Raw genomic sequence first — 576,716 nt, forward strand, 5'->3', positions numbered from 1 at the left:
AAATGCTCTCTCTTTGTAACACAAGCTTTGCTTGTGCTGAAACCTCTTCTTTCATTGGCTCTATGCAGCATTTGTCACACTGCATAATATAAGCTAGACAATGGTGGCACAGAACGAAATAACAATGGACATAATCATCTATGGAACCACTGATGAGCCGTCTGCCTTTTGAAGGCTTCTTACAAACTAAAATATAGACCAGGATAAAGGGCAAGGCTGAAGGAAAAGTCAATAGAGCCTCACAATGTGGAGACTTAACCTCTGTCTCTATCAACTCATTAGATTTTTGAGTTGTATCACCAGCCAGAACATTCTCCACTTGTCTAGAGCCAAGTGCCTTGTCAGAGCTTGGCAAAAAAAAAAAAATGAGAATTGCTTTTTCTCCATGCTGATGAAAATATAAACTTAGAAGTCACAATTCATGTTGAAGGTTGTTTTACATTTTCTAAATACTAAAAAGACATTAAAATCAGTATAGTTACATGAAATCATCTCAGTTACATAAATGCGTAATGAAAAGAAGCAATTTTGTTGTAATCATTTTTAAAAATTACCCAAAGATAATATCTATAGTTTATGCTATTTCTGCCACTTTGACTAGTATTTTTATTTCTTGGTATATTAGGTTAATGTTCAAGGTCCATTCTGTTTTTCAGCTTGCAAAACTAATGTCTAAGTGCTAACACAGGGAAATCAAATTTTATTTTTTAGGCTTCCTCACTTCCAATGACTGGAATCGACACATCCAGCCACTCGTATGATGCTTCTCAAATGTCAAAATAATGCTGTTTATTCTCCTACAATTTATTGCGGACTTACTATGCCAGGCACTGTGCTTAAGGCTTTGATGTGTTAGTTTTATCCTCAGGATAACTTTACAAGATAGTAAATATGAGTACCCCCTAATGGTTAGATGAGGAAGCTGAGGGCCAGAGAGGACAAGTTGTCCCAGGTTATGGGCTGAAATTGTGTGGGGAGCCCAGGCGCATCTTGACTGCTGCCCTACTCTGCCTGCATGGCGGATCTGTGCTAAGCTGGGGAATAACCTGAGAAATCACTGGTAACATATGGAGAAAATTGAAATCAAGACCAAAGAGGTTGGTATTTGGAATAGGTATGAGGCCAGATTTGAGACAGATTTCCCACTTCTTCCTACCTAATGTCTGTATTCCTAGCAGGTCCTTTCCTCTGGAAACAAGACACACCTCCTCTCTGCACATCCTTATTGTGGTTCTTGAGGGCCTTGATATATTCTTATATGACCCAGCACCTTACCCTATGCCCTGGCCACGGGTGTTTGGGCCAGGGGTGAGCACTTCATTATTTCATTTAGCAAATACTAGATGTTGATGTGAGAGACAGCCAGGGGAGCAACAAGAGGTACTGCTGAGGGGGCTTTTCTGGGGCTGTGAAGCCCTGAAGGGCCTATAAGTCAGTTTTGCTAAGATTCAATTTTCTATACCATAAAACAAAACAAAAGCAAAAATTAACAACAATATCTCATCTAAGAAAATGTATTAATTTATTATTTAAAAAATGACTTACAGGGCCGGGCACAGTGGCTCACGCCTGTAATCCTAGCACTCTGGGAGGCTGAGGTGGGTGGATCGTTTGAGCTCAGGAGTTCAAGACCAGCCTGAGCAAGAGCCAGACCCCATCTCTACTAAAAATAGAAAGAAATTATATGGACAGCTAAACATATATATAGAAAAAATTAGCCGGGCATGGTGGTGCATGCCTGTAGTCCCAGCTACTTGGGAGGCTGAGACAGGAGGATCCCTTGAGCTCAGGAGTTTGAGGTTGCTGTGAGCTAGGCTGACGCCATGGCACTCACTCTAGCGTGGGCAACAGAGTGAGACTCTGTCTCAAAAAAAAAAAAAAAATGACTTATGCAAAGTTTTTTGTTTGTTTGTTTGTTTTTTTTGAAAGAGAGGCTCTTGCTATTTTGCTCAAACTAGTCTCGAATTCCTGGGCTCAAGCAATCCTCTCACCTCAGACCCCAAGTAGCTGGGACTACAGGCATGTGTTACCATATCCAGCTCTATGAAAAGCATTTTGAAATGGAATATCCATTAATGAGAACAGAACTTTTATTACCTTATTAACTTCTAAGAATATGCCTATTTTTACTATAAGGAAAATTCATAGCTTTGCTGTGAGCTCAAAACCAAATTTTGTAGAAGGGGCTCCTAATAGCTAACTATTAAATCCTCTTCAAAAATACTTTCCAAGGCTTTCTGCTACATCTTCTGATTTCCAAAACCTAGACAAGCAGGGACTTCTTGGGCAGATAATGGCTATGCATCAAGGTACCTAGAACCATCCATGGCCCATTCCTTTAGTAATATTGGTTCTACTGAGTGAGATTCAAAGAAAGACAAGGACCTGGTTCCTGCCCACATGCAGTTCGTCCAGGAGATGGGAAAACCAGGCAGGCTTTCATGCCATAACCAGAGCACAATTTCGAAGCAATACGTATGATTAACGATGTTTGCCTCTGACTGTCTAGGAAGTCAGGGTTAGAGGAGTACTTTAGTCAGGGGAAGCTGCTTAAAGACAGGAGTAGTAATGTATGATTTTAGGATGATTATGCTAAATATCTGTATGGTGGCAAGAAAGCTACATAATTTTACTTCCTAAATTTGGATTGGGTGTCTGCAGGGTGAGTGGGCTCCCAGTAAAGCCAGTAAAGGCGCTGGCAATCATTTGCTGTGTGATTCCAGGGAAGCTTATTTCCCTCTGGGCCTCAGTTTCCTCATTTGTAAAAGACAGGGTTAAACGAAAAAATTTCATGAGTCTCTGCCAGCTCTACCATCCTGGGGGCAGAGACTCTGGCTGCGTCTCCACGCACAGCAGTGGGCCAGGTCTGCAAACTGGTCCAGTTTTTGGAAGGATTGCTTGGTAGGGGAGGGTGTATCTGACTATGCCCTGAGGGAGACAAGTGAGGAGGACATCGCCTGACCAGAGTTCCTGGGGCATTTTCATAGAGTGCTTAGAGCAACCTTTCCCTACCTTGGTACATCTTCCCTGAGGGGCTTCATCAAACTTCAGGACAGATGGCATCCCTCACTTTTGCTAATTTGGAATCCTAGCAACATCCTTACCTTCTAACTTTTAAGTTGTTTGACAGAGTTGCCTAATTTTCTTTCTAAACTCATATGCTCTCATTTATCTATTTCCCTAGGATCTGTCTCTCTCTCACATTCAGTTTGAGTTACTCAATCAATTTTATTATCCTCCACTCCCCACTTGATTAAATCCTAAATTTTTTCATCAAAGTATTTTGAGGAGATAATGTTATAAAAATTAAAGTAATTTTTAATTAACACTGTAATATGCTCATAATTGCATTTTCCATAAAGTTCCTTAAATTTATGGAATTCTCATCAAAACCAGAGGTTGAATACTTTTCACTGTACTTTTTCCAAAATATAATATGGTAGACCTCCCATTAATGAATTATGTTTTGTAGCTGCTTTCTTTATGTGAAGCTAGGATACATTTTAACATTTTCCAAGTATATTCCAAATTGTACCATACAAATACAGAAAAAGGACATTCATAATCTCTGTAGTAATTTGTGCTAGATGTATGACATTGGGAAACAAGTTTCTAGAATTACATTGATTAATTAAATTAATTAAATATCACATAGTTAATGTGCAGGTCTCTGTCATGTTAGTTTAGTATAAAACCACAACCCTTACGTTTAACTAAGCACAAAAGTCATAGATGACCGTTTCTCGTAATGTATCCCTTTAGAAAACTTCACTTAGTCTATGCAATCTAAGAGTTTCCGCATCTGTAAAAGATGGAGTTAAACCAGAAATTTTCATGGGTCTCTGCCAGTTCTACCATCTTGGGGATAGGGACTCTGGCTTCTTTGCCTCTGAAGATGTTTGTCTGGCTCCTGGAGAAAGCATGAGTCTTTATGCTGCAGGACGGATTTGCCCAAATCAATTTTGCTCTCTTGACTGACCTCAAGGGTTCAGTCAATAAGAAAATATCAAAGTCAGCCAAAAAACTGCTTAAAATATTTGTAAGCCAAGTTAACAGTCAAGCCAGTTTAGGTCTGTGGACAGTCTCTGTCTAAATCCCAGTAGAAGAGGAGATACCCATTGCTCCCACCACTGCAAAGGACAACAGAGCCTGGCCCTGGCTGCAAAACAACCTCAGAGATGAAGCTTCTCACCTAACACAGGAGAGGATCCTAAGCACCCCGGCGGGAACAGCACAAGAAAGCTGGAGGAGGGTCCCCATCTCCATCAGCTCAAGGGCACCGCCAGGCCTCAGCCCTACCAAGGGGCACCTTTTGATTCAGAGGAGCAGGTTGCTAAGAGGGGGTGAGGCATTTCTGAATCTTTACGTCTCTTCTGGCTGGATATTTTCCAAACAAATGCTCTTTTCTCTTGTCCAGTAATGACTCTACAACCACTCTATATATTCTTGAACAATCACACCTGTTGACACTTTGCTCTCACAAGAGAAGCCCTGAAGGATGAGAGAAGAAGCCATTAAATTTATTAGTGCTTTTAGTTATTTCAGAGAGAAAGGTGGTATTGCAGCGATCCATTAAAGCCGCGTACCTCCTCAATGCTGAAAGTCTGTCACACAAAAGCACCACCTGTAGCCACTCTTTTGAAAGGCAAGTCCTTGGCAAACAATGGCCTGAGTGAGCCAGTTTAATCAGGCAGGAGTCAAGACCACTGAGACATAAATTAAGCATTCATCCTTGAGTAGCAGCCAAGCAGCCAAAGCCCCCATAATCCCAATTAATCCCATTTTGTACGGTTGCCCTTGGGCCAAGGGCAGAGGGGAAGAGAATTTGCACGAGTTGGTTCTGCATCAGCTCTCTACCTGTACAGGGGGTGGATCTGTAATAAAGGAGCGCACCTATGCAAGTGTCCTGTCCTGACGGCGGAGCACTCAGAGCCCTCCCCACCCTGCTTCTGTGATCTGTCAGCAAGAACTTTCTTCAAGGGCATCCTACACTTTCGGAGAGTCAGACACTTGGCTCCTTTGAAAACAGACATGACTCTGTTTCATTCTCCTTCGTTTGTACAACTGAATTGGCTTCCCATCACCTACGCCTGCAGTCACACAGAATGAATGAATGCTCTACAGTCCCCCTGGGACTCATTTTTGCCAGTTGATACTCTGTTCTGGTAAAAAAGTGGACTAGCTTCCCAGGGATAGAAAATTTCCCTCCAGAGAGCGGCTATTCTAGTCACAGATAGAATCAGCCTAACGGGGCCTCTGCTTACCTCTCTGGCTCCTTGTGGGAAGGGAATGGCAAGGTCCACTCTCAGAAAACATACCAGGCCCTTGCTGCAGATTTGCGGTGCTCAGGCCCGCAAGTCCCCTTCCCACTTTATCAGAGGCCCACCCGGATGCAGCCGCATGGAAAGGGCTCCATGTTGGAGGCTGCTGGGTGATGGTTCACCAACCGGCTTCTGGCCACTAGAAGTCTTCTCCCTGCTTTGGCCACACTAGCAGGCCCTGTGTCCCAGACTTCCTTGACGTTGGGGGGTAGGTAATCCATACCACTTCTTGCTTTGGCTTATAAATTCCTCCTGGACATGCTCCTCCATGCTCTTTCCCCCTCCAGGCATTCTTCCAGAAGCTGAATTTTAAAGATGGCAGCGTCACCATCAGCCCGAGTCCTAGGATGTCTACCTGGGGCAGAACCCTGCTCCCCAGCCACATCTCCTCCTGTCTATATCCTTTCCCAACTCTAGTATAAAGGTAGGTGAGCAAGAAATACACTTCCATTGTGCTGAGCAGCTGTCTATTTGGGTCTATTTGTTACTGCAGTCTGTCCTAGCCTAACTGTACAAGCTCAAATATGTTGGCTTCTTGACCCTCTGCAAGGCTCTACTTCTGGACCACCAAGCTTCTCTGGCCACAGGTCAGGAGAGAAGGAATGGAGACCAAGGAGGCCAGGGCTCCTCTGCCCAACCCAAATCTTTCCACCCTGATCTTTAGAAGCCCTCTGATGATAACAGGCTTCTTTCTATTCTAGTAAGTCTCTGACCACACCGGCCCATTCCTGGATGCTAGTGCTTTGGTTCTTGGCACTGACAGTGGGCTGGCTCTGAGGGTTCTTCTCCATTTGGAGGTATAGGCCTCTGTGGCACTAGGCTCTGCTGAATCATTTATGACTCAGGCCTCTGAGTAAGCTCCCTAAGGGCGGTGGAGAAGTAGTCCTGACCTTTTGTGGGAATTGGGGCTGAGAAGAAATCTGCATGCATCTCACCTCCGGGAAGAAGGAAAAGCACTAAAACTTTTCATTCTAAATCAAATTTAGGAGGATGAGGGTCTGTTTTAACTCTTGTTTTAACTGCAATGAGTCCTTGCCACTTGAAATCTTTGTGTTTTGAAGTGTCAAGTTTAATTTCCAGAATTTCAGTTGTTTAAATAAATTTGATAAAAAGAAATAAAATTTATGTCTCATATTTATCTTTGAAGATGCTAAGCATTAAATATTTTAGAAGAAGAAGAAATATAAAATAGTATTAACAGTCTCATGACCAATATACTGATGTCAAGAGATTGGATTTAGGGAATCTAATTAGCATTGAGAATAGGACAAATGGGACATTAAGCACTTTGATCAGTGTTAAGTTTAAATAAATTTTGAAGAAGCAGGCCTGTTTCCTTTGAGAGGAAAAAATATATTCTATCATAAAATCAGACTTGTTAACAGACAAAGTAGAGAAAATACAGGTAAGAAAATAATTTGCTTATAAAAATCATTATTTAAGAGGAAAACATTGCTTTACTCAATTTATTGATGCTTATTTCAGCATGTTTCCAAACTCTCCAGTTGTTACAAGGCACGGAGAGGGGCAGTGTGCTCCTACAGAAGTCACTTGCCCCTAGATTGGTAACCCAGTTAAAACTGAGCTTCTTCTGGATATCTCTTAACATTGCTGGTGGGAATGTAAGTTTGACAGTTTCTAAAAAAATTATATATTTACCATATTACTCAGTAATTATAGATTAGGCATTTATACCAAAGAAATGAAAACTTATGTCCACACAACAACCTGTACACAATTGTTCATAGCAGTTTTATTTGTAACAGCCCAAAAGTGGAAACAACAAAAATGTTCTATAACAGGTGAATGATTAAACAAACTGTAGTACATATATACCATGAAATACTACTTAGCAATAAAAAGGGACCGACTATTGATCCATGCAACAACTTGAATGGATCTCAAGGACATTATAACGAGTGAAAAAAAGTTGATCTCAAAAGTCACTTTTATTGTATAAATTTACTATAAACTGTATGATACCATTCATATAGCACTCTCAAAATGACAAAATTATAGAGATTAAGAACAGACTAGTGCAGGGGTGGGGAACCTGCAGCCTTAAGGCCACAGGTGGCCTTCTAGGTCCTTAAATGTGGCCTTTTGACTGAATTCAAATTTAGAGAACAAATCCTTTTATTTTATTGATACATTTTTGTTCATCTTTTATACTTTTATTTTATTTTTAAAATGAATGTACTTAAAATACCAAAGAATAAAATAAGTTTCAATGAAATAACCCTCCCAGATTGACCAGAACAATCAGAACTTTAGTCAGCCATAAGGGCTAAATTGACAGCTGCTACTCTCATGATTTAGTGCTAACTTCCCCCACCTGACCGGCACCACTACCACATGAAGCTGACTGGCAAGAGTTTATGGGGGTCAAGTACGCCAGTCTGTTATCAGATTTTGACAATGGTGCACTGTGGTTCTGTCTGAAGTAGAATTTGTGAATAGTTGCACAGCTCAACAGTATTTTTTAATTCTGTATGCTTAACAGTGCATTATGTCAAAGAAGACCAAGAGAACACTGAAGGAAGAAAACAGATTTTTTAAATGAGGATTGGGAATTGCAATTTTATCTTGATTCTGTTAGATAAGATGATTTGCTTGCTTTGTGATACTGCAATATCAACATTACAGAAATTCGATGCTCATCAGCATTATAACACTGATAAAGACCACAGATATTTTAAATTAGAGGGAGAGGTACGAAAGGTCATATTGCAGAAATTAGAAGATGAAAAGCAAAAGCAAACACAATTCTTTCAAGCAGCAATAAGACCTGGAAATAATGGCACCAAACCAACTTATAAAGTAGTTTATATACTTGGGGAAAAAAGGGAAGCTATTTAGTGATGCAGAAATTGTAAAAGAATGCATTGTTGAAGTTGTAGAATGCTTAGACTCTGATAATGTTTCAAAGTACAAACAACTATGTCTTTCAAGGAGAACCATAACTGATCAGCAGCATGAATTAGCCTTCAACTTAACAGAACAACTTCATGCAATACTTCAAAAGGAAAATATGTATTATTCAATTGCTTTTTTAGATGAATCAACTGATACTACTGACTTAGTGCAGGTTTAATACTTCATTCAGGTCAGACTCTACAGACAGTCACCTTCCATGACAGGAAAATATGAAGGGTTTATTGCACAGATAAAAAAGTATTAACAGATCCAGATGCTCTCATTTCTTTTCATTGTATCTTGCACCAGCAAAATCTCTGTGCTAAAGCTCCTATTTTAAGTGAAACTTTGCAACAAGTTATAAGTATTGTTAACTATCTATATTCATGCAAATACAACACGGCACCTTCAGTTTTGTAACATGCTAAAGTTGAAGGATGAGGTATTTGGTATGGATTTGTCATATCATTCTAAAGTGTGTTGGTTATCACTGGGACAGGTGTTAACCAAAATTTTATCTCTGTGAGAACAGATAGTTAAATTTTATGAAGAACAGAATCAGCAATGTGAATTATTGAAAGAAGATTTCTATAGGAATGCAGCATTTCTATGTGATATTATGTCAAATGAAAACACCTTGAATATTTCTTTGTAAGGTAAAACTTAGTCTATGTATGATCTTTGGCAAAAAAAAAATCCAAGCATTTTGAAAAAAAGCTATCTTTTTTCAAAACACTTCTTCCTCTTAGAGAAATTTCGATGAACACTTTCCCCAGTTAGCAAAGGTCATTGATGAGCAGGATGATATGTGCAAATCATTTGAAGAATACACAGTTGTTATAGACCTAATAATTGGAGAACACAATGAAAGGTTCACTGACTTTGAGAATCATGATATCACACTCAAATTGGCATTTCAGCCTTACCTAGTTGATTATCAACCAAGGTACCTAAAAAACTACAGATGGAATTGACTGAACTCTCAGTAGATGACATTTTTAAAATCACTGCTTAATGCTAAAAGAGATACAACTGAAATATGGAAAAATGCAGAATACCCATGCCTTCAGTAACATGCCCAAAAAATGCTTTCATGATTTTCAACCACTTATTGCTATGAATCTACATTCTCCTACCTAACCCAAATCAAGACGCCCTTAAAGTCACAAATGACTGACATCCATCTACAGGATCAACTGAAACTCTGGACGTCCAGTCTGCAACCAAATATGCAAAGGCTTTTCAACAAAAACAGACACAACAACATCATTAAAAGGTTAGTTAACTTTAAATTAACAAGTAGTTTTCCTTTTTTTTTTTTTGAAATTAAGTACATAGTAGACTTTTAAAAAATAATGTGCATTTTAAGTATATCTAATTGAAATTTCTTAAATGTGGTCTTATTTGATTACACCTCAATTACTGTGTCCTTCCAACATGAAAAGTTTCCCCAACCCTGGACTAGTGGTTCCCAGGGGTTAGGGATGGGAAGTGCGGAGGGAGGTTGGTAGAAAAATAATGAGTTTTTAATTTCTACTTCGCATGGCTCAAGTAATTTTTAAACTAAATTCTTAGATATTTCTAACTTTACATTTTCAAGTGTGCTAAATATCTTTGAAAAAGAGTAACCAATGTCATTTTCTGAAGAATGGTAATGCAAAACATGTTTTGCCACATGAAGGAGGAGGTCAAATGATCTCTTTTAATTGGGGGCTTCAAAAGTAAGAGGGACATTCTAGAGGATATGTAAGATAATCTGCTGGGGGAATGGGAGAGAAATAGTACAATACCTATTTCTATTTATTGCATATCTTATGCATTTAAAATTTCTGTCTTGGGGGGGTGTGTTTTATATGCATATGATTTGTTAGTTTTCATCTATAAGTAAATGTGTATATGCACATCATTTATGTATAATAAACACATCATTTGTACGTAAGTAAACGTGAATGTGGGGTGCAAGCTCAAAAATGTTTTCCTGATGGGAACGTGTGACCTGGGGAGTGTTGTGCCCAGTGTCAGCCATGAGCCCCACACAGCTGGCTCAAGCATCTTATTCTTTGATGTGTAGTCAGCATCTGACAGCTTAGGGCTTTCCCAATACTCATGTTAAAATGTGGATTGCTCTTTCCATCTGGAGGAAAAACTATACATGTAGGTCAAAAATGGGCAGCATTGTGCTTAGAAAATATAAGAAAACTGGGGGTCCATGTTCTTTATCTTCAACCCACCCCCAGAAACTCCCCAAGTGAAAGAGAAGCAGATGTTGCTTCTGCCATCTAAATAGTCAATTTTCTCTCATTAATCTATTTATAGATTAGAAAGCATCACTGCTTTCATTAGAAAACTCAAGGCTTTCTCCTTTAAATATCTGTATTATTATTATTTGAAGCAAAGTGAAATTGCCTTTAAATATCTTATGGAAAATTGCCGTGGCTGTTGACTTAAATCTAAAGGAAAGAATATTTCCTATAAAGATGTAAGGAAAGCACTGCCTGTTGGTTCTCTGTTTGCCCTCAACTGTTGGCATTTGTGGCATAGATTCCTGCCTTTGACCTTCATTTCTTGTCACTTAGCATGTATTTCCTGAGTAATCTCACCAACTGCCATAGTAGTAACTGCTGTCACTATGGCAGAAGGGTAAGGCTCTATCTCCTGAGCACTCCCCAAATGCAATTTCCCACAGAGCATATCCATTAGTATGTCCCCAGTAAGCAAGCACGTTCCCTGTGCCCAAATTGAGCTCAATATATTCCAGCCCTCCTCATTTCAAACCTGCTCCTTTTATTATATTCCTTGTCCTTGTCTGTAATTCACATGATCACCCTAGCCAGAAATATGGTAGTTATCTGAGATTTTTTTTCCTCCCTCTTGCATTTTACATTGTTAAGTTTTACTTTTTCATTATCTCTAAATTCCTCCATGCATTAGACCTATGTGTATCAACATGGATAAATCTCAAAAACATAATTAAAAAAAAGCAAGCTGCGAAAGGTGGTATGGGGTGACATGTAAAATTCTAAATACACAAAACAGTAGTGTATTTTGTTTATGGACACATACATGCATCTAAAAACGAAAAACCATGTGTGCAAATGATACACTCAGTCAGGACAGTGATTACCTCTGAGGAGGAAGGGGAGGTATGAGAATTGGGGATAAGGCTACGTCTCTTTTTAGGAAGTGGCAAAATGTTGACTTATGTTAAATCTGGGTGGTGGTCACATGGGTGTTAGTTATTATATGATTTTTTCTGTATGTTTGAAATATTTTATAATTCAAAAAATTTTAAGGGAAAAAAGTCTTACTTCCTCTCCTTACCTCCCTACCCATGGCCAAAGGGCTTAGTTCAAGCTCTTGGCATTTCTCCTTGGATTATTACAGTCATCTCACGGGTCTCTCAGCCTTTATTTTTGCCCCTTTTTAGCCTATCCATCACATTCAGATGAAGTATACATTCTAAAATGAAAATTGGAGTATGTTTTGCCCATGCTTGTGGCCCTTTAATGGGTCTATATTAATTGGTTAGCAAAGTCCATAAAAATGCTGCATAATGAACAACCACAAAAATCTCAGGTGCATGCAACAATAAGCATCTATTTGGCCTGTGAGTCTGGAGAATGGCTGGGTGGTCAGCTGAGCTGACCTATGCTGGACTTGGCTGGAATGAGTTGGTTCTGGTCCACATGCTCTCATTTTGCTAGCCTGAACATGTTCTTCTCAATGTGATGGCAGAGATGCAAGCAGGGAAATGGAAAGACCCAAGGTCTCTTAAGGCCTAGGCTTGTAGCAGGTACACTATCAACTACACCTCATTGTATTGGCCAAAGCCAGTCACAGGGCCAAACCCAGAGTTAAGAAGTAGAGATGCGTACTCTGCATTTTTAGTGGTAAGAACTGCAAAGTCATGTGACAAAGGGTGTGGATGCACAGAGGAGTGAACTCGGGATCAACAACATAATAATTTGTAGAGCTGAGCTTTTAAGGACAAATTTCCTTTCCTTAGCAAGGCTCAGAGAACACTCTGTAAGGGCATCCTGAGCTACCTGCAAAGCTCATTTCCTGTTGCTCTCCCTTTTATTCTCTGTGCTCAGGCCATTCTAAACTACCTGCATGTCCCTGCATGCAGTCTGCTGTTTCTTCTTTCTTTGCAGTTGCATATGTTATTCCCTTTGTCTTCACCAGGCAAACACCCACTTGTTTTTTATGGCCTTAACTCAGATATATTTGATCAACCCTTTCCTAGGTAGATCAATTTTCAGCTCCTACCTTCACCCCAACAGAATGAACCTCTTCAATCTTCACTGCATCTCAAGCACACAATGTGAAACTCTAGCACCACTCTTACTAGACTACGAATCTTTCCAAGACAGAAAATGTATTTTATCTTATTTGCACCTTTGTTGCTTAATATTTTATTGAAGCTTAATAAATGTTTATTGAATTAAATACAACCTTATGGCTATTGATTAAACTTTCCTAGTTCCTAGAATCTAAGAAAGGTATGCTCTAACCACGAGAGACTAAATAGACTAGTTTTCAAGGCAAGTGAACTCTAGTTGTAAATTAATACATTGATGTTCTGGCAAAACATGTATTTAGCTTAGAACTCTGATCATTTTCAAATAAGCTGGGCCAAGAGTCCCAACATGGAATCATGGGGCCACCAATAAGATGCCACACGTCCAGGGAAGGGGTGGCCTAAGAGTCAGCTGATCTTACTCATTGTATTACTACACAGTGTGATGTGAGGATAGAGGAGACCCTAGGTGTACTTGCCTTATGAAACTGCAGATCAGTAGAGTGTGCTAAGAAAATCAGAGGGCAAATCCCTGCTAGAGTCGCCTACCCCCAATTCTTCAAAGAAGCCCTAAAATCACGCTCTGATTGTGGCCTTTGATATCCGTTATTGTGGGGGAATAGAGGGAGGGATTGAATCCAATACAGTCTCACTTCAGAGTGATGTGTACCAGCCCCTTCTTTAAGGCATCATTGGGTTTTGTGTTCAAGGACAGTCCCCAGGCAGGAACACTCTAATGTGGCAAAACTCAGATTTATAAACAACCGAAACATCAAGTCAGTTAGGGACAAAAGTGAGCATAGAACATACATATAGAAACAATGGAATCACCGTTGTTTGTTTGCTTGTTAATTTGGAGGGGAAAATGTAAATCAAAGAACAAGAAAACAACTTTTTAGTCAACTAAGAAGCACAAATGTCACCTCCAAGTCTTAAGTATTCAAGAGAGAGCTAATTCCAGGATTAACAAATGCTTTACTGTTCACCAGAAGACTAGCTGCTTCATCTGCTGCTTCCATTTCTAATTTCCTTAAATTCAGGAAAATGTACAAAATGACTTTACGCCAATATCACATGCTACAAAGCAGAGTTCATTTGGGTGGTTCTGGCAAAGAGGTTGTTCGTTAATGTTGTTAATGTACACTAGAAGACATCTGATGTGAAATTCATAATTGAAATGTTATGAGCAGTTTAGCATATGGATCCTTCGCATCCACTTAATTGCCAGTTTAGTAATAATTTTATGTAATGAGGCATTATTAATAATACGTGAAATACTAAATTGACGTAATGCCCTAAAAACGTAATATGACATTTGCCACTGAAAGAGCATTATGATTCCAGGTGTCTTCACTATGATTTCAAAAACATATGTGATATTACATAAAATATTAAGTTAGTCTTTAGGAACAGCTTGGTTATGATGTATTTCAAATTCACTCTCCAAGTTATAATCCGTTTTTTACAAAAAGTGCAAAACTTTGCCTGCACTTATGGACTTGCATTGCAACTGCTGCTCTTGTGTCATTTGATGTTTGCCATCCTGCTCTTCCATGGTTGAGGTGGCATCTGAAATGGCAAGAGCGGGGAGCCAGACAGAGAAAGGTCAAAAGGTTTGTCCAAGCTCAAGCACGGAGAAAATACAGGGAAGCAGAAGCCAAACACTCAGTGTTGACAGACTCCTCAAATTTCATCACACTTTAGGGATTTTTTTTTTTCATCTTAATACAGTTCTTAAAACCTTATGATTGGGGCCATAATTATCATTTGCAAGGCCTGAGGGAAGAGTGCAATTGGCCCACACACCATACATATGGTTACATATATGAAAGTTACAAGTGAAGCTAACAAACTTGTAAATAAAATACGATCTTTTCTACCTTGACAAATATCCCATAATGACAAAATGGAAAAATATGCAAAAGCCTTGTTTTTTACGTGACTTAAGGTTATATAAAATATAAAATATCAAAGACAACTGAAGCTTATGATATCGTGCATGTTGGAGTGTTCCATTGTTGGGCTGGTGGAATTTGGATGAGTTACAAAATAAAAACATACATAATTCATAAAAAAATTAAAGTTCAGTCTATAAAATTTGTTTTTCTTGCTTTTATTTCAACAAAATTACTAAAGATGCTATTATAATCAACATTTTAGCATAATTTGCATTCTATTAACAGGAATGACCTGAATGACTAAAAAACAGAATGTAATTGTATTCAGTACAGAAATTCTAATATATTTTCAGAACATATAAATTTAATATAAAAATATTTTTCATATATTTTTCCAAAAATTTATTTCTCCTCTAAAATATTCAAAATTATTTGTTAATCTTAAAAGGCAGACTGAAAATTATAATTAATAAATATCAAAATATTTAAATAATGCTGAAAATTTTAATATTTGAAATTTTAATTAAATTTTACTAAGTACTTCATAAAGATAAAACTATTTGCAATTATAGCATTCAACCACCATTTGGTTGTCAATGTAAAGAACTAGTGTCACACTTTCACATGTATGTCCAAATACATATATGTATATATGCATGTATACATATATGTATGTGTGTTTTATGTATGAATTTAGGAATAATATAACTTTTTAATATTGTCAAATGTTCTAAGCTACCCTGTGCAACTGCTGGAAATACTGCACTAACTTGTGAATCAGGTATTGGAACTCAACCGGAACATGAAAATAAGAAAATGAATACTTAGCACTAGTGGGAAACAGTACTTCATAATCTAAGAGTCTATTGCATTCATGCTGACAGGAAGGTTTTGACAGGTTAATTAATTTGTCTTTTCTCTTACCTAAGCGCTTCAGCCACTTAAATTCCCCTGCACTCAAAAGCCGTGTCCATCTCTGAAGCTAGCAGTGGTACAAGCCACAAATTTTCTCAGCATTTGGATGCAGTTGCCTTTTGTTTTGAGGACATAGAGCAAAGCACATGGAAGAGTGTTTCCTGGGGCCTGCAAGGTGTAAGTCACATGAACTGATGTTTAGGGGTTCAGATACTCTATGTCAGCACTGAGCACCAGATCCTAGGTATTCTTTAATAAATTATCTTGTGTGTGTGTGCACGTGTGCACGTGCACACATGTGTACACGTGTGATTGTAGGGCCTTCTAAAGTGCAGGCCCCAGAACAAGGCCATCTCTTGCCTGGCTCTAAGTGCAGCACAGCATGTGGTATGCAAACACAGGAAGAGTCTAATAAATGTCGCTTTCATACCGACCAGTAATACTGCCTCATAGATTCTGAAATTTTCCCCACATGCTTTCTATTTGAGCCAGACTTTAGCTCAAATCTCCCCCCATCTATTGTTGGTATGTCTTGGGGGGGAGGTGGCCATCATTGTTGGAATTGTCTATATCCAAAGTTGTTCAGCTGGATCACGTAGATGCTGCCATATTGTTAAAGTCTTGAAATACTTCCATAATTGTTGAACAGTAGTTGTCCTGAACTCCAGGTGTGCCTCCCACCTCCGCATCCCCCTCCTCCCTTCCCTGAGACTCTCTCCAGGACCCTACTTCAGTGCCTGGGCTACATGGATTGTTCACTATTTTTAATATCACCCTGTACATGTCTCATAGCAAGGCAGAAGTATGGGTGAAAGGGACAATGGATTAACACCAGTCACACTTGTAACAGATAAGTATATTTCAGAAAATGTCATTACTTGGTAGGATATTTCTGGATAGCACCAACTTATCCGATAAGAGGAAGAGAAGAGATGCCCTTTCATTGTAGGGCTGGCTATTGAAATCTGATTCAGGGTCAGCTAGGAGAGCTACTTCCATACCGACAGATGTTCAGTAGCTTTTGTCAAGTGAGTTGGTGGCCTTTATCCCGTTCCAAGTGGCCAGATATCCAAATCACTGAAACCACTATCTAAGATGAGGTCCTTCCTTCTTGGGCTTTTTGGCTCAGAGATCAGAACCAAATGGGAGTGGAAATTGAGACAGGCTTCAACATACTCTGATTCTAAGGCAAAACTATATGCCTAAATGTACTCAGCACTAACCCATTTTGCAGATAAACCTATAACTTCATCTTCATGAAATGTTATTCTGGCACCTTCCAAAAAGTCTGCAAAAAAAATACTTGTTTATTAAAAGTAATTATGTTATTTTAACATTACATATTTTCTATATTGAATGTTCAACAAATGCTGGTGAGAGTGAAAGAAAGAAAGAAGAGACTAACATAATGGAACATCTTCCAAGTTGAAATCACTAGTTTTGATTTCCAAACCCCCCAGGTTAGTCTGGCCTCTTCCAACCCCAGGTTGGGGGGGGCCGAGGGTTTCTTCCAGCGCTTGACCCAGTGCCAGGAGTGTGCCTGCTATGAAATGGATTCGGACTTTATGTATTTTGATAATATCTGTGTTCAGAGGCAGATCCAGGTTTGGTGGGTCCTTAAACTTGCACAATCTGGAAGTCTCTCTTTAAGAAAAAGAATACAAAATTGTAAATTCAAAATTGTTGGGGCCCCACTCATGGCCTTAAAGGAGGCCCCTACAAGTGAGGGGCCCACCGCTGCCTAGATGGCTGTCCCCTGTGTGGCAGGCACTAACAGCTCTGGAGCTGTGATCTGTTTTGCTGCTTGCAGGGCTGTTTTTTGCTGCTAGGGCCTACCTAGAGGGAAATGCAGGTTGGGCAAAAAGCTGTTTATGTAGCAGGAGAAAATGGATTTTCTGTCATTTGAAAGAGATCTGACTAATGGACCACTCCTTATAAAGTCTTGAAAAATGTGAGCTGTGTGGCCAGATGAAAAAAAGGGTGGAATGTGTGCTGTTTTTTGTCAAGCTTAAAAATGGGGATAGCTGGTATTTATACCTGGAAAACTCTTTCAAATCAGATACAGTGAAAACCTCTGTGTACTCTGGGATGGCATGAGAGGGAAGCAAGCAGAGCATGACATGGTGAAGGCCTTCTCCCCGCTCCTGTGCCATGCAAGGCAGAAGGTAGGCCTGGGGATTGATTGACATCACGATGGCCTTCCTCAGAAATTCTAGGTGAGATGTTTTTTCTGAAGGTTTATCTCTACTTGGGCTAAAAAAAATTATAGAAACATCATCACATCCTTTCCTGTTTCTAGGTTTATGAGATGTGATGGCTTTGAGAGTTATGTGGAAGTCTCAGTTCTGAGTGGGGCAATGTGATATTATAAAAATATATATATTTGATCTGAGCCCCTGGCTCCTAGCACAGAGCTCCTAAAACTCTTGTATTTTCCTAAGTGATAGGGACGTTAGGAGCATCTTTTGTTCTGATATTTGGTCTTTGACCCCAGTTCCTGACACAGAGCTCCTACATCCCTTGGAATTTCCTGGGTGTTAGGAGCATCTTTTGTTCAAATGAGAGGAGTCTTGCTGGGCTCCTGGAAAGCTTTAGGATGGGGGCTAGTCACCAGACAAACCAAGCCATGATTAGAAGCTGGAAACTTTCAGCTCCATCCCCCATCCTCAGGGGAGGGGAGAGAGGCTGGAGACTGAGTTAATAATTGATCATGCCTACACGATGAAGCCTCCACAAAAATCCTTAAAAGATGGGGTTTGGAGACCTTCCAGGTTGGCAAATGCATTCACGTGCCAGGAGGGTGGCACAACTCAGCTCCACAGGGACAGAAGCTCCTGTGCTCAAGAGCTTCCAGCCCTCACCCTGTGTGCCTCTTCGCCTGGCTGTCCATCTGCATTCTTTATTACATTCTTTATCATAAACCAGTAAACACAGGTGTTTCCCTGAGTTCCAGGAGCCACTGGAGCACATGAGCAAACCTGAGGACGGGGCCATGGGAACCCCTAACTTGTAGCCAAGCTGGACGGAAGTATGAGTACCCTGGGGACCCGCTACTTGTGATTGGCACCTGAAGAAGGGCAGTCTCGTGGGACTGCGCCCTTTACCTGTGGAGTCTGCACTAACTCCAGGTAGTGCAGAATCAAACTGTCAGACACGCAGTGGCGAGCTGGAGGGTTGGCTGGCTGTGGAAAAACCCACACACGTTTGCTCATCGAAGTGTTAGAAATGTTGGTTGTGGCAGAGGAAACAGTTTGTTTTCCCCATACAGGCGGTCTGTAGGGGTGGCACATGGGGTTCTAGGGATAGGCAGGGACAAGGGAAAAGGGCCAGGCCCCTCAGCAGCCCGTTCTGCTCCCGGGCAGGACTCACGTTCCTGCGGGAAGATGGCACCTGGCTCCTCGCAATGAAGGTGAGGTGCCTTGGTTTTTTTCATGAGTTATTTAGAAGTGTTTTTAGATTTCCAAATATAAGAATTTCTTTTAATTTACTTTTTATTGTTAATATTAGCTATCCTAACTATGTTGTGGCAGCCATTCTTTAAAATATGCTAGCACATCATCGTGTTTGGAAATGTTTCCTGTGTGCTTGAAAACATCCACTCTCCAATTGTTGGTAGGAGAATTTCTCTGTATGTCCATTTGATGAATGTTATTAATTGTGTTCAAATCTAAGCTTTTGCTGATTTTCTGTCTGCCTGACCTACCAAAATCAGAGAAAGAAAAGGAAAAAAATTCAATTTTAAAATAGGCGAAAAGTCTGACCAGGCATTACACAGACTTGAAAATACATATAGCCGATAAGCATCCAAGAAGATGCTAAACTCATTAGTAATTAGAGAAATGTAAATCAATGAGATACCATTTTTCATCAATTTAATCTGCAAATATCACCAAGTCTGACAATACCAGGTGTTAAACAGATATGGATCAACAGATTTCTTACATATTACTAGTGGGAAAATAAAAAAGGGACACTACTTTGAAAGATAACGTGGCATTATTTTATGCAGGTGAATATATATATCCTCTATGACTGGTCAGTTCCATTCCTAGGGCTATAGCCAAGAGGTACTCCTACACACATGCATCACAAGATGTGTTTAAGAAAAAGTTCATTGCAGCACTACTTATAATAGCAAAAAAGAAAAAAAAAAAAAGAAAGAAAAGAACCTAATGCCCATCAACACGAGGATAAATAACTAATGAACAAAAATAATTGAAAAATAAGAAACAAATAAAACTACATACTGAGAAGAAAAAACTAATGAAATAATATACAGCAGTGACAGTGAATGGACTATAACTACCTGCAACTACATGGACGGATCTTAGTAATACAATGTTGTATTTAAAAAAAGTCAGGTCTCAGAAGTTATCTACAGCTTGATACTCATTTTATGAAGTTCAAAAAAAAAAAAACCGGCCGGGCGTGGTGGCTCACGCCTGTAATCCTAGCACTCTGGGAGGCCGAGGCGGGTGGATCGCTCAAGGTCAGGAGTTCGAGACCAGCCTGAGCAAGAGTGAGACCCCGTCTCTACTAAAAATAGAAAGAAATTATATGGCCAACTAAAATATATATATAGAAAAAATTAGCCGGGTATGGTGGCGCATGCCTGTAGTCCCAGCTACTCGGGAGGCTGAGGCAGTAGGATTGCTTGAGCCCAAGAGTTTGAGGTTGCTGTGAGCTAGGCTGACGCCATGGCACTCACTCTAGCCAGGGCAACAAAGCGACACTCTGTCTCAAAAAAAAAAAAAAAAAAAAAAAATAAAACCTAAAATAAATTGTCAGGCACATATATATGTATATATAAATATTCATATATATAACAAAACATTATTACATATATATAAGATAAACACACACTTTACAATAGTGATTATCTTATGGGACAAGAGGGGAGGAAAGGGGCGGAACACATATATGGATGTAAGCTATTGCCAGTGTTTTAGTTTTGGGGTTGAGTGGTGACTTTATAGATGCACATTATATTATAAGAACGAATAAATGAAGGATAGGATCACACATGGATAATGGAGACTACATGTAATAAACCAACAGAATAGAATAGTTCTGTTCATTTGAGGCCCCATTTAAATCCAAATAAATAAAAGGTAGACAGCCGGGCGCGATGGCTCATGCCTGTAATCCTAGCACTCCAGGAGTCCGAGGCAGGAGGATTGCTTGAGCTCAGGAGTTAGAGACCAGCCTGAGCAAGAGCGAGATCCTGTCTCTACTAAAAATAGGAAAAATTAGCCGGGCATGGTGGCGTGTGCCTTTAGTCCCAGCTACTCAGGAGGCTGAGGCTGGAGGATTGCTTGAGCCCAGGGGTTTGAGGTTGCTGTGAGCTATGATGATGCCACTGCACTCCAGCCCGCACAACAGAGTGAGACTCTGTCTCCAAATAAATAAATAAAATAAAAGGTAGAGGAAGGCCTGAGGAATTTCCAGCTTTAATGAGGGTGGGAGGATTGTGTTGTAAAGCATACTTTGGCCAGGACTGCAGACATCTGATCCCCTCAGAACTGTTGGCAGATTATATCCCAAAGTGGAAGCCCGGGGCTGGGTTGATGTTCACCAGGTCCCCTGCTTACCTTCACAGAGCAGCCAATGCCTCAGCTCCTCTCAGGTTCAAGGCAAAGGAGGCTGTGAAGATTCCATCTATAAGGTGAACACTGTCTCAGACCTCCTAACCCCTGTCCAAACCCTATTGTGACCAACTCTTGGCTAACCAGCAAGGCCTTGGGAGAGGGATGGCACCAACCTTTAATGGATTAGCAGGGAAGAGCTAAGGAAATAAATTGCTCAACTTCACTTTTTCCGCCTTGCCCTCTCCTTCTCATCCTCCCATTGGCCTCACAGAGCAAATGGTGCTGCCGATTCCTCTGGAAACCGGACAGCAAAGGATCTGTTGAGGCAGTCATGCAGGTCCTCCCACGGAACAGAGCAGGATGGAGGAGAGTGGAGTCATCTGGAGAGATAAGCAGGTCTCCAACAAGGAGACATGGAGAAGGCCTCTGAGCGAGGCCTCTGAGAGCATTTTCAAAAGGGAAACAGATTTTTTTCACCATTTTTTCTCTTATTCTTTCCTGAAATGCAGACACAATGACTAGAAGCACAACTATCATATTTTGACTATGGAAGATGCAAACATGTTAAGAAGGGTGAATCAGGAAGATAACGAGAGCCTGGTGCCATAACAGGTATGAACCACCTAACCCCAGCATCACCATTCTATGATAAACATCAAACAATCAGCTCCATTTTAGTCATTAATGTCAGGCTTCTGTTACATGCAGCCAAATGCAATCCTAACGAATTCAGAAACCCTGTCAAGGTCACCAATCAGATATACTGAATTATCAAGTAATTTTCTGTTCCTTTCAATGTGCTAGACAACAGGCATCATTTTGGAATAATTCTAGTCAACGTTTGATATATCACAAAAGAGAAATTCATTCTTTTTCATTTTTTAAATTTAAAATTAACATAATTTAATTGGCACAGTAGAAACAAGCTGAAAATCAATAATTTTTCTTTTATCTGCATATTAATTGACAGACAACTCAAAGTTTTTCTTCATTTTTCTGACTCATTTATGATAGCTCAGTTTGGTATCAAATTTGTAAAATTTACTTAGCACTTCTCCTTAAAATATCCACTTTTCAAATAAAAGAAAGGCTTTACACCTGAAAAATAATGACAAAAATATGGCAAGAAATAGAATGATACCACAATTACTGTTGTGATTAAATCAAATCTCAAAGACAAAAATAAAATGAAATAGCTCTCTCATAGATGCAAAAACAAGAAAATGTAGTACATAGCAATTTAGATTAGTGTCCCTCTATTTACTTGTTCATCTAATAGTATGCTTTACATGATGCATTAGGTATTACTGAAAAGCCATACAACTTTCAGTACCATCTAAAATTTTTTAATATCAATTAACATTTTGACTTTACTAGAGAACTTTACCACTGAAAGTAATTTGGTGAATTTTTTTGGTAAAGAAAATAATTACCATCTAATTTAACTGCTTTATTAAACCTACTTCTTTTTATGAACGTCATATGGAGCAACTGTACCTGGATAAACCTGTGATTTGTGACCAGTTGGAATCCTTAGTTAGAGGATTGTGAAAGATTTTAGACCCCTGTATAGACCAGTTAGCATCCACCAGTCTCACAGTCGCCAGAGGCCCCTACTGAAGTCCTAAACTGTAGGCGATGCCCAGAAAAATGAGGTCTGAAGGGGTTGGTAGCAGCACTCAGAGTGGTGTGGCAGGGGCAGGGTCTGTGTGTGCCGGGCACTCCAGGGAGATGCAGACGGATGGAATGACTGCACACGACCCCTGCCCTTGGCCTCAGAAATTGATGAAACTGGGTTGGCTGGACACACTGTGGTTTAGCAACATGAAAATTCCCTTGGAATTCTTGTTGTATGATTTTGTGCAAACTTTGCTATGCAGATCAGATTTCACTTCATAAAACATCTCTGAGGGGACATCTAGTAAACAGTGTACCTGTGGTTGCCGTCTCAGTGTAGCCAGGTATGGAAAAGACCTACTATCTTTGTTAGCTCACCAGTTTTTCCCTTGGAGATGTTGTTTGGGCCAACCTTATAGAGACTGGCTAGCTATGCATCAGACTATTTCTCTTTCCCTCCTTGGCACCCAGCTAGACTACTGCTCCCAATTCCTCTGGAGTTCCACGTGATGAATATTGCCCAGTGGAATGTGGGCAGAAGTGATGTATAACCACCTGGCCCATAACAATCTTCTCTTCTCCGTTTTCTTTATATAACAGCTAAACACAGAGGATCAAACAGAGGACTCTAAGGCCGTAGAAGAAGGCAGAGCCACTAGCTGCAAGGAGCTTGGGTCTCTGAAAGACCCTGTGGAGCACAGTCTCCCTGCCAACTCTTATTGGGCTGTGATACGAACAAGAAAAACAAACAACCAACAACAAAACCCATTTATGCATTACACTAAGATTTTAAGACTCTTTGTTATAGCAGCTAACCCACTGTGCCTAATAAATCTTAAGTTCTTTATATGAAAAAAATACTGTTATAATTATCTTCTCAATTCATGCATACAAATAAAAATGAAAGCATAAGAGACTTACTGATCATTCTAGTAAAAGTCTAGAAAATACCTATTCCCTAATGACTTTAACAGACTTTAGCACATAGTTCCCTAATGGCTTTAAGTTCTGATAAATATCAAACTTCATTTTTGGTGGATAAATGTTATAAACCTGAGGGCTAAGTGTTTATTTCATTCTTGTTTCCTTCACCAGGAATCCATTTTGAAGAACATTTCAGTTTTTAGAAAGTTATTCATTTATGAAATGATAGCATCAATATGTCAGAATATAAGGCCTTGTCACCCCTTCTTAACAAGGAAGAAAAACAACTGCATATGTATTATTTGTTTAAATTTTTTTATCCAATGTTACCTTTTGTTACAATAAGAATAAATGCTTGTCCCATTGGCACATGCTCACAAGAAATATTTTTCTGATTGTTAAACACTAATTATTGCATTTATACAATACTGTCATAGAAATCCTATTTTTAAAATATGTGCTCAGTACATTCAGACAAACTCTTGCTTGCACAAACTGTTCTTGGAAATGGCTTATTCTATTTCAAAGTGTCTTTATTCACCCCAATCCTGTACTATGCTATTTGACCAAGTTAAGAATGTTTGACTCATAAGCATAGTGAGCGTCCAGTTATTTTTTCCCTTAGATGCTTTCCATCGACTATTCAGAAATTAGTTTTCCTTACACAGAATCATTGAACTCAGTCATCTCAAAATAGCTAAAACAAAGCAGTATGGATCAGCTCCAGGTTCAATGGTCACACTGTAGGAACACAATTCATTTGTTAATTAAATGCACACTAGCTACACCACTGCCTCCTGCTAGCTTCAAATTTCTGTTTGTGGGAACTCTCGGTTTGCCTAAGGAGTGGAAATAAAACAGACACCTCCCTCTGCCCTTGCTAAAAATTCTTCCATGGGGCTTTTCTCCCACTCCTATTTTTTAAATGTCAGTTGGTAGCTTAACATATTTAGCATTTTTATGAATATCAGCTCTCCCACTTATTTAAAAAAAGAAAGACATTAAATCAATAATTTGATAGTAACACCATTCTAGTGATAGTAACAACCATTATAGTTCTACCCAGAAGCCCCAGGGATCAACCTACTTTAAATCCACTTATATGTCAATTTTGCCCTGGGTGTAGCTCAAGTCTGCTCAACAGTGAGCTCTCTGAAGGCAGGGACTGTCTCTGTTTGGTTTTTTGATGGATACCAGCACCTGGTACAGTGCCTAGAACACAGAAGCCTCTAAAAAAATATTTGATTGAAAGGAGGAAATGTCAAGAGATAAGGCTGGAAAATTTTATGTGACATCTAAGGAATTTGAACCTTATCCTGGAGGAATCAGTTATTTTAAGTAAGGGAGGTACATGAACAAATTTTCATTTTTAGAAAATTCCTCCAAGCATCATCTACTACATGCAGTGGACTCTAAGCTATGTGAGGGGAGGGGACTCTGCCTGTCTTATTCATCATGGTATCTTCCAGTTCTGAGCACAGTGCCTGGAACATAGAAACTACTCAAGAGACATCTACCGAATGAATGAATGGTAAGTCCATGAAGCCAGTCTCTGAATCTTCCAGAAGAATAGGGAGATTTCAGGAACTCATGGGAAATTTTGACCTCCCCAAGGTTTGCCTTATGATTTGATTTCTGAGCTAGTAGCTGGTCCTTGACCCATCTGAACTTCCAAGAGCAGAGGGAGCAGAGGGAGACATCACTCTGACCTGGAGAAATCTCTGTAGACCCCACTAGACATGTTTTGGGGAGCTAACCTGGCATCAATTTCATTCTCCAAGATGTAGAGAGAGATAAGCCATCCTCCTTGAGAACATTTTCTCCAGGGATGTTTACAGGATGCCTGGATGCCCTCTTCAGTTCATTCCCAAAGTAATAGCACTCCAAAGGAAGGGGACCAACCTTATGACCAGCAGCTAATTTTATGGTTGATAAACATGTTTCAACCTTGAGCTTCCAGATAATGTGTTTCCATGGGTCAACTGGGCAGTCCCAGGAGTGCTGACCTCCGAAACATGGGCATCACAACCTGACATGTGAGACTGTTCGGTGCCTCTGCGGTCCGCACAGCTCAATAAGTCCAGCTTCCCACAAAGCCTCCTCCCCTGCTAACCCTGACCGCTCCCAAATATAAATGAGAAAATTAAACATTTACCTTGATGAGAAAATAGCACTCTCTCATTGACACTTCCTCACACCCTCACCGACGTAATTTAGTTATAGTTTTTAGTAGCTGTTTTTACATTTTTAATTATTTTGTAGAGTTAAAATATGTAATAATGGATAACTGTGCAATACATTAAATACTTATGGGTATGTTGTGCCTTCTGTTATAATATAAAATCCATCTATTCTGGTTGATGGGTTTTAACCTCACACAGAATACTTTAAACTCCATTTGGACTTGTGCCTACAATCACCTTAGCAAAGTCTCTTAAGTAACTGCGCACAGCCTAATTAGTATGCATTATCAATTAACAAACTTAATAGCCGGCAGATTGATTAGATCCTCTGTTGCAGGGGCAGAGCTGAAGCGAAACAGAATGAAAAATCATTGCACGCATACACTGCAGCTTTGTTATTTTCTCAGATCCCCTCCTCCTCCTTCACATTCCTTTAATTAATGCATGCATATGGTTCTGCATATCTGGTAAACCGGAGCTTTTCCCACTTTCATAAAGCTCATTCTTAAACAGAGGGAGTCCATGCCTCCCTTTTCTTTGGGGGCTTCTGTAGAGATCATTTTCACCCCTCTTCTTGCCCTTTGCATAGCACTGAATTTTAAAGGGCTGTTTCTCCCAGCCTGATTATCCTCCGGTGGTGGAAATGGAAGAGGAATACAAAGATGAGTGGGAAGCGTGTGCTTTTTAACACAGGACCACTAGGGAGTCACATCGGTGGGGCTTTGACAACCGTAAAGTGCTTCTGGCAATTATTTCCAAAAAGAATGGTACAAATGGACTGTCCTGTTACATCTTGTCTATTTTTGATGGACTGGAAACAATATGAATAAATGAAGGGAAATCCACATTTCCTGAAAGCAAGGATCAAGCTAAAAGGAGTTGCCAACTGCACTGTTCATAAAACGCTGGCATTATGAGAATTTTACACCTTCTATAAACATTCAACACAAAACTCTAAAAAGACTTCTGAAGACATTTCCAACACCATAAATTGTCACCTTGTAGTGCTGGTTTGAGTTTTATTTTTCTATTTTAAACTAAATAATGGTTCATGCCAGTTTTTTCTTTATTAGCTGTTCTCGGATATTGTATCTTTTTGCTTCTATGTGGGAAGAGTTATAATTAGGTTTGGGGTGGGAGAAGCACAGAGAAGATTTAATTTCTGGTTTTGAGGACACAGACATGCTTGTGGTTTATTGACTGTTCCCTCCAAACTCATATCAGGGATAATTCCAGGAACCCCAGGTCTAGGCCACTTTTTCTTGACTGTCCTTGGCAAGGAAGGCCTCTCTGACCCGGCTCCTGCTGGACTTCCCTTCGCTCTGCACATTCCAGCCACGCTGGCCTCTCTCACTGGAATGCATGTAGCTCATTCCTCTCACTTGCTTCCCTGTACCTGGGATGCTCGTCCCTAGTCTTGGCTTGCTTTTTCTTGTCATGTAGGTCTCAGCTAAATGTCACCTCCTAAGCGAGCCCTTCCTTGACCAGCCAATCTAATAATGGAGGAAATGGCCACCTCCTCACCCAACCATTCATACTCTTTTCATCACTCAATCATATAGATGTCACAGTTCTCTCACTATCTTCCATCATCTTACTCATTTACTTTCTTATTTAATATCTTCATCCCCTATAAGGACACAAGCTTCCCAACAGCAACAATCTCATCTGTTTATTTATGGTATTTTAACTTCAACACTGAGCACAGTGCTTGGTACAATTTAGGAGCTTTATAGATACTTGTTGAATGAAAATATGATGAATAAATGAATGGGGAAGGAATAGGGAGTGGGTATTAGTGTGTATGTGTACAGGGAGAAGAGAAAAGGGGGTCAAGACTGAACCCAGAGTAATGCCAACATTCACAATTGAGCCCATGGGTAAATGATTTGAATAGACATTTCCCCAAAGCAGATACACAAATAGCCAATAAGCACATGAAAAGAGGTCTATCATTAGCTACAAGGGAAATGCAAATCAAAACCACAGTGAGATACCAGTTTGCACCCATGAGGATGGCCAGAATTAAAAAGACAGAAAATAACAAGTGTTGTCCAGGATGTGCAGAAATTGGAACCCCCATACGTGACTGGTGGGAATGTAAAATGGTGCACCCTCTCAAAATGTTACACACAGGTTTACCTGCGACCCAGCAATTCTACTCTGAGATATATCCCCAAGAGAAATGAAAACATATGCTCACGCAAGAACTTGTACATGAATATTCATAGAGAAATAATTCACAACAGCCCAAAAGTAGAAACAGCCCAAAAGTCTACCAATCGATAAATTGATAAATAAAATTTGGTATATTTATGTAATGGATTATTATTTGGCCACAAAAAGGAATGAAGTACTGACACAAGGTTCAAGAATGAACTTTAAAAACATTATCTTAAGTAAAAGAAGCCAGTCACAAAGAAACCGCATATTGTATGACTCCATTTACAGGAAATGCCCAATTACGACAATCTAAAGAAACAGAGGATAGATTAGTACTTGCTTAAGACTTGGAGGAAGGGGAGATGAGTGGCTACCATGTTGCTCTTTGGGGTGAAGAGAATCATAAAATTGATGGCGGTGGTGCTTGTAAAACCCTGTGAATATACTACAAAACATTGAATAGTCCACTTTAAATGTGTGAATTCTATTATATGTGAATTATATGTCAATAAAGCTGACCTTTTATGTTAAAAGACAATAAAGATGATTGGTAAGGAATGGCCAGGGATATGAAGAAAACCTGGGACATAGGGTATACAATGTTTCACAAAGGAGGAGGTGGTCATCAGTGGCCAGTTCTGTCAGAGATCAAGTAAGACAAGGACTAAAAAGTGCCCACTTGAGCTACAAACAGGGAGATGCTCAATGGCTTTGTCAAGACAAACCTGGGCTCTAGGGAACCATCTTAGTTTGGGTTTTCCAGAAACAGGCACTGAGATAAGGAGTCCAAGTGTCTCTTTGAAGGTGCAGGGAACATTCTGGTAGCGGAGTGGAAAATGGTCCAAGGGAAGGGAAGCAGCCAATAAAGGGTACATCACTAAGTCAGCTATCACCCAGAGCTGAGTCCCTCAGGGAACTCTGGGATGTGGTGCAAGCACAAGCCTCACAGTTATTCTCCCTGGGCAAGGAAGCTGTGTTGTTTATACACCAACTCCAGAGTCACAGGTCAAGGCCTGCCCCCAGGCATGTGAACGCTTTCTCCAGCACTTCTAGTGCTGGAGCAGAGTGGCCTTCTGTGGTCCATGGAACAGGTGCCGTCTGCTGGAAGTCACGAGAAAGCACTGAAAGGTCTAAGGGCTGCAGGGAGCCATGAATGTATCTGCTCTAGCACAGCTGGCTTGTTCTTTAAGAAGGAAGACTGAGCTTGGTCAAGGCTGAGGAAGGTGGTGTAAAGCAATCAGAGCACAGGTGTAGGGGCCAGGAAACACCACCCTCTAGTCTTACCGGGGGGAAAAGATTCAGGGAAGTAGGTGGGTTCGAGAGAGGAGGGAAGCAGCTTCTGCCACAAAGCTGGGGGTCTTCTGCTGAGAGTGGGGGAAGTGGAGAGATCAGAGGCTTGAGGAGGATGAAGGAGTGGGTCTCACCCAGCTGGAGTCTGACCTGTTCTGGGACACGTTCTCCACATTGCAAGCTGACTCAGCAAGCATCCTCACCTCCTACATCACGCCATGATCCCATTCTAGCTCTGCACAGCTCCATTTGAGTCTTTTTTTTTTTTTTTTTTTTGACAGAGTCTCACTCTCTTGCCTGGGCTAGAGTGCCATGGCATCAGCCTAGCTCACAGCAACCTCAAACTCCTGGGCTCAAGTGATCCTCCTGCCTCAGCCTCCCAGGTAGCTGGGACTACAGGCAAGTGCCACCATACCCAGCCAATTTTTTCAATTTTTTTTTTCAGTTGTTTGGCTAATTTCTTTCTATTTCTTAGTAGAGATGGGGTCTTGCTCTTGCTTAGGCTGGTCTCGAACTCCTGAGCTTCAAGCAATCCACCCGACTCGGCCTCCCAGAGTGCTAGGATTACAGGCATGAGCCACCGCGCCCAGCCTCCATTTGAGTCTTTGTGTCTACCTTCGATGTGTCTACCCCATCAGCAATCTGTGAGCCCCAGCCCACTGCTATGTAATCCCAGCACCAGCCCACCCCCTGGTAAACACCCCCCAGCTAAGACTATGGTTTCTAAGACAACATGGAGGATAGTAAAGCTGTTTTAAATTTTTTCTCTGTTGACCTATTTTATGCCCCAATTACTACACTCTGTTCTCTCTCTGAAGTGGGAGTAGGGAGGGTGGAAAGGGGAAGTGGAGTGGAAACTGGGCCACAGAAATGGAGAGGGCGGGGGTAGGAAGTGTCTGCCCTGTCCTGAGTGCCATGGTTTGCCTGGCCACTGGCCATTATACAGACTCTCACAGCAGCCCTATGCAACTTCCTCAAGGGCAGCACTGTGTTACACTCATTTTAAACCCCCAGTGCTTAGGTCTCCCAGCTCTTAGGTTCCCAATAAATGCTTTTCAGCTGAATTGAACTAATAGGGGGCAGCTGGAGGTGGTAAGGTTGTCCCCAAGCTTCCTTCCTCAGCCAGCCTCCTTCTGGTCTACCTCCTGGGCCTGGTGTTTGTTTAGGGCCCTTTGCTGGCTCCTGTTCAACCTAGACTTAACCCCTTCCCAACTCCACCACTCTCCTTCTCACCTTCATTCTCCACACACCAGGGTGTACTTCGTTCTCTCAAATCTGAGGAGAAACTCACTTTTATCTTCTCCAACCAGCGCACTCCCTTGTCTCCCAAGTAGCAGAAGCAGTTCAGATAGTGCCATGATGGGCCCCACAATTTTGGCTTCTATAAATCATTTATATTTCTAAAGATAGATTTGTGAGACAATGATTCACCAACTTAATAAAAAATTAAAAATTGACATCTGTTATCACCATACTCACATGAGAAAGAATCTTTAATAACAGCAACATCTCCCCAAAATAGGAAGCACATATTTTCAGAATGAAGTGAAGGATGCTTTCCAAGAGAGCACAGTTGGTAAATACATGATTTTTCTTTTCTTTTTTTTTTTTTTTTATTGTGCTGCAGATTGGTCAAAATTTCGCCAAAGATCAGTGTTGAGAACCACTGGTCTATGTGAATCTAAGAGTAGAAATTTGAGGCCACATGGAGTCATGGTTGGAAGACACAAGTATTAATATTTGGGGCCATATTGAGCTATATTGAGCCATTTGGGGCCATATTGAGCCAACCTTTTCTGTGCATGTATAGGGCTGGTTCTGGTTAACAACATCCACAGAAGACTGCACTCCTTCTCTGCTGCCTTCTACTTCTTAGGACACTCACGCACTTCACACCTCAACCCTGACCCTATGCCTCCCAATCTAGTTTGTTCTTCACTTCTCCTGGGCATCTCCTAATTCCTTACAACATTTTATAATCTTACCGCCAGTTTAGGGAAATTAAAGTAATCCTCAGATACTCTAACAATATCCAAAAATTATTTTTACTGGGAAAGGAAACCAAATTAGTTATTGGGGTAACTTGTTACTGGAGCCTGCCTGTTCTTGGCCTTTGCTTTTTGGGTAATTATTTAAAATCTAATCTGCGAGAAATAATGGCTAACCCAGTAGCAATGAATAGCTTCGTGCCCAGATTGTGGTCTTAAATGTAATTTCCTACTAAAAGGAATCAGTGCTTTTTGGAAAATTGGTTGATTCCAAGTCTGTACAAGGTGAACCTGGAATATCTTGTCATACTAGAAAGCAACAAAGGTATCAAAGACAATCAAGGTCATGTCAAAAGACACAGAAGTCAACTTGAATGGGCTACACCTTCCCAAAGATGAAAGAATCTGAGCATCAGAAATAATAACAAATGAATGTATTGACACACATCAAATATATTAAAATCCTAAGTGCATAAACATAAAGAAATAATTGATAACTTTGGAGGATGCTAGGGAAACAGCTCATTAGTCGGGAAATTGGTTAAGAAAAAGGAAAGAATCAAACATTCATCCTACCTTTTCTGATCCAACAATACCTCATGGTAACCAAATAGTTGTTAAGGCAAAGTTCTTTTTCATAGAAGAATTGTAGCTAACAAATAGAGAAGGAATGACAGAATTATATCACTATTTTACAATCTCTTAATGACATAATGAATTTAAACAGCCATCTCCAATGGCTGCTAAAAATCTTTAGGTGAAAGGCCAATGGGAAACTTTATATAATGGATCAGGCTAACAATACCTGAACCTATTAATCAATTGTAAAATTACAAAAAGAGAGACAACTGGATATTGTGTGCCTCCTGGTATAATGTGACATGAAGTACACATCATTACATTCATTGAAGTGGCCTTGCAAAAAAAAAAAAAAACAAAACCAGGCTAGATCTGAATAAGGCTCTAGGTTTTACCACAAGACATACAAAGAACAGAAGAATGTGGGAACCTGTGGGAAAGCATTCAGCAAGATCCAGATTATGGGAAATTACATAGGAAAAATAATCTGATTTCTTCAACAAATAAATAGCAAGAAAATAAAAAAGGGGAGGACCTAGATTTCTAAAAATGCTTTAGAGACATATTAACATAATACACAGTATGTACTTGCTTGGATTCTGAATAGGATAAACCAATTGTAAGAAAGAAGTTATGACACAATTGGAAAAATCTGAACACTAATTGGATATTTAATAATATTAAGGAATTATTACACCTACAAAATTAACAATAATTTATTAATCATTCCTTAATTTTGTAGGTGTGATAATGGTATTGTGATCATGTTGTGTGTGTGTGTTTTTAAAAGAGTCCTTACCCCTAACAAACATTTACAGAACATTCTACCCAAAAACCACTGAATATACATTCTTCTCATCAGCTCATGGAACATTCTCTAAGATTGATCACATCCTAGGCCATAAAACAGGTCTCAACAAATTTTAAAAAACAGAAATTATACCATGTATCTACTCAGACCACACTGGAATAGAATTAGAAATCAATTCCAACAGAAACACTCAGCTCTACACAGTCATGGAAATTAAACAACCTACTGCTGTATGACTATTGGGTCAAGGAGGAAATTAAGACTGAAATCAAAAGATTCTTTGAACTAAATGACAAACGGGACATAAGTTATCAAAATCTGTGGGATTCAGCAAAAGCAGTCATAAGAGGAAAATTTATAGCTTTAAATGCCTACATCCGAAAGACAGAAAGATCACAAATCAACAATCTAATGGATCATCTAAAGGAATTGGAAAAGTAAGAGCAAACCAATCCCAAACCCAGCAGAAGAAAAGAAATAACTAAGGTCAGAGCAGAATAAAATGCTATCTGTTATAAAAGAATTATACAGAAGATTAATGAAACAAAAAGTTAGTCCTTTGAAAAAATAAACAAAATTGACAGGCCTCTCTCTAGATTAACCAGAAACAGAAAAGAAAGGACCCTAATAATATCAGTCAGAAATGAAAAGGGAGATATTACAACTGATACCAGGGAAATACAAAATATCATCTCTAAATACTATAAAAATCTCTATGTACATAAACTTGAAAACGTTGAGGAAATGGACAAATTCTTGGAAACACACAACTCCCTAGGCTCAATCTGGAAGGAATAGAACTCCTGAACACACCAATATCAAGTAACTAAATTGAGACAGCAACAAAAAAAATCTCCCAGCAAAAAAATAAAAAGGTCCATACCAGATGGTTTCACAGCCGAATTTTACCAGACCTACAAAGAACTGGTACCTATACCGCAAAAATTATTTCATAACATCAAGAAGGAAGGACTCCTCCCCAATTCATTCTATGAAGCCAATATCACCTTGATACCAAAGCCAGGAAAGGACAAAACAAAAATAGAAAACTATGGACCAATATCCCTTATGAATATAGATGCAAAAATTCTCAATAAAATCCTAGCACACCTAATTCAGCCAAACATCAAAAAAATAATCCACCATGATCAAGTGTGCTTCATCTCAGAGATGCAAGGATGGTTCAACATATGACAATCTATAAATGTGATTCACCACACAAATAGAAGAAAAAACAAAGACCATATGATCTTCTCAATAGACAGAGAAAAAGCATTTGACAAAATTCAGCACCCTTTCATGATAAGAACTCTTAACAAAATAGGCATAGCTGGAACATATCTCAATATTATAAAAACCGTATGTGACAAAACCACAGCCAACATCATACTGAACAGGGAAAAATTGAAAGCATTCCTGCTTAGAACTGGAACCAGACAAGGTTGCCCACTGTCACCATTTCTGTTCAACAATGTTCTGGAAGTCCTAGCCACAGCAATCAGGCAAGAAAAGGAAATCAAGGGTATCCAAATGGGGAAAGAAGAGGTTAAACTATCGCTCTTTGCTGACGATGTGATCTTATATCTAGAAAACCCTAAAGATTCTGCCAAGAAACTCCTGGAATTGATAAATAAATTCAGCAAAGTTTCAGGTTACAAAATCAATGTACATAAATCAGTAGCATTCCTATACACCAACAACAGTCAAGCTGAGAGTCAAATCAAAGATTCAATACCTTTCACAATAGCAACAAAGAAAATAAAATACGTGGGAATATATTTAACCAAGGAAGTGAAAGACCTTTACAGGGAGAACTATGAAACTCTGAAGAAGGAAATTGCAGAGGATGCAAACAAATGGAAAAACATATCATGCTCATGGATCAGTAAAATCAACAATGTTAAAATGTCTACATTTTAACTCAGATTTATACCTCAGGTTCTCAGAACAGAGAACCCAGGTATAAAAGCATCCTCATATTGCCATCTGATCTTTGACAAAGCAGACAAAAATACACACTACTCAATAAATGGTATTGGGAAAATCGGATAGCCCCATGGAGAAGACTGAAACAGGATCTGCACCTCTCACCTGTCACAAAAATCAATTCATGGTGGATAATAGACTTAAACTTAAGGCATGAAACTGTAAGAATTCTGGAAGAAGAGGTTGGAAAAACTCATAGATATCAGCCTAGGCAAAAAGTTTATGAAGAAGATCCCAAAGACAATCACACAACAACAAAAATAAATAAATGGAACCTGATTAAATTAAAAAGCTTCTACATAACTAAGGAAACAATCGATAGAGAGATTAGTCTACTTACAGAATGGGAGAAAATATTTGCATGCTATACATTTGGTAAAGGGCTAATAACCAGAATGTACAAAGAACACAAGCAAATCAGTAAGAAAACATCAAACAACCCCATTAAAAAGTGGACAAAAGACATTAACAAAACTTTTCAAAAGAAGGTAGACTAATGGCCAATAAACATATGATAAAGTACTCAACATCTCTAATCATCAGGGAAATTCAAATCAAAACCACAATGAAATATTACCTAACTCCAGAGAGAATGACTTTTATCAAAAAGTCCCCAAAAAACAGATGCTGGTGTGGAGTTGGTGAGAAAGGAACACTTACACACTATTGGAGGACTGCAAACTAGTACAAACTCTATGGAAAGCAGTATGGAGAAACCTCAAAGAACTAAAAGTAGACCTACCATTTGATCCAGCAATCCCACCATTGGGTATTTACCCAAAGGGAAAAAAGACATTTTATAAAAAAGATACTTGCACTCAAATGTTTATAGCAGCACAATTCATAGTTGCAAAGATGTGGAAATAGCCCAAGTGCCCATAGATACATGAGTGAATTAATAAAATGTGATGTATGTATACCATGGAGTATTACTCAGCTATAAAGAAAATGGTGAACTAATACCTTTTGTAACAACCTGGATGGAACTAGAGACTATCTTTCTAAGTGAAATATTGCAAGCATGGAAAAACAAACACCACATGTACTCACTATTAAATTGGAACTAATTGATCAACACTCTTGTGCGTATACAGTAGTAAAATTCAATGGAGTTCAAGCAGGTGGCCAGGGGAGGAGGGAATATGTAAATTCATTCCTAACAGGTACAATGCCCACTATCTGGGTGATGGACACACTTATAACTTTGACTCAAACTGTACAAAAGCAATTTATGTAACCAAAAATTTGTACCCCCATAATATTCTGAAATTTAAAAAAAGAGTCCTTATCTCTTAGAGGTACATACTGAAGTATTTATAGAAGAAAATGCCTCATGTCTGTAATTTGTTTTACAACAATCCAGTAGAGGAAGGGATGTGGGAGAGGTGCCCAGATAAACAAGCCTAGGGAGGAGCTGATAACTGTTCAAGCTAAAAGATGGGCAAATGGAAGTTTACTATATTAGTCTTTCTGCTTCCATATATGTTTGGAATTTTCCACTATAAAAAATAAAACCCTAGCTTCCCAAAGGTTTTCAGTATTGTACTTTCTTGCCAGAATATGCATGCTAGGATTATAATCTGTAAGACTAGAACAGATAAAACAAACAGCTTGGCTCCCAGGAATTGTTACGGGACCTGGGTCTATGGTGGCACATAAGCCTGTACTGCTTAATTCTAATGCACCCCACAAATGAGAGACTCTGGGGCTCTCTTGAGGAAGACCTTTCCTTGTTTATTTGGTAACACAGAAGAACGGCAGTCAGGCAAGTGGGAACCAAAAAAGCTATGTCATTTCTTTTTCAGTCTGCATAAAAACAAAGGATAAAAAGAACCAAACTCATTTAATATAGGCTCCATGTTTCTCATGGAAGCAGACTGGAATAATAACAATAACAGCTAACCCTTACTGGGTACTTCCTAAACACTAGTCACTGCGCTAAGCACTTTATGGTACATACGCCACATGTGAAAGGTACTATTATTATCCCCATTTTACAGATAAGCAACAGAAGCATGGAGAATTGAAGTAACACCCATCTTCCAGCTATAAACTCGCCAAGCACATCAGGCAGATCTGCTTCCCACCTCTGTGGCTGTTATCAATTCTGTTCCCTCAGCCTCAGAATGGCAGCTATGACTTATGAGTGCCCACTCTGCGCTAGCCATGTGTAATTTACATACAGCAATTCACTTTAGTCCTGACTCAAACTCCCAGGGATATGTCATCACCTCCACATCACAGATGAAGAAACTGAGGCTGGGAGAAGTAACTTGCCCAAGATGACACAGCCAGCCATGGAGCAGAGTTTCAGACAGACCAAAGCCTGCCTCTGAGTCACCACTCTCTATCTACATCTTAAATGGTCCCTCCATGACACTCCCCTGTCCCCCATGACACTGTTTATACCTTCACTTTTTGGTATCAGTGTCATTATGTCATTCAAGTTCATTGAGGGGAGGGCTGGTGCCTATTTAGCAAATACCAATCAGGCACCTTTCGTGCAGGCACTAAATCGTCCGCAGTGCCTAGCACATAGCTGGTGCTTCATAAATGTTATCTGAACTGCAGGATCAGGATGAAACAAACCACTGCTTACAGCCAATATTTTTAATATACTATATAATTATTCTCACACTCACCTCCCTCAATTTTTATCCAAGTAAAATATTATCTAGTACATTGGAAATCATTATTTGGATATATTACAGTCTGAAGAAAAAGAGAATTTCATCAAGACCAGCTGTTGGCACAAAACCATGAACAGTAATGTAGTATGTTGGCAGGCTCAGCTCAGAAACCTATGACATTTTGAGGCATGGAAAAGACAAGTTTTTAACCATGTGTTCTTTCAATTGTGCAACTGCCCCTCTAGATTCTTTAAAATTATATAAATAGCCACTCTAACCCTTTTTAATTTTAACACTGCTGATATGTAATTGTTCAAAGTGGAAAAGAAAAAAACATCAGTCTTCATTATTTAATGCAAATGAACCAAATTGGAAAAATTACATGTTTCCTCCTCTGTAAAATCTATGTCTCTTATTTTTTTCATGCTTGGTTCTTTGTTTTATATCATGTACTCTTGATTCAGAAAAATGCCTGTCTAAATTCACTCTCTTAGCTTAAGTTACTAACCCCGTGTTCTTATATTTGACACTAACTCAAATAGCCTTGAAACAATTATCCTCTCTACTCCCCTCAGAATTGTCTATACTTTAATGAGTTCCCACTTAATCTCTTCTTTGCCAAAGAATACCACTCTGAATAACTAAGATCCTTAAATCCCCGCGTGGGTCTCTTTGCCCTCTGTTGTACCTTCTCCATTTCTGTAGTATCCTTTTATAATAAGGTGACTGGAACTGTGCACAGTGTTCCAAACGTGGCCCTACCAGTTCTTACAAATAACTGGGCTAATTCCCTGGATTTATATTCAATCCCACTTCTTAAGCATCCCTGAATGGGAGCTTTTATACTGTCCTTATTGCTATTAAACTCTGAAAGTTTGAAGGGTTAGGTTCCCTTCTCCTCCTCCTTTATCCATCCAAATTTCTAGTTCCCAAACACACTGGGGAATTCTGAAACATTTTGGCAATGAAATATACCTTTTTTGAAGGCTTCCGGGGCATAAAGGATCTATGTTCTTAAGTCAGGTTCACTTTGGAGAGCAGGCACTAGAAATTCTGGCTATTTCTTCAGGGGCCAATAACTAAAAAGGGATCTCTCCTAACAAAGGATTCGTTTTATATGGACCTCATCACCCACTCTTCCCCAGCACCCCCTTCAGAGGACAGGGTGGGTCCAAAGCTGAAGGGGAGGCTGGAGTGGAGGAGAGACAGCAGAGGCTACTCAAAGATGCACAGTCTTGTGGAAAAATTTGGTGAATTCAGATCTTTGAAAAGATCTCTGGGACCCAAAGAATGCAGATGTTTCAAATAGTTTTGTGTCTAATCTCAAACAGACTCACATACACACACACACACTTTGTCTCTCACCTTGTATATCCCAGCTATTCGATGTAAAACCTATCTCAGCCCTCTTGGGGCTTCAATCTAGTGTGGGAGACAGATGTTAATGAAATGCGCACCTAAAGGAGTATTTAATTACAAAGTGAAATTAGATTTTAGACGAGCCTTGTCCAATCTGGGGGTGGGGGAGAAGAGGGTCAGCAAAGCCTTCCCCAAGGAAGAGATACTTGAACTGAAATAGGAGAAATGAGTAGGAATTAACTAGCTGGCTTGGAGGTGGGTGTGGGCTGAGCATCCAGGCAGAGTGAACCACATATGCAAAGGCCCTGTGGCTTTTTAGGGGAAATGAAACAATACCAGTTTGGCTGGAGTGCAGACAGTGAAGGAGCTTGGCATGAGAATAGTTGGAGATAAGTAGGGCCAGACCATGCAAGGTTACAGTAAGGGTTTTCTTTTTCTTTTTTTTTTTCATATGAGCAATGGAGAACCACTGAAGGATCGAAATTAGGGGAGTGTTTTGAAAGCAGATTTGTGTTTTGAAAAGTTCTCCCTGGCTGGCATGTGGAGCATGGATCAGAAGGAGTGGTAGAGGCCTGTGATTTAATGCAACACATCTCCTTGACCCACCTGACTTCAGCACAGCTGTGGTGGACAGTTCCATGCACCCTGGCTGGTGTCCCACGGTGAGCGTGTGCAGTGGGGATTCTACACTCTGCTGCCTCCTGAGATACGGAAGGACGCCGATCTGTAAGCAAGCAAGCATGGCCTGGGAATGCAGAGGAGTTGACACCCCTACAGGCAGCCCCAATCAGTGAGGATGAGAGCGAGTGAGTGAAAATGCTCCAGTCTCCCACCCTCTGGTGTGCCCGTTCTTAAGCACACCCTTCACCGTTCCTCAGAGCAGCCCCAGTGGGACTGAGCCCACTGCCCATGACAGTAACCAAATTATTTACAAACACTTATTGGCTTTTGTCCTTCACTATCTCACTTTCTCTTCTACTTTACTTCTACTTCCTGTGATCACCTCCCAAATCAACTACCTGCACCGCAGTCCATGTCTTATGTCTGCACTGGGGACATCTAAGCTAAGACAGAGTGTGCTAACTGGGTGGAACTGCAGTTTTAAAGAGCTAGCTGTGAATGCATTTAAATAATGAAGAACCAAACAAAATTCACATCACTTTGCACAGTGTTCCGATAATCTACTGCTGTGTAATGAATTGCCCCAAAAAACTTAGTGGCTTAAAACAGCAACGATTATTTTGTTATTATTTTCTCTCACAGTTCTAGTCATTGAGTGGGCTCGTAATCCTCGCTTGGGAGGATTATGTAATTGGGAGGTAATTGGGAGCCCAGTGACTCACCTGATTGCAGATGGACAGTGGCTAAGGGTGGATCATCTCTAGGGCTCCCTGATGCACATGTCTGGAATTTGATGTTGGCTGCTGGCTTCAGCCAAGGCTGTCAGCTAGAATACATATACCTGGCATCTCCTGTGGCCTGGGATTCCTTACAGTATGATGACTGGATTCCTAAGCAAGCATCCCAAGAGAGTGTGCCAAGAAGAATCAGTGTTGTCTTCTCTCACCCAGCCTCAGAAGTCACACAGTATCATTTCTGTTGCATTCTATTCATCTGAAGTGAGTCACTAGGGCCAGCTCATATTGAAGAGTGGGGAATGAGACTCTACCTGTTGATGGGGGAAATGTCAAAACATGCTTTGGGAGGACGCTGAAAATGAATTCCTAGCCTGGTTTCACTTCCAGTGTTAAAACACTAGGAAGAGAGAACGTTTTTTTTTTTTTTTTTTTTTTTTTTTTTTTTTTCAGAATTCTTCTGTGAGGGCCCTATCTTTACCTACCACATCAAGATACAAGACTAAATTCACTCCAAATCACTCCTGCTCACTATGGGGGAGATTCCTACCTTGGTACTAAAGCAGTGGGGAGGGAGGGAAGAATTGAGACTGTTAGAACAACCAAAAGTCAGGAGCACCAGAGAAAGCAGCCAACTCCTTCTCTGTGATAGAGGCTGCCTTAATCAAGAGAAAGTGCAGGAAAAATGTATTAATGACATATTCAAGCTTTTAAAATCCAACTTGCAGATAGCTAGGTCAATGATTTATTTTTCAATATGGAAATTCTCTTTATATTGATTGTTTTGCCCTTACAAATGTCAAGCCATTTATTCTATTGCTAAGGTGCCCATATTTTCAATGGAAGTATTTCCGTGTAAATGTTAAGAGATATCAGCCCCCAAATCAATTCATTTTTCTCCTCGTGCTAAAAATTAGAATATCATAGCAGAGCACAGTCTAATTGATGTTAACAGGGATCAGTGCAAAAAAGGAGACCCAAAGTCTTCTCTTTGATTTTCCTTTTAAGACCCCCAATTGGCTAACAGTAGCTATTTTTGAACTCATCTATGCTCATTGATCTGACTTGTCAGAAATCAATCAATAATCAATCAATATGTTCTCTGAACTAAGCAGTGGATTTGGGAACACTCAATTCAAATCCTAGCACCACCATGGCGACCCCACTCCAGCCACTTACCCTTAGTTAAACGGCATCTCAGTTTTTTCACCTGTCAATAATGGCACTACTGATTTTGTCATCACAAAAATAAGTTGATTAACAACGTTTAACCCCTAATGCCTAGTTATTTTCTCCTGAAACTCTGTGCCTATACTTCCACAAGCAGCCGAGAAGGAGAAAAGTAGGTAGTGTAGATGCAACACATAGATTAACTATGTGAACATTTGACATCTCAGGTATAATATAGGAGGTTATTTCCATTTTTAAAAACCCTATCATTATTTAAAACAATGTGAATTTTTTTCATATTCTGGTTAACTATCATGGTGTAGCAAACTATTCCAAAATTTAGTGGCTCAAAACAATATTTTATTATTATTATAAATACATCATGATTTGTGGGTCAGGTATTCAGACAGGACAGTGAGGGTGGCTCATCTCCGCGTTGGGATGCCTGGGATCACAGCTGGAATAACCTAGAAGACTGGGAGCTGGAAAGCTGCAGCTGTCTGTGTCCCTGTCTCTTTCTTCTTCCCTCCCTCCTTAAAGATGGATGCCTGAATCTTTATCTCCACATAGCCTCTTCAACTAGCTGGTTTGGGCTTGCTCACAGCATGGAAGCCTCAGGGTAGACATATTTCTTACACAGCACCTGAGGACTCTAAGAAAGTGTTCTCGTGAACAGAAACAAAAATTAAAAGGCTCCTAAGATGCTGGCCCAAACTAGCACAATGTTACTTCTGCTACATTGTATTGGTCAAAGATGAGTCCACTCAGATTCAAGGGGAAGAGATTTAGATCCTATGGCTCAATAGGAGTTTTGAAGAATCCGAGGCATCTTTAACCCGCTACAGTTCATTATATCCTGGCATGCCTTAGAATGTAGCAGACACTCTAGTTTCTGATCATGGAGCAGAAGCCCTGCTATAGTGCACATGTTTTTCTCCCACAAATCTTATGTTGAAATTTGATCCCCAATGCTGGAGGTAGGGCCTAATAAGAGGTGTTTGAGTCAAGGGGATAGATCCCTCATGAATGGCTTAGTGCTATCCTTGTGGTAGTGAGCTCTCACTCTATTAGTTCCCACGAGAACTGGTTATTAAAAAGGGCCTGGCCTCTCTCCCTGATTTTTCTGTCATCATGTGATCTCTGCACATGCTGGCTCCCCTTCACCTTCTACCATGCATGAAAGTAGCCTGAGGTCTCACAAGATGCCCAATCTTCCAGTGAGCAGAATCAGCAGAACTGTGAACCAAATAAACCTTTTTCTTTAAATTACACAGTTCTGGGTATTCCTTTTTAGCACCATAAAATGGACTAAGACAAGCCCATCTTGGACCAACTCTCCCAAAGATAACAATATAAACACTGGAAAAAATATAAACAGAAAAATACCTGAAGGCACTGGAGAACAACAAAGGCAAATACTTGGAGAGAGTCAACACTTGTATTAAGGAATGGCACTAGATAAATTTTTCATTTTTTATGGCTTTTTACCTAAGGACAGGCCCTTGTCCATGCCATGTAGGCAGCTAAAGCTAGGTTTAAAAGTCTTAAGTCTTACTGGCTTGAAGAATAAGAGAGAAGAATTCAGAGCAACCGCAGCAGCCTAAAAGTGGAGATAGGATGCCCCAAAAGAGAAAGAGCAAGAGAGAGCGAGCCCCAAATTCTGCATATGAACTATGCATAAATCTCTATCTGACCACCAAACTATTCATATGTAGGGCAGACTCCAAGCAGCACAGGTAAGACTAAAAGTGTTGAATTAGTTTTGAGCTTCTGTTCAGCCAAATTAGCTGCCTTTTTTATTTTTTTTTAAAGCAATAACTTTCAGAAGGACAAAACAGAACTCAGAGCATTAATTATTATTTAATGTTCAGGATGCAATCCAAATATACAACTATATTAGAAAATGTGACCCAGATTCAAGAGAAAATGAAATCAATGGCAAATCAATCCAGAGGTGATTCAAATATTGAAATTAGCATAGAAGGAGTTTAAAACAGCTGTTGTAACTATGCTCAAGGACATAAAAGAAAACATGCTCTTAATGAATGAACAGATAGGAAATCTCAGCAGAGAAATAGAAACTATTTTTATAGAATTAAATGGAAATTTAACAATGAAAAATAAAATATCTAAAGCAAAAATTTACTGGAAGGGCTTCACAGAAGAAAAGAGGTGACAAAGGAACGAGTCAATAAATTTGAAGATCCATCAAGAGAAATTATTCATTCTGAAGAATGAGAGAAGAAAACTCTGAAAAATATGAACATAACCTCAGGGATCTGTGGGACAACATCAGAAAGTTTAATACATGTAAAATTTGAGTCTAAAAAGTTGAGGAAAGAGGAAGTGGGGCAAAAAAAAAAATTTTTAATAATGACCAAATTTTTCAAAATCTGGCAAATGAAACAAATCCATAGAGTCAAAAAGTTCAGCAAATCACAGAAGGATAAATATAAAGAAAACCACCTATACGTACAATGTAGTCAAACTGCTGAGAACCGAAGATAAAGAGAAAATCTTGATAGCAGCTAGAGAAAAATAACGCCTTACCCACAGGGAAACAACAATAAGAATTAAAGCTGACTTTTTGTCAGAGACAACAGAGGCCAAGAAAAATCTTTAACATGATGAAAGAAAAACCTCACTGTCAATGCAGAATTTTATAACCAGCAAAAATATCATTCAAGAATGAAGACAAAATAAAGACATTTTCAGATAAACACAACAGAACACCAAGGAAAAATGTATCTTGCCAATGCCAACAGAATTATTATCAGTCACTGTTAATTTAGGATATAAAATTATTTGGTTCTTTGGATATTCCCAACTGTTCTGCTACTCCATTTCACTTCAGCTGCTTTAATCTGTACACAGTTCCCACTTGGCTAACCCCAGTTCTGTCTCCTTTCTCCTCCTGCATATCAGAGAGTATTAAAAGCTTATTTGAATGAACAGTAACAAAAAACTATTGATATAATTTTGAGCAAATATTCAGTGCCAGGATCCTTCTATGGCTATTACATTTAATCCTTATTCTTATCAACAGTTGGAGCTGGTATTACGAGGATGAAATTACAGATAAGAAAATAGGCCAAGAGAAGCTAATTACCAGGAATATGTCCAAAGTCCTACAGCTGGTAAGTGCTAGCATCGGGTCCAAGTAGAGGTTCTTTGACCTATCTTGACCTGTTTGAATAATATTCTATGGACACTTATATATAGCTTAAAAATTGATTAAGCCTCTTAAGGACCCCTTCTAAGATCTGCTTATGCTATTCGAGTAGCTAACTCTTTTTTCATTATAAAGGCAAAATTTCTGTTTATCATGCAGGTAGAGTCTATTAATTGCCTGCTCACTGTCTGCCCTCTGCCACTCCCCACATTCTCCTTCTTTTAGCAATAAGGAACATTCCAACAGCCCCCAAACACCACATACACTGCGGTTTTAGCTGGGCTCATAGCTGCTCATCTAGAGACTGTATTTCCCAGCCTCCCTTGAAGCTAGATGTTACAACATGACCAAGTTTGGGCAAACCATGAGTGGATAGGAGTATGACCAAACCATGAGTGGATAGGAGTATGACCAGAATTCAACTTCTGGTCAAGTTCTTAAAGAAAAACATACTTGCCTTAAACTCCCCATTCCCCCTTTCTGGAGGGTTGGAAAATGGAAACACGAGCCTCTGCTTTGGCCCTGGAGATGGAAGCCACATGCTAAAATGCAGCACAGCCCACCTGTCTACCAGACCTAAAGAATACAATGACGTTGTCATCTCCGGATAGCTCACTTCTGGACCAGGCATGGAATATCTGTACAATAATTTGTTTTTTAAAAGGTTAAAAAATCTAAAGGTGTTTATTAGACACCTGGACATATAAATTTTTTTTTTACCATCTCTGCATCTTTGGCATTTTACATAACCTCTCTAAGCTTCTGTTTCCCCATCTCTAAAATGGGGTGATCATTTTACTTTCCTGATGGGGGGGGGCCTGAAAATGGAGTAAGATCATGTGCCTGGCACAGTGAGAGCCCCATACGCGCCACATTTGTTGTGTGTCGCTGGGCCGGCTGCTGTAGAAGATTCAAAGACAGACACTGTCTTGTTCTTCAAGTACTGAGTGCTCTCAGACTCTGAAGAGAGTGTCTGCTTCAGGAATGCTGTTGACCTGTGAGTGGAAACAGAGAACCTATAGCTTCTAAGACAGGTGGCAATGATGTTACAGGCTGTGTTTCAATCTTCATTTGACAATCCCTTTTTCTCACCATTCTCAACTCATTTCCCATAAAAGACTGGAAGGTTTTTTTTTTGTTTTTTTTTTTAAATACCTTCTATAGTTGAGAAGATATGTGTGTGTAGGGTGTGTGTGTGTGTGTGTGTGTGTGTATAAATAAAATATATAAAAAATATATATTTCAGGTTAATTCTTAGAAAATTATTAATATCTCATTTTGAGGCCAGCTCATTATTGGGTTACTGGGATGATAAATTTCCTTTGATAAAAGAAATTACTATTTTCCTGCTATATTACTAGAAACTTCCCTTGCTGTGCTCCACCCACCCCCCACACCCCAGATCTCAATTCCCTTTCCAAAGGATGTATAATACATTTAGAAAGCAACAACGTGGTATGACTGTTCAACATTCAATTCATGTCTTCGGCACCAACAGAGGAAAGGTCAGAAACATAAGCTTGGCCCCTTGTTTATTGCAATTTCACAGCCCTGGCCAGGGCCACCAAACTCAGGGCTGGCAGCAGGAATTAGTTAAAACCTGGCAGTAATGCTCCCTCTCCCTTCGCTGTCTGTCTCTTTTCAGGGTGGCTGCCAGTTAATGCTTATAATATGTTAATTTGTGGAAATAGAGAATAAAAGGAAAGACAAGGAGAGGAGGGCTTGGGGAGAGCCAGGACCAGCGAAGGAGGAGGAGACGCCAGAGACAAGGGGTAGAAAATGGGAGAGAAGGGAAGAGGGGTGGGGAAGGCAACATGAGTCTGGGTAGAAGTAGAGGAGACTGCTAAAGGGAAAGGGGGAAAAGAAGTCAGATGCAAGAAGAAGAGGAGTCATTTCCATTTTCTCTCTCTGGCAATGAGATAAGACAATGGGGGGAGAAATATAGTGATAATCTCCAGACTAATGAAGGAGTCACATCTCAGTCTAGACTCTTCTAGCACCTTGAAAAACTGAAAGGGAACTATTTGTATCAATTCTAACGCAGACATTCCCCTCATCACCCTACATTCCTGCTTCTAGTGATAAGTTATCACCAGCATCTGAGTCTGGGGATAACCCAGGCAAGGCCGGACTCCAACAGCCCAACCCTCAGTTCTAACCTACCCCGCAGGGCTTGGACGCATGGGAATGGCCGGGACCTAAGGGTGGGTTTAAGCAAAGGAGGTGCTGCGTGTCTAGACGGCATGTCACCCCACAGGAGGTGCTGTAGGTGGGGCCCTCATGCTGTCCCTGACATGTTTAAGAGTAGGGCTTCCTGCCTGCCACCGCCACACCTGAGGTCGCTGCCTCTCTGCACAGTGCCCTGCCAGCCTCCCCCTTCCCAGGGGCGCTCAGCTGCCGCAGAAGAGGCAGAGGCCGGGGTTGACTTGCCTCCCGATAGAAGGGTAAAAACAAAATGCAAAATTCACGACGAAAATGGACTAGATAAATGACGGATGACAACAGGCTTTGAAATCTGAACCCCAATTTCTAGCTCTTTCTCTAATTAGTTTAGTCTCAGCAATTATAAAGCAACTGCTTAGAGAAAGCATAATTTACCTTTCAACAAATATTCCAGGTCCAAGACCTAGAACAAGGGGGTGTTAACGTGTCAGTAAGCACATCAGCCTCTGTATGTTTTTTCCAATTTAAAAGAATTGTAATGTTTACAAAAGCTCCTGGCTGAACAACTTGGGTAGCGCCCGGGCTCCCATGTGTAAGGGAAACTGCATTTGTACAGGCAACAGGTTTCTTAGGCCAAACGAAGATGACTGCCCTGGTGTTTTTTCCGGCCCAGCCCCCCTGGTTAGCTGGCCTTCCCGGGAGGCATGAGTCAGCACACTTATGTAACCAAGGTGCCATGGCCTGTGTGAACCCATGTGACCGCGCTTTCCCATGGCATGTTGCCACTATTGTTCAGAGCCATATAGAAGCGCTGGCCCTGTTCTCGGCCCTGCTTTTCGCCACTGCCGTATCCCTCCACCCACAATAAAGATCATGTCTCACCTGCCTGCTGCCACTCGCCTTTGCTTCCAATTTCCGAAGGCTGCGCCGGGCACAAGCTAGCCACAGAGCATGCGCCCCACACCACGTCACCTGGGGCTCTGGTGTCCACATTCAGGCTGTGCGGCTTCCACACTTCCCATACCTTTTCTTTGAACTATCACAGGCCAAGTGCTAATTTCCCCGCCCCTTCTTCCGCTTCCCTGTCTTGATCCAAATTCCCTTCACGCTGGCAAAACCCGGAGAAAGCCAGGAGAGACACCTCCTCTGCAGCCCTAGCCCCGGCTTTGCTGCCACGAGGAAGGCAAACTCGGTGCCAGCTTCCACCGCGGAGGGGCCGTCAGAGGGCAGAGTCCCTCTCCCCAGCCCCAGACCGGCCACACTCATTCCCCGGAACCTACCGAGGACAAACGCTCCGCTCTCCATCAGTGGCTTGGACCTTTCAGTTCTACTTTCGACAGATTTGAGTTGCCTTGTCAAAGACTGAGATATATTTTGTAGTTGAATTTGAAAGGAAAACAGAAAAAAATAATAAAACAGTTGTCAGATGTTTCCTCCAGGTGCACTGAGTTTTAAAAGCTTTCTCTGCTGATTTCTTACACCTGCCCCCAGTAGAAATAATAGAGATCTCTTATTGGAAAAACAGTCATCAGGTTGCAACGGAGCAGATTCACGTGGAGAGAGCATTTGCCACGAGGGATAAAAGCAGTATGGTATGTTAGCTATGAGCACAGGCCTTAGATCCAGCCTCCTCCAGTTCAAATCTCAGTTCCACCATTTACTGCTTTGTGGGACCTGGGAAAGTTATTTAATCTGTGCCTCAGTTACTTCAAGTCTAAGATGTGAGTGTTAACTATGGTATGAATTTCACAGAGTTGGGAGGATTAAGTAAGCAAACAGCTGGTGCATGGTAAGCACTCTACCTGTATTAACTACGATTATTATTATATATTCTTTGGAACCAGTGTCTCCAGTGTGGAACTAGTCTTCTCCATTGCTGAGAACGCTGCATTCAGGAGGAAAAGCCCTGGAAAGTCCCTCCTTTTTCTGATTGTCTTTCAACTGTGATTACTCACCATAATAAAGAGGACAGATTAGAAAAAAGATAAGGAAATAATTAAGGTGGTACTTCCCAGCTGTGTTGATTAACCCCCCCCTCCCCCAGACTAAGGACCCTTAAGTTGACAGCTACAGATTTAGGGATTCCCAAGAGGGGCTTATGCTGGGCACAAAGAAGGAGCTCACAAAATACAGTTTTATTGATTATGTAATTTTGAGTTTAGAGTTGTGTATGACACCGGCTGTCCCCAAATGAAACACTTGGAGCTATAGTTGCATTTATTAGCACAGAATTGATTTACAAAACTCAAGGAGGGCACGGAATTCCTATGAACTGTAAATTAGTAAATTGCTTTTTAATCTACCATAAAAGATCACTGAGAAGTCCTTTTAAAATCAAAGGTCTGCTAATTCAATCATGAACACATTGTATCCAATGGTGCTCAAGCCAAGAGGAAACCTTAAAGGCTGCAAAATTACCATTAAAAGCATATATTAACTTTCGAAAATGATTTAAGTTTTATGACAATATCCGATACAGGTATGTGTTATTCTAAGGACACATTGGCCTTGACACTAATATTTGTTTTAAAAAATGAAATGGCATTTGCTGCATTATATCTACTGATCATATCTACTTCTATGTGAGCCAACGAAGACAATGGTAAAGAGAGTGATACCACAGCTGTCCTCCTTGGGGCGAGCTTCAGTGTAGAGAGAGGACAGGAGAAAGTTCAAGTTGGCCTGGTGTAGGAATTAGGATACATCCCACATCAGAGAAAGAAATCGTGTAGTTCAGCATTCTGTGCCCCGTGTGATAGATAAGGAAACTGAGACCCAGACAGGTGAAGTCATCTGCTTGCCATTAGTTAGGGGCAAATGCCACTTCTCTTAATTCAGTGCCCTTTCTCCTTTACCAGTTGCTGTCAATTTTTAAAGCTCTTAAGAATGACCTAGGGCTCTCCTTCAGTGTGGTGACTCTTGCTCCTCCCATTCTGATTGGGTAGAACTGAGGAATAGTTACATTTTTAACAAATTCAGGCAATGTGAATGCAAGTGGATCCAGAGACCACACTGAGAGATTCTGCTTTAAGTGCCTTATGGCATCTGCTTTTCAACTTATTGAGTAATTGATCCAGAAGTGAAAGCTGTTTGACAAGTTGCACAAATGCACCTCCAGTATACCCTGACTGGCAAGCTTTACTCCTCGGCCTCTTCTCTACTCAAAGTGTGACCCCCAGAGAGGCAGCAGCAGCATCTCCGGGGACCTGTAGGAAATGCAGAATCTCAAGCTCCTCCCCAGACCTAATGAATGAAAGCCTATATTTTAACAAGACCCTTAGGTGATCCGAATGCACAGCAAAGTTTGAAAATCTCTGACAAAAGGTTCACTCCCAGCCCTAAGAGACTTGTTCTGGTTATCTATTGCTGCAGAATAAACTACCACAAAAGCTTGTCCTATACAAAAACAGTGATGCTGTTCTGTCTTGTGATTTGATGGGTCAAGATTGGCTCAGTACTACCTGAGTTATTTGTCCTATTCCATGATGTCTGAGGCCTCAGCTGTGGTGGCTCAACTAGATCCACACCTCTGGGGTTCTCCACATGGCATGTCCCTGGGCTAGGATGCACAGTATGGTGCCTCATTCACATGGCTGGCATCTGGGCTGGGGTGGGTGGAACAGCTAGAAGCTGGTCAGCATCATTCTATTTCCATGCACAATGGTCACAGGGGAGTCAGACTTCTTACATGGTGGCTGGTTTCCCTCAAAGTGAGGGACCCAAGAGACAGGAAGTGGAGGCTGCTAGTCTCTTAAAATCTGTGCTCAGAAACTGGCACTGCATTGCGTCTTCTAGAGGCCATTGTTCGTGGAGTCACGGAGCCTGTCCAAATTCAAGGAGAGGGGACATGGGCCCAATTCTCAACATAAGGAAAATTTGTGGCCATCTCTAATTAACCATGAGTTTATTAACTGTGCATGGCAAATGCGTAGGGTTGCAAAGCCCTTTAAGACAGTCCATGCTTAAAGAGCCTGAGGGTGCTTAATCATAAGTAAAATCTGAAGTGAGAAAAAGGGAGATAAACTGGAAAAGGCTTTACAGGAGAAGGTGGGACTCAAATTGGACCTGGAAGCATGATTAGAGGATAGACAAGCAGAAAGAAAGGGAAAGGACATTCAAGAGAAATTTCTAAACCTACCATAGCCTAAGCCCAGTTTGTTTTTTGTCCTATTCCCCCACCTCACTCCACCCTGGGCATTAGGTTTCCACCACACTATAAGGATACCTATGTTTTAATCTTCCCATGGTAATCTCAAGTTTAAATTTGCAAAGCAGAATCAGCCTTTCCAATGAAAGTTTCCAAAGAAATCTGAAATTTCCCACAGGCTCACTCCCATAGCAAGTATTCAGGGAAAACGAATAACTTTGTTCTATATCAGAGAGGATGATTTGCTCAAATCTAAGTCATATCTTGTCTGAAAAGGATGGACAATTCTAGGCCTTGATTTTCCCTCTGCGCTAACTGGGAATATTAGAGCCATTTTGTAGGAAAACCAACCACCAGAATGACCCTTGGGTCCAGAGAAGCAGCCAGAAATATACTATGTACAAACATGTAATTTTTAAAAGCAGGAAACCAATTGAACATAAGTAAGTTTCCAAATATATAGAAAATAAGTATAGATAGATAAAATATTGGAAGAAAAAATGGCAAAATGTTGACTGATTATTTCTTCATTGTGAAAATATGCATAATTTTTTTCCTTTTATCTCTTCCACATTTCAGTAAGTTTTCCACAATGAGTATGTGTTATTTTCAAAATCATAAACATATTTCAATTTTGATTTTCAAAGATGTTCCTAAGAACTCTCACGTAGCAAAGAATTCTTCAAAAACACAGTTTTCACAAACCCTGTCACAAATCCTTCCAGAGACCCACATCCTACTAGTGTTTGCCCTGATAAATGCCAGTTCTGTTCTTTAAGATTTACTTGTCAGAAAATCAAGACACACAGAATGAGTTATTTCAGAAGAAAATGTTCCAGGATTCTAGAAACAGATGATGCTTTCTTTCAGCCTGTTGTCATTCTTCTCCTTCACTAAGATATTGTCGTCATCACTCTGGGTTTAACTCAGCTTGACAGTAGCCTCATTTCTGTGTTGATCTTCATCTCCTCTTTTGGTAAAAGTCTGTAAATTGAAGCTCAGCTAACAGCTATTTCATACTAATCAGACTCTGGGACTAAATTAGAACCAAGAAAGGGCTCGTGGTGAGATAGTGTGAAGCCAGCCACCTCCCTGGCAAACATTTCTCGCTGTGGATCTCTCCTCATCAACGCTGACTAAGCGAATGGCTTAGTCTCTTTTATAGGCCAGAGAGTTGCAGCTCTCACTCCCTATCATAAACTACTGGCAGCATAACCCTTCGTTTGCTTTTCTTATTCACTTCCAGTTTGCACTGCTGCTAAAATATTCTGCTTCTCAGCTGCCATTATCAGCGTCTAAATCATCCCTAGTCTAAGGCACCAGCTTTCCTCATGCAGAAACCACAGAGTCAGCAGCCGGGATGTCATCAGCATACTCGAGATTACATCATCTCCTTCTGCCAACCTTAATACCACTATGGTAACCATCAACAGCAATACCCGTGATTATTTCAGCAGAAATATTGAACAGATGTGACAGCCTTGTCAAACTCCTTTGCTGGTGTCCAACCACTCTGTTATACCTTTTGCAATTCTAAAATGTCTCTTCTGGCCATGATAGAGACAGCACGTGCTGACCTCCTGAGTGGGAAACTGTCCCCGTAGTGTCGGTTGGCATATCAAATAGGAACGACCGACACCACCTCCCATACACAGTGCTTTCCAGCCTGCTAACCATTTTCACGGACACTCTCCTTTTCGACTCTCAAGACAGCCGGGCTGTAAGTTGAAAGGGCACTGGACTCTCCCTTAGAAGTTTTGAGTTTCTTGGTCCCTTACTCGCTTTGGAACCTTGAACAAGTCACTTTGAGCTTGTTTCTTGTCAGTAAAATCCTTTCTCTCCTCAACTCAATTTGAAAACCAAATGAAGTGGTGCATTTAAAAATAATAAATTGTGAATACAGTTACTCAAACAAATACTGGCAAACAAATGTTTTTATCAGCACTATTCACAATAGCCAAAAGGTGAAAACAACCCAAATGTCTATCAACGGATGGATAAACACACTGTAGTGTATACATACAATGGGATATTATTCAACCGTAATGCCACTGATTGTGTACTTTAAAATAGTTAATTTTGTGCTATATGAATTTTACCTCAATAAAAAATAATAAATTATAAAGTACATGAAAATTCTAGTTAGTGTATCTCAGGAACAAAACAGTCTCAGAAAGAGTAAGTGACTTAGGAAAGGGCAAAAACCTTAAAAACAAATAAAACAAATCCATTCTGAGATGAAAATTCTGGTCTTCTGACAAGCTAAGGAGGGCTTCTATCCTGTTCTGGGTATGAAATAGAAGCTTAAGCTTTTAAGATGTCACCATTCTCAGCACTGAACTTTTATTCTGACTCCCAAGTCTGTTGCCTAATCCAGTCCAAATAGTGCCATTTTCAGCCTCTTCTCCTTATTAATTCACAAAGGTACTAAGACAAAATAATAATTTTCCCTGAAGGATATAAAGGGTCTCTGGAAGACCAGAAGAGCTTCTCTCTTTATCTTACCTAAAGAAAGAGAAGGTAACCTGTGGGTGGAAATGTACATTAGTGCAACCACTATGGAGAACAGCATGGAGGCTCCTCAAAAAGCTGAAAATGGAACTACCATATGACCCAGCAATCCCACTGCTGGGAATAAATCCAAAAGAAAGGAATCCAGTATATCAAAAAGATATCTGCACTCCCGTGTTTATTGCAGCACTATTCACAATAGCCAAGATTTGGAATCAACTTAAGTGTCCATTAACAGAAGAATGGATAAAGAAATTGTGGTACATATACACAAAGGAATATTATATAGCCACAAAAAGAATGAAATCCTCCCATTTGCAACAACATGGATGGAACTGGAGAACATTATGTTAAGTGAAATAAGCCAAGTACAGAAAGACAAATCTTACATATTCTCACTCATATGTGGGAGCTAAATATTAAAAACAATTGATCTTACAGAGACAGAGAGTAGAATGACGGTTACCAGAGGCTGGGAAGTGCAGTGGGGAGTAGGGAATAAACTGGGGATAGTTACTGGGTGCAAAAATATAGTTAGGTAGGTAGAATGAACAATATTTGCTAGCACAACAAAGTGACTATAATCAGCAATAAGTTAGGGTATACTTTAAAATAACAAAAAGAGTGGAATTGGAAATGTTCCCAACACAAAGAAATGATGAATGCCTGAGGTGATGGATACCCTAATTACCCTGATTTTATTCATTCACAATGTATGCTTGGATCAAAACATCACATGTACCTTATAAATATATACAACTATTATGTACCCATAATAAATAAAAACAAAAATTTTAAATAACAAACTAAGAAAGTTTCTTGAATATCTATTATTAATAGTAAATCGAGAAGACAGAGAGCTGTTAGAAATGCATATCTTGAGCCCCTCCCTAGTCCATCGGAAGCAGAATCTGCATTTTACCAAGATTCCCAGGTGATTTGTGTGCATATGAAAAGTTTGGGACACACTATTCTGGGCCACTGAGAGACTTGTAACAGTCTCTGGATAAAATATGAGCGTGTCAGAGATGTAAGCAGTAAGTCATGTTTGGGCATTTGTTCTGAATATAGAATATGTTACTTTTCATCGTCTTCACCAACATTTACTGAAAAGCTTATGACCATCAGGAAAGTACATGGGCTATTCACCCTGTGACACCTAATTTCATAGATATTCTTAGCCTCCATTATTCTTCTATACACTGGAAGCCATGGTGCCACCTCTCTAGTCTCTGGTAATCTCTTCAGTTCACAGGTAAGTGTCTACCAACACATTATTTATCAAATGCCACAGTTAGTGGGAACTTTGGAAGTAATCTGGCCAGTGACTCCCAAATACTATTCCCTGGATCAGTTGTGAGTGGGCTACATCAGAATCACGTGGGGAGCATTTCAAAAATGCAGATTCCTAGGTTACAGAATCTGCTCATTAGGTCTGAGAAGAGGCCCTGGAATACGTTTTGAAGACGCTCTCCAGGTGATTCTAACACACAAATCTGGACACCAGCTGGCTAGCTCAGCCTGTGCAGACACAGCCTGAGCCTAAGCTTCCCCACAGCCGTGGCCTGAATACCTTCAAGAACAAGAGCGTCTCAGCCGGGCGTGGTGGCTCACGCCTGTAATCCTAGCACTGTGGGAGGCCGAGGTGGGTGGATCCTTTGAGCTCAGGAGTTCAAGACCAGCCTGAGCAAGAGCCAGACCCCATCTCTACTAAAAATAGAAAGAAATTAGCTGGACAACTAAAAATATATATAGAAAAAATTAGCTGGGCATGGTGGCACATGCCTATAGTCCCAGCTACACGGGAGGCTGAAGCAGGAGGATCGCTTGAGCCCAGGAGTTTGAGGTTGCTGTGAGCTAGGCTGACGCCATGGCACTCACTCTAGCCCGGGCAACAGAGTGAGACTCTGTCTCAAAAAATTTAATAAAAAAAAAGAACAAGAACGTCTCATTTCAGAGAGCTAATTGTCAGAAAGTTCTTTCCAACACGTGGAGTCAATACCTGCCTCTCTATAATTTCCACCTACAGGTTCTGCCCTTTTGAACCATGTAAGGTAACATGAATGTGTTCTAGACATAGAATCTCTTGCATATGATATGACAGCCCTTCAAATGTCTGGTTCCAGACACTGTGTCCATATGTGTGCTCCCTAATGACTCTTTTTTCCTTGAAGTCTATTTTGTCTGGTAATAATGAAGCTACTGACTTTCTTTTTCCATTCTTTTACTTTTAATCTTACTGTCTTCTCATAATTTAGATTTAACTCTTATAAGCAAAATACAGCTAGATTTTTAAAATCAAGTCTGACAATCTCTTTAAACTGGCAAGTTTAGGCAAATCACATTATTACTAATATATTTGAAATTATTTCTACCATCTTATTCCATGACTTTCTTTTATCCTGTGTTTTCTTTTCTCTTTATTTTTTTTTTTATTTCCCATGTCTGTTGGATTGAATTTTCTTTGATTTCCCTACCTTTTCTTTCCTTCTCCTCCCCCATTGCCTAGGTGTGGAAGTTGTACCAGCTTCAGTAGTCATTCTATAGAAGTTACTTTTAAAAAAAATATTGAATAATATGAATATATGACAAAATCTAAACTTAACCAACCTTAATTATCTTTCTTAAAAATTTGACATACATGCTTAACAAAATCTAAAATTAATCAATATCTGTTCTGCTTCCTCAGCAAGTCAAGGAACTTTCTAAGTTTAACTTTGAATAACCCCTTCCTGCTTTCCATATACCTGTTGGTCAGTATTTTAGAATCACCATGTTTTTATGCCCCCAATAAATTACTGTTGTTGTTGTTTATGTCAATTCTTTTTTAGACTCATTCACATATTTCTTTGCTTCCTATTCTGTCTTTCATCTGAATTCTTCCTTCTGGGTTCAGTTTCATCTTTCACTGAGGATCTATTAGTAGAAAATTCTTTTAGCGTTTGTCTGAAAACATTTTCATTTCTCCCTCACTCTGTATGATAATTTAGCTGAATGCACAGCTCTTGGTTGGCAGTTATTTTCTCTGAACACTTTGAAGATATGAAACCCTGTCTTATGGCTTTTAATGTTGCTGTAAAGAAGTCAGCAATGGTCTAAATGTAGTTCTTTTATAGATTATCCTTTTTTCTGAAAGCATCATATATTTTTCTCTTTGACTTTGGTGTTTCAGTTTTATTACAATGTATCTAAACGTGGACTTTTTAAAAATATGTCCTGTTTGGGGCCTATTGTTGTTGTTATACTAAGCATCTTAATTCTTAAAAACAATCATGTAATTCTTCAACAAAAGTAGCACAGAACAAGGAATCAGAAACCCTAGGTCTTGATCAAACAAGTCCCGTAAAAAGTTTAGATATAGCCTCCTTTTAAAGGCTTGCACCAAAAATGTGTTCTATTTGTCTTAGTAAGTATCCTCAAAACTCCCATGCTGTGGGAATTGTATGTGAGTCACCTTGTCATGTTCTGTGGCTACTACATTCTTTATTAAGCTCAAGGTCACCTTGCCTTCAAAGCACTCTAAACTGGATTCACTCTGTATCTATCACTTTTCTGACAGACATTGGTGACAAGACCTTAAAAGGATCTGAACTGTAAAGTAAATATCCATGAGTCCATACTGATATGAATACATGACTGAATAAGTAAATGAATGGGGGGAAAAGACAAAACTTCCCTATAGAAGAATTCCAAATAATTTATGTAGATATTCCTTCCTCTGGGAGGTGGAGATTAATTCTATGCCCCCCGAGGGTGGGCTGGACTTAGTAACTTGCTTCCAAAAAATAGAGTATGGAAAGCGGGGGTGAGAAGGGCCTTTACAGTGGAGAAACCTGGCAAACACTCCCTCAGCCAACGGTCAAGGTTAACATCTCCAGGGATGAGTCTCGGTGATTGGCATGTACCCCCTGGCATAATGTGATAAAAACCAGATTTCTCCTATATGGTATTCTTCCCCCAATTCTTCCAGTTTAATCATGAGAAAAACATCAGACAAACCCAAATCAAGGGACATTCTAAAAAATACCTGACCAGTATTCCTTAAAACTCTCAAGGTCATGAAAAACAAGGAAAGACCAAGAAACTGTCACAGGCCAAAGGAGACTAAGGAGACCTGATGACTAAACACAATATAGAACCCTGGATGGGATCCTGGAATAAAAATAAAAAGAATACTGAAATTCAAATAAAGTCTGGTGTTTAGTAAATATTGTACTAGTGTTGGTTTCTTCATTATGCAAACGTATCATGGATATGTAAGATGTTTATATTAGCGGAAACTGGATGATGGGTATATGGATATACTCTGTACTATCTTTTCAGCTTTCCTTTAAATCTGAAATTATTCTAAAATTAGTTTATTTCAAAAGAAAGGATATGACCAAAATTATTGAAAACAGGTACTCAAATAAATACTTACACATGAATGTTCATAACAACAGTATTCATGATAATCAAGGGGTAGAAACAACCCAAATGTTCATCAATGGATAAATGGATAAACAAATTGTGGTGTATGTATACAACAGAATATTATTCAGTCATAAAAAGCAATGAAGTATACTGATATATGCTACAACGTGGATGAACCTAGAAAACATTATGCTAAGTGAAGAAAGCCAGATACACAGGTTACATACTATATAATTCCATTTATATGAAATATCCAGAGTAGGTCAGTCCATAGAGACAGAAATCAGGTTGGTGGTTGCCAGGGGCTGGTAGGAGGGAGAAAGGGGAAAGGTGTACAGGGTTTTCTTTTGGGGTGATAAAAATGTTTTGGAACTAGATAAAAGTAGTGGTTTTACAGCATTTTGAATATATTAAATACCACTGAATTGTTCACTTTAATTAATTTATGTGATGTGAATTTCACCTCAATAAAAAAAATGTAACCTAAATGGTAGGTTTGATGAGAGTCTCAGTTAAGACACAGAGTAGGAGAAAACAGATCTAGAGTAACAGATTGGCTAACTAGCCTCCAGACACATCCTTAGCAGGAAAATATGAGCAGGCGTTTGAGGGTACAGTGAGCTACGATGACACCTCTGAATAGACTCCAATCTGGGCAACATAGTGAGACCTCATCTCTAAAAAAAGAAAGAAAAGTCTATTCAAGAAGGAAAACTACAATGGTGGGATGGTGGAGGGGACATACCTTTCATGTTTAACCTTCATAATAGGCAACTATCTCAGCTTTTGTAATTACTGACCCCGAAGGACACCAATTTTAAAGCATCACTCATTCTTTCATTTAGAATTTTCAAGTGTAAGGTCTGAAACATGCTAGTCTCTTTCTGAGATACATGAAAAAATTAATTCCTAAATTATGTTGTTTCTTTTAATATTAATTTTAATAATTTAAAACATTCTCAATGACATGAGTCTATATAAATAATTTGTCCATAAATAGGTACTATGCAAGTCAGTAAGCCAGTAACATATGAATCTACAGAAATAATTGTTCTGTAAATGCAAGTGCCTTAGGAAGAATAATCTGAAGAAACTTCTGTCAGCTGGGCGTGGTTGCTGTCTAGGTGAGACCTAGATCGGGAAGCAAGTTGGCAGGGTTCCTTTCACTCAGTTGGAGGCTCGCCATTTTCTCACGTAGCCCAAGACAACTCTCAATTTTGTTATGGTTCTGTATCCCTGTCCCTAACATCTAAATAAATATTTGCCATTTATCCCATTAACAGAGATGCTGTGAAGAATCAAGAGATAATATTTGTTAAGAGCCCAGACATGTCTATAAACACAAAACATTACCCCCGATACGTATGAGGGTTGCCCTGGCAGGTTCTGTTAAAGACATACGGTGATTGGCAGTGTCAGAGCGAGAAAGATAAGCCACATACGCAGCTCCAACATGACCTCGGCCCAGGGTCTGGGTGGCCATAGCCAGGGGGCAGATGTAGGTGGTGGCTCTGCGCCTGAGGTTCCCGAGGGCCTCTGATGAGAACAAAGCTCTCAGGTCGCCTTTCCTCTCCAGGTTCCAGGACAGCTGGAGGTCAGTCCAAGGAAGATCCGTTCAGCACTGGACAGCTCCCAGCCCAGCCCAGTCCACCTGAGACAGAAGGCCGTTCTCTTTCCTCATCCCTTCTTAGGAGAAATTGATGACTGTCAACAATGGCCTTTGTTCACTTTTTCAGAATAGCAAAACTGAAACCGAATTAAGCACTTAAAACTCTCTTAAATATTGAAAATAAGAAAAAGAGCAGTGAAGATTTGGCTTTTAATCACCCACATACCAGCATTTAAAAAGTGACTTCTTTTTTTTTTTTTTTTTTTTTTTTAAATCTAAATGTGCTCCTCTGGTTCTGTGCATGGAAAAATAGAAAACATTTCATTTTCTGCCTTTGCATTTTGTTTTTATAAGGAAAAATGTGAAATAAACTTCTTTAATTTTCACTTCAGTGTTTGCAGCTTAGGATTCCATTAATATATCCTTTTCCCCTCGGTCGTGCAGGGTCCTCGTTTGCAGTCAGTTCATTCTGCACTGATGTATATTTCATTGCCCAAGGCTTAATTTTGATTTATTGTCCATCCATAAATTAGAAAAATATGCTCTGGAATTCCATCCCGCTGAAAAGCTGTGCCTGATGTCAGGGGACTGGGTGATATTTAAGATGTCAGAAATACATATTGGATTAGTGTGCTTTGTTTCCCCACAACAGCAGGTGTTTAATCATAGCTGATGGCTGAAGTTAAATGCATTAGGACAGCAGCAGCCAAGAAGATGGAGTTTTTCTAAACCATACAAACTCCAGGATAAATAACTCAAAACTAATTGTGTGTCCACATCTTAGATACATTTTTATTTACTTAATACATTAAACAATGAAAATAGCCTCTGGCACTTAACTTTATGTTTAAGAGCCTGTACAAATATTTTATGTTAGTGAAGTGTTGGCTGTTTAAACATAATTACTATTTTCCTTACTGGCCCTCTGGTGGCTTTATACAAAATATTTCTTAAAGCAGAAAAGAATAAAGGCTGAAATCTCCCAGTAATTCAGGGATAAGGAATTTTTTTCAGGGTTTGATTTTTTTTTTCTCAACATAATTTAAATGTTTATATCTGTCTAAATTCCCATTTTGCCACAATCCAAATGCTGCTCCCTATACCTACTGCCCAGGCATTTTCCCTTCCTCTTTTTGTAAAGTGCATGTTCTGGTTGCCATTATGTTTATATTAATTAGAGTTCTATGTGTATAGAAAAATGATCAAGCTTGGTGTGGAGCAATTTAGCTGGAGGCTGGAGAGAAGACGCTTAGGAGAGCAAACATTTTCAAGGTGCAACCGTTGACCTGTAACAAGCTGGGGAGATTCATGGCGAGAATCGTATATTTTGACACAACAGTGATTTGATTAAAAGAGAAAGTAATGGGTTTAAACAGTCACTATGAGGATGTAGCCAGACTTTGGTAGCTTTTTGCAATTTACTTTACAGACCAGTGATGGAGCAGGAGAGAGGACCTTTGCTGCTGAAAAAGGCCGCTTGAATTTGGAAACAAATATAACCAAAAATTGAGTGGTTGAAACTAGGTTTTTTTTTTCCCCCCCAGCCTTATTTTAACACACATTTCTGGAGGAAGCAGGATAATACCAAGGCAAAAAAAAAAAAATTATTAAGGTCATTTTTGAGAATGGGATTAAACTGGAATTAATTTTGCTTGGATATTTTTTAAAGAATTATTTTTGAAGTCAGGCTTAACTGAATCAGTCTGAACAAAAAAGGGAAAAATGTGATTCTCTGCATTTTGAGAAGAATAAAAATTTGTGTTAGAAAACTGGAATAGTTCATTTTGTTTCACTTAGATAAGCAATTTGATTCCTCAAAATAGTTAACATCCCTAGATTCAACATAGCATCAAATTTAATTCTAATACAGTGGTTAGGAATAGCACAGTATGATGTTGCATTAAATAGATTAAAAAGAATATTAATGAAATATTGTTAAGTTAGAAAGTGCAAGTTACAAAAATATCTGCATGGTATGATTCTATTAATGTAAGAATATAAGAGAAAACGAAATAAAAGACACACTGTATACGTGCATATGTTTCAGAATAACTCAAACTGAGAACAGTGATTACCTCTGAGGAACAGAATTTAACTGTTTATTCTACATACTCATTTTCTTTGATTTTTACTTATAATAGTGTTTTGAGATATAACTTGTACAAGTTAATTTTCAGAGTTCCAGTAAAGATTTGTTTTTAAGAAAACAAGGGGCCTATTCCCAATTTTGATATATACATCCTGCCTGAATAGCCATCAGTTGTGATTATTTTTGTTATAATTATTTGTTGAATGAAATAGTCATTGGATGCTATTATAAGATAAATCCTTTGAAGAAAAAGTTTTTAAAATTACAGCCCTGCTGAGGTGTCCACATGGATCAAACAGTTAAAACAGCCCTCTGTTGGTATCTTAGTTTTCCCACTGGCAGCCGATTTTGTCTCCTCCATCAGCTCTGAGCCTCCCTGACCATGGTAGGTGGCTGCTTCCATCATTAAACATGTATTATACTAGGCTATTAACTTCTTAAAAACAATACTGAAAACATCAAGGTACTAACACTGCTCTTTGTCTCAGAACTTCTCATAATAAGATTTTATTTGATAAAATTTTATGTTTTTCACAAGTCTGATTTTAAAGGGATATTGTGGTGCTTTTGTTAAAACAAAAAAGAATCTTCTAAAATGCATTTCTCATTCATAGCAATCATTTTCATTCATTTTAACATCTTTTCCTATTTTGCAACTGATATCCCCAAATTCTTCAACTATTTGAGCTCAAAGAGTATAATATTCTTAGGGGAACATGCAGATATTGGGAGTTAAGATTCTCACTCCCAGCTGCTTCGTATTATTTCTAATATTTTTAGCCTGAGTGTCAAGTCAGGCTCCCAGGAAATAGACTCTGAGGTGAAGATTTCTTGCGAGAGGTTTACTGGAGGGTGCTCTTGGGGTCATCCCTGAGGTGAGAGAGAAGGAAAGAGGAATGGGTAGAAGCTGAGGCCATGCAGTCACCTCAGCTGGTCCACAGAGCTCTCGGGAGCTGGGATGGTCCTGTAGAGGTGTCTCCCCTTTGGCCTCCTCACCGACCTGCCTTGGATACAGGCTGACTCCTGGAAAAGAGTGTAACTTTGGACAAGGCACCTCCCTTTGGCAGGGGACAATTCCTGGAGAGGGATTTTGCTGAGAGCTTTCAGCAAACGACACTCCCAGAAGCTCTAGGAATGAATATCTCAGTCTTAAAAGGGGGCCCTGAGTGGTGGACCCCATATCCACCACATAGAGTTGCCAGGTCTCATCTGCATTTCCTTCCACAGAGAACAATATTCAGTTAACAGTAGCTAGAGCACCTCTCCAAAACAAAGGGCAGAAAGGAGCAACATTCATTCGTAGGGGAAAAACATGAGAGGACCATAATTCCAAGGCATTTTCCCTAAATGAGGATAAAAGTAGAAGAGTAAAAACCATTCTATTGTTGTCAAGAAAGCAATAAAGCAAGAAAGAGAATGACTTAGTGGGTGGCTTACACTAAAAATCTGAGATTTTCTTTCCAAATTTTCGTACTGCAGGGCTAGTTCTCTGGTTTATGTCTTGCATTTGTATCATAGAAATAATTAACAACACACACTGGTTTGGGGTCTGGAGACTATTCAGTGGAATTTTCTATCGTGCATGCAGTAGTGAGGGTCATACAGGCGTTCCATGAAGTAGCTAATATTTTGGTCCATAAGACAAGAGTGGAAGACATGAGATACCCGTGACTGTTGTCCTGGTTTTCTGTCCCAAAGAAACCTGGTTCCAAGAAAAGATAGTGCAGATGGAGTAGATTTGCATAGCGAATGGGGAAAGAGGGTTTTCTCAAATGCTCTGGGACCAAAGAGGACACCTTCTGGACTGGGAAGAGTGTTGTCGACCTCTCCCTGTCAACATATGGCAACTTGAACCCTGACTTTGCCTTGGCAGACTGGAAATGAACTGGGCATATTTTGAAGCAAATGACATTAATTAAGATTTGCTTAGGTATGTGGGAAGGAGAAAATATAAATATTTTAAAGAGCTTGTTCACAGGAATGTTTATTCAACCTCTGGTAACCAAAGCAGAAAACACATGTCTTAAAAAGAAAACACTTGACATATGTGTTCCTAATAAATCACGAAGAAAATAAGATTCCATAAGCAGTGCCAAAACAGTAGTCCTCCTCCAACCTCCAACAGTATTTGGGAGAATTGGGTTTCACCTCCCAATACTGTTATGATGGCAATTAAATTTCAACATGAGTTCTGGAGGGGACAAACATTCAAACCTTGTCCATACAATCCAGGACAAGGATTGTAAACATTTCTCTCCACTTTTTTTTTTTTGCCTTACAATATATGCGTATCTACTGCTCATCTCAAGCCATTCATATGGAAACAAACATGTAGGTCAGGGTGTTAATGTTGTGAAGATGTGTAGGAACAGCTATTTCTTTTGTGTACCTTCATTTTTCTATGTGTTGGAACATAGAGGGTTGGGTTTTCCTTAAAAGATTCTCTGGCTGGGCGTGGTGTCTCATGCCTGTGATCCCAGCACTTGGGGAGACTGAGGCGGGAGGATTGCTTGAGGTCAGGAGTTCAAGACCAGCCTTGGCAACAGAGTGAAACCCCGTCTCTATAAAAAATTTAAAAATTACCTGGGCATGGTGGTGCACACCTGTAATTCCAGTTACTTGGGAGGTTGAGGCAGGAGGATCACTATGATAACGTCTGTGAATAGCCACTGCACTCCAGTCTGTCTCCCCAAAAAAAAAAAAAACACAAAAAAGTGTTTGGGTCATGAGGGCTCTACTCTCATGAATGGACTAATGCCCTTATTATGGGAATGGGTTTGCTATCACGTGAATGGGTTCACCCCCTCTTGGACTCGCTCTTGCTCTCGCTCTCTCTCTCTGCCCCACCCCCTTGCTTCCATCATGTGACACCTTCCATCATGCTAGGACACAGCAAAAAGGCCCTAGTCAGATGCCAGCACCTTGATATTGGGCTTCTCAGCCTCCAGCACTGTGAGCCATTAAATTTCTATTTATTATAAATGACCTAGTCTTAGGTATTCTGTGATAGCAGCACAAAGTGAACTAATACACTTTGCAGGATCTGGGCTTAGACCCTGGGATTGCTCATTCTTAGACTTGAGGTTGGAATCCCTCATTATTGGTTCCTTCATAGTTTAACTCTTGAAGATGATTTGTGTGGTAAAAGTAAATTTGAAAAAGTAAGTGATAGAAAGTGTGGTGACAAAGTGGTGACAAAGAAGGAGAGATAGGGAGCAAGAGGATAATAAGCAAAAAAAAAAAAAGCTATTACAATGAGATATCCTAATAGTCATCATAACAGCTCGTATAAGTTGAGTGCCTTCTGAGATTTCCTTCTCTGAGGTCTACCTGCATTACCTTAATAATCAGAGGATAGTCCTACGAAGTACTGTTCTCGTTTCCATTTTTACCAGTGAGGACACTGAGGCTTGGGGAGGTTGAGTAGCGTGTGGCACGAACAGGAGGTGGTACCGATGAAACCATGGCCCAAGAAGGCCACTTCTGTGTAAGAACTTCACCTGCCTGTGTGTCTACAGACTCTTGAAGGTTAGGGCTGAAGAGCCCTGCGAGATCCAGAGACCAACTTGCCCAAACCTCTCCCACTGCAGGCAAGGAAAATGAGGCCCAGAGCAAAAGGCAGGATAGCTCTAAATCGCTTCTGTGGTCGTGTATGTTATCTTCCAGAAAGATATGTAATTACATGATAAATGATATTGTGGTCTGCGATATTTCTATTTGCCCTGGTAATAAATCATCAGGACATTGAAATGTCCTGGGTTTTGTGACCAGACCCACAGTCTTTTTTTTTTTTCTTTTTGCATGGATGGCGGGACTAAGCATACTGACCTAGCTTGCTAGGAAAAAACATTTTGGATCCTCAGATCCCCTTAAATAAGGTTTCTGAGGTCAGATGAGCTAGGGCCCCATTTGTCCTGGAGCTCTGATGTCACTGTATGCCAGAACAAAGACAGCAGTTCCTGTGGTCTAGAACTGAGGAGAGCTGATAATGCTATAAAGTCTGGGATTGATTTTCAGGAAGACCCGTGGTGTTTCCAGGGGACACAGCAACAACATGGCCTATGTTAGTCATGTGTTCCTGGGATTAGAGCTGTCTGAGGCAGGGACTCAGATTATGGGTAAGGCCACCCTCAAAAAGACTGTGGCCAATTTTTTTTTTCAGGAGCAGAGTACATTTAAAAACTTACCATTTATTCAACTGTGCAACAGGGTTGCCCTATATCCTACTTGACATTGCCCAGAATGATTTTTGAGCTCGACAAGAATAACTCTTTGTCAAAGACTTAAATGGAGAGAAAAAACAGAATTACATTTTACGACTTGAGTGTTTACATTCAAAGACTGAAAAGCATTGCATATGCTAAACAAGGCCAGGTTTTCCTTGTTCCTCTCTTATAAGGAATTCTTAGCAACTCTGAAGAATCATCATGTATTTATTCATCAAACACTGATGCAGCCTAAGGCTGGAGGAATTTCCTTCAGTAACTGATTTGCAGTCTCCCAGGGGTTTGGTGACAGATTCTGTGCTACAACTTAAATATTCAGAGTCTGACATTTTACATCCTGAAAATATGCCAGCCCTGTCTCTTAGGCTTCATTGTTTTAGGATCATTCCCTGTTGCTAAGTTTCCAAGTCTCTGTCCTTCGCTTGCTCCAAGAACATCCTGTGCTTTATCCAGGGAGAAGTCTGGGGGAGCAGTCACAAGATCCTTCCTGCTTTGGAATAGGCCCAGGTTTCTCGGCTCACCTTCTCTTGGCTTCTTAAATGCAAGAAAAACTCGGGATCTTGCAATGTCATTTTATATTACTCAAATTTATTCATTCTTAAACAGACACAGAAGGTTATGTAGTGAAATGACCTTGGACTGGGAAAATGACATAATGATTCCTATCTCATAAGATTGTTGTAAAGCATAATAATGTAAATGTACACTGCCTGGCATATACTAGATGCCCAATAAATGATAGCTACCATTATTATCTATTTTCTAAATGGTAAGGATTATTCACAGTGAAGATGTTCTATACAATACTCAGCATAAGAGGATAGAAATGCAGGTATCAGTTGTAAACTGAACTTCAGCTTAGGCTTCCTCAGGCTGTGGACAAGCATCTCAAGGCTGTAGCCTCTCCACTTGGAGAGGAAGAAATGTGAAAAACTTCAAATAAGGAGGTGATTTCCCCAACCATCCCAGCACACTGGGCCCCACACCCTCCAAAACCAAAGACGAATGAGATGCCCTCTCTACAACCTTCTCCCACCCCCTTACCCTGCCCTGACTTCAGGCTGGGACCCTCAAACCAAAGTGCTCCAAATCACAACTTAAGGACTTTCTAAATCAGCAGCACCTGTTGTCCCTTACACTTCTGACTTATATAAATGTATGATGATTGTTAGAAAGTGAGCTGCTAAATGAATATGACAATTCTACCTCACTCCCATAGTGATGATTTTTTTAAAGGCCTACAAAAATTTCTAGCTTGTCAGCCCTCTTAGGCAAAGCTGTGTCGAAGACCATCTGTTGCCTGTTTTAGTTCACTTTTATTTGCCTAAGAGGAAATCCAGGCTAACGCCCATTTCTAACGGGGAACTAGAAGAACATATAGAAAATAGGGCATGCAATGTGGAAAAGTCTAGACAAAAACTGGAAGCTGTGAAAGGGGACATGAAAAAATTAAAACAATTTTGTTAGAATGGTAGGGTTGTGGGAAAGGTCTGTCTTATAAAAATTATTTTAATTTGGTACAATATAATTTTTTAAATCAATGAAATCTCAGCATTGAGTTGAATGGGGAACACCAATCTTTTGAAAGACTTTTAAAATAAAAGTCAAAGTTTTCTAACAACAAAAAAGAAAACAAGTGAAAACACACAAAATTTTAAGGGTCATTGCCTTATTCCTCAGCTCTGAATATGTTCCCATGCACACACTCTAATAACGGGGCTGTTCTTACGGTGTTATTACTAATGATGCATTGGCAAAACAGGCTTCACAGTTTGTTTCATAATAATTAATTCTAATATTTTGACATGTGGATAACACAGAACTAGAAGGCAAAGCTTATGAATTCAAAGACAAAATTGGTACACGGAAACATCTAGACAAAGCCGGAATAAAGAGTCAGCTTCGACCAGAAGGCATTTAATGGGTGTTAGTGTAAAACCCTACAATTAGATACAAAAAATTAACTGCCTAAGTACAGAGGTCACACATCTTAACAAGAACAAGTAGAATAGATTTAGGGGTTTTATTGACCACAAGTTGAGCAGAAGTAAACAGTGTTAGAGCTGCCTTAAAGGCTAAGGTAATTTTAAGTTCCACTCCCAGAACAAGGAAGGCGACTAATCCCCTGCAGTACCCAAATAAGCCCCAAACTCGAATATAGTACGCAGAACTTTGAGGAGCTCCAGACCAAAAACTCGCTCAGAGCATCCAGGCAAAGTTCTTTCCCATTCTATGGTTCTAAGCTGTCAATTCTAGTTTTAGTCTAAGGATTCCTAACCCAGGATATAAGGATTCCATACTGGGTCCGTGAATGAGTTCCAAGAGGCCTTCAAACCCTCTAATGTCATATGTAAAATGTTCTGCTCACCATGAAAAGATAATTGAAGGAATTTAAGACCCAAGGCTCTAGACAAGTGAGTTTCAAAGGCGGTAGTACCAGCCCCAAGAAGGCAGTGCATCGGTGCCAAAGAAATCTTCCAGGCCCCTCAGAACACTTCCAAATGTTCCATCAGATATTCATGTAGGTGAAAAAGCCTTTGGTAATTATCTCTAGCTCCATTTTTCTTATGAACATAAAGTACATTTACACAGTTTTAATGTACATTGAATTTTCCAGGAATACAACCACTATGTGCACTGCTTTGTCTAGAACTTCACCCACTAGTGCTCACCATTTGGGAAAATCACGTGGACAACAATGCAGTGTAGCTCCTGGGTTTTGAGTCCCCCCATCGACTCTGGCAGTCTGAAAGCACAGCTGTAATATTTGGATGATTCTACATACATGAGTAAATATACTTATTTAACCCTATTTCAAAATATCAGTTATAAAGAAAAAGAGTCAATAACAATCAGTTGAATAGTTTTCTATTAAATCAAAATTTATTTGTTAAAAAGTGGTACAAGCATTTGATTACTTCATTCTTTAGTTGCCATGATGGAGAATGTACCCATTGAAATTTATATTTTATTGCATTATTATACCTGATTGGTTTTTTCCTTTACAATTAGTTCATAATGTTTTGCCTTTCTTTCTCTTTCTTCCTTTCTTTTTCTTTCTTCCTTCTTTCTATCTTTTCTTTTTCTTTCCTTTATTAAATGATGCGTTTGGGCAGGATATATTATCCAAGATTTTCATTTAGAATAATGAAAGCACACGAGCCCGTCCTATGTGCTAGGCAGCCACAATAATAAAAGAGGTATTACAAAGTATTTATTATGAAAAGAGAGTTGCTGACATTGAACACGGTTGAGAATCCCTGCTCAAGACAGATGCATCCTCTAAAGTTTCCACAGTCTCCTGGAAACCATTTTATGTTACTGCCCTCTCAAGAAGAGCCAGCAAGGTATGTGGGGGTTGGTCTGAGCACCTCAGAAGCAACACGTGAAAGAAAAAAAAAAACAAAAACAAACCAACCGTTCCTCCTCTGGAGAAACAGGGTCCTCCCGTCTGAATCCCAGGGAAGCAGATCCCCACCCAGGGCCCAGCTGTCTTCCCGTGGATGTCACCTCCTCCCGGGAGCGGACCGGGGCTCTGCCCACAGAAGCCTCGCCAGGCCCTCAGTCCCGAGGCCATCTCGGTCCCAAACCCAGGCGCGGGACGCCCTGCCCCGCCCTCTCGGGCCGCCAGGGCCCATGGTTAGGGCCACGGTGGCCCCTGACTTTCTCTTATTAAATTTTTTTTTAATTGTAAATCATTACTCAGCTCAGCTCAGTCACCAGGCAAACTGTGTTTAATAAATTAGCTTAATCTATTCCGCAAGTGGTTTGTGAGTGCAGTGTTTCCTCTAGTTAAGGAAAACATTTATATTCTCTCTCTTTGCCCTGCGTTCCCGGGCTCCCCGCAGCCACCCAGGGCCGAGCGCGGAGGGAGCACACGGAGCGGGTGGCGGGACCCCACCTCGGGCGGCCCCCAGGAGGGCAGTCGGTGGCCGGGTGGCCTCTTTGTCCCCGCCAGGCCGCGGGACCGCAGCCCGAGGCGGAGCAGGGGCCCTCCGGCTTCCCGGCCCGCGCACATTCCGCTCCTCCAAAGGGGCCTCTTTAACTGCTCCCCGTGAAATAATAATTCATTATGTCACCAGGAGGCAAGAAAGGGAGTGTAAGTGTCTTGATGGGATTAGAGGAAACCCCCGCAGAGATGATTTAGGGGCCGTGATAATTCATTTAATGGGGGCCTGGGGCAAATTGCTAGACAGGGAAATGGAACTGAAGCAGCTCGAAAGGGCGTCCGCCAAGGCTTGGGGGGTGGGGAGCCGGCTTCATTAGCAATATTTAAGAGATTTCATTTAAGAATGAGTCATAAAATGCAGTACTATTTTATCCACCTGGTTTGGTGGCCTTTAGCTTTCCTCTGCATGAATATTAAATTTGAAATGGCACTACAGCAACACATTTTGGAAAGTGTTCTTTGGGCTGTTATTTGTATGGTTGGTTTAGTTTCTCGTTTGTTAACCTTTTAAAATGAATATCATTGAAAATGGATAACTGTACAACCAGAACTCGAAAAGATTAGGGGGAATATAATGCTTTAGAATAGGTTGTTGCTAAACTGGGTAAAGGATTTAAGTTTTTATTGATCAAAACACAAAAGGCATAGAGAGTGAGTCAGTAAGTGGCAAATTACTTTGACAATTCCCGATTTTCATGCAGATTTCGTGGAGCTGCCCCATTCAAAGCCACCACCGGCGGCCTGGAGGAGCCCACAAGGCTGTGAACACAGCTGGGACTTGCCCACCGGCTCATTGAAAAGTCAACACGCTTCAGGAAAATACTTCCAGACAGTGTTTTCTTGCACTGATAACATTCCACTTTGTTTCTGAGAGGCAAAAACAACCTCTAGTTTGATTGTAAAACTATATCCTTCAAATGTACATTTTTATCTTTTGTGGGAGGTTGTCGCTTGGGGTTTTACAAACCTAAGAAGTTTACATTCAGAAACAATGACTGTTCTCATTACAACTATAATGCAAAAAAAAAAAACCACCAACAAACCTCTCTTTTGGTGTGCATCCTCCTCTGTCTGGTTTCCGGGGCGACTTTCCCACACATATCTGCCACTAACTTGGAAAGTCCTAGATGGGAAACATTTTAGTAAATACACAACCTTCACTCCATTGTGTCCCACACATTTGCCTGGCCTAACACTCTTCCCCAAAATTCTTATATTTGCAATATAAAACATTAACTCAGATCTACCCCACCCCCAATTAAAAAATAAAAATAGCTCTTCCAGATATGCTGCATCCATTTTTTTTTTTTTAATCACAGCTGCACTCTGTTATTTTAACAAAACAACTGGCAGGTCTCTATTCACAGAGCTGCTTTAGCCACATAGGATACATAAGATGCATAATTAATACGTTCTTTAAAAGACTTTCTTAATCAAAAAAGACACTAACTATATGTAAAATTATTCACTTATATATATTGGTTTGTGCAATTTTCCACAGTGACAGTAAAGTTGGTAGCTAAATATATTTTTATATATAACAAAACTTAGCAAATATCTTTTGTAAGGCATGCATTGTGAGGGTAGTATTAATATTTGTGTTCCCACTGTTTATATTCTACCACCGCCCAGTAAAGATGTTATATTTTATACAGAGTTGTAAACCACTTTGAAATATAGTGAGAGGATCTATTTCAAATAAAATAAGGTTACCAATGTACTATAGAGTCAGCGTCTGGACAAAAACAAGCCTCACTGAGGGATAGTTGGTTCCCTTCAAATCCTCTCCCCTGTCCTGAGGCCTCAGGCCTGTCTCAGGGCTTCTGTCTAGGTAGGGAAAAGCAGCCAGCCTCGGCCATTAACAGCCATGGTCAATGCTGAGCCAAGTTCTGAGAAGGCAGCTCCTCTTCAGCATAAGAACTTTCATTCTTTCCTTCCTCCTATGAAAAGGCATTCTAAAGCTGACCAAGGCAACCCAAAGAAAGATGCCTCTCTGCAGCATCTATTTTGCTTCTCAGAAATAGGATTTAGTTGCCTATTAGAAAGCCAGAAAGCAAAGAAGACCCATGAACCGCCACTTAGAACAGTGAAAGCCACACACTAGCAGAAAATGGAAGATTCGTCAGAAAACCACCCACAATCCTTGGCCTTGCATTTAAATGTGAATGGGCCTGCCTGTCTACTCTGCCTTCTTGCTTTCCTTTCTTTATGTGATTTCCCACTATTTTTACTGCCCAAAGCATGCATACTCATACACTGTTGAGTCTTGGGGGTAACTGACAGTGCTTAAATGTCGCCAAGAATTTAAACAGCTTCAAGCACAGCAAACACATTGCCATCTGACAACGGGTGTCACAACCCAGCGTGTGTAAGATGCAAGGATCACAAAGGCAGTGACTGTCCTTTGCTTTCAGAGAGCCCAGCCTCTGCACACAGGGATCAGGGAACACAAAGCCACATCCTTGTCAACAGAAGGGACAGGAATATAGCATCATGCACACCACCAAATAGCTTAGAGGACTGAGGTACTGTGGACAAAATATTTAAAGCCAATAAAGCTGGGAGTTGGGTGCCTAAGAGGGCATAAATACTTTTATAGTCCCATTTTTCTAGTAATAAATTCTAGGTTTTTTTCTCTTTACCAAGAAAAGTATATAAAGGTAAAGAAATTCGTATGCAATTATTCAAGTTCTTTTTTTCAATTAAGATTAATATTTAAAATATGAAATACTATTTCTGAGGACCACATAATTTTTTTTTTTAAAAAACGATTCAAGTGAATTAACCAGAACAACTAGCACGTGCAGACAGCAGATAAATAGGCCTTTGCAACACTTTCTTGCACTGCCCTCAGAGCAACCACAACAGAAACTCATTACAATCACAGATCAATAATTTGGACATCTGAAACCACAGTGTTTCACTAATGTGGCCAAAATACATCTAATCTCATTAAAATAAGTTTACACTATAAATTGGCCTAGGCTTTGTGGAAAGTGGTTTGGCAATATGAATCAAAAGCCTTAAAAATGTTCACTCCATTTAATCCAGTAAGTCCATCTCTAGCAGTAGCTCCTGGGGGAGCTATTTTGAAACACCAACAAAGATTTATGTAAAAAGATGTTTGTTTTTTACATTTATAATAATAAAAAAAAACCACACAAACATTCAATTAATAGGAAATAAAATAAATTATAGGAATATACAATGGAATTTAATAAATCCATACTCAATTTTATACATACAGGATGCTCTTAATCATATAAAACAACACAGAGGAAAGAAAATGTTAACATGGTTATCTCTGGGTGGTGGGTACATTTTTTCCCATATTTTATAAGTTTTCTATAATGAGGATGTATTACTTTTATAATCAGTAAAAAAAGATGTATATATATGCATATTTTTACATAATATATCAATTTTGTACACACACACAATTCATTAATTTTTCCAATGTTTATAACGTAATAAGCAGACAGGCAAACCAGGAATCTCAGAGTCAAAATAAAACCAAAATCACTTAGATAATGTTTCCCTTAAATAACCACATAAAAATAAATTAGCATATATTTCTTTATTCCTGGCAAGCATCACATATCTACATATTATCTTCTCTATCCAGTAAGCAAATTTCATATTTAGTTATCACTGTGATTTTCTTTTGTGAACATACAGAGAGAGAGATTGAAAACGTTCTATGTTTTGATTAGAAAAATCAAGCTGTCGGGTGAGAAGTCCACATGTCATCAGATCATGTGCAGCTCACACACGGCACCTGAGATCTGCATATTTATTTTACAGACCTGGCCATACACAAATAATAGCACATGGCAAAACTGCAAAGACAGCCCTGCTCGCAGGCCATTGCATTATCTGCAAAAATCTGTTTTCAGCAGCAGACTACCCATAAATTTGACCCCCTTGCTCTTTTTATTTTTTTTAACTAGGTCAAGTGGTTGTCCCTGTAGCACCATCAGTATATTTAATAAAAATCAAGTATATCTTGTGTTTGAAACATACATTATAAATAGATGTATAGATGGAGCAGATATTGAGAAAAGAAATGGTAAAGATTATGAATATTAAGATTTATATTAATCTATAAGCCTATTAAAGTACAGTAAAACCTGTCCTTCAGACCACCTTTTTAAAGATATCACCTCCCTGATGGGACCACTAAATTTCGGGCCAAATTATTTTCCCATAAAGAACAATGAAAAGAAAATGATTATATTAAGACTACTTCTACTATGGTTTCTTTTCATTGTTCCGCCAAAAATGATTCCAAACAGTAAAATAACATTGATTTTGACCTTGTTAATGAACCTGAAGAACTTCATGGAATACTCAAACACCGATTTCCATTTTTAACAGGGAAAAAAATGGACCCTCCGCCTCACATTTTCGAAAACACCAGCAGCAGGTAGGGGATAATTTCATTGGTATTCCGCAGATGTAGCTTACCTTGATATCGCTAATGTTCCATAAGGTTTGTCATGTGGATTTTTCTTTGTGCGCAAAGCTGGAGATGATTGTGTGATTTGTAAAATATTGAAGACGCCTTCAAACCGAGAGGTTTATTACATTTCTTTTTGGTTACAAAGATTCTCACATGCAATATTACTGAAGTGATTTTCAGTTTTCCAAAATGCCACTCTCTCCAAGGGAACAACTTTCTCTCCTTTGGCCTTGCAAGGACTCCCTGTGGCTTTGACCAGCTTTCCTTCCAAACAAAACTGCCGAGTGATCCACGCCGCCTGCACCCCCTCGAGTGGGCGCTACTTCTCCTCATCAGTCTCTTCTTCAGCTCGCCCCTGTCGGTCCGAAACACCAGAGGCCCTACCATCCTTGTGTGGTGCTTCCAAGGCATATTTCCTAATAGTTTGAGTCTCTCGAGTTGTTTCCCTTTGCGACTTCCCAAGGATACAACATGATGGCTTTTTCAGGGCTCCTGCAATGTGTGTACGTTTAGCAGCAGAACGTGCTCACCTGTTGGGCCAGAATGAATCAGGTGTAGATATTCTTTAAACTACTCATATTGTACAAGGAACACATCTTGAAATTTCACCAATAAAAGGTAAACACGTGAGCAATAACTGCCAATTAGTCGGCAGGGGAGGCTCCCCTAAACTCCATACCCCTTGAGGGCAGGGACCACGTCCTGTGCACGTTCATGGGCCCGGCTTTGAGCCCAGTGTCTGTCATCATCTGCTCCCAATAAGCCAGTATGGATCTGAACTCAGTTTCCAGTCACATCCATCCTGGTTTTGACACTGTCCTATAGCTGCAGGTCAGTGGACTCTCACCCACTTGGCATCACAGTCTGCTGGTGCTGAAAGGGAACTTGGAGCACGTTGGTCCGGCCCAGCCCTCTCATCTTAGAGCTGGGGTCACTGAGGTCTCAAGGATGCCCCAAGTAAAGTCAATACACACAGCCCTGAGCCTTATGGTGAAAATCGTAGGTGTTTATTCTTGTTCCAAAAAAAAGAAGAGGCCTGTGAAATAAAAAGAAGTATATTTTAACTGACAACCTAGGGTGGTAAGCAGCTGTCTGTGTGGTCTGAGCTCAAAAGTAAACTATAAACATCCATAACTTAGTTCTTCAAATACTGGAGTGTCATAAGAGTAGTTTCTTTCTTCAAGCAGGATTTTTTTTTTTCCAGCTTGAGATGGAGACAGCAAAGCATAGTGCATGGTGAGTAAGATGTGGCATTCAGCAACCTGGGTTTGCATTCCAGCTCTGCCATTTGCTAGCTGTGTGACCTTGGGCAGGTCATTTATCCTCTCTGGGCCTCAGGTTCTTCATCTGTAAAATGGAGATAATAATACCATGGGTCTCCCTGCACCATTTGAAGAGCAAAGGAGATTAAATAGTCCAATGCACTGTGTAAGACAAAAGTAAGTTGCTTACTTGAAAGTGAGTTTCAAAGTTATGGTGCACTCGCACACTCTCTCTCCCTCTCCGTATATAGAGCACAGGTAAGGAGGAATGCACACACACATTTTAACTTGGACGTTCCCCACCTCATTTGAGCAAGCTAACTGGATGATCAGATGTGTAATGACACACAGGCACCTGGGTATCAATCCCGCTTCAGCCACAGGGCACACTCTGCCAATTCCTCCTCCACAGTCAGAGTGCCACCTCTCTCCTCCCAGGGGGACAAGGGATGTATGGGACCAGAGGACTCAGTGTGACTTTCTCTTTCCCTCCCTCCCCAGTCGTCCTCCAGCTCCCTGCTAGAGACACTAGGACAGTTCACTCTGTGAAAATTGGGACAAAAATAGCCCAGATTCCTAAGAATATTATGGCCTTCTTTCTGTTCCTTCAATGACAGTCTCCTTTTCACTGCAAGACCTACTCAAAGTGGTGAGGCTGTCCTCTCCTTGGGGTCTCTCCATTCTCTCCTCCCTCAGATTCTTTTTACTGGAGGTTAATAAACCACACTTCTGAGCTTAATGTCTGTTCTTTAAGAAGAAGTGTTCTTTAAGGTAAGCCTTGTCAATTTTCTTTTTCTTTCCTCTCTCAATCTGCAAGTGAAGCAAGCCATTTCAGCCTTTTGCATCAAAACCAGGTAGAAAAAGACAGGGGAGGAAAAAAAGCATTATTTTTCATCCCATTTTTGTTATTTCTATGGGGACAGGCCTGGCTTACTTTGCATGCTCCTTGCTGAGGTAGATGATGCTAGGCCATGAGCACCCCTTATCTTGGACTGAAATCTGCCTTCTTCTGACACTGAAAAGACACTTGTCATTTTTATGTATTCACTCAACAAATATTTATTGAGGGGTTATTATGTGCTAAGCACTGTGCTGGGCATTAAAGAGGTGAGAAAATGATGATGTTTACTGAATCTACTTGAGCCCAAAAAATACTCCGAAATAAAATCTTAGAACTTCTGACTGGACAGATAGGACCACCAAATCCAACCACCATATTGAACCAATGAGGAAATACAGGATTAGAGAGTAGATATCTCCTCTGAAATCACCCATGGTGGCCAGTCACATCTACCTTATGGGGGCTGGTCAGGGTGGAGGCCAAGGAATATCTCCAAAGCTAGCTAGATGTCCTTTCTAGTCTGCAGATTCTAGGCAGACCAGAGAGAATGGTGGTGACCTGGCCACCGGCTTTCTGGAGAGTTGGAGAATCTGAAGCAATGTGAGCGGCCACCAGTTTGTGCCATTGCCGGTGTTTGCCTACGCCGTCACGATCAGCATTAAACTCACTCGCTGCTTTGTTAAGTGCTTTGGGACTCCTCAAGTATAAAAGGTGCTATATAAAATCAATCACAGGAAACTCTGCTGCTGGCAGCTCAGAGAAGCTACAGTAAGCGGTGTCCACTCAATCAATAGTCCCTCACTGAGCAGGGGAAAGAATACCATTAAAAAGATGTGCTCTTAGAAAAACTTCCCTTAAGTAAGGGGGAAAAAATCCTACCTTACAAAGAGTATATACACAGAAAGCAAACAATATATTGTTCCTCCATGACTGACATTAAAGATGATAGAAAGAGGAACTTACTGCTTACCACATACTTTTGCTTTTATTTTAACCATGCAAGAACACAAATTGATACACATTGAGTCTGAGAAACCTTGCAGGCCCCTTACAGGAAATGCCTATTGGATTTAAAATCCAGTTATAAAATGAAAATGGAATAAGATCTATGGCACCAGGGTAGGAAAAAGTGATTTCTACAAATTGCTTGCCAAAGAAGAATACACATGTTTGGAATACAGTATACTTGTCTACCTTTAATTATGTTTAAATAAAAGGAACATATGTAGATGCATATCATTTTATGATGTTAAAGAACTATGCTGCTTGCACAATCCTAAAAGAATGTTGAGTTGGGATATTTTCGTTTTCATTCTATTTCAAAATTTAAAATGCAAAAAATAAATAAAATAAAATAAAATCACATAACTATGTACATGAAATCATGCAACTTAAAGTTACAGCATAGTGATTTAAACAAGTGAGAAAATCAGGGAGAGGACATCTCACAGTATTTTTAATCCACAGACTATTTTTGTTAATTACAGAAATGCATTATGGTTTTTTTAAAGTAGAGAGAATATTAAAAAGCAAATAGGGACTCCTATTGATGTTCTCCACAAGGTATGTGTAATCTAAGAAGTCCTTGAAGAGGCTGCCTAATGAAGTCCTCCTGTGGTCTGAAGGAGTATTTAAAATCAGTCATCAGTGCCTCTTCAAGTCTTTTCCACAAACCGTAATAGTAGAGTTAAATTTAAATTGCTAAAGCATAAGTGACTAAAAACCTCATATTTATAAGAAAATGTGTTGGTCGTTTGGCCCAAGTGTGTTACATTCTAGAGTGCTTTAGAACCTCCTGGAGGGACTTGTTGGATGCTGACTTACTTGACTCATGGACCTCACCTTAAGAAATTCTGTGCCTAGTCTCCTGGTTGCAATTAAGGAAACCACGATTCATGGCTGTTTGACCGTGACTTGTTCAAGGTTACTCCACTAGGAGGTCCTAGGGCTGCAACCATAACCCAGGCCTCCCACCTGTCCCACATTAGTGGTCTTTCTCTTCAGCACCTGGTTCTTCTCTCCGAAATGGCTTCGGTTGCTGTCAAATGCACCCCGAATTGTTCACCCAGGGCAAATGATGTTCCTTCATGGAGATAATTTCGGAGTAGCTTTTCCCTCTTTCTTCCCTTAGGAGAATTTTGTACAATCATTTCAGTCTTTGAAATTAGAATCAAATTTAATCTGATTATTGTATGAAAGTACCCAGCTGTAGGCCCAGTACTGGTTATTTTGATAAGGACTGTTTATGAAATTCTCAAGAACTCAGAGTGGGGAAGAGAGGGGGGAGTGGATCAGGTCAGTGTACAGGCTTACAGCCCAGTGATGGTCCCCAGCTTAGATTTCAGCAGTTTCCCTGAAGACTGTCGATACTTCCCAGAGCTACCAGATGTTACCCAGAGTCTGACCACATTGCCAGAAATTTCAGATTAGATCTAGATTTAAATAGTCACACCTAACATCGTGGGGGAACTAATTTTTTCTTGGTTAACATCATGCAATTTCAGTTTACTCAGCTTCTCTTAAAAGCTAGCTACATCAACAGGGCAGATGATTAATTACTTAATTAATTAATTTTGTTTAATTTTATTTTTGAAACAGGGTCTTACTCTGTTTTCCAGGCTAGAGTACAGTGGCTCACTGCAACCTCAAACTCCTGGGCTCAAGCAATCCTTCCATCTCAGCTTCCTGAGTAGCTAGGGGGCATGCACCAACACACCCAGCTAATTTTAAAATTTTTTTAGAGACAAGGTCTTGCTATGTTGCCCACACTGGTCCGGAACTCCTGAGCTCAAGCGATCCTCCTGCCTTGGTCTCTCAAAGTGCTAGGATTACAGGTGTGAGCCACCATGCCCGGCCAGATGCTTAATAATTTAGACACACACTGAAGTTTATACCTCAAAGGCAATCACAGGAACCCCAACAGTGATTAATACACAAATAAATCTGTAACTTTCCAGCAGAATTATTTAAAAACCTATCAGATATTACCTTTTCTTCTATGGGCTAGGTTATTCCTTGATTACCAATCATACTGAGAGCCAGGGAAAAGTATGATAATCAAACTCCATTCTATCTGGTCATTCTGTCCTATTTTCTTTATGAAATTTTTATCAAGCAATGATAAAATCAACTTCTTGGAGTCTTAGCTTTTTCCTAAAAGCCTGAAGGAGAAGGTAAAAAGCCAAAACAGCAGAAAGAGTGGGAGATAAAAGAAACAGAAAACTAGAAGAGAAATAATAAAACATCAACCTCAAATAATCAAGACATGGCAACACTTTCAAATACTGAAAACATCTTTAAATTTTTAATTGTTTCACAATTTCTAGATAAGTGATCTAGGAATAAACACCCATTTTAAATCATTTCTTAAATCAATAATTTAAAAAATCAGTATTTATGTTCCAGGAAAATTTTAATATTTATAAATGCCTGAATAATTAATGTTTACAAAGTATAACAAAAATATTTGATGTTCTTCTTATACATTTACAATGCTCATGGCTTGATTGGAATAATTATGTATGGGAGGAATATTTGGAAGATGTAGTTGTATGTGTACATGTGGCTTTGAGCAAAAATTTTCAACCTTTCTGGGCCTCAGTTTCTCCATCTGCAAATAGGGCTACAAAGAGGGTTTGATAGTCTCTAAATTTCTGTCTAGTTCTAGGAGTCAACAAAGTAAGAATTACAACGTATGATAATTAGGATCAACAAAATGGATTGGCAAACTTCTTATATGAATTCCAATCTTTATTATAAATTAGGATCAGCAAAATTTTTGCATGGATTCCAATCTTTACCATAACAATATATAAGTTTTCAGAAAACTTAATATCTATAATACTTGTGACATTTTGGTTTTCTAAGTATTGTTGTCCTAATGTAGAGCATTAGATCTAATATTATGCTCTAATCAGCAGCTTGGATGGCTTTAGAGTTTTACAACTGAAATGCATTGAATTGATCCAGCATATCATTAGTAAAATGTATTTGGGATTTACCCATTGCAGATTCAGCTCCATGATTTTCTGACAACAAATGGACTAAAGGAAATCTCAGTGTTTGCAATACCCGGAACACGTTCTGCCATCCCTCTACCCATAGCTGGGGCAATGCATGGGCTTTCTGTGGCCAGCTATTGAAATTTTCAACAGCAAAATTTATTTCATTCTATTATCCAGATATGCAGATAGCCAGATCACCATTTCTGAAAATACATTAAATGGAGTGGCACAGAAGGCTGGATATGGCAGCAAAAAAGGCAATTTTCGGACAATTCAGGGAGATCTACAGCCAGGTCACAACTCTTTCATAGCTTCACTATAAAACTCCCAGCCTCTAAAAGGAAAAGCTCTCATGATGCAAGGGAAATAAGTGGGAGCTGTACCAAAGTACATTATATTGTGACACAAAAAGCATAAATCATGTGTGTATGAAAATCATAAGCCCTAAGCTTTAGAGAGAGTTGTGCAATTGACAATCAAATGGAGCTTAAAGGGAATTACGAGGTTTCCAACTAAAGTCTCGAAATAAAGAAAGTAATATTTTACGGCAAAAAATTGCAAATGTCAAGTTTAAATCATAAGACTTTGCACCATTGAGCCACTAGCTAGTTCTATAGCTTCTTCAGTCCTTAACACAGGGAAAGACCAACTTTCATGCTCAATAAAACTTAAGAACTTTAGAAATACATTTAGGAACATAATTCATGTATTTGTGACTTTTTCCCTCCCTAAATGGCTAATTGTAGAAGAAAAATGAGTGAACATAAGAACTTCTTGGATGGTAACCTATTCTTCCATTTGCTTTAGACTCTTATAAATTCTTGTGTTTTTTAAATAGAGCTGCCACCAGTTTGGTCATTTAAAGAAAAGGGGGGTCTCGGGAATAGGGAAGGCTGTCCTTCCTTTCCCTTTCAGATGTCAGCCACATCTACTCCTGTTTTGGAAAATCCCAGGGCAAACTGACCTACCAGGCAGCCAACCAACCACCAGCCCCCATGAAAAGCTGGAACCCAGCTGCCATATTCGGTTGCTCCTGTCCAAAGCCAGACAGGTGGCAACCCAGATTGAATCTGTTGTTGTGGGAATGATTTGATTCACAAACAGGGTTATTAAATTTTATATGGAGACACAGGCGAAAGTCACAAGATCCTGGAGAGAAAGACCTGATTCATATAAATTTATCTTAATAGCTGTGAATTCGGGAGCATAAAGCAGAAAAAAAATTAATGGAAAGGCATTTCACCTCCTCCGTCTGCCTGCTCCCCTCCACTCCCCAGCACATAATATGCCCACACACACACATAGATCAACAACTGCCACGACTCCATCCAGCCCTTTGCAGGAGGAGCTGGACACATTGATCTGAGCCTGTTTTGACATATAAACTCCAATTTGGCCCCAAGTCACTGAGAGTGGACACTGCCACCAACGGCTCTGACACTAGGTTATTTGTTGTTGCTGTTCGCTGTCCCTGTTTGCACATTAATCCAGTGACAATTAGGTGTCAGCGAGCGTTGTTTCTGCTTAGCTGATAGCCTTGGGCTCCGCGCTTGAAGCCCTAATCAGGAGTGTAAACTCTGCTATATTTCAATTTGGAGAAGCGCTCTTCCGCTAAGAGGCCCCTGGCACTGCGATAAATAAAACGCCTATTTACTCTATTGCCACACTTAGACATCTAATGCACTTACTACCAGCCCCCTAATCATAGCCTACAGTTAAAACCGCCTATAAATCACTCCGTTCTCATCCTGCACATTAGTGAAGCCATTTTCCCCAAACCCCACAATGAGCACTGTTTCCTTTTCTTGTTAGTCAAAAGCTAGATGATTTTTATTAGGTTAAAGACGAGTTCACAGATGGTAAATCGCGTGGAGAGAAATGAGCTGGAGAGTTACACCGAGTCAGCGCGGGACGGGGCTGGGAGGCGGTTCCCGAACCCAGGCGGCGGGACCCCTGCGCGCCGCGGCAGTCAAGCCCCCACCCCACCTGCGCGCCCACCCGGCGTCGGGGCGCAGAGGCCTCGTCCCCCATGCCCAGCGCAGGCTGCGGCCTGGACTGGGGACTCGCCACCTGGGCAGGCTGGGCTCGGCGGGGCATCCTCCCCAAGGACCGCCCGCACCCCCTAAACCTGTAAACTCTGCCCCATCCCCCTGGATCTCGCCCTGAAGGTTTCCCACCGACGCCCGCTGGAAAGGCGGGAGCCCCCGCGCGACCTGGCGCGGAGCGGTCCCCGGGGACCGCGCGCAACAAAAGCCCGGCCCGCAGCCCCTGCTCCTCGCCTTCCTTTTCAATTCTCCCCCGATCTCAGGTGGAATTAGGAGGATTAAAGCAGCGAGTAAATGAGGCGAGTGTGCAAAATGACTCCTTTCTGAACCAAACGGCATGCTCCGTGCTGGGGAAATGAGATGCACATTTAAATCTCATCCATCCACCGCCTGCGGCCACCGCCATGTACCTGCCTACTTAGCCCAAGGGTTAATTAATTGAGGCTTCAATGCACTATTGCAAGAGCATTATTGCATTTGATACTCTACATCTGTGATTTAAAACTCTTTCAGTCCCTTGTCAGCAAGGGAGGGTTTTTAACTAGGAAATTAGCATTCAGATAAGGGAACGCTCTATTTGCTTCTGAAAGGAAGGAAATATTAAGGATGCTGGTGCACAAACCGGGCTGTCATATCCTGTCCCATCCTGGAGGGAGCGCGAGGGCCCAGCTCCCCTGGGAGCAGCGGCGACAGGGCCCCGGCTTCGTGCAACGGACGCCCGCGCGAGGGGCGGGCAGGAGGGGGCCGGGCGGCCAGAGGGACTCTACTCCTCTCGGTCCCCAACCTGCTGGGGCGTGTTCACCTCTGCAAAGTCTGGTAATACATTTTCTCCCCACTTCTTAGGAGCTGATTCTTCTTAAAATGCATTGCCATGTTATCGCAAACGTTGGTTTTTATGACTTCCCCGCGGGGTTCCGACAGAAGTAACCCAGTTTCTTAAGGAAGAATGAGAGGTAAACATCCAAACAGAGTTCTAGTGACAATGCAAGAAAATCGGGAACAAGACTGCTGTTAGTGATTATTACCTTTATCATTTTAAGCATTGGATTCAAATGCTCATACACCAACGAATACAAAGAACAGCAGCAAAAAATAGTGCTTGACAAACTAATGTTCTGGATCAGAAACTAGTTAGAATCCCTTAACCTAAGCATGCTGTAATGTCATAGACTTAGTTTTCGCGCAAAATGGCTACATGTTTAAGTTCTGGAATCTCGGGCAAAAACCTTTAAAAAAAAAAAAAGAAAAGAAAAAAATGACAATAAAAAGCACTTTGGCACTTGCTCACTGCTAAATGAACAAATTGCTAGTAGAAAGGAGAATGTTTCCTTTCTTGAGCCCCTTCAGGGCTACTGGAATTGGGAAGGCTCAGGAATCCTTCAATAACAAACACTTAGCTAAGTGCAAGGAGTTGGAATTTCTTCTCTACTGAATCTACTGAATCATGGGCTTTAATTACGTGAAATAGCATCACCTGTGGTGGGATTCAGCTGAGACACCCAGGTTAACAATCTGATTGAATAAAATTCTTTGGAATTTTCATTAATCAGGCAAAAGATTGGGCACTGCATTTGATAGGGTATGTGTGTGTGTATATGTGTGTGTGTGACATGAATTCTGTATTTCTTTCTAATAATGGTCCAATTCTGTCTTTAGGTACTTCTTACTGAATGATCAATTACCCAGAAGTCTTCTCGGCAGATGCTAATCATCGCCTACGTTGCTCAGATTCTACCTCCTACATCTTCTTGGCAGCATTAAAAAAAAAAGGAATCAGAAAAAGATGGTGATAATAGCAAAAAATCATAGTTGGATTGTGTATTTGCCTTATGGTTTCTTGCCTATTTCTATTCAAACCTGAGTCACAGTGCCAACTTATAAGTTGCTTTGGTCTGTTTTGTTCTTAAGGGCCAAGTACTCTAACCTTGTTATGTACATAGCATTTCAAGTGTTTCACAAAACACTAGTCTGTATAACATTGTTTCATTGGTATCAGTCACCTTTCTGCTACCACATGCAGAGAGCCCAGATACTTTCCATTATTTTAAACCTGTTTGATATAATCCTTTAGAAGTAGGAAAACTAGAACTTGCTTTTCTGTCAGCTTTGCACCGTATTTTTCCTACATTGCTCACACTGGTTCATTTTGGAAAGGCCTTTTCCCTTGACTCCTGGGTGCCTTGCATTGGGGTCTTCAAAATAAAAGAGCACCGCAGGAAGAGCACACAGTTATTTTGGAAGTGATGAAACACATAAGTAACTCAATAAGCTCTGAAAATTGATAAAATGAAATGGTGAAATTTTGCATCTACATACCTGACAGCTATGCTTTGGGGACATTCAGTGGCATCAATCTCCTGAGATTACTCTGCTTTCATGACAGGAGAGATCTGCAAATTTGGAGTGGCTCATAGGACTGGCTGGACACCACTTGGTATCTGGAAAGAAACATGGAACTATGTACTGAATGGTTTGATAACAACACACAGAATGTGAGCATCTTTCCTTATGGTGGAGCCAGCAAGCTTATACCATGAAACAAACTCTGTCCAAAATATGAATATAAAAAACCAGGCTGGGCGCGGTGGCTCACGCCTGTAATCCTAGCACTCTGGGAGGCCGAGACGGGCGGATTGTTTGAGCTCAGAAGTTCGAGACCAGCCTGAGCAAGAGCGAGACCCCACCTCTACTAAAAATAGAAAAAAATGATCTGGACAGCTAAAAATATAGAGAAAAAATTAGCCGGGCATGGTGGTGCACATCTGTAGTCCCAGCTACTTGGGAGGCTGAGGCAGGAGGATCGCTTGAGCCCAGGAGTTTGAGGTTGCTGTGAGCTAGGCTGACGCCATGGCACTCTCGCCTGGGAAACAGAGTGAGACTCTGTCTCAAAAAAAAAAAAAAAAAAAACCAGAAAACTAAAATGACATTCTCACTAGGAAATTGGTAGCCAGCAAAAGTTTTCTGCTGTAAGGAAAGGACTCTAAATATCTAGGACTGCAGAGGGTAAAATTAGCCACAATGATTTCTCCAACCTACAAGTCCATTCCTTGCCTCTTCACACCCAAAGCCCCTCTAGCTGCTTCTCTATCTAGGTCCCGCTGGAACTTCTCTTGCGGGTTCACATCCTCAGCTTCCACTGTGTAGGGTCAGAGGAAAAAAGGAGCCTGCTCCTCTTCCCACAACACCATGATGTTCCTGACAGAAGCAAGGATGAGGTCTCATCTTGTATCTCCTGCTGCCCCTTCACTGTGCATTGCCCACAACAGACTCTGCACAAAGAGCTTGCTGGATCAACTTGTGAAATCCCATTACGCCCGAGGTACTAGTCTAAATCCTTGGAATGCAGTTTTATTGTACCAAAAAAAAAAAAAAAAAAAAATAGCTAAAGAGTAGGCCATAACCTCGAGTTGAGAGATTTTAAGTGCACGCGAATGTGTGTAGTGAGCTTTGACCTGCAGAGCTGTTGGGGGGCAGCAGGAAGAGAGGAGGGATTGGAGGCCACCTGGACCTCCTGATTCTGAGGTGGCCAAGTGCAGTGAAACCCGAGCAATAGACTTCCTCATGTGAAATCTCGTTAGCAATGTGACAATAAAAATAACAATTTATTTAAAAAATTAGTCTCAGGCCAGGCACAGTGATCCTAGCACTCTGGGAGGCAGTGGCAGGAGGATCGCCTGAGGCTAGGAGTTCAGGTTGCCGTGAGCTATGACAATGCCACTGCACTCTAGCCCAGGCAACAGAGTTAGACTCTGTCTCAGGAGAAAAAAAAAAATTAGTCTCAGTCTTTCTTTATGTAGAAACACGGTGGGGCATGGGGTGGGGGTTGGTTGGTGAGTTTTTTGTTTTTGTTTTTGCTTTTTGTAAGAATTTGACTCTCATGAAGGAGGCCAAATGGTTAGCTTAGATAGCTGGAAGTGTCACTCCCTAACTCACCAACCATAGGACTGACTCTAAAGGTGGTGCCTCACAAATGAAGGCACAATGGCCCTGCCTTCTAGAGAATCTGCTCTGTGAAACTCCCCCATTGAACGCAGAATTCTTGGCTTCCTCTTGACCTGGAGTATACAGGAGAGACCACAACTTTTTTTGCCAAGCAGAAGATACTAACGCTTCCCTGCTTCTGCTAGCAGATTTCCCCAGTTAAGAGCCTAAAGTATGGATTGGGGGTCCCAGTTCATCTCTCCCTCCCATGCGTAGAAGGGAAATAATTCTCTTATCTGTTCTTAGGCTACAGATACATACGAAACAGGTAAACTCCAGGAGGTAGTTCCTGGAAGATCCATTAGTAAAAGCCAGGAGAAGATAAATCCAAGAGCAACTTTAAATTCCTTCCAGAATTCGGTGGGACAGGAATATAAGTAATAAACACAAAGATTAATAGATAAGCAAGTATATAGACTTTTCCTGGTAGCAAAGGAATGCCATGATGCAAGGTTTAAGGAATAATATTTTTTGCAGAAGAAGTCTTACTTTGGTAAACATCAACAGAAAGAGGTGTGAGTAGTTTAAGTCAAGGTTATTTTTTTCTCAGAGCAGAGAGGGCAATTTATGTGCATTTTTTAATACAAATCAACTTGAAAAGCCCAGATTTTCAATGGAAAAGAAGAACTCAGCAATTAAAATACCTTCAATTAATGGTTTTCTTTTCCTTTAGTAAAGGAAAAACAAACTCACACAGAAGCTGCTACGTAGCACATAACAAAAGCGGCAGCCATCTTTGGGGATTCAGGATCTCAAGGTTCTTACAGTCCTAAAACAACCTGGAAAGAGATTATTTCATTAGCCACACCCCCAAAGTTGGCCCTGTTAGCAAGTGTAATAGGACTTTTTTCAGTTTCATAAAATATCTTGATAACTGGAAAGTGCCAGTTAATGGTACCCTGTTCCAACTATGAATTTCACAAAGATTAATATACCCCTTTAGGTTTCTTAAGAATTCTATCAGGAGGCCTCCCCTAGTCTTAGGTGTTTTACAATCTCTGTGGGCACGAAGCTCAACCGAAACTACTGTTCAACAGCCTAACTGTCATCTTCATCTTCTTCTGGCATAAAAATACATATTTTTTCCCATAATAAAGATTTTTTATAATAGCAATAAAGTAACTCCAGAGAACATGGTTGTCTTGAGATAGCTTAACTGTGTCTGGTGTCTCATAACGCCCCGGGGATACAGCAGGCCCATAATACTCCCTTTTGCTGCCATGTCTTTGCTTAATTAAGGAATAAAGCCAAAAGGTCAATGCTGGAGAAAAATGTAAATCTTCAAAACTTTTCATTCTTGACCCAAACTCTGTGTCATAAAACCTCAGTAATCTCTGTAATAAGCAGTACACTTACCCAGCAAAGAGATACCAGAATACATGTTACATCTTTAAAATATGCTTTTGACACTATGAAAACAAATTCCTGACCTCTGTACTTGGAATTATGAGTCTGCCTTTTTAGAGAAAGACCCTCACAAACCATCTAGTCATCCCAGTGACTGGAAAGCACTAATCGCAGAAGACATCTCCTTCATCCAACATGATTTGTCACTGTATTTCAGTGCATTACTGTGTTGACTCATATACAGCCAGAAGCTGAGAAAGTTAAGTAAGGTTTGTGTGTGTTTGTAGGGAGGAAAAACGAATATGTATATTCATCTCTAAGCCTTATTCTTTATCCCATTGCTGCTGTGAGTGCAAAATATGATTTCAGCTCCAATTGTTCTATTAGTTCACTGATTGCTGTCCATCATAATGAGCAAGGTGATTTGGACGTGGGTTTAGTTTACCAGAGCTGCAATCATTTGCAATGGAAATGTACAGACTACAACATAGACACCACACTCAAAATGGATATTTCTGACCAGTGATACTCATTTTAACAGGGGATGTTCAGTTCCTAAACTGATTTGTTAGATAGAGCTGGTGCAATGAAATAATAAATATTACTTGCCTTCAAGAAATAGAACCTTCTTATCACATTCATGGCTGTGCTAATTGGAGGAAAAGTGTTATTCCATTATGGAACTAATTAAATGTCATCTGCTTCTCTCTCTGATGAATAAATGGACAGACAGATGCTATGTTGATCAATTAATGTTGTGATAGATCAATCAATTGATCTGGACCTAGATAATATGTATTTATGGAAGACAGAGAATGATTTATTTATTTTTGCTAGCAAATAAGAGAATACAAATGTGACTTTATTCTATAAATGGGAACAGATGATGAGGGAAGTGTTGCCATTGTAATCTTGCTGTGAAAAAGGAAATTCATCCTTCTTTTGCTTACATATTCAGGAGACATTATGGCTCAATAAAAATGAGGTGTTTAAATATTTGATAAACATGGGGAGAGCAATGCATTGCTAAAACTGCTAGAGTAGCCTGGCAGAGTCTCATGGAAACATAAATTTGCCTGCATACAAATGGAACTGTTTGGTAATTCTGGCCTTAAAATTACCTCTCTCCCCTCTCTCTCACTTTTTTCTTTTCAGTTGTTGTCTGCTAGGGCTTGGGTTTTCACTGGATGAGATTTAAACTGTGCAAATTGTTAGCTTCACTAACGCAGTTAAACGGATCTCACACTAGTGCCTAGACATTTGCAGGCGTCTCTTAGCTATCACCCCGTGGAAGCAACCAGAGAGGGTTCTCATGCTCTGTTGATTTCACATCGACGCACGTCTTATATCAATCTGAAAGTCAAGTACAGTAAATAAACTCACCACCAATATTGAAGTCTCCTCAGCTTGGTCTATACCCATCTTCTGCAGTAAAAGCCGAGCCTGCCATGCCCCAAGCGGGGTTGGTGGCAGGCGTGGGCTGGCCCTGGCGCTGGGAGCCCTCCTTTTATCAACATGGAGTTTCAGCTGGGCAGAGAGAAGTGGCATCTGGTAGACAGAGGGATGCCAAAGAGGGAGATGCATGGCTGTCCATAGGGGTTGCCAAATGCCAGCATTTTATCTAGATGGTCTCTGGACTTCAAGGATAGGATATAGAAGCAAACAAACAAAAAGGCACAATTTCCGTGTGTGTGTACATTTTGACAACTGTTTCGCCTGGTCTCTACTTCATGACGCTGAAAGCCTGTCTGCTCTTAGTGCTTCTAAAATCCATAAACAGTAAATGAAGCCATGGGGTCTATAGAGTGAAATGAGTGACATGTCTGGCCAAGGTAGGCTCCCATACTAATGGCTTTTAGTAAAATTCGATTAAGAGTAGGATTATAGCAAGGATCACAGAATGTGGAATTCACTCGGAAAACAGGCCATTGGAGAGGTGTGTGCTTATGGAATTGTAAAATAGATCAGTACGCTTCCTATCTACTAGATGCCAGCCATAGAACAAAGTGTTCTACTTAAGAAAAAGAAGCAGGAATTGTACTGAATTATGAAAACAGAAAATTCTCCGTCTAAACCAGGGCGTCTCAAAATTTGGGGCACCTAGGACATCAGCTTTTGGCCCAAATGCAGCTACCTAGGGCCCACCACTCAGAGTGAATTAGGTTGGCAGAGGTGGGGAGGGGAGGGTGAGATGGAATGGGGGATGGGAGACGAGGGTGGGGTCGGAATCACCCCATTTTAACAAAGCATCTCAGGTGATTCTTACCCACACTGAAGTCTAAGGATGCCGACCTCAGCTGTGAAGCCTCTCATTAAACAAGAGCAAGTCTCTCTCTTGCAATCTGCGTTCCAGTTTTTATTTGTTTCCTAGTGTATTCGTTTCCTAGAGCTGCTGTAAAAAATTACCACATATGTAGCAGCCTAAAACAAGACAAATTTATTCTTGTACAGTTCTGGAGGTCAGAGGTCTGAAGTCAGTTGCACTGAGCTAAAGTCGAGGTATGGGCGTGGTCGTACTAGAGTCCTAGAGGGAGAATCTGTCCCTTGCTTTTTGCAGCTTCTAGAGCTGAAGTCTTTGCATTGCTTGGCTCATGGCCCCCTACTCCATCTTCAAGCCACTAGCATAGCATCTTCTGTTTCGATTCTGCTTCCCCCGGCTTCTATCACACGGCCTTCTCCTCTTCCATGTCAAATCTCCTCTGCCTTGCTCACATAAGGACACTTGTCATTGCATTGAGGACCCACTGGTATAATCCAAGATAATCTCCCCAGCTAGAGACCCTTAACTTAAGCACATCTGCAAAGTCTCTTTACCCTACAATGTAACAGTCATAGATTCCAGGTATTAGGACATGGATATCTCAATAACAGGGGCCATTGTTCAGCCTACCCCACCTAGTCTTGCTGATTTCTTTCTTAAAGTCAGCTTTATTGAGGTATAATTTACACACAATAAAATTCACTCTGTTAAAGTGTACAGTTTGATGAGTTTTGACAAAAGTACACAGTTGTATAACTACTACCACAATCAAGACATAGAACATTTCCATTACCCCAAAAAGTTCTCTTTGTATCTGTGTAGTGATCTGTCTCTTGTTCCTGTAATTTTGCATTTTCCAGAATGTCATAAATGGAATTATATAGTACTTAGTCTTTTGTGTCTGGCTTTCTTCACTTGGCATGATGTTTTTGAGATTTATCTGTGTTACTATGTGTTATTAATTCATTCCTTTTTATAGCTGAATGGTATTCCATCGAATGGAAATACCACAATTTGTGTATCTGTTCAGCAGTTAATGACATTTGGGTTGTTTCCTGTTTGGGACAATTATAAATAAAGGTGCTATAAACATTTGCAAATAGAACTTTATGTGGAAATGTTTTCATTTCTCCTGGGTAAATATCTAGGGGTGGAATTGATGGATTGTGTGATAAGTACGTGTTTAGCATTTTAAGAAACTGCTGAGCTGTTTTCCAAAGTAGCTATATGATCTTGAGCTTGCATTTTTACTAGCAAGGTATGAGAAAGTTCTAGTTCTTTTATATTCTCACCAACACTTGATATGGTCATTCTTTTTAATTTTAGCAATCCTAATGGGCATGTAATGAGATCTCATTGTAGTTTTAATTTGCATTTCCCTGATACCTAATGGTACTGAACATTTTTTCATGCACCAATGAGCTGATTTGTTTATCTTCTTTGGCAAAGTATCTTTTTGGTTTTTTGCCCATTTTAATCGGTTTACTGGTCTTATTAATTGTTAGAGTTTTTATTCTGAATATAAGTCCTTTTTCTGATACATGTTTTGCAAATACTTCCTCTTGCTTGTGGCTTTCCACTTATTAATATCACTTATTTTTTTAAGTTGGGAATTGGGGTATAAAAAACCCCACCTGAAGTGGACTCATAATACAAAAGTTTAGAGAAGAAAGAGGTTTTTTTTTTTTTTTGTTTTTTGTTTTTGACAGAGTCTTGCTCTGTTGTCCGGGCTAGAGTGAGTATCGTGGTGTCAGTCTAGCTCACAGCAACCTCAAAGTCCTGGGTTTAAGCGATCCTACTGCCTCAGCCTCCCGAGTACCTAGGACTACAGGCATGTACCACCATGCCCGGCTAATTTTTTCTATATATATTTTTAGTTGTCCATATAATTTCTTTCTATTTTTAGTAGAGATGGGGTCTCATTCTTGCTCAGGCTGGTCTCGAACTCCTGATCTCGAGTGATCCACCCGCTTCGGCCTCCCAGAGTGCTAAGATTACAGACGTGAGCCACTGCGCCTGGCGAGAAGAAAGAGTTTTAAAATTAAAACTAAATTAACATGCATACATTTTTAGATTCCCAATTTTGATCTTAAAATTAGTTGCCTGAAAATGAAAGTCATCTGGATCCTAGATTCCTGGACTCCTATTTTTGATTTCCTGCCCTGTGACTGAAAAATTCCATTTCTTAAGCTGTAATTTTCATGGGGCCCAAAGCAGCATTTGTTATTCTCTCAACATTTGGCTCTGTAGCAATTGTAAAATGCTAATCATGGTGCTGAGCTGACATTCCTCGGTGACATTGGCCTACCCGGAAAAAAAAGCATTTGGCAGGATCCGGGCTTATACATATTGAAGTTGTTTATTTATTTTTGTTTAAGAAACAGACAAGTTAATTTCATCTCCATTTGGGACACAGAAAAGAATCAATGTTTGCCAAGTAGAAAAACACAAAATTGGTAAAGGGAAAAAATTGTATTTTCAAGCTTCTAAAATGGAATTAGAAACAGGAGAGGGGGGAAAAGTTACACATAGGACTTGAGAGCTTCTCTCTTAAAATTGCCTCAGGCTTCTACTTGAAAATCTTGCTTCTTGAAAGTTCCCTGCTTGAAGATTCCATCCCATGCTAAGAATAGAATACAACTTCAGAATAGCGGGCTGGCATTGTTAATGACTGTGCACTGTTTTTGAAACATTCTGTGACTTGAGAGCTGGGGTGAATACTGAACAGTGGAACGTACAGTTTGCTTTCTGCTAGAAGTGTGCCCTTGTTTGAAGAAGGTTTTGCATGGCACAGCCTTATTCTAACACCCTGAACCTCAACAGTCTGCCTCCTGGGGGGAGAAATGTGTAAGTGATGTTCTGAAAACCAGACCCCAAGTCCCTGGCATCAGGGCACCCACGTCAGGATGGGGGTGGAGGTGTCTCGTCCTATCTTGGCGGGGGAGCAGGGAAGACCAGACAAGAGCCTTCCCCCGGGCACTTGCCCCAACACTGCTGCACTGGTGCCCCACAGAGAAATGTTATCAAGCCGTCTAATTCTGCCCTCCTGTCAGCCTGACAGGGACTTCGAATGCACAACTGGCCCAGAGCTGATTACCTTCAGGTGCGGTTAGGTCGAGTTAAAAATTCCATTAGCAGTGCACAGGCATTGGGAACAAGGTTTCTCAGGGGTGGGCTTTTTCTAGTTAACAAGGAAGAAATGGCTTCTCATGTCACAGTTATCGCAGGCAGAGGACCCTGGTTTGTTTACATTCTGCGGAGGAGGAGAGACTTGGCTCCACAGGCCTGGAGACAGAGGCTGCGGAAGTCAAAGAGCAGCACACTTTTCAGAGAAGACACTTGCCCCAGCCATCAGGCCAGGCAGGATAGGCAGGGCCCCCTGAGAGTGATCTCACAATCGGGGTCCACCAGGCCACTCCAGTAAGCCACCCACCCACAGTTCTCAACCTAATTGTTTTTCATTTTCTCGTAATAACCCTCCTCCTCACCCTAAACCAAACCCTGAAACATTGCCCTCTATTTACAAAGAAAGCTCCAAGGCATGCAATAAAGGTGAGCGCTGTTTGCTACTCTCTGCCTTGCTTTTAATTTTATTCTAGAAGGAAATCAATTAGACCGTCAGAGTCCCAACTTCCTTCTTTGAGGCTTTTGGGCTTGAATAGCTCACAGAAGTACTTCCCGTGGCCTCAATATTTTAATAAATGCTTGACTGTAATGGTTTTAAAAGGAAAAGAAAAACAAGGGGGACAAGCAGACAGGCAACTTCAGAACAAAACTAGGCATTTGAAAAGGCCCTTTAGGTTGAGCTGTTTTTCCGCTCAGGCAACCTCTTGTGCTGCTGATATTGCTTTAGGACCAGGGCTGGCTTCTCTGCCTTTCTCCTCATCTGCACACTTAAGCTGCTCGTTAGCTAGAACGGGACATCCTGGCAAAGGGAGGAACTGACAAAGCAGCCACAGGGAGCTGGGAGAACGGCTCTTTCTCCTGTCGTGGTTGTCCTGGGCCTTCCTGGGAGCCCTGGCCAGTTCCCTTGAGGTCTGGCACCAGTTTAAATGGTGATCATGGCAGCGGGCATGTGAGTGTGTGTGTGGTGGGGGTAGAGGATGGAGGGAACCAGAACCCCACACAGGCACCGAGCAAACACCTCTGTGGCTTCCCACCGACCTCATGGGCAGCCTGGCATTCAGGAGCCTCCATTGATCTGTCAGATATCTGCATGGTGGTTTGTGCACTTAGCACAAACATTGATCAAAATGTGGCTGAAGTGCTATGAAGGGTTCAAAATATATGGTGTGCCAAGGTACAGGGGCAGAGAGCCACCTATGTCAGGTGGCTTCGAGAGAGGCCCAGGAACACGTTTCCTAAAGGCCACGTGGGACCCCATCGTGGAGGGCCTTGGTGCTGATGACTTCAAAAAAACCAACATACAGAGCAAACTACCTGTGAGCTGTTCCCGGATTGGCACTTGTTCATTTGTCTTATTCCCCCACGGAGACGTGGGCCCCTTGAGGTCAGGGGCTTCGGCACCACTGTCACTGCATCTCTAGCTGGAACACTCCGATCCTGAGAAGGTGCTCGGTGTGTGCTGCAAGGAAGAGATAAATGGCAGCAGAGTGGGAGAGGAGACACGCATGGTGCAGCTGCAGCTGGAAACACGGTTGTGAGAGGAGAACCCTGAACCACCTGCTGGTGTCTACACAAAGCTCTGCTCCACCAGCCCTGAAACGACAAAGGACAGGACAGGCCCCTCCAGGTCTGAGAGGGTGAAGGGCTGGCAGGTCAGCAGGGTGGGAGGCAGCCCCAGTGTGGCTGACTTGCGGTCAGGTCTACTTCCAGCCTCCAACGGCCTCCCAAGTGCATCACAGAAGATGCTGAGGATGGTGTTGGCCTTTTCCCTCTGAGCACAGCATGGCCTGTCTTGGGGGTTAGGCATTTGGCACATTTTAATCCGTGGCAAGCAGTAGCTTCTCTATATTTTTAGGTGGAAATATGTATTGATGATCACCACGAATGTCACCAACAGGGTGGCCCACCCTCTCAGCCAGAAAGTTCTTCAGAAAATTTTAGGAAAGAGCAGCGCCTTAGACAGGAGGAAGGAGCCCTCATCTGCTGTCACAGCCCTGGTCTTTAATGTTGTGACTCTCTGCCATCACCTGTGGCTTCTTTTGCTGGGGTCCAAATGCCTGACTAATGAGATTTGGGGTTTGAAGATTGTTTTTGTTTTTCACTCTCTTCTTAAATATGGAGCTGTATACAGGGTTCCCAGCACGAGAGGTGCCCGCTTTCTGTGGGATAACCTCCCCGTGGGAGGTCCTTCCAGCCGGTTCCTTTCCTTCCGCTGGACACCTTCTCTCCTTCCCACGTCCACCTACATCCCGGCGCCCCCACGCCCACCCCGAGCAATGACCGGCCTACCAAGGCTGCCCCAGCCAGGGCGGGCCTCTTGCTGCCACAGCTCTGTGCAATTGCAGTCACCGACAATCAGATTAAATGTCCTATCACCCAGCATTGATCAGATTAGCAACCTTGTGACTATTCATTAATTGTATTTTCTCTTGGAGCCCTATTCAACTCAATATCAAGTACATTGTTTGTGGCACAAAAAGTAAATACAAATAGGATGTTTGTTACATTTTAAAATGAACTGTCTAGCACCTTTTCAAAACAGAGTATAGGCAGATAGGTAGGTTAATGCAATGTTAATGTTCCTGAGGCAGACAAGGTAAACCAGGAGATTCCCCAGGAGTCACTACATTTCTGTAAAGGCCTTTTAGGATTCTGTCTCCTCAGTGCTTCAGGAAACCCCATGCTACCTCGGTAAATTTGGTCTGGGCCCCCTGGGCTTCCTTTTTTGTGTGGTAGAAGTCACAGAGGGCAAGCACAACCCCGTGAAGTGAAGGGGGAAAGAAACCAGGTTGTTTATATACGTGACTAGAGAAATCGCAAATATTATTGTGCAGGGTTTTAAAGTGATAGGAAGAGGACGAACGTGACCAAAGGTGTTTCTCTGACTCAGGTGCCCATTGCTCAGAGGTCCTGCCACACTCCCTGGTGTAAAGCAGAGAGGCACTGAGGACGCTGGAGGCCACTGTGGTGGGGCAGTGCCCGGGAGCAGCGCTCTGCTGTCCCACCTCCCACAACAGCATCCCCAGGCCCTGCAGACACCGGCGGTAAAGCAAGTAAATCACACACCTCCTCTGATGCCCCCCAAACCCTTCTGACGTCTTGAGGGTCACAAATCCGGGTGCTCCCCCGGCAATTGTTCCAGTTCAGAATTCATGGCATTCCAGTGGGAAGAAATTTAGAAGAGAAGTTGCTAAATAATTACCCATAAAAATTTCCTGATAGTGAGATCTATTGAGTGGAACAGTCTCTCTGGGGAAATGGTTAAGAATGTCATCATTGGACACTATTAAATTTATTAGGTAAGGAACTCAGGAGACAGGGGACACTCTTGGAAAGACCCATAAACGGGGTGTGTCACGTGTTGTCTGGCACAGGCTTCTTTATGAAGGCGTTTGCATTTTCCTTATGCACTTATACAACTTTCCTCCTTTTCCAGTCTCTAAGTGGAGAATACCTGCTACTTTGATTTTTTTCATATCAAATAGTGTCTGTAATTTAATGTTTAATGAGCTCTAGGCACCATGCTGGGCACTGTAGCTCAGTCAGTGAATTTTAGGTCCTCATCCCATATGCTTCCTGCAGGGCTTGGAGAGAGAGCAGAGGAATTTCTCGCATGTGCTGGGGAGCCAGGCTGACCTTGGGCCAGGCCCCGCCACCTTCTCCCGCTGTTGGACTCTGAGCAAGGTGCTAGCTTCTCTGGGTAGCATTTCGCTCATCTGTAAAATGGGGGTGGAGACAGCCTCTCTCAAATCTAGCTATTGTGAGAAGAAGAAAATGTAGGTTAAAATGGATTAGCTTAAGGCCAAGTATAGGAAAGCCCTTCATCATGGAAGATATCACTTAAAAAAATCTACTGTTTCCCTTTCCCACATTGTTATTTTCCATACATCTTTATCACTTACTTCTTATAGCCTATGAATCTCACAGGAGCTCAAATCCTCTTCAAAGCAGATTTAATTGGGGCTAAAAAGGCAAGAATCCTATGAAAAAGAAATTACTGTGGCCATGTAAGTGTGAGGGAGTAAATATTTCATTGACAGAAAGGCCCCAATGTCTATTATTACATGAAAATCTGCTTAATTTATAAGCAACAGTGATATCCCCAACAAGTTAGGTTAAATTGGCCCTTAGAGAAATTTTAATTTCACTGTTACTATTGTTATAATCTTGGGGGTCTCCCAAGATGGAAATGGCAGTAAAAAAATAGGGACCCAACTGAAAAACTCGTCTCACAGGCAATTTCAGGGCAAACACACACACACACACACACATACACACACACATTCCGCTTTGTATAGCTTAGCACTAAAATGTATTTGAGTAATACCTAAGAACATGTCTATTTAATTTTAAGCAATGGGTTATGGGAATCATCAAAAATCAAACACAATAAAAAGGAACAATATTTATGGCATTTTAAAGCCCATCCCATTATTGGTTAGTGCTCCCCTCAATTGTTTAACTGCAATTGGTTCCACTCTCTCAGTGTGGATGATTTTTATACATCTGAGTAAAAAAATAATGCTGCTTGCAAGGGAAAAGTTAAAGACCAAGACAAGGCCTATTAGAATAACATTATACTTTTTTATTCCCTGCACTTACTTTGTCAATTACTAATTATTTCCCTTTTCCTATGCAACAAAATAGAAGCCATAAAATCTTTGATTTAATGAAAACTTCCTTACCAAATAGGTCCTCCAACTCTGCTGAAGGCGTATAGGTAATTTATCTATCTCAGTAGGCAATGACCTTTTGTGAGTCAGGAGTCATTCCTCACTCCTAATGAGATGGATCCAGATGCCATCCCACCTCGGCCGGGCCCCCTCCTCCCCACATCCAAGAGAGGCTGCCGGGCTCCGAGCCCTGCCTCCCAACTTCTGCACAGTGGCTGTAATTAGTCCCTGCACATGCACCTGCTGGGGAGGCGATCCCCCTCTGCTCAGTGCTCCCTGGCCCCTGTGCTAAGGTGACTGAACATTCAATGTTCTTCTCTAAATGGACCCGAGGAAAAAGGGGTGGGGAGTGGTAGAGGCCAAGATAAGTCTCATTAATGTCTGGGAAGTAGAGATACTTGCTGGCACTTCCATAGAGGCCTCTCTGCCTCCTCTTCCCAAACCACAGTTTACGGAGAAATTAGCCTGGTGCTTGGAATATGATCTCGGTGGGCTCAGGGTTTGAGCTGCACAGACAGTACGTGCTGGGAGCCACACTGCAGTCCTGTGGTCTCCAGGCAGTTTTGACTGAGGAGACTTTAGTGTGCATATTTATTTGTAAACTGTATACATGTATTACTGACTATATATTATATACATGTATCACTATTTATAACGTCTATAATTATAACAACACATATGGGTCACTAATTCTATACATGGATTACTGTACACATATATGTATTGCTGTCCTGTACCAATATATTAAGTGTATTAATAAATACATATAAAAATAGAACTTTGAGAAGCATGAGATAAAAAAATAAAGATGACTGTAAGTTTTAACATTTCCCCCTGTTCACTTCTGGATCTTCTCATAAATCTCTCTGCTTTCTGAGGGTCCAGAGAGAAAGAGAGAGAGTGACATACACTTGTTTGGCCCAAGTAGATCCCATAAGGCCCTAAGTGGCAGAGCTGGGGTTGGGGCCGCGCAGCCTCCGCATGTCACACCCGCTCCCGCCGGTGTCTGCGGAGAAGGGTGGGATCAGTGACTGTCTGAAAGACCAGGGTGTCCTCCACCCACCGCACCCCATCCCGCTGCGCTTTCTGTTTCTCAGAGTGGCCACTGCTGGGAGAGTGAAAATAGCTCTGGAATTCCTTCCAAAATGTTGGGCGAATGTACCTTGCAAACAGGAGGGCAGTGGTGGAAGATTCGGAGGCGCAGCCGGTGACTCCGCACCCCCCAGGGGGACTTGCACCCCAGGGGGACTCGTCCTTTCTCACTGAACGGTCAGACAGAAGTTAGAGGTGGTCTTTCGTTGCTGCCTCCCCCAGAGGAACATCCCACCTGGATGTAAAAAACGCGAACCTTGCAAACGTAGAAGTGGGTAGAGCCTGTGGATGGGTACGGAGAGGCGTCAGGTTGAACGTCTCCATGCCGGATTTTGACGGCTTCTTGCGGGCACGTCTGGCTGGCTAGCCGAAGAGACAGTGGAAATAACTGGCAACCCAAACTGCGTGATAAATACAAACTTTGAAACGTTTATCCCAGTGCTTTTTAATTAATATGCACATTCATATAATTAAATGAGGCTACCTTTAAATTATTTTGAATTCATGAAGTTGAATGAAATAGACGCAACACACTAATTTTACAAATGAAACTACATATTTTTTTTCTGTTGGGGGCAGGGGAAAAAGACCTAATTCCTTCAAATAGGATATTTCTTCATAGGACCTAGACGTTCCTATTTAAGTTCAAACTAAAGAGAGAGTCATAGGCGGAGATAGTGTGGTTTTTTGAAAACAATTTATCCAAAAAAGAGGACTAGGATTCCTTGATGACTTTCTGCATTTGAAATAGGTAAGCTACAAAGAATACCAAACACTTGAATCTACATTTTAGGGAAATAATTTAAAAAATAAAATAAGATGGAAAAACCCTGACCAATACGGTTTCTTTCTAGGTCAATGATTCTGCTTTATTCACATGTCTGGGTGAGGCTGGTGACTGCGACCTGCCAAGGGAAGCCACTGGATTTGACACATTTCAGTGTCAGCTGTGGGATTTTGCCTTAAATCTGTCAGGATAGCCCTGTGGCCACTTCTGCAAAAACCCCTGGGGACAAAATTTATTGTTATACCTCAATAGCTTTTTGTTCATCTCCAAAATAGGGGTCCCGGGTCATGCTAACAATTGTGGAGACACAAAATGCTCTCTCTAGATTTTATTAAAACAGATCTCTTAATAATTAATCAAATGTGAAAATTATTTTCCATCACTCTGACACTAAGGCTAAAGCATTGGTTTTTTTTTTCTTTCTTTCTTTCTTTCTTTCTTTTCTTCTCAGCCTGTTTCTTTTCCTTTTAAATTGCCCTCTGCGGATTCCCTCAGCTACAAAGCGAGTGAGGAGAGTAGAGAAAGCCAGATTTATGACTTGGCTTTTTAAACCATAATTACCCCTCTGGGCTTCTACTGGAGAAGGGTTGGGGGATTTTGTAGGTTGTCAGATAAACACGTGAGAAAAATCTGTCTTCAGGTCCCCCAGATCCATAGAGGGGCCATGATACCGCAGATAGGAACAGTTCCATGGAAGCCCATTCCGTGCTGTGCCACAGCATGGCGCCTCCCGCAGGAGATGGCACCACTGGAACACAAAGACAGGGCTCCTTCTCTCAGAGTTTCTGTGTCTTGAGGAGAAAATAGCTTAGTAAGAATGACTTTGCTCACCTCCAACTGGGGTAAGACGGGAACATTGCAGAGCTGAGGTATCAGGCCTGAGTTCCATCTGCAGGAAGTAGAGTTGGGACTATTTTCAGCCTCCAGCAAGACCACATTAGAAGATGGCTAGCGTCTTAGGGAGTCAAGGCCCAAGTCACTGACAGATTAATACCAGATAAGGGACACTGCTAGGGAAATGCACAGCAAGCAGTTCCTCTGACCTTTCCTTACTAAAAGGTCAGAAAGAAATTAGAGGTGGTCTTTCATAGCTGCCTTCCTCAAGGAACAGTCTATCTGAATGTATAAGATGTGAACCTTGCAAATGTGGAACTAGATAGCCTGGGGAGGGATGTGCAGTTGGGCTTATATCAGGAGAGGGGCCTCTGAGGAGTGTGTGGGGAGGAGTACTCACGGGTAGGGGCACAGCTGAAGCTACTGAATGAGGTGATGCAAAAGCCAAGTGGGCATCGGGAGCGGTTTGGAAATGCATGGAAGAGCAATGCCTGCTGGCAGCAGCATCAATATTCTCCCTCGGAGCACTAATTACATTATTAAGCAAACAGACCAACACAGGGTCTGAGGGACGGAAACATGTATTTAGGATCCAGTCACTCTCCACTTGGCTGTAAATAATCACGTCCAATGCACAGTTCTTTCCAACTGAAGTGCACTATTGGGCCCTTTCCTTAACTTCTCTTTAATTTCCTAAGCTTAAGAAAGGAAGCATTGTTTTCCATGCAAGCCACTCTCGAAGAAGTCACATCCTCTTCATTCAGAGCTTCCCAGCTCTAATAGATATTTATTTCTGAGAGTGAGGGCCAGAGTAGCCAACATCTTTCCAGAGGAGATGCAGGATTCAGGAGGTACAGGAGATAGGTTCCAGGAGTGGCAACTTGCATTTTCTTGGCTGTGGACAGCACACACTTGCTAATTAGACTTTTGCAATACATAAGAACCCAAATCTCCTAAATCTCCTAGCTAAATCCAGTCTGAAGAGGTGGGTGTAAACACAGGATTGGAAGAAACCAGAAACAACATGGAAAGGATTTGTATGCAATGGGAATAAATCTGTTTAAAAAAAAAAAGTCTAAGAGGAGCTTGCAGAAGGAAATCTGTGGCAGGCTGAGCCAGCCGGGTGAATGGCAGAGAGAATAGAGGCTATTTGAATACTGATGTGGCCCTCACTTTCTTCCATTTCCATTAATGACATGCTCATCAAGGGCAAACAATGGGACCGGCTGCCGGCGCCTGTCACAGTGTGTGGGTGCTGGGATGCCAGGCTGTCATCCCCGGGCTGCATTTAGAGACCTGCACGCTAATAAGAAGTGCTCTGTGCCGTCAATGCAGACAGGTGCTTCCGCGGCTGGGACATGCTCCATTCCCTTCCCCCTGAAACCCTCCTCTCCCAGCCCCCCTGACAGACACCATGAAATGCACAAATTAACAGCCCCATCATGTTGGGCTGCTGCTGCCTGCGGTGAAAGCAGAAAATCAAGTTGTCACCCAGGGTGCAGTGATAAAGCCACAGCCTCATTTCTCTGTTGGTGCCCTATAATAGCAAATGCCAGACAGCTGGATGGATGGGAGGCTTTAGATTAAGGCCCTGATGCACTCTGGCCAGAGAATTAGTAGTTGCTGTTTCCATGTGGATATTCTGTTCAAAACAAACATCTGGAGAGAGCAAAGTTTCCTAGAGCAGAAATGCCCTTTGCTTCTTCTAGAATTGAAGACAACAGCCAAAAGAGAGTGGTGTTTACTTTCAAAAACACCCATAAGATTCCAACTCTAAATTTGTTTAGAACTTTATCAAGGACATAGAGCTATGTGAAGGTTAACAAAGAGTCTAGTGCCAAAGCCAATCTTGTTGATGCAGAGAACAGTTCCTGGGTCCACAGGGCCTCAAGCTACTTACGCCCCATCCAGCAAGCCCTCCTCCACCTCCTGATCCAAAGCATTCTTTCTAGGGTTAATTTTTAGAACTCTTGGAGTAGTCTGCTTCCCTCCCACGCTAGGCCTTTCCATTCCTCACTATACATCCGCTTGGATTTGAAGCTACTTCTCATGAAATAATAGATCCCAACAGTCCTGCCCTCCCGGCACCAGAGCCAGTTGGCTCTAAGCCTCTGGTGACCTGACCCAGCCTGGGTAACACTTGCCCTGGCCAAGTGTGCAGAAGGGAAGAAATGGAGGGCCCGAGCCCTTCAGACTCCAAGGAGTTTAATGACATAATGGCCTGAGAACTTCAACATAAAACAGGAAGAGCAACTAACGAAACTTACAACATAAAACCCCCCTCCTGTCATTTTTATAGTAACAGTAAAACACTTTATTGAATTTATGAGCTACATAATGACTATGAAGAATGTAACTTGAATTAGAACCAACTCGGAAGTATAATATCAACTATAAACCCTTCTCTATTACCCCATCCCTTTAGCTTTTTCTGTCCTCTTCTTTTAACCAAGGGACATTGCCTTCTTCAGACTTACACCTGAGACAGAGTTCGCAACTTGCTAATAAATCTTGACTCTTCCTCCAAAGCTCCACAGCCGACAAACCTCCCTCCCGGGGTAAGGCGCTCTCTGGGGGTGACCATTCCTTTTCAAAGCCTCAGACCCATTAAAATGCATTTCAGAAAAGAAACCAGTTAGTCTTTTCTTTGCATAAAAGCCTGTCAAATCGAGAGGATCTCTGGGGATATACATCAGGTATTTCATTATATGTGACTCTATATTGTAATAGCCTTTCCAAAATAGAAACTATAACCCCCTTGGAAGTTTATGAAAATCGTCCTCAGCCAAGGATGCAGCACGCGAGCAGGGGATGGTGGTCAAGTTTCTAACGACTGGACGTGGGGGAAACGTAGATCACTCAGCTAAGCAGCATGCTAGACTCTGTTTTCTGTTTCCATTTCACTCCTTAAGTCTTTCTGCTCCCCAAGGATTTTTCTGAAGGGGTAATAAAATAAAATGGGTGAAACAAAGCCATAAGCCAGTTAAGTCTGAAAGACATGTCATCTCATCTAAAAGGAAGAAACGGACCATTTCCATGCCTAAGGCTGACAGCAACGCCTGAGCTGGCAATAGTGCTATTCCATTTGATTTATAGAATAATGGGGTGACAAATGATGACAAAAATAAACTTTTACTGCACTGAACTGCTCCTTTATTTATGAAATTTGGCCAAGTAGTGAAATCTTTTATCTGCAAGTTGTAACATGGAGAGGGAACGAGCGATTATGGTGTGGTAATAGTAACCCGGCGATGGAGGCTGAGTCAGTTGGAAATGGATTGAGGTAAAATAACTACCGCACCATGATAAATGTGAACAGCGCTTTGCTGACAGATGATCTAACAGGTGTTCATAACAACTATATAAGAGGATTTATTTATGACCAGCCACAGCCGCAGCACTGTAAATCAACTCCAGCAGCTGCACACCGTTGAAACCGAGTCCCCGATGGGGGAGCGGTGCAAGCGCCCGAAGAACACAATTCACTCCAGAATCTTAATCATCAAATAACATTTTTTTAGGTAATTACACCACAGCACAGAAATCATAATTACTTTCAATTAGAAAACGGAGCTGTCCATAACTTTGTTTACAAAATATTTTCGTTGAGGCTCTCTGGTTTTGATGAGGCCCGAGCAAAATGAAGACTCGGGGGTCAAGGAAAGGGTGCCCTTGAGTGCTGAGCATTTCTCTGTGATGCCAGCAAGAGGCCTCTCGCGCTGGCTCCGCTTGCTAAGGCCAGAAATCAAACCTCAGGTTGTGAGGATACTTGGTTTCCCCCAGAACTTTTATGGCACCTCCCCTTGTCAGCACGTCTGAGCTCCCACTTTACCCTCAGTTGCCGCTCCTAATTTTATACACGGTTTATTGATAAAGTGAAATAAGCATAAAAAAATGAACTCATCAGAAATGGGCTTTAAATTTAGGCTGAGGGGCCTACCTTCATACGATCTTTTTTAACCACTTTGCAGAGGCAGAATTTAACCTTTTTCTTTTTGTAGGTCATGGTCTTAAGTCCTTATGGTTATCCATGGAGATGGTTGACTCTGTCATAAAACAAGACTCCTCATTCATCCTATCGCTAACAAAAAGAGAAAAATGTTCTTACATGGGGTGAGAAGATGCTTTTTAGGAAGGAAAATCAGCACCTTGGTTGGGTACAGTTTGAGAAAGCTAATCTCCTCTACCTCCCTCCACCACTAGTTTCTGGTACTTTCTCCCTGGTAAGCTTCCCCTCTCCTTCCATCGCAGACAGTTAACGAGCAGGGTGAAGGTGAGGTTTCCTTGTTTTCTCCAAGTGCCCATGCAGCATCTGCAGTCTCCAGGGCCTGACACAACTGAGCGTACTGGCAGAATTATCTACTGGTTAGGTTCTCTAAACATCTCTAGATCTCAGGATAAAGACTTTTCTAGATTTAAATCTGGATCTTGGCTGGGTGCAGTGGCTTATGCCTGTAATCCTAGCACTCTGGGAGGCCAAGGCGGGAGGATCGCTTGAGCCCAGGAGTTCGAGGCCAGACTGAGTAAGAGCAAGACCTCTTCTCAACAAAAAATAGAAAAATTAGCTGGGCATGGTGATGTGCACCTGTAGTCCCAGCTACTCGGGGGCTGAGGCAGGGCGATCACTTGAGCCCAGGAGTTTGGGGTTGCTGTGAGCTACGATGGCGTCACTACTCTAGCCTGGGCAACTGAGTGGGACTCTGTCTCCAAAAATAAATAAATCCATTGAATAAATAAAATAAATCTGGATCTTTGTTGTCTCTGGCCCTCCAGGTTGTAGATGAGAAACCAATGTCTTTGTCATCGAAGAACCTAAAGACAGGTTCCTCTCATCCTAATCTGCTCCAGAAAAATAAAAGGTTTGAGTCAGTTGTAATATTTGAGTTCTCAGGGCTTAGGGGTCTTCAGTGTACATATTTACTGAATTAGCTAGGAATTATATGCAGAAGAGACTATGTACATAAAACTGACCAGAGAAAGACAAACATGAGGGGACATTAGAAATTTTAGTATGACTTCAACTCACAATCACTTAACTAGTAAACAGATAACAATGGAGTTTAATATTCTTTAGCCACTTTGACTGTAAGTCTGAAAAGACTCATTTTAGAACCTGCAATGACACAGGAAATAACTAAAATCCCCAAGGAAATATCTAAAACTGGCCTACAAGCAGGCAAGTAAAACCAACGAGTTCCTGATTTTCTCCTGATCTCTTCTTCAATGGGTCCCAATCTTTCCTGCCTCTACACTGTTCACAAGTGCAGCATGTGCCCATCCATAATATCTCAACCATTCGCTCCTCCTCGAAACCACCACAGGCCATTGAAGTGGAGGTGTGGGAAGGGCCTTGGGAGAGAGAGACTGTATGAGAGGAAAGAGAAGGAAGGGCAAGGAGGGGAAGTAGACACAGCACGTTCTGGTGTGTGGCCAATGTTGTTTTCTGTACAAAGGTATTTACATTTTCAAGAGACAGCCTCAGCTGAGAACAATATGTTCTCCCTTCTCCCATGCCTAGAAACTCCCTTTTCTTCTAAATGCCACCCCATGTTTAAGATCTAGCTAGCCTCACTGCCTCAGTTGAACCTTCCCAAACCCCTCTGGCCCACTGATCACTTCTTCCCCTAAACCCAATGGCACTTAATGGTGCTATTTGACAAACTCAGCCGCGCCATTGCCTCACAATGTTTCTCACAAACCATCTCAGCTTTCAAACAGCTATGTTCCAAGTGTGTTGGCCACGTAATCAAGTAGAATCTAAAACATTTTTCCTCAGAAAACAATTACACACGGTGGTTAGCTTCCCAGGTCAGATCATAAAATTCTGCTTACTCCATAATACCGTTGAAATGTGGCTGAAAAAAAAAAAGTAATGTCACCAAAACAGAAAGAGAGGAAGGCATTCATTCAGCACGTTGAATGCTGTGTGGTGGGCAGTCATATAAACAAAGGCCATGGAGACTCTGGGAAGATTCAGAAAAGAATTTTCTGGTACAGCCAAGGCTGTATTTTTCTATTAAACACAATTTCCATTCATCTAAGACCATTGCGAACACTTGATTTTTGTGCTGTTTCCCCGAAAAATCTCAGGAAGAGAGTGAAAGTGATCGTGAGAACTTTTCCTAAGACAATAGGTCAAGTTGGAAGGCAGAAGGAAAGAAGGAAGAGGATTTAAAAAGATAAGAACAGGCCGGGCGCGGTGGCTCACGCCTGTAATCCTAGCACTCTGGGAGGCCGAGGTGGGCGGATCGTTTGAGCTCAGGAGTTCGAGACCAGCCTGAGCAAGAGCGAGACCCCACCTCTACTAAAAATAGAAAGAAATTATATGGACAGCTAAAAAAAATATATATATAGAAAAAATTAGCCGGGCATGGTGGTGCATGCCTGTAGTCCCAGCTACTCGGGAGGCTGAGACAGGAGGATCGCTTGAGCCCAGGAGTTTGAGGTTGCTGTGAGCTAGGCTGACGCCACGGCACTCACTCTAGCCTGGGCAACAGAGTGAGACTCTGTCTCAAAAAAAAAAAAAAAAAAAAAAAAAGATAAGAACAGTCAGAAAGGAAGTCTTTCAATGAACTGACCTCCAATTGATGGAAGAAAAAAGTGTGTACCCCATGGCTGGCCAGCCTGGTCCGGTCACCTGTGTAAGGAGGCCATAGAAGTGAGGAGTCGGGTTCACCTGCTCTAGACAAAGCTGCTCAACGTGGCACCCCAAGGCAGTGGGGGCCGGGAGCGGGGAGGAAGTAAGCCTGTATTAGTATGTAAGCAGAAATGTGTTTGCAAACCAGGGCTCCCTGACTTAGGCAAGTCCACATTGCCATTTCTTTGCTTATTGCCAGTTAGATCGTAGGTTTCTTGGGTGTGTGTATGGCATGACTTATATGTAACCATACCCCTGACAGGCTTACTGCAGTTCTTCACATTCACAGTGGATACAGTCTTTCAACAGAAAGGGAAGAATGAGGCTCTGTTAATTTTGTGTTATGACATGGCTCTTTTTCTCCCTCTCATTATGTGAAATGAGGATTTTTTTCTTCTTTTAAAGAAAGTTCCCTATGAGGTCAGAGAGATTACAGAGAGGAAGAAAAGAAGGGGAAAGATCTTAGGTTATTCTTAACTAGTCCAACTTTTCTTTTTTAAAATCCCCCTTTGTATTATTCATCATTCTGGATTCTTATCTCCTAACATAACACATAAATTCTTAGCAATAGAAACACAGGTTGTAAGGGCAAACTTTTTGTAAGCTATTATATTAATATGTTTGCAAATAGTTATTGGGAAGGGCAAGTATATAGTATTTTAATTCGATAAGTGCATTGTTACAGTCTCTTCACGAAAAAAAACATCCCTTTCTTATGATAAATAAAGCAAATGTATTTTGATATCAAAAATGAGGCTCAGTCTGAAATATACTGTGAGAGTCATTCTTCAAGATTGGTATACATAAAATGTCCCATTAAGTGAACATTAAAATGAAAAAATATAGCTAGAATTAAGAATTCAACATTGACTAACTCGACTCAATGGAACAATTTAAAGATAATCATGGAGTATGATAAAGTTAAAGGAAATAAAAGGCAAGGAACTCTGAATCACTGTACAAAAAAAGAAAAAAAACCCCCAAACCTTAAACTTGGGTCTTTGGTCGTTTTTCTGATTCATGCAAAAAAAATATTTTAATGATATTAAGCTATTGATGTTAAAATGGTTTCAACTGGTAGTTCACACTACAATTGATACATATTATTCACTGGTTCATAGTACATTAAATTATTATGTAATATAGATTTTAAATCCAAAAGTTAGTAGCCAAAAATAACTTATTCTAAAGTAAAGTCTTACTGAAATTTCTTTAGCTTAAAAAAAATACAAATGTGGGACCTGTTTTTAAAGATGAGTGCCCTAATTTAAGGAAAATAAAAACCTTTGTCAATCACAACATGTACTTTTCCCTTGGCCTGATAATGTTTTTTCCCCCCCCAGAAAACAGGTATGTAGCCTGTCAAAATGTGTATAATATGTCAAAAAGTTATTGACTTAAAATCCAAAGTTATGAAGCCCCGAGAAATAGGGTTAATTAATGGAAATGGCAATGGGCGGCAATTACATAGTGCTCCTGGGTGTATCGGCCCAGCATCTCAGGCTCCGGAGGGAAGTGGCCTGTGTGGCCTCTATAGCAATACTTCTCTTCCCTCAGATTCACTGCTGTGTTTCAGGAGCAGAAAAATTTAACAATTTTGTTTATTCTCACCACCTCACAAGCCTGAAAATTTAAATAATTTGTCCAGTCTGTTTTGTTTTTCTCAATATGTATGTTCCAAGAATGTCTCATTCTTTTCTTTCTCCTCTTTGTATATATTCTATGTTTCAATGTATACTTTTTTTTTTTTTTTTTTGAGTCAGAGTCTCACTCTGTTGCCAGGGCTAGAGTGCCGTGGCGTCAGCCTAGCTCACAGCAACCTCAAACTCCTGGGCCCAAGTGATCCTTCTGCCTCAGCCTGCCGAGAAGCTGAGACTACAGGCACGGAGTCACCATGCCTGGCTAATTTTTTCTATGTATATTTTTAGATGTCCATATAATTTCTTTCTATTTTTAGTAGAGAAGGGGGTCTCGCTCTTGCTCAGGCTGGTCTTGAACTCCTGAGCTCAAACGATCCGCCCGCCTTGGCCTCCCAGAGTGCTAGGATTACAGGCGTGAGCCACCACGCCTGGCCTTTCCCTTATACTTTTTAAAAATCATTATTTATGTGGCTCTATACAAAGGGAACTGACTAGCTTATAGGATCCTACAGCCCATTACCTTGTATCAGAAAGGAAATTAAATTTCAACTAGTTTTAAAAAGGTATAAAAGTAATAGAAAAGTTTTCTGATTATAGAACAATCTTAAGAAAACCAGTAACTTGCCTAAGTTAGCAAATAAAATAAACACTCTAGGGAAAAATGCTAATATGTTGATCATATAGCTATCTTTAAAATTTTCTACAAATAAATTTATATTTGTTTCTATTAAAGTTAGGCACCAAGATTTGTAAAGGAAAGATGAGATTCAAAGAATTTATTCAGTAGGTATAATAGGCCTTATAATCTTATCTCTACTAATAGATAAAAATTGCGTGGAAAGAGGTTTTATTTTGCAACATGAAGATTTTTGTTTTTGTTATTGAACATTTTTTTCTTTGGAGTTAACTACTCTATAACACAATTTGGTTCAAAAGTGGTTTTTCTTTTACTAACTAAACCCCAGTGCTTCTCTGTGTAATATAACACTCAAACTATTTAGTTCAGAATAAAGAAACATTAGCATATAAACTTTAGGATTATAAATAGTTTCTCATTAAAAATGCAAAGACGAATGCTATTCATGTGCTAGTTTATTTATCTTATTATTCCGAGATAATTTCATGATGACAGTGGTCAATTACCAATTACAAGACCAGGAAATTCAAAGAGCAATATTTTTGCAGAGACCATGTTTTTGCATTTATTCCCAAAAGTATGCTATCGCATTTTCACATACCAAGCTGAGAGGCCATTTAGACTATTTCTTTGCTAATTTTTGCTTATTGCTGAAGGGAAGATGATTTCCAATGAACTTTAAATATTCGACGATTCATGTCCATCATTGCTGAAAGAGAAAAGGAAGACAAGGAGACCAAAAGAAGTAGCAGGACAGAGAAAATGCCACATGGATTCGGGAGTTGAGATAACTGACAGTAAAATATATGTTCTTTGGTTAGCAAAGCGAAAAGGGGGAAAGTATTGCATACATGATAGATACACACTAGCATTCTAAAGCAGGAGACAAGAATGTCAAGAGTGTATTCTTCCCCCACTGCCAGATGGAAGGGCTATTATTATAAATGAAAGGCAGCAGTAGTGGATGCCAGGCACTTTTGTTATGTGCCAGATTCTGAAGTCCAGATGCAAGCAGGTTACCCCTGGGACAGGACAGGCTTCAGTTCCCGCAGCAGAACAGAACCAATCACAGTTTTCTCAGTGTTTATGATAAGCTGGGCTGTAGAGGCTTCCTTCAGTTCCACTGTGACCAGCATCAATGACCCACTGTGCACAGTTTTAGCTGCAAACCTGGAAGAAAAAAACGAGAGAGACCTTTTATCATGAGAGGGGGGAGAAAAAAGAGGAGACAGCATAAATTCAAATAGGTTTAAAATAACTCTTTTTTCTCAAATGAAATAATTTACTATAGGTTCCCTACTGCCAAAAACCCAAAGCCAAGCATTCTTTTGAAAAATCAATAAACTGCCCAGCCCATGCTTACCACAAGCAGGTGATTTTAGTGCATCTTTAAAACAAAATGGGCAAAGGAAGTCTATCTTATTTATTAGTTTGAACAATAGATGCATGTGAATAATTCTCCATTATGACATATTTGAGAATCATTCACTCATTTGATATTTAACATTTCACCATGCATAAGGCCATTTAAAATAAGCCATCATATTTTTATCTTTAAAACATGTTAAGAAAAGGTACCTTTCTCAAAGAGCTTGAAATTTTAATTCCTCATATCTGAAAATGATTATGCAAGAAGTTAGATAATTTTATGTACATTATAAAATTCTTACTAAGTTTCAATGAATTCACTCATGTAAAAATATTCAAATTCAATCTCTAATGTTAATGATGACATGAAACAAAATCACGTGACAGCTAAGTGCACCCTCACACCTCCCCCCCTTTTTTTTAATGTTTAGAATATTAGATCCTTTTTTCTTTAGAATATAATAGAGGAAACTTGAGGTCTAATGCTCTATAACTAAATTCCAAGACATGAAGAACCTACTAATTACATGGAATTAAAAGCAAAACTAGCCTTTTAAGCACTGCAATTGACTGAAAAGCCGTTGGAGGCACAATGAACTTCTGTCAATCCTGCTAATTCATTCTGCATGCACAGTTGAGCCCAAGAGATGTGAAGGAAGAGGACGGGAACGTCCCAAGCCTCCATTTTCCACATGGAGCATGTTCCACACATTTTGGGGGGGAGGGAGTTTGATTGCAGGGATGACTGGAGAAAAACAAAGTTGCTGCACATGAGCTTTTGAAAACACTAACAAGTGTAGAGCAGGTCTGCGACCTGCTGTGACCCCACTTTGCAGGGCCAATCCCCTTTCCCCTTTCTGTATGACACGTGTCTGAATCTGAGCCATCTGCCTCAATTTGCGCAACATCTTCAGCCACAATGGCACCCAGTTAGCCCTGACAACAGCTCACAATACATAAAAATAAAACTGCCGTGCTGACAGCACGCTGTGGACTATTCAAGAGCAAACCAACTGGTCAGTGTCTCATGTCTGACAATTAGCATGGGCCTTGCACAGAGCCCACGGCGTCCTGAGGGATCTGTTTAATTACCATCAACATAAAAGAGGGAGTTTATCAGGAGACACTCAGAAAAACTTCACTCCCGACTTAATTAAAATATTAGCCACTTAAGCAGGAAGCAGATTCTCTTTAAATGAAAAGTAATTTCTTTTTTGAGTTTTTAAAAAATGACATCAAGATCTCATAACACATTAGACGTATTTTTCTGAAACCAAACAAGCCGTTTTTGGCCTAAATAAAATCATGAAAATCGGTTTCCCAACAATAATTAGAACAATGCATCAAAAGCAAAACAAATATGCTAATTTTACCAAATTGAAAATATTATCAACACTTTGAATTTGTGTTTTAAAATGTTAGCTAATGGGTTGTTGACAAAATATGTTTGAAACCTTCCTAGTCATTTATTTGTGTACTCTCTACAAACAAGCTGAAAACTTGCAAGGAATCTGATAGAGCAGTTTTCCTACTGAGAGAAGCAATTATAGGTAGCCAGTTTAGGAATATAAATCATACAAATGTTTTTAAAGAGGTTTTTATAAACCTCTTAACATACACATCCATCTGCCTTTTAGACATGCACACAAGAGATTAGGAACTGGGTACCTCAATTTCATCTTTGAGAGAACACAAAGATCACTAGCCCCCAAGTGCGTTCTCTCTTTCTATGGCTCCTTACAGGTTTATGCATTCCTTTTGTCTAAATTTTTAAGGTCCTTCTCTTCATAGGAGAATGCTGTTTCTATATTTCTGTTAAACCATGTCTCTAAAGAATACAAGGTGGCTCTATTTCCCCATTCATTTATGCAACTTTTCCCATAAATTTGGGCATCATGTCTGTAATTCATTCAACAAATATTTCAACAGAGGTCTCTATTTCTGACAGGGTTATAATTATGTAAACAATAGTCTTATTAGTTAGTCCCTTTATTTACTTAACACTTGTGCCTTGGGACCATAGAGAAGGAGATTATGTCTGAATAGGAACACAAAAGCACTGTTGTTTGATTTCAGTGTTGCACAGCCCCAAGGTACAGTTTATCTCTTGTCTATTAAGAAAAACTTAGAGTCAATGTTACAATTAATACAAACTTGGCAGAGACAAATGCCAATTTTGGTGTCAGTATGTTTACAGAGATTAAAATTAGTATCCTGTACATGTTTTTGAAATCCTATTACCACAAAATTCTCGGTACCATAAAGAATAGGGGCATGAAAGAAAAGAGCCATTTGCTTACACCGCAGTGGAAACATGCTAAGCAAAATCATCCTAGCAACAAAATCTGTTAGCTGGTGTAAAAGCTACTGCCTTTATTAACTAGGTCTCTATGTTCTAGTGGCCACAAATGGCAGAAGCAATGTTTTAAAGCAGAAGACTGGAAGATCAGATGTTCTGACATTCTCATTTCACAGTTCAGAAAGGATATATTTAATTGGAACACAGCATGATCACAATTTGGTTTGTTTTGGCCCATGGAAGGCAAAAGCCATCCCCCAAAATTTATTAGTCATTTAACTCCTGAACAAGCTATGTTCTAACATACATTTAAAAGATAGTTATGGAAAGAGTACTAGTTAATAAATAATAAATAGCTAGCTTTTGGATGTCAGAAACATTGATTATAAAGTCAGCTTATATATTAAACTTAATGACTGACATTGAAAACCTCTATACTTAGCCTCAAACTAAGATGACACCATGACAAAAATTTTTCAGAAGGCATGAGAAGTTTTTGATCAGTGTAATGATGATAGTAGCTATCATTTATTAAGTGCTTACTGTGTGTCTGACAATGGGTTCTAAGTACTTCACTTGCATTAATTCATTTAATCCTATGAGGCAGGTCACTTTATAGATGAGGAAACTGAGGCTCACAGAAGTCAAAGAATTTGCTCAGGGACACGCAGCTAGTGAATGGTTGAGCAGAAATTTGAACCCAAGCATTCTGATTCCAAGTCACACACATTCTCTTAATATATACAAAAATGTACCCTTAATAATTTGTTTTTACCAGTCAACAGATAAATTAAGGTTTTCCCTATTTACCTAATATGCATATAATCTGTGATTGTTCCAAAAACTTATAAGAAGGAAGATTTTTCCTTCCTAAAATGGTATACTTGGCTTTGTAGTATTCTGTAATTCAAAGCATCTTGACTTTCTCTGTCATATTTTACATTTCTGCCTTTAAAGATTTAAAACATGTTAAATATCCCCTACCTGCTACTCCCTGAAGAGACACTAGCAATGAAAAATACGAAACCTTTTTGAATGGAGCTGTAACACAGGGAGGGGCTACTAGGAGACCAATCAACCTGGAAAACCAGGAACACCACAAATGAGAACAAATAAGTGGCATGACAGTTAAAGATGTATTGCCTATGTACGGTGGGCTCCATGTTATTAAAAGGATACCATCTAGATATTTTTCATAATTTTTCATTTCATTCTCCCACCAAGCACTCGCTGTTTGTAATCACCAACTGAGAAGGTAAAACTGTTTGGATATATCTGTATTTCATCTCATTAAATGTCTCTTTGTCTATTATCTCCAGCAATTGACATTTAATCTTTGAAGCCTATAAGAATTTCTAAGATTTAAGAAAAAGACAAAATAAGCTGGTTGCCAAAACTAAATGAAAAAATGTTTCACTCGTCTTAAAAAGTTATTTTGTTTTAACTATTGTCAGAACTATAAAAACAGGTCAAATAGCAACAATAAAATTGAATAAATATATTATCTATAATACATAGATTTATTCCCTCATGCACTTAAACCATACTTTTTAAAGATTTGTGACAAATTAGCTATGAACCATAAATGTTCTTTGTTAGAAGGAAAGAAATCCTATAACTCAATTGTTCTAACAATTAGAATTGCTGATAGTATAACACAAATCTAAAAATATTTATCTGAGAGGCTACGTCAATCTCCAGGGTAGTCACAAACATAAATTTTTTCTACACGGAAACAGATTTGGTATACTAATGCAACAGCTCTAAGACATGCTTTTTCTTCTCTTGGATAGTCTTCCTGGTTTCTGATTTTTCTATTCTGAGTTCAATTTTCTTGTGCTTTCTGTTCTACTGGTTACCAGAAGCTGTGACAATGGCCCACTCAGGCTAAAACTTTTTTTTTTTTCCTACTCTGTACATGAAGCCTTCAATTACTGCCTGCTGAAGCAGACAGAATCCTATTAGTAAGAAAGACGATCACAAGATGCAGTGCCCTGCCCTAGCTGTATAAAAATAATTAGTCCAAAGTTGACAAATGTGTAATGAAGTCGCACAATCATTATATGTAAGAAATACTGGTTTGAATAAGCCTCCTAAACATCAATACCACAGCATGGTGATTTGAATTATCTTCCACAGGATTTAAAATTATAAATCCTTATTACCTTGAGTTAATATAGTAGAACATTTTAAATAGGCAGAGAATTTGTAAGTTGTAAAAAATTCTATTTTGTTGACTATAAAATTGTGTTTTAAAGTTAAGCCCATTACACTATTAAAGTAACAGTGACGGGAAAAAAAGCATTTACATGTGATATTCAAGTTTAGAGAATTTATCCAAAGCAATGTATTTTTCCCTATTTTTTTTAATTGCCCAACAACATCGTAGTATTTTCCTTTAACATTCAGGATAAGAGTTAAAATAAAAAATAAGCTAGCATCATAATTTAGGACTCTCTCTTTTCTATACTAGTCTTCAGACATGGTATAAAAAATTATTCCCCACACTATCAGGTCAATGATGCATTCTCTTTCTTTATACAGGAAAGCTGAAAAACCTAAGTGCACTTCCTCAAAGAAGACATAAAACATGCCAGTTATTTCAGAGCATTTCTGGTTTGTCTATTTGGTGGGGGTGGGGTGAGATGGGGGTTAACAAGAGAAAACCAATTGTAAAACATTTAAATAAGTCCTTACCCCATTTTCTTTGATTCCTTACAAAATTGTCAACCCAGAAGGAAAACCACCAAGAATACTTTTCTTTCATTTTTACATAAAACAATTATATATTCCTATTAGTAAAACTGTTTCATTAGAGGATACTACCTCACAAATGGTGAAATTAAATAAAACTTAAATACAGGATGTTTTTAAGTAAAAATCAGCTGTGCAGTTTAGTTACTTCTGGAATATCCAAATATGCTTTCTGTGTAAAAACTGAGGTCCGCGTTTGTTCAGAGAGCCTGCAGGGTTCAAAGCAGTCAGACAAAAAAGCAGTGCTGTCCTCTAGTGGACAACCACCAACCTGAGAAAGAGCTCTGTTTTGACTGCATTTAGCAATCACGCATCTTCAGTCCTATTTGAGACTCAAAATTTGTCATCCGTAGAAAAGACCTAAGCCTGCTATTTTTATACTAACAACTGTTTATACAAAATTTTGTTTAAGGGCAGATAAAGGAGGTTGACAGGGCTTATAAAATTAGGGTATCAAGTCTTCAAATGTTACTTGACGAGCAAAAACTCTTTTCTATTGTGATTCTCAAGAATTACCCAGAATTTAAATCTCTTGTAGTTTCCAGCAGAAAAGAAATAAAACAACTAAAAACGATAACTCAAAGGTTAATTAACCTATGAACAGAAGACAGGGAAGTATTAGAGACCCCATCAAGAAGTGACTAAGCCATTTGTGTTTGTGACCCTCGCACAAGCTGGATTTGTCACAAAGGTCTTAAAAAAATATTGAGTGAAGGAGTTACACATTGTAGATCTTTTAGGACACAAAAAATACCAGTATTTCATCTATTAGTAACCTTTAAACAGGTATATAATAACGGTGATTAATTGAATGAGTTTAAGGCCTAGAAATGAAACAAGTTGTTCCTTACCTGTACTTTGATTAAATAACAAGATTTTTATTTTAAACCTGAAATAAACTGTCTTATATGCGTTAATAAATTAAAAAGTTGACTGCCAGGTTGCCATGGATACACTGTTCCATTCAGAGCACCAGACTTCCCTAAGAGTTAAGGACCTAAGTGACAATAGTAAAACAACATTTATTTTACTAAGATTGTAATTATCCACAAGTTGCATATATTAAAAACTTGCAAATTAAAAAAGTGACAGGGTAAACAAAATCAAAACCACTAATTAAGATATACAGGGGGAAGAATAACTATAAGTACTGAATACAAGTTAATAATGAAAGTTGTTCCAGGATCTTAATGAATAAGCTCAGAACTAAAATAGAATCATGGCAGAGACAAGGCATTCTATCTTCATTCAAATTTCACATTTTCCTCTTGTAGGGTCAATTTGTTGTTGATGAAAGGGCAAAGTGAGTAGGTAGGGTGACAACTCTTTTCAACAATACTATTGTATACAAATGTCAGAATTCCTGAATATGGGGTAAAACGTAAAGTGGCTGAGCAACTGCCCAAAGACAAACTTTTACTTACGGTCTAAGACTGTTTTATAGACACGATTGTAATGTACTACTGCAATGAATGATAGACTATACTATCTTGCTGGAGCACACTGGGATAGATATAAGAAAAAAATACAAGTATATCATCTACTAGTATCCCTGACTGATTAATCTGTAAAAAAAAAAAAAAAAAAAAAAAGGACACATATAAACATAGGAAAAATATTTTAAAATATGTCATGTGGTATTAACTCTTGATAATTCATGGCAGCCTCAAACTCTGGACTCTGGAACATTTGCCTTCTAACCACTTGGAGTACTGGCTCAAACACAGACTCCTGGGGCCTGTGCCAGATGTACTGAAGCTGAGTTTTAGGGGGTGGGTTTCAGAAATCTGAGTTTTATACAAACTCCCACATGATTCTCTTGTATAGAAAAACTCTTAGAGATTTTGGAGCTATAGATTAGTTTTCAGGTTTCTGGTCACAGTACTACTCATTAGTACTGACCAGAGGATAAGCAATATAACACAAGCAAAGCATCTCAGTTCTATGTTGCTGAAAACAAACCTCCTTCATAACCCTTACATGGTATTTCTCACAGGATCACGAGACTGTCCTCTGGCCCTGGATGAACCCAGGACTCCCACAGCGGGTCTGCTAATCTCCTCTCTTAAAACACACTAATCTTGATGTTTTCCTTTCACAGTCCATTCACGTACTGGTTTAATGCTGTCCATTTTGTCCTTTATTTATACTTTATGTATTAGTTTATTAGCGTATTAAATAACATGCTTTAAGATTTTTACAATGTATAGTTTATTTCATTAAAATAAATGAGAATATCTAACACAGAAAATGAAGATATTCAGCCACATATTTAATAAATGCTTTTTGGTGATGATGGAACCTCTCATTTCTGTATTACTCCTTATCATGTGGTAACTGTAATTTGCAAAAGCAGATTGGCGCAATGGCCCCAAATCTGTAGATCTCAGTAAGATGATTTTGTTCTCAAAGAGCAGCTTTTTCAAGTAAATACCACAGAAATGAAGATAAAGTTGAGTCTTTCAATAGTATACCTTTTGGTTTTCTGATCCTATCACTCATTTAGAAAACAAAACTAAATGTCATGTAATATAACAGTAGATAAGTTTTCTCAATTGGTCTTTAAAAGTGTTAATATATAGGAAATGTTCTTGGTTTTTGAAGTGAATTTCATAAAACTTGTGCTCCTTTAATTGACTTTTTCTTAATGAGGGCCATTTTTCTGCTAATGTGTTAGAAACCATTTTCTATTAAGTGTTCAAATAAAATTTGTTCTTTATACCATGATATACTTCTGCATATTAATGGAGTTTCAGTTTTTCTTAATTCTTTGTTAAGTATTTCTTTACCTGATATTTAATGTAAAAAATATTTAAATTTTGAAGAGTAGGAGGAATAAATTATTTCAAAACTAAGCAATGGGAACTTTGTTCATTGAATGGTTAGAAAGAATAACACTAGCACTCTGGGAGCCCAAGGTGGGAGATTGCTTGAGGCCGGTTTGAGACCAGCCTGAGCAATAGTGAGACCTCATCTCTACAGAAAATAGAAAAATTAGCCAGGCTTGGTGGCGCGCCTGTGGTCCCAGCTACTTGGGAAGCTGAAGCTGGTGAATCACTTGAGCCCAGGAGTTTGAGGTTGCTGTGAGCTATGATGATGCCACTGTACCCTAGCTCTAGCAGAGGTGACAGAGCAAGACTCTGCTTCAGGAAAAGAAAAGAAGGGGAAGAGAGGAGGGGAGGGGAGGGGAGGAGAGAAAAGAATACCCTAATGCTTTTTAAAAGTTGTCTCAGAAAGAAAAGGTCTGGAAAAATTAAATAGAACATAAGCCAGCCAAGAGTAATTTATCATACTGAAATTTTTATCATTTAAAATACTAATGGTCAAAATGCTTTTTATACTTCGTATTTTTAAAAATAATCCTAAACTGATTATCATTAATAAATACTAGAGTGACTTTGGTCCTACTCCTCATAAACTCAAAAATGCAACTATCACAGAATAAGGGAATTATTCAAAATCTCATAGGGGTTTCAATTTTATCATTAACAAATTACATATAAGCTTAGATATAGAAACTCATGAATTCCATAAGGTAATATAAAATTAAACACTACAGTTAAAAATTTATATAATTCAATAAAGTGGTAAACTGTTAATTTATGTTATTATAATGTAAACAGTAATTGCTATTTCAATTTAAATGAAATTAAGAAAAGCATTAATAAACAATTATTTTGTTTTAATTGCTACAGCATAAAAGAATGGTCAGAAGCATTACATATTACAGGATAATAATTTACATCAATTTCTGCATGAGAAATACATATAATTTCAGGTTTATTACCTGGAAGCTTTCTAACATTTAGAATATTATTACAGCCATACTTTAGCTATCAAAGCAAATATGAGATGTTTTCAATTCAGTATGGTGGGACTTCAGAAACCAGTTAAGACAGCACAGCCTGTTCTTAAGTATGTACAGGCATTTGATTCACTTTTCACTCTGTGCTAACTTGGGCTCTTCCCCAGGTTACAGAGCCAAGCACCAGGCTGCTGCTGATAGGGCCAAGACAGAAGAGCGTCAAGACATCGTGAATGCGTAGGCCATGGACATTAAGTTTGAGTGCAATCTCCACATTCTAAAGTCAAATACAAATGGTTAGTTGTGTGTCTCCTCTGTATTAGCATGGATAATTGAGAATTGACTATAATTTTAATATAAACCATTTGAACAGGCATTACATTACAAACCAACAAGACAAGTTACTGGCAAACTATGCTTTAATAAGAATTACAAAACTATGCTAAGTGTCCTTCTTGGTCTATCTCCCAAAAGAAAGATAGTTTTCATGTTATGTGTCTTTGAGAAATCCTTCTCTAGACACATAACATGGAAACAGAAGGTGGCCATTGCTTTCAGAAAAGCTTAAAAACAAAACAAAATAAAAAAAGCCCCATATACAAAACAAAACAAAGACAAAACTAGAAGTTCCAACATAAACAATGGCTACTCTATATTTTTATGCTTTACAAAAGAATATATTTAAAAAAGACTGCAGTATTGCTGGGTACAAAATGTACCAGGTAAAATTTCATACTGAATAAGCCAAAATTTATAGTTGATGTATAACATTTTGGCATTTTAGTAATTTCAATAATTCTAAGGATCCACAAATAAAACAAAACAGCTTCTGTTAGAGAAAATCAGCTAGGAAAGTAAAAAGAAATATTCAAACCAGGAAAAAATTAAAGCAGGAAAACTTAGAACCAAAACATTTATTTTCACTAAAAAGGCTTCTGTTCACTTTTCTCCCCTACTGAATACCATTAACTGATAGATAAGTTATATTTGCATGGTGGTACCCGTATGAGGACCTTACATTCATTTTCTTATTTTATCACCACCCTATGTGAGATATTGTCATAAATTAAGAAATTAAAGCATCAGACCTCTTGAGCAACTAACTTAAGGACCCTCTACTCTTAAAAAAAAAAAAAGTACAAGGCAAATCTAGCACATGCGATTTTCACTCTGTTACACTACAGTGAGGTTAGGCAACTCTGAACATAGTGATGGCAGATCAGCTCTTCTAAAGTCAGGCACGATGTTCTTCTATAAGCTATCACAGAATTTCAGTTCAATACCTCCTTTTTTCCCTGCCACCCATTTCCAAACACATGAGGACTGTAAAACCTATAAGAAAAAGTTATAACTTGCCCAAGATTACCAAGCATAATAATGGCAGAGCTAGGTCTAAAACCCAAATCACCAGTAGCACTTTCCATATGGAGCTTCTTCTGCTCCTGTACTAATTTAAAACAATTTTTTTAAAGCTCTGAAGACCTTCTCTTTGATTCAAAATTTATTTTCTATAATTGATAATTATATAAGAAAGGATAAACTAAATATAGTATATAGATATTTTTTTTTTTTTTTTGAGACAGAGTCTCGCTTTGTTGCCTGGGCTAGAGTGAGTGCCGTGGCATCAGCCTAGCTCACAGCAACCTCAAACTCCTGGGCTTAAGCGATCCTACCGCCTCAGCCTCCCGAGTAGCTGGGACTACAGGCATGCGCCACCATTCCCGGCTATTTTTTCTATATATATTTTAGTTGGCCAGATAATTTCTTTCTGTTTTTTTTTAGTAGAGACGGGGTCTTGCTCTTGCTCAGGCTGGTCTCGAACTCCTGACCTTGAGCGATCCACCCGCCTCGGCCTCCCAGAGTGCTAGGATTACAGGCGTGAGCCACCGCGCCCGGCCGTATAGATATTTTTAATGGCACAAGTATGCCTGTCATGAGATGGTTTGCAATGCATTTCCTTAAGCTCACAGAGAATTATGAAACAACTGCATGGATAAGGGATTATTGTTTTTATATTCATTTGCATTTAAAGCCACTGGCATTCATAAAAATACAAAGAGGGCAAACATATTAATCACATTTTCTGCTGCCTTTCAGGACAAATGACTTGGATCTCATGTTTCAGATCTTGGTGGTAAAGACACTCCTGGAGTAAGAAATAGAAGCTGTATTTAGCTTCATGTGGGTTGTCTAGCAGCTCTTTATTAACTGGAAGCAGTCTCAGGGGACTGCTATCAAAAGGAAATCTGTATGTACTACCCAAACTTCCTCCCTTTCAGTTAAAAAAGTCCAACTCCTCTGCTTTATAAGCTCCTGGAAATCTATTGAATCCAATGAAATAAGATAAACTCTTAACCATCTCATAAAAAGTATCTTTGCAAATTACCAAGCTACTATAAAATGTGGATATACTCTGTGTATCTTTCAGGAAAAACCATACAAGTATAGTAAGTATACTATGAAATGAGGGAAGAGGGCCTTAATCCAAACCAATCAACCAAATAAATATACCATCAGAAAAAAAAGAGGAGGGTGTATATATATATATTTAGGGGTTATTTCTAAAGAAAACAATGAATTGAAAATTATATGTTTATACATATACAAGTTATCTTGTGTTAGTAAACCTACCTGTGTATATTGTCCTGGCCAGAAGGGACTGCACCTACATTGGCTACATTGACAACCTTCTGAAGGATCGCAGAGGGAGTGAAATTCTGTGGTGCAGCAATGATTACAGCAGAAGTTTCATTCATTCCTGTTAGCTTTCCTGTAAAAGCAAAAGAAAGGCGCTCTTTTACTAATTTCTTTATGAAAATCACATTTAAACAATTTTAAGCTCATGGTCAAAATTTAAAAACTTTTTTCAACAAAAGAAGTACCACTTTGGAATGTAATTTATAAAATAATTATCGTAAAATTAAAACAAACTGCCACTATTTCAAGGATTTTTAAAAACCTTCATTGTATACGAAAATGTGTAAAAATACAGTCAAAAATCACTTTTAATAAATTTAATTTGAAATATTACAGGATAAAAACTTAGAATCACAAATATGAAATTTCAATTCAGTCCCTTTAAAATATACTCAGTCTGGCCTTAATGCAAACTATTAAGGTTTTATTTCTTGAGCATATACAAATGTATTTATTATTAGAAGTTGTATTTTTCTATTCATTCAAAGATCTCTTATTGCCAAATGCTGCTTGAGAATAAATCAAAGTAATTCTGGAATAACTAGCCGCATTACCTGATGAATGGCCTCAGGATAACAGTTGAAGTTATATCAACAATGACTGGAAGTCACTGAAAATGTACAAGTACCTAAGCTACACCTGATGATAACAGTATTTGCTTAGTGAACCGAACTATAATTGCTGACAGAAACACTAATTGAAACTTCTGAAGTAAAAAGTTTAAAAACAAAGGAAAAAATGTGAATGGAAAATCTTAAATCCCAGAGACATTTCAAATAATTTTAGAAAAGAAACTAAGTTAAGCAAAAGCATGAACAAAAACCATACAGAATTAATGCAAGGCATGCCATTAATATCAGAATCTCATGTAAAAAAATTCAGTGAACAAATTCAATAACATAACACTTGAAACAAATATTGAAATTTAGTACCCAGGTTAAAAAACAAAATAATTACTATAAATTTCACCTCTTTGGATCTGTGATATAAATCATGGACACCTAATGGTATCTATTAAAGCCAATAATCCTTTGACATATTTGATATGTACACAGTAGTTTACTTATAAAATATAAGATTTATGAAAATAGTAAAATTTGATTTCACATTGTCAAAAGACCCTGTACCTTCAGGCCTATATACTTAATTTAGTTATTTATTGCAAATGCAACCTAAATTTTTTTTTTTAAAGTCCCTATGATTAACACTACGAAGACACTAAAGCCTAACACTGCAAAAAAGACTTAAGCCATCAGATAGAAAATAGAACTATCTAGCTTCTAACAAGGAGCAGTTTTTACTAACCACTTTCAAACTCGGGAACACTATGTTCTGTCTTAGACCGTTTAACTTCAATATTAGGCAAAAGCTTTAAAAACTACACAAGCAGTCAAACACTGCTTTTAAGTAGAGCACAGTGGCGGACATAACACTGCTGAGAGATGTGTGTACTCATTTAGGATTTAAACCTTCTCCATTAAGCTCTATTGAAGAGCAACTGCTGAATAAATGAATGCAACTATGTTTATGTTAAAAGCCTGTTTCCCGCAGCATGTAATTAAAGGAAATGTTGTACAAAGCCAGTACTTTTGTCAAGCTCCTGTAAATGGAAAGATGGATAGCACTCAGAGAAGTGAATGCATTGCTTCATATTTAACCTTAACACTCTTGTCATTAATGGTTTGTCTAACTTGTTCTATAAAAGACAAGGTACTGCTCCATTGAAGTAAAATTAAAAAAATCAACTAAACCATGCTTTTCAGAACAGAAGATTCATTATCGTCAGCTAATGTATTGGCATAAAGCAAAGTAACATCCTATCAAGTAAGGCACACATTCAATCTGCCTTCCCACCCCCCTTTATTTTTAACTCATGCTGTTTTATTGTTATAGGCAATTTGTACCACTCAGCATGACAGTGTAAACTGAATCAAGATTAATTTACATGCAAAAGAACACTTAGGAGAGCAGCATGGTAAGCAAATGTATTGTCTCGATTGCTGAGGTGGAAAAAGAACCTGGAAAGAAAAAAAGGTGCTCTAATTAAGGGGCATCAAATATGATTGCTTGTGGTAGTTAAGGGCCAGAAAATAGTAAATGTCTGACCATTTAAAGAATTAGCATCTTGCTAGCTAGGAACCCATAAGATGGATGCATAAATCATAATAAAATTAAGTAAACATTTTAGGTTTCTTAAATCAGAGATTTTTCTAAATGAAAATCTATCAGGTATTCTCAAATTAACAAGAAAAAAATATGCCAAGGTATCATTAAAAGTTTCTCCTAAAAAAAAAAAAAAAGACTAAAACACTATATAGTCTGTTCATACATAATAAAGGTAAAATTACTGGGGAAATGTTTAAAAATTGCCAGACTAAAGAATTTGTGGCTTCATTAGAATTTATCTAAATTTTGGTAAGTGTGGTAGACAGCACTTTAGGCTAAGCAGCTGGAACTGCTGAAAGGCAAACCAAATAATATAAGAAACTAAAATTCAAAAAAAATTTTCTAAGTTTTAGATTTGCAATTTAATTCACAAGAAGAAAATGAGTAAGAGGAGGTAGCTTGGAATAAGCACTTAGCTTAGGCCTCTTGAAATTAAAACTGTCTAAAGAAACATTAAATTTTTTAAGTAAAAAAGAAAAATCCCGTGTTATTTATAGTATTGAAAGCGTTTCACAGCTAGTACATTGGCTAACTTTGCAACACTCAAAACTCATAGCGATGAATAAATCATGCTTCTGTTGAAGGCTTATAATATGAATACTACAGATACCCTTCAATATACAGGATAAGCCAATCTTTCCTTTAATACTTTGACTACTGATCTTATAAACAAGCATGTTTAGCCATGAAACCCTAACTGCAACAACTGAGAAAAAGTGATAGATCAGACTGTATATTGGAAATAAAACTTTTTTGATTTAAAAAATATTAATCTAATATGTAATAATCTGTTAGGACTTTTATTTAATATTGTACATACTTTTCAATTATGTATCTTTACAATAAAAATAGAACCATACTCCCCATGTTTCTTATTTATAATTTTTTCAGTCAAACCCTAATTAATACATTTAATGTACTTCTTGAATCTTAAAATATACGCCATGTGAAATGAGATATTCATTATGTAAATTCATTTTATTCAAAGTAGAAAAATCGGTTAAAGCTAGTGTGTAATAATACACACACACACTTCTTAAATTTACTTGCATTTTACCTTTCAGAATTTTGCATTGATAAAATGTGAGGAAACTGATTTTTATTCTGTTTTAGGATTCTCCGTTAGTCATTTCGAGGTACATTTTGTGAAATAAGCTAAGCTCTTACTAGAGTCGTATAACAAATACATGTGTAAAGTTGAGAATTGAGACCTCTATTACCAAACCTGCTGAAATCTATAACTAAAAAGATGCTATTGAAGACTCTTTAAACCTGTGGCAAATTTGCTAGCATCAAGTCCCGCATCAAAAAATGAATTCAGGAAGACAGAAAGAATGATACAGAAATGCCAAGAGACTTGCAAGGATTTACAAATACTTCATATAAACAAATTTTCAAATAGCTTTATTCAGAGTAGCCTTTCTGCTCTATTAAACATAGCAAACAGCTGCCAGATTTATTCAGACAAATAATCAACAACCATAGAAGTAAAATGGCAGAAGAAAAAGGAATTTTGGCAACAACTCCACAGAGGACCACAGCTATTCTCCAAGTGCACCTCTCTCATGCACTTACGGTTCTGTATGGCTAGTCAGCGAAAAATCCCTCAGTCACAGCAGAGCACAAAAAATTTGATCGAAATATCAAGTATTCTAAACAAAAGCTGAGGGAGAGAAAGGTGTATGATGATCTGCTGCTTTAGATATACTTTTCAAAAAAAAACAAAGGATATCCCCTTAACAATAAATGTGCCAAAGCCTTATTCAGTCACCGTGTGCCACTCACCTTGGTTTGTTGAGCAGATGTAAAGCAGAGAAGCAGGCTTTAGCCAGCAAAGGGTAAGAATAGCAAATATAAGAATCAATTCAATTTGTCAATAGAAAAATAAAATCACAAAGATAATTTTCTTCTATAGCAATAATCACCTTCCAAGAAAAGCAAATGCAAAGATAGATTCAGTCATTCTTTTTAATCACTTAAAAATAAGGTTCAAGGAAAAAAGATTACTATTAGTTTACAGCCTTGTATGAGATTTTCCTTGTAGGATTCTTCTGTAACAGGTCTTTTTGACATTGTGGATCACAAAGGCTTAGAGAAAAAAAAAATCTTCAGCACTACAATAATGGAGTGCCAGGAAGCATGCCCCTCTTCTTAGGTGAAGGTATTTGTGTGTGCCTAGTACCTTCTGGAAGCTTGATGGATACGATTCAATGACCTCAAAATGAAGGGATCTTGTTTGGTAACACCCGCCAGAGGAAAAAATAGCTTAGATTCACATAACGTTTTAAGAATTGCTGACAATAGCATTTAAATATGCCCTGGTTGTATAAATGTTATCCTTAATTAAACACATAAAATCAGACAGAATTATTTCCCTTTACTCATATATCAAAAAAATAAAAAAAAAAACACCTCATTTTTATTAGAAGGTATGTTTGACTGTGGGCCAAGTATAGGATGTTAATACTTTTATTCTGCTGAAACTATTTTCTTTTTAGGTACATATTTTAAAATGCTTCGGCTTTGATATATCTGACAATATAGCAGTTTAAAATATAGAATTAGGTCAAAAGAAAATACAGAAGTATTATTTTAATGCTATAGTTAGGACTTTATTTTGAAAGGTAAGGTACTCTAATGTGTGCAGGGAAAAATACATTAGTAGGACATGAAAAACAGTTCTATAATGAAAAAAATGCAGAAACACAGTATTTATAGTGGTAGGACATTGGTAAGTCCTCAATTCCTGGCACTTTCACTAATACAAAACACATTAGTATATTATCAGGTTGACAAATCACAACTCTCAGAATTGCAAAGGTGATTAAGAATTTATTATCTTAAAAACATATTCAACAATTCTCAAGTATGCCAGAAATGTAGACAAACATATTTTTAAGGTTATTTATAGGTGCAAAGCATTAACAAAAATTGGAAGATTGTGCACTGATGTCTGTTAATGGCTATGTATATATGGTAAGTTATTTTAGAGACTGGGAGAAAGAATTAGCACATATTATTTGGTATGTAGATTTCTATTAAATTACAGTAATTTCTCACCTTGCTCCTTCTTAAAATCTTTCTCTGACATGGCCACAGGTAAAAGCAGTTCTCCAACAGGTGGTTGAATATTAACATTGAAGCAATCATTCTTGGTACTGAAGAAAAAAACAATCCAAACTGACTAAATGCTTAATAAATAATCATTCTTAATACTATGCAGTTGAATAGAAGCAATAAAGCATATGCCAGCCTATGAAGCATAAGCTCTTTTTGGCTTAAATATTATAGCTGAATATTACAGCTGAATTTTTCTCAAACAACATTATTTACAGAAAAATACATCTGTTAATCAGAATTTTTAAAAACAAAACTGCACAGTTATAGTAAAATATACCATCTGACATAGAACTTTTAAAAATAGTAGCAAGGGTATATAACCACTACCACCAGAGGAACACTTTAGCTTGGAGAGACATAGTATTTTATCTTTACTTTATATACTTGAACAAGTGTAGAAGATGAAGTGCTTTAGTCTTAAATGGTTAAGATCTCTTTTTTAAATATTAGTTTTTAGTAAAGAATGAAATGAAGTGACCATACTGTGTTTAGATATGTGCTAATAAATATATATTAATATATAATAATATCTCATCTGCAAACTTGCTTTCTTCAAAAAAACTTTTATTGTCTAATAGTATTTCTCATTAACATTACTGAACAATATGTGATAAAAGTTATTCTTTCAAATGACAGGATACGAAGAATTTAAGAAAGCCAACACTGTTCAGTCTAGTATCAGATACTGAGTACTGATACTGAGTACAATACTGAGTACATTTACTTCACTTAAATCTCATGACATAACTATTGATAAAAAATTACTAAAATGGCATTAAAAATTTTTTTAAGTTGGATGTTTAAAGTTAGGTTGATGAATATATGAGTTAGGAGTGTGTTTGGCTGCAAATAAGCAGAAAATCTAACAGCTTCTTGAGATATAGGTGTTTATTGTTTAGAATACAAGAAGTCTCGGAGTTAACACTCAAAGGCTCATTAAGTGGCTTAAAGAAGCCTTTAGGGGCCGATATTTCTCTAGCTTTTCCACTCTGCCATCCTTAGTATGTTGGCTTTCATCCTCATGGTTGCCAGATGGCTGCTGCATCTCCAGGTACCACTTTTACATTCCAACTGAAGGAACAGTGGTGATGAAAGAGTGTTGAATAATTTAGCCAACCAAATCTATTTAAAAATTTTCCTGAAAGTCCCGGAGAGGGACTTCTACTTTCATATTAGAACTGGATCCCATGCTTCTGCAAAGATGGTTAGAGCAATGTGGATTGTGGATAAGAAATACCAAACATTAGGTTAAGATACACTTGAATTTATCTTAAAAATTTATGGACAATAATAAAATATGAAAAAAATATACTTTTATTTTATGCTATTATGTATCATATTCTCGTAAGCTGCCTTATATTTTTTCACATGTGGATTGTCTAAGGCAAATCAATAAATCCAATTTATTAATTCAATAAAGATTTACTGAATATAAACTTGATCCTATGTACTGAGTATCTGGGGATTTAAAGCCAAATGATATTGGCCCTTGAAAATCACGTGTCTAGTGGGAGGGAAAGAAATTACATTTATAATGGAATGGTAGGTATGACATTAGATATGTGGAAAGCATTATAGTCCATGGGAGAGGGACTGATTCGTTCTGCAGGAGTGAGGTGAAGATAAGTTTATTTCCAAGAGGAGAGAGAAGGAATTCTAGGCCTGTGTTTTGGGAAAGATGGAGCAACCTGGTGTGTCAAGAGATGAAGCTGGGGCACACTATAAAGAATATCACCTATATTATGGCCATTCATCCCAGTTCTCCCAGGATGGTCCCAGTTTATGGCTATTGTCCTGGAATCCTGTCCAGTTAGTGCCTCTTTTCACTCTCTAAAGTGTCCTGATTTGTATGATTGAAGTATATGATTACTTTATTCATATAACTAAGACAAAGGTGTTTCAATGTTTCTTGAAGCAATGAGAAACCACCAGAGCCTTTTTTTTTTTTTTTTGAGACAGAGTCTCACTCTGGTGCCCAGGCTAGAGTGCCGTGGCATCAGCCTAGCTCACAGCAACCTCAGACTCCTGGGCTCCAGCAATCCTTCTGCCTCAGCCTCCCGAGTAGCTGGGACTACAGGCATGTGCCACCATGCCCGGATACTTTTTTTCTATATGTTTTTAGTTGTCCATATAATTTCTTTCTATTTTTAGTAGAGACGGGGTCTCGCTCTTGCTCATGCTGGTCTTGAATTCTTGAGCTCAACGATCCACCTGCCTCGGCCTCCCAAGTGCTAGGATTACAGGCGTGAGCCACCGCGCCCGGCCACCAGAGACTTTTGATATAGGAAAGTAGATGACCCCACTTGTGTTTCAGAAACTCTGGTGGCAGTGTGTAAGGTGGAGTAGAGGAACAACAAAAGGCAGGTGGACCAGTTAGGAGTACAATTTAATAGTCTAGGCAGGGGTTTTTAGTATTTACTGTGTGTTTTACTTTAGTAAATCCTAACAAGGACACGAAGAGGTAGGTTCTGTTACCCCAAATTTACTGATAAGAAAACTAAAGAGATGTTTAAATAATATGCCTAAGGTCACATTGGTAGTCAGTGGCAGCACTGGGATTTGAATCCAGGTGGATCTGACTCCAAAGTCCACATTTATTCCACTATATTATGTAGCTTCCCTAGGGTGAGTAGCACAGGATATTTTATGGATATTCTAGAGTTAGAAGGGACAGAACTGTGATGGATGGGAGGAAGAAACTTTGTACATTTTGATGTCAACAACTGGGTGGATGACAACATATTGAAGGATTTTGGGAGCCTAGACAAAATGATTTGGCTTTAACCATGTTAAATTTTGAGTACTCAGTTACCCAGGAAGAGAAATTCAGCAGATAATTAGAAATACAAATCAAGAATCAGGAGAGAGGACAGGGTAGTACACCTGAGTTTTAAAGTAGTAAGAATGGTATAGGGAAGAGCTAAAGCCTTACAAGAGGATAAAATCACACAGGAAAAGAAGATACTGATAAAAAGGACTAAGTGCAAACTTGGGGAAGACCTGAATTTAAGTGAAAATGGAAGAAGAGCAATTTGCAGAAGAGACTGGGAAAGAATGGTCAGGGAGAAAAGGTGTGTGCCAAATACTGCAGGGAAAAAGTAAGATGAGGAACACAAAGAAGTGAGTATAACCGCTGACCTTAGCAAGGCAGTGAGTCAAAGGGTAAAGGGAAGATTGTCAGTGGGAGAAGGGACAGGAAGCCACAGAAGCTTCATGAGGATGAAGAGGCCAAAGAAAAGAATGTTTAAAGAAACCTAAGCATGTTTAAAGGCTGTAGAGAAAGAGCCAGTGAAGAGGAGGAAACAAACGAGGTCTTAGGAGCAGTAAAAGAGTTTGGGATTAAGAGCATAAGAACTAGGTGGACAGGTTAGCCCTAGAATGGAGTAGGTACTTTTTCAGAAACAGCAGAGAAGGAGCGGTTTAAGACAGAGAGAAGTATCGAGGGTACTTGAGAAATACATTAAGAGAAATACATAAAGGCCTATGAAGGAGTATATGAATATGTATACACATATATATATTCATATATAATTCATATATATATGAATCACATATATAAATTATAAACTAGTTGAGTATGAAATATAAAATGTAGCTTTAAGTCACTGGATACAAAGCTTCCCAAAGTAGGAGGCACAAGGCAAGACATTAAGGTATAGGCAAAAAACTCTACTAATTATATTTATTTTTTTCTCATCCCTTTTTAAGTTCTGTTTTTGTCTGTTTTAGTACATACATGTAGCACAGTGAGACATAAACATAATACATAAATATTAATAATTTAGAAATAAATTTATACATGTAGGGAGTACATAGCCAAAATGTTTTTACTGATAGAAGTACATAATTTTAAAAAGTTAGGGACCACTAGGTTAAGTTTTATGTGCTACATTATTTTTAATTACTTGTTTTTTTCTTTTTAATAAAAACCTTTCTCCTTCCCAATTCTCCTGAAGGACACTACATACTCCCTTGATTAAAAGGGCGGGGCGTGCGGAGAGAGAAGGGGAAGGAGATTTGCCTTCTAAGGTGCAGAAGTAAGTCTAGGTGAGTAAGCAGCAGGTTTAAGCTTGGCGGGAAAAAGTTGATCCTCAAATGTCCCCACTAGCAACAAGCAATGTGTTAGAGAATAATATATATCAGCAGTCCCCCACCCTTTTGGTACCAGGGACTGGTATCACAGAAGACAATTTTTCCAGAGATGAGGGGAGACGATTTCAGGATGATTCAAGTGCACTACATTTATTGTGCAGTCAAACCTCTCTGCAGGTTATCATCATTATTAATGATAATGCTATTGATATTAATGATAATGATATCACTAGTGATAATCTGTATTTGCAGCTGCTCCCCAGCACTACCATCACCTCCTCAGCTTCACTTCAGAGCATAAGGCATTAGGTTCTCATAAGGAGCACACAACCTATATCCTTCACATACGTAGTTTACAGTAGGGTTGTTCGCACTCCTATGAGGATCTAATGTGCTACTGATCTGACCAGAGGCAGAGCTCAGGCAGTGATGCAAGCAATGGGGAGCAGCTGTAAATACAGATGAAGCTCTGCTGTTTGCCCGCTGCTCACCTCCTGCTGTGCGGCCCAGGTCCTAACAGGCCACAGACCAGTACCGGTCCATGGCCCAGGGCTTGGGGATAGCAGATATATATGATTCAGCTTGACCGGTTATCTTTTTGCTTTTGTTGCTTTTGGCTAATGAATGCATGTTTTATTTTCTGTAATTGGTGAAATGGTTGACATGTAACGATGTATGAAAAACCAAGGATTTATGTGTATCCCAAATGGGTCTACTGAGGCAAATGTAATGAAATTAGAACACTGCTGGGGCACACATTGCTCATAGCTTACTCAATATCTATTTTCTTTCTTCTTTCTTGATGTAATCCTCGTTTTGTTCAGGTGGACAATGTGCCCAAATGAAGCATATTTCTCAGCTCCTCTTGTAGCTAGGAGTGTTCAAGTGACCCAGTTATGACCAATGAATTGTAAACAGAAATTCATTGGGGATTTCTGGGAAAGTTTTGCTTTTCTGACATACACATAGCTCCTTCCTCCATGTTACTTCTTTCCTTTTATTGCTTGGAATGCAGATAGAAGCCTGGAAGTGCAGCAGCCACCTTGTGACCATGAAGATCACCAGCACATGCTAACACTCTGTGAAGCTATTAAACCAGTTCTGAACTGCTGACCTCTAACTTCTAAGCAAGGTATGGCTTATCACAGAGTTAAGAAAGAATGTTTCCTCTTTATTTTGGGGAAACTTTACTTTCATTTATGTGAGTATTCTAGGATGTCCTCCAGTTCACTATGCACCTCCCTTTCTATCCTTTTGCCTTCTTATGTGTTTGCTTCTCTCTCACCTTATAGGTTTCTTTTCCTTTTTCTTCACATTTCCTTTGGTTAAACATGGGAGAAATAGGTATCTCCATTTTTATGCATAGATATCTCAAAATGGATAGGGAATGGTGAAAATGATTGATGACAGATGTAAATTTATCAGAATTAACAGTTGCCAGATCAATGAAGTATTGTTTTTAGGGCAGCTCTAAATAGCCTAGCTGCATGGGATCGGATGGCATAATAGTTTAATGTAAGACAAGATTCTACTTGTTATACATTTAACTGTAATAACTGTATATACTTGTACTACATATAATTGCATTTCTCAGACTCATTTATAGGATCCAAATTGGTAAATTTTCTAGGCAAGAGAAATGGGCAAGCACCTTAACTATTTGGAGATTCAAGTTTCCTCATCTATGAAGTGAGAACTATGATACTTACCTTGCAGGCTAATTTTCACTACTAAGTGAAACAAAATACCCAGCATAATGCATGATAGGTACTCAAAACCTACACACATTATAGGAATGTATCATCATTTAAGCATTCATCTATTATCACTTCTAATTTTTTCCCATTACAAACAATGCTTATTTAATATCCTTGGCTAAATCTATTTCTTTATAAGCACAAATACTTCTCTAAGCTTGATACCCTAAAATGAAATTACTAAATTGAAAAGTACTTAGCATTTTGATAGATACTGCCAATTTAAAGTCCCACAAATTGTATACAAGTGTACATGTTTTTCTCTACCTTCCTTGTCAATACCAGATATTAAAATTATTTAAAAATTTTGCCAATCTGATGGGTGAAATGTTTAAATTTTTATTTCCCTGAATAGTAGTGACACTGAACACCTTTTTTTAGCCATTTGCATTTATTTTCTTGCAAACTGCCTATTCTTAGCCTTTTCCTCACTTTTCTACTGGGTTCCTTTTCATCGATTGTCAGAGTCCCCTATATATTCTGGTGGTTAAACTTTTGTCCACTAAATATGCTGCAATGCTTTCTGTCCTGGTATGATATGGTGCCTACGTTTTCTTTTCTTGCAGAGAAGTTTTAAATATTTAGTAGAACTTGTCAGTTATTTTCCTTTATATATTTCTGGGTACTGTGTCTTGCTTAAGACTTTTATCCCCAGGGTGGGCATGGTGGCTCATGTATATAATCCTAGCACTCTGGAAGGCTGAGGTGGGAGGACCAATCGCTTGAGGTCAGGAACAGCCTGAGCAAGAGCGAGACCCCATCTCTACTAAAAATAGAAAAAATTAACTGGGCATGGTGCTGTGCGCCTGTAGTCCCAGCTACTCAGGAGGACCACTTGAGCCCAGGAGTTTGAGGTTGCAGTGAGCTGTGATGATGCCTTCTTTTTTCTTTAATCATTAATTAGCCCATAGTTTTCCTATTTTTTTTTTTATACATCCTAAAAGTGCTTTAAAAATGTGTATTTTCTGTACTCAGGAAACAAAAAGAATTCTTTTTACATGCATGTATCCTAGATCAAGTTTTATAACTAAATTATCAACACTGCATATTTCTGTTTATCTATCCTTCCTCTTTGATTTACCAATTTCTGATGTGTTAAAATATACCATGATCATGGCTTTGTCAATTTCTCCAAGCATTTGTATTAGTTTATGCTTTATAAATTACAAAGCTATGTGGTTTAAAAGTTTGTAACTGTTATATTTTCTTGGAGGATTGCAATGAACAGAAAATATCTTATTATTATTATTTTTTATCAGAAATGCTTTTTTATTTTTCTAGTTTTAGCACATCTATCTGATAAATACACACACAATTCATCTTTCTGTTCTCAACTTTTCTGTGCCAGTCTCTTTTAGGTAGGGTTCTTATAAATAGCATATGTTACATTTGGTTTTTGCCTGTTTAATAAAACTGGAATTTAATTCACTGATATGAATTGTGAAATTACTATGTGTGGTATGTTTGACCCTTTGCATCCATCTTATTTTGTTTTCTATTAATGTTTACTGTGCTTTTTTCCTCTTCCCCTTGGTTAAACTGATGAAGCTTTAATTGTTCCTTTTCTTCCTCCCTTTAGGTGTCTAAAAGTTTAATATACCATATTTCTATTATTTTAGTGGTTATCTTTAATATGTTAAAACATACTTAAACTTCTTTTTGCCATCAATCAATCCTCTTGCCAAATATAAGAACCCTAGTACACCATCATTCCCTCTCATACTTGTCCATGTTGGGATTTTGGTTATAGTTTATTATTAATATTTATTTTTCACATTATGTGTCAACAATTATTTTTACACATTGATGGATTTTACAGGTAGAATTCTTTGTCCACTTTTTAATTTTTGATACTGCTTTTCTCTGTCTCAGCGTGTTTCTTTTGTTGTTGTTTTTAAGAGATGTGATCTTACTGTGTTGCTCAGACTGGAGTGCAGTGGCTATTCACAGGTGTGAACATAGCTTACTGCAGCCTTGAACTCCTGGCCAAAAGTGATCCTCCTGCCTCAGTCTCCAAAGTAGCTGGGACTACAGGCATGCGCACTGTGTCAGGCTTTGTCTTTGATTTTTTTAAAAAAACTCTAATACAGTATATCTTTAAGCAATCCTTTTAGAAAGAGTCTATATGTGGTAAACTGATATAATCTTTGCTTGGCTGAAAAATGACTATTTGGTATCCTTAAAATTTTAACGGTCATGTCCTTTGCCTTCTGGCCTCCAGAACTCATGTGAATACTGATGAGAAATCTGATACCGTGCTCATTCTGGTTCTTTCTTAGGTAAGCTGCTTTTTTCTCCACTTTGGAAGATATTAGGGTAGTTATCTCCTTATCTAGAATTTCACCAGGATGTGGTCATCTTTTTTTTTTTTTTTTTAATTTCAGAATATTACAGAGGTACAAATGTTTTGGTTACATAAATTGCTTTTGTAAAATTTGAATCAAAGATATATGTGTCCCCTCACCCTGATAGTGTGCACTGTACCCATTACCAGTGAATTTACCCATCCCCTCCTCCCCCTCCCACCTGCTTCAATTCTGTTGAATTTTACACTATATGTGCATATGAGTGTTGATCAATTAGTTCCAATTTAATAGTGGGTACATGTGGTGTTTGTTTTTCCATTTTTTGTGATACTTCACTTAGAAGGATGGTCTCCAGTCCATCCAGGTTGTTACAAAAGGTATTAGTTCACCATTTTTTTATAGCTGAGTAATATTTCATAGTATATATACATCACATTTTATTAATCCACTCATGTATTGATGGGCACTTGAGCTGTTTCCACATCTTTGCGACTGTGAATTGTGCTGCTATAAACATTTGAGTGCAAATGTCTTTTTTATAAAATGTCTTTTTTTCCTTTGGGTAAAGACCCAGTGGTGGGATTTCTGGATCAAACGGTAGGTCTACTTTTAGTTCTTTAAGGTATTTCCATACTGCTTTCCATAGAGGTTGTACTAGTTTGCAGTCCCACCAACAGTGTGTAAGTGTTCCTTTTTCTACACATCCACTCTAGTATCTGTTGTTTTGGGACTTTTTGATAAAAGCCATTCTCTCTGGAGTTAGGTGATATCTCATTGTGGTTTTGATTTCTATTTCCCTGATGATTAGAGATGTTGCACATCTTTTCATATGTTTGTTGGCCATTATTCTATCTTCTTTGAAAAAGTTTCTGTTCTTATCGTTAGCTCACTTTTTAATGGGGTTGATTTTTTTCCTTGCTGATTTGCTTGAGTTCTTTGTAGATTCTGGTTATCAGCCCTTTACCAGATGTATAGCATGCAAATATTTTCTCCCATTCTGTAGATTGTCTATTCACTCTATTGATTGTTTCTTTGCCTGTGTAGGAGCCTTTTAATTTAATCAGTTCCCATTTATTTATTTTTGTTGTTGCTGTGATTGCTTTGGGGGTCTTCTTTATAAATTCTTTGCCTAAGCTGATAGCTACAAGATTTTCCAACCTCTTCTTCCAGAATTCTTATAGTTTCATGCTTTAGGTTTAAGTCTGTTATCTAACAGGAATTAATTTTTGTGAGTGGTGAATCCTGTTTCAGTCTTTTACATGTGGCTATCCAATTTTCCCAGCACCATTTATTGAATAGGGATTCTTTTCCCCAGTGTATGTTTTTGTCTGCTTTGTCAAAGATCAGATGGCAATATAAGGATGCTTTCATATCTGGGTTCCCTATTCTCATCCATTGGTCTATCTCTCTGTTCTTGTGCCAGTACCATGTTGTTTTGGTTACTATAGCCTTATAAGATACCTTGAAGTCTGGTAAATTGATGCCTCCCAATTTGCTCTTTTTGCTTAAGGTTGCTTTGTCTATACAGGGTCTTTACTGGTTCTATATGAAGCATACAATTATTTTTTCTAGATCTGTGAAAAATGATGTTGGTATTTTAATGGGGATTGCACTGAATCTGTAAATCACTTTGGGTTGTATAGACATTTTAGCAATGTTGATTCTGCCAATTGATGATATGTTTTTCTATATGTTTACATCCTTTGTGATTTCATTCTTCAGTGATTTATAGTTCTCTCTGTAGAGGTCTTTCACCTTCTTAGTTAAATATTTTCCCAGATATTTTATTTTCTCTGTTGCTATTGTGAAAGGTATTGAGTCTTTGATTTGAGTCTCAGTTTGACTGTTGTTGGTGCATAGGAATGCTACTGATTTGTGTACCTTGATTTTGTAACCTAAGACTTTGCTGAATTTACTCATGAATTCCAGGAGTCTCTTGGCAGAATCTTTGGGGTTTTCTAGATATAAGATCATATCATCAGCAAAGAGTGATAGTTTGACCTCTTCTTTCCCCATTTGGATACCCTTGATTTCCTTTTCTTGCCTGATTTCTCTGGCTAGGACTTCCAGCACTATGTTGAACAGAAGTGGTGACAGTGGGCAACCTTGTCTGGTTCCAGTTCTAAAGGGGAGTACTTTCAATTTTTCTCTGTTTAGTATGATGTTCTCTATGGATTTGTTATATATTGCTTTTATATTTTTCAGGTATGTTCCATCTATACCTATTTTGTTCTGATTTCTTATCATAAAACGGTGCTGAATTTTGTCAAATGCTTTTTCTGCATCTAGTGAGAGGATCATATGGTCTTTGGTTTTGCTTCTATTTATAGATTTGTGTATGTTGAATCACCTTTGCATTTCTGGGATGAAGGCTACCAGGTCACGGTGGCTTTTTTTGATGTGCAGCTGAGTTAGGTTTGCTAGGATTTTATCAAGAATTTTTGCATCTATATTCATAAGGGATATTGGTCCGTAGTTTTCTTTTTTTGTTGTGTCTTTTCCTGGTTTTGGTATCAAGGTGATATTGCCTTGTACAATGAGTTGGGGAGGATTCCTTCTTTCTCGATCTTATGAAATAATTTCTGCAGTACAGGTACCAGCTCTTTGTAGGTCTGGCAAAATTTGGCTGTGAAACCATCAAATCTGGGACGTTTTTGTTGGAAGATTTTTATTGCTGCTTCAATTTCGTTACTTGATGTTGGTCTGTTCAGGAGTTCTATTTCTTCCTGAGCCTAGGGAGGTTGTTTCCAAGAATTTGTCCATTTCCTCAATGTTTTCAAGTTTACGTGCATAGATATTTTTATAGTATTTAGAGATGATATTTTGTATTTCCATGGTATCAGTTGTAATATCTCCTTTTTCATTTCTGATTGAGCTTTCTCAATCAGAAATGGGTCCTTTCTTTTCTGTTTCTGGTTAATCTAGTGAGAGGCTTGTCGATTTTGTTTATCTTTTCAAAGAACCAACTTTTTGTTTTATTAATCTTCTGTATAATTCTTTTATTATTGATTTCATTTAGTTCTGCTCTGACCTTAGTTATTTCTTTTCTTCTGCTGGGTTTGGCATTGGTTTGCTCTTCCTTTTCCAATTCCTTGAGACAATGCATTAGATTATTGATTTGTGATCTTTTTGTTTTTTGGATATAGGCATTTAAGGGTATGAATTTTCCTCTTAGAACTTCTATTGCAGAACCCCACAGATTTTTGTAACTTGTGTCCCCTTTGTCATATAGTTCAAAGAATCTTTTGATTTCCATCTTAATTTCCTCCTTGACCCAATAATTATTTAGTAGTAGTCTGTTTAATTTCCTTGACTTTGTGTAGAGTGTTTCTATTTTAATTGATTTCTAATTTTATTCCAGTGTGATCTGAGAAGATACATGTTGTAATTTTTATTTGAGTTTGTTGAGACATGTTTTGTGGCCTAGGATGTGATCAATCTTAGAGAATATTCTATGAGCTGATGAGAATGTATATTGAGTAGTTTTGCAGTAGAATGTTCTGTAATGTCTGGTAGCCCATTTGTTCTGGAGTCCAAGTTCATTGTCCTTTTATTTATTTTCTGCTTGGAGGATCTGTCCAGTTCTGTCAGTGGGGTGTTGAAGTCCTTGGCTATTATAATGCTGCTGTTTATAATTTTGTTTGGATCAAGTAGGGTTTGCCTTATGAATCTATGCATACCTGTGTTAGGTGCATAAATATGTAGGATTTTTATGTCTTCTTGTTGAATTATTCCCTTCACCATTATATAATGACTATCTTTGTCTTTCTTTACTTTTGTTGATTTGAAGTCTATGTTATCTGATATGAGAATGGCTATACCAGCTTTCTTTTGGTTTCCATTTGTATGGAATATTTTTTTCCATCCCTTCACCTTGAGTCTGAATGAGTCCATGTGGGTTAGATGCATTTCCTGAAGACAGAAGATACTTGGCTTGTAATTTTTTTTAATCCATTCAGCCAGCCTATGTCTCTTCAGTGGGGAGTTCCAGCAATTCATATTTATTGAAAGAATAGATAAGTGGGGTGGATTTCTGTTCATCCTGTTGCATAGAACTTTATTCTTTTGTTTTACCTCTTGAGCCATTGTGGTATCTGGGCTTTCACCTTTAGCTTTTGGGCGATTTTACACTGGTGGGTGTCTATTTGTTGATTCATGTATAATGCAGATCTGAGTACTTCCTGCAGTGCAGGTCTAATTATGACAAATTTCCTCAATATTTGCTTGTCTGGGAAAGATTTAGTTTCTCCATCAAATGTGAAACTTAGTTTTATGGGGTACAAAATTCTAGGCTAGCAGTAGTTCTGTTTAAGAAGATTAAAGATGGGGGCCCGCTCCCTTCTGGCCTGTAAGGTTTTTGCTGAGAAGTCTGCTGTTATTCTGATGGGTTTTTCCCTTTTAGGTCAGTTGTTGCTTACATCTAGCTGCTTGTAGAATTTTCTCTTTCATTTTGACTTTGGCCAGGTTGATTACTATGTGTCTTGGAGATGCCCTATTTGCTATGACTCTTCCCAGAGTTCGATGACCATCTTGTATCTGGATGTCTGGATCTCTGGCGATACTAGGGAAATTTATTCAGTAATTCCCTCAAATAGATTTTCCATGCTACTTCACCCTCAGGGATACCTATAATTTGTGTGTTTGTTCACTTCACATAGTCCTATATCTCTCTAAGTGATTGTTCTGCCTTTGTTGTTCTCTTCTGTGCCCCTTTAAATGACTGAGTGAGCTCCAGATCCTTGTCTTCAAGCTCTGAGATTCTTTCTTCTCCTTGGCTTAATGTCTTGCTGAAACTTTCTGCTGTGTTTTGAAAATCCCTGAATGACTCTTTCATTTCTTTAAGTTCTATTATATCTTTCCTAATTGTGTATAGTTATTTAGTGACTTTTTCATTCATTTCCTGAAATATTTTTGGGGCTTGTTTTTGTTAATTTTCAACTTTCTCTTCGATTCCATTCATCTTATTTGCCATCCATATTCTGAATTCCATTGCCGTCATTTGACAATTTCCTTGTAGTTGGAGTTCACTGCTGTAGCTCCATTGTGATCCCTTGGGGGTGTTGATCTGTTTTGATTTTTCAAGTTGCCAGTGTTCTTTTGCTGGTTTTGTCTCATCTGAGACCTCTTTTCTCATTTCAGGGCTAACAAGTTTGCTGGAAACTCTCCTACTTATTAGAATAAGGGGAGGTCACTAGAAGGTACTCTTTTTTTCACCCCCTACTCTGGAATTGTGACATGTGGGAGAGGGCGCAAGTGCACTAAAAGCCTGTAATGCAGCTGTTCTGACTCATTCTGTTTGCCTGTGATTGCCTCTGCTCTAGCCCGTGCTGAATGCTGTTAATGTTGGGCTTTGGGCTGTTCACCAGATAGTTGTAGAATGTTGGGAGCTGGGCAAGGCCCTCTTCACTAAGGCTGGTGTTGTGGGGATTGCTCTACCCAGGTTTTCCCCACAGAGTTAACAGCAGCAGTTGGATGCAGTTGTCATGGGTTCCCGGGTTATGTGCATTTGCTCAAACAAGGTCACAGTGTACTGGTGGCTTGAGGCTTGGGGGTCCCTGGCAGGGCATTGGACTTTGGAGCAGTTCTTCTGGCCCTGCTGCAGTGGTGGAGTCTTGGGGTCTAGGTGCAGTGCTGGAGACTTGGGAATAGTGTCTTGGGCCTGGTGGGGTTCTGGAGGCACAGAGGCGGAGCGTTGGGCTCTGGGTTGAGAGCGTCACAGCAGGAATTGGGGAAGAGCCAGAAGCAGAGCTTCTGAGCAAGGCCAAGGAGCCAGAAACAGGGCCATGCAGATGGTGGGGATGATCCAACCTGGAGGGCAAGGTCAGGGCCAAGCAGGCACGAGGGAGTTGGGGCTTTGGGGGCAGAGTTCGGGCAAGCAAGTGGCAGGCTGTTCTGCAGATTCAGGGGTCCCCTGGATGCCAAGTCGGGTGGGCAGAATTCAGTTCTGGTGGCCCAGGAACTGGGGAGTTATCCACTCCCTACCCAGGACTTGCTGAAGCAGTTGCCCAGAGCTTCTTAGGTTGGAGCCTGCTGCGCCTCAGTCAATGTCCCTTCTCACCTCCCATTGTGCTCCAGGGGAGAAGTGATTGGGTTCAATTAACTGGGTACGGCTCAGGGAAGCCATAGTCAGTCCACTTCCTCCCCAGCCCTGTGTAGACCTGGCATGGTGCACCCAAGAGTTCAGGATGGCTTTAGCTGCTGCCCAATCCCCACCACACCTGTTGTCTGGTACAATGGCTCTGCACAGACTCCAGGCAGGTCACCGGCCCAACCAAGCAGAGGTCTGTGGAGGTGGTGGGAGCCATCTTGCAATTCAGTTCACACTGCACCAGTGAGCCTGGTGCCCCAGGGCTCTACGTTACTGTTCCTGTGCGTTCTCTGATCTTGTTATATATACATCACCCCATCCCCCCGACTTTTTTTCCACTCTGAGTGTCCCTGTTGCTTCTCTGTGATTTCACGATGCTGCTTCAGAGAAGACCGGTCTGTATGTAGGCAGCTGCCTGTAGCTTTCACTTCTTTCCTTAGGAGTGGAATGCTGACAGGCTGCTTCTAGTCCGCCATTTTTTCCCCCTCAGGATGTGGGTTTGAGTTTTTCTTCTTCATCCTGTTTTGCTGTTGATGGGCCTTTTCAATCTGAAGGCTTGTGCATTTCTTTTCTTTGGGAAAATGTTCTTCTATAATTTATTTTTAAAATTATTTCTTCCTTCCATTTTCTCTTTTCTTTCCTTCCAGATCTCCTATTAGATAAACTGATCCTTTTAACTTTTCTTTCCTATTCTGTCTCTTTGCCTTTTTCCTTCTATTCCAGTTGATTTTCTTGACCCTTTCTTCTAGAACACTCTAAATCTGTATTCAGCTGTGTCCATTCCATCATGCATTTACTGAATTTCTTTTGGCATTATATTTTTATATTTCCAAGAATACTTTTAAAATTTTCTAGTTGTTCCTTTTTCAAAGCAGACAGTATATTCTTACTTTATGGATACAGTGTTCTCTTGATCTATTAGTTATAATTTTTAAAAATATCTTTTCTCTTTTTTAAACTGTTTGCTCCCTTCATGGTAAGTGGGTCTTTGTATTAGCTGCTGTTTTCCTTCAAAAGTTTGGTCATCCTAAGTTGTCCATTTATATTTATAATGAAGGACTAGGCTTAATACACATAGCAAGTTCTGCTACCTATTCATTATAAGATTTTAGACCAGTTTCTTAACCTTCGTATGCCTCAGTTTACTCATCTATAAAATGGGGTAATAATACTTATAGGATGATAGATTAATGATCTAAAAAAAAACATTAAAAAAAATATTGGCTGGGTGTGGACTTTGGGAGGCCAAGGCAGGAAGATCGCTTGAGCCCAGGAGTTTGAGGCCAGCCTGAGCACCATAGTGAGACCCCATTTCTACAAAAAATAAAAAAACTAGCTGGGTGTGGTGGCACATGTCTGTAGTCCCAGCTACTTGGGAGGCTGAGGCAGGCAGATTGCTTGAGCCCAGGAGTTTGAGGTTGCTGTGAGCAATGATGCTACAGTACTCTACCCAGGGCGACAGAGTAAGATCTTGTCTCAAAAAAAAAATTAATAATAAAACTTATAGTATTTTTGTGAGAATTAAACAAACTGATACATCTAACACAAGTGTTCAGAACAATGCCTACCTAACACACTGTAAGTACTTGATAAATGTTAGTGATTAGTACTACTATGAGTCACCTTTTCCTCAGGTGCGCAGACTGAGTGGGTGAGATACTGACTGATTGTATGGACACGAAGTTGGAAGGCATGTGGGCAATGGCCTTTCCTCTCCACCAACAGATTTAAGATTGGTTTTACTCCAGATGGAACTGCATTTCACCTCATCTCTGACCATCCGGCCTCCTTCACCCTTCACACAAACTCAAACCTGCTGCGCATTCTTGGGTTCCCACATCTACACCAAAAATCTTTCCCAGGCAAGTGGTTCATTTTCTTTGCAGTGCTTTTCTTAGGTCTCAAGTTAAATGTGTCTGTTGCCTGATGCTAGGGGTAAGGTTGGAGAACTGGGGGTTAGAAGTAGTTCTTTAATTCTCTGATGATCGTCTTGACTTTTCTTTTCACTTATTCATTGTGTACTTGATATTCTGTCAGATTTGCTTTTACCATTATAAGCAGTTTTCTCCCATGAGTGTTTTGCCTTGCGATTTTTATTTTCTCTGATATTGTTTATTTGCTCTTATTTGCTTTCTAGCTATCAATAATTTTTCACAATTTCTGGTAAGCTAATGACATTCTTTCTTATTCTTTTGGCATTCATTCTCTTTTAAAGAATGTATTTTCTGTCTTTTGATGGATTTTTGGACAAAAGAAAGGGTGAATACAAGTGCTCAGCCCTCTAACTTGTGCCAAACCATATTATTTTTCATACTGGTTAATGCATTCATACCTGCTAATTATAAGGATGAGGATCTGTTTATGCACTGCATCAACTTTTGGAGAGATATATTTATGTATGCCATGCACCTATTCAGTCTCAATAAATTTAATCAAGAACTTAATTTGATAACAATTTAAAATGCAAAGCAAAAAGGAGATATTAACATTTACCAAATATCCATATAACTATATAGCTTTATGTAATAGTTCTGTCTATATCTATTTATGTATAGATATAATGATATAAAATTAATCTGGAAGCTAAGGTAGGATCATTTTATTCTCATTCCTTTTCTTCTAATAAATAGAAGAGTACCTGAAAGGCTTATAGTACATGTTTCTGAAGGCTTCTGCATTTCTGAAGGCTTCTTATCAAATATACTTATTACCTATAATTTTATGTATCGATTTGTATAATATATTTCAAAGAAAAAATTCAATATCAGCCATTCTTGCTTTTTTTTCTTTTTATTGAACTACAGCACATCACTAAGCAAAAAGTGCTATTTACTATGCAAAAGGTACAGTCAGTGATTGGCATCTAAGACCAATTGATCTACCCATTACCACACTATCTCCCTACCCCCACTAGCACTACTATGAAGCTATTGATTTAAACACTGTCGATCGGTTTCCATTTTCTGATTTTGGGCAGGCCAATTAAGAAAGTGAGTAATTGTGATTACACTGCTTCAGGATCAATTACATTTGATGCAAGACAAAGTGCTCTTTTTGGAACATAGAAAAAATAATTTTTGATCTAGCATGCTTTTGTGCTTAATAAAATCTAAAATAAATAACTAATTTATACCTTTACAACAGAAAAACAATAATGTAAATGCTTAGAATAGCTAAGACTATTTTCTATGTGAAATATTATTTTCCTAAAATTAGTTTAAAAGAAATGGAGAAAAAAATTGCTCATACACACTTCCCAACATAAGACAAAAATCAAACACTACCTGCATATTTATCCCTAAAGGGACTTAGTTAACTGTAAAAGACAAAATGCAAATCATGTCCAATGGACTACAAAGGAGGTCTTTGTAATAAAAATATTGGGGGAAAACCCCTAATTACACAGGAACCAAAAGGTTCTTTACATAAATTGATAAGAAAAAGGAATTTTTTTAGCTTTTAATTTTGGTCTAACTTGGTACATAAGCTTTGTCATTGGGTTCACATTGTCCAAATCATTAAAATGAATATACCTCTGGTGTTGGAGGCAAATCTATTTAGAGTGATGTTACTCATAGTCTGGTGTTCAGCAATATTGATCTGTGTTGTTTGTCTAATAGAAAAATAATAAACAATTACTAGGCAATGTTGGGAAAAGTAATCAGTTTTTATATATCACTAATATAGCAGACCTCCCAAAACATAAAGGTGATGATCTGCATAAAATCAATGTGCTATGCTACATTGCTTGTATTTATCACTGCAGGTTCTCGGGAATAAAAAGTATAATATTAGGCCTGAATCACTGGTAAACTGAAAAGGTATACGAAAATGAAAAGTTCACTATATCTAATCTATAAATCTATTTTAAAATGTCTACTTCTAAAACCTGAAGATTTTTAATCATAAAAAATTCTGTTCTAACCTGGCTAAAATTTAGATAAATAAAATGTCTCAATTCTTTTTAGAATAAAAACAAAGCAACTTTAATTCAAAGTAACAAATTGTGCCCTATATCAGAAAAATAAAAAAGAAAAGAGTTCAAGGATAATACTCAAAGACGTATGAAGATTGCATGTACTAAATTGTACCAATTTGCTAATAGCCTTTGAATTTCATCAGAAGTGTATAAAACATTATATAAAAACAGTAACAAAAAAATCCAATCCTAAAGAAGCTCTTTTGAAGAGTATTCAGCTATGTAACCTTTGCCAACTGCATAAATGTTCTTTTGATTTTCATTAAAAGCAATTTGTAAATTAAAGTAAAAAGGAAGATAATTTATGGGTTTTAGGTACTGGCAGTATCAATAATATCTCACTGAAGAAGTTCAAGATAAGATATATGATGATTCAAAAGACATCTTCTCTGGGTCTATTCAATAATATTAAAGTTTTTAATTTCTCCTGGATTTTCCTCATGGATTTTCTCATAAATTTTCCAAAACTGTAGAATTAAGATAAGTAAATATTTACTTAGCAGTATCTTCTTTCTTTAACCAAAAAACTATGAATTTCAATCACATACGGCAGACAGTAATGCTAGGTGTGTAATAAATATTAAAAATACACATACTGCACACAATTTATACAACTATTCCATGGCAAGCTAAACATCGTCAAAGCAAAATACATTTGTTTAAATGTTTTGTCTTTCACAGAAAAAAAGCTGTTGAAAGCGTAGTGTTTTATCTGCTATCCATTACAAGTAATATAAAAAATAGAAGAACAATTGAACTTACCACAACTGGAAACTGGCAGTCTGAGTAGAATCACAAAAGTCAATACCCATTGAAACAGTAATGGATCCCTCAGGCTCAAGAGAGTCTAGGAAATGAGATAATTTAGACATGAAAACACGGAGAATGTGAAAAAGAGGCACACTAAAAACTGAAAATGTATGTAATGCTTGTAGTTTGATTAAGACAATGAAATTTAATGATGGTTTATAAGAAAAATTTCAAACTGATAATATCAAAGCAAATTATAAAGTAACCTCAGTATTCTGCTCGAAGGTTTTCTTTTTCACAACTTAATTCTGTACATACTCCAATGAACACATTATATCTATTTAATTCAGAAACACATACTTTCCTGAGAAATTTCACGATTTCCATTATTGTCTCTATAGGAATTGAGAGTGAGATGGAAATAAATGTGCTCCTGTTTGTTACACCTGTAGTGGACTTTGGGATCTTAAAAGAGATTAGCTACTTAAAACTCAAATGTTTATTCTAGATCTAAAAAGTAATTTTTAAACAATGTTCCTAATTTTTAATGGAAAAATCCTAAATTTAAAAATGCAAATTAAAGCAAAGTTGGAAGAAAAAATTAAGATGTACTCAGAAATTAACCAAAAGAATTGGCATTATTGAAACCAAAATAAGGCTAACTGCATTATTTAAAACATTACTGAAATAAAACTTACTGACAGATTAGATTATCTTGACAAAACAAATAATAAAAGGACATTTTATAGGTTGGAATTTCTGAAGCTTTATCTATCAACTAAGTATGGGAAATAACTATACCAACATTCAATATAGTATAGTACTGTTTTATTTTCAGCTAACCATGACAAAATTTAAGGCGAACAACAACAGAATTTCATTCTTCTTATGATTCCAAAGTTTGGCTGTACCTTAGAATAACTAAGGAGATTTTAAATGTGAATATATATATTTTTATGTACAAACTATGCACTTTTTATTTCCACTTTGCCCAAAATCTTCAGTGTAACTATAGCCATACCATACAACAGCTTTATATTTAGCTTTATTTACTCTGCATACATCTTGTCACATGTAGTTATCTTTTAGCAAGCACACTTCTAATTCAGTAGACTGTGACGATCCTAGGTCTTGTTGGTAAGTATGATTTGCCATTTAATACTAACCACGGCAGAGATGATGGTACAGTTGAAATAATAATTCAGTAAGTTTAATATATTAAGAATTATGTTTATGTCTCATAGGCTCAATGAAGATTAGGCATTATGAGAGAGCACTTGTTTGATGCTGATTTGAAAATGCTATTGGTTTGCTCAGTGGTATATGTATGTTGGTTTGCTGATTCTAGTTTGAATTTCATTTGTTTATAAACCTAACACTTACCAGGATGCTGGTTAAATACCAGAAGACTTGCTGCAAATATACTTATTGCAAATATACTTATACTTTGGCAAATATACTTATTTACAATAGGGTAAAAAAAAAATGTGTGTGTATGTGTGTGTGTGTATATATATGCCACAAAGAATAGCCTTAAACTCTCTGCACTGTATTCAGTGACTTTGTATTAACAGTCGACAAATTTGAATTCAGCTAAGATTTTACTAGTTATTGTACAACTGTCACATCAAAGTAGGTGACATCCTATGTGATTTCATTTTTCATTATTAATGATGAAAATAATTAATCATTATTAATGATTAATGCAAAATATATATATATGTGCTTAATGCCTTCTTCTGTGCTCTAAATATACTGGGGTTTGGTCTCGTTTGTATCTGACACCACATTGGTAGCAGATGCCATCATCTCCAAAACATGATGGCATTCATGATTTAGATCTCTCTTCATCATGTATCCTTGTATTTCATTTGACAAAGTGACAGCTCTCAAGATGCCTTGTTGATAGCACTCTTTGACACTGTTTGATACCATCTTCAGTCTTAAGGTAATTAACTCTGAGCTTAGTGCCATCTTAATTCTGGAGAACAGTTCGTGATCAGTGGCATGTTTTATTATATAGATGCTTTAAGAGCAAAGTGATCAGCATAAAATTATTCACTTAATGTATTTTTATAATATTTGGAGCCTGCTAAATTGGGAAAGCTTACTGAACTAGGTGACTATATTTGGACAATTCTTCTAGATTTGCTGTTATATACTTATGATGGCTATGTAGAAGGCTGAACAATACTGGCTCTATTACACCACATCATTAATAATGAAAAATGAAATCACACAGGATGCCACCTTCTTTGATGTGACAGATGTATAGTAACTAGTAAAATCTTAGCTGAATTCAAATTTGTCAACTGTTAACACAAAGTCACTGAATACAGTGCAGAGAGCTTAAGGCTATTCTTTGTGCCTTAAAAAAATCTCTTATATATTTGGTCCCTTTGGGAAAAAATGGCACACTATTCCTAAAATTCTTGCAACAATCCAGTTGCATGCTAAAGGCAGGGCCAAATCTAGACAAAAATCATCACATATTAAAAAATAGACAAAAGTAAAACAGATTGCTGACAAGAAAACTGCTGGACTCCTTAATGTACATATGTACTTAACAAATAAAACAAAAATCTCACCTCTCTTATTTCACAAAAACATGAAAATGTGGTATTTGTTGCATTATTAAGATGTTTTTGGAGGACTGATTTACATATATCATAATCTATAACTCTACTGTAAACTATTGGTAATAGAGTGGTATTATACACAAATACATACCACCCATGGGAAAGAACTCAGTATCTTGAAGGAATTCAATAAATGCAAACAAAATGAATGAAACATACAGTCATAAAAATTTGTCTAAGAATGAAAAAGAAAAGCTTATAACTAGCACTAAGGCAATGGTATACATTCATATTTTATTTCTGTGTTAAGGTCATACTGTGAAATTTATTATATTTATTTCTTCTATTCTACATAGGCCAACAAAAGGTCAACTCATCAACTCATTATGCCGGCTCAAAGAAAAATTAATACTGTTCTACTGTTCTAACCTTTGGATAACATTTTCAACCTTCAGACAATTCATATATTAGCCGCTTGACACTTCTTAAACTAATTTTTTTAACTAGGTAAAAAAGGCTGGATTACAAGCAATAAAAAAGAACACAAATTTGGATATTCTATAATTCCTTGGCAATATATTAACTTTACAAACTAATTAAATAAAAATTAGGATAAGTTGTATTCTTTAAATTGTCTTAACTATCAAAATACTAAGAAAAGATATTAAGTGGATTCTGAAAACAGCTTACTTCAACTCTACCTTTCTTTTCTTTGGTTGCTTATAAAACTTTACCAGGCTTTACTGATCAGAAATTGTTCTATTCCTTTGAGTAAAAATATAACACAAAGAATGACTTCCTTTACTGAATGACTCATGAAAATACAGGAGAGAATTCAGCAATGCCAAAGAGCTCAGATGAAGATGAAGAAAAATGGAATAGTGATGTGAAATAATGAGTAAAGAAGGCCAATTGACCAAATTTGAGTTCATGCTGGTCAAAAGGCTTTGTTCACCTGAACTATTATATTGTAAAAGGTAGCTATCTGGAGCATTCTGACTGTAACATTTGGAGGATACAATGACACACACCTTATATCACTTTTAAGTGAGGTTTTGCCTGAAGCTTCTCTCAACTAAACCTTAGGACTGTCTCTACTTACCAAAAAACAGAAAGAATAGAGATAGACATTCTAAATACTATATTATGTCAAATTCAAAGTAAGACATATGATTGTTACACTTAATTTTTAAAGGGTATTTTTTTTTAGCAAAATACTTAAAAAATGCAAGGGGGATGATAAATGGCCACTGACACTTAGCTGGGAAGACAGTGTGACACAATGGGCACAGAGGCAACTTGCAAAGCACAGGCTGCAACAATAGCTGTTGTTGCATGTGGGAATGAAGGACCAGTACTGCCATATCTTATGCTTTCTTCTAAGGAAAGTGAGATTTCTTTTTTTAAAATGTAAAAACATCTTGATTTTTAAATGATGGCAACAGATTAAAAATATTTAAAAACATGATATGGGTAAATACCAGTACTGTACTATGGGCTGTTCTATATTCTGTACATAGAGAGGAAGACAAGCAGAATAATGTACATCCTCTCAGGCTTTGCTCCTTCCACTTTTTAATTTATGGAACATGAAGGGAAACAGGAAAGGGTCTTGAGATACGGGAGCATGGTATTCAAAAAGGCAGACTGATTTTCTTGCTTTTAATACACAATAAGCCACCTAAAATCATGAAGGGAATAAAGCTGACCAGGAAGAGAGGTGGGGGAAGGTGATGCAGATACGCAAAATAGGATGACAATTTTGATTCTGCAGATCCATCTTTCATCACTACTGGTATTACTATTGCTGGGACCTGATTCACTAAGGGCAAACAAATATATTTATCTTGTATGATAAATTCTGTTTATAAACGGAAAACATATATAAAGTATGTTTATATGAGTATACTAATAGTCAATAAGATAAATTCTATTTTACCTTTTTACTAAAAAATATTCTCTTTTGCTTTTAAAATGAACACATTTAGTTATCAAATATAGTTAAGATTTTAAATGAGAATTAATACTTACCTATTGGATTAAAAACATGCATTTGCATGCCTACAGGAAGTTTCTTTTCCCCTATGTGGATATTTTCTATCTTTTGATCTGTAGTATTATTCAATGTTATTTGTACAGAGACCATCTTATCACCAAAAATGCAAGGCTGTCTCGGAAAGTAATAATCGGCAGCTAGTCCTTTTCCACTCATTCGATGAAGCAGCACATGAGTTTTCATTGGTACAAAGACAGGAGTAGAGACCTATTGCACACAGGAAAAAAAAAATGGTGAATTAGTGAATAAAGTTATTAATTCTTTTAGAAAATAAGAAAACATTTATGACATTTAATTCCTGGTTTCTCTAAAGTATCATATGAGTCACAATAACAGTATCACACACATAGGTCTTAGTCAGAAATGATATAAAAATGTAAAGCAAATGTCCTCAAAATGATATTAAATTTTTTCTGTACTCTGCATGCATATATTAAAATATTTTGACAATATAAGCCTAATGAGAAGAGAATAATTTCAGCTATTAATATATAAATATACTTAATTTTTTCAGAGTTTATAAACTTAGTTGCTTTCCTAGATACTCTATATTTGGCTATCTTGCTAATTTTCTTATTAGTTTTAGCAGTTTGTCAATTGAGTTTCTTGGGTGTTTCAACTATAAGATAGTATCATCTACCAATAATGGACATCTGTACCTTCATTTCCAATCTTGACGCTTTGAACAATTTTTTGCTTCAATTTCTTTCACCATAAACTGAAGACCATGACCTCCAGGTTAAGGTGGTTTCTTCCCTTGCTTTAATTATTAAAAAGATCTTTCCTACTTTGAGATCAGGTACGATTCACTCACATTTTCTTCTAGACCTTTCATGGTTTCAATTTTTTAATTCATGTGGAATTGACTTAGGTATACGTACTCTATATTTAATTATTTTTCTCCAAATATTGAAGCAATTGTCCCTACATGATCTAATGAATAGCCTTTCCTCAATGATTTGTAAATGCAGACATTCTAATCATTTATGTACTAGGAGACATTTCTGGGCCTCAACTGATTTGTTAAACCAGTACCACGTTGTTTTATTTCTTATAGCCCTACAATATAATTGAATTATTTCATAAAATAAATCTTTCCACATTTTCTCCTCAATATTTTCTTGGTTAATCATCTGTTTATCTTTCCATTGAATGTTGGACTCTATTCTTCCCTCAGTTTCATTTTGATTGGAATCACAGGCAGCATATTAAATGAAGAAACACTGTTCATTCTAAAACCATGTGCTAGCCATCTTTCCATTCAAAGTCTAAGTATTGCACATTAGGCTTGACCTGACATGGGCACGCTTTTTTAAAAAATCAATTTGTAATTAAACAGGCCTAATCAAGATTTTTTCCCTAACAAGTATGCTCTCCCAACTAGGTTACCTATTACAATTGTGAGAGTACATATCAATCTTAACATTAAACATGTTCACTATGCCACTCACACCTGATATTAAAAACTTAGTAATCTCAATAACTTAAAATCCAACAAAAATCTAAGTTAAATATATACAAAATGATAAATAATGCCTTCTAACATCATTTAAACACAGTATTCTTTCTCAAAAAGCTCTTTTAAGTATGGGCTATTAAAAATAATCATAAAAATTTACAGGAGAGTTTATTTATAAAATATAATAAACGGCTAAATTTTAAATTTTGGTTATATAAAGTAACGGGAACAACTGGTCTATTCATTCTATGTTAGCTTTCTGATGGTGTTAACGACAGTCTAGCATTTTAAGTTTTCAAATCACTTTCATTTCTAAGCTTGGGTTCTTTTCCTTAAATAAAAATTATTTTCAAAACTTCTGTTTCAATGCTCACTCTAAGTCCTACTATCATCATGAATTCTCAGATTAGCATAACCCAAGATAGCAATCCTTAGCAGTGAACACTCACTCAAAGATATACATCTAAATACACAAAGTGTATGTACATACATGTGTGTATATATATACACATATGTGTTAATATATATTTATATTCAGCAAAAAATCCTTTTTCAACATAAATTCCCATGCCACTGAGGCTATGATAATCAACCTTAAACACAATCTCTTAACTGGCTAATTATATTTTTCAGTATCATATGTCTATTCCCTTAATTAGATGGTTAGCGCATGGGAGACAATGACCAGGTCTTACTTTTTTTTTCTACATTGTTCCAGAGACTCAGTTGTGATTAAATCATCAAATAGGTGTTGTGGCTAGTTTTATCCTGTGGAAACTCATAAGAGTTTAGGCTATATATAATATGGGGAAAGAATGCCAAAACCATAATCTAAAAGGGAGGACTATTTGAAAGTTGGAGAGAGGCAAGAGTAGAGTAGTGTGGGCAAAGTAGAACAGAAGCAAGGGTTTGGTTCACAAGTAGCCAGAAGTAGTAATCTAAACATCACACAAGGAGCTTAGACGTACGCCTTTAGTCATTTAAGAGAAATTAATAAGTCTTGGTTAATTTACTACTGATTCTCTTTCTCAGTCTAATACTTGGACACATGATCCAAACATTTGTTTTTTTCTACCTTCTCTCAAAATTCTGCAGCTTTATATAATTGTTAAAAAAGAAGTTAAGGGATGTATAAAGGAATAAAAACAGTAGAATTTTCTCCACTCATTCTTTCCACACTGAACCAAGTACAAAGTAAGAAGCATTCCATAATGAATTCAACATCTAATAAAGGCCCAAGGCCCTCCTTGAAAATCCTCAAAGGTTATCTGTGATAACACGGAGAGGTCTATGTACTCTCTTCCACAATAAACAGGATCATAAATGACACTTTGTGATAATAGCATATACTTGTTAAACTACAAAAAGGGACTAAATGAAAGTGTCTGATTGCTTTTTTACCTTTGTTTCCTAAGTACATACAAGTAATCTTAAGCCAATCTTCTCCAAAATCTAGATAAACTACATACGTGATACTTTGTTAAATAAAAACAGTGGTTTCCATAAATCCTTCAACTATTTCCATACATAATACACTTAATCTGAACAGAAAAGCGAGACTTTAGTACAATATTTTGCACATCAGATACCTATGTTCCAGAAATATATATAAGATCTGTGGCTGTTTATATTCTAAGATGCTAATTGCAAAATGGCTTTTCTGACTTCACATTTTATAGATATCAACAATTAGATGTATAAAAAAGGTAAAAGGTACATTAATTCCAGCTTGAGCAAGAATGAAATCCTATCTCTACAAAAAATACAAAACTTAGCTAAGCATGGTGGCACAAGCCTATAGTCGCAGCTATTTGGGAGGCTGAGGCAGGAGGATCACTTGAGTCCCCAAGTTTGAGGTGCAGTGAGCTATGATGGAGCCACTGTCCTCTAGCCCAGGTAACAGAGAGTCTGTCTTAAAAAAAAAAAAGGAAAAAAGAAGAAAAAGTACATTAATTATTAAATGACCTAGATTTGGACTGTGAAAATAAGGGTTTAAGAAAAAAGAAAGAACTTTAACAAATTTAAACACAACATCTAGGGCAATGGTTGGGCAAACTAGAGCCCACAAGCCAAATATGGCCTGCTGCCCATTTTTATCAAGTTTCATTGGAACACAACTGTATTTCACTTCATTTACATATTGTCTATGGCTGCTTTTTTGCTCTACAATGGTGAGTAGTTGCAATGCCGAAAATATTTAATATCTGGTCCCTTTACAAAAAAAGTTTGCTGACCTCTGATCTAGGAACACAAATGTTACATCCTTCCCACTCTAATCTCCTTCCCTTGCTGTTGCGGAACAAGCCTCGCTACAGGTCTCTCATTAACAACTTTGCTCCTGAAACTCTTTTCAAGGATGTTTGTATAGCAAACAGCCTTTGGAAGATGGAGATAATACCTCCTCTTGGGGCAGGTGATAGATTTGTTTGTTGTCAAGAATTATAAAGATAAAATCTTCTTCTGGGGCAAAGGTTGGACAGATTTGCTAACAGCCCCTTATAAAAGCCTGGAATATTCAGGTTCCTCTCCTATAAGCAACACACTGCATGTACTAGCATCACTTGGCCTTCATCATGTGGGAATCGGGGTTCAGAGAAGTGCAAATGATGTTACTTTGGCTACTGCTATTGCTGTGAGTAATAAACTGTCCTTTGTCTCTGACCTAGGAGTCTTGTGTCTTCTACCAGTATCCACGAAATTGTTGCAGGTTAACTTGTTAGCTTGCAAACAGGGTAACATCTCAGACCCCTTACAGTTCTTGATAACCATTTCTTTTTTTGTCATTCAATAATTCTCAGAGCCACTTATTTCAAACAGCTAAATTAACAGTTAGTAAGACCATCATATACAGTTGTACAGTGACATCTGACTGAAGGGGTGGATAGGAGCTAAAAATCCAGTTTGTATTCCAAAGGTGGCTTTTTTGAAATCTGCACAATGGTACCATATTGGCTGTCTTTGCTAATGAGAATATAGCTTTACATGGCAGAGACTGCATTTTTCTTTTGGCTTTCCTTCATGAAAGTCCATGTTATGACTTGGTTAATTATTTCTATGGGTTTCTGAAGTATCATGAAATGTTCTCATAGTTGACAACAAAGCATTAAGTCCTATGACAATGAAGAATAAGAAGAATCCAGTGTTTCAGGGTTGCTTTTGTTTGTATCAAGACTAAGTGCTGGTCTTTTGAGGGAGCTTTGCCCCCACTGCTTTACACTGCAGTGGTTATGTGTGGGACAGTCTGCCCAACACACTCCACTATTACCTAGAAACCCTGCCACGCTCAGTATTTGATGGAGCTGGCGTGTTCTGATGCCACCTCATGACCTGGCCACAGTTAACCGCTTCAGGAATGGATACCTGGCACAATGAGTGTCTTTCCTAAGATTTTTGGATTTGGGACCTAAGAATTTCAGCCAGGCTCTCTCAAGTGGCTAAAATTCTGAGATTTAAAATTCTAATGTTGGGGGGGAAAGGCAGTACATGGGCAACGTATGTAACCTGAAATTCTGTATCCCCCATAACAAGAAGATGAAATAAAAAAAAAAAAAAAGAAATTAGTGAAACACTAATGAAAAAGAAAAAAAAAATAAAATTCTAATGTTGTCTGTGGCCACATTTCCCACCACGTTGTTCAGTGAGAAAAAAGAATAAAGTAAATTTCAAAGAAGAGCATAGATAAAAGATAGAAAGACCAGCTGGTAACTTTGGTCTGGATGGTTCTTGAGTGCTAGACATAGTCCCACATATTCCCGCCCTTGCTGAAGCCTGGTTTTCCTTCCTGTAATTTCTTTTCTTTTCTTTCCTTTTCTTTCTTTCTTTTTTTTTTTTTTTTGCTTAAGCTAGTGCAAATTGCGTTTCTATCATTTATCTCCCTGACCCTGCCACGGATTGGGATTAGTCAGATTTCAGGACACTAATTGGAGGGAGAAATAAGCTTGTAATGGAAGAATATGCTCTCTTGCCCCTCTCTGTACAGTGGCGGTAGGTAGAAACTATGAGATCAGAGACTCAGGTTTGGCCTTTGATTAGACTGAACCATATCTATCTGCCTTATCTGTAGGTCAAAAACAGTCAAATTATCAATTCCATATGGTTCGGTAATAACTTGCTTTGGTTCAAGGCTACTTAAGCCTACCTTCAACAGAAGAGAAGACTCCTTGATAAACTCCATCCTAACTCACTGGAGTTCTATGTTGGGATTGGAGGGCAAGGCCCACACTAGTAACAAAGTACTAGTTTGCCTTTCTTTTTTTCTTTTTTTTTGAGACAGTTTCACTCTGTTGCCCGGGCTAGAGTGCAGTGGTGTCATCATAGCTCACAGCAACCTCAAACTCGGGGGCTCAAGTGATCCTCCTGCCTTAGCCTCCTGAGTAGCTGGGACTCCAGCTGGGGCTCCACAATGCCTGGCTAATTTTCTATTTTTAGTAGAGACAGGATCTCGAACTCCTGAGCTCAAGCAATCCTTTTGCCTTGGCCTCCCGCAGTGCTAGGATTACAGGCGTGAGCCACCGTGCCCAGCCTATTTTGCCTTTCTTTGTCCTCTAACCCTAAGTCTCTCTTGGACATTTGGGGGAGAAAGGCGGTTATGTGAAAGAATTAGGTATTTCACAGCCCTTTGTCCTTTAAGAACACCATTATTTCAAACACAGAGTAACCACTAATCATTAATTTTTAATTCTTCTTTCATCTAACTAACATTTATTGAATTAGTTGTGCCAACCACTGTACTGAGGAGTATGATACAGAGACAAAGTATCCCAGTCCTCAAGATTATAGTTTAGCTAGGGAGAGCTAAGTAAATCAACCAGTGTGATAAATGCCATGACAGAGTTAGGCTCAGTGGACTAGAAGAACACAAAAGGTATAGCTGACATCTGAGGGAGAGATCAAGGAAAGAATCCACAGTTATATGAATGAACTAAGTAAAGTCTGGCTACTTCTATCTCCACTGTTACCATCCTGGTCTGAGCCACCACCATTTCTCATCTGGATTATTCCAACAGCCTCCTAACTGGTCTCCTTGCTTCTACTTCTGCATCCTACTCAACACAGACTGAACTGCTATGTTGAATCTATTCTGAACAGAGTAGCCAGAATGAGTCAGTTAAAGTTACATCATGTCACTCCTCTGCTCAGAACCCTGTAATGGTTTCCAATTCTCAGAGAGTAAAAGCCAAGAATCCTTAGAGGCCTAGAAGGCCTCACGTGGCCAGGCTCCCTGTGTCTTCCTGATCTCATTTCCTATTATTCTTGAACCCACTGTTCACTCCACTGCAGTCACCCTGACTTCCTTTCTATTCCTTGCATATACCGATAATGCTTCCACCACAGGCCCTTGGCACTGTTTATTCCCTCTGCCTACAACGCACTTTCTCCAGATGTGCACATGGTTCAATTCTGATGTCTTTGTTCAAACGTTACCTTCTTCATGGGGTTTAACCCATTTGTGTGTCCCCCTTCTGATTCCTTTTTCTTTCTCCATAGCCACATAATACCTTCTCTGACATAATATATGTAATTTACTTATTTATTATGTTGATTCTTCCCATCTACTCCCCATTTTTATGCTCAATGTATAAAACATAATTTTATCATTTTTCAGAACTCAAAGTATAATTTTACTATTTTAAATGAATATAGAGATTTGCAAATAATATACCTCTAGTGTTGGTCATAACTATATTCAATGCTGAGCACTCAGTTATAACACTCTACCCCAAAATACTACAGCCTTATAGGAGCACACAATGGTGATAAGTGGAGATTATCAATATCAATATTTGTTGTTTGTCAGATATAACTTGACTTGAAATTTTCTATTACATATAATTGCAAACATTTGGAAAAAATATCATATTTCTTCGAGGCACTCACAATGAACAACTTATTCACTAGAAGGACTTCTATAATACAAACACTAATTCTCAAAATGTCTAGTTTCAGGTATAAGCATTATTTTAATGAAACTTGTATAAACAGAATAAGATGAAAGACAACGCTTGAAAACATTAGTTTTGATTTAATTGTTTAAAAATTTAGCTGCATTATAAGCAAATGATATGGGTCATCTTCACTATGATTCTCGAGGAGGTAATTAGTTCAGTAACTACAGTAACTCTAAAATAAAAAGCCTCCCCCAAGAGTTAACAGAACAAAAAGCATCGAGTAACAATGAGATAATCCTCTACAAATCTTTACACAGCATATGTTTAAATAATAAAAGTCGTTTGTGTACCTTTAGATGGTTTATGAAAATAAGCAATCAATTCTGCAGATACAACATTATTTCTAAAGGAAATCTATGTGACTCATGATGCCTGTAGATACACAGAGACAAACCACACATATTTTATCAGTTTATTACAGTAAGCAAATAAGCGTGGAATGAGAGTGCACATAACTGTCTACTTAGCGCTTACTGAAACATTTATAAGAGCTGTTATCTCCCTAATAACAGACAGACAGCGTGCAATTTTAGAGAGGAGAAAAGCTTCATATTTTTTAACACTTCACTAAAAAGTAACTGAAGAGTGTAAAATGAAAAATACTCTGTGCAGTTAGCTGGTAATGGACCATATTATCAACTCAAGTTAGATTTATAGGATACAAACTAGTCACTAATAGTTATTTTATGACATAGCATGTCTGCTTTTTCTGAGATTATTAAGATTAAAGTTGTAAAACTTCTTTTGAACATAGCTGTTCAAAATGATTGAATTATAAAATTTAAAATGAGATTTGAAAAATAAAACATGGAATATCAAGTGTCTTAGAATAAACCTTGTTCAGCATCTGCATTACTATTTCCAAAATGACATCTCCACATAAAGCTTTATGAAAACAATGTTTTCCAACCTTTTATGCTTTAATCCATATTCAGTTAATCAGTCATTAAATATCATCAATCTATTCTGGTTTTGAATTTCAAAAACATGAAGATCTACAGTATATAAAATGCTCTTTGTATCTAGTTTTGTTTGTCTTATTTTACAGCAGTGTCTATTTAGACATATGATTTATAAAAACAATGAGGTAAGAAAATAGCTATAAACAGAGATACAGCTTCATCTTTAAAACCAGTACTTTTAAACCAATGTATGTCTCAACTGATAACAGTTGTAATGCAGAAGGCCACAGTATTGTCTTCTTTACCCTGTAAATTGTAGAAATCATTATTTTACCTTCAATCCACTGCATTGAGCCTAGTACCTAGCATAGGATTAAGAAAAAGTAAACAGCAAATTTGCTTAACTCTTACCTGTAAGAATAGGCTCAAAGAAATATGTGACTTTTCTAGCAAATATTGCTTCAAATAAATCGTTTTTAATCCTAAAGATAACTTCTTCCTTATGTATATAAATCTAGATATTCTAGAAAATAATCATGATAATTTCTCATGTTTTAGTAATCAGTACACATTATAAAAAACATGAGACTTTCTTATCTCTTATTTTGGTAAAATCAATGTATGTCAAAATATATATTTGCAGAAAGATCTGAACACATAACAAACAAACATTTAATGAGCATCTTAATTCATACATGGTGCTAAGCAGGTACCAGCAAACTGCCTGTAGGTCAAATCTGGTCCATTGCCTATTTTTGTATAGCCTGTGCACTAAGAATGGCTTTTTCATTTTCAAATGGCTCAAAAATCAAAAGAAAAATATTCGTAACATTAAAATTATATTAAATTCATATTTCAGTGTCTATAAATAGAGTTTTATTGAAACACAGACACACTCATTCACTTATCTATTGTCTGTGGCTGTTTTTGTACTACAGTGGCAGAGTTGGGTGGTTATGGCCTGCAAAGCCGAAAATATTTACCGTCTGGTTCTTTACAAAGTTTGCTGAACCCTGGTATAGGATATATTCAATTTACATTAGTTTTGAGATAAGGAGGAAATTATAATATCACATTTTATCTGTAAGCTTCACTGTCAATACATTCAATACCTTTTATAAATCTGAAGTCCAGAATGATGCATATATATTTTTTATTTATCACTTACATGGAAAAATAGTACCAGAACCATGGATACAGATACATTATACTATTCACAGATATTTTCTACTATTCTTTTTTATATTGCTTTTCTGACTTTTCATTTAAGGATACTAGTAAAAACAGACTGAGTTTGATTTTCAAAGTGTTCAACACAATTTTTCAATAACGTTATAATGACTTCCATTAGAACCCAAAACATTATTACAGAAGCACAAAACAATTATGTATTGTGTTGCTATTTGACACATGTGATAATCATTTGATCTTAGTAGTTCTATTGCTTTTTCATTCACAATATCAATGATATAATATCTTTAAAAAGTTAGTCTCTTCTCCCATCATAACAAAGCTCAGAACCTTGGCATTATCTTTGACATCCTCCTTATTTCCTTCCAATAATTAATTAGATAAGTTTTCTGTCTCTTGTATTCACTTCCTCTTTTCTGTCCCTCTACCACCGGCTTGGGCCATCTTCATCGACACTTATGAAATTTTTTAATCTTTTCTTTTTTTCAAATTGCAAAAAGTATGATAGGCACAAGTAAGGAAATAAGTTAAGATTTCAGAGTTGAAATAAAAGGATGTACACCTGAGGTTCAGGGAAGGTGAAGTTATTAGAGGCTGTGGGGTCACATATTGCCAGGTTGTTAATATGAACACTGAGGTCTTCCAGGATGATGGTGACCTGCAGAGATTATTTATGAGATGCGAAGATCTTCACCGAATGTGGGTAAGTGATTAAAAGATCCAAAGAGAAGAATGACAAAGGGAAGAGGGCACAATAAGATGGAATGGTCCCAGAAAAGTAAGGTATATGAGCATGAAAACAGAATGGCCTGAAAGGAACAGTTGTGGAGCTTCGCACAAACAATCCTACTGGCAATAATGATTTCGTCCAAGACAGAATTATAGGCCATTATGAGTGAGGTCATGCTGAAAAGATATACCATAGGACTTCCAGATCCAAATGGAGATTCTCAGAGAAAGGCTAGGCTAGGTAATAGTACTTTACAAAAGTGTGTGAGGGAAAGTGTTGTCTGTTCTACGTATTTCAGAGATGGGACAATTGCTTCTAAAAGCTAGCTGTGCGACCTTGCATTTCAGTAAATTGGGACTTAGGCGACATGGATCTTATCTAGATGAGTAGAGATAGGAAAAGAAGTACATTTTAGTTGGTGTACAAATTGGAAAGGGAGTTTTATTATGAGTATGTTAATATTAAGTCACAGGCCCCTCTAGGGATGCTTTTTGTGACTGACAGAAGAGAAAAGGTTCCTTACACATCACAGATGCCAGTCCCAAGTATCGGAAGTTGTGGAGAAATTCGTGACACAGGGCAAGGATGGGAAAATGGGCCCTCTGAGGCCATAAGAATCAACCTCTCTCTCATAAACATTTCTTCTTCCTGATATGTGTGTAAATATTTCAAATTCTTCAGTGAGGAGACAGGGATGGGGAGAACTTGATTTTGCTACACAGGAACCTTAGATTCTTTGGAGTCCAAGTTAGTGGGAACAAAGCCTTCTGATGACCTGGTTTTCTTTACAGTGAAGCCACCTGGCTACAAGACTCTTCCTGGGTCAAGTCCTGCACTGGTGCCTCACTGCTTGCACTCTGGTACAGGCGTGTTGTTCTCAAGCTATACTGATTTTTAACACATGAAACATTTTTCTTCAGAAGCAAGAAAGGTTATTGCTTCTTTCTTGTCAGGCAGAGTTAGGGTTGGCAGTGGCAAGAAAGAAAACACTATATTTTTAAGTTAGGAGACCACCAAGTAAGTTGATGAGAAGAAAATAATTTAATGTCTCTAAGCTTGAATTTGTACATTAAAGGGTACTAGTACCTAATTAATAGGAGTCTTTTATGAGGAGTCAGTGAGATACTGCATGTGGAAGCCTTTTGTTGATGAAAGTACCCTTCTTTAATTACGAAACACAATGTTTATTAGCATAAGACAAAAAAAAAATAGTGGCAAACATTGGAATTTAATATTTTTATGTATCCCTTCTGTCAAGCAATATGCTATAATTTATTTTTCATAAACACAAAATATACCTTATGATAAGAAAAGTAAAGGTCAGTAATGTAAGCTAGTGGAGAGATTTTTTTCCTCTTCTTCAGGGAACTATATGAAGTGCAAATTACCAGCATGAATTATTTCTTTCCAAAGATTAATGACAGGTGAGGAAATGTTTTGAATGTCATCGCCATTATAATCAGTATCCTTAGCAAACAATAACTTTCAAAAATAGATCAATCACATGAGATTAGGATTGTCTTCAAAATATCAGTTACTTAATAAACTAGATGTCTGAAAGTGTATTTCAAGTGATAATTATACAAACATACATCATAAAGCAAAGGAATCTCCAAAAAGTTTGAATGCCGCAACATCACAGGAGACTACCACACCTTGAGGCAGTATTTTACACTTTTTTACTTCACTGGGATGACATTATTAATAAAATTTCTACCATCTACCTATCTGTCCTCAGTACTGAAATTACAGAATCCCACTTTTACACTAATTAAAAGGAATTACCTCTAAGTATCTGGACAGGTTGAAAAGACCAGTGAAGAATACCAGTAAGAAGAAAAGTAATGAAGGGAACCCAAGACGGCAGGATGGGGCATTAGTGGGGATGTCAGGTGATCTGTGTTATAGTTTCAAGTCAGCCATATGTCAGTAGTGAGACTGCAGCTAAACCACAACCCCACTGGGCTTGTTTTTCTCTTCTGTAAAATGGGGCTAATTATACATATCCTGTCTGTTTCACTGAGTTGTAAGGATCAAATGAGACTGTATATGTGAAATTGATTTTTATACTGTGAAAGTTCAATAAAAGGCATTATTTGGATTATTAGTAAATTGAGTTTTCAGGCAATGTTAAAACACCAATCTGTCAGATAACACAGGGTCATGAGGTTAAAAGTGCATATCAAAAAGCTTAATCACCATTGGAAAAAGGCTTTTATAACAATATTGCTGTATTTATTGATAGTACCATCCAAAGGCCTTTAAAAAAGTAATCTCTTCCCCCATGTCCTCTCTCCCCCCTCTGTTAGTCGTGGGTGAAGAGGACTGTTCTCTAAAAGGTTTCTAAATGATGTTGATGTTAAAAAATATAGTATCACCATTTAACAGCCTTTTAAAGAGCAGTCCCCAGTACGGTCTTTGTTAACAACTGAGGGAGGAAGGGACTATTTTTTCAAAGGCTTTTAGAGGATGTTGTTAAAAGAATATATAGTGACATCATTTAAAAGCCTTTTAAATAATAGTCCTCCTTCCCTCCCAATTGTAATGTCCTTGGCTTTCATTTATTTTGTACTGCAAGCCGAAAATGGACAAGCCAACATATTATTGGCTATGGCAGGCATTTGTTGGATGGAGAATGATGCATTGCTTTTAAAAAGGTCGGTGTCCAGAAATAAATTCAACTCTTCTAGAACATAGTTCCATTTCGATACAGGATATTGCCCACCCACCTTATCATCAAGTTGTTGTACCTTCTGCTTGTTTTCCCTGTGAGTTTACTAAAAAAAGATACCAGGTAAACAGGAAAGGAGTCATAGCTAAGTCATTCCAAGATTTCCTATGGCATGAATGCAGTCCCCCAATCTCCTGCTACTTGAGTTAAATTTCCACTCAATTTATGGCAAAATCTAACTGTTAGCTCCTATTCTGTTGTCTATATTAAACTATTTCTGGCCACTGCTCCTCTTATTTCAGACTTTTCTCACTAGGGGATGCCAGTGGATACTTAGGGTTCCTCTCCATACATAGCTCCTCGGGAAGGGAAAAAGGAAACCAATCATTTGATTTAAATCACGAAACCTGACAGAAGTGTAAGCCTTGAGACAGGTTAGCTCTGATTAACTAACTTTCACGTAACATACCAAACAAAAAAGAATTAGCCAGAGAAATAATCATAGGATGTGAAACAATTTTCCATCTCCTCTTGTGTTGGGGTCTTTTCAGAAAAGTGTCACTTCTTTTTAAGAACAAGATTTCATAGATCCACAACACTGTGATGCAAAAATAAGCCTTCAAAAAAAAATCTAGAAGTACAGCCCTCCAAACATACTGTATTTTAATCCTAAATTTTAGTGTGCCCTTACTTTTTGCCAATCTTGTACACAGAACTCACTTAAGTTAGTTCTATGATTTACTTCAATCATAGTAAATCATTATTTATTAAATACTTGTAATTTACTGTCATAAATCGTATTATTTAGTTAAATATCAATTACTACCCACAATACAATGCTCAGGTCAAGTCCCAATTTGTCTGTTCAGCTCTTCCTGACCCTACTCCAGTACATAATGATCTTAATGACATTTCATTTTGACATTTTTTATAATTTAAATTTCATATTATTTAACTTCATGCATACTCTTATGTAACTAAGTGCTAAGCCTAGACAATAATACTTTCTTTATTATCTAATAATTTAATAGCAAGCAAAAAGGAATTAGCCAAGGAAACAATCATAGGATATGAATGTTTTTGCATGATTTTTGAAAAATATAAGTAACTTTTAAATTCTCTGTTGCCTTAATAGTACCAGTGAGTTAGTTATTTGTGCCTACAATTATGTATGATAGTACTTACATATTTAAAAATATTTTAAAACCACTGCATAAAAATCATGTCATTTGAGATTTATTTCTCCATTTTCTAATGAGATAAATCAATATTTCATTGAGGAAAACTATTATAATTCTGATTCTAATAAGTGAAAATTGGTAAAATTTTGAAATATAACTCTTAAATTTTCTGACTTAAGTATCAAAAAGACAACACTAGGAAGGGATGAAATTTAACATGACTGATCTGAAAATTTAAAATTTCTCTTAATTGCTTAACTAGAGTTAAGCAGAACTGCCTCAAGTAAAAATTGGTTGGATAGACAGAGGGCCCTAATACCCACGGCAGGGCAGCCTCTGAACTCTAGGACTAGTGAGTTATCCCCACGGCACAATCAACATCATGATCAAAAAGTACATGGTTGCATGTGTTGCTGGACCCTGCTCTGCACAGAAATGGCCTAAGTGCCATGTCCCTATCTTCCTGCTCCTCTGCAATTTGATTGGGCAGGGGTGAGGCATGAGTATCTGAGTCAACTCCCTCTCCCCACAAGCTCTATAAGTGAGATGGTATACAAAATAACAGGCACCCAAGGGATCCCCCATGGATATGTAACATTACATGGCAAGGGAGAATTAAGGTTGCTAATCAGCTGATTTTGAGATAGGAGATTATTCTGGATTATCTGGGAAGGCCCAATGTAATCACACAGATACTGTAAGTGAGAGGCAGGAGAGTCAAGGTCAGAGGATGAAAACAACTCAATCACCACTGTGGCTTTGAAGATAGAAGGGGGCTATGAGCCAAGGAATGTGGGCAGCCCCTAGAAGCTGGAAAAGGCAAAAAAAAAAAAAAAAAAAAAAAAACAACTAAAACAAAAATGGGATTTTCCCCTAGAGCTCCAGAAGGAATACAGCCATGCTGACACACCTTGATTTTAGCTCAGTGAGACCCATTTTGGACTTCTGACCTCCAGAGCTGTAAGATACTTAATACTAATATAAAAAGATTTTTCTCCATTCTATTAAGTGAAGTATCCCAAGAATGGAAAAACAAGCACCACATGTACTCACCAGCAAACTGGTTTCCCTGAGTGCACATTTGGGATTAACACCAATTGGGTATTGGACAGAGGTCGGGGCTGGGTGGAAGGGATGGGTGTATACCTACTTGATGAGTGCGATGCACACTGCCTGGGGAATGGACACGATTGAAGTTCTGACTGGGGGGAATGCGGTGGGGGAAGGGGAGGAGTGCACACCTACATGATGAGAGTGATGTGCACTATCTAGGGAATGGACACAACCAAAGCTCAGACTCGGGGGGATGGGGAGGCATGGGCAATGTATATAGCCTGATCTTTTGTACCCCCTTAATGAGCTGAAAAACAAACAAAAAATAAAATAAAAAAAAAAAAAAGATTTTTCTCTGCAGGTTTGGCAGCATTAGTATAATAATTCCCTCTGTCAAGATCCCAAGACATCTTATACAAGTATCGGCTGTAGCCTGATTCCCATTCTACTGGACACTGTGTTTACATGGCTTTCATTTTCAGAAAACGATAAGATATGCCCCAAAACTGGAATCATAGCTTCCTTTTTTTATTTGCCACAGCTCGTACTACAAAGTTCAGAATGTAGATGTCCTACCCTTTATTATTATTAATAGAAAAATTAATAGAAATATTTAGGTTTTTAAAAAATCTTTCATCAAGAAAACCACGAACCCTAAAATTTACTAGAAAGCAAAAGAGAAAGCTCCATCCATAGAGACTAAGTCTGCAAAGAATATAAAGGGCATTAATCCATATTCACTAGTCTACTCAAATCATTTTTGGAGAACTTAGGAAAGAAATTCCAAACAACCATGATATATAATTTTTATGTTTAATCTGACCCTAGCTCAGATCATTACACTGAGATCACTGACATATAATTGCACCTTTTGGTTAACAGCTTTGAAATAAGATAGAAGTATTATGTCACATATTTATAAACTTTTCCCCAGAAAGCACATTGATGAGTCTTAGAATATACATAATCTGGTCAAATATAGAAAACAGACTTATTTTAAGCCAGACACTAATTTCTGATAGTTTCCTTCAAACTGTTTTATGTATTCCCTTAGTGTTGAAAACTAGCAAGTATTCAAACTTGGCAAGTGGAACATCTATGGGTTTTAGCAAATAAAGCTATGTAAAAATTCCTAATTCTTTTTTTATCAAAGAACTTGAGACAATTCTGACTCAAATAAAGTATGATAGAAGGTATAAGAGTAAGCTGTCAGTGGCTGAAATGTATTTACAATCTGCCTGTAATGATGTTCTTATGACTAAGCACTTGATGTAATGCCCAGAAGTAAAATGAACCTATATTTAAGCATTTTCTGGCACAAAACATGTCTCTGCCAAAAAACAATTTCCTAACTTCAAATTCGTACTTAGGATCACTACTTTGAGCAGCACCACCAATGTACAAGGTCTGCATGAAGCTTCAAACTGCATATTATCACCCATTGACAAACTGGACATTTTATGAAGAGCCCCTCTTTCACACTGACATCCTCTGTACCCTGAGTAAATAACTAACAATTCATTTCCTAACCTTGACTTTAGAGTCCAGCCTTTCCCCCCTCTCTTTTTCTTCTTTCCAAACAAGTGACAAAGAACAAGGAAGCTGATTGAAGGGGTCCATTATGTATCAACTTAAAGAAAGGCAAAGTGATTGATGAAACTAGCAGTCACCTTCACTGCTAGCTACTGCACCTGTATCCTTTTTGTCAAATGACCTGAAAATCCTGCTGACAGTTTAACATTCACTACAAGGATACACAGCATGGGACTACAGTTTTCAATATTTTTATTTGCAATGAAACCTTTAGCAATATAATCCAAAAACAAAAGTTAAGCTTTATAATTTTTGAAGCTTATATTTTCTTCCTACATGGTCTCTGATTGCTATCAACTTGCTTTGCAAAAATACTGCCATGATGTGAATAGGATAGGTAGATGTATGGTAAGTAACCTGAATGTTTATTTTAAACTTTCTCCTTTTGTTTTTGTTGGTAGAGACAACACTATTAACTCAGCAGGATTCCTCCTGCCAAGCAGATTTGATGAATTCCAACTAATTATATTGCTAAAAGAGGAACTTGGGATTTCTCATTTTATCTCTTTGGGGTAGTCAAGATCTCAAAAACTAATTATTAACTAAAACAGAAAGTAAAAATGCAGTATTCTCAAAAACACTAATACTTTACCTAAATGACCTAAAGTTGTTTCTCAACTTTCAATAGGTGAATTCACTGGATAACCAAGTAACTAAGAATTTCTCCTGAGGACGGATAAAAGTTTACCTGAATTAAAGAACTCATGACATTTCCTTATAGCAGTGGATTCAGTCACAAAGCTTACTGTGTTAGAAATAAAAATTTCACTAGGTAACAGTGACACACTTGAGAGCCAGCAAAATCTCAAAAGAAGCCACAGTTCTCTGTGTGGACATAGCACCATTTCCTCTGGGCATTTATTACCTGTTAAAAACCAATCTTTTGGTGAGTGGCAGTTCAGGGTTTTTGAGAGCAAGCTGCAATATTTCTTCAGGTCTGCAGAGTCATAATTAAAGCTGAACTGAGCGGAATTGGAGAGGGAAGGTCAGCGAGGTGCCGTATGAGAGATGAGGCTGGGCTGATGGGCACCAAATGAACAAATTATGATGGGCCCCACTCAATGTGATGAGGTCAAATGCTTGTTTCTACCCACTGACAGTTCAATTTCCCTGAAATGTCTCTCGGTTCTCTATGAGCTAATTATGAATGAAAAGTTATCAACTGCCCACGCCAAAGGGGGCTTAAATACTATTTTGTGGAGTTCTTAATGTCAAAATATTGTTCAAAACAGCATGCTGTCCCACTCCAAATACAATGCTTGGGTTAATCTAAATACCAGCGAAACACTATCAATTTTCCTGTGGTTTCCCACAATGTATACATAAAGCAAATTCTCTAGCACTTGTCAGCTTAACAACAAAATAAAAAAGATCATTTCATCAAGTAAATCTATGTTATACCTACAACTCATTTCCACAGTAATAGCAGTACAGTGCTTATAGTTTTGCATATCACAGGCTACATAATCTTCAAATAGCACTATATATTTTTCCAGGAACGATGCTACTGGATTATTAGCTTCTAGGCATCAATACTCAGATTTACCTCGGCATACAGATTTATTATACTAAATCAGATCAAGAGCGATTGACAAAACGTAAACTTCTTTTATGGAACCTCAATTTTTGAGGAACAATTTTCCACAGCCTGCATTTATGATGGACAATTATCTTCTTTACATCCGTAAGCCTAAGTGCCTACAACTTCTTTCTGAATCCTGTGACAGATGATAAATATGTGACAGAATTCGGATTCAACTACATTTTTAAAAAGTATATGGCTTCAATCACAATAATACAAAAACGTCAAAATGATAACTTTTGCTGAGGCCTTACTATGTGCCAATCATTATGCAAAAGATTTTCACATAAGGATGTTTAATACAATAAGTAGTCTAGTAGTTTTCTATACAACACAGGCTTTTATAAAAGCCTGGATCAATGTCCCAAGGTTAAAGGGTACATCACATAAAAAATAAAGCAATATCTGCATATAGCACTGAGCTTAAATTTTAAGAAAAATGATAAAATATGTAAACATAATATACCTGAAAATGACATGTGTCAACTTTCTAATTAACACTAGATGAAAAAGGAGTTTCAGGGATAGGTCCCATAAGAAAGCTGGATTTAAGGTATAAACGTAAGACATACTTGGTAGGATAGGGCAGGCGAGGGAAAGACCAATCATGATTCAGGAGAAGATACTGGACATCAAAAAAAAGGAGCCTGAAGTAGGGAAAAATTTTACCATTTGAAAACCTCATATATAGATAGATATACACATGTATGTTTTGGGGCAATTTACTAATAACAAAAGAGTTTGACAGTGAATCCAAACTCTTCCATAGTGTTGACCATTGTTTCCACACTTGACATGTTTAGATATATAGTATCAATTCATATGATTCCTTAAGAAGCATTTTATCTTATACATTCATTCATGTTTAGAGATCAAAATTTAATTCGTTCATTAACAGACGCTTTCTGGAAGTTGATTTTTTCTAATTCTTATTGTAATTGCATTGTTCTAATCTTGTATTATAAAGGCAGCTGCTTGCCTATCATTTGTACTTTCCTCGTTAATCCTGACTCAGTGAATTAACCTTTAATTACAGCCGTTAAAATTGAAATGAGCCTCTTGTCTGGCTGGGGCTGCCCCCTTTCAGTGCACAATTCTGATGAAAATTTTTAGGGTCAATGAATATGTCCCATGTCATGTCTGATAGCTGCTAAAGATGTGAGGAGGTAAATGTTACCTTAGAAAGATGTGCTTTAAATTTTTAGGAGATGTGCTCTATTGACAGAAAAATCAAATCAAAATCAAAGTGATATTTTTAGTTTATCAGTTTATCATGCTATATTTTCAGCCAAATTAAGAGAGCACTTAAGAAATATAAAGAATGGGTTGTTAAGATACATTTAGTCAAATAATTTAAAGCAATAACTTATTCTCCATTTTACTGTCTTAAATATTGCACGTTAAGTAATAAAACGAATGTGTAAATAGCACAACCACTTTTTATTCTAGATAAACACTTGATGGGAATAATTCTCTAGATCTAAGAAACTAATATATTACCAATAGAGTCCTGCAAACTGACATCAGTGGAAATGAGTTCTATAATAGTGGGCTGGAAAACAGAAAAGATTAATTTCATTTGTTCAAAACATATTTAATAAGCACCTATTATGTTTTTAAGCACTGAGGACAGAAAGGCCAATAAAAGGGCCCTGTCCTATCTTGTAGGGACGCAGACTCCAAGTCTTATTTACCTATGATACATTTCTAATGGAAAAGATAAAGCAACCCTTCCTCTATGCTGATGCTGATGCTGATGTTTACTGAAGTCTACCCACTTAATTTCTCATAGACCTTTAGAAATTTAGACTTGGAAGTTACCTTAGAAACAATCTATTCCTCTCCTATAATTTCACAGATGCCAATCTGAACTGAACTGAAACTTTGTTATACCAGTTTAAATTTACAAGATACCCTTGTCACGTCAAATATTCTATGATGCATGAATGTCAAATCTTCACTGAAAATATGTAAATAATTTTCTGAAATTACACATTTTAAAAAACTTATTATGAAAAATTTCAAATGTAGACAAAAGCAGAGACAGTAACATAATAAACAACTAGGTACCGAGACTTAAGTTTCAAAATTATCAATATTTGGCCAATCTTTTACTGTACCTCTGAATTATTTAAAAGCAAATTCCAGACATGATATAATTTCATCAATAAATACTTTTGTTTGTATATGTAATAAATAAAGATTTTTAAAGAAAACTTAAAATACCATTATCTCACCTAAAAAACAACATAAAACAAAAATTACCAGATTTCATCTAAAATACAGTGTTCACATTTCCTTGACTATTTCATACATGTCTTTCTAAAGTTCAAAGAGGATTCAGACAAGACGCACACATTTCACTTGGCTGGTATCTCAAATCTCTCAATCTAAAGTATGAGTTTTAAAGCAGAATTTTCTAAAATTTTCTGTTTTGGGGGGAGTATTTTTTTTTGAGAAGTATAAAGCAGATCTTCAATATTAACTTAACATTTAGGGGAGATATTTATGAACTCAGTAATGTAGAATGGCTACAAATTTAAGGAAATAATCCTTATTGATAAGTGTATAAAAGCTGTATATAATTACATTCCTGAATGATTTGAATAACATTGTGTTTGATAAATTTGAAGAAAAGTGGTTTTTACTTTTCTTTGATATTAGGGTCCTATACTGTACTCACCTATTTTTACTCCATGCTCTGCTGTCTCTGGTAATAAATAAATTTCTTAGTGTTAGTTGGACATGTACCTTACAGCTAAATTAACTTTCTCTTCCTCTGAAGAGGAATAAAGTTTTTATAAATGTTACAGTAACACTTTCCATGTTTAGGTCAGGTTTCTCACAGTTAAGAGATTTAATATTATTAAAATAATATCAATATCCCATACCATTTCTCTGCCCTGTGTTCAGAAAAAATTTGGTCATGCTTTTTAAGGGAAACAATCATAACAGAACTTGGCTGATATGTAATTAAATAATGTTTAATATGTGATTGGCCAATGCATAATCTAAGATATCATAAAGCTAAAAAATTTCTTCACTGCAAAACCACAATGCAACTGTGGCAACAAAACTTGAAACACAGCAGTTCATAGCCACACAAAGTTCAATCAACTTTGAATACGGAAAAGATGAGTCTTTTAAAAACAAATTATATTTTTAAAACCCCTCGTATTTCCTACTGTAGTACAATTAATTATAATAAATAAAAGCTAAAACTCATGATCTTTGGAAAAAAGTGGGTAGATGTTCAGAGAAATGTTTCAGCTTTCTGAAGAATGAACCCACGGAAGTGAAAGGAACTACTCACCACAAAGGAGGAGGAGAAAAAGAAAGACCTAAGGCTTTCGTTACAATTGCCTCTTTAATCCTTCAATTTCTTACAGATCTGTACACACATTTCCTTTGTTTTTTGTCGGTGACCTGGATTTTCTCCCATAAATAATTACTAGTTCATTAATAACTATAATGAACCTCTGATACAGTGGTCTTCTCAGTGTGAACTGTATCACTGACAAATCATTATGAATACTATCCACGAGGCAGGACTTAAGCTGGCATATATTTGCTTAAGCCAATTAAAAAATATTTTGCAATAAACAATCTGCAACTAAAAATTAATAACAATCTCTTTTTAAAGGAAGTAGCTCCTTTGAATAATTTAAAAAGGGGAGAGATGAAAATGGTCTGTTATAATAACAATAAGACCCTTCAAAGGAGCACAGAAATAGAAAGATCAAGCAGTAGGATGGCATATCTTAAAGTTTAATTTAAAAATTAAAGCAACTCATACCCAGAAGAGAATTAAATAAGAGAATAAGATGGGACGTGGCTAGGCAATGGAAGCACAAAATACTGTCAAATTTTAATTAAAAAATGTTTTCAATTTAAGCAGACCCAGGCCAGTGATTTTTCATTATTTTTACCACAGTTCCATGACTACTGACATTTTCATCAGAACAAATAAAGGATTTTTCCCAAATTTAAAATGACAAAATTATTTTTAATTTTGACTTATAATTTCTTCTTCCCCTAAACCCAGAGGAATATAGTCTTAGCTGGGCTTGTCTCTTACCCTGGGGCTTAAATATACCTTAAGTTGTTAAAGTATAAAAAATATTTTTTAAAAGTTTTTCTACTGTATTGGAAAAACTTTTTCATAGACATATTATCATTTTTGTGACTGAAACCACACATTCATGAAAAGTCTGGCACATGACTTAGTAAATGCTTGTATTCAACAAAGACACCCCTCAAAGCAATCTGTCCTTGCAGACCAACTTGAAAAAAACTGCTAGTATAAGACAAGCAGATTGGAAAACAAAACCAAAATGTCCTAGTAGCAATTAAAAGAGAGAGAGAAAGAAGGGGAGGATATACTTAAAAGTCTACCCAAGAGAAACTGAAATCCTAAATATAAAGCAACTTCAATCAAAGAAGTTATCATTATAATGCACAATTATCCTAATAATTCTAAAAACTGTCTTAGATTTCAGATGGAGTCAATCAGATTCTTTATCATGAATTATGGTTTGATTTTTCTTCTTCTTGTTTTAAAACTGACATAGTTCCAAGGGTTTAGAATCTATAGTTTTAAAACAATACCGAAAGTAGGTCTGATAGAGACTTCACTATTTTCCAATTAAGCTCTTATAACACAAACAGTGTCAGGGACTCATCCCTAATCATGGAGAATTGTAACTTCATTAGCTGCCAATTTTTGTCAAAAACATAAAGCCATAAGCCTACCTGCTAGCCAATTTTCCATATTCTTTAGGAACTTCACAGAACTAATGATAAAAATTGCAGATGCTGTATTTGTTTTGTGTATTAAAAAAATGCCTTTTATTTGCCTCACTCTGGTTGCTCAAATTCAAGTGGATTACATATGGGATTCCTTCTTCCTATCCTTCAGCCTGTAAATCCAAGGGGAGACAGAGGACACTAGTTACATGGCTTCCTGGTTATGCTGCCAAACTTAATGTCATCTTTTTGTTGGTCACAGGAAATTCCACGCTGGCTAGCGATGACAACATGCACAGAGCCTGGTTTAATTCTGCTGTTGCCACTGTCTCCACCCTGGCATCACAAGAGGTTTTCTTCATCAAGTGATGAAGTTATGGTCCATGTGCTAATTCAAGGACAGTAAAAGGCAAAGAGAACCAACCATGAAAATCATCCTTCTACTTCTTGTTAGAGAGCAAAAGTAGTTCAGATTATCTGTATTAAACTGCATCAAATGTCAAAAGTGACCCTTGATAGGCTTTAAGCTATAATGGTACAGAGGGAAATAAGTGGAACTATAGGGTTTACTGAATATTAAATGATGGTGTTTATGTTCATAATCAGAGAAATATTGACAAGTAACAACTTATATCACCAGAAATTTCCAAATGGGGAAAACTATGTTACAAAAATGCCAACACTCAGTATACTATAATTACATACCTTTGAGGCAATTTTTCTTTATTTTCCTAGTCAACGGGAAACCCCCTCAGGGAAGGAACCTTGCCCATCTTCTTGAGAGTCTACCTCTCAACCCTTGGAATTTCCTTAGGGATAGAAGTGTCTTTGTTACTCGTGGTGGGTCCCCTGGGAGCACACTGGATAATTTATGTCATGGAGGTGACTCAAGTTAGGTTCATAGATAGCTTATGCTAAGGAGATAACTCAGGATGGGGGCTGGCCAAGCCAGAAGGAATCACCATGTTATTAGGGGACTAGGGCTTTGGACCACTTAACACCAGCCTGACCTCCAGGGAGAGGGAAGGGCTGGAGATTGAGTTCAACCATGTTGCCATGTTCAATCAATCATGCCTATGTAATGAAGCCTCAGTAAAAATCCTGGTCATTGAAGCTCATGTGACTGTCCCTGGTTGGCAATACTCTACACATACTGCCACATTTCAATGCCAGTAGGGTAACCTGGAAGTTACACATTTGGAACCCTCCTAGAATCTGCCCTACATGTATCTTCATTTGGCTGGTTCTAATTTGTATCCTTTTGATAAAATAAAACTGTAATCCTAAGCATAGCACTTTCCTGAGTTCTACTGAGTTGTTTTAGCAAATTATTGAACCAGAGGGTGATCTGGGGAGAACCCTGAACTTGTGGTTGATGTCAGAAGTCTTGGGCCAACTTAGTAGTCTGGAGGACTGTGCTCTTAACCTTAAGTTTGGCTAACTCCAAGTGGCATATTATATGACAAATGGGGACCCCTCCCCTTTTGTTCTGCAGCTGTTTTATGTTTCATGAACCATTCTTGGAATTCCTTACTATTCCTCAGTATACCTAACACTACTTCTGTATTTTGTAATGATCACTTTTCTTAATGAATCCTCCTGCACTCTCCTAAATTTGATTCCACTTAGGCTTTGTGATCCATGAGCATCAAATCTGTTGCCTGTATGGTAGCTAAGTCAGAGATTCCTCAGTCATTTGCCACTAATAGGTTAGAGGTGTGCTGTGATGTTCCCTTCCCAGGGCCCCGAGAAGTCCAGGGGAGGCCTGTGGCAGCTGGAGCTCCTGGACTGAGTGCCTCTAACCTCCCTCAGGATCCTGTTACCCCAGAGCACACTGCAAACATTACCACGTTTCTATATATACCAGGACATGAGAAGACTGGAAAACAAGAAGTTAAGGAATCATTACTACAGTCTTCCCATGACAGTGTGTCACCAACGTACATCTCAAGCGTCACACCTGGTTATTCCAACCTACACACACTGTATTTCAGCCACATTGAACTATTCTGCAATAGTCCAAGTTCTTCCATCTCCCTAGCCTTCGCATATACTATTTCCTCTGCCAGGCATGTAATTCCCCATCTACTCCAGTTACCTAGACAAACTCCTACTTACTCTTTAAGACTCAGTTCCAAGGTTGCATATGTACATTCTTTTCTAAGCTATCTTTGTCATCCAGAAGCACTCAGTGGATTTGTGTCTTTAGTACAGCACTTATTACACTAATGATTTTGTCTGTTTCCCTCAGTAAACTGCGAGTTTCCTGATGATAAGCTCTATGCTTCACGTCCTTTCACTCCTTTTTCTTGGCCTTTTCCTTTGTTGCCTCCTAAAGTATCATGTTCCCCAAGATTCCCTCTTCCTTTGTCTCTTCTCACTCCACAAGGTTTCCCCGAGCAGGCACTTCTATTCCCCTACCTTAAACTATTACCTATATCCTGATGGCTTTGTTGGGTGGTATTTCCCTGACTTTTCTCTGAAATCCAGAATGGATTTTTACCTTCTTACTAGAAACCTCTAACTTGATGCTCCACAAGCACCTTAGAGTCAACATGTCCCAAACTAAATTTCAATGCTGTTAGGCAGGGACCAAATCTGTAGGTGGCAGATACAGGCCAGGAGGGTGATTCCTAGGGGTGGAGAAGGGACATGTGGGGCAGATGGATCACAGAAAAACGAAGCTAACAACCAGGAAGAGCAGGCACTTGAGGTTCTGAAGCAACATACCTGTGGAGCTGCAACTTTGTTATAAGAACACCTGTTAATCATGTATCTCAATCACCTGGTAACAACCCACACCTCCCATAAGCCAACCCCCAGCCCAGGCCAATAAAAGGAAATCACCTGGGAGTCTCCACTTGTAGACTGACCCATTCCTCTCTGAAACGTACTCTCGCTTTGTATACCTCCCCTCTTTTCTGCAATAAAAGCTGTTTGTGTGGAATTTCTTCCTGTCTGTAGTCACTCTGTCACACTGGCTGTTTGTGCATTTTCCAAGCAAGGAGCCAAAGAACCAGGACAACAGTCCACCAAGAGGCTGGCCCTGACAAATGCCATTGTCTCCTCCTCTTTCTCTTGTATTTTCTATCTTGGCTAATTGGGTATCACTATCTAGAAAATTATTCAAATGGAAACTTCATTTAACTATCTATCAGTCACTAAACTCTTCCTTTATTCTCTGCCTGTCCAATTAATCCTCCACATGACTTTATAAAACAAAGATCTGATCACTATCAATAACCTGCTTAAAAATCTTCAGAATTCCTTTCAAAGTTTTTCATAATATGGCTTCCAACCATTTCACCAGCCTCATCTGTAGCCATTTCTCTTTCCCCCAATACATACATTTTATACACTAGCTATATAATTTCTCAAAAATATAATAAATATTGTATCTTTTATCTTTGATCTGGCCATGCCCTGCATCTGAAATACTTGTCCCTTCTTCCTTGTTAGTAAACTCAGTCTTTCTTCAAGACCCAACACAAATATCACTATCCATTCCTTTACTGATAGCCCCTCTTCCAGAATTACTTGCTCTCTTCTCTGTGTTTGCATAACACTTAATAGAAGTTTTCTAGTCTGTTCCATTCACTAAACTGTGAGCTCCTTTAGGAAGGGACTGTGTCTTACTAACCTGTTATCTGTGATTCTTAGCATAGTGACTTGGTCATACTGTGTTCAATAAAGTTGTCTATTTAAGTAAATGAAATTAAGCTATGCTAAGGCATTTCAGTCTGCTGGTAGGTTAGAACACAAATATCTAGAGAATCTCACTGACATCATGAACTAAAATAAAATCCTAAGCTTCCCCACTAAATGAAAGGACCTTCCACCTCAGCCAAGAGGACCCCAGAGAAGCCTTAAAACTTAGTTCCCAGCCATGATGGGAAGGAAGGTCAGACACGCCTCATTATACTCCCTCCCTTGCTAATGGCCATTAGGCTTTTTTTCCCTAAGGACTGAAGAGAAACCAATCTCGGGATCCACTCCTCCCTATTTGTGATTTCATAACCACAACTGACGAGCATTCCTTCCTGATAAGAGACCACCAACCATGGAGTGGTTTTAACCAGTCAGTGGAGTATGCGCACTAAGGGTTTTCCTGTCCTTGCTTTGCCTTTTGACATCAGAGGGCCGCCATTTTCTAAACCTGACCCCATAAAGGGGCATAAAGCTTGACTGTGCAAGTACATGTTTCTTCTTTCATATATATTCATGATTCTTCCTATAGCTTGTTAAATATGTACATTTCACCACTCACTCAGCACAAATTCCAGTTTTCATTGTCCCTCCCTTGAAGCATGGGTTTCTGGCTGCCGGCTGGAGGCTCTGCTCCTGGCCTGTGGGAATGGCCACCTACAGGCTGCAACTCCTTATGAGAAATAAAGCTCTCCTTTCCAAATTTATGAACCTTGTCATTTTCTTCAGTTAACAATATTTATGAACAACATAAACATTAAGGGAACATGTGTTGTTACCTGCCTTACCAATTTTAGAGAAGAAAGTTATTAGGTGTTGGAAGCTTTTATTGGCCATACCAACAAATGCACTGCAAAATGCAAGGGCTAAGGAATACCAGCTGAAAGCCAGGACATCTATGCCTGAATCTGTCAAAGGCAAATCTTGCTTTAAACTCATTTCAGAATATTGCCAATTCTTCTTAAAATCAACTATTTAGCTAACATAAATTTAATTTTCTTTGTAATAATATCTAATCAAAAGGTTAAACTATTTTTTTATTTCACTACAATTTTCTTACATAATTCTTTGAAATAAGAGTCTTAAGATATTTTCTTTTTTACAAAAGAGTTTTACTGAAATAGAATTGTTAAACTCTGAGTTGAGTCTAATTGAAAATTAAACATGGAATGAAGTATGGATTAAGTTTGCACCATCTAGGAAGAAAAGACCTAACCAGGCAAATCATGAAGATTCTAAGGAACACATAAATGTATTTCAATAATTATTTTAAGGCATTTAGTGTGTGTGGTATGTACACATATTGATTTAGTATATAATTCTAAAGGAAAGCAGAAAGACATGAAAGGAAAGTCATGAAATTTGGAAGCATAAAACTCAGGCTCAATTCAATTTCTCTCTCTCATCAGTTGAGTGGTGTTGGCAACTACCAAAATGAATTATAATTCATTTTTTAAATGTTAGAAAATAAATTATAAAAATATAGATTTTAAAATAGAAGATATCATCTTTTTAGGTTTGTTGTGAGAAGTAAATCAAATGAAATAATGTATGCAGTATATAGTACAATACAATGGAAGACATCTGTGGTATTATTTAAGTTGATATTTAATGTAGTTAATATTTATTATTATTACTCCAACTTGTGACAACCCAAATATAAAATAATTCAGCAAAGAAGTATAAAGAACAGAGTAAAACAAAAACCAAAAAAGTGACAGTGCCTCCACCATCCAGCATCATGAAGAAAACTTTATAAATCTGAATGAATCTCCCAAGTATGCTCCTCCCAGATTTCATTCTTCTTTCATCCTGGCATCAGAAGGAACAAGTATTTGTATTTGATGTTTACCAGTTGCACGTATGTTTTTAAACATTTTCCACATACGTATGCATCTACCAATTACATACATTATTTTACATATCTTTAAACTTTCTACAAATGGCTTCATACTGTATGTATCCTACTGTAATGTTCCTTTCTTAATATTGTTTTTGAGACTTATCTATGTTTAGCACGTTTCTTGTTCATTCATTTTAACTGGCATAGTATTCTATTGTACATGTATGTCACAATTTATGCATCTATTCTAGTGATAGACATTTAGTTTGTTTCCAATTTTTTGCTCTTAAAAACAATGTACCACGGAACATTTTTTAAATTTTTCATGTGCGTCCACATGGATTGCTGAGTCATAGGGAATGCATATATTCAACTTGACTGGATATTTCCAAATTACTCTCTGAAGTGTGGTTTTATCACTATGTATTCCCACTAGGTATGTCTACATTTTTTTTTTTTTTGCCAACACTTACATTGTTAAGACTTTTTAACTTTCAGAAAAAGTCTTTTTAGAAACTTCTAAAATTTAAAAAATAAGCTTCCTATATTAAAGTTAAAAAAACCCCCAACAACCCTCATATGCAACCATTCAATAATTTGTTATAAGCACATGTATTTCAAATTTGATTTATGCTAGGTCAATGTAATCAACAGTATTAACAAAACATGATGGTGGAAAAACTTTTTATTGCTTTGTTGGTAATTGGGTGAAGTGAATTATTACTATGGATTTAAATCAACTAAGCAATGATTAGCTGAAATATCAGGTGAAATATCAGGAAAATACGTTTTCAGCTGGAGTAAAGGATAGCTTGACCATTTCAAGCTACAAACAGATTGCTGTAAGATCAGGGTTTAGGGATAAGCTACAGGTGCTGATTCAGGTGACCCTTGAAATATAGTTGTTAGACTTGGGAGCATTATCCAATAACCACTACCCTAATCTTAAAGAGAAGACAAAGAACAAGATGAGAGCTGGCTTAACCTGCTGATATTTGGCTTCAGTTCATGAGGTGCTAAGGTCTTCCTCAGCACAGAATAGGACACAAGGAAGAGACATGCTTGGATACAAACTGCACAAATTCCTGCTGAGCCTGTATTTTATAGCACTGCTTTATTACTTTGTGGCAAGTATGGATTTCTGTAACACTAGCCCTGGTGTTACATAATTCAGAAAGTATGTTATTAAGTAATGACATGTAGCACTCAGTGGTCCTTTCACTTTATTTTAGAATATAGCTATTCGTAAGACAGTAAAGGTACTTAAGAAATTTAATTTTCTTCTTTAAGTTTTAAGGAAAACTATGGAACCAATCACAAACATTTTAAAGCAAATTAATGCATACTTTTAGTATGAATTTTTTGAGATGAAAAAAGTTATAATCCCACAACAAACTTTTAGGATTGGCATGCAGCAACTTTTGCCTGACTTAGATATGCCCACTACAAGAACTCTGCTGGGCAGACTCAGCAATTATCCTTTTCTCTACCATAAGGGTTTTGCACTGTCTCACCCTGAAGATCTTGGTGCTTCCTGTGGACCTTATCTTTTTGTTTCACTGAGCCACTTTTCCTCCGTACAGTTCTAGTATCCAATATGAGGGCTGAAGGAAGGGAAAGGACAGTGATGTCAAACCTATGTGCTTACTAAACATCAAGGCCTTGGTCCCTCTACACTCTATCGCAATCTTAACTGAATCCTTCCTCCCATACACTATGACTGGCCCAAGATCCTCAAATCTGAATCTCTTATCTGTTCCCAAATCACTATCCCCTTGTTCCAGGGCCACAGACCCAAATTCCAGGGTTTACAGCTACAGAATAGAATTCAAACATTTTCAGGACCACTATTTCATTTTGATTTTCATGAAAACACAACTGGGTGTTTAGGAAAAGTATTATCTCCATTTTGTAAATTCAAAAATGTAAATTTACACAAGTCAAAGGATTGCCCAAAGTAATAAATAAGTAGCTCAGTCAAGGGTGCAAACCAGGTCTTTGAGCTCCAAATTCAATATATTCCCCAAATGTCACCCTGCCTTTCTAAATGAGTTCTTAGCATTTTTAGGTTGAAACCCTAAGTATATTCCCACAGAAACCTTCTGATTAGGTACTAAACACCCACAGGTACTATACCTCCATTTGGGTATTACAGAATTCGGGGACTGCCTTGGGAACCTTATAACCTAGTAAGGTCAGACTCAGATTTTTTCATAGAAACATAATCTTAAATAATAAGTGAATAAATTAATATACTTTCTTATACAACTAGCCTGAGAAGAAACAAAAAATACAAAGTATGAGTCAAGGTTTCATGTTGATATTCATCAGTTAAAGCAAAATATACACTAAAATAGTTTTCAGAGGTAATTTTATTTTATTCACCTTAGTATTTTTGTGACTCAAATAAATATACAAAAAGTCATTTAAGGCACAAGAGATTGGAATTCTACCCCAACATTTCTAATACCAGAGGTGAACAATTTGTTCTTATTTTACATTTACTCTTCTGTGCAAAATTGCCCCCCCACCTCATTTTTTTTTTAATTCCTGAACACAGCCTAACATTTTAAGGATTGCTGTTTCTGTATTCTCAGGGCTTAGTTTAAACTCATGACCTAATAAAAATCTTGTTAAAAAATTCACCAAGTTAATCACCGTTTGTTCACTGAAATACTCTAGCAGGAATGAAAATGTTTCTTCGATGGAGTCAACTGTTGGTTAGTGGCTAATTAGTCTCACACAAGACTGAAACATGTTGTGTTTATATATCATCTTTATCACAGTGGGAAAAACGAAAGCCTTTCCTTATAATGATAATAATGTTTACCAGGCATTACTTTAAAAATCTCTATGTCCTGAATATATAATTTAAAGGGTTAGAATAAATAGTGAATTGTTTAATTAGAAAAATATTCACCGTGAAAAAGCTATTGTTCCCTGGGTTTCACCGAAAATATTTCATTAATTTAAAAAAAGATAAAATCTACTCATATACCAAATACACAAGGAAAACAAACTTTATTTACTGTAATAAGTAAAAATTACCTATGGACTAGGAAGTCATCATATAAGCTAAAAAGTGTTTCATCTATTTATTTTTACAAACTTATTCAAATCAACTCAGTGGAACTATTTTCAGCGCTTTGAAATTCTATCTCGGGTTAATTCAAGCTAAAAGGAAATGTGGAGATCTACCTTGCTATCATCTTACAGGTGAAAAAGCCAAAAGATTTGCTCAATATCACCCAACTAATTAGTAGTGGTGATCTAGAAAAACAGACATTAATATGTCAATAAAAAGGAATACTATTCATTCACATATGTGCTTTCTATTTCTGTTAAAAAAAAAAAGTATTGCATTTGGAAAACAGATAATTACACCTTGATTAGAGAAAATTTGGAAAATACTGAAAAATATACAGAAAAAAATCAAATGTAAATCACCTATAATCTCATCATTCAGAAAAGCTATTAACATTATGATGTAGTTTCTTCTACTCTTTTTATTTCTCTGTATTTAAAAACACAATAAAATTGTACAATTTTAGAAAATTAACATCATATACATAACATTTTGTATCCCTTTTTCACTTTACACTAGGCCACATTTTTTATCTTATTAAAGTATATAATAAAAATATTTTAATGATTGTACAAAATTCCTTAAATTGTTTTTGCTATACTTTATGTAACCATCATTATCCTATCACTGGACATTTAGGTTATTAATAACCATGCACATAAATCTTTGTATTTCTAATTATTTGCTTACAAGAAAAATCTAGATATGAGATTACTGGGTCAAAGAGTACATGTAATTTAATGGCTCTTTACATAGATGGCCCAGTTGATATCCAAAATGATATACTAATTTATACTTTCACCAGTGGAGTAGTATAGAATAATATATAGATAAACAGATAATTTATCCCTTAGAATGGGATTATAATCTTACTTTAATTGAAGAAAAATACTAAAACTAAAAAAAAGAATCTCCAAAACTTCAGATAAATGTTGAGTATACATAAACCATTAAGAGGTGTGAGTTTTATTAAAAACAAAAGCTTTGTTTCAATTTTGCATATTATAGTGATTTTCTACATTTAAAAAAAATGAGATTAACATCCCCTCATTTTTCTCTTTCTCCCCTCTAGTTTTGGTTCCTTACATTATTTTTATTTTATCATTTACCTCAATTCTATGACCATAATTTCTACAGTTACTAATCCTATTATTTTGAATCATTCTTTAATTGGTTTCAACAATGAACAGTGTCCCCACCCTTTTTTTCCTTTAAAGTAAGGCTCATAGTATGCTCATTTTGAGCATCTTTACATGCAGCCTTAATAGTAAAAAGATAACACAATTTTCTTGGGTCACGCTTTATTTCTTTTATAAAGTTGTAATATTAACTAACATACATGTGATAAAAATAATAACAGGAAAAACTTAGTGCTTAATATGTATCAGATATTGTTATAAACATGTTGTATATGTTAACTCATTTAATATTAACCACCACCCTAATGAGGTAGGTAGCATTATTGTCTTTATTTTACAGATGAAAAATCTGAGGCACTGAGAAATAAATTAACTTGCCCAAAGTCACTAATTCTGTGAGACAGAGCTCTGATTTGAACGCAGGTAGTCTGGCTCAAGAGCCTGTGCTTTGAACTGCTTTCATTGCTTGCAGCTGGAACATGACTGGAGGGAGGGACAGTAGAGAATGCTACTAGCTTTAAGGGGCAAAGGCCAGGGATGCTAAACGTATGGCAATGAATAGGGCAGATCCATACAATGCAGACTGTACCAGTCCCTCACAAAAGTTCTGTTTCAATTTTGCATATTATTGATTGACTTCCTAATAAGAAGAAATAAAATTAGCATTTAAATATTTTGTTGGACATCCATGAGGTGAAAACCTGTTTAAAATTACTTGATCCTTGAACTATTTCCATATAAGTATAAAGCATTTTTTTATTTGTAATGTTTTTATATGCTCAATTTTCCAGTAATGCAACTGCTTTGGTCCAGAAAACCTGTTCAATGTTTGGAAAATCATGTCACTGATGGCAATATCACAACCCATAGCATTTGAGTTGCCAAGCAACATCCCTACTTTAGTATGTATGTACAGCTCCCACATTCATGAGTTCTACATGAGTGCCAGCATTATTTAACTACTTCACTACATCTTCCAGTGTAGCCATAGTCAAGAATTTACAGAACAATGTAAATATTATTTTATTATAAATTACTTTTATTTCTGCTTTCTATTCAACTAGGACAACATGTTGACTTTAAAATTATGGATATGCTCTATTATCTATGAATTTCATTTCAGGATCCAAAACAGCTCCTAGATTTGTTGAGATCCTATAACACTGTATAAGAGTTGTAATTCTTGAGGGATTCTTTTTTTTTTTTTTTTTCCACTATTTTCCTCTGATGTCTTTAGTCCAGTTCTTTCCAAATTCATACACATCGTGAGAAAACTTAAAATTTGGTTGATTCATCTTGTTCTCAGTACTGTTTTGAGAGCTGGCTGGAGGTGATATTGAGAGCCATGCCATTCTGTACCAGAAAATTCAGTTTATTTCTATAGGTTCCACTTTTCAAAGTTATGCCTTTTTCTTTGTTCTACTCCTTTCCTCGTTTGGTGGTTGTTGCTGGTGAGTTTCTTGCTGCCCATTCTTTTTAGCACTATTTGATCATTTTGATAGCTTTTGGGGAGCGAGTGTTGTGGTCCTGCTTCACTCAGCTGCACCACCTGGTTGTCCTTTTGTGCCCAACTTTAGATGGAGTGCTTTTCTTTCCTTTAAAGAGACCATCCCAATAAATATTTTCCTTAGTATAGAAGAGTGAGTCTTTCAATTACTTTGTGATGAATGAAAATTTACTACAAGCTTTTCTAATATCAACTGCATTCTTCTCATAGCTAGTAAAGTGTAAGAGTCTGCTCAGGGTCCATTATTACATACTGTATCACTTTGCAAAATATTGAGTGATGACAATGTGCCAGTCACTGTTCTAAGAGCTTTATATCTGCGGTCTCCAACCCCTGGGCTGTCGACTGATACCGGTCCATGAGCTCCCCAACCCATCACCCCATCTGTGGAAAAATTGTCTTCCATGAAACTTAGGAACCAGGGCCACACAGCAGGAGGTGAATGGCAGGCGAGCAAGTGATGCTTCGAAGCTTCATCTGTATTTAACAGCCGCTCCCCATTGCTCGCATCACCGCCTGAGCTCTGCCTCCCTGCCCCCCAACCCTGTCCATGGAAAAATTGTCTTCCATGAAACTGGTCCTTAGTGCCAAAAATGTTGAGGACTTCTGCTTTATACATATTATTGCATTAATCTCACAACCCTGTGAGGGAGATATTCTCATAGGAAACTGAGGTGCAGAAGTGTTACACACCAATTTGCCCACAGCCACATAGCTAGTAAGTGGCAAAGCAGGGGTTTGCATCCTGGACACCTGATATCAGAGCCCAAGTTGTTATTCACTACCTTACTGCCTACCATGTTTTTAGGGGCTACCTGTTTCACAAGGAACTAAGTGCTTCATTATACAATTTTTGATTAATGCTTTCTCTTTAGAGCCTACCACAAATGCTCAATAAATACTTATTACTTGAATAAATGAAAGAATAACTGCTTATTTTCAATGCTTCCCCCTCAGTTCTTTTAATGTGCCTTTTCCCTTTAGTAACAAGAATGGCAAACTAAAATCCCAAATACCATTCTTATTCATTTCTGATTAGTTTAGAGATAATCTCATTCTGTGCTTGAAAGAGAACGTTGTAGCTTAACAGTTTTCACCTGTACTTTCTAAGCGAGCTGCCCAAAGCTGAAGAGAAATGTAAGTAGCTCTTTTCAGTATTTCATTGCATGGCCCTGATACCATACTTGCTTTGATGGAGGAATTTTTTTGTAATAACATACAAGAATTAGGCACTTCTCTTTTTGACTTTTGGCAAAAGAGCAGCTCTATGCTCCCTAGCAGCTCAAATCATCAATTATGTACCCTGCCAGCCCTGGGAACCAGATTTAGTAGAGCTCCCTGTGCCCATCAAAGCGTACTATTGTAATTCTTAGTTTGTCAGATTTCTGACAACAAATTAACAGGAGGTCACGCATATCAACAGATTATACATCCTAAGCAGCAAGCTTGATTCGGAGTGAAAGGTTAATGCATATAATATGCTAACACACAAAAAAAGTTATTGCATTTTCTGATACTAAGATAGGTGGATGGTTTTGGCATTATTTTGTGATAGGTAGGCCTCTTGCCTCAATTCTTGTCACACCCTATAAGTAACACTAAAGAATTTTTTTAAAAGACACCAACACAATAGATGTATGAAAACACAAAGAGAAATACAATCTTTGACTTTTAAATGAAGCAGTCATGAATTTTTAATAGCCTATGGTGAAAAAACAGTGTGGTAGGAATAAAATGATTATGAAAATAAAAGTCTATTAATGTAGAAAACAATTGTTCATGGCAGAATTCAGGTATATAAACTGCCTCAATTTGGCAAAGAACCCTTGTATGTTACAGATATATAACAGTACCAGAGAAAAATGTACACATGATAATTAAATGTGGATAACAAGCAAAAGTAAATTGAGAAGATAATGGTTTGCGTAGAATAAATTAAAAAACTATTTACAAAATTAAAAGGTCTTTTTACATGAATTGAATTTGTTGTTGGAGGAGAATCTGTTCAAGACTAAGAATCTGCTTCAATTATTTGCATTTTAATAAAAAAGATGCAATGGCATCATATGAAAACTGAATTAATGTATTTTAAAAATAACTTACACTGATGACTGATGAGGAAGTTGACAAGTTTAAACCCTCAAGATCGGCTATCAAGCTTGGAGAAAGAGCTGGTGTGGGAAGTGCAACTGGAGTGGATACTGGGTTAACTGTAAGAAAAGGCCCAAATTAGCAAATGTGCATGAAAATTTAATTCAAATTATTAAAAGCAACATTTTTACTTTGTTAGTAAATCTAATTAAATTACTTTGATTAATAAATGTATGACAATTCTATTTAACATCTTGATTTAGTCAAGTTATTATCAAGTCATGGCAGTTATTAGTCTTAGCTTTCAAAACATAATGGCAAATCCTATAACAAAATAAGGATATAAATATCTTTAGTAATAGTTTTTGAAAATTTTTATCACATAACATTATCACTAACATTTATTACCCAGTAATTTCACTAAAAAAAAAAAGGTGAAGAAACATTTTTCCAGACTAATATAAAGAATAACAATAGCTTTCAAGAGGTTCTCCAGTTGAGTTAGAAGTCTTGAAAGGATGTTTAAATCTTTTCTCTATTTTATTCTCCACTTTAATTAGGAGTCCAGGCTACCAATTCCCTTCTAATTATACTTTGTCAGCAAAAGCTATATGCTAGATAGAAAGGTATGACTGATTCTAAAACTGCCATGTACCTGAAAACTAATACCTGTTAAGTTTGAAAATCTTTTAAAAATGCAAATCCGATCATATTAATGCCCTGGTCAAGACTCTTCAAAGGCTCATAATTGCCTACAAGATAAAAGTCCAATTTCTTAATTAAGTTCACAAGGTCCTCTATGATCTAGCTCAGCTCTGACCAATAGTAATTCCTGTGATAATGGAAACGTTCTGTCTGTGCTGTCTAATATGGTGGCCACTAGCCACATATGCCTAATGTGCTCTTGAAATGTGGTTAGTATGAGTAAGAAATGCATTTTAATTTTAATTAATTTAAATACATGTGACTGGTGGCCACCATATTGGACAGCTCAGATCCACCTTATCTCTAATTTTCAGCCTCTTTTGCTCTAGCTTTATAGAAGAATAGTTCCCAAGATCTTTTTCCATGTCTTTGAGCCTTTTATATTCAAATCTGCCTAGAGGTACTTCTCTGTCTTGCTCATCTTGTAACCCCATTAAGATGTCCCTTAGAGTGGAAACACTCCCAGACTCACCTACAAACAGTCTTTGTAGGTGTCTTCTTTGTTCCACAGATATATACTTGGGCAAACTTCTATAACTGTACTTCTCATGTAATACAAATTTGTGTTTTTACATATTTTTATTTCTACTAGTCTGTGTGAACAAAATTTAACTTATTAAATTTTAATGCTTAGTAATTCCTTAACTGTTGTGGAAAAAGTTTTAACTTCTAAGACATCACTTCTCAAAGCATCTTTTTCTCATTTTAGTCTCATAATATCATGTGAATTAGGCAAAACAAATACTAATTCATAAAGTTAATAATAAGTATTTCTTGAACAAGACAGCAAGGGGGAGACAAAAAAGTTCAAGATGCGGTCCCTGTCTTCAAGCAACTTAAAATCTAAAAAAAAAAAAAAAGATATACATAATTGAAAAAGAAAAGTAACAATACAGTCTATAAATGATATTGCCAAAGAAGAAAACTTTCAAATGAAATCTTAAATAAAATCTCAGCATATATGGTAGGAAAAGCAGAGTGGAGACTGAGTGGAGGGGGGAATGGGGCCCTTGGTTTCTCCCTGCACTCACTCAGTGCAGCTGAAGCATTGCTACAAATCCCCAGGCTTCCCTAGATCTATGCTGAAAACCACTGTGCAGTTAGCAAGTGTCACAGAGTCAAGGGTAGGGGGTCACTGGGGATGGGTGTAAGAGGAGGCTTCATGAATAGGAGGAGTGAAGCCTGGTTTTTAAGTTCGAGTGGGATTTGATTAAGATGGAAGGAAGAGGCCAGTTAGGCACTGGATGAGAGAATGCTGTAAACAAAGGCTAAGATGTGGGAAATTGGAAAACTAAGTCAGTTAAGCTTATCCTACAGGACAAGGGGAACTAGTAAAAATCTACCAAACAGAGGAATGATATGATGAATATGGTACTACAGGATGTTTAATCCGATGAGCATAAGGGATATACTGAAGGAAAGAACAGCAGGCATAGCGGTAAGGAAGAGTTTACAACAGTTTAGGAATGAGATGAAAAAAACTGAAGTAAGGTATTGGCAATGAGAAGGCTTAGAAAAGGCCTTTATATTAAAGACACTAAAAGCTGAGGCACAGGGAAAGTAAGACTTGCCAAAGTTTATAAAACAAGTGAATGGTAGAACCACTATAGAATTATAAATTGGTTCTTCTAATTTGGATCACAATATGTTGCCATTAGATGCAACAGTAACTTTCCTGGTAGGTTCTAAATGCATGTTTGTTCATTTGTCCATCTATCCACCCATCCATCCCTCCACAATATTAGATGGCCATGTAAGGAATAAAAAAATTCACAAGAAACAGCCTCTGATTTTAACTATGGCTTGGCTAAATACCATTAAGAGATAAGAGAAGAAAATTAACACAAGGAGGACAAGTTCTCCTCTTAAAAAAAAAAAAAAAGATAGGCTTTTAATGTCATTTCAGAAGACAGAAGCTCTGGTATTAAGGAGATGATTATGCACCTGCTTGCAGGTCTGGCAAGATGAAAGCTGGCCCTGAAAGCTTATCCTACCATGAATTCTGAGGCCAGCTGACTGTGCAGAAGTATTGAATAAGTAATGTGTAAGAAACAAAATGACTCTGTATGGGTTGTTTTCTTAATATCATGGCATACAAATTAAAATTTGCACTTGTCAAATTGGCAAAGGCAATTTTTAAGTACAAAATCCAGCATTAGTGAGGGTATAAGGAATCTGGCGCTCTCATACTAATATTGTATAAATTGGTACAAAGCTTTCTAAAAAGTAATTTCAGACAAAAGAATTCTCCAAAGTCTTGGCCCTAGCAATTCTACTCCTAGAAATTTATCCTAAGGCAACAGTTATGGAGATAATGTAATAATATATTTATGATGATTTGGTTCACTGATTATGATAGCAAAAATGGAAACAAGTTAAATTTTCAACAGTAAATCTGCTAAATAGAATTTATTACAATATAAAGAATAACCATGCAGTTATTAAAATAAAGTTGTTAATATTCACAGTACGAAAAATAATGTATACAGTAAACAGAGAAAGAAGCAAATAATAAAATAGTAATCTAATTTGAAGGAGGTATGTGTATGAAGAGAATCTGAACTTTAATCCAGGGTGTTTAAATTACAATTTAATTTAATTTTCTCCTTTTCATTTTTGAAACTTTCTACAAAACACTTTTGTTTGCTAAAGTGTATTTAATACAGTAATTAATTATTCTTCTGATCAAATTTTTGCTTTAAAATTTAACAAGTAAAACTTAATATATAATGGTTTAATATGAAGTTATTTGGGTTTTTTGTTTTTGTTTTGGACAGTCTCACTCTATCACCCTGGCTAGAGTGCAGTGGCATCATTGTAGCTTACTGCAATCTCAAACTCCTGGGCTCAAGTCATCCTCCTGCCTCAGCCTCCTGAGTAGCTGGGACTATAAGCACATACCACCACGCCCATCTAATTTTTCTATTTTAGTAGAGATGGTGTCTCACTCTTGCTCAGGCTGGTCTCGAACTCCTGATCTCAAGCAATCCTCCCGCCTCAGCCTCCCAAAGTGCTAGGATTATAGGTGCCCAGCCAGTTATTTGTTAAGTGTAATTTGCTGCATCATCAGCATCATCACTAACTCATAAAATGCTTATCATGCATGTATCAGGCACAGTTTTAAATGCTTTTATATATATAAACTAATTGGATAAAATAACCCAAAAAAGTTTAGTATTATCACAATTTTATAGATAAAACAACAAAAGCACAGAGAGGTTAAGTAAATTGTCCAAGGTTACACAGCTAGTAAGTAATAGAACTGGGATTCAAACTCAGACAGCTTAGCTTTATTGTCCTCTTAGCCACTCCACTCTACTGCCTCAACCATAATTCATTCTACAGTGTGATATCACATATCATAAGGCTTATCTGAAGCAGTGATTATTGTTGGCTGATAGAAATTTTAAAAGGACTTCACTGTTAGTTGTACTAATAGAGTAATGACATAGGTTTACATTTTCTTTAAAAGAACACCAGAATATGAACACTGCTTTATATAATCATCCTATTGAGGGCACATGGTATGGGGCACTAAAAGATATTTTAATTTCCATAAATATAAAATATGCCTGAGAAACAGAAAGCATATTGCTACCTCCAAATCTAACAATACATTGTTAGGTCATATATTATCCTAGTGTAAATATTTTCTCATGTATTATTAACTGATCCCCATGAAATGGAATCACATAACTCCATAATCTAAAGGAAATGTAGAAGTTTTATAGTCATTTTAAAAAATTTTACAAATGAATAAAATGAGACACAAAGAAATTAACTCACTGAACTGATTAAAGGCATACCAAGACCAAAGTCTGTGCTCATGATAACATCTCCTCCACAGATGTAGTAAGGAAACAGCAAGTTACTCAGTTATAGAACTGTTTTGTAGTAGAGCCAGTCTACTGCTAGAGTTGCTAACTGTATTGCTTTCTTAGAGAGACACACATTATTTCTGGTAGTAGCAAGCTCTTTCCCTCCTCCATGCCTTCACCTGGCATAGCATATAGGTACCCTGCTACCTAACAGCATTCTGTTTGCATATCTCTTTTTCATTTCACCTGTAATGTGGCAATTTAATTGCTGAATTATCTGTTTTTCCCATTATACTTTGAGAGTTCCTTGGGTAGGGACAACATTGTATTTATTTAGAATATCTAGCATGTAGCAGGTTACATAGATCGTATCAAATATTCAATAAATATCTCCTGAATGAAGAAATGAATAAATTCAGCATTTGCAGTTTTCCTGGTATGCAGTACATACCTAGCAAACAACCTATGTGGATTATGATGTACCTCTTAAATAAAACATAAGGAATGGGTCTGCTCCTCCTTCAAGATTAATCTAATTCTCACAGCTGAGAACTCAAGCCACTGGAGAGTGTGCCTTTTTAGTGTTTGATCAACAAACTGCTTGCCATGGACAATGGACAATGGAGAACTACTGCAGGCCAATGAGAAGCACACAATGAAGTCAGTAGCACTCAGCTTGTCTTTACCTCTATGGTCAGGCCATGCTTCCTCCACAAGGCCTTTGTAGCTTTTTCAATTAGTTTTTGTCTTCCTGTTTCTTCATTCTACTTTGCATCTCTATTTCATCTCTTATATAAATAGTTACTTGTTCAGGTATCTGTGGCCCTGACTAGATTTTAGTTTCTGGAAGGGGATGACTAAATTCTATTAATCTATTATAGCACCTAGCAAGTACTTTGCACTTATAAGACAGTCCACAAACATTTGCTAAATTGACTTGTTAACAAGAATTTCAAGTGTCATTTCTGACAAATGCAGGACTACAGAAGATTTTCAAAGAAACAGCACTTGAGTAACAAAAACAAAGAGAAATACTATTAATATATCCTATGTTGAGTTAAAAAAAATATGTTGAGATAAATGTTCCCTTAAAATTTAAAAAACTTACATTTAAAAATCTTAATTTTTAAGACAAACTTTTGTCTTTACAAATAAAAACACACTTTTAAAAAGAACTGAATTATAGTAATTATATCACTTTACAGATTTCTCTTTATTACCTTAGTTTATAAAGATTCAGCCTCCCGAGTAGCTAGGACTACAGGTGTGCAACACCGTATCTGACTAATTTTTCAATTGTTTTGTAGAGACAGATCTTGCTATGTTGCTCGGGCTGGTCTTGAACTCCTGGCCTCAAGAAATCCTGCTGCCCTGGCCTCCCAAAGTGCTGGCGTTATAGGCAGGAGCCATTGCACCTAGCCTGCTTTACTGTTATTCTTTTATAATTTTAAACTTTATAAATTGTGAATGTTATCTACACACAAAAAATATTCAAGTGCCACAGAATGATATAAAATGAAAGTCTTGTTCCCTTTCTGTGTCCACTTTAGTCCTACATTTTAAAGGGGCCAGTGCTGCTGAGGTGGAAGGATCACTTGAGGCCAGGAGTTTGAGACCAGCCTGAGCAACATAGCGAGACCTTGTCTATAGAAAACACAGAACAATTAGCTGGGCATGGTGGCAAGGTGCCTGTAGTCCCAGCTACTTGGGAGGCTGAGGGAGGAAGAACGCTTGAGCCCAGGAGTTTGAGGTTGCAATGAGCTATGATGATGCTACTGCACTCTAGCTTGGGTAACAAAGCGAGACCCTATCTCAAAAAAAGGGGGGGAAGAGGGCTGGAACTAACCACTGTTAACTGTTTCCTCTGTAGCCTTCCAGAAACTTACATATGTATAATTGTGTTTGTGTTTGTGTACAAGATATATTTTTCTTTTATTCCTTTTATACACAAGTGGAATCATGTTCTACACGTATTTTTTTTACTTATAGTATTTTGAATATGTAATTACATAATCAGCACATATAGATTTGCCTCATTTTTGTTAATGGTTGCATTACCCTGTTGGTAGACATTATATTTGTTTTTAGGATTTTTCTATAATAAATGATGCTGTGATGAAATTGTTATATGTACCTTTACATATTTTATTAATTCAACAAATACTGGTGTCCACCAACTGCCAGGTGCTATTCTAAGCACCAGGAATAGCAGTGAGCAAGACAGACAGGGATCCTATTCTCATGGAATTTACATCTTAGTTGGGAGAAATAGATAATAATCAAGTAATGAAAATATTTAAGATCATTTCAGATAGTGAAAATGCCGTTAAGATAATGAAGAGTGATTAGTAAAGATATGTGCTATGATCTGAACATTTGTGTCCCTCCAAAATTCATGTTGAAATCTAATCTCTATTGTGGTGGTAGTAAGAGATGGGGCCTTTAGGAGATAATTAGGTCATTAGGGCTCCACCCTCATAAATGGGATTAGTGCCCTTATTAAAAAGGCTTGAGGGAGGCTGTTTCCTCCATCTGTCACAAGATGAGAAAAGAACTGCTAGGTCAAAGGCTATGTGCCATTTAAATTTTGATAGATATTGCTAAATGACTCCAAAAAGCTGTACCTGTCTCTATTTCTATCAAAAGCATATGTGTCTGTTTCTTCAAAGCTTAGCAATACTGGATAATATCAAATCTCAAAATCTTTGCCAATATGTAAAACATGATTCAAATTTGGCTCCAATTTTATTTTTAGTTTCTTTATATTAAATATTTCTCTGTATTATACATTTTAATTTCCCTATATTAAGAATTTGCCATGGCTATTGGAGACATAGAATGGATCTATGACAGAATGAGGCAACCTAAAAACATAACTCACCCCCAGCATGGAAAAACTCTATCAGAAAATGTGAGTAGTTTAATATTCATAAAATTTTACTTTATTACTCTTCTCCTGGTGCAACAAAGTTAGTTCTACTCTCTCTCTTTCACAATGTGGGAAGATTTAAGGGGAGGGGGTGAATATATATCTTTGCACACTTGGGTGAGTTAATTTGTAGGATTCTGAATTATTAGATTTGCTGGGACAAAGATTTTTTGCAGATAAAATATCGATAGGTACAGCCAAACTGGCCTCAAAAGACTTTGTAATCCATTTCCATGTTCACCAAATTGTGGCAAGTGGAAGATGGTGATGTCCATTACATTTTCTCCTTATGTTCCTAATTCCCTATCTCCTTCAGTTAGATGTATCAGTCCTCATAATCAACATTTCACAATGTAGAAGCTATAAGAAATGGGTAATTATTTAACAAAACAAGTATAAATTACTAAAGTAAAAGATTTTAAACTGAATTTGGTACACTTTTATTTGACCATCTATATTCATTCATGTGATACAAAATAATATGCTGAAGAGATGAAAGATACTTATACCAGTGATTTCCAAAATTTCCTTGCCTTATTCACCTACAAGTCTTTCACAATAGATGTTGATATATTTTGGGATGTGTAAATGAAAGGTACTATAAAAATAAAAACCACTCCTACTAAACACAAAAGAAAAATTTTAAATTATAACACTTACAATCATCCAGGTCTAGAAGTGAAACATCTTTGGTGAAAGGGTTTCTATCTTGCTTTGTTTTTTTTTCTTTCTCCTAGAAAATAACAAATATTTCATTTATTACATGTTCTGTTTTTCAAATCAATGGAGTAGTCCGTAACATGCCAAAGCAAACATTTTTTTCCGTGTAGTCTTACCAACAAACAAATTAAGCTTCTCTATAGTTATATGAAATGTTTTTCTGAACAAAATTTGTATCAATTAGCATATGGCATTTCTTCCCCACTATGCAATCTGTTAATTATTTTAAAATATTTTGTGTTTAAAGATTATAAAGAATCTTTAGAAGAAAACTGAAAGGTAAGTAACCATTATTTTATAATCTGACAACTTTCTGGTAACATAAAAATGTAAAGTGGCTCTTGGTAGAACGTACACATTCTTGAAAATAATTTTAAACAAATTTACTTTTAAGAAAAAGAAACGCTCAAATGACATATGCGGAGCCCTGAGATTATTGATGGGCTTGTAATAGGTTAGGCTTTCCTGATGTAGTTTGTAATAGGCACCGTACTAGGTAGTTTATATTTCAATCCTGGGTTGCGTCAGACCTCTGCCAAAAGTATTCATTAAAATCTATAAACAATATTCCCAGGCTCTTGCTCTTTAGGGTTGAAATAGGTTCACTTATTTTTGTAGAAAGAATAAATATTTCAAACCATATCTGCACATAATTAGGGTTTCCCCGCACTACAGATTTGCTTATTCAGTCTACCATATTTATAAACTGTGTATAAACATGAACTAGAATACAGTGTTCCTAAGCCTGAGGTGTTCATAGTTTGGTTAGAGATTCAGAAAAGATTTGTATATCTTTAAAAAAGAAAAAAATATAAATTAACTGAAGTACTGAGTAGCATTACAAACAACTAAAGACCAACAATAAATACGGTGTTAAATAGATGTATTTGGGTCAAAGTTTCTTATCCTTATAACCTGTATTTTTTTTTACATTAAATCTTCTCATATTAAAAGCCAAAACTTAAGTTTTTACAAAAATGTTTCTGTTCATTCATTCATTCATTCAATGAGTATGTACAGAATTTTAAGTATCAGAATCTGTGCTATGCAATGGAAATAACAGCTAAGACAGACACAGTCCTGCCTTCAAATAACTTACAATCTGAGACAGGAATTTATATCTTATTCTTCATGTGAACTATTATAAATATTTTTGAAGTATTCCTCTAGCCACAGAAAGGTATGACTGAAGCAAAAGGTATATTACCATCGTTTAAAGTCTACACAGTGTTAGAGCTCTTAAAACAGTACACATACATTAACAAGAGCATTGCATAAAATTATGCATTAGGTAACATTTTTTTGAATGATTCAAATTCTGCTTTGCTTTTCCCTTATGCCAATACTCAGAAAATTATTTTCAAGGATCACATAATAATATACATTAACACACTAAAAAAAATCAGCATGTATTTTCCTCTTCAAAATAATTATTTTTGCCACTGAAAACTCCAAATCATCCATGTAAGTTCTAATTTTCATTCCTTATTTAAAAACAAAACAAATAGTATTTGTCCTTCTCTCCACGCTTCAAATGAATAATAATGTCTAGGACTGGAGAAAAGTAAAAGAAGAAATGTTAGTTTTGAGGCTGAAATTTAAAAGTTGTAAGTAAATGAAAACAGGTTCAGAATGAAAATGCCACCTCAACTAGGATATCATTCCTGTGAAGAAAGAACATATAACGAAAAGAGCTTATCATCATGTGACTTATCAAAATGCTATGCTGAGCACAATGGGTGTAGCTTCCCATAAGCTACAATGGTGCATGACTGTCTTTATGGAACTGTAACCTCCCCACCTGAAAAATTAGAAACCTATCAAATCAAGATAAAGTTAAAGCTGAAGGCAAGTCTATACCTTATTTTCTACTTCACAGCCAAGCGTGTGTAACAATATCTATTAAATACACATCAGGTCACATACAACACAGAACAGAGCTGCATGTGAAATTGGCATAATCTCTTATTAGAAGCCTAGAACAGAGAGAAAAAAGGCTTTCAAAAGGACAGAATTTCATTGACTTTCTGAGAACAGCAAATAACCAGTGACTGAAATACAACATTAGCAATAGATAATGGTCATTTCTATTGAATTGAAAAAGCCTTGCATTCCAAATCAAGGCTATAAAATGCTTCGTGATGTGTTTGGTATTCCTCTCTTATATTATATTTCATTTTGCATTTTAAAAAATCCATAGTAAATTCAAAACATTTTCATACTTAAAGGATCTACTATAAAAATAAAAATCTGAATTCTAAACAAAGAAGTTAAGAGCTCTATTCCATCAAACATTTCTCCATTTGCAATTCATCTTGGTAATAGAGACAGAACCTGGGTAAATGCATATAGGACTTGAGGCAGGAGATTTTTCTTGCTCAATGCATAATTCATGTGCTCCGCCTGCAAAGTGTGTAAAATGAGAATTTCACACCGCAGCATGAGCCATGGAGCTGCAGAGAAAAGGCAGATGAAATCATATTTTACTGTGTGAATTTTATTTCTTACCCTCCCAATATTTATACAAAACCATCATTGACAAACCAAACACACTGACAGATCACCCACTGTTTCCATTGTGTTAGTACTTGAGAAGAGATCAGGCAGAAAGATAGACAATTTGTTTTTGTATATTTTTTTTAAATAGAGGATTAGGTTTTTAACAGCTGAGTGACTGTATTAGACTTTTATAAGGACAACAGTAACTGATCTTAAAATCTCACCACAAAAAATACCTAGTTATCAATTCATCATCCTCAAATCTCCATTTTGTTTCTATGGTATTCAATTATACACCGCAACACATCAACATTTTCAAAATGAAATACAAAGTCACAGGGTTAAGAAACTGATTTCTATTTAATGTATTTCATTTCAAATAATAAATAAAAGATCCTGGAAATACTTACCAAGCCCCAAATAATACAATGTAACAATATATCTGAAAAGATTTTTTTATGTATTATGCATGTTCACTTTCATGCTGATTAAAAAAAAAAGGCAAGTAGAAAAAAAGATCTGACATGACAAGCATCAAATATGTGTCCTAAGAGGAAATCATTATAAAGAGGTTTGAAATTTAAAACTATAAAACAGGATAAGCAGTATGTAAAGTTTGGCAACCCTTACTGTGCTTTGAAATCAACAATTGAAGGCTAATTTCTAGCCTCATAGGGCAAGATATTTGCATGAAATATTTTCAATTAGAATTACCAACCAAGGACAATTTAATGACTCTCTTCCCTTCAAGTCAACTGACAAATCTGATTTAAAAAATGGGAGGCTTACACTTAAACTTGTGCTTTAAAACAAAAGTACATTGCTAGTAAATTGAGACTTCTTTATAAGTTAAAAAGAAGTCTAAACCACTAAAACAAATCTTTCCCTATTAGATTATAACTAATTGAGTAAGAAAGCTTGCTGAATGGCATTCACTTCATTTTAAAGGTCTCAATTGAAATTAAATGATATTTCTGTTTTAAAGAACTTAAAATGTAAAAATGTAAATTAGGAGTGACATAAATTGAGAGAGCAAGGCTTTGAATTCTTAAAATAAAAACCGATATTCACAAAAGTTATACAATTGCATCAAACATAAATACTTGTAAAAACATAATTAAAACCTGTTTCCTATTTCTGAAACAGAACATAAAAACAATTGGAAAATAGTTCCTTTTCCCCTTATCCATGATCTATTTCATCCCACATGCCAAAATTACTTTATCCCCAAGAATCTTTCAAATAAAAGATCTTTATCCCCAAGATCTTTTATTATGGTAAATTTTAATACTTACTGACATTCAACAAACACAAGTCACAATAACAGTGATGACCCTTACAGCACTTAAGAGATTTAATCAATTTCTTTGCACCTCTCAAAAAGGGATTAACAAAGTTCTGAGATACATATAATCTGAGTTAAAGACAACTGGCAAGAGCATCTCAAACACTGCTAGGTATATATAGATGGTACTAATTTTTTCACAGCCGGTACACATATTCTTAATTTTAATTCAAATATGGAAATGCTGTTAATATTAACTGCTATTAAGTGCAAGTACATTAAATATATTTATTTCACATTGGCTACTATACTTTATATGCAGTTTGTATAATTAAAATGTTAATAGATACAAGGAATTATATAAAAGTTGTGATAATTTATAATCATGATTTAAAATTTTTATCATTTTAATCCTAAATTAAATCTTCAGCAGTTGGTACACAGACATTGTAGATATAACTAGAATACTGCATTCACAGATAAGGTATGAATAGTAGACTAATGAGATGATAGCTGAAATAACTGTAGTATGTAGAAGCACTCTAATATACTGGCTAGTTTTAAGAACAGTGAAGCCTAGGTTCAACGAAGGAAAAAACCCCTGGAAACCTTAAAAACATTTTAAATAAAATTATCACCATCTGCAACATAATTTTAACCACAAGCAGAATATAACTTAATTATATTGGTAAAAAATAGGATAAAGTGATACAAATGTGAATCTCTTCCTGACACAATGTGGTTTACATTACTGATTTTTCTTTCTACTCTTCTATATAAAAAAATTTTCCCTTTACTCTCTATAAAGTATGTGAAAGCACTTAAAATACGGAGTTACTGAAAGTAATTTTGTTGTAGATATTATTTAGGGAAAAAGAATTACTTCTTTAAAATGACTATACTCAAAATATTTAGTTTAACATATTTCAGAAAATAACACCTACACATAAAAATATGCAAATAACTGTAACTTTGGTTATTACTGACAATATCGGACCCCAAATGAGGACATCTCCCAATGAATAACACAAACAAACACACTTGACACCTGAATGTGTGACTATAGTTTTGTGCCTCTGGACATGCTGGGGCATGGTGCTGAATGGCAAACACTTCAGGAACATAAACAATCAAGCAGTGGTTCTCACTCTTTTTGACAGTCCCTACACTACTCACAAGAGTAATACCATAGCATCAGTAACACTTTTCAGTCTTTGCAGGCATTCTCAACCAGGAGAAGTGGAGGGATCATACTGTGATATGAGGCCAAGAAAGAAGAAAGGCATAGAAATAGGAAAGCATATAGCATGTTGCAAATACTCCAGTGGGATTAGAACACAGGGTGGGTTAAGACTAGGAAGGCAAGTTTGGGCATGCTCGTCTGAGTTTACTGAACTCTAACATTAATCTGCCCGCTGCATAGAAGGATTGGACTGGGAAAGCACTGGTCTGAGGGTGACCAATGACAATGGTCTATGAAGCTAATGAAGAGCTGATCTATATAGAATGGTGGATGGTGGCAGTGGGGAAAGAAGAAACAGATATGGGAAATAACATACAGAATCTATAGGACTTGGCAACTATCTAAACATATAGAATGACAGAGGAGTCGAAGAGAATTGTGGGGCTACAAATCTGGGAGAATGGAAAGAATGCTGGTACCAAATTGTAAAGCATGTCTTCTGGCTGTATTAGGTTTGGAAAATCAGTAGCCCCAGAGAAGACTAAGAACTTGGTCTGAATTTGGGAAGAAAGCTGGAGCTGTTGTAGAAATTGAGAGATGTTTCCATGGAAACAATTCACATAAATGTTTTAGCTGAAGCTACAGGAGTAAATGAGACCTCACAAGAGGAAAAATTTAGAAGAAAAAGAAAAATTCATTCACATCAATTAATATTTTGAAAAACTAATGTGTACTAAGTATAATTTGGGGTCAATGTGCACAGTTGGGTGTCAGAAGGGAATAAAAAGTGAAGCAATCAAAAGAATGAAAGGTCAAAGAAGTCAGAACAAAAGGGACAGTTTCAAGTAGTAGGGGAATAGTCATACAAAAAGATCAAGAAGGATAGATAATACCTAAGAGAAGGCTGCTGGGTTTGGGGAAGGATCACAATTGACTTTTCAGAGAGCAGTATCTATAGGAAGGGATAGAGGTGGAAACCAATATATAAGGGACTAAGAAATACCTGGGTTAAGAAGTAGTTCTTCCGTTCCCTGCTCTCTCCCTCTCTCTTTAAATACTGGAAAAGACTTGAATGCTTTGGTTGGCAGAAGAGGAGTTAGTGAAGAAAGAGATTGAAGGTTGCAAAGGAGGCAGATGATTATTAACAAAACAAGACCAAAGGAAGCAGGACTTATTCTTGGCTAAGTAGATGGATGGGGATCACTTACTCTTTACACTAATCTTTTACATTTGATTTTTTACCATAACACTCGAAAGAAGTAAGGTAGATATCAGCATTTCTACTTTATAGATGAGGAAACTAAAGCATACAGGTATTATCTCCCAACCCGTAGAACACTATACTTATAGGACTACCACAAAATTAACTGTTTTGAAAACCATATATTTGAGGTATCTTCTAGGTCTCATTTGCATGCTTAATGCCCCCAAAACACATTGTCCAGATGAATAAAAAAGGAAGAGAAAAAGTAAAAGTATAGATTTAGTTAGGCTGCAGATTTGAGGCATATGAATTTTCAGCACTAACATACTGTCATACTAAATTAAAGTAAAGCACCCATACCATCTGCCTTCATTATTCATAATTTAGAGCAGAAGCCATAATACTTGTTGCAAGGAAGACTTTTGCACAATTATAAAGTTGCCTATTATTAGAAAATTGGCATACTTGTAATCCCATGGTATACTCCAAATCATTTAGAAAGAAATAGAAATAGATAAGTAGTTATGGTAGCTCCAAGATATTCCAATTGCTAAATTAAAGCAAACCACCACCACTCCCTCGACAACCCTACCTGCTTTATATAGAGAGGGAAAGGAATTCTAACATAGAGAAAATAAGCCATCTAAGGAAAACACATGGACACAAAATTATCAACAATGTGAGTAAAAGCTGAATTTCTCAAGGGTTTTGGCTCATTGAAACAATTTGAATTATTCACACTGATGTTCTATAGTAAAATATTTTCAATTATTAAGAGATTTAATCTGATCATTCAAAGTCTTTGACAAAGAAGAAACAAATTGAATCACTGATCTGTGGTGCCACTGTGGCTTTTTAATGGGATCCTAAAGTTCTGCTGCTAATACTATAGAGGCACTGAGGTCCATAATTTTTCAACCATTACAAAAACTACATAAGAATAACTTACTTTAATTCTACCCACTTGACATTTGCCGATTTCTTGTTTTGTCGTTTAAAAAAACCTCTATTTCTTATTCTGGGTTGTACTTATTGTCAATTTCTAAAGTTCTTTATTTTAGATAACATTTTAAGCTTTTTTGTAATTTGATGTAAGTAGGAAATAAAAGTATGTGATGAGTTTTTATAGAAGGCCAGATTAATAAACCATAAAATCTTTAAGATTTTATGTGAATTTCTGAAAAATAAAAATCTTAGATTGTATGTTATATATAGACACAAGTTTTAAATACAAATTGAAGTTTAAGATAGGTTTTATTATATATATGAATATTTGAAATAAAGGAAGACAAATATTAACTAATTTTAAAAATATGCCTATTCTTTAACAATAAATCTCTGGATGGGGAAGAGCAATTATCTACTTCAATGAATTTATTTTCATCTTTGGCTACTCGGATGACATACTGAAGAAATTAATTAGAAATAATAAATAACAACAACAACAACAAAATACTAGGTTAAGAAGAAATTGAGGGCTGGGCGAGGTGGTTCATGTCTGTAACCCTAGCACTCTGGAAGGCTGAGGCAGGAGGATTGCTTAAGCTCAGGAGTTCAAGACTAGCCTAAGCAAGAGTGAGATCCTGTCTCTACTAAAAATAGAAAACTTAGCCTGGCATCATGGCATGCGCCTGTAGTCCCAGCTACTTGGGAGGCTGAGGCAGGAGGATGGCTTGAGCCCAAGTGTTTGAAGTTGTAGTGAGCTATGATGATGCTACTGCACTCTACCTGGGGCAACAGAGTTAGGCTCTCTCAAAAAAAAAAAAAAGAAGAAAAAATTGAAATCAATGAAAGGCAAGTTTGATCATATTTTCAATATATGGAATAACACAGTTAATATATAAAACTACGGTACTTAAAGCCTAGCATCAACATGATCCACTTATAGGAAGGGGTGATAATTTAAAGACCAGAAAGATAATTATTATTAGGTCTGAATTTTATATTAATAGCTACATTTTTACAATTTAGACTTTTATTTTTTCCTGCTAAGCAAAGTTCAGTGTTAGAAAAGTTATATCAAAAAGCATTACCATTGTATTACATAAGTGGTTTAAAAATGGCTACTGTAAATTTTTATTAACTAGTTAAAGAATCTACATCCTTTAGAGTTTTAAAAACATTGTGTTATCCAAAAGGCCTAATATTTTTAAAAGGCTAATAGTCTCAATTTCTTAAGATGTATGTACATTTATATTTCTTTGCTCAATACTTTATTTTGGTGACTTCCTTTTACTTCCCTTTTAGCAAAAGCATCCCTTGTCACAACCTAGCCAAGAATAAAACAGGGCATATGTGTAACACTGAAATCTCTGATTTCAGTGGCAAGGGATGAGGATAAAAAAAAAAAAAGATTTTAACTTTTCTACAGAGTTGAGTTATAAGAGAAAAGATTATCTAGAAAAAATAAAATCATAAGTGCACATGACAATGGTGCTGTTTATTTTCATTGCTGTAAGAGTATCTACCTTCAATATTAATACAGTAAATGTATAATCTTTTACCTTAGTGACTCTTTTGGATTCAGATTCACTTTCAGAGTCTGATTCAGATTCAGAATCTGAAGAACTTTCTTCTATTGAACTAGATTCAGCATTGGAAGAATCTGAAGTTTTAGATTTTTCATTGTTCTTCTCCCCATCTTCAGAATCACTGTTCATAATAAGAAATTTTGAAATATTAACTTTAAATCCTTTATGTAAATAAGTAGTTTATATAAAAAGACAATAAAAATGGTTTTAAATCATTGACTATATCAATGAGGTAACAAAGGTAGTATTATCTATAACCAAATAAATCAGAACCCATTCAGACTCAATTATATCATGTCATACACACTTCAAATGCAAAAAGTCGTAACACTGAATGATATCATCAATAACAGAAAATAATTAATATTAAATGTTTGATTTACAAAGAATAAAAGGCTATAACAGTAACAACTTCAAAGATACTTTGGAAAATTTTTGAATGCTGTCTCAAAATATTGTTTATTAATAAATTTAAATATCTATATATCTACTTTTGCTAAGAAAGACTTGCATTTTCAGAATTTTCTGTCCAAGAAAATTACTTGTACAAGTTTCCAAATGTCCTTAAATACATTCTATGAGAAAATGTTAACAAGTTCAAATAGAATTCTAATGCACTGTCTTCTAAATATGTAAGCTAATCAAATAGAAGCTTTTGAAATACCAAATGATCACACATAAGTGCTTAACACCATGAATTCATTTGTTCACTCACCCACTTAACAAATATTTATTGATTATTGACTACATGCTAGCACTATGTTAGGTGCTAAGGATAAAAATGGTTAGTAAGACACAGATAATCTCTGTGTTTACCTTATAGTGTCTACAGCCCATTGCAAGGTACAGAGAAGTATGGTAGCATTGACAATACCGTATGGTAAGTAATAAGTAATAAAGTACAGTGTGCGTGAGAACATTTAGAGAGACACCTAAACAAACTTAACCAAGGAATGCTTCCTGAAGGAAGAGACACACAAGTTGAGAAGTAGGAGTAAGGCAGGCAGATGGGTGAAAGGCAGTTCTCCAAGGAGAAGGAATAATATGTGAGATGGCCAAACAAGCTTCTCTCAGAGGATGAGAGATATCTTATAATGTTTTATATTTTCCCAGAAACTGAAGGTCTCGTTCTCTTTACCATGTATGTATGTTTTAAGAATGTACCTTGGGGCCGGGCGCGGTGGCTCACACCTGTAATCCTAGCACTCTGGGAGGCCGAGGTGGGCGGATCGTTTGAGCTCAGGAGTTCGAGACCAGCCTGAGCAAGAGCGAGACCCCATCTCTACTAAAAATAGAAAGAAATTATATAGACAGCTAAAAATATATATAGAAAAAATTAGCCGGGCATGGTGGCACATGCCTGTAGTCCCAGCTACTCGGGAGGCTGAGACAGGAGGATCCCTTGAGCTCAGGAGTTTGAGGTTGCTGTGAGCTAGGCTGACGCCACGGCACTCACTCTAGCCTGGGCAACAGAGTGAGACTCTGTCTCAAAAAAAAAAAAAAAAAAAAAAAGAATGTACCTTGGGCCAGGCAGGGTTAGACATTTCATACCAATCATATCAATTATCTAATTTAGATGCACTCTTCCTGGGTACATTATTATCCCATTTATAATAATGAAATTAACATTCAGGAAGGTTAAATAACTTGCTCAAGGACACAGAACAGGAGGGGCAGAATTGGAATCTGAACTCAAGTCTGTCTCACACCAAAGTCCGTATTTTTCCTCTATGTCATACTATCTCCTTTCAAATGAAAATTACTTTTGAGTGTAAAATTCAAATGTAGTCATAAATAGTTATTACTAAAGGGTAGTTTTTGAAGATGTTTAAAAGTTATTAAGAGCTTAAAAAATTATCATACTGGCAAAGTTAAAAAAATTCTAAGAGACAGGCAGAAAAACACAAGAGAGGAAGAGAAGTGAGGCAAGGGGAGAATCAATATTTCCTAGAATTGATTTTTGTGGAGGAAATATGACTGCTGTTTATTAAAAATGGAGCCATGGTAACATCTCAGAGCACATGTAATTATATTTGAAGACTGAAAAATATGTTGTTTTTCTTTTCCCTAGCAAGGAGTGGCAATTTATTATCCCGAATTCATTGGTTAAAACATGTACTTAAAAATTATAAGGTTTAGAATCTATTTGTGCTTCTCTTTGGTGTAATAAACAATTCTTTTAAATTCAAACATAGGTAAAGAGAAAAGTCCATTTCTGAAGAATAAAATAATGAAACTAATTTAAGACATGATCATACATTTCTAGCATACTCATTTTTGCTATCTGAAAAAATACTTCGTGTACTGCCTTCCTTCCTAGAAACAAGATATACTTTTAAGTCATATCATCACAGATACTCTGATATTAAACCAGAAGTACAGAATTTCTCTCAAAGAAAAGGCTATTATAAACCAAGTAGCTCCTCTGCTACAACAAGTGAATGATTCTAAATATATTTAACTTCTAGCTTTTAAGATGAGATTTTAAAGGTAAAAGTGTTACTTTATTATGCATCACTCAATTTTGATGGTAATTATTGTTTACCTTACTGCTTAGAGTTTCAGATGTTAACCTAATGAAAAGAATTTACTGGTAACTAGGTTTTTAACTTTGCAATGATGAAAAGCCTGTATTAATTTAACCTACAGATTTCATTTGTTCTGAACAGGAAAAACAATATAAATCACTTTTAAAATCATTAAATCCTGACTTAAATTAATAAAGTCATAATTAGGGCATTATGCTGTGTTTGTTATGGAAGTGGCAGGGCGAGCTGCTTTAATTACTGTCTGTAATAAAAGGAGCAGAGAGCGTACTGCGCCCCAATCAGTGCTGTCAGCCACGACTGAGCTGAGCTGCAAGCTCATCAAGTGAGCGGGCCGCAGGCTTCCAGGAAAGGGCCATCGTGTCAGCAGAGGCCGCTCACTGACGGCAGTGGGGAAAACAGAGTCACACAATCCAAGATATTAGCCCCAATTACTCCAAATTTTAATGACACTTTAATACATGATAATGTTGTTGATAATGGGAGATCTTAAAAAGTGCTAACATTTAAATATCTTATGACCGTCTTCCTTCACAGCCCTTGACTCTAATATTTGGATCATAATCTTTTTAATGTAACATTATTTAGAAAAATCAATTGTCTTAGTTACATAATGGCAAAGTGTTGAAGGATTTAATTTTAGCCCTCAGCAAAATTGCTACGAAAGGTAATTAAGTGTTTCATACCTACTGCTTGATCACTTAACTCAGCCTTCCAAGGTTATACCAGTTTTCAAAATGTAACCCCAAGATTTGTTCAAGTTCAAAATGAAAACTAAGCATTATAAGTAGGAGAATAATGTGAACTACTAGCATTTCAAATTAACTTAAAAAGATTTAATATCTGTTTGGGAAAAAATACACATAGTTCTTCTCCCACTCTATGAATTAATGGGAAATATTAGCCTGAGGGATATACCACAGAATATTTTTTGAAGGAAATTCTGACAAAATAATTTACCTTTTTCCTTTGGGTTTCGAGTTCCTCTTGGCTGTTCTTTTGTCCTCTACTCCTGACTCACTTCCACTCTCACTCTCCTGCCCACTGGAGGAGTCTTCACTGCTGTCCTCACTGCTGTCTCCTTCCTCCCCACTTTCTCCTTGTTCTCCACTTTCACTTCCAGATCCACTCTCTGGAAAGCAAAACCAGATGTGCTTTGATTTATCGCCATTTAATTATACATAAGGACATCTGTAACTGTCAATATTCATCACAAATGAAACCAGGTGTTGAATTTTAGTTCAGTGGACCCCACTCGTTCAACACGTTATATTTCTACACCCCATTCATTAAGACATGTGGATTCCTGCAGCAGGGTGAGCTTGGAGGGACTCAAACACAGAGAGAAGATGCTCTGACAATGAGCAGAGAAAAGCAAAGCAAAGATGAACCAAATGTGAGGGAAACCCGTAAGTATCTAGCTATGGCAAAAACTTTCTTTTAAAGAATGACATAAGGATGATGTAAGGCAAAAGAAATAATTTTGAATTATTCTACTTGTAATGGGAAATTGTACTTAAAGTAAAAGGCAACGGTTGAATCTTCTTAGGGACAAATTTTGAGAGGAAAATAAGCCAGTCATATTATCTCCAAAAACTTCTAAATTCAAAGACAACAAGGAAAATTACTAATTAAACAGTTATTTATTTTATCTAGTATAGGAGTTTTCCATAGGTCTAAGAGATGATAAAGTTACACTGGGGTTATGCTGTTTAAATGTTTTATGTGTAAATTATGGCATACTAGGACTATATGCAGAAGTGGTACATAAATATATTTGTGTGTATTTTTTAAATGAAGCATATTTTTTTTACTGTTTAACATGATTATAGGTACAGAGTTATGCCCTAGATAAAAGGACAAATTGCCTGTGATCTATGTGATAAAGTACCCTTAGATAGGAACATAACCTTTAATTAAAATATTAATTTACTAATGGGTAAACAATATCTATTTCATGAAGATTTATTTATGTATCACAGTGAAAAACTAGGACTGCCTATATTCTTTCAGAATAGCTTGCAGTGGGTACAGCATGGATGCTCAAGTTGGAATGTCCAGGTTCAAATTATGGCTCTGCCACTTACCAGCTGTGAGACTGAGTAAGTTATTCAACCTCTCTGGGTCTCAGTTTCCTTTTCAGCCAATGCAGATAATACTACTAGCTATTTTACAGAGCTATTGTGAAGATTAAGTGATTTGAAACATGTAAAGGTGATCAGAACACAACAGTTCTAATCACATAGTAAAGCACTCATCATTAACATCTTTTACAAAGAAGAAAATTTATTTTACCTAAATTTTATAAAAATAAACAAAACTGCTAAATAAGAACATTTTGAATTTGTTGTGATATCAAAGTTACATGCACACAGACATTAAGTCAGATAACTGCCTTACAATATAAATAATGAAAATTATAGCATCTAAGTTACTTTCTCATGTTATCACATGAGAATTCAACATGAATCTGGGTCCCGTTCATTTCAGGTACCATTATTTAAATTTACAAGTCAGTAAAACCCTGGAGGAAATTTGTTCACTCTCAAAAAGACTTGCTCACTGGAAAACAAAATCTCTTAACTTCTAATGAGAAAAGTTATATTTTTTCTTCCAGTAGCTACAGTGGAACTCCTGCCACATGACTCACTACTATATGTGTTCAGCTAAACCCATGAAAATCCATAATGTTAATGGAATATTTCAATGTATTCCATGTATTGGAATGTATTGAAAATGGTTAGCCTATGAACAGTCATGAGCTTGTAAATAAATATAATGGAGACAAATATCTGTATGTTATAAAATGAAAAAGTACATGGTTAACTATATAAACAGATCTTTCTCACAGGTCTACATTATTCCTGAAATTCCATATCTTTTAACATTAACTTTTTGGATTGATGTATTTTTCTCTACTCTTCAGTTTATTACTTCAGAAGGTAATCTATCACAGATTAATTTCTTGGATATTGAAAACAAAGATTTTGAAAAGGAAAACAGGGAAAAAAAAAGAATGACCTTAGAGTACCTTAGAGACCTTAGAACTACCTTAGAGTAGTGGATAACCAAGTAAGTAATAGTGAAGTCATTCTTGGTTCTCCAAAGAATAAAGATTTTAGAGAAAGTTGGATATCTTTTGGTCTTGGGTCAATTGTTAAGAATATTAGAAAGTGACTCTAATATATTTTCCATTTTGCAAATCACTCACAGGATTTTAGTAATGAATGAACTTTAAAAACATCTAACTCTATCCCTTCATTTATCAGATATAGAGAAAGGTAGGTGCCTTGTTCAATGTGCATAGCTAAAATCCAGGAATTCCAAATCCTTCCTATTTAGTATCCTTTTCGTTGCACAGGGTTGCTCTCAATCGTTAGCTTGATGTTTCTTTATAGTACACAGAGACTTAATAATTTTAGTTTTATCTCTGTACAGGTTTACTAGAAATAGCAGAGCATAAAATGGAGAAGCAAAAGATTCTTCAAAGTTTAAACTTTACATTTTTATAAAAGAATTTTACTTTTAAAGACCCTACTTAAGATTTATCAAGTATAAAATCATGCTTTTCAATGTGCTAATAGATATCTATTATATAATATGCAGAGTAGGTTAGAATTCAGAAAACCATGAGTTCCTATTTTAGCTCTACCATTTATTAGCTATATATCCAAGAGGCACTGTCAAATAAGAAGGCAATTTAGGAAAGTAATTAGACATTACTTTGAAAACTAAACAGTGATATATACATAAAAGAAATTATTTTAATATTAATAGTACAACCTTTATTTATAACCACTTGTTGAATATTATGTACCAGGCTTTGTCATTCTGGAGGTATAACATGTAATCTACTATGTGAATAATATATTTCAATAAATTATAAAACCCACCACCGTCACTGCTGCTATCAGAAGAGTCTTCCTCTTCCTCAGATTCAGAATAAAATTTCTTAGCAGAATTCTCTTTCTTTGCTTTTCCTGCTGGGGTCCATTCTTTTGCCTGTTTAAACACACAAATAAAGTAAATGTAAATGAATTCTCATTAGGGATTCAGACTTCTGGAAAATATAATCATTCATAATACAACTGTGAACTCAAAGTTTAAGACCTCAGTAGAGAAGGCAACTGTTAGAAGTCCTGGCCTTAAGGCTGATTCACTTTACTGGTTACCTTGCTTCCACTTCCCCTCTACCTTCAACCAAAGTTTATACAACACAGCATCTAGAATGATTCTATTAGCACCTAGGTCAGATCAAGCTCCTCTGTGGTCTGAAACCCTGCCAGAGCTCCCCATTTCACTCAAGAGAAAAAGCCAAAGTTCTTACAACAGTCTGCATGGACCTACATGACCAGCCCTTTACTACCATCCCTCCCCCACCCTCCTGCCCCTTGCCCCTCTGACCTCCTCCAGTTGCTAGCCCTCCTGCTCACTCTGCTCCAGCCCCTCTTTTCTGTTCCTCAAAACATCCCACGCATGCTCCCAGCCCAGGGTCTTGCCCCAAGCTGTTCCCACTTGTAACACTATTCCCCCATCCTTTAAAAAAAAAATCATAGCACTTATTATTTTCTAATGCACTACATAATTTACTTATTTTTTTAATTGTAGTCTATCCTGATAGAATGTAAGCTTCTGGAGAGCAGGGATTTTTTAATATTTTGTACACTGATGTATCCTAACTGTGGCTAGCACTATAAACATTAGTTATATTTATTAGCCTCTTAAAGACTTGAATATTAAATCCAGAAAATTGTTTGGATTCAAGAAAAATATGGACTGCAGTGTTGATTTTAGTATTATTACCAATATGAATCCCTTAAAGACTTTAATACAGTATATTAAATTGCTTTTATATTAATAACTGTGACCTTGCATCAAGAAAAAATTAAATCATGTTTCCACATATTCTTTTTTAAAGAGCAGGAAAATGTATGTATTTTTTAAAAGGCCAAAGTGTTTAAGACTCATTTATTATACTTTTGAGTTTCTACTAGGTGCCAGTCTCTGCTACAGTACATATTTTGTTGTGAAGGAATTTACAACATGACAGAGGTTCTTATACAACAATGGTTCTCAACACTGGATGCACATTAGAATCACTTGAGAATGTATTTTTAAATGCTAATACAAACAATAAAAATATTAACACTAAAAAACTAAAACCGGGGGTTCACCTCCAGAAATTAATTGTTTGGGTGCAGGTCTGACATAAATTTGTCATATGATTATAATGTGCAACTACATTTAAAAAACAATGATCTCAAGGGCTTAAGGTACATTACTTAAAGAGATAAGTTTCAGGAACGTGAAAAATTACTAAGTGCACAATAATAGGAAAATAAGTAAAAATTACTTGAATATATTTGAAGAAGATAATTGCATAAGATCAGCAGTACTGCTTTCATTGTATTTAAAATGCTTCTGTCTCCAAATATGAATAAAGATAGTATTTTATAAACAAAGGTCTCCTATATTTAGTAAACATTTAAGTCTACATTTTTCTTAAATCCAAATGAACATATTTCTCTGAAGTCTGATAAAAAGTTTGTTGGATCAACTTAGTAAGACTAAATCAACAACTTGAGAAAACTGGGCTTCTGTGCTCAAAGGGGTATATTATCTTGACGTGTCCATGGACTCTATATTCATGAAGTTTCAGGTTTTAAAGGGCAAAAGACTAATAATAAAAATATTTTAATTTTTATTATGGCTCTTTATGACTACGATAGTTGTATCATTCTAAGCAAAAGGAATAATAGGAAAAAGAAAACAGGAGAAGAATAGAGAGGTATTAATTTGAGAGTTCCTGTGAGGGATAAAATATTGATAGATGTATTTATAAAGCAAAATACCCTTGATATGCAAACACAGTTTTTCTGTAACTGGAGAAGAAAGGATTTTCTAGAACTAAGTAACAAAATTCTAAAGGATCTTCAAAACTTAATGGTATCATAATATAGATATACATTATATCTGATATCCTGGAAATGGTGGTGTGTAATTCAAAGTGACTTCAAGTGTCAATGTGACTAGATTCCCTGTTGTTTTGATTAAAGTATTAGATTATCTAAACCAAGGCCATTTTTCTTACTAAGTTATATTTCATAGTAACAAGATTTGACCCTGTAAGATCACTTTACAGTGAAAGTAGAATAACATAGTGTATTATGTGCATGAAATACATTAATATGACTTTGGTGGGGAGGGGAAGTAGAATGAGAGGCAAGAAAGACAGTATGAGCATTATTTTCTGCATTGTTACAGCTGCATTTGAAAATAAAACTATCTACATTATTTTTATATTTAATTGCATCCTTCATAGTATAATTTTAACCAATATGTCTCAGAGACCAACAGATTGAAGCTGTTTTCTGCATGGCATCAATGGATAGTGACAGTTCTCTTCAACCAGACTCCATCAGTTATAAATATTCTCCATAGTAAGCTACCAATTATTAATTTCAGAAATGTAATCCATAAAATGAAAAATCAAATTTGTCCCCATTGAACTGGACAGGTGAAATGAATGTAAGAATATAGGTTATTTAAGTACTAACTCTATAAGTAGTTAATGCTTAGAAGGACACATGAAAATGGAAGAAGCTAGCCAACCAACCAATCTATCAGCCAACATAAGGATATTGCTGAGACCAAATTAAACTGCAGCACTGGTATACATTTCTGACAGGAGAGACCTTTTTTGGGGATGAGCAGTGGCAGCAGGGAGGTGGGGACAGGATGGAAGTAGACGGAGGATAAAAGGATGGTTCTATTTGGGCCAAAACATTATGTTCCCAATAATGAGAAAGAACAGAATTATAAAAACAACAAACAGGCACAATATGAAATTAGGAGAAGGAGTATATCTGTAGGGAGATTCATAATAAAGTATTCTCTTCATATTCTAGTATCTGACCAAAAGTTGCATAAATAGGCAATTGTTTTGAAGAGTACTTAAGAATATGCAGATGTGTGAAAATCAACAAACTTAATTGCAAGGAGAAAGAAGTGTAATTAGTTTTCATATTTTTGACTTTTACCTTTTTTCGGCCATCTCTAAGTAAGAGATCATTTGTCACAACATGAAAATGACAGTGTTAAGTATTAAGGATAATACAGATTTGCAAACAAACTCAAGCTTCCTCTCATCATGACATAATAAAATGTAGTAAGACCACGGACAATGGAATCAAACAGACTTGGGTTGGAATCTGGTTCTATCACCTACTAGCTACATGAACTTAGGCAATTTAATGTTTAATATTAATATTAGGTTCTATGAGACTTTGCTCCCTCATCTGACAAATGGGCATAACAATAACCAATAACCATCACTTATGATCATTATGAGGTTTAAACAAGATAATGTTTGCAAAACATTATCATAGTATACTGTCAGGGTTTGCTAAATGGAGCTATTATTAGTTATTATTGTTTCTGGCCATGTTCCAAAGCCAGGATAAGTTGGGGTTGTTAAGAGAAACATTTTTCTCAGAGGAATCAAATTACATGGCTAGGATCATTATAGAAATTCTATTTTAAGTAATAAAGGTCTTCTTCTATTGCAGTGGTCCCCAACCTTTTTGGCACCAGGGACTGGTTTTATGGAAGACAATTTCTCCAGGGATGGTGGAGAGGGGGTGGTTTCAGGATGATTCAAGTGTATTACACTTACTACATTTGCAGCTGCTCCCCAGCACTAGTATCACAGCCTCAGCTCCACCTCAGATCATCAGGCATTAAATTTTCGTAAGAAGTGCACAACCTAGATCCCTCGCATGTGCAGCTTTCAGTTGGGTTCTCGCTCCTGTGAAAATATCTAATGCCCATCCCCCATCTGACAGGAGGCAGAGCTCAGACTGTGATGTGAGAGATGGGGAGCAGCTATAAATAGAGATGAAGCTTTGCTGGCTTGCCCATTGCTCACCTCCTGCTGAGCGGCCCAGTTCCTAACAGGCTACAGTCCTTGGCCAGAGGATTTGAGGACCACAATTCTATTGTATACAGAAAAAAACAAAAGCAAGGAAAGCTAACTCACTTTCCCACAGGAATTAGTGGTAAAGAACTTGGTTATCTGAATTCTAGTTCAATGTATCTTTTCTACCAGAAAAGTATCCAGAATAGAATTCTTAATTGCTCTTTTTTATTAATTCTACTTTAAAAAGTATATTCCACATAACCAAGCTTGAACTTCTGGCCTCAAACAATCCTCCCCACCCCCACCTCCCAAAGTGCTGGCCTCACATAGTCAATCTCTAAATACAATCAGAAGTCCCCTCTCCTTACTTTTTTTGTTTATATAAGAAACAGATAATATCAGAAAAGAATGTTAATTCTTTTATCCTAATGGCGAGCATTTTTCAAAAATCTAGAAAAAGTGTATTTATAGAGCAAATTTTTAAAATATTAAAGCAACATATTCGCTCTAATTGTGACCTTGTCAAAGGACATTTTTGGTACACAATGCTCCCCATTTATATTTAGGCTTCATTTAAAACAGGTTCACCAGAAATCCAGAAGAACACTTTGTGTGGTTTTTCTGGAAGAGAACAGCAAAATATATATATATATATATATATATATATATATATATTTAGAAAAATAATGACAGGAAGCTTCGAATCTCTAAACAAAGTAGAAAAAGCTCAATCCAATGAAACTAAATACGTTAGAAATGGAATCTACACAGCTACAGATGCAATTGCGCTAACGTGGGTGGCACTAATGCAGAGAATTCAATTCTCTATTTCCTTGAAGAAAAGGAACAGTACAAGCACAATGACATAGGAATGCTATATTTAGCTCCTATAAAGGCACGGTATATCTAACACATTACATTTAGAAATACTAGAACAATCTTCAATTTTCAACTCTCCTAAAAAGCTTTTATATAAAGCAACAGTTAGCCTAGAATCTTCCACTGTTTGAACAAAATTAATTTCAGAAAGGTCAACTTACCAATTCTATTACTTCTACATTTCGAACTGATGGGTCGGGCGCCACCTCTGGCCAATTAGATAATTCCAGGTACCCAGTAGCTTTAGCGTTGAGAGTATGAGATAAGGTGCCAAGCTGGAAATGATCTCTATCTATTAAAAACAGAGGAAAATATAAAATAAACAATATAAGCTGTATATAACAGAGAACAGTCATAATCAGAGCTCAAGGTAATTGGCATATTATCTCAAATGTCAAGGAATAAATATAAACTAGGAAGCTCTTCATAGGTCAAAAAACTGATTTCAGCCCATAGATTACAATAATCTCCCCCATAATGGTCAATAAAAAAGCTAATCAGTCAGTGTGTTTAGAGGTGTTGCTCTGAAATGTAGCTTCTCTAAAAATTACTTTACTGTGAATATTAAGAATGACAGCACAGTTAAACAATCCATATACATGTCTTGGCACAAACACATCCAGAATTTTAATAGTTTTTCTACAAAACTGAATTGCTTTTTATTGCTTTACAACAATTAAATAAGAAACAATACAAAAACCAAGGTATGTAATCATTTGATTCCAAGTTTATGGCTATTTGTTAATAAAATACTTAATTTTATAATTATTATATTTAATTTTATTATAATTAATAAAATACTTAATTAGTTCTTTTAATAAGCTGGGAAAAATAAGTCAACTTCCCTCTTTGAAAAAGAAACCAATAAAAAGGGATATTTTTATGAAATAATTCCTCCTAGAAATGTTGATATTAATGTACATAAAATATGTAATTAATAATACCTCACTATTAAAATGACTTATATTCCTTATAAAATCAATCTACTTAAAATTTAAATAAACACCATGCCTACAAGAAGAACAAAGCTTTCATCTACTGCTTAAACTGTTTATTAAGAATAAAAACAAAATCAAAATTATTTAGGTAAATAAGGTCTATAAAAATATAAACTTTAATATAAAACTTGCTCTGGAGAACAGATGAATCAGTAGAAAACATATTGTTCTTATATATGCTAATCATTTATCTTACTAATACCTAAGAGATAAATTTTAAACACATTAGAAATGGGCAGATACTTCCATAATTTTTTAGATAACACATATTTTACAGTTGTAGTCTGGTAAAAATACCTTTAAAAGGAGACTCAAGCAATGGGGCAGGTTTTTGTGCTAGGAATATTTTTTTGGCATATTTACTTAAAGCTCCACTCTTTTCATTCGGAACAATAAGCTGCCTAATAAATCTTGTACGGTCTCTGATGTCGTAGTTTTGATCATACTTGCCGAGATTTAATATGTACTGGGTAAGCAATTTTGTCTGTTGGAAAAAAACAGAACAAGATGAGAATACAGTTATTTATGATTATTGATAACTCTGGATAAACATATTTAAAGAGATAATAAAAATGAATGGTTATGTCAAACAAATGTTGTTCCGTAGGGAATATGCATTTCTAATGCTGCAAATGGAATTTTGAAGCCAAAGCACATGTCCTCTTCTGTACTGGGGAGGTGAATGCTGAGTACTGAGAAGCAGCCATGTGCTAGATTATTAAACTGCTGAAGTGGAAAGAAAGGCATCATTAAAAAAATAATCATATATGGCAAACCCGCTGAAGGGTCTACGTGAGAATAATGAATGTGGAAATACAACTAAAAACATGGCACTCAAAACTTAATCGGAAAAATATGCAGGACATCAAAACATCAGAGAGTATTAGGGGGCTGGCAAACTGCTTCTCCTGAGGTGTGTTTTATGAAGAGATACTGTCCCTGGCATAAGCAGTGTCTGCACTCTGACTGCACTCAGTTACTTTACCCTGAATTATGACCCATTAAAGCAGACACATGAATCACTGAACTGGATTACTGCAAATTATTTGCAGTGCATTTAGCTGTTACTTTTTCATAAAAGCAAGCTGCTGATGCCCTCTAAAAACTAGGATAAAAGACTTCTTCCATTTTTTTCCCCCATGCTGCTTATAGCCTCTAGTAATATTGGTCATTTATTTATTTATGTAACGGAACAACTTATTAGGGTAGCTTTTATACCGTAATAAGACTTCCTAAGTCAATTTTTGAATGTACTACATTAACACATATTGAGATAATTTTAACAATAATTAAACCAAAATTCAAATGTTAACAAAACAGGTTTGTATTTTAAAACTACAGTTCTTTTATTTAAAAAGCATAGTTTTTAAATTAGAAAACTACACACGTACAATTGTAACTACAAGCCAAATAGGATTCATAATACATGGAAAAAATAAACTGAGGAACAGTAAATCATTTACATTAGATTAGAACATTTTATACACATTAGAAAACAGATAAAAAATAAAAATCAATCAGGTTTAAGCAGAGCTAAAGGCAATTCTAGAACAATAAGTCAAAGTACAGGAATGGTGTGGTAAACTCTTTTACAATAGTAATTGGTTAAGATAATTGATTTGGATAGAAAGCAACCTTCTTTCAGTAGCAAGATACTTAAAAAGCATTAACCTAGTTTTATTAAAGTAGAATTATAAAAAATACAAGTGAAAATGTTAATAGAGCTATTCTGAATTTGGGAACCAACAATTGCTCTTCACTAATTGCTAGACCACGCAACTACAGATAAGAAAAAATTCTATAATTCATTTTTTAAAGACAATTAGCAAAATATTCACGCAGTAAGTACTACAACTCAAAACCAGCTTAAAGGGAAAAGTGGTACACTCAACTGTGTAATTAACTTGCTGGGAATAACTGGGAAACTCACTTAACCATTAGTTTTTTCAAATGTAGAGTGAGAATTTACAATTAGGTTAACTTTAAAGTCTATTTGAGTGTCGAGATTTATAATCTACAACTAAAATAGATCATAGAAAGTAAGTCTCCTAATTGCAATGATTTATTTTGAGCTAGCAGAGTGATACATTTTGCTTATATTTCCTCTCCCCAAAATTAATTTTAGAAAATTAAACTTTTTCAATGTACTAATAATTTTGAGAGTGAGAGGGTATCTAAAGTAACCAAAATTATATGATTTTAAAATATATATTAACTATAAAATTTATTATCTTGGTAAGCTTATAAAATAGTTCTATTAAAATGTATTTTCAAAAATAAAATTCTTTCTAAAATATATAAGCATATCTGTGTACAATGATACATTAAAAACACAAGCAGAATAATTATTCACTGCATTTTTATATGGTCCTAATATTTTTTAAGTTTAAAAAAATAAAACTGTTTACAATCTTTTTAAAATTAAATCCGATGATTAGTAATTATGAAATTATTGACATTTTCAACTTATTATTCTTTGTAGACAATAATATTCTAATGGAGAAAATGCCCCCGCCCTTTTTTTTTTTTTTTTTTTAAAGACACAGGGTCTTCCTCTGTTGCCCAGGCTGGAGTGCAGTGGTACAGTCATAGCTCCCCACTGCCTGGAACTCCTGGGCTCAACTGATCCTCTTGCCTCAGCCACCTGAGCAGCTGGGACCACAGGTGTGTACCACAACTCTCAGCTAATTTTTAAATTTTTTTTTGTAAAGACAGGGTCTTTCTATGTTGCTTATGCTGGTCTTGAACTCCTGGCCTCTAGAGATCCTCCCTCCTTGGCCTCCCAAAGTGCTAGGATTATAGGCATAAGCCACCACACCCAGCTCAAAATATCCTCTTTACTGTATTTCTTAACCACCTGGTAAGTGCAGAAAAAATTCTGTTGAATGAAGGATATTCTCAATTCTTTTTTTAAGTTGAAATCTATAAATAATTCAAATCCAAATATTTAACTTCTCTACTCCTAGTCAATGAACGTTCTTTTGATAATTATTTTGAGACAAAACTTTCAAATAATTACTTATCATTTTTTAAATATTTCACCAAATTTAGATACCATAAAACCAACTGCCTTAATTTCATTTCATTCTAATATAAAATATAAACTTATCTAATTAAACATGAAAGCTCCATCAAAAGAGTCTTCAAAATAGATGAGATAGTACAAATCACAGAACTTCCCAATTAAATCTTGAGCTCTCACCATTTAATTTGTTCAGTTCTTCCCTTGTTTTTAAGGGATAAATTTCAAAGTCTTCCTGTTTGCAAGATTTGTTTCCAAGAATTTTTATTTGCTAAAATGTTCAAAAAACTGAAGGTTTTTGGCATTCTGCTGATGACACTTTAAAGATTTCCAAATGATTTCTTAACCAAAACTTCATATACAGAAGACTAAGCTATCAATTTAAAAAACTTAAGCCAATATAAGACACTTAGGTTAATTTATAAAGTGGTTCTTCACAAAATTATATTTCTAAAATCCTGTTGGTAATATGCAGCAAAGGGAATAAGTTGCACACTGTCATGCTGAAGTAGTCTTTTCACATCAGCTTCATCACAAGAATTTTGTAGTACAGTTAAATGTATATATCAATATCAGCAAATCTGACCACTACAGTTTTATTTCAACTGACTGACCAAGCAGAGTTTGTGTACATGCACTGCAACCAATTCCCAAAACACTTCTGTTCCATAGTTTTCTTAATTTAATAAGAACATTGATATTATCCATGACAATATCCTTTCAGCAAAATCAAATAATTTTATCTTCAATGTTGGGCCTTTTAATTTACAACAGCATTTACAGAATTTTTGACAGAATAAACTTCCAAAAGCTATACTTTGTTCCCATTTACAGCACTGACAGAGAACAAACATAAAAATACTTTGAGTGAAAAAAGTCTACTATTGGAATTAATTGAATTTTCTATTTGAAAACCTGCAGTGTGTGGCCTTTTTTCTACTAATGGAGCCAACACATTAACAGCTACTGTTTCAATTTTCATATGTGCAAGAGCATCCTTGGAATAAAAAGTGAAAAACTAATTTTTAAAAAGTCATTTTATCTAAATTAGATCATTTTTCATATAGTCATATAAACATCTTCCATACCCATATGTGTTAAAGTATCATCCTGAGGCATAATCTTCTTAAAAATAACTTCTAACTTTTTAAATAGATGTTGATCCTTTTTTACCAGATTTGTTATCTTCTGATGTTGTGTGGCCAGTGAATGATATCACTACAACTCTCATGGTGAATGGTAAATGTCAGCAAACATTTTGTGCATGTTAAGTACTGAATGGAAATTTAACACTTCATTCTTCATTAAATACACATTTCTATTAAAAAATGTAGTGCTGATGAGTTTATAACAAAATAAAAAAAGAGCTGCCAAGTAATAAAATAAATTTTAGATTTACACTATGCAATTTGACCACTCTCTTTAATGATCTATAGCAGGACTGTTTAGTTGTTACCTCCTGCACATATTTCACCTATAACCAAGCTCTAACTTCCCATTTTTCCCTGACTCCTTTCACTGGCAGTCTGGAGCTTCATGCATCTCACAGACCATGGCACCACTTGCTGGTACATCAAGTAGCTGCCAAATGAAACACTGTTAAGTATTCATCTCACCACCACCAGAAAGTGAAAGACAGCTTTCCCCACCTGCTTTGTCAGAGTGTACTTCATTTTATAGCACACACCCTGCATGCTGGTCTAAAAGGGAGAAGTTAGTTAAGTTACATCCAGAATGGGTTGGAAAATGACAGTCTTTCAGATTTAAAATATCTCACATATTAAAATGAAATCTCTGTTCATTGCACTTGTGTCTTACATGCCACTAAACAGAACCATGGCAGAAGCTAGAAGTTCAAAGTGGAGGTCTACAAATTTACTCTGTCTTATATTAATGTAACTATTAATAATATTACTTCATTAAAAATTAAAAATTTGGGACAAATCCTAAACTAGATGAGACACTTAGATAACAGGCATAATTAGATCTGTCGAGGGCAACTGTTATGAAGAAAATAGACAATGTTTAAGTAAATAATCATGACATTTGAGTATCACCAGAGGCTCAATCCAAAACCAGATGGAACATTAAATAGTACTTTAAAATTTGTTTTATTCATAAATTACACAAGATAAGCAAATAGAATATACTATCATTAACAGAAATATTCAATATTGTATATACATATATTTATTAAATTTTGATTTCAGATTAATTTTCCTGCTTAGATTCCTAATCAGATTACTGGTACCAACTAATGACTAATGCTATCCAGACACTATTTACAGCAATTACATTCTCTTCAGATTGACTCTAAGTTACTGTGACATGGAAAATGAATTTTGGGAGTGCTTTATAAAAATTAAGAAGTTCATTATTTAAAAGACTTCTCAAAATATGGGTATCATGTTTTTACCTAAATTCTCTAACAAGTAATAAACTAGTAAAAATGTTAAACAGTAGCTTTCTTCTGACAGTTTATGAGTCAGTACAAAATAATTTAAAAAGGTCTCCTAAAACATAGCCCTAGTATCAGCTTTCAAATACTATTGGTTTCAGGAATACAAACAGTACACAGAATTCTGCATTCAGCATAGTAAAGATTAATATTGGTCCCACATAGTTATTTTTAAAAAGAATGATATTGACAAATATGTTTGGTAAATGAAGCTACACAGAATTCTTAACCTACATCAGAGGCAAATGTAAGCAGTATTAGTGTCCCATCTAATCAGTTTCTTAATTTTATGACTAAATAGGATTCTTTATGTGACTTGGATTGGATTCTGAATTTAACAAGTATCTACTTCTGTCAACTAGAGAAGTTTTCTGTAAGGTCTTCCTTTCTATGTTATATATACTTGAGTTTTTCAATACCAAGAAAATATATCCAAAAAAGGGGAGAGCTGTCACTGCGTAGTGCCCAAGCCTCCTTTTGCTAAATCATGTTAACTGAGCTGAGGGGATTTTCCCAGCTCCTTCTGTCCAAAGACCTGAATCACAGGGCAAGACAGAATTCAGGAGGAATCTCCAAAACATCGTGTGATATACAAATTTCTCATTAAGAATCAAAAAGAACTCAATGAAGCACTTTCTTTTTTAATATTAATAGCAGAAAAGTAGAAATTTAACAGTCCCCCAGAATGAGACGGCAATTAAATGAACTATATCTATATATACACCAATATTTCAAAAACATATTAAGTGAAAAAAGTTCTGAAAGTGTACATAAAGTAGAATACCTACTTATATAAAAATTTCAAAACCCACAAAATAGTATATATCACTTATGGATATGTACTCATATAATAAAACCATAAAACACGCATGATTAAATGAAACAAACCAACAATACAGCAATAGTTACCAGTGGAAAAGGAAGGAAAGTGTGAACAAGAGCTTGAGGTTTTAGTTCTATATCTTACATTCCTTTTAAAAAAAATACTATGGCAAATGTTAAATATCAACTTAATCCTAGCAGTAGATATATACACATTTGTGCTATTAGGTACTTTGCCATAGGTTTGCAATATTTTATAATTGAAAATGAAGACATGAGCTAAGAAAAACATTAACTTACAGTACTTAACACTACAATATCATTTGAAAGATACACTATTAAGAAAGTTTAAAAACAAAAGCATCCTTTATTCATTAACTTTTTAATTGTTATTAATCAGTTTAATCAAATCTAAGTTTTTTCCCTCAAACTTCAACAGAGTATTTCAATGAAGTCATGCTAAATCTTTAAACTATGTCTTAAGAGCTCTTTCAGCAATTTCAACTGGTTTCAAAGTTCTTCAACTTTTTTACGTTCTACAACAATGAAATTACTCCCCTGCGAGAATATTCTAACAGTATTTACTCTTGACATTTACATCTATTTTTTTCTTCATAAACTTCTCAAAAGAGGGATTTCAGCATTCTTTCTTACTAGGATAAACCCAAAGGAGTATTTTTCCTCATAAGAATAGAGATTCTCAGCACCTAGACTAGTTCCTTTACTGTAAATAATCACATTCCTTAAGAAAAATCTAGTAGCTGCAAACTACGGTTACCAAAGAAGCAGGGTTACTAAAATCAACTAAGCACTTTTATGTGCCAGGAAATCTAAGCATTTTACATGGACTGTCTCATGTAATCTTCATAATAACTTTGTGAGGTAGGTATGGTCAGTTCTGCTCCAATGCTTGTTTTGAAAATGTGCATTTGTTCCAACTCAGCTGGTGTATTAGGGAACAATTTGGGCATGACGTGAATTTTGTACATGATTTCTTCTGCAACAAACATAGGTGAAGGCAGAAAAATGCACCCAGCTGAACTGGGCTGTGCAGAAATGCACAAAACATACACACCTCAAACATCTACCTCAGATGTTAACATCTGCAAGTGTTATGGGCCATACTCATCCACATTAAGACATACAACTTTCCATCCAATTCCCGATTAATCCTCCTACCACTTCACTCACAAAAACTACCTTTTCATAACAAGCAAAGCTCACGTCTGTCTCAAAATAGAGTTGTATTCATTTCAGTATTTATGTATTTGTTAAACGTTCAACATGCGTAAAACTGTGTTCCTATTTTTATTAGGTTCCCTTTTAAAAAATTTCACCAATATAGTTTTTGAGTGTTGTGACTCTAGTTCCATTTTCACAATAATCCTTATGGTTTTTAGTGTGCCCTTTTGTATAATACGATTTTTAGGAACACATGTTGCATTACAGCAAAACTGACTATATAATGCCCACTTTGTAGATGAGGAAACTAAGTCATGGACAGGTTATATAATCTGTCCAAAATCATATAGTTAGTAAGTGGCACGGCAAGATGCGAAGCCAGACAGTCTAACTTTAGAACCTGGACTCTCAATCATTACCTGCTTCCTAGTAATTGATATCAAATAGTTCTATGGTAGTCACCACACACAGTTAATTGAAAACTGTTTTCCAAAGACAAACTCCACCTCAAAGAGCCCAGAGTTAGAAAATTTCAGCTTACACAAAAGTCCACCTAAAAAATCTTTAATATAATGGAACAGAGATTAACAACAAAAAAACCCAATATGGCTGGGTGAGGTGGCTCACGCCTGTAATCCTAGCACTCTGGGAGGCCGAGGTGGGCGGATCGTTTGAGCTCAGGAGTTCGAGACCGGCCTGAGCAAGAGCGAGACCCCATCTCTACTAAAAATAGAAAGAAACTATATGGACAGCTAAAATATATATATATATATAGAAAAAATTAGCCAGGCATGGTGGCGCATGCCTGTAGTCCCAGCTACTCGGGAGGCTGAGACAGGAGGATCCCTTGAGCTCGGGAGTTTGAGGTTGCCGTGAGCTAGGTTGACGCCACGGCACTCACTCTAGCCTGGGCAACAGAGTGAGACTCTGTCTCCAAAAAAAAAAACACAAAAAAACAAAACAAAACCCAATATGAAGCAGCTTTATAATTCTATACCATGAAGGAAAAATATTTAATTTTAGAGAATATATAATATCCAAAGTAGACAAGATGTTAATTTTTCAGATACTACATTTTTCAGTTCCAGAACTTTCATTTGATTCTTTTTTAGTTTCTGTTTCCCTGTTGGTATTTTTTTTTTCTTTTTTCCAAAATATTAAGGGGGTACAAATGTTTTTGGCTACATCTACCAACTTTGTTATGCTTGAGTCAGGGTTATAAGTGTGCCCATCACCCACATAGTGTTCACTATACCCCTCAGGTAGGTTTTCACCCACCCCCTTCTCCCTGGCTTGATTTCCACTGAGTTTTACTTTCCTCCGTGCACACGTGTACTCATCGGTTAGTTTCAATTTAATAGCAAGTACATATGGTGTTTGTTTTTCCATTCTTTAGATACTCCATTTAGCATAATGGTCTCCATTTCCAACCCAATTGTTGTAAAAGGCCTTAATTCATCCTTCTTCATGGCCAAGAGTATTCCGTAGTATACACATACCACATTTTCTTAAACCACTCATGAATTGATGGGCACTTGGGTTGATTCCACATCTTTGTAATTGTGAATTGTGCTACAATAAACATTCAAGGGCAGGTGTCTTTTTGATAAAATGACTTCTTTTCCTTTGAGTAAATACCCAGTAGTGGGATTGCTGTATCAAATGGTTGGTTGACTTTTAGTTCTGTGAGGAATCTCCATACTGTTTTCCACAGAGGTAGTACTAATTTGGAGTTCTACCAACAGTGTCTAAGCATTCCCTTTTTTCTGCATCCATGCCAGTGTCTATTGTTTTTGGACTTTTTAATAAAAGCCATTCTAACTGGAGTAAGGAAAACATTTCATTGTGGTTTTAATTTGCATTTTCCTGGTAATTAATGATGTTGAACTTTTTTCATGTTATTGGCCATTTGTGTATTTCTTCTAAAAAGCTTTTATTCATGTTTTTTTGCCCACTTTTTAATGGGGCTGTTTTTCCCCTGCTGATTTGCTTTCATTCTTTGTAGAGTCTGGCAATTAGCTCTCTTTCAGATGTATAGCATGCAAATATTTTGTCCCATTCTGTAGGTTGTCTGTTTGCTCTGTTGATTATTTTCTTGGCTATGCAGAATTTTTTAAATTTAATCAAGTCCCATTTATTTACTTTTGTTCTTGCTGTGATTGCTGTTGGGTCAGCCTCCCAAGTAGCTGGGACTACAGGCGTGCACCACCACACTGAGCTAATTTCCTGCTGGCATTTCTTATCTTTTCATTCATTGTGAGTGCATTTTCCTTTATATTATTAACCATATTTATAACAGTTGCTTCAAAATGCCTGCAAATTCCATCTCAGACATCTTGGAGCTGGTTTCTGCTGATACATATTTTTTTTCCTTGAAAATTACATTTTCTTGGTCTTCATTTTTATTGAGTTTAAAAAAACATAAATTTTACCATTTTAACCACTTTTAAAGTTTAGTGGCATTAAGTATATTCACAGTATTGTACAACCACTACCACCATCCATCTCCAGAACTTTTTCACCTTCCAAACTGAAACTATAATCATTATATAAGAACTGCCTATCCTGGTTCTACTTATGCTGAGTAATTCTGAATTGTATCTTGGACATTATGAATATTATATTGTAGAGATCCTGGACATTGTTACAGTCTTTGAATGAATATTGGATTTTTGTTTGTTTTAGCAGGCAATTAACTTGGTGGGATTCAAAGTGAAAACTCTGTCACCTGAGTACACCTCAAATTTTAGTTTAGTTCTTTATTCTCAGCTGTGCTGCTCTGAATCCACTCTATACATGTGTGATTCAAAATCTAGCCAGAAAAACTTATTCACAGATTTTGAGGCTTCACCACTCTGGCTCTCTCTCCTTCCTAGAATTTTTCCGTATTTTTCCAGTGTTCATAATTTTCCTGAACTCTGTCCTCTACTTCCTCAAGCCAGGACTTTGGCTTTCCTTTTGGAGCTTCAGCTGCTGTGCATAATGTGAACTGCAGCCCATCATCAAGATAAAAGCCATAAAAATGAAGAAAATCACTCTCTGCCACTCCCTTCTTCCAAGTATCAATTCCCCTCCAAAATCTATCTTGCTTTTCTTTACTCTTCTTAGTCTTTAGACAGTTTTTTGTTTTTTTGAGAATTTCCACAGTTTTTTTTTCCCACAGGAGGTCAGTCTAGTACATACTGAAAGCAGACCTAATTTTAAAATTCTTTTAAATTCTTTTTTATATCAGGTCAAAACATTTTGAGGTAGTAAAGAAGTTTATTATTCAGTTATTCTTTAAGCATACAAATAAAATGTGCTAAATCTTACAAAAATCAACTGAGACATTCCCTATAACTAAATAGGGAACTCAATAAAAATTCTGGAAATGTTCACTGAGGTATCTAGACCACAGAGAATTCAGGTCCACAAATAAGTATTAGGACTCAATGGCAAACCAGCCCCTGAACACTATGGCCTACTCTCCTTACAGTTTAAAGATGATAAAATAAATAATAATAACAAGGAGACGAGAGGTCAGAGAAAATTTTATAAAGGATAAGACTCTTGACTAAGGGCTTATAAGGAGTGGTTTACTATACAGAACAAGGAAAAAGGAGAGCAGATGATCAGAGTCATAAAACAGGTTGGTGTTTTTTTAGGAAACTTTTAAAGGCAAGTCTGGAATGGTAGAATCTATGGTCTGAATGTTAGTATCCCTAATCACTAATGTGATGATACTGGGAAACAGAACCTGTGGAAGGCGATTAGGTCATGTGGGCAGAGTTTTTATGATGACAGCTAGTTTACCCCTTCTACCATGTGAAAACACAGTCAGAAGGCACCATCTATGAATGAGAAAGTGAGTGCTCACCAGACACCAAATCTACAGGCACCTTGATCTTGAACTACCCAGCCTCCAGAACCATGAGAAATAAATTTCAGTTGTTTATAGGCTTCCTAGTATATAGTATTTAGTTATAGCAGCCCAAATGGACTAAGATATTTGGCAATTTGAGGACATGAAGTGGTTTGTATGCTCTACTAAATAGTATGTACCTTGTCCTACAGGTGAAAGGGAAACCTTTTAAAACTTCTTAAGACTGGACTCGGTGGCTCATGCCTGTAATCCTAGCACTTTGGAGGCTCCAATGGGAGGATTGTTTGAGGCCTGGAGTTTGAGACCAGCCTGGATAACATAGCAAGACCCTGTCTCTAAAAATTTTTTGAAAATTAGCCAGGCATGGTGGCGTGTGCCTGTAGTCCCAGCTACTTGGAAGGCTATGGCAGGAGGATAACTTGAGCCCAGGAGTTTGAGGTTACAGTGAGCTATGATCATGCAACTGAAACTCCTGGGCAACTGAGTGAGACTCTATCTCTTTAAAAAAAACTATACACACACACACATAATATATACACACACACATAATACATATATAGCTTAATGATTATTAGGAAAGTAATACAAAAATAGTATGTTAATCAAGACTCAACAAAACCAAATAAAGGTTCTGTCTTTGGCCCTTTTCTATGTAGTTAATGAGTAAATAACTAATGAGTACAGTACTCTTTCTTTAGAAATTGTAGAGTATGTTCCATGCCTTTTTATCCAGTGAATTTGAAGACAACATAGTTTGCACTCATATTTTTTTTTTATGAAACCATATTATTAATAGAAGTTGTTGAGCTCAGCTTCTGAAGTGTTCTATTGTATATTTTAGAATGGCACTTCTAGATAACCACAGTAGGTTTCACCATTTCCTGGTGAAAACATTGTGTTTTTTAAAAAAAATGCCACAAATTTTCACACAGCTCATTGTTTTTTTAAAATGATTAAGTATAAACAGAGATGAATAAGGTATCCTGTAGAATTGTACTGTGTCCTTCAATACTTCTCAAAAGAGAAGACTGAGAGAATTAATAAATGAAAATTAGCATTAAAGAATGGTTTTAAGCACCATCAACTTGACAGTATTTTTTAAATTATATGGTTCATAACCCAATGGACATGAGGAGACTAAAATGATTGCTTTTACCAAAATGTGAAAACTTCAGATTTTCAATAACTCTTTGGAATTCCATTGTATCTCAATAAATCCATTATAGCACTTACCATATACTCTTTCATTTTTTTAATCTACTTTTCTCCCCTACTAGACTAGAACGTCATCTCCTTATACTATTACTAACGTAGAACCTGAAACAAATAGGCACCTAGTAATTGTTGAATGGATAGACTAATGCAGGAACAGACCTCAGCTGCTTGATCAGAGTGAAGAGGAAAGTACGTATCAAATAGGTTGACTAAGAATTAGACTCTTACCTGTTTGGAGTTGGTTAAATACAATTTTGCGCCCAGATTTAAAATCTGCAGTTTTACCAGATCATCTTCACTAGTGAAGCTTTTAGCCATCTTCCTCAAAACATCAGGGGCAATTTTCGGAACTCGTTCACAGTTCTCTCCAATTAGCCAAAGAATACTTGCTCTAGCCACAGGAACCTAATATTAGAAGCAGATTACATAGTTAGAAATAAGATAATCATACTCTCCTTAATATTAACATAGAAAAGGTTTTAAATATTATAAAGGTTTTACATCTATTAATTCATTTAATGTATATCGAGAAAGTGTTCTATATTTACAGATTTTATTTAGTTATCAAAAAATAAATACACAGAAAATCTCATTACAACTGATTTCAAAGATAATTCCTTAGAAAAGATTCAGAGACTAAAAACCATTGGTCTAGAATCTAGATTCTGTTAGAGATTGGCAAAATCTTGGACCAAATCTGGCCAATCATGACCCTGTGCTTCTGTATTGTCTGTTGCTGCTTTTGTGCTATGACGGCAGAATTGAGTAGTTACAATGAAGACCTTAAGGTCCTCAAAGCCAAAAATATTGACTAGTAATTTATAGGAAAAGTTTGCTGTCCCCTGCTCTAGAGAGAGCAACAGTTCTCACACCTCGATGCCCATAAAAATAATCTAGGGTTCTTAGTAAAAAGGCAGGTTTCTGGTTATCAACTTCAAGACAGATTCCTGGGCCACAAAAATATTATATTTTAAGAAGCATCACAAGTGATTCCTGAGGAAGTTGGTCCACAAACTACATTTGAGATGGATAACACAGAAAAAGGAATACTTCCATTGAAGTCTATGATTCCAAATCAAAACTATTCTTGCTCTCTATGTATTTGTGTATTTGTATCTACAGCACTGGAAATATACCAAACTGACAAGATCATCCAGGTCTGCTTATAAAATCATGAACCTTAGTCTACTATTTGGTCAACAAAAAAAATAAGGATAAGATAAACTTGTCCAATGTTCCATTTTGGCATTATATATTCTTAATAAAGTACATTTCAATATAATTTATTTTCCTTAAAGTCACTGCTTTGCTACAAATTGGAAAGTTTCCATCAGTACCATTAAGACCAACATTTTAGAGTATGCAAATTAGTTCTATTACCATTTGCTTATTTGTAGCCTCCCCTATTCCAAAAGGAATTTGAGAGGGTATGTAAATTAGTTTCTGTGAACATTTTCACCTGGCATAGAAAATTTGCTTTTCATAATAAATGAAAAGGCTGATAGCTATCATTAAAAGGTAGCATCACAAGAAAAGATAACACTTTTTATGAAGTCTTCTTACAATTTCTCAAATAAAATCCTAATATTTTCATAGTTTTATAGCTATACATAGTATGACTATTAAAGAAAAAAAAAGGAGAATAAGGACCTTTCCATAGCTAAAATTTTATCTGAATATCTCCCATCTCAAATTCTTTCAAAACACCCATTTTATGAAATAATATAAAAATATCAAGACATCTCTAAATTGGGTTTTTCACCAGAATCAGAATCAAAAAAGCTTTAAAATAAAAAAGTATACAATTTTGAACATTATTAATAGCATCATCTTAAAATTAGTGTTTAGCATAAGTTTAGTAAGAAGAAATCAGTATACTTATTATGTAATAAAAAAAGGTCTAAGAGCTACTACAAATCTATTCGTGCAGTGTGATAAAATTGATACTCTTACTATATACTGATTTCTGCAAAGAGGTTATTTCTAATGTTCCAAAGGTTACACTGCATTAAGACCTTACTCTCAATTTATTATTTTAAATTGGGCTAAAGAATAGTAATTGAGTGGTACATTAAATTTTCCAGTATAGAGCAATTCAAGTTGCCTGCCATAATAAAAGGTACTTCTAAATAAGAATATATGGGCAACTTCAGATTTCAGTAATGCTAGATTTATTTTTCTTAAACATTTTATTATATATTGCTAGTATAAAAATTAGAATTCAATGACATATCACAATCTATTACCCCATCTGAAGTAATTTTCTTCTGGTAACACTCTTTTGCAATTAAAAAGACAATCCCAAAAAGAAATAAGGTTTTAAGAGATTGTTTATATTCATGAATATACTGATTAAAATAAAAATATTTGAATACTCTAAAATTCATAGTGCATATATTTAAAGTATAACTGCGAAAAAATTAAAAATCAACAAATTGTAATGCTCACAATGAATATCTCAAGGTGGTGGTGGTAGTAAGGATAAGATTTGCAGTTTTCTAGGATTAAGCTAATAAAATTCCCAAAAAAAACATTTTAAAAATTTAAAAAACTTCACAAGAAATAACATCAATATAAATACATTGATACCCAACTCTTGGTGATGGCATTTTATTAACAACCTTAGGAAACTGACAAAACCAGTATTTTTGTGCACTTGACTAGAATCAGAATCCTAAGATTTGCAGATTCTAGTCCCCCCTTTCTCTCTCCCAATTAAGCCAATAGCGCTCTCATTTACACCACTGATACTATGAACCCATGACTACTACTTTCAAAGATTTGAGGCAAGTAAAAAAATTGCAAGTAAGAAAATTAGTGACTTTGTTATTCATGGTCTTTTCAACCACAAAATACAACAGGAAGACTGAACTAAAACCAAGTTAATAATACCCATCCTCCCCCCACAGACATGTACACACAAATACAGTCATACCTATACTATTTTCATTATGAACCTCTGCCTTTCAATATTCTCAAAGACAAACTGGATTGTAAATGACTTTGCCTGATTCTTTATTCTAAATGCCCCGATCAAGTGATTAAGTGCACTTTTCAAACCTTCTACTAGAAGGCAGTTTCGACTGCCATTTTAACCCATTAACTTGCCTGCAAAAACAAATAATGACTCCTAGCCCACCACAGCAGTTATAGAAATACATCTAGAACGATTTTACAGATCATTCTGTAAACAGTTCAATTTAAAAGCTATTGTGTTTCAACACCAGCCCACTGCACAATGCAATAGTCTAAAGTAAATCTTACAAAAACATCAATTTTATTCATTTAAATTTGTCAAAGGCAAAATCGGTAGACAGCTAAGCAAACTGCATACCCATAGCAAATCAGATTCAATATTCTGTATCTGGACTCAATATGCACTGAAACTTAAGCCTGAATTACACTGGGGTGGCAGGACAAGGGTGGATAACTTGTGAAACGGCAGGTGTACAGTGAGGCATCTGGGCCAGGACTATGTAAAGTGCTATTTCAATATTACTCAGTAGTCTTTACAGAACAGCACCCTTCAAATTGTTCTTTTACAATATGAAATCCCCACTTGTCCCATTAAACATTATATGAAATCTTATTAGAGCAATCCTCAGGTAGTATGCATCTTATTCTGGATGGACTTTACTCCAAAACCGGTATTTACCACAAACGAAAGATACTCCAAAGGATAAAATATTCACAATCGGAATATGTAAACTGACTATCCTATAGACATAAATCTATTCAATTTGACTGAATTCAAAAAGTAAAATAAATTTAAATTTTAGTTTTCCTATTTTCAACTATATCACTTACTAAATCACCAGTAAAATCAAAGCTTTCAATACAATAAAATCTATGTTCTCTTACCATGTGGTTGGCACTGTTTTTGAGAATTTTACGTATTTTCTTAGTCAATCATCACCAAAGCCCTATGAAGTAAGCTCCACCACTATCTGCACTTGAAATATGAGGAAACTATTAATAGAATAACAAAGTGGTTAAGAATCTTGCCCACATCTCACAGGTTGTCAGTGGTGGAAACAGAATCAGAACTCAAGTCTGAGTCCAGAATTCACATTGGATCAGTTGGGCAGAGACAAAGAGTAAGGTAAGCTAGGAAGAATACCAGCCAGCAAGCCAATAAGACTGGTTCTGGTCCCAGATTGACTGTGCATATCATGGAGGCAAATAACTTCAACTGAATGGGCCTCTTTTACTTAATCAAATTAAGGATTATTCTTTTGTCGCCCATTCTTCTGCCACACAGTACAATGGCTGCCTTAATGCCTCCTGCTGTTTCCCTAGTAGCCAGACTTTTCAGGGCAGGTCTAGGACATTCTCTTGCCTATTCCTGCATCCATGCATGGTAGGGCATTTCCCTACTTCCTTTTACCTCATTTTATGAACAGGTAAAGTGGCCAAAGGGGGAAGAGGTCTCACTATCACTTCTGTTCTCCCTTCTTCCAGAGGGTAGATGGGCCCAGGGTTCTGCCCTGCTAAAGTGGTTTACGTACCAGTGGAAAATGTGTTCAATACTATCCTCTTGTCCTTTGACATTAATCAGATTGGCTTTTCCTAAAATTGCAGTGGTTTGAGATACCACCCCTGGGTATGAGGATGACATAGGTAGAGATTCAAGAGAATAGAGGTCTCGTCTAAGGCTCCTATTTTAAGGCTCACATTTTAGAATTATTTGCCTGCATTTAGGAGTTATCGGGTGCTTGGTCAGATAAATAAAGTCCTGCTTTTGTTTCCACGTGGCTTATGTTATGTGAATAGCTAGCTCTCTTGACTGTTTAGAACAGAGAGAGATTCTGGGAACTCAATCACACCTCTTTCCTAACTTTGAAGCTTACATCTGCTACATCCCTCACCACCTTCTTCTGGGGTAATTTGTGCCTTCAATCCCTGGCCATTTTTAGGGTTCTGCACAACAGATTGTCTCGCTTCTTGCTCCCTTGTCCCACTGCAAGCACTTCAGCTTCCTCAAATATGTTAGATTAGTAACAACTCCTTATCAGCTTTTTATCCTCCCAAGTTCAAATCTGTGATGAAGAATTACATGTAGCTTTCTGGTAATTATTTTAATCTCTCCTATTATCACATTCCAGTTTTGCCTACTTTTGCTTTCTCTCTTTGCCTTCCTGTAATTAGGAGAAGTTTTCTATTTTATTTTCTTTCCAAAGGACTAGATTTAACATGTATTTTATCAATTTCTACTTTTTTGTCTGGTATTCTATTTTACAAAATCAACTTTGATCCCTCTTCTTAGGATTTTATGATTGTTTCATTGTTCTTTTTCAAATTTTTTAGAACAAATAGCAAGTCCTTCTATTTTTGATCTCTATACTTTAAAAATGCTGGCTGGGTGCAGTGGTCCCAGCTGAGGTGAGAAGACTGCTTGAGCCCAGGAGTTTGAGGCTGCAGTGAGCTATGATCATGCCACTGCAATGCAACTTAGGCGACAGAGCTGTACCTGTCTCAAAAAAAAAAAAAGAAAAAGAAAAAGAAAAAAGGCCGGGCGTGGTGGCTCACGCCTGTAATCCTAGCACTCTGGGAGGCCGAGGCGGGTGGATCGCTCGAGGTCAGGAGTTCGAGACCAGCCTGAGCAAGAGCGAGACCCCGTCTCTACTAAAAATAGAAATTATATGGACAACTAAAATATATATACACAAAAAATTAGCCGGGCATGGTGGCGCATGCCTGTAGTCCCAGCTACTCGGGAGGCTGAGGCAGTAGGATCGCTTAAGCCCAGGAGTTTGAGGTTGCTGTGAGCTAGGCTGAAGCCACGGCACTCACTCTAGCCCGGGCAACAGAGTGAGACTCTGTCTCAAAAAAAAAAAAAAAAAAAAAAAAAAGAAAAAGAAAAAAGCTCACATTTATAACTTTAGCCACATTCTACATATTTTGGAATAAAACATGTTCTTTTTCTAGGTTTATGGAAAGTTAGGGTTTATTCTTTAAAATTTTTCTTTGATCTAAAAGAAAATTTTTTTACAACTAGCCTGGTACCCTTTTAAATTATTTAAATCTAAGTTTATGGCTTATGGTCAAAGAATGTAAAATCTTTAAGTTTTCCTTAAGCCCAAATACTTTCTTGATTTTTTGAAAATACTCGATGGAAACACCCCTAAAAATGGGTATATCTGTTCAAGAGATATAAGATTTTTGTTATATTTACTAAATCAGTTTTTATTCCATTGCTTATTTTCTCTATGTCCTTACTTATATCTATCTACTAGGAATATCTGAGAGCAGTATATTGAAGTCACCCACCATAAATGTATTTTATCAATTTCTCCTCACATTTCAAATAGACTTTTCCTTTACATGTTTGGTTGCCATATTTTTTGTATAAATAAGTTTGTGGTTATTAGTTTCTTTGTAAATTAGCCTTTTTCATTTTAAAATGTTCCCTTTTATCTTATTAAATGCTTTTAATTAACTCTACATCTCACTTCCTTATTCATATTTGGTTAATATTTCTTTCCCTATCTTATCTTCAACCTTTATCACTTAAGGTGTTTTAATTATTAATGGCCTGTAGCTAGCTTTTGTTTTTCATTTCAGTTTGAAAGTCTGTCTTTCAGTGAGAGAACTCAGTCCATTTATATTTAGGGTGGGACACATTTGATGTTATTTCTTCCACCTTACTTTCATTTAAAAAAATATTTTACATTTCTGTTTCCTTTCTTTTCTTTTATTTATCTATTATTTTCTGGTTTGGTAAAGTTGCTATTTGTTCCTTTTTTCCTCTTTGTGAATTTGGAATTTCCACCATACTTTTATATTCTGTTAATTGTTATCTTCTGACAAAAACAGAAACCAAAAAAATAAAATAAAAATAAGCTTTGCTATATAGATCTGTAAAAAAGTATTTATTTGGCTAATAGGCCAGTAACTATTGTGGAAAAAGTTTATTTTTTTTTTATTATTTTTTTTTTATTTTTTATTTTATCTTGTTATGGGTGTGGAGAAAGTTTATGCAATCAAAAATATCCACTAGCCCCACACATAGATACAGTCAAATGGAACAAATTTTTTTTTCCAGGGAAGTCTGAGGTTTGCCTGATATAGGTCTCATATACACTGTCACAGATTTTATATATAAGCAGCTACATTCCTCCCCTGAAGCCCTAACATTTCTTGTAATTGTCCCTTCCTTTCTAAACAGGACCCCGACAAGTTTACTAGTGTAAATTTTAACTAAATTTTGCACAAGAAGTTTGGGAATACAGAATTTCATATTCCTATTTCCACCTTACAATCAGACACATACTTGTCTACCATTACTTGTAAACAAGATATCAAATATTTTCCCCATAAAACCCCACTGTTTTCACCCTAAGATAATCTATTTTCACCTTACTACTTTTTTTAACACAAGATGAAAATATTATAATAATTTCACTACCTCCACTCTCTTCCTCCCATGAGACCTTGAAAATCCTTCTGTTCTGACCTCCATCTCATCCTATCCTTAGCTTTTCCTATTATTTAACACTTTTTGTTCTACATTATTAGAATTTTCTTCATATTATGCTCTCTTCTTTTTCAAGAGTTCTCATTCAGCACTTTTGTTAGACATTCCTAGTCTATCATTATACACTTAATTATGTGTATAAATATATACATATATTCATGTATCTCTATTCTTTGTCTTCCCCCATCTAGAGTTCTCTGTGTTTGTTCATTAGTTATTGGTTAGAAAAGCGGTTCTTACTGGGGGCTGTATCACTTCCATAGGCGGTATCTAAATATGTGTAGGAATATTTGTGGTTGTTACAATCACTAAAGATATTACTGAAATTTGATGCTTGGAGAATAGGGATGCTGGATGCCCATCTCAGTGGACTTGAGGAAAAAAGTTTACCCTCATTTCCCATCAACAGATTATTGACAAATAATGTCAAACATCTGTTCTACATTGGGACAGACACAGACCATGTCAATCTAATTCCCAATTTGTCAATGACTTGGGGGAAGCAAAAGGAAATAACAATAATAAAATCCTGGCCAGGTAAGTGAGTAATCATGTGAACTGAATACAGAAAAGAGATGACTCCATAAATTTACACAATTATTTGTCTATTAAAAATAAAATAAAAAATATTTAAAAAATAGATTATAAATAGAAATGAGATACAATGTACGGGTTAAGAAAGCAGACTTATGTGACCTTGAACAAGGTACTTAGCCACTTTGTGTCTCAGTTTTCTCATATGTAAAATGGGAATACTAATAGAACCTACCTTGCAGGGTTGTTATTATAATTAATGACCAATATTTTTAAGATGCTTAGAATAGTGCCTGGCAAATGATATGCACTATAAGAGTTACATTAAATAAGGAAAATATAAAAGGGGCAACAAGAAAGCTTATAAAATTTAAACCTTATCATAGTTTGTCTTCTTCAAAAACATTAAATATAACCTTGATAACAGGTTACACTAAGCTCTGTTCTAAGTGCTTCACATGCTTTGACTCATTTATTTCTCACCACAGAGCTGTAAGGTTTTTGGTACTACTGTCCCCATTTTAAGGATGCAAAAACTGGAGGGTGGAGAAGTTAATTAACTTGCTTAAGTTCACAAAGCTAGTAAAAGGTAGAGCCTAAATTTGAATCCAAGTCATCTGGCTTTCAAATCACTTTATTAACTCCTCCATCTCTCATAACATAATCTTTATGAAAAGTCCTGGTTTTGATTATCAGAATCAACAATAACAGTAGATATGGGCTGGCCATGGTGGCTCACACCTGTAATCCTAGATCTTTAGGAGACCAAGGCAGGAGAATCACTTGAGGCCAGGAGTTTGAAACCAACCTAAGCAACATGGCAAGACCCCATGTCACTACAATAAGAAATAAAAGAAAATTAGCCAGGCATGGTGGTGCATTCCTATAGCCCCAGTTACTTGGGAGGCTGAAGTAGGAGGATAATTTGAGCCCAGGAGTTTGAGGTTGCAGTGAGCTATGATGACGTCACTGTACTCCAGCCTGGGTGACAGAGTGAGACTCTGTCTCTTAAAAAAAGAGTAGATATGAAGACAAAGTAACTGTCTGGTGAGATGTGGTGGAAGCTCAGATGCTGAGTGACTTCTGTGAGTCTTGTCATTCCTAGCTGTAAGAGAAATGTATAACTGCCCAGCAAGCTTTAATAACACCCTAAAGGAAAGAATATTTTGCCACCAGGGATTTTTAAAATTGGTCTTGACTGGTGGGCCCTAAACCTTGTGATCTATTACCCTTGACTACACAAATATCATCCCTCTGAAGACACTCAGAGTATAGATTACCCCTTCTTCAAAGAAAAATATACGTTCCCCCCATAAACAACTATATTTGTTATAGAACATTAGTTAGCGAAACTTTAACCAACCCTCAAGGGACAGGCATAGCAAAAGACAAACAAAGTGGAGTAGAAATGGTTGAAGAAAAACCAGCGGAATGTGGAATCACAGAAATCATGAGGAGAGAACATTTCAAAGGGAAGAAGTGGTTAGTGAAATCAAATGTTAACAAAAGATCAAGGGAGATAAGACAGAAAAGCATCCACCAGATTTATTAAGGAGATAGCAACCTTGGAAAAGACCTAATTAATGAAGGGCTGGGGAGTCAAAATCAGATCAGGATGGGTTGAGGACTGAATCTGAAGTAAGGGAACAAAATTTTTTTCGGATAATTCTTTCAAAAACTTTAGTTTCAAAGGGAAGAAGAGCATGAAGACACAGTAACAAACACACACGGCGCGCTCCTATGTGCCAGTCAATGTTCTAAGAGCATTACATATACTAATGTAACATTTATACCAATAATGTAATGTAGGTCCTTTTACTATCATCATTTTACAGATGGGAAAGTGAAATACAGAGATTTTAATGTAAAGACACAGAGTGGTAAGTGGTGGAGTCTGGACTAATATTTATTGTATGAGCTTATTTTTTTTACATAATTTCAGATTTACAGAAAAGTTGCAAGAAGAGTAAAAATAATTTCTGGATACCCTTCACCCAGATTCCCCAAATGTTAACATTTTGCTACATTTGTGTTAGCTATCTCTCTAGGTATACACACACATTTTGTTTTCTTAATCGATAAAATTGTAGATATGCCCTAATTCCCCAAAATACTTCAATGTGATCTTCCTAACAAAAGGAATGCCCTTACCCAATCACAGTAAAACAATTTCAAAATCAGGAAACTAAATACTGAACCAATACTATTATCTAATCTATACATTAAGATTTTGCTACTTGTTCCTATAATATCCTCTATAGAAAAAGAAAAGACAAAATCAGGTGAGGCATAGTATTGTCACGTTCTTTTTGTCTCTTTTAATCTGAAAAAGTACCTGAGTTTTCCTTTGCATTTCATGACACTGACATTTATAAAAACAGTACAGTTATTTTGTAGAATACCCTCCATTTGGGTTTATCTCATGTTTCCTAATGATTAGATTCAAGTCATTTGCTTTGGACAGGAATGTAATAGCCCTGATACTAAGTTCTTTTCAGTGTATCATATCAGAAGGCACATGATCCCATTAATGGCAATGTTAATGGCAATGTTAACTAGGTTAATTTGGTTAAGATCGTTTTTGCCAGGTTTCTCCATTATAAGTCACTATTTTAACCTTCAAAATTAAAAAGTACCTTAAAAGGATATACTTTGAGACTGTGTAAATACTCTGTTACTCAAATTTTCACCCACTAGTTTTTAGTGTTTGTTAATAATTCTTGCCTGAATCAATTATCATTGTGCTAGTTGCCAAACAGTGATGTTCTAATTCCATCATTCCTTCTACATTTACTAGTTGTTTCTGAATTGTAAGGAAGAGCTTCCTTTTCTTCCCTATTGAATCATTTATTTATTCATTCTGATGCAGACTTAGAGATTCTTACTTTATGCCATGGGTTATAATCCTTTTACTGTCATCAATTTTTTTGCTGAAATTGGCTAGCTGGCAGCCCCTTCAAGATGGCTCTTGGGTCCTTTTGTCATGTCGCTTTCACTCTGTGAGCACTTTCCTGCTTTTGTTTGCCCCAACAAGATGTTCCAAGCTCATCTTGTTCTTTCTTTACCCTAGCTCTGAAATCAGCCATTTCTCTAAGGAATCCTGGTTCCTTTAAGTGGAGAATAGTATTTAAAAATGAAGAGCTACGCATAAAAAGGAATGAAGTACTATATTCTACAATATGCATGAACCTTGAAAACATGCTAAGTGAAAGAAGCCAGAAAGAAAAGGCCACATATTATTGTCCAGAATAGGCATATCTACAGAGGTAAAAAGTAGATTAGTGGTGGCCAGGGCATAGGGCAAAGGGAGGCTGTGCAGTTTCACTATGGGATTTTTTTTTAGGGTGATAAAAATGTTCTGCAATTACATAGTGGTGATGATTGCAAAAGCTTATGAGTATACCAAAACCCAACAAATTATTCACCTCAAAAGGGTGAATTTTATGGTATAAAATTATATCTCAATTAAAAAGAGAAAGAGATCTAGGTACGAGGTATACTGAGTGGTACTGGGTTATTATTGTTTCCAGGTCCTCTCAAAGGACAGCACTAGGAAATAGATGCTTGTATTTTCATTTACACATTCACATGTGACACGTAAATGTGTATATATACTCACATAACACCTGAATATCTATATTAAAAACCCATGAAGCTCACACTGCTATCTCCAATTCCAATCTAACATGGCAAGTCTCATTCTATCCTTGCCCCTTTTCAGATTTGTAATTATCCTCCTACAACAGCACAAAATCTTAGACCACAATTTGAATCCAGTTCAGTTCTCCTAAGCACTACCACGTACTGAATAAAATTCAGTAGAATTCAGCAAACATCTCTTAATTGATACTCACAGTGATAGTGTCCAAGAGTTTGGCCATATGTTTAATAATTTCACCATGTTGTGCAGGTTGCATCTGAAGTAATTTCTTTATAACAACCACACTTTCAGCAACAACTATTTCTGAAAAAGACAAGAGATTATTCATACTAAGTATGTGTAATTCGATTTAAATGCAATATGCTTGGTAAAATGTAAATTAGCAAAACATTCTGTATGTCTTAAAATGCTTGAAGCTCAGACGTGGGGAGGATGGGGGGGCATGGGCAATATATATAACCTGAACTTTTGTACCCCCATAATAAGCTGAAATAAAAATAATAAAAAACAAAACAAAACAAACAAACAAAAAAACCATGACTGTGCTCCCAAATTTTGGGGTGAACACCTGTCTTAAGTAGAAGAGAACCTCTGTTGTTATCTCCTAGCTTCTGTTATCCATGTCTAATCTCTGCTTCTTTAGATCAGGAAAGCAACAGAGGTTAGATTATACTGCTCACCATAGTGTTCTATGTCTTTAGCTTTTAACCAGAGTTCTCAAATATTGCTCTTTGATGTCTACCAATTATATAGTGGCAATCAAATATCTATAATCTAAACAACATTTCCCCTATTGTATAGAAAACAGCAAGCTAAAAAAATTTCCTTAAGTGATATGTCCACAAAAGTGAGCAGTAAAGATTAGTAGCAGCAGGAAAGATGTTACTGTAGAAACAACATTGAAGAGTGGGACTTGTGGGCTGGATTGTCTCTATTTTCCCCATGAGTTCACTTTGTCTTTCTCTCCCCAGCTCTGTGCCCTCAGAGGTCCATCTGTAGACTACATCAACCAGACTCCCTTGCCCCTGGCTTCTGGCAGCAATAGGAAGCACCAGCAGGAGATCCGGGGAGAGAGGAGAAAGTATTTACTATCCTGTATCCCTCCCCTGCCAGCCTCCCAACTAACACATGCAATCCTCTACCGAAGGTATCAGTTCCTGTGAGTGGCTCTCTCCTGCAGGGTCTGGTAACTGTGCCTCCTCCTCATGCCCTTTCCCTTCAACCCTAGGTATGGTAAGGGCTTCCCACTGTTGCTAGCCTGTTAGCCCCATGGTGCTAAATCATACCTTGTTGGTTTCCCTTAATCCTGCCCACACTGTATAAACAGTTCCTTCATTAAATTTTCTTCAGTCCCCCTTTTAAGTATTGTTTGTTGCTAGGGCCTTACCTAATACAGTAACTGCTACTGGAAGTGGCTAGTAAGCAAATCCTCAGATCGGAATTATGTGATTGAGTTATCATACTAAAGTGGCTAATCACTGGTCCAGTTACTTTTGGGTGGCACCAGTAGAGAAATGTAATATAACTAGTCTGAGAACCTTACCTTATGGAATAAATCTTATGTAAACTATTATAAATGCTACCAATGCCAACAATATAAATCAACATTGCCTTTACTTATTATTTTGACATTTTTTATTAATAGGTCTTCATAGATCTTACAGATTCCCTGGGGTATACTAAAAACGTTTATTTTAATATTATACTGGAAATACCATGATTTGTGTCCTGTTACTTTATCTTGTTCTCCTTAAGAATATAAATAAATTTTATCATTCTAACCATTATTAAATGTATGTATTTCAAACTGTGTAACTTTCTCCATGGGAATGAAAAATTAAGTAACAGTTTATTAACATTAATGCTTTCGTTTACAAAATGATGTCATATTTCATTTTCTTCTCATAATAACAAAAGGTAGATAACCTATTACTATCATTTTAAAGATGAAGAGAGATGCACTGGAATTATGACTTTGTCCAGAATTCAAAGGCAGAACCAGAATGTACCATTCTACCTACAGTAATGTTCTATATTATTATGAGAAGGTATTACTTCTAAAAAGACCACTTATTTGTGCTATGAGAAAAACAAAGGTAAATCAGAATGACACCCTGACCTCATTAAGCTTACACTCTAGTACGAAAAATAAAATGGTTATGTAATTACTAGTGAAGCCATATACGCTAAGTATAGTTTTAAAGATTTCATAGTATAAAAATCAATATTTTAAAAATATATTATCGCAAAACTGGCCTAAGGAAAAAAATGTTGCATTATTTTAATTATCCGTAATACAGAGGCAGGATTGCTTATAGCTGAAATATGTATTTGGAATATTATATATCCTTTGGAACTATATTAGTTTCATACTGTTGCTGTCACAGATTACTACAAACAGAGTAGCTTAAAACAACACAAATTTATCATCTTACAGTTCTGAAGTCAGAAGTCTAACCGTTCTTATGGGGCTGAAATCAAGCTGTCAACAAGGCTGCATTCCCTCTGGAGGTTCTAGGGGAGGAAAATCTGTTCCTTGCCTTTTCCAATTTCTCGAGGCTGCCCCACCCTCCTTGGTTCAAGTTTCCCTCCTAACAATCACATCACTCTGACCTCTGCTTCTGACATCTTCTGACTTTCCTGTCTCCCTCTTTCTCTTATAAAGGCACTTTTGATAACATTGGGCCCATCCGAATAATCTCCTCGTCTCTAAAACCTTAACTTAGTCACATCTGCAAAGGCCCTTTTGCCATGTAAGTTAACATATTCACAGGCTTGGGGCATCAGGACCCAGGAACCTTTGAGGGGCCATTATTCTACCTACCACAGGTTCCTTCTCATTCCCTTCAAGGAATTCCACACTACTTTTCCTTTATGCTACCTTCTGGTGGCCAAAGCCCTCAGCACTGTGGTGTTAACCCACCAGAAGCGCAAAATGATCCCATGTGCTGGACCTGTCCTAGCTTCCTCCTTGTCCTCAACTAAACTTAATGGACCTAACTCTAAGAAATATAGTCTATTATTATACACATTTTACAAATGAGGAATCAGGTAGATTAGGTAATTTACTCAAGATACCATCAACATTCAAACATAGATAATCTAGTTCTACATGTAAGCAAACAGCTGGCAACAGAGTAAGTGGTCAGTATATAGTACACTTATTTTATATTACTATCTCTTTCCATTAGACTATGAGCTCCATAAAGGCAAGAATCTTTCATAAGCTAAATGAGTACTATATTAATGTATTCAACATTTATTAAATATCTCAACTAATTCAAGTCCTCAGTAAATGCTTATTGAATTATTAAAAAACTAAACAAAAAAAGGTCTTCCACCCCTAATCCTTTTAGTTTATAATAGACGGCAATAAGGTTATTCAGACAAGCAAATTTTGCTAATATGTTACCTGAAATAAATTACCTTAGGCAATTAAATTCTTCTAAGTCAAGTGAAATGCAGATTTCTCCTACTAAACGTCCTTAAGAAACGTGTTTATGAAATTAACCTTAGAGAGTGACAATGGACTATTTTAAGGCAAGCTTCCAGTCTGCTTAGAAAAGTCCTCAATAACACACACACACACAAAACTACAACACTAAGAGAAATAGAGTAAACATACATAAAAAACACTGGAGTCTAAATGCTGTTCCTAAAGTTTAAAGATACATTATCTAAAGAGATAATGGGGTATCAATTTCACTATAAAATCAAAGAATCACAGATTCTTAAAAGTCACAAAAAATCTTGCAGATTTTAAGGAAACGAAGGCTACCTTCATAGTATTTATTTGTAAAAATAGAACTTTTAATAAGAAGTGGAATGGGCTCTACTGTTAAAGTTAATAATACTATAAAATGTTCTTTTATGTTACTGATTTTAATATAGTCTCCTTATTTGTTTTACCTCTTAATTTTATTGAGCCAGATTTCCACACTACAAAAAAAATGTAGCATATATGATAAAGAGATAATTAATTGGGTATTATAGGTTAATGATGATTATACAACCAGAACCTGGACAACGCAATTTATGTTTGTTAGTATTCAAACTGCAGGGAAAAAAATCCATGGCTATAAAGAGTTTTGATTTACCAAAAACAAAAGCCTAAACATTAAAATATCAGATTTTAAATCAGTAAATCTTCCTACTCTTTGTGAGTGATTATATATAATATTAATCTTCCAGTATCTAATTATAAAACAATCTATTCTTCCCTTAAAAGTGCTATGGGGGGGAGATTTATCTTTTAAATCAAAGTGAATAAAAATATTCAAAGTTAATGTGCTATAAATCTGTAGCTTTAAAATCTACAGCTGGAAATTTTCGTATCAGAAAAAAGTCAAAAAATAAAATTGAGAAAACTTAAATATGTTGTGTATTTGAAAGAACTAATCAGTGTTCTAACTAATTTCAGGTGGGTTTTTGTTTTGTTTTATTTTGTTTTTGTATGCTACTAAATTATAAAGAACAATTATTCTGGTAAACTTTGGTTCATAATCTTTAATGTTCTGAAATTATTTTCCCAAGGAGTGTATTTTATTTGGTCAAATAGAAAGTCATTATTAAAGATACAGGAAAATAAAAAACGTGGTTTTACAGTAACATTTTCAAGTGTGACACAAAAACAGAGACAAAAATATTAGTCTTTGTTAAAAATAGGAATAGATAAAATGGATAACATTTATCATCCTATCTCCCCTCTGTCTGTTACTTTGTAGAGACAAATAAATTTTTTAAACTATGTTCTTGATAATTTTTGTTGTTATTTATTTGAAATTTTAATACTACATGTAGACAAATGTTCTATCTGTCATAATATCTTAAGTTTACAAGTTTAAAATTTTATGTTCACAACAAAAATCAATGCTATTTAGGAATAAATTTTCTTTCAATTTTTTCATCAGAAGTAATTTCAACAATGTTACTGTTTTCTAAAGAGATCTACATGTGGGAAAAGATAATTAGGGATAACAGGATTATTGTCATGAAAAGTTATTTTTCAAATAAAATATTAAAAATAATCAATTTTGTTGTGTTTCACTTCATGGCCGCTATGCCATATGTGCCCGTATCTAGACATTACATAAGCATATATTTAAAATTCCACTAATAATTTCAATGATTTTACACAGAAAATTATGCTTTTTCAAAAAAAATTTCATTTTAATCAAATATACAATTATAACAAGTCTAAGTAAATTATTTTAAAGGTAAAAGTTGAATTATTTTTCTTTCTCTAAATGGCCCCATTAATTCTAAAGCCATATCTATAGAAATAGCTGACACTTTACCACAAAACAATATGAAATCTAGATTACATATTTCACTGGATATTATCTATAGAGTTTTACCAAACACTTAGATATCGTTTGGCTTAAAATATGAAGCTGTACCAAATTGATGGTTTTTGAATCTAGTTAATCTTTAATATAAAATTATTAGATGAATTTCTGGGGGGAAAAAACATTGAAGGTACACAGTTAATATATTTTTTGATCTAGCCACTTCTCCATGTTATAAAGTCATTTGCCTGCTTTTAGCACCCTCTGCAGGTGAACCAATATTATGCATGACTTATTAAAAAGTAGTAAAAGAACCTTTGTGGAAAGGGTACAGTGAAGGTGGTTAAACTGTCAAGAAGTAAAACAAACAGATCAAACTTTCTTAGTTGTGTTGAGGCAAAAGAATGCTAGTTAATTACCTAATTTACTTAAAAAAAAAAACAGAATGTTTGCGCTTATGTTCATGGATAAAATGCCACTTTATTGTGACTACATTAATGACATATAGGAAAAATTAAAATGCAAAGTTAAAAAGGTTACAACTTACAGATAATACCAAAAATATTCAAATTACAAATCACTTGAAAATAAAATGAAACTGTGAACTTACCATCCCTGTTGGACAGCAAACAGACCAGGCCATTGAGGCACGTATCAGTGACTTCTGAGATATTGGTTGCACATCTGCCTATAGTCTGAATAGTAGCTGCTGCAAATTGTTTATCCTGGCTTTTCACATAGGTCTAGAAAACATTAGTTCAATTAGTTTACACATTGGTACTATGAAGTGAACCAAAAACCCTATTATATCAAGCTTTGTCAACATATAAGACTTCAGGAATACATAATCTTCTCGTAAGCACAATAGGAGGCCTGACTGATGACTTAGGTTAATTCAGTTTTGTTTTTTTACTTAAAGAATGTGCCTATAGAAGCAGCACATTTTCAAGCCAGGCTCATTCACCTGTGGCCACAGTGGCTTGAGACTCCAACAGATAGGGAGCAGTCACCCAAAGACAGCAATTAGTTTAAGTGCAAGGTTGAAAGAGATGATGAGAACTCTCTCTTTGGAGGTTTCAGTTCATTTAACCAGCAGCACCTGTGAATCTATGGAAAAAAAGGGTCACTTTTTCAGAGATACTAACTCCAAAAATTGGGAGAAAAGGAATAAGACCAGTATGGTATTCACAAACATTTTACTTTCAAAATGGTATCACAATGGTTGCAAAACCATAACAACAGCCACAGTGAGCAGCATTTCAATAAAGACTACAAATACTCAGTTTAAAACAGAATATCATACTTTTGAAATAGGTTTTTTTTTTAAAGCATACTTTTAAAAACACTTTAAACAGCACATTTATACAAATTTAAAAATAAAAAATCACTGATTAACAATTGGATGTTAAAATATATTTGCAAAATTTGGTTAGAACTTCCCCAATTTAAAAAGTAAGCTTTCATTGTTAACAGAAACAAATGTACTTTTAATATGCACATTTATATTTTATATCACATTATATATACATAGGATTTAAAATCCAATTTTCAACTAAATTTTTTAAAAAATACTCCCAACCTCAAATGAGAAATACACAATTTAAAATTAACACTATGGTTATCTAAAATACAAAAAAATATATACATTTAAATGCTGTATAAATGACAAGTGGGGGAGAGAATCTACGAATAGCTAAAAAAAAAAAAGGAGGACAAATTTAGTAAGAATGGGAACAACAAGGTGATTAAATATGAGGAAATAAACAAATTAAACTTTCCTAGTTCCATGAAGGTAAAACCAACTGTATTTAAAACTATTCCCAAATAGATAACTCAATTTCCTCAATTAAAAAAAAAATACTTATGAATCTTCAGAAAAATTCCCTATTTTACTCAAGAAGTTATTAAAAGCAAACTGTGTTTAACTATGAACATAACACATAAATAGAAATAAAGTACAAATTTAGACAATGATAAAAATGAATACGTGAAGAAAGAATATGTTTAAAAGTTTGACTAAAAAATGGACCTTATTAAATAAATATCCTAATCTTAAATGAAACAACTAGATCACAAATATTCTGAAACAGGTATAGTGTGTAACCTCTCTATACAACCAAACACTTCCTTAAGATTACCTAAGATTCTCTTCCTACAATCTCAGGAGAATTGACATAAGCAGAAAATGGAAGGTGAGAAGATACCCAAAGAGATTACAGAGGACAACAGAAAAAGGGATATGAGTAAACACGAAGACCAAAACTCAAAGATTAATAAATAAATAAAATATAAGAATGAAGTAAAAATCAAATTCAGCTGTGATCTATAGCTAATAAGATTACTGGATAAGAACTGAAGATACTACATTTCCTGGCATATAAATATGAGTGGGTTTCCAAGACATCTTAATTTTATAAGGAATTTTTCTAGAAAAACATATAGCATGAAAAAGTAATCCAGTTATGAAAATATAAATCGTGGACATGCCATAGTATTCTACTATTCCTTAAAAAACTTTAAAACCACATAGCTAAAAAGAAATATAGGGTCTATATAGCTAAAAAGAAATTTAATATGGGCTTATAGAAGAATTACGGCAACAAAATAAATCTATAAAAGGTAGGCGTTGATAAACTCTGTACTAGTGCACAGTATGTGGAATATTTTTGTTAAGAAAAATGCTGATGGGATGTAAAACTCATACTACTGACATAAAGTTTTCTATTGCTGTGCTCCACCATTAATGCTTCAAAGATGACTCTTCTATCATAAAAGGCATCATGTCCATCAAGTAATTTTTGAATAGTATTTTTTTGGGAAATAAGCTAAAAACATCTCAGCTATCAGCACGTATGGTTTAAAAATACAAAAAATAAAATAAAAACAACAATTAAAAAAATCATGGTGGGCACTTACAAACCAAATATTTTTGAGTTGTACAGGAGGCTAACGTTGTACAGTGTCTAAAATAGTGATAGGTCAATCAAACAGGGACAACCAGAAGAAATGAAGCCATTTTCGTGAGTGCAGAGTACAGAAAGATGACATCCTTTCCAGAAATGAAATTTCAAACAAAGACAAAGTTATAAACCAAAGTCTTTCAACCTCTATGAAAACATGAAAGGAAATATTATTCCATTTCCTTAAGTTATAAATTTGTAGTTAATCCTTATTCTCAAAAATTTATTAATTTCTTAGTTGTCATTCTTGCCTCAAAGCACTGTTTTATTTATATAATTACATATTTCTAGATTGGGAAAGATACAAATTTAACTTAAGAATTGAACATGTTTTAGACGTTATTTTATAATTAGCATTATATACATACCTGAAATTCTCGAAGAAGAGTTGATATGTTAGCTTCATTTGCCAGGTTTGTCAAAATTTCAAGCTATGGTAGAAAAAAAGAAAAAGTAAAGATTTTAAAACATAAACCAAAGATAAACTTAATAAAGCCTAGGGATTTAATTGAAAGGTAATTTCTATTTTTAAAAAAATCACACTGTCACCAATGTGGTGAGGCATTATACTCTTCGAGGTGAACTTAGTCTGTCTTCCTATGCCTATGCAGAGACTAGACAATTACTAGTTCTTTAAAAAAAAAATTAGAAAAAGGAGACTTCTACACCTTATTCATTGTTTGTTCCAGCTTTACAATTTATATCTAATTAACTTAAACAATTTAAGCTAGTTTAACTTTTGCCTTTTGTTAGTAAAGTTAGAAAACAATTTGCCCTCTCCATCTTATACCTGCTTTCCAGATACCAGTTGTCTTGATTTGTTCTCCTACATTCTACCATTCCAAATACTTAGACATTTTAATTCCCTCTTTTGGATTTATAGATATAAGAAATATGTAATTACAAGACCATCTCCAATGGGCTTGCAAAAAAATTTTTTTTACTCATAAAAAATAATTAATCTGAAGAAAAGCAAGAAAAAGAAAAAAGAAAGAGAACAGATGAGACAAACAGAAAATAAGACGTGGACACATACTCATATCAATAATTACATTAAAAGTAAATGAATTAAACATTCCAATTAAAAGGCACAGACTGTAGAAGGAGTCCTTTATATATTCCGGGTATAAGCCATATTTATTCAGATACATGTATTGGGAATGTTTTCTCCCAGATTACAGCTTAACTTTTCATTTTATTTTGGTGACTATATTTTAACTTTTGAACAGCTTTTTAAAAACAACCTCAATCATACGAAAAGTTACATGTATAGTATAAAGAACTGTTTTTTCTTCTCTGAATGATTTAAGACTACAGTTGCAAATCTGATGCCATATCATCCCCAAACACTTCAGTATACATTTCCTATAAAAAATGACATGTTCTACAGATCACAGTACAAGCAAGAAAATCAGGAAATTAACAATGACGCATTAGTTCTGTGCAATTGTCACTATGCATTTAAGTTTCACTAATTGTCTCAATAATGTATAATAACAGGATCCAGTTCAGTATCACATATTACATTTAGTTTTCCCCTTCAGTCTGAAATAGTTTCTCAGTCTCTGTTTTAAATTTCATGACTCCATGACTTTTGATGATTAGAAACCAAATTTTTTATAAAATATCCTTCAATTTGGGTGTGTCTTAGATTTTCTTATCACTGAACTCAGTTTCCATGTGCACAACACATAATTCTAACATTTATTGGATAGTCCACCTTTCCCCATTGGTTTGTAATGTCACTTCTATTACACAGTAAATTTTCACATGTATGGCTATGTTTCTAGGCTTTCTATTCTATTCCACTTACTTTTCTTTCTAAATATCATACTGTTTTAATCATTATAGCTTTATACTCCTAACTCCACTCTATATTGTAGTTATTTTTCTCTGAAAACAACACTTTCATAATCCCTCGTGTCAGCATAAACTATGCTTTTCACCTACTCTAAACCTTTCAACCTCCCAATCAACCTACCAACAACAAAAAAAAAATTGACAATTGTCATTCTTTTAAGATCCTTCCAAATATCATCTTTTCCAAATGTTTCAAAGAATTAGCCTCATCTTTCTGTTTTCACAGCACTCAATTCAAATTGCTGTATCACTTAAAATACACAGTGCTAAAATCATCTATTCACATGCTTATCTCCTTCAGCATGAGTTATCCAAGGTGTAGGCAGCATGTCTTAACTTTATCAGAATGTAACATAGTAACTATTAATAGTACATAAGAATACAGATTAGGAAGTATAAAGAAAAATCCTTAAATGTATCTGTTTTTAGAAAAGCAGGACTCCATTTTGCGGATGCTAGAAAGTTATAGCACTATCTCTGCAAAGTAAACATGTATTAAGAGTACCCAAAAAATGAAAACATACACACCTTCAGTGTCTTGATCATAGTTGGATCAGTTGACCTAACATAGAAACTCTTCAGATAAGGTTCAAACATGCCCTAAATTATAAAAAATATATATATAAATACATTTACAGTATTAATATGTTCATTTGCCTCTTAAATTGTGTGTCCTAACGTACATACCTTTCTTTGAATTGACATAGTTGCTATATTTTGTAGGACAATATACTGCACCTCCCTAGAAATTAAAAGAGAATTTTCACTGGGCATATTTTCCAATGAAACATCTTTGAGTAAACAGTACAATAATGAAAAAGAATCGGCAATAAGTTACATAATAAATTAGAAGTGATTTGTCATGAGGAAGAATTAAAACCAATTTTATAATAATGTACTCTTAAAATACAAAGTCAATATTGTATCCGCTTTGAACACATACAAGGAAGGTATTCTTTGAGTTAATGGGGTAAACATGACCACAGTGCTAATGTAAACTCTGACTGAAGGCTCATTCTGTCACTCAATCCTGCCCAGAGTGAAGGCCAGATTTAAAAAGCAGTCTCATAATATTTTTATTTATATTTTTATGTCCAAATATAATAAACAAACTCATATAATAAATGAACTCAATCTGGTATAAGGTTTCATGTGAAAGACCCATTCCAGATCTTTCTGATATCCTTTGAACCAGCTATAGAAAAGAAAAATTATTGAACTGACAAAAGAGAAAAGAATGACTAGATATAAAGATGGGGAACAGGAACACAAAGGAAATGTCATCTCACTTGTTACTAAGGAATGGCAAAAGCTAGTCAAGGGCTAAAGCTGAGTGCTAAGTTCTAGTTAAGGGCAAAAGTAAATATATACCTTTTTTTCTCCACCCAGTTAGTGGAAGTGAGCACTCAATAAAAAAAACAAAATTTTTAATTTAAAACAACTCATTACTGTAAAATATCTAAGGCGTGCTAAATAGCTGAAACAAAGTTATTTTTAAATACAGAAAACAAACAAAAAATATCTGATCTCAAACTTGAAATCATGTTTCTCATGTTACATGTCCTGGGAACTCAATACAGGTATTTTGAATTGTTGACCTGAACCACTGAATTATAAGGAGGTAAAATTAAAAAGAAGGTGGTGTGCTTCCTTGCTTTCTGTGTAAATATCTATACAAAACTAAAAGAATATGTAATTCTTTAAAATGAGTAGCTATTAAAAATATAGCTCTCGGGGGTGGGGGGATAAGAAAAAAAAATATAGCTCTCTTCACACATGTGCATAGAGGGAAGTATAACTCAATGAAAATCAAACGGGGAAGGGAAAGGGGGGGATGGGCAAAAACCTACCTAAGGGGTACAATGAACACTATCTAGGTGACGGGCACGCTTATAACCCTGACTCAAGCATTACAAAAGTGATCCACATAACCAAAAGCATTTGTACCCCTGTAATACTTTGAAATAAAATATATATATATATAGCTCTTTTTTTTTTTTTTTGAAGAGAAGAAAAGAGTTTATTAATTTGCTAGCATATGAGGTTGGGAGACTTTCGTCTCAAAATACCAACATCCTGTTTCTGTATAGCTCTCTTTTTAAAATAGAGCAAACCACACTAATTGAGTAAGTCAATCTGACAGTACTTCAGTATAGTTTTTCAGCAATTCCAGATTTACTAAAACTCCCAAACATCATTATTGTCATACCTAAAAATATCAAACACTAAGGTACCAGTGACAGCATATACTACTCTATGCCACAAATATTTTCAATGTCTTTGGGCTAAGTTTAAAAAATTTTCAATATTTATCATTAAGTTTGAGATAAATGTTATAAATGCTTTTATATTGATCCCCTTCAGTATGAAATCTTATTGATAAAATGTAGTCAGAGCTACTTATTAAATGTCTGAAAGAAAGATTATATTTGTTCAGGCCGGGCGCGGTGGCTCACGCCTGTAATCCTAGCACTCTGGGAGGCTGAGGTGGGCGGATCGTTTGAGCTCAGGAGTTCGAGACCAGCCTGAGCAAGAGCGAGACCCCATCCCTACTAAAAATAGAAAGAAATTATATGGACAGCTAAAATATATATATAGAAAAAATTAGCCGGGCATGGTGGCACATGCCTGTAGTCCCAGCTACTTGGGAGGCTGAGACAGGAGGATCGCCTGAGCTCAGGAGTTTGAGGTTGCTGTGAGCTAGGCTGACGCCACGGCACTCACTCTAGCCTGGGCAACAGAGTGAGACTCTGTCTCAAAAAAAAAAAAAAAAAAAAAAAAGATTATATTTGTTCAAACATTACTTTGAAGAAACACAAAAGAAAAAAACATATATAAAATATTGACTTACCTATTGCTACGAAGTAAACGCACTAGTGATTTAGAAATAATGCCAGTTTCAGATTTTGGTGCTATGTGCCAATACAGCTGAGCAACTGCCATAACCACCTAAAAGACAAAGCATAAAAATAATAGGAACTAGGAACACTAGGGCAATCTGCAGTTTCAAAATACATTATTAGATATTGTTTCCTTTAACTCCTACGAAATTCCTGTGAAGCAAAATAAAATGTTATTGTTGTAGTGAGTTGAAGAAGTGCCCCTCCCTCAAATTTTTGCCTATCCTCAGAATGTGATCCTATTTAGAAGATGGGTCTCTGCTCAAATGAGTAAGGTAAGGACTGAAATGAGACCATGCTAGATTTGAATAGGCCCTGCATTCAATGGGAGTGTCCTTATAAGAGACAGAAAAGGACACAAAAAGACACAGAGAAGAAGGCAATGTGAAAATGGAGGAAGAGATTAGAGTGATGCATCTACCAGCCAAGAAATGCCAACAACTGCTAGCAACCACCAGAAGCTGGGAAAGAGAAGCCTTCTCTCTCAGAGCCTCCAGAGGGAACCAATTCTGTTTACCCCGTGATTTCGGACTTCTGATTTACTGAAACGTTAGAATGAATTTCTGTTGTTTTAATCCACCCAGTTTGTGGCAATTTGTATGACAGTGCTAGGAAACTAATACATCCTCAGAAAAGAAAACTGATATTAAATGAACTGCTCAAAATGTGACAGCCAGTATGTGGCAAAGCTCAACATGACATTCCAAATTCCATGCTCCTCCTAGTACTGCTACTGCTCTGAGACTGGGAATTTTTAAGAATTGTAAGCATGCCTTTCAAAGTGAAGCCAGACACTTCAGGATAACACTAAAAGTAGGCTGAAATAAAGAAAAATCAGCACATTTCAGTTATAATTAAAGAACTCCATTAAAACATCTAAAGCAGCATTTGAAATTATCTTATTTTTCAAAAAGCAAACCTAAAAATAGTCTTTAGTTCAAAGCCATTATAAGGGTGATTAGAATTTCTTCGTCTCAAAATATAAGAGTACTGTGTTTCCCATAAGTGCCTTTACACTTAGAGTCAGAGTGACAACTGCAGAGACACAGCTATAGAATTTACAGAATCTTGTCTTTGGCTCAAAAGATATACTAATACTACTTTATTTCTGTTTGGTCTATAAAATTCTAACAAATATTCGGCAGTTTTATGTATGCCTAAATAGTGTACAGTACATGAGAGTGCTTGAGGTAGAGTTTCTTCTGAAACTAAAAAACTGTATTTTAAAAACTATAGATTACAGGGTCCTAAATTTACTGTTGTTTGGCATTAGTTGTACTTTTCTACAAGACTGATTATGCCTTTAGACATCAGTCCAAAATTTTAGGAGTGCAAGAATATCTCATTTCTTCACTTATGATCTACAAAATATGATTTAATTATAAATAAACTCTCATAAATTTAAAATCTTACAAAGATAAAAGAATCCCAATTAATGATTGACCTCATACAAGGTGACAGTCATTTGTAAAAATATTAAATCACATAGCTGGCTAATAAGTATTTAGTATATGACAGGAAAAAAATTGAAGCTTATTTTTAATGTGTTTTATACATAATAATTAAATGCTATTCCATCACAAATAATAAATCTAATCCCACTGGCAAGAACATAAACTGTACCTTCTACATAGGTCAATGTTTTTTAAAATTCTAGCTTCCACTTGGTATGTCATTCATTCTAATATATTAGGGCATTCCAAAATCCAAAAGGACTAAATAATCTTCTTTTTTCCTCAATATTTACAAATCCAACAGTTTAAAGTTTCCTCTAAACTCAAAATTTGAAATGTATAGGCTCATTTATAAAAGCCAAGAGGAAAGCTCCCAAAACTCCAAAATCCAAACAGACTAAAAATGCACAGCTTCAAAGGCCTTCTACAGTTACATGTATGTTCATAATAAAGTACAAATTATATTCATTTTTCTATTCTTAAATATTCATGCCACTATCACCTTATTTTAGACTGTTAACATTCTGTTTCCAGCATCTATCTGCAATTCAATCTATACAGCAATGACTAAGTTTTCTGAAACAAATTCTCAAAGTATCTCCATAAACCTGAGTATAAGGTTAAGAAAAAAACTATTCACAATTCTTTAAAAGTCAGCCTTTACTTATATTTTAGCAGCATCAAAAAACAGGGTACCAAAATACATTGGGACAAAAAGTAAACTACCTCGATTTGTTTCATCATTTGAGAACAATTTTGATCAGTAAGTATTTGAACTTTAAAATCAATTTCTAAGACAAAGTTAAATTAACAGTGATTCACTCATAAAGCAGAGTTTTATTTTTATTTTTTTTGAGACAGAGTCTCACTCTGTTGCCCAGGCTAGAGTGAGTGCCGTGGCATCAGCCTAGCTCACAGCAACCTCAAACTCCTGAGCTCAGGCGATCCTCCTGTCTCAGCCTCCCGAGTAGCTGGGACTACAGGCATGTGCCACCATGCCCGGCTAATTTTTTCTATATATATTTTTAGCTGTCCATATAATTTCTTTCTATTTTTAGTAGAGGTGGGGTCTCGCTCTTGCTCAGGCTGGTCTCGAACTCCTGAGCTCAAACGATCCGCCCACCTCGGCCTCCCAGAGTGCTAGGATTACAGGCGTGAGCCACCGCGCCCGGCCATAAAGCAGAGTTTTAGATGGCAAATTGTAGCCACCTAACTAGTGTCTGGCTAAGCTAGGGCACACTAAAATAAAATCATATTTTACAACATCAGTGGAATAATATTTTTGTTATGACAGAACATGGTTACTGAATAATGATTTGGAAACAATTACCAGGTGTATGATAAAAACTGCTGCTGTACTAAGATATACAAAGTTGTAAACCCTAAATTCTCAAGAATCAGAAAATAGAGAGTAATTCAAGTAAAGTTCCTCATATTCAAAGTTTTCACTAATGTAACAAAACAATTCATTAAGAATATTTTCTTAATTAAAAAAATTTTAAGAAAATGTTTAACTTAAATTCATCAAGCCTTTAGATGTAACTTTCAGTTATCAGGAAACACAGGGTTTAAAAGGATAAATTCAATGACATTATAAAAGAAGCAACCAGACAAATCTGCAGGACTTGAGAGGATTTAAGCAATTTAACAACCAGATGTAATGCATGAGATAATGGTTTGGATAAACTATAGAACAATTTAAGATACATTGGTATTTTATGAGATGAAATTTTACTGAAATAGAAAGGCGGAGAGGGCTGACTAAAAAAAAAAAAAAAAGGTTAAAAATTACTACACATGGTAAGATTTTTATCTTGGTTAAAAATATATATGTACATATACATGTGAATATATATATTTATGCAGACAAAAAAGATCTGGAAGGAAATGAACTAAGATATTATAACTGGGCCGGGCGCGGTGGCTCACGCCTGTAATCCTAGCACTCTGGAAGGCCGAGGCGGGTGGATCACTCAAGGTCAGGGTTCGAGACCAGCCTGAGCAAGAGCGAGACCCTGTCTCTACTAAAAATAGAAAGAAATTATCTGGCCAACTAAAAATATATATAGAAAAAATTAGCCGGGCATAGTGGCGCATGCCTGTAGTCCCAGCTACTCGGGAGGCTGAGGCAGTAGGATTGCTTAAGCCCAGGAGTTTGAGGTTGCTGTGAGCTAGGCTGAGGCCATGGCACTCACTCTAACCCGGGCAACAGAGCAAGACTCTGTCTTAAAAAAAAAAAAAAAAAAAAAAAAAGATATTATAACTGATTTTTGAGTGACGAGAACACGATGTTTTATTTTTTTAGTTTTGCTAATTTATATTTTCTAATTTTTTATTGTGTACATGTATTCTTCCAAAATATAATAGGTTATTTAAAAAGATGTCAAACAAAGAAAACCCTAGGACTCAAACAAAGATGATTTTTAGTTACTACCAATGTAAGTTCACTATGTGTGAGGTATTACTTTTGTTATATTTTAGTCTCTTAAAAATTCTGTCAGTTAGATAGAAACATTATGGACTCTTAAACACAATGGAGTAACTGAGAAATATACGTAGTCTTTGCATAAAGGTTAATATAATCCAATTAATTGAGAAACAACTTGGGCTCATAACTTATATTAATAAAAAGCCAATTAACAAAGCTACAGAAAAGCAAGCGAAGTCCACTAGGCCAACAACTACCAAATCAGGTATTCTCATCAAAACCTAATTTTGCATACCTGGAAACATTGAAGGCTGAAATAAATTTACTCATTACTTTCCAGAAATTAGTTCTCTAAATCTACAGCTTCTATTTCACACTGTATTTCCAAATATCCCTTACATGTGTTTGGTATGTAAATAAACAAATGCTCCATTAGCATACATAGACTCATTTACTAAATTTACATACTTATTACTATTTTTTAAAATCTGTGAATTATTTCTTATAAGGATTTTAACACACCGCTGCATTCCTGCTCTGAAGCAAAGGCTTTGTATTTCTAATCAAGAGTCTATGGTCTGGATCCATAGCATATGTTTTCTTCCTTTTGTCAGTCTTTTCCTTCTGTTCATCATCAGATTCATAGAAATTCTTTTCATTGTCTTCTAGACCATCATCCTACAATAAAAAAAATCCAATCCCAAGATGAGTTCACACTTTGAACAGGTCAAGTAATTATACAGTCAAAGAAAACTTTGTTTTATTTAAAATATCTGCAATAACATTTTACTGCTGTAACATACTACTGTTGGGGCAATTTCAAAATATTATACAGGCCTGGCATAGGGGCTCATATCTAGTCCTAGCACTTTGAGAGGCCAAGGCAGGAGGATAGCTTGAGCCCAGGAGTTTGAGACCAGCCTGGTCAATAGTGAGACCCTGTCTCTACAAAAAATTTAAGCAAAAAAACCTTAGCCAGGCGTGGTGGCACGCACCTAGTCATAGCTGCCTGGGGTGATGAAGCAGGAAGATCACTTGAGCCCAGGAGTTTGAGGTTGCAGTGAGCTATGATGATGCCACTGCCATTGCACTCTAGCCCCGGCAACAGAGCAAGATCTTGTCTTTAAATACATACGCACATACATACATACATATTTTTTAAAATAAAATAAAAAAATAAAAATATTATACAACTTACATGGAATAAAAGCCTTGATTTTTCTCTTATTTTATAACACAGTAACAGTCCTACAGATGACATTTCTACTATAATACATAGTTAATCTTTGAATATTAAATCCTCATAGAAATACCTATAGTTGCTCAAAGGGAACACATGACCATTAGATTTTAACAAAGCCTATGACACTACACAAAATCTCAAAACTATTTCCATAATTGTCAGTTACCCTATAATTAGATCAAAGAGTCAGAAGAAGGAGAACTGTATGAACAGTAACATAACAGAAATCATAATAAAGCTTGACAGGTAAAAACTAGTGACTAAGTACATCCCTGCGTTGTTCAAAAAGAGTATGAGATTTATGAATATCCATAGGAGTTGATTCCAGGTTTTTGTGTTGAATTCTTTATCTCCACCAATAAAATACGCCTACCTACAGCCATTTAGTCCCCAAAATAAACAAAAAGTACACAAACACAGCAATATCTACATACATCCAATTCAACTATTGTTTAGAGGTAATTTTTGTTACCAGGTATTTGAAACATACTTTCTGCTTCTGGGAAGATGGAATTGATACACTTTTTCTAATTTCTCTCACTAAATACAACTAGAAACACAAAACATTACATATAAAACAAACATAAGAAGACTCTGAAAGGCAATGACAAGAAGGAAGATTGGCTAGGGACCTCAGGACCCAAAGAATGACACAACAGTGAGTTACCTGGGTTTACTTTTTATCTCATCTCTCCAAGACCAGATGCCGGAGAAGCTGGGCAACAAGTACAGATAAAACAAACTCCCAAAGGACCAAGAAAGGGGAAGTCTAGCATGACAGAAAACTTTTAGAAATAATTATTCAAGTGTAGCCACCACCAGAGAAAAAATTACAGCCCTACCCCCATTCCTACCAGTAAAGGCTGAGATAATGATCCTAGACTTTCACTTGCTAGGCTGTAGCGTGATGCCCCAACCACCCTATCGAGGTGGTTTCCGAAAAGGCTGAAATGGGACCAAGATTTTCATTCCCACCAGGAGGTAATTAGAACCCTCACAGTGTCAATAGAGATCAAGTGGGGCGCTTGGACTTCCAAGCCTACCCATTAGTAACATAGCGACCTTATTCTTCCCCACTGTGATGACGTCAGAGGATGACTAGAGAATAGTCAGGACTTGAAGCACCACACCTAGTAGTAACCAAAGCCATTCTCCCATACCATGGTGAGTATCAGTGAAAGATACATGTGGAACAGTAATGAGGCACTTCTATCCCTCCCAGACAGACAGCTATAAGAGCAGGACTAGCTGGGAGCTACTCTCATGCAAAGAGATACATTCAAATTAACCACAGATAAATACAAATGGAATTCTAAAAAATGTTTAAATAACCCACAGGAAGACAAAAGAAAAACAGAGAAATGAAGAACAGAGAGAACAAATAAAACAAAAAATAAAATGGCAGGTTTAACCCTTAAAAATCAATAATTAGATTAAATTTAAATAAATAGACCAATTAAAAGACAAACGCTGGAAGAGGAGATTGAAATACATAACCCAACTATATGCTGTCTATAAGAAACTCACTTCAAATATAAAGATACAGACAAGTTGAAAGTAAAAGGATGGAAAAAATAGATAATATGCTAATATTAATCAAGGAAAAGCAGGAATAGTGATATTAATATCAGATAAAGTACACTTCAAAGAAAATTACTACAGACAGAGAGGGACATTACATAATGACAAAATGGATAATCTACAATGAAGGTTATATATCATATAATTCCATTTATTTAACATTCTTGAAATCACAAAATTGTAGAAATAGAGAAAGATTAATGGTTGCCAGGGCTTAAGGATTGGGAAGGCAGGGTTAAGCATCCAAAAGAAAGTATATTCAGCTATAAAATGGCAACATAAATGATCCCTGTGATGGAAATATTCTGAACCTTGACTGTGTCAATGTCAATATCCTGGTTTTAAAAATGTACTATAGTTTTGCAAGATATTACCATTGGGGGAAACTGAGTAAGGGTTACCAGATCTCTCTGAATTATTTCTTACAACTGCATGTGAATCTAAATTATTTTTTAAAAAGCTTAACTGAATAAAATTGAGATAAAAATCAGTAAATTACTTAAAAGCAATTTGCATGTATTTATGCATTGTCACAATAATTCTTAAAAATCATGTAAAATGATTTAGGTTAATATCATTTAATGAAGTATTTTTCCCTTGCTAAGTGCTTGCAGATAATGCACAATCTTTACTTAAATCTTGATATAAATATCACTTTTAATGAAAAGTACAAGTTTTATACTTATCATGAAAAGTCAAAGGAACTACAAGACAAGTCACAGACTAGGAGAAAATATTGGCAAAAGACCTATCTGATAAAGGATTGGTGGTCAGGTGTGGTGTCTCACACCTATAATCCCAGCACTTTGGGAGGCTGAGGCAGGAGGGTTGCCTGAGGCCAGGAGTTCCAAGACAAGCCTGGGCAACACAGTGAGACCCTGTCTCTACCAAAAAAAATTTTTAGATTAGCTGGGTATAATGACACATGCCCGTAGTTCTAGCTACTCAGGAGGCTGAGACAGGAGGAATGCTTGAACCCAAGAGTTTGAGGCTGCAGTGAGCTTTGATCATGCCACTGCACTGTAGCCTGGGTAACAGAACAAGACTCTGTCTCTAAAATAATTTTAAAAATTTAGAAAAAGATTGTTATCCAAAATATATAAAGAACTCTTAAAATTCAACAATAAGAAAACAAACAGCCTTATTTTAAAAATGGGCTAAAGACGTGAACAGATATCTCACCAAAAAAAGATACTCAGATAATAAGTAAGCATATGAAAAGATGCTCAATATCATATGTCATTAGAGAACTGCAAATTAAAACAGCAAGGAGATACTACTACACACCTATTGGAATGGACAAAACACAAAAGCTTGAGAACACCAAATGTAGGCAAAGATGTAAAGTAACAGGAACTCCCATTCACTGCTTGTGGAAATGTAAAATGTACATCAACTTTGGATGACAATTTGGGAATTTCTTACAATACTAAACATATTCCTACCAATCTTGCAATCAAGCTCCTTGGTATTTACCCAAAGGAGCTGAAAATGTACTTCCATGAATACACAACAAGCTTCATTCATCACTGCCAAAACCTGGAAGCAACCAAGATATACTTTAGTCAGTGAATGGGTAAATAATCCATGGTACATCCAAAGGAATATTAGTCTGTGCTAAAAAGAAATTATCTAACAAGGAGAAGCAGGCAAGATGGAGGACTGGAAGCAGCCTGTGCATGCCACTCTCAAGGAGAGGATCCAAAGTGCAAGTGGATGCCACCTATATGGATGGGCATTCTTGGAGAAAGCACTGTGAATCATCAGAGAAGTGACAGGAAAGGCTCGGAGCGAAGTAAAGGGTGACAGGGCAATCCACTTGGGGAGAGGAGGAAGAGGAAAGCACATTGGGGAGACATCTTCATGTGGGAAAGGACAGGAGGAGAGAGTCCTGGGGCTCCACGCTACTGCCACAGACACTGCAACAGGAGCTGTAAAGGGGCCCCACCACCACTGCAGATCTCCGGACTGATCAGGGAACTGTCTGGAGTCTGTGCAGCGACAACACACCAGAGAACAGGCATAATCAGGACCTATTCCATTCCAGGTTGCTACAACTAATGCTACTCTAAGCTCTCAGGTCCCGAATGCCTGGTCTACACAGGGCTCAGCTTTGCTGGACCCGCCTCCACATCGCGCCCCCCCCCCCCCCCACTCCAGGAAGGGGAGGAAGCAGGGAGAGTGGATGCTCTCACATGCCCTCTGACTGGGAGCCCGGTGTCCCTACCCCACAGGGGATTCAAGCAGAACAGAGTGGGGGTGGGGGGAGCCAACACAACACAGGAAGCTGTAGGAGGCTGCCTGAGCGGCAGGTTGTCAGGGAAAGAAACAAAGTGCCCAGAGGCCCAGCCAAACATGCTGCCACCCGGCACCACGGCCCAGACCCATGGCAGGACCCACAATCTGCCCCCAAGGCTCCTGCCCAAGCCCATGGCTCTGGTCCCACAGCTCCATTCCCACAACTGCGCAGTCACCTAACACCCCAACCCCTCACACAAGCAGCTCCTGCACTGCAACTGGACCCCATGGAAGCCTACGATGCTGCCAGGCCCCTCAGCCCCACCCCTGAGGATCCCACTTTGCTGCCCAGCCCCACAGCACCGACCCCACAGGCTCCTTCACTACCAGGCAACACTGGCGGGTGGAGGACTTGGCTCCGAAGCCCCAAACTCATGCCCCCCAAGCTGCCTTTCAGCTGGCAGCCCCACCCCCACAACTCCCACCTGCCACATCTCGGGATGCTCTGCCAGGGACCTGTTAGCCACCAGCCACCATTGCACCCAGACCCAGGTGGAGCGAACGCCAGCAGCCCAGACTCCTGTGACCACCGCCTAAATAGCCTTGCCCGACTGCCACTGCCACGGGGAGAACTGGACAGAGCAATCTCCCTGCAACGCCAGCCTCCATGGAGAGGGGCTTGCCCAGTCCTCCACCCCATCTTCCTACAATAGCCTGAGGAACAACCCACCACTCCTCACAAAGATCATCCAGCTTGTACTGCCAACCATAGGGCAACGGGACAACACAGAACAGCTGCGTTACAGGCTCTTGTGCATCCACCCCTCTCCTGTCAGGGCAATCTTCGAGAGAAGGACACAGAAGCATCACCTAGATACCTCTCCTTCTTCTCACAAAGTAGGAGAGTTCCCAGCAAAGAAGAACAGATGACCTGCAAACCTATCTGCCCTGAGCTGAGAAGAAGTTGCAGATGAGAAGAAACCAGCAAAAGAACTCTGACAACATAAATCAACAAGCTAGTTCACCCACAAAGAATCACAAAAGATCTACAGCAAAGGACCCCAAACAAAAGGAAATTGTTGAAATGTCAGAAATGGAATTCAGAATACTGGCAGCGAAGAATTTTATATCTTATAAAACTAAGTTTCATAAATTATGGAGAAATAAAGGCTTTTCCAGACAGGCAAACATTAAGGCAATTTGTTACTACTAGACCTGCCCTACAGGAAATGCTCAAAACTGCAGTATACGTGGAACAGCACAATGGATACTCACCAGTAAAAAAAACTCCCAAAAGTTAAATCTCACAACTCTCATAAAATGATAGCACATGGCTGGGCATGGTGGTTCATACCTATAATCCCAGTACTTTGGGAGGATCACTTGAGGTCAGCAGATAGACCAACCTAAGCAACACAGTGAGACTCCAGCTCTACAAAAAAATAGAAAAATCATCCAGACGTGGTAGTGCACCAGTAGTCTCAGCTACTTGGGAAGCTTAGGCAGGACGATCGCTTGAGCCCAGCCCAGAAGTTTGAGGCTACAGTGAGCTATGATGATGCCACTACACTCTAGCCCAGGTGACAGAGTGAGACCCTGTCTTAAGAAAACACACACACACAATAACACAAAAGGGGAAACAAAACAACAAGGTATCATCCCACATGATGAACAGAACAGTATGACATATATCAGTACTAATACTGAACATGAATGGTCTTAGCGCCCCACTGAAAAGATATAGACTGGCTGAATGGGTGAGTAAACAAAAGCCAAGTATGAGCTGTCCCCACGAAAACCCATCCAACTCACAAGGACTTGCATGAACTCAAGGTACAAGGATGGAATATGCCACGCAAATAGAAACCAAAAGTGAGCAGGTGTAGCCATTTTCATATCAGATAAAAATGGACTTTAAATCAACAATGGAAAAAACAGACAAGATGGTCATTACATAATGGTAAAGGGAGCAACTCAACAAGACATAATACTAAATATATATGCACTTAACAAAGGAGCTCCCAGATTCATCAAGCAAATTCTACTAGAACTTAGCAATGAAATAAACAGTAGCATCATAATTGCAGGGGTCTTCAACACCCCACTGACAGAACTAGACAGATCATCAAGGCAGAAAATCAATAAAGAAACACCAGAGTTAAATAGGACTCTAGCACAAATGGACCTAAATGACATTTACAGAATAGTCTACCTAACAACTACTGAATATACATTCTTCTCATCAGCATTTGGGACATTTTCCAATATTGACCATATCTTAGGTCACATAACATGTCTCTGCAAATTCATACAAATCAAAATCATACCATTTTGTCTTCTCAGACCACAGAGGAATAAAACTAGAAATCAATTCCAAGAGAAAAACTACACAAAGTAGTGGAAATCAAACAACTGGCTGCTGAAGGATCCTTGGGTCAATGACGAAATTAAGAGGCAAATCAAAAGATTTCTTGAACTGAATGACAAAGGGGATGCAAGTTTTCAAAATCTATTGGATACAGTGAAAGCAATGCTAAGGAGAAAGTTCATAGCTTTCAATGCCTACTACACATCAGAAAGATCACAAATTAACAACCTAATGTCACATCTCAAGGAATTAGAAAAAGAAGAGCAAACCAAATCCAAAGCCAGCAGAAGAAAAGAAATAACAAAGCTCAGAGCACAACTAAATGAAATGGAAACCAAAAACAGAATACAAATGATCAACAAAACAAAAAGTTGGTTCTTTGAAAAGATAAACAAAATCGATAGACCACTAGCCAGATTAACCAGAAACAGAAGAGAAAGGACTCAAATAAGCTCAATCAAAAATGAAAAAGAAGGCCGGGTGCGGTGGCTCACGCCTGTAATCCTAGCACTCTGGGAGGCCGAGGCGGGTGGATCGCTCAAGGTCAGGAGTTCGAGACCAGCCTGAGCAAGAGCGAGACCCCGTCTCTACTAAAAATAGAAAGAAATTATATGGACAACTAAAAATATATATAGAAAAATTAGCCGGGCATAGTGGTGCATGCCTGTAGTCCCAGCTACTCGGGAGGCTGAGGCAGTAGGATCGCTTAAGCCGAGGAGTCTGAGGTTGCTGTGAGCTAAGCTGACGCCACGGCACTCACTCCAGCCTGGGCAACAGAGTGAGACTCTGTCTCAAAAAAAAAAAAAAAAAATATGAAAAAGAAGACATTACAACTGATACCACAGAAATACAAAATATCATCTGTGAATACTATGAAAACCTCTGTATCACAAACTAGAACACATAGATGAGATGGATAAATTCCTGGAAACACACAACCTCCCAAGCATAAATCAGAAAGAAATAGAAATCCTGAACCAGTAATAACCAGCGAGATTGAAGCAGTAATAAAAAATCTTCCAACAAAAAAAAAAGGCCCAGACCATATGATTCACAACCAAATTCTGCCAGACCTACAAAGAACTGGTACCTATCCTACAGAAATTATTCCACAACATTGAAAAGAAGAAAATTCTCTCTAACTCATTCTATGAAGCCAGTATCACCTTGACACCAAAGCCAGGAAAGGCTATAGCAAAAAAAGAAAACTACAAACCAATATCCCTTATGAACATACATGCAAAAATCCTCAACAAAATACTAGCAAACCAAATCCAACAGCACATGATGATATGATCTTGTATCTAGAAAACCCTAAAGACTCCACCAAAAAACTTCTAGAATTGATAAATTCAGCAAAATCTCAGGTTGCAAAATCAATATACACAAATCAATAGCATTTCTGTATACTAATAAAGTCACGCTGAGAGTCAAATCAAGGACTCAGTATCATTTACAATAACCACAAAGAAAATAAAACACCTAGGAATATACTTAATCAAGGAGGTGAAAGATCTCTACAAGGAGAACTATAAAACACTGAAGTAAGATATCACAGAGACTGAAACAAATGGAAAAATAATCTATGCCCACGGATTGGTAGAATCAACATCATTAAAATGTCCATACTGCCCAAAGTGATTTACACATTCAACAAAACCCCCATCAAACTACTAACACCATATTTCACAGATCTAGAAAAAATAACCATAAGCTTTCTTTGGAACCAAAAAAGAGCCCAAATAGCCAAAGCAAACTTAAGAAAAAAGAACAAATCTGGAGATATCACATTACCTGACTTCAAATTATACTACAAGTCTGTAATAACCAAAATAGCATGGTACTGGTATAAAAGTAGAGACACACACCAATGGAACAGAAAAGAGAAACCAGATATAAAACCATCTACCTACAACCAACTGATCTTCAACAAAGCAGACAATAACATACACCAACGAAAGGAAGCCCTATTCAATAAATGGTGCTGAGAAAAACTGGAAAGCCACACGCAGAAAAATGAAACAGGACCCCTATCTCTTTCCATATAAAAAAATTAATTCAAGATGGATAAAAAAACTTAGATGTAAATCATGAAACCATAAAAATTCTAGAAGAAAACCTAGGAAAAACTCTTCTGGACATCAGCCTAGCCAAAGAACTTATGACTAAGACCCCAAAGGTGAATACAGCAATAAAAAAATAAAAAAAAATGAGACTTAATTAAACTAAAAAGCTTCTGTGCAGTGAAAGAAATAATCAGCAGAGTGAATAGACAACCTACAGAATGGGAGAAAATATTTGCAAATTATACATCCAACAAAAGACTGATATCCAGAATCTACAAAGAACTCAAACAAATAAGCAAGAAAAAAACAAACAACCCCATCAAAAAGTGGGCAAAAGACATGAACGTAAGTTTTTCAAAAGAAGACAGACACATGGCTAACATGAAAAAATGCTCAACATCAATAATAACAGGGAAATGCAAATTAAAACTACAATGAGATATCACCTTACCCCTGTCAGAATAGCCATTATTAAAAACTCCAAAAATAATAGATGCTAGCAGGAATGCAGAGAGAAGGGAAAACTTATATACTGTTGGTGGGACTGCAGATTAGTACAACCTCTATAGAAAACAATATGGATATTCCTCAAAGAAATAAATGTAGACCTACTATTCAATCCAGCAAGCCCACTACTGGGTAACTACCCAAAGGAAATGAAGTCATTTTATCAAAAAGACACCTGCACTCAAATGTTTATCACAGCACCATTCACAATTGCAAAGATGTGGAATCAAGCTACGTGCCCATCAATTCATGAGTGGATACAGAAAATGTGGTATATATATTACACCATGGAGTATTACTCAGCCATAAAAAGAAATGAAATAATGTCATTTGTAGCAACATCGATGGAACTGGAGACCATTATTCTAAGTGAAGTATCTCAGGAATGGAAAAACAAACACCACATGTACTCACTAATAATTGAGAGCTAAACAATGGGCACACACAGGCACAAAGAGCTGTAAACGACACTGGAAACCAGGACAAGGGGAAGGTAGAGGGGGAGTGAGGGATAAAAACTTACCTATTGGGTACAATAAATACTATTCTGGTGACAAGCACACTAAAAGTCCTTACTTAAGGTGCCCAGGTAACAAAAACATTTGTACCCCCCTTAATATTTTGAAATTTAAAAAAATTAGCTATCAAACTATGAAAAAACATGGTTGAAACTCAAATGCCTATTACGAAATGAGGGACGCCAACCTGAAAAGGCTAAATACTATATGATTCCAACTATATCACATTTTAGGAAGGGCAAACTATGGAGACATTCAAAAAGATTAGTGATTGCCAAGGGATAGGTAGGAGGACAGCATGAACAAGCAGAGCACAGAGGATTTTTAGGGCAGCAAAACTATTGTGTATGATAATAAAATGATATATTTATGTCATTATATATCTGCCAAAACCCAGAGGATGTGTGACCCTAATGTAAACTATGGACTTTGGGTGATAATAATGCGTTAATGTAGGTTCATTGATTGTGGTGCCAGATTGTGGTGGAGGATGTTTTATGTAAAACTACAAGAAGTCAGTATCAAACCCACAATTTTGGGAGCTGAGGATAAATCTTTGTTTTTTAGAGGGATCTTAAGACATAAGGGAGACTTATTCATTTTATTTGAATGGATTTGCTAAGAAAAAAACAGAAATTATGGTCTTTTTGTCAATTCAAATGGAATGACAGAGAAAACAAAGAAAAAATAAAATTGGCATCACTTAAAACTGCATATAACAAAACTTTATGTCTAAAAATTGATAAAAGAATCTAATATTCCTGACAAATATCTACTTCTGTGACATGTTAGTAACACTGAACTTAGTAGAAATAAAAGGCAACTTGGGCTTAACAATCTCTAATATAATAATAAAGTCTTGCACAAATATCTCTTTGAATCCTTGGTAAGCCAAGCAAGTATTTACTATCTTTTTCACAGATGAAAGAACTAAAGTGCACATAATTTACGTAAGTTATCAATAGTCACAGAGATTAAAAGTGGTGGGGCCAGGATTTGAACTCAGGAATTACTATCTTCATCCTGTCATCTCTCCCCTTTATTACCTTGACATTTATAGTAGTCAAGTAAGACAATTAATGTACCCAACCACTCACCTTCTGAATTCTAAGTTAGCCTAAGATTTACCTCAGGACAAAACAATCCTCGCAGCCTACAGCCTACTGCGGACTCAGACTATTACATAATGTTTAAAAGCAACCCAGAGGAACATATTATGACATTCTCATGTAATCTGTGAGACTGTGTTAGTCAACTTGCGCTGCTGTAATAAAATACCATAAAGTAGGTGGCTTAAACAACAGACATCTATTTCTCACAGTTCTTGAGGCTAGAAAGTCTAAAATGAAGGTACAGCATAATTCAGTTCCTGGTAAGGGCCCTCTTCGTGTCTTGCATACAGCTATCTCACATGGCAGAAAGACAGGAAACAAGTTCTCTGGTGTCTCTTCTTATAGGGCACTAATCCCATCATGAGGGCCCCACCCTCATAACTTCATCTAAACCTAGTCACCTCCCAAAGGCCCCACTTTGTCCAAATATGATCACATTAGGGGCTAGAGCTTCAATATATGAATTTTGAGGGGACACATTCAGTCCATAACAGATATTATAGCAATATACTAGTATTATATCTCTCTGACATTGGGTTACATATTCCTGACAAGACCAGGATAGGCTGGTAATAAGCAATATCATAATAACTATATTAAATTAATTATTCTATATGGATAGCATACATTATCAGAGATGAATTCAGTAGGAAAAAAGTTCATGTTTAATAAAACTTTTAATATTTTTTCCAAAAAAAAAAAATTAGGAGTCCCCTTCTCCAAAATTCAGGTCTATGTAAAACAATACAGGATATGTATACTGATTTGAGTTTTTCTTTTTTTTTTTCCTTCTGTGAAGAAACTGCTATGCTGTTCACTTTACATGTTTTATACCACAGTCCAGTGACCACTACACGACACAGGTGGAAGTGTGGGTTTGAGGACCATTGAACACTGAATCTCCCCCAATACATCACAATTACAGAAACACCTGTGCACAGTAACTTTGTGTTGAACCACTATGAAAATTCAGTGTTCAATTGTCCACAGCACTTCTCATTTCTTTGACTATATATTCAGCCCTAGTGTGTATAAGAAATAAGCTTTCTGAATGCAGAGGTTTCCAAACTTTCTTACTGAGAAATCTGGAAGATCTACAAAAGGCATTTTTCAAATTTACCTGAAATAAAACATGCTCATGACACACGTTGAACCTAGGTCTAAAGGTTTCAAGACATGAGAAATAAGAGTCACAATTATTTGAAAACTAATTAATCAAGATGTAGTGATGGTGAATAAAAAAGAATTGGGTTTTCTTTCTTAAGCAGAATGCACTTTAGAGTGGTTCTCGTTCAATCATAAATTATGAAACAAAATCAAAACCATCGTAAGCAGAGCTAATCATGATTCCATACATTCATTTTCTCCTTACTTTAATCTCTGAAATAAACAGATTGTATTAGAATCAAAAAGGTAAATGTGTGTTGAATTGAAATTAATAAGTTTAACTCTCCTTTAAGGTATAAAATACATGGGTTAAACACAGGTTTTACAATAGTTGTGGACATTCTGGAAGGAGGGGGATAAATCAGTAAAGTTTTTTATTTTTTTAATCCAATGGCGAACTCTAATACTCTGAAACTTAAACAAATGGGAGATAAACCTATTAATCTCCCTGGATGTCTCTATCTCTAACTTTCAAGACTCACTTGCCATTTACTCATCTGTTAATCTAATCCCAAAGAATAATGGATAAAGAGACATTTTGCTTCTCTCTCCAGAGAAGAAAGGACTTGTCTACGTTAGAAAGATATGTAACTATCCCTCTACGCTCGGAAGAAGGAGGAGATGAAAAAGCAGTCCTATATAAGCTCTGAGACTCGCATAGTCCTATATAAACTCTGTGATTCACTCATTCAAGACCGGGATCCTCTCCCCTACATGCAGGTGACACTGGCCCTCACAGCATCACCCTCAAAAGGAACTGAAGAGTAGGGAAGTGACACTAATATGAACTGTGAATAAATAAAAAGTCTCTTCTCTGATCCTGACATCCATCAATGTTTCTGCTTTTCTGCTGTGCATACCCTATATATACACCTATACATAGGTGTGTGTGAGTGAGAGAGACAGAGAGAGAGAAAGTAGGGTAACATCTTAAATCCTTTACTTTTTGAACTCAACATTATAGTGAAAAAAATGAAAACAATATTTGCCTTTTAGAACAAACTGTGAAGACAGAGATTAATATGGAAGGATAATAATATTCCATATCACAAAAAGGGTTTGTGTTACTAACATATGTACAATTATCAAAACTCTAAGATTTGTGCATTTCACCATGTGAAATTTTACATCAACAAAACAATCATAAAAAATACTGAATTTAATTAACGATATAAATACTGGAGTATTTAGGGATAATGTATATTAATGTCTGCATCTTACTTTGAAATGCATTCAAAAAATTCAGACGAACTGATGTACCAATACAGGAAATATATTAACTTCTCCATTTCTGTAGGATAGTTTTGCCAGATAGGGACTTTTTTGTTGACTTCTTTTTTTTCTTTCGACACTTCAAACATGGTTCTTCAACTGCCTCTGGCCCCATGGTTTCTGGTAAGAAACGAGCTGTTAATCTGATTAAGAAAATCTTGTAAATGATGAGATTTATAAACTTCTCTCTTGCTGCTTTCAAAATTCTCTTTTTGTCCTTGGCTTTTGACAGTTTGATTAGAACATGTCTTGGTGTGCACCTCAGAATTTCTCCTACTTGGAGCTGGATGAGCTTCCTGAATGTGCAGAATAGTGTCTTTCATCAAATTTGGGAAGTTTTCAGCCATTTTTTCCCTCAGATACTCTGTCTGCCCCTTTTTCTCTCTCCTTTCCTTCTAGACTATCGAATATGTGTGTTGGTACATTTGATGGTACCTTACTTGAGGAGTCCTCTTACTTCATCTTATTCTGTTCCTCTTACTTCATTCTCTTTTACTTTCTGCTCCTCAGATTAGATAATCCCAATTGATCTATCTTCAAGTTCACTAATTCATTTTCTGCCTATTCAAATCTGCTGCTGATGTCCATTAGTGAATATTTCACTTTGTTTATTGTACTTTTCACCTCCAGAATTTCTATTTGGTTCCTTTGCATAACTTCTCTCTCTTCATTGATATTCACTACTTGGAGATATATTGTTCTCCTGATTTCATTTAGCTGTTTCAGCATATTTAAGACAGAGATTTAAAATCCTTGACTAGAAAGTCCAATGTCTAGACTTCCTCAGGTACAAAGTTCCATTTTCTCTTTTTCCTGTGACTGGAGCAAATTTCCTTGTTTTTTTTTTCTTTTTTGCATGCCTTGTAATTTTTTGCTGAAAACAGGACATTTTGCATATTATAATGGGTTAACTGTAACTCAGACTCTAACTCCTTCCCAGGATTGGTGTTGCTTCGCTTATTGCTTGTGGTTTTTATTTTTGTTTGATTAGAGGCATTTCTAAGCTATTTTTGAAAAGAGTATATTCTTTCTTGCCTGCTATCACACAAGTGTTTACTGTTCTGTTACCTTTGCAGTCTGCTAGCCATATGACAGAAATTTTATTAAATTCCTGCAGGAAAATAAAAAAAAAAAAAAATCTCCCAGTCATTGGAGCTCAGCTGTCTCTATCAAACTTAGTTGGACCATTGATAACTCTGTCTTAGCCATCATTTCCTCTTGTGCAGAGCTTGAAGGTCAGTCAGAGGTGAAAGCTTAGGTTCTTATCAGGTCTTTTCTGAACATGTGCCAAACCCTAGGCGTTCAATGAGCTTTCTAGATTCTATAGCATACTGGGAAGCTTGTCAACAATTTTATTCCCCAAAGCATTCCCTCCTCTAGCCTTTCCTTCCAGGCTTCTAGGCATGTCCATCATTTATCCCAATTGATATCTATTGTCAGAGGTAGTATCAGCAGATCATTTGCCCTGAGGGAGCTCCAATTTAGGCAAAATAAAGGCCTGTCCTTTGCATTAGGGATCCCCCAGACAGGTCAAAACAGATAATCACAACTGTTTGAGAACAAAGTCTACTTTGTTCCCTCCAGCCCTGGCCACTGAAGCAGAGAAGGGAGAATGGGGTGAGGGTAAGTTAAAAATGCCACAAATCTCTCCTACTGAGTTTCACTCACCTTTTTCTTAAATGTTTGGATGGTTGCTATAAACCTTTGACTATTTTTTGAATTCAAAAAGTTGATGCTAGCCCTCTTTCACCAGATTTCCTCGTGTCTCTGTGGACAGACAAGCTTTTGCAATTTTTGCTGATGTCACTTTCCATTCGAAAATTCTTAAAATGTTGGGGAAAACATGGATAAAAACTACTTCTCTGTTTCTCTTGGAGCCGTGACTAACAGTGAAGAACTTTAAAAGGAAATTCAGGAAACACAAAATGACATAAAGAACTAATATAATTAGACTAATAGTATACAGTATAAAGATTCAGTTTTTAAAATTATAAGGAATGCAAAAATAGGGCTAGACACACAGAACGGATGTTTAGGAAACAGAAAATAAGAGAAAAAACTAATATAAAATCACTAAAGGTATTTAATATTCTAAGTAAGCTCGACATACAAAAATAGAAACTAAATCATTTTTAATAAACAGTATTTTAAAGATGGAATCATACATATATATACACACACACAAATATTTTTATATGTAGGCACTCAACACTACTAAATAAATTAACCCCTAAATAAACTAACAGGAATAACACCTAGCTCTGTAACTAATGATCTGTAATAGAGAACCTGTCAAGGTTTCTAGTGCCTGCAGGAGGGCAGTAGCCAAAGGTAAAGGAAATGTTAAAAAAGAAAATGTCAATGACTGTCCCTAAATCCTTAACACACTGACTGCCACACTAGAAAAAAATTTTTTCCTTGGGGCCATGGTGTTTCACTATGAAAACAGAATAAAAACTTCGAAAACAAAATGATTCTTTCTAATTTAATGAAAAATTTAATGAAAAATGAAATTTTGAATTCTATTAATTTAATCTGCATTTTTAGAATTAATTTGTCAGGCTGAGGTAGGAGGATCGCTAGAGCCCAGGAGTTTGAGGTTGCTGTGAGCTAGGCTGAGGCCACGACACTCACTCTAGCCAGGGCAACAAAGTAAGACTCCGTCTCAAAAAAAAAAAAAAAAAAAAAAAAGAGTTTGGAATGCTTTTTGTATAGTGACATGATAAAAAAAAAAAAAGCAAATTAAAAATGAGTAAGTTTTTTATTCCAAAAATACCAAAAGTTCCATAAGAAAGGAGATGAAATGTTACTATGCATAAATAATATTCACAAAGTTTTCATAAAATGAATACACATGGGTTGAAAAATTGTAATTGTATTGCAAAGAAGGAGGAGGGTAAGTGGAAGCGTAAGGTAATATAAGAATGCCAAGTTCTTCATTTCTATAATAGGAAGTCAATACATAATGATAAATACTATCAAAAAACAGTAATATATGTATATTACCTAGAAACGGAAATATATACATACACACACACTCTCTCTCTCCCTAAAAGAACTGAGAGAGCTAATTCAGGCATAGGAAAGGGTGAGAAAGGAAAATGTTCTTTCTTATAAGCCTTGCAGTATTATTCAACTTCTTTTTTTTAAAACCACGTACATGCTATTTGAATAAAATTTAAAATAATTTTTTTAAAAAGGAAAACTCCGTGACTTAAAAGAAATCCAAGCAATAGGAATAAATTATGAACAACAAAAAGAATAAAGAATCTTTAAGATAAATGCTTCATAACCAATGGGAGGAGGGGAGACCTCATTTCAATATCAGATCATGGTCCACAGTTTCACATTAAACTATGTATTGAACCCTTCATCAACAGTTGCCTGTGAACATGCAGAAAAACTTCTTTTATTTGCATTGTAAAGCATGGATTGTACTACATACAACTCCTCACTATGTTGTTTAAAAAATAATTCCATGGAATAGTAAGATCTAATAACAGTAAAATGGTAAGACACAATACAAAATTTGTTTCACAAAGAAAATTAACTGGTAAAGAAAATTAAAACACAATAAAAATAATCTCTAACATTTGGGTCCTTTAAGACAGGACCTAAATGTGGAGTTCATGTGAAGCGCTTCCCCCAAGTACCTTTGTACATGCAGAAAATCACTAATCAAAAACTATGCATGTAAATTTTGAGTTTTGACAAGTTCTTATTTTAAAAGTTACCTCTGAAAAACTTAAGAACTTAATCTTAAAACTACTTTAAACAAAATTCTAAATTCAGACTTTATTAACCCTATGTAAGGTTTTAAAATTGAAGTACAGATATACAGAGACAAAAGTAAATTAATCACTTTAAATTTCAAAGTGCCCTAAATACTGCCACCAGAATTGTATTACCTGAATTCATATTCTAAAAGGTAATGGTGAATATCTAGAGCTTTAAGTTCTAAATCACTGAAGTAAAATATTTTGATAATTCTTGCAAAACTGTCATGTCCTAGAAAAAGTTCAATTTTAATGAGCTAAATTCACAAAATTAAAAACATTCCTGGCAGCGTTAGGGTTTCATGTCAGTTTAGAATTAGTGCCACTAAAGGGTCTTGGGTTTTTTTTTTTAATCACTCTTAAAATTTGTTGGTGACTTATAATATTTATTTTTAAAAATCCATTAATTCTACAAAAGCAACTTTAGTCTTAGAGATTTACATTTATGCTTCAAGCATTCTCCCATCACAGGCTTGAATGACAAAGAAAATACTCAACTAATTTTATATCCTTGAAAATTATACAAACTTGACCTAGAATAAAAAACAACTCACGTGGACTGCAAAGAGTAAGGTAAATTTAAGAAAATAAAAATGCAAATATGCATTTTAGCAGTCTCTTGAATTTATTAACCTAAAAGGTTTAATTTCCATTTTCCTGCATCAGCTTTATTTATAAAATGTCGTGCTTCTATAGTCAAGCACCCTCTTAACAAATCTTCTCATTAATATGTAAATTTAAAGTCAATCGGTCTTCTCCCTGACAGCCCCATGAATTCCTAGTGCACTGTATAATCGGCTTTGACTTGGCATCCACTATTTATCATCAAAGATGTCAGTTAGAAAAATTATGGAAAATGCACTGCAATTGATATGACTGCAATCTACTTTGTCAACACTTAATTGTTCCTCAAATCATACATTTACATATAAACAACCTAAATACTGATCTATAATGATGCAAATAAACTAAATTAAAAATCTCTTCTGCCCCCGAAGAAGCTTGTTTATATATGATGTGTTCATTTGAGAACTTATTGACAAAAGCATGTACATCAGTTCATCTCAAAAAGTATTTCTACCAATTTTCAATTCCTCAAAAAAACAATTTTGCCACCCCTCAAGCATATTAATATAAATGTTTTTAAAAATTCAATAAGAAACATGATTTTTCTCTTTAAAAGCAAATTTAATTATGGTTTTTAGCTAATTGCAATGTCTGAGCACCATGGATTGGGGGCTTTAAAGTTGGTTTTAATTGGAACATAATAAGAAAACACACAAAAACTTATTAAAGTAACCAAAAAAAATTTTAATTCAAAAGTCACAAGGTAATGGAATATAAGGGAAAGAATGCTGGCCTGGGCATCAGATAACTCTGTTTATAGTTCTGTTCAATCTTTCACAAGCAATATTATCTTACATGAGTTAAAATCTGTATACCTTGGTTTCTTCATCTATAAAACAGGTATAATAATTCTGACCGCCCTATCACAAATAAAATACTACATAAGAAAGTACAGCAAAAATAATGAACTGCTAAGTATAAAGTATCAAAGTACTATTTTTCACCAAGTATTTGAGAGAAAAATGCTTAATTTCAATGAATTTCGTATTAGGCAGCTTTTTTATTTATTTATTTACTTTTTCAGACAGACTCTCACTCTGGAACAGACTGCAGTGGTGTGGTCATAGCTCACTGCAACCTCGACCTCCTGGACTCATGCGATCCTGTTGCCTCAGCCTCCAGAGTAACTGGGACTACAGACATGTGCAACCACACCTGGCTAATGCTTTACTTCTTTGTAGAGATGTGTCTCGTTATGTTGCCTGGGTTAGTCTCGAACTCCTGGCCTCAAACGATCCTTCAGCCTTGACCTACCAAAGTCCTGGGATTATAGACTTACGCCACTGTACTCAGCTAGCTTTTTTATTTTTAAATAATTTTTATGTCAATTTTTTAGTGGAACTGTTTTCCGACCAGCAGATTCTTTTACTTCAAGGTAAAATGGCCCCTAATTTATCATAAAATGGTCTTCACATAGCATTTATGCAAGCGACTTCTGCCTGTATATAAAAAGAAACAGGGGCTAGAATGAACACATTTCTACTGAGCTGATTCCATGAAACAACACATTCAAGTGTTGATGGTAAAAGGATAAAAAAAGGAAGGTAACCACTCAAGACTGACTCTGCTAGAGTGCTGTTCCACCTTGTTTTCCTATCCTGTAGTAATTTTAACCATTCTCTACTATTAATACATGGTATGCCTTTTACAACATCAGATATGAAATAGAAAACAGATACAGATGCGAATACTTCTCAGTTTCTTCCAGCTATGATCGAAGCCTGCTTTCGGATTTAGTCTGCCAACTTCTAAAGCTAAAACTACCATGTGTGGTCCTAAAAAGTTGGAAGCAACATAAAGTCTAGGCCAGAAAGCCTCCAAGGCTGCAAATGACTAGACTGTTTACACTTAAGTTTCTCAGTAAAACAAAATCATGATTAGCACAGAGAAAGGCTGAGGTGGGTTAAGCAGAAGAGTAACAGCATGGACACAGTCCTAATGTTGATCATCCATTTGAATCTTAATTTTATAAAATGTATTTGTACCAAGAGTATAACATCTTTTACAATCCCTAATTCTAATACTACAATAAGGGCTGACCCTTTCAAATCTTTCACACTGGTGCTAAACAGAACATATACGCACACATGCAGACATAAGCCTGTTATCTTGATTATTCTGAGCTAAACAAGATTCTCAAATAGAACTAAAACAATCAAAGAATAATTTTTCCATGGATTAAGGTCAACTGATATCATCTTAACTTAATAAACAAAGTGAAATGTTTCATCCAAACTAAAATGTCTAATCACCAGAATAACTGAAATTAAATGGTTGCCAATAATGGCCTCTAAGGAGTTAACCAAGAGGTTATGAGAAGATAATTTATTTTGTACTTCACCATGTACTTGAATTGCTACTATCATTTAAAAAAAAAACCAAAAAACGGAACACGGTCAGAGTTAGCTGAACTCCTACAAATTTTCTATTTAACTGGTTTTCTTTCTTTTTTTTCTTTAAGGAAATCATATCCAAAGCTGCATAAGAAAGGAAGGCAAAAAAAAAAAAAAAAGCAGCTCTGTTTGAAAGAGTGGCAAGAGCCCAGAAAGCTACACAGTCCAGAGCACCACTGCCACCCTTCGTTGTTCCTAAGGCAGCACTACAGCATCCTGCGGGCTCAGGAGCACATTTGAAAACCACTAAATTAGTCTAAAAACCACAACATTTACAATAATGCCAAGGTTAGATTGCAAATAAGTGGCAAAGAAATGATTTCGCCCATTACAGTATGCCAAGGACAATCCCATGTTTGTAATAATTAATGTTCAAGGAGTTAACATGTGAAAACACAAAGAATGAATATAGTCCCAATATTTCAAATCACTTGTCAAAAGAAGAAATGTATACTGTAATGTAGAATTTAACTTTCTTGCTTTTGCACATAGTTTTAAAAATGAATTTTATCTAAAATAAGATGAAATAAAATTCAAGAAACAGTAAAACAAACAAATAGACAAACTAGAGATTTTAATATCTGTTACACATTTTTAGAAGATATGGTTAAGTATGTACTATATTTTAATTGCGGTTTCTACATAATGACAAAGCAAAGGATCATTTGCATACAACTATTGAAAAGGATTTGACAGTGACAGGAAAGTAAAATAAACTTGTTTAAAAGGTGACAGTGGTTAGATAAGCCAAAATTATCTATAACCTTACGCAAAGGGAAAAAAAAATCTGAGCAGCATTTTTGAAAGGAATTGGTTGAAATCAAACAAATAAGCTGTTGCCAACAAAAATCTCTGTCAAAGTTACCATCAAAGGACCAAGACATTTCTATCATAGACATGCTACTTAATATAACAAAAGTAACATCAAAACTGTACTTTGCTGGATGAAAAACAAAATTAACTTTATAAAATTAAAGAGTAGAAGGATAGTAAAATTTCATCAATTTAAAAGCCTTATCATAGCATGACTTTTATATATTAATAATTCAAAATATACTTCAATTATTAAGAACATAATCACTTTGTTAATATTAAAATTGAGATGGAGTCAATATTACAGTCTTTCAGAAAGATATGAAAAACTTTAAAATGTTTTTAAGGCTAACAAATACTAAGTGAATGTAGAAAATATTGATAAACATTTTATAATTACCTGCAAACTTGACATGTCACTTACCATGTATTGTGAACATTTTCCCCTCACTTTATTTCTAATTAACAAAAGCAAGATTTACTGATCACTCAAGGCCTATTCATAAGTTTGTATACAAACCACTTTTACATAATAGGGGTTTTTAATCTTTTATTTTGTACACAATTGATTTTTTTCAATCTATAATACTGCATTTTAAAAAGCTATGACATATCAAAAGATTAGAATGAATATGCTATTCTGAAAATATTTAAGGATTTCCTTAAACAAGTTTACACTTCAATCTTAAACATGTACACACTGAGTGATCTGAATTATAAACCATAAAATAAAACTTTTCTAAATTATCAATATAATGAAAAGAACAAAGTATGCTTCTAATGTTAATCTGCACAAAGAAAACAAATAACTTCACTTAAAGGTAAATTTAATTATTAATTTTGCTAAAATGCTACCAGCTTAAGTGAAGAAAAAAACATAAACCTATTTTAGAAATATAAAACTAGAAAATACTAGTTTAAAAGTTTGACAATATTTATAAAGGCAAGACATTTATTTAAGGTATAAATTCATATGTTATAGTTTCATATCACCTACTTTTACAAATGAGTACCTGGAACAGCTGGGGATCAAAGGTATTTTTTGTAACTAGTAACAAAAAAATCCATGGTTTGGCAATGTCATTTTAAACACTGTATCACACTCCTAACAAGGGGCTCTTACCAGGTATCATACTAAAAGTTTATATACTGTACCACTAAACATGTATCAGTCAGTGCCAAAAACAACAGACAATTATTCTTACATTTATACTGCTTTCCACTTTTCTAAAAGAACATGAGAAAAATGAGTCCTCCTGAACTAGGCAGATTTCTATATTTTACTATTGTTAATTTTTTGTATACATTTTTAAAAGCTTGTCCATTCTCTTAGTATACTTGATAAGTGGAAAACTATTCAACACTTACCTCTTTCCACGGGCTGACAAACTGCGTCCGAGCATATCGAGTTAGCATGTGGATTATGACAACCTGCCCCCACTCTTCAACATCAACTAGTAAGTTACATAGCTTGCGGTAATTCTTGTGAATCAGGTCTATTCTATCTGGGCAGACTTCTTCAAAGGCCATCACAACACTGCCAGCTACGAGCTAGAAAAGAAAGAAATAGTAACTTATTAAAAAACGTTTCTCTCCCCCATCAAAGATCCTACTCAGGCATTACAATGGTGTAATCAGTGTCATAACAATCAATATTTAAAGTATTCAGTCATTCGATTAAAATGAATGCTCACATGTGAATAACAAATTTTAAAATGCCACTCCTTCAAAGAATAATTTTAATAGCTGTAATATGTCTGGAAAACTAATACTATTCTGAAGAGAGGTAAATTCTGATATTTTTTTAATTCCATAAGATTAAGTTTCAATAAATTTTTCATATACGGATTAAACATTAATTATGTACATTTTTCATTTGTAAAGGTAATCTAAATTCTTATCTAAAAATGTATTACTTAGTTCATGACAATATTCAGAAAAAGAATCAAGACAATAATGAGGATCACATTGTGTCAGTTTAAAATAAGAATGACAATAATTTCACAATGAATTTGTTAAAAAGTATATGAGGAATTCATAAATATTTTTAGAATAAAAACACTTTCAAATCTTACACATTTTAATCAACCTGTTTTTACCAATATAATTTATTTACAAAGAAAACACAGTGGTTGAAAGTTCAGTACATCACCTGAGCTATTATCACTTTTATAAGACTGTGTATAAATTGGAATAATATATTACCAACAAAAGGCAGCTTTCTCCAAGACCAATTAATGAACCATAAATACTAATTTTTGAATTGCCATGCTTTTAAAAAGTGGTAGTATTAAGATTCCTTTAGTATAAAGATACAAGCTAAGCAGGATATGTAATATACAAATTCTTCTATATATGTGCTACGATATACATGCAGTTAGCCAACAGTATAATACGGTTTTGAAAAAACAAATTAATATCATATTCTTCCTGAACACTAGGGATCTTCATTTTACTGTCTAAAATTTCCCCAATGACTTAAAATAAGCAATTAAATAGAAATATAACTTACTGAAATGGTACTTTTTGAAAAATATTAGATACAATGATATTCATATTTTGAGTGTTTGTCCCTCTACTTGGCTGACATTTAGTTTATTAATATGCAACCAACAATACAATTGAAAGAAAACAGCTCAGAATATAGACTTGCTATTATGCTAAACAAGTTTCAAGTCCTGTGGGGATTTTATGAATTACCAATCAGTATAAACGTGAAGCCGCATTTATTGACTCCAGCCCTGCCCATGTACTGGTGCCTGCTGGTCCCAGCATGTATGCACCTCAATAGAAAAAGCAAAAAATTGATTATCTGTGTGAACTAAATAAAAATGTATTATACATATAATTTTCTATTTGCTATCGATATAGAAAGGAAGTTAAGTTTGTGTTCTCAACTCCACATTGTGATGTCTTCTGCATAAACTACTCTTCAGAAATTATACTCTGTGATTATCACATTTCTATAAGGTTAGAATCAGTATCATTTAAAAATCTCTTAAAACAACTACGTTTATGACATCATGCTATAAAATAACTCATTATTTGTGAGATATAAATATCTATATATTATTTATATATCAATCTTATATTAATATATCTATATTAATTGGCAAAGAGTGTTAAAGTACAAAAATAAAAAATACCAATTAGAATAAAATGACCCATGAAATTACACAGGTAACTCAACAGTTTTTAATTTTAAAAATACTTGGTAAAATCGAGTTATTTTGTCTAAACCTAGAAATTCTTTTCTTCCAAAGGTGTTTAGACACCAAACAATTAAATGGAAAATCAGCTACCACATATTAAATTTATTAAACTAAGAGCTGTAAGTATACAACAATTCTAAAGCACGAACACATTCTAAAGTACTAACAAATATCATACAAAGGAAAAAAAGCATTCATTACTTAAGGACAAATAAAGTTCATAGAAACATTGTAATAATTAGAAAGAATATAAAGAGGGTACCTTTATGAAATAAAAATGATCATTTTAGATATTTCATTGCCTAGTTTTAACAATCTGACCCTGGGCTAAACACTAGCAGAAGAATTAATAATTTTGGTCTATTAAGTGTTCAATATTCTATAAAACATTCAGAATTAAAATAAAATGATCTACTCAGATTTTAAAACCAAAAATATTGGTTTCCAAAAAACAGACAGTTAATTTCCATCTCACTGTGTCAATAGTAGCTTTTCATAGAACGGGAAAAATAAATCACTCCAACAAAACTAGCAATGAGCTCATCAAATTCAAATGCAGCTTTCCATTTATGTATTTTTTATATTAAAGCAATAAACATGGTTCATTTATCTTCCCTTGGTTGCCACGTTTTTCTGTGCTGTTGCTATGAACTTTGGCCATTAGCTGTGCTCCAAGGTAAACTACATGAACCATCAACAAAAGTGACACCCCATCTATGGAGTTCATATTTTCTCCAGATTATCTATGCTAGTTGACAAGCTGGTAATGAAAAAAATCACACTAAGCAAATGGCTCCTCTAATAACAATAAATTTTCTATAAAATTATGAAGGGTACAAAACGTTTCCTTGCATCTATTTTGTCATGAATTCTAATTAACGTTGCAAAAACCTCAGAGTGCTGGGTCATCACAAGAAGTGCATCAAGGTTTGATTGATAATATGGTATAAGTTGGCCAATGCTGCCAAGATTTTCTTCCCTTAAATTAATGGCCATCCAACCTGCCCTAATCATACAGCCCAAATGATATTCCCCTTCTTATTTCAATTTTCTTGAGGCATGGAAAATGGGAAAGATTAGTCATTTATCTTCTAATAGCTGGATAATAGATCTATCACAATAAAACATCTGCACAAACTCAGGGGTGTGTATTTTTGCCCATAACAGTGAGGCTTTTACCAACATTAAATCAATAACTTATAAAATGGCATCTTACCACTACAGTTTAGCTATAAACTACTGAACTATTCACTAAACATAATTTTGTAGCAAAAATTAAGGAAATTTTGTGTCATCAAAAAAAATGAAAATCTGTTTTTCAATAGGCACTGACCTAATTTGTTTTCCTAAGAAACTCCGTTTTCTATTAGAAAGTTAAATGCTATCAAAATGATTTCTTTAAAATTAACCAGAAAGGAAAAGGAAATAAATATCACCCTGCTTTTGAGGTATTCTAAACAAAAGAATGTCCACTTCTAAGCTTTAATTGCTCAACAAATATGGATTTCTACATTTTACATTTAAAGAAAAACAAGAGAAAGAAAGTGTTATAAATTTTAAAAATGAATTCATAAGTGAATATTAGGGAAGGTTTGTATTAAGTAGAAACGTGTTTAGGATATGCTGAGAAGGTGAAGGAAAATGGTACAAAATTTAAGAATATACAATGAAAAATATACAAAGTTATAAAGGATATTTGGGGATGATAGAAAATAGATTAAATATTCCCTTTTAATTTCATTGACTACAGTTCTAAGGTTTCTGTATGTTTTAAAATGCACAGATACCTTCAGACAATAATTACCTAAAATAAATAACACTAAAATGTTCTTTTAGTTCTTTTTTTTTTTTTTTTTTGAGACAGAGTCTCACTCTGTTGCCCAGGCTAGAGTGAGTGCCGTGGCATCAGCCTAGCTCACAGCAACCTCAAACTCCTGAGCTCAAGCGATCCTCCTGTCTTAGCCTCCCGAGTAGCTGGGACTACAGGCATGCGCCACCATGCCCGGCTAATTTTTTCTATATATATTTTTAGCTGTCCATATAATTTCTTTCTATTTTTAGTAGAGGTGGGGTCTCGCTCTTGCTCAGGCTGGTCTCGAACTCCTGAGCTCAAACGATCCGCCCACCTCGGCCTCCCAGAGTGCTAGGATTACAGGCGTGAGCCACCGCGCCCGGCCTTAGTTCTTTTAGTTATGTCACCATAACTGGGTTTAGGAAAACCCAGAGTGATTTATTTTTTAGGAAAGAACTATTCATATGACAAATATTGGTCTTTCTCTAATGAAAGGGAAAAGCCATTCTATTATATTTTAATATGCTTACAGCTCCATCTTTCCTTAAAATGAAAACTACAGAACTAATTTTCTTTGAGATCTCAATTGAAAGAAAATCTTCCTCTAGTCTAAAAGAAGCAACAGAAGGTATGTCTCAAAATCAATAAGGTTAAATGAAGAAAGTTTAACAGAGTAACATCTTTCAAATTTATATTTATCAGCAGCGATATCAATATCATCATCTTGATAATGATACCAAGAAACTCCTGCTGACAGCAAATAAATTCCTTTTTAAAATGTGAAAATAAATTAGACCTGGTTCGTTTAATTGAGAGATTGTTAAATAAAAATGATTTGTGATTATTGATTTTAAGTGTCAAGGGAGAAGAAATGTACCTGTTTTCCTTCAATAAAATATTAGATGTGACCAAAAAAAGGTAATAATTAAGATAAGATCCACAAATATCTGTGTAGATATCAGAATACTTTTAACCTTTCCACAATAGATTATAATCACACAAAGGAAAAAACTGTCTGAAAACATTCTTAAAACATAATCAATTTAAATACTGGGTAGACAAGTTAATGGTGCCCAGGTAAATCTGAAACTTCCAAACCAAAGGACCAAAACCTATGCCCTAAGCTAAACTCAAAACAGAGAATCTCCAAACTTCAAAGTACACATCAGTAGAAAAATAAGCCTTAAATGCTTATATTACAAAACTTTACAAAGACCTATGACAGTATAAAAAAAAATTACCCAGAACAAAGCAGATGGGTTAGTGGTAGGTGCAAGAGTAAACTAAAATCAGTAATAGAAAAAACAAGAACACCCTAAGTGTGAAAATACTGAAAAAGATTCCTGGTAGATCAGAGCAGATGACAAGGAAAAGACTTAAAGGATAAGATGACTCAGTAAGGCCATCTTGGAAAGGGGAACAGTTTCAAGGAAAAAATGGGTTAAAAAAAAGTAAAGGGAGAGGAGCCCCTCAGAAACTGAGGCAACAGAAAAAAAAATAAGAGGGGAAATTTTAGCTCCTACAAGATACATCTCAAAATAATCTTAGGACATATACCCATTCCTATGCATGCCCTTCCCCCAAAAAAGCCATCTAATAAAAAACATACTTTGCTATTCCAACAGAGAGAGTGCTCTTAATACTTGCCAGCTACCTCTAAATCAAACCACCAATCCTGTCCATGCAAAGATGCAAATAATCCACAAGCATTAAAAACAGAAAATGGAAATCATAACAATTCAACTGGTGAAAACTACCCACAAAAAAAAAAAAAAATCAATGGTGAAGCAAAAGGAAACACAACACTCCAAAATGAATTAAATACCCTCAAAAGAAATACCTCAAGATAAAAAAACAAACATGAATTAGAAATTCAAAAACAGTGAACAAATTGAACAAAAGGAATCAGGAAGAAATGAAACAGGAGTTGATTCAAACCAGGAAAGAAATTGAGGGGGGAAAATAATCAAAAATGAAGACTAAATTGCAAGGTTCCACTGGAAGAAAAATCACTGAATGAAAATTTAATAAGGGGCATTAAAGAAAGGTAGAGAAAGAACAACAAAAATGTGATTAAGAAAGAAGTAAAAACTGTTAGAGCAGCGGTCCCCAACCTTTTTGGCACCAAGGACCAGTTTCATGGAAGACCATTTTTCCATGGTGCGGGTGGGGAGACAGGTTTTATGGAAGATAATTTTTCCACAGATGGGGGAATGGGGGTGCTGGCAAGGAGGAGCTCAGACAGTGATGTGAGAGATGGGGAGGGGAGCAGCTATAAATACAGATGAAGCTCGCCTGCTGCCTGCTGTCCACCTCCTGCTGTGCTGCCCCAGGTTCCTAAGTTTTATGGAAGACACTTTTTCCACAGAGGGGGATGGGGGTGGGGGGAGGGGAAGCTCTGCAGCTGGATTCCTAACAGGCCGTGGACAGTACTGGTCCCACAGTTTTAGAGAGACAATGGTTGAAATATTAGGCAAAGAAGATCCAATGTGAATAAAACTGGAATCCCTAAAGAAGGAAAATAACAAATAGAATTAATATTTAAAACTATAATCTTAAAAAAAAAAAAAAAAGTAAACCTACCTTGCCAGCAGAAATAAATTCTGAATCTACATTTTGAAAGGACTCACTGGGTGCCAGGAAAAGAATTTACTTGTATCAGCTAGCCCTGAAGCACCTTGCAAAACTATTATATCTCAAAGAAAAAGAGAAAATCCTTAGGGCTAGTATCTTTCTTAACGTGAACACCAATATAGGTATTTCCTTTAGATGGAAACTCGGCAAGCATGCCCACCATTTCTACTACTATTGAACATCATAGTGATGGTGCTAGCCAGTATAATTAGACAAGAGAAATTAGAGACCTTAGAAACTGGAAAAGAAGAAATAAAGTATCTCTAATTGCAGATATGATTCATTCTCTAGGAAAAAGACAAAGAGAACGAGTGAGAAAACTCTCTCAAACAACAGAAGAATTCAGTAAAGAAGGATATAAAATTAGTTCAAAAAATCAACAACTTTCTTATATATCAACAAGTTCAAGGATATAATGATAAAGCAATTTTGATTTGCCATAGCATCAAAGAAATAAGACTAAAGATAAAAATAAACAACTCTAAACCAGTATTTAACTCTAGGTATTAGTCCCCATCCTACTGCTCCTCACAGAGGTATGTGCTAGCAGTTCTGAAACAACACTTTCTCTGCACTCCGGGACTAAGCAATAAGTAAATATTTTGTGCATGATGGGAGCCACGTTTCTTAATGTTGGAGAGGAAGTTACAAGTATGACAAGGGAGGAAGGTAGAAGGCATTCTGTGCTGTTGTACTAGAATTAGAGGTATCAGTAAAAACTTCTGGTTTTTATTATAGATGTGAAAAGAGACGTGTGTTTTTAATTTTCAAAACATATGCTATATAACACTATAGGAAGAATTAGTGCCTCATAAAGGGTAGGCCATCAAAGCCCCCAAAAGATCTACCCCAAAAGAACACTGAGCATAATACCATTTAAGGAAAAAAAGATTAAAAATAATACCACACACCTAATTACTATTACCAAGAATTTTAAAAATTAATTCAAAAGTCACTCAACAAATATTAAATACCTACTGTGAACAAGTATTCAATGTTTTTTCTTTACACTATATTTTGGAAATAAATGGTCAGAAATCAAGAACAGATATTCCAAATTTACACTGTGTCCTTTATAATCCTTTTGAGTCATTTCTTTCTTATTTGGAATATTTATTAACACCCTATATTATGGTGTTAGGTACTGCACTAAGAATTTTATGTACAATAGGTCTTTCAACCCAAACAGTAACTTTATAAATTAGAAATTATAAGCCCTACACATTTGGAAACTTGAACTCATGAAGGTTTACTACATAGCTACTAAGTGGCAGAAGCTCAGACATGAATCCATTTCTATCTAATCCCAAAGACTATAGTTTTCACCTGTGACATGCGGTATCCTCTCTGGGAAAACCTGCACACATTATATATAGAAATTTCATTCCCAAGCAATGCAACAAATTTCTTTTATATAATGGATCAGAAATTATGGTAAACTAGATTAAAATAAGGGATCTATTTCTTGTAGTAATAGATCTCACTATTTTTCATGGCACTTAGCAAATACCTTACACATAGAAAAAACTAAATATTTTTTTAATTATTAAAATACAGTTAACCACAATATCAATAATCTTGACTTCATATCTGGGTCCTAGAGGCACACAGCATACCTGTCATACAGAAGACAAAAAGGAATCAAATTTGTTTTCTCTGTCTTCATTTATAGTTAATCTATATTTGATTACTTCCTATATTATGCCAATTACACACAGAAGAAATGAAATGAAGATTTCTACTACACTACAGACTAAAAGAAATTTGCTGAATAGCCTAGGAATGAAGCTTCAAGTATATGCATAATATAATATTTTTAAAAATAATAGTGACAAAAATCATTAAAATAATTAAAATGTTCGCTAGAACATATTCACTTAACTAATGCAAAATAAGCAATAAAGGAGAAATGAGGAACAAAAAAAGGCAAGACATATAAAAACAAGTAAAACGGCAGCTTAAAATCCTACTATATTAATAGTAGTAATTAAGTGTGAACAGATTAAACAATCCAATCAAAAGGCACACATTGCTAGACTGGATAAAAAGAGAAGAGCCAACTATATAAGATGTCTACAGAAGACAATACATTAGATCCAAAAATATAAACAGGTTGAAAGTAAAAGGATGGAAAAAGATATATAATGCAAACAGCAACCATAAGAAAGATGGAATAGTTGTACTTATATCAGGCAAAGTAGACTTTAAAACAAAAAAATGTTACTAGAGATAAAGAGGAACATTTTATAATGCCAAAAGGAAGATAAAACAATTATAAACATAATATGCACCAAATAGCTGAGCTCCTAAATATACAACCCAAACACTGACAGGATTGAAGTGACTTCGATACACTACTTTCAATCATGGATAGAACCAGTAGGCATAAGATCAACAAAGAAATAAAAGATTTGAACGATAATATAAAACAATTAGACCTAACAGACATCTATAGAATACTCCACTCAGCAACAGCAGAATATGCACTCTCAATTGTACATTGAACATTCTCTAGGACAGATCATATGCTAAGCCAGAAAACAATAGTTATGTGGGGCTAGTGGCTACTATATTAAAAAGCTGCTGTACACATATTATATACTCCCTAATGATAGCATCCTAAACCGAGCTGGAATCCTTTTCCTCAGTAGTTTTGAACCACAGAAAATGGGTACAAAAGCCCCATCTAAGATACCAACACACTAGTAACTCACAGACCCCACATGTTGCCCCTATTCCTAGATCTTGCTATCATGTCACTACATACAAAAAATGGTAGTAGTGAAGGAGGAAGGGATACATACAGTCCCAAAAGATGACTCATTTTAGCCAGTAAAATAATTCTAAATGGCCAATAAAACAGTCTTGTATGTATGAAACTGTCTTAATTATTTTTTAAAAGCACACTTAAAATACTAAAACACACCTCTCTAATTTTTTAACAGCTCTTTAATACTTCTTAGTACTTCATTTTAAGATAATCATGTATTCCCAGGTGACTGGGCATTTTAAAATCTTAATAAATTATTGCTTGAAATAAGAACTTTGACTTTAAAAGCAGTCAACAATTTAGTCATAAGTTAAAGAAAATAATTTTCTGTTTTACAACTTGCCCTTTTTCAGACTGGGATGAAGAAACAAGTAACAAACTGAAATTCCAAATGTAATCTTTCTCATTATATGGAAATCTTTGTTGCTTAAAGATTTTAAAAATAAGCATGAGCTCCATTAATATTTACATAATTTTGAAATGACAAAAATAATTATATCAAATATACAATGGTAAATGATACTATGTAAATAAAACACAATTTTACTTTAATGACATAAAAAGATATTACTTACTGTGCTTTTATCTTTCAGAAGTTTTTCAATTACTTCAATTAACATTTCCTTCTGTTCTGGATCAAGACTAAAATATAAAAAGAACTTACATTAATTTTTTTCCTTTTAATTCTAGCTTTAAATGATGCTCACTTTTTCAAGGATGCTGAGAAATTTTTAAAGAGAGGAGGGAAAGCAACAATTAGTTCAAAATACAAACAAACAGAAAACAAACTTAAAGGAAAATGGGATGGTTTTCTCATAAATGTGTCCTTATCTTTTCTTCTAAAGTTGCTAAAAACTAAACCAGATACCAATGTCATTAAGAAAGTATTTAAAGAACAAACTGACTTCTAAAACACGTTGGAAAACCTCAAGAAAGTAACTGCTAGTAGACAAACCACAAATTCTTTTTTCAAGTGGGGGAAAAAAGTAACAACATAGTCATTTTTTACTATAGATACATACTATATTTTTATATTTATAGATACATACATATTTTTACTATAGATACACACTACTGTGCTGATAGAGACATGCCTTATAATACCTGCCATTTAAAACCAAGAAAAATAAGAGGTAGTGAGATTAAAATATTTGATACAGAGGACTAACAGGCAGTACTGAGCTACAGCACTGTAAGTTCAAGGTGGGGAGAGGTAGGAGTTGATGTTGAAGAGGTAAACTGGAGCCTAACGACGGTAGGACTTTTTAAACCATCACAACGAGCTTGGATCTTATTCCCCAAGTTTTTAGTGTGAAAAGATAATGATGAGAAACATGATAAAACTTTGCTTGACAGTTAACCTAAGAATATGAGGCTTTACTACTTTATAGACATTACATAAGTTTTTTATTAACCATTATAATTACCTGAACATTCAAAACTTTTAATTCTGTCAAATTCCAGCTCAAGTCCCCCTCATCAAAGCAGTCTTTCGTAACTAATTCCATCTCATTACTTCTTTACTTTCTCGTAACACTTATAACATGATCTCTGGCCCCTAGCCTATCAAAGACATTGCTAGTATGCCTTTGCATATACACATATATTATGTGCTAAAATCTTATTCAATTAAACATTGCCTTTAATTATTTGGTAGATGTTTGATTTTCTTCATCAAATATGTTATACGCTATTCATAAGTAAGTACCACATCCTCCAGTATTTTCACACATCTAATGCACTTAACACAATACTGTGAACACAAACACCAGAAATGGAAAAGGACCTCAAAAAAGCTGGTGGAATAAATGACAGCAGAAAATAATACCAACTTGCTGCAGATAATTCTATTTGGACAATACGTTTCCCATAGAGTTCAGGGTATCGTATATTTGCTCAAATATCATACAAGGTATGGCACTATATTCAAAAATCACTATTTTTTAAAATTATTTAATCAAATAGTTCTGGAAAAGAATCAAAGAAGGGGTAAGCACAAACAAAAAGAAAAGAAAAGAAAACAAATATAAATGTGTTGAGAAGATAATACACTTAAGATCCTAATCTACACTAAATAGGGGGAAAAAAATCTCAATTTTCTAATAATATGTGCATATATGTACAGGACATAGACTATATAAATGAAAATTCAAATTCTGACTATTTTTAAGTTGTAAAACCTCAAAATTATCATAGGCTCTAATAGGCTCACAAATAAAAACCTGCATAGGGTCTCTAAAACCAAAACAAAATTAAAGATGTGTACAGAATGTTTACAGGGGAAAAAATACAATCATTGGATTTATTTAGAATAAGGACAGGCTAGTTTTAAGAACTAATAAAATAAGCCTCTGTGGTCTATGATATTCCAGGTAACATTAGAGATCTTTGCTATACTATGCACAAAGCACCTACCTGTACAATTTTTGTATTGCGTGGGCTGCATTCTTCCTAACATATGGTGATAAGTCAGCAGAAGCTTCCTTAATAGCGAGCATCATGATAGGTACAATAATGGGTACTCTGATACTTGACAGAACTCTCAAAGCACTTGCACGAATTAGTTGGTTTGGATCCTAAAAATAGTTATCAAAATTTCAAGTTTATAATATTTCAAAGACATCTTTATGACACAGTTAATAGGTACTTACAGGGTGTAGCATTATAGAACAAAGGCTAAAAAAATCTACTTAATTTAAAATGAACAATCAGTATATGGAAATGGGTTAAAAAAAAGTGAGAGAAATAAATTTATTTCTCTAAACAGTGTTTTAAAGAAATGTAATAGTTATAATTCTGGTTGATCATTTATTACTAAATGTGCTAGGATTTTACCATTTTGTAATAATAAAATGCTACATACAGGTCATAAATTTTATTTTTAAAAATGTCTTATGTCCCCTTTTCGCACACTTTGAACTAGTCGGTATAATGATAAACAGTTCTTTGATAAATGATAATGATTATATTGAACATAAACATATAGAAGCTGCAACATATATGGCAAGATTCCAGTTGGTTATATAACTATTTTCCAAGGGTATTGAATAAGCACTATGGGAGGCCTTTTAACTCTTTCAAGACACTACTGTGCTATTTAGTGGATTATTGCTCCACTTCTTTAAATGACACACTTTCAACTGTGCAGAAACCTTGTAGCTATTTGCCTACTCACTCCATTATTTACCTTCAGAGCTCGCTGAAAAGTGCTTATGGACAAGAGTGCCAGATCCTGCTGTTCTTCAGCATATCGAACCAGGTAAACATATACCAACTTCTTGATCTGTTAAAAAAAAAAAATCATTGACTCCTAGCCAGAGTGAAAATTTAAAACTCAGTATTTGCTATACCAAAATCCATGCTCATTTTTTCTCAAGTAAATAAATGAATCTAGTCCACAGTTAAGATTATAAAATAAACACAATATTGTGTGGAATAATTAATGGCAACAGAGGAAGCTCACCAAACAAGCATTTTAATAATCCAATCCATAATAGCAACGTCCTATCAAGGTGCCCCTTCCTCTTAAAAGGAATAAAAAAGTCTCTGAGCAAACCTCAAAAAAGAATATTAAAATATTAACTGAATTGTAAAAATATTTTCAAAATGAGGGATACAAATAATAGAAAGAAGCCAAGCACAATGTGGCACCCGTAGTCCCAGCTATTCAGGAGGCTGAGGCAGGAGGACTGTGTGAGCCCAGGAGTTTGAGGCCAGCTTGGGCAACACAGCAATACCTTGTTACTTTAAAAAAAAAAAAAAAAAAACTAAAACTAACCGAAAAATAAAATAAAATAAAGAATCTGGGCCCTATCCACGAACTATATGGTATGGAAGCCTATGTTTCCTCATCTGTCAAAAGGTGCTGATTTTATGCTATAAGGTGCTGTAATAGTCACATTTAAATATACATTATAAAATATTTTCAGCTCAATATGAATAATGTATGACTATAATACCAATTTAATGTAATAAAAATTCAAAGACTAGGCCGGGCGCGGTGGCTCACGCCTGTAATCCTAGCACTCTGGGAGGCCGAGGCGGGTGGATCGCTCGAGGTCAGGAGTTCGAGACCAGCCTGAGCAAGAGTGAGACCCCCGTCTCTACTAAAAATAGAAAGAAATTATATGGACAACTAAAATATATATATACAAAAAATTAGCCGGGCATGGTGGCGCATGCCTGTAGTCCCAGCTACTCGGGAGGCTGAGGCAGTAGGATCGCTTAAGCCCAGGAGTTTGAGGTTGCTGTGAGCTAGACTGACGCCACGGCACTCACTGTAGCCCGGTCAACAGAGTGAGACTCTGTCTCAAAAAAAAAAAAAAAAAAAAAAAAAAAAAATTCAAAGACTAGATGTGCACTCTGAAAACAGTTTTTAAAGGCAATTTAATCACTAAGTTTATAAGAAAATTATCAACAGAAAAATAAATGAAAATTAGAATTTGAGTTGGAATTCATCAATTGCTTCCTTCTAGCACTGCTCATAGTCTGTATCTCCCTTCTCAAACATACTCAGATACCACTGCCTGATTCCTCTTCTTACATATCAGCATAATATAAACCTAAAAGTTTATGGAATGTTCAAAGAACACAGGAAATGAGAGGAAATAGATGGAAATAGCTGGAATTAATGCTGAAAAGAAAACAATAGTGCTATACTGGGTCATATTTTATGTCATGCTAACCAATTTGGACTACTTTAAAGACAACTGCCATGGCCTTCCTCCCCTCACACCCCAATTTCTCTTGATACAGCATAGTTTTGAGTTCTTCACCTTTCTGTTTGCTCCTTCTAAACACACTCCAACTTGTCTATATTTCCTTCAGTGTGGCACTTCAGACTACAAATAAGGTCTAACCAGAAGAAACTAGGTAAGATCTTCTCCAGATGAGGTACTTCCACTAATACAACTAATTCTTGATTAAAACCATGCACCTTTTCCAAATGTACTGCTGGTTAAATCAAATCATACTTGAGCAATTGTGCTCATGGGAATTTTTGTTTGTTTGTTTTTAGTTTCTTTTGAATGAAGAGCAAAATCTTACACTTATCCATAAAAAATTTTCAAAAACTTAAGATTCAGCCCATCATGGCACCCTGTTAAGACAATTCGAAACCTTAATTTTATAATCCCATCTATTTGCTATTCTTCACAGTTTCATAAGTGCAAATGAAAACTTAATGAGCATACTCATACTTTCTACATGATCATTATTAATAAAAATGTTAAACACAGCCATCTTAGGTTGACATCAACTCATCTATATTACATGAATAGGGTTATAGGTAAAACTAACAAAAAACTTATTTCCAATTATTCTTCAGTGTTGAATGGCTCCACAAAATCTTAAAAGAATCTAAAGACCTTAACCCAGTACTCAACGCAGTTTATAATCTGCCCCAAACGTCCTGTCTAGTCAAACAGAAACAGTCCCCAAATATAATTTTTTGTCTCAATCTCCACTCAGGTTATCCCCTTTAGTTATTCTCTTTCCCCAAGTTCAACTTATTAAAATTCTCCACAAGAGCAAAAATCAAACAATAAAATGTCCATTAATAGATGAATAGTAAATTACAATATATCCATATAACACTATGTTACACAGACACTAAAGAATTAAGTAAATCTATATTTGAAATTGAAAATATGTCCTTGGGCTGGGCGCGGTGGCTCATGCCTGTAATCCTAGCACTCTGGGAGGCCGAGGTGGGTGGATCGTTTGAGCTCAGGAGTTCGAGACCAGCCTGAGCAAGAGCGAGACCCCATCGCTACTAAAAATAGAAAGAAATTATATGGACAGCTAAAAATATATATAGAAAAAATTAGCCAGGCATGGTGGTGCATGCCTGTAGTCCCAGCTACTCGGGAGGCTGAGGCAGGATTGTTTGAGCCCAGGAGTTTGAGGTTGCTGTGAGCTAGGCTGACGCCACGGAACTCACTCTAGCCTGGGCAACAGAGTGAGACTCTGTCTCAAAAAAAAAAAAAAAAGAAAATATGTCCTTATAAAATTTTTTAAAACTGTGAAACAGTATGTATTGCATGATCTCACTTCTGTATTAGAAAAAATGGGTGCACACATACTGCATCTTATCTACTCTAAGATACATCATCAATTCTAAGACATACCATTATTTTATGGACCACAAAGGAAAGAATAACAACAACAACAAAAATAAACCTGCCCATCATAATCACAATCACTTGTTAAGATAAATCCCATTGCAGAAACTTTAAAATAACAAATGTATAAAAATGGACATAATATGGCAATAATAGCAAATATATGTAGCACTAACCATGTGCCAGATACTGTTTTAAATATTTTATTAACACTTAGATTAACTCATTATATCCTCACAATTCAATAAGCAAGTATTATTACTCCTATTTTACAGATGAGAAAACTGAAGCACAGAAAGTATAAATAACTTGACCAAAGTATCACATCTATTAAATGGAAGAGCCAGGATTCAAACCAAGTAAGCAAAAAAAATCAAAAGTCAGCAAAATGTTAAGAGTGACTATCTCTGGGTGATAGTATTAAGCAGTGACTTTCACTCTTTGCACCTTTCTATATTATTTAGGTTTTTTTTTCCCCACAAGGAACATTAACTAATTCTGTGTTCAAATAAAATGATAAAAATATTTTCACTTTTAGGGGTGAATCTCATCTTTCCAGATGTCCTTCAACACAAAATAATAGTAGTTTGTCAGTTTCTAACAATATTTTAAACTCTTTCATTACAAAAAATTTCAAATTGGTAATATTTTTAAGTTCCTTCATTCCTAGGAAAAGACTTTTTCTATAGCCATGGCAACATGTAGCCACCAGAATTGTTTTAATAAAAACTCACCTCAATGAACAAGTTTTTTCAAGTCAACCAATCTGTGACAGCTCTTGCTTCTGAAAGTTAGCCAGTCAGGAACAAACTTACTCCAATAAACCCATCTCATTGAGTGCCAATCAATCAATAGCAGTATCATTTAAGTGACCACATAGTTATAGATGATATCAACCCACTCAGGACCCCAAAAGTCCAAAAATCCCTAAAGTCAACCCTTCCCAAAAATCCACCATAAAATCAGCAATCTCTGTGCCCAGAGAAACTGTGCCTAAAAAGTATAGCTGTCCTTTGCTATAGTAAGCAATAAATTGTCTTATTATTTCAGATATTGAATGGAATGTGGGTTTCATCATCCTTCAACATAACCTATTAAAAAAGCTCCATGACTAGTTAGTTCACTGAGGGCCATATATCCTTCATCTATAGTGTTCAATTGCTAACATTACAATTACAAAACTCAGGAAATTTAACATCAGTATAATCCTGCTATCTAATAAATAATCCATATTTAGAATTTCCCAGTAATATCCTATATTTATAGTATTTTTTCTTGATCCAGTATCATGCATTATATTTAAGTTTTCATGTCTCATTGGTCTTCTTTCATCTGTAGAAATTTCTGAGCCTTTCTTTTTTAAGGTATTTTATCATTCTGGCCAGTATTAAAATTAATTAGGAAATACAAAATATGGAAGAAAAACTCTACCTGAATTTTCGTTCAGAGGTAGCATTTACTGAGCACTCCAAATGTGTGAAGCCCTTACATTATATTACTCATTTAATTCTTACATCTACCCTAGGTACCATTATCATCTCCATTTCAAAGATGAGAAAAGTAAGACACAGAGATTTATATAACTTGGGCAAGGTCATAGAACCAGCAAGTGGCAGAATCAGGATACAACCCAAGAAATGGGCATATTCATAACTACTACATGTTGTGGACTGTCACAGCAGATTTTTCTTGTGCTCTAAAAAAAGACTACCCTTCCCACAAGAGCATCTGAAAACCTAGTATAAATTAAACCATCCAAGAATAAAATTTCCTTAAAATATTGGCTGTTATCTTTTAAGGTAGGAAAAAATTTATATTTTATTCCATAATATGCCAGTTTATAAAAGAAAAATGCTTTAAATCACTTAACCCTTACTTAATAAATCTTACAACCCAAGTCAATGGACAAGAGCCAATGTATAGCTTTGTAATTCCCAGGAAACTATCGCATAACCCCAGGTGCATATCCTCTAATTGAGAAGGACATCATTGAGGTACTACCATTAAAAAATTCAACAAGAAATTTACATCTGTAAAAAGAATAGCAAAGTCAGGGTGACTTCATTCCACAGATCCCCATCTCTACTATCAACGTACTTTCCATCTATATTCACAATTAGACCATTTTTACTTTCTTATGTTCAAATAAGTACTTCTCAAACTTTAGAATTTGCATAATCCAAAATAAATATATTTGTGAAACACTGTTTCTTTACATGATCACTTAGAACCAAGTGATCTTACGCATTAATATAAAAAATGGGTTCCAAAATTAGGTGATACTAGTTTATAAGATGGAAGCCAAATGATTCAAACTACCCCTAATGTTTTAGATTATATTTAAGTGGAAACATAAGTTTTAAAAACTCTGAGATCACAGTTTTATAAGCACTTCTCTAATTGTTTGAGGACAGATGACTTTCTTCCTAACTAGTTTTAAAGTTCCTAAGAACACAACATCGCTAGAAAGCAATTAACATTTATTGGTTGATTGATTAATAGCATTTTCAATACATCAAATCAACACATAAGATGTATTTAAGGAAGAAATTTCTCAAATCTGCCTTGGAATGAAGGTGAGGCTATTTAGTGTACAGGAATCATTCTTTATTCATCTATATTTGTGAGGACTTATCACACTGCCTGGCATATAGTAACAGCTCAATAATTATCAGCTGAATCACATCCTAGCCAAATGACAGACTGAAAAAAATTAACATGTTTCCCATTAGGTTGCTACATCTAGGATCCAACTTCCCAGCAATGGTTACGATCACTGAACAGCAATGTCTAGAAGGACACAACATACTATGAGGAAAACAATAGATATGAGGAAGACTTCAAAGTCTTTAACTTTGTTGTTTGTTTGGTTTTTTAAAATAATAATTTGACATATTCTTTCTTCTTACTAATTATATTCAGATCTTACTCTACTCTAAAACTTTTCTGGGAAGTTTTGAAAAAAGAATGGGTTAGAGTCTACCCCACCCCAACCCCTCGCAATCTATTTCTTGGCAACACCTTTATTTACAAAGTAACTGTACAACCAGCTTCTAAAACGGAATTATGAACTCCAGAATATATCTAGGAGTTTGTATTGGCAACGCTGAAATATTCAGAACCACAGCTGAGCTAGCAGGCATTGTAGTAATTACTCACTATTGGAGAAAGATTTCTGTGACTGTTATGGCAAAAAGCATAACAATATTAAATCACAGAAGGTTGCAAAACACTAAATTTGTTCTAGTTCTGTTATAAGAATCAATCAATATTGACCACAAGAGGCCTATGCACTGACTGGCTGCAGGTGTGCAAAGATAGCCTACTTTCCCTGAAACCATTCTGTGACCAGAAATGGGAGTACTTAAAGCTTCGTGACTACACCATTCTCTGATCAGTTACTTTCATTCAATGTTACAACACTGCTTGCTGTAAAGCTAATCATAGCAGAGCCCCAGTAGGCTGGAAGAACACAGGCAGATCTGTTTAATTAGCTTATCAATACCAGTACATCAAACTTCATGAGTTATTGACTAAACCTTTGATTATTTTTGTACTATAACCACTGATTACTTACTAGGTCACTTTTGGTATCATTTGACATCTAATGGCAGATGACGTACAGCTCACCTGTGTGTCTAAGGCAGCATGTACTCGTAAAAGTGAAATTTTGTACTTGATAGCAAGGAAACATCAATCAATTCTCTGAACATAAATTTTAAGAAGCTTGTGTCAGTTTCCCAAAAACATCAGAGGATTAAACATGCTTCAAAAATTAAAAAAAAAAAAAGATATTTAAAGAACAAAAAAATCCAAAACAAAATAGATCAATAATTATGTTTTACTGACATTTCTGTTACAAAACATTAGGCAGCATCCCAGAATCTGATTTTAAAGGGCAAAAAGTGAAAAAATGGAAAAGTTCTATTACTGATAACTATGTGAACAGCATAAGGAATTGTGAATGAACAACAATTAGTACAGAATTTTCTGTTTACAACAAGAAGACTAGAAGTCCAGAGGGAACTCGTTAATTTACCACCAATTTCTAAGGACGTGGTCATTTCTACCCATATCTAAAACAAAAAATTTATGCCAATACCTGATACGTCCCAAAGGATAGCTAATACCAGATGTTGAAAAGGAGTCAAAGATAGATATTAAGGTAGAAAAAAGAGGAAGGAATCATCAAAAAGAAAAGATGGTGCTGAAAGGGGAATGGTCTAAGACAGGGCCCAACGCCAGGCTACCTAGCTTTGGATTCTTACTGCCCTGTACTGCTGCGTGACCTTGATCAGGCAATTTAACCTTTCTGTCACCTTGCTCTCATATGTAAAATACAGATAATGACAGAGCCAGCTTTCACAGTGTTACTTGTGAGAATAAAATGAGTTGATCTATGTAAGGTACTAACAACCTAGTTCAAAAAGTATTTTTTAAATGTTATCAATTATTACTATTGTTATTGAGAGACTCTTACTATTATTCTGATAACACTAAGACAAGCTTTACCTACGCCTCACAATTTTTCTAAGTCAGATCTGGTTTTTTTCAGATATTTGGGCTTATACCAGTAGCCATAAACTAATGTACGTATCAAATTAGAAGCTCAGATAGCATGGCCATAAGACATTAAAAGGAGACTATGTGTAAAATTATCATTTCAGAATTATAGATGGTAACAAGCACATAAATAGTGTTTTAAAATATCAAGAAATCAATGAGTAAAACTGTAAATACTACATAGATTTCTCCCATTAACTGGTATCTTAGAAAGAAAGTATGCTTTATCAAGTCATTTAAGTTCAATATTAATTTAATCTAGTTCATAAATTGGCAACAAGGGTACAAGCACTTTGATTTTGGCTTACCCAAAGTAGTCCAATTGAGTTTACAGCAAAAGTCATCTATTTGAAATATAATGCACTTACTATCTAATAAAAAATGACGTATACTTTAAAATATACCTTGAAAAAGAGTAGGTTTACTTGGGGGGAAAGGCGGTACATGGGCAACGTATGTAACCTGCAATTCTGTATCCCCCATAACAATAAGATGAAATAAAAAAAAAAAAAAAGAAAAGAGTAGGTTTAAAAGGACATTTCTTTGGAATTCTATAAAACAGTCATGTGTTGCTTAAAAACAGGGATATGTCCTGAGATATGCATCATTGGGTGACTTCGTTATTGTGGGAATATGACAGAGTGTACTTACAGAAACCTAGATGGTATACCCTACTACGCACTCAGGCTCAATGGTATATAGCCTTTTGCTCCTAGGTTACAAACCTGTACAGCATGTGGCTGTACTGAATACTGTAGGTAACACAATCTAAGTATTTGGGTCTCTAAATATATATAAACATAGAAAAGGTAGAGTAAAAATACAGTATTTAATCTTATGGAACCACCTTTGTATATATGGTATATGACTGTATACATTATTTCAATAAAAAAGATAATGGGAAAATAATTCATTTTATATATGGAAATGTATATTCTAGAAATTGTATCATATATACTTCACATTTACTTTAATAGATTTTGAATATGTAAATGCAAGATTTTTTAAACTAACGATCTACTTTACATGAAGAAAAGTGTTATTGGAGATGTGATAATCCACTGCACTGTGTTAAAGTAATAGCTAAGGGTCTACTTCACATCAGCCTTGTCTTTGTAATCACAGTAATGTATTATACAGCTGAAATGTGACCCAGCTGATCTTACCGCACTACTTAAAAACTCTACCGCCAATCTCAGGTCATGGTTGTGATATTTACTCTATATGTCATGTGTTTAAGTAATCTTTTCATTAGAAAATGCCTTGTTTTCAAAACTAAAAATACTTAAGCATTAATTATAAAATCACTAATGATAGCTGGTTCACTCAGTATATTTGGACTATAAAGTACCATAAGATACTGTTATAGAACTGATGTAGAGGTTATAGAGAAAGAGAATTTTCAAGTATGTTACCAGTTATAAACTGAAACTTCTGTGTGGAAAGCAGGAAAAACTGACATTAATGTTTTCATTTGATCAGTAACATTCCACATATTTTAAGTCTTTAAAAACAGTTACAGATTTTGATATAAAGCTATAATTTAAAAACAATAACACCTGAGGGATCTGATTTACCCTCCTACCTTAAACAAATACAAAACCACAGGGGAAAAACAAAAAACATGTTTTTCATAGGTTGGACAAGAGGCAGCACAGGACTGTGAACCCTGAGAGAGGGAAAAAAATTAAGGTGAGGCCTATAATTGCACCAGATTACTACCTAAAAGCAGTTTCTAGGCCAACAGCACAGACTGGGCAACCCAAACAGACCTCAGAAGTCTTACTGTACTCAGGAGGCAGAGATCAAAGTGGCTGCTAGAGTTTGCAAGGCAAAAAACAAAGAGATGGAAACTTCAGAGATGGGGGGGGGGGGGAAGAAAACTCATGTGCACACACATGTTAGTGTGAAAACACAAGAGTACTCTGCAGAGGGGTACCATCAACTCTTAGGCTAAGTACTGACCTACAGATGAAACTACCTGAGGCCAGAGAAAACAACCACTGGAAAGGAGTAGGCAGAACAGATCTCAAAGATCACAGAATCCTAGTGATAGAACATGTTCCTAACAGTCACAGAGAAAATGTCTAATACGTAGATCATCAAGCAAAATCAAAGAAAAACATTACCTTAGTAATGGGACTCAATTTGTATATAGACTAAACGTGTTTCTGTACCTACCCTAATAAAGTTTAAAAGCATGCTCTGAAAGAATCAAATCATTCCACACGATTAACTGTGCACCATAACAAAACCCAACACAATTTAAAGGAATACAACAAAATCTAGCAACTGACAACATAAAACTCATAAGGTTCAGGATTTAATTAAAATTTAATACAGATACTTTAAAAATCAGGGAAATATGAATCATAACCACGAGAATTATTTTTTCTAGATCTGTAAAATATGATGTTGGTATTTTGATGGGGATTGCATTGGATCTCTAAATTACTTTGGGTAGTATGGGCACTTTAACAATTTTGATTCTAGCAATCCATGAGCATCATATCTTTTTCCATTTGTTTGTATCATCTCCAATTTCTTTGTTCAGTGTTTCATAGTTCTCCTTGTAGAGATCTTTCACCTCCATGGTTAAGTATATTCCTAAGTATTTTATATTCTTTGTAGCCAATGCGAATGGTGTTGAATCTTTGATTTCTCACTTTAACTGTTACTGGTGTATAGGAATGTTACTGATTTGTATACACTGATTCTGTAACCTGAGACTTTGCTGAGTTTATTTATCAATTCCAGGAGTCTCTTGGTGGAGTCTTGGGGGTTTTCTAGATATAAGATCATACTGTCAGCAAAATACAATAGTTCGACCTCCTCTTTCCAGATTTGGATACCCTTAATTTCTTTCTCTTGCCTGAATTCTCTGGCTAGGACTGCCAGGACTATGTTGAATAGAAGTGGTGACAGTGGGCACCTCTGTCTTGTTCCAGTTCTTAGGGGGAATGCTTTCAACTTTTCCCCATTCAGTATGATGTTGGCTATGGGTTTGTTATATATGGCTTTTATAATCTTGAGATATGTTCCTTCTAAGCCTAGTTTGTGGAGGGTTTTTATCATGAAAGGGTGCTGAATTTTGTTGAATGTTTTTTCTGCATCTGAGATGATCATATGGTCTTTGTTTTTATTTCTGTTTATGTGGTGAATCACATTTATTTACATGTTGAACCACAGTGGAATAAAACTAGAAATCAATTCCAACAGAAACTCAAACTACACAAAGTCATGGAAATTATACAACCTGATGCTGAACAATTATTGGCTCAGAATGAAATTAAGATGGAAATCAAAAGATTCTTCAAACAGAATGACAAAGGGGACAGAAGCTACTAAAATGTACGGGGTTCAGCAAAAGCAGTTCTCAGGGGAAAACCCATAGCCTTAAATGTCTACATCAAAAAGACAGAAAGATCACAAATTAACAATCTAATGACATGTCTCAAGGAATTAGGAAAGGAAGAGAAAACCAAATCTAAAGTCAGCAGAAGAAAAGAAATAACTAATGTCAGAGCAGAACTAAATGAGATGGGGAAAAAAAAAAACCACAATACAAAGGATCGATAAAACAAAAAGTTGGTTCTTTGAAAAGATAAACAAAATTGATAGACCTCTTGTGATCTTAACCAGGAGTAAAAGACAAAGGACCCAAATAAGCTCAATCAGAAATGAAAAAGAAGATATTACCATTGAAACCACAGAAATACAAAATATCATCTGTAAATACTATGAAAATATATCATTTCTGAAATAAAGGGTTTACTAGATGTACTTAATCAAATGTAGATGACAGAAGAATGAGTAAGTGAACTTGAAAATAAGTGAATGAAAACTATCGAATGTGAAGAACACACACACAAAAAAGATATGGAAAAACAAACAAAGCTTCATAAACTATCAGATAATACCAAACATATATATTTAATTTCAATTCCAGAAGGAGAAAAGGCAAAGTAAAGTAAATTATCTGAAGAAAATAGTGGTCAAAAAGTTCCTCTGTGGAAAAAATTTCTTTTTTAAACTATTAACTCAGAATTCTATGACCAATGAAACTATCAGAAAAATACATAGTACTAAGGCTTGCATTAACAATAAGATCTGATCTGAGTTCCCAACTCAAGAGATTAGAAATAGATCAAAGCCAAATTAAGTAGAAGGATGAAATATAAAAGATAAAAACAAAAGTCAGTAATTACAGAAAAAAAAAAAATCAATGACATAGAAAATAGAGAAAAGAAGGCCGGGTGTCGTGGTTCATGCCTATAATCCTAACACTCTAGGAGACTGAGGCAGGAGGATTGTTCAAGCTCTGGAGTTTCAGACCAGCCTGAGCTCTTCACCAAAAATAGAAAAATTAGCTGGTTATGATAGTGCATGCCTGTAGTCCCAGCTACTCGGGAGACTGAAACAGGAGGATTCCTTGAGCCCAAGAGTTTAAGGTTGCAGTGAGCTATGATGATGTCACTGCACTTTACCTGGGACGACGGAGTGAGACAGTATCTCAAAAAAAAGAAAAGAAAATAGAAAAAGAAATAAAAATCAATAAAATTGATAAGCCTCTAGCTAAACTGATCAAGAAATAAAGAGAGAAAACAAAAATGAAAGAGGAAAACATCACTGCAGATTCTAGACATTAAAAGGATATTAAAGAAATATGAATAACCTTATATCAATAAAATGATAATCTATAAAATGGATAAATTTCTCAAATAAAATAAACCACCAAAACAGATCCAAGAAGAAACAGAAAACCTAAATAGCCCTGTGGTGGGGGGGTCCACCAAGATCACCCTCCAGCTTGACGACTGGCTAAAAGAACTCACAAGACTCAGAAGTTGCTATACTCATGTTACAGTTCATTACAACAAAAAGATATACAGTAAAATGAGCCAAAGGAAAAGAGCATAGGGTGAAGTCCAGAGGAAACCAGTTGTAAACTTCCAAGAGTCCTACTTAATTCCATCAGCAACAATGTAAGTCAACATGTGGAAAGTGTTGCCAACCAGGGAAACTTGCTTAAGACAGGAAGTCCAGGGTTTTTATTTAAGTTGAGTAGGCATACATGTACCAACATCACTGACATCAGTAACTGAAGCTCCAGACCTCAGAGGAAAGGCAGGTATTCACCATAAATCACATTGTTATTAAAGTATAAACTATCTGGACAAACTGGTACAGCACTGTTCAAGGTCACAGACATGCAAAACGTTCAGAAGAGAACATTCCAAGAGCTCAGTTCACCACAGCCAGCCAAGGCTCTGAAAACAGACTTTTCTTAGGAATATGAAGGATTGAAGCAACCCAAGCCTGCTAGGTAACCACTTCCCACACAGCCGTACATCAAGTAAACAACTTCAATTCATAATTAAAAACCTTCCCATAAAAGAAACTCCAGCCCCAGAAAGCTTCATAGCAAGGATGAAATATATAATATCAGTTAGGATGCAATAATACTAATCCTACACAGACTTTTTCAGACAACAGAGGAGAAACACCTCCCAATTCATTTTATAAGGCCAAATTACCCTGACAGCAAAACCAAAACTATCACAAGAAAATAAAAATCTTTAACAAATATAAGCAAATTGATTTTAACAGCATATCAAAAGATTAATATATCATGACCAGGAGGGATTTATTCCAGGAATAGAAAGGCTTAATAACTGAAAATCAATCCCAGTAGTTTATCATATGAAGAAAACAGAAAAAAAATCATATGATTTCAAAAATGACAGAAAATCACCTGATAAATTTCAGTGCCCATTCATGATAAAAACTCCCAGCAAACTAGAGATAGAAGAAACTTTAACATGATTACAGGGTTCTGCAAAGAATTCTACAGCTAACATCTTCTTCAATGGTAAAAGGCTTAATGCTTTCTACATCAGGAAGAAGCCAAGGATGACCACTTACCACTTTTTTCCAACACCATAATGTAGACTGTCAGTGCAATATGATATGAAAAAGTAATAAAAGACATATGAATAAAAAAGAATAAAATTATATTTGCACATGATATGATTATCCAGGCAGCAAAGCCTAACACAGCTACAAAGTAATAGTTAGAACTAATCAGTGAATTTAGTGAGGATACACGACCACTATACAAAAAGCAATTATAATTCTATATGATAGAAATGACCAATTGGAAAATGAAATTAAAAAGACAAATTCATTTTTACCAGCATCTCAAAAGCTCAATGGCACTTAAAATAAATGAATGAATAAATAAATATAGCATCAATAACTACTAAAAAATAGATTTAACAATACATGCAAAACTTGTACCATCAAAAACACAAAACATACATTCATACAAAACACTGCAAAGGGAAATCCACGGATTGGAAGACTTAATATGGTGAAAATAGTAATTACTACCTCATCCACTCCCCTGCAAAGGCTCACCTGATCTTCACATGATTATCACCTAAAACTACTCTGCAGCTAGTATCTCAAACTCTCAAAGTGTTCTCTCACTTTCCATCCTTTCAACTCTCAGTCCTTCACTTCCACTAAATATGCCTCTCCCTCTTCTCCATCTATAATTTATTTATCCCAACCAATTCCTGAATCTGTCAAGCCCACTCCTCAACCTCTCCCTAGCATTCCATGAGTTTCTGTAATACATCACCAGCTGGTTCCCCTCCCTGTGCTACCATTAACACAGGTGACTATAAAGACTCTCTTCTCACCTTGCCTCTACCCTCTCACTGGGATCGAATTCATTTCCACAGCTTCAAGGAAGCTCTACAAATAGCTCTCAATCCTAAATCTCTAGCCTCTATCTCTAAGCTATACATCAAGTCTCAATTTCCAACTGACAAGAAGACCATTCTAGCTGGATCCTTTTTATAAACCAATAATGAAATGCAAAGAGAAAAAAAGAAGACAGCTACAAATACACATATGTGTAGACTTATAAAAAATAAACATGTGTAGACTCCAGGTATTTTTTAATATGTAATTATAATAGTATCTACACTTCATAGGGTGAGGATTAGTTAATTAATGTACTTAGAGCAATATCTGGAAAACAATAAACACTATACAAGTGTTACAATATTCAATAGTATATATGAATACTGTCCTTAATACATAATATACACATAATATGCTTTTGTATTATACACTTGATCTATTTTATTAATATTTTCGGTTGGACATCGCAACATATAAAAGAAAGGCACATGTCACAAATAACAGAAAGTTAACCAATGCTGACATACTGAATGAAAAGATATATAAGGTATTGACTATGGGTCATTTTAGGCTATTGATAAACAGTGCTATATTAAACTCACTGCATCAATGCCAAACTAATTCCATTTCCAGTTTTAATAAATGTTGGGTATAAGGTACACTTCACCCAACCATATACACTCCATCCCAAGGAGGAGGGCTACTGTTCCCAACAGGTCAATTGTCCTGATCAAGCACATGTCCTTGGGGAAAGCCTAATTAATAATTAAGCAGGAGGAACATAAATTAGGTCTGTACGAAAAGATCACATTTTCTCTAGTTAGTTTTACTGGCAAAGGTGCTTTGAATATTTAATATCATTATACAAAATAGAAACAACTTCAATAGCAAAAAATAATGATACAATGCTTGGAAAATAAAACCAAAACTATACAATTAGCATCCCTTCTGCAATCACACACCCATCCTTGTACTCTCCTCTCTCAAGCTGTCATCATATCCATGGTCTCCTGGCTCAGAATGTTCCTGTTATTTGTTCATTTGTTTTGTTATTTGTCAACAACATGGCAAACAAACAGCAGCAGCAACACATTTTAAATTTTATTGGGGGGGGGCTTTAAAGCTTTAAATTGAGACAATTTTTTTTTTTTTTTTTTGAGACAGAGTCTCACTCTGTTGCCCAGGCTAGAGTGAGTGCCGTGGCGTCAGCCTAGCTCACAGCAACCTCAAACTCCTGAGCTCAAGCGATCCTCCTGTCTCAGCCTCCCGAGTAGTTGGGACTACAGGCATGAGCCACCATGCCCGGCTAATTTTTTTTCTATATATATTTTTAGCTGTCCATATAATTTCTTTCTATTTTTAGTAGAGATGGGGTCTTGCTCTTGCTCAGGCTGGTCTCGAACTCCTGAGCTCAAATGATCCGCCCACCTCGGCCTCCCAGAGTGCTAGGATTACAGGCGTGAGCCACCACGCCCGGCCTAAATTGAGACAATTTTTATCAATTAACCATACTTTTTCTATAATACAGATGGGATTTGGGGGAAAATATAACTTTATACTAGACTTTATCAGTTCAGCTTATAGAAAACAGTATTTTACTGGGACATGTTCATTCAATAAATCCACATACATGTATTGAGTGCTCAGTACAGGTCATGAGTAATCTGAGAAACTTGTGGAATGTTTTGGGGCTAAGTCCTAAAAATCCCAAAAAGCACCAAATCATTAAGGTCTGGATATACCTAACTGGGCCTGTTTCATCACAGGACATATGCTATCCTACAATTGAGCCCCCACAATAAAAATTAAACTTAACTGGCCTCTAGGAACAGGTGAAAACTTGATCAGTTACTGTCTTTCACCTAGATGAATCAATCTCAATTTTGCTTTTCACATTCTCCATCAAAAACCCAAAACTAGGATTATGTCTACTTTTTGTTCTATTTTACTTACATTTAAGATCAGGACATTTTAATTATAACAAAAATCTAGTGATATTTAAATATTTTATGTTGCATTTCAAAGTAATTCCTTTATAACAAAAGGACTCATGAGAATTATTATAAATCAAAACAGTACCTCAATATTTTTACTGGCCACATTCTTCACAACAGCAGGAAACAGTTCAGATGCATTTTTCCCTTTTGCAATCATCTGAAGAATAAAAGTGGAGTATGAGGACAGAACCTTCTTTTAGTAATTTAAAAACAAAATATTTTGAAAAATTCTATATATATTAAATATTTAGAAGTTTATGTCAACAAATAAGCCATTTAATTAACAGCTGAACTCTTTTTGAGTAATCTTACTTATCCCAACTGTTTGCTGCAAAGAATAAACATCTCTTATTTATCAATATAAATACACAAATACACAGACACATTAAGGAAGAAACATAGTAATTAAAGACATATATTAAAATATTTATAATAGTTTTCCCTGGCTAAGTGGGTTATAAATCCTTTTTTTAAAATATTTATGCTGTTTTTTATTTTCCAAAATCTTATGGATTTTGGATGTACTACATTTGCAATGAGTGGAGGGATGAGGGGAGGGATAAATGTCACTCTGAACTTGCCTCAGCCCCTGGAGTAGCTTAGAGGACTACAGGTGTGCGCCACCACACCCGGCTAATTTTTCCATTTTTTTGTAGAAGCAGAGTCTTACTATGTTGCTCAAGCTGGTCTTGAACTCCTGACCGCAAGTGATCCTCCCACCTTGCCCTCCCAAAGTGCAAGGATTACAGGCATGAGCTACCATGCCTGGCCATGTCTTTTAATAATCTAGACTTTGGTAACCACAAAACAAAGCTCAAAGTATAGGCTAATTTGGGGGAAAAGGATTCTTTATGAATTACACACCAACTCCTACAAGCTACCTTTAAAAAGGTATTAGTTTTATTAATTTACAACAAATGTTATGCAAATACTATGCAATATTTTAAGGATTATAATCCCAGTTAGCAATTTCTAAGACCTTTCTACAGGATAGCTTTAAAATACTCTTTAATACAAGGCTAGTCTTTTTATACTCTACGTCCTTACCTGTGACATTCTTTTGATTTGAGTATTTTGTGAAACCTGCTGAGTATTACAAAAGGTTCACAAAATACTGCAGCTAAAACGTCTTTATATAATTTGTAAACCTCTCTCAATTTCCTCATCTGGAAATAAGAAAAGAGTGGGATTAAATGCCCTCTAGGGCCCTTTTCACTCAGTCATTCAATGATTACCTAAAGTCAGAGATCCTGTCCTATTATATTCTGTCCCAAGGCTACCCCAACTTTATTCTGCAGAATGCTATTCAGTAAGATGTTAATATATGAAGGAGGAGAAAACCCTATAGTCAAATTCATTCGACACATTTGCTGAGAGGATATTCTATACCAGGGATTAGGCCTTGGGGATACAACCTTGAACAATACAAACTCCTTGCCCACCTTGTACTTACCCTTTAACAGGGGCAAGGATCAACTGACGAATGTAGTATGTGAAGTGGTAACAGAGAGCGCTATGAGAAAAATAAAGCACCATAAGGGAAATAGGAAGTGCTGAGGTGGAGTGAGAACTGCTCTTACGTGGTGGTCATTAAAGGCCCTCCTTTCAGCAAGAATCTGAGTAAAGAGAGGAAGAGAACCATGAGACTAGCTAGGGACATAGCAGTTTAGGCATGGCGTGTTCCAAGAACAGGCCAGGGTAGCTAGACTGGAGTAAGTGAGGGAAGAGTGGTAGGAGATAAAGGTGAGAGATGGATAAACAAAAGCAAAAGGACTTGGGTTTTACTCTGAGGGAAATGGGAGACCACTGGAGAGTTTTGAGCAGAGGACAGATATCGTCAGACTCGTTTTAAAAGGATCTTTCTCGCTGCAGTATGAAAAATAGACCACAAGATATGGAAGCATGGAAATGTTAGGAGGCTACTGCAATTATATAGGGAAAAGACGGTGAGAGATAGTGAGAAGGAGCTAGATTTTGGATTATTCTGGAAATTGATTATATATGAGTTTAGAGAGAAAGACAGGAATTAAGGAGGACTATAAATGAGTAACTGGAGAAATGGAATTGCCATTTACTATGATGAGAAAGACTGGGGAAGAAGCAGGGATTTGGGGGAGATGAGTGATCAACGGCTTAGTTTTGGATATGTTGAGAAGGCAGCTGAATATATGCATGTGGCGACTATATGAGAACAGAGCAAAGAGCTCTGGTTGACAACATGCATTTGGAACAGGCTGAGATCACTAAGGGAGTACATGCAGCCAGAGAAGTAGACTAAGGGACAAGACATGGTAGAATCCTACAAGTAGAAACTGAGGAGAAAAGAAGAAACCAGCAAAGAAGTTCTAAGATTCTTTGAAGCCCAGTTTGAAATGGAGCAGTCCTTCCAAGTGCACCTCATCTTTTCAAATAACATTTCTCCCACCCCTTCTCCCTTCTACTTTACGTAAAACCCTATTCTTAGTCCCCTTGTACTCCTCTCCCCAGAATAGGGAGCACAGCAATTGAGGGGAGCCACATTTGGGTCCTGTGGGAAAAGTAAGGTTCACAGGTGGAAAGCACAGGGAAATATCCTTTTTGTTGTTATTTGAAGTTTCTGATGTTTGAAAAAGCTGCAGCACCAGTGATTTTGCCCTTGAAGGTGACTCTAGATAAAAAGTGAGAAGGGAAGACAAGTTCTCAGGTAACAGGTAGAGCCATGTTTAGGTAACTAACTGGGCAGAAGTTGAGGAGGTGGCGCAGGTCATTCGTAGCTCTAAACTCTCCCAGGTTCTAGGTATACCCTTCTCTGAGCTCTTAGATAGCTTCTACCCACAGAAGAGATGAAGTTGAGTCCCCCAAAGAATATTCACTGGTTGCCCCCATATATTAATAATTAAAGGAGGGAGCAGTTTCTGATAACTGTTCTCTAATTTATACAAATAAGTTTTATTTGTTTTTCGTTCTTTGACCTTTGGTGGCCTTGGACTCAACATCAATGTCCCACCTACCAGGGGTTTAGCCCAATAGCCCCATAGTTGGAGAGATTTGATTGATTTACCCTCTCTCCAATTCTCTATGTTCATAAGGGAGACTCTGTCTAGTTTTCATATCATAATACTGAATGTTTTCTCATGTTCTATATTTTGGAAGAGTTTGTGTAGAATCAGAATTTTCTATGTTGAAGGTTTTTCAATAAGAAATTAAATTACTTCGTTAGATATAGGACTAGTCAGGTAATCTAGTTCTTCTTAAGTATACTTTGTAGCTTGTCTTTCAAGAACTTTGCCCATTTCAACAAAGTTGTCAAATTTATGGACATAGAAATGACTGAAATATTCCCTAATTATCCTTTAAATGTTAATAAGGTCTGTATTGACATCCCTCTTGCATTTCTGATACTGATAATTTGTCCTTTTTTTTTTTTCTTGGTCACTCTGTCTATAGGTTTATCAATTTTATTAATCTTTCCCAAGGACCAGCTCTTAATTTCACAATTTTACTTTATTGTTTTTTTCTGCTCAATTAGATTGACTTCTATTCTACATTTATTATTCTTTTCCTTAGCTTATAAATGTGGGTGTAATTTACTCTTCTATTTCTACTACATTAAGTTGGATGCTCATATCATTAATTAGAAATTTTTCTTTTTAAATGTAAGCTTTATTATTACTATAAATATCCTTGAAAGCACTGCTTTACTAGAATCTTCCAAATTTTTATATATGGCTTTTGATTTTCATTCAAATTTCCTTGTAACTTTTATTTTGGCTCATGGATTATTTAGAAGTTTAATGTATAATTTTCAAATATTTAAGCTATTTCTTGATCTCTACCCTGTGGTGTATATGGCTATGAAGTAATATATATTAATAAATCTAATCAGGAATTTTGCAAGTCTCAACTATCAAAGGTTCAAATCTGTTCATTATTCCACAACTGTAAAGACAAGTAGACTAATTTGAGAAACACTTTCAACATCCAACATTTAATAACAGAAAATATACACAACACACACACATGCATGTACGAACATGGAATTTTTTAATGATTTTTAAGAGCTTCCACATAGGAATATGGCACTAATTAGAAATTAAATTTAAAACTGGACAAAAGAACAAGTAATTGTTGTAACAGCTTGCTGGGAAAAAAAATCCAAGCGAAATAACTATTAATTATTTGTTAAAAGGCACTAGCAAGTAACAATTGCTAATTGAAAATTGAGATTTAAATATATAACATTCAATAGCATGGAAAACACAAAATATTTAAGAAAAATACAGGTTTAATATCCCTTCTCTTAAACTTCAAAATGCTCCAAAATCCAAAACTTTTTGAGTGTCAACCTGATGCTCAAAGAAGCATTTTGGATTTTAGAGTTTAATGCAAATATTCCAAAATCTGAAAAAAATCCAAAATCCAAAACACTTCTGTTCCCAAGTATTTTGAATAAGGAATACCAACCTGTATTAAAAAAAACAACAGCACTTAAAATTTAACACTGAAAGCTACGTTGCTGAGAAAAATTAAAGATCTAAACAAGTAAAGAGGTAGAATCATGATCATGGGTCACAAGACTAAATATTGTTAAAATGTCAATTCTACCAAAATTAACCTATGCAATTCCAATCTAAATCAATGCAATTCCAATCTAAATCAATGCAATTCCAATCTAAATCCCAGTAGGCCTTTTTTTAATGCAGAAACTGAAAAGCTGATTCTAAAATTTATAAGGAAACATAAAGGATATAGAATAAACAAAACAATCTGGGGGGAAAAAAACAAGATTGGAGACTTACAGCTTTTTTTTTTAAGGCTACCAAAATTATGAGTAAGGTACTCGTGAAATGATAGCTGTAAAGATCAGTGAAGCACCAGAAGAAAACAGACCCACATACATATGGTAAACTGATTTTCCTTTTCATCAAAGGCTGAAATTCAGTAAGGAAAGGATGCCTTTTTAAACAAGTTATACAGGGAAAATTAGATCTTCATGTGTGAAAAAACAAAACCTTGGCTCTAACTTCACACATATATAAAAGTTAATTCAAAATGTATCCTAGACCTAATCATAAAAGCAAAAAATAGAGGTGGGGGCAGGGGGATCTTTGCAACCTTGAGATAGGCCAAGATAACTTAGACAACAGCTTACTCTATGGATCTAGCTTAACTTTTATTCAAAACCTCACCAGAGGACAAAGAGGAAATTACAGACCAACATCACTTAAATATGGAGAAATATATCTACTTCAATTCTACAGGATACATTATAAAACATTAGAAATACTTGATATCCTCCACTACCCCTATGATTTAACATCATGGTAGAGTTTTACTCAATGCAAAGAAACAAGAAAAATAAAAAGAGATGTAAATATTTGAAAAGAAAATATAAATCTATCATAACTTCCAGATGATGTAATTAACCAGAAAACCCAAGAAAAGGAAGTCAAAGACTATTAGAGCTAAAAAGAGAGTTCTCTGAGAAGGCCAAATGCAAGAACATAGAAAATTTATTAGCTGTTTTTATATATCACTAATAATTAATTTTAAAAACAAAATGAGGGAGATTATTCATAATGGCAACTAAGAGTAAACAAATACACAGGTATCAATCTAATGAGGAATACACAAGACCTCTTATGATAAAAACTGTAAAATATAAATATAACACTACTGAAAGACAGGATAGAGGGAAGGATAGAGGGAAGGAAGGAGGGAATATTTAATTTTGTATTATTCTAATCAAAATCAAAAACAATTGTTAATAGAACTTGACAATTTGATTCTAAAATTTATTTGGAAGATAAAACTTTTTATACTTCAATATTATTTGAAAATGTACAAATATATATTTATATCACATATAAGTGATTAATATATATAAATGATATTTATATTACTATTAAAAGAATAATTTTTAATTACTAATCATTTCTACAGTTAAAACGATCAAGTTCCAGATCAAGCTCTGAATTTCTAGTATTATCATTTTTCATTTCTTTGCTGCACTTTCATCTTTGTTGACCAAATCCCTCTTCAAATACTCATTTTTGTAATATGTCACACATATCTCTCACTGGGAAACAAGGAGGCAACACAACTGCATGCTTTGCTGTCTGTGCATGAACGGAATAACAGATGCACAGTGACCAATCACTGACAGGTTTTGAAAGAAGTGACATGACTGGTGACATGATGGACATCTTAATTTACATAGTGATGTGTATCATCACAAACACAAAGTTTGTACATTATACAACTACTCAGTTAATATATCATGGTTAAATGAAATTTGAACTATATTGCTGGGGAACTGATACAATTTAACTGTTGTCATTGAAATTCATGTGCATAAAAACCATGCAAAGCAAGAAATGCCTGTCCATAAACATTCTTATGTATAAAGTATAACATTAACAAATCAAAAATTTTAAATAGGGTCCTCAAAATTTCCATCACATTGCCAAATGACATAAACCTGAAAGCAAAGATAAAGTCACTTATGCGTGTCCTACAGATACAAAGTCACAATTAGTCCTTGACTTTCATATATTTCATTTTTTTCATACCACCTCACTTTTTAACAGAGCATATGGATGGATACCTATTAACCATCTTTCACAAATGGGATGTGGACCTTAATACACCAAGAAAAGAAAGGAGATTTCAAGGTCTCGTATGAAGGCACTGCCTGCTGGAAAAGAGTACTGTTTCAGTTGTGTTGTCATCTTATTACAGTAGCATTTATTTGTGCAAATACACAGATGTATTATATTTTGACCTTATATAAAAGTATGTCGAAAATAAAATTAGCAATGGTAGAGATAAAAAGCACAGTAGTTATAAGAAAAATAGGTTTTATGAATTTAATTCCACTGAAACAAAAGCAGAACTCTTTAGCGTTAGTCACTGGAATTAAGCCAGTTTTCCCTGTGAATATGAAAAATAAAATGAATATATAGAGAGACTGCAACACGAGTTGCAACAATATTTTATTAAGGATGATATATATGATTAGGAATTAAATCTTTAGTTTCTGGCAATGGAACCCCTCTAATAACGTATTAGTCAATTGTTTGGTTTTGCATTACAATTGAAAACCAGTGAATGCTCTTACATTTAATAATATTTATTAGAAGTTTTCGACTACTATATTGAATAAAGTGTTTTTACTGGTAGTAATGGAATTTGAAAAACAGAAGAAAGTCTGCTCCCAATATTTAGGTCATTAAATGACAAAAAAAAAAAAAAAATCCTTTAGTATCCCTCTTTGAAGAAGTCAAAATAGGATTGTGCATCATCTTATTCTATCTTCAAAATGATTAACTCCTTCCTTCTCACAGAAGAAATACCTTGATATTAGAGACAGGAAAATTAAAACTGAGAAAAGATGAAATTAAAACCCAAGTTTCTTGATTTTGACACTTCTATACCATACTTCCTTCCTTAACATTTTTAGATAGAAAATTCTAAGTTAATAATAAAGGGTAAATGGGATGTTAATTTGGTATTTAAAATATTTAATATATATATTTAATATACCATAATCACTACTTGTCCATTTCCTTAAATCAAAGTAATCAAGCATTTTACCTACCCCAACAATTCGCTTCATAGCATCCAATTTAGCAGAATCTTTGTTGCTCTCCAACATTTGTTTTAGATCTTCATTCCTATTACAAAAGAGAAGAAAAAAAAATTTCAAACTTAGATTTTTACATTAAACAGTTTAAATATATCATTTGTTTTCGTAAGAATTAGAAATAATATGATGGGCAATGTTAAGTAACTGCAGCAAGAAGGTGGCCATCTGCAAGCCAAGGAGAGAGGCCTCAGAAAAAACCAAACCTGCTGACACCTCAATCTTAGACATCTAGCCTCCAGAATTGTGAAAAAATAAATTTCTATTGATTTGTCACCCAGTCAGTGGCATTTTGTTATCATAGCCCTAGTAAACTAATACAGGGGTTAAATGTTACAAACTGCCATTCGAGTAAAAAAAAAAAAATAAGTAAAAGTTAGGCACATTTTTTCTGAAAAAAATAGCAATGAAATTTATTATGAAAAAAATTACTCTTTCTAAGCAGCTCATAAAATTAAATTTTATGGTGACCACTAGTGAAAGACCAAAAGTAATTAATTAAAACACCTACTTTTTCCTAATTAAAAATACAGCTAGAAAATATTGAAATAGTAGAGACGGCAATATATAAAAACTATCTCGAGGATAGATGACTACTAAATATACTATAAATGTTCACCATAATGAATTTAGAATCCCTTCTTAAAGCTTCTCAGGTTCTCTCACAGTTCACAGGTAACAAAAATGGGGGGAAAATTAATGAAACTGCACATATGTGACTTTATTTTTTTCTTCTACTTTTTGCAATTTTCCTACTTTACTTAATGATTATGTATACATTTAGAAATGAAAAAACTAAAACCTAAAAGAAACCTTAAAATATCTTACTGGAGGGCAGGAAAGCAAAAAAACACACGTCATTAGATAGGAACTAAATAGAAAGGAGATATGATCACACATATACATGCCAAAAAGAATAATTTTCTCCTGCCTGTAGCCCTTTTCTTTTCCAGAAGTGTGTTCCACCATTCACCCCCACGAGTATTTTCTAGAAAGAGAAGTAAGTACCGAAGAGGAATGAAGTGTCAATTTTTAACATTTCACAATCTCTAACCCGAAACATAATCAAATCTTATCCATGGCCTGATGGAAACTTGGTTTGTTCCTCTTCAGCCCAAGTTGCCAGAGTCCCCTCTCCAACTACCTGCTCTTTCAAACTAAAAACAAGGAAACAGAACCCCAATATTAAAGTCAAAGGTATTGCTCTGTGTTTAAGAGCTAGTCTTCAACAACAAATACAAATATCTTTTGTGTTAACATAAGCAGAAAAGCTAATAAATTTGAGGTTCAGAGAAAAAAGACAAGAAAAATCCTAGGTACTGTGTCAACCTGATGTAATAGTCAACTTTTCACATATCCATCATAAAGAACAGAAATTCTGATATAAATTACATATTTCTCCCCAAATTCCTCTGTGTGTCATCAAGACAGTAAAGATTTTACAAAATTAGTACCATAACACCTACCTTACCCTCAAAATATATTCACTTCTGTTGAGTCATTTTAGGTCTACCTCCTTCATTATGTCAATTCAAATATGACCCATTAACGTATTACTACATAAATCTTAGATATTAAGAAATTCTTTTTGCTAAATATCAATAGTTGAGTCAAAATAATGCTGAATTACAAACATTTTCCTTGACTCTATGCTGAAAACCAAAACTTGTTTCAGATATATGCATTTTTTATTTACCTAGTTGTTCATTTACCTAGTTACCTACAGGTTTCTAGCTTTGAGTATAAAGATACCAAATTTATTTTTACATAAGTGACATCTTGTGGTGTTAAACGGTATAACTTTTCCTTTCATGTTCAAAATGTGCCTGTTTTAAGTTTCAAGGAGTAGAGAAGAATATATAAAGTAAATCTTACTATTACCAGGAAAGTTATTCTTATTTCCGCATCAGCATAAACTAGTAACTATAATCGAAAAGCAAAATTTTACCAGTTACATATTAGAACATAGGAAATGTTAGGTCTTTTACATTGTATGTTAAGTCTTTTACATGCTACTCAAAGCTTGATCTGAGCAAGTCTGGTTGGAGAATCATTACCAATCCACAAAATTTTGTGACTAACCCATGAGCTGCAGCTATGTACCAAATTCAGAGTCAGCATAGTTAGGAACTTGACAGAGAATCTGACAATGTAATTTTATTTTTATTAAATCTAATTTTAAAATTTGGCACTTGTACTTGATATGCTTTTTTGATTTTACTTTCCTAGTAATTTATTTTTATTGTATTTTATAGAATTATCCATCCATGATGGACTGGAAATTTAAAAGGAGAAAAAGGGGGCGGGGGGCCCTTCACCAGTTTGAGAGCACTGTACCACAGTTATCTTCTTTTTCCTCAAAATTGGTGTACCATAGAAAGCAACACCTGAAACTCAAATCCAGGAATTACGGATTGGGAAAAGTTATAAGGAATAGTGATTTCTGATCAGAAGTATGCCCCTAAAAAGGATGTACCAAAGATTTTTTTTTTGCCTGTTCCAAGCAAATTTTTTGCCTCAGTATGTATAAACTGATGAGGTGAGTGGCTCCATGAGATTTCCTCTAAAACTTTTTCCCTATAAATAAATTCACACAAGTGTGTAAAAATTTATTCACAATATTGCTTATACTTGATGAAAAGTGAAATCAATCAAATGCCCTTCAAAATGGAACTAATTAAATAAAAGGAATATGAGGAAATACTACACAGTAGTTAAAAAGATTGAAATAGTATCACATGCTGATATGGAAAGATCTCTAACATACATTAAGTGAAAAGCAAGACACATAGAGAATAGTATATATATTATCATTTAATTTTTTAAAAATTTTCTGGACGGATACATAAGAACTTGTTCATTGTAGATATCTCTGTGAATATGGGATTAGAAGTTATATCCTTTCCATATTGACCAATTTACCACTAACATGCCTGGCATTTATAATATATAATTAACTTATTTAGCCACCTGATAATGGTATTATTTTCTGGAGCTTACAACACTATCTTTAGTATCACAAAGTCTCTATGAAGCATGTGTGACTATCATTCCCACTTGATAGATGAGTAAACCAAGGCTCAGAACATGTAAGGGCAACATACAAGTAAAAGATTATACAATATGGAAGAAATTCTAAACTCATACTATTTTTAAGTACATCATCATAGAACTAAGGAATGGCAAAGCAAGGCATTAAACTCAAGTCTTGTTTTAAAATCCAACATTCTTCCCATTCACCATATTACTGTCAATTTCTGCTATAAAGTTAACTATATTAAGAATATATTTCAGGAACTATAAAGTAGTACCTTATAAGAAGTATAAAATCCATGACCTAAAGTGTCACCCTATTTCCTCTCTAATCTATAATCTACCACAAGAAAAATTATTGTATTTTTTTCTTTTAAACTCAAAATTTTTATGAAAAGAAAACTGATCATTGGAATCATGGTAAACACTGATTCTGATTATTCTCAACGGTAGCCTAAAACATCTGTGATATACTTCTACAGAAGTCAAAATAAATTTTATTTTCACTGACATTACTTTGACTATATTTGGTTAACATTATCTCATGTAGATTCATCAGCTCAAAATTAATTAGTATTACAGAATAGTGTATTTCATCCAAACAATTCATCTTTGTTGGCTCACACGGCTCACTGCTATTGGCATGCCACCATAATAACGGGCATGGTGCCACGGTAACAGATGGACATAAACACAGACATGCCAAAGAGTCAGTTTGTGCATCAAGTTTGAGTATTAGCATTAGATTTTCCTCCAAGAAATTCATAAACTTTAGTAGTGTAAATATAAGTTTTCTGCAACTGTGTTAATAAGATATGCCAGCTCAAAGCTAGATTAATTTTTAAATTCTTTAAAAAAAAAAAAAAAAAACAACTTTCCAAGGCCACAGAAGGCAAGTTTTCCATCTGATGAATTTGGATCAGCATTCTGTATAGGGAATTGAGGAAACCAATATGCAATCTCTACCTTAGATAAGCTTTGTCCCTGAAGCACTTGAAAATCTCAGTAAAAAGTTCAGTTTTTAAAAAGTCACATGGCAGTGTTACAAGATGAAAAAGTTCTAGAGATATTGCACAACAATGTGAACAGACTTATACTTAAAAACGGGTAAGATGGTAATTTTAATGTTATGTGTTTTTTACCACAATATTTTTTTGAAGTCACATGGCCCCTCCAGGTTTCCTGATGAAGGCTATGTAGACCCAGAAACAGAAAAAGGGTCCTACAAATACCTACTTGACAGGAATAGAATCTAAAAGTGCAAATCCCTGAAGTTTACATGATTATCTTTGAAAAACAATTCTCATCTAAAATTAATCGTCGTTTTTAAAAGAATATCTTATTTTCCCAGGTGGTTTTAAATTTTTGAAATATAAAATATATACATCAATGAAATTATCTTGAAACTTGCTAGATAAATGAAAACCAGTTTTAAAATACTAAGAATGCTAAAGAAAAAGGAAGGGAAAAAAATCATTTGTGGTCAATGACATCCAAAATCATTCAAGTAATATACAAAGTACCAAATAGATGGAACTCGTGTGTGTGTGTGTGTGTGTGTGTGTGTGTGAAAGCAAAAATCATCTCTGACTTCAAGGCACTTAACCACATACTATCTCTTAAAAAATGTTCAAGTAACCATTGACCTTGAGAAAAACATTCTGTTATAATATTTTATAATTGTTGATATTGTCAGATAGGCAGAAGCTATTTATAAGAACTGTTTCTAACTTTATTTATTTTACTTTTGCTAATTTTAACATTAGCATTTCTACAACATGTAATATTAAATGAATTGCCTATTTTGATATTATTAAAGTACATAAAAGTATTTGTAAAATTCTTATTGCCCCTTGAAGGTGGTGAGCTCAAATATTCAGAAGAGTGCTCCAGACTTCTGGATTTCAGGGAATAGATAAAATTTCAACAAAAATTCTTGCTAATAAGATGGGGTTGCCCACTTTTTATTTTGCCAAATCAAATGTCATGCACCACATAACATTTCAGCCAACAACAGACAGCATATACAACAGTGGTCCTGTAAGATAATTCCATATTTTCGCTGTACCTTTTCGATGTTTAGATACGCAAATACCATTGTGTTACAACTGCCTATAGTATTCAGGACAGTAACGTGCTGTACAGGTTTGTAGCCTAGGAGCAATAGGGTATACCAGACAGCCTAGGTGTACAGGCTACACCATATTTTAGGTATATGTAAGTATACTCTATGACGCTTGCTCAAGGATGAAATCACCTAAAGACATTTCTCAGAACGTATCAGTGTCATTAAGTATGCATGAGTGTTTTTATCACATTCTATTTTCACTGTTTTTCTGAAAAGAAAGTAGGAAGAATGTTTGCGTTCCTATGATTATTCATACAGTAGCCATTTGTATTCTTTCTTTAGTAAACTGACTATTCACATTATTTTGGGTTAATGTACTTCAGATACAACATTTTTATGTTTTTATGTTTTGTTTCATTCCCAAGTATGTTTACACTGACCTTTTCAATAACCACACACAAAGCCAGGTGTGGTGGCGCATGCCTATAGTCCCAGCTACTCAGGAGGCTGAGGCAGGAGGATCACCTGAGCCCAGGAGTTTGAGATCAATAACGACACATGTATCTCAAGAACAGACTTTTGACAAAAATTGATTAAATCTAATGAAAAGTACAACTATTTAGTCACAACTATATATTGCTCTCTCATCTCAATATGTTCTCAAATACATGTCTACAGCCCCAACTCTCTCAACATTACCAATGAAAATGTGTTTCCACCTTCCCAAACATCCTCTCAGCCCTTCCCCACTTCTGTCAGTAGTCCTAACATTTTTCCTGTTAGGCTTCAAGATTTGATTCTTCCCCTCCTGTACCCAAATCTAGTACGTAACTAAGATCTATAAATCCCTTTTTAATGTTGCTCACTTCCCTTCCTCTTCCTACCCACTTAAACCAAAAAAAATCCAAACCATTATCACATTCCTCACAGACTTTTCTTGACAATCTCCTTTATGGTTCCTGTATCTCCAATTTCTCTTCTCCATCCTATTCTCCATACAATTCCAGGTTAATCTTCCCAAAACACCATTGCAATAACCATTTGTAACCATCAACTCCTATTCATAAAATGTAAGTTAAAAGTCCAATTTCCTTCACACTCTAGCAATTTCTCGAATCTTGTTTTCCACTGCTCCTAGAAAGAAAAACTCTAGGAACTCTCCTCTTTATCCAAATTGGTTCACTCACTATTGCAGAATATTGTACCTTCACTTTGTTTTTCCCTGCAGAGAATACCCTTCATCCTTTCTTAATCTTTGTGCCAAGGCCTAAATCAAAACTCACTTTCTCTAGCAAATCAAGCCTTCAGTGATCATTCCCTCCTTTAAAATCCTATAGCACTCCTGATTCCATTTGACACTAAGCAAGTACTAACACATTCTTTTTTGTTCTAACCACTAAACTAACACATGCTTTTATGTTAATGTTCTGATACCTCAACTAAAGAAAAAGTACACAAAAGTGTTCCACAAACTGATACATAGGATATCTGATCCACTGAAAACTGTTTTCAAAGAACGAATATAAAAGCCCTGGAGTTCCAAAGTCAGTACCCCCCCCACCCCCACCCCCCGCCCCACAATGAGCTCAGACAACATGGGAAATAGTTCTCTATTTTGGAAACTAAGAGACCCTCAGGCATTTACACACCTTGGATCATAGTGACAACTCAAAAAAGGGGAAAATAGTGCAAGTAGGTGGACATGGTGTCCTGTAAAAATTGAAGATGTGATCTGTGAGGAGTGAAATTAAGAATATTTGGATGGGAGACTAATAGGATATGGAGTTAGATGGGGTAAAGAGGCCATCTCCCTCCCTCTCGCCAATATTTTCTGACACCCTTCTCTACTGCCTCCTTCCAATCAGCATTAAAGTCTCATTAACTCTTCCTAACCTTTTTTAAAAAAAAAAAAAAAGCTCTTTAAATTCTACTTCTGGATATAGACTTTTCTATATGTAACCATTCTCATTATATTAACAATGGATGGATACTTTCCGGACAGCCTCATATACCTAAAAGAATTGAAAACCAGGTCTTAAATAGATATTTGTATGTCCTTATTTACAGCACCGTTATTCATTGTGGCCAAAAAGTGTAAGTAATAACACAAGTTCCTATTATGAGATAAATGGATAAACAAAATGTGATATATCCATACAATGGAATATTATTCAGCCGTAAAAAAAGAAGGTAATTCTAACATAAGCTACAATATGGATAAACTTTGAGGACATGTTGCTCAGTGAAATAAACCAGTCACAAAAGGACAAATACTGTAGAATTCCACTTATCTGAACTACCTAGAGCAGTCAAATTCACAGAGACAGAAAGTAGAATACTGGTTGCCAGGGGCTGGGGAGAGGAGAAAATGGGGATTTATTTAATGGGTACACAGTTTCAGTTTTGCAAAATGAAAAGAGTTCTGTAGACGGACGGTGGTAATGGTTGTGTAACAATGTGAATGTACTTAATGTGAATGTACTTAATGCCACTGAACTATATACACTTAAGAAAGGTTAAGATGACTGGGCACGGTGGCTCACACCTGTAATCCTAGCATTCTGGGAGGCCAGACAAGAGGACTGCTTGAGGTCAGGAGTTTGACACCAGCCTGAGCAAGAGCAAGACTCCATCTGTACAAAAAATAGAAAACTTAGCCAGGCATGGTGGCACCTGCCTTAGTCCCAGCTATCCAGGAGGCTGAGGCAGGAGGATCGCTTGAACCCAGGAGTTAGAGGTTACAGTGAGCTATGATGATGGCACTGCACTATAGCCAGGGCAACAGAGCAAGACGCTCTCAAAAAAAAAAAAAAAAAATGGTTAAGATGCCTGTCTTCCTCCTACTAGAGTATAAAGTCCATGAGATCAGGCATTTTGTTCATTGCTTAAACCAAGAACACTGCCTAACATATAATGGCACTCACATTTGTTGAATCAATAAACTACTTCTATAATTTTTTAAGTTACTGCAAAAAACCCTAAAAATAGAGAGGTCCTAAGTACTCCTCAAACTATAACCTTTTGAAGGCAGCAATATATCTGGCACAAAATAAGCACTTAATAGTCACTGACTACCATCGAAATGCCCATTCTACTCAAAACCCTCCAACCGCTTCTCTTGTTACTGACAGTAAAATGCCAAGTCCTCACAATGATTTACAAGGTCCTATACACCCTGGCCCCCACCTTTCTACTCTGCCTCCACATCCTACTAATTTCCTCCTCATCTTTCATGACCACATTCTTAATCTAGGCTTTACGAAACTTGGAGAAAACTCATTCCAAGAATAAAGTTGGGTGATGCATAGCTCTGCCAACTTGTGATTTTGGAACCAGCCTGCTATGGTTGGAATGTGTCCCCTCCAAAATCCAGGTGTTGAAACTTAATGGCGAATGTCATGGTATTAAGAGGTGGAGCCTTTAAGATACGATTAGGTCATGAGGGCTCCTCCCTTCATGAATGAGATTAAGCCTTATAAAAGAGGCTTCAAAGAGCATTCAGTTCTCTTGCCCTTCTGCCTTCCTTCATGTGAGGACATAGATTACTTCCCTCCAGAGGATGCAGCAAGAAGCCATCTTAGAAGCAGGCCAGGCGCGGTGGCTCACGCCTGTAATCCTAGCACTCTGGGAGGCCGAGGCAGGAGGATCGCTCAAGGTCAGGAGTTTGAGACCAGCCTGAGCAAGAGTGAGACCCTGTCTCTACTAAAAATAGAAAGAAATTATGTGGACACCTAAAAAACATATATACAGAAAAATTTGCCAGGCATGGTGGCACATGCCTATAGTCCCAGCTACTCGGGAGGCTGAGGCAGAAGGATCGCTTGAGCCCAGGAGTCTGAGGTTGCTGTGAGCTAGGTTGACTCCACGGCACTCTAGCCCGGGCAACAAAGTGAGACTCTTGTCTCAAAAAAAAAAAAAAAAAAAAAAAGCAGAAAACAGCCTTGACCAGACAACAGAACTTGCCAGTGCCTTGATCTCAGACTTTCCAGCCTCTAGAATCATGAGAAAGAAAATTCTATTCTTTATAAATTACCCAGTCTCAGGAATTTTGTTATAGGCGCACAAAACAAACTAAGACACAACCCCATTCACTAGACTTTCACTCGTCCAGCTGCCATGCCACCTCACTCAGCTGAATTAAAGACACTGGCCTTCTCATGAGGTTGCTTCCTATTGACAATATAATCAGCACATCAATAAGCAGATATTAACTATAAATTATTGACTTTTATAGATCTATGAACTCTTTCTAGCTAATATGCCAAATAAGTCTTCCCTAATACAGAAACCAATGTTATTCATAATAATATGAAATAGAGAAAAAATCATTTCCTTCTTGATTATTCCACTTTGGGCTTTTCACTTTAAATTTTGAATTTAGACTGCAGGCAATTTGTTTTTGTCAGTAGTTCATTTATATACACAAGTGCAAAACTGTCAAATTATTTCACTATAACACATTTGTCATTCTATGAGTGTTTATAACTTCTCATGCAGTAAAAAAGAACATTTCAACCAACCATCTGTCTGCTTTGTTTGTTTTAATCATTCAGCTCTAGTATCATGGCTCCAAATTCTAAATATTTTTTTAAATAACATAATATCTCTCATCTCATGATTTAATGGTAAGGCTTGAAATTTAAGTGTTTCAGATTTTCTCCTCAGATTTCACAGATCAGTGATTTTAAAAATAACATCCTACATCAAGGATGAATATTTCTTGAATATTTGTAAAGACAAAATGTAAAAGTCAGAACTGACTCTCCTTCAAAAAGAAATACAAACAAAGCAAAATAAAATAAAACACTTATAATTTCTTGGAAAGCAGAACTCTGCTTACAGGCAGTATTTCATCAAATTTTTGTTCAATGTAGTAAAATCTTATTTAATTTGAAGTATATTTCAAGAATTAAATGATATCATAAATGGAACTCTTCTATATCACTGAACATCTTCTATTGTCACTGAAATGACAATCCTTGAGTAGTCAGCTCTTTGTCTTATTTATATGAAGATAAAAACAACAAGTTCATCTAGCTAGGAATGCACTACAGACACTAGTACACAGTTTCTTCTTTTGCTAAGAGCCATCTTGGAAAAAATGTTGAAATTTACTTAGTGAAAGATCAATAAAACATTGAAATTGTCTAAAATTTAATGTGCCCCTTGTAAATATAAAGGTAGGATCCAATCTACATATATAGTAAGCAAGTATGTTGTTAACAACTCTAGAACCAGATATAATGAACATAAATTTCAATCAGCTAAACAGAATTAACAAGATCAGTTACCAAAACTGGAATCATTAGTTCTCAAGGGATTTAAATCTTTGGCACTTAAAGATGATAAGACATATAACAATGTCTTAGAAATCATCACTGGAGTATATTTTCATACCAGCAACCCTGGACTCCTGAGCACAAGGGAAAGGAATTCATAATGAGAAGCCCATGCCTCTTCATACTATGCTTACAACTCAAGGCTCCAACATTTTCAACACCTCAAACTAAAATGTGTTTGACATTTCAAAATTATAGCATTTCCATTTCTTCAGTAAATCATTGTTTACATAAATAAAGGCTTATAATAAATAACTTTCAATAGGTATATCGTGTTGAAAAGTTGAGAATTATCACACAATTTAACATTAATTACATGAAGAAAATGGTTGCTCTGGACCTATACACAATTGTATGATACAATATGATAGGGATACCAGATTAGGTTTTCCTTTGGACAGAGTCCACTGAATCAGTCATGCTTCATTTTTTTTATCAACACTGGCTAATGAGACAATAAAGGTTGGTAGAATCTAAAAGGAACTAAAAACATTTTATTAAGCAAAATTATGAGCCAAACACTTTGCTAGGCACCTTCATACAGATTATACTGTTTAATATTAGGAGAGTATGTGAAAGAGAGATTTCTCTACACAAATATTTGTCAAGCAACTATATAACATGAGAATACAGAATGAGATGAAGGTATCAATGAGGAATACTAGGGTAAGTAAAAAGAGAGTAAGCTCTGTGCAACTGGACCATAAAAGAATGTTAAATGAAAAAATAAAAATATAGTATAGACTCTATATTATTAATAAAAAATAGAAACAATCACAAAAACAAGTTTAAAACCTCATACTGAGACACAATGACTCTGAGGTATATCAAAAGTAATGTGTTACTATTAATAAAGTACTGACATCTGAGACTGGCTTATTTTTATTTTTAATAAAGTATATTCAAGAACATCTCTCTAAATAAGAACATCTCAGATGCATTTCTATATACCTTCTTGAAAGATAGAAAAAGTGGTGGAGATAGAGTTGCTAAGTGCATACAAACCACAGACACATGCAATCTTCATACTAGACTTCACTGAGAATCACTGATATTTAAAGTTAAATGGGTATATGTGGTGGAATTTTTATGGCTGATATTGTAAACAGGACAACGAATAAAATTTAAGTTAAAAAATAAGCCAGGCTTTATTAATTCAATGTAAATACACTGGGGTAGTATTATGGACTTCAGAAAGCATACCGCTGTCTGGATCTAAATTAGCTCTGTGAATCTAAACAAATGGAAAATCCACCCCAATTTCAGCAAAGATGTTACCTTTCAATGTGTTTCATTGCTAAATTACTAATTGCTAAAGTCACCTTTCAGTTGTTAAACACAAGAGCCTCTTTCTAGCCTTCATCATTCTATTTGTCCTCACTCTGTAACTCCTTACAGTTGACCATTTCCTTCTTCTAATTTTCCTATTAATGTCTTTTTTTTTTTTTAACCTTCGCCTGGTTTCCTACCCCACTGAGCTCTGTCTCTTTTTCTAGTTCTTCCATTCACAACTTAGATGTTGGTGTCCCCTTGGGTTTTGTCTAAACTGCCTTCTCCTCTAACAAGAAAAGTTCTTCCTGGGCAATTTCACCTATTCCCATGATTTAACTACTACCTACTATTCTAAATTTTGATGTTCAAATGTCTCTCTCATTTGAACATGCATTTTTCTTTTGCAACTCTCCTAGTTTCTACATACTCTGTCTGAAGAACTCCTGTTCCTCTACCTGGCAAAAACCTTCTCAGGCTTTAAGACCTAAAATGTCAGCATCTCAGTGAAGAGTTCACCAACTTTCCCAAATAGTATTCCTTAACATTCTAGTTTAGAAATCACTTTCATGCAGCCAGTTAAGCCAACCGTGCCACTTTCCTCATGCAGCCCAGTGTGCAATGGCTGCAAACAGCAGCCTCCTTGGTAGTGTATGTAGCCTGTTGCTTGCTTGTATGGATTACTCTAAGGGACCTTGGAGACAGTCCCTTCCAATGTATGTTCATGTGTCAGACCTTGTGCTGTCCCCAATCTAGGGGACAGGTATGCCTGGTGCCTTTGGAAAGCCCCAGGACACTGTGGCCAGAGTTCACATTGGCCAAGTCATCATGTCCATCTGCACCAAACTGCAGAACAAGGAGTATGTGATTTGAGGCCCTGGAGGGCCAAGTTCAAGTTCCCTGGCCACCAGAAGATCCACATCTCCAAGAAGTGGGGCTTTACCAACTTTAATGCAGACGAATTTGAAGACATGGTGGCTGAAAAGCCCATCATCCCAGATGGCTGTGGGGTCAAATACATCCCCAGTTGTGGTCCCCTGGACAAGTGGAGGGCTCTGCACTCATGAGGGCTTCCACTGTGCTGCCTCCTCATTTGCACCCACCAATAAATCCTACTTCCTGTCCACTTAAAAAAAAATCACTTTCAAGTACACCATCTTATGGGAACCTCAAAAAATAGGCCAGTATTAGCACACCCTTTCTAGAGATAAGAAAACTGAGGTTTGAAGAGATTAACAACTTGAACAACATAACACTACCAGTGGAAAACATCAACTTAAATCCAGATCTTCTGACTCTGGGTCCAATGATCGTCTAATACTATGGTCCCCAACCCCAGGCCATGGACCAGCACCGGTCCATGGCCTATTAAGAACCCAGCTGCACAGCAGCAGGTGAGCAGCGGGCAAGCAAGGGAAGCTTCATCTGTATTTACATCCGCTCCCCATTGCCTGTATCACCACATAAGCTCCGCCTCCTGTCAGATCAGTGGTGGCATTAGATTTTCACAGGAGTACAAACCCTACTGTAAACTGTGCATGCAAGGGATCTAGGCTGTGTGCTCCTTATGAGAGTTTAACACCCGATCATCTTTGGTGGAGCTGAGGTAGTGATGCTAGCACTGGGGAGTGGCTGCAAAAAGAGATTATCATTAGCAGAGAGGCTTGAACAATAAATGTAATGTGCCCGAATCATCCTGAAACCATCCCCTCCTCCTCTCCCCCCTCTCAGTCTGTGGAAAAATTGTCTTCCAGGAAACCCATGAAACCTGTCCCTGGTGTCAAAAATGTTAGAGACCATTGGTCTAACACACCACGATGCTCTCTCAAAAGAAAAGAGATTTAGAAATTTAGTAGCTTTACTATTGTAATTAAGAAAAATTAATTAGTCTTGTGTGTTTCTTTCTAGAAATTAATCCCTAATTAAATGTTTAATCCAGAAATCAAATTAATAAAATTATTTTTCAATTATACACAGATACCGAAATTGGTTAAGATAAAAAAGAGAAATTTTTTTTTTTAAGATAAAGGGAAACAACATAGAGAAAAACTAAAAGCAACAGAAGTTTAGAACATTCTAAAGAGGAGTACAGGCTAAAATCCCAGTGACTCAGCAGACTGAGGTGGGATTGCTTGAGCCCAAGAGTTTGAGACCAGCCTGGGCAACATAGAGAGACCCTGTCTCTAAAAAAAAAGAATTAAAAAGATTAGCTGGATGTGGTGGCTCAAGCCTGCAGTCCCAGCTACACAGGAGACTGAGGCAGGAAAACTGCTTAAGCCCACGAGTTTGAGGCTGCAGTGAGCTGCGATTGCACCACTGCACTCCAGCCTAGGCAACAGAGCAAGACCTCCATCTCTTAAAAAAAATAAGCAAAATAAAATGGAGTACAAAAGATAAATTCTTTATATTTTAAATGAAGAAATTAAAATCTTGAAGCCAATAATCTGATACACAGGCTTTTTAGCCAATAAGTGATGTATAGGATCCACTTTCATAAAGCCATCTAATACTCACTAATGCTGGTTTTGTTTAAAAGGGGAAAGGGATAAATAAGATTAAATTCAGAAAACAGAAATCATCAATAATACTGTGACTAGGAAGTAAGTAGGCATCTTTGAGATGGTTAGTTGAAGAATCAGAGAACACAAGGCTCTAGAACAAGAAGCCAAAGTATAAAACAGTAGAGGGAGTTGGAGAGTTGAAACATTACCAGTTTGCAGCCATTGTGGTAAAGACCATTCAGGAGATTCCCTGATGTTGCTAAATGTAGGAGTGGTAAATTTAATGAGGACCAAGATATCTGCAAAGTTTCAGTGTCTACCCACAGATAATTTGGGGAAAAAAAAACCAATGATACAGTAGAGAAACTGGACAACCCCTTGACTGGGAAAATTAACAGCATGAAGATGGGTATCCTGTGCCTTTGAATATAATAGTCTGAGAAGGACACATCACCTATAGTAGTATTCTCACCACAGACACATAACCTGAATCTTAACATTAGGAAACACCATCTAACCCAAATTGATTAACATATTATAAAATAACTGGCATGTATTCCATAAATATGTCAAGGTCATGAAAGACAAAAAAGGATAAGGAACTATTCCAGATTAAAAGAGATTAAAGAGATGTGACAACTAAATGAAATACATGACCCTGGACTGGATCTAGTCCTAGACAGAAAAAAAAAAAAAAAAAAAAAAAAAAACGCTTAAAAAAATCTTTATTGGAACAAATTATAAAATCGGATTACATACTATAGATTGTACTGATGTTAAATTTCCTGAATACATCAATACTGTGATTGTTTAAAAGAATATCTGTTCTTAAAAAATACACACTAAGGATTTAAGAATTTAGAGTAAAGGGACATGATGTATACTAGCTATTCTCCAGTGGTTCAGAAGACATAATAATATGAATATGTGTATGTGTATGTATGGGGAGAGTAAGTGACAGAGAGAGATAAAGCAATGTAGCAAATTTCTAAAAATCAGTGAATGTGCAAAAGCATAATTCTCTGTGCTACAAAGAAGTTGCTACTTTTTTATAAACTTGAACCTATTTCATCAGAGTAAATCATTAAAAATTAGAGCAAAGGAACAGGGTAAGCTTCAAGTTTCTCACATAAATTTTATCATTCGATTTTTTTAAAAAGGCAAGTATTATTGCAATATTACTTGCTCAAGAGAGAGTAAGTGATCACTTCCAGATAAGGGGTCTCCTTGTTTCTGTCGAACTCCATTAGACTGCAGTTGAGTGGCCAAAAGGAAGCTTCAAGGTCATATGTTGTCTACAGCTACTATTTAAGATTTTAAACTTTTAATGAGTTGTATGCATTCTCTCATAAAAGTACCATAAACTTCATCAATTAATAAGTAGCATATCTAAACACTTGAGAGAATGGGCTCTGAGATTAGAACTTCTGGGTTGAAATTCAGGCAGTACAGTGTTCTAGCTTTATGATCTTAGGCAAATTAACCACTGTGCTGTGCTCCAATTTTCTCATCTGTAAAGTGGGATCAGAGAAGTATCTGGTAACAATCCATGGGCTTGTTAGGGGGACTGAATGACATAATTAACACAAAGTGGTTAGCACAAATGCACTAGCACTCAATAAATGTTAGCTATTTTTGTTAAATACAATCTGCTAGGTCCCCTGGACAGCACTGGTGAAAGCCATAATTTTTTTCCAAATCAGGTCCAAATCTGACAAAATCTAAGAGAAAAAAATCTTAGATGTTCATAAACCATAAAAGTAAATTAATTGCAAGTAAATCACATGCAATTTACCGATGTAGAATTATAGGTTAATTCAGTTGAAACATTTTGCTAATAGAACTGTACAGTTGCAACAAGTTCCTTGTTAGAACAATTGATCATCTATGCCCACAATGAAAAATGACATCAATCATCCTACTTTTAAACTTTTCTAAACTGGGAATATGGAAAACAAAAAGACTGTATTTTACATGCAACATATAAGATTTAATCTTAATACAATCAAAATGTAATCCCAATTTCAACTACCAGCACTGTCTAGGTACCCAAACCTGTTAGTTAAGTTTAAGTTAAATTTTAAATGTACCCTTCTGACATCTGCAAAGCTACCAGCACAGGTATTTTACTTTAATTTAGGCATGAATCTTGTGACAACCTATTATATGAACATATTGCTTAGTACTGAAAGATTAAAAGAAAAATGTAAAAATGATAATAAAATATAAAGTTACCAGAATTCTGTAAGTTTAACCCCCCCCCCATAAGAAAACAATTTGGAGATTTCTTTCCATTTCTCGGAGGTACTTAAAATATTCTTACAAACATTTTACAAAACTCAATGTACATTGTTTAATGTTCGTTTTTGAAAGCTCACATTATAATTTGTAAAAGTTTAAGATGCGTTCATGGTAACACTCTTTTTAAATATTCTCAACTCATATGCTTATTGTGGATTGGAGTTTTTCTCTGTAGTGCAAAGAACATTGTCCAAGAACATTCATTAATGTTGGTATAAAACAGTGTCCAATCATAATGCCTAAAACCACTTCTTTACTTTTACACTCCAGGGTAATGGAACAATTTCCCATAAGCAAGGCTCACATTCTCACTCTCAACCCCCAAAACACTCCTTTCACCTTAATAAGAAAATTTCTCAACGTTTGATCCAGCAAACGTTAAATTAACTACAAGTCTATGCTCAAAATTCAGACTCCTGTGCCCCAGCCCAGAACAACTCAATCAGAGTCTTGGGGGTGAGACCTAAGCTCACCAAGTGGTTCTTTTTCCATTAAAGTTTAAAAACTACTAGAGACCCCTACACACACTCACCCCAAACTCCCCAACAACTCTCACCACCCCCAACTGACCCAACCCCATCCACCCACCAGGCACATTACCGCCCCGCTTCGCTGCTGTCTCGGGGGGCCCCACTCCTCTTCCGGGAACCCAAGCCTGGGTGCCCTCTCACCCGAGGACCCCAGCTCCTCAATACCGTCCCCGCACCCCAAACCTTTCTCCTCACTTCTTCAAATCGCTGCTAAAGAGGCCGAAGGCGCCCGAGGGGGAAATGGTTGAGGTCGCCTCCTGACCCAGCTCCGTCGCCTCTCCTCCTCCGGACTGCTCATTGTAAGCGAAACTGTTGCTGGACATTGCCGCGGCGCTGGCGGGTGTGCAGCTTGTCCTGCCGGGGGTTCGCTCCAAAGGGTTCCAGTCCAGAGGACACGAAACAAAACTAGTTCTCGTGAGGAGGGGCGCGCGCAGGCGCTTCCGGACTCATCACGGCTCCCTTAGCCGACCTGGCGTTCCACCCCCTGCGCATGCCCAGTGTACAGGCTGGCCGGAGCCCACCGCCCGCCGCTCCCGGCCTGCGGCGCTCGCCTTCTCCGGGTTTTAGAGGTGGCTGAGAGGCCGAGACCCAGGTGGAGTGGAAACAAGGCCGCGGGCTTGCGAACCACTTGACTCGCGGCCCTCAAAGAGTTTTATTGGAGAAAGATACCCGTTATATTCATGTTGATCCCTTGAGGAGATTCCAGACCCTGGACAGCCCTTTGCTCAACTTCTGCTGTAAACCAATAGCTTTCAGATTTCTCCGGAAACACCATTTAACTCGCCAGATCAACTTTCCTAAGCCCGTCACGATCACATTTCCCTCTCGTGCTTGCTTCCGCTCCTCTCCCTGCGGCCGGCGTCGCCTTGCGTTCACATACGCCCCAGCCCCTTTATCCTAGACTTTGAGGAGGCCGCTCCCTAAGGTGGTTTGGGGAATCCGCGAAGAAGCGATCATGCCATCTGTGGGACGAAAATCCTGGGGCCAGCAGTTCCCGTTTGGAGCTAAAAGGGTGCGTCCTACCAGCGTCGAGTTACCAAAAATGAAATAACGTAGAGCCACCTCGCACGCCAGGAGTAGCTACCCCCTTCCCACGTTCTTTAGCTGTCTCGTCACTTGCTAACAGGCACTGGGGAGCCCAGGCGGGAAGGTGCCTGGCCCCGGAGCAGCTCTCCCCTGGTGCCAGCACCTAAAAAGCCTACTTCCAGGCGTCCCTTCCCCCAGCCCGCCGCCTCGCACGGATTTCAGCGCCTTCCCTCCCTTTTCCCTATTGCCTCGGGTTAAAACCCAAAGCCCCAGAAGCCAAGGGCTGAAACTGCCGAGGGACTACCAGGGTAGCCGGGTGAAGCGCGACAGGGGGACCCGGCCACCCCTGTAGGGGGGTGGGGCGTGTTCGAGGATCAGAGTGTGATCCTTCACTTTTCAAAAGACTACACTGTTACTGTGGAACACGCACGACAGTGGCTCTGGGTGGGAGAGGAAGGAACGTCCTCCAAACTTCATAGTCAACGCTTGGCAGGTTTTTAATTCCGCTGTTAAAATACGAAAGAATTACTCCTTTCTCCCTGTTACCAAGCCTGAACCAGATTTTTCTATGTCCTGACAGGATATGTGTATTGTCTCTGTATTATTGTCAAATAGGCTGTTTTTTTGAAAAAGGACATTTTTTGCTAACACTTAAAACCTTTATTGAATTTTCTAATTTCAGTTTCTGTTCATCTAACCCTCATGATAATGGGTAAGTTTGATTTATATATTTTCACACTTTTTTCCTAAGCATATAGAAACAACATATATATGTGTATATTTCTCCAAATACCAGTTAAAAGTATAATACCATTCTACATTTTACCTTTTTTTCTTAATATACTATGGAAATCTTTCTATGGATCTCTCTCTCTCGCTCTCTCTCTACAAGCACGCACACACACACATCTATGGTTACAACATTGTTTTAAACATCTGCGTAATATTTCATTTCATAGGTGCACCTTTATTTAACCGATAACCTATTGATATACATATAGATTTTTTTCAATTTTAGACTATTTCAACAACTTTACTAATGCATGTCTTTGCACCCTGGCATCAGTATTTCCCTAAGTTAACATCCCAAAAGTCCAATAGGTAGATCAAATGAGATGTACACTTAAAATTTTAATTTTAATAGATATTGCCAAATTTCTAACCCAAAAAGAGAATACCAACTATGTATTCCACCAATATTTTTCTGTTTCAACAAACCTTTTCTGGCAATGTATATCATAAATCTCTTTAATGTTTGTTAATCTAATTGGCATAATAATAAAATCCTCATTATTATTTAAACTTCCATCATATTTATTATAAGTAGGGAGACATTAAAATATATTGTCCAGGGGAAATTTTTGAGACTAAATGATGACACTAATCATAATTTTGCTGGAGAAGCACATGTAAACCAGGAGTTTCCTGGGAAACAGAGATGTATGGTTACCTTAAATATGACAGAGTTAAAGCATACATTTAATGGCCATTTGAATTTTTTTTCTGTTAATTATACAGACTTGGCATTTGGTTGTTTTTAAGTGGGTTATGTATGTTACTGATTTGTAGGCATACTGTGTAGATACTGGATGTTAACCTTTTCTCATTATTTTCTAGGAAAGTATAAGTTATAAAAATTGATTGAAAAAGTTATAGGAAACCTGAATAAACTAAATAACTATAGAAAAAAATTGGAAAAGTTGTCAAAAATCTACCACCAAAAAGGTACTAGACTAATACAGTTCTATTGGGCCTATAAAAAGTTTGCTATTTCTTTTTTTTTATTTGTTTGTTTAGAGACAGGGGCTTAGTTGCCCAGGCTGGAGAGGAGTGGTGTGATCATAGATCACATTAGCCTCAAACTCCTGGGCTCAAGCAATCCTTTCACTTCTCTCTCTCAAATAGCTAAGACTACAGGTACATGCCACCATGCTCTGCTAATTTTTAAATTTTTTTTTTTTTTAGAGACACGGTCTCACTGTGTTTTCTAGGCTAGTCTCAAGCTCCTGGCCTCAAGCAGTCCTCCTCCCTGGGCCTCCCAAAGTGCTGGAATTACAGGCATGAGCCACCGCCCAGCCTCTGTTCTTTTAAACTGTTACTGAACTTTAAAAAAGGAAAAGACAAAGCACTTCCAAATTCATTTTGGAGGACTAGCATTACTGATATACAAGTCTGAATTTTTTTAAATGCAAAAAAAAGAGCAATAAACTAAATACTGGACAAATGTTAAATGAAAAATATAAAATAACCTAGTAGATTTTGTTACATGATAAAAGAATTTTTGAACATTGAAAGATTTCCTATAATGATAGATATTAGAAATATATTTAATATTTTATTGGAACTTCTCATTTAAAGAAATAATAACCTAGAAAGAGAAGTAAATATTCTTATCATTATGTATATATGAATAGGTGTATGTATAGATTATGTTAAAATTCCTCCACAAAATATACGAAGTAAAACACATCATATTTAAAAGTGAAACATCAAAAGCATTCCCACTAAAGTCAGAAAAATGACTTTATGTGTCATTTTTATATGTGTATATATGTCTATTAACACCATTAAATTTTAACGTGGTTTTACAGATTCTAGCTAATGCAATAGAACAAGAAAAAGAAAAATAAATAGTGGAAGGGAAAAGAGTATAGTATTTATAGATGACATAATTGTCTTGCTGAAAAGCCTAAGAGACTTTAAGTGGATTCAGCAGAATGGCCAAATTCAAAAATCCAATAGCATTTCTGCACACTAGCAGCATCTAATTAGAAGTATAATTTTTAAAAACACCCTATTCCACCTGGCAACAAAATAAGCCTTAAGATATCAGCCTTTAAAAATGTACAAGACTGGAAAAAGGGGGTCTTCATTTCTGAATAAAATGTTTACACAAATCTATATATTTAATGCAGCTTAAATCAACATTCAAAGTTTTTTACAGGCTGGGTTCAGTGGCTCAAGCCCATAATCTCAGAGCTTTGGAAGGCTAAGTGAGGAGGATAGCTTAAGGCCAGAAGTTCCAGACTAGCCTGGGCAACATAGTGAGACCCCATCTCTACAAAAATTTAAAAAATTAGCCAGGCCTGGTGGGGTATGCCTATAGTCCTAGCTATTCCAGAGGCTGAGGTGGGAGGATCACTTGAGCCCAGGAGTTTGAGGTTACAGTGCACTACGATTGGGCCACTTTACTCTAGCCTGGGCAACAGAGTGAGACCCTCTCTCTGGGAAAAAAAAAAAAAGATTAAAAGAAAAATTTTTTTGTCTAGGCAAATTGATTCTAAAGTTCATCTGGAAGAATAAATGCAGCTGAAAGCAAGAAATTTTTTGGAAAAAAAGAAATTATTATGTAGTAATGGACTTAGTCAACCTATATAGTAAATGTACTATAAAGTTATTATAATTTAAAGGTTTGGTATTGACCCAAGAGTAAATTCATTGATTGGTAGTATAGAATAGAAACAGATTCAGCCATATATGGGCATTAACATTTCAGATCAGTTAAGAAATAATGTATTATTCAATAAATTGTCCTAGGACAGTTAGTTAACTATGTGGCAAAAACTTAAGTTAGGTTTTTGTATTAGTTTCCTATGACTGCTGTAACAAATTACTACAAACTTAGTTGTTAAAACAGTGTAAATTTATTCTCTTACAGTTCTGGAGTCCAGAAGTTCAAAATCAAGACACACAATCTAAGGTATGGACAGGGCCACTCCCTCCAAAGGCTTTAGGGGAGGAGTCCTTGCTTGTGTTTTCTAGCTTTTACAGCCGCATTCCTCGCATTCCTTGGCTCATGGCCCCTTCCTCCCTCTTCAGGCCAACAGCATCTTCATATCTCTGCTCTGTCTTCACATGACCTCCTTCTCTTCTGTGTCAAATCTCCCTCTGCCTTCATCTTACAAGAATACTTCTGATGACATTTAAGGCCCACCCAGACAATCCAGACTCATCTCCCTATCTCAAAATCCTTAACTTAATCACACCTGCAAAATCACTTTTGCCATATAAGGTAAGACATTTTCCAGGGATTAGGATTTGGACATACTTGGGAACTATTATTCAGCCTAGCATAATCTCTAACTCACACAATGTGAAAAATAAATTATAGCTTGATTAAAAATAAACTACAAAAACTGATTGAATAGTAGGAAAATATTTTCCTGACTGAGGGGTCTTGTGGTTCAGAATTAGGATGAGAAAGCCTCACAGCATAACTCTAGGCAAGAAACAATAAACAAATGTTTGTAAAACAGTAAGTTCTGGCCAGCGCAGTGGTTTACACCTACAATCCCAGCACTTTGGGAGATTGAGGCACGAGGATTGCATGAGATCAGAAGTTCAAGACCAGCCTAGGCAACATAGTGAGACTCCATCTCTACAATTTTTTTTAAAAATTAGCCAGGCATAGTGGTGCACACCTGTAGTCCCAGATATTCAAAGCTGAGGTGGGAGGATCACTTGAGCCCAGGAGTTTGAGGTTACAGTGAGCTGTGATTGCTACACTGCATACCAGCCTGAGCAACAGAGCAAGACCCTGTCTCTTAAAAAAATTAGCCAGGCAGGGTAGCATATACCTGTAGTCCCAGCTACCCAAGAGGTGGAAGCAGGAGGGTCCCTTGAGCCTAGGAGTTTGAGGCTGCAGTGAGCTGTGATGACACCACTGTGCTCCAGCCTGAGCAACAGAGCAAGTCCCTGTATTAAAAAAAAAAAAACAACTAATAAGTTCTATATAAATATCAAGTTTTAGTGCCTTTACAATTAGGGAATTATTCCTTATGTTTTTTAATAGAATTTAAATTTTATAGGTTTAGTAAAGACAAGTTCGAATTTCACAGGTATTTTCTTAGTATTCACTTGAATTTATAATAAGGAATAAAGCTATTCCTATTTTTAAATATTTAAATTAAAATGTGAAGAAAAGGCCAGGCACTGTGGCTCATGCCTATAATCTCAGCACTTTGGAGGGCCAAGGCAAGAGGATAGCTTGAGGCCAAGAGTTCAAGACCAGCCTGGGCAACATAGCAAGACTCTATCTCTACAAAAAATAATAAAAGAATTAGCCAGGCATGGTGGCATGCACCTGAAGTCCCAGATACTTGGGAGGCTGAAGCAGGAGGATCATTTCAGCCAGGGAGGTCGAGGTACAGTGAACCACGTTAGCAACACTTACCACTGCACTCCAGCCTGGGCAACAGAGCAAGACCCAGTCTCAAAAAAAAAAAAGAATTGTGAAGAAAAGAATAATATGATCTGTAATAACTTAGAGTTTCCCACTTACTAAGCTCTTAAAAAGTTTCAAGCTCCAAATGAGGTAATTTACATGCAGTCACTATGGTTCTACTTGATCTGGCCCTTGTTTTTATCTCTTCATTGTGAACCACTTTCCCTAGTTTACACTCCCCCTTACCCTCCAAACAGTCTGGCTTTTCTGTTCCTTGAGCCACCAAGCTTGTTCTGAGCTTACTTGCTGAGCTCTCTGTTGGGAACATTCTTCCAGTGGGTCTTCAAAAGGTTGGCTCCTTTAGCTTTGTTCAGGCTTTTTTCTATTCAGCCTTTAGTTCAAATATCTCTTCAGAGGGATCTTCCCTGACCACCCAATCTAATGTGGCACTTGCGTTTCTTTTGCCAAATGAATATGTGTTGTCATGCCCTCCTATTTAAAGAAACTCTGTGATTTATTATTTGGAAACATGAAGAACTCTTCTGTAATTGAATTTATGCAATCTTCCAATTTACCAAGCATTTGGGGATTTTCATACGTAAGGTTTTCTAAATACACACCTATAAACTTGTACCTTAAATATACTATCACCTCATTATTATATTTTATAATGAAATTGATGTGGAAAAAGGCAATACGATCAACACTACATTAGATAATGACTGGCACTTATTTGAAATGATGATTTAGGAATGTGGAGAGACTATATCACTAAATCTCACAAAGGGAACATGTTAGGCCATTTATAATATTCTTATTAAGAATTTTAGGTGTCCTTAATCTCAGAGACAAAGGCTTAAATTGTACACAATGATCTTGTTATACTTTTCCTCATATTCCTAATACATTGAATATTTTTATTCAGTCATAGGTTTTTGAAGTAGTTTAAACAGCTGGGTAATGTGCTCAGCAAGATGAAATAGAGTCGGCCCTCCATATCCAAGGATTCTGCATCCAACAGATTCAACCAGCACCAGATTGAAAATACTCGAAAAAATAAAAAATAACAATACAACAATAAGAAATTATATAAATTTTAAAATACAGTATAACAACTATTTACATAGCATTTATATTGTATTAAATATTATAAATAAAGTAGAGATGATTTAAGTACACAGGAGGATGTGTGTAGGTTATATGCAAATACTACACCATTTTATATAAGGGATTTGAGCATCTAAGGATTTTGGTATACTCAGGGGTCCTAGAACCAGTCCTCCGAGGATACCAAGGGACGACTATACTACTAAATTACACGTCTACTCTACTAGTCTTCCTTTATGTCCTCTCATCAAGGCTCACCTTATGAAGTCAGTAAATATGGCCTTCATTTCTACTTCACTTTTGCAGTACAAAGAGCAAACAATCAGCCAAATCCCCCCTACCCAAGAGCTGTTTATTAAAAAGAACCTGGCACCCTCACCCTCTCTCTTGCTTCCACTTTCTCTCCATGGGACTTCTGTACGTGCCGGCTCCCTTTCCCCTTCCACCATGAGTGGAAGCAGCCTGAAGCCCTCACCAGAAGCAGATGCTGGTGCCATGCTTCTTAGACAGCCTGCAGGACCGTGAGTCAAATAAACCTCTTTTCTTTATAAATTACCCAGTCTCAAGTCTTCCTGTATCCAACACAAATGGGCTAACACAACGTAAAATATGTGGCTTTTCATGTAATTGCACTTTTACTGCTTAACATTAACTTGATTAAAATTGTTTGGCTGATAAAAAAAAGAAATCACATAGAAGGCAGTAACATTTAGGCTAGGCATTAAAATACAGAGAAGTTAATTTATACAGGTAAATGAGGAACATACAGACTTCATAGTAATAAACAACCAGAGACATTTTTCACAGACATTAGAATACTAAGTAATTCTGCATCTTAAGTGAACGTGCAGGTCTAAAGGCTTAAAATTGAACAATATTGTTTCTGAGGTTAATAGTTAAAAGAAATCATAAAGCAGGTCCTAGAAGAGTTAGAAATAAATCTTCATGGTACCATAAAAAATTTCTTAAGCCACTGACATAGCACACTAATGTATTCAAATGTGCCCATGCAGCTGGAGCAATACTGCCACAACAGTTGGTATAATCACAGATGGAAGGGTTATAATGGAAGTATAAAAGCAAAAGGGGATAAAGAAAAACTGAATGGCCTTAAATTAGGTGGTAAATCATGCAATTTTAAGTCTTGTAGTTCAGAATTCAAACCAAGGGCCCATGTTTGAGAAAACTAATGGAAAATTTAGTAGGTGTCATTCAGAAAGCACTGAAAAAGAACACTGCTTTTACAATGGAAAAATATTTTAAATCACCTTAAAGTTCAATGTTAGCAGAACACTTAAGGAAATTATGGCACTACAACTTGAGGAAACATGAGTCATTAAATACTATAAACATGAATACTATTTTATTAATCAGGACTCTTTTTGTTGCAAGTGAAAGAACGCCTCAAACCAACTTAGCAAAAAATAAATGAGTAAAAGCATATGGAGAGGAGCTTTATTGACTTTCATAATTGTGAGAGAGAAGGGTTGCACTGCCCTCAGAGATGACTGGATCTATGGAGTCAAATGTTACTACCAGGATTTTCTCCCCACCTCTAAGATCTGCTTTCTATAATGTTGGTTTCATTTTCTTGAATTGCAGACAAGCTGAGGCTATAGCTGCAGGAAATTTCAACTTTATATCACAGGTTAGCAACACAAATGAAGTAGTAAATCCTTTCTTCTGGCAATTTCCCAGGAAAAGTTTAGGGATTCTTGGTCAGGAGTTATTTTGCCGCCCAGGGGACATTTGGCACTGTCTGGAGTGAGGGGTGCTACTGGCATCTAATGGGTAGAATCCAGCAATGCTACCAAACATCCTACAATGCACAGAACAGCTCCCCAAGAGCAAAGAATTATCTAGCCCAAAATGTCAGTACTGCCACTATTGAGAAATCTTGGCAGAAGGGCAACTTAAGTGATTTGTTTTCCTTAAAAATGGTCGGTTGTTGTTTGCTCAATAGAAGGAAGGGGGAAAAAGTGGAGAAGGAAGATATAGAAAAGAAAGGAAATAAGAGGGATAGAAAGCTATGGGAGAGAAGAAGGTGAAAGAATCAGGGACACAAAGATACTAGGAATCAAGTCACCTTATTTCTATGGCCATCCCTGCAAATAACCGGCAGTGTGACCTTGACAAATCACAGATTCTTTGAGAATCAGTTTCCTCATTGGTAATACAAGGAATCAAGGTAGTTCACCTGCTTCTGAGGTTCTTCGAGTTCAAAAATTCTGTGACATTACCTTGGATAGACAAGTAGACTCAGGAAAAAGTTAATCAAGTTTTAGTGCTCTTTGTGTTCATGGCTAGCTTTAAATTTTGGCATTTCTTGCTTTCATGGACACATTATAGGATTTCTCTTTTTTATTAACATTTTTGGTATCAATGAATTATAGTGCCAGTTTAAAGAATTTAGGCCCAATAAGTAGGCTTTTTCTCAATCATTGACAACAGGAAAAAGTAATATTGTCCATTTTTCAGTGCTCTTTTGTCAAACTTTCAGTTTTTTTTAATTAAAAAAGGACACATAGACCTAAACTCTTTTTTAAAAAATTCTGTTATGGATGTAAACGGGCAGGGGAACTGGTTTAGAATAAAAGAGATTAAAGAGATATAAAAACCGAAGGTAATATGTGAACCTAAATTAGATCCTGGATTTAAAAAAAAAATAAAAAACAGACTTCTGGTCTCCGGTTCAGCATGTAAGGGGCTTAGGAGTTGCCACTCTGCCCGACCAACAAGCAAAAGGCTGAACAAACTGAAAACTCAACAACTTTTCTTAGATTTATTGCAGAGGTGAGGTCACAGGGCAAACTGGTGCACCAAAAACTGAAGAGACAGACAGGTAAATACAGAGGACCACAACTTACCAGAGCAGAAACCACCTGCAGGAACCACCACAGGAACCAGGGCAGGGGTAGGAAAATCAGAACTGTAAGTGACAAACTACTGGTGGCTAGGTATGGATGAGTCTGAGAGCTAAAATTTGCAGGGGGACCTAGTCATGGGGGGCCCCACACTTTTTGTTTTACTTCCATCTTTTGTGAGTTTCACTTCCAGGAGCCTGACCTGGTTCTCACAGTGAAATTTTGGAGAAAAAAATCCCTTTATGCTTCCTGCAGGGGGAGGAAAAAAGGAAGCATTTTGAAATATGCCAGAGTACTCTGTTCTTCTTAGCAAGGTCTGCCCTTACCAGTGACTATTTTTCAGAGCCTGCTAGCTAGGGTTTTATCAAAGCCTAACATACTTGAAGAAAGGAAAGTACCCAACTCCAGCGTGCTGTGTATCCATCCTGTCCCACCTAAGGGGAGATAAAACCTGCAAGAAGCAGTGGTGAAGTTCATAGCCCAGAGACACGGGCTCAGCCAAAAGACGGACCTAATTACAGGACTGTAGACACTTCCTTTCCCCACCACATCTTACCACTACATTACCAAGGCCTATTTACTACAGTTCTTTTTAACTGGTACATCATGTCTACCTTCCAGCAAAAAATTACAAGGAATGCTAAAGGGCAAAACAAAACAAAACAAAAACCCCAAAGCAAACAAAAAGCTCCCACAGTTTGAAGAGATTAAAATAAACAAGCATCAAAACCAGAGTCTGATATGGCAGGAAAGTTGGAATTCTTAGGCCAGGAATTTTAAAAACTATGATTACTATGCTAAGAACTTTAAAGAGAAAAGTAGACAACATACAAGAATGGATGGATAATGTGAGCAGAATTATGGAAATTCTAAGATAGAAGCACAAAGAATGTTAGGGATCAAAAACACTGTAACAGGAATGAAGAATGCCTTTGATGGGTTCATTAGTAGACTGGACATGGCTAAGGAAAGAATCTTGGAGCTTGAGGATATGACAGTGGAAACCTCCAAAACTGAAAAGCAAACAGAAAAAAAGATTGAAAAAAAAAAAAAACAGAAAAGAATATCTAAGAACTGAACTGTGGGATAACTGCAAAAAGTGTAACGTACAACAATGGGAATACGAGAAAGAAAAGGAATAGAAAAAGGAAGAGGAGCAATATTTGAGGCAATAATAACTGAGATTTTCCCCAAATTAATGTAAGACATCCAACAACAGATCCAGGAAGCTCAGATAACACCAAGCAGGATAAATACCAAAAGAAACCATACCTGGGCACATCATATTCAAACTACAGAAAACCAAAGATAAAGAAAAAATCCTGAAAGTAGCCAGAGGAAAACAAATTTTATCTATAGAGGAATAAAGATAAGAGTTACATCTGACTTCTCCTCAGAAACTGTAAACAAGAAGACAGTAACCAAGAAACAGTTAAAGTGATGAGAGAAAAAAACCACTGGCCTAGAATTCTGTACCCTGTGAAATTATCTTTGAAAAGTAAAGAGAAATAAAGACTTTGTCATACAAACAAAAATTTAGGAAATTTCTTGCTAGTAGACTTGCCTTGCAAGAAATGTTAAAAGAAGATTTTCAGAGAGAAGGAAAATAATCTACGTCAGAAATATGGAAATATGTAAAGAAAGGAAGTGTATCAGAGAAGCAATAAGTAAAGGTAAAATAAAAACTTTTATTTTTAATTGATCTAATAGTTTGTTTAAAATAATAAAATACTAGCAACAATGTATTTGATTATATATGCTTATGTATAAGTAAAATGAATCATAGCAATGATACAAGAGACAGGAGGAAAGAATTAGGAATATTTTGCTATTATAAGGTACTTTCACTACCTGTGAAGTGGCATAGTGTTAGAGGCACGCATACCTTGCAGATATTGTGGGTTCAGTTGGAGACCACTTCAATAAAGTGAATATCACAATAAAGTGAGTCACAAATTTTTTGATTTCCCAGTGCATATGAAAGTTATGTTTACACTATACTGTAGTCTGTTAAGCATACAATAACATTTTATCAAAAAAAGTACATACCTTAATTTTAAAATAATTTAATGCTAAAAAATGTTAATGATCATCTGAGCCTTCAGCAAGCCATAATCTTTTTGCTGGGGGAGGGTCTTGCCTCAATATTGATGGCTGTTGACTGATCAGAGTGGTGGTTGTTAAAGATTAGGGTGGCTGTGGCAATTTCTTAAAATAAGACAACAATGAAATTTGCTGTGTCGATGAACTCTTCTTTTCATGAACAACTTCTCTGTGGCATGTGACGATGTTTGATAGCATTTTACCCACAGTAGAACTTCTTTCAAAATTGGACTCAATCCTCTAAAACCCTGCCACTGCTTTATCAACTAAGTTTATGGAATATTCTAAATTCTTTGTTGTCATTCCAAAAATATTCAGAGCTTCTTCTCCAGTAGTAGATGCATTCTCAAGAAACCACTTTCTTTGCTCTTCCATAAGAAGCAACTCCTCATCTGTTTAAATTTGATCATGACGTTTCAGCAGTTCAGTCACATCTTCAGGCTCCATTTTCAGTTCTGGTTCTCTTGCTATTTCCAGCACATCTGCAGTTACTTCTTCCACTGAAGTCTTGAACCCATCAAAGTCATAAAATTACTTAATTAATTAATTAAACTCATCAGAAGAAAGTGTGGACTGCTTCAAGTGCAGTGGTGTTTGTTTACAACTAATTGATGACAACCAGCTGCAGATTCTTTTATTCCTTGTCCACTCCCACTGCTTCACTTGAGTAGCCTTAAAAAGAAAGAAAAGAAAGTGTGTATCTCAGAGAGTGATGTCAAGAAGATTGTGGAATAGCACTTTCCAGCACTTCTCTCCTCACAGAAACATCAGTTTGAACAACTCTCCACGCATGAAAATATCTTCACAAGAGCTAAGGAATCCAGCTGAGAGATTATAGCACCTGGGTGTAGCACAGAATTGTGAAAGGCCCCACTGAAGAGGGTAGGAAGGACACTCCCATGCCCAGGCATCACAGCACAGAGAAAGGTATCCTCCAAGAGGGGAAAGAAAGTACAGTGAGCCCCAGACTTTGCCACAGACCAGGCACCAGGGCGGCTGCAGTGAAACCCGGTGCTAGACTGGCCCCCACATCCCCACTCCAGGATGGTACCTGTAGACCAAGTCTCCAGGCCTGCCCTGATGGCAGACCAACCCCCACAACTCTAGGCTCCAGGCTGCATAGCCCCACATTCCAGCAAACCCAGGGTACAGGCCTATCCCAGGAGGCCTCAGCCCTGACCCAGTTGCCACAGATCCAGGCCCAGGCTGCATAAATCCAGCCTCCAGGCCTGCCCCTGCAGCCCCAGGCTTTGGGCCTACCCCTGAGATCCCAGGTACCAGGTGAGCACCATAATGTAAATTATGAACTCTAGATGATAATGATGTGTTGCTGTAGGTTCATCAGTTGTAACAAATATACCACTATGGTGCTGATGTCAATAGTGGGGAAGGTTAAGAATGCAGGGGGACAGAGGCCATATGTAAATTCTCTATACGTTCCACTCAATTTTGCTATGAACCTACAACTGCTCTAAAAATAAAGTTTATTAAATTTTAAAAAATCAGTGAAGGGAACTTATCTGATATGAAAATATGATATATGTTTATATGAAAATGTCTCCTATTATAGAATGTTTCCATCCATCTAAAAACATATATTGTATTTTGGAGAAAATTTCTAAAACCATACCTGTGAAATAATCCACAGTATTTGCTCTATGGATGGGGTCAGGAATAGCATGTAGATTCAACTTCCATGGGATATCCTTTTTTTACTTTTTGCATTTCTAACATGTACACATATTAATTTCTAATAAGAAAATGTTTTTAAAAAGTAAAAACAAAGTAATTATTTTTGTGATAATTAAGGAAATGTGCATATGGACTATATATTAGATGATATTGAATTAAAAGTCTCCTTAAAAATATATACATATATATGTATACTGAGAGAGAGAAAATTAGGGCAAAATGTTAATGTTTGATGAATCTAGGTGAACAGTATTCATTGTCTTCTTCTTTCAACATTTTTATATATAAAATTTATTTTCAAAACAAGCCAAAAAAAGAAAACACATGCATCTATAATCTCAAGGTTGTAAAGATTCTTAAAGTTCTAAGCAACTTCTTCAGTGTTCCTGATTAAGAATAGATTGCAGTGTGAATGTGGAAAGCCTCAGATGATCTCATCCACCCACATAAACTGATCTGTGTGACTGCTGAACAATGTTTTATAAAAACCAAACACTAATATCATTGATAAAGGAAATGGATTATTAACCTTCAATTAAATGTGATAATAAAGGAAATTGAGTAATCATGTAAGGCCTGATTACCAAGAAAACAAAATAAACCAGAACGATACAGTTACAGGATACTTTCAGGAAATGCACTTGCCCAATTATCCCCATGACTTATTTTCATACCTCCAGTTTGGGAGGGAAAAAAATCTCTGTCCTCACTTCTCCCAAATTCAGGCACTAAAAATCAATGTAAAATATGTCATGATATTAACTAACTTCCTTATACTAACGTGTGATGACTGTTATTGTATCATGTATTAGAAAATGACTTTTTTTTGCACATGATGTCTACATAGAGGAAATGTTAAATAAGTTTTCATATATAAGACTGATTTAGAAGTACATCAGAGGCATAAAGTTTATCACAATCTCAGCATTCTTTGTCAACCAGTTTAGTTATGAAGGAGGAAGGTGAGACACTGTGGTCTACTGATGCAAACATGCCATCCTATTCAGGGATACAGGATTCTCTCAAGTGAAAGATATTGAGAGCTCGTACGTCAGCATAGCAGCTGGAGCAACAATGTGCTACAAGCAGTAGTAACACTGCCAGTTAGTTGCAGAGATGAGACTTGAACTGCTTTCCCAAGTCACCCAAATAAAATGCTCAGAGAATTAGTGTTTTATCTTCCAGGAATCAGTGGATTTCATTCTGCCCACAGAAAAGTAACTAATGCCACCTGCATTATCTTTTAAAACATATGTGTATCTCTTAGCATAGGTAGGCAGTAGGATTTATTTTAACATATCTAACTCCAGTATCATTCCCACATGTGTCCCCACTGAATGATTTGTAATAAATCACAGGATTGAATAAATTATTTTGGACCAACTTTAACCAGTTTAAATATCTTCATTTAGATTATAAATTTCTCAAGGGTAGGGACTATATATCGTATATCTCTTAATGTCTCTCTACCTAGCACAGTGCCCTACAGCAGTGGTCTCCAACCTATTTTGCCCCAGAGAACAGTTTCATGGAAGACAATTTTCCACAGACCCAGGTAGGGGTTGGGGGATGGTTTGGGGATGATTCAAGTGCATTACATTTATTGTACAGTCAAACCTCTCTGCTAATGATAATCTGTATTTGCAGCCACTCCCCAGCACTAGCGTCACTGCCTCAGCTCCACCTCAGATCCTCAGGCATTAGATTCTCATAAGGAGTGTGCAACCTAGATCCCTCGCATGCACAGTTTCCAGTAGGGTTGGAGCTCCTATGAGAATCTAATGCCGGCGCTGATCTGACAGGAGGCAGAACGTATGCGGTGATGTGAGCAATGGGGAGCAGTGTAAATACAGATGAAGCTTCCCCTGCTGGCCCACCGCTTACCTCCTGCTGTGCAGCCCTGTTCCTAACAGTGCACGGACAGGTACTGGACTGCAGCCCTACAGATGCAATCAAAGATATTGGTGATCACATTTGCCATGATGATGTTGATGATAATTTCTTGCAATGAAAACAAAGGAAACTGCTAAATCTGTTAACCCAACAGAATATTTGGAAGACAATAAAGTTCTTTATGGTTTTTTGATATTTCCTAAATAAGATTCTATTGCTTGTAGAGTTTAGCAAAGGTTATAAAATTTAATTAACTCAGAGAGAATGAAGCATACTTGAGAAGATTTTATTTCCCTTTCATAATTGCAATTGATATGATAAAATTGTCCTCAAGCAATCATTCCTGTCACATTAGCATAAACAGTTAGTTTGAAGTCTCAAATGATATATTCTCCCCTTATTTCATGTTTCTTGACTGTTAAGGTTAATAGAAAAGGCCTGCATTTGTTAAAATAAAATTGTACTAAAAATATAATCTGACCCAATTTGTAAAAGAAGCTCTTGTCTGGTATAAATGGTAATTCCAGTTGTAGGCAGCAGAGGTAGTTGTTTTCACAGAAAACATGAGATACTAATTACTCATATTTGAGTTTCTCTCCTAATTTTCATTTCAAATAGTAAAATCTTATAAATTATCAATCTTTTGTATTATAATTCCTTCTCTCTCTCCTTTAGCCCTTTCTTTAGCAAGTTATGTTTTCCTATACTGGTCAACACTATTAATAAGTTTTTGCTGACTCAGTTTTTAATTCTCTAATTGAGTCTTCAATTACTATGGCAAGCATAAATATCCCAGAGTGGACACTATTATAATTATACCACTTTATAAAATGACTGTTTCTTATTGCTCCTGTAAGAAGATTTTAAATTCAATTTAACAAATATTGAACAATCATGATGTGTAAAGAATACATGGGAGGTGGTATGGGAAAAAGAAAGATGAATAATTGTCTACCCCGATATAAGAGGTTTAAACCAAGAGTCTGTGGATAATGAATACGAAACATTCACCTCTGAAAATGATTTAATTCAAAATATTTTCATATGAATATCTTAGTGCTGCGGTGTCCTGAGATGAAACTCTAGTGCCACTGTTCAAAAGGACAAGCACCAAATCCATGTTGACCTATTTGGTCCCTTCTCTTTCTGCCACTAATGTGGCTGCCAGAGGGATTAGTGCTGTTTACTGCATAATCAGTGAGACTCTGGGTGAGTTGCTGAGCTACTCTCACCCTTAATATCGCCTACAGTAAAATGAAAATAATCACATGAACTTTAGAGGATTAGAATTATAGTGGTGACCCAGTGAGATCCGGAATGTGAAAGTATCTCTGCAGTGCCCAGCACTTAGAGGTGTTCAATAATATTAGTTCTTTTTTGCTTTCTGAGTGTCTCCCAGCAGCACATCTACCCAATGGGATTATCTAGACATTCCAGTAACATCTAGACTTCACAAGGAGGTATGGCAAAGATAAATGATAATACCAGGCTGATACTAGTGATAATTCTAGCTGCTACTTTCCTGACTTCAAAGCTTGTCTGCTGAATAATTTTTCCCATGGCATTTGTGTCCATTCCCCCTGCTCCCTCACTCCTCAGCTCCTGATAATCACAACACCCCAAGGCTCATTTCCCACTGAGTACCCTGCTTTCATAAAGTTCAGCTGCTAAAAAAAAGTTGGAGATATAACACAGCAAAGCACATAATGTTGGTAAAGGATTAATTTAGGTGATACCCTGAGAACAAAGGCAGGAATAATGATGATAGCTATTTAACATATTTCATTTTTCTGATATGTGAAAAATTGGGCAAGCCAGGCACATTGGCTCACGCCTATAATCCTAACACTTTGGGGGGCCAAAGCAGGAGGATCAGTTGAGGCTAGGAGTTCGAGACCAGCCAGAGCAACATAGCAAGACCCTGTCTCTATAAAAAATAGAAAAATTAGCTGGGCGTGGTGGCATGCACCTGTAGTCCCAGCTAGCCGGTAGGCTGAGGCAGGAGGATCTCTAGAGCCCAGGCATTTGAGGTTGCAGTGAGCTATGATGATACCACTGCACTCTACCTTGGGCAATAGAGTGAGACCCTGTCTCAAAAAGAAAAGAAAAGAAAATTGGGCAAGATTTGGAAGAGAGAATGGGTAACTTCAATCACTTAATGGTAAAAATCATTTTAGACACTGCTATTGAGTCAAGAGTTGGTGACAGTACGCTATTCAACTAGGATGTTTGTTTTTATCATGTTCACGGTGAACTGTAACATTTTGACTGCACTGAAGTAGATATGAGTACATGCCATTTTATATGCTTGAAGCTCTAGGGCAAATGGCTAAGTATAGTCCATTGATTGTTTTTATTCTCTTTAAATCGAGAGAACAAATAAATAATTCAGCCAAAAACCAGTGTCTGTCACACTGATCATACACTCAGTTAAAAATTAATATAGAAAACTCTCTGGAATTTATAACATAAAACCTATATTGGGGCTATATTGGAGAAAGCCTTTGTTTTACCTTGATTAAAGTAAAAGAATTCTACAAAAATTGGAGTAGCAAGTGCTAATGTAACTATAACATTTTGGAATATGTTTACCAATAACATACTTTCCTGGACCATTTTTTATTTAGTGAACTTTTTTGTCTAACATAACATTTTACGGTGCAAATATATGGCCTGATTTTATTTTTGCTGTTGTGCTCAAGAGAATACAATTAAACCTAACAATTACTAGCGTTCAACAATACTAAAATAGCTAAATAGCTGAAGTGTTATTGATTATTCATGAAAATGTAATTCTGGTGATAATTTAACATTATTTAGTAAAGGGCTTAATTTCCTATCTCAAAATTGTTATTTCCAATTAGAAAGTCTTAACTGCAAATAATTTTGTATTTTGTTAATGTAGTAGCAAAAAATTACTTTGAAAAGTCTGGAGTCAAAAATTGAGTAACTCTCTGAGCCCAGCAAGTCATAACATTTCAATATAATATAATGAGTAGAGTCAATCAGTAATGCAGAATCATTGTCGACTGTTTTTGCTCTTCTCCCTGGCACCACCACAAAGCACAAAGATTGGACTATTGAGCATTTCAGGAAAGAGCCAAGGTAATTTAAATTTTTATTGCTACATTTAGTTGTTGGCTTTAAACAAGCCAAAAAAGAACTCTCAGAAAAAGTAATTTACTAAATCATGGTACCAATCAAATCATGAACAACCAAATTATAATGTTTGGCTTTTCTTGGGTTCCTTTTGTGTTGCTAAGACATTAGACAAGTCTGACTGACAAACAATATTTTGCAGAAAAGGAGTTCAGAATGCTCTATTGGCAAGGCTGAGGACAGGAGTATAGAGACTAATACTGTCTTCTTATTTTGTAACTAAGACGACTTTGCTGTGCCTCTTCTTGCCTTAATTGCCCTTGGGATGATTAACATTGGTTCCAAGCTCCCAGTACACAGGCTAATCAATTTGGTGAGGCTCCAGTAAATTTGCTAGGCAGCTTAGATCAATGGCCATCAAAGATTCTATGATTCCTTAGAGGAGCCATCAGTGAAACAAAATGTTGATCATCAGCGTAAAATGCACACACAGACACACACACACAGACACACACACACACACACACAATGAAAATTCCTTAGGAGAAGGAGCCATGCCTTATTCATACTCGTAGGGTTGTTGTAAAGATTAAATGCGTTGATGCATGCAAAGAACTTAGAATAGTGCTTGACACAGGATAATCACACAGTAAATATTTAGCTATTGCTACTATTGTTTATATTCACTGTGTTCAATACAGTAACTCATATAGCAGTAAACCAGTATACTTTAAATGATTTTAAAATGAATATAGATTTATTATTTTCTCTGATTTGTTAGATGCTCATTGAAGAGAATTCAAATTTAAGATTTCAACTGAAAAAAAAAGGTTATGCTATGTTTAAAAAACTTGAAAACATTGCTGCAGCAGATGGAAAGTCAGTGAAGACTTTTAAAAAAGAGGATAATCTGATCAAATTTCATTTTAAAAAGATATTTAAAATTGTAGGTGCATTGGAAGAGTTAGGTTTGAAGCAGAGAAACCAGAAAGAAGAATCCAATATCCAGATAAGAGAAAATAAGACCCTAAATTAAGGCTATGGTAATAGGGATAAAGAAGATGTCAGACCAGAGACATATGTAGGATATGGAAGTTATAGGATTTAATGGCCAATTCAGTGGTGAGAATGAAGAAGTCTCAAAGGATAGATCACCTGTTTCTGACTTGGGAAACAAAATAGAGAGTGACCCTTAACCAAGATAGGTTATCCATGAAGAAGAGCAAGGTTGGTGAGTGAAATAGTTCAATTTTATTCATGTTAAGTGAAGCACCAGTGGGACATTCAGGTAAAATGTCCCTGAGGCAAGAGGATTTAATAATCTGAAGATTAGGACTAAAATCTGAGATGAGGATGGAAATGACGATTTGGGAATCACTGGCAAAACGTTGAGGCCATAGACATTTATGAAATCAACCAGGAAGGAGGAAAGTATAAAAATAGAAGAGGCCTAAGGAGTAGGCAGAGTAAAGGCTAGGAAAGGAACTGTAAAAAATAATACTGGGAGCCGGTGCAGTGGCTCATGCCTGAAATCCTAGCACATTGAGAGGCCAGGGCGGAGGATTGCTTGAGGCCAGGAGTTCAAGACCAGCCTGAGCAACATAATGAGACCACATCTCTACAAATAAATAGAAAAAATTAGCCAGGCATGGTGGCACACACCTGCAGTCCCTGCTATTAAGAAGACTGAGGCAGGAGGATTGCTTGAGCCCAGGAGTTTGAGGTTGCAGGGAGCTGTGATGACACTACTGCACTCTAGCCTGGGTAACAGGAGACTGTCTCAACAACAACAAAAAACTGTTGGGGAGGAGAGCAGGAGAACAAAGGGAGTAAGACTAAGAGAGTTAAAAGAGGAGAGTTTCAATACGAAAGGAGAAGTAAATAGTAACAGATACTATAGAGGCCAAATAAGCCGTGAAATCAGGGTGAAAATTACCTACTGGGTACACAGTAGGAGCTTAATAGTATTAATATTGGATAAATTGGATACATAAGCTACTACACACAAAGCAGACCATTGCTGATCTTGCTTCCAATCTATCCTCTTAATTATCTACCATTAAACATTTTTTCCAAATTTTTTACTCCCTTGAAAATGAAAAATACATTGATTTAGTCACTTTCTCCAGAATACATTGGGACTTCTTAACCCTCATGCTTTGTCTTGTGCTGTTCCTCCTGGCTAAAATAAAAGTGAACTATTTCTCTGCTTACACCAACCCTACTAATCCCTCACACCTCGATCAAATCCCAACTCCCTCATTGAATCTTCCATGATTTTCCCAAACAGGAGTGATCTCACCTCCATAAAGCTCCTAAAGGACCACTTTTATCTATATCACCAATTTATCAAATTAGTTAATTAATGAGCTTCACACATTGTTGGCACTCAGTAATTATTTGACATAGAGAGAAATTATGAGATGTTACTCTGTTATCAAGGAATTTATTGTCTAGATGGGAGGCAAGATACAGACACCTACAAATTTAAATTATAATACAGAATAAAAATTTTGTTCAAGGAACAAGAGAAAAATAGAATATTAGAATTATAATACTTACCAGCCAGAATTGTTGTGAAAATCAAATGAAATAATTACATAGCTACTAAGATTACATGCCAGTTATCTTAAAGGTAACTATTGAATTTTGGAATTGAGAGGAGAGAGGAGTCTAAAAAAGAGAGAGGAGTCTATCTCTACCAAATATTAAAAGATATTTTATAGTTACAATAACCAAAATGGTATAGTTCTAGAATATGAAAAGAAAAAAATCAATGAAACAAACTAGAAAATCTGGAAATAGACCCAAATATATATGGAAACAAAGAGTATTGTCCTTAGATTTGGGCAAAAAAGTTCACATTCTGGTCTTCCTCTGGTTGTACTACTTCCTGCAGGACAAGGGAACATGCCCACTTGGAACCTGTCCCCTCCCTTCTAAACCATTTTTGGTACCCAAGCCTTCATTGGCATTGCCTAACTAAATGGCCGCAACACCACTTCAAGGACTGTGTTAGCCTTTCCAGTGTACCTATCCTCCTGAGAGGGGACCATGCATGACACAATTATTGCACCATAAACCCTTTGATCTACTTTGAGAGTTCATCATCCTTCCTCTTTGACACACTTTCTTCACTTGGCTTCTGGCTCACCAATCTCTCTTGGTTTTTCACCTAACCTACTCACCTGATGGGTCTCTTTTGCTAGTTCCTCCTAACACTCTCAACCTCTGAATGTTAAGTGTAACCTCAGGGCTCAGTGTTCAGTCCCCTTCTGTCACTGCCGTCCATTACTAAATGATCTCATTTCATCACATGTTTGAAACAACATCTATATACTGGCAGCTTTCAAATTTATATTTCTAGCCCTGACTTTTCCCTTGAAATCCACCCTTGTATGTCCAACTACTTACTTGACATCTCCACTTAAATATCTAATAGGCATCTCACACTTATGTCCAAACATGTACAAAACTAAACTCTTCATTATCTACCACTTCAAACAAATTTTCCCACAGACCTCGCCATTTCAACAAATGACAAACTCTATTCTTCCAGTTGCTTAGGACAAAAAACTCAGAGTCATTCTTGTCTCCTCTTTCCTTCATGTTTCATGTCCAATCCATTAGCAAATCTAGTAGGCAGCTCTCCTTAGAAAGTATGTCCGGGATTTGATCACTCCTCACCCTCTACCACTACTACTACAATACGATTCACTACCCCCTCTCATTTGGGTTATTCATCTGGATGGGGGCTAGCAAACGTTGTCTGTAAAGGGCCAGATAAAAAATAATTTAGGCTTTGCAGGCCATAGAGTCCCCGTTGCAAACACTCAACTCTGTTGTTGCAAGCCTAAGCCATGGACAATAGTTAACTGAATAGGTGTGGCTGTGTTCCAATAAAACTTCATTTACAAAAATAGCCCCCTAAGTAGTTTCCATGTCTCCACTCTTCCTCCTAAAATTGAGACATAGGTGAAGGTTATGGATTTGAATAGGAAGGAAGAAGGGAAGGATGAGTAAAAATATAGATAACTTTGTGATTGTGAGCAGAAAATGGAGATCATTCATAGGTGTATTTTCTTGGTTAAATAGTACAAGGATCAGTTGTTGAGCATGAAGGGGCTAGAGTAGGGTGGAGTTATGAAAACAATGGTCTCATCTCCTGTGATATTCCTTCTGCACCTCATCCTGCAAAGATGTTTATTGGGTGCTCCAGACACTTACATTGAATTTCTCTTTTTTTTATAGGCCTTTGAAAATGCTGCTCCTTCTCCCTGGAACACACCCCACATATACACACACATCCTGCCTCCTGGCTATTGCCTGTTTATCTACTTAAACTCAGCTTAGGTAGCAAGGATTCCAAGACTTCTCTGATTATCCTCTTGCTTGGTTTATATTCAGAAACTCTGAAACTCTCCCTTGAGCTCCTATATTACCTGGCACAGGGTCTTTAGCCCTGTTCATCCTGAAGTCCTTGTGTGATTTATAAGTCTACAGAAGGATCAAAGCAGTAAAACCCTCTCCTATGCAGGGGACAGAGTTTTCCTGAGGAAGAGGCGAGTGGTACTGGATTGAGAGGCCTGGAATAGCAGCTGTGTTGAAGCAGAGGTCACCATAGCCAAAGCAGAAGGAGAAAGAGTGAGTCCATGGAGCCAGTTCCATGTAGGCATCTAAGAAGTCCAGGGAATATTGTATTAGTCAGGGTCCCAAGAGGAAAGAGCTTGTACTCTCAAACTAAGATAAAAAAAATTCAAAGAGATTTATTTGCGAGGAAAAGGTTGGGTCATAGGGGAAACCACAAGTAGAATGCAGGAACCTGAATCCTGAAAAGATGAGAGGAGGGAGAGACGACTAGAACCTTAAAGAAGAGAGATGCACGGAGACGTACTATGAACAGTGACACACAATCAGTCACGTGAAACAGTCAGCCCAAGACAAATTCCTAGAGCAGGGCCAGGGGAATAAATACCTTGACTTCACTTTCTTCTCTTCATTCTTCTCCTGCTGGGACTCCTCATTGGCAAACACCACAGGAAGCCAGAGGGCCCATGAGTCCAGTGGTAGAGTCCATACAGATTATCTTCCTTAGGCAGAGGGCAGGGAGAAGAGAATGGATCTGGAGAGGCAAGGGGAAGCTATCCCAATCAAAGGCCAATGCTAGAAAAAAATCAAAGTTATGTTTGTAAAACCTACCTTTTTGATTGCCCCACAGGCTAGCAGATTAGCAGAGGCAACTCTTTCAGAGAAGGGAAAAGGAGGAGACAATGAAAACATGACTTGCAAATAAATAAATGACTATTTGAATTAATTAATGCTTTATTCTACATGATAGAGAAGCAGTTAGGGTCCTGTTGCATGTTGCGTTCATCAGGAAGCAGACTCTGAGGTAGAGTTTCATGCTTATTACAGAGTGCCTTATGATCAGCCCCTATGGAAGGCAGGGGAAGGAAGCATAGTTAGGCAGAGGAAGAAGTTGAGTTACATTGCAGGATCAATGACAGACTCAGCCAGACAGACTCAGACTCCTGCATCAGGAACTTTGGAGCAAAAATAACCTGTAAAATTGTCCCGCATTGGGCTGAAATGGCCAAGTATCTATACTCCCACCTTAATCAGTCATTGGATAGGGTCCTCCCTGGAAAGGGCATAACCTTGGGTGTGGTAGCTCTCTGCAGCTGAAGCAACCTCTCAAAGGACTGATTGCCAAGGCTTTTTGCTGACTGTACCCCTAGGAGCAGGAGTAGCAAGTCATTCCTTGAAGGGGGACCTGAGTGGCACACCTCTGGGCCTACCTCAAATCCCTAAGCCAGGGACCCATTTTATGTGTGATAAGAGGCCCTGTAAATATGAGCAGGGAATTCTAACAATCTGTGTATGCAGACAAACCAGAGTTCCCTCAGAAAATCCACCTGAAAAGCAGAGCTTAGGGGAACAGTTAAAGGAAGCAGGTATATTTACCCTGAAGGAGGTAAGACATTGGGCAAGGTAATTATTGTGTATCTTTCAGTATTTTAAAGAGCTTCCAGGTAGAAAAGGGATTAGGCCTTTTCTGTATGGCTGCAGTGGGGAGAATCAGGACAAGTGAATGAAAATTTGAGAGAGGAAGAGATGAGATAGATTCAGAGCTTTCTAATCATTATAGCAGGAATGGCTTGTCTTGACAAACAGCGAACGCCCTGGGACTTGAAGCGTGTGGTCATGGGCTGGGAATGGGGTTGGAGGAGGGAGAAATCACATGGAGACAATTTGGAGCATTGGAAGGACAGTTAGCCTATATAATGTCTGAGTCTACCCTAGTTTGGGGAATCTAAGATTAATTCTTACCTTAATAGAAATAACCATGATAGCTATCACAGTCTCAGAAGAAAAAATTAAATCTGGCTTATGATAAGTTAAATCCAATGAAAATACAAAAATTTTTGGCGTGGCTTTAACATTCACTTTTTTTCTGTCCTCTTTCATTTTCGGAAATGAATTTGTTGTATGAAACAAATCTATAAAGGAGAGCAGTAGAGGTGAAAATATCATGGAAAAGGCAAGCAGTTTGACTAGTAAACTCAGCGAGTTGAGACAAGTGTGAAAACTCATTACAACCTGAATTTCTCACACATCTCAGTTTCTCCTCCCTTTTAAGCCTCCTAATATAAAAAGTTGAATTCACATTATTGGCACCCCCACTACTTGCCCTCACTTCCATCAAAAGAATAAATAAATTAGAGATACCTTCTTTTCTACATTTACTTTAATCTAAAATGTTGTGTTCCCTCAAGTTTTATTTTATGGTTTCCCAAAAGACCAAATCTTAGAAATCTCATTCTTAAACCCATGGGTAATACGTGTATTTCTACTTTATTTGAGCAGGTGAATTGGGAGGGAATAGGGTTTGATTTAACACTTGTTAAATTCTATAGACTATGTATTAAAAGTAAATAAATATTGTAATTTAGTTCTATTTTATTTCATATTTAAAGGTAATATTGCTGACCATTGTATTACTTGTACATTAATGAAACTTTAAAAATAATGAACTTGCAATTTCATCAGCTTTTATCAGTGGCATACTTTTCTTTCTCCCATACAACAGCTTTGCTAACTCCTTAAGGGCAGAAAAATCTTTTTCTTAATCACTAAATCTCTAATAAATCATGAGCAAAATAACAGTGGTTTACTGAGCACTTCCTTTGTACCAGGTGCTTTACACACATTATTTTCTCTTTTTAACAAATCCCTTTCTATTTACAGATGAAGAATCTGATGCTTAGAGAATTTTAGTTACTGTTTCCAAGGTCACATAACTAATAAGTGGCAGGGCCTGGATTCCAAGTCTGGCTTCTGTTACCCCATCCAGCACTCTTACTTACTGTTACGCTCCCTATGAAGCATAATGTGGCAGGGGCTATTTTTGCCAAACATCCATTCTCTCTTCTTTATTATAACAGAGCTCTAAAGTTTAACTGAGCACATTGCTCAACAGAGGCTGTTTTTCAGCCTTTCTAGCAGCCAAGGATGAGCATGTGACTAGGAAGGATATAAAATATGTAATATGGAAATGGACGTTCTTTATGAACTTCTCTCTGCCAACCTCACTTTTGCTTCGTGAAGTGTAGTTGATCACATGCCTGTCGCTTTAGCAGCTATCTTGTCCCAGCAGATGACCTTAAGGATCGATGGCAAAGCTGGAGATGAACGAGCACATCCTGCCGTTCCCTAAGGGCATCATGGAGATGCCGTGCCAATTCTGGTCGGCGTACTTCTGGACTTCTTTTACATGAATGAGAAATAAACTTCCACCTCTTTGAAGCCAGCTAAATTTACTCCTAACTGTTAAACGTGGTGTATCATGCTCAGTATCTTTTTATGGAATTAAATTTTGTTCCTCCTACCTGACACTCTTTTGTACCTCTTCTTTAATCTCCTTCCTTTAAATGTAGCTTAAATTCCAACTTGTCTATAAAGCTTTCCCTGACAGCCATTTTCTCTACGGTGAATTTTAAATAAGTTACCAGGTTTCATAATTATCTCTCTTTCGAAAAGCTTTTTGGCCAGGCACAGTGACTCAGACCTGTAGTCTCAGCACTTTGGGAGGCTGAGGCAAGAGGAAAACTTGAGCCCCAGTGAGCTATGATTATGACACTGCACTCCAGCCTGGGCAACAGAATGAGATCTTGTCTCCAAAAAAAAAAAAAAAAAAAAAAAGTTTTTTGTTGTGAAAAATTTGTTATTAGTCATAAAGGCTAATTTGGATTCACACAGGCTGGAGTCCCACCCTCACTCTTCCATATACATTTTTCTGCAGTATTGGGCTCAGATTAAGAGGGAGCTTTCTACAAATAGTTTTAAACTATTTTGGAAATTTCCTATTATTTTATACTATATATATGTGTGTGTGTGTGCAGAGAGTTTCTATTTGGTTTAATAGTATGAAAAAAATGTTAGATCACATAAGACATTATGAAAGTTGGCCCTAGAAGGCCCAGTTGGTTGTGGACCAGTCAGGTTTTAAATATGAGAGTAACCATTTTAGAAAATGCTCGTGTTGGTGACTAAATACAGGTAGGACGATATTCTCAAGAGACCACAGGGATTAGAGTCAAAAGAACTGCTTTGAAGTCCTAACTTGATCACTTTTCTTTCTTGAGCCTTATCTGCCCCATGATAAGACGAGAAAGTTGAACTTGTCCATGCTTTATTTCATGGTTTGTGTTTGAATTTTGGACATGCCAAGCAGAGAAAAACTTGAGTTTTTTCCCACTAATTCAACATTTATAAACTTGTGTGAGTCACTGGATCTCATTTGTAAAACAGAAGCTTCAGCCTAGCTAATTTCTATTGTTGTTTTCAGATTTTACATTCTATAGTTCCACTTAGTTTTGTATATGTTAATATTATTTTATGATTAACTTTAAGAAAAGGTAACTAGGCTTTAATACTGCTGTAGGTAATGCTTGTGACTTATTTCCTTCCCCTTCTTCTCTCAGAGCCTTTTCAGACATCACCAGCATCCCTTGCATAAGTCTAAAACTAAATCAGCTATCAGGAGCCAGGTGAGATAAGAAGAATCAGTAAAATATTTCTTAGATGCCACCTAAGACAGGAGCTGAGCTTGAGGCTGGAGAAACACTGATGAGCCTGGCAGACCCAGTCCTGTCTTCCTGGAACAAGGAGTCCTGAGGTTGTTCCTATGTAGTTTCCCTCAATGTCAGGCTAAACTCACATATTTTTAAAAGGATAAAATGCCTGCAGGATTCTTTCATGGAAAAAATTCAGGAGATAATGTAACTAACAGGAAGTATAGTAGATATTAACTATCACTTTAAAAAGTCTTTTTGTGCCAGCCTGAGCAATACAGCAAGACCCAGTCTCAGACACAAAAAAATGTTTTTAAATTAGCCAGGCACATTTGCGCACGCTTGTAGTCCCAGCTACTCAGGAGGCTGGGGTGGGAGGATCGCTTGAACCCAGGAGTTGGAGGTTATAGTGAGCTATGATTGAGCCACTGCACTGGGCTCCAGTCTGAGCAACAGAGCGAAAACCCATCTTTAAAAAAATAAATAAATAAAGTTTTTTGTCTACTTTATTAGGCCAAAGTTTCCCAAATGTTTGTGTGCAGAAGATTTTTAAATGCAGAGTCCTGGGCCCAAGATCAACAGAGTCTAACTCAGTTGGCCTGAGAGGTCTTTGTTTTTAGCAAGCACTCCCAGACATTCTAATGTTGATGTTCCATATTCCAAAACTTTGTTAGACACTGTTATGAACTGTTTTGTGCCACGTTTTTCTATAGTCTTTGGTCAAATAACTTTAAATTTGATATGTACAAACTATATTTATAACTGTATAATATCATTTAATTGCTCCCTTAAAATAGTGCCCTCTTAATTGAAGTACTCTGGAGTGGTATTCCCAGATCAGCCTCAGCTTGGAACCACCTGAAACAAATGATAACTCTCATCAATGCATATTCTACAAAAATTTTTTAAATTTTATTTTGAATAGATAACACATTTTTCCTGGTTTTAAAACAATATTAAAAGGTATATATCAGAAATAATGCACCCACTCTGCCCTTTTGCCCAATAATTCTCTTAGTTTTTGTACATCCTTTCAAGGTTCCTTTATGTTTGTCTTATACAAAAGCTAAGAATGGTTAAGAGCTCTCTGCACCTCATTTCTTTAAAATTAATATGTCTTGAAAATCTTTCCTTATCAGTGCATAGAGATCATTCTCTTGTTTTTAAGGGTACCCAATATTCCATTGTATGGATGTGGCACAGTGTATTTAGCCAGTCTTCTATTGATGAACACATTGGTTGTTCCAATGTGGTTTTGCTGTTACAAATGATGCTGCAAGAAATAACCTTTTATTTAAACATGGATTTACCATATGACCCCAAAATTCTACTCCTAGTCATATACCCAAGAGAATTGAAAACATGTTCACATGTATTTACACAAATGTTCAAATATACACAAATGTTCACAGCAGCATTGTTCATAATAGTCAAAAAGTGGAAACAACCCAAACATCCATCAGCTGATGAATGGATAAAGAAAATCTGGTATATCATACAATGGAGTATTGTTATTATTATTATTATTATTATTATTTTGGAGACAGAATCTCCCTCTGTTGCCTGGGCTAGAGTGCCATGGCATCAGCCTAGCTCACAGCAACCTCGAACTCCTGGGCTCAAGCGATCCTCTTGCCTCAGCCTCCCCAGTAGCTGGGACTACAGGCATGTGCCACCATGCCTGGCTAATTTTTTCTATTTTTAGTAGAGGTGGGGTCTCACTCCTGCTCAGGCTGGTCTCAAATACCTGACCTCAAGCAATCCTCCTGCCTCAGCCTCGCAGAGTGGTAGGGTTACAGGTATGAGCCACTGCGCCTGGCCAGACAGAGGAGGAGTATTCAGCCATGAAAAGAATGAAGTACTGATGCATGCTACAATGTGGGTGAGCCTTGAAAACATTATGTAAGTGAAATAAGCCAGAAACAAAAGGCCATATATTGTATGATTTAATTTGTATTAATTGTCCAGAATAGGCAAATCCACAGAGACAAAGTAAATTAGTGGTTGTTTGGGATCAGGGGTGGGAGGAATGATGAAAATATTCTGGAATTAGACAGTGGTGATGGTTGCATAACCTTGCAAATACACTAGAAGACACTGAATTGTACACTTTCAAATGGTGAATTTTATGGCTTGTGAATTGTATTCCAATTAAAAAAAAATTTGTTTATATCATTTTATATCAGTACAAACATTTTTATAAGAGAAAATCCCAGAAGTGGGATTGCTGGGTCAAAAGTCACATGCACATTAAATTTGCAATTTTAATAGATTTTGCTGAATTTTTTCCTCAGTTTGGACATCAATTTCTATCATCAACACGTGTGAGAGGGCTTGTTTCCCAATAATATTGCCAACAGTGTGTGTTGTCTAACTTTCAGAGTTTTATCAAACAGATAGGTATCTTGGTGTGGTTTTATAATAATTTGCTGCTCTCTCACTATGAGTGAATTGAGCTTTTTTTTGCAGATTTCCTCCAAACAAATTTAATCCATTGGAAATGCTTGTTTGCATTGCCATGTTTTGTTACATAGGAATCTGTAATTCTTATGGCAGGAAGGAGTTAGCTCTGTTTCCAGCCCTCTCAATCAACCCCAATTTCAGCTCTGCCCTACAGTTTAGTATATAATTATTCAAATTAGCGATGATTCTCTTTGGCAACAAATTGAACCTCTGCAGAAAATGAACCAAGTGCCATAAAAGGAAAATAAAAGCTGACTTTTTAGCCTTTGAATCTGAGCTTTTGAAAACCAAACAAAAGGTTGCAGCATCTCCAAATTACTGATTACACAATAATCTCTGAATCCTGACATCTGATTTTTTCCCCAGAGTTCAGTTAAAGACCTGTAGCTCTTTTCTTCTAGCAAGAAAAATAGACCATATAAACACTATTCATCCCCTAAATACATTTATTTGCATAGCTCCTTCCATCACTGACGATTAGTTCTCCCTGTATGTGATAGTTTGGATCATAAACATGCCCATTTTCTAGGTGGAAAACAGTTCTGATGAGAACTCACAAGTTGAGATCAACTGCAAGGCTGCCCGCCAATAACATACGGCTGGTCTGATTTTCAATAGCAACACTTTAGACTCTACCATTTCAAAACAATCATTTTAAATATAATCTTTTAAGTATCCCCAACTAAATTCATTTCTAAGCAGATATGTAATGTAACTCAATAGTTGAGTCGTGTTTCACACCCAATGTTCCTCTTAGTAGCACTTTCCCTACCTGGATCTGAGGTCTTAAGTCCCTTAAGTCCTAAAGAGGCTGTTCAAGATCATATTAAAAACTAAAGCCAGAGCTGAAATAATAACGAGAGCTAACATTTCTGGAGCATTTACTATGTGCCAGGCTCTGTTCCAAGCACTTTAAGTATGTTAACTCATTTAGCTCTCACAGCAGCATATGATGTATGGTTTATGATTATTCCCCTTTATACAGATAAGAAACCGAAGCATCAAGAGGTTGAACACTTTGTCCAAGGTCACCCAGCCGGTACCAGAGTTAAGATTTCAACCTACAAAGTATGACTCTATTGCCTGTGCGCCTCACTGCTCTGTATATCAAACCTCTGGGCAATCTCATCCAACATCCATTTTAGAATCAAACTGCCTGAGGCCCAGAAAGCTAAAGTGCTCCCTCTTCTTGCTACAATACTACATAAAGGGGAGTGGGATAATAATCTCCCTCTGTTGAATCTTACATGGATTATGAATTAGCCCCGTCTGGCCAAGTTCAGAGAAATGACAATACAATTAATTTAGGAAGACATGTATCTAGACTTGTCAAATTTAATAAATAAAAATATAGGACTTGTGATTAAATTTGAATTTCAGATAACTAATGAATAGTTTTTTAGTATAAACATGCTCCATGCAATATTTGGGACATAGACCAGGCACAGTGGCTCATGCCTATAATCCTAGCACTATGGGAGGCCGAGGTGGGAGGATCGCTTGAGGTCAGGAGTTCAAGATCAGCCGGAGCAAGAGTGAGACCCCTGTCTCCACTAAAAATAGAAAACATTAGCCGAGTGTGGTGGCGCACACTTGTAGTTCCAGCTACTTGGAAGGCTGAGGCAAGAGGATCTCTTGAGCCCAGGAGTTTGAGGTTGTTAGAGCTAGGCTGACGCCATGGCTCTCTAGCCCGCCCAGGCAACAGAGCACGACTCTGTCTCAAAAAAAAATGGGGAACATAATTATACTAAGAAATTATTCATTGCTTATCTGAAATTCAAATTTAATGAGGCATCCTGCATTTTATCAGGCAACCATACGTACATTAACAGGTAAAATGTTAATTGTATGTCTTGGGGGCACTTTTACTTTTTACTTTATCCAGTTCTATATCATTTGAATGATTTACAGTTACCAAGATTCTCAAAACCTTTCCCAAAACCTCCAGCAGACCTTGGCTTACGTCCATAGTTGAACCAGTCTTTTATGAGGCTAATAGGATTACCATAATTTGCTGGATTTACCCCAGAGGAAGCATTACTTAAAAAAAAATTGGGTTATGTTTATAATAATAAATATTAAAGCTAACAATTATTATATACCAGGCTCTGTTGTAAGAACTTTACATAGGTCAATTTAATTTTCAAAATAACGCTGGGAAGTAGGTACTATTATTACACCCATTTTACAAATGAAAAATCCTGAATAACAGCAAGATTAAGCAATTTACTCAAAATAATTTATCATCTATTTGGTGCTGCACTGTCAAATATGATAGCCACTAACCACATGTGGCTATTTCCATGAAAGTGAAATAAAATTCAGTTCCACAATTACAGGCCATATTTCAAATGCTCAATAGCCACATGTGACTAGTGGCTACCATATTAAATCATGCACATAAAATGGTTCCATCACTGCAGACAGGACCGGCTTCATGGGTTGCACAGGGCTCTAAGCTTAGGCGGGTCCATGCTTGATTTGATACCTGCAGTTGCTGTCTTGAAAGTCTTAGTAATTTTTTAACAACAAGGGGCCCTGCATTTTCATTTGGCACTGGGATTGGCAAGTTATGTAGCAGGTCTTGATGGCAGAAATTTTTATTGGACCTGTTGTACATCAAAGAAATAATGCAGAGTGTAATTGGAATAGGTCTTATTGAAGAAGGAGGATTTGAACTCAGGGATGTCACTTTAAGAAGGATTAAGGATTGCTTTCGCAGGCCACAGCAACAATCCTGATATCCAGATGTCTAACAGGAATTGTAGCTAATGTGAGTCAGCAATCTATTACCCAGCTCAGCCTCTTGTTTTTGTAAATAAAGCTTTATTGGAACATAGCCATTCATACACATATTGTCTATGGCTGCTTTCATGCTACAACAGCAGAGTTGAGTAGTTGCCAGAGACCACACTGCCTAAAGCCTAAAATATTTACTATCTGACCCTTTAAGAAAAAGAAGAGTCTTTGAAATAATTTTTGCAAGGACAGTTTTATGATGCAAAATATTACCTGCTTTTCTAGTCTACTACAGGGAGAGGGAGCAGTTCGAAAAGCCTCCAGTTTTTAAAGACCAAGCCCTGGGATTCCATTAATTGGCACTGAGGAGAAAAAGGCAATTGCAGGAAGCCTGAAACAATATAGAAAGAAAAATGGCAAAGCAGGATTATTAACAAATGAAATAAGAGGTATATAGTATTTTGAATCTACACTGGTCACAGTCTAAAAATATGAAAGGGGTTTTAGCTGTCTCAGGGCCTAAATCTAATTCCAATCTGAAAAGATTGGGTTTGGGAATAGAAGGATAAAAATGAAATGCACAGACTGTGATTTATTCTATCATAACTTTTATGAAAAATCAAAATGGAATTTGAAGAGCATAAACAAAGGATATATCCAAGTGAGCAAGACCTTCTGGTGACTTCCTGCTGATCCTCTCTGGGATGTGCCAACGTGGAAGCAAAAGGTGGAGAATTCTCCAGGTCAGTGAGGCCCTGATAAACCCTAAGGAGAGTTATACTCCCCTACCCTGGGAGTCATAGTCTGGAAACAGCTGACACTACCCAGTGATTCTGCTCCTCAGCAAGCTTAGTCGCCCAGGCTCCATGTCTGAGCTCTCTAGGTTCTGAAATTCTTACTACCCCATACTTTTCAATTCCTCCTATAACACAAGACCTACGAATCTTCAATGTATAGCCCATTTAGGGTCTTTATCAGGGCTGGGTATCATAGAGAGAGAAAATAAAGGTATGCACACACATTCTGAAATAGCTTTCCCAGCTTCTGTTTCATTCACTCAGTTGCTGTTCTTGCCAGGCCCCCAAAACTCCCTACTCACCCTAGACCTAAGTGGTCCGCACTCTCAATTGCTCTTTGCAGGCACAGGTAAAAACATAGATGCATCACTATTTTTTTCATTTCTTTCTTCAACTAATAGTTACTGCAGGCAAATGATAGCTTGACATTTGGCTGAAGCCTTTGAAATATTTAAAAATCATATACATAGCTGTTTCTAACAGTTTTCCTGTGCCTGCTAGTAGCAACTGAGCTTTTAGTCTGGGCAAAACAGATTGCCAAATACCATGTGTTAAGAGTGTGTGTGCTTTCCACGAAATAAGGTTAGAAAATATGCACAGTCATTGATTTGACATGTGACCCATGCTGCTTCAGTCCTATGTCACGTGTCCCTGGCATTGTTACCTTTGGCTCTTTGGAAAAGTGCTAATCTACCATATATAATGATTATCATACTTTTTAATGTTATACCTTCCTTCCCCAAAACCTATTTATATGCTACTAAATCAAACTGTGCTAAGACACCACTTTTTTGATTCTACATAATAATTTCCCATTTGAAATAACAATTATTTTATCAAGAAGAAACAGCTGCAAACACAGCAATTCCTCTGAACTACCATTAACTGAATGTTCCCTGCTGTCAAGCCAGATGCTTAGCTTTAAGTACCGAGCTTTCTGTTTAAATGTGTAGGAAGCAAGGAGATGAGCAGACTGCAAGCTGGTGGCACAGCCCTAAGGTAGGGATTCAGGGTCCGGCCCCTCTGCTCTGTGCTCCAGCACTGGAGACAGGAAGCCCTTCCTATCACTCCCTGCCTTTGACTCTGTTCTCCCTGGACCTCCTGCCCCCGCTTCTTCAGTAATTTCTCAGAAGCCAGTGCATCATCTGAGTTCTACTGTCCATACATATTATTCCAGAAAATTCTAGTGTTATAAAAAGTCATACAGGGTCCAAATTATCAAGGCACAAATGTTCATGTCTTCTTTCCTTCTCCTCAAGACCTAAGTAAAATTTTGGAGTTGTTCATCCTCTAGGCATTTTTTCACTTAACCTTTCTCATGGGCCTTATTAGAGAGATGGGGGTGGGGAAGGAAAGCTTGAGCTGCCAACACTGGGTTATGGTGGCAGTTTCTGGTTAGGAGTTCACAATGAGAAGAGGGACTTTTTGGTAGCAACCACTTTCATGTAAAAAACATTGAGAATGGCAGAGGTATAGACAGAGGATTTTTCAGTACAGTACCTATGCCTGCTAAAAATTATGAGAATTTTAAGTATAAAATAACAGGTAAAAGTTTTGAACTGGTGGAGAGGAGGATGAAGAAATGAGTGGAGGCCGGGCGCGGTGGCTCACGCCTGTAATCCTAGCACTCTGGGAGGCCGAGGTGGGCGGATCGTTTGAGCTCAGGAGTTCGAGACCAGCCTGAGCAAGAGCGAGACCCCATCTCTACTAAAAATAGAAAGAAATTATATGGACAGCTAAAAATATATATAGAAAAAATTAGCCGGGCATGGTGGCACATGCCTATAGTCCCAGCTACTCGGGAGGCTGAGACAGGAGGATCCCTTGAGCTCAGGAGTTTGAGGTTGCTATGAGCTAGGCTGATGCCACGGCACTTACTCTAGCCTGGGCAACAGAGTGAGACTCTGTCTCAAAAAAAAAAAAAAAAAGAAATGAGTGGAACATGAGGATGCCAATATTCTCATCTTTCAAAGCAGGGAGTCACTGATGTTACATACAATCAAAACATGTAGCTGTTTTAAAAAACACAGTGAAGTCAGCCTTTTCATATTTTAGAGTATTTAGAATTTGTTAGGAAATAATAAATCTTGTGGTAGAAAAATATTTATTGGAATTTCAACAGTTCCTTCAGTTTCTCTTCAATTACTCTGTCTCTCTTTTTTTTTTTATTTATTCTGAGACAGGGTCTCACTCTGTCACCCATGCTATAGCACAGTGACATCATCATAGCTCAGTAGAACCTTAAACTCCTGGGCTTAAGCGATTCTCCTGCCTCAGCCTCCTGAGTAGCTGGGACTACGAGTTCGCACCACCACGCCTGGTTAATTTTTCTATTTTGCAGAGATGAAGTCTTGCTCTTGCTCAGGCTGGTCTCAAACTCCCAGCCTCAAGCAATCCTCCTGCCTCAGCCTCTCAAAGTGCTAGGATTTACAGGCATGAGCCATTGTGCCCAGTCCTCTTCAATTTCTCTTCTATTAAATTCAAATAAATTTAATTTGAATATGTTTATATAAATATCATGACCTCATGTTTATAAAAGTATTCCTCTTATCTGTATATATGCTTAGAAGGGTGTATATAATAACATTATTCTAAAGCTAACAATGGTCATTTCTGAATGGTTGATTTGAAGTGATCTTTAAATTTTATTTATATGTAATTCTGTTATTTGAACTTCTGTAAGTCTAAGAGTAGACTAATTTTTCTTCTAAAAATGGGGGAAAAAATGTCAGTATAATAATAGTGATTAATTCTAGATGGTGTGACTATTATTGAGACAGGGTCTCACTGTATTGCCCAGCCTGGAGTGCAGTGGCTATTCACAGGCATAATCATGGCACACTGCAGCCTCTAACTCTTGGCATCAATAGATCCTCCCACCTCAGCCTTCAGAGTAGCTGGGACTACAGGTGCACACCACTATGCTTGGTGATTATTATTATTTTCTTTATGTTTTTCTATATTTTCTAACTTTCCAATAATAAAAATTATAAAATAAAAATGATAGAAATATCCAACATTGCTATTATGCTTTCCTTCTATGTTAATATTTGTTTATTTATTCCATGGCAGTTTTATGAAGATGATAATAGTAAAGCATTATGTTTTCACATAGAACCTTTCAACCGAAGATGATTTTTACAGACATGCATTTAAAAAGTACCATGGACCAAGATAAAGCATTATTTGTCTAAAGATTGGAACAGACAGATTTAAAGAAATAGCAATAATTGCTGTGTCTAAGAAACTCTGAGGAGGGCAAACTTTGTCCCAGGGAAAAAGAATTAAAATTTGAGGGTGTAACCACAGGACCAGCTCAAACCCATTAACCATTGCTTAAGTTGTTACAGACGGCATAGAGCCAAAATTGCAAGTCATGTAGCTCAGGTATGCACAATGAGAAAAGGCTTTAACCTCCTAATTATTAACACCAGCAGCCTGGCAGACTGGCTGCATTGGCATCACCTGGGACTAGTTAGAAATGCCATAAAATCTTGACCCACCCCCAGTTGGGGGGCGGGGGGGAAACTTATTTATTTATTTATTTACTTGTTTGTTTGTTGAGGCAGAGTCTCGCTCTGTCACCCTGGCTAGATTCCAGTGGCATCATCATAGCTTACTGCAACCTCAAACTCCTGGGCTCAGGTGAGCCTCCTGCCCCAGGCTCCCCAGTTACTGGGACTACAGGTGTGCATCACCACACCTGGCTAATTTTTTCTATTTTTAGTAGAGATGGGGGGGGCGTCCTCACTCTTGCTCAGGCTGGTCTCGAACTCCTGACCTAAAGTGATCCTCCCACCTTGGCCTCCCAGAGTGCTAGGCTTATAGCAGTGAGCCACCATGCCCAGCCAGGGAGACAGATGTGAGCATTGCCTTCTGTCTCTTTGCCAGTCAACTTGCAATAATTCTTTTTCTTTTTTCAAAAGCTGGTGCCCAGTATTATTGGCTTCTATGCATGTCAGGAAGTGAGCCCATTGCTTGATAACAAGAGGATTTCAGAAAGCCCATGAAAACTACCCCAGTAATTAAATAAAGGATGAATAATAAATAACTAACAGAACATTTAACTGGGAACATGTACAACAAGTAACCTGTCTCGTGCCTCAGAACTCTATTCTATAAAACAGAGATAATGATTTCTTTCTAGATGAAGTAACGTCAGGAGGTTAAGAGAGTGCTGCATGATGAAATAGATTCAGGTTCTCAAGACAGGGGTGTTACTATTTAAGACAAGAGTGTCATTAGTTATAGTCACTTTGAGATTTTGATCAAACATATGGTTCAGAATCTACTGCCTTCCATGAATTAACATTCTATATTTTTGATATGTGATTTTCAAAACATAGTGTAAATGTATATAAAAGTAAATATAATAAAATAGAAAAAAACCCTGTTTCCTTTATATCCTCATCTACTCTCCCTTTTCTTTACTTCATTCATTTTTTTTTTTTTTTTTTTTTTTGAGACAGAGTCTCGCTCTGTTGCCCGGGCTAGAGTGAGTGCCGTGGCGTCAGTTTAGCTCACAGCAACCTCAAACTCCTGGGCTTAAGCGATCCTACTGCCTCAGCCTCCCGAGTAGCTGGGACTACAGGCATGCACCACCATGCCCGGCTAATTTTTTCTATATATATTTTTAGCTGTCCATATAATTTCTTTCTATTTTTAGTAGAGATGGGGTCTCGCTCTTGCTCAGGCTGGTCTCGAACTCCTGAGCTCAAACGATCCGCCCACCTCGGCCTCCCAGAGTGCTAGGATTACAGGCGTGAGCCACCGCGCCCGGCCTACTTCATTCATTTTTAAAAATACTTTTCTTATTTTTCCATTATTTTTCTTTGCAGATTATTAGTAGCTCTTTTCAACCACTATCTTCTCTCTCTTAAGTAAATGCACATTTTTTTCTTATTTCCTTTTAAATATTCATCTCTGTAGAAACATCACTGAACTTAAATATAACTAGATTAAATGCAACCTCTCTGTAACACTGTTTGCTGGAGCAGAAGATTCTCGGAAAACCATTCACTCCAATACTCCAGGTAGAAAACTGACTCGCAATTGGCTTCCCACTTCTGAATCCTCACAGATAGTCCACAGGTGGCACTGTGGCTTCTGTCTCCCTAATCCCTCTCCTATATGCCTTCTCCACACCCAGTGCCCTCCTTCAGAGAACTGCAGTTGTCACAAATTTGCACTCATCTTGTCTAGTCTCTGTGCTCTCTACTGACAGCTGCAAGATTAAGTATTTTTCGAAAGTTAATCTGGCCTTTTCTCACAGCCCTGTTTTAAAATCCTTGAATAGCTCCCCATTATCTACAGGATAAAGTCCAAATGGCACAGTAGGCCCTTTGTCATCTGAGACCTGTCTACTTCTCTAAGCCCCATTTAGCTTGAAATCACCCTCTTATCCCCTATACTAAGCAATTTTGGATCCCCTAAAACACTCTGGCACTCTGTGGCTAACAGATCTGTCTTTGCTCACACTTTCCCCTTTGCCTACTACCAATCCTTTTGAAATGAGTTTCAAAAGAATATATGAAGGATGCTTAATCTCCCCAGAAGTGAGGGAAGTGGAAATTAAAACAATAAGTTTTCCACCATTGGACAATCAATGTTAAACAATTACAATATTCTCACCTGGTAAACGTGGGGAAACAGGCACTCTTCTACCAAATTGATGGGAGTTCATATTGCTACATGGTTTTTGGAAGACAATGAGACAGTATTTATCATAATTTTAAGTTAATTATTCTACTCTTAGGTACATAGTCTACAGAAATACAAATGTGCATAAAGGTGTTCATTTATAATGATGAAAATTTGGGGGAAAATTCTAAATTTCTATCCATAGAGGATTGGCTAAAAAAATATGATAATCCCAACTGTTGGATTTTGATATAGAAGTACTGTAACGAAACAATGCCCATAATAAACTGTTAAGTGAAAAAACAAATTGAAACAATATTTATTTTATCATTTGTATGTAATTATATATGCACATATGCACAGACATGGAATATTAATATGTACACAAATGCATATATATATGAATACAGGTAAATGTACAGAAAAAGTTTTCTAAACATACATACAAAGTGTTAAAAGTGCTACCTGTGAGTAGAAGAATAATAAGAGCAGGGTGAAAAAAGACTTCTGCTACTTGTATACTTTTGTATGTCAATATTTTAAATAATTGAGATGCATTCATGTATAACTGGTTAAGAAAATATATATACCATTTTTTAAAGTTTTGAGCAAGGTTTCGCCTGATGAAGAAGTGAGGGAAGAGTATTGTAGGAAGAAGGAACAGAATGAAAAAAGGAGACAAAAGGACAGAGCCCCAGCATTTCCTCCTCTGTAGACTTTCTTCCTCATGCCCATCCTTCCCCATTCACTGCTCCTCCCTCCAGCCCCACCAAAGCCTACTCAGTACTTCTAACACAGAAGCTATAACAACTAATGCCACTTGTTTGTTTACAAATACGTCTTCTCCAACCAGCCTGTAAGCTACTTGAAGAGAGGAGATCTTATCCTAGTTGCTTTTGTAACCTCAGCTCCCAGGGCAGTGCCTGGAAAAAATAGATGGGTACCATTCGAGTGATCATTAAATGAGCAAATGAATTAATGGAGAGATGGATGGATGGATATGGATTCTCCATTAGGAAAGTTTTGTTGTGAAAGTACAAAATAATTCCAATATAAAGCACCTTTTGCCCCCTTGTGTTGGGGTAATAATAAATAGCACCAGTTTCAACAACTTTGGGGGGCAAAAATATTAAATATTCTGGGCTAACTCCAGCCTAAAGTTCTATAATATTCAGTCACACGAATTCAAAAGGAGCAACACTCTAATGAAGACTCAAATATGACATTCAACATGAGCACCCGCTGGCACACTTAACAGAAAGTATGGACTTGTGAATTACACACAGCTTTTAATGTGCTTTTTACATCATTTATTGCTGCTTCAACCATTCCATTATTTAGAGAACTATCCTCTAAATTGCACTTACATGTTCTAAAAGCTATTCTGAAATTGTAGTACAAATGCTTTAATATTAAACATCTGAAATTTTATTTTCTAAAAGTATTTTTTTCACTCAATTAGTTTAACCCATGGAGCTAATTACCACTTGGTTTTCATTATAATCTTGGTAATTATTGTCCTGAAGTTTTGCTCCCAGGCACATTATTTGTGCTGGTTTCATATTCATTTCCCAATAGCCCTTTTGATAAATTCACAAATGATTTACATCTGGAAATCCCTTATGTACTCTCTGTCAAATGATAGTTTCTTATCCCTTAAAATGCAAGGAAACCACCTCAGAAAAGATCCTTACTGGCTGCTACATTCTCTGTCACTCCATGCCTCTCCAAAAGCTGTTGTCACCTAATGGGGTAAGTTTAATTAGGATGCTGTTAAGTGAAAAAACAAACATAGGATTTTCATGTTAAGACAGGAGGAAATATAGAACATTGCCACCTCTCTTCTAATTGTAAAAACTTAGTGGTGTGGGAAGATGAAATTTTAAGAAATGATGTCTTAGTCAAGATGAGTCAGCATGTTTTGGTTGTTACAGTTATGGAGCAACTATGAATCTAGGCAGTGACTTGCCTGTCAGCCCGGAGCTTTATCTGGGAATATTCAGGCAATAGGAAGACTGGATGCAAATACTATTTATGTTCACATGAGAATTAGTACTGCTTGAATACTGTTCACTGATTTTGAATGTTAGATATTTAGGAGTGACTTTTGGGAAATTCCAGGGTAGACATGGGGGTAGAGTTGGGTAGGAGCAGCTGATCAGATCAAGGAGCAGTCCCAAGGGGGTTCAGGACCCAACTATATTGCATAGTAATACAAATCCTGTGCAAAGACTTTTATTTTCTTGGTCTTTTGGGGAGAAGGGAGGCTGAAAAAAGTGTTTTCACTCAAGGCAGAAGGAGCTAGCTCTTGGAAGCATTGCATCTTCTGGAAGACATAAATACTTGTGAATTTTCTTTGTTGAACAGAAGACGGTTATTGACTTTCTGTCTTCTCCATCATGCATGAAGGTAAAAGAAAATGATTGTGTCACAGGTTGAGTTCTCCAGAAGCAAAGAGCAAGGTAGAGCTTTGGGAATGAGATGTTTTGTTAGGAATCAATACTTGTGAAAATTAAGGGAAGGAAGCAGGACTGGGCAGGAAGAGAAGTCAAACTGCTCTGCAGATCCAAAACACCTCATCCCACCTGGCATAGAACTCTGGGAGAATAGTACCCTAAATGGCCAAGACTTTCTACCCCTGCCTCACACTGTCACAAGATGCATGCTGCCCCAAGAAAAGGAAGGCTTTGAGCAAAGCAGAACTCTGAAAAAGCTCATAGCTAAAGAATGTCTGCTGACTGCCCTCCCACCCCCACTGCTGAGCATCAGGGCCTTTCTTGAAGGAGAGTCTCAGAATCTTCATATCTACCACAGACAGGTAGATCTCTTAAGAAACAGAAAGTGAGAAAGTGCATCTCATGTAAGTTAACACCAGTGATGGAGTGATTGGCAAAAAATAGCCATAGAGCCATTGAACAAGTTAACTTCATCCTTTTTATTCTGTTTTCACTTTTTACATATAGAAAGATTCCTTTTCATGGAGGGAAGAAGAGACTGTGGGACATAGACATCATGTTGTAGAAATATCTGGGCATCTTTTTTTCCTCTTCTATTTCCTTGCCCACCTTCCCTACCTAGTTATCATTCATATTGGTTTTGCTTTCTTCCATTCCACCTCTTATCTTATCCTTCCCTCATCCACCAGCTTCCTAAATTCTACACAAGATTGTTGAATATCTTCATATATAAAGCAATACCCAGGGCTTGTAATGGAAGCAAATTTCATAAACTACCTTCATTGTTTCCTTGATTTTGGCCACTACATATAATGCTGCTATGAATATTTACATATAAGTTTTGGGTAAATATATGTTTTCAATAATCATTGATATATACTTGTAAATGGACTTGCTGGTTATATGGTAACTCTATGTTTAGCTCTTTGAGGAACTGCCAAACTGTTTTCCAAAGTGATGGCACCACTTTACATTCTCACCAGCATGTATGAGGGTTCCATTTTCTCCAGATCCTTGTCGACACTTGTTATTTTCCATTGAACATATATCCTAGTGGGTCTGAAGTGTATCTCATTGTAGTTTTGGTTTGAATTTCCCTAATGACTAATGATAAGCATCATTTCATGCCTTGTTTCTTTTACTATATCTTTTTTTTTAAGTTATTTTCTTAGTGGTCACCCTGGAAATTACAGTTAATGTCATAATTTACAACAATCTAACTTGAATCAATAGCAACTTAATTTTAATAGTATATAAGAACTTTGCTCCAATATAGCTCTATTTTGATCCCTTTTCTTTATATTATTATTGTCATATAGATTACATATTTATACATCATAAGCCCATGAACACAACTTAGTAATAATTACTTTATGCAACTGTATAAATCAGTTTTAAATCAGGAAAAGAAAAGAGTCACAGAAATTTTTTTATATTTACATATGTGGTTATCTTTACTGGTGCTATTTATTTCTTCAGGTGAATTTGAGTTACTATCCAGTGTCCTTTTGTTTCAACGTGGAATCCCTTTGGTGTTTCTTGTGTGCCAATGAGAAATTTCGTGTTTTTTGTTTTGTTTTATTTTTTTAATCTGGAAATGTCTGAATTTATCATTTTTGAAGAATAGTCTCTCTGGATATAGAATTCTTGATTGACAGTCTTTCTTTCAGCACTTTAAATATGTCATCCCACTGCCTTCTGGTCTCCATAGTCTCTGATGAGAAGTCAACTATAAATTTTTTTGAGCATCCCTTGTACTTGATGAGTATTTTTTCTCTTGCTGCTTTGAGGATTCTCTCTTTGTCTTTGTCTTTTGACAGTTTGCCTATGATGTGTCTAGGTTTGGATCTCTTTGAGTTTATTACATTAGGAGCTCATTGTGCTTCTTGGGCATGTACATTAATGTCTTTCATCAAATTTGGGTAGCTTGTGGCTATTACTTCTTTTTCTCTACCTCTTTCATTTTTTTCTTCTCCTTCTAAGACTCTCATGCATATACGTTGGTATGTTTGATGGTCTCTTTTTATTTTTCCTCCTTCTCTCTTTTTTTTTCTTTCCTTAGACTGGATAATCTCAATTGACTGATTCATTCTTCTGCCAGTTCACATCTGCTGTTGAGTCCATTGAGCATGATTAATATACTTTATTTTATTAAAAAATTGACAATGGTTCCTTTTTGTTGTTGTTGAGAAAGAGTCTCACTCTATCACCTGGGTAGAATGCAGTGGTGTCCTCATAGCTCACTGCAACTTCAAACTCCTGGGCTCAAACAATCCTCCTGCCTCAGCCTTCTGGGTAGCTGGGACTATAGGCACATGCCACCTTGCTCGGCTAATTTTTCTATTTTTAGTAGAGACAGGGTCTCATTCTTGCTCAGGCTGATCTCAAACTCCTGAGCTCAAGCAATGCTCCCACTTCAGCCTCCCAGAGTGCTAGGATTACAGGCGTGAGCCACCATACCAGGCCCTTACAGTGATTCTTTATAAAGACTAACAAAATAGACTTATTATGAAAGTCTGTCTATGAAAGTAGCTCTTTCATAGACAAACTAGACCACATCTAGGGCTTTACATAGTCTACACTACTATAATTGTTCTCCTAGTATAATGCTTAGTATTCAGTAGTTTCTACTTGATAACCTTCCTGCTTCATTCACACATATGTAGTTTGAACAATTCACACGATATCAATGTGCCTGTATTTTCAGCCATCTCTAGGGTGGAGGTGTGTTATGAGCATTTCTACAGCAGAATAAATTAAATAGAATATTGTCATGAAAGAAGTATGTACTTTTTGAAGTAGAAAACATAAACATGCTATGCACTATAGCTAGGGTTTCTGGACTTTAGATTCTCTGTAGGACTAACTGATCTTTTCTGGACAACTAAACCACCAGTGAATTCAATCATCAAGACTAGGCAGGGGCCAGGCGAGGTGGCTCATGCCTGTAATCCTAGCACTCTGGGAGGCCGCGGTGGGAGGATCACTCGAGGTCAGGAGTTCGATACCAGCCTGAGCAAGAGCGAGACCCCGTCTCTACTGAAAAATAGAAAGAAATTAGCTGGACAACTAAAAATATATAGAAAAAATTAGCCGGGCATGGTGGTGCATGCTTGTAGGCCCAGCTACTCGGGAGGCTGAGGCAGAAGGATTGTTTGGGCCCAGGAGTTTGAGGTTGCTGTGAGCTAGGCTGATGCCACAGCACTCTAGCCAGGGCAAAAGAGTGAGACTCTGTCTCAAAAAAAAAAAAAAAAAAAAGACTAGCAGGAACATAACCACACACCAGTATAATTGGTGCCTCAGGGAAACTGTTGGAATTTAAAAACCATTTGGGAAGGTGGTGAGCAGTTTCTGTACTCCTAGAAACTGGAATTTGTCCTTGAACCTGGACTCAAGCTCCTATTTGTTCTGGGTGTAGCTACTTTGGTGAACTTTTAAAACTATGTTGTTGTAAACAAATACCTGGCCATTGTTCTTATGGACACCCTGAACCAAAAGCAGATGTTTCTGATTGAGTTATTAAATTTTGCTTAGCAATGTGAATTGTATTATGTCTTTCTAGAATGAGGCTACTAAAGAGTTAAGGGGAAAAAATCTTTCTACTAAATCAAAAAGAATTGTTTTTGAGAGATGAGTGTCTTTTTATTCAGTTATTTCCTCACAGGAAATCACGAGACTAGGACCTTGCCAGAGGGGACACATAGATCTAATTTCTGCCTCACTGTATACTAAAAGGAAGACTGTGAAATGAAACTGTACTGGACTGTGGCAGCCTACCATGCCCTGGATGCTTAATGTCTAACGTGCAGTGCCATTTGTAACTGAATGAGCCTGAATTTGGGAAATGTACTGTCAACTGCTGGGTATACTTTGTGTAGGTTATGGGGATCAAAGTATCCCTGGGAATGGAGGTGGGCAAATCTCTCTTGAAGAAAATGGTAGACTCATTGTCAATTTCCTAGAGGAAGAACTAAAGAAGGCCTTGGACTAGGGAAAGGGAGGACTTCATCATCTCTCATGGTCGGTGGCAGTGGGACCTGACTGGGTAAGGAGGACATGATAGAGACATATGGCTGTGGAAGATAAAATGGCATAGGTTACTCGTGACCTGCTAAGGGTTAAACAGAGAAATGGCTGGGGGCAGGGGGATCCTTAGTGCAAGCAATGGTTGACTGACTCCAGGACAAATATCTAAATTTCCATTTTACATTTCTTTCCTTCTGTGTGTTTTAATTCCCCTGTAATATTTTCAAGTAAAATTTTAAGTGCTACATTTCAGTATTACCTAAGTTGCAGGGAAATAAAAAATGGACTGTGTTCACAGCTGAAACAGTGTCATGTAAGATGTGAGTTTCCCCCATTCTACCCTCTTCCCTGAAGTCAACTTGGTAGTAGTTGTCAGAAAATTGAGTGGGCATCATGACTGAGTGGAGAATATTTGTCATGCGCCAGGTGATAGCTGAAGTACTAGAGGATGCTATTGCCAATGTGAGATAGCTTCTCCACAGTATTCAAAGGGGAAAAAAATTGGTTAAGGGGTAGGGAGATATTCTGATATTGTGGATGGGACTGATCTAGCCAGTAGGTATTTTAGTTAGAGTAAGTCAGTCACATAGAAAGAGTCATTCATGCCAGCTAGGATAACATGGCAATTAAATTGTAGTAGCTTGTGATACTTTATAACTACCATAGAAAATTCAATTGCAGGAATAAATTACTCATGGTTAATAACTAATAACAAATAATGACATTATTACATTCTCAAAAATGTCTAATATTGAGAAAGAATAAGACACCAAAAGAAAACCAGATTTAAAATGAATGCAACCTTCTTCCCATATGATTTTTTCCTATAATCCCTTTGATAAGATTGGAAGGACACTCTGGCCACCAAGACATGTAGACAAATGTTTAAATGTTAAAAGCAGATATTGTTTGGAGTCTCTTTTTTTAATGGGCCAAAGGTACACATTCCTTCTGTTTCTTAGGAAAATTCTAGAACACCCAAGAGTATTAATAACCCAGTAATATCTGTGATTTTTTTTTTTTTTTTGGCATGTCAGGATTCCTATTATGCTGCTTAATATTCCTAAACACATGCTGAGGGGATTATTTGCTTACTACAATAGCACTGTGGGAAACTTAAGTTGATTTACAAAGTATTGTAGTTCTTCAAAGGCACAAACATTTTAACAATCTAATTGGGGAAGGGCAGCAAAGAAGGAAGTGCACATACTAAATGTATATACATTTGTGTGCGTGTGCGTGTGCGTGTGGTGTGCGTGTGCATGTGTGTTCAGCATCAGCTTTGTCACAGAAATGTTGCAGTTCAGTTACTCTGTATATATAGAAAATATCTGAAAATTTTGACAATTGCAGATTCTATTTTTATTGGTAGAATATTGCAGTTTGTTTGGACCCAATTATGAATTTTACATGGAGCTCAACAAATTATATGTACACTGATGCTCTACAGCTATTTTAATGAGCTAGAACAGGGGCTGGCGAACTATGGCCCAAGGGCCAAATTTGGCCACATCTATTTGTTTACATATTATCTTATCTATGTGCCTGGAGTTAGTCAAACTGCAAGGTTTAAGGGCATAGTCCTCAAGATTGCTCCCACTTCCAACACTAACTGCAGGTTTGATAATTTGCTAGAAGGATTAATAGAACTCACTGAAAGTTATTATACTCATGGTTATAGTTTATTACAGGGAAATGATACAAATTAAAATTGTCCAAACGAAGAAACAAATAGGACACAGTCTGGGAGGGTTTCACTGTCCTCTCCCATGGAGTAATGACCCATTGAACTCCTGACATCAATGTATGACAATACCTATGGAGTATTACCAACCAGGTAGATCACCCCAGCTTTGATGTCCACAGTTTTTAATTAGAGCTTCATTCTGGGCCGGGCGCGATGGCTCACGCCTGTAATCCTAGCACTCTGGGAGGCCGAGGCAGGAGGATCGCTCGAGGTCAGGAATTCGAGACCAGCCTGAACAAGAATGAGACCCCCGTCTCTACTAAAAATAGAAAGAAATTATCTGGACAGCTAAAATTATACATATAGAAAAAAATTAGCCAGGTATGGTGGCGCATGCCTGTAGTCCCAGCTACTCGGGAAGCTGAGGCAGAAGGATTGCTTAAGCCCAGGAGTTTGAGGTTGCTGTGAGCTTGACGCCATGGCACTCTAGGCCAGGCAACAGAGCGAGACTCTGTCTCAAAAAAAAAAATAAAATAAAATAAAAAATAGAGCTTCATTCTGTAGGCCTGATTATTGATTGATTGATTGATAGAGTGCACAAAACCCCCACCCTAAATCACTTGGTTGGTCTTTCTGGCTTAGTCAGCTTTCATCTTAAACAAGGACAGTCCTAACAATTATGGCATAGATTACCTTCTGAAAGCATTTTGTACTTGTTGATCAAAAATAAATTGCTTGCTAGGGCTGTATTTAAATCTCTGATTTTGTTTTGTTTTATTTTTGGAAAAGAGCCAGTAGTATTGAGTTCAGCACACTGTCAATAAACTTTTACTGAGGACTTCCTTTAAGCAAGGTATTAATAATTGCCAGGCACACCATTCTTTCCAAACCTTCACATATCTGTTCCAGACCATGCAGGAGAAAAAAGGTGATTTATAAGCTAAGGTACAGAATTATTTGAATCAAAGCGTAAGTCAATTTTTTCAACTCTAAGACCTATGAAGATGTTGGGGTGTTTATACCAATTAAGTCAAAACCAAACCATATTCTTTCTCCTGAACATATTTTTCTTTTTCTTTTTTTTTTTTTTTTTGAGACAGAGTCTCACTCTGTTGCCCGGGCTAGAGTGAGTGCCGTGGCGTCAGCCTAGCTCACAGCAACCTCAAACTCCTAGGCTTAAGTGATCCTACTACCTCAGCCTCCCGAGTAGCTGGGACTACAGGCATGCGCCACCATGCCCGGCTAATTTTTTGTATATATATATTTTAGTTGTCCATATAATTTCTTTCTATTTTTAGTAGAGACGGGGTCTCACTCTTGCTCAGGCTGGTCTCGAACTCCTGACCTCGAGCGATCCACCCGCCTCGGCCTCCCAGAGTGCTAGGATTACAGGCGTGAGCCACCGCGCCCGGCCCTGAACATATTTTTCAGTTACAAAAGTAATGGATGTTAAGTAAATAAATGGAAATTCAAGTAGAAAAAAGAAAACAATCCACTGACTCATCTGTCTTCTTTTCTACTTTTAGGTTTTTAAAATAAAGTTGTAGCTCTACTTTTTACACTATATATCCTACCTTTCCCATTCATTATTATACATGTTCTTTCATGTTATTACAGATTATCTTTAAACATTATTTTAATAATTAATAATTCATGCATGGATTTTGCATTATTGATTTGATGATTCAATTTTAGTTTTCTATGTTTTTCTGAAATAATGCTTTTGTTTGTTGGGATAATGCAACAGAATGTTATTCCAAAATCTTTTTCTCAAATTTATGCCAGCTGATAAGGTAATCCAGACCTTTCTTCTAACAGATGTCAGTTGCTTGTATAATAAAACACATGCATTTACATATGAATGAAATTTAATAATCAAGTTAAGCTTTTTTATTTATAATTTTCTCTGTTTTGAAAAATACTAAGAAATATTTAATACTATGTCTCTGTGATAGTTACTTTCAGCTGTCAACTTGACTGGATGGAGGGATGCCTAGATGGCTGGTGAAGCATTGTTTCTGGATGTGTCTATTGAGGGTAAATTTGGAGGAAATTGGTAATTCTGTGGACTGCATGGTCATCCACCATCAATCCACTGGGGACCCAGATGAAACACAAAGTAGAAAGACAGGTGAATTCTTTCTCTCTCTCTCTCTTTTTCTTCTGGAGTGCAACGCCCTTCTCCTCCTGCCTTAGACATCAGAACTCCAGAATCTTCAGCCTTTGAACTCTGGGACTTCTACCAGTGGCCTCCTGGGTCTCTCGTGCCTTCAGCCTTGGGCTGAGAGTTACACCATCAGGTTCCCTGGTTCCTGGGCCTTCTGCCTTGGACTGACCTATGCTACCACTTCTCTTGTTCTCCAGCTTACAGATGGTCTGTTGTGGGACTTCTCATCCTCCATGATCGTGTGTGCCAATTCCCCTAATAAATCATCTTTCATCTATTTGTAATATCCTATTGGTTCTGTCTCTGTGAAGAACCTTGACTAATGCAGACTCATATGTATATTTAATGGAATCAAGTTTCCAGACAATTTGCACTTGAGAAAGAAACAAAAATCATAGTTGTCTAATAAGGGTCAGCGAAACTTTTCTCAGTCAGTGTGGTTTGGCTTGTGATGGGCAGTCATAGGGTTAGAGAATTAGAGTATGCCTTTTATGATTCTGCTACCCAGAAAGCCTGAAGTGTGGTTATTTCCCCTCTTTTTCATGTTCTTTGATACATTATAATTGTACATATTTATAGGGCACGTGATATTTTGATACATGCATATAATGTATAATGATCAAATCATGGTAATTAAGATATTCATCACCTTAAACATTTATCATTTGTGTTGGAAACGTTTCAAATCTTCTCTTCTAGTTATTTTGACATAGGAGGGCTGTCCAGAAAGTATCCAGCCATTGCATCTATGTATCCATCATATCCATGGCTGGATACTTTCCAGACAGTCCTCATATACAATAAATTATCATTAACTCTAGTCACTGTACTGTGCTATTTTCATCTCAGCTCAGCCTCCTAGCTAGCAGCCTGGATGCTTCCACCTTCCCCTCTTGATGTTATAACTACTTTTCTCTGAAAGTTCTATTTTTACCACCCTCTTCTTCCACCTAGAAGTGCCTGCCATTGCCTCCCCTCCCCTAGCCCTGCTGCTCAGCCTAATCCCTTCTCTCCACTCTCCTAATATTGGCGAAGATATTCATTCGGAAGTGAGGTCTAATTCTTCCCGCACGCGAGGCAGAGCTATCTGTTCTCAGTTCTTCACTGTGCTTCTAGTGATCTAAGTTCTTCATTTAGCCTCGCCTCTGTTAAGGCTTTTCTCTCCCTAGGTCTTTGGTGTGAGTTTCCGAGGGCTGGGACGGGAGGGCAATCTGAGTGATGCATATGACATTGGATTCAGAACTGTCCTCCCTCTCAGATCTCAGCCCCTGTCCACAGAACAAGTCTGGGCTCTCCTTTCATCCTCTGTGACCAGATTCTTTCCCCACCAGGCACATTGTCTGAAGGGATAAGGGAAGAGTTTCTGTTGCCCAGTCATTTCAAGGCTAGAGCCTCCCTAGACGCTGGCTGACAGCATTTCTCACTGTCCCTCCCGTGATGTTTCTCAGCGCCCTTAAAGTTGCGCTCTGGTGAGCCTGTCTACAGGCTACCTAGATGTGTTTAGACTTGTCTCAGTTCTCAACTTCTCAACTTGAGTTAATATTCTGGGACTCTTACTCCATTTATTTAGAAATTTTTGAACTTGATTATTTTTGTGTTAACATTAATTTTTAAAACCTCACATCACTAAATCTCCATTGAGTTTATTTTTCAAATTCATTTGCCTACCAAATTACAATTTAATTAGGAAACTGGTCTGATACCCTTGTGAAAATGTGATTAATTTCTTCAGAACCTTGCCCAACAAAACGAATGTTTTCTGTTTTTATTTTGTGATCACTGATCTTCCAATGCCCTTTATGGTGAAAAGTCAATTACAAAGTAGGTAAAGGGAAGACAAATTATGTTGTAATTTTATTTTTTGTACAGAAATTTTATTTTTCTTAAGAAATTTTTACCAGCCTGAGCAAGAGTGAGACCCCCCTCTCTACTAAAAATGGAAAGAAAACATATGGACAACTAAAAATATACAGAAAAAATTAGCTGGGCATGATGGCACATGCCTGTAGTCCCAGCTACTCGGGAGGCTGAGGCAGGAGGATTGCTTGAGCCCAGTAGTTTGAGGTTGCTGTGAGCTAGGCTGATGCCACGGCACTCTAGCCTGGGCAACAGAGTGAGACTCTGTCTCAAAAAAAAAAAAAAAAAAAAAAGCAAGAAATTTTTATATGCCATGATAAAATATAGCATTATATGGCAAAAATTCAGAATATATGATAAAAACTACTATTAACAGAGCAAGTCATAAAAAGAGGATAGAAAAGCTGTTAGGTGAGTGTAAACCTAATGTGAAAGAAATTTCTTTAGTCTTAACTACATCTTTCCATCTATCTTTCCATCCATCTATCTTTCCATCCATCTATCTTTCCATCCATCTATCCATGCAATAATAATTCAGCTTCTACCTTATGTCAGATGCTGTGCTGGGTATGAAAGATGTGAAAATGATTAAGGTCTGGTGTGACCCCCAGAGGTATATATAATTTAAAGGGGGACAGAGATGTGTCAAGAGGTGTTGTAGAAACACTGTTTGTGCCTCACATCCTATTCCTTTGGTAACCTTTGACTTGGGCTGCAGCTGTGATAAGTAGACAGTAATGGTGCACATTGATGGCTTCTCATTGCTGGTACACTTTGACTTTCTTAGCTTTTCTTTTTTTGGGCATTCCCTGAAGCTACTCAACTTCCACACATGAGAGTGCATGCGTGCATGTGTGCGTGTGTGATTTACACCCCTGGAGGGAAAATCTGAACCAATGGGGAACAAGAGTTGGTGGATAAATGCTCCTGATTCCCCATGCTTCAAAGGACAATTCTAAGGAATATTGTACGTGGTTCTTCAGTAGATCCCCACTGGCATTGAGCCTCACTTACCCACAGTTGTAACCTTCTTAATAATTCTTCTTTTATTGTCTTTTCCTCTTTATCTGCCTCATTCTCCCCTCTCTCTCACCCTGGCTTCCTGGGAACACCACCCAAATAAACTACTTGTACCCATGTTCCTTATCACTTACGCCCAAGGTCCTGCTTTTGGTAGAACCCACTTTTTGAATTGCCAGTACAAGATAAGGATTTCTATAAATCATAAAGATATAAATAGAGTTTTCTTGTTCTACAGAGGAAGGAGCAACTAATTTCCTAGGTAGGAGTTGCCAGGAAAGACTATGGGCCAATTGCAGGAACCAAAGAAAGAGAGAAATTTGGAAATTGATGGTTGAAAGGCAAGGCTCTCCAATTTCCTTAACTATAGCTCAAGATGAGATATATAGCCCTGGGATGATGTAGAGGATGCTAATCTGCATGTATCCTGTTATTTGGGTTAGTTATATTTGCCTGAGACCTTTTGGGCCTTCCGGAAGAATCAATGACAAGATAAGTTGGTGCTAAGGTCCAGTCCTAGGACTAAGCAGTTTTTAGAGCAAAAAATAGTAACAGATCTTTGTCTTCCTTGACCAGGGAAGATGATTTGAGTGGGAGAATGTCAAGGTTCCCAGGCTTGGCTTAGTGACAGTGGTTGTGACCAGGGATAAAAGGACAGTTTGCTTGTGACACTGTGTGGTAGCTTTTTACTGTCTACTAACCAAACTCCCAAGGGAACTTGTGTGAAGTTCCATGAGAGAGGGACTCTGAAAACTTAAAGAGAGCATTGAAAGGAAAAGTTATAATTCATCAAAGCATTGTAAAAAACTAAAATAATGAAGAGCTCCTTGTGGAAGACTGATATCCCAGCAGAATCCAATGCCTTGGCTAATGGAGAATATGAGGTTTGAGCAGATCCGTGCTGGTATTAATGGGAGGAACAACTCATCTCTAGAGCCTAAAACCATGGCAAGAGGCAGGCAGAACCATCAAAGTTCCCAACACCACAGATGGAGGGCAACCAACTGTGGCAGCTGCCCCAGCGACTGGTCAGTTGAAGGGAGGTGATCCAGCGGAGGGAGGTGAGAGCACTGGAGACTATGGGTATAATTATCCACATGCCTGTCACTTGTTCTCCCCAGTCATCTGGTAGTTGCACATTGGGGAAGCATGAGTGACAGCAATGTGTTTAAAGAACAAACAAGATTATATCACTTCCCTAAAAAACAACAGCATGGAATTCTCTACTTGGGCAGTATAATAAAGCCTAATATAGAATGCAAGGACAAACAATATAAAATCCCAGAAATGAGGCCTCTATTTTGTATAATAATTCTTAAAATAACTCCTCATATTCACTTCACTTTTCTGAGTTCCCGTTTTCTCATTTGTAAAATGGAGCTAATAATACTTAACCTCCCCAAAGTATTTTGTTATACAAGAAAATATCTGTTGAGCCTCCAGCACTTCAGGCCTGCCATATGCCAGGCGTTCAAGAAATTTCAGTTGTCTCTATTCTCTTCTCACATAATGTAGGGAGGGTAATAGCCATTCTAAATAAACCTGATTTCTTTTTTAAAATTCTCAGCATTAAAGAAGAAAGGGAGAATCTGAAAGTAATCTTTCTTTCCTTAGAGGGCTAATAATCAGATTTGGGTGTATTTCTTTGGGGAGATCAGAAAATGGGTTAGATTATCATGATTATTTTCTCTCTTACAAGAGTTCCCTGAAGATTTATGGCTAATAGGCAATTTAAGAACTGTAAACTGTCCTTACTTTGAAGACCTTTTTGAAGTTTCATAGAGTAGGTAATATCAAGTATGTTTGTAAAATTTATGTATGGTTCATTATAAAAACAAAAAAGTTTTCTGAAAATATACCTAGATAAAAATAGCAGTTTTCTTTCTGACTCATCACACATAGATAAAATTGAGTTTTCAAAGTAGTCACAGGACTGTAATACTTACTTTAAACTCATAGTGTGTTAAATATGATCACTGGTAAACACCTTCTTAATATTTAGGTGCATATTATGCATACCATATATACACATATATGTGCAGTAATGTCTATCTTGTAAAATCAGGATAATTTCACCATAAAATCCTTATGTAGACCATTCTAGGAAATATTAATAAAATGAACTTTACTGAATGTTTGTGTCCCTTCCAAATACATATGTTGAAAACTAATCTCCAATGCAATAGCTTTCAGAGATTGGGTTTTTAGGAGGTGATTAGGTCATGAGGATAGAGTCCTAATGAATGGGAATTAGTGTCCTTATAAAAGAGGCCCAAGGGAGCTTGTTTGCCCCTTACACAATGTGAGGAGGCAGTAAGAAGTCACCATCTATGAAGCAGAGAACAAGGCCTCATCAGATGCCAAATATGCTAGTGTCTTGATCATGAACTTCCCAGCCTCCAGAATTGTGAGCAATAACTTTCTGTTTATAAATTACCCAGCCTAAGATATTTTGTTATAGCAGTCCAAACAAACTAAAACAGTTTTTGTATCTCATTGACCTATACCATTTGAAATGCTTCCATGGTATTTCTATGAAATCATTATTTATATTTAGAATTCAGAAGATATTATCATAATGACTGCACAATTCACTTTATATTGACTACTAAAATTCTTACTCATAATCTTATATTTGGGTTTACTCTGACCAAACATTTTAAGTGGCAATCTCTTTTATAAGCTAAGACACAATTATTAATTGTGTATCTGCTATGAACAGGGTGCTGTGCTAGGCCCTGTGAGGGAAGGACATAAAAATGAAAATTTTTCCTGCCTTCAGAAGCTCACACCATGGAGAGACAGATACATTCATTCATTTACAAATATTAATGGAGAGCTCACCATAATCACTGGGCATGTAGTAATAACTTTATACTCATAGGAGATGGGCCTATCATGAACTCTATAACAAAGATACAGATATTTTGTATACTGTAGTGATAGGAGAGACAAATTTGGATTAGAATATCTAGTAAATGTCTATATAGGATGTGTCATTTGAAATTGGCCATGAAGAATTGACTGGACTTTGGCAAGTGCAAATTGAGTGGAAGGACATTCTTGGTAGAGGAAATTGTATATGCATGTATAAGTAAACTGAGACTCAAAATATACATTTATTTTTGTTAAGTTTATTGTGTTCCTGTACTACAGAACACTTTTACACAATAATAAAAGAATGCCACTATGATATAATTGTATGGGTGATACTTAGACCATCAGCCTCTTGAACAACATATAATCATGTGGGAGAGGGTAGTTACTTTAGACAGCTGGTGGGCTGGGGTTGGTTTAGGAGGTGAGCTTGGGCAGCACTAAGCTGGATAATGGGTGGTGGTGTGACTCTGTGGCTTGCTAGTGGTCAACTCATTGAGTTGAAGATAACAGATCAACATACGAAAGCACCTGGTGAGAAAGGAAGATCGCCTCTTCCCTTGGTATCTTTTCTCCTGATATCTCTCCCACAGTGGATCCGGATGGTGAAAGCTCTTCTATCATGTGCTCCCTACTTTTGCTCAAGCTTTTTGGCCCAAAAGATGTGCTCCTTTGTCCTTTCCATGCTTCATGCCAGTGTCACCAGGTCTTTAAGGCCTGAGTCAAATCCCTCCTTTTCTGTGAAGTCTCCCCAGCCCACTCCAGCCCACAGCCACCCCTCTTCCCTGGGAAAAGCCTCTTCTGCCTATTGTCTTTGCCTATCTTAAACTGCTTTTTTTTTGCACCTTTAAATTTAACTCTTTTATCTTGAGTTATTAATTCTTTAATTAATTCTTAAGTTCTTAATTATCTCTTAATCATAATAGTTACTATTTATTGAACATTCTCTGATTTAATTTTCACAATTCTAGGAGGTAGTATTACCTCTATTTGATTAATTCATTCATTCCACAAAGAGTCTTGAGCTCTTTTACGTTTTAGCCATTGAGGATAACTCTGTGATCAAAACTAGCAAAAATCCCTGTCCTTAAGGAGCTTATAGTCTACTAGGAGCAGAGGAGGCCAAATGTTGAAAAGTATTATATTTTAGAGAAAAATAATGCAGGGAGAGAGGCGGAAGTGCTAGAAAGCAAAGAATTAAAGTTTTTAAAAGGTAGCTGGGCGTTGTGGCTCATGCCTATAATTCCAGTGCTTTGGTAGGATTAGGCAGGAGGATTGCTTGAGGCCAGGAGGTTGAGACCAGCCTGGGCAACATAGTGAGACCCCATCCCTACAAAAAAAATATTAAAAAAAAATTAGCTAGGCATGGTGGGGTGAGCTTGTAGTCCCAGCTACTCAGGAGGCTGAGGCAGAAGGATAGCTTGAGCCCAGGAGTGAGCTCTGAACATGCCACTGCACTCCATCCTTTGCAATAGAGTGAGACTCTGTCCCTCCCCCCACCAAAAAAAAAAGCTTATTAAAAGGTGGTTAGGGAAGGCCTTATTGAGAAAGTGACATTTGGGCCGGGCGCGGTGGCTCACGCCTGTAATCCTAGCACTCTGGGAGGCCGAGGCGGGTGGATCGCTCGAGGTCAGGAGTTCGAGACCAGCCTGAGCAAGAGTGAGACCCCGTCTCTACTAAAAATAGAAAGACATTATATGGACAACTAAAAATCTATATAGAAAAAATTAGCCGGGCATAGTGGCACATGCCTGTAGTCCCAGCTACTCGGGAGGCTGAGGCAGTAGGATCGCTTAAGCCAAGGAGTCTGAGGTTGCTGTGAGCTAGGCTGACGCCACGGCACTCACTCTAGCCCGGGCAACAAAGTGAGACTCTGTCTCAACAAAAAAAAAAAAAGAGAGAAAAAAAAGAGAAAGTGACATTTGAACAAAGACTTGAAGGAGGTGAGTCAACCACACAGTCACAGAAGGGAACTGCATCCAGGCAGAGGGAACAGAAGGACAAAGGCTCTGTGGTGGAAGCATGCCTGGGGCAGATGTGGGATGCTGAGGCTAGGGTGGCTGAAACAGAATACTGCAAGGGAGGGCAATAGGAAAGAAAGTTAGACAGGTAACAAGGGCCAAATCCCACAGGGCCCTGCAAGGTTCCTTGTGAGGAAGGCGGCTTTTCCCCTGCTACAGCTGGGAAGCTGTCAGAGAGTGCTTTGAGTGGATGAATGACATCCTCTAATTAACATTTTAAAACAATCAGTTTGGCGCTGTGTTGACAATGAATTGTAGGAGGACAAGGATGGAAACAGGGAGACAAGTTAAGAGGCCACTGCAGGATCCAGGTGAGAGCTGTTGAGAGCTTGGATTGGCGTGGTAACCAGGAGGAGAACAGAACCACCTGAGGACTGGGGAGGCTGAGCAACTTGCCTGAAGCCACGGGACTCAGAAGGCAGCAGAGCAGGAATCTGAGCCCAGGCTGGCCTCTCTGCTAAGCCGCTGGTGCTTCTCTGTGCTTGTCTCATTTTGTCAACTTGGTTAGAAGGTGTGGGGAGGGACTAAATGCAGGCTTGGCACTTACTGGACCCTGAGAGTGAGTGCCTCCTTAAAATTTTTGCCCTAGAAGCCTCTCTGGCCTCACCCTAGTCCTGGCCTGGGACTAAGCCTTTATATTTCAGGTTCCTTCTAGCATCAAGGTCAGAGCTTTACCCCAGAGATGTTCCACAGCAGTTTGTGAATTGATTGGGAGGCAGCACTGCAAACCCCCACTGGTGCCCAAGTGCGTATGCTGTGATAATGTGGGAGAACCGAGGCAGTCCTGTAGAGACAGAGAGACTGCCTTGATCGCTCGAGGAAGGCCACACTACTTGTCTTCGTGCTGTTGGTATAGCTCTATAGTCTTTAATTCCAAAATACCCTTGGTTCGGTCTGGTTCATTCAACAAATGAATAAGTTATAATTACCAGCCACTGCAGTAAGTGCTTTGAATAATAAAAAAACAGCAACCGTAATAAAACACAAATCTACCTTTGAGGAATTCTCAGTTGAGGGCTATGTCCACAGTACAAAGTAAATTTTAAGTGTGACACACAAGCATACACTCACAACTGAAACAGAAGTTTGGGGAACATTATGTTTATTGTGTGCCACATGCTTGGATGTTTTCTGTTCTCTTTTAAAAATGTGCTGGTCATAGCCCACTAAATTGATTTTATGACCCACTAGTGGGTTGCACTGTAAGGCCTGAAATTTGAAACACAACAGGACAAGGGGAAGTGGATGAGAAAATACATACATGCACGTAGACAGCCAGTGGGGGACGGGTGAGGCTGGCAGTACAGGTTGAAGCCATATTGGGAAGGACCTTGAGTGATATGGTACTGAATTTAGTGTTTCTCTTGTAGGCAACAAGGAGATTAGAAAGATTTTTAGGCAAGAGAGTACTTAATGCATTGATGGCCACACTAGAGTAAAAATTTTTTCCCAGGGGCCACGGTGTTTTATTATGAAAATAGAATAAAAGCTTCAAAAACAAAATGATCTTTCTAATTTAATAAAAAATTTATTATTTTTTATTATTTTCTGTGCGTGAGTTATATGCAACTCATGCAGTGCTAGAATCTATTTTTATACTGCAGGCCGATGGAGATGTACGTGACTCACATACAACTGAATACAATTGAATTTGTTTCAGAGAATTGAGTCTTCATTTGCTTCACGAGGCCCCGGGCTCAAAACTAGTGTGAGTTAAATACAATTCACATGGCACTTAATGTGTTAATCAGAATTGTTAAGAAGACAACATTTGCAATAATGGGAGAGCTATTCAAATAATATTTCAGTAAAGGAAGCAAAGATGTTAAGGCCCAAATTGAAGCTGTGACATTCATTCATTCATTCACGTTTGCCAGCACCGTGTCAGAAGCTGGAGTCATAATGTTGAAAACCAGACAATCCCTGCCTTTAAGAAGGTGCTATGGCCAATTGGGAAATGTATAATGAAGACATCAGCATAGGACAGAGTAATAAATACTCTGATAGTATAGGCAATTTGGTAGTCAAGTGGGGAGATGAGTAGGGAAGGCTTCCTAGGGGAGTGGAGGAGGGAAAGAGAGGAGAAGCCAGACCTAAGAGTAGACATACACAACACGTGTTGACTATCAGGTGTCTTCTCAGAGTGAAGAAGAGGGAAGAGTAGATCTATTTCCTTCGAATAATAAACACTGGGCTGGGTGCAGTGGCTCATACCTGTAATCCCAGCACTTGGGAGGCTGAGGCAGGAGGATCATTTGAGGCCAGGAGTTTGAGACCAGCCTGAGCAACATAGCAAGACCCCATTTCTACAAAAAATAGAAAAATTAGCCGGGTGTGGTGCTGTGTGCCTGTAGTCCCAGCTACTCAGGAGGCTGAGGCAGGAGGATTGCTTGAGCCCAGGAGTTTGAGGTTGCTGTGAGCTAGGCTGACGCCACAGCATTCTAGCCCAGGCAACAGAGCAAGACTCTGTCTCAAAAAAAAAAAACAACCCACAAATTTATTATCTTACAACTCTGCAGGTCATAAGTCCAGTATGAGTTTCACTAGACTAAAATCAAGGTAATCAGTAAGGCTGGGTTCCTTTCTGGAGACTTTATGGAATTCATTTACAGGTTCCAGAGATTACAGCATGAACATCTTTGGAGAGCTATTATTTGGCCCATCACACAGTGCCTTCACCTCCTCTGATACCTCCTGGAAATGTAGCCAGTGGGAGAACAGGGAGCCAGATATGCTCCTGTTGGAGTGTCTCAGATATCTGTAGCAGCAGACACAGCGGCAAATCTGGAGACTGGGTCCATTGCAAGAGATGATGGATTTCAGCTTTAACCCATCAGTGACCCCAGAGTCCAGTGAACATTCTGAGGTAAGAAAAGTAAATTTCTAATGTGGCATTTTCTTCGCATTTGCCAGCTATACTCTAGCCAGTTCAGAAAACAAGGAATTCAGACTGTAGCCCCTGCCCAATAGGTTCATAAATTAAATGTGTCAGACTGAGGGAGAAGCAGCATAGTAATGGGCTGAGGTATACTCTGAGGGAAAAAGAAACAGGATTGGGGATGTCACACACCACTGTCACAGATTAATAGAATGTTAGAGCTATCCAAAGGACCTGAGGTACAGATATCATTTAGCCATGCTCTAGCCCTTTTAGGAAGTTTTCTGGAGGAGGCTCTACATTTACATATGGTTCACTGCTTTATCCACAACAACTAAAGCATGTTTACCATTTAGTAGTTGTTTAAAGATATACTTGAATGATGGGCTTGAGTGGAAACTCTGGTCAGAGAGGTGAGCTGATAAGATCAAGATCACACAGCTGGTTTGGTGGCAGAGCTGGGCTGAGAAACTAGTTTTGATTCTTTGTTCTGTCAAATTTAGGAGGCAGCTCCAGGAAAATGAATTCCTGCAACAAATGAGGCCTTCTCTATGCTGACTTTCTCTCTACCTTGCACATGGCATTTCTTTTTTCTATATGAAATTATTACTAACCAAGCCTATCAATTTAATGTCTGAAACCTGAGTCAAGAGACCTGAGTTATGTTCCCAGTTCCCCTATTCACTTCCTTGATGACTGAGGCAAATTATTCAACCTGTCCAAACTCCATGAGAAAAGCTAAGGTTCCTTTTAGCTCTCACATCCCGTAATTCTAAATTTCATGAAAACCGATGAATTAGTAAGCTCACTGTGAGGGTTTGGATATGGTTTGTCCCTGTCTAGTCTCGTGCTGAAATCTGATCCCCAGTGTTGGAGGTGGGGCCTGGTGGGAGGTGTTTGGGTTGTGGGGACAGTCCTTCATGAATGGCTTTTTGCCACTCCCATGGGAGTGAATTCTCACTTTCAGTTCCCAGAACTGATTGTTGGAAAGAGCCCGGCACCTCTTGTGCTCTCTTTCCTGCTTTCCACTCGCCATGTGACCTCTGCACACCAGCTTCCCTTTGCCCTGTCATGAGTGGCTGCAGCCTGAAGCTCTCACCAGAAGCAGATGCTGGTGCCATGCTTTTTGTACAGTCTGCACAACCATGAGCCAAAGAAAGCTCTTTTCTTTATAATTTACCCAGCCCTGAGTACTCCTTTATAGCAACACAAACAGACTAAGACATTCATGTAAGGACCATATGTCTGAATATCCTTATATCAGTGTTCTTTTTTTTTTTTTTTAACTTTTTTAAAATTTGCTTTTCTTTTTTTCCCCAACTTGTCACTGACTTGAATAATCAGTGTTCTTAAAGTCACATTACCACTATCAGAATCACCTGGGGGTCCTTTAAATATGATTTTGCAGTAGTTAAAAATAATAAATTAACTGTATGGTTGTTGATTTAGAGGGATTTCCATTAGGCCATGCTTCCATTTTCACCTCTATAGTCACCATACACATAAAAAGTGACAGTACTATGTGGTATATAGGGTAAAAAACCTTACCCTGTCTCTTTGCCAATGCACATCTCACTGAGAAACTCTGCCATAAGTATCATTGAGTGAAAAAATAAGCTGCAGAAGAGTATGTATATGACCCCATTTCTCAAGACAATGCCAAAACACAGTATTAGAGTGTATGTATGTCTGCACAAATACGTGTTGTTTTTATATGACTATGTGAGTTACTTTAAGTGTGTAGATATACAATAAGAATATTGGAAGAAAAGTACTAGATTATTAACATAGGGGAAGAGAACAGGGAGGACAAAGAATAATTTTTTTTAAAAAAAGTGAAAAAATCAGTATGTATGCTATGTATCCATTTATGCATTTATGTAAAATGATGTGATTTGTATATACAAAGACATGTAAAAATAAAAAATGCAGATCCAGGGCCCCTATCTCAGATCCCTTAATCTTGGGGATAGAAGGCATGGAGAGGTGGGTGTCTGCATCTTTAACAAGTATTCCCAAGTGATTCTGTAACAATGAAATCTATAAACCTTTGCATTAGGTGCTAATATCATTAGCTGTAAACAGAGCACTGTTGGAACTTTCCATCCTGCAGTGCAGGCTCAGCTGATCCTCATAGTCTGGGAACATAGTAGATGCATAATAAATAGCTGCTGATTGAGTATTTGGAGGACAATTGGATGGAGTTAGGGCAGATCAACTGGGCAAGGTCAAGCTCAGGAGAGTTAAGGCAAAACACCTGTGTAAGAACCAGGGGCTGGGCTTCCTTTCCATTTTCAGGCATTCAATTAGTATTCGTTAGACACTAAATAAACATGTAGGACACTTTTCTATTTCTTGTCTCATTTAATTTTTAACTCTTTACAGCCTCAGAGAGGTGAAGGGAGTAGCACAAGTAGTGTCAGAATTGGGATTCGAACAGACACACACACTGAGCACTAAGTTATAATTCGGGCACTGGGCAGTGGCTGAGGATAGGATGGTGAGCATAATGGGTTGCTTCCTCTTTTTCATATCTAGAATCTTATAGTTCTGTCAAGATCATCCCTGCCTGTTGTCACTTACTAGTTGACACTCTTAGTTGGCCACCTAGAAGCGGCTGCTTTGTCATGTATCCCAACCTTGGTACCATCACAGGGAGATTTTAGCAAATGTGCTTTCGGCCATGTAGCTAGCTAGTGTTTTCACAGTGGGGAGAAAGTATCATTTCTTACTTTGCATAGTGCAAAGCCTCCAAAAGACCAAGTAAGACTAAATCTAGATCTTTCCAATTCTTAGATACCCACCAAGTCAAAATAATTCTGGCTCTTTGTAGCTTCATCTAAATGCTTTTCTGTTAGGGCAGAAGGAAAATGCAAGTGGGGAAAGTGAGGCCCTCTCAGTAAGTTCAGGGGTGGGGCAACGAATGGTACGAATGAATTTCTTACACACACATTTTTTGAGAATCTCATCCTTAGTGTTGGGGAAAAGAATAAGAAAAATTCAAAAGTGTATATTTTGCATCCAAATGCCTGAAGGTAAACAAAAACGAGTATGTTTTTATCTTCCACCAATATTAACTTGAGGGCCTTGATCTCTGGACTGGTGCCACCCCTCCCTGTGATGTCCGAAGAGGTAGCCATTTTACAGATTCCCGAAAGACGGGATAAGGGGCCATCCCCTGGTACTGAATCTCATCTTTCCAAAGCTCCTTGGAACAAGTCCGGATCCACAGTGCCAAAGCTGCTCTCCGTGATTTAGCAGCAACTTAGAGTTGGAGGGACCGGAAGATGGGAGGCCGGGATTCCCAGGTGGACTCGGCGCAAAATTTATTAGCAAGCCCCTCCCCCGCGCCCCAGCGTTTCCTCTGGAGATTGGCGCGGAGGCTTCTCCACAGCCCCGTGCCCCGAGCGCGGTTAAACAGCTGCTGCCCCCACCCCCAGGTGTGCGCACTCCGCCACCAGGCTGCTTCCCAACCTCGCACGGGGGGTGGGGGGGGTCATTGTGCGTCTTTCCTTCCCACAAAATACCACCTCTTCCCTAAGTCACGCTGGGTGCCAGGGAGCCGATTTTAAATCGATGCTAATACAGTCGGGTCCGCGCACGCTCCTCGAGATGCGGTGCTTTAGACCACGGGGCGCATCACCTCCGCTCGCCGTTCCCGGCTCCCTCCGCCTCCGGGCCCTACTCGGTCGCAGCCAAAGCCCGGAGCGTGGGATCCAGGCCCGGAGGAACAGGCCGGGAACGGGAGCCGCGGCCGGGAGCCAGTCGCACCGGGCATGCTCAGTGGCGCGGCCGGCTGGGTGGCCCCGCGAGCTGCACCCGGATCTGCTCGGCGGCGGCGACGTGAACGCGCAGGGGGGCGGCGGCCTCGCCTCATCTCTTTCCCTTCGCCTGGGTCGGGTGGGTGACGCCGAGCGCCAGAGAGATGTCGGATTTCGACAGTAACCCATTTGCGGACCCGGATCTCAACAACCCCTTCAAGGTGAGCTTCGACCCCAGCATCTCCCGCCGCCGCGACGCGTCGTTGTTTGTGAAAACAGACGAGTTCCTTCGCGCCCACTGCGTCCGCCCCTCGGCTCCCCTCGGCAGACCAGAGAGGGGCGCGGGGCCGCCGTTCCCCATTTGGGGTCGCGCCCCCGCCCCCCACGCGTCACCCGTTTGGGGGGGACCTCCCCAGCTACGCGTCAGGCCGCCCTTCCCCACGTCCCCGACTGGTGAGGCTCGTGCCCTCACCCGGGACTGGGCCCGCGCGCCCGGAGGGGCCCTGGCCCGCCCCTCGGGAGCGGGGAGAGCGAGAGCCGAGGGCAGGGGGAGTCGTGGCGGGCCGGGTCGGGGGCCGAGAGACGGCGGAGGGGGGCCTGCCCTGGGGTGGGGTTGTCATGGGGACCCGAAGTGGCAGTGGCGAAGCGCTGCGTGGGGTGATGGCAGAGGGTGGAGAAGGAGAGGGGTGAGGGCAGCGGATAGACTGCAATTAAAAAAAAAAAAAAAGGTTGTGTTTTTTATTTTTTAAACTTGTGCTGCACCCGAATACCACCAGCGGCGCTGCCATCCCCTCCTTTCCCCATTAGGCTGAGGTCGAGAGTGCTGATATCAAAACAGAAGTTAAAAATAAACAAACATATCTGGAAAACAATAGTGCATGTGGACATCTTCCTACCTAACTGCTCCTAGCAAGGTAAACGCTGGGATATTTTCCAAGCTCCCAGTGCGTCACCGGTTCTCTGGGCTGTATGAGGATACCATTTCCCACTTGAGCTGCTTTCCCTGTTGGAGTCGACCTTATCAACCCCAGCTGGTATAGAAACCCGCAAAGGAAGTGGCGGAGGTGTTCATGATCTGCGTTTAACGCAACATCTAAACTCTTTAAAAGTACTCTCTCTGGGTTTTATGAGCGTAACTGCTTAAGCGAGTAATTTGTTTCCAACTGTTGGTCGAAGTTGTTTCTTAATCACCGTTGGCCATGTGCAATAGTAACTTTAATTTGGAGTCAACACAAAATGAAACAGTAACTCTAATTTGTGGTCACGCAAGTGTGTCTTCTGGCTTGTTGAGTTTACATTTCTTCTTTTTATGCCTGGTTTTATCTCTTATTAGGAATCCTGGAAGAGTGAAAATATTCCTGTTTTATTAAATGCCTGGTGATTTCATAGAGGAGTTTTTTAATAAAATGAACCTGATTATTGACAGCTTGACTCACTTTGATTGAGGCTCAGTCAGTATTCCATTGTCCTTAATGATGCTTAAGAAAATTTAGTGCAACTGGCCTATAACTTTCAGTTTTTTACAGATGATATATAGTTGCATTTAAAGGAGAATCTTTTTCCCTTGAAGTTTTGTTTCAGTTAGTATTGGACTTGCATGTGTGGAAAATCAGGTTATTTTTAAACCATAGATTTCCTAAAGAGGCATTTTGTAAATTGCTAAATGAGTGTTATTTTAAAATATTTTGAAAGTATAACATCAAGAACCTTTTAGTTTTTCCTAATTCAGATAATTCATTGCTGCTGTTTATTTGGAATCTGACAATTTGGCTGTTTATTTTCTAGTAGGTCATTCCTTTTCATGGCTCATTTCTTATTCGCTGGTTCTCTTGTTAGGGCATTCTCTTCTTGGCCCAGACTGCCCTTTTGTGACATCTAATGTTGCCATGACACTTTCCTCTTCTGACATTTATAAGGTTGCTGTAGTAATTTTAAACCTCAAAGTAGTTTTAAATACTCATTCATTGTGGCATAAAATTATAAACCTTTTTTGTTTTTTATAAATGGATGCACTCAGAGGACAGTGATTATTCAAGTTCATAAAATGCTTAAGGGATGGATTCTTTAGGTCTAAGACTTGGTTGCACACATTCCTGCTTATGATCTTGCTGTTTTTGGTGACTCCTCCACTGTGAACCAATGTGACCCTTTATCTTTCCATTTGTGTCCTGCTGCCCTTTCTCCTCAAAGAAAAACTTTACATCTATATTGTATTTTTTCTTCTTTGTACTTTTGCTTTCTTCTAGGTGAAAATGATTTTTGAAATAACATTTCTGATACTCAAATATAAAAAGTTTCTAGACTCATCTTTGTGATACCTTATGATCATCTTTCTTTTCAAATCTGTTCTCATTTTCAGGTATATAATATATCACATTTGGTAACCATGCTAATTTCTTTCTTATTAAATTTTATTTGGTTTCTGTTACATTTTTTGTTAATATTTCTTTTCCTTCACTTTCATGTTAGGAATACTTTTGTAAGCATCTTTATTTGAGACAAGTCATGGAAATAATTTCTGAGTATAATCTCCTGAGGTAATGTAACCACAGTGGTTTACTTGATTTTATTGTAAAATTATAATTATTTGTGGTATTTAGTTCCCTTTTTTTTTTTTTTTTCCTGCCCCTGCTTTATTTCAGTGGCTGTGCTAGGCTCAGTGAATGGGTTTTCATTGTGTGTCAAGAAACTTGGAGTAACTGGAAATCTGTAGTAATCCAAAAGAAAATAGATTATTAATTATATGGAAATTTCTTAGAATCCACTCTCGAGTTGTTAAAATGTAGTTTTAAATGTAGAGAGGAGAAATACTTTCCACGTAGCCAACGTGCATTTATTGAATAATTACTGTATGTCCTTGTTCTTCGATTCAGTTTATTCTTTCAACAGACACTGAAGAAATGGCTGTATCCTTATGGATATTAGTCTAACATGGAGACAGACATACTTGGGAAGTGAAATAAATGGGGAGATTTCAATGACCTGCAGAGGTGAGCAGTATAGGCTCTTACAAGGCAGTGTAAGAGTGTATGATTAAGTGCCAGAATGAGTGCAGTTTGTTCTTAGGGAGAAAGTAATAAGTGGCCAGAAAATCTTCATGCCTTCTAATACGCTTTTGCATATAAATATGATAATTGATTGAATTAGAAAATTCATTATGGAAATAACATTTAAATTAATATAACTTTTAAAATATGAGGAGAATCAATTTCAGAGTTGAGAAGGCTGAATCTTAAAATGTATTTAGTCAGATCTCATTTTGTGGATTAAAACAAAAACAAACCACAGTGTTTGCTTCGGCAGCATATATGCTAAAATTGGAACGATACAGAGAAGATTAGCATGGCCCCTGCATAAGGAGGACACGCAAATTTGTGAAATGTTACATATTTTTTAAAAAAATGTTTTTTTTAAGTTAGTAAATATTTCATTAACGAAAAAAACCAAAAAACAAAGTCCAAAGAGGCTAACTTATTCATTGTCTTATGCCCACGTGTAGTAGGTAGGTTGTGTAGAATTGGCATTAGAACTTAGGTCTTCTGATTCCTAGTCCATTGCTGGTGGCACTGTATGTGCTTCCTGGATGCATTTTTGACACTACAATTCTTGCTTTTTATTTGAAGCTTAGCATTGAGGCTCTTGTGCTTGTGGTGAAGCAGCAGAGGAAAGGATTTAAAAATTTTGGCTCAAGAGTTAAGAAAAAGTTACTTAACCTCTTTAAGCCTCAGTTTACTATTCTGTAAAATAGTACAATAATACATTCTTCATAGGATTGTTAATAGGATTAGATGACTGTACATTTAGCATGTAGTAAGTACTCACATGGTGGCTTTAATAGGTACTAATATTTAATATTAACATTTAATTATGTTAACCACAGTATTCTTAGCTATTAATTTGGTAAAATTCCTGTTCCTTTTAGATTTTCTGGAGTGCTGGTAGTAGCCGTTTGGCTGATCGTAGTCAAGGAATCAAAGCTAAAAATAAGTAAGTGCTTTGCCCTAGGTCATCCTGCTAGACTAGACCAAGGTTGTCTGAATTCGGGTGCTTTGTCGCTACACATGGTTCCTCCCTAATAAAAGAATGCCATGTTAACTTTGAGCACAATATCCAATTATTTTGACCTCAAAAATTAATTCTACTTTATTTAAATAATCTCTTAGAAATGGCCTAAAATTCAGCATTCTCGCTTATGTTATCTTCTAAAGTCACAGTAATTTCAGTGGCATTCTAAGAGTTTAGTTGAAGTTGACAATTAAAAAGCTTGTCGTTAAAAAGTGACCCATAATTCAAGTATGTCATTCATTTGTCTTATTCTGTTTAGGCTGCTATAACAAAATACAGCACTCTACGCTGGGTAATTTATAAACAACAAAAATTTATTGCTTATAGTTCTGGAGGCTTGGAAGTCCAAGATCAAAGTGCTAGCAGATTCAGTGTCTAGTGAGGGCCTGTTCCTCATAGATGGCACCTTCTATTTGTCCTCACATGGTGGAAGGGGCAGCAGCATTCTGGGGCCTCTTTTGTAAGTGCATCACTTCCATTCTTGAGAGTGGAGCACTCATGACCTAATCACTTCTTATAGGCCCCACCTTCTAATACCATTACCTTGGAGAGTAATTTTCAACCTGTGATTTTTGAGGGAACACAGATGTTCAGACTGTAGCACCATTTGTTTTCATTGTTTTCATTTCAGGATGTTCTCCATCTTGTTTCATTTGCATTTTTGGTGATATTTACATAAAGTTGATTTGGCTCCTTATCTATTTAAAATTTTGAGTCTGGAGGTTAGATAGCCTAGGAAAGGATTCCTAGGATTTCCTTTGTGATAGTCACACTTTCAAAACTTTATTTTTTAATGTTAATCTGGGATATAGTGATTGTAGGTTATAGTCTGTGGTATTTTATGTTGATGAGTTCCTGCTCTCTTTTCCTCATGTTAGTATTTTTTAAAAGCATGTATTGAGCTATTTTTCGTATTTCATCAATTTAAGATGCCATCCTTTGTAAGATGCACCATTATTTAATTACCACTGTCTCACCTGTTGCTATGTAACAATCCCAAAATATAGTATCTTAAAACAATTATTTGCTCATGATTCTGTTATTTGAGGTAGGCAGGTTTTTTTTTTTTTTTTTTTTCCCTATTCTTACTTGAAGTCACTCAGGTGGCTTCAGTCACTTGACACCTTGACTAGGACTGGATGGTTTAAGATGTCCTCACTTACGTGCTTGCTGATGACCTGGAACTGTCAGTGGGGGCAGAAATTGGTTCTCTTTCATGTAGCCTCTTTACTAGTAATAACCTGGGCTTTTTGCATAGTGGCAACAGTGCTCCAAGAGGGCAAGAGTTGAAGCTACGGGGCTCCTTGAGTCATGTGCCACTTGTGCTACATTATGTTGGTCAAAACAAGCCACAAGATCAGTCCAGATTCAAAAAGAGGTGGAGAAGATTAGATTCCACTTCTTTTTTTTTTTTTTTTTAATTAAAAAAAATTTTTTTGAGACACTCTGTTGCTCAGGCTAGAGTGCCGTGGCGTCAGCCAACCTCACAGCAACCTCAAACTCCTGGGCTCGAGCAATCCTCCTGCCTCAGCCTGCCTAGCAGCTGGGACTACAGGCATGTGCCACCATGCCCGGCTAATTTTTCTCTATATATTTTTAGCTGTCCGTATAATTTCTTTATATTTTTAGTAGAGACGGGGTCTCCCTCTTGCTAAGGCTGGCCCCAAACTCCTGAGCTCAAACGATCCTTCTGCCTGCTAGGATTACAGGCGTGAGCCACCACGCCCGGCCAGATTCCACTTCCTGACAGGAGGAGGACCCATGAAGTACAGGTATACCCAGCATAAAATGGTGCGACAGGTATAGGACAACTTCAGTAGATGCTCCCATTCAAATAAGGGAAGAGTGGGAGGGCATATAGCAATTGCTGATGCACAGCAATTCTGAAATCTAGCCGTGTACATGTTGTTAGGATCCCCTACTTGGGAGCAATGAATGTTCCTTGATTAGGGCCCAGTTCTGCTACCTGGAACTGGTTCCTTCATCCATTATTTTGTTCTGCTTCTGGCTCCACCCTCTGAGAGAAAGAAAAAGACCTATTTGCAACTGAGTAGCATTTTCAGCCTGCTTCCTGCCCAGTTGAAAGTTGGGAGCCCAGGAGTTTCTTTTCATTGTGAGATGTCTGGGTTGGTTTGTTTGTTTCTTTGTTTGTTTTGGTCTAGACTGGCATAACTCTCTTAAAAATTTCTTGTTAATCTTATTGGTGTTCAAACCATGCCTTAAAAACCACGTCAATAATTCTTTGTAAGATAGTCTTTTTTACTTAGGATGACTTGTCAGGTGCTATGAATCAACACTCTTGAGCTATTTAGAAAACCTTTGGTCTAGGTTGAGCATCTCCTTTGGCCAGTGGAAGCTTTCAGGGAGGCACGATGGGAGGCTGTGACTGTAGGAGGCTGCTGTGCCACGTGACAAAACTAGTATTTGAACACAGTTTTATTTTGGTCCCATAGCTTTAACAGTGGTCATAGTTGAGATGATGGTGATTGTGAAAAATTTTGAAAGTAAACCGTTCTTGTGTTATTACCAAAAAAGTTTTTTTTTTTTTAAAGAATACAGTTAATATTTAATAGTGCTGAATCCAGATCCAAATAATTTATTGGTTGTTTATTTTTTGAGACAGAGTCTCACTCTGTTGTCCAGGCTGGAGTGCAGTGGCTTTATCATAGCTCACTGTAGTCCTGGGCTAGAGGGATCGTCCTGCCTCAGCCTCCTAGTATATGGGACTGCAAGTGAGCACCACCATGCCCCACTAATTTTTTTATTTTTTGTAGAGACAGGGTCTCACTGTATTGCCCAGGCTGGTCTCAGGCTTTTATCCTTAAGCAGTCCTCCTCCCGTGGCCTCCCAAAATGCTGGGATTACAGGTTTGAATCACCATGCTTAGAGTATTTTCTTAATATGAACCACCAGTGTGATATAGTTGCTGAAAAAATACATGTAATGAAATTAGTGAATAGTTAATCAAAGATCACTGGTCACAGATCATCACAGTAGGCATAATGAAAAAGTTTGAAATATTGGAATGATTACCAAAATGTGACATAGAGACAGACATGATGTGAGCCTGTGTTGTTGGAAAAATGGCACCCATAGACTTGCTTGAAGCAGGGTTGCCACAAACTTTTAATTTACAAAATATGCAGTAAAGTGCAATAAAATGAGGTTTCCCTGTATTTCCTCTCATATTCTGATATATTAGATGTTGGACTTGAGTCTTACCATCAGCTAGAGAGGAAGCTTTGCATTCTAGAGGCCTGCTATGCTCTAAGCCTCAGCTGCTTTTGACACATAGGTGATGATGTCCTCTTTCCTGTGACCCTTGTCCACCCTGGCTTTAGCTGACTGATCTTGCAGAGTATACCTGGCCTAAAGGAAGCAGCAGAGTAGGAATCATCTCACTAGGGCTTTTGAGGGCCATTTTCAATAATTCCAGTCCCTCACTAGAGCAGTTCTTGAAATAGAAGTAGATATTGTGGAATTGCTGTCTCCATGAAACCTTCCATCCTTTTTTCTGTGTATATCTTTAAGATACTTTCCCATCCCCAGCATTTGAGGTGAACTGAGTGAGTCTTTGTTTCAACCAAAATTGCCAAACAGTAAATGTGAAGTAACATTTTCTTGCCAAAATTGTGGTAGATTTAAACCTGTATTTAGATCTACAGTTTTTGGTGGTATAGTGGAATAATGCAAATCCAAACATTATAAGATGTGTTCAAATCACAAGGGAGAATTTCCCAACTTTCAATAGGTGTGGTATACAAAAGGTAACAAGGAGTTTGGTTGGATTTGACCTTGTAACAAGTCTCCTTACCACTTTCATTCTGTTTCATTTGTGCCCACTGAGGCAGTCTGTACTGTCTTACAGTTTCTGACTTGACATGTATAGAACAGTGTTGGTACCCCTGTTCTTTCTTGTGCAAGAACTGCCACAAGAAACCCTTGTGATCTGTACCCAGGGAGCAATCCAGTAATCCCCTTGTCCTTGGTGTTTTGGGTACTTTTAAGAATAAGCAATGTTTGTTACTTCATCAATTGTTGGACACTTAGGTTGCTTCTACGTTTTGGCTTTTGCGAATAATGTTGCTATAAATATTCATGTACAAGTTATTGTTTGAACAATTTAAAAAATTGTGTATATAGCTACGAGTGGAATTGCTGAATCATATGATAACTCTATGTTTAATCATTTGAGGAACTTCCAGATCTTTTTCTGTAGTGGCTGCACCATTTTATATTCCTACTAGCAGTGTATGACTATGCAGAATTCTCCACATCCTTGCCAATACTTGTTACTACCTGTTTTTTATTCTAGCCATCCTGGTGGATGGTATCTCATGGTTTTGATTTGTGTTCCCTTGATAACTAATGATGTTGAGAACCATTTTATGTACTTATTGACTATTTGCATATCTTCTTTGGAGAAATGTTTATTCATATCCTTTATATATTTTTAGGTTGGTTTGTCTTTTTTATTATTGAGTTGTAGATTTTTATATATTGTGGATACAAGTCCTTTATCAGGTACGTGATTTGCGAACATTTTCTGTCATTCTGTGGGCTTTTTATGTTCTTGTTAATGTCCTTTGAAGCAGAAAAGCTTTTAATTTTGATCAAGTCCAAATTATCTTTTTTTGTTGTTTTTGTCTTATCTAATAATCTTTTGCCAAATCTAAGGTAATGAAAGTTTATCCCTGTGTTTTAAGAGTTTAATAGTTTTAGCTCTTACATTTAGGTTTATGATTAATTTTGAGTTTTTTTTTATATATGCCATGAAGTAAAGTTCAACTTCATTCTTTTGCATGTGGATATATAGTTCCAGCACCATTTGCTGAAAAGACTGTTCTTTCCCCATTGAATGATGTTGGTATGCTTGTTGAGAATCTCAGTATTCTTTCTTTAACTGTGTTCTTGCAAAGGAGATGAAGAATTTTACCTGGAAAACCATCATATTTCATGCAAAAATGTCTCCCAAATACCTGGTGAGTGTTCCCAGAGTATATATTAACTTGCTCAGCTCCTAAAATTATCAGAGCTAGTGTTGCAACTGCTTCTAAATCCTTTCATACTTCAATGCTTAATAAAACAATAACAACAACATTGTAGTGACAGGTTTTACATTTGGTTTTAGAATGTAATTATGAACACATTGTCAATATACCAACTTGATACTTTTCCTTTTTTTAAAAAAAACTTAAATATTTTTGTTTGTTTTACAGAATACAGTTGAATTGCAGAATATGTTTTTGCATATAAGCAAAAATATTGGGCTGGGCGCAGTGGCTCACGCCTGTAATCCTAGCACTGTGGGAGGCCGAGGCGGGTGGATCGCTCAAGGTCAGGAGTTCGAGACCAGCCTGAGCAAGAGCAAGAGCGAGACCCCGTCTCTACTGAAAATAGAAAGAAATTATCTGGCCAACTAAAATATATATAGAAAAAATTAGCCGGGCATGGTGGCGCATGCCTGTAGTCCCAGCTACGCGGGAGGCTGTGGCAGTAGGATTGCTTAAGCCCAGGAGTTTGAGGTTGCTGTAAGCTAGGCTGATGCCATGGCACTCACTCTAGCCAGGGCAACAAAGTGACACAGTGTCTCAAAAGAAAAAAAAAAAAAAAAATTGGAACCTCTTAAACTCATAAAGCAAGGGATAGGTGTGTATTTATAAAGTGTTGTGCATTTTGAGTATTGGTGAGATCAAAACTAGGAAGAAGGGATTTGTGATAGTTGCACACTAATGATTTTAACTTTACTGATAATAGAAGAAAACACAAATCAGACATTTGAATGCAAGTGATGTAGCTCTTAAAGATTTTTGCTTGTCAAACACAGTGAAAACAATCCATATTGTAGAAACATTACATACATAGCAAATACTGGACATTCCCACTTTTTCCAAGAGAAATAAGCAGTGGTCATGTTGTATACATGCAAGTGGCAGCCATTTAACCTGTGGGAATCTTCTACTAGTGGTTAAAATTCTCATACGGTAGTTTGGAATATAAGAAAAGTAATGTCAGCTCAAAGTGGTAGGTAATAGGAAAAGAGCATCAGGAGAATTGGCCAGTCATGGCCAGGGGCTGGTTTACTAGGTATAAGTTTATCACCATTTGGCAATTTTCCTAGAGCTGTGGGTGCTTGTTCTGGTTGATTTAGTCAGGCTTGTGGTTTTATATATGGTGTAGCATGTTGAACTTTTGGCATCTTAAATAGTCATAAATTTTAGCGAATTTCTTACAGGTAAGTAGCATATTATAAAAATGCAAATTAATGTATTCCCTAACCCTAAAAGAAATAATACACACTTTTTCTATTTTAAAAATCTTTAATGGAAATCTTTATAGTTGAATCTCAGGGGAACTTAACCTCCATTTAAAATTGAGTTCATAAGAAAAAGTTCTATAAACTATATATACTGCAGGCAGCCATTTCTATGTTCTTAGCTTGGTGGTAGGGGAACTAGAAGAAGGAGTAAATGAAATTTGTAGAGATTTCTTTTCCACCAGGAGAGGGAAATAGGTAAGAAGGTGGAACCAGGCTGCCTAGGTTGGCTTCTCTGTCTCCTAGTTAGGCAAATTACTTAGTTTTTCTGCTTTCAGCATTTATTTAGTTTTTTTGTTTGTTTGTTTTACATTTCTTGTAATTTTAGTCCTTTTAAATCAGGACAAAGATGGGAATCTCTTAAAATAACAGATAAAGAAAATACATAATGCAAGATTATCTTTGGTTGTAACTTGTGATTATTTTTTATTTCATCCTTAAATTGCCTATATTTCCTATGGCAGACTCTAATTTGTGTTAACTTTAAAACTTTTTGGTATTAACAGAAATAGTAACAAAAACAAAACATGTAAATTACTGGTTGCTTTACAAAGCTTAGGGGTTTTAGAAGCTATTATATATCAGGCCGGGCGCGGTGGCTCACGCCTGTAATCCTAGCACTCTGGGAGGCCGAGGCGGGTGGATCGCTCGAGGTCAGGAGTTCGAGACCAGCCTGAGCAAGAGTGAGACCCCGTCTCTACTAAAAATAGAAAGAAATTATATGGACAACTAAAATATATATATACAAAAAATTAGCCGGGCATGGTGGCGCATGCCTGTAGTCCTAGCTACTCGGAAGACTGAGGCAGTAGGATCCCTTAAGCCCAGGAGTTTGAGGTTGCTGTGAGCTAGACTGACGCCACGGCACTCACTCTAGCCCGGGCAACAGAGTGAGACTCTGTCTCAAAAAAAAAAAAAAAAAAAGAAGCTATTATATATCATGACTTAAACTGAGGATAACAGTAAGGACAGCTTATTTTTATGACAAATCACCTTGTGATGTAGGTTTCATTTAAATGTTAAGAGTTGTACACTTGGTTAATGTTGGAGATTTTTGAAAACGACATCTAGTGTTCTTTTTATTATATTAGATAATTAAATATGAAATGTCTGATTTCGAATCAAAAGCTTAGTTTATATCTTAAACAAGAAGCAGTACGATTAATCAAAGTATGTGCCTAAACTGTCGACACAGTTTTGCCATCTTAACGGTAGCTTGCTTATGCCAGCAGCAAAGAAACCTGGAGGGTGAGTGGCAATGAAATTATGAAAGGCGGTTTCCACAGCTTGTTAATATTTGAATATTTTTCCTTGCAAAAGTGGTCCAAAGGCTAGAAGAAGTGGTAGTCAGTTGGTGCAAGGTCTGCTGAATACGGTGGATGACAGAATTTCCAAGTTCAACTTCTGTAGTTTGAGCAGCATTGTTTTTTGTGACATGTGGTCTTGCAAGAGTATTAGTCTGTCTCTGTTGACCAATCTCGGCTGCTTAATTGCAAGCATCCTGATCATTTTTTCCAATTGGTTGTGGGGTAGACACCCACTGTAATTGATTGACCAGGTTTCATCAAACTGTAGTGGACAATACCAGTGCTGGACCACCAAAAAGACACCATTAGCTTTTTTTTGATGAATATTCAGTTTTAGACTTTGTTTTGGCACCTCATCTTTATCCAGCCATTGTGGCAAACACTTGCGATTGTCAAAAAGAATCTGTTTTTCATCGCACATGACAATACGGTGTAGAAATGGTTCACTTTTATGTTGTGACAGCAAAAAGGGGCTTTGAGACTATTTCTCTTCTGATGCTTATTTAATTCTTGGGTAACCCATCTATCCAGGTTCTTTACCTTGCCCGTTTGTTTCAAATGGTCCAATATTGTTGGAATAGTAATGTCAAACCTTGCCACTAATTCACCAGTAGGTTGAGATGGATTCGCTTCTGCTACAGCTTTCAGCTCATCATTATCCATCTTGGTCTCAGGTCACCACATGGCTCATGTTCAAGATTAAAATCTCCAGAACGGAACTTCTCAAACCATCGACACACTGTGCATTCATTAGCCACATCCTTCCCAAACACTTTGTTGATTATTTCGAGCTGTCTGTGCTGCATTGGTTCCATGACCGAATTCATATTCGAAAAGAACATGAATTTTTGACTTATCCATAGTTTCACAAAAATTGCTCTAAAAAAAATTTGAAAGATAATCACAAGCCAAAACGTGTTTGAAAGAATGAGGATGTACCTTCATACACACACACACACGCACACACACACACGTATCAAAGTGAAATGTCGAAGATATCAACTGTCAGACTTAATACTTAAGGAAATTGGACATTCCATACTTAATACCCTAATATTTGTCCTAATTTTTTTTTTTTTTAAGAGGCGGGGTCTTGCTCTGTTGCTGAGGCTGCACTGGAGTGGCACGATCATAGCTCACTACAGCCTCAAATTCCTGGACTCAGATGATCCTCCTGCTTTAGCCTCCCCAGTAGCTAGGACTCCAGGAGTGTGCCACCATGCCCAGCTAAGTTTTTTATTTTTTTGTAGAGACAGGAGTCTTGCTGTGTTGCCCAGGCTGGTCTGGAGCTCCTGTCCTCAAGCAGTCCTCCTGCCTCAGCCTCCCAACATGTTGGGGTTACAGGCGTCAACCACCACTCTGGACTGAGCTAATAGTTTTTAAAGTTATAATTAGTTTTCAAAGTCATGGGAGGCTAGCAAGGGATGAATCCCTGGTCTCACAATGAACCTTTCCTCCCCCATGGATACACTGTAATATGTAGAGAATGCTTGGGTTTGGTGGTACATACTATGATTCTGAATACTGGCCTGGGGATCTTAACCACATTCAAAATTAGTTCATAAGAAAATGTTCTGTGAACTACACACTTATTCTCAGATAGAAAAACCATACTTAAAAGTTGTCTGACTATAATATGAGCAAACTATTAAGATCTTTTAAAATTTGTTCACTTCTTGCTTGCCACATTTAGTGTTACTTGGTATTTCACTGTTTAATATATTAAAGGACAATGATAGAAAACCCATTAATCTTGATGGAGAAACCACTACGTATGATAAAACAAACTTTGCACAAAAGTCTCAACAGTTTACTAAAAATAGGGATATTTACGTGAGAGGGCTCTGTTCTCCAGCTCCTAGGATATTAATTTAATGGCTTGTTCTTTAATGGTCAAAGGCAATTTGGCTTGTGGGTCAGTTGAACAGACACACAACTAAATATTTTTCTATTTTATGTGACCAACCTTTTTCATGTCTGTAGACTTCAGTTCATTTAATATTGGGGCACCTAGCCCTATTACTCAATTTCTCATATTTTAAAAGAAATTTTGGTGATTTAATATAATAGGATGTGAAAGTAAAGCCTCTCATATGTAAATATTCAAACTCCAGTGTCAGTGTAGTCCCTGATGGCTAATCCTCCAATCCCATTTCTCGTTACTTCTTTGCTAATGAGCATTTCTATTTATTTAATGAAGGTACTGGGTGATCTTGTATTTAGCTTTTGAAGGCATGAATTTATAGCTGGTTGGCAACATTTCTTCTAAGAAATATTGTGTCTGATTATCTTTTTATTTTTAACAACCATATGAGATGTTCATATGCCACACAATTCACCCATCTAAAGGGTACAGTTCAGTGGTTTTTAGTGTATTCACAGTAGTGCAGTCATTGGTACTATAAATTTAAGAACATTTTCATCTTTCCAAAAAGAAACCCCCTTGCCTTTATCAGTCACTTCACATTTTTCTCCCAACCTTTCCAGCCCTAGGTGACCCCTGGTATACTTTCTGAACATTTCATATCAATGGAATCATACAATATGTGGTGTTCCATGACTGGCTTCTTTCACTTATCATAATGTATTTAAATTCATCCATGTTATAGCGTGTTTCAGGACTTCATTTCTTTTTATTGCCAAATAATATTGCATTGTATGGACATACTGCATTTTTTTCTTTTTTTGTCCATCCATTAGGTGATACAGATCTGTGTTTCTGGTTTTTGGTTATTATGAATAGTGCCACTGTGAATATTTGTGAACAAATTTTTTTGTGGGCTTATGACTTCATTCTCTTGCATATATAGGAGTGGAATTGCTAGGTCATATGGTAACTGCCAAATTATTTTCCAAAATGGTTGCACTCTTTGTTTTGTTTTGTTTTGTTGAGGCAGAGTCTCACTCTGTTGCCTGGGCTAGAGTGCCATGGCGTTAGCCTAGCTCACAGCAACCTCAAACTCCTGGGCTCAAGCAATTCTCCTGCCTCAGTCTCCCAAGTAGCTGGGACTACAGGCATGTGCCACCATGCCCGGCTAATTTTTTCTCTATATATTTTTAGCTGTCCATATAATTTCTTTCTATTTTTAGTAGAGACGGGGTCTCGCTCTTGCTCAGGCTGGTCTCGAACTCCTGAGCTCAAACGATCCACGCGCCTTGGCCTCCCAGAGCTCTAGGATTACAGGCATGAGCCACTGTGCCTGGCCAGTTGCACTCTTTTATATTACCTTCAGCAGAGTATGAGCATTCTAGTTTTTTCCATGTCTTTGCCAACACTAGTCTTTTTGATAATAGTCATCCTAATAGGTGTGAATGGTATCTCATTTTGGTTTTGATTTGCATTTCCCTGACAACTAATGATGTGGAACATCTTTTCATGTGCTTATTGGCCATTTGTCTGCACTGGAGAAATGTCTATTCTGACCCTTTGCCCATTTTTAAATTGTGGGGTTTTTTTTAATAATTGAGTTATAAGAATTCTTTATATATTCTGGGCAAAAGTCACTTGTCACTCACATGATTTGCAAAAATTTTCTCAAGTTATCTTTTTACTTTTTTAAAAAACATTTTAGGATTTTATGTTGTGGGGGATGGGAATCTTGCTATGTTGTCTAGGCTGGTCTCAAACAAATAATCCTCCCACCTCAAGCTGGGAGGTGGCCAGGATTATAGGGGCCAGGAAGCACACCCAGCTTCTTTTTACTTTCTTTTTTTTTTTTTTTGAGACAGCGTCTCACTCTCTTGCCCGGGCTAGAGTGAGTGCCATGGCATCAGCCCCGCTCACAGCAACCTCAAACTCCTGGGCTCAAGCAATTCTCCTGCCTCAGCCTCCCGAATAGCTGGGACTACAGGCATGCGCCACCATGCCCGGCTAATTTTTTCTGTATATATTTTTAGTTGTCCATATAATTTCTTTCTATTTTTAGTAGAGACGGGGTCTTGCTCTTGCTCAGGCTGGTCTCGAACTCCTGACCTCGAGCGATCCACCCGCCTCGGCCTCCCAGAGTGCTAGGATTACAGGCGTGAGCCACCGCGCCCGGCCTCTTTTTACTTTCTTGATGGTATTGTTTGTAGCATGAAAATTTTTAATTTTGATAGTCTTTTTTTGTTTTTGTTACCTGTGTGTTTGCTGTCATATCTAATAAACCATGCCTAACTCAAGGTCATGAAGATTGAATCCTATGTTTTAAGAGTTTTGTAGTTTTGGCATGTACATTTAGGGCTGTGATTCATTTTGAGTTAATTTTTGTAGTATATGGTGAGAGATATTAGTCATCTTTTTAAAGTTTATTTTGTCAAATCTTAAGGGTTTACTATCCATGTAAAGCATTTTCATACTATCTAAATGTTCAGTGCTGTGCCCTACTGATTGCTTTAGGAAATAATTTGGGTTCTTGCCATTGCTCTATCTTTAGACATTATATTTTTGACTGTAGTTCAGTTGAAATAATGTTTTCATGTAGTTCGTGTGGCTCAGACACAGTGCTATAAAATAGAACGTGAAATATGGAGTAGCAGGATCCCTTTACTGTGGTGGTTTCTGATAGCATTTGCTATCTCATTCTTTGGCCAGTGGACTAATTTCTATTGTTTTGGTTAGGTGATTAATTGTGACTTTTTGAGTGGATTTAATAGCATAATTTGAAGAACAAAGCATATTCTCAGTCCATTAACCATTATACTTAAAGTGGAGAGTTTGCCAGTTTAATAGGTCTTTAGAGTGATTTAATTTTTTTTGTAATTACGGTGACTGTATTAGAGATAAAGAGGACCAAACTCAGTTGTCTCCAAGAAATTGTTACCATTGAAGATAGAACAAGAGTTGGTTATTTATTTTGCAAACATTATATGGAGCTACTAAAACCAGTCAGACACTATGATAGTCATTAAGGATACAAAGATAAAGAGATGTCCCTGATGTCAAAGAATCCACACTTTCGTTGGGAGACATAGTATTAATTTGTGATAAATGCGTTCTTGCTAAAGAAACAAGAATAGCATATTTTTCATATTGCAGAAGGAAAACTTCCTGAGAAGATGAGGCCTGAGCTATCTTGCCTCAGTTTCCCTAAATACAGAATCTGAGGCAGAAGGCGTATGTGTTGTTGTAGTTCACTCACCTCATTTTATATGTAGGGACATTGAGACAAGGTTAATTTTGCTAAGTTCACTCAGGAATGACAGAATTTGGACTAGAACTATTCCGTGGAGGGGCCATAATAAGGATAATGATGTGAGAAATTATTTCTCACAGCAGCTGCTAAAAGTGCTGCAAGCAGTATAAAAGTAAACAAAGAAAGGACCAGACCGCTCAATTTCTCTTTGACTATGGACTAAGAAACGATATTTTCTGGAGAAACTAGAATTTCTTGCTTTCTGTATTGTTTAGTTTCCTTACATAGATCATTAATTATCAGGAGGAAATTTTTACCAAATTATATTCACAAATGATGTTTTGTTTTTGTGAACTAAAATAGAATGTTAAGCCCCAAGCCAACTGGGTGGACCCCCTCTTGGCTGATGGGACCCCAGAAAAATCTTAAAGCTGAGTTGCTGTCCATGTGAAGGGAAGTCAGGCCTTATTTTTCCGCCTCCCTTTCGGAGTTACTCTTTGTAACAATAAGATACTAATACATTAACAGGAATGAAGGCCATGCATGATGAAGCTTAAACCACACCTGTAAGCCATCAGTTTACTTAACAGATCACTGGAGTTTTGATAAATTGGGTGGTTTGTTTCTGATTAACAGACACCTTTATCTTAGGGTAAAACATCCAAGCCTTAAGACAGAACTTCATTCCTTTAACCAATTACAAATCAAAGATTCTTTAAACCCATCCATAACCTGTAAGCCCCTCACTTCAAGATGTCCCACCGTTTTGGGACAAACCTTCAACGTATTGATTTATAATTTTATGTGTAATTCCTGTCTCCGTGAAGGTATAAAACCAAACTGTCACCCAGCTACCTTGGGTGCATTTTCTCAAGACCTCTTGAGGACATGTTTCCCCAAGCTGCAGTCACACACACTTGGCTCAGAATACACCTCTTTAAATTATTTTACAGAGTTTGGGTTTTTTCCCGTAACATTTCCAAAGAGTTCTTCCTCTAGAATCTATACAGTATAGTAAGTAATGGACTTACTGTTTTTTTGAGGGGGCACGTAATGATAATGTTAATGTGGACAAATAGTGCAATTTAAGGTGGTTTGTTTTACTTTCAAGTTGCACTGTCTTTCAGATGCCTCCTGTGCAGTAAATCTGCTCGGGTATCATTGGTTTAGTTATGTTTCTAATTTACTGAAGTCTGATTTGGGTCTATAAAAAATTAGTTTGTGAGTCTCTTTTAGGTTTGAGTAAGGCTGTTATGACTCTTGCCATGAGCATGAATTTTTCAGAATTGTGATTTACTGAGTAATTCCTAGTGATTAATTAAGCACTTTTTATAATGATTTATAAAAGTTTTGCTAAGTACGTTGTGGTCTTAGCGTCTTGCTGAGAGATTTTTAATAGCTTTTCCTAGTTCATTTCTTTTTTTTTTTTTTTAAATGAGACATTTAGAAACTGTAGTACTGTTCCAGGTAAGTGAAATTTTCAATATTTATTAAATTCATATGATAGTAACTCTGAAAATTATAGAGTAGGGAAAAAATTTAACTGAGGGCAGGGCCTCAGTTTGGGGCCTTTCTTGTTTAATCAAGTCACCTGGTCTAGTGTATAATATTGATTGGACTAAACAGAGCTACTGAAGAGTATTTTAATTAAGTTTTGTGGAGTAACACAATGTTTAATTCATTTTCTTTTGAGGAAATATAGTTTTAAACCTAAATTTGTTTTCTTTATTACATTTTCCTCCAACAGATCAGTCTTTAGATTTAGATTTGGATTTGAATCCTGACCATATCGCCTATTAGCTGTATGACTTTGGGCAAATTACTTAAATACCTCTGAGCCAGTTTTCTCGACAGTGAAAGAAAGGATATATAACCTAAATCATAGAGCTCTTCTGAGGATTACATGAGATAGTTAAAGAGTCTGGTATGCTAACCTAGATGAATTCTCTTTCTCTCTTTGAATCTAACTTGCTGTGGACTTTTTCAGTTTTCCATAGGCTTCCTTGATAGAATTGTAAATATCCATTTTTCTTCTATATGTCTGTATTATTTAAAAAAAATAGTTTTTTAGAGAGAGAGTCTCACTCTGACCCCCACGCTGGAGTATAGTGGTATTTAATAAGATTATAGCTCACTGCAGCCTCAACTCCTGGGCTCAAAGAATCCTCCCATTTCAGCCTCCTGAATAGCTGGGACTATAGGTGTGTACAACGGTGCCTGGAAAAATTTTTTTTTCTTTTTTTTGTAGAGACAGGGTCTTTCTGTGTTGCCCAGATTGGTCTCAAACTCTTGGGCTCAAGCCATCCTCCCGTCTCAGCCTCCCGAGTACCTGGGATTACAGGTGCAAGTCACCATGTCTAACTAAATGTCTGATACATTTAAAATATTGCTTTCTAATATTTCATGTGAAAATGTGAAAAAGTGATGGTGAAAGTCTGCTACTATGTTATATACAATTACTGGACTGGGAAGCTCCTGATCCAGATCTCTTGTCATCCTTTGTAATTCTGAAAAACTTAGAGGAAATTTAAGTCTGGGTTTGTTGTTTTCCTTTTTGCTAACAAATGAATTAGTACAAATGGATGAAAGTGAAATTATATTATAAGCCAGTCTTGAATGGGTTGTAATGCCTAGATCAGTACTGCCAAGCAGAAATATAATTTGTGCCATGTGTATAATTTAAAATTTTTTTGTACCCGCATCAAAAAGGAAAAACTAGGTAAAATTGATTTTAATATATTTTACTCCATATATGTGAAGTCTTATTCTAACACATAATATAAAAATTATTAAGATATTTTGCATTCTTTTGTGCTAAATTCAATATCGAGTTTGTTTTAAACTTTAAGCACATCTCAGTTGGACTAATTACATTTCAAGAGCTACTTGTGGCTAGTGGCCATCATATTGTACAGCACAGGTCTAGATGAATAAAATGTGTTACTACAATAGTAAATGGTTTTTGCACGTTGTAGGGTGTGTGATAAAAGAATATCAATAGTAATTGCCAATCTAATGTTTGTCTTTATTCCTTAGCAGTGACTTATGTAGATGGTGAGAATTTACCCATCTTTGCAGTCTCTATTTCATAAATGATTTCACCAGTTATTACCCATTCCCTAATATTTAAACATTTTCAAAGGCCTAAAATATGTAGACTTCATATTAAATCTGTAGGTATGACATGAGCAGATTTGTTTTTGAAAGCTCATTCTGACTCATTATGAAGATTTCAAAGAGGTCAGAAGGTGGTGGGGAGGGAGTACAGTAAGGAGGCCATTGCAGTTTACACTGGAGAAATACTGACAGCTTGAACTGGGGTGGAGGAGGAGAGATGAAGAAGTGGACCAAAAGGGGGTGAGACTGGGGGCTGATAGTAGCTTGAGGGTGAAATGTGGTTGAAGTAATGTTTTTTGTTCTTGTTGCTTGTGTGCATCTTGAAGATGATCAAGACTTGAAATGTGAGGTATCCTGCTGAGAGGAAGCACTTGAACATATGAGGGAAAAGGATAATTGATACGGTAATCCTGAGAGAAGGTGGGAAGAGATGAAGCTTAGATATGAAAAGTGTTTGTTTTTTGTTATTTTGGATACATTTTCTTAAGTTGGTGTAAACTTTTGAACTGCAGGGAATATCTAACACTAAGAAAAAATAAAGGATAAATTAAAGACTAGAATTATGTTTCTCCTCATTTTTTAAATTGAAAGGGGAAGAAAAGGTGAAAGTTAAATTAAGCAGTGATTAATAATAGTTATGGATTAATAAGTATGTTAGGGATAAGTATACTAGGGATCAGTAAATGTTGATACTTATTAAAATCTCTCAGGAATTTTATTTAAATATACTCAGAGCAGTAAATTGTTAAATGAAATACAAAATGGCAAAGAGTATTGGTTCCATCTGTTTTGATTTTAAGGCATGGAGACTTGCTGAGGTTACTTCAGGTGATGGATATTTATTGTAAGGATTCCTGGGGGAGGGAAGGAAGCCCAACACAGTCTGCAATTGTAATGAAACAGTGGGAGTTAGTGAGGTATTTCCTCAATCCATACCTCCTTCTCCACTTTACCACCTCTTCCCTAAGTAGTGGAAGCCATTTTCAAATGAAATCTATGCTTATAAAACAAAAGTTGAGCTTCACTAAAGCAAGGAAAGACGGACCCGATCTCTGCCACCCTCCTTTTCTTCTTCTCTCACACTTCCTCCTCCTTTTTCCTTCAGGCTGAGCCCCTTCTGATGACCTATAGGACATTGCGAAAACATGTAACACAGTCATTCCTTGCCAATTAAAATAGCAGTAACTATTTATTGGTCCTAGTTTTGCTTTGATGACTCATTGACAAGTCTAGTACTTGCTATCCCCCTCAGATGCTGTACCTGCTGCTCTCTGCTCCCTTTTCTGGTCAACCGCCTATAACTTAGCTTCTGTTTGTCACTCTTTCTACCATGATTGGTGTCAGCTTTAATTACCAATTTTTATGTCTAATATTGTTTCCTCAAAAATAGGATCTAATGGATTGCTTAGTCATTATCCAATATAGAATCACTGCTGCTGGGGCCTGTCAAGCTTCCTCATGTCCAGTTCTAAACATGGTTTTCTCTTAGTACTAGGACTGGAATTGGAATACAGGCAGTCAGCTTTCCAGCAAGACAATCTGTAGGGTAACATTTCCGAACTGCAATTGACTAGGGTAGTCACCTATCAAATTTCCTCTATTTTAAAAATGAGACAATTGAGACCAAGAGAGTTTAGGTGACTTACCTAAGGTCCCAGAGCTGGTCATTGCCAGGAACTCAGTTTCTGATTCTTAAACTAGTGATCTTTCTACAACAGAACAAATACCCAAGACGTACAGGGTTTTGCACATTAATCTTTAAACCCAAACCTATTTTGTGTTAGCAGGTATTATAGTAAGTGGATACATAATATATGGTTGTACATAATTACCCTTACGGGTTTTTATGTTGTTAGACTACTATCTGGCTCAAAAATGATAAAAGTGCAGAGCGAAATAAGGAGATGGTGCTTGATTAGTCACATGAGTTGTTCATGGAATCAATCTCCTAATTTTAGCTGCAGGTGAAAGTACTCTTTGCCACGTTGGATCTTCCAGGTCATATGCGGCAGTGATTGAGAAATGTCCAATTTAATGCACGGTGTAGGAGATCATTTGAAATATAACAAAGGTGCACTAGTTTGAAGGGTTCTGTGAAGAAACTAAGATTAAAGATACAAAAAAACTAATTATGCTAGATGTAAAATTTTTACTTACTCTTATTTGAAAAAACTTGTTTTCATAATGCATCTTGGTTTTTAATGAAATACAACTATGAAGTTAAGTGGTGTTACTAAAAGAGTTGGCAGAATAGCTTTGGCTTAAATAATGAAGTAAAGATACCACTTTAATGTCTGTGCATAGTGAAATCCACATGATATTTGCCACTTGAAAGTGCATGAAATACAGAAGCCTCGTATGTTCCTCTAAGTCAATAAAATAAGACTATATAAGACTCTTTTCCTTCTTAGAAACAAATTCTTAGGTACCATCCCAGAACTACTGAATCAGAAACAAGGTATATTCAGAGTGAAGCTCAGCAATCTGGAGTCCATCAAGCCCTCAAGGTGATTGTAATGTGTGCTGAAGTTTGAAAACCACTGCCATACAGAAATCAAGTTATCAGTTAAAACGGTTTCGTTTTGATTATGTTGAAGAGGAAGCATGACATTTTCCTGCCAAAGTTTTGGAATTATTAATAAAAAATTAACTCAACGAATGTCTTATTAAAGTTGTTATTGTGGTGACCTCTATTTTTAGTATATCTGGTGGAAAGTGTGTATAAAAGCATTGGAAAGTCCTGGTTTCGTATTTTGTCTCAGACGTACACTAATTGACCTTGAGGAAATTTCCTGACCTTGTTTAAGGCCACAGCTTCTTTCTCTGGAAAACAGAACTGTACAGTCTACCAGGAAGGATCACAGCAAGGATTGGAAATACAAGTAAATGCTGGTTACTTAGGAGACATAAGAGATTAGATTTGATTACTTAAATCTTGATCTTTGTTATCCTCTCCCAGTTTAGAGGCTATGGGTTCCTCAACACAATTTACAGTTACCAAAACTAATTTGAAACATTAATTATGTAATAATTCAGGGATAATAGTTTTTCACCTTCGTAAATCTAGTCTCATTCTTGGTGTATTGTGTATGTACTCTACTGCTTTGCATCTAATACTACACTAGGAGAGATTCCAAACGGGCTGCAGGTGAACTCACTTCATTTGAGATAATGATTTTGTCAAATTGCCAGTTAACTTGTAGCCTGGATTAAACTTTTCTAGAATCTAAAAGGAAATGAGCACATTTTAGTTAATGTAATTGAAAACAGAAAATTGGAAAAATGTTGGTACTAAGCTATACCTTATTTATTTTTTTAAGAATTTAAGGTGAATTTTAGGACACTTGAAATAACTGGGTATGTGTACTTATAAAATGAGAGTTGGGACTCGTACTTCTGTGGCACTGAAAGAATGACATTGATGGCATGAACTTTGGCTAAGCAGGGTGCATCTTTCTGACCCGACATTCTATCTCCCCCTTTTTTTCTTTTTGAATTGTTTTGGTATGTAATTATGAAAACATTTTCATCGTTCCAGAATAAAGGCTATCAAACAAGATATGTTAGAGAAGTCTAGCTTCCAAGCTTGTCCTCTCTTTAGTGTTCCCTTCCTCCCCTTATAGGTAATCATTTTTATTAGTTTTTGGCTTATTCTTCCTTTTTAAAAAAAATAAATATATACACATTCGTGTTTATCTTTCTTCTTCCATAAAAATTTAACATCTTATTTATACTGTCCTATACCTTTTCTCACTTAGCCCATAGCAGTGTATGTATCTCCTTATACTGTTTTATAACTGTATAATACTCAGCTGCATAGTACTTTGTCATGTAGGTTACCATAGTTTGTTCAGCAATCTTCTATTGATAGACATTTAGGTTGCTTAGAGGCTATTAAAAATAATATTTTGCCAGTATATCTTTGGAATAGACTCCTACAAGTCAGTCTGTGGGTCAAAGGAAAAATGCAGATAAAATTTTGCCAACTATTGCCAACTTCCCCTCTATAAAGATTGTGACAATTTTTATTCCCATTAGCAATGTTTTAGAATCTCTGCTTCCTTATAGCTTTGTCAACAGGGTGTGTCAGATTTTGGATTTTTTGCTAATCTGATAGATGAGAAATGATTACATCAGTGTATTAAACATCTTTTCATTAATGGTTTTTTTTGTTTGTTTGTTTGTTTTGAGACATAGTCTCGCTGTGTTGTGCTGGGTGGAGTGCAGTGGCATCATTGTAGCTCACTACAACCTCCAGCTCCTCGGTTCAAGCCATCCTGTTGCCTCAGCCTCCCGGGTAGCTGGAGCTACAAGTGTGCCCTACCAGGCTCGGCTGATTTTTCTATTTTTTTGTAGAGACGGGATCTTGCTCTTTCTCAGGCTGGTCTCCAACACCTGAGCTAAAGTGATCCTCCTGCCTTGGCTTCCCAGAGTGCTAGGATTACAGGCATGAGTCATTGTGGCTGGCCCATTTACACTTTTTGAACTATCTTTATATTTATGCTCATTTTTTCAGGAATTATTTCTTGGTTACTACTGTAATTACTTATTTTGAAGAATTTTTGTGTATTTCTCCCTAGGGGTGGTAATACTCATTGAAGAAACAGAATATCACCAGGATGTATGATTTAGAAAAAAAGAGACCTGTTTCTTGATTCAAAGAGCTCACAAATAATTTGGGGAAAAAAGACTTGCATGAAGATTTGGTGAAATAAATGCTAGTGGAGGTAAATACCAATTCGCTGTGGAGCACTGATTCTGGAGTAGAGTGACTTGGGTAGGGGAAAGATATCAGGAAGACCGTTTCTTAGCATATGAAGTCATATTTGGACTGAGTCTCTCAGGAAGAGGAGGAGATTGCCAGGCCGACCCTGCTGAGAAGAGTGCTCCAGCTGGAGGAAGCAATGCAGGGGAAGAGTGTGGTGTCTGAGAACTTACCCGTTACTGATTTTGTGGGTAGTGGTGAAGGTAGGCACTGAGACTGCAGCTGGACCATCTGCATTTGCAGAAGGTCTCTGCTTGTGGCCCTTCTAAATTAGGTTAACTTCAGCAATGCCAAGGTGAAAAATTTGATTAAAACATTCATGTTTCTATTTTCTCAATTTTCTCCCTGAGGCATGCCTCCCCTCTTGATGGTCTTCCTGCTCCTCACACTTTTGGGTAAACTTGGAAGGGGAACCCTGGGGAGTAAGTAGAGTGATTTTATTCCTTCCTTCCCATTTTATTCTTGAGCAATCCTAAATAAAGCCTTTATGTTTCATCTTGGTCATACTTTTTACTATTTGGTTAAGGATCTGTTGTATGAGTTGATCAGGCTGGAATGATAGGCAGGGATCAGGCTAGATGGTCAAAAGACTTGTGTCTCATTTTGAGGAATTTGTGCTTTATGGTTTGTGGACAGCCTCTAAAAATCTGAAATGGATGAGGGACAGAGGAAAGAGGTTGGAGGAGGGGAATGACAAGATTGGTTTTGCACTTTTGAAAGGTAACTTTGATGACTGGGTTGAGGAAGGTGGATTGGAGAAGGTACTATATGGACTAGAGAACATTTGGTCTGTTAGAGCTTGGGGAAAAAAAAAAAAAAAAGACTAGAGAGCAGTGGGCCCTCAACTAGCAGAAGCAGCTATCACCTGGGAACTTGTTAGAACTACGGGTCTTCAGGCCCCACCTCAGACCTACTGAAACTCTGGGGATTGGATGCAGCAATCTGTGTTTTGAATCTGATGTACACTAAAGTTCGAGATAGAAATTAGGTCAATTAAGCTATAATCACAGTTTGAAAAATGCTTTTCACATGAATTATATAGTTGATTTTTGTTGAGATGTTCATATTTGTTCACTTGATGCTCATATTCTAGGATTTGGGGATTTAATTATTCTTATGAAAGCCTAATATTAGATTTGAAAAGCTAGAGTAGTGTGGTCATATATTATACATGGAAAAGGGAAGGCAGTCTAGGATCATGTGGAAAAATAAACTACAGTTAAATACAGGTATTGGAGTAGAATAAAACAAGAGGTATTTAATCTTAATTGTTCTAGATGTTGGCTGTATATGACATTGATTTGTAATGTAGTACAAAGTCTAAGTAGGGAAAATTGATTGAAGATGTTATAAAAAAGGGGAACATAAACTCTTTGTGGAGTCCAAAGGAAAGGATGGTGGGTTTACCCAAGATTTAAGATGCTCTTGTTCATTCGTTCCATACAGCTATTAAGAGGTGGTCTACTTTTGATCTTTATATAAGCTAGCAGCTGATTTGCATCTAACCCAGTTTTTGTTTTTCTTTGAGGATGTGAGGGTTATGCGTTTAAATTTCACCTTTGTTGAAAATGGGACTTAGTAAATCTGGTAATTATCTTTATTTTCCTCTGTTAGCTTTGCTGGGTGATCAAAAGTACAGGTAAAGCAAATGCTTTGTAAATGTCAAAATTATGTCTTAAAGGATAAATAATATTTTTTTTCTCCTTTGAATTTTATTTCAGGATCCATCAGTTACACAGGTGACAAGAAATGTTCCACCAGGACTTGATGAATATAATCCATTCTCGGATTCTAGAACAGTAAGATTATTCTTAATTGAAATACTTTTAAATGTTTAAATTGAAATTAAATGGGGGTTATATTTCAGTTATGGCTTGTTTTTTAGTTGATTAAACTTATGTAAAATAAGCTGTTAATTTTTCTTTTAACATGAAGGAATATCAGTAGTATTTGAAAGTTACCATGATGCTCCTAATGAAATACCTTAAATTTTCTTTTATGTTCTACAAATTAAATCACAATAATCTCTCTAATGTGTAAACCTTTCTACGGTATTTGAAATACTAGGAACTAAAGAAATATTTCTTCATATATATGTTGTCTACCTGGTAATGTGGGGTGATGTTTTCTTACAGTGGAAACCATGTCTGGAATTATACCATGAATGTTTATATGATTGACATTTTAATTAGGTTGTTCTGAATAGTACTAGCTTTCTGCTGTGGTAGACTAGAACCTCTGGAACTTTACCCAGTCTAGGAAAGCATATTCTTCCCCTCAAAATTTAGTCTTGATTTATAAAATGTAGGAGTATGAAGAAAATCCTTATAGAACAGTGGTTTGCTATCCTGGATGCATATTAGAAGGATCTACCTAGGGAACTTTATCACATTAGGCATTGTGGCCCTAATCTCTTTATTACAGTTAGGGCAGGTTTGTTTGTTTGTTTCTTTCTTTCTTTTTTTTTTTTTTCTTTGAGACAGGGTCTTGCTCTGTTGCCTGAGCTAGAGTGCAGTTGCATCATCATAGCCCACTGCTATCTCAAACTCTGGGCTAAAGTGATGCTCCTGCTTCCGCCTCCCCAGTAGCTGGGACTTACAGGCTTGTGCCACCATGTCTGGCTAAGTTTTTTATTTTCTGTGGAGATGGGGTCTCACATCACTATGTTGCCCAGGCTGGTCTTGAACTCTTGGCCTCAAGCAATCCTCTTGCCTCGGCCTTCAAAATTGCTGGGATTACAGGCTTGAGCCACTATGCCTCTCCTGCTATTTTTTTTTTTTTTCCTCTAAAAAAGCTCTTTGTGATACCAAACCAGGCTTGTTCTGCCTGTGACACAGTATGCCAATTACTGAAATGATGAGTTTTGTAGTAGAGAAAGAGTCTAATTTATAAGCTAGCCAGAGAAGGAAGAACAGAATTCAAATCCGCCTCCTTGAAGATGCGGTTTAGGGATATTTATGAGATAAAGAAACAGGGTGGTCTAAGGTGTGGGGAAAGGTGATTGGGGGTGAGGAAGAGTGAGGCAGTCGGTGATCTGCATAAATATAGTCAGACTTCATGGCTCTTCATAGAACCATGCTCTATGAAGTGTGGCTTCAAAAACAAGCATGACTTTTTTTTTTTTGATACACAAAAACAGAACTGCCAACTTTATTTAATATTTAAAAGTAAATGACAAAAATAAGACCCAATTTTTATCCTTCTAAAATGCTGTATCAGGTTTGGATGACTGGGATAGTCTCCTCTTCTTTGGATGGTTTGCATTCATCTCACTAGGAAAACAATGCTCCTTTTCATCATCTTCCTAATGTTTTCCATTGCTGTCCCTAAAATTCATAGGATGTATGTTCAGAACATGGGGGCATTAGCATGATCTGAGGGTGGAGTTTTTTAGCTTGACGTCAAAAGGTCACCCACTGGACATCCATGCAGGCCCAGTTGAAGGGTCAGTTGATTTGAACTGAACACAAGCTGACCACTGAAAAACAACTTAAGTAACTATTACTGTAGTGACCTATATGTCAGAGATGTTATCTATAAAGAAGCTACTGGAAGTTTAGTTGCTTAGCTACACATGACTTTTAGCTATTAATATATAGGTTTTAAGATCAACTAGAAGCAAGTTACTAAAAGCAAGTAAGGCAGGTTAAGTTTGGAGGAGCCTAATGAGGTTAGCCCCCAGTTTCGTTTTGATGATTTTGTTGTGAACTGGACTTGAAAACTATTGGGGTAGATTCTGTTGAGAATTCTCCCTAAAATTTCTCTGGCAAATAATTTCATCTCCAGTATTTGGGGCTTTTTTCCCCCAATTTTTGTTTTTAATAATTATGAGTACATAATTATATTAATATGTATATTAATTAATAGTACATAGTTATATTTATAGGGTACATGAAATGTTTTGATACTGTGATACAATGTGTAACAAATCAGGTAATTGGGGTATAATCACCTTAAGCATTTATCATTTCTTTGTGTTAGGAACATTCCAATTCCACTCTTTTAGTTATTTTAAAGTGTACCCTAACTTACTGTTGATTATAGGCATTTTGTCATGCTATCAAATATTCATTCTATCTATCTAACTATATTGTATGTATTATTGTATGCATCTTACGTATTAACCATCCTCATTTTATGCCTCCCTCCCCACTATTTTTCTCAGCCTCTGGTAACTATCATTGTACTCTCTGTCTCCATGAGATCAATTATTTTAATATTTAGCTCCCACATTTGAGTGAGAAAATGCAAAATTTATCTTTCTGTGCTTGGCTTATTTCACTTAACATAATATTCTCCAGTTCCATCAATGTTGTTGCAAATGACAGGATTTCATACTTTTTTATGGCTAATACTCCATTGTATATATGCCACAATTTCTTTATCCATTCATCCATTGATGGACACTTAGGTTGATTCTAAATCTTGGCTATTGTGAACAGTGCTACAATAAACATGGGAGTGCAGATATCTTTTCAATATACTAATTTCCTTTCTTTTGGATATATACCTAGCAGTGGGATTGCTGAGTGATGTGGAAGTTCTGTTTTTAGTTTTTTGAGGGACCTCCATATTGTTCTCTATAGTGATTACACTAACTTATAGTCCCACTAACAGTGTGTAAGAGTTCCCCTTTTTCCACATCCCCCCCAGCATTTGTTATTGCCTGTCCTTTTGATAAAAACCATTTAACTAGGATAAGATGACAATCTTGTTTTAGTTTGATTTGCATTTCTCTGATGACTAATGATGATGAACATTTTTTCATACACCTGTTGGCCATTTGTATGTCTTTTGATAAATGTCTATTTGGATCTTTTGACCATTTTTAAATCAGATTATATGATTTTTGTTTTCTATTGAGTTGTTTGAGCTCCTTATATATTCTAGTTATTACTCCCTCATCACATGGGTTGTTTTCTCCCATTTTGTGTGTTGTCTCCTCATTTTGTTGATTGTTTCTTTTGCTATGCAGAAGCTTTTTAGCTTGATGTGATCCCATTTGTCTAATTTTGCTTTACTTGCCTGTGCTTTTGTGGTATTACTCAAGAAGTCCTTGACCAGACCAATGTTCTGAACTGTTTCCCCAGTGTTTTCTGTTAGTAGTTTCATAGTTTCAGGTCTTAGATTTAGATCTTTTATCCATTTTAATTTGATTTTTTTTTTTTTTTTTTGTTTTGAAACAGAGTCTCACTCTCTTGCCTGGGCTAGAGTAAGTGCCGTGGCATCAGCCTAGCTCACAGAAAACTCAAACTCCTGGGCTCAAGCGATCCTCCTGCCTCAGCCTCCTGGGTAACTGGGACTACAGGCACGTGCCATCATGCCTGGCTAATTTTTTCTATTTTTAGTTGTTTGTCTGATTTCTTTCTATTTTTAGTAGAGATGGGGTCTCACTCTTGCTCAGGCTGGTCTTGAACTCCTGAGCTCAAGCAATCCTCCCGCCTCAGCCTCCCGGAATGCTAGGATTACAGGCGTGAGCCACTGTGCCCAGCCATTTTAATTTGATGTTTTTATATGGTGAGAGTTAGAGGTCTAGTTTCATTCTTCTGCATATGGATATCTAGTTTTCCCAGCACCATTTATTGTAGAGACTTTCCTTTCCCCAGTGTGTGTTCTTGGCACTTTTGTCAAAATGAGTTCACTATAGATGTGTGGATTTATTTCTGAGTTCTCTATTCTGTTGCATTGGTCTATGTATGGTGTCTGTTTTTATGCCAGTACCATGGTGTTTTGCTTAATACAGCTCTGTAGTATAATTTGAAGTCAGGTAATGTGATTCCACCAGTTTTGTTGTTTTTGCTCAGGATAGTTTTGGCTATTCTGGTTTTCTTGTGGCTCTGTGTACATTAGGATTATTTTTTCTGTTTCTATGAAGAAAGTCGTATTTTGATGGGGATTGTATTGAATCTGTAGATTGCTTTGGGTAGTGTGGGCATTTACAAAATATTGATTCTTCCAATCCATGAGCATGGAATATCTTTCCATTTTTTTGTGTCCTCTTCAATTTATTTCATCAATATTTTATAGTTTTCACTGTAGACATCTTTCACTGTTTTGGTTAAGTTTATTCGTAGGTATTTTATTTTAGTTGTAGCTATTGTAAGTGGGCTTACTTTCTTGGTTTCTTTTTTAGATTGTTTGCTGTTGACATATAGAAATGCTACTGATTGTTGTATATTGATTTTTTTGTATCCTGCAATTTTACTGAATTTGTTTATCAGGTCTAATAGTTTTTTGGTAGAGTTTTTAGCTTTCTCTAAATATAAGATCATATGGTCTGCAAATAAGGATAATTTGACTTCTTTCTTTCCAGTTTGGATGCCCTTTATTTCTTTCTCTTGTCTGATTGCTCTAGCTAGAACTTCCAGTACTATATTGAATAACAGTGGTGAAAGTGGGCATCCTTATCTGTTAAAGTGAAATTTAGAAGTTCAAGCTTATTTTAATGCTCTCCCTTTTGGACTTTTTTTTTTTTATTTTTTTTGAGACAGAGTCTCACTCTGTTGCCCAGGCTAGAGTGAGTGCCGTGGCGTCAGCCTAGCTCACAGCAACCTCAAACTCCTGAGCTCAAGCGATCCTCCTGTCTCAGCCTCCCGAGTAGCTGGGACTACAGGCATGCACCACCATGCCCGGCTAATTTTTTCTATATATATTTTTAGCTGTCCATATAATTTCTTTCTATTTTTAGTAGAGATGGGGTCTCGCTCTTGCTCAGGCTGGTCTCGAACTCCTGAGCTCAAACGATCCGCCCACCTCGGCCTCCCAGAGTGCTAGGATTACAGGCGTGAGCCACCGCGCCCGGCCCCTTTTGGACTTTTTTTTTTTTTTTTTTTCCTCACAACAATTCTGACACCAAATGTGTGGGGTTTTTTCCCCCTCACTCCATCCAGTTCTCCAACTCTCTGGACACCAACTAGATTTCCTACAATGCAAATCAATTCTGATGTTACCTAACCAGACTAGCACAGCTCCCATGGGTCTAAGGGCTCAGTACAAGACTGCCCCCACTTCAGATGCTAGTCACAAGCCCGATGTTGCTACCTGTACTTCTGACTGGCTATAAATTGGGTATTCCATGACTCTCCTCCTCAGGTTTGATAATTTTACAGAATGGTTCACAGAACTCAGGAAAACAGTTTACTTACTATTACCAGTTTATTATAAAGCATACACCTCAGGAACAGTCAAATGGAAGAGATGCATAGGGCAAAGTATCAAAGTGTTGCAGGGGAAGGAGATGCAGAGCTACCCTGCCCTTTCTGGACATACCACACTCCAGCCACCTCAGTGTGTTTGCCAACCTGGAAGCTCTTTTTATGGAGTTTTCATTACATAGGTATGACTGAGTAAATCACGAACATTGGTGATGAACTCAATCTTCAATCCCTCTCTTACTGAAAGGTAGAGAGAAAGCAGGCTGAAGATTCCAACTCTCTAAATATGTCTAGGTTTTTCTGGCTGACTAACAACATCCTGAAACTATCTAGGGGCCCCTTATCCTGCAGCTACCTCATTAGCATACAATAGACTCATCTCTCTGGAGATTCTAAAGGTTTTAGGAGCCCAATCCCAGGCACTGGGGACAAAGACCAAATATATATTTCTTACTATCACTGTTTTATACATAGCTCTTCCTAAAATTGAGTTAATTATCTTGAAGAAATCTCCAAGCAAAAACATAATCTTTTATGATTATTTTCTAGGCTATGAAAAACAAATCAAGAAAAGGTGATCCACCAATAAGGAAAATTATACTGATATGTAAATCTAAGCACACAATTAAAGAACTTGAATATCTTTCAGAGGATGACTAACATTTCAGGAATCAACAAGGTTTAAAACTAGGGACCTCTAAGTGTGATGTCTAACTGGAAATCAATAATAAGAGTGTTACCAAAAGCTTGTTACCTGTCCTTGAGGCTGAAGAATGTGAACAAGTGATTGGAGGAGAAGGAGAGAGACGTTTATTACTTTGTCGGCAAAGGAGGAAAAAATGGTAGACCACCTTGTCTCAAAATCCAAATTTCCTGAACATAAGCAGAAATACAGAGCTTTCTAAGGGAGGGCCCCTCAGTTCTAGGCTATTGTGGTTAACTATTTTAATTGTCCCATTTCTGCCAAAGACCTGGGGGGCTGGCACTGCTTGGGATGGCTGAGTTATCTCTTTTAACAAAGGACTTAACCTGTTTCAGGGATGCAGGCAGGCTGCAGTTCGTAAAAAGAGTAGGGGAAGTTTTAAAGAGACAGAAAACATGTTTTGCCTTTTTTTTTTTTTCCTTCCCTACTCTCAATTTTACATTTCCATATCTATGGGAGGAGGGGCAGCTACTCTGTTACAGTAGTTGTTGAAAGGGAGAAAAGGAAGAGCTAGCAAATTGTTTTCCACTATCTGTAGTTCTTTTAACATGATTTCTAGGTGTGGAGATGGGAACAAGACTTTTTAAAGTTTGCTGATAAAGAATGAAAAGAGGCCGGGCATGGTGGCTCACGCCTGTAATCCTAGCACTCTGGGAGGCCGAGGTGGGCGGATCGTTTGAGCTCAGGAGTTCGAGACCAGCCTGAGCAAGAGCGAGACCCCATCTCTACTAAAAAAAATAGAAAGAAATTATATGGACAGCTAAAAATATATATAGAAAAAATTAGCCGGGCATGGTGGTGCATGCCTGTAGTCCCAGCTACTCGGGAGGCTGAGACAGGAGGATCCCTTGAGCTCAGGAGTTTGAGGTTGCTGTGAGCTAGGCTGACGCCACGGCACTCACTCTAGCCTGGGCAACAGAGTGAGACTCTGTCTCAAAAAAAAAAAAAAAAAAGAATGAAAAAAGATTTTTATATAATTGCTTGGAAAACTTTACTAGCAAGAAACGTGTTTAAACTTTTTATAGTAGCAGCGTCAGATTACTCTTATCAGTATTAGTATTCTTTATCAAGTTACCTACTTTGCACCGTCTGTTATGAGTTGAATTCTCATAACATTCTAAATGGGTACTTTAAATATTCATTTTCCTAATAAAGAATCTGAAACACAGATTGTCCATCTAGTAAGTGGCAGAACTGGTTTATTAATTGATGCTTTCTGTAAAGCTTTTGCCTTTTGCATTTTGCTAGTGCTGTCTTTAGAGATGGATGCCTAAGAAATAGAAGATGCAGTTCTGGTATTGAAAAATTTCTCAATTGGGATTTTAAAAATTACACAATCACAAAGAAGATATAACGAGGGCAATAAAACGTAAAAGTATAAATCATGGTTATTAATGTTGAGATTCTGTTGTCACAGAAAAGTTTTTTGAAAATGAGTTGTCTTTAGGAGGGAACTAGGCAATAATGAGAAGCCAATTTACAGTGAAACACTTCTCTTAGATTTGATGATCAGTGATAGTGTCAGAATCAGGAAAATTGTTGTAAGAGAATTTGGTGCTTTTTCCATTGCACTTTTTTCATGATGTAAAACACAGTTGAAATATTAAAATTAAGTATTCCTTTATCTCCTATGTAATAGGATTTCAGGAATTTGTCCATTTTTGTGGCTGTGACTATTTTCCAAAATAGATTAGATGTACTTAGATGATTGCTTTAAGTGGTATGTTAGACCTCAGTCCAAATGCTGTTTTAGTTGATTGGTGGTATTGATATTTATCTTATAAAAGTATTTGTGAAAATGTAGCTTCTGGATTATTGCATAAGGATATGGTGAGCTGCTTGAGGTCAAGATGGAAGATCTTCCAACAGAATGTCTGAGTGTGTAACCTTGCTAAGATTTAGAAAGTTCCTGTCCTGTTCTTTTTTTGTTAAAATGAAGTTTCCTTTTACGCTTAATTTTCTATTTGAAGGGAAACTTTATGGTATTTAAGGAAGGCTATAGTAGGAAAAATTTGAATAATTTTATAATTTACATATTAATTCATTATATTATACGTTCAGAGAAAGGAGTTGTCACAAGACATCTTATGATATAGACTAAGTCAGACTGTTGACTGTGTCATAGAAGGCTATTGAGCACTTGAAATGTATCTAGTCTGAATCGAGATGTTCTATAAATGGAAAGTAGTCTTGAGTTACAAGATAATGTTTGAGTTCAAAATGTATCTTCCTACTAATTTTGTTGTGCCTGGTGGGTAGTTTCCTGGCTTACCCTCTAAAAGCTAATGTATAAATTGCTAGAGTAATTATCTTAACCATGAGGACTGATAAGTATTTATGGGGAATGTTTTTCTTTTTAATTAGGTAGCAGTTTAAAATGTCTATTGCAGCTTGATTTCCTCTAGTTTTAGCCACTTCTGATGGCATTCATAGCATCCTATGGGATTTCTTCTGGTGGGTATTGAAGGATAGGGAGAGAGACACCTATATGTGGAAGAAGTAGTGCTACATACGGATACAAATCCGTAAGGACATTTTTCAGGGCCTGGTTTACTGTCATGTTTCTTTTCTTAAGGGATTGTCTTCCTGGTTCCTTTTCTATTCTGCTAGGTGCTGCTCTATATGATTTCTTTCACAAACAGCAGCAAGATCTATATCTTTTAGCAGAAAGAAGAAACACTGGAAGAAAATTCCAAGTACTAGCAACTTGAGGGGACATGCCCAGGAGGTCATCTCTTACCATAAGGGACATAGGTAATTGGATATTGAAAGAAAGAACTGCCTCTAACATAATTCAGGACATAAAGTAGACTGAGTGTTGAAAGACCTGCATTTTAACTTAGGCTTTACTGCTAATTAGTTGGTAACTTTAAAAGGCAAACCATCTATTCTCTTTGGACATTTTATTTTTAAAAAGGTGTTACAATGGATGGGGGGAGGAAAATATTGAGTTAAATAATTCCTAATATCAGTTTATCTTTTAAAAATGGAGGATAAAGCTTTTATCTCCAGGGACTGACTTGTTATGATTGTACATAGTAGTTTACCTATCTCTAATATTGCAGAAGCATTCTGTACCCTTTAATACCTAGTGTTAATGCCTAGTGTTTTTATTTTCTCTTGTGATGCATTTCTTTTTTCTCTTTTTCTTTCCCCTCTGCTTCTCACCATTTTGTCATTTTTGGAGCTCCTTATGTGTCCGTTCTGGAACCTGTCATTGTTTTTAGTTTTATTAATGATACTGTTGACTTCTGTCGTCCTAGTGTCATTGGGTAGAAATACTTGAATCCTCTTTGGCTCAAACAGCTTCTTTTCCTACATCTAATCAGTTGCCACATCCTGTCATTTATACCCCCAGGAGGTATTATTACCTGTCTGTTCTTTTCATTCCTACTAACCTGTCCTAATTCAGGCACTCACGTGAAATAATACAATGGTCTATCTAGTTACCTGCCTCCAATCTCTCTCATTTTCAAATAATTTTTTGCACTGTGACTAGAATTATTTTCCTTAATCTGAGGTCAGATTAGTTCATCTGCTCTCCTTAGAAATGATTATGCGTTGCATACTCAGTAGTTTGGCATGTGGAGCCATCCATGGTTTGACCTTAGCCTTTTTGTTTTTATTTTAATTCTTTTCATAGACTATTTTTGAGAGCAGTTTTACAGAAAAATTGCAAGGAGAAAATACAGAGTCCCAATTTACTTCCTTTAGACTATCTTTTTACTCTTATCCTCTAATGTGCTATTCGTTCCAGCCAAAGTTATTAAGTCCCAAACCCCCAACCCTATTGAGAACACCTCCCCTAGGCCTTCTGTTGGTCATTGAATGGAGTCAGGAGACACTTACGTGTGAACATAATGTGTGGCTGCCCTAGGTTATCCTTACCTCCTTCCCGGGGTCCAGATGAAGCCCTCACACTGGCTATATTCATTTTCTTTTGCTGTGTAACAAATTATCACAAATTTAGTTGCTTGAAAAAACATATATTTATTTCACGGTTTCTGTGGGTCAGGAGTTTAGATACAAAATAACTGGGTCCTTTGCTCAGGGTCTCACAAGGCGTTGATCAAGGTGTTGTCTGGGCTGCATTCTCATCTAGAGGTTTAATTAGGGGAAGAATCTGCTTCCAAGCTCACTTAAGTTGCTGGCATAATTAATATCCTGGTGGTTGTATGACTGAGGACCCTGCTTTTTGCTGGCTGTCAGCTGGAGGCCATCTGCAGGTCACAGATGCTGTCCATAGTTCCCAGGGGCTACATAGTTTCTTGCCAGCTTCTTCAACATGACCTTCATGGCAGGCCTTCAGAGAATCTCTTGCTCCGTTCTGCTAAGATGGAGTCTTATATAATGTAACATAATCAAAGGAGTGACATTCTATCACTTTCACCATATTTTGTTAGAAACATGCCACAAGTCCTATATGCACTCAAGGTAGGGGGGAGTATTAAAAAGATGTGAACACGAGGAGGGGAGAATCATTAGGTTTCACTTTAGGGTCTGTATGCCACCCTTGAATAAATGATGCTTTAGGGCTAAGAGTATATTTCTCCATATCTCTTCACCCCCATTTAAAAGGGTCATAGTGGGACCCCCAGAATACCTATCCTTCCCTATCCTCAATACATTCAATTTGTCATTGGATGGAGGATTTTTAAGGCAGTGAAACCACTCTGTATGATATTATAATGATGGCTACATGTCATTACACATTTGTCCAAAACCAGAGAGTGTATAACACCAAGAGTGAACCCTAATGTGAACGACGGACTTTGGGTGATTATGATGTGTTAATGTAGGGTCATCAACTGTAACAAAATATATCACTCTGGTGGGGGGTGATGATAATGGAGGAGGGTGGTGCAAATGTCGGGGCAGGGGTTTATGGGAAATCTCTGTAACTTCCTCTCAATTTTGCTGTGAACCTAAAACTGTGCTAGAAAAATAAAGCCTTTTTTTAAAAAGAAGCTAGTGAAGGTTCTGAGAAGAAGACTAAAAAGATCATTTTTCTTTTTTTAAGGACTCACTCTGGCTACTGAGTTGAAAATAGATTGGAAAGCGGTAAAGGCAGAAGGAGGGGAAGAGTATTTGGGAAACCACCACTGTAGTAATCCAGGCAGAGAGGGTGATGGCAACTCAGGCCAAAGTGGTGGCTGTGGAGGAAAGGGGTCAGATATCAGTATCTTATTAGGGTAGATCCCACAGGATTTTCTGACAGAATGATGTGAGTTATAAAGAAATGGAAATAGTGAAATACCATCAAGGTTTTGCACTAAGCACCTAGTAGGATAGAAATGAGAAAGACTGAAAATGAGCAGGTCTAGGAGTAGGGGACTCAGTTCAATTTTTGACATGTCAGATTTCTAATTTTTAAGACATCCAGGTAGAGACATGATTAGTAAGCAGTTGAATATATGAGTCTGGTGTTTAGTAGAGAGGTCTGGACTAGAGATATAACTTTGGGAATCATCAGCATGTAGATGATATTTAAAGCTGTAAAACCGGATGTAATCACCAACTGAGTGAGCATATGTATGTAGACAAGAAGCAAGACCTAACTCCGGGTGCACTCTAGTATTGGAGGTGAATGGGCATGATGAGGAGAGAAACCAGGAACGGATACTGACAAGGAACAACTTAGTGTTCTGAAAGCCAAGTGAAGAAAGTGTTTCAAGAATGAGATAGTGATCACCTGTCAGTGTTGATGATAGATCAAGTAAGGTAAAGACAAAATTTACCATTGGGTTTAGCAATGTGGAAGTCATTAGCTACCTTGACAAAGGATAGTTTTAATTTTAGTGGAGTTTTGGGAGCAAAAGCCTTATTGAAGTATTCTTAAGGAGAAAGAACTGGGGAAAAAGCAAGTAGACAACTTTTTAGAGGAGTTTTGCAGTAGTGGAGAGTAGAGAAAATTTTTCTGGAAAGGGAAATGAGATTAAGATACAGTTTTGTTACAAAGTTATAGTAATTAAGACAGTGTGGTACTGGGACAGACATACAGAACAATGGAATAGAACTGATAGTCCAGAAATAAACATGTTTATGGTCAACTGATTTTTGATAAGAGAGTCGAGAAAATCCAATGGGAAAGAACGGTACCGGAACAACTGGATATCCATATGCAAAAGAATGAAATTGGGCTCCTACCTCATCCTGTACACAAAAATTTACTCAAAATGGATCATAGACCAAAATGTAAGCACTAAAACTATACAACTCCAACAAGAAAACATTAGAGTGAATCTTCATGACCTTGAGTTAGACGATGTTTTTTTAGATATGATGCTAAAATACAAGCAATGAAAGAAAAAATAGACAAATTGGACATCAAAATTTAAAACTTTTGCATATTAAAGAACACCATCAAGAAAGTAAAAAGATTTCTCACAGAATGTGAGAAAATATTTGCAAATCACTTGTTTGATGATGGACTTGTATCCAGAACATAAAATAAATTCTTACCATTCAGTATTAAGAAGATAACCCAGTTTATAATGGGCAAAGACATTTTGAATAGACATTTCTGCAAAGAAGATACACAAATGGCCAATAAATAATAAATGTTCAACATCATTAGTCATTTAGGGAATGCACATAAAAACCACAAGGAGATACCACTTCATACCCACTACCATGTCTGTAATCAAAAAGTCAGACAACAGTGAGTCAGATCAACAGGGAGTGTTGGCAAGGATGTGCGGAAATTGGAACCCTCATACATTGTTGATGGGAATGTAAAATGGTACAGCCACTTTGGAAAACGGTTTGGTAGCTTTTCAAAATGTTAAACATAGAGTTAGCACATGACCTTGCATTTCCACTCTTAGGTATATACCCAAAAGAAGTGAAAACGTGTCCATGCAAAAACTAGTACACAAATGTTCATAGCAGCCGAAAATTGGAAATAACCTATGTTCCCATTAACTGATGAATGAAATAAAATGTGGTACCAAAAGGAATGAAATATTAATAGCTAACATAGTTGAACCTTGAAAACATTACGCTTTCCCGATCATCAAGAACATCCTTCACCAGGGTGGTACAATTATTACAATTGATGAATCTATGTTGGCATATTGAGAGATTGTAATCTCTCAATGTCATTGTCCCATAGTCCTTGCATATTCTTTTTTTTTTTTAAGTCTATTTTCTGGCTGTGTGCGGTGACTCACACCTGTAATTCTAGTACTCTCGGTGGCCAAGGTGGGAGGATTGCTTGAGCTGAGGAGTTCGAGACCAGCCTAAGGAAGAGTGAGTCCCCAACTCCACTAAAAATAGGGGAAAAAAAAAAAATTAGCCAGGCAACTAAAAATGGAAAAAATTAGCTGGGCATGGTGGCACATGCCTGTAGTCCCAGCTACTTGGGAGGCTGAGACAGGAGGATTGCTTGAGCTCAGAAGTTTGAGGTTGCTGTGAGCCAGGCTGATGCCCAGTAACAGAGTGAGATTCTGTCTAAAAAAAAAAAAAAAAGAGAGATTAAGTCTGTTTTCTCTTCGCTTTTCTGTTTTGGAGATTTCTATTGTCAGCTTCAGCCTCAGAGTTTCTTTCCTTATCTGTGTCCAGTCTGCTGAGGCCATCAAAGGCGTTCTTTATTTCTGTTACAATGGTTTTGATTGCAGCATTTCTTCCTGGTTCCTTCTTTGAATTTCCATCTCTTTGCTTACATTGCATACCTGTTCTCATATACTTTGTCCATTAGAACCCTTAGCATATTAATCACAGTTGCTTTAAATTCCTAGTCTGAAAATTCCAATATCCTTGCCTTGTCTGGCTTTGATGTTTCTTCAAGTTGTGTCTTTTGTCTTTTATTATTACCTGTAATTTTTTGCTATTACCAGGGACATGATGTACCTGGGTAAAAGGAATTGCTGTAAATAGGCCTTTAGTTACGTGGTGGTAAAGTGTTGGGAACTGTTCTATAGTCCAATGAGCAGGTCTTAGTCTTTTATTGAGTTTATTGGCTCTGGACTGTGGACTTCACAAATATTTCTAAGTTTTTTCTCCTCCCTTCGGTGGGACAGGATGGCTGGAGTTGGTTATTTCCTCTCTCCCAGGTCATTTAGACTCTGATAAAACCCCAACAGGGTAGGCACTGGTTAAATAGTTTTTCCTGAGGGCAGTCCTTGTCAAGAACAGAATGCTCTCATGTATTTCAAAGTGGTTCGTTCTCCCCTCCACCTGCCAGAAGCAGGAAGGGATTTTTCTCCGACATTTATTGTGAGAACTGGTTGAGTTCCTAGAGGTAAAACAAAATTGTGGTGGTTCCCCTATGAGAGTCCCTCTCCAGATCTTAACTCCCGAAGTTGTCTATACTGAGCCTCCAGCAGTTCATTGCCATTCTGGTTTTCCTACCCTGGTAACTGATTCTCACAGCAGTTTCCACTGGAGGGGTTTTGCTCTGGAAATCCTCCCTGTATTTACCTGTTTCTCCACTCGTGTGGCAGCAGTTTACCCTGTGCTCTCATGTCTTGTTGAATTTTTAGTTTGTTCATCTTTTTTACTTGTTAGCATGGAGTGGCAAATTTCAAACTCCTTATATACGGAGTCAGAAACTGAAAGTACCCTTAGCAGCTTTAATTTTTTTTTCAGAGTAAAAACTGTGAGGCTTTAAAATAGACTGTAATCTGGTCCCTAGCATCTCTTTATTCTTCATCTCTCCACACACTCTCCCTTGTGTATTCCTGTTCAGCACACTGGTCTTCCTGTGTATGCCTGGCATTCTCCTAACTTTCCGCTGGCTGTTACTTCTGCTTAAAATGGTCTTCCCCCAGATAGCTACAAGGCTTACCTTCTCACCTCCTTCAAGACTTTGCTGAAATATTGGCTTCCCTTAACCATCTTTGTAAAATTATCCTCATACAACCTGTACTCAGTGACCTCTTTACCTTGGTTTTTGTTGTTTTTGTTCTATAAAATTTATTGCTTTTTTTTTTTTTTTTTTTTTTTTTTAATGAGACAGAGTCTCCTCTGTTGCCTGGGCTAGAGTGCCATGGCGTCAAGCTCACAGCAACCTCAAACTCCTGGGCTCAAGCAATCTTCCTGCCTCAGCCTCCTGAGTAGCTGCGACTACAGCCATGCGCCACCATGCCCGGCTAATTTTTATATATATATATATATATATATATTTTTAGCCGTCCAGATCATTTCTTTCTATTTTTAGTAGACATGAGGTCTCGCTCTTGCTCAGGCTGGTCTCGAACTCCTGACCTCGCGAGATCCTCCCACCTTGGCCTCCCAGAGTGCTAGGATTACAGGCGGGAGCCACTGTGCCCGGCCAAAATTTATTGCTTTTTAAGATACTCTAGAATGTATTTGTTTATTGTATGTATTGTTTATCTCCTATTGCTAGACTGTAAGTTTTATGAGAGTAGGTATGTTTGCCTGTTTTGTTCATTAACGTATCCCAATTCCCGTAGGTATTTGTGGCACGTTGTTGGTCAGTGAGTGTTCGATGAGTGTGTGAATGAATGTGTATGATCATGCTTGTGTTCCTTTATGTGCCTTCATCTACTTGGAAACGCTTATCCTGTTGTTTCCCTGCTTTCCTCCTAATATACACCTCATCCCCCAATTATTTTAATATTTAAAGGCCTTATTTTAAGGTGGTTATCTATTCTAATAAAATTATTTCAATGTGTCCCAATTCTGAGATTAGTCTGTATTACTTTCACCATCCTTAATAACAAGGGAATCTGTGTTAAGTAGGCACAGCCACAGTCAGTTCTTCTGTGCTAAATCAGAGGCTGTTAAAAGGGAGTGAGAGCTGCAAAAAGGTTTAGGATTCTTTTAGTTTTATTAGGTGAAAGAATACAACAGTGGTTTATAGAAGCTGTAAATTTTTTTGTCTTCAAGGGCAGTTCTCAAATTTTAAGATGTCTAAGAATCACCCTGGGGATCTTGTTTAAAAAACAATATAGCTTGTTAAAAATGCAAATTCAGGGCCGGGCGCGGTGGCTCACGCCTGTAATCCTAGCACTCTGGGAGGCCGAGGTGGGCGGATCGTTTGAGCTCAGGAGTTCGAGACCAGCCTGAGCAAGAGCGAGACCCCACCTCTACTAAAAATAGAAAGAAATTATATGGACAGCTAAAAATATATAGAGAAAAAATTAGCCGAGCATGGTGGCGCATGCCTGTAGTCCCAGCTACTCGGGAGGCTGAGACAGGAGGATCGCTTGAGCTCAGGAGTTTGAGGTTGCTGTGAGCTAGGCTGACGCCACGGCACTCACTCTAGCCTGGGCAACAGAGTGAGACTCTGTCTCAAAAAAAATAAAAAATAAAAAAAAAATAAAATGCAAATTCATTCTCCTTAACCCCTGAGGTTCTAAATGGAGAGGTCCATAGTAGGGCCCAGAGTCTGTGTTTCAGTTAAGATTCAGGAGATCCATGAATACATATTAAGAAACATACCTTTAGACCACAAGTATGCTTAGTATCTTTTTTGGCTCACAGGTGGAAGAGAAAGAGCTGGAAAAAAGCAAGGAGAAATTTTCTGGAATAGGTGTTTAGGGTATGCAAGAAAACCTGGAAGGAGAACATATATTTGTTTATGCATGGCAAAGACAACTCATGAACCTCCTATACCTTGAAGAGACCTTGACTTATCAGTCATTTATTTAAAAATGAGTCATCCTTGGAATTTTCAAGGTAGAGAACTCACTGTATTATCGAGCAGTTCATCACTATTGTATAATTATGATTGTTAAAATGTTCTTAATTCCTTTGAGACAAAATACGTCTTTCTGTAATTTTTATTGATAGGTCCTAGCTGAGTTCTGTAATGTACCACAGAACACGCCAATGTAGTAAGATAATTTGTGTTAAAATATGAAAGAATTATAACCCCTTAATTTTTTTATTTTTATTTCAGCACGTTATGGGGGCATAACCCCTTAATTTTTTAAGAGATGTTTTACAATATAATCTATTGCTAATCTGTGAAATTTCATCCACCATGGGAGAAGGATATACAGCCTTGCTCTGCCAGACTTTGTTTTTTTATTCGCTTTCTTATTCTCTTCCTGGCCTGTTTCATTTTTGTTCTTTGTCTCCATCTCTCCACCCTCTCCTTTTCTCTATACTTCAGGTTTTTCTCGGGTATAGCCAAAATAGTGATAGACACAGTTCCAGGTTTGTCAGGAGAAGAGTTTACCTTACTGTAGTACATGTGATTGCACTAGAATGGGGTCTTTTTCCCTATGGTTAAGTTGTGTTTCCTTCTTTGCACTTTTGATCAATGTAAAATGAAGATGATGGACTATGAAGGATCCATTGAGGCAGAGAGATGTTCCTTTTTGCATCTCAAAGTTTCCTTCTGGTGTCATTGTTTTCCTATTCCTAAAGTAGAAGTTCCTTTAGTGAGAGTCTATTGGTAGTATTTTTTTCAGTATTTATCATTATTTCACCTTAATTCTCAAAAGCTAATCTGACTGGATTTAGAGTTGTACATTGGCAGTTATTTTTTCTCTCAGCAGTTTTAGCACATTCTACTTGAGTTTCCACTGTTGCTGTTGAAAAGCCAGCTCTTTCTTTATGTAGGAATTGTCTTTTTTTCTTGGTGTTTTTAAGATCTCTTATTTTTAGGGTTTGTGCTCCCACTACGATTTATCTAGGTGTTAATTTTTTTTTAATTTGGTTTGAGTTTTGAATCTAAGAATTAGTGTCCTTATGTTCTGTTTGAACATTGATGACCCCTCATCCTTTGTTCCATTCCCGTGGACCTCTTAGTTGTATGTTAGACTTTCTTACTGTATCTCCATGTCTTGTAATTTTTCGTATTTTCCATTTTTTTGTTTCTCTGCGCTTTGCTATATAGAACACTGCAGTTTTTAGACCCACTCCATTTCTGTAGTTATTTCTTCATCTTCATCATCTACATCAGCAGTATAGACTGCTGTTTAAGTTGTCTGTTAAGTTTACGATTTTTAATTATTGTAGTTTTCATTTCTAAAAGTTCCATTTGTATCATTTTAAGAAGTTTGGTCAATTCTGACAGTTTCTTGTTGCTTAGTCAAACTTTTATTACACACATTTATTAAACGTACCTGTTGTGTATATTATAATTCTAACATATTCAGGTCTGATTTTGGAGTCTATGTCCTTGGACCTTTGCTCATGCTGGCCTGCTTCCTTACGTGTTTAACTCATGAGCCAAAGCTACTTGGAACTTTATCTGTGATAATTCTTTGCAGTCTGGTTTTGGTTTTGGTTTTTTATTTGTTTGTTTGTTTGTTTTTTGAGACAGAGTCTCACTTTCTTGCCCGGGCTAGAGTGCCATGGCATCAGCCTAGCTCACAGCAACCTCAAACTCCTGGGCTCAAGCGATCCTCCTGCCTCAGCCTCCTGGGTAACTGGGATTATAGGCACGCGCCACCATGCCCAGCTAATTTTTTCTATTTTTAGTTGTCTGGCTAATTTCTTTCTATTTTTAGTAGAGATGGGGTCTCACTCTTGCTCAGGCTGGTCTCGAACTCCTGAGCTCAAGCGATCCTCCTGCCTCGGCCTCCCAGAGTGCTAGGATTACGGGCGTGAGCCACCGCGCCTGGCCTGCAGTCTGGTTTTAAAGGGTATTGCTCTACTTTTTGCCAGGTTCCTGAGGTCACTACCAGCCTGAGAGTCCTTGTAATGAAAACTGGAGCTTGTATTATCTTCTCTATGTGGGTAGTGTGAATTCTTGCCCCAAATCTGCAAGTTGGTAGGTTTATGATTAGGAATTCTGAGGGAAGAGTTTCCTTTTACCCCTTCTATGTCCAGAGTCAAGGGCAAGACATGCAGATATTCCTACCTTTTTTTCTGAGAATGTTGCATTTTAGAGACCCCAGCTTTAAGCGGAGATCTCAGATCAAACTCTTACCTTGTACCAGCTCCCAAGCTTTGTCTCCAGTTTAGTAGTGGAGATAAATCACTAGTGATTTGGTGAATGGCGTGGCACCAAGGCTGTTCTTTGAATTTACAGTTTTTCATATTTTATGGCTTCGTAGGATTTCTTGTCAGTTTAGCCATGTATTTAAAATATTATTTAAATAAAATTTAATCCAATCTTTTAGGTGTTACATACTAGGGGAGCTCTACAGATGTGTGGTCTGCTGTGTTGTCAGAAATCAAAGTACTGAGTGGTTTGTTTATGTGTGTGTGTGTGTGTGTGTGTGTGTGTATTTGCTCATTTGTGCAGTAGCAAAAATTAGAAAAGAACTAGAAACCATTATTATTGTAGGTCTTTATGATGAGGTCTTCCTCCAGAGCTATACTTGGATTGTGGCTAATCCAGTATGTTGTGGTGAAGAAATACCAGGTCCCAGAGCTGGACAGAGATTTAGTTAACATCTACAAATGTGAAGAAATTATCAGGATAATAGCTATTATATCATTACTATTAGAGATTTGTGCTTCTGCAGCTTTTCTTATCATTACTATACCACAAGCAACTATGACCTTAAATATATCAAATTACTAGCTCTAACCCTACCTTCATCCTTAGCTACTAATTTATTATACTTAATACTTCATTTGGTATTTAAAGTGATAAAGCATTTATAGTAAGGTTTCAAGTGGGTGAATTCTTGGGTAATTTCTTCTTGTTTTTCCCGAGGTGTGGCTGCCAAGCTAACTTTGCCAGGCATTTTATTTGGTCATTGTTTTGTTGTTGCTGCTTATTAAATCAATATGGTGGTACTTGCCAAGTGCAATGGCTCAAGCTTGTAATTCCAGTGACTCGGGAGGCCGAGGTGGGAGGATCACTTGAAGCCAGGAGTTTGAGATCAGCCTGGGGAATGTAGTGAGACCCTGTCTCTTTAAAAAAAAAAAAGAAAAAAGAAAAAGAAAAATTAGCTGGGTGTGGTAACAATAGCACACACCTGTAGTCCCAGCTACTCGGGAGGCTGAGGCAGGAGGATTGCTTGAGCCTGGGAGTTCAAGGCTGCAGTGAGCCTGAGGGGAGGACTTTAAGACCATGCGTTTCTAATTGGAGAACATTTAGGACTGATTAGCTTCAGTTTTTCTGCCTATTAATTTGAGATACTGGGTTGTGGGAACAGGCAATTGGAACAGAGAATTTTTGATTCTTTTGGTAAAAAAAGATGATAGTGGAGATAAAAAATACAAGGAAATGCTCTTAATCCACAAATAATCACTATTAACACTTTGATATATTTTTAAATATATAATTGGCATTATACTGTATGTATACTTTTGTTTTATACCTTTCTTTTATCACTTATTATTTGTCTAAGCTTTCCCATTTTATTAAATATTCTTACAGAATTTTTTAAATAGGTACATAATATACCCTCCTATGGATGTATCACAGTTTTTTAGTAATTTCCCTGTTTTTAGACATTAGGTTATTTATAACCCATAAGCTTTCTTGGTATGCATACATTTGTAAATATCTTGCATTATTAGGATATTTTTAAAGACCGGCTATTTATGGGATATGAGGTATGAGTACATCTATGACTCTTGATACATAATAACAAATTGTACTCCAGGATTATTTTATTTACTATTAATAGTTTATACTGCTATTGTCAGTGTGTGAGAATACTCATTTTACTACATCTTTTCCAAAATCTGATAATAATCCTATAGTAATAATCATTTTAAAAATAACTAGGTGAAATTTGCATTTCTTTGATTACTCATGAGGTTGAAATTTTTTTTGTTTATTTTCCTTTTGTATTTTACAAACTGCCTGTTAAGGGTTTTTTAAAATGCATTTTTTCCAATAACATGCTCATCTATTTTTTTTATTGATTTGTACATAAAGAAATGTATTAACTAATTGTTACATGTGGCATATTATTTAGATTTTGCCATTAATCTTGATTATGAAATACTTTGTCATCGAAGTTCTATATATTTATGTAATTAAATATATTACCTTTCATTATGATTTTTCTCTCCTCATCCCTTCTGAATATTTAGGATAGCTTTTCTTTTTTTTTTTTTTTTTTTTTTTTTTTGAGACAGAGTCTCACTCTGTTGCCCAGGCTAGAGTGAGTGCCGTGGCGTCAGCCTAGCTCACAGCAACCTCAAACTCCTGAGCTCAAGCGATCCTCCTGTCTCAGCCTCCCGAGTAGCTGGGACTACAGGCATGCGCCACCATGCCCGGCTAATTTTTTCTATACATATTTTTAGCTGTCCATATAATTTCTTTCTATTTTTAGTAGAGGTGGGGTCTCGCTCTTGCTCAGGCTGGTCTCGAACTCCTGAGCTCAAACGATCCGCCCACCTCGGCCTCCCAGAGTGCTAGGATTACAGGCGTGAGCCACCGCGCCCGGCCTAGGATAGCTTTTCTTTATCCCAAGATCAGGTAGTCATCTATAGTCTATATAATAAATATATTGTACTGTCTTTATAGTTTTATATATATTTTTTACATTGGGTTTTTAATCTATTTGGAATTCTATTGAGACACAGGGATTTGATTCCTTCCCCCCCCCCCAAAATTTAAATAATTGTCACAGCACTATTTATTTATAATCCTTTTATTTACACTGACTTGAAATGCTATCTTGGTTATTGCTTTAATTTTCACATACACCACTACTGTGTCTGTTTCATGGTTCCAAATTTTGGTCTTGTCAGAGTATACGTTTTTCTATCTCATCATTTTGAAATGGTATATCATTGTTTTTTGCATTTCTTGATTACTAGTGAGGTTGAACATATTTTCGTATGTTTCTTGGCCATTCCTGTTTCTCTTTTTATTGCTTGTTCAGATCTTTTGCCCATTTTTCTATTAATAGTTTGTGTTTTTATAGGTTTATAACAATTCTGTATACATTCCAGGTAACAATTTTATGTTATATGTATTACAACTAGTTTTCCCTAGTCTCTGATTTGACTTTTTACTTTGTTATTAGGGTTCATTGTAATTTGTTAGTTTTTAGCTTTTATGGTTTCTGTGTTTTCTAATCTTAATTAATCTGACAAATGATCAGTGAGCATCTGTGTTTCAGGTACTGTTTTAGGTACTCATTATAAACAAAACACAAGATTTCCAGAACTTACATTTAAGAAGCTCTTACCGTGAGTTCATAAAGATATTCACCTTCATTTTTTCCTAGAAATGTTTAAGTCTTGTTTTTTCACTTTTAGGTCATTACTCCACCTGGAATTTATTTTTATATATGTTGTGAAATAAAAAATCGAGGGTTTTTTTCCCCCCCCTTATATGGGTAACCATTTATCCCAGCACCATTTATTTAGTAATACATTATTTCTTCACTATTTTATAGGGCCACGCCTGTTGGGTATCACATTTCTGTATTTGTGTGAGTTTGTTTCATGTCTTTTATTTATCAGTCTATTTCACTATCCTTGCATCTGTACCACACTCTTAATTACTATAGCCTAATAATAAGTCTTAATATCATAGGTCTCCCTATCTGATGTTTCTTCAGAATTGCTTGGCCAATTCTTAGTCCTTGACTTTTCCATATAAATTTTAGAATCAGCTGTACTCCAGTTACATCTTTGGTTACCCGTGGCTTCCTTTTCAGGGCTGCTGTTAGTTGTGTTAGGGTCAAGTCTTGCTATATTGGTGGTGTCTTAGGACTTCAGTAGTTCTTCTGATCCTTGAACTTTCTTTTGCAGCTTCTTTCTTTCTTACATCCTTGGCAACTGAAAAACAACTCACTTTTGTTACATAAAAGTTGTTCCAGATTGGTGTGATGTGGTGTACAAAAATAGCAGCCAGATTGTATAGTTGAGAAATGAATAAGTTTGAGAAAATGTAGATGGAAAACATAAGCAGCTCTTTGTCACACACTTAGTCAAGTGAGAGGGGAGGGGATGAAGAGAGGCAGATCTTGGGATTTTGCATTTTATTGATTTTGTACCTTTTGAAAGAAGTTAAAGTTGGCTCTCTATGTTATGTAATTTATCCTTTTCTTAATTTTCCTAGCCTCCACCAGGCAGTGTGAAGATGCCTAATGTACCCAATACACAACCAGCAATAATGAAACCAACAGAGGAACATCCAGCTTATACACAGATTGCAAAGGTTAGTGCTTGTTAGCTGTGTAAATTCATGTTGGAGATTACAATATCAATAACATTTGCTTTCAAAGCAAAATATATTGTTGCATTCCTATTGCTATCATTTGTAACTGCCTTTTCAGTATGTATTTGCTATCTTGTCACCGTATAAATACTCATACCTCTTTGTCAGCTTATATTACTAACATTTGCATTATTCCATTGTTAGGAATTATTCTTTTTTTGAGTTCTTCATTTATCATCTTGGTGTACGACTTGTGTAGCAAAATTTTAACTGCCTTTGGTCTCACCTTCTAATGCACGGATACCATTACAGTAACATTGCTAGAATAATAGATATTATTGGGAGAGAGTTATAATGGCTAAGCAATGGACAGTGACCGTGGTAGGAGGTGGAAGGTGGCATAATCTGAGAAAAGAAGAGATGAATAAGATGTCTAATGTCGTGTAAGAACAAATGGAGTAATAGGGCAGAATTTCTTAACCACATCCTTTTTTTCACCTCATTCTCTCGTGACATTTAAGATGTTAATATTATAAAATATTCTTGCATTGGGAACCTTATAACCCATTTAACCCAACTTACAAGAGCCAATTCATTTGCCCTTTTTTCTGTATGTCTGTTTTCCTCAACTGTTCTCATTGCCTCTGTTCTTCACTCTTTTAGGCACAGAGATCACCTTAATTTCATGTTCTAGATTACCTTAGGACTCTGACTACTCTTACTAAGAGAGGTTTTTCCTGTCCATATGGACCCAACATACCTACTGAGGGTTTTCATAGCCAAAAGACCAAAATGGGCTAAATATCCTCATAAAATTTTCTGAAACTATGACCTTCAATAAATCCCTATATTTTGGAAGTACAGTTGAATTAGGTTTCTATCATAATAGAGAAGTAGGAGATGGCATATAAATGTTAAAATATTTTATACTTCTGACAAACGTATTCATATGTTGATTTCTTTCTTTTTTTTTTTTTTTTTGTTTAGGAACATGCCTTGGCCCAAGCTGAACTTCTTAAGCGTCAGGAAGAACTAGAAAGAAAAGCTGCAGAATTAGATCGTCGAGAACGAGAAATGCAAAACCTCAGTCAACATGGTAGTATCCAAAGGAGTTTGAGATAAAAATAACATTTAAACACTTTAAATTGTATCTGTACTGGCTCCTAGGTCATTTGGTTTGTGGATAAAACCCTGCCCTATTGTCCTCTTCTAGCACACAGATTGGACACAGCAGATTGCCTTGGTGATACTCTGTAGTTCTCTGATCTTGGCTGATTTGCATAGTCGTTTGATGGATTAGAACAGTGTTAGCTTCATCACACAGAAAGTGAATGTGAATGTGGTGATTTTGTCTTATTCTAAGTCCAGGAGCCTTTTATTCTGCGCTTGGGTCCTTTTTGGTCTATTGAATGTTTGAGTACATTTGAGTGTGCCCTACTTTTGACTCCTAGCTGATTTATTCAGACCAGTTTCACATTATCTCTATCCTTGTCCTCACAAGTTTATCATATTTGTCAGACCATGTTAGAAAAATGTTTGTGGTGACCCTTGGAAGCCTAAGGTATTTTTATACAGTGACAAAGAAATTAGTACATGCTGAATTGTTTGCTATAAAATCTGTTCAGCCTGTGACTACCAAAGATCACTTCACGTGAATCTCTTAGGGAAGACTAGCAGTATCTGGGTAAGAAGTGATAAGGGCTAGATAAGTCATTGGTTAGGATGTCTGGGATAGGGATGGAATGCAAAGCTAGAGCAACACTAATTTACAGAACTATTTCTTTCTTACGTTATTAAATGGAACATGTTAAGTCTAGGGCCTCATGAGAATACATTTCTCCTGGGTCATTTTGTTGCTTGCAGCATCAGAGATAGCATCTGTAGATGGAGAAACTAAAGGTTTACTTGGGATCAATGTTTCTGAAATACCTGTAAACAAAATCAGTCCTATTTCTTCAGCACTGACTAATAACAAGTGATTTCTGTAAGAGGTATTTTAGTAAAGGTGGTAATGAAGAGTGGGAAATTAACAGACTTGTAGTATGTTAGTACATCTTAGTACTTTCACCTTTTAACTCATATTTAATCCTCATTACAATCCTGCGAAGGATGGTAGAGTTGTTATTCTCATTTTATAGAATAGAAACTAAGGTTTCTAGAGGTCAAGTTGCCCAAGGCCACCTAGCCAGTAAGTGGCTGGGCAGTTCTGGTTCCAGAGCCTCTGTTCTTTACTGCTGCTCTCCCTTGCTTCTCAACTATTAGGAGATTGGTAAGAGAAATGTATGAACTATATGGAATTTGAATAGTATGAGAAATGTAACAGAGAAGGCACATTGGGGAGGATCTGAAATAGTAAGTCATGCTTTTTTCCACTGTGAAAATTTTCCTGGTCTGTAAAAACTATATAAAATTGAATTTTTGAAAGTTGGGGGATATGACATCTAATATTAGAAAATGGCCTTTAGGTGCTGTTTTTACTGTTTTTATGTTCTGACTTATTTTATGTTTAATTTTTTATTTTGTCCTCTATTTCCGAAGTCTTATTTTCAATCTAATTTCTTTATATAGATACATTTTCTCCCCTCACTGATTGAACTTGCTTTTCTCCATTTTTGAAGGTTCCATAATTTCTCAGCTTCTTTCTCATGACTGTTTCATGTTTTCTCACAGTTTTACGGTTTTCTTACATATGTCTTTCGGATTTTATTTTTTTCCAGACTTAGAGATTTCTTTTTTTTTTTTTTTTTTTTGAGACAGAGTCTCACTCTGTTGCCCAGGCTAGAGTGAGTGCCGTGGCGTCAGCCTAGCTCACAGCAACCTCAAACTCCTGGGCTTAAGCGATCCTCCTGCCTCAGCCTCCCGAGTGGCTGGGACTACAGACATGCACCACCATGCCCGGCTAATTTTTTCTATATATATTTTTAGTTGGCCATATAATTTCTTTCTATTTTTAGTAGAGACGGGGTCTCGCTCTTGCTCAGGCTGGTCTCGAACTCCTGACCTCGAGCGATCCACCCGCCTCGGCCTCCCAGAGTGCTAGGATTACAGGCATGAGCCACCGCGCCCGGCCTAGACTTAGAGATTTCTAAATTTGATTCTTGGGTATTGGTTTAATCTTGTGTTTCTTCATGGAGTTAACAAAAACTTGAAGAATTCAGAAGCTGATCTTCTTTCTCCACATGGGTTAGGAATAATAGCAGAATTATGTTTAAAGATTTAACATGCTGAGGAAGAAATTGAAGTTAAAAAACTAAATGATCTTTCCATGACATCCAGGCTCTTGGGACTTTTTGAAGTAAATCTGTTTTTAGGGCAGAATCACAGGGTATGTCCCTGTGTTTTCTTTTTGTTTCTTGTTTTTTCTGTACATGATTGGTTCCTGCTAAACAGGATTTGATAAGTGGAAAATTACTTTGCCATCTGTTTTCTAAGGTGATATTCTGAGAAAATTTGTAAATTTTAAAAAACTTAGCTTCCAAAGTTCTAGAAGTATAGAGATATTGTATTAATTTTTAAAATAACATCTATTAAAATAATAGGAGTAGTCTTCATTATGAAACCAAAAATCAGAATAGCACATATTTGTTGTAATATAAATAACTTTTTTTGTTTTTTTAATTTACAGGTAGGAAAAATAATTGGCCACCTCTTCCTGGAAATTTTCCTGTGGGACCTTGTTTCTATCAGGATTTTTCTGTAGACATTCCTGTAGAATTCCAAAAGACAGTAAAGCTTATGTACTACTTGTGGATGTGTGAGTATAGAACAAATTATATATTTCTTTAGAGTTTATATTTTGTCAGAATCCACCGTTTTTTGGAACTGTTACATTAAAGATAGTGTAGTAAATTGGTTTTCATTTTTTGTAATAATATTTTCAGAGTGAAACATACCATGTTTAGGTACTTCAAATTGTACCTTATGTGACAATGTAAGTCCTTGGAAGAGAAAAACTTACTTACTGAGAACTGGCATTCTTTTAAGGAAAGAACGACTTCTCTGTCCCATGGGTAGAATTGTGTAATGATTCTTGTTCCTTGAAAGATGTTATCTAGGCATGATTTGCTTTGAATAAATTATGCATACTATTTTTATGCAGAGGAAGGTTGTTTAAAAAATTCTGTTAACTGTAGGCATTGTGGCTATTTTTTAAAAGGGGCATACAATATTGTAATATTATAAATGGTAAGATTTTTTTATAGCTTTGAGCATAGTTTACTTTTCATTTTAAGTGGTTGTGAATACTTTTATAATATTATTGAAAATACATAATTAATATAGGATATTTTATTGAATGGAATGTTAGAACATACATTTTAGGCTGAGATGCTCACATCGCTTCGAGTATAATTACAACTCATGAAATACTAAAATAAAATGTCAAGCTGTTAACAGTTCTGTTGTATGTACACAGACTTCCCACTTACTCTCTGTTTCATTTTTCTTCCAAACAGTAGTCTCAGTCTTACTTGATATCATTATGTCAGAAGGGGAGATAGCTGTCTTGGCTTCTTACCTGTGCAACATTCTGGGTTAATGGATAATTTGTAGAATACATTCTTGATGGAGGAAATTTGTATGTTTTTACTTTATGATTAGTGAGACTCCCCCCCCACCCCACCCCCCGCCCCCCGACCAAATGGGTGAGATAATTTCCCTGAAAATCTTTTAGGAGCATTCTTCGCATATGTGGGTTGTTTTTGGTAGTACATTTTTAACCTTTATTTTTAGTTTCTTTTTGAGATACTGTTCTTGATCTGATATCTTTTGATGAATACCCAGTGTCAGTAGTATTATATATTTTTGATATGAAAGTATGATTCCATGTATGTATGTGCTAACCAACTCAATACATCAATATATGCATTTATATTTTATATATATGGTATATATGTATATTTTTAAATGGGCAGAAAGTGGCCTAGCATTTTAGATATATGTTCTTTGACTTACTGAAAAATATTCTTTGTTTGTTTGTTTGTCTTTGAGATGGGGTCTCACTATGTTGCCCAGGCTAGATTCAAACTTCTGGGCTTGAGGGATCCTCCTGCCTGAGCTCCCAAGTAGCTGGGACTAGAAAATATTTTTTTGGTGGAGGAGATGGGGTTGGGATAGAACTTATACAAGGAATTTAGTAAATCAAGATTGGGGAAGATGGTTAATTTTAACTAAATGGTTATTAATTACATTACCAATGCTGAGTGTTTTAAAATAGGTCTGTTTTGTCTTAGAAATAATCACTTTCTGAGTTTCTCAGAAATAATGTAGTTGACTATAGTTTTCCCCAGCCCTTTTCAGTTGGCAGGTCTGTTAACTATATTCAGAAAGGTCTCAGAATTCCAGTTAGGGTTCAGTTTTGAAGAAGCCATTACCTGGAACAAAGTAAGATCTACTACCAGCTTGGTAATGTACCTACATTTTGTAGAATATAGGCTGTTTTAATAAATTATTTTCAAGAAGTATTCACCTGTTGTTGATATTGGGATTGACTAATGCTTTCAGAATAAGAGCTAACATTTATTGAGGATTTACTTTGTGCCAGGCACAATGTTAATAATCACTTTGTATACGTTGTCTTATTAAATCCTAACTAATACGAAGCAGGTAGTATATTACTGTGTTTTGTAGATAGGAAAACTAAAGCTTAGAGAATTTGAATAACTTGTCCAACATTATACAAGTAAGGTTGGAGTTGGATAGCTTAACTGTAGAGCCCAGGGCCTAGATTTACATTTACATTAGATTTACCTACAAAGCACTGAAATGAAGTAATTTACATTTTAAACTGAGTATCATGACAATATGCTTTCAAAATTGTCTTACCTGAAGCAAATAATATAATCTATAAATGAACTGAAGTAATTAGAAATATCACTGTGAGATGAATCTCAACCTCTTTGAATGTACTCTTGAATTAAAAAAGAAAATGGAACCAAGAAAAACAAGTTAGGTTCATTAAACACCATTTAGTGAAGAAGACAATATACTGTTTATTTTTGGTGTCTATATTGTAATTCAGAACTTACCAAGACTACTGTAGCAATGGTTGCAAATTTAGGTCCACTGACAGATTTGAGTGCTTAGGAAAGCAAATTGAAATTTTCTATGAAGGAGAGTTGTATAGATTGCAAATCATATAATCCAATAATCAAAATCAAATGATTTCTGTACCTACATTTGGAGTCCACTGGCATAGATTCATCTCTCTCTGAAATTGTATTGAAATTAGCAATATAGAGTCATGCATTTCACAGTACCTTGCTTTTCTGTATGTTTTCTGAACTCTTCATAATTGGACAGATTGTTCAGTAATTAGCCCTGGACAGTTTAGTCTTCTTTGGGGTATAAGTAAGTGATTCATTGATTATGGTTTTTGGTTACTATGAAAACATTGAGAAAAAAATTTTATTACACAAAATTAAATTGCTATTTTTATCTATACTTGGAAAATTTTTTTGTGAACTTTAAAACATATAGTCTTTCTTTAAGTGGATTAGGAGATAAGGCTTTAAAAGTTATTTCTCTGAAGATTGAAATTTAAGTTAGAATGTTCCTAACATTTAAAACTTCTTTAGACAACTGGATGCCATTTAATGCTACAGAGTAATAATTTTCTTTTGAATTTTGTTTTTAAGCTCTTAACAAAAGTACCCTTATTTTGAGGCAAAGGATTTTAAGTAAATTTATTAGTAATAACTGACTTTCTTTCATGAGTGTTAAAAACCCTAATGGGAGAGTAATTAGTGAGAGTCTCTTTTTTGTGATAGAATTGAATGGAGTTTTTAAACTGGATATAGCTGAAATATTGACACTCATAGAGGTTAAGTGACTGGTTTAATATTGTCTGACTGTAACTGTGTCTTCACTCTTCCTCTGGAGCTCTTTCTTTTACTCTAGAGCTTGTTCATATATCTAGTAATTAGATGAGAGCAAATTTGGAACATTCTAGAATGTGTTTTTATACTGTTTCATTAATTATTATTTTTGATTTGTAAGGAGATTTTAGTTTTTAATATGTTGAGATGTTTTTGTTTAGGTTCAACAGGTTTTCCCATCTTTAATTTCAATTTAAGTAGTTGGCATTTTTTTGTATTCATAATTTACATTGAACAATTCTTTTAGCTTATATAAGAATTTATTTCCTGTGACAAATTCAGCCTGTGAATAAATTTTTTTAAAATTCTTATTATAATGGTTCTTTAGGATCATGGTGTAGTTATATGTTACTCAGATTTTTGGTTTTTGGTCTGTCAGGGAAAGTACTTATTAACAGCATATGAGGAATTTGCCAGGACCTATTTGTATTAACCAAAGGAATGGCCTGTCAGAACAGCTGAAATGTATTGTGTAGTGTAGAGGAGTGGGGTGATGGTTTAGTAAGTTTAATCCTCTACCAAAACACAATTTTTTTCAGGACAGCAGACAACTCTATGAGGATGAATTAATAATCCTTATAGATTGACTATATAGTCATTAGAAATTGCTATTGTATTAGTATTTTTACTATAGTTTTTAGTCTGCAGCCCCATTCTGTGAAAATACAGTTCTTAGTGTAGGGTCATTTTCCTCCCAAATCTTCGTTCTTCTCCTAGCAGATGCTACTATTCTTCCTGGACCTTAAATCAGGAGACACATCATGTTTCCTTCATAGGGAAGCCCTTCAGGTAGTGATTCTCTGGTTTAGCTATGTAATTGCCTATTAGGGTGAGAGGGTCACCAGAATTTTTGCCAAATAGTGCATGTATTAGGACTCCTTTTTGTGTGCATACTCTGTTTCCAAATCAAATGTGTAAGACATAGCAGTGTTTTGAAAACTACTAAATAGAAACATGGGATAGAATTCATTCGCTGTTAGGAAGTATTTTTTCATTTACAATTTTTGTTGAATTCATAAATTGAATGTAAACGTTTCTTTTTCTATTTTGTTTTCTGATTCCACAGTCCACGCCGTAACACTGTTTCTAAATATCTTCGGATGCACGGCTTGGTTTTGTGTTGATTCTTCAAGAGGGGTTGATTTTGGATTGAGTATCCTGTGGTTCTTGCTTTTTACTCCTTGTTCATTTGTCTGTTGGTACAGACCACTTTACGGAGCTTTCAGGTAAAATGTGTGTATTTTAAAATATGCTCTTTAAAACCTTGAAGTAAATAATTAGTAGTATACCTTAAAGGAAAAATTGACACATTTTCATTAAACAATTTTTTATTGTATAACATACCTTCAGAAAAGTCCAGTAGCATGTCTGTTTATTGGATTTTGTAAGTTATAAAATCCCATTTGAAAAAAAGATCAAGCATGAAAATTAATGAAGGAGAAATAAAAACGGTCTTAGATATTTCATGTGGTATACTTGACTTAAGGGAAATTTTGGCCTTTACCCACCCCGTGCCTTCAAAATCATCAGTGGTGATTTCAGTCTTAATTTTTAAACGAACCTAGGGAAGGTAAATGTATATGCAGTATTTAAAATAAGTCATTTTCACCTAGCAACTTGGTAATTAGTTTCTCTGTAAATTCATTTTTAGCTTTTCTAAAGGCAGTAACGTTTTAGCATAGTAAAACTATGCTGCAAGATTAAGTATGCTACTTTGTATAGTATATTTTAATCAATGATTAGGATTAACATTTCCTAAATGCATGTTCTGTAGGATGTTGAGGGGAAAAAGAGTGCATTAGCTTAATAAGTTTCATAACAGCTGGATGGTAAAGTTAGTAAGTTTTTTCATTTCAGAATTTCTTAGACCCTTTAAGTGCCTAGTGTGCTTTGTATTTTGTGACTTGATCATGAAACCATTATTTTTCTGTGGAACACATTGTTGAACTATTGCTTTAAGAAATAAACATTGGGAAATACTGGTTGAAATGATAGTCCTCTGTGGGCCCGTATTCAATAGTTTATCAACTCATTTTTATTTGAGTTAAATTGATACAAATAACAAGCCTTTTCAACTCTCATGAATGAGGGGCAACATTACTAGGGTATAGGCCTTTGTTGTGCAAATGATCTATCAGGGAAATTAGAGGACCACATTCAGTTGTTCAATTTTTTTTCCATTTCATCCTAAAATCTCTTTAATTAACCAGAATGTGTCTCTCTCTCTTTCTCTCTCTCTCTCTCTCTCTCACACACACACACACACACACACACACACACGCAGACACACAGTTAGAAACCCTTATCTGTGAATAGATAGGGGAAAACAGAAGAGAAAAGGAGATGGGAGAGTGTTAGGGAATTTGGAGAGAAAAAATGTCAGACAACAGAAAAGTAAATCGATTAGAAATGGAATGAAGGGAAGAGGGAAAGAGAAGAAAGAACCGTTGGATATATTGGAATATGAGAGATTGGTTGTCACGGAATAGGGGGAGAGGTTCCCCTGTAGTTGTTGGTTAGAAGAAGAATGAAAAGGACCTAACTCACAATAGGGATTAGAAAGTTATGTAAGAAAGTTATTGCTCCTCTTTTCCTTGTTATTTAAGCCTGGCTCACAAGGCTCTTTTTATTTTTTATTTTGACATCTAGCATCTGCCTGCTTACTTCCATCACGTTACCAATACGTTACCTATCTGTAATGAATGATGCTGGTTGGTGGGAGATGGGGGTATTGTAATGAGACTTTTTTTAAAAAATGATATGGACTACAGACTTTGAATTTTAAACCTTCTATGACTATGTAGTCAAAATAAACTACTAAAAGCCAACTTTCTGTCTTTGATTACTTGAAGTCACTTAGTTAGCTCTTTCCCCTTTTTCTTTGTCAGTTGAAATAAAAATGCTCTGTGGAACATTTTTAGTTCTGGCATTATCAGTTTCTAGGCTGAGTTCTTAGCTACATCTTACTCTTTTAGAGTATATCACAAATATATTTATTATCTGGGTTCACAGTGCATAGTAGAACTGAGAGGAATAATTTTTTTTTTATGGGGATAGTTGAATTACAGTATTTCAAATAATTAATGTACCTTCTCAGAGTGTAACTTTGGCATTTCCTTATACTGATATACTCATGGCACTTTGTCTTCCATAGGATAATCCCATTGTAAAAATCTGAATGGGAATTATATAGAGAAGTTTCAAGTGAATGTACTTTTAAAAATTAAGTTTAATAGATATCAGAATTAAACATGGAGTTGTCATTTTGTCATTTCTGTGTTTTAAAAAGATTATAACTTGGTCTTTAATTTTGTACTTCCAAAAATCACTAAACATTTTGTAAGTATTTCAAAATATATTAGGTAATTATTAATGAGGAAACATTATTGTTGAAAAGCATAACTATTGAAAACAGACTGAGAAAGGGTTAGAATCCTGGCTTCCCCACTTAAAAAGCTGTGTTGTTCTGGGCAAATCCAGTAAAACCTCTCAGAGCCTCAGTTTAAGTGTAAATGAGGGATAATATTTGTAGAGCTCATAAGAGCATTAGAGATAATGTATACAAAAGATTTGGCATTATATATGGTCAACAAATGGTAGTCAGGATTAACTTTTTACTTTTATTGGATCTGTTAGGTTTTGTCATTTACTTTTGATTATCTATAAGTGAACTGTGATTTCTTATATGAGGGCTGTCCAGAAAATATACAGCCATTGTTAATACGATGAGAATGGTTACATGGCTGGATACTTTCTGGACAGCCCTTGCACATTATATTTTGCTTCTTTTAGTCCATTGTCCTCTTGTGCCCCATTCTAAGCTAAGAGAAAATCATAATTTAGACTAAGGTGTCTATTGTATTTCCAGATAAAAATGAACTTAAAAAAATTTAGTCCTATAATCTAGTCTTTTAATTTGCGTTTTTTGTCTATTTATGTTTAATGTATTAATAATTACTGATATATATGGATTTATATCTACCATCTTACTATTTATAAGATAGTACATATTATATATATTTATAAAATATATCTGTTTTATATTCATGTTTTCTTCTTTTAGATTAATATTCTATTTTGTGTGTATGCTTTTATTATTTTATATTTTGTTTAGTATGGATCTGCTGGGAATGAATTCCCTCAGTTTTTGTTTGACTGAAAACATTGTCATTTCACGTTCATTTTTGAAGTTTAGTTCAATGATACAAATTCTATACTGTCAGTTAATTTCTTATAGTGCTTCAGAGACGCTGTTCCATTATTTTCCAGCTTTCATCATTTCTCTTGAGAAGTCAGCTGTCAGCCTTTTAATGCTTCTTTAAAGGAATTATCTTTTAGGCTATTTTAAAGATTTTCTATCTGTGGTTTTCAATAGTTTTCTTTGTATTCATCTTGCGTGGAGTTTGTAGAGCTTCTTGAATTTATAGATGGGTTTTGAACTATGTGGAAAATGCTTGACATTATTTCCTCAAATATTGCTTCTGCACCATTCTCTCTTCCCTTGTAGGCTTCAGTTGACATGTCCTTTCCAGTATCCTACATGCCTTTCATGTATTTTCCAGTCTTTTTCTTTCCAAGCTTTGAATATTTTCTATTGACCTGTCTTCCATTTCACTAATCTTATTTTCTATATTGTCTTGTCTGTAGTTAAACTCATGCATTGAATTCTTGATTTCATTAATTTCTTTTAGTTTTGTAATGTGCACTTGAATCTTTTTTTTTTTTTTTTTCTTTGAGACAGAGTCTCACTTTGTTGCCCGGGCTAGAGTGAGTGCCATGGCGTCAGCCTAGCTCACAGCAACCTCAAACTCCTGGGCTCAAGCGATCCTCCTGCCTCAGCCTCCCGAGTAGCTGGGACTACAGGCACGCGCCACCATGCCCGGCTAATTTTTTCTATATATATTTTAGTTGTCCATATAATTTCTTTCTATTTTTAGTAGAGATGGCATCTCGCTCTTGCTCAGGCTGGTCTCGAACTCCTGACCTTGAGCGAACCACCCGCCTCGGCCTCCCAGAGTGCTAGGATTACAGGCGCGAGCCACCGCACCCGGCCTTGAATCTTTTTAAAAGGTTTTATTTTTTGGTGAAATTCTCCTGTTAATATCTTTGTATGACACTTCAGTATTTAGATCACTCTGTGGGTCTGGTTTTTTGTCTGTTTTTTCTTTTGGTTTTCAATTACATCATGCTGTCTGTTGACATAATTAACAGGTCTTGACTGAATCTGGAAACTCTGAGTAAAAAATAGTAAAGAGTTCTGACAATGTTCAGTTGTTTCAGAGAGAGTTCACATTTTGTCCTGCTTGTCTGTTAGGACAGAAGTCAGGGGCTGAATTGAGTCAAGGGTGAGGTGTAGTTTTGTTTAGTCTCTGTTTATCTATGGTTCTCCATTCCTAGAGGGTAACCCTCTAAGGTTTTCAACTGAGAACCTGCTCTATTCACTAGGACTTCTCCCCTAGCAAGTTCTAGACTCATATAATGTAGTCTTGTGATCCCTCGAGGGAGAAGGGAAAAGGACAACATCCTTTCAGAGTGTTCACAAACTCAAAACTATTTCATAATAATATTAAGATGTTTGCCTTTTCACTCTTATTCTTTGCAAGTGTTTAGTGGAATTTTTTCAGAGACCACATGACAAATGATATGAAACATACTGAATGCAGAAGCAGTTAAGAAGAGTATAGCTATCTTTTAGTACTGTGATCCCCAACCCCTGGGCCATGGACTGGTACCAGTTCAAGACTTGTTCAGAACCGGGCCACACAGCACGAGGTGAGCTGCAAGTAAGCAAGCAAAGCTTCATCTGTATTTATAGCTGCTCTCCATTGCTCACATCACTGCATAAGCTCCACCTCCTGTCAGATCAGCAGTGGTATTAGATTCTCATAGGAGCACATGGTGAGAGATCTAGGTTGCACACTCCTTATGAGAATCTAATGCCTGATCTGAGGTGGAGCTGAGGCGGTGATGGTAGTGCTGGGGAGTGGCTGCAAATACACATTATCATTAGCAGAGAGGTTTGACTGTACCATAAATGGAATGTGCTTGAATCATCCCAAAACCATTCCTCCACCGTGGTCCGTGGAAAAATTGTCTTCCATGAAACTGGTCCCTGGTGCCAAAAAGGTGGGGGATCTCTGTTCTAATACAAGCCAGACATTAAAGAGATTTGCCAAAATATAAAATGATGCTACTCTTTTTTACTATTTTTGAAAATATAGTTATTTCCCATTAAAATGTTTCTAAAATTATAAAAGATTTATTTTTAAAAAGTGAATTACTAAATACTTCAAATATTTCTCAGTTTTGATTTCTAACTTGGTAAGTCAAGAGCTATTACCTATGGAAATAAAGATTCCCTGTGATCGTCAATAATTTCTAAGGGTGTAAAGAGGTCCTGAGACCAAAAACTTGAAATCTGCTGTTCTGCTGCTTGTCCTCTTAGGGAACATTGCAGAATACCCTACTCTGTGATCGGAGGCTCTGCTTATCATTTTAGCATCAGTGTTTGGTACATTCTTTGAGAGAGAAGCTGACAACATGTTAGGGTCAGTTCTATGCTTATTACTTTCTCATCAGTATTTCGTTACATTGTATATCCAGTTTTGTGTCTATAGCCCTGTGAGACTGTCAGTAGTTCTATAGGTTTGTCTGTTTCCCTGCAGCAGCCCTCTGTGCAGATAGAATTTGGATTCTCAGCTTCTTGTCCTGCATTCAGGGAAAAAGTGGTTACAGAATGCCAGCTTACATCTCTGTAGTTCTCGTCCACTCCAGAACTATGGTCCCTCTGTTCCTGGTTGCTGTAGTAGCTCTTCAATGGATTTAAACATATTTTTTACCATTTAAATTTTTTGGAGGGTGGCATTATGGTTGACACAAGCTATTTTGTGATATTCAGAATCCTGAAAATGAAACTAATCTGTTATTTAAAACCTGATAAATGTTTGATCCATCATTTTTTATGATTCTCACGTAATGAAGCCAAAGCCATTGTTTTTAGCTTTGAAGACAATTTTCAAAATAGTACTTTCTCTCATTTTTATGATATATTTAATATATACCAAAGAATATCTGAAACATCAGTTATAAGGCATAATAATAAAACATTTATGAACTGTGAACCCACTGCTCAATTTGAAAAATGGACCAATATTAATATTGCTGAAGCTCTGACATGTTCCCATTTCCCTGCACTATAGGTAAACAGCCTGAAGTTAGGTATTTTTTGCTCATTCTCCAGTTATAATTTTAGTTTTGTCACATGCACGTGCCCCTAAACATGTTTTTAGCTCATAGAGAACACTTCTAAAAAATTTTCAATTTTTATCAAAGTGATACATGCATAGAAGTTATGTATATAGTTTTAAATAACTGTACAATGATTTTTTAAGTAAAATAATAACTCTAGTTTCATCATTTTCTACCAGCAGTTTTTGCTCCTGACTTACATTTGTGACATTTACCTCCATATTTTAAAATAATTATCACATACTGCTATTTCTTGATGTTTTTGCAGCTTTATGGGGATATATTTTACATACTATAAAATTCATCCATTCTGAAGGTACAAATAAATGATTTTCAAGTAAATTTAAAGAGTTGTGCAGCCATCACCACAATCAGTTTTAGCACTTTTCCATCACCCCCAAATTTCCCTGGATCCCATTTGCAGCCAATTCCCATTCCTACTCCCTAGCTCCAGGCAACCACTGATCTGTTGTCACTGTCTAAAATTTCTCTTTTCTGGACATTTCATAAAAATGGAATCATAAAATATGTAGTATTTTGCTGTTTTCTTTCACTTAGAATGTTTTTGAGGTTCATTCTGGTTGTAGAGTGTATTAGTAATTAATTTCTTTTTTATTGTCACATAGCATTCCATTGTATCCCTATACTACATTTTATTTTTTCATTTACCAGTTAATGGACATTTGCTGCCTTTTTCAATTTTGGCTTTATGAATATTATGAATATACATGTACATTTTTTTTTAAGACAGAGTCTTGTTCTGTTGCCCCTGATAGAGTACAGTGCATCATCATAGCTCACTGCAACCTCAAACTCCTGGGCTTAAGTAATCCTTTTGCCTCAGCCTCCTTAGTAGCAGGGACTACAGGCATGCCCTACCACTCCTGGCTAATTTTTCTGTTTTTAGTAGAGACAGAGTCTCACTCTTGCTTAGGCTGGTCTTGAGCTCCTGAGCTACAGCAATCCTCCCGCCTCAGCCTCCCACAATGCTAGGATTACAGGCGTGAGCCACTGCTCCCAGCCTGCACGTACGATTATGTGTGTGAACGTGTATTCATTTTTCTTGATTATATTCCCAGGAGTGGCATTTCTGGGAGATAACTTTTTTAATCTCTAATAGTCTAGACCAGGACATATTCCTCTCCCTCCTCCAGGGTTAGGATTTTTTTTCTGTGCCCTTTCCCCAGGTGCAGTGGGTCTTCAGCTGTGTCCCGAGGAAGATGGGGTTTGCTGTCCCATTAAAGCTTTTAAAAATTTTGAAGGGATAAAGGGGAATTTCTGTGGCTGCTGTTTGCCTCCCTCAGACCTGTAACCTGAGTGAGTCCTGCCTCTAGACTGTCTTCTGAGCAGCTGGTGAGACCTATGGAGAAGACCCTGTGAATAGGTGTGAATACCCACAGGTCTTTGGCTCCTAGAGGTTCTGTCTTCTCTCTCTAACCAATCATTAGTGTTTAGCAATTCATTACAAGCTGTAGCTGAATTCTTTGTTGGTTGTCTGCTCCAACAACCAAGTGGTAGTCTTTTATCTCTCCTGAGTTGTATTTTGGGTTGATTGGTTGCCTTTTGATGAGTTTAAATACAGCTATGCTTTTGCAGATTATTCAGTTTTTTAAATTGTTATTGCAAGGGTTGGGAGCATTGCTCTTTCCAGTTTTCTCTAGCCTAAGCAGAAGCCTACCCCTCCCCCACTACATCTGCACTATATAGGAAAGTTCCTTCTTAGTCATGAGACACAGTTCTTTGGTCTTTAAACTATTCTTTTTTTTTTTTTTTTAATTTAAAGAAGTTTTAAAATCACTTTAGTTTTTATTTTTACCATATGTATACACACACAACATTTTGTTATTCTTTCCATGAGTTACTCTTTCCCATTGTGCTACGGCATCATTTACACTTCAGAGTAAATCAGTATTGACAAATATCTTCTTAAAGACTAGCTGAGATGCAGAAGAAGGTGTTAGCTTCAAGTTTTAAAGTCCTTGGCACTGTTAAAATATTTGAGATTTGCAGTAAATGTAAAAATAATAAAAGGTGCATGAGATAATTTTTAAAAACACATCTTTTCATGAGTTAATTCTATTTGTGTTTTATCAGCTGGTTACTTTGTACACATCTAATTTTAAAGGGAAATATGAATAAACAGTAGCATTATTCTGGAACAGCAAAAGTATGTAAGAAATGTATGTATGGTATAGCCAAGAGTAGTTTAGGGGTAGAACAGAGCAGGATGAAACACATATATTTACATAGAAATATAAGGAATATAAAAATAGATAATATAACTTATATTAAAAATTAAATATTTCTGTCAGTATGCATTTGTGTTTATACTCTTTATGGCAATAAATATAAATTATTTTAAATTATCCATTAGCATGCTCTTCAGCTATTAACTGAGTAAAAGGAGGTTTAGAGTTTAGCTTTTGAAATGGAGTTAGTAAAGAAGAAACTAAATGTATATTGCATATGGTGCAAAGAGTCAAGGAAAGAGTTCTGTGTATTTTTTTCTTCAAGTCATGATCTAAGATGGACAGAATGGTGATTTAGATTAATATAGAGGATCATAATACTTTTAGTAAGAAATTTAGGGTGAATTGATACTGGTGATAAAGTAGAAGTTTTAGTTTATTTAGTAAAAGTTACTTGTTTTGGGTAATATTCCATGAGATACATTGTTTTTCCCTATGGCATTTTGCGATACAAAGCAATGCATACTTTATCTTGACCTACAATGTAAAGATAGTTAATTGAGAATTTGAGGTTACGTTAACACTTGAGGGAAGAGTTTAGGGGGAAAGAGGATTTTTTAAAATACATGATTAAATAGTTAGGAAACTTGTCATATAAGAGTGATACAACTCTTTGTAAGAGTCAAATCAAGTAAGAGAATTAATATTAAATTGTTCTTTGTGACATAAAAAGCATTAGAAATAGTTTTATGATGTGATATTTTAGATGTGTCAAAACTCAAACTCTTATGTTCAGTATTCTCTGTTGATACAGGCATCGTAGAGGAATATTTGTAGAAAAATGTTTGAGTTGTCTGCTTTATAAGAGCGTAGCCTATGTAACATCCTGAAAACAGTTCATTTGTAACCTAGGATCTAACCAATGTTGACTTCTGCTTTCCTTTAAATAGCTTAGTTTTATTGTTCAAAGGTAATATGAAAATGGTTGGCTACTGGCTTACTTTAACTGTTTATGCTTTCTACATTGGCAATACAATTGTGAGGTTTTTGGTTGTCACTCATTAAAATCTTTGACTAATCAAGTAATAGTTTTAATAAAATATTATTTTGTCTGTTATTTGTCTGAGTATTTTTAAATGACCTAAACTGTAGTAAATGAAAAGTAGATTTATAAGCTCTCCTTATGTAAAAAACACTAGATTGAAAAAGGTGTTTTCAAGAGAAAAACATTGCACAAGGGAAAATTTTTTTTTATTGTGATTATTTGCTTCTGGGGGATAAAAAGAAACACTACATTGAGTCTTGGGGTTTACTTAACTTTAAATAGTGGTGTTCTGTTGATTGATAATTAGATTTCTTGGAGAAGATGGAATTGAAATAATATCTTAGAGGTAATTTTATCACATGGTTAAGAACATTCACTTTATAGATACACAGACAAGTCTCAGCATTTCTGTCACTAGCTACATATTTAAATTACTTAACCTCTCTAAATCTGTTATCAGTAAAATGAAGTCAGTATTAGTGTCTACCTCATTGGGGGTGTTATAAGGATTGAATGGGTAATAATGGCACATAATGTTCAACAAATGTTAACTGTTTTTACAAAATAGAGCCAGTCAAGTATAGAGGATCCAGAGCTTGAACCCAGGTTGTAATCTAGGCTTAATATTGTTCAAGTTTATAATTTCATTTCAAGTGAACTTTTCATTGTATCCCTCTGCTTTTGGCAGAACATAGGTGGGAAGAGAGTTCAGAGTCTTTCATTCCAGTCCTGTGCTTTTTTACCTAGACTAGCTTAGTGAGTGGTTCTTAATAGTTTTCAAGTTATAGACTCCATCATAAATCTAGAATCTTTTAATCCTCTTCCTGAAAAAGCACACATATGCAGAATTTTTTGTACAATTTGGAAAGTTCATGGTCCCAACTTTTCAATGGTCCCTCTTTCTCTCTTCTAGAGAAAGAATTGATTTCAGTATAAAGTTATTAGGAGGGAAGAAAGGGCTGGTTTAGACAGTTGTGGATCCCTCAAGTAACTAGGACGAGAGAAGCAGCTCTATTTCTTAGGATTCTTTTTATTCTAATTCCTTTACATCATCAAGAATTTCATGTCTGTCTTAATTCTTTTTTTTTTTTTTTTTTTTTTTTTTTTTTGTTGAGACAGAGTCTCACTTTGTTGCCCAGGCTAGAGTGAGTGCCGTGGCGTCAGCTTAGCTCACAGCAACCTCAGACTCCTCGGCTTAAGCGATCCTACTGCCTCAGCCTCCCGAGTAGCTGGGACTACAGGCATGCGCCACTATGCCCGGCTAATTTTTTCTATATAGATTTTTAGTTGTCCATATAATGTCTTTCTATTTTTTTTAGTAGAGACGGGGTCTCGCTCAGGCTGGTCTCGAGCTCCTGACCTTGAGCGATCCACCCGCCTCGGCCTCCCAGAGTGCTAGGATTACAGGCGTGAGCCACCGCGCCCGGCCTAATTCTTGTAGTAGTGATTAAGTTACCAACCATGCCATAGAAATGTTCGCTATCTTATCAACAGCCTAATGCCACTTCTTTGAGCAAAACAGTTTATTTTGTTGCAGTATTGTAGTAGTGTAATAGAGGTAGCAACAAGTAACATTTATTAATTGCTTACTATATGCCTTTGCATCCCCAGCTAAGCACTTTACATATTTTATTCACATAAAAGCAGGTTCCACTGTCACTCTCATTTTGCATTTGGAAAATCTCAAGGTTAGTATTTTGCCCAAAGTTACACACCTTTGAGTGGAAGGGTCTGAATTCAAACCCAAGTCTGTCTTTAAAGGTACGAGCTCTTATCCACTGTGTTGAGTTACCAAAGGTGAAGGTGTTTAGTATTGTACTTCAGTTAATTTGTGCCCCCTTGTTATTGTTAAATGTAACATTTCCATTAGCTCTTTTGAAATGCTGAAATACTTTTATCTTCCCCTATTCCCCCAAACTATAGTTGAAATTAATATCTCTGGTATTGATTTGGCATGTGAAATAAATTTTATAAGATAATATAAATTTATTTTCTCATTTTTTAATAATTTAGGGAAGAACTTTTCTGTTAAAACTGTGCTGCAACATTAAACCGAAAACCACTTGTGTATTTGAAATTCAGTTTTCCAGTGGGCGTGTTTTTTTTTGTTTTTTTTTTTTGTGAGACAGAGTCTTGCTTTGTTGCCCGGGCTAGAGTGAGTACCGTGGCATCAGCCTAGCTCACAGCAACCTCAAACTCCTGGGCTTAAGCAATCCTACTGCCTCAGCTTCCCGAGTAGCTGGGACTACAGGCATGCGCCACCATGCCCAGCTAAATTTTTTTTTTTTTCTATATATATTTTAGTTGACCAGATAATTTCTTCCTATTTTTAGTAGAGACGGGTTTTCGCTCTTGCTCAGGCTGGTCTCGAACTCCTGACCTTAAGTGATCCACCCGCCTCGGCCTCCCAGAGTGTTAGGATTACAGGCATGAGCCACCCCGCCCTGCCTTCCAGTAGGCTTTGATCTGAAAGAGCCAAGATAGCAAGCAGTAGGAAGCTTTTATTTATTCTGATGAGGAAATATTAATAGATGACATGGATTTATTATGATAAATATTGGTGATACCGTAAGTACTTAATTGTAAACTGAGGTAGATTATAATCTAAACCACTTAACTTAAATCAATTTATAGTGTTTTTCTAACTATATTTCTATTCTTTCTTTGGTTTAAAATGGCTAATGTACAAGCTGAGTTATTTAAACGATCTGCTTCCTAATTTCTTCCTTATCTAAGATCCAGCACCTTTGGTTCTGAATGCCAGTAGAAATCTTTCTACTCCGATAATGTTTTTTCTCCTGGACTTTTTCTGATTCTAGCTCAGGTATAGCCCTCCTCCTGGGGCTCTTGTGGTTCTTTAGAGCTCCTCAGCTTTGCCTAGCCCTTCCCTAAAGCATCTCACAGGAATTTAATAATCATGGATGATTGTATTGCTTCAGTTTATTAGTTTACACTTTGCAGAGCTTTCCAGTGTTTGGTATATGGAAAATATGATAGTTAATATGCTTTTTAGCACTGTGCCTAACTCCCGTTAAGAGAAGGAAAAGACAAGCCACAGACTGGGAGAAAATCTTTGCTGGGCATGTCTCTGAAAGACGACTTAGATTTCCAGAATATATGTTTTTAAAAAACTCTGAAAACTCAACAATAAGGGAAAAAACAATGCAACTAAAACATCAGAAAAAGATTTTAATAAACACCTCACCAAAGATCTATAGATGACAAAGGCGCCTGAAAAGATGCTCAACAACATTACTCATTAGGAAAATGCAAACTAAAACCAAATAAGATACCACTATATACCTATTAGAATAGCTAGAATTAAAAAGACTGACCATACCAAGTGTTAGTGAGGTGCGGAGGAGCTGGGATACTCATACTCTGCCAATGGGAATGTAAAACGGAGCAACCCCTTTGTAAAACAGTAAAATTAAGCATACACCCACCGTATGTTCCAGCCATTCCACTTGTATGTATTTACCCAAGAAAAAAGAAAATGTGTATTTGTATGACGACTGATACATGAATATTCATAGCAGCTTTATTTGTATTAATAATAGTAAAAAACTAGAAAACAATCTACGTGCCCATCAACAGTGAATAAACTGTGGTATATTTATACAATGGAATACTAAGCAATGAAAAGGAACAAACTTTTGATACGTGCCACAATACGAGCAGAATAATTGTACTGAGTGAAAGAAGCCAGATAAGAAAAAAGAGTATATATTAATATAATCCCATTTATATAAAACTCTAAAGTAGGCAAACTATAGGAACAGAAAGCAGTGGGTAGGGTAGGGAGGGTTTACCGAGGGGGGAGCCCAAGGAAGCTTTTGGGATATGATTGCTGTATTGATTGGGGAGGGTCTAGGTATACAACATGTCAAAAAAACTTTCAAATTGTATATTTTAAATATTTGTAGTTTATTATAAAGTATAATCCTGTGAAGCTGTTTATTAAAGGAAAACTATGCATTTTTTTGTCAAGATGGGTTTGTGGTGCAGTTGGAATTAAAAGGACAAAGTGAGATTGTAATAATGATATCTAGTATTTGCATGAAAGGTTCACATGAATTATTATGATACTGTTTCAATTTCAAGGTAGTTGAGGTAGTTGCCACTTTTTTTTGGTTTGTATTATTTTTTAAAGTTTGAATGTCAGTCTGCATGTGAATTTAAAGGTAATGAGAAAAAATGACAATTTTCTCCTTTCTCTCCTTCTTCCCCCTTTTTTCTTTTCTTTCTTTTTTTTTTTTCCTAAAGGAGTGACAGTTCATTCAGATTCTTTGTATTCTTCTTCGTATATATTTGTCAGTTTGCTGTACATGTACTCCAGGCTGCAGGATTTCATAATTGGGGCAATTGGTAAGTTATTTATTAGTTTTAAGCTATTAATCTAATGTTGTTATATAATTTTTAGTTTCCTAAAATATTTTACACAGAAAAGCCAGATTAGCAAAAGTAAATAAAAGCAAAAATGATTTTTTAAAAATTCTATTTTAAAATGTCCTAAGGCATAATCTTTGGACAAACCATTCTCTTTAAAGATTATATTTCCATTTTTAAAAACTGTACATTATGTCTAGTTTAAATAGAACGTGTATGTAATGGGCACTAAGGAAGAGTGCAAAGGAGACTGAGGAGTGGTGAGAGAGGTGAGGGCCAAAGATTATGGAAGGGACAGAAGAAAACTTAAAGGATTTTAAGAAAAAAGTTGCCTATTACATATAGAGCACTATTTTAGATATGCAGATGCATGTTTTCGTACACACATATACATACATGAACACTTACCTTTGAAAGGTAGAATCACTGCACACATATATTTTTAAACAGTAGAATCCTTCTCATCATGGCAGGATGCTCACTCAATGGGGGAAACTGAGGCTATCTGGACCTAAACTAGGAGGTAATAGATTTATGTTCCTCTTACACCTTGGAGCAAACATTCCTTGAGTGAAATGGTGGGTGGAAGAGTACACATCTCTAAAATGTTCCTACCCTCCCTTCTTTCTTTTATACTGAGTTGCATTCATATGAATTCTTGTCTGTCAGAAGCATGTGTGATGCAGATTTGTTCCACTATATACATAAAGTAGAAATAAGCATGTAATTAGAGTGTGCTAAGGACTTAAATTAGTATGCTGTTACTTAATCGGAGTAATGATTGGCTGTCAGACAACTATTGGCAGTTTTGCAGAGCTCTTAATTGGCATATATACACGCAGAGAATTTATATAGATATTTTAAATCAGTTCTTGGAAAAAGGAATTTTTATTATTTTAAGTAGTGTCTAATCTTTGGCATTTGAGGGAAAGGAAATGCTTTAAATGTGTAATTAAACACACTGCTTGCTTTAACAGCACAAGGATTTTTTTTTTCACTCTTGTGAAATTGAAGTAATTTCTTTTGCTCTTTAGCATAAATATGGGAAAAATGCTAAAATTGAGGATAACACCATGTATTATGACTTAAACAGCACAGAAAGTCTCCTAATGAGGTTGCATACAGAATGAACTGTTTTAAGATAGACCACATTTAATTCAGATTTTTTATGTTAAACTTTTTATTTTGGAGTAATTGTAGATTCACATACAGTTGTAAGAAATAAAGCAGAGAGATCCCAGGTACCCTTTACCCAATTTCCCCCAATAGTAAAATCTTGCAAAAATACGGTAAAATATAAAAACCAGGATCTTGACCTTGCTAGTCAAGATACAGAATATTTCCATCACTAGAGGATTTCTCATGTAGCGTTTTAATAGCCACACTCACAGCTCTCCTGTTCCCACTCCTTCCTTGACCCCTGACAACCACTAATCTGTTCATCATTTCTGTTGTCTTGTCATTTCAAGGTTATAGAAATGGAATCATATAGTGTGCAGCCTTTGACTTTTGTCACTCAGTATAGTTCTCTGGAGATTCATTCAGGTTGTTATGTGTATCAGTAGTTTATTCCTTTTTATTCTGGAGTAGTAGTCTGTGGTGTGGTTGTGTCACAGTTTGTTGAACCATTCACCAGATGATGAACATCTGCATTGTTTCCAGTTTTGGCTTATTACTAATGAAGCTGCTGCTGTGAGCATTCATGAACAGGTTTTTGTGTGAACATAAGTTTTCCTTTTTCTGAAATAAATGTCTAAGAGTTTAATTTTTAGATTATATGAAAGTTACATGTTTAGTTTTTTTTAAGAAACTGACAAACTGTTTTCCAGAATGGCTGTACCATTTTACATTTCCACCAACAATTATAAGTGATTTACCCTCTACCACCTCATCAGTATTTGGTGTTGTCAATATTTTTTGTTTTAGTCATGATTGGTATGTAGTCATTTCACATTGTGGTTTCAATTTGTAATTCCCTAATGACTAATGATGTTGAAAATCTTTTCATGTGCTTATTTGCCATCTTTATGTCCTCTTGGTGAAATATCTCTTCATTTTTTTTGCCCATTTTCTAAATGAATTTTTTTTGTAATATTGAGTTTTGAATGTTCTTTATATTTCTAGATGCTAATCCTTTTTTCAGTGTGTGGTTTGCAAATATTTCATAATTGAGAATTTAAAATTAACATTTAAAAAAATGTAATATTGGACTCATAGGCTTAAAAAATGAATCTAGTGGTAAATACTTGAAGCTCTGGAGTTTGGTTTGCTTTTGAATTCAGACTATGCCATCAATAAGCTGTGTGACCTTGGGCAAGTTACTGAATTTCTCTGTGACTCAGTTCCTCATCTGTAAAGTGGAGATTAGAAACATCATCTGTCTTACTGTGGTAGCTGTGAGAATTGAGTTAATCCACATAAAGAACTTGAACATTGCCTGGCTCACAAGTGCCAAATATGTGTAGTTATTATGCTGTTTCTTAAAAGTGTGCACTAATTTATTTTCCTAATTGTACTTTTTTTATTACTCTGTAGTGGTTGGATTTCATCCCTTACTGGTCTCAACCAAAATATTCCTGTTGGAATCATGATGATAATCATAGCAGCCCTTTTCACAGCATCAGCAGTCATCTCACTAGTTATGTTTAAAAAAGTAAGTGAGATTTTATGTCTGTAAATTTGTGTAGTAAATGTCATATAAAGTTCTCATTTTCCCATTTTGCTGTTAATTCAGTGTAATCTTAAGCCATTTTGTTTTTGTGCAAGTTTGCTCCTTGAGGATTACTTTTTACAGTTAAAAGTTATACATAGATACATTTTAGAACATTGCATCACATTTTGAACTTCCTGTAAAAAGAGAATATTTTAAAATCCTGTTAACTGAAGGCTTCTTTCTTGAATTAAAAATATCAACCTTGTTTTTTAAATTTGAATTTTTTTATATACTCTCATTTCCTTTTTTGAATATGAAGCATATTAGCCTGATTCATAAAGAGAAATAAAATTGTTGTATGATGTGTGCATTTTATCCATATTTAAAATTGAAAGACACCAGGAGTATATAGAGTGAGCTGGTGACAGATTTAGGCTGTGTTATGGACATGACTTTTGTTTTTAGTAACTGCCCAATCACCTTAACTACACTTCGTCCTGTAGAATTCTCATGTCTGTTTTCACAGCCTTAAAAAAGAATCATTACATAGGATGGGGGATATACCAATGTTTTTATTTATTTAAAGTTTTATTGTGTCTTAGATAGATGTTTTTCATGTGTTCAAACATGATATGGAGACCCTGAGAATAACACCTATGTTTTAAAATGATAGGCTTTTTGGTGGATCTCACTTTAAAGAAAATAGGTCTTTATAAAATTTTTTTCTTGATCCCCACCCCCCCAATTTGGTAACTTGAGCATATGTACAAAGAACGCATAGAAATAATTTTACCTTTTTTTTTTTTTTTTTTTTTTTTGAGACAGAGTCTCACTCTGTTGCCGGGGCTAGAGTGCTGTGGCGTTAGCCTAGCTCACAGCAACCTCAAACGCCTGGGCTCAAGCAATCTTTCTGCCTCAGCCTCCTGAGTAGCTGGGACTACAGGCATGCGCCACCATGCCCAGCTAATTTTTTCTATATATTTTTAGTTGTCCAGATAATTTCTTTCTATTTTTTAGTAGAGACAGGGTCTCACTCTTGCTCAGGCTGGTCTCGAATCCCTGAGCTCAAACAATCCACCCACCTCGGCCTCCCAGAGTTTTAGGATTACAGGCGTGAGCCACCGTGCCTGGCCAATTTTACCTTATATTTAAAACCTCTTTGCAGATTTGAAATACTTTACTCATACATTTACCTTTTATCTTTCTCAAAACCTACTGAGAGGAGGTTATGTTTTTTTTTTTCTGTCCATATTTTGCTACTGATTTTCTCTCTTAGAAGGTTTAACAACTTCTCTGCACCAAACACACATGCTACTGAAACTCAGCTTTCTAAAATTACTAAATCCTATAGTCTTTTTCCAGTTTTTCTCCTCCTTGACCTCTGCAGCTTTCTACACCATGAGTGGCTTCTTTTCCTAGGCCTTTGTAATTGTGTTCTCATTCTCCTGCCTCTCTGGCTCTTCTTTCTCCTCCATCTTTTTACCCAGCTCATAAATAAATGTCTTAAATGCAGTTAGCTCTTTGCTATACAATTTGGTAGGGGGAAATTTCATCCTCATTGTTTCTTCTCATTGTTACTCCACAGTTTCTTCTCTACCTGGGTGACCTAGAATCCTAGAGTTAGAAAAGATAATGCTTTGCTTAAACCTTTTGTTACATCTCTAGTTGATTGGTATCACCTTACAGTAATGCTTCATAAACTCTTCACTTTCTTCTCAGCACTAGCTCTCTTTCAAGATGTTGTGACTCATATTCAAGAAACACATATTGTATGATTCCATTTATATGAAATATCCCAAACAGGCAAATCTTTAGAGACAGAAAGTAGGTTAGTGGTTGTCTATGGCTTGTGGGTGGGGTGGGGAGTGGCTGCTAATTATTAAGGGATTTCTTTTTGGGGTAATGAAAGTGTTCTAATATTAGGTTGTATAGATGTTGTATTCACAACTCTATGAATATACCAAAAACCAATGAATGGTATATTTTAAAAGGATCAATTGCATAGTATACAAGTTTTGTCTGAGTGGAGCTGCTTTTTAAAAAGAAACATTTATTGAGTACCTTGAGTAGCTATTATGAAGGAGATTGACTAAGCACTTTGTGATTCCCTGTAACCGTACGTCAGTGCTGGGACTGCTTCTGTCAGTGCTTCCATTACTTTGTTAGTCACTTTCTTAGAGTCCTTTTCATCTTTCTCTTCCTTTCCATTCCCATCCTCTAGAAAATTTTTTTACAGGTCATTCACAGCCCCTCACCCTTTTTTAAGTCCATTTTATATATAGTTACTATATTAACCTATAAAACACTAACCCAACAAAGCAGCACTCTGCAGATTTTTGACATGGACTTGGGGTTGGGAAATGGGTTTGTGGGAGGAGGGTTAGTGGTGACACTTCATAGCTCCTGGATCCACACTTTCTACACTAGTCAAACTGTACTGCTCATTTTCTTCAAATATGTCATCTACATCCCTTTGTTCCAGATTTTGTTTAAGCTGTGCTTTTTAACCCATGGATTAATTTATCTTCCAGTTGAAGACATCAGTAGATGTTCTTTTAAGACCCAACACAGATCTTGCTGCCTCTTCCACAGAATCTTTCTCATCACCTCATGTCTTAGGGATTTTGTCATACTCGGTTTTCTTGAGGGAACTTACTCTCTGTATTGCTCACTGTGGGACCTGAGCCAGTTGACATACCTTTAGTACACATATTCTGGGTACCCAGTTTTGTGAAGCCCCTCCAGGGCCAACAAGTCCTTAGCATTGGAATTAAATGAGAAGAGCCAGAGTTTTGCTTTGGAACCGTACAACTCAGGTTGAAATCCACGCCTTCACTTACAGCTGTGTGACCTGAGAGAGATACCTATGAACACTCAGGTTCAGTGTCCTCACCTGTACTCCAAGCTGCATGAAAGTGGGGACCTGGTCTATATGCTTTCAGGTTGTTCCTCACATCTGGATCAGTGACAGGCAGTGATTGGCATGTGAAAGGCCCTCAAATATTGGTTGAATAAAAGAAAGAATGGGAATAATAACTACTTTCGTAGGATTGGTGTGAGGAGTAAATGAAACAATGAATGTAAATAGCATAGCACAAGGCCTCCTCAATTAAAAAATAGTTTTCCTTTCTGATCTTTTTGACCCCTTTAGTATCATTTTATAATTCAGAATCTGGTTTAGTATTTACTTTTGTTTAGTAGGTGCTCTTTATTGGTCAGTTTTCCCTCAGAGAAACGGAACAGAATGAAGAAGTTTATCTCAAAGAATTGGCTTACACGGTTGTTAGGGCTGGCTAAGTAAGTCTGAAATCCATGGGCCAGGCTGTGAGGAAGGGCAGGCTGGAAGTCTCAAGCAGAAGCCAAAGCTCTGGTCTTAAGTAGGATTTCTTCTTCCTCAGAGGAACCCCAGTTCTGTTCTTAAGACCTGATTGGGTGAGGCATAGCCAGATCTTCCAGAATAGTCTTCTTCATTTAAAGTCAACTGATAGTAGGTACCAATCACATCTTCAAAATACCTTCACAACAGCACCTACATTTGTGTTTGATTGAATAAGTGGGGACTGTGGCCTAGCCAAATTGACACATAAAACTGAACATAGCACCATTCTTGTTAGAATTCCTTTATTATTCCAGATGTATTATTGAGAGTGTTTCATAATACCAGAAATGTAATAAATTTAGAGTATAGTAGAGGGTTTTGTGGTATGTTGCAGGTTTCGTTCATTTGTTAAACAACTGTTACTGAGCATGGATTATGTGTGCCAGGCACTGTGCCATGCATAAGTTCAAGGAGCTCACGTATCGATGTGGAAGAGAAACGAATGGGCACCACAATCCAGTGATTTGATGACTATTTTAGAGGTGAGTATAGGGAGAGAGGGATACCTAAGCATGTTTTGGAGGTCTTTTTAAGTAATGAAGTCTTTTTAAGTATTGCCTCAGCTGAGATACAATGACTATTCATCATTGTAGTTGTGGAATAAAGGGATAAGGGTCAGGGAAGAGGTTAAGTAGGTACCAGGTAGCAGGGATGCCATGTTCCTACCTAGTTGCAGGAAATAACATGGCAAATTCAGGGAATTAAAAGTAGCTCAGAATGGATGGGGAGATAAACTTGGTGCATGAGCTAGGACTGGGAAAAATGTAGACTGTTGGTGGTGGAGGATAGGGGAAGATGAGATTGAATTCATAAACTGTAGTTACATCCGCCAAGGCCTGGTAAACTAGGAAACCTTGTTAAGTTTGAATATTCTCCACAAAGGGGTAGTGAGCCATAGAAGAGTGTTAAGGTGGAGAGTAACTGAATTGATCTGATTTGAGCTTTAAAGAGATTATCCTGGAATAGATTTGAGATTTGTGGGACAGGATGTGGTGCTTGGAAAAACTAAGACTGGGAGATGAAATCAGAAATTGTTTAGTAATGATGGTGGCCTGAACTAAGGAAATGGCCTTTATCGTTACAGAACTAAGGAAGTGTGAAGTTAATGTAGTCAAGAGAAAACGATCAGGTAACGATTAATTTGACTTGGGTCTGGAAGTAGGGAACAAGGGAAGACTCAAAGGTGACACCCAGGTTTTTAGATGATGGACCATTCAGGAAGAGAGAATGCAAGAAAAGCAGGTTTGGGGATCAACATGTTTTCTACTTTGAATATGGGAAGTTTAAAATACTGGTGGGGCATTAAAATATAAATACTCAGTAGGCTTTTGGATATATCAGTTAGGAGCAAGGAGAAGAGCTGTGGGCTGGACTTCTAGACTGGGAAATACTGAGTTCTTGAGGTAAGTGAAGCCTAGAAAGTATATTACGGAGTGAATGTAAGAGTCTGCCGTGGGCAGAGTGAGGAGGGGATTTTACCCAGCAGTGGTCGTCAGGGCGGGGGGACATACGTGGCACAGATGATCAGTAGAGTCAGGGTGTGAAGGAAGTATGTGTTTTGCAGCTGTTGTGTAATGGACGACTGTGTACATCACTCTGCAGTTTTTTTCCCCTTCGGTTTTCCAGGTACACAGTTTTTCAGGATCCAGCCCATGAAGGAAAAGTCATAGGGCTGTGCTCGTATGCCAGGCATTTAAAAGAAATATGATTGTTTCCCAAATAAAAGTATTGATATGAGAATTATGCATTTATTTGTCTGATATTTATCTAAAATTTTAGTTGAATTTTTTTTACCTCATAGTTAAAGTAGTTACCAGTTACCTCTCTTTTTATGTTTCCACTATCTGTTGGTGCTGTATAAGTCCCTAAACTTCTCTGGGTCTCCTATTCTTTATCTGCAAAGTAAGTTTGGATGAGTTTTTTTGGTATGATTTTATGAAGTACAATAAATAGGGATAATATAAGCTAAAATATAATTTGAGTTAGCTTTCATATTTTAAAGGCAGGAGTTTCTCCTACTGTGATAGAAATTTAGGTCCAATAAAAACAACTGGTTTTTCTTTTTATTTTTTTATTCACATTTGCTCAAAACTGGCTGTTTAATAACCAAAACATCCTTTGGGGGTGTGTAGCCATAGTTTATAACCACTAGGGGTCAGGCTCTTCATGAACAGTTAATGTTGTCTAAAGTTTTTCTGTGCACACTATTTTGGCTCTAGAACTATTGGATTTTATTAAGCTATTCTATCCAGCCCCAGCTAAATGTTCTCTGTGGTATATACTTATTCTAATTGAAATGAATATAATTTTGAGAATTTTGTTGGCATTCTGAAGTCTTGCATAATTGGAGTAGGTAATTACTGGTGTGTAGAATGCCCAGTATGAGACTGTGATGTCTTTGTTTCCCTCATAGTGTTGGTTTATAATCCAAATTTCAAGTCTTGAAAGGCTGTATATGTCTCATACATATACATAGATAAATAAGTTCAATCCTTACCTTTCACAAGTAGATTTCTTAAATTTTCTCTCAGATTATTTCTAAATGGTATTTTTTAAAAGGTCCTCTTTCTATAGTAAATTGTTAGAATTGAATAATGGTTTTGGGCTAAGGGGGGAGATATTATAAATGGGTCAAGTAACAGTGAATGAATGAGTCACAGGAGGCTATGGATCAGAGGAATCCAAAAATATTCCCATCTTTTAATTGGTATAAGAGCTAGAATAATATGGAAGGAATTACTAAATAGTACATAATTTGTATTCCTTTTGGGACCTTGTTTTGAATGATTATCTTTTCCATGAAATTTAGGAGTTTGTTCATAGACTTTCATATCCATATGAATAAAATAGTTTTTAATAGTGAGGTTTCTTACATTTCCAAAGAATTTTAGAAAAAATTTCTTTTGCCTCTTTAAAAAAACAAGTTTCCCCAGGTGCTTTAAATTTTATTTACTATAATATCTATTTGGCAGGTATTCTTTTAATTTGTATAGGAGTATAGACTTGGGTATATTACCCAGAATAATGATTAAGTCTCGCTGATGAGTTAAGTTGGTGTTTTATAGTAAATGCTTTGTGGAGATAGTCTGTTATATTGTAAACTAAAATAAAATCTTAAGGCTCACCCCCCCACTGGCTGACTGAATGGACCCCCTCATGGCCAAAGGAATATCCTAAAACTAAGTTGCCTGCCAGGAGGAGGGAGGTCAGACATGCCTCATCATGCCCCCCTCCCTTTTTGGGAATATCCATTGTAAACCCATTTACAGGCCTAAGGGTATGCAAGACAAACCTCTGATAAACAGCTCCTTATCTTAAAACATTCCAAGCCTTTAGACAAAGCTTCATGTCTTTAACCAATTACAAGTCAAAGAATCTTTAAACCCACCTATAACCTGCAAGCCCCCCCCCTTTGAGATAGCCCACCTTTTCTTCGGGCCAACCAATGTATGCCTCCCACGTATTGATTTATGACTTTACCTGTAACCCCTGTTTCCCTAAAATGTATAAAACCAAACTGTATCCCAGCCACAGCAGGTCCACGTACTCAGGGCTTCTTGGGCGTGGCTCTGAGTCATGGTCCTCAAATTTGGCTCAGAATAAATCTCTTTAAAATTATTTTACAGAATTTGGCTTTTTTTTTGTTAACAAGATATAAAGTGATAGTCATCTTAGGTTAAAAGTGACTGTTACAGTCATTCCTCAGTATATGTGGGGGATTGGTTCCCCTTCCCCCACATATACCAAAATTTGTGCATACTGAAGTCCCACAGCTCTGTAGAACCCACACGTGAAAAGCCTCTGTATAGATGGGGTTTGCATCCCACAAACACTGTATTTTTAATCTGAGTTCGGCTGGGGGAAAAATCCACATATAAGTGTACCCCAGCAGTTAAATGTTGTTCAAGGGCTACGTTGTAGTTACTTTGAAAGCATTACTGTTGCTCACCCCTTTTTAAAAACTTCTTTTAGGACCTAGGATAGTAAGGTGATAATTCTACCATACTGTTTTTCTGTAGTCACGAGCAGTCATGCGACTTCTCTCTCTCTCTCTCTCTCAGAACCATCCAGCACTGTAGTCATTCTTCATTAGGAATCAGTTCCAGGTGATTCACATTGCCTATTAAAATGCTTGTCCAGTTATGTGTCATCTTCACCCAGGGGACACAGAGTAGATAGAGTAATAATTTTGAATCCCTAGAAAAAATGGCATTCTTGAGCAAGTTGTTTTTATCCTGTTCGCAGTTGCTATCCCTAGTGTGTTCTTTTTTTTTTATTCAAGACAGAGTCTTGCTCTGTCTCCCTGGGTAGAGTGCAGTGGCATCATCATAGCTCACTGCAACCTCAAACTCCTAGGCTCAGGCAATCCTCCTGCCCCAGCCTCCCATGTAGCTGGGACTATAGGCACATGCCATGACACCTGGCTAATTTTTCTCTTTTTAGTAGACATGAGGTCTCGCTCTTGCTCAGGCTGGTCTCAAACTCCTGAGCTCAAGCAATCCTCCTGCCTCGGCCTCCCAGAGTGCTAGGATTATAGGTGTGAGCCACAGCACCCGGCCAGTATGTTCACTTTTTAAAAAAATTTTCCCCCAATTTTTATTTTGTTACCCTTTTCACTAAGTACTAGGCTAGCTACTTAGTAGAGCCTAAATCTACATTAATATAACAAAATTATTAATTATCTTAGGTATCTTTAAACTTTGTATATAGGTATTTGTAATGCTGTATGTATGATACTTTCATCCAAATCATCTTTATATGCATATTTTCAACAGCTTTATTGAAATATTCACATATGCAGTTTACCCATTTAAAGTATATAATTCAGTGGTTTTTGGTATCTTACATTTTTTTAATTGTAGCAAAATATATGTAACATAAAATTTGCCATTGTAATGATTTTTAAGTGTACTATTCAGTGGTATTAATTGCATTCACAGTGTTGTACATCCATCAGCACTGTCTATTTCCAAAACTTTTCATCACCCCAAATAGAAACTCTGTAATCATTAAGCAATAATTCTATTCTTCCTTACTTCTAGCTCCTGGCAACCTCTAATCTACTTTCTGACTCTATGAATTGTCTATTCTAGGTATCTCATACAAATGGAATCATACAATATTTCCTTTCCTTTCGTACCTAGCTTATTTCACTTAACGTTTTCAAGGTTTATCCATATTGTAACCTGTATCAGAACTTCATTTCTTTTTAAGACTGAATAATACTCCATTGTATGTATATAGCACATTGTATTCATCTACTGTTGGACACTTGGGTTTTTTTCCGCCTTTTGGCTATTGTAAATAATGCTGTTGTGAACATTGGTGTATGAGTGTCTGAATCTTGGCTTTCACTACTTTTGTGTATATATCCAAGAGTGGAATTGCAGCATGGTCTTATGGTAATTCTGTGTTTAGCTTTTTAAGGAACCTCCAGACTCTTTTCTGCTGTGGCTTCATCATTTTCCATTTGCACCAGCAGTTTCTCTACAGCCTTGCCAACACTTGTTATTTTCCATTTTTCTCATAGCCATTCTATTAAATAGTAGATGTAAACTAGTATGTTTGAGGTAACTGTAAACTGAGCATTTTACTTTGTAACACAGGTACAATTTACTAGAACTGTTTGTACTTGTTTGGTAACTTTTTTTTTTTTATCAATGGGGAAAATTTGGGGCCATTTAATCCTAGCAGACAGATAAATAATTATTCAGTGGCTTCCACTTCAAGTTACTAAACTATGTTTTTTAGAGGGATATAACAATGAGTAGAATTAGCTCTTGCCTTTGGGGGGAACTAAAAGCGTGTGGGGTATAATAAGCCATGGAGATAAACCCTACAAAAGAAGAAACACAATATACATGCCCTAAAACTGTGGTCCCCAGCCTCCAGGCTGCAGACTAGTCCATCCACGGCCTGTTAGGGACCGGGCCACAGAGTTTTGTCCCCCCAACTCCGCCATCTGTGGAATACTTGTCTTCAGTGAAACCAGTCTCTGGTGCCAGGAAGGTTGGGGACCACTGCCCTAAAAGATATACAGAGTATAGGAGGTACTCACAACAGTTGGAGCCACAGCTAGTTGAGGCATGAAAGAGGACAAAACAGTATTTGAGATAGGCCTTAAAGGATGAGTGAAATTTGAACAGGATGAAACTAGAATGATGACTCACGGGGTTATAGAAGATATGTCTGACCCAGATCCATGGGCAGGAGGGTTCATAGAGGGTTTCTAGGAAATGTTTAATTGGAAAAATTAGGCTTAGGGATCCATGAGTTTTTTTAAAACTCAGAATAAGGATAAAAGAAATACTTAATGTTGTTTGTTTTTATTTTCCCTGCTTTTATTAAAGGTAAAATTTGATATGACAGGGATCTTACATTAATAAAAAGCATGATTTCTTGAAATGATGTTCTGTAAGCTTTAATAAAAACATGTTTAGATTATTATTATTATTATTATTTTTTTTTTTTTTTTGAGACAGAGTCTCGCTTTGTTGCCCGGGCTAGAGTGAGTGCCGTGGCGTCAGCCTCGCTCACAGCAACCTCAAACTCCTGGGCTTAAGCGATCCTCCTGCCTCAGCCTCCCGAGTAGCTGGGACTACAGGCATGCACCACCATGCCCAGCTAATTTTTTTTCTATATATATTTTTAGTTGGCCAGATAATTTCTTTCTATTTTTAGTAGAGATGGGGTCTCGCTCTTGCTCAGGTTGGTCTCGAACTCCTGACCTCGAGCAATCCTCCCACCTCCACCTCCCAGAGCGCTGGGATTACAGGTGTGAGCCACTGCACCCGGCCTAGATTATTTTAAATAAATTTTCATGGTTCTTTAATTTCCACAGTATACAGTTTTTCTGTCATACACCACCGTGGCATTGTACTAGATCTGAACATGCATCAAGGAAACAGGACTCCCTTTTGGAGGTGCATCTACATTTTGGCTGTGACACTTCTGCAGATACTTAAAAGTTAATTTTAATTTATGTTAGTATAACCCACAAATACATTCTGATCTAATCCTTAGGAAAACTCTGAGAAGTAGATAGGGTAACAAATATCCTTGTTTTGTGGTTAAATAAATGAGGTTTTGTGTGGTGACCAGCCACCTAGAAAGTAGTGGAATTAGTAGTGCCAAACCTAATCCCTTTTCTGTAATATTCTTAGAACTAAGTATTATTCTAGGAATAATGCAGTTCTCGTAAGTAGAAGAGATAGCAAGTATTTAATTTCTTAAAAAGTTTTAAAAAATTATAGTACTTGATGTTAAAACTTTGTTCCTGATTTCATAAAGAATGTGAATTGTCAGTAGATATCAATGTGAAACACAGGAAAATGATAAGCTTTTTGAGATGTTGGTCTTCATGATTAGCCTGTCATTTTTGGGGAGCCCCAAAATCAGGAATCTGCCCTTTCCACATGGATATAATGGATTTAGTACAGTATTTGAGCTTTGTGCACTGAATACATATGTGGTCTTTTCCCTCTAGGTGGCTCTCTGTGTCTCTGTATAGATACAGACTGTGAGAAGTATGTGCTATTCCTACCTTTATTTTGCCTCTCTGTCTGTTGGACTTTGAATTACATTTTCAGTAAAATATGAAGCCCATGAACACATAGCATCAGCTGCTCAATTTAATGCAGATTTGATAAAGGAAATAATAACAAAGGAAAATAGAACTAACATTTGTTTATTACATGACCATAAACTTGAGAGAAGAGGGGGAGAGAGAGACAAGTGAACTTGTAATTGCATTGCATTATGATTGGGTCTAGTAAGTAAAGGTTTGTTAGATTTCTATCATACACTTTTCTAGGATCCAATCATTTGTCCTCACTGTGAGATAAATTTCTTGAACATAGGAGTAATAATTTATCTGTATCTTTAATTTTCCTTAGAAAACTTGGTTTTAAAAGGGAATAAAAATAATTAATTCTGTATTTATTATAATGCTAAGGTACTAGGGGAAAAGAATTTTAGAGTTTACCAGTATATGTACTTGTCAGTATTCTTTCTTCCTGACCATTTTATATTTTGATGCACAGTAATAGGGCATTTGCTTTCACCACTGTGTCAAAAGCACTTGGGCTGTTTGGGTTATTTTTGTCTTGTACCCTGACAGCTTTTCATGCCTTAATATGCTTTCTTCCCTTGACATCAGTGAGAAGTCCCTGGTTATTCCTATTCCTCTTCTAATCATTCCTTATTGTGGGTGCCTCTTAAATATTGGTGTCTTAATATGTTTCTGTAATTGATTTTCTTCTCTTTCTATGCTACATGTTCTCCATAATTTCATATATGCCAAGGTTTTAGCTACCATTTATATGTTATCTTAGTTCCTTTGGGCTGCTATAACAAAAATACTATAAATTGGGTGGCCTGAACAACAAATATTTATTTCTCACAGTTCTAAAGGCTGGGAAGTCCAAGATCCAAGGCATGGACAGATTTGGTGTCTTGTTGGGGCCAACTTCCTGGTTTGTGGCCAGCTATCATCTTTGTCCTCAAGTGGTGGAAGGGATGAAAGAGCTCACTGGGGTCTTTATTTTTTAGAGACAGGGTCTTGCTTTGTTGCCCAAGCTGAAGTGCAGTGGCTATTCATAGGCATGATCATCTTGCACTCTCCTGCCCTCAAGCTATCCTCCTGCCTCAGCCTTCAGAGTAGCTGGAACTATAGGCATGCCCCACCACACCCGGCCCTGTGGGGGTTCTTTTATAAAAGCTCTAGTCTTATTCATGAAGGCTTCTTGCTCATGACTTAATCACCTCTCAAAGACCCACACCTCCTAGTACTATCACATTGCAGGTTAGGATTTTAACATAAGAATTGGGCAAGGGGCACAAACATTCAGTCTATAACATATGCCCATGGTTTCCAAGTCTGTGTCTTAGCCCAGTCCTCACCTGAGTTCCAAACCAAATCTTCACCTACCTGCCGTGGCAGGCCTAGAATAGGTATTCAGTAGACATTTGTGGAATGAATGACTATTTAGAACTTGTCTCACCTCCCCACTAAGCCAACCTATCCTCCCTATTTGTGGAATGAATGACTATTTAGAACTTGTCTCACCTCCCCACTAAGCCAACCTATCCTCCCTATTATCTATCTTCCTGAAACTACTTCCTGGTAGCCAAGTTTGACTTGAGTGTCTTTGACCCATTATACTTTTTCTTATTCCATGTTCACTCTACAGTTACCAGTTCCTATCCAGGTTTGGAAAAAGAACTGACTTGGATGCACTGGCCCCTTCCCCAAACCTGCTTTGATTGTATTTAAGTCAAGCTTCTAATTTAGATCCAATCACTCACTGTGCAGTGTAATTACTGGTTTGCTTATCTGTCTCTTCCCCTGCCCTTATAGTTTGTGGGCATGTAATAAGTAAGTGTTTGTTCTAATTTGTTTTATCTTATCCTTTGTCAAATTTGTGTTAAATTGAGTGGGTAATGTTATGTATTGATGAGCTTCATAGTTTAATTATGCAGCTTAAAACATATGCTGATAGAAAAATTTTGAACTCTACTGCTGAAAATAAACCCCAATATTTGAGTGATGAATCATTATAGAGAGGCCATTCCCGGAAGTGCTTCTTGTACATTCTTTAGGACTTGACCAAACAAAGGTAAATTGTATACAGTGGTTAACAGCAGTGTGTTGAAGGACATAAAGAGTGTTAGGTACATTAAATGATAAAGTGATACCATTTGATTATAATAGGGTCAGTGTTGTATATTTAGCCAAAATAGAACAAGATAAGGTATTGTTCTCTTTGAATTGTTTGGGATTGTAAATTAATGTATTAAAGTCAGATTGTCTCTTGTTACAATGTTTAAGCCATTCTATTGTAATGCTGCAATATCATAACTAATTGGATGCAGAAGATAATATAGCTTTTTGCAATTGGCTAAGAAGTTGTTCTCTAAATTATTTTTGGTTTGAATTGGCATAATCATCTCTTCTGCTTGGAGAAAAAAGGAAAAACCTGTGTTAAGAAGATATTTAAATACAATATTGTCTGCCAGTGTGATGGCTAATTGTTTGGATCTTAGGAGTCATGGCTACGACTAGTCCTTTCATCTCTAAGTAGTGTTGAGATTAATTTAGGAGCTGCTGGAAATGAATGTGTAGATGCTACTTACCTTCTCTTTTTTGTATGTTTCTAGGTACATGGACTGTATCGCACAACAGGTGCTAGTTTTGAGAAGGCCCAACAAGAATTTGCAACAGGTGTAATGTCCAACAAAACTGTCCAGACCGCAGCTGCAAATGCAGCTTCAACTGCAGCAACTAGTGCAGCTCAGAATGCTTTCAAGGGTAACCAAATTTAGAGAATCTTTAAACAATACACTGTTACCTTTTGACTGTACTTTTTTCTCCAGTTACTGTATATTCTACAGATATTTTTATGTTCAAAACACACAGTACACACAGCATGGATATTTCCTGTTCACTTGTGCATGGGCTAATATCAGAAAAACTTCCTTATTACTTAAGAGTTTCTTAATATTTCAGTGCCCCTTGCAGAAAAAAAAAATATTACATGCTAAATAAATATTCTCCATATTTTTTGGGGGATGATGTTCAGTGAATTATTTCAGTGGTGACACACTGAAATTAATATGGTACTTATGATTAAAAATACATTTAATACTAACTGCAATAGTTCTTTCAAGAATCTTTAGAGACAAGGATTACACATTGGAACAGTGAAGCTATGTTTCATTCTTTTTTCTCTATTTATATTGAAACAAATAGGCCAGCAGACACTTAAGGATTTTTAAATTGGCTTGCTTTTAGCAGTTTCAGTCACCAGTGAAGAGTCTGTGTGCATTTTGTAGTAGATAATGTAAATTTTATCTTCTTTTTATTTTCTTTTTTTAGAGTAGTTGATATTTTGATAACAATCTCTGATCTTGCATGAGTACCACATTTCTTAAAACAGTATTTGGGGCTCTGTACTGCTTATGGTTGTAGGATTCAGGAGTTCATGGAATCATAGAAATGATTTTATGTAATAGTTTCTTTTAAATTAGAATTTATTGGGGTACAATATGAGAATATAATATGCAGTGCATTATCCAAAACAGATGGTAGTTAACTGATGCAGTAGAATGTAGTGGTAATAATTCCTTTTTTCCCTTAATTTTTGGCATTCATATAGTAAAATTTTACTATATGGAAACTTTGGTATATTCTTGTGGCTACTCTTTTTAATTGAACTGAGATTGTATTTGACAGCTCTTTTTGGAGATGTGTGTGTATGTGATTTTTAATAGAGGTTAAAAGACTAGCTTAACCCTTGTCTAAAAAGAACGTACAATGTTTAAGGGATTTTTCTTTTAGCTTCTCATCTCAAATAATAAGACCCTGGCATTTTTCATGTACTTGAATCCCTAATACACCTAAGTCTTTCATTTTTTGAGACAGACTGAATACATCTAAAATTTTCAGCAATAGAAAAAAATAAAACATTTAACTTGCGCTAAGCAAGAAAGTACAAATACAGTTAAATGCATTAATTATGATAATCACATTACAGTTACTATGTAGCACAGAACTTTGTTCTTATATTGGGATCAAACTTAGAATAGATTTTAATATTGATTAAATGACTCAAAGGCATTTGTAAGTCATGCTATTGTGTTTTGGAAGTCTTTAGCTAATTTAAGATTGCAGAATGATGGACAGTGATTAGTTGATTTTAAAGTAAGGATTATATTATTTGAGACAGTAAATCACTTTTTTAAAAAAAAGAATATGGGCATATGGACATAAATGGTTAAATCACTTCCATTCTCCCCAAATCTGGAGTTAAAATAAGTTTCATGTGGGGGGTTGGATGCCAAGTTCTGACTATTTATGAAGCTTAGCATGTTACTAGGTAACACAGATCCATCCAGATGGTGTTTACATTTTGATTTATTTGGGACCTTATTGAAATTAAGTATACTTGGGGAAGATACTTCTTTTATTCTTCAGAGTATGCATTTAAAGCTGCTTTTATGAATATTTCTGATCAGTGATAATCTCCACTTACATTCTCAACCAGCCAAGCCAGTCAGTTCAAGTTTTTCAGAGCCTGTAATCATAATTGAAAATCTATTTCATCATGTGCTTTATTGAGTGTGGATTTTATACACATTCAAAACATGAACCACAAAATACAAGAGCACTTAAATCCACCATTAACTTATATCCCAAGCCCATTTTTGTTTTTCTTTAAACTACAAATAAAAGATATATTAGAGACATTTGACAAATACTGAGATGACTTTCCTTCAGAATTGGATTGTTTCTCTCTATTATGTAGAAATCCCCAAAGGTAGCACTATTAAATAGCAAAGAATAATTATGACCCACAGTATTTTTTTTTTCTGTGGATGGGAAAAACGTTTTAAAATCCAGTTATTTGGGTTAATACAAGTTTAAGAGAGAAAATTATGTTTTTTAAAAACATGAGTGTACATTAAAATTATGGCAATGCTTACAGTTTCATCAAGTATGAAAGGAGCTTTAAATTCTTATATTCACTATTAACAATAATTAGTAAATATTTACATTTTCACTCTGCAAAAGATTGGCATTTGTTAGTGTTTTATATTTAATACTAAAATTACAGTCCTGAATGGTCTTCACATAGTAGATATCACATCATTTTTCAGTTTGCAATATTAAACATGGCTATTTTATTTCAAGCCAAAGTTTGAACACTGGAAAATCATTGCTCGGTGATTTGTAATTTGGGACTTGGATTATTTATCTGAGGATGTTTGTATATTTTGTCAGTGATATTGCACTGCCATCATGGTGACTGTCATGGTTCTATATAAATGCTCTCCATCTGTCCCTCTAATGTTGCATGTTTTCAGTGGGTTGGAAGTTTTGTATATTTATTGTATTATCACAGAGTGTCATAAAATAAAATGCTGTTTACTGGATGTTTGTTTGTATAATTTTAAGAACTATATTAGCAATACAGAGGCGAAATTATGTTGAGGGTTTATGGTATATAGAAATTTCACATTTGATTTTTAAAAACCTGTGTATAATTCTGTCATTTGCTAAACAAAATAATATAAAAGACTTAATTAAAAACTCTCAGCAACATAAAACAATTTTTCTGTTGCATTAGATCTTTATAGGTAGTGGGACATTAGCTTCATCGATATTAAATATTTTGACCACTGTAAGGTCAAAATACAGACTGTCAAGAAGTTAGATTCAAAATGGAAAACCTGTTTTATGGCTCTGATCTTTCATTGTGGGTTAAAAATAGATGCTTCTGTACTAGTACTATATTGATTTCATTGAACTTATGTTCTGTTTCCTAACCTTACTACTACTACCTATTGCTGTCTTATGTCCTGATAAAAGTACCTCTGTGTATTATTGAAGTTTTCACTTGGTTAGCTAAAGAAGATGTAAAAATATAATCTAAAATAATGTTCATAGTGACTCTTTCGAGAAATACATGTTAAAATAGAAACAATATTTTTTACTCTCTGAGTGTTATCTAAAAAAATGTGAGTTTGAAGTTTTATACCTCATTTACTAGGAAAATATCTAATTCTATAATTCATGTGGAGGTAATGTATGGTTTGCATTTTAAGGATATTTATGTTAAGGTTAGATTTATTAGTTGTTTGTGTAAATCATTTGTAATAGCATAGTGCTTTGTACTTATCTGAAAAAACTTAATATCTAATTTTGTATTTGTTGGTAAAAATCTGTGTTTAGCATGACTTTATATATGGAATTTGTTGCATTTGGGGCATTTTTTTCCTGCTTATGTATAGCTTAGAATTACCATGACTGTCATACACCATTTTACTATATCTCCTTTTTTTTTTTTTTTTCTTTAAAGGTGAAATAAGGGTAGTTTTTTTTGTTTGTTTCTGAGACAGAGTCTCACTCTTTGCCCAGGCTAGAGTGCTGTGGAATAAGCCTAGCTCACAGCAACCTCAAACGCCTGGGCTCAAGCAATCCTTCTGCCTCAGCCTCCCAAATAGCTGGGACTATAGGCATGCGCCACCATGCCCAGCTAATTTTTTCTATATGTATATTTTTCGTTGTCCAGCTGATTTCTTTCTGTTTTTGTAGAGACGGAGTCTCACTCTTACTCAGGCTGGTCTCGAACTCCTGAGCTCAAACGATCCACCAGCCTCGGCTTCCAAGAGTGCTAGGATTACAAGCATGAGCCACCGCACCCAGTCAAGAGTAGTTAATTTAAAAATAATTGAGGATGGTTAAAAATAGCACCTTACCTTGATAGATTTTCAAGTACGATAATATAAATTTATTTAGAGTAGAATAATATGTGTAAAACATTAGAATTGGGGCCAGGTGTGGTGGCTCCTGCCTGTAATCCTAGCACTCTGGGAGGCTGAGGCAGGAGGATCACTTAAGCCCAGGAGTTTGAGGTTTCAGTGAGCTATGATGACACCACCGCACTGTAGCCTGGACAACAGAGTGAAACTCTCTGTCTCCAAACAAACAAAAAACATTAGAGTTGTTTTAAAAATTGTTTTATTCAATTAAAAAGTTGTATCTCAGTGGTTAAGTATCATGGAAAGTGAAGTATTTCCACTAGAATTTTAGGGCACATTTATAAAACAGCATGCTTGTTTTGGTGGGTATTTTTAGACCTTATTTTAAAGGTTTATCACAGTATATAGAAAGAGAATATAGAGAGCTGGAAAGAAATCAGCAGACACTTTCTGAGCCAGGTATTGCCATTCATCTGTTCTATTATATATAGGCAGATCTCTAATTAAAAATTCTGAGAAAACAGAGAAAGACTGTTTTCCAGTTTTCTCACCCTTCCTGTGGACTTTATATTTACAATTTAACTTTGTGGTGTGCACTTTTCATGTTTTCAGTTAGCAAGGGAACATGGGAGCCACCATGTGGAAACGCAGTGAGTGTTAATTTTTGTGTTTATCCAAATCGTGATTAATTTTTCAGCTCATCTCTGACTTGACATGGCTGATGGTGTAGGTAAAACTTCCAACACTCAAACCCATTTTATCTTTTCTCTAATAGGGACAGAAAGTAGTTAATCTCCTTCTACCTAGTAATTTTTAGTAATGTACTTGTATAACATGACTCTGAATATTTTCTATACATTAAATGGTTCTAATTTTTAGAATCATGCATGCAAATTTTAAACTCTTTAGTTATTTTGGTATATACTTAATTGTAATCCTAGAATTTTGTGTGATTCTCAAGATTAATCATGATTTTTGTAGTTGCTACTGTTGACAATTTGTAGTATTATTCAGGTATTTTGGGGATGGGAGGGAAAACACTAAAAATCAGTAATATATTATCTGGTGATTACAGTGGTTTCAGAATAATCTAGTCTCCTACACAAAAACTGACCCCACTGGGCAAATACATCCCTCAAACTTTTTTTCTAGTATGAGAGCTGTGTATACTTATGATAGAACAATTGAAAAATACAGGAAGTAATAAATGAGAAAATAAAAACAAATCCTTAATTCTATCACCTAGGGATACCTCTGGTAATATTTTATTGTATTTGCTTCCATTCTTTTTTTATGCATGTATATTTTATAGAGTTAAGGGATATATAAGCAACATGGATTTTTAAAAATCTTGTTTTCCCCTCACTTAGCATATCATAATGACCTGATAGTTTGTTTTAAAAAATAACTTTTTTAGTTTATAAAAATAATATATATTTCAGTATAAATTGTAGAAAATATTTACAAGCAAAAGAAGATAACTGAAATTGCTCATAATTTTATACCCATGAATAATTTCTATTAAAATCTAGTTTGTATCTTCCTGTTTTTCTAGGAAGACAAGTTTCTAATATTAAAAAATGAGATTATCCTGTACATCTTTCTAGTAGATTCTTTTTTTTTTTTTTTTTTTGAGACAGAGTCTCACTCTGTTGCCCAGGCTAGAGTGAGTGCCGTGGCGTCAGCCTAGCTCACAGCAACCTCAAACTCCTGGGCTCAAGCAATCCTCCTGCCTCAGCCTCCCGAGTAGCTGGGACTACAGGCATGCACCACCATGCCCGGCTAATTTTTTCTATATATATTTTTAGCTGTCCATATAATTTCTTTCTATTTTTTTAGTAGAGATGGGGTCTCGCTCTTGCTCAGGCTGGTCTCGAACTCCTGAGCTCAAACGATCCGCCCACCTCGGCCTCCCAGCGTGCTAGGATTACAGGCGTGAGCCACCACGCCCGGCCTCTAGTAGATTCTTTAGGGATGTTTACCCTAGTTCTCACAAGCCCCATTTCTTTGGGACCCTGAAGACCACATTGGTACTGGATGTCATTTAGCCATAGTGAATTCATGCGAGCTCATCAGATTTTTATTCTGCATGTAGATGTGTCTGGAACTGTACTTTTCCAGAATTGGGATAGATTGGGTAGCCATGTTCTGCCATGAGGGAGGAATCACCAAGAAAGCTGGTCTGCAATGAAAATGAAGAATGAAGCAGACATGCAAGGAGACATAGAAAGAAGGACACAGAAAGGTCTTAACCGCTTTCCATTTCCTGTGTGAGGCCCTACTGCTCACTCTCATCTCATCTCATCTCATCATCCTCGTGATATTTACTCTCTTCTCTCTGAGCTATCTTGAAGTGGTTTCCTATTACATTCAACTGGAGAATCTTTTTTTTTTTTTTTTTTGAGACAGAGTCTCACTCTGTTGCCCAGGCTAGAGTGAGTGCCGTGGCGTCAGCCTAGCTCACAGCAACCTCAAACTCCTGGGCTCAAGCAATCCTCCTGCCTCAGCCTCCCGAGTAGCTGGGACTACAGGCATGCGCCACCATGCCCGGCTAATTTTTTCTATATATATATATTTTTTAGCTGTCCATATAATTTCTTTCTATTTTTATTAGAGATGGGGTCTCGCTCTTGCTCAGGCTGGTCTCAAACTCCTGAGCTCAAACGATCCGCCCACCTCGGCCTCCCAGAGTGCTAGGATTACAGGCATGAGCCACCGCGCCTGGCCTCAACTGGAGAATCTTAACTAAGACACTGGTTTATCTTTTTTCACTTATGATATAAATATATCAAACTTCATATTTCTGAATATATTTCTATAACATTTAGTAGCTGTATAGCTACCATTATATATTTGTATCATAAAGTCTTGTTCCTTTAGCTTATGATTTTCAGGGGCTTTTTATTATAAATAATTTATGAAGGAATATATTAAATTTAGAGGCTCAGGCTTTTTGTTCTTTGGTTAAGACAAATTGCTGGGTCAAAGGGTGTGCATGTATTTTTTTTAAAAGACCTTTGATGTGCGTTGCCAGATTGCTCTCCAGAAAAATTTGTATCAATTTATGCCTCCATTAGCAATGTACAAGAGAGCCTCATTTTCCATATGCTAGCCAACATTAAATGTTCCTTTTGTAAAGTCTTTTATACCAATAGGTTTTGACAAATAATCAGGAGGTCTGTTTTCTATGTATTCTGGTTTCCCATAGCTTGTGGTCTCACCTAATGTTACCTGTTTACTTTTTGGTTTTGCTAAACAGCAGTAACTGTACATCCTGCATCCACAGAGAATTCTTCCACTTCCTGAAAGCTCTAAGGTAAAGATGATTAGCTGAATGCTTTATTGTAACAAGATGGAAAAAGAAATGGTGGCCTAAGGTAGCCAGTCCACCAAGTCTCTAGGTAAAATTTGATTGGTTTTGACAGCAGGTTATGTTACCCTTCATGAAATTTTTAAAAGCAACTCAAAATGATACTAGTCTGGGTGGACAGAGGATGCTTTTAGTTTTCTTCTAGTAGTAACTTTTACTTACTGAGGACTTACTGTATACCAGAGACTACACTTAATGCATTATTTACAGCACCTTAATCCTCACACCAAGTCTGTGATGTCACAGGAAATTCTAGGAAATTACCCCAAGGTCCCTCAGTGAGTGGTAGTGGTGAAGGGCTGGAGAGGGGTAGTGAAAATAACCAGCTGCCCCGACTCCTGCCAAGTGTGGGGCTGCTTCTGTCACACAGTGCCACCTCTTTCCAGTTCTGTGTTCCTTTCCATCCTTCCACATTTCCAGTAATTCATGTCCATCCTTTTAAGTACAACGGGCACTAGAAAAAGTATTGATGACCAAGAAAAATTTACAACATGTATTTCTGAAGTCTCCAGACCAAGGGCTAGCCAGCTCTAGCACCTGTGGAGTGGGGCCTGTTGAAGAGCAGGTGCCTGCTGTCTGCTCTTTCACGGTATTAACCTACTGAATTGCCTCTGGCATTTGTGTTTGGAGAAACATTAGTTGAGGACAAATCCTTATTTAATTATTATGTTAAGTGTGCTGCTTATGTGATCACACAGAGATACTGGTTTTGCCAAGGAGTTTGTATTGGCCACTTTCTCACCCTGAACATTCAAGGAAGAAAATAACATTAGCTGTTTGGGAGTGTTGCTTTGGTGTCAAATCTGTATTTGCTTTTCCACTTAATAGCTTTCTAACCTGGAGCACATTACTTAACCTCACTTAAGTGACAGTTAACTTATTTATAAAATGAGGTTAATAGTAGTTTCTACCTCATAGGGTTCTGATGAATAAATGAATTATGTGAGGGGCTTAGCATAGTATCTGCACATAGAATGTACACAATAACTAAAACTTACCCATCTGTCCATGCGTATTGACTCCCAAATCTGTGTCTTTAACCTGGTCTCCCCACGGTGTATTTCAGCTGCACACAGGGCTTCTCCATTGGCAACCTAAGCTGAACCTCCCCACCTTCACTGTCCCTGCTCCTTCTGGATTCTTCATCTTGGTGATAGCATCACTCTCCACCCAGTGCCTACACTAAATACCTGGCAGTCATCCTAGACTTGACTTCTTCTCCCACCACTTCTCATCAGTGACCCATCTGTTCTTTCTCTGTAACATCTGTCTAATTCATCCCACTGATTGCCCCACTGTCCCTGCCTTAATTCAGGCTTTCTTCTCTCGTGAATAAAATTATAGTGGTTTCCTCCAAACATAGGCACTTTGTGGGCTGCCTCCCTGTAGGTGTTAGGTTTTTCAGGATGTTTGGCTATAAAAAGCTGAAGAGCTGCTAATAGCTTTGTGTTATTTGATTGGCTTTTCTTTCTCCTGCAGTTTTGGCTTCACTGCCTCCTCTTATGTGTGCTTTCATTTATATCCTGTGCACCTAAGCAAAATTAGCAGTCATGTCTTGAAGACTTATCTTGAAGAACTCTGCAGGGTAAGGAGAGGAAGCTGCAAGGAAGAAGATAGTAGTAGTGGCAGCAGTGGGATGGCTCTGCCAAATGACTAAGCTGCTGGTGAGTCTCTAAAATGCAGTTACTGGTTCTTGCTGCTTTGAAGCATAGTCCAAAGTTTGCTTTAATGCCCTTATCCTTCAGTGTCTGAGGGTTGAAAAAGGTATAGAATTATTTGAAACTACTGAAATAATACCCACATAAAGGAAATGTCCAGGGTAGTAAAGACTCTTAAGTGGTTCTTTGGTTAAGCAAAGACTTTAAGGGGATCTAGGAGTAAGCTGAATGCAGCGTGTCCCAGATCAGTTGTGGAAAGCTGACCCAGAAGCAAACTGCTAGCAGGTGAGAAGCACACGGAGGACTCCCCAGAAAGGACTCTGCTGAAATGTAAGCCAGGATCCTTTCTCTTCTGCGGTAACTTCTGAGAAAGATAGGACAGCCAGAGAAGCAACTGACTTTTCCTCAATTTGCTTGGATTATTCAGATCATGGTGTGTTTGGAAAATATTTTAGTGATTTAGGTAATTATTTCAGCTTTTAATTATAATTTTTATTAGAAATCTGGCAAGTGTCAGGTATGTTTAGAAACCAAAACATAAATATAGTTTCAACTGTCACGGGCCCTAGGTCAGGGGAGGCAACAGCCATTTTTTTGCTTATTCTGTCAGATACTAAGTGCTTCATGGGACTTGGGGAGTTGAAAGTTTACAAAAAGGGTATTCAGTGTCATGTTTGAGTTTGTAAGTTAGAATTCTACCTATGATGGGTGAGGCTTTTTATGGGCAGGATTACCCTCAGGAAATGTGGATGTGGAATGGCTCCATATGCTTGACTATTTTTACTCCTAATATTTTTGTTGGAAGAGGAGAATTTGTCTTTCAGTTAACTTTCCTTTTTCATAACTTCAAGATATATTCATTGTACTTGAGAGGTTTTTTCCTATTTATTATAATGTGTTGGTGCTTCTCCAAGGAAGAAATATCTTGAAGTCAAAGATAACCTGGAGTAGGGATATATGTTGCTAGTGAATGGAATAGTTGAAAATACCTAAGTATCTTTTTTCCTGTCATCAATATTACATATTACTTAGTGTTTAAAATAAATTTTGACATAAGTATTTTTTGGATCATATTATACACATCATACTGAAGCCAGTATACTCAGACCTGAAAGAATGAATTTGCAAAATCTGGTTTAATTCAGATTTGGGGAGGGGAGCACATTGTGAAAATACATATGCACAGGAACCTAACTGATGCTAGACAAACAACGTATTAGTTTACAATATAACAGGATAACCACAAATTTAAAGGCTCAAATTGAGTCCATCAGCTGTAAATACAATTTCATATTTGGCTCAAGTGGCTATTGAATATCAAGTGGTGCCAAGTTCCTCCAAAGCACCTAATGACCCCCCAGCCTTGGAAGGAGTTTCACCACAGTCTCGGAAGAAATCCCAGTCACGCCTTTAATTCTTTTGGCCCTTGGGAGTCATTGCTACCCAAATAGAAATGCAGGCGAGGGATTTCCCATGGCCACATGGTATTGCACAGAGAGGTCTGTTCTAAGCCAGACTCTTATAGCTAAGGAGGTGTGAGATTAGCCCTTAAATAGTGGTCTAGCATTAACATGGTCTATAAAAGCATGTTAAGAAATAGCTCCTTAGTGATTATGTACCAGCTACTAGTTATCACACTAACAGAAAAAGGCAACATGGCAGCTTCACATTTCACATAAAAGACTAGCATTAACTGGGCCTGGCTTGTTGCTGGCTTAACTTTCACGTAAATCTAGTGATTGTTTTAATTTAGACCCAGGAAAAAATGAATGTATACCAGTCTTTTGTTCACATAAGATTTGTGTAGCATTAAATTGTTATGGGTTAATGACTAGGCCATGAAGGCAAAAATGTGTAACTCTCCTTTGCCAAAACAGAAACATCCCTGTTTTGACTCCTGTCCAGTTTCAAAAAAAAAAAAACAAAACCCTACATACACGTTTGTTATTGCACATCTTTCACACGAACTTGTGTATGTAGAATAGACATATATCTTAAATATGCTACACATAAAAAGACTATGGCACTTTACAGAATACATGTTTAACAAAGATCATTACACCACAGAAGTCTGAAAACTCTACAAAAACACACAACATAACATTGTTGAGTTAGCACACAGGTTTAAAGAATCCACAGAATCTAAGGCAAATATTTCTGCCTCAGAGTTTGTTGAGAAGCCCAGCCCATCACGAAAACTTTAAGCATAAATGCAGGCAAAATAAATACGACTTTTCTGGTAGTAGTAATGGTCCTATTTATTAGAAAAATAAGTGTGGGTCAACAATCTAATTATCTTTAACATTTCTTTCTAGCACATCCCTCATACTCAGTGGTTTTTCAGCAGCTGTGTAGAAGAGTGGTCTGGACTAGCATGATGCGAGACTTTTGATGGTCCTTTCATCCCAAAGCCTAAGGGAGTGAAGGTTTAAAAGGCCCAACATCACCTTTTACTCAAGTCTCTGCTAGAGAAATTTGATCTGTTAGTAAGTCAGTGTTTAGGTAGTTTTTAGTGGCTTGGGGTTTTGCGTGTGCGCATGTGTTTTTTGTCTTCTGTAGCATTCAAATTAATGAAATAAAAATTGTCAAGTGACTTTATTTTGGCCAAGAGTGGTCACATTCTCATTTGTGACTGTTTCTAGGTTGATCTCTAGGGGTTCACCACCACCTCAGTGAAAGAGCAGATGATGGACATGCTTGGAGGATCCTTTGGGCTTATGAGACTGAAATTGCAAATTTAGTATTAGAATGTGGATTCTCAATCTTGCAAAGAAAGAATGAATCTTCTGATGAAAAATTTGACTAAGATTTTGCCTGATAAGGGAATTGCTTTTAATGAAAATTATTGCCAAGGTATGAAAAAGTTACTGTGGTGGCACAGACTTGATTAGAACATTATGAATGCACAAACAGGGACAGGAGCCTGGTCTGGTGGTTCCCGGAGCGTGTTTAAGACACTGGCTGTGAGGATACCCGTTCTCTCTTCAAAAAAAGTCCTAGGATTTACACCTTGCTTACTTTGAACTTTAGTTCAAGAATGGTAAACTCATTAAGGTCTGGTGGTTCTACACTCCCACCCTGCTTACCCTTAATCTGTGAGATACGATGGTTTCTGGTATAGACCAAAGGCGAAAATGTAGTAAAACTATAGTGGCCTCCTTCCATCTATACATAATATAGCAGTTACTTGTTCTGCACCAAGGTATGGTTTTAGACTCTCACGGCTTGAACATGATTCACTGGGGGCAAGGTTGTAAAATCTGAGTCAGGGTTGTACAGCTGGTGGTACTTAGCACACACTACCTTGCCCATAGAAGGTGCTTAGTAATTATTTGTTAAATTTTCAAAACAAAGCAGACTAGGAACAGACTTATACTTTTAATCCTCCCAGAAATCTGGCAGGTCCACCTCACTTAAGTTGATAAGCAGTGTTTCTATATCATTCTGCAGTTCTGAAGCTCACAGACTAGATGATTTGTGGCTACTGCATACCATCTTCCTGAATCCTTTATAATAGTGGTATTTGATTCTTTTTGTAAACAGGTGTAGGCAGGTACACTATGACCTTGGTCTAGCTCCTGTTTTTGCATTTACTTTGACTCTGCTTTCCTGGGAATAGTCTGATGCAACTCTTCAGCTGTATCTACTTAACTCCTATGACTAGCCCCTTTTTTCCTGCTAAGAATGCCATTCTGCTACTGATGAGGTTGGAAATAACAGCTGACTACAGCATGGTTACCAATGGGGAGGAAAGATGTCCCTGCTGCAAGTGCCAAATTTCTGGCAAGTCTTCCCCGTGACCATCTGAATGAACCACAGCTGGCTTGGAGACCTCTGTCCCTGGAAGGAAGAAACAGAGTGAGGTTTCCTCTGGCAGTCAAAGCACAACCCTTGGAGACAACATGTGACCTCCCGTAGAAGAGGAGCCTGGCTGGTACGAGGGAAGAGGAAAGAATTTGTCTTCACTAGTAAGATTATGTACTTTTGTTCTCATATGATCGTACAGGGCCTTATTCTTTCTTTACTCAAATTTTTAAAATGTTAGAGTGATAGTTCATGTGATCTTCCCTACCCTGGAATTCAGCCTAGAATAAGTTTCACAGCAGGATTCCACACTGTCCCTGCTGACCTCTTTGGTCACCTAAGCAAGAGCTAGGGTCTTGCGGTTCCCTTTAGCACACATCCTGTCCTTAGCATGTGTGTAGTTTTCCATTCATCTCCAACTGAGACAACTTGAAAGGACTAGGAGGAAAACATAAACACCAACCCAAAACCTCATTCTGAGGCAGAGATGCTCCCAGACAAGCAGCCCTGGAGCAGAAACAGCCTGCAAGTTTGGCTAACAGTGTCTCCCATTACAAGAGACACTGCTGCCTTAATAATTTCCATCATTATCCTTCATTGAGCCATGGGGGCAGGGGGGATATGGAGTCTCACAGAACTGGGCAACTACATGTCAGGCTTTATGTACTGTTTGTTTTCATGTTCCATCCTTTATAATTTGCACTGCAGTCCTCATGTCCGGTAACTTTGCTTAGCCGGATGTTGCCTCTCATTGGTCCTGGTAAGGCCTGGGACTGTGGAACGTGGCTTTGGTAGCTGAAGGCTAGTTCTCCACTTGATTCAAATGATGAACCGGGAGGTGGACTGTTTCACGAGATTACTCAAGGAAGAAAATGGCATTAGTGTCTTTTCCAAGCTAAAGGAGGCAGATAAGGTTTTTCCCCTCTTCAATTTCTTCCTGTACTTTGTCACTGGAGGTTGCAATTTCTGCTTGTGCGGAGAAGACAGCACAGATGAAGGTGAGGACTGTGCCACCGATGGCAGTATAAAAGGCCCAGCCCAAGGAGCAGTCTCCAGGTTTGTAGGCAGACGCATAATGTCCACAGTAGTCTATGGCCTTCTGACAGCCCCAGCCAGCAGGGTAGAGTATCAAACCAAGGATAAGGAATAGACCTGCAGGACAAGAGAGAAAACAGATTAAAACCCCCCATGGCACTACAACGTAAAGTACAGATCTGTTGCAACTGTTACTTGATTTGCTTGCTTTGGACAATGGTATCTGTTTTACAATAGAAGTGTTAGGACTGTTTCATGCACCTAATCGGATCTAGTCAAGAAATATTATGGTATTAGAAATATTTTCAGCCACTGTTGTACATGTTGGAATGTGAATCCACTAATAATTGCTCTTCTAGAAAAGCAAATGAAATTGTTACTATTTCTTCCCACAGGGTTCTTACTGCAATGAATATTTCCCTTTTGGTCTAAGGCAGATGCTGGCAAACTATGGCCCTCAAGCCACATGTGGCTTCATAAATAAAGCTTTATTGGATCACTCGCTGTGGCCATTCCTTTACGGATGGCCCATGACTGCTTTTGTGCTGGGACAGCAGTAGTTGCCACAGACCCGCAAAACCTGAAATATTTACCCTCTGGCCTTTTACAGAGAGTTGGCCAACCTCTGGTCTAAGGGAATTCACACAGAACCATCTTATGTCAACCTAGTTAAATGTAAGAAACGGGCCATGGAGGAGCCCAGATCTTAGCCTGATGGTTAGTGCTTTAAATAAGCCCAGAAGGAGTCTGTTTGCAGTCATTCAACACCAATCAATGCCTGGGGCTGGAGATTTCTGTATTTAAATACGTGGTTAGAAACAAATTGCAAAAGCATCCAGACAGAAAATTCTTATGAAGTTCAAGTGAACTCGGCCCTGAGGGGACACATTAATAAGCATTGCTTCCATTCTGCTGACCTTACCACCCTGTCATACTGCACATCCGTTTTTCAATTCCTCGCTGCTTAACTGGAATGCGCCAGTTGAGTTATTTTTCTGCCTGGCCCCACCAGGGCTAGGACGAGGGTGAGGTGAGGAGCCATTCACTGACTCTCAGGTCTCACGTCAGCCCTGTGCTTGCTTCACCCTGGCTGTCAGGCTCCTCCTCAAAATGATAGACAAGCTAGGGTCCCCAAATTTTACCCAACAAAACTTTCTTGGTAGAAGATTTTCTATAAAAGCCTTTATTTTACTTGCAAGATGCCACAAGAGGAGGATGACTTCATTCTATGTGGAAGGAAAAAACTTTTCTCTGACATGTATATAATCAAGATTGCCAAATCATAACCAAAAAGTCCTGCCTTTTTAGATACCTTGAACTAGCAATTCTATCCTTATAAATTAATCTTGGCTTTAGTTCCGTTTCTTTTCCCACCTCGACTGAAATTCTCTGGGTTTACCACACCAAAGTTTCCAAGTCATTTACAGCAACTTCCCCACAAAGAAAATGTCACTAATTTTGTGGTAGTATGGAGGTCTGAAGGAAGGTTGGGCACAGATGACCACTTTCCTAGCTGTCTTCCTCCGGTGGTGTTTGGTTCACTACCAGAGCAGTTGGGGGTCTCATTGGACCCCCTTCATCCCATCATTCTACTCAAATGGCCTCGAGGGATTTTTTAGCAGGAGTAGATTAGAGGGAATCCATTCAGATGCTCACTGTCTGAAGATGGGTGACTCAGAGAAGGCCTTCTGACCCTGTGCCCTCTATTTCTCTGTACCTAGGGGGTGCTGCAGTGTGGGCAGGGACTGGGAGCCAGTTCCCCCAGGCTAAGGCTGCCATTGGAGACTGTTGGTCCTCCAGAATCTGGAAGGTCCCAAACCAGCAATCTTGGCTTGGAAAGGCTACAACTCACGTAGCAGAAAAGCCCCGATAGTCTAGTGTGAGGCTGGAACTCAAACCAGCAATGTGGTGGACCACGGCAGACTCACTAAATTATTAATAAGAGGTGAATCAGTTAATAGCTGAGAGGTTTGAATGCAGGCTCTGCCCTCTGTGAGCTGAGTGACCTTAGAAAAGGTTTTTAACTTAAGTATGATTCCTCACCTGTAAAATGGACTAATCCTTAACTCACAAGGTGGCTGTGAATTTTAAAGTCTGCCAAGAGCACTTTGTACCTTTATAACAAAACTGGAAACATAGAGCAGCCGCCCTCTGCAGACCCCTCCCATATATAAGCACGAGCAGTTTAAAGTTTACCAAGTAAGAATAAATTTTTTTTTTTTTTTTTGAGACGGGGTCTTTCTACATTGCCAAGGTCAAGAGTTCAAATTATTTCAGGTTTTCAAACAGCCACTGACTCATTTAGGACTACAGCAGGAGACTACCTAGCTGCCACACATCCATTCCCTTCTAATATTTCTCTGAAAAAACCCCCTGGTGTTGGTTCTATCAGGTTTGCCCTGTGACTCGGAGGGAGGTCTGGGCTGTAGCACCATGCTGAGAGCCTAGCCCTGCCACCCCCACACGCCCCATGGTCACTCTCCCAGGACAAGCACCTCCTGCACGAGGCCAGGCAAGCGAGTGACTTGCCTCCTGTAGCTCAGCCCTATTCTGGGGCCAGCTCAGACAGCACTCCAGGCTTATGAGGGGGCGACAGCTTCAGAAAGTACTAGATTAAAGGAACTGAGGATGGGGAATTTTGGGCAGTTTATTGTGTGTCCGTCCCATTGCCTAGAACAATGTGGGACATGTAACCTGCTCTTTGTAAATATTTACTGATTGAATGGATGAATGAAAAGATAGGGGGATGTGATTATATTACATTTTTAAATGAAGCCACTGTGGAACGTTCTTGCCAAGTTTTTGAAATGGCTGCAGGAAAAACTTTGGTCAGTAACACGAATCCCAGGGGTCTGTGACTCTGGCCAACAGAACAGCAGCCACGCTGTTACTACCGCAACCCTGCAGGGACCAAACCACGGGACCGCTCTTTTACACAGCTGCCCGAAATGAAAGCCTCCTTCCTGGCTACAGAAAGTGGTTGTTGGGAGAGTACCCAGGAAAAGGTAGTAAGTCGATTAAATGTAGTACATTTTCATTTATCTAGAGACCAGCCTTAGTTTAGCCTCAAAACCCTGAGATTGTTTCCGCCTCCGCCTGGCTGCTGCGAGGACAGCTGCAGAGACGGGCTGACCTGCGGGAACTGGCGGGGCAGCGGCTGCAGAGGAGCAGCAACATGACAGGTGAGAGACACGGGGGGAAACGAGGGATGAGGGACCACAGCAGTGAACGGAAGAGGCCGGGTGACATCCAGAAGCCGCATGAGCCTGGACGGGGGAGAGACCAATGGCAGAGGTGCCAGCACTGCAGGCAGCGGGTACAGAACTGTCCTACAGCCCAGGAAGATGCCCGCTCCTGGCGGCAGCCCTGAGGACAACGTCACAGGTCAACCTCTGGGGGCGGGATCTGTTTTTCTGTTTGCCATAGGGGAATAACATGTCCAGCTATGTAAGTCTGGGACCGTCTGTCTCAATCACGGGGTACCACAACTGACACGCAGGGTGCTACACCCCCCTACCCATGCTAGTTATGCTGATCTGTATGCCTCTCTTCTCCGTCTAAAGTTTTATTTTTCCAAGTCATCTTCATGCTGACAGTCAGAAGTCATTTTGGCAACCCCTAATAAGTCTCTAGGTCACCAACTGGTACGTGGGGACGTTTTCTCTTTCACATTTTCCCAAGGGAAACTGTCAGACCCCGTGAAGGCTGTGCTTTGGGGAGGACACACCGTATCAGACCCCGTTCCGTTCCCCATCCGCTGAACCTGCCCTCAAGCTCTTCCCTTCCCCAAATACCACAGTGTGAACCTGCTCATTTCTCACATGCGGGGACTGGGGACACTCTGCAGAAACGATCCTCTAGGCTCCCTACATTCTATTTTAGAAGGGAGAGACATACATGATACAATTAAGAAAGAATTTCATGGGTAAAACCTAAATAAAAGTTACCAGTAAATGGTTACCAACTCTCTGGAAAACTATCCAGGATACAGATAGTAAAAAGCAGAAGTCTCGCTGTGACAGAACATGCATCTGTGCCATTATAAACCAGCCCTGCCCCACAGCCCGCTGGAGGCCTGAGCTCCCATCCACCGTGAACTTGCAGACAGTGCGCCTGAGGGCTGTTCTCCCCTTCCTGATTTCTCCGACTCTACCCCGTCCCAGATCCACCCTGGTGCCCGTCACACGGTCCTGCACACATCGTGTCTGCTGCCCAACTTCATGTCATTTCTGATCTCCATTTCCTTTCTAGTCTTTACTTCTTTGGAAGAACCTTCTATAAAGGTCCTCTATGGTAAAAATGGTAGATTCCAAGTAAAGATGATACTGAGTTGAAGCTACAAATTGCTCCCCCAGTTTTATACATTTACAACTGATACTTTAAAGTGGGAAGTTTGTACAGGTGAGCTATCACAAAGATAACTGTCATAATGACAATGGCAGCGTTAATGCCTACTGAGTACTCCATGTCAGGCACCAGTTTGGCACTTTAAATACAACTCATTTAGTCCTGAGAGCAATCCTGTGAGGTTGGCACTATTAGTACCATTTGACAGATGAAGAAACTGAGACGCGGAGGGCTCAGTAGGCTTACATGGCTCATCAACAGCAGGGCTGGGACGCAAACCCAGAGAATATGGCTCCGGAGCCCACTTCCTGGGCCCTCATGCTGGACTGCTGTGCTCCTGCAGACCACAGACTAAATTCCAAACAAAAGCATCTGTGCCCCGAAGGGGGAGACCGGTAGGTACTCAGACACTGGCTTAGTTGTATCTCTGAGAGGTTGGATAGCAGACGATAAAGGCCAGTTATCAGTGAGTAACCTCAGGAGTGGGCCGGGACGGGTTCCTGGGAGGAGAACACTGCACCAAAATAAAGGGTCACCTATTGTCAAGCAGGTTGGTTTGCTCACCCTGCGGCAAGACAAAAACAAGATACAGAAGTTCCATCCACATCTTCTCTTCCAACCCAATCTAAGCATCACCAACCTCATTTCTGAAGTACAGATGCCACTTTGGAATGGCTGCCCTTGGCCAAAGCTACTTCTAGAAAGAAGACCTAGCGAACAGATCAGAACAATTTTCACTATGATGTATTCTCGTGCAGGAACACCTGTGTGAGCAAAAACTGCAAACAAACCATGAAACCCATTGGACCAGAGGCGGGGAAAATCTAAGCAATAAAATCAGCTTACAGCTTCATTGTTGTCCCTGTGATCCTGTATGCTTGGGAACCATTAGCATTTGCACGTCCGCCTAGAACATGATGATCCACAAAAAAACCCCACATCTAATACCATGTCCTTTCCAGGACAGCCATCTGTTGCCAATGAGACCAAATCCAGGACTGAGAATGTCTCAGACAGCCCTGGATCTCGCCTTGTTTAGCCATCTACCCTCCTCCAAATAGCCTTCTTTGATTCACAGAATGGAGCTGATGGTCTTTGTCTTTCCTGATTGCTTCCTGCCCTTGAATCCTTGCACCACTTCCTGTGTACAGAGGGTTTTAGTCAATCCTGTGTCATTGAGAAACCTGCTTGTGTCTATGTCTACATGCAGGGAATGTCGCTCTCAATCTTGGGCATCTGGCTCTGGTGAAATCTTGCTTACGACAACTGCAGAGATAGCAGGAGGGGGGCCCAAGAGCTCTTCTGTCTACCCAAGAAGAGTTCTGGTTCTGTGACCACCCACCCCCCAAACCCAAAAGCTAATTAGCAATGGTATTCAAGCTTGCCTGACTTCCACAGACGCCAGGATGGGCCACTGTCTTCAGTACCAAAACTTCAGTTATTCATTTCCAATCAAGGGTATTTGAGTAATTCTTACAAATAAAAGTAATATAACAAAGTATGAGTTATAACATGAATCAAGAATTTCTGCCCAAGAATTATCAGTTTTGGTTAATCCATACTTTTGAAATCACTTTGACCATAAAAGTTTTTCAATTTTTCAATGAAAATTTAGTCTAACACCCAAGCAGAATTCTGTTTTAGAGACTGTCTGTTCTGAAATGATTCTTATTAGTTCTTCAGATGATGGCTCTATCAATTATTTATGCTTTACCTGTGTGGGGGGCAGAGTCCCTGTGAGGACTGAGACTTAGCAGCATTTGTTAACTCCTTTACTCTTTTTCCTAAACACCTGTACATTTACAGCTGCGCCAGCACAGACTAATAGGCACAGCACTGTGACACCACCTTTGCTGAGCACGTACGATGGATGTAGCAGGCCCCATTCTGAACACTAGAGATGCAACTGTGAAAAGACACCATTCACACACTTTCGGGGCTTGGTTATATTCTAAAACAGTGGTTCCCACGTTTCTGGACTTCACACAGTACGTACAATAGCCAGAAAATTGTTAGGAAGTCAACATTTTCATTTTGCTTATATAAGGACACTTAACCATTATTTTCTCTCATCATCATTTAATAAAAGAAAGACTATTTTAACACGAGAAGGGTGAAGGATGTACACTGAAAATAAAGGACAGTTCTTTAAATTGACTATTTTTAGATCAATGAAATCTTACTACGCTGTCCTCACCTTTCTCGTTTTTGCTGTGGACTGGCGGAAGGAAACCTTAGCACAGAGAGAACAAGCTCTCATTCAAAGGCAGCAACTTCTGGTCAAGGGGCCCTTCCGAGGGGTCGGGGTGGGGAGTGCAGTGGCACAATCACAGTTCACTGCAGCCTTGGACAACTGGGCTCGAGGAATCCTCCTGCCTTAGCCTCCCAGGTAGCCAGGACCACAGGCGTGGGCCACTGTCCCCAGCTTTCTGCCTCTCACTTTAAAGTTTCAAGCATTTATAGACAAGCTAGACAGGGCCCAACTCTGACATTTAGAAACTCTGCTTTGATGGCCAGATAAGGAACTAGATGTCAAAGTGTTCATGGTAATGAAAAGAGTTTGTTGATGACCACAGTGTCTTTATAGAGCAGATTGACTGTATCAACATTTCAGCTTAGCACATGACCAATAATAATGTCAGAGGTTTTTAACGGGTAAGATTTCCAGAGGAAAAGAAGAAGAAAAGGGAAAGAGCTGGTTATTTGCAAATGTCAATAATCTTTTCAAAAGGTTGTATTAATGCTTATGCCATCTCCCCAGAGGGATATAGTAGGATATCCATTTTCTACTAAAAACACTCCCATGGTATTATAATTGGCAAGAAAAATACTCTCCAGGGCAGAGAAAAGATGACAGAGCAACATAAACAGAACTCTTTGGAAGACAATCAGATTGTATTTGTCATAAAAAAGACCTTACAACCAAGGCCCCCAAAGGAAGTTTCTGTTACAATTACTCAAATTAATGGCCATCAATTAAGAATTGTCTGATGCCCTTAGGACATGTGGAGAAACAATTTATAAGAAAGATGCAGTTTCTCTAATTGGTGAAGCCTCCCTAAGTCCTTCTCAGCAATGACTCCTCTCTACATGCAAATTACTTCCTGCTGGCAGTTTTTAAAGCCTTAACTCTGAAATTGTTGAAATGCATCTCAACAAACTAATTCAGCCAGATTATTCCCTCCCATCAGTTAGTGATGAAGCTTTATTTCCCGTTCAGGGTGAGAAGCTGTTTGTTAAGCTGCCTATCTGCAACTGGAAAAACTTTATGAAACATTTTCTCCATAAATTATTCACCCGACACAAAGGATTACAAAAGACAGAGCTCCTGTTTGACTGTAACCAAAATACATTGACAACTCAAAATAAGCTACTAAAGTAAATAAAATGCAAAATGCAGTGTGTAACAGAGTAAAAGATACTTTTTTAAAAAGCTTGCTGAGCTACAAAATTTCTAGGACAATAAATAAATTTCTTGCTTGCTGAGGTCTTTGGGTGCAGATAATGTTAATTTCTACGTCAAAACCAGGTGACATCTTTTCAACACTAGATCCCTGAGGTTGGCCTCTATCAGTCTGAACACACAGCCATTCTGCATTTTGATTTGAAATTACTGTTCTGCACATATATTTGTACTGATTCTTATTTTCGTTTTCTCAATATGTGTATTTTTAAATTTACTCTGTACCAGGGGCTATCTTTAAAACAAAAAAATAAAGATTGCTGGCCATTTAATAAAGCTACTGGGAAGACCATATATAATAAATGAACCCATAAATATAGCTGATATAGCACAGGTCTTCATAGGAGATGCACATTATTTCTGAAGTGGCTTTATAGCTTACAAGAATAGCACCTTTGCATTAAGCTCTTAAAACAGGACGTCTGGACTGCTCATGTAAATATTCAGAGCCATGCTTAAGCAATTATTTGCTAATGTAATTTGAACATAGATCATCTATGGCTCCACGATAATTTATGTCTACAATTAAGTGGTTGCCATGGCAAACTGCTTTCCACGTTTTATTTGTATATCAATTGCTATATCTGAATGTTAAGAGTTTGCAATTTTCTTCTAGGCTTTCGAACTGATTCTTTAAAAGTAGACCCCAGTCTCTAAATTTACTCAAATGAATGCTTGGTCCACTTGCTTTTAGGCAGTAGTTTTTACTATAATGGTATAGTTGAGTTCTTTGTTCCCTTTATATATGATGATGTAAGTTTTGGGTTTTTTTTTTTTTTTTTTTTGCTTCTTTAGGATACAGTTTCTGAAATGACTCTGATACAGCTTGGGAGCAGAAGCTCAAGAAATTGTAGAGCTGAGTCTACAGGTCTTTGCACATAGTAGGTATCCAATAAAAGCTCCAATTCTAGCTTGCCTTACAACATTTCTGCATTTTTCACTTTTTACCAAGTGGCTGCTAAATGTTGTAAATGTGTCTTATCAGCGTTTTCTTAAACGGCTTTGGACATGGAAGTGGACCTGACTGTGGGGGAGGCATCTTCTGTCTGGAGAGCCAGAAATCAAGAGTCTCCTTTTGGTGCCCAGTGGCCACCACCAGGAAGGGACAGCAGGGGGTGCTCCTCCTACTTTTCTCATGCCCCTTCTTGGAGGACACTTTGAAGTTGGGCAACCAAGGTCACACTACCTTCTCGGAGAAAGCGGGGGCCATTTTTCAGGTGTAAAATCCCGGGCAGGGCTCTGTGACAGCCAGGAATCTCTGCCTGTCTGTCCCTGAGCTTCCCGGACCCCTGCTCTTACTTCTCCTCTCAGCGGCTGGTGTGGGGGCTCTGGCCTGGGAGCAAATGGGTAGGGCCCAGGATGAGTCAGAAGGGAGGCTGGGGCTGGGTTGGGTTCTGGTCATTACCTGATGCTTGAGGTTATTTGTCACCCTGTGAAAAAAGCACTGAAAATACCAAGTCTTGAACAGCGCTCGTGATGCCTTTCGTGTGCTCACCCATACTTTCACACACACAGGGGTTATGACAAAACCAATTCCATAAGCAACAAGGCAAAAACCCTCCACTTGTCTTCTCTCAGATTCTTCTCCTTTTATTCCTTTTTCTTTTTTCATACTGCCTTCCTTCACCCTCAATCATTGCTCACTTCCAAGAAAACCGAGCCTGCCCAAGCCAGGCCCTCAGCCACCACAGCAAAGAGCAGTTCCCACGACCACACCCTCCACCCGGCCCTGCAGAGGCAGAGTTCAGCCCCACAGCCGTGGATCTGGTCAGACTGGCTGGGGCCGCTGGCTGAGGCAATCCTGATGGACTGGGACCCACACAGACAGACAGACGGAGGGCTGGAGGGAGTCGAGAGCGTGAGAGCCGGCAAGACACAGCAGCGAACACGCACACGAGGGCAGACTGGAAGACAGCAGGCAGCCAGGCCCGGCAGCCCATGTGCTAGTCCGGCCCTCGTGGCAATCCCAGTGGAATAGGCCCAGCCAGCACGAGTGAGCCAAATCCTGAGCTCATTTTAATGGCTTCTGTCCCAATCCTGAGTCACTGGGGATTCCATGGACTTCTAAGAGAGCCCTACATGCATTTCCAAAAACAAACTGCTTGATGCTGTCATGGAAAACCTGGATCTTTGCATTCTACGGTTTCACTATGGATTACATCCAGGTCACAACCTAAGGAAGACAGCTGGCAAAAAAAAACAGCCCTGCTGGCGGATTACCCAGCTTTTGTAATGAATCCCAGAGGGATATGAACTGATGTGTGTTTCTGTCTCTGCCAAGTCCTGGACAAGTTCTCACCTAGTGAAGAGCAATCAGCCTGTGATTTATTTTGCCAGGGGAATACGAGCAGCCACCTGCAATCAAGACTCCAGTGCTGGGAGCTGCCTCCAGAAGGGGAAGGGATGAAGGCTGTGCGTGTCAGGCGGAAGGGGAGGGGGGCAAAGGAAGTCTTTGTTTCTTTGTCAGTTCAATTGGCATCTTCTGCTTTTTTAAAAAAATGATCTGAGGACACGCCTGGTCATACCAAAGCCACAGGACTGCTCTGCACCCTTCAGCCCCAACACAGGCAGGCTACTATGGGACCAGGGAATGGCTCCATAGAATGCATTCATGTTTGATTTGAACAGAACAAGGTCAATACTGGAAGCTACAAGAGACACCCCTATCCCTTAGAACTGCAGTTCCCAACCCCCAGGCCATGGCCCGGTACTGGTCTGTGACCTGTTAGGAAAACTGGGCCGAGCATCACCCTCCTGAGCTCCAGCCTCCCCGTCTTCCATGAAACCAGTCCCTGGAGCCAAAAAGGTTGGGGACCCCTGCCTCAGAATGCCACAATTCTGGAAAACAAAAAATACACTGAAACTGGCTAAGACAGCAGAAATACTTTAATTATTATTATTAGCTGCCATTTATTATTTATTGTGTGTCAAGCATGGTGCTTAAGCCTTTCTCATATTCTTATATTATCTAATTTGACCCTCAAATCAACCCCAAAGCAAATACTATTATTATATCCATTTTACAAATGAGAAAACTAAGGCTTAGAGAAGTGAGGTAAATTGGTCAATGTTTCACAGCCACTTTTAAGTGAAGCTTGAACTCTAATTACTGCCAGGAATGAGCGCTAAACACCAAGGATATATGTGCAGAAGTATTTAGAATGGGTGCCACCATCAGGCTAGGCCTTAAAGGCAAATACTGCTATCAGGGTTAACTACCATGCAATAACTATATTTTATTTTATTTTTTTAAGTTAATCCAGAGTTTGAGATAGCCGATTCTTTCACATTCAACTTCTAAAATCAAAATGTCAGGATTTTGATGATTTATGTTGTATTTTTATAGATAATGAGGGCTATACAAGCCTGTGGCCTATTTAGTCTTTAAAATTAAGTGTAGCAAAGGAATATGCTTATAATATTTTATAATTTTTCATCCAGTTACATTTCACAAAAATGTCATTTTTGCCAAAATGCGAGCTGTAAGAACACACACAGCCGAGTGAATTGCTAAAGGATCCTCCTGTTGCTCTGGCGGCAGCCTCCTTTCTTACCATTTGTTTCAACATGGAAGAGATCCAGGGCTGCGAGAAAGGGCTATGGGGGGAGACAAGACTGACGCTCACAGCTGCAACCAGTCCCTGGCTGGGGCTGGCCAGATGCTATCACAGATTGGCTGACGGGAGAGAAAGCAAGTCAGCTGCTTCGGACACTGGTGTGGCAACCTTCTCAGCCAGAGGTTTAAGGAGCATGGCTGCCGTTTCCACTGGCTTGAACTACGCGGTGTAGAACTCCATTAGGGAGAAAGACCCCCAAGCATCCCTGACAGATGTGAGCCCTGAACACGCAAAGGATGGCCTAGCCTATGTTTCTCATGATTTCTTCCCTGTGGGGTGCTTCTGGGCTGGAAGGAGAACAGAAACCACTTCTTTCCTGTATCTTAGTGCTCAGCCTTAGATCGATGGCTCCTAGACAGCAGTCACACTGAGCAGGAACCTCTGCCTCCTGCCAATTAAAAATTTTGAGTAATTTCAGAATTTCTGAGATGCTGCATAGGTCCTAGGGGTGGCGAGAAGGTTAAGGTTTCCTTTAGAAAGCCCAGACTTTTGGAAGAGACTCAGGACCAGCAGACTAGCCCCTCAGGGGTATTCCTGCTTCCTCCTTTTCAACCTTCTTCCCAGAGGCCTTATGCAGAGAAAAAAAGAGAAAAGTCAGAAAAATCTCACCAGAGTGTATAAATAATACCTAAGATATATACTAATCTTTGGGCAAAAATGAATACTCTTGCCATTTATGTGATGCACACAAGAGCACCAAAAGATTTGTTGGACTAATCTACATTCTTCAAGATAGAATTCACTGAACACCTCATTAAAATTGCATGCAAATCATCCTGAAGGACGCCTATGCTTTGCTCCTGAATACCTACAAAAGATAGCCTTGGTGTTACGGCCCAAGGCGTCCCACTCCTTGCAGTAAATGGCCACTGATTTACTAGAAGGCAGTTAGATCACCACCAAGTTTCTCAGGGTGAAAAGCACTCCTAGAGGTGACAAGCCAGGAGTCTCACCTGCACACTAGCATATTGATCAAACCCACAATAAAGGCATGAAATCATCAAGGATGTGCAAATACACCACTGTGAGAGAAAATTAAACAGAAATCCTCCCATCTGGTCAACCAGGCTCTTCAATAGGATTAATAAACTTTGTGTGCTGGCCTCCCTTTATCTACATGTTTATTTTTGACTCCTCAAAAGCCTTTGGTAACACTTCTCTGCAAAAGTTTTAAGACATGCACATGCATCTGTGCACAAACACCTGAAGCACTGTGTCTGGATACAGCAGGGACATTCCTCTGACAACATTGTTGAAACCCACCTTATTTAACACTTCTGGGCAGTGAAATGCCAAGCTGAAGGGGACAGACTTCAGATTTCAAAAGTGAATCAAAAGGAGACCATGAGCAGAATCAAAACTCTGAGATTAAGCCAGGCACGGTGGCTCACGCCTGTAATCCTAGCACTCTGGGAGGCCGAGGCAGGAGGATCACTCAAGGTCAGGAGTTTGAGACCAGCCTGAACAAGAGTGAGACCCCGTCTCTACTAAAAATAGAAAGAAATTATCTGGACAACTAAAAATATATATAGAAAAAATTAGCCAGGCATGGTGGCACATGCGTATAGTCCCAGCTACTCGGGAGGCTGAGGCAGGAGGATTGCTTGAGCCCAGGAGTTTGAGGTTGCTGTGAGCTAGGCTGACGCCACGGCACTCTAGCCCGGGCACCAGAACAAGACTTGGTCTCAAAAAAACTCTGAAATTAAAAATAAAATCTAAGGTAAAGTCATATTTTCAATCTCCCTATTTTTCAGAAGAGAACACTGAGCTCCAGAGAGGTGGTACATTTATAGTATCTCAAGAGGAACTGCCAGTTAGCAAAGCTGAGAAACAAAATCCCAGGCACCTAAATTCTCAGTCCCTCATCCGTGGTATGGCTATCCTGGCAGATGAGATGAGGCGCTAGAGATTTGTCATTTTTGGCCAGAACATTTAAGGGCTCTGGTGACTGGATGGAGTATACCCCCATGAGAGCAGATCAGAACTGAGGGGCAGTTCCTCTGCCCATTGCCCCCATCCCCCCACCACCACACAGACAGGGGCCCTCGTAAGATTTGAGGAACAGAAAACTTTATCAGCTGTTTGAGGGCAAAAAAAAAACAACTGTCATTTGATCTATTTGGACGCCATCCCTGCTGAGCTCAAGACTTTGCTATGAAGCAGACTAGAGTTAATTCATTTGGGGTCTGTTTCTTTACAGCCCTGGACACAAGGCTCACTGCTTATCTTCATTGTTGAGTCCTGTGCAACAGCTTTAGAATTTGCTGAGGGATGAATCACCTGTGTTCTTCATTTAGGGTTGTAGGCGGATTACAGTTTCTCCTGTTAGAATTGAGATTAATATCTTGGTTTACCAGTGAATACTTTTTTTCTGACTATCAATGTAAGATTCTGCTTCCTTGTGGATTTCTTCAAACCTGTGTGTGTGTGAATTTCTGCCACCCAGAACAAGCCTGGACAGACTGCTACCCCCTTGGTCAGGACCTGCCTTTCCAACCCACGTGGGAAGCCTACCAGCGTGCCGGTGGCAGTGGACGTTTTCCTACAGCTCACAGCCTTCCCTCTGGGATCACTGTAAAGAACTCATAGTTTCTTCCACCCATTTCCAACAAGCTCATTAGTAAGAATTTCTCAGAAAGTGAAAGAGTTAGATTGCCTTTTCTGATCTGAGTGCACAGAACATTCTGTCAGGCTGCAGGAGACAGACAATTTAAACCAGAACATCATTAAACACGGAGCAGCTGATACTAATTCCTTCCCAGCCCAAAGCTGAAATCATCTGGGGGCCGGGGCTGAGAGTGGGGCCCAGGCTGGCTGCCTCCTACTTGCATTCCTTCTTAGCACAGAGTGGATTGCTGCAGGTGGGACTCCTCTCGCCATAATTCCTCAGGGAGATACACTGTCGTGGAAAGCATGCTTTTCATTTAATGGGAAAAGCAAAAAGTAGGAGTAATTACTCAAATAAAAACCAACAACTTGGATCCGGAGGAAATGAGCAATGAGGAAGATCATGCCAGAGAATAGTAAGACGGGGTCTTCCTGTCGGGTAAGGGTGGAGATAGGGAGAAGGGACCCACGCGGGCAGCACATGCCTGGAACAGAACGTAGCAAAGGAAAGGCCGATGAGACCAGAGGGTCTTCTCCCAAACTGGCAGGAGGTGAACAGCCAGCACCCGCTGCCCCGCAGCTCTCGGTCCCGCCCTCGCCGGCTCAGGCCCCTGCCCTCTGCACTTACCTGCGATTCCTTGCAACAGCCCACAGACGTTGAAAATGCTTTTCTTCATGATGCTCTGCACACACATGGTGAAGACGGACACCAAGGCCACTATGCAGAGAATAAAGATTCCCACGGCCAGGAAAATCGCAGTGGCCTGCCAGAAGCCGCTGGCGATCTCGCCGAAGCTCTCCGCGTAGGGCCCACACAGCATGTCCCGCTGGAAGTGCTGCAGCCCGGGGTTCCGCGTGCAGCGCGCGTAGATGCCCAAGGTGGGGTGGTAGAGCTCCGGGGAGCTCCCGCCCGGGCCGGCCGGCTCGGCGCCGCTGCGGCTGTGGCTCTTCGCTTTCCCGATGAGCCAGTCTGCGCTCATGAAGGCAATGAGCTCTGCAAAAGCCACCACAATACTCAGGAGGGTCCAGAGCATCGAGCGACAGGTGACAATGACATGACACATATTGATGTTCCAGGCGGGAAAAGACTCAGGCGTCCACGGAGTTAATCAAAAAAGAAAGTCGGCGGGGAAGGTGGTTCGGGCGGCCCGGGAAGGAAATCGCAGCTGCAGTCATCCACTCCCGCAGCCGGCGGCATTCACGCTGCGGGACGCTCTGGGCTCTGGTCGGAGCCGCAGCACCGCCTGCCGGGCGGCTCACCTAGGGCGAGAGGGGAGGCGGTTAGCGGCGCTCCCGGCCCCGCCCCACTCCGCGCCGGGCGGGGTCCGCGCCGTCCCTGCCCCCGGGGCCCGCGGACCCGTGCCAGAGTCCCGTCCCGGGCAGCGTGCGGCCGCTCTGCGCGCAGCCGCTGGGGTTCGTCGTTTCAAGTTCTCCCCGGCCACACAGCACTCAGAACCGTAGGTGGCGGGTCACCTTATCTCTATGGTACAGGGCAGGAGAGACCAACGTCGGTTCCTGCTCCCCACCCAGGGACGCCCCGAGGAACAGGAGGCACTGCCCAGGTGGCTGCACGCTCCGACGTGGCTCCTGCTGCCTGTCTTTTATTAGAAAAACTCAAACCTCACAGATAGATCCAGGCAAGACTGGCCGTGAACTTAGTTGGCGGATTGGCTACATTTTTTAAAGTCTGCAAGACTCGGTCTGCTGTTTTGGTACTAGATAAGCTAAGTTCTGAAATACTTGCACCAAAAGCTTTTGCTTGGCAGTACAGAGTAGCAACACCCCACTTTTACTGCCTGGAAATCAAATTACTAGCAGAGACATACGAGTGAGCATGTGCTTCATCGGTAAATGAGAATGTAAAAGGAAACAACCCCACGAAGAAAAATAAACAAAACATTGCTACCCAAACCTATTTTTCATCCATTTTCATAGGGTGATTTTTAGACAAAATGATTCATACTAATTAGAACTCAAAGGAGGAAAAAAAAAAAACCCTCAACGAACCTTACTTGTGGAAATTATTCACAACAGGCAGTGATGACCGTTAACTAAGTGTCATTACAACTGAGTGGACCAACTGTTGACAGCAGAAACTTGTCTATGAAGAATGCATCCCTTGAAATGTCCCAATTCATCCCATGTGCCCCTGCCTAAGCTACAATTCACCCCAGGTCTGGAACTCAACATGCTCATTGTTTCTGATTTCACAGAGGACTCATTCTGTTCCCAAGGACAAATGACTTCATTACCAGAGGACTTTGCTCCAATGGCTCAAACCTCCTCCAGAGGAGCCCGAGCCCTGCAGCAGGCCTGGCAGTGCTCTCCGCAGCCCCGTTTTCTGCCCTCTCTCCAAGGTCAGGAAGAGTCATGCAGCTCACATCTGACATCTGGGCACACGGCCCTGCTCTCAATGATTAGATCTTATTAACCGAGGTCACGTCAACTCCATGAGAACTACAAAGAGCCCCCTGGCATGTCGGGAGCAGGGTGAGGCAGGGAGTTATCAAAGAGGAAGGGAAATGGGGAAATGAGGAAGCCCAGTGTCAAGGCTTGAAGTGCTTGTTTCTATACCATGCACCAGCTGTCTGCTTGCGGTCTGACATCCTATTGAGCAAGTGACTTGACTCTTCTCGTGAAACAGGATATATTTAAAAGTCCTATCACTGCAGTTATACAAGATGCTATTTTGGGGACAGAACTAGTGCAATACTAGGAATATAGGCACTTAACTGAGGGGGGGTGGCGCTGGGGGGTGAGTGTGCACATGCATAATGGGGTTGTGCTGAGCACTGGTAAGGGAGGGTGGGCTGCTCCATGGAGACAGTTTGAGTCCATCAGGTCTCTGTTCCAAAGCCAGCTTCTCCCCTGACTGGTCACGTGGACATCTAACGTCTCAGACCTTCCTCATCTACCACATACATAGAGACGGTAAGGGTGCCCCTGCCTCGCAAGATTGCTGTAAGGAATAACAAGAACCTGTTAAAGTGCCTGGCACGGTACGTGTTCGATAAATACTGAGTCCTTTCCCTTAGAAGCTTCTCCCCTAATGTGGACGGCGCCGATCAGACAAGCGAACCGGTGGCGGTGCCCGCTAGTAGCAGAAACTACTACTACCACCGCACACAGGCAGAACAGACTGCCGAGGGATGGATAAGGCCGCTCACGTCTAAGCTTTCCTGGTGGGGCTCAAGCGCAGGGTCCTGGTCTGTCTTCCTGTTTCCCCATGACCTGACCCAGCTGCCAAATTCCACTGGTGAAAGCGAGCATGAAGCGGGAAGGTGTATCCTCCTCCCATTCACTCATTCCCACCCCCCCCAAATTACCAAATTGAAGAGCCTTTTGAGAAAAAAGTTACCAATTATAAAAGAGCTTCAGAGGAGATTGTAATGAAAATGATCATTCTGAAAGAGAATAAGAAAACCAGCCACAATGCCTCCCACAAGGCCCTGAGGGGCAGCACCTTCCCACTGGGCTCACAGATGCTTTGAACCAACAGGTGGAAGCCCAGCCTGCTAAGAGCTCCGAAGCCCTCCCATTCGGTTAGCCTTCCCTAACCGACTTACTGTCACACACAGCCCGCTTCTATCTTGTCCCTTTTCTCTGTTTAGTGGTAATTTTTCAATGTGAATGTATGTATTTGTCCTCTAGTAGAAGTGCAGGCCTCTGCTACAACCTCTCAGGTGACTTGTATCTTAATCGCTACGCCAGTGTCCACTGTCCTGGCCAGCAGGCTCTGTTCAGAGTTAGGAATGCAATTAGGGTGCAACTTCTGAAAAGAAAGGCTGTAAAACTTCAGGATTAGAGAAGATGGGACGTCTGGGCCCAGCAAAATGGTTGATGCCAAATTTAAGGCAGGACTATTTAAGGACTCATGTGCTTAAGTTCAAATAATTTAATAGTTCCTTCTACTTTTGTGCTGAAACAATCTGTCACCCACTGCACCAAATTCTCACGTCCACACCAGAGTATCGGGGATGAGGCCTTCATTCTTCTGCTTTGAACAGGGAGCTAAGACGCTTTCGTCTCCCCAGCAGTTTGCAAACTGCTATTATCAGAGGAATAGCCATGATATGCAAGGCTGGCTTCCTGGGGGCTCCAAGCAAAGTTCTCAGGGTGGCAGGACAAGGGAAAAGTCTGGAAAGGCAGCAGGGGCCTCTCAAGTGGTCTGTGGTCTGTGAGGTGCCCCAGTTTGACCCTGTGCACAGAGACGCAGACACCTGCTGAGACAACATCTGTATCCAAGGGGAAAGAGATCCTCATCACAGAACCTTGTAAACCGCAGGGACACCAGGCACAGCACTCCTCCGCCCCGCCATCCATGCTCTGAACTAATTCCTGCTTCCACGAAGCTCACTTCATAAAACCAGACCCTCAGTGCCATTCCATGTAAAAGTCTTCTCTCCATGGGCCACTAACTTAATTTCCCCTCTAGACCTCCTGACATTGCTATCACATGCCTGATGACAGTGTATAATCTGCACAGCCCTCTGACTTTCAGAAAATGATGCTATGTTTGGCACAAAGGTCTGCAAAGTAAAGCCTCTTAGCATGTAACTAAAAAAAAAAAAAAAAAAAAGACAAACGAGAATCACGCAGAAACCCACAATACCATAGTCAGAACAGAGAGCAAGAAGGAGTTTACAAGAGGCTGGTCTGTGGGAGTCAGTCGTACATACACATATTCCAAAGCTCTAACTGTAAAAGAAGGGTGAAGGTGCGGAGCAGAGCTGAGCTGAGCTGCAGTTTGTCACTTAGACCCTGGGTTCTATCCACGGCAGCTTCCTGCTGCCAGTTAGAAGGGAAGAAAGTACACGGGAAGCCAGAACCACCCAGTGCTGCTGGCTGGATTACCGGAACAGAAACCCAGGGGCAAAGTTCACCTCTACGTGGAAAGGCCAAAGGAAACCAGAGGACACCAATCAAGGCGGTGTCGTCCATGCTCCCCACCGTGGCAGGAACAGAAACCCAAGGAATCAGACTAGGACAAACGTTGTTTCTAAAGAACACTACCTTCTTTACCTTGGTTCTGGTTTTTCAGCTTTATTATGAAAATTTTCAAACACAGATACAAGTTGACAAGAATAGACAATAAACACCCAACGCTCAGATTCAACATTTGTTAACATTTTTCCATATTTGTTCCATCCATCTATAGCCTACACACTCACGCCAACACACAATTCTTTTCCTGAACCATCTGAAAATGAGTTGCAGATGTCTTGACACTTCACCCCTAAATACATTAGCATCCACCTCCTAAAAATAAGAACATTTTCCTACATAACCACAATAAAATTAGCACACCCAAGAGAACTGACAATAATCCCCTTATATCCAAAGCCTCGTCTGTACTCAAATTTCCCTACCCCTGCTCCATTTTTTTTTAATAGCTGTTTTCTTAAAACCATGACTCCGTCAAGGTTCATGCACTGTATCTGATTAGTTTCTTTTAGTCAAGAACAGTCTTTCCACCCCAACCTATCCCATCCCACCCTCCTTATCCCCCCGACACTGACTATCTGAAGATACTAGGCCAGATGTCTTACAATAGTGGTCTTCCACCTTTCTGGCATCAGGGACTAGTCTCATAGAAGACAGTTTTTCTATAGACCAAGTCAGGTTGCAGAATGGTTCTGGGATGATTCAAGCCTATTACATTTATTGTGCAGTCAAACCTCTCACTTAATGAAAACCTGTATTTGCAGCCCTCAGCTCCACCTCAGATCATCAGGCATTAGACTTTCATAAGGAGTGAGCAACCTAGATCCCTCTCATGTGCAGTTTACGATAGGGTCCGCACTCCTGTGAGAATCTAATGCCACCGCTGATCTGACAGGAGGCGGAGCTTATTCAGTGATGCGAGCGATGGGGAGCAGCTGTAAATACAGATGACACTTCTTCACTCCTTGCCCAGGGCTCACCTCCTGCTGTGTGGCCTGGGGGGGTTTGGGGACCGCAGTTGTAAAGGACCCTGTGAGGTTTCATAAATGGTAGTGAACTTAATGCTGTAATTTCCATGCTTCAATTCTGACATGCTGTGTCACCATTCATACACAAGTTTCAGAGCTCTTTACAATGGGCACAGCTGACTTTAAGTTATCTTTCCTTTTGAGCTTCTCTGTTTGTTATCATTTCTCTCAGACAGGGGAAGTAGAGACGGCCAACCGAAATTACCCTGTTTTATTACTCAGTGGTAGCTCGCTAGGAGGATTGCGGGAATACAAGTTGAAAACAGTTGACTAATAGGTGATTTATGACTAAATCTACAGATTTTAATTCATGAAGGTCACTTTTGGAAAATACCATTAATAATAATAGAGGTTGAGTAATCGCCTACAATATCACCTCCTGCTGTGTGGCCCAGTTCCTAACAGCCCACGGACTGGTACTGGTCCATGGCCTGGGGGTTGGGGACCACAGTCTTACAGAATATCCAGCTATCTCGATTTGTCTATTTCCTCCTGATCCCATTTAAACATGTTCTCCATCCTCTGTTTCACAGAAACTGGATGTTAACTCTAAAGGCTTAAACATTTTTAGTGAGAATCCTTTGCCAGTGATGCTGTGTAATTCCTAACTGCATCACATCGTGAGGAACGTTGCTGGGCTACACCTCAGAATCAGAACAGCTGTATTCATAAATGTGTGTGTGTGTGTGTGTGTGTGTGTGTAACTTGGAGAGAGGGAGAGGGAGGATGAGGGAGGGAAGGAGAATGAGAGACAGACACCATGCTCAGGGTCCTCTCCAGTCCTAAAGAACCAGAATTCTGTTGATAAGTTCTGTTTTGTTTGAAAACCTCCGTGGGTGGATTCTGATGCCACAGCTGAGAAGCCCTGTTCTGAGAGATGCCATCCTAGAAGCTGAAGAGGAATCTGACTTCTCAGAAATGTTTGCTATATTTCTTTGAAGTGGAACCATGTTTTATACATAACTTAGGAAAACACAAAAAGACCTTCAGACACAGGGAGGGAGATGCAGCCCTTGCCTGGAGAAGCTCCTTGAACCGAGAGCACAGGGGATAGTGATGAGAAAAGCTTTTGTGTAGCTAAGAGGGTCGGAATTTAATGGTAGCCTGGTGGCCACAGCCCCTCCTCTAACTTGGAACCCTTCCTTTCAAAAAGGACAAAGCTGGGCTCCCTGAAGCCTCTGCCACTGTCCTTTGCCCACACCCCTGTCCCACAGCCGGCCTGGAGGGGGCATCACACACTAGGCAAATACCGCGTTAAGAAAAGGGCATTAAACCGTGTGAGTCGGAAGGCATTGTGCTTTAAGAGCTCTGTAAACACATCCAAGATCAAATCTCAGCCCTGCCACTAAATAGCTCTGTGTCCTTGGACAGGCTATTTATATTTAACCCCTGCAAGGTTCGCTTTTCTCATCTTCAAAATACAGATAACGGCATCTTCCTCACAAGGCTGCTGTAAGGTTTAAAGGAGAAAAAGTATTCATAAAATAATGAGCATAGCTGCTGATTCGCAGCGCTCAGCATACGTTAGCTGTTACTAATCACACCCATAGGATTAGCCTAACGCGGTATCTGTGGTGAAGGAAGCAGGCAGAAGTATTAGCTCCTACTATGAATAATGCATTTACTACACTGACCACGTGGCCCCAGTAATCAATGCGCCTCCGAGCAGACTGCATGTCGCTCCCATGTCACTGAGTCTCTCTTGGCCAATCTCTAGTTTCAATACTGCTGCCTCCCTCGAATATCTGAGTCACACCTGGGCTGGGCAATGTGGCCTCCATCCCAGTGTCTTCTGCAAGAATAAAAGGGATTAGGTCAAGTAGAATTTATGTGCTTTTGCCTTCCAAAAGTTGGAAAGACCCACCAGTGTGCTGCTGCTTAAAGTGTGGTCCCCGGACCGCCCCCATCTCCTGGAGGAGGACGAGGGCCACCTACTAAAAAAGCCTAAGTTCACGGTCTCTGCTCCCTGAGTCAAACCTTCTGGTGGTGCCAGAACCTGCATTTCCCACAAGCTCCCCAGGAGATTGTTCCACAGTGAAGTCACCGTGAGGCAGTCGGGAGGAGGTGATGGGGACAGAGGCTGAGGGGGACAAGCAGGAGGAGTGTGACCCAGCTCAGTCAGGACAGGCCCGTGGCCAGACCACCTGTCAGTCCTGCACAGCTCAGGAAGCTTCCCAAGTCACAGGGACGAGGGATTCTGCTGGGAAACCAGCTGTTCTCCCAGCTCATGTGCTCTCCAATAATCCTCACAGGGCATGGAATGGGCTGCCCAAACATTTGGGACCTTCCCTTCAGAGCACAAAAGCAGCTTTCAGGACTGGAAGGACAGTACTGGCATGAAACGCACAGAACCCTGCATGGCTGGGGTTTTTTGTTTTTTGGTTTTTAAATCATCTATCAAAGGAAATTTTGCAAACTCTCACCCTGGCCACCTCATAAAACATACTGACTACAGAAATACAGACATCTTGACTATATTTAAGAGGTGGGTCCGAAAGCACTCATAATTATGTTAGTTGTTGAGTTATAGTCTAAACACGCTCAACACCTCCTGCTTTTGTGAATTTCCTTTCCTCCACCTCTGTGCTCACCCCCTCTCCTCCACCCCACCTCTGACTCCGCGGGAGGAGCTCTGAGGCTGCGGCTCTCACCTGGGACCAATCTTGTCCCCACCCCACCTCTGTAGGGGAAAGATCTGATAATGTCTGGAGGCATTTTTGGTTGTCACAACTTTGGAGGAGAGGTGTACGTGCTACCGGTATCGCGTGAACCGAGGATGCTGCTAAACACAGAATTATCTGGCCCCGATGGCAGTCGTGTCGCTGTGGAGAAACCTTGCTCTGGAGGCTTCCCACAGAGAGCAGTTTTGACATGTGTAGGTGCAATTTAAAATAGATTTCCAAAATCTTTACATTTTAAAAAGGTTGATTCTAATGAATATGCCAGGTTCTGTAATCTAGACAGTCACATATTTACTAAATTAAATACATTTTTAGTTGTTTTTCTAATTTTTTTTTAAGGTCCATGCTAGTCTGTATGTCTGAGACAACAGGACGACAGGGATGCGGAGCCCAACTCGCCAAAATGCACTGACCCGGTTTCACAGTGTCGGCGATCCTGCCTCCCCGGGGTCCCGGGTGGTTTCTCTGGCTCCCATGCTAAGGGGAGCTTTGTGTTCTCTATTCTGGGCATGGCAACACGGGGCTCCCCACTTACCAAGACTGACAGCTCCTTTGCTCCGTGACCTGCACCTGAGGGTCAGGGACACTGCCTCAGAAAGCTGCAAGGCTGGCCCTGTGGCCGTTATTTCTCTCAAACCCCCCTTCTCCTGAGTTGGGCTGGCCACTCGGCAGATGCTCAGATGGCCTCGGCCACTCTAAGTCTCAGGGACTCTCAAGGAACTTATGAAACAGACCAGCGGGATTCTCAGGCATTCTGACCCTTCCCCGACCCCAGCTTGGCGCCCCGCGGCCAGACACTCTGCTCTCCCCTGGGCTTCCTGGCAGGCTCAGCTGCCTGGTGGCCCCTCTCGCCACAAGCACCTGGACAAATCTTTTTTTTCTGGGCGTGCAACACCCCGTGAGCTCTCCCGACCTCCTGCTCATTATCAAGTTTGTTCTTCAATTCACCAGTGTGGGCCAGTCCAATTTCCTTTTCTGTGCCCAGTCCAATCCTCCCGTGTCCAGTCACTCTGCCTTCGAAGCCCCCACTTCTGGCTGGGCCGCTGTTCCCCTTCTGTGCTGAGGCGCCTGCAGCCCGGGATAGCAGGTCCCCTTGCTGGGTCCTGTTTGCTAAATAATCCCTTAAGATTTCTGAAGTCCACTTACACATTTTATACTTTCCACCCCTGTCTCTACAAATGTCCTCATCTAACACTCTTTGGGAGGCAAGTCTTCCTCCACGTGTCTGTCCACAGGAGAGACGGGCAAATCAACTTCCATGGTGGACGCTGAAGTCTGCTTTAGCCCCGGTCCCATAAGCCGGGCAATTCGCCTCTACCTGTCCACGCTGGGGGTCAGAAGCTGTTCCAGTTTGTTTACATGGAATTAAAACTTGAGTTTCAAGAGTTGCCTTTTAATGTCACTGCTTTACATAATTTTAATCAAAAGGTGTTTTTCAAGTTTATATTGAATTCTGCGATAGCAGGCAAAATATAAACCTCACGAGTCTTTTCAGGACCAATAAGAAAGTCGAGAGTTTTAATGCAGAAAAGTAACAAGAGTGGAAAACAAAGAACTTATAAATAAAAATCAAGATATATCAAAACTTCCTCCTTGAATGGAGGCTCCGAGTGCCCTCTGTCCAGGTGACTCAGAGCCTGGGCTTCTGGCTCGTCCCAGCGGAAACCCTCCTGGTCCAGGGAATGCTGCGTCCCCTCTCTCTGCGGCGCAGGCCTGCTGTCGCTCCGCACAGGGGCAGAAAGAGCCACTGCTTGCTCACAGGGTACCCCCGCACACGATATATGGAGGATTATGCATCTGTGATTTCTGAGTCTCTCACACCAACTCATAAAACATCAGAAAATCCAAGAGCCCCTCCCTAACTGGAAGCTTCTAGGACAGCTCTTGTGGGAGACTGTATTCCTGTTTCTAACTTTCCCCGTCCCTCCTTACAGGGGGGAGTGGATATTCCCGCCCCATTGGCATCAAGCCTGACCACTGCTTCGGCCCGTCCAACATGGGCAGAAGCTCCTGAGCGCTCCACTCCCTCTGCTGTGACATTAGGAAGATCACAGCCCGGGTCCCCAGCAACATGAAGCAGGGGCACAGCCAAACCTCGATGGACGTGCAGTGTGGGCAAAAAGCCAAACCTCTGCTGTTGCCGGCGTTGAGACTTCAGGGTCACGGCACAAACCCACCTCCTCTGAGGGCTACAGCTCCTGGCGGAGTCAAAGTGCCTGCTCACCCTGTCACTCTATGGCATCACGTTAAATTCAATCTCACCATCCGAGCCCACACACCAGGCAAAGAATTTTTTTTTTTTAATTAAACAATAATACAAGTCATCTAGTGAGACACAGTAAAGCTTGGCCAACTATCTCAGAAGCATCCACTACACAATCCAATCAGGTATGCTGCTACAATAAAAATTTTGCTCTCTTAATGAGGGCAAGTACTAAGAAAGACGAAAATTCTGTTTTGAGTAAATGAGGACCTGAGGAGTGTCTCCCAGAGTGCCAGCGTGAAGAATCACTTCCCACATCCACTGCACCCGAGGTCTCTTACCAAAGAGGTGTGGCTCACTCACCGCTGCTAACTCTGGCCACCTCCTGCCGCCGCGAGGAGGAAGTGTGCTCTGACCACCACAAGGAGAGAGCGCTGAGCTCTGTCTGAAGGGGAGGCTCAGCCAGAGGTCGGCTCACGAGACAGCTCAAGGACCGGCTGGTGCCAGGTATTAGCACAGAACAAAGGCTCGGGGCTGCCCTGAGGCCCGTCTCCAACATGCACCGGGCAGGTCTCCCCAGGGAATGGAGGCCACAGGGCTGGTGTGAGGGTGTCAGCTAAGGAGGGAAGAAGCCATCAAGGAGAGCAGAGGGATGACTGAGGCCCTAGATCTCTGGCAATGGACCGAGAAGGAACGGGGAGACAAGACAGTCACAAGGGAGAGAGTGAGAAACCATCAAATGCAGCCACAAGGCAGAATTAGCGAGTCCCAGGTAGAGAAATAAGCCATGACCACACTTCAGATTGTTTCAGGGAATCTCCACCTTGAGGGTGTTGTCAAAACCGCAAGGGGGCTTCAGTCTAGGTTCAGTTGCTCGTCACACAAAAATCCAATTATTCAGACAATGAGGATTGCCAAGGAAGAAAGGAATTTTAGTAGGATTGACCAGAAGCTGCCTCAAATCCCTCTCACCGATGTGAGCTTTAAAGGAGGGGCCATGTGCTTGGGGCAGGCCGTGGTATATCTCCAAGGGGGCTACACTCATGGGGGGCAGGTTGTAGGGGGTGATGAATCTTGGCGGCAGGAAGTCCACGCTGAGGCCCTCAGAATCTCAGTTCCTCTGTCCTGTAGAAAATCCACCATTTCAGGCCAGGTGTGGTGCCTCACACCTATAATCCCAGCACTCTGGCAGGCCTGGGTGGGAGGATCACTTGGGGCCGGAAGTTCAAGGTCCATCATTTCTGGGAAACAACCCAAAGGGTCAAGTAGTTAAAGAAGAGGATTATGAAAACATACAGGGTTCACGGAGCTGGTTACAAGAGTCGTAGCATTCCTTCTAGGAACACGGTCATGTCAGAGATGAAGGAGAAGAACGTGGCATCAGAGTGAAAACCAGTGCCTTCCACGAGGAAGACTCTTCGCAGCTTGTGAGGATACCCAGCATTTAAAAAATGATTTTATTTAGGTACTGCCTCATCTTGAACTGAATCCTTCTTTTAAAAACACCAATATGGTATCATTTTATAAACTCAATAATTGGTAACAGATAAAAATGTTAATCTGGAAATACACAAAAGTAGTTTAAAAAGTTTTTCTTTCCTTATAACCTCCACTGGCCCCCAGAACCTGACCCATTAGTGCTGCTGACAGAAGACAACAGGAGTGGTTAATAGTCACGCTGGGCCTTAGGGCCATGGTCCCCAGCAGTTAGGGAGGTGACAGGTGTGAACAGAAACTTCCTCCTAAAGTGGCCAAGGGGACAGTCTAGCTGCATGACCCACAGAGACTGGAAGGGGATCCTCCCCTGCCGGGTGCAACACCAACCCAGGAACTTCGGGGAGGGCGCGGGCAGGAAGAGCTGGCACCAGCAGCAGCAACCTGCACCCAGGATCCCATTAAAACAAACACTCCACGCACATCACAGAACCACCAGCCTTAACTGGGTTTGCTCGCAAAGCTATCAGCAGAGTGAGGCATTTCCAATTTCCCACTAAAGGATGCTATACTGAACTGAGCCTCATGACGAAGGACAACTCATATCCTTAAAAACTGAGAGCCTACTGTGGGATTTACGCAGGGACCAAGATAAGGCCAGTGGTTGCTCACTTGCTTTCTTTTTAGGCCTTTCCCAGTCTCACTGAGGTCACTTCTGTTTCTAACCAATATCACTAAGTGGTGGTGGAATTTAAAGTTTTTTGAATAAAGCCACAGTCTAGTGTAGGCTAAGTTTCCATTTCCAAGAGTACAGCTAAAGTTTTCAGACTCACCATTTTTTATTATTTCACTCACATGGATGCTGGCTTTTGACAACCAAAGACACAACCTGCAGCCCGAGGTCCTGGTGCCTGCCCTGTGCACACACAGTCCACATCTCCTGGGGCCAGCGGGCTCAGAGCACCTGCAAGCGGCCCGCGCCTCCAGGCACTGCACACACACGCAGTGAAGAACAGAATGGACAAGGTGGATGTCCGCAAACAAGGCTCTTCGTAATTTTATCTGTGTATTGAAAACCTCCCCTCGTGCCTTATTTCTCTCAGAGATTTAAGATACCTGAAATAGTATGTGATCGGGAATACACACGTGTGAGAGTTTTTTAAAGATCTGAAAAAATCAGCAAGACAGAATTGGAAGCCGCATCCTCACCCAGTTCACCAAACGCTGTACATCTCAACGACGTCACAGCCAGAGATCCGCTGCCCGGTAGTTTGCAACTTTCCCGAATGAGAATGCCAAATTCAAAACTGCAGACAGGTTTAAACTTTCTTCATTTATTAACTAGAGGAATTCCCCAGATACTTAGGATTCAAATTATGTTTTGAAAATAATGAGTGCAACTTCCAAAAGCATGTACACTCCTCGGAGAAAAGTGAGCTCAACAGAGAGCTGCCAGCAGCTTCAGGAACTTGCAAATACACAGCAACCCTTCACCTCTGGGCCACAGCCTGGGTGCACCGCTGAGCTGGCCTAACGACCAGGAAGAAGAGGCTGGAGCAGCTTTCCTGACCGCAGCCTAAATGAAGTCATTGCAGGCTCAAAGTTCAAGACGGTCATAGAGCATCCCTTTTTTTGAAAGTCTGAACCCTTGTACTTGTTCATATGATTCAGTGTCCTCTTTCTGGGAACAGGGACTTATTATTACAGCTTTTAACAACAGTGAGGCATAGTAAACAGAGATAAAGTTCAACTGGATGTCTCACAGAAGAGAGTATGTGTCAGAAGACCAGACCACTTAAAAACAAAAATGCTAGACAGGCTTGGGCAGAAACAGCTTTAGGCTCATTTCTATAGGAAGAGATACTTCCCAACCCCCTGCTCCCCAGCGGCTCACCTGGAAGGGCTGCTAAACCAGGTGGGCAGAGGAGGCCTGCACCCGTTAAACGCCCAGTGTTGTGGACTCCCGGGGCTCCACTGGGCCCCTGCCACCTTGATCCCCAGCATGAGCCAGGCTGGAGGAGATAACTCACCGAAGACCCACATGGCCCTCCATGAGAAAGATGCTAAGCGAATGAGCCCAGGGGGATCAATGGAGGAAAAAAAATAGACTGGATTTTGGTTAGTTCATAAAAAGAAGCATATATTCCTGGGGTGCTGATACATACTTCTCTGAGGTAGTTAGAACTGACTTCATTATCACAAACTGTTTCCCACAGTCCTGATCACCACAGGCCTCTACAGAAGACATCTCCGTGTGGCAGAGAAGTTCCTTTTCTCTGCACCCTAAGAGCCAAGATTTCCCCCAAGTGGGTGGCTGACGATTCTGGACTCCAGCATAAGATGGCAGCTGGACTATGTTTTACAGAGGATCTGTTGGGCTTACGGAAGGGTACATGGGACAAAACCGCTGCCCCGCCCTTCCAGAGCAACAAGCTCACCCAGAAAGGCAGCATGGAGGCGATTCCATCTGGAGGCCGACTGCCTTGATTTGAATCCTGGTTCTACCACTTCCTAAGTGGTGACCTTCGGTACACTTCTGCCATTTTCCTCAGTTCCCATGTCTGTAAAATGAGGCAATAATAGAGCATGGGGATGTTGTGAGAATCAACTAAATTAAAATAAGTAACAAGCTCAGAACAGTATTTAGCACTCGGCAGTACCCCAGGCACGTGGGTTATCCTTCCTGGAACAGGATCCAGCCTCCCCATCCCTCAGCTTGGCATAAACACAACCACTTCTGAGGTCACATCTCAGGCATTCCTTTTGCCAGTTAGATCTTCCTGTTCTAGGGCTCACCTGGCATATATTTAGCCTCTCCTTCAAATACTGATTTCTCTCATGTAAAAGGAGTTGCATGGCAGAAAGGACACAACACGGAGCAGACCTATTTCAATGCTATAAACCAGCTCTATCTAACTAACCGTGTCACCGAACTTCACCTCTCTCATCAGTTATAAATGGCCCTAGAAAGCTGATTTACATCTATCCAGGGGCACATATTTCTGATAAATAGTTTTATTAATGATCTAATAAAATGTCTTATTTTATAACCAGCCAGATGATTCAAATGATGTTTAAAAATCCGACAATCCAACCCAATAGCCTGGTGATGAAGCTGCTGAGTAGACGTTACTGTAAAGTGATTTTCAATTATATTTGGCATTATCAGTGAGATTGTGGGTGAATTAATTTTTTTTTTTTAATTTTGGCTGCAATGCTGTCAAAGACAATATTTTACAAGGTTTAATAAAATTGATCTGATTACAATGATAATCACAGAGAGCAAAGCCCAGGGGTGAAAGGTTCTGGGAAGACAAATTGTTTGGCCGTCAGCCACACACATTCCAAATTAACAAGTGGGCTGCAGGCCTGAGCTGCAATAAAGCCACGTCAACAACAAGAACGACACTCATAAACACGTACAGTTTCTCTCCTCCGAATTTCCGGCAGAGGTAGGCATTCATAAAAGCAAGCTCTAGACCGTACGAGGCCTTTGTGATGTGGGCAGGAATGAAAAGGCAGACCTTCTAAGGCTGGCTGTGCACAGGAGGAAAATGACCCGATACATGAGTTGTGCACACAGACAAGACCCCCACTCCCACCCCAAGAAACCAAGGACCCAGACTCTTCACAAAGGCGATGGATTTCTGAGGTAACAGGTGAAGCTGCATCAATTCTGCAAAAATAGCACTTATAATTTTTTTCCAGGATATTCAATTTTTCCTTTCTTCTCATCTTATTAAATCTCATCCTTGCAAACAGTGTCATTACATATCTGCTAAAACTAAAGCACTTCAAAAGGAGACTCTCATATTGCTGGCTTCCCAAACCAGGGAACTTATTAATATGCATTTGTTGACCCTTGTTGATCACTGTGATGATCAACAGCCAGCTTCTACTCAACCAAGCACTGGAGGTCTAAAGGGGTAAGGCAAGGCAGGCACCTCTAGAACCTACCATCCTGCGCATGATCCGACTGGCCGAGGTCGAGGTACCGGGCAATGGGGGCAGAGCGCTGGGCAGGTGGGGGAGACACAAAGTTACTCTCACTGCCCTCCAGCAACTGTTGCTAAAGCTAGAATCAGGAAAGACACAGACATAATAAAGCCCTGGGCCACCGAGGACTATAGGACCATGACTCAGTCACTTAGAATTCAGAATGTAGGAGAGATGGGGCAGGACTGAGGGGTGAGACTCTCTAGAAAACCACGATACGGTTTTATCAGGAATGTCATGTCTGGGAAGTAAACAGATGGTTAATTCAAATGGGAGAGTTGCACTTGGGAAAAAAGGTTGGAGTTTCCCTGCTGCTGCTGGATGACCCTGGACAGATGCATAAAAACACTTGTTAATGGCAGCCGAGAGGGCTGGCCCATGCCGACACTGCTTATGTCCCGAGCAAGACACTGGCTGGTAACCCTAGCTGGTGTGTGAGAAAAAGTAGAGGCTGAAAGGGTGAGTGATATTTACTCCAGGCATATGTGCTACCTATTTAGTACCACGAATTTTCCCCAGAGGTTAATTAAAGTTAACCTTATGTTCTCACAGCCCCTCTTACCCATTCAAATTCACTTTTTAACTTAAGATTATTTGCGAACTTTTTATAATGGCTTTCAAGGAATGAGGGTGGCCATTAAATACTTTATTTAAGTCAAGAGACTTGGGATCTACCCAAGCAAGGAAACAGGGTGTGAATGAGCTCCCCTGAGGAGGGTGTGCGGGAAGACAAGAGCACCAGGATGCTCCCTGGCGGTGCTGTCTGCTCAAGACAGGAGAAGCCTGCTGGAGACTGAAGGACAGTCCAAGGGGGAGACACGAAGACAGACTGTGTCATGGAAGGCGAGGGCAGAGACATGAGGCGTGGCACTGACCGGCAGAGGCCAGTGGCTGTCACTGACGGTTATGTCCCAACAAACATTTTACCCTAAAAGAAGTCATGAGCTTGATAAGCAGGAATTAGTCAGTCTCCTGTGGCCTGAGATACACTTCAAAATGTGTGTTGCATTTTAGCTAGCTCCTCAATTTCCCAGCCCCAAGCATTTAATTAAAAGAAAAAAAAGTCCCAAGGAGTCCTTTATCTGAGGAGTCATTACAATAAACAGGCAGTTAGCACGAGGTCGAGATAAGGAGGAATGTGAACAATACAATGGTGTAGATGCTGCTGGGGGCTGGGCAGGGGGCTGGGGGAAGGAAACGAGCTGGACAATGCACAGATGTCTGTGTTTTCGCTGCCAGGAGTTCAGGCAAACAGGAAGACCTTAAACTTCTCCAACTGCGAGCGCTGGGTTTTGCCTGTTGAGCAGAGGGGCTGAGCACATGACTGGGACGCAAAAACAGAAGGTTGTGATTAAGGCTGCAAGAATCGCGGCACACAGAACCTACGGCCAGCCTGGTTCTCGGGAAATCCCAAGCCCAGGTCTTGCTCCTCGGCCTCCCCACCTCCGGCCCAGCACGCGCTGGGGCTTTTGGGTGCGCTCACTCATGGGACCCAAACAAGGCCAAGCCACCAGAGTTAACCATTTAAAGTTTCCTGGTGACATCTAGCAGAAAATTTACGTGTATACAGCCTCTAAGTGGGAACCGAAGAAAAAACGTGTGGCGTAATTATCCGAATGACAGGCTCTGTTCCAATAACCACATCACAATGGTTAGTGATCCTCTGGGTTTCAAAGTCAGGAATTTCAAGAAATGTTTCCTCCTTGCAAAGTTATGTATTTTTTTCCTCCCTATTGAGTATTTTTGAGATAATTTTTAAAACTATGCAAACTAGGAATAGCTGTTGAAATAATTAAAATTTCAGGGCATCGCTGGATGGTACCCCTTAACTATTAACGTAGCTGCTCAGCTGTATCCTTAACAGGGTTCTCGACCTCAGCACTTTTCACACTTGGGGCAGGATAATTGTTTGTTGTAGGGGCTTGTCCTGTAAATTGTAGGACATTTAGCAGCATCCCTAACTTCTTCCCACTATTCTAGGAGCACTCTCTCAGTTATGACCCAAAAAAACCCCAAAAAAGTCTTTAGACACTGCTAAATGTCCCAAGGGGACAATCCTACTCCAGAGGGTACCAACTTGTGGTTAAGGCACAGGACCTAGGGTGAGAGGCAGGTCCAGTCCTGGCCATGGCACACTCTGGCAGAATAGGTGGGGCAAGTAACCAACCTTCTGATGCCCCTATTTTCCCAGCTGTAAAAGGAGGACACTTCCTAGGGTTTTTAGGAAGCTTAAATGAGAAAATACATGTAAAATGCTGTGCACAGAGCCTGGCAGTTGGTAAGCACTTAGTAAACGGCAGCAATGATAATGGCTAAAGAAAAGTCATAGACCCAAGACCTTGGGAGAAAGAACTGAGCAGGTCAGTCCTTTGGCCATGGATAAGAACAAATGGCCCACCTAGCTCACATCTCCTGGCTTGTGTGTTAGAAATACAGCCACTTTTTAACACCACCCTTGATGGGACAGAGGGGGGAGTAGGAATAAAGGGAAAAGAGATGAAATAAGAAAACAGCTATAGACTAAAGAGAGAGATCACGACTAAAAGAGGAAAAGGTAAAAATGTGCATCTTTTAAAAAATACTTGAAGACACAAGTTAAAATAAACATATTAAACATGGGGAGAGGATACCATGGCAAGAGCTGTAGAGTATCTAAATAGCTAAGGACAGTCAGTGTAAGGTTGGGGGCACAGTCTTGATGCAGCCAAGAAGAAAACAGTATGGCCAAACACCAAAGAAGTGGGAAAACGCGAGCACTGTAGAGACTCTCTCTGGCCCAGGGCTGCCTGCAACTTCCTCCTGTCAATTACTGAGCCTGCTGAAGAAGGTGGCACCCGGGCCTCCCAGAAGGAGAGATCATGAGCTTCAAACCTGGGTCTCTCCCACTGGCTGCTCCCTGGCCCCTCCGTAGGGCACGGAACAAAGCCTCCCCCCTTCCACCTCCTTCGCCAACCTCTGTAGCCCCACCCCCAGCCCCACACTCTGTTCGTGCTTCACACGCAGGCTGGGTGTGGGTGGACTCATGGGAACACAAATACTGGGTGTCCATCAGCACCCAAGCCTCCCCGGGGCTGGAAATAGCCAGTGACTCTATCTGGTAGCTAACATCTGAAATAAGCTATTAAAAACAATCATCTTGACTTTCTATCTGACTCACAGAGAATGCAACACTAAATTGAATCTTATCTCCTAATCAGCCATTCAGAAATACAACCAAGTCTTTGTGAGGCAAAGCGTGGCAATATTTAATGAAATACCCTCTTTACTGTCTTTTGTTTGACCCATGCTATACTTATAGCCCAATAACATGCAGTTGTCTAGTGTGTCATTCAAATACACCATATTGTTCTTTTCTCATTAAAGTAAATTAAATAACCCAGAATAGTAGTGGGCTTGTGCCCAGTGTTTAAGGCCATACACATTAACAATCAACAATGCACCCACCCATCTGTAATCTTCTGAGCCCAAGCTGGATCAACACAAAAAGCCCAGCAGAGACCAGTGATTTTTTACCCTGATATGCTATTATGTCGCTGTCAGCAGAGTGCGCTGGAAGAACCAAATGAAGAAAACAAGACAGCCCTTCGTTCTTTCCTGAAGGAAGGCCACACAGCACCCTGCATTTGACCCCGACATCAAATCAAAGTCATCACAGTGGCATTCACTTTCCAGGGTAATTCTCACAAGATAAAAATTGCACAGAGGAGTTTAGAAAAGTAAAATATTTGACATAAATGAAGTACCCAACAGGTAGTAGGGGTTAGAAATTTGAAAAACAGGCAACAAATAGAGAGTTGACTTAAAATACCCTAAACTATTCTGAGAAACCCCAGAAGGTTGAATGTTAAATTCACTTTGTCAGAATTAATTTGGGAAACATTTAGCCCTGCTTGAAGGAGAACTCCATTTCCCCAGCCAACATTTTGTCAAGTCACCATTTCCATCATTTATTCACATCAGTGTTTGGTCTGAGTAACTAAGAGTTCCTCTCCCTCCTTGGCTGGGAGGATTAACATGGGGCCAAACACCTTGGAGACAGAAAAACAAACGGACTCAGTTACTATGTTTTTAACTCAGTTCTGTCTGGAAATCAGGAAGCAAGACTCTGAAGATGATCAGGCTTTGGAGAAGCTCTCAGTGCTGGTGAGATTCTTTTTTCTAAAGTTCAAATGAGAAGTCACCGAGAGCCTAGAAGTAAAGAAAGCTAATAAATGACAACCTTGACTTTCAGTTTGCCTCCCTGGTGGCACAGCTCACCCCTACAGCTTGGGACCATTTTTAATTCAAAGGATCAGATATCTGGACCAGCCTCTTATCTCATTATTTTACCTGACCCTTTTGTGTTTGCAAATTTTGTACACAAAGTCCTCTGCCTAGAAATGGGTCTAGAAGGCCAGTTTCACTGCACCTCTAGTGGAATTAAGGAATGAAAGATTTTAGATTTCACTTCATTCACACCGAAAAAAAGACTGTGAAAATTTTCAACTTTCAAAATACAACAATTTCTAGTCCCATCAAAAGAGAGACTGAACAACATCATTTAACTGGAAAAATTAGCTTCCTCTCTTGGTCTCCCCACCCCTAAGCTTTATTTATTCAGATACATGACACTAAACTGCCTGGATAAGTTCACGAAGTCAGCAATGCGTCTAGTTCTGAATCTTGAAGAGTGTAAGCAACAAACGGGTGCTGAGAGGATGAAAAGTAACATCCATCTCTACTTTTCATTTCTCTTGTTCCTCAGTTCTGATAACTGTCCTTCATTTTCTGAACCTGAGAGCTGCCAGGAATTTTTGATCTCTGTACCATCACCATCTGTCTAAAATTAGATCTCTCTTTGGGGGTAAACTGTGCTCTCAGCAACAGAAAACAATACTGAGATGTTTAAACGAATGCATTTCACGTGGGCATTTAGTCACAGAACTGTACCTGCTACAGGCTTCTGAGTTAAAGTGCACCCTACAAAACAGATTCCACTGTCCTAATTCAACCGCCTTTGCACACTCCCTATTTTATGCTCTCCCACTGCCTTTTACTGTATTCACGTTAACTCACTGCCATGTTTGTGCAATGGTTGCAGAATGTGTTTATGCAGCAACAACCAACAACGACGGTGCCATTTACAGGCCCAATCAAAGCAGCAGGCACGCTGATAAATACGTCGCGAACCAATGAGACCCTGAAAGAGCCAGTCCTTCAAGATGGAGCCCACGTGGCTAACTGGGCCTAAATTTAAAATAGAGCCAAGCAACCATTTGCTGATTAGAGGTCACACCTCTACTCTGAGGTCCCTGAAAACCCACACCTGTTTAACTTTGGGATTTTTGAGAACTCACCTGAACCAACCAATCAGGGCTCAGCTGTATCAACCAATCAGAACTCAGCTGCATTGACGAATCAGAACTAAGCATGTTTCCATCCTTCATTTGAATAAATACAACCGATCGGGAACCTGGCTGGGAACTTTTGCTATAAAACCTGAACCTCTCCTTGTTCTCTGGAATGCACCTTCATTTTATACCGAAGGCTGCCTGCATCTTCCCCAGTTTACAGACTGTTCACTGGACTAAAGTCTCTTTCCTCTAAATTTCTTTTTCAGGGAATTTGTTCACAATGTGCACCGGCTAAATGCATTGCTGCTTAACTGCCTCACAGCTTTCACGTAGGGGCTATGATCGTGTTCCACAAATGGGGAAACTGCAGCACTGGCCATAATACCTGAGATACAGCATCCATATTTTAAAAATGCTAATAAATGCCAACAACCAAGACACTTCTATTTTAACCAGCCTAATGCTAAAAAATGAAAACAATTTACGTTTCAGATACTCATTCTCCAACTGGAAACAACCAACCACATGTTAGATGGCAGAGCACTGTCAAAGAAAAGCACTTGCACACTTTAAAAGTTTACCTATGCCAACACCTAGAATTCTGGAGCAGGTGACTTCATAAGAACTGAAAGGACTTTAACTGATTACCTCATTTTACTGTCACAGCATTCCTGTGAAAGCCTGAAGAGATAAAACACAGCACTTTTCCCTGAAGCATGAAGCCACAAACTGCCTCCTTGGAAGGGTATTGCAGCCGCGTAGGCAACAGGAGTTAGTGTAGGATGGAGCCAGGCCATACAGCGAGGCTGGCATACAGCTAGATGGGAAAATGCTCACAGCTTTAAAACAGAAAGGATTACATGAGGAGACACATGAAAGGATTTGTGAAACATATCACTGAATTTTTGCAACACTATAGAGTCTTGGGAAGGGAAATCATCTGACAGACTGAATCATGAATTTGTGCAATGCAAGAATTTATAAATGCTTCCTAGTATGAATCATACCCACAAAATGTTTTTTAACGTCTTTGCAAAAATCAGGCTCAATGAATGGAACAACTCTTCCGAAAGTGCTTGTCTTTTCATTTCAGGGATTAACTCGTTTACACTTGTCTTTTTATTTCAGGTATCAACTCACTGTAAATTTTTCAAAAAAAAAAATTACAAAAATCTACCTGAAGATCAAATTTCAGGAAACTAGAACAAGAAGGGGGTGGGGGAACCCTAGTTCCCAGCACAGTATATTGGGCAAATGCCATTTTGTCCATATCCCAAGTTAAGCCATAAGATCCACTAGGCACATTATTTTTAGTACAATTACTTGAGGGCAATCTAATTCATAGCTAAACACCATCAGTAGAACTTTCAAAATTACAAATAATTTTAGAAGAAGTAACTTAAAAATAATTTGAAATTTTTAAAAAATGAGCTCTCAAATGCCACATGATTATTAAAAGTCATGAAAAAATTCTAAACCATATCTCTAATAATCAAATTATACCATTAGGATCTAAAAACAGCAAATTAACTACACTTTTGGTTTCACATACACATGTGATCTTAGTCTAATCGTTTCTCCAAAACTTGTAAAAGCATAACGACTAAGCAGGTCCACATGAAATCAAGCTGAACCATAAAGAATCATTCCAAGAGGTTTGTCTACATATGGCCCAGGGAGCTGCAGAGTTCTCCCCTGAACATGATGTATTCATTTAGTCCCTTCCCCCAGGAGCCCACCATCATGTAATGAGGTCATTTGCCCTGAGTGCTAAAGCAACTGATAAGATCTTCTGAATCAGTGGTTCTTCCTAGAAGTTTCACACTCCATGGTTGTTGACTCTATACCCATTGGGTCAGACTTTATTAATCACTTTTATAACATGGACCCCAAACTAACCATAAGACTCTGATCACACCAATTCATCCTTGGTCACTCAGCACCAAAGCACCTGCCCTCCCAATCGTGTCCCCTCAATCACAAGTTTACTCACTTTACAACCTGCAACGGCTACGGATGTGGGGAAGCAAAGGGTAACATTTCCTTGGCAGAGACTGCCAGGTTCCCACCCAATATCCATTCTCCTCTTCTTTGCCAACAGAAACTTTGGCCACAACTGGCATATGGCAGGACTCACCTGGGGCACATTTGAGGAGGCATGAAAATGGATTAATCATGCTAAATAATATTTCAATATGCAAGTCTTAAAAATCATAATTAACTTAAAAACCCACAATGAACAAAATATCAAAATTTTAAATAAAGACAGGATCAGCATTACCAATTTTTCCTTTTGTCTCAGGCTCCAATATGGCACATTACATTAAAACATCATTAATCTTGATTATGTGGTTTTTGGTATCCCCTTAAATTTTACACCAAAGTAAGTGTCTTACTTGCTTCACCTTAGTCCTGGCCCTGACTGAAACCCTAACTTAAGGGGGTGGTAATGAGCCCAGCTAAAAAGCCTACATTTTCCAACTTGCTTTGCAAATGGGGTGGCCAATGAGATTTAAGTGCAAGAGACAGGGATGGGCTTCGTCTTTTTTAATTTTTTATTTCAGCATATTAAGGGATGGGCTTTTGCAAGGGACCTGATGCAGCTTTGACACTGGCTTTTCTCCAGCTGGGGAAGGTGACTATAAAGGCTGCAGTGGCCAACTCATGACGGCGGGGGACTCAGAGAATGAAAGCTCTGTGTTAATGATGGCGGAGCAAAAAGAGGGGAAGCCTGGGTCCCTGCTGACATTGTGAAGCTAACACTGTGGCCTGCCTATCTCAGGATTTCTTGTTACCTGAAAACAAAACAATAACACTCTTAATTCGTTTAGAGCACTGTAATTGCGTTTCAGGTAATGACTGATAAATGTAGTTCTTAAGTAATAATGCTATGAATGCTTCAGAAAAAGAAAGCTAAACACAATAAAACCATCACCTTCATTTAAATGGGGCTGTCCTGGAGAGAAACCACCAAGATCTCGGATGCCTGTCTTTCCATCTTATTAACCAAGACACTAATGTTTCCACCCTAACAATTCTAGTGTCATTTTATTATTATGAAGTCAATTTCATTGGTGTTTCAAGTAGTGACAGAGGCAAATCAGGGCAGGGATTAGCAATGTTTCCCCCAGTGGTGAGCAAGGCTGACAGCATCCTGCCTGATGCGTGTGGACACGTGGCCATGCCAAGTGGAGCCAGTGGTGCCAGCAGCCCTGTCCTGTGGAGGCTGGGCCATTCACCGACCTGCTGCAGGGACTGCTCTCCTGCCCTCTCCTTCACTGAGCCCACTCACAGCCTTCCCAATGAGCTCGAGTAGACCGATACCATCTGCCTTCACTGGAGCAAAAACTAACTGCCTAGCTCTAGGTAGGTGTCATCATCTTTTCAAAAGCCAGGATTCTAGAAGGAGTCTTTCCCATCCCTGATATTGCTACCTACGAAACAGTAACATCCCTATGTTAAGGTATATTGGGGAGCACTAAACATTAAGTCTTAAGCAGACTATTTTTAAACAAATGAAGCTTTGTTGTTAGGTACAAGTAATTCAAACCATATGAACAAAGTGTTGCCCAGTGAAATTCCTTAGAAGACTTGTGACAAATACATATGAGAATAAATGGTAATGAGCAATAACAAGTATTAGTTTGTAAATGTGCTGTTCACACGGACAGAGGAGGGGATGGGTAGTGGAGGATGCTGTGGGAAAGGTAAGTAAGAGTATAGCTTTTCAATCTCCTTGAACAAAGGAAATAGGGGAATGCCTTCTATGATGAGATGTCAGTGCTTGAACGAAAGGCTCATATTCCAAGGTCAGAGACCCCTTTTCAGAAGAAAAGAGTTATTTACATTTCTCCCTGCTTGTATGGGTTAAGTCATAAGCCATGTGCCAAAACCCTAATCTGTAGGATCAGCTCTGAGAAGAGGAAAAGAACTCTGCCAAACATTTATCAACACCTAAAATTGTTTCTTTTCATTCCCAGAACTAAAACTGTTTTATGAAATTTTTTAAACTTGAGGTCCACCATTCCCTGCAAACCTGCTGGCCCTGCCTCAGATTCTAGGCCATTACTCTAAGAAAGAAAGAAAGAAAAATGATGCCAGAGGGGCTATTAGTACAACAACAGGGTGAGGGCCCCAAGCCTAGACAGAGACACCAAACGCTCTGGCTCCGAGCCTGATGCGGCCTTCCAGGACCTCGCAGGGGAGCAGGGGCCATGTGAAGCCCAAGGATGGAGAAGCTGGCAGCTGTGGCCAATCCAACCATGTGCCACTGGAGGCTGAGGGGGAAAGCAGGGATATGATGACAGTGCGGCCAGACCCCTGCCCAGAAGTGTACAAGTGGGGGTGGGCGGGGCCAAGAGACCTGGAGTCCCTCCTGCAGGGAAAGCAGAGGGACTCTCAGGGGCCCAAGGCAGAAAGAACAGGAGAGATGCCCTCCACGGGGAGGAGCAGGAGTGGGCAGGACTGGGGGGTCACCATGGTGCCGGGAAGGGAGAGCTAGGCTAGGAGTCTGCGAACCTGCTCTGCTTCTAGCCACGTGCCCTTGGCAGCCGCTTTGCTTTCCGGGGTCTCAGCTGGCTCCCCCATAAACACAAGGCCCGCGGGAAGGGAGTTGCGGCAGGGCCCTCACAGCTCCCACGGCTGTGACTCTCATTCCACAGTTCCGCGTCCTCGTGCCTCACCCCTGTCCCCAGCACTGACTCACTCCACGGAGCTGTGACCACTGGGTTTTCTTCTCCTGACCAGCCTCTGACTCGAAGCAAAATAGGAACAGAAAGGCGGAACTCCAGAGGTGGCGTCGATCTTCCCTACTTCCCCTGGTACTGCGGTGGCTTCAGGTCCTTGGGGGAAGCGATGGCCTCAGTTTGTCTTCCAGGCCATCAGCGAAGGCCTGGGCCCCTTCTGCCCGAGCTGGCCGTGTCTGCGAGGAGACCCCGTCCACAGCAAATGGGGCATAAAACCACAGCAAGCGCCTGACTCCCAGCAACCTCTGCCGTCCCCACTCTGCTCTGGCAAAACTCCCTGTTGCTGCCAACCCTGGCCGGGGGAGCCAGAGGCTGGGACAAGGCCCAGGGAGAAACACTGCCAAAATCACACCGCCGCCTCAACTTAAGCTTTGCAAATCTTAGACTATTATTGTTTGCCCTCTACTGTTAAGTCCATGGCAAAAACTTAAAAGCTTTAATGGCATTTTGTTATAAGTTGAACAAGTTTGCTGGAATGGGGGGGGAGGGGTGCAGAATCCAACAACTTCTTAGGACAAAAAGGGAGAAAAGCTTATTTTCTAGTGTCCCAGAGCTTCTCCCATTACATTTGAGTTCCGACAAAAGGAAATGAGGCTTCCTCTGACCCCTAGGATACACCCCAGGGTCAGACAAAGAGGAGAGATGCTGTCAGAGAAGGAGCTTGGCCAAGGGACCACAGAGACAGCGCTGCACCCAGCCTCCCACCCACCCTCACCCTGAGCAAGTCACTGTGGGGAAATCGACACGACAGCCCTCAAAAGCCCTCTCTGCACGTCTCTGCTGCAGAGACGCCTCCCTTCCCATCGCACTGCCTGTGGCCGCCTATAGAGGACAGGGGATGGCCACGGTGGCCAGCCATGACAAGAGGAATAAAGAGGAGCAGAGAAGACCTGGGACCGCACTGCCCACCAAGCCACACAAAGCCAGCACAGCCAGAGGAGAGAGAAGCCCACCCACAGGAGCAGCCCCCTCGTACTCAGCCCCAGCACCACCCATCCCAGGCCTGCTCCGCCTCTCCCTTGCGAGCCCCCTGTGCTGATGCCTGCCAGGCTGGGGAATTGGGGAGGCTGGGTCCTTGTCCCCCTGCCAAGCCTGTGACCGGGGGTGCCTCTGGGACTCCCACACCCCAACCACAGACGTATTGTGACCGCTGGCCAATGGACTCTATCATGACAGTGCCTTGCAGCTCCAGGGTGGGCAGGCTGCGGGCTCCTGCACAGACCTGACCGTGACACTTCCCCATGGCAGTGGGTGCCAGACGCCGACACTCACCGATAACCATCTCTGGAGCACAATCAAAATCACGAGCTGGAGCCTACTAGTCTCAGAGTTCTATAAAATCAGACTATTCACACCCTTGGGGCAACATGGGCGTCCTCCCTAAGGAATGTGGGAGTCACACGGGGAAGTGGGGGACCCGTGAACAGGCAGCTCTCTGGCTCCTTCTGTGAAGAGCTCCCAGTCACAGCTTCCACACCAAACCTCACTCAAGTCTCTGAGGCGCCCATGCTAAGAAGAGAACAATGCGATAGACTCTGGAAACAGTCCCAGTGACCAGATGTGATCACGTGGAGAGAGGGGTAATCAGAAACAGCATGTGGGATGAAGACTCGCTTGGGAGGTGGGAAGGAGGACGAAGAGATTTTTCAAGTGGAACTTGGCCATGGCTCTGCAAAGGCTGCTGCCTCCACTGCCCAGACACAACCAGCCACCCAGATGCCCAGCAAAAAGATGCATCCAGACAAAAGCCTTCCAAGGACATAAAGAGGCACTGTTTATTCCTTGCCTCTGGAATAAATCTCAAAAGCTTATAAAAACCAAAACTTGTGTTGGTTCTCTCTCTCCCAACAATGGCTTTGTCTAATTTGTTCTCCAAGAAACTACAGAACCCAGTAAGAATCCTGGCCTCTCAGGGAATGGTTTTATTCTTCTACCTACATCCTCAAGGAAGTTTTTAAATGATCAAAATTATTTTCCACTTCACTACTTCAATGTTTGGGCTATTCATTTGCCCTTGTAATTTTGGTAAAATCTGCTCCATTATTTTAGAAGAGTCTCAGTTATACATCAACTAGCCCAGGGCTGTGTCTCACTGAATTAGTCATGACATCTACAATGTTCAGATTCTGCCCAACCATATGCATTTTTACCAATAAAATTATAACACACAACATGTGTAATCTTGTCATTATATTAAAGTGTCACCACCACCATGCAACGAAAATATCATCAGTATGACAATATGACAAGAAACAGCTGTCAAACACTTGCCTTTTTCAGCTTAGATCAAATCCAACAAACATCGAGCGAGGTAACTCCCTCGCCCATTCACCTTCACTCTTCCTCAAAGCCCTGAGGACCACGGGTGTATTCTGACCCCTGGCAGCACTGGTGTTGCCTGGGAGCTTGTGAGAACTGCAGGAGCTCAGACTCCAGCCCAGACCCACTGAACCGGAATCAGCACTTCACATTCATAAGCATGCTGAAGTGTAAGCAGCATGGCTCCAAGACTTTGCTCCTCCCACTCATCCCCTGCACATATACTTTGGCCCCAGATCTGAGATCCGCCTCTGCTCCTCCAGAGGCTCAGCTGTCATGGCAACCCTACTCTGGCTGGCATTCCACCCACCTGCCTGCACCCTGGCCTAGCTGGCCACCTCCCTTGACCAGCCGAGGCAACGTTCATCTGGGATGAAATGTGCACAGCCTTTTGCCCCCCAAAATGTTTATTCATGAGGAAAAAGATCTATTTTTAGGTGTCAATTACCAGCCCATCCTGGCTCACCCAGTCCCTCTCCTCCCACTTGTCCAATTAGAAAGACCGTATTGTTTCCTGGCATACAATTCCAAGGGCACTGGACACAGGCAGGGGACCCAGAGAATGCATCCAAGAACAGCTCTTAGTGAATGGAAACAAGATGATTTCTGCTCAAAGCAATTTCCTCAGCACCCACCCTTTCCTCCCACCACGGACCCCACGCTGAAGGGATGCCAAGGCCACGTGGAAGTAACAGAACACCAACATATGCAAGACATATTTTTCACCCTCAAGATAGAGCAGAAAGAAGGGAGAGCCAATCTTCGAACTCTCCCTTTATCCCACCCAAGTTGAGAGCTTAATAGTCTAATCCCAATTTCCCAGATGATAGAAAGAATTCAAGTTTATTTTATGAGGAGGAGAGTGTATAAAAAGGATATAAAATTCATAATCATCTCACTTAGCTCAAATTCTGACTTTTAGGGGGACCCTGGAAATGACCTTGAACATATACCATTTACCTTATCGTCCTGGTGTGCTACAGGGATGGTGAATATGTGAGGCCGTGCCCCTCTCTTTGCTCACAGTAGATGGCACCACTTCATCACAGCACTTCCCCCCGAGTCTAGAGGCTGCCTTAGCATCTTCTCAATAGAGCCCTCTAGTCCTGCAGCATCTCAGACCCCGTCTCCTGAGTCAGGATCTACATTCCAACAAGATCCCCAGGTGAATCATATGCACACGGAAGTTTAAGAAGGGCTGGTGTGGGCTGCAGTCACCTGGCGTAGATCGACAAAGTGAGATACACTTGCTACTCTGGTCTGTTGTATTGGGGTTTCCGACCTCTATGTACCAATTTCTATTCCAATTTCTCCAAATTGGAGGCTCATATACAATCATTAACCAGTTAAAAATTTTTACAGAATATTTTTTTCTTTACCACAATGGCTCGAGAGAGAAAAAAAAATTTCAAATTAATAGCAAACATTCAAAGATTGGAGGACAATGTAAAAATCCAAATTTTCTGGCTTCTTGAAGGAAAAATATCAGTGCATCTGGCAATACTGGGCCCACATTTCCACATGACAAAGGTGATTAGAGCTAAATAGTGGCTGCTCTCTTTTAGACAGAACATAGACTCTCCAGTTTGTCCCAGTCTCCATTACTCCCTACTGCCTCATACCAGCCTGCTCTCTTTCCTGCTGCCTACTTGTGTATGACTATACCATATACTATAGCTATTTCCAAAATCAATAAGAACTGCCCATGACACCATCGCCTTCATCTGTTTATTCACTGATTCTGAAGGTAAAAGCAAGCACACCTGCATTAGCACAGTTTCCCTTTCTCCCTATGATCCTGTGTGGGGAGAGGAGCACCTGCAGTATGAGTTGCCTTTTCATATAGTCGCCTCCTCTTTGAGGTCCACAGGTTGCCTGAGGTTTGCAACCACACACCGCATATTCTTTCTATCGTCCAACGGCCTGCCGCCAACCACACACTAGAAAGTATAACCCGTAAGAGCATGAGCCCTAATTCTGCAACCTACTTCAAATACCTAGCTCTGCCACTCAGTGGCAGTATAACGAGTCGCTTGACCCCTGCTATGGTTTAAATGACGATGTCCCTACAAATTCATATTGGAACTTACTACCCAACGCAACAGTATTAAGAGGTATGGCCTTTGGCAGGCAATGAACTCATGAGAGCTCTGCTGTCATGAACGGGATGAGCATCCTCATGAACTGGCTCAATGTTGAAGGGAGTGCCCTCCCTCTTGCCCTTCCGCCCTCCGCCATGTGAGGACACAGCAACAAGGTGCCATCTTAGAAGGAGAGAACAGCTCTCACCAGACACCGGGGCTGGCACCGTGATCTTGGCCTTCCCAGACTCCACAACCCTGAGAAATAAATTTGTTGTTTAGAAATTACCCATTCCCAGGTATTTTGTTACGGCAGCACAAACAGACTAAGTCAAGCCCCCTGAGCCTGTTTCCTTGCCTGTGAAATCAGGGGGTAGCCTTCCTACTTCACTGGGCTGTGAGAAAGAGAAGATTGTGAAGTGCTTAGCACAGTGCCTGGCACATAGTCTGTGCTCCATAAAAGTGGTTATTGCTGCTATTATACACAGTTGGTGCTAAACAGATATTTGTTGACGGACTTTTCCGTCACCTATGACTGAAAAGTCCCTTGAATCTGAGAGCTTCCACACCTATAGGAGGAGGAGGAAACACTGCAGTCCGTGGGGTCTCGGGACAGGCTGCCCATGTCAGCACCTGAGGATGCGGGCTGGTGGGATGGATCCTAAATCCACACGGCCTGCTACAGCCATGCTTGGCATCCTCCTTGCCCCACTCACAGCTTCTACAAAAACCAGCCAAACTTTTTGCTTTTTTTATTTTTTAAAGCTAGCATTTTTGTTTCCTTCCCTTCAAAGTAAGGTATGTTTTTTAATTCCATTCTGGCCCACACAAATGTCTCCCTTCTCTGATCTCACATGGCACTTGGTTAGGACCACACAGTTGAGCATTCAGTGTTCTCTATTTCATATAGGCTGTACGACCCTCCAGAAAAACCGTAAGTGGCCCCCAAAGGCACGGTGTGTTGCAAACAGAAGGTTTTTTAAAGCGCACACACGTACACATGCATACACGACAATTTCCCCTTTTTCAGGCAAAACAGACCTTTTTTGGCATTTATTTCACACCAGCAAAGTGCTAAGCAATGTAATAAACACAATACACCCCATGCCCATCAATATTCATTCCCTGTGTGCTAAGCAACATACTTAATGTTAATTCAACTATGAAATGGAAATCTTCCAGTTTCCTCTGGTAATGTTTGAACCATGCACTGTATAATAAATGAAAAGGGACTGAATTGGGTCACTGTCTTGTTTGTTTGTTTCCTTAAAAAGGGACTGGTGATGATCCATGTCTGGGCTGCCGCATTTTATCTGCCAATGCTGCAAAATTGACGGAAGAAACACAATGTGTCTTTCCAAAAACAATGGTTTCCATGCAAGTTCCTCCTTTCAGTTCTAAAATATCAGTCACTGATTTCAACAGGCCACAGATCCTGGCCTCAGCAATCCTTTTTAGGAACCACGATGGCCTCATATTCATGGCTTTCAGAACGCAGAGGGCCTGGCAGCTGTCAGCAGACACTGGCTGAGAGGAGAACCTCCCTGGTCATACGCAGTGTCTCTGAGATAGGAGGCACCAGAGGTGTCTGGGAGGATTTCTGGCTCCTGTGGCCCATTGCATTTATTCGAGCATCCTTTCACTGCTACGTCTTCATCATGAGCTTTGACTCGAAAGCGGCACATTAAAACAGCTATGAATTTCCCGGTGTGAACAGCAGCCCTGGACAACAGCTCCTCCTTCATGGGGCAGACAACAGCCTTACTGAAGTGGCTCTCTGGGGCTGATTTCGAATGATCTGCTTGTCTGAACAAAGCACACGGCCCTGTTGGGCAGCCCCTACCTTGTTATGGGGACACAGAGAGTTTTTATCCCACAATTCTGGCCTGTAGCAAGAAAGAAACCCCAATGTCTGTGACTTTCCTGTGTCCTTGGTGAGGGGACAATGCTGCCCTCTAGCATTGCCAAAGGGAATCATGGAAGCGTTTTTTTGACCACAGCCATGAGGTCGCCATGAGAGAACATGGCATCCATGTTAGCTGAAGAACAAAGGAACAGAAAATCCCTTACCCCCCACATGGAGGAAGCGCGTCCCTTGATTAACTGCTTGATATATCACCATCGAGTCAGCAGCCCACCTCCCCAGCCATCCATCACCCGTCAGCCCAGACTCTAAATCTTGCCTTAAAAGAAGGCGTCCGACATGGGCCTCTCGGCTGGCCTGCGGCGACGGTGGGGGAGGTGGAACATTTGAGCGATCAAGGGAGGGGGAGAAAGTGGGGAGAGCATCTTTCAAGTATCCAGTGATAGCAAAGCACGAGCACGCCGACCGAGGCCTCTGAAGTTTCTCGCCCACTCCTGAGTGACCCAGAGCCGCCGGAGGAGGTTACAGAGTTCGTATTTCCAATGGAGCAGCCCTGCTTGTAGAAGCCATTTCACATGTACTCTGGTGTGGAAAACACGCAGGAAGGCCCTGGCCTGTTTCACTCTGTCAGAGGCTCCTGGCTGGGCCAGTCACGAAGTCCTCAGGGAAGGAGGTAGGAGTCCCTTTCGTAAACTCTTGCAGTGAGGTGTGTGACCAGCCTGGAACCTGATAAATCAGTTGCCAAAACAGATCCCAGCCTTCCGGTGACTGGGGATCCCGTAACACTCAAGAAGGGGAAAAATATAAAAAATAAACCCATAAAATACTGTGCTGAGAAGCCCACACAAGAAAGAACTTTCAGTTCTGACCTGCGCGGCAGGAAAATGGTAATGATTAAAGCAGACTCCGAGTACCTGCGTGCCCACTCAGGAGGTGGGCAGTCATTAGCCTGTGCCCACCTAGGTGCCGGTGGCAGAAACCAAAACCACAGTGGTGAAGTTAAATTTTCTTTAAAAAGCATTCCTTCTTTAAAAATATATTTCTGTGGTAGAAATAACATTAGAATGCTTAGAGTTTGAAAGATGACAGGGTCCGTTCTAATAGGGAAGCCATTTGTAATTCTAGAATGCTTAAGTTACAGAAATTTAATAGCTCTGTGACCTTTGCATTCATTTTAAAAGACCATTGTTGTTTGTCCGACTACTTCCACGTCCTTCAGGAATATATTCCCTAGCATTGCGTGAGGGCTCTGATTTGTCATTAGGAAAAGGAAGGGTAACCATCTATAACAGGCCTCTCAGCAGCCCAGGGCTCACTCTCTCCAGTAGGGTAGGTCCCCTGAGAGGCGTAGGTTTCTGGGTGGGGAATGCTGCTGTGGCCGTGAGGAGCCCAGTTGAATACACCCAACTCCTGCAGAGCAGGGTGCTTGTGAACTGCTTCCTGGGACTTCCAGCAATCCCTGATGGGCTCCTGTAGCCGCGCTGCTCTGTGTGCGTCCGGGAGGCACCGAACACAACCGCGCTTCCCCCACTCTGCCTGCTCCCGCCAGGCGGGTCTCCTGCAGTGCCCTGTCTCTTTCCCCCTTCATCCCCACATGTCCACCTCGTGCCCACCCAGCAAGGTCCAGCTCAAGGCCACCTCTTCCAGAGAAGCCTGTCCCTTTAGACCATTCTCCTGCTGACAGGGGTCCAGTCTCCACCTGTGCCACTTCAATGATGTAAGCGCTCCCCATACCATGGTGGATGTAAGTGCGTGCCTTTTCCCCATTACTAGGCAGTACACGTACACCTTGAGGTCCAGATCCTCATCTAACTCACCTTCATACTCCCTACAGGGCTGCACACTCAGTAAATGCTTCATAAGTCCTAATGGGACCCCCCCCCAGATCACTGTCCCTGCCAGTGGGGTTAGGGGGCTGGGGGGGGCACACATCCACAGAGCTCCCCAGGCTCCCCAGGTATGTGCCTCAGCATGACCGTCCTTCCTGGTTATCCCTCTGAGAGAGTAGAGCATGACAGGAGGGACAATTGTCCCCCAAAGGGACAAGCCTCAGACCCCCGGCCTAGCCACCTGGGTACAGGGATGAGGTAAGGAGCCAGCACAACCCAGGGTACCCCGCCTTGGGATGCAGGTCTCAGAAATCCTAGGACACAGAAAAACCAAGGTAGGGCTGAAGAAAGAGCTTTTCCTCAGTGAGTCAAGTCACCTTGAGGTACACACAGCTGGAGGACTGAGGGAGACAGGCAAGATTTGTGCACAGTGACAACAAGGACAAAATATCAGGAGGATTAGGCCAAGACATCATGCCATTATTGTACATGAACTAAGGGCAGAAAGGGTGATTTGGGGGAGGGGGGGTCTCTTTTAGCCTTTGATTGTCTCTTGAGATTCCAGGCAGAGATATGAGAGGCTCAGAATGCTGGAGGTTGATCTACCTCCAGCTGGCCGACAGGGCCAGGCCGGCAAGCGCTCCTCCCTGGCTCTGGTGAAGGACACTGAGGACCGTCACTGACCACCCACTAGTGCCAGGGCAGCAATGGCTTGACCCACCCTTTCAGAGTCCCCCACTATAGCAGCTCCCCAGGTGGCTCTCTTCCAGGTGTAGTGAGTCCCCTTGCTTCAAATCCCCCAGCTGTGAGAGCTTCAACACCCAGGCTACTCTATCTAGATGGTAACCACCACGAGGGCAGGGCCTCTGTGTGTCCCCCATGTTCAACCCCACATCCTTGCACAGCGTCTGGCACACGTGGCACGTCTGCAATAAATACCTGCTGAGTGACACCTCTGTGGGTAACACAGAGCTCAGATCTTTGGTTCTGAATCATCACAGTAGCACATTTTGAACACAAATTGGGCATAAAATATCTCTAAATCAAAACTGACCATTGCTTTCTTATATAGAGCTACCATTTTTAGCGATTTCAGTGAAAATTTAGCCAGGAAAACTCCTGTTGTGATTTTGGTTAACAGGAAAAATATGTATTATCTGTCTTAATCTGTAAGCAGCCGATCTGTGCAGACATAGTGAAGAATCCACACTTGCTGACTGTGTCATTTTAAAGCAGCTCGTCAGCAGGGTCAGGCCACCTTGGTGGGAAAGTGGGGCCAAAGGCAGAAAAGCCTGCCAGGAAGTCCTGGGCCATCTTCTTGCATGTGCATGAGACACACACACACACACACACACACACACCCCAAAACAAAACAAAAAAAAAACCCAACCAACTGAAGCGACCGTTTCAGCAGGCATTTAACTGCATTTTAGTCTGCTTTTCAGTAACTGGGTCAGTGACTTAGCTTTTCTTTCTTGTCTTCCCCCTTTTTTAAAGAAAACATTCCCTAACCAAAATATGGAATTCATCTGCACTGTAATCCCAAGTGGAGAGCAGACTCATTTCCTCTCGATCTGCACATCACTTACTCCCACTCCCGCTCGTTTCTCATGGACAATGAATGGAAACACTCCCCTGTAGGAATTTCAACCGCCTCTTTGAGACAGATGTTTTGGAAACCACCAACAAGCTGCTTGTCACTGTGAGGTGGATCACACTCTCACAGCCACCCGGGTCCAAAACTGTGCAGAGATTGCTTCTTCACGTCCAGCTCTAATACGGTCTGCAAGATCTTAGATGGCTGCTACGTAGTAACTTTTTCTCTGTGTCTTGGTCAGGAGGCCACACTTAAGCCCCTATCTCAGCCAAGTTGTCATTGTCTGCTACAGAATCCAGAGCAGGATTTCTTGTGTGAGGATTTTTCTGTAAGATCTAGTACGGTCCAATCCTTCCATGAAAACGCTACTTTTAGGAAGTGAGTTAGGCATTTGGGAAAGAAAATGAACATTTTTAAGCCACCAGGGCACTGTTCATAAATTTCTGCTAGGCAGATGGGGGCCTCATGTCTCGAAAGAGTTATTACTCAATACTTCCCAAGCACCCACATAAGTTCATGTTTCTCCCTGAGGGCCTCACTTGCTCCATGAGAGAAACTCACTACAAGCTTTCGTCTTGTTTAAAAAGACTTGGCGTGATGCGTGGAGCCAGATCATTCAAGCCACCTGGATGTGCTGTGAAATAGTTTCTCAAACAGTCCCAGCTTTTCCAAATGCACCTATAAAAACAAACCTAAATGCCTATTAAATTCACTCTTTAGGAGACCAACTTTGCTCCAACATTGTCAACTGACCAAAGAGAATTTTCAGCAGAATCTAACACGCTCACTTGAACAATCCTGTCACTGGCGAGAATAAAGAAATGGTTTGTGCAGATTTGGAAGGGTACAGAGTCAGTCAAGAGCAGACCCTCAAAAGGAGACCCATCTGTAGCTAAGGCCATGACACAGAGGCCGAAATGGAGAAGTGTAGATAAAATCTGAGAAAAACACCTCCAATTTTAAAACTCAAAACCTGTGCAAAAGTTATACTCATCTACCTTGGCAAAGTTACTCACTTGCTATGTCGACAAGAGTTCTGACTTCTCCCATACCAACACGAAAATCTTTGGAGTGACCGTCTGCGAGCTACCAAATCCAGTGCACACTTTCAGAGCTGCATGTGCCTGCCTGGTATTAGTACACATTGTTAAGGTTACACTGTTGGCTCCTTTTCTCTATATTCTTCTTTCTATAATAAGGATCACTTACATGTAACATTAAATTTCAACTGTGTATGGAGAAATCTATGAGTGGAGTGATCAAAAAGCTGTACCTATGGCAAGAAAGACACTTTTTCAAACTAGCCATCCTTAGGTTCTCTGCTCACCAAAACCATTAGGGAGGCAATCCAGCAGAGCATTTATGGGCATTCTAGCCAAAGCCACCTGTCCCCAGCTCCATTACTTTATCAGCTGTGTGACCTTGGGCAAATGACTCAGTCTCTGAGCCTCAGTTTCCCCATATGTGAAACAGCGGTAATAACAGAACCTACATTTCCCAGATGGACAATGCCTCCCAAGTACAGCCCCAACAAATGGAAGCTCTCAATAAATGGTAGCTTTTATCTCAGGATTCTCACTAACCTCGACTGCAGGACTTGCTGGTGCTTACACAATTTGGAACATCACAATCTGGCAGGGTCACCTGCACGTATGACCAGAATTGGCCTCTTGTCTCCTTGCTACTTTGAGGTCACGGTCTGCATGTTCTGTTTATATTGACTAAGAGTTTCCTGATGACATAGTAGTCACACAGAAACATCTATTTGTTTAGTTCTTTGCTTTTTGCTGCTTCCAAATGTCTGTGGATTGATCGATGTGGATCCCAGAAACGTAATCGTTAGTTGCTCGGCTAAAGAGGTTTCTCTCTGTGTTTGTTTTTACTAGAAGTCAGTCCTCTGAACCTGTGGTTTGCAAACTTTCTTTTTGAGCATGGAACTCTATTTATCAAACCGAATCTGACAAGCAACCTCAGTTCTGTACATGGGACAAATGAAAGCAGAGCTGTACCAATGAAAAAGGAGGGCATGGAGAAGGACCCCCATGCCCCCTCCGCGTAGCTCCTACAATGCCCCCAGGAACCGGAGCACCCTGCACAATGTGCTCAGAAGAACGTGATCTAAACCACTCCTCCACTTTCGCTCTCATGGCCCATAAACTCCACACAGCCTGAGCTTGAGGAGGCTGACTGGCGAGCTCTTGCTCGTCATGTCCTCACTCCATCAGCAACAACAAAGTCAGAGACCCACAGACCACGATCCCTTCCTTACCAAACATTCCTCACACGGCTGTGGGCTGTCCAGACAACACAAACCCTTACTTTCTTTGTTTTATTGACTATACACTGAGTGGCATCAAACCCCCAAAAGAAATGCCCCAGGACCACAGTGTTTACACGGCTGTACCAACCAGCACATATGATGACTGATATCATCATTATCGGCTTCTGGAGGAGCCATATTACATGTTCCGTTCTTTATGTCCGCTGGACAATGACATCGAAACCAAGGTCAATGTAATCTAGCAAAAACTCACAGCAATTTTCAGATAACTTCCAATGAGAGTGCCATTCTCACAGTGGAATACACACTCCTCGCAATGCCTGTGACGGACCTGCACAGTTTCCACACATATGAAATGTGACCGGCACAAAAGAAACGAAAAGTTCAGCGTAGGGGATGAGGGTAAGGAAGCAGCTGGAGAAAGCCGCTACTCAGGAAAGCAGGCGGCGAGGAGGCAGGCCCTCCTCCTAGTTTCACTGCTGCTGGGCGGAAGCGTGACACAGATTTCACTGTGGGAATCCAAGAGGTAGTAGGGACTCGTTCAGGGTGGTCTGAGGGAGACCAGCCAGCAGTGATGGGGCTGGAGCCAACCGACTAAGAATTCCAACCCATCGTGAGGAAAATATTTCCTCCTCAGAAAGGGCCGCTACCTCTCCCCAGGGAACGGCTGGAAGACTCCCAGCCTGAGTCATTCGGAAACAGAGTTTACAAAGCGCGCCAGAGTATCCCGGGGGAACGATCTGGCCATGACGGAGGAAGAGGCTTCATGACCAAATGGGTCTTTTCCAGCTCCAACTCCCATGATTCCGGGTCCTTCTGCGTCTTCCCAACTCACTCTGGCCAGCGTGGCCACAGCATGCCTGCCGCGATCCTCTGGTCCGAGTGTTCTAGGGCCTGCATGTGCTGACGGACAGGGCTCTGGCTGAGGCCTCCCAGCGGCAGTACTGCGGTCCTGGCTTCCACATAAACAGTCCCCCTGGCCTGGGGGCACTAAGACAGCAGATGTAAGTCCGGGGCGCTGGTGCTGCCGGCCTCGGCGAGGGCACCTGCCCGAGCCCTCTCACATTTCCACAGCCCACCAGGGGCCTGCTGACAACAGGCCCCTTGTGACATCCACTAATCACATTTGCTCCTAGGAGCCAGTAATAATTAAACCTGCTCCATGGCAGGAACACTGGAAAGGTCTCTTATCCCACAGCTGGGCAGTCAGCAGAGCAGATGGGCCATATCCAAAGCCATGTCTGCTTAAATCTAATTAATAAGCTGTAAGAATGAGCCCTAAGTGACACTGGTCACCTTCAAAGGTAGCTGTCACACAGCCCTCAGGAAACTGTCATGGAGAGCAGGTATGAAAGCCGCAGTTTCTCCATCAGTTCCTCTAACCTTTCCAAGGCAGCATCAGCATGACTCACCCTGGAGCCCCCGTTCTGGGATTAGGTGCCATTTTCCGGTGCTGCTATCACGTGCCAAACACATTATGTTCTGGTTCACTATTTATTTGATTCAGGTTTCTAGAAAATCCCTGTCTACAAATTTAGCTTTAAATCAGAAAACCCTCCTAGAAAGTATCAGATTAGATTTAAAAAACCGTGGGTTTTTTGTCTTGTTTCAAAGTTTTTGGTGAGTGGTACTGCATATGTTAGTGTATCTGTTAACTACTATTATATAACAAACTGCCTGAAAATGTAGTGGCTTAAAACAACCATTTATCATGCCTCACAACTGCACAGGTTGGCTGGGTAGTGCCTCCGCTGGTTTTTCCTCGGTTCACACAGGCACTCGTTTTAGCTAGCTGAGCCATGCTGGGAGGCCCACGACGGCTTCATTCACGTGCCTGGCAGCGATCACTGCCAGCCAACTGGGATACTGCAGCTACCTCCACAAGCCGGCCCTTCTTCCTCCTGCAGCTAGGCCCGCTTGCTAACATGAAGGTCTCAGGAGTGTTCCGAGAAGGTGAAACTGGAATCTGTCAGCCCTCTTGAGGCCTGAGGCTCTAGGACTCGTATGCTATTTCTGCCATATTCGATCAGTGAAAGCCAGGCAGAAGGCCAGCCTGCACGTAAGAGGTAGGGAAACAAGACTCCAGTTACTGATGGGAAGAGCCAAAAAGAATCTGTGAACATTTTAAATCTGCAAAATGTCAGCATCTCCCCAGCTGTTTAAGACTGACATGAGTTCTCGGACACAGTCACAGGGGCTCTGAGACCAAAGGGATCCCAGGATGTACACTGGATCCTATATCTCGCCCTTGGAGAGCCACTGCACACATTAGCACGCTGAAGTCTGAGTAGTCCTGCAAGAAAAATAAATACTGCTGAACTTTGTTTAATGATTAACAAATCAGTTTATAGAAGCAGAGGAAGACTACTTTCCTGGAACACCATTTTGGAAAGCTTAATCACGAACTCTGCACTTTTAGAACAGTTCCAGTTTACCACACTTTGTCTTGCTGCCTTATGAAATGTCCCAGAAATGTCACACCCATGTGGAAGTAGCACACAATATGGTGATTCCTGAGTTAGGCTTAATAAACTAAAGGTCACCACAGTTTATCTCTCAGGTAAATAGACATGAAGAAACTTCCACTCAAAATCTTCTTGATTACCCTTGAAAATTTTTCCTAAAAGTTACATGCACAAAAGGTTTGGAATATTTTTCTTCAGGTATAATATTTCTGAGCATGGACAGAAGTCTTGGTTCCTACAGAATGAACATTAAAATTCACTCTGATTAAACTTCACAAATTTAAAATTCAGTGACAACTACATAACCCATAGCTGAGCAGGAGGCCAAGAGCTATGCTGCCACAGGGGCTGCTGGACCACCAACAAACAACTCCACTTCTCACCTGCCTGTTGGCACCCATTTGTAGCCTCCCATACAATTTTCTGCTCAATGGAAAAGAAAAAGCTCACTTATCCTCACAACTAGGCTCTCTATTGGCAGCTTTCAATAGCCACAACAAGAAAAAAAGTGACCTAATAATCTGGGGTCTTGAGAACATGATGGTCCCAATAGTGGGTGAAGATTGATGCAGTGAGGGCCAGCTCAAATCAAGGCCTAGGGCTGCTATGACCAGAGCACTCACAAGGCCAAGAACAGTCAAGAGCAATCTCCTCAATTCAGGGACCAAACCCCCATTACGGTCCCTATGCATGGAGAGGGAGGCAGCACACAATAAAGGCTCAGTGAAATATTGGATGATGAACATGAGACTGGAACAGTATCCTGTATACTTCGGTATTTACTCTTGTACTGGGGAGATTGGCAAGGAGAATAGAGAAAGATTTATTTTCATCCTGCTGCTGGAGCAGTTCCTTAGAATTATCACATTCACTCACTAAAGGACAGCGATTCACCCAAAGATATACAGCAGTCAGCAGACAGCTTACTAAACTGGACTCAAAATATCCTAACATTTCTCTCTTTGGTGTCAAATATTTTTAAGTCTTCAGCTTATGTTGTGAAATCATCAGAGGAACATCTCCTGGAAGCCTGATTGCAATTTCAAAGGACAGAATAAAAGTGAATCCATAGAGGAATGGGGAATTTCATGGGAAAAAAACACCCCATGAATGACAAAAGAGGAAGTAGATATTCCTAAGGGAGAAAGAATTATGAGTGCGCTGCTCAGTCTAAGAAATAAACAAGGTGAGTGCTTGGAAGAGTTCCACAGCAAAGTCATTTGGAGAGCCTTTTTGAGAATGGATGGACATCAAATCTTATGAGCAATTTTGAATTTAAGGAACAAGAGGTCAGTCAATCCAAGATTTGGTGAGATAGTAACTGGACTGTTCTCGGGGTTTCTAGAGATGTTTCTGGGAGTTACTTTCAGCTCCTGCTCCTAATTCACCCTGAGAAATGGCCCCAGGACCTGGAAACCATGTTGAGTTTTCTTTCCCTGTAGCAAGGTAACTAACTATTCCATCAGAAACAAAAGACAAAGACAGCAACTAAAGGGACTGAGCTGCTTAGTACGATATGGGGGGAAACCTGATGCCAACTTATTCCTGTGTTTCCTTTCTCAATCCACGTACTGAGGGATTCCAGGATTCTAAGGGCAGGTGTGCCCCTCTAGCATGGCCAATGGCACTAACACACTAATACTGTCAGACAACTACTACAGAAAGGATAAATTAGGAAAAAACAAGCACAATCAAATCTGTACACTATTAAATATAGCAAGATACTTCCAGAAATGCAGAATATTGGGGGCTTATTGGAGTCACAGAAGATACATGGCAAATAAAGGATAAATAATATATTTTATATATAATATTGTCCACCTCCATAAAGCATGTCAATTTCCCCTTCAACAAGGCATCCACAGGCCACACAGGATCACCAGCCACTTAGCACAAAATGTTGGTTTCAGTACCCAAAGGCCACACCTTTAGGACTTTGAACGCCACACAAGTTCTACAAGCTTCATTCATCATGCCGTGCCTAAGTTGTTCCTCCAACGACAGGATGTTTGGTGGGGACTTGGACACAAGCCAAAAGAAATGGTTCGGCCATAAATGGTATACAATTTTTTTACGTTCCTGTTGGAGAGACAGTAAAAGCAGGGACAAGGCCCTCAGGACTTTCACAAGGTGGCCTCTCCTGCCTGCCGTCACAACCTCACTACCCCGAGTATTAACATCTCAGCCACCACAAACCACTCACTGCTTCCTGACTACAGTCTGTACTTCCATGCCTCCGCCTGGCCTGCCATCCTCCTCCTCCCCCCCTCAGCAACAGCTCTTCATCGTCATGCCCAATTCAAAGGTCACAGTTCTGGGATGCCTTCTCCAACTGGCACAATTAACTGTTCCTTCCGCTGTCTCCAGCGTAATTAGTTTACCACAATGGCAGTGACTTCTCTGCTTATGCTCTCATGGCTGGATTGAGGACCCTTTAAGAGACAGGGACACTGTCCTACTCTTTGTTGCTCCAGCATCACAACAATAGCACTAAATGATTAGATGTCTATAGCTTCAAGATCTTATTCCCTCACCCCCTTAAATGACAAGAATGGAAGAGCCAACAAGATATTAGGATACATTTTCCATGATAGGATGTGTCAGCAATGTTTTTACACTAATATAACAGAAAGGACTAGAAAAAATACAGCACAGAAGGATTCTTTTCAAGGTCCACTAACAGCACTGATTCCACCACCTTCTTTCCTTCCCCAGGAATTTCCCCAAGTAATGAAGGTGGCTCTGTTCAGACTTGGCTAGCCACGGATTTCCGTCAGATTTTTGTTTTCTTCCAGATCTGAGTGCATGGAAAAAATATTGTAATTTCCTTGTGGGCCTAGTTATAATCCTGTAGGCTGATTAGCCCTGCGGAAACTTTAGCCCTATAAGGACCTCTGACAATCCGTCTGTCCCATTTGTGACTGTAATGGTTTGTCAGCGTTTGTTATTGAGGCACAATGTGTCATTTGGGGAACAACATTTAGATACCTCTCAGAGATTCCCCCTGCATCTGCCATTCCCATTTTAGGATCAGTGGTATCAAATTCTTGATCTTTTCAATGCACTCCAACATCCATCAGGTGCTGATAGCATGTGCTTTGTTTCTGACTACCTGATATGTCTCCCTCAAGTAGACTTATCTATCAGTGTTAAAAATTTTACAGCAGTGCATACCACAGACATAGTCGGGGCCCACTGCCCCCCATGGCTCCTCAGCCCTACATACGCTTACTACAAGCACGCAGTACCTCCGCCCCAGGGCTCTCTCTTTTGGCCCCAGCAAGCAGCAAGCCTTAAGTGCTGGTCTCAAGAGGAGCAGTCAGTCAATGACAGAGACGAGTTGGAAGGGGACATATCCCAGAGCTTGCTGGCCCCTCATATGGAATAATCCTTAAGGATATTTCCTAGAATTCACCAGACTTGAGCCTCAGGTACCCACAGCAGCAACCTGTTCAATAAAATCTCTTTCTTCTCCTCCCTACCTCACTCCCTATTCCCTTAACAACACTTTCTGGGATACCTTCCCAAAGAACCTACTTGCACTTGAACCCTTGCCATAGGACCTGCTTTGTGGGAACCCAGCCTACGAAAAGTACCAGACTAAAGCAACTTGAGGCAGATAAGGGAAAGCAGACCCAAGGCATGGCCCCATAGTCAGGTGTAGAAAATACAATAAATAAAACACTGCTGTGGTATTTTGATGCTGATGAACCTTTTCGTGTCACAGTCATAAGGAGCCTGACAGCCTTAGGAAGTGAAATGAGCTGTCTTCAATCTCTGGGAGTTAGTGTGTTACGTGTGTTCTAAAAATGGATTAGATTTCAGGGGCTGTTTCCAACTTCCATGGTATTAAGTTTCCTTTTATTCTTCCCAGCACCATATTTCCAATAAGTCCTAAAAAAAACTTACCCCTGGGGAAGGATATTTTGCTATCTTAATAAAATCTTCCAATCCTTAGGAGACAAATCACCATATTTTCATCTCAAAAATATTAATTTTACTCCCTTAAAGAATCTTATGAAAATATTTGTATTTCTTGCCTGAGTTCCCTAGGAGGTAAGCTGAAAAACTAGCTAATAAAGGATAATTCCAGTATGACAAAAACAATACATATTGAAATATGGAAATAATTAAGACCCCCAAGAAAAAACGTCAGGCCCTCAAATCAAAAGCCTTTAACTAGAAAGTACTGTCTAGGGGGCTCTCACTTGACTAACATACATTAGATATTATTCAAGGTCTATTTCTGCTTTAGACTAAGTAGGGAAAAAAAATTGTTTCTACAAATGGTAAGCTAATAACTGATGATTCACTTCATACAAAGAATTCATAAGTAGATCCCATTAAAATAACATGCCCTGAAAAATATCAACTATGATTTGTTTTAGAGAAATCTGATTTACCCATTTTGTAAGAACATATCTAATTGGGAAAACAGATTCACTCACCCAGGAAGTGAAGCCTGGACTAAGGCAGGAGGAACAAGGATGCACATGAAGGAACATGAAGAAGGTAGAATGGGCAGGACTGCACGTAAGCGATGGGATGTGGGCAAGGAGGGAAAGAGGGATTTCCAGGTGCTGCTCAGGTGTCTGACTGAGGTGGCTAGTGGCTGGGATGGAGGTTTTCTTACCTGAGGGAACCCAGGCCACAAGGACAGTCAAAGGGGAAGAAAAGGTTCATTTTGGGGCATGTAGCATCATAAGTAGCAGAAGGACATCAGGGGAAGACCTCCAGTGGGCAACTGGCTAAATGGGGCTGCAGCCAGGAGGAGAGGGTCTGGGCCGTGGGTGGCAGCTGAAGCCATGGAGTGAGCTAGACCATCCAGAGAACATAAGAAGCTGAGAGAGAAAAGGGGGCCAAGGATTCCCTGGAAACAATGATTAAGGTGCAGGCAAAAAAAGTCAGACTAGTAGGCTGAGAAGAAACACCATACAGGAGAAGCAGGTAAGAAGCACTTCCTGGGGTCAATGAATACTCTACTATGAGCCAACATGTTGTGTTTATGATTCTTCTTCTGACAACAGGAGTCATACTTCGTCTGCCCTGGACAGGCACAGGGGGATCAGAAGCACCAGGCAGGATGAGAGTGACAACTGGGGCCCACAAGGGCTGGGGGAGGTGGGATGGGGGTGCTCACCAGGTAGGCCTGACTTTCCAGATGTGACCACCACAACCAAGAAGCCATGTGAGAGCCTCCAGCTGTGTTCTCTTTGATACTTCCACACCTGATTCTCCCTCAACTGCAGGACAGTTTTGCATGCAATTAACAATTACTGAGCAGTTAATATGTGCAAAGTATTCATTCCAAATAAAGTTTTCTAGCAAAGTGGGTAAAGGTCATAAATGTCACAATTATCTTAAATGACGGTTTCAACTTAAAGGAAGAACATGAATAAATAATACATAAAAGACAAAATACAAATGGCTATTCTACTTACGAAAAACATTAGATTTGATTAATAAAAATAGCAAAAATTAAAATGAGATGCCATTCTCACCTCACAAACTGGAAAACATTTAAGAACCTGATGATAACTCATTCCTGATTAGGGTGTCATAAAACAAGCCCTCTCATACTGCCAACGAGAGCCCAATTTTCCTGGAAGTATTCTTAGAACTGAACAATGATATCCGTAAAAGGATATTCAAAGTTTATATTTAATGGTTTAAAAAAAATCAGAAGACCAATTCAAATGTCAAAAATAGGTTAAAATTATTTAAAATATAAACCACAACATGGGATAAACCATTGAAATGCTTTTTTTAAAACAAGAAACTTTTAAGGACATGGGGAAATGTTTATAATATTAAACAAAAAAGTAACTGAATATAAAGTTGTATATAGAGTAAGAGCTCAACTATGTGAAGAAAAGAGTGTACAAAGAGATACTCTTGGGGACTTGGCCAGTAGATTAACAGTGGTAACCCCTAAGGGGACTAATGTTTCCCTTGCATGCTTACACATTTCTGTATGAACATGGGTTATTTTCCTAATTGGGGAGGGGAAGCACATTTGGCAATTCTAATCCAGCCCGAATGGTGTGTACATAACGACTGCTACTTGGCTTCAAGAGGGTACCAGTGTTGTGGGGCACTAGGAAATAGTGTGACCCTCAGGTAGATGAAAAACCATCTTTGCTTTCAGATGGGCAGATGATGTGAATATGCAAGCATACAACATAGAATATCACAGCACCTAAAGAAGAATAGAACTCCTAGGGGTTTGCCCCAGTGACTTTGACTGCAAACTACTCCCTTATCAAAATGCCTTCCAGTTTCTAGATGAATAGACTTAAACGTACCTGATGTGGGGTGTAGGTGGTCAAAAACTGGTGACTCTGACCTTGAATAATGATGAAGAGGAGTCCCTAACAGTACGTGACCACCACCCTACACCCACAGTCACTCCACGGACCATGAATTAGGAGAAGAATGGGTTGGACTTCAATTGAATCAGGGATGCAGTCTGAGAATGAAGCAAGGAGAGAGAATGTGGTGGAAGCAGCCAAAGAAGACCGGCTCTTTCAGACAAGTCACACTGGCTTCCTAACACGGACCTTCCTTCAGCCATATCTGCATCATTACATGAAAAAGATGGCCTGAGCTGTAGTTAACAATGGGAAGTGTCTATCTCCTAACACCACTCAGCAGTGGGTTTGTTTCCAAGTCCATCTGGTCTTGCCACTTAGCCTTAAGAGTTTTTCACAGCCTGTTCTGGGATGGTAACACAGGTGCAGAGATGGGGCTGAGCCCATCTTCGCAGGCTGCCTAGCATGCTGGCCCTGGAGTGTCTGCCAAGTGGCTGGCTCGTGGCTTGGGGGATGCTGGTCCCAGGGGTGTCTGGAAGGACAGGACTGTGTTGTATGACTAACAGCGCAAGAGAAGGAAAAGATCATATGGAACTTTATTGTGGTGACTGAATTAACCCAAAAGAGAATATAGATTAAATCAATATTTAATTCAGTAGAAGTCAGTTTCGGTTAGGAAATCGAGATGAAGTCTCAAAGAGCAGATAAAGTATTTATGGGGGCAGGATCTCAAAATTCAGAGGTATACTATTGCCCTCTTTAGGGCACACAAGGATTGCTGTGGTTTGGCATGAGAAATGATTTTTTCCAAAAAACAATACTGAATAAAAATGTGTATAGCTATTACTTGCCTATATGGACAAGCTTCATATAAAGACATACATATGTTTTACAGTGACAATTAGGGGACACCTCTACACCATCCCAGTGTGTACTCATTCACCTGAGCTCCACTAGATCACCTTCCTTTCAAGGAACAATTAAAAAGTGGATCATTAAAGTTAAAACAGCTTCTTATTAAGGACTGGGGCATCTCTTCATGTAGATGGAATAACAACAGGAGCACCGGTTGGAACCAAATCTACCTGCTGGAAGACCTGCATATAGCCTTTTTCACAGACTTCAGTATTCAATCAACAAAACCATACTTTTATTGATGTGAGATCCCAGAACATTCCCATGGACTAATCTTATCAGACAGGACCAGAATTCACAGGAAGATGGCCACTCTGGTCACATCAGCACCAAAATGAGTTCTTTTCCACGTAGGGAAAATGTGCATCCTTGTTATGCCCCCAGCTTCACCTCCTCTCCCCAGAGCAGATGACTTTTCCTCCTACTTCTCAAAAGAACTGAGGCCCCAACGTAAGAATTCTCTGAACACCTATTCCCTATACTTTCAGCTTACCGATGGCAATACCACCCTTCCTACGCCCTGGAGCTGCCCTGCTCCTGTGTGCACAGCTGACCCCACAGGGCCTGCCTCCCTGGGCTGTGCCCCATCAGGCAGCTGCAGTCCTGCCCAACCTACTCCCCAAGACCTCCCGGCCCTCCTCATTTCCTGACAGTAACACCTTCCCACCTGGTCTCCTGGCCTCTGGTCAGTCCACTACCAGTGGTGCCTTCTTAATGTTCAACTTTACTTCTGATTAAAAGAAACTTAGTGGCTTACCACACTGTAAGTTGTTCATACTCTCAAATACTTATAAATTGGAAGTCATATTTAAGCCCACATTCACACCTCCATTTGTACACGCTTACTGAGCATGTGATTGGTGTCAGGCTGGGTAGCCTACAATGTTCTCTACTGAAGCAGAGTTCTCTTTCGAGCATGTTACAAAACAGCTCTGCAGTCTAACCAACACTTCTCCATCCATCCATTCAACCAGTAATTATCAAGTGCCTCCCATGTGTCAGACAAGGCACTGGGCACTGAGGACATACTGAAAGACTCAGGCCTGTCCTCATGAAGTTGACAGTTTGTCAAGGGAAGCAACTTTTCATAGAAAGAGAACACCCCTGCTGGAGAGAGTCCCCAGGAATCTCCTCTAGAACAGACAGCTCCGGCCACAATTTCTTACCAGAAAAAAGATAAGCTGTTGACATGCAAGTAACAAAAGCAGAAAAAGAAAAAAGAACTGCATTTACTTTAAATCTTTAATATATTTAATTACTTTGATTTGCTTTTGTTAAACCTTGAAAATTCCTGTTTCTACTTTACCCTTTTCCTATCCAGAGACCATATATTTAGCCCAATTTATGCTCATGAAAGGGAGAAACTTGTTACACCCTCTCTTATTAAATGCCTCCCACTCCTATTAACTGCTTCCAAATTGAAGGTGTAAATGAATTCTATGTTGTAATACTGGAATTTAAGAGCATCAATAACATAACAGTTAAACTATGAAAGGAAAAGCGACTTTTCTTTAGCTAAGGATTCTTTCTGAAATTTCATAATGGTTTCTACTTAATACAGAAATATCAATCCTGCTTCATTCCCAGACAGAGCTTCTAACACTGGAAAGCAAGCTCTGTCACTAATTTGCTCAGTCTGGAAAAGTACAAGGATGGCAATGTGTTCACCATGGTTATCACACAAAGGAGTGCGGGTATCCCAGATCAAGCACTTACAATGAAAGACTTTTAACAAGGAAAGTGGCTGGTGTTTACTGGCACGAGGTATACAGAATAAGAGGGGCTAGGTAACCTCACCACCACCTCTTTGGAGGGGACATGTTCAGTACGCAACCCAGACCGGTATGATTCTGAATCAAACACTCTACCCACTGCTTCTCAGAATGCATGTAAGTGCCACTCAGGGCACGAATGCAAAACAAATATACTGATAACATTAATTATATTATCTTCTCATGTTTCATATATACATCAATGACAACTAAGCATCTAGCCAGCAATCATGCCTTCAGGAATATATCTCCATAGTTCTGGTACCATGGTAAGAAAAGAGTGCTGATTCACTACCGGTAATGAAAAGTCACTTTCTAGTAGATGACAGTCCCGAAACTGATCTCCCGGGGCAAGGCGAAATGTGCCCCTGGGAATGTGGTACCCGCCTCAAACTTCACAGTCAACAATCATCAAGGAAGCAGACGCTTACCTGAAGATAGTGTTTGGGTTCACATGCTAGGGAATGGCTGTGACGTGGAAGACGGTGAGAACCTCTCTTCACACACGTCAGGAGGAAGCTGAGGTATGGACCACCGAAGAGACATCGAAATTGAGCCTCGGGCTCTATCACATAAGGCTCAGGTAACCAACCCATCTGCTATGTACCTTTTCTTTCTCTTTCCAACTTTGAATATTTTTCTAAATTTCTCAAACTTGTTAATTAGCAGACTGTGAACAAAAACCTTAAAAGAATTAAGAACTCTCATAATTTTTATAAACTATTAGGAAAAATATTTTACTTGATATACTAGAAACTACCCAATCCTAGGATCTTCTAGAGCAGCATTGTCCAATGGAAGTATCATTGTGAGCCATGAATATTATTTAGAATTTTTAGTAACAACATCAAAAGGCAAAAAGAAACTAATTTTAATAATATATTTCATGTAACTCAAAATATGCAAAACATTATCATTTCAACATGTAATCAGCCTAAAAATTATTAATGAAATATTTACACTCTTTTTTTCTAACATTTATACTTCAAAATCTGCTGTGTATTTTGTACTTATAATACATCTCAATTCAGGCACAAAACTTTAATCAGAAGTGACTGATCTAGTTTAAACATTATACAATTTATAGTTGAAAAAGTAGATTTTCACATGCAAGTTGTTCCAAATATACTTAAAAGTTTTCCAATAACTGAATTGACCATCAATTCTAAATTTTAAATTAACTAAAACTAAGTAAAATTAGAAATTTCATGTCTCAGTCTCACTAGCCATATTTCAAGTGCTCAGGAGCCTTATCTACGGGGCATGGCTCTCATACTGGACGGTATGGTTGTAGTGTTTTCACCACCTCGGTTTACTCAGGAGATTATCGTCCTTGGTTCAAACTAACACAACATGATATAAAAGGCAGCTCAACAAGCCAAAGTTCAAACTTAAGGGATTTTAAAAGCGTAGATATTTTTTCAAGCCCAGTTCTCTGCCTCCCTTCTTACATCCTGGTGAATTCACACGCATACTTAGTGAGAGTCAGTAGGTGCCAGTTCCACACGCCCCCGTCTTCATACAGCATATCATTTACTCTCAGAGCAACCCGGTGAGACAGGAGAGAGCCAGAGACTGTGTCAGTAACTTGCTAAAGGTTACACACCTATTAAGTACGAGGGGTGGAGCAGGGATTCAAGCCCAGAGAATCTTTTTTTTTTTTTTTTTTTTTTTTTAAGCCAGCCCAATAGAAGACCCCTTATACTAACCACACACCCAAATTCACGCTTTTCGGAGTCTTCTCACAACCCTCATGGAGTAGGCAGACAGACAGAGCAGCTATTACTTTGCCACTGTGCCAATGAGGCACAGGAGGGAAGAGATTTGCCCAGAGGTACGGTGACAGACTGGCGGAGCAGTTCCTCAGGTTCCACACCTGCTGCCCTTTCCAAGATACCCACTGTCAGGGAGCCAGGCAGGGGATACCTGTGGTTTACTATGCACCACACGCATGCCCATCTTTACCTTGGTCAATCTTCCAAACCACTCTGGGAAGAACAGATTATTCACAAGTAAAGAGATGGGAGTTCCAAGAGGTAAAGAAATGTGCCTTAGATGTCACACTGCCCACTGGCCTCACAGCTGGGATCCAAACCTAGGTCTGTGCCCAGCAGAGATGGGACCTCAGCCTAGGACCACCTGACGTCAAGGCTCTCCCTAAACTGCAGTCACTCTCTTTGCTCAAGAGAACCCTTCTACCAACTTGATATAATGTGAGTGACCGAATAAAACAGAAAGTATTAATAGCATATTTCTATATAATTCAGGTGCTGTTAATTCAGAACGTCTGTTCTTGTGTCTGTCTGACTTGATTAAAGTTTTATTGTAAATTGCATAGAATAAATTCACAACTTTAAAAACAAAACAAAAAAGACATAAAGAAGGCTGGTTTATTGGGATGAATCTTCAGAGAGGGGGATTTCAAGGGAGAACATGACTTGGCTTCTGAAGGCATTGGCAGAACAGAATTGGCTTTTCCCCAGGGCAAGATTAAACAGGCCAACCTGGCAGTGAGCCAGGGTGACAACCCACCATGGGGGACTAAGCCATCACTGGGAAATACAGGGCCACTTAACTCGGGTTTTACGTAAGGGGCAAAATGGCAATTGTTCCTGTTCCCACTCAGGCAGGCCGTGCCTTGGAGTAGAAATAAACACACTCCTCACCCGCACAGGCCTGCCTCTGTTGAGAGTATCTGTATTTGTAGAACTAAAAGAGCAAAAACCGGCCTCACTACCAACCCCCATGTCACCCAGCTGATAAGCATTTGAAATTCTGGATCTTCACAATACAAAGCAGAGTACTGTTATTATCTTAATTTTAAACAGGTTTATGAACACCTGGTTCAGAAAATTATACATATGAATCCCTTAATTTCAACATACAGGAAAAGGTATGTATTTTTATTAATAATCTTTATTAATAGAAAACTAGTTTCTCCCACCCCCCACTAAATAAACATGGAACAGATGTGATACGGTCTCAATGACACCACCTGTCTCAGGTCAGCCCTGGCTTTCCCATGAGAAGGAACTGTGCTCAAATAATTCCATAACTCACAAGCACTTACAGTTCCCATTTAAAAAAACAGACCCAAGCTTCCCAACCTAAGTGACAGTAGTTATTAGAACAACTTAATAACATTTGAAAAGTCAGTAGTTCACTTCCTAACGTAAGGGCAATTTTTCCTTTCCTAGAATCTGTAAGCTAAAAAAATGACCTTTCTACAAATGAGATGGTGTCTGTGAAAATACTCTGCAAATCCCCCGCACATGGTAGACCTCCTGGATAGGACGTCAGTTGGTCCCAAATCCATACCTCACACTGGCTTCTTTGGTCTCAGCTGAACTCTTAAGCTTATACCAAGACCCCTAGAAGAACCTGGTTTAACAGGCCTCTCCCTCAGGAGAAGCAGAGCTGGATCAAAGTCTTTTGGGATAATTATTTAACTATCCACTGCCTTCATTTTCTCAAATGAGTATTGTAGGACTCAACCTCTGTTGTTATTACTAGTATTTTCCAATAGTGACCTTTATAAATTAAAATCTGTAGATTCAGTCATAAATCACCTATTAGTCAACTGTTTTCAACTTGTATTCCAGCAATCCTCCTAGCGAGCTACCACTGAGTAATACAACAGGGTAATTTCGGTTGGCCGTCTCTACTTCCCCTCTTTGAGAGAAATGATAACAAACAGAGACGCTCAAAAGGAAAGATAACTTAAAGTCAGCTGTGCCCATTGTAAAGAGCTCTGAAACTTGTGTATGAATGGTGACAAAGCATGTCAGAATTGAAGCATGGAAATTACAGCATTAAGTTCACTACCATTTATGAAACCTCACAGGGTCCTTTACAACTGCAGTCCCCAACCCCCGGGCCTAGGAACCAGGCCTGACAGCAGGAGGTGAGTGAAGCTTCATCTGTATTTACAGCCGCGCCCCATCGCTCACATCACCGCATAAGCTCCGCCTCCTGTCAGATCAGCAGTGGCATTAGATTCTCACAGGAGCTTGAACCCTACTGTAAACTGTGCATGCGAGGGATCTAGGTTGTGCGCTCCTTGTGAGACTCTAATGCCTGATGATCTGAGGTGGAGCTGAGGCGGTGACACTGGCACTAGAGAGCAGCTGCAAATACAGATCATCATTAGCAGAGCAGTCTGACTGCACAATAAATGTAATGTGCTTGAATCATCCCACAACCATCCCCCACCCCCACAAGTCTGTGGAAAAATTGTCTTCCATGAAACCAGTCCCGGGTGCCAAAAAAGCTGGGGACTGCTGCTTTGCAACATTTATGTAAGCTCATCCAGTGGTGTCTTCAGCTTAAAAAAAATTAATGCTTACCACGCAGGGTCCAAAAGTTTGAAACACTGCATCTTTTTCAAGAAGTAAGTTGCCACCCACCTGGAAAGTGTTTCCAAACAATCGCCAACAACAGGGCATGTGATCTCATTTACTTACCTATTTATATCTGCAGGAATGCTGGGAAGACTCCGCGAACAACTTCAGAAAAGTGCCACCTGGGGAAACAAATTGAATGAAGAGTTAGATTTTAAACACACACACACAAAGACGACTTACCATGCAATCTTACGTCTCATTAAACTGTGATATTTCAAATATTGGTCCCCAGGCTGCACATAGTTCAACCTGCATTAGAACACAGCGCCCCCACCACGGGAACACTGATGTGGGAACGTAAGGTCCAAACCACTGGTGAATCAGAAAAACATAAGAGGCCAAGGGGGAATGTGCGGCCCACGAACATGCACCTAATTACATCCTTTCCTTTCCCCTCACAAAGGGACCAACTTGAAAATATAACTTGTGTCCTTGAGGGCACTTTATGAACAACCGTAAAAGGCCCAAATAATCCAGAAACAAATTAAGGAATGAAACATAAAATTGTAAATGAGGAAATTATCCTGGCAGCACTTTATTTGCTTTCCAGTTACTCTGTTAAATTTTTTTTTTAAGCTAAATTCACAAAGATGTCATGGACTGGGGGAATGGAAAAATGGCTGTTAAAACCTAACACAGTAAAGAGAAAGACTGAGACAAATTTATTTAATGATAGTTTATTCAGAAATCAAGTATTCCTTCTGGTGGTCTCAAAGCCTTCAAGTAAACGTCAGAAAATTATAACCCTATTAATACATTCATAAGACAGAGAATCTCAAAATATCTTTTCAGCATTGCTTTACAATATGAAGCATAAATGGAACAAATTTCTAATTACCACACTTTCCACTTGCTGGAAATCTATTATGCACCTGGGACTGTTTTAGGCATCATATTACAACCTTCCCAGACAAGTCTGATGTCCATTAACATATGAGGAAACTGATGTTAAAAGAAGTAGACAACCTTCCTCAATATCTCACATATCCAGGGTTTCTGAATCGTGCCCTTCCCTCCCCACCCCCACCACATGGTCACATTCTTAAAAGCATCCTTTCTACTCCACACAAAGCCCACTTATCACCTTCCCTGACATGCCTTAATGCAAAACTCTGTAAAAGAAATTGGCTAGCAGATAACTAGCTGATAAACTTTTTCTTTTTGCATATTTAAAAGTAATTTGTTCATTTAGAAATGATTAAGCTATGGCCGGCTGGACGCAGTGGCTCACGCCTATAATCCTAGCACTCTGGGAGGCTGAGGCAGGAGGATTGCTTGAGGTCAGGAGTCCAAGACCAGCCTGGGCCCTGAGCAAGAGCAAGCCTTGTCTCTACTAAAAATAGAAAAAATTAGCCAGACAACTAAAAATATACAGAAAAAATTAGCCGAGCATGGTGGACTCATGCCTGTAGTCCCAGCTACTCGGGAGGCTGAGGCAGGAGGATCACTTGAGCCCAGGAGTTTCAGGTTGCTGTGAGCTAGGCTGATGCCACGGCACTCTAGCCCAGGCAACAGAGTGAGACTCTATCTCAAAAAAGAAAAAGAAAAGAAAAGAAAGTATTAAGCTAATCATGCTATTTGGGACTATAATGTAATATTGTATATGAGTAAATATTTAGAAAAAAGGGTTTTGAGTTCAAGAAACATTAAAAATACAATTAAGAGTGAAGAAATATGTTTAATTCCACATAAGGTGGATCAAACAGAAAACATTCAACAACCTGAATTCTGCTGATAAACAGGAAAACAAGAATGTTCAAATATGGCCAGGGGCTAACAACGAAAATCTGTAATATCAAGCTATGAGTATCCACACTTATATTCAGATAAATAGCTTAGAAGCAGCAGCAACAGTGTTAATCCAAACTATCCCTGAGACTGAAAAGCCAGTAGGTGGCTCAAAGGCGCCTCTATCTAAAAAAATCATTTTAGTTTTGCAATAAACTTGAGGGTACTGGATAACAGTCATTGGGTTTCACTTTATAAAAAGATAAATACACCAAAGAATTTTGAACTCATAAGCTCCTTTGTTATAATAGCTTATGGAAGCTATCATTTTTTTTAATGGTTTTTTTGTAAATTACTTATTAGCCAAATTCTAAGCCTTTCCCACAATTTTATTTCACCCCTTTAAGGGAAGTCATGATCAGTATTTTTATCTGGAAATGGCTTTTGTGAAATAAGCGACTAGGATTATCATGAATGGGTCTGTTCTAAATGGAGTTCTTGAACAACATTTCATGATTTCTAAAAGCTGAATGAGTCACAAAAGATGAGTCACTTGAATCTTAGCACTGTTCAAAATCAAAGATAACATTTTTTAAAATCTCTTTTTTTACACACAACACAAGCAAAGCTCTGGACAGTTAAGCCAGATCTCAGGACTGTAACAACACCAGACAAGGCAAGACTGGATCCCGGTCCCCACCTAAAGCTTTCCAAACTCACACTGATAGTAGAAAGCATTTCCTAGAATAAATAAATTTGAGCCAAAGCTCTGAAGAAAAAAGAATTTAGAAATAAGTTCTCAGTATTAAACTTTTTTGACAAAGAAGTCATACCTTGTGAAACTACCAGAGTGAGCAGAAAGATAAAACACGTCAATTCTGTTCTGGATTTGGCTGGAAAATAGGGCGTGATTTTCATTTTTATTTGTATTTAAATATGCTGTTTCAAAAAAATACATTATATTAAAAATATACTAAGTCACAGAACTCTCAAAATTTCACAAAAAAAATAGTTACTGTATTAGGCATTAACTGTCAGGCACTGTTCTATGTACTTTTTGGGAATTAACTCATTTAACTTCTCACAAAAACCCTGAAGTAGGTACTAGTATTATCCCATTTTAAAAGTGAGAAAAACAGCACAGAGAAGTTCAAAGAACTTTCCAAAAGTTACATGGCTTGCAAAAAGCGGTGTCAAGATTCAAATCGGGCCGGGCGTGGTGGCTCACACCTGTAATCCTAGCTCTCTGGGAGGCCGAGGTGGGCGGATCGTTTGAGCTCAGGAGTTCGAGACCAGCCTGAGCAAGAGCGAGACCCCATCTCTACTAAAAAATAGAAAGAAATTATATGGACAGCTAAAAATATATATAGAAAAAATTAGCCGGGCATTGTGGTGCATGCCTGTAGTCCCAGCTACTCGGGAGGCTGAGACAGGAGGATCCCTTGAGCTCAGGAGTTTGAGGTTGCTGTGAGCTAGGCTGACGCCACGGCACTCACTCTAGCCGGGGCAACAAAGTGAGACTCTGTCTCAAAAAAAAAAAAAAAAAAAAAAGATTCAAATCGATGTACTAAATATTGCCACATTTAATTCTAACAACTATATGATGCAGGCAGGGGAGAAAATTTTAGTCTCATTTTAAATTTGAGAGAAACTGAAATTCTGAGCAGTAAAGACTGACTTCCTCAAAGAAACGCTGCTAGTCAAGAACAGAACCCAGGCCTCTGATGCTAAGGCCAGTGCTGCCTTTACATTTGTTCACTTTTGTCTTGGAGTCCATAAATCAATCCGTAACTCAACGTCGGGAGTGTGTGGTGCCTTTAATCACTGAGAAGACACTTCAGGATCCTCCCATGGGTTGTGGCAACAGTAAGAGCACCAAGTCTAGCACACACAAAGGGATTCGCAAGCTGCCCTGTCACCAGTGTTCCGTTTTCTCATGCACTATTATGTTTTTCCGCTTACTGGTTGTTAAACACACAAGTTCACATAAAAATTAGAAATATTGGTCTCTATTATTTACCATTCTTTCCTCTTCATTTTTGTGTATTACTAGTCTGCTTCGCCATTTAAATTATTTATAGCCCAATAAATGCAGGCAAGCACTTTATTCTAGCAGGCATTCTAAATAAAATTAAAACCACCGTGTTTTTGCACATTAAAGAGTTAAAAAGTTCTTACTTCCCATTCATCTCCATTTGGGTTGCACGCCCTTCTCTTCCACTTCCGGAGATCAGGAGAAGAAACAATAGCTGCCTTCAGTGCCGGAGCACAGCACCCACGTGATAGGCACCAGCACTTATTTATTGAATTGAATTGCCAAAAACAGGAAGCAGAGTTGTAAGACCTCTTTCTCAGTTACAAATTTCTATGACTTGATTTGAATTGTTTCATGCTATATTCTGTAACACTAGAACCAAGGAGGGAAAATTACCTTGAAAGTGACAGGGATAAATTTCAGTTTAATAAAGAAAGAACTTTGTAATAAACAGAGTCGCTCCACAGTAGTCCAGGTTACCTCTGGGGTGGGTTAGGGGGCAGCAGCTCTTAATGGCAAAGGCCACAGAGGGGGACAGACTCAATAACTGTCCTCTAACAGGGAGACTCTGTCCCTGAAACTATGCCCATCCATGGCAAGAAAGGAAGTTCCACAGCAGAGCATTGTATGTTACAGGGCTACTTTCCAATTCATTTTCTCACTTGACACACACTATGCGTAAAAAGGTGACTGTAGTACAGGTGGGGACAGATATCATTTGTTATTCCCATTTTACAGACTTGGAATTTGAGTAATTTAAGCTGAAGCACGTAATTAGTAAATGCTAGAATCTGGGCTCTGACTCCCAAGGCCAGCGTGTTTCCAGGTAGGCAATACTGCAACAACCAACATATGACGTTTTTCGCCATCATACTTTACTTATTTAATCAACGATGGGGGAAGGATGGGCCCCAAAGATTTGAAGCATGGAGGTGAACATCAAAGCAGATCAGCTAAAAGCAAAATACGGTAAGATCTCTGCTACTCTCACAAACCATTCCTTCTACCTAAGAAGGGCTCGTTATATTTTTGGTAGACACTCTAAGGCTCTGTTTACATGAGTCAACTAAAGGAACAATTGTCCTAATCCTACTGTACTGTGCTCTGTTGATACAACACACACTTGGGGAAGTTTGTCCACATTTTAAGGGCAGTTCTGATGGCAGCATAATAAATACAAAGAGTAGTGCCCCATTTCTGCATCCAAAGCACAAATTGTCACTCAAAGACTAGGTTGGTGGTTTTTTTGGTTTTTTGTTTTTAAGGCACTGAAATGCATTCTCTGACAACAGGTCCAAGACAACTTCACACTTGTCTCTGACAAGAGGAATTTAACAGAAATAGGTCAGTCATTGAAGGACTGCTGAACCCTGGGAGATTTTCAAGGAAAGACACAGAGTGTCAAGTTTCACGGACCCGTCTACCAAGCGGAGAGGGTGGCAGGTTGCCAAAGGCTGGACTGTTAATGCATTTGAGATGCTGGGAACTTGAGCCTCCACAGTGCCTGCCCTGCCACTCAGCCACAATGGTGAATAACTGAAGTTCAAGTTTCCGAAGACCTCCCAGACTATAAGGCAAATGTCACTAATCATGAAAACTTCCTTTTACTCTTAAGGAAGGAGAAACTCCTTGATTCAAACATTACCACATCAACACGAAGCTGTTAGTACGTTTTTAAAGATCTGGGTACAACAGAATAGCCTACCAATGTGCCAGCAACCAGTCAGATTCAATTGCAATGCATTTTAACTCGCCAGGCTTGTGCATCAAAACACTGCTATTGTGATTCACATATAGCCAGGACCGTGCTCGTTCTCATAATTGCTACCCCTTCCCCAATATTTAGTTGTAAATACAAGGGACGACAAGCTCTTTGAGAACAATACTAATTCTAGCTCACTCCTTCCTATATCTCTCGCACAGCGCACAGCACAGAGGCACAGAGTGAACAGTTCGTAAGCGTTTACTGAATAAACACAAGGATCAAGAGCATTTTCTACAGACAGTATTTAGCAAAGGCAGGCTACGGGAAGAGAAAAACTGGGTTAATAGGAGTGAAGAAAATCATCACGCAAAGATGAGAGCAGGAATTCTAGAATGCAAAGAGAGCACGGGAGACAAAGAGGAAGCCACAGGCTTGGGTAAGTCTGCTGCCTGAGGCAGGGGGATCCTCACGTGGGTGTGCTTCCAAAACACCAGGGTCTGGATCAAACTCTGTGAACTCCTTCTGTCCTAGAACAGCCTTAGAATCTGGGTGGAGGAGGGTGGGGCAAGTGAGTATAACTAAAGAGCTCTTCAGGTTAATTCGGAGAAACACTCTTCCAGGTGACAATCACTCAACAGTCTTGTTTTTTTTTCCTGACCTTGAATATAAGTATGTATGTGATCATTTTGCCAGACAGAAACTACTGTGAAGTGTCGAGCACCAGCAATGTGTAAATCTCATCAAATACCCCAATTCCTCATTCAAGAACAGGTTAAGATCAACAGACACAGGGTGCCACGGGCAGACAGGTGAGTGGAGCACACTTGGGGAGCACGCCAGGCAGACAGGTGGCTGCAGTGAGGGACTTGCACTGGCAGTGCTGACAAGCCCTTTCTCTGTTTGACAGTTCTCAGCAGTCTGCATTCCGAATCCGAGCATTAACTTTAAGTAATAACAGACCAATGTTTCTGGAAAACAGATGCCAAGATTAAAACTAGAAATAAAGAACAGTTACTCATTAAAAGACTTCCAAATAGGGTATTTATGGACACACGCAGGCCAAAGCATATACATAGCTAGAAGAGATCCTGCTGCCAGGCTGGCTGTCAATTATAAACCCCTTGCAGTACAGCAATGAGCCTGTTTAACCTGTGGAATGCTTCCCAAAGACCTTGGTATCTCTTCAAGGGTTTCTGACTAGGCCAATTGTTCATGCCACCAGCACACCTCCAAGTGGAAGTCTTGTCACCTTCACACAGGTGAGGCTCACTCACCACCGAGACAAGCCAATTCACCATTTGGGAAATGCATTTCCTTTAGGATTTGCAGTCTCCTAAAAACAAAGGAAACCAGGGAGTCTCTGTATCTAAGCAAAGCCAGCTCTAATGGTGAAATGGGTAGTGTGCTTTTGGAATCTTGGCTTCCCTATCTAAAATATTTACCTTTTTAATTATCCTACATATGCATAAAAGTATTAATATTTATCTGTCCATTATTCTATTTGCTCCCAGTCAGAAAATATTGATTGAGCACCTAGTTTCTGCCAGGCACTGGGAGACCAAGCAAGACAAGGCATCATTTGCTACTTCGAAAGCAGGCAGCCTTTCTCATGGCGCTGCTCAGCAATCCTCTGGCTCCGCACGCTACCCGAGCCTCCTTCGTCCGCTGTCTCCTGCATGGAGGGTCCGGACCACCTACCCCACAAAGCACACAGTCACCACTGTCTCTTCCAGGCGCATTTGCATCCTAAGGTTTAGTCTACACTATCTTGCTTTGAGTTCTTCTAAAAACTTGACATTTGTGAGCAGGTGAAGCACAGCCCAAGAAGGGGACCTTCAGTTACACCTGAGAGAGCCCAGAAGGCATGTGCCATCTCAGTGTGCGTGAGGACAGCTTCCGAATGAATTTCCAGAGAAATGAAATCACTTCCAACACTAACTACAAGAGAATCTTGTGACTAAGCTTTTACCGCCTTCAGGGAAAAACATTTCAAGAAATCTGCTTTTAAAAAAATCTGTATCGGCCGGGCGCGGTGGCTCACGCCTGTAATCCTAGCACTCTGGGAGGCCGAGGCGGGTGGATCGCTCAAGGTCAGGAGTTCGAGACCAGCCTGAGTGAGACCCCGTCTCTACTAAAAATAGAAAGACATTATATGGACAACTAAAAATCTATATAGAAAAAATTAGCCGGGCATGGTGGCGCATGCCTGTAGTCCCAGCTACTCGGGAGGCTGAGGCAGTAGGATCGCTTAAGCCGAGGAGTCTGAGGTTGCTGTGAGCTAAGCTGACGCCACGGCACTCACTCTAGCCTGGGCAACAAAGTGAGACTCTGTCTCAACAAAAAAAAAAAAAAATCTGTATCATAACAAGACAAAGCATACATGAACCTTTAGTGAAATATTTCAGTGAAGTTTATGATAGTGTTAAGTCTTGCTCACTAATGTACAGTATAATTTATCAATAAAAATAAATCCTAAAAATGCCCTTGGCAATGGAGTCCTGTAAAGAGGCCTACGTGGTATAATCCATACCCTGTAAAAGGAGGAAAACAGAAGCACATCCCTTGCCCCTTAAGAAAGGAGATAATGAGGTGAGCACTTACTCCTGAAATCTCTTAGAATAACTCTGCTCACCTAAGCAAGAATTTACACACCACAAAGAAATAGAAGGATTTACTATTACAGAATAAAAACTATTACACGTAACAGAAATCTTATCCCTGAATCATTGTTACTTATCAAATCTTCCAGATAAAACTTGGGGAGAGGGTGCCCTGACAAACTAGAGAAAATGAAGGCAAACACACTAAAAACAAAATAATGCCAAAGCTGCATGTTGAAGACCCAAGAGCTTACTGTAGAGTCCCTTTGGCATGTTCATCTGGTTCCTAATGTGCACCCAGATCACGGGTGACAACTCCCCCAACCTCCCCAGTTAGAAGAGCCACAGCATGTCCTTCCTGCCCCTCCCTCAAGATACCACCCCAGTCCTCACCAGGGTCAGAAGTAAAGGCCAAGAGCCACTTTCTCTCCCCTGAGCTCTCAGGCCTCGTGGCCAGGTCCCTTCTCAGTGGCACGACACAGAGTTCTTTTTCAAAACTTGTAAATGAGAGATCTTCTAGCCAGATGGCAGAGGCTTCTGTAACAGCTCTCAGAACATGAACCTTGCTCTGACTCTTCATAGTCAGAAAAGAAGGACACTGGGTAAGGGAAATGTGGAAGGTGCTCTCTGGGAGGCACTTGGGGAAACAGGAAAGTGGGAAAACAGCCAAGTAGAAAAACCTGTGGTTCTTTCTCACCTCTTTCCTTTCCCAAGAGCAGCATTCAGAATCGGGTGAATGGAGTTTGTCCTCTCACAACACACCCACTCCAGCTCGTTTGTCCTGAGGTTTGTTGAACACTCCTCATCACAAGTCATGGTGTTGTGCTCCCCTGTTTTTGTGACCCCAAATTTGATGCTGTTTCTCCAAAACTCAATTTTGAGGCCCAGAGCCTATGCCTCCTTAACTGTTTTGCCTTCCCTA

At 38.1% G+C, this 576,716-nt stretch overlaps 3 protein-coding genes, 1 long non-coding RNA gene and 2 other non-coding genes across 8 annotated transcripts; 4 read left to right on the forward strand and 2 right to left on the reverse strand.

Moving 5' to 3' along the window:
- Nucleotides 1-109,341: 109,341 nt before the first annotated feature.
- On the reverse strand, nt 109,342-334,798 carry AP3B1 (adaptor related protein complex 3 subunit beta 1). Of its 2 annotated transcripts, XM_069491985.1 has the most exons (27): nt 333,826-334,798; nt 316,545-316,620; nt 309,048-309,122; nt 292,757-292,852; nt 291,985-292,145; nt 290,145-290,211; nt 280,530-280,712; nt 258,003-258,158; nt 253,550-253,647; nt 251,386-251,440; nt 251,227-251,298; nt 249,207-249,269; nt 246,489-246,621; nt 240,784-240,893; nt 229,147-229,323; nt 216,655-216,841; nt 215,521-215,651; nt 210,456-210,564; nt 207,523-207,694; nt 203,990-204,137; nt 195,255-195,327; nt 187,155-187,261; nt 150,692-150,923; nt 146,094-146,178; nt 127,050-127,147; nt 121,758-121,896; nt 109,342-110,070 (listed from the first exon to the last, which is right to left on the reverse strand). In XM_069491985.1, exons 1-27 carry the CDS (start codon nt 333,951-333,953, stop codon nt 109,917-109,919), a joined length of 3,285 nt encoding a protein of 1,094 aa, XP_069348086.1. In that variant the 5' UTR covers nt 333,954-334,798; the 3' UTR covers nt 109,342-109,916. The 2 variants fall into 2 exon arrangements, with proteins under 2 accessions (XP_069348086.1, XP_069348087.1); XM_069491986.1 differs by lacking the exons at nt 109,342-110,070; nt 121,758-121,896; nt 127,050-127,147; nt 146,094-146,178; nt 150,692-150,923 and adding an exon at nt 184,782-185,139.
- Nucleotides 328,868-329,005, forward strand: LOC138398527 (small nucleolar RNA SNORA70). The gene has a single exon (XR_011236006.1). It is a non-coding gene; the product is annotated as a small nucleolar RNA SNORA70 (small nucleolar RNA).
- On the forward strand, nt 334,581-357,913 carry LOC138397885 (uncharacterized). Its single transcript, XR_011235920.1, has 4 exons — nt 334,581-334,642; nt 335,339-335,368; nt 338,315-338,356; nt 356,830-357,913. It is a non-coding gene; the product is annotated as an uncharacterized lncRNA (long non-coding RNA).
- Nucleotides 357,914-398,105: 40,192 nt separating this feature from the next.
- On the forward strand, nt 398,106-487,312 carry SCAMP1 (secretory carrier membrane protein 1). 2 transcript variants are annotated; one of them, XM_069492017.1, is made up of 9 exons: nt 398,106-398,262; nt 424,447-424,524; nt 447,486-447,584; nt 448,572-448,680; nt 451,210-451,338; nt 455,526-455,685; nt 469,208-469,309; nt 471,866-471,983; nt 485,521-487,312. In XM_069492017.1, the coding sequence occupies exons 1-9, from the start codon at nt 398,206-398,208 to the stop codon at nt 485,683-485,685; spliced, it is 1,017 nt and encodes a 338-aa protein (XP_069348118.1). In that variant the 5' UTR covers nt 398,106-398,205; the 3' UTR covers nt 485,686-487,312. The 2 variants fall into 2 exon arrangements, with proteins under 2 accessions (XP_069348118.1, XP_069348119.1); XM_069492018.1 differs by lacking the exon at nt 424,447-424,524.
- On the forward strand, nt 401,329-401,435 carry LOC138398469 (U6 spliceosomal RNA). The gene has a single exon (XR_011235961.1). It is a non-coding gene; the product is annotated as a U6 spliceosomal RNA (small nuclear RNA).
- Nucleotides 487,313-499,029: 11,717 nt separating the features above from the next.
- LHFPL2 (LHFPL tetraspan subfamily member 2) lies at nt 499,030-514,730 on the reverse strand. Its single transcript, XM_069492353.1, has 2 exons — nt 514,154-514,730; nt 499,030-499,608 (listed from the first exon to the last, which is right to left on the reverse strand). The coding sequence occupies exons 1-2, from the start codon at nt 514,587-514,589 to the stop codon at nt 499,352-499,354; spliced, it is 693 nt and encodes a 230-aa protein (XP_069348454.1). The 5' UTR covers nt 514,590-514,730; the 3' UTR covers nt 499,030-499,351.
- Between the last annotated feature and the right edge of the window lie 61,986 nt (nt 514,731-576,716).

This window comes from Eulemur rufifrons, chromosome 17, assembly GCF_041146395.1.
Source record: "Eulemur rufifrons isolate Redbay chromosome 17, OSU_ERuf_1, whole genome shotgun sequence".
Taxonomy (NCBI): Eukaryota; Metazoa; Chordata; class Mammalia; order Primates; family Lemuridae; genus Eulemur; species Eulemur rufifrons.

Coding starts and splice junctions, on each gene's coding strand:
- SCAMP1 (XM_069492017.1), top strand. CDS start 398,206: ATGTCGGATTTCGACAGTAACCCATTTGCGGACCCGGATCTCAACAAC. Junction 447,585..448,571: donor CTTATACACAGATTGCAAAG/GTTAGTGCTTGT, acceptor TTTTTTGTTTAG/GAACATGCCTTGGCCCAAGC. Junction 448,681..451,209: donor GCAAAACCTCAGTCAACATG/GTAGTATCCAAA, acceptor TTTAATTTACAG/GTAGGAAAAATAATTGGCCA.
- AP3B1 (XM_069491985.1), bottom strand. CDS start 333,953: ATGTCCAGCAACAGTTTCGCTTACAATGAGCAGTCCGGAGGAGGAGAG. Junction 258,159..280,529: donor TTGTCAGCCCGTGGAAAGAG/GTAAGTGTTGAA, acceptor TTTTTATTGTAG/GATGATGGTCTAGAAGACAA. Junction 146,179..150,691: donor GCATGTTTTTAATCCAATAG/GTAAGTATTAAT, acceptor CTCATTTCCTAG/ACTCTCTTGAGCCTGAGGGA.
- LHFPL2 (XM_069492353.1), bottom strand. CDS start 514,589: ATGTGTCATGTCATTGTCACCTGTCGCTCGATGCTCTGGACCCTCCTG. Junction 499,609..514,153: donor GCTGTTGCAAGGAATCGCAG/GTAAGTGCAGAG, acceptor CTTGTCCTGCAG/GTCTATTCCTTATCCTTGGT.